General features: G+C 44.2%; 13 protein-coding genes, 1 long non-coding RNA gene and 4 pseudogenes across 19 annotated transcripts; 11 read left to right on the top strand and 7 right to left on the bottom strand.

The window, feature by feature from the left end:
- The first annotated feature begins 18,865 nt into the window (after window positions 1-18,865).
- LOC146260456 (uncharacterized) lies at window positions 18,866-21,379 on the top strand (annotated as a pseudogene).
- Window positions 21,380-40,344: 18,965 nt separating this feature from the next.
- LOC146260455 (uncharacterized) lies at window positions 40,345-41,796 on the bottom strand. Its single transcript, XR_014729612.1, has 3 exons — window positions 41,520-41,796; window positions 41,039-41,192; window positions 40,345-40,402 (listed from the first exon to the last, which is right to left on the bottom strand). It is a non-coding gene; the product is annotated as an uncharacterized LOC146260455 (long non-coding RNA).
- Window positions 41,797-42,706: 910 nt separating this feature from the next.
- On the top strand, window positions 42,707-43,493 carry LOC146260454 (uncharacterized; annotated as a pseudogene).
- Window positions 43,494-53,199: 9,706 nt separating this feature from the next.
- LOC146260453 (potassium channel subfamily K member 1-like) lies at window positions 53,200-55,592 on the top strand. Its single transcript, XM_084671107.1, has 3 exons — window positions 53,200-53,711; window positions 53,847-54,251; window positions 54,357-55,592. The coding sequence occupies exons 1-3, from the start codon at window positions 53,363-53,365 to the stop codon at window positions 54,668-54,670; spliced, it is 1,068 nt and encodes a 355-aa protein (XP_084527233.1). The 5' UTR covers window positions 53,200-53,362; the 3' UTR covers window positions 54,671-55,592.
- On the bottom strand, window positions 54,992-69,546 carry entpd1 (ectonucleoside triphosphate diphosphohydrolase 1). Of its 3 annotated transcripts, none has more exons than XM_084671103.1 (10): window positions 69,379-69,546; window positions 63,134-63,261; window positions 62,800-62,917; window positions 57,711-57,861; window positions 57,378-57,537; window positions 57,075-57,272; window positions 56,708-56,959; window positions 56,329-56,436; window positions 56,086-56,223; window positions 54,992-55,977 (listed from the first exon to the last, which is right to left on the bottom strand). In XM_084671103.1, the coding sequence occupies exons 1-10, from the start codon at window positions 69,392-69,394 to the stop codon at window positions 55,768-55,770; spliced, it is 1,479 nt and encodes a 492-aa protein (XP_084527229.1). In that variant the 5' UTR covers window positions 69,395-69,546; the 3' UTR covers window positions 54,992-55,767. The 3 variants fall into 3 exon arrangements, with proteins under 3 accessions (XP_084527229.1, XP_084527230.1, XP_084527231.1); XM_084671104.1 differs by lacking the exon at window positions 69,379-69,546 and adding an exon at window positions 64,646-64,951; XM_084671105.1 differs by lacking the exon at window positions 69,379-69,546 and having other exon boundaries at window positions 63,065-63,136.
- A 3,338-nt stretch (window positions 69,547-72,884) lies between these two features.
- ptprea (protein tyrosine phosphatase receptor type Ea) lies at window positions 72,885-126,616 on the bottom strand. 3 transcript variants are annotated; one of them, XM_084671100.1, is made up of 21 exons: window positions 126,440-126,616; window positions 105,028-105,330; window positions 90,000-90,077; window positions 89,385-89,478; window positions 88,790-88,863; window positions 87,392-87,528; window positions 86,602-86,692; window positions 83,276-83,352; window positions 83,009-83,045; window positions 82,372-82,469; window positions 81,529-81,648; window positions 80,839-81,002; window positions 80,602-80,737; window positions 80,297-80,446; window positions 79,986-80,079; window positions 78,285-78,361; window positions 78,025-78,159; window positions 77,743-77,868; window positions 77,332-77,483; window positions 76,898-77,033; window positions 72,885-76,584 (listed from the first exon to the last, which is right to left on the bottom strand). In XM_084671100.1, exons 3-21 carry the CDS (start codon window positions 90,070-90,072, stop codon window positions 76,510-76,512), a joined length of 2,046 nt encoding a protein of 681 aa, XP_084527226.1. In that variant the 5' UTR covers window positions 90,073-90,077; window positions 105,028-105,330; window positions 126,440-126,616; the 3' UTR covers window positions 72,885-76,509. The 3 variants fall into 3 exon arrangements, with proteins under 3 accessions (XP_084527226.1, XP_084527227.1, XP_084527228.1); XM_084671101.1 differs by having other exon boundaries at window positions 126,458-126,616; XM_084671102.1 differs by lacking the exons at window positions 89,385-89,478; window positions 90,000-90,077; window positions 105,028-105,330; window positions 126,440-126,616 and adding an exon at window positions 88,999-89,108.
- Window positions 126,617-127,582: 966 nt separating this feature from the next.
- On the top strand, window positions 127,583-129,247 carry clrn3 (clarin 3). The gene is made up of 3 exons (XM_084671108.1): window positions 127,583-127,814; window positions 128,587-128,772; window positions 128,970-129,247. The coding sequence occupies exons 1-3, from the start codon at window positions 127,583-127,585 to the stop codon at window positions 129,245-129,247; spliced, it is 696 nt and encodes a 231-aa protein (XP_084527234.1).
- Window positions 129,248-152,601: 23,354 nt separating this feature from the next.
- On the bottom strand, window positions 152,602-154,330 carry foxi1 (forkhead box i1). The gene is made up of 2 exons (XM_084671106.1): window positions 153,707-154,330; window positions 152,602-153,553 (listed from the first exon to the last, which is right to left on the bottom strand). The coding sequence occupies exons 1-2, from the start codon at window positions 154,299-154,301 to the stop codon at window positions 152,997-152,999; spliced, it is 1,152 nt and encodes a 383-aa protein (XP_084527232.1). The 5' UTR covers window positions 154,302-154,330; the 3' UTR covers window positions 152,602-152,996.
- Window positions 154,331-184,226: 29,896 nt separating this feature from the next.
- On the bottom strand, window positions 184,227-184,790 carry LOC146260448 (zinc finger MYM-type protein 1-like; annotated as a pseudogene).
- Window positions 184,791-199,304: 14,514 nt separating this feature from the next.
- dock1 (dedicator of cytokinesis 1) lies at window positions 199,305-401,930 on the bottom strand. 2 transcript variants are annotated; one of them, XM_084671137.1, is made up of 52 exons: window positions 401,765-401,930; window positions 379,522-379,605; window positions 377,442-377,482; window positions 377,012-377,067; window positions 376,665-376,761; window positions 376,150-376,298; window positions 374,204-374,339; window positions 372,740-372,897; window positions 372,431-372,512; window positions 371,772-371,907; window positions 370,079-370,151; window positions 366,238-366,377; window positions 363,799-363,924; window positions 363,520-363,644; window positions 361,181-361,279; window positions 360,659-360,731; window positions 355,147-355,250; window positions 352,093-352,276; window positions 347,128-347,225; window positions 343,903-343,992; window positions 342,705-342,805; window positions 342,251-342,379; window positions 339,995-340,103; window positions 328,452-328,522; window positions 326,608-326,714; window positions 318,528-318,655; window positions 316,630-316,725; window positions 265,506-265,607; window positions 263,914-264,008; window positions 249,828-249,906; window positions 248,449-248,549; window positions 242,231-242,289; window positions 240,684-240,832; window positions 238,533-238,618; window positions 238,001-238,157; window positions 236,015-236,055; window positions 235,707-235,797; window positions 233,487-233,606; window positions 232,858-232,947; window positions 232,522-232,626; window positions 224,626-224,767; window positions 222,887-222,968; window positions 220,627-220,711; window positions 219,682-219,768; window positions 217,566-217,742; window positions 212,059-212,142; window positions 205,964-206,101; window positions 205,010-205,152; window positions 203,096-203,294; window positions 201,165-201,330; window positions 200,800-200,945; window positions 199,305-200,064 (listed from the first exon to the last, which is right to left on the bottom strand). In XM_084671137.1, the coding sequence occupies exons 1-52, from the start codon at window positions 401,805-401,807 to the stop codon at window positions 199,969-199,971; spliced, it is 5,655 nt and encodes a 1,884-aa protein (XP_084527263.1). In that variant the 5' UTR covers window positions 401,808-401,930; the 3' UTR covers window positions 199,305-199,968. The 2 variants fall into 2 exon arrangements, with proteins under 2 accessions (XP_084527263.1, XP_084527264.1); XM_084671138.1 differs by having other exon boundaries at window positions 366,238-366,317.
- insyn2a (inhibitory synaptic factor 2A) lies at window positions 291,691-306,857 on the top strand. The gene is made up of 3 exons (XM_084671139.1): window positions 291,691-292,904; window positions 299,782-299,853; window positions 306,674-306,857. The coding sequence occupies exons 1-3, from the start codon at window positions 291,691-291,693 to the stop codon at window positions 306,855-306,857; spliced, it is 1,470 nt and encodes a 489-aa protein (XP_084527265.1).
- A 2,065-nt stretch (window positions 401,931-403,995) lies between the features above and the next one.
- Window positions 403,996-416,560, top strand: c13h10orf90 (chromosome 13 C10orf90 homolog). Its single transcript, XM_084670293.1, has 10 exons — window positions 403,996-404,759; window positions 405,744-405,816; window positions 407,876-407,967; window positions 408,852-410,145; window positions 411,266-411,421; window positions 411,720-411,850; window positions 412,022-412,193; window positions 413,213-413,276; window positions 414,288-414,387; window positions 415,492-416,560. The coding sequence occupies exons 1-10, from the start codon at window positions 404,157-404,159 to the stop codon at window positions 415,528-415,530; spliced, it is 2,724 nt and encodes a 907-aa protein (XP_084526419.1). The 5' UTR covers window positions 403,996-404,156; the 3' UTR covers window positions 415,531-416,560.
- Window positions 416,561-417,576: 1,016 nt separating this feature from the next.
- adam12a (ADAM metallopeptidase domain 12a) lies at window positions 417,577-507,493 on the top strand. Its single transcript, XM_084670822.1, has 23 exons — window positions 417,577-418,035; window positions 436,568-436,689; window positions 442,318-442,391; window positions 468,665-468,743; window positions 471,381-471,457; window positions 472,724-472,913; window positions 475,926-475,991; window positions 476,448-476,519; window positions 476,883-477,052; window positions 482,207-482,291; window positions 484,789-484,937; window positions 491,947-492,124; window positions 494,287-494,376; window positions 494,621-494,816; window positions 494,947-495,055; window positions 495,552-495,750; window positions 496,444-496,521; window positions 498,048-498,156; window positions 498,313-498,448; window positions 499,595-499,724; window positions 500,905-501,165; window positions 504,318-504,481; window positions 504,618-507,493. Exons 1-23 carry the CDS (start codon window positions 417,930-417,932, stop codon window positions 504,673-504,675), a joined length of 2,898 nt encoding a protein of 965 aa, XP_084526948.1. The 5' UTR covers window positions 417,577-417,929; the 3' UTR covers window positions 504,676-507,493.
- A 7,726-nt stretch (window positions 507,494-515,219) lies between these two features.
- Window positions 515,220-525,515, top strand: dhx32a (DEAH (Asp-Glu-Ala-His) box polypeptide 32a). The gene is made up of 11 exons (XM_084670637.1): window positions 515,220-515,750; window positions 516,744-516,937; window positions 517,443-517,815; window positions 522,230-522,481; window positions 522,567-522,660; window positions 522,826-522,975; window positions 523,540-523,731; window positions 523,916-524,056; window positions 524,190-524,380; window positions 524,473-524,663; window positions 524,978-525,515. The coding sequence occupies exons 1-11, from the start codon at window positions 515,502-515,504 to the stop codon at window positions 525,174-525,176; spliced, it is 2,226 nt and encodes a 741-aa protein (XP_084526763.1). The 5' UTR covers window positions 515,220-515,501; the 3' UTR covers window positions 525,177-525,515.
- bccip (BRCA2 and CDKN1A interacting protein) lies at window positions 525,394-527,931 on the bottom strand. The gene is made up of 7 exons (XM_084670638.1): window positions 527,734-527,931; window positions 527,488-527,562; window positions 527,289-527,369; window positions 527,096-527,185; window positions 526,815-527,002; window positions 526,128-526,296; window positions 525,394-525,951 (listed from the first exon to the last, which is right to left on the bottom strand). Exons 1-7 carry the CDS (start codon window positions 527,890-527,892, stop codon window positions 525,781-525,783), a joined length of 933 nt encoding a protein of 310 aa, XP_084526764.1. The 5' UTR covers window positions 527,893-527,931; the 3' UTR covers window positions 525,394-525,780.
- Window positions 527,932-531,674: 3,743 nt separating this feature from the next.
- uros (uroporphyrinogen III synthase) lies at window positions 531,675-534,909 on the top strand. The gene is made up of 10 exons (XM_084670682.1): window positions 531,675-531,869; window positions 532,711-532,794; window positions 532,882-532,965; window positions 533,062-533,158; window positions 533,357-533,431; window positions 533,840-533,914; window positions 534,013-534,096; window positions 534,239-534,324; window positions 534,405-534,503; window positions 534,628-534,909. Exons 1-10 carry the CDS (start codon window positions 531,855-531,857, stop codon window positions 534,748-534,750), a joined length of 822 nt encoding a protein of 273 aa, XP_084526808.1. The 5' UTR covers window positions 531,675-531,854; the 3' UTR covers window positions 534,751-534,909.
- A 149-nt stretch (window positions 534,910-535,058) lies between these two features.
- On the top strand, window positions 535,059-538,763 carry mmp21 (matrix metallopeptidase 21). The gene is made up of 7 exons (XM_084670681.1): window positions 535,059-535,678; window positions 535,786-536,692; window positions 536,774-536,913; window positions 537,162-537,303; window positions 537,443-537,700; window positions 537,820-537,992; window positions 538,258-538,763. Exons 1-7 carry the CDS (start codon window positions 535,526-535,528, stop codon window positions 538,561-538,563), a joined length of 2,079 nt encoding a protein of 692 aa, XP_084526807.1. The 5' UTR covers window positions 535,059-535,525; the 3' UTR covers window positions 538,564-538,763.
- Window positions 538,764-546,306: 7,543 nt separating this feature from the next.
- Window positions 546,307-559,991, top strand: LOC146260439 (uncharacterized; annotated as a pseudogene).
- Window positions 559,992-576,716: the final 16,725 nt, after the last annotated feature.

Raw genomic sequence — 576,716 nt, 5'->3', positions numbered from 1 at the left:
GGGGCATCTTTCATCGTCCAGAGAGACGAGGATAGGGTTGAATATGTCAGCCTGGCATACAATCCTGAAACAAAAAACCACAAAGACCCGAATGACCCAGACAAAGAAAACCTGAGAGGTTTTATGTTTGCCAGGCCCAGAGATCTGCTGTGTCTGGTCAAAAGTTTTAAAGCATACATCGCCAAATGTCCATCTGATGCCAAAACGTTCTACCTCCACCCAAAACGTGGCATGATGACCTCCGACATATGGTACAGCCGGGAGCCGATGGGTGTCCACTATCTAGGCAACATGCTGGAAAAGATCAGCAAAGAGGTTATTTGCTTACTCTTAACCTAGCCTATAGCCTAATGTCTGTCGTGTCTAATAAAGACATGGCAGTCTAATTTTGCGACCACATTTTCTCCCTCCATCCCCCAAATATAGGTTAATGGGCTAAATATCCTTATCCCTCTACCTTTCAGGTGGGTCTTTCAAGGGTCTACACAAACCACAGCCTTCGCAGCACCGCTGTAGGTCGGCTCTCGGATGCTGGCCTGGAGAGCCGCCAGATAATGTCGGTGACTGGCCACCGATGCGAGAGCAGCCTGCAGGCTTAATGGGCTCCGTCGGTGCGGGAGAGAAGAGATTGGAGCCACATCTTGTCTTCCAACACCCCGAAGAGCAGTGCCTATCATGGCCAGCCCCCTAAACAGCCTCCTTCCAAGGCCCTTTTACCTGAATTGCCATTATCATTATCAAATTTCACGATAAATGGTAACGTCGAATTCATTTTAAACAAAAAAAATTGTTGCTCGCAAAATGGTTTACCTGCTGTGCACCATGCTGATCTGGTGCAAAATGGCCGTTCTTCTTATTTTTTTCCATTTATAACCGATGATTTCCATTGGCGCCAATTGTAGCGCAATTGTTGTATAATTATAACATGTTTCTTTGCAATAAAAATATTACTTATGAAAAGACCCGACAGCTACATTGTTGCAATACAAGCCTACATCTAGTCTGGCAAGTCTAGTCAAGCATTGGCATAAACTTTTGGCGGACAGAACACTATAAATTCATGAAAAAGCTTCAAGGAGTAGGCTACACCGCCCCCTACTGATACTTTGTCACAGCGATCCTCTTTGTTTGTGAAAATATTGATATTGATTTGAGAACGATGACACGGCTGGATAGCTGGCTAGTCTTGATGTTAAACATATTGTCAAATTATATTTACTGTTAGGAGATAATGTCAACTTTGACGCGATCATCTCACATCAATTTGCTATTCAACTCGCTACAGGCTGCGGTCGGCGACAGTGGCCAAGACTATGGCTAGGCTACTTTGTTCATGAAAATATTGATTTTGGGACAGTGACATGGCTGGTTAGCTAGCAAATCTTATTGTCAAACATACTGTAAAATTATATTTACTGTTTGTCAACCGTACACAATGTTATTGCCTTTAAAACTTGCTAGCATAACGTTAGCTTTCAGGCTAATATCTCAGCCAAGGGAAAGCCAGTGTTCCATGAGCTGAGCGGACTATAAAATATCAGAGTTGGCTAACGTAAAAAAACGTTAGATTTCTTTTGCAAAACGCCTGAAAACATAAATTAATGTTTGTAAAAAAAAAAAATAGTTGGCAAGTAACCATGGTACAAGCGGGATAATGCCCTTCGCATTGGGAACTCCGCTGCGCGTCGGACGCTTCACGCCTCCGCATCGTCCATTATCAGGTGATATTGGACACCTCGTCGGGCATTATCCCTTATATTACTGCGCATCAAATATTTCAAATTAAAAAATACGGCAAAGGTGTCCATCTGGCTGTTGCGTGGCAATGATTTATGTAGGAACTATACTTTGTAGTGGCGGAAGAATGACAATTTATTATGAAACTATTTAGTTGGTAATTGTTTTTATTTATGAAACCATATCAAATATTTGTAGTAACAAAAAAAGCAATAAGCTCCGCTTCGCATCCTGCCTAACAACTCCCCTTACCTGTTCTAAAATCAGCGCAGATCAGCATCTTGGGGCTTATTGCTTAATAAAATATACCTTTGGGTAAGGGTTATAAGTTGCCGTAATTTACAATATAAATACAAATATTACAGGAGATACAATTGGTACAGATACAGTTTTGTAATGTAGTGCAAAATGCAAATTGTTTTACAGTTTTTTTCAGTCGCTAACAAGCATTTGTCCAAACAGTTGTCACATTTTCAAAACTCTAAACACAATTAGCACAGCATCAGTCTTTTTTGGCCATACAATTCACAAATTTCATGTCTTTTTCACACAATATGCAGTCACTGAACACATTTCCACAACGCTTACATTGTCTTAACAGACAAGCTATACCTCCCAACAAAATGATGGATTATTTGTGTAGTATTTACGAATGTTAACACACAATATCCCACAATAGGAAAAACAATTATCCAAACCTTAGATACAGTATAAAAACATCTGCTTATGCAATGATATTAGTTCAAAAACAACATCTCTCAACTGAAAAAAATAAAAAATAAAATGAAGACAATTGAAAAACGGACACACAGCTAATTTATATTGGGTAAAGTGGGCCAACCACAGCTGATTCCAGTCTAGCTTAGACTCAGTGGCAGGGGTTATTTACTTCAATTACTATAAAAGAAGGACTTTGAGGAGTGATGTTTTGGGAAACAGAAAAATACAAACACTGTAATGTTTGGATGAGGAAGAGCAAGGGGCCCAGGGAGATTTGAGCAGGCCCAGTGAGAGATGGAGGGAGAGATGCAGAAGTAGGTGCAGGTGCAGTGAGAGGAGCGGGGCTGGGGATAAAAGCAGGACCAAGGAGAGGGCAAGGTAGAGGTGTTAGAATGCATGGTGGTGGTATTCCAAGGGCTGCAAGAACAGTAGTCAGTGATGAACTTCGTACCACTATCATTGACCATGTAATCAACCACGGCCTTTCACTTAGAGAGGCTGGTGAAAGAGTGCAACCCAAGCTGAGGTGGTCAACGGTTGCCTCCATTATACGCATCTTTCAACAAACCAATATTTTGTTCACTGTAAGCATTACTTTAAAACTGTTTCTGTTCTATTATTTTATACTGTGTTTCTACTGTACTTCCTTTAGTAACGGTAAGAAAAAAAAAAGATTTGTTTTTTACTGAAATATTTGAATGTGAACATTATTGTATATTTGGACAGAGTTCCCTGTCACGGCCACAGCCGTGCCCCCCCCAGTTTCAGTTTTCCCCTGTCCTAGTGTTTCCCTGTCATTGTCGTCACCTGTGTCTCGTTCAGTTCTCGTCAGTTTCATTGTGTTCACCTGTGTCCTGTTTGTTTCTGTGTATTTAGGTTCCTGTTTTGTGTCCAGTCTTTGTCTTGTTGTTGTTACTACTACCCGTTGTGTGAGTACCCATCTGTGTCCCCCCGTTTTCGAGAATAAAAACCCTTTGTTTTCAGTATGCCTCGGGACTCTCGTGCATTTGAGTCCATCCCCACCTCACATCCTTAAGGATGGGCGAACTATGTCTTGTGAAGCTTTGGTGATTTCTTTCGGATTGTGCCGAGCCAAAGAGCCTAATTATTGGCGCATTGAAATTGTAGAGCACAGGGACATCTAGTGGTCAGTTAAAATTATAGCAGCTGTTTAAACCAACTGAATGCGATGTACCAGTAGTTTCTGGCGGAATTTTGCCTTGTTAATTATTCAATGTCGTTCATTTTTGTAAGGCTACGTGATGGTCTAATTTTTGTTAATTCATTAAAACCATACATGTGTATTTGAGAACTGTGTAAATTTCATACAATAAATATGTTTTACTGTGATGTACTGGTCTACACCACACTTTGTAATGTTCCGCAAACAGTATAAGGTTGGTAGAATGCTTAAGTGTATGGAAGTATTAAATGACTGCTGATACAGAGTGGTAGCTTACACAACCACTCTGCTTATATAGCTGTCTCATTCCTTACATTTGTGATATGAATTGTGAATCAGGGGAATACTTGTGGGGACAGTGGGGGTGTGCTTGTGCAATATAAAAAGGCAGTGTACCATAACAAGGTTCAGGGGAATGTGTTGGTGCAACAGTCTGATTTGAGAACATTTATAAGTTCTTATTCAGGAACAGGATTTGTTCGACTGTACTTGGCTTCAGACGGCTTCTCCTCAGGCTCACAATTTCTCCAGCCTTGGAGAAGATCCTCTCACAAGGCACTGAGGATGCTGGTGTACTCAGAAACTGCATGGCCACTTTAAATAGCTGAGGGTAAAGGGCCTTTCGTGTGACCCAGTAGTCCAGAGGGACATTTGGTTCTTTCAAATACCTGTATAGAAAGAAATGTACTTGTATTAATTCTACAGTGAAAAATAATTGTCATTTAATTCAACCAATTGTAATTCAGCAACAAACAATAAAATTGGTAACACTATACCCTTGAACCTCCGCAGTGGCACTGGCAGTTGGGTCGGTAACCTGCTGTGATCCCACTTTGCAGTCCAGCAGGGCCCAAAGGTTGTCCTCAGCTTCTTGAGCCAAGGTACCCGGTGTCACTGCCGAATCCTGTGGAGCAGATTCTTCTGAGACATCGGATTCAAAGAAGTGGGCACATTCCCTGGTCAGCCTCACAGTGGCACCCTGTGCACAAGTGGCACTGCAGAACCCCGCTGCTTTGAATCTGGGATCCAGCAGTGTTGCCACAGACAGTGTTGATATCTTCTCCAGGAGAGTGAACTTGTCCAGCAAACTGTTTTTCAAATTCGTAACAAGTTTGGCACCAACGTTGTGCCTCATCTGGGCACACTGTCCCACTACAGTGTGCTTCAGCATTTTGATTAGTGGAATGACTTTTGATCCAGACACCCTTCTCTCTTCTGACAACTCCACAGTGGCTTGATGGAACGGCAAGGCACTGTTGGATTGTCTCATAGTCCTCAGCAGTGATGGGACTCAAGTCTGTACTCAGAGTGGTGAGAGCTGCACCAAGTGGTTCTCTGATATTGTAGAGTCTGTACAGCATGGCAAAAACACTGTTCCACCTGGTGTCCACCTCCTGGATCATTTTAGTTCTTTTCGTCCCATATTGACCTGCATTTCCGACAGCTTTTCCTTGGCTTTGGTGCTGGATTTGAAAAGACCCACAATTCAGCGTGCCTGAGTGTGGATCTCTTCCAGTTCTGCAGTTTGAGAAAGGGATTTTTTCACCACAAGATTTAGGACATGTGGAAAACAAGTCACATGCCTCACACTGAGCAGGATTGTACTACTCTTCTGCTAATGAACTATACTCTTTTGCTAATATAACCTACTTCTCTTCTGCTATTGAACTATACTCTTATGCTAATATAACCTACTTCTCTTCTACTAATGATCTATACTCATCTGCTAATATAACCTACTTCTCGTCTGCTAATGATAATTCTCTAATCGTCCTCCAATTAGGGTGTGCTTGCCTTCGGCGAGCACAAACCATTGTTATCTCACATATATTTTAGGGCTGTGAAATGATTAAAATTTTTAATCAAATTAATCACAGGTTTCTGTGGATTAATCATGATTAATCACATATTACCGATTTTCCGAATTTTTGTCATTAGTGTGCTTCTTTGATTTTGCGTGTGCTCAACCACTCCTAATATTTTTTAAAATATTTTCTTAAATATATTGTTTATTATCATTTGGTGCTGGTAGTTCAAGAAGAAAGGGACATCCTTAGTTTTTTCACTCAATATTTTGCATAATAATACATGTATTAATTGTTATCCAGTGAAATTAGGGATTTATATTAGCAAGGGGGTTTACGTTTAGCACTTTTGCAAGGCTTCCCATGGGGCCCGGTCGGGCACAGCCCGAAGAGACAACGTGGGACCCTCTTCCAGTGGGCTCACCATCCGCAGGAGGGGTCATGGGGGTCGGGTGCAGTGTGAGACGGGCGGCGGCCGAAGGCAGGGGCCTTGGCGGTCCGATCCTCAGCTGCAGAAGCTAGCTTTAGGGACGTGGAACGTCACCTCGCTGGCGGGAAAGGAGCCTGAGCTGGTGCACGAGGTAGAGAGTTTCCGGCTAGATATAGTCGGCCTCGCCTCGACGCACAGCATAGGCTCCGGAACCAGTCTCCTTGAGAGGGGCTGGACTCTCTTCCACTCTGGAGTTGCCCTTGGTGAGAGGCGTCGAGCTGGGGTGGGAATACTTGTTTCCCCTCGGTTCGGCGCCTGTACATTGGGGTTCACCCCGGTGGATGAGAGGGTAGCCTCCCTCCGCCTTCGGGTGGGGGGACGGGTCCTCACTGTCGTTTGTGCTTATGCACCAAACGGCAGCTCAGAGTACCCACCCTTTTTGGAGTCTCTGGAGGGGGTGCTGGAAAGCGCTCCTCCCGGGGATTCCCTCGTCCTCCTGGGGGACTTCAATGCTCATGTGGGCAATGACAGTGAGACCTGGAGGGGCGTGATTGGGTGGAACGGCCCCCCCGATCTGAACCCGAGTGGTGTTCTGTTGTTGGACTTCTGTGCTAAACACGGCTTGTCCATAACGAACACCATGTTCAAGCATAAGGGTGTCCATATGTGCACCTGGCACCAGGACACCCGAGGTCTCAGTTCGATGATCGACTTCGTAGTTGTGTCGTCGGACTTGAGGCCGCATGTCTTGGACACTCGGGTGAGGAGGGGGGCGGAGCTGTCAACTGATCACTACCTGGTGGTGAGTTGGCTCCGATGGTGGGGGAGGACGCCGGTCAGGCCTGGCAGGCCCAAACGTAATGTGAGGGTCTGCTGGGAACGGCTGGCGGAACCCTCTGTCAGAAGGAGCTTCAACTCCCACCTCCAGGAGAGCTTCAATCAAGTCTCGGGGGGGGCCGGGGACATTGAGTCCGAATGGGCCATGTTCCGGGCCTCCATTGTTGAAGCGGCTGACCGGAGCTGCGGCCGCAAGGCGGTCGGTGCATGTCGCGGCGGTAACCCTCGGACCCGGTGGTGGACTCCGGAGGTGAGGGATGCCGTCAAGCTGAAGAAGGAGGCCTATTGGGCTTTATTGGCTGGTAGGACTCCTGAGGCAGCTGATGTGTACCGGCAGGCCAAGCGGAACGCGGCTTTGGCGGTCGCGGAGGCAAAAACCCGGGCATGGGAGGAGTTCGGCGAGGCCATGGACAATGACTTCCGAACGGCTTCAAAAAGGTTCTGGACCACCATCTGGCGACTCAGGAGGGGGAAGCAGTGCTCTGTCAACACTGTATACGGTGGGGACGGTGCACTGCTGACTTCGACGGGGGACGTCCTGGATCGGTGGAAGGAATACTTCGAAGACCTCCTTAATTCCACCAACACGCTTTCCGACGTGGAGGCAGAGTCTGGGGACATCGGGGGGGGCCCTTCTATCTCTGGGGCCGAGGTCACCGAGGTGGTTGAAAAGCTCCTGGGGTGGACGAGGTCTGCCCGGAGTTCCTTAAGGCTCTGGATGTTGTAGGGCTGTCTTGGTTGACACGACTCTGCAACATCGCGTGGACATCGGGGACAGTGCCTCTGGACTGGCAGACCGGGGTGGTGGTTCCCCTCTTTAAAAAGGGGGACCGGAGGGTGTGCTCCAACTTTAGGGGGATCACACTCCTCAGCCTCCCTGGGAAAGTCTATTCAGGGGTCCTGGAGAGGAGGGTCGGCCGGATTGTCGAACCTCGGATTCAGGAGGAGCAATGTGGTTTTCGTCCTGGCCGTGGAACAGTAGACCAGCTCTATACCCTCCGCGGGGTCCTGGAGGGTACATGGGAGTTCGCCCAACCAGTCTACACATGTTTTGTGGATTTGGAAAAGGCGTTCGACCGTGTCCCTCGGGGGCTCATGTGGGGGGTGCTCCGAGAGTACGGGGTACTGGATTCCCTGATCGGGGCTGTCCGGTCCCTGTACGACCGGTGCCAGAGTTTGGTCCGCATTGCCGGTAGTAAGTCGAACTTGTTTCCGGTGAGGGTTGGACTCCGCCAGGGCTGCCCTATGTCACCGATTCTGTTCATTACCTACCGGGTCGGGGAGGAGATCCTGAACCAAGTGGAGGAGTTCAAGTATCTCGGGGTCTTGTTCACGAGTGAGGGAAGAATGGAGCGCGAGGTCGACAGGCGGATCGGTGCGGCGTCTGCAGTGATGCGGGCTCTGCATCGGTCCGTCATGGGGAAGAAGGAGCTGAGTTGAAAGGCGAAGCTCTCTATTTACCAGTCGATCTGCGTTCCTATGGTCACAAACTATGGGTAGTGACCGAAAGAACGAGATTGCGAATACAAGCGGCCGAAATGAGCTTTCTCCGCAGGGTGTCCGGGCTCTCCCTTAGAGATAGGGTGAGAAGCTCGGTCATCCGGGAGAGGCTCAGAGTAGAACCGCTGCTCCTCCGTGTCGAGAGGAGCCAGCTGAGGTGGCTCGGGCATCTGATTAGGATGCCTCCTGGACGCCTCCCTGGTGAGGTGTTCCGGGCACGTCCCACTGGGAAGAGGCCCCGGGGAAGACCCAGGACACGCTGGAGGGACTATGTCACTCGGCTGGCCTGGGAACGCCTCGGGGTCCCCAAGGAAGAGGTGGTGGAAGTGGCCGGGGAGAGGGAAGCCTGGGCCTCCCTGCTTAGGTCGTTGCCCCCGCGACCCGATCCCCGGACAAGTGGCAGATGACGACGACAACGACTTTTGCAAGGCACTGTATTCATGTAACATTCTTATTGGGGGCTGAGCACCCCTAAAGGTCTGATGCTAGAATATCCCCTGCGACGCACCATATAAGCTTGAGTTTAAATACATTATTTAATGTGACATTACGTACTGTACATGCAAGTCTTTGCTAAATGACTTAAATGTATGATGCACTTTTCGATCAGTCCTCCGACACCACAACCCGATACTTGCCGAGTATACAGCTCAAACACAGTGTAGTGTTTTGAACCAGTTTGTGACGTCTGAAGCATTGAACGTCATCAATCACGTGGCATCGTCATTTGACACAAGCTCCAAACTACTTTTTAGAAACTGTGCGTATTGGTTTTGCGACACAAGCATCGGTGCGTCAGTGCCATACGTCCCATCACTACCCTTTCCTTGGGACCAGGCTTGCCTTTAGTGGACCTCAAAGCTTGCAGCGTAGGTCCCGGTTCCTGCCTTGGCTCCAGCCCCAGCCCAAACCCCGACTCCAGCCTCAATCCTGCCCTGTGCCCCAGCCTCGATCCTGCCCTATGCCCCAGCCCCGATCCTGCCCTGTGCCCCAGCCTCGATCCTGCCCTGTGCCCCAGCCCCGTTCCTGCCCTGTGCCCCAGCCCCGGTCCTGCCCTGTGCCCCAGCCTCGTTCCTGCCCTGTGCCCTAGCCTCGATCCTGCCCTGTGCCCCAGCCTCGTTCCTGCCTTGTGCCCCAGCCTCGTTCCTGCCCTGTGCCCTAGCCTCGTTCCTGCCCTGTGCCCCAGCCCCATTCCTGCCCTGTGCCCCAGCCCCGTTCCTGCCCTGTGCCCCAGCCTCGTTCCTGCCCTGTGCCCTAGCCCCGTTCCTGCCCTGTGCCCTAGCCTCGTTCCTGCCTTGTGCCCCAGCCTCGTTCCTGCCCTGTGCCCTAGCCTCGTTCCTGCCCTGTGCCCCAGCCCCATTCCTGCCCTGTGCCCCAGCCCCGTTCCTGCCCTGTGCCCCAGCCTCGATCCTGCCCTGTGCCCCAGCCTCGATCCTGCCCTGTGCCCCAGCCCCGGTCCTGCCTTGTGCCCCAGCCTCGTTCCTGCCCTGTGCCCTAGCCTCGTTCCTGCCTTGTGCCCCAGCCCCGTTACTGCCCTGAGCCCTAGCCTCGTTCCTGCCCTGTGCCCTAGCCTCGTTCCTGCCTTGTGCCCCAGCCTCGTTCCTGCCCTGTGCCCTAGCCTCGTTCCTGCCCTGTGCCCTAGCCTCGTTCCTGCCCTGTGCCCCAGCCCCGTTCCTGCCCTGTGCCCCAGCCCCGGTCCTGCCCTGTGCCCCAGCCTCGTTCCTGCCCTGTGCCCTAGCCTCGATCCTGCCCTGTGCCCCAGCCTCGATCCTGCCCTGTGCCCCAGCCCCGGTCCTGCCTTGTGCCCCAGCCTCGTTCCTGCCCTGTGCCCTAGCCTCGTTCCTGCCTTGTGCCCCAGCCCCGTTCCTGCCCTGAGCCCTAGCTTCGTTCCTGCCCTGTGCCCCAGCCTCGATCCTGCCCTGAGCCCTAGCCTCGTTCCTGCCCTGTGCCCCAGCCTCGATCCTGCCCTGTGCCCCAGCCCTGGTCCTGCCCTGTGCCCTAGCCTCGTTCCTGCCCTGTGCCCTAGCCTCGTTCCTGCCTTGTGCCCCAGCCCCGTTCCTGCCCTGAGCCCGAGCCTCGTTCCTGCCCTGTGCCCCAGCCCCGTTCCTGCCCTGTTCCCGAGCCTCGTTCCTGCCCTGTGCCCTAGCCTCGTTCCTGCCCTGTGCCCCAGCCTCGTTCCTGCCCTGAGCCCGAGCCTCGTTCCTGCCCTGAGCCCCAGCCTCGTTCCTGCCCTGAGCCCGAGCCTCGTTCCTGCCCTGAGCCCCTGCCTCGTTCCTGACCTGAGCCCCAGCCTCGTTCCTGCCCTGAGCCCGAGCCTCGTTCCTGCCCTGAGCCCCAGCCTCGTTCCTGCCCTGTGCCTGAGCCTCGTTCCTGCCCTGTGCCCCTGCCTCGCCCGGGGTTGTGCTGCCCATTGCCAGGCCAATGAGTACTCCTGGCTGCCGCCCGAGGACTCCTGGCCGCCTCCTCCTCCTTCGCCCGAGGCATTCTGGCTGCCGCCTGCCACAGTACCCGCGCTCCCAGGCGCCCCCTCGTCCAGGCGCTCCCAGGCGCCCCCGTGCCCGAGGTCCAGCCCCCCGGCCGTCCCCCAGACCTGCCCCGACCCTCTACCCTGCCTCCGGGCCGCCCCCCGTACCTGCCCAGACCTTCTGCCATGCTTCCGGGTCGTCCCCCGGACCTGCTCCGACCCCCTGCCCGGCCTTGTGAGAGGGGGGTACTGTTTTCCCCTGCCCTAGGATTCCCTGTCTTATTGTTGTCATCTGTGTCTCGTTCAGTTCTCGTTAGTTTCATCGTGTCCACCTGTGTCTAGTTTGCTTCTGTGTATTTTGTTTCCTGTTTTGTATCCAGTCTTTGTCTTGGCATTACCCTTTGTCCCTGCGTGTACCCTGTCTGTTTCCCGTTTTCATCATTAAACCCTTTTTGTTCGCAACTCCTGCCGACTCTCCTCATTTGGGTCCTACCCCTCCACACACCGTGACAGTTCCCAACCAAGACATTTAGTGTAAAAGGTGGATTGCATGTTTTGCATGCAAATACCTGAAACATAAGTCTATGCAGTTTTTATGTCAACAATAGCCAGTATTTTGAAACCTGGTGTACGTTGATTGACTGCATGTACCTTGTGAAGTGAAAACAAGTGTTATTCTTTTAATTTCATTTCGAGTCAGATTTCCAGTGTTTTGGTTAAGTCATTGTGTTCAGAGAAACACGTGTTCTGTCTTGAAATGGAGTTAGTATATATTTAACAAAATTTGTTTTTGAGAAGAAAATTGGCCATTTGGCCAATTGTGTTTTGTAGGTGTCAGTCTGTGTTAAGAGTTTGAAAAAGGATCCAAAGTATGGGTAAGCGCTTCTTAGCGATTGAAAAAATCTAACAAGATTTCTTACAAAAATAGCCACAGATCTCAGGACGTTTGATTTTGTAAATGTTTGGGATAAAAGAAAGGCTGGGCAATTGATTGAATCAAAAATGTTTTGAAACTGACATTCAGATCCTCTAAGTCAGTGGTTCTCAACCTGGGGTACGCGTACCCTTGGGGGTACGTGAAGGCAGTCTAAGGGGTAAGTGAGATTTCTCAAAGATGCATAAAAAAATGGCATCCATTCAAAAATCCTTTAAAAATAGTTATTATACGGCTCTTCAGAATGTTCCAAAAAGTTCCCCTTAACCAATGATATGTGCTTTTAGCTGAAGTTGTCATACGTATCTAGCAGTTTTCAGAAATAAATCGGTGATTGGACAGAAAAGATATTAAGGCGGGAACCATGGAAATTTGTATTCCCATATTTGAATGGTCCGGCAGAAATGAAGTCGTGGTTGAATCCTAGCAGCAATGCTGCTGAAAATACGAAGGGAGTCGTGCCGAAGAAAGCCCAATTAGAGCCAGAAAAATTCTGTCAGTATTCAGAAGAATATGTTTTAATGGGATTTACGTCAACGAGTTGCCATCCACCCAAAGCTTTGTTTCTTCTGTGGGGAGAGATTAGCCAACAACAGCATGAAGCCAGCACATCTTCACATCTCAACACAAAACATGCAGGTCATGTTGGTAAGACACCTGAGTTTTTTTTAAGAGGAAGCTTTTTGAGTACAGGTCATCTCATGACACGATATGAAAAGCCTCCACGTCCACGACATCAGCCAAAGCCCTGGAGGCCTCATTTGCGGTGTCTTTGCTGATAGCTAAAGCCAAGAAACCGTTCACTATAGCCGAAGACCTGCTCCTTCCCGCCGCCGTTGTACTGGCTGAGTTTTGGACCTCTTCTACACTTCTTTCTGCAACCTCGAAATGGAGGGCCTACTGAACCTAGAGGAAGAGGTCCACATCTATGCACTACATTGGAGCTTTCTTCCCCAAATTCAAAGGCACCTGCAGTTTTTCAAAGATGGTTGGAACCACCACCAATTGCGCACTGAGGGAAATCAGTCACCAGTTCAGCTGTGGACTCAGAATCAACATGTGGGACATGACCCCCTTCAGGTTTGTACTTCAAACTAAAATAATTGTATGTATAAATAAGAATGAATGTAAGCAGCCATCAAAGACTATATTAAATTATACTACAGTTGTTGTTTTGTGATTGGCATTGCTTTAGTATATGGATAGAGAATACTTAAAGGCTCATCATATTTCAATATGTAATCTCACATTAGATTGACAGAGAGTATGGCATTGACTGGAGAGGTCCATATGGTCCCCATAATGGAGTCATAGTCCCGAAGGTTCAACTTCCACAGCCACTGAAAGGTGGAAGTTCAGAGGTTACCAGATCCACAAGGTTCTTCTTACAATGTCTTGAATGTGTACAGTGAGACAGTTGCCTTTATAAATGAAACAATTGGTGATGTTTAAAAGCCAGTTTCTGACCACATTAGAATTACATTTTTCATACATCATGTGATGTACAAACTTCAAGACATCTGTGTTTTATTCTGGAGTCATCTGTTATTGTGGTCTCAAAACAGACATTATACCCATGTTAGAAGAATAAAAAATAAGTCTTTCTTAAACCACTTATTTTAAATATTTTCTTCTCAACATTGTTATATTGATTCTCTTAAACAACAAACTGCACAGTCATTTATAATTGTTATATTTTTTTGTTTCAATGTTTCTTTCATTCAAAAAAACAAAGCTTACATGAATATGGTGTATGTCTGTAGAGCTTCTGTGGTTTATGTCTGTAGAGATTATGTAGTGTATGTCTGTAGGGCTTTGCATTAAAACTGACCAAACCAAAAGTAGGAAGAAGATATGCTTGCAATCCCGGTGAAAATCCTCATACTTCTTACAATTTTTGGACAGCTTCAGTGTAAAAAAAAAAACATGTTGATGACTGTGGAAGGTCACAGTCAACAATCTCAACATGGAGAGATGAACAGATAACATCCCACCCTGTCCAAAAAGTCAGCAAGCTCTTCAGGACCTCTGATGAACCTACAAAATAACCCATATTAGTCCTGTCCTCAGTTTTAATACAGAGCAATATCCAAAAGTCTCTCTCCAAAATATTAGTGCATACTACAATACAATTAAAATAGTCATACCTGTTTCTACAAATGTCCTTTAAATTTAAAACTCGGCACTGCTCCTCAATGGTGAGGACATCCTCATCCACGTCTTCGTGGCCGGACAATCTTGTCCAAAATCATCAACAAAAAAAAAGATAAAATCATGGTAAAGTTACATCCTTCTTAACAATCAAGCTTCCCTAGAACTTACTTGTGGTGTTATCTCCATGTCAATAGCCCTGGGAAAGAGAACTGGAACAGTGTCTGGCCTGGAACTCAAAAACTCCAAAAAACACGGTGTTTGTAATGAATGGAAACTGAGTACAAGTAAATGTACCCTCTTAAAGTAATAGAACCCCTGAAAATGGCCTAATTAATCATAAGCCCTAAATTGCGCAAAATCATCCCTTAGAACCGATGTGTAATCTTGGTAAGTACAAACCCTCATTGGAACCTGTCTCCAGACTCTCCGCCATGAGCACATCTACAACTTGATGCTGTAAGGTGGTGTCACTTGTCCCACTGGCTCTAGGGGCAGCTGCACCATTCTCTACCTCCCTTTCAACCTGTGATCAGCTTGAAAAGAGTTAAGTTGAGATAGTTTGCCTTTACGCAGTATCAATTATTCAAACACAAGCATTTCATAAAACACCTCTACATCGGTAACCAGGCTGATTGACAAATGGATAGTTATGATTACTGGCTATTTTATAACGAACATACACCAACGGGAAAAAGGGAAAAAGGAACACAATGTTAAAATACATTTTAAATTTAGAGCATTACCCTGAACAGGCATCACTGTGGGTTCTGATTTGTGCCAAAGGAAGTTGTTCTCCACAGTGAATGCAAGATGTCAGCTGTGCAGTATGTTGTTAGAGACCAATGTTAACAGATAAAATATGTAAAATAAAGTGTTGTTTAAGAAAACCAAAATAATTACATTCTTGTAACATGGATTAAATGTGCGTTCTGAGAGCACAAAAAACACATGTCTCCAAGTTTGTTCATCACATGATGTATGAAAAAAACATAATTCCAATTATGTCAGACACTGGGGAACACTCTGGGGCTGTAATTCTTTCATGATGGTGACCATATGGACATCTCCAGTCAATGCCATACTCTCTGTCAACCTAATGTGAGATTACATATTGGAATATGATTCTCTATCCATATAATAAAGGAATGCCAATCACTAAAGAACAACTGTAGTATAATTAAAGATAATCTTTGATTGCTGCTTACATTCACACTTATTTTGACATATAATTGGGTGTACTTGCCTTTGGCGAGCACAACCATTATTCTCTCACATATTATTATTTTTATTCTTATCCCATCCCTAAGGATCCATCAATATTTGGACTACATAACGTAATTTTCTGACTATAAGTCGCATCAGTCAAAAAATGTGTCATGAAGAGGAAAAGAACATAAGTCGCACTGGCCTTGAAATCGCATATATTTAGAAATGTATTTCACAAAATCCAAGACCAAGAACAGACATTTAATCTGGAAAGACAAGTTATTCAACTTCTCGATAGCACACAGAACAACAGGCTGAATCGGTGTCTGGTATGTGAACGTGCACATTAAGTTATTAATCTAAACCAGGGGTTCTCAACGTTTTGCAACTAATGCCCCCCCCCCCAGCCTTCCACATTACGTGTCACGCCCCATCCCCCCATACGCCCACACCCTATATTGATAATAGAAAGATGGGTGGGTGTATGGGTGGATAGAGAAGGATATGTTTTTTGTGTGTTTTTGTACTTTTTTAATTACATGGGTAGGTGGTAGGATGGATAGAAGGATATTTTTTGTTTTTACATGTACATGTCTTTGTACTTTTGTACTAAATTATGGGTGGGTGAGTGGTTGGATGGATAGAAGGATAAGTTTTATTGTGTTTTTGTACTTTTTCAATTACTTTGATAGGTGGGTGGTTGGTTGGGTGGTTATAGAAGGATATGTTTTTTTGTGTTTTTGTACTTTTTTAATTATATGGGTAGGTTGGTAGATGGGTGGATGTATGGAAGGCATGTATGTGTATGTAGGCAAAAACATGTATGTTTTTGTACTTTTTAAATTTTGGGTGGGTGGGTGGATAGATATGTTTTATTGTGTTTTTGTACTTTTTGTAATTACTTGGATAGATGAGTGGATGGATGGGTGGATAGATAGGATATTTTTGTTGGTGTTTTTGTACTTTTTATGTTTTGGGTGGGTGGGTGGATATGTTTTTTTATTTATTTATTAGTTTTCATAACTTAAGATTTGAGAATTTTGATAAAACTATAGAACTAACTGACATGTATGAAACATGCTCAAATTATGACAAATGCTTCTGAATTAGGCTACTGTCAACAAAAGAACCCTAGGTTTCGCGTACTGTCGCATACAAGTCATAGGAGAGTGGCCTGTCTTGTTGGCCAAGACATCATGGTAGGCCAAGACATCATGGCAGGCCTATGAGTGGGACACCTGCGCTTGCTTGTTTTTACAAAGAAGCGCGGTTCAATGTCAGACAGTGCGAGCCTGATGTCATCCTCCACCTGGAGACAGTTTCTGAACTTGGTTTTCAAGGCAGTCAATTTTGAAAAACCAGCCTCGCACAGATAAGTCGAGGCAAATGGAAGAAGCAATTTTAAGGCGGCATCAGTGAACTGAGGATATTCAGTCACCACACTCAACCAAAAAGAAGGCAGAGAGCAAGAGTTAAAGTGGTGTCAGTCTGGTGTCGCTTTAAGTTCGACTAACTGCTCCTCCATGGCAACTGAAAGGTATTTTCTGGGACAACTGAAGGGATCCCTGACCCAAGTAAATGAGGTAAAAACCTCAATGAAATAACGGCTGAATTGTTGTTTCAGCCCTTCAACATGTTGAGCTACCGTATCAATCAAAGGAGAGATATATATCCCTGTCTCTTGAACACAGTCAGCGAAGTTGGGAAACATGTCAACATTTTTATCAATCAGCCGATCACGCCAAAGATCCAATTTGCCGACGAATGCATTAACTTTGTCTGACAAAAGTAAGATGTTGGCATCTCTTCCTTGCATCGATGTGTTCAAAAAATTCAACCTATCGAAAATGTCTACAAGGTAAGACAACTACGCCAACCAAAGGGGGTCGTCCAGGTACCGCGCAGAGTCGGACTTTGCATCCACAAGAAACTTCTTCACCTCGGAATGCAATTCGTAGAGGCGATGTAAAACCCGCCCTCTGGAGAGCCACCGAACCTCTGTGTGAAATAGGAGCTGCTCATGTTCGGCTCCCATTTCCTGACAGAGCAAGGAAAACAGGCATGCATTCATTGGCCGTGCCTTGATAAAATTGACTATTTGCACTGCCTGCTTTAAAACTCCAGTCCAGACACTCAGGCATTTTTTGGGATGCGAGAGATTCGCAATGAATCATGCACTGGGTCCACTTGGCTAAAGGTGCTAAATGCTGGACACGAGTGACCAGGCCGCTAATCGGGCCCGTCCGTGCATATCCCCACACATTTATCCCAGGATATGCCTGAATCTCTTATATACCCATCCAGAACTTCAAACAATGCCTCGCCAGTTGTGTGCGCTGGAAGAGACCAACAGAAAAGAATGTCCTCCTCGATATTACCATTTTAAAAGGGGAAATTGACTGCAAAACCGATTTTACCTTGTCATAGTTGAATAACGACAGTTCGGTGGGTAAACTGAACATACCGTGAATATCAAAGTCCATTGACACTTCTTTCCTATTCAAATCTCCAAAAGAATTTTTTTTGCTGTAAAACGCTAGCTTTTCAACAAAGCTACCGGTCCTACGTAGGACCGGTGATCGCCCTCTTATTGGCTCTGGTCTGTATCTTTGTCACGCCCCAGAATTTACATCCAGACCAGCCCCAGGTGGCGTCTATCTCCAATGCTAGTTTAGCTACGCGCTGCTCTGTGTAGGCTACTTATAATTACATAATTACAAAGAACGTTTTGAATTATAACAAGGATATTGAAAATGGACCACGGTCGTAAATGCTGTGTTCCAGGCTGTACAGGGAAGGCTAACACTCACTGTCTTCCCAAGGAGCCAAACATTCAACAGGCATGGCTGCTGTTGTCTATGAGAAGATCCCGGCGAAGTTCGACACTAAATCATTCATTTGCTCTGAATATTTCACCCAAGACAGTTTTGACAACCTTGGACAATTTCAAGCAGGATTTGCTAGGAAGCTGAACTTGGAAAAAGGGGCTGTTCCGACCTAATGTTCATTGCAACCGCAAGCTATAAGGACAGTATGATGTTGTGCCAACAGTTATTAGCAATGCTAACGTTTCCTGTATATAGCATACCAGGTAGAAAGCTAAATACGTTTCTACACACATCAAATGACTCTAGCTAGACTAGCTGTAGTCGGCATTAGAAGGGAAGCTTCCGAAAAATAGCCAGAAAACGAACAGCAGTCTGGCTTATTGCTAACGCCTGTCTAGATAATCTATTTGAAAGAACAGGAGAAAGGCAGGTTCTAGATACAGGATACGTTAGCATTGCTAGTAACTGCTACTAGTAACACCTAGACTGTAGGCATGTTAACAAGTTTAGCCTGCTAGTTAACGCAAGAGCATAGGTAGAATGTGTGATAATTTAGCCTAGTTTATTGGCAATGGGGCTAACGTTGATTCATGTTCCTGACTGTGTTTCATTCAAATAAATAACCTGTGTAATGAAAATCTACAATTCATGATGCATGTTTGTCCAGATCTTTGTCATGTCATTTTACAGCAAGATATCTAGAGCTAGCCTAGCTAGCTAACTAAAGTAGAATCACAATATGGTTTGGTTGCTAAGCTGTAGCCTAACAATCTACCCACCTAAGTCAATCCAGTTTGCTTCAACAACAGAAGTGGAAACAAGTAATGTTATTATTTCAAATGATATATAGTCAATCTGTTGAAAACAGTGTTGTGTAGACACAATAGATTTATTTGCGCGTTTTTGTCTCAAATCTCCAACTTCGGTGTTTCAGCGAGTGCTGCTGTCGGCCGTGTTGCGTTTTTGCTCCCAGCTTCACTCGTTGATAACCAACGAATCAGCGCGCAGCTCATCTAAATATTAATGAGCATACCATAAAAGGAGAAAAGCTAGTGTTTTTTCCCAGGAACATTTCAGAGGATCTTTCAGAGGGCATAGAACAGCACCCGGGCCATTTTCAACCCAACCAATGTTACATACCCTATTCGGAGACCTTAAAGAACAGTGTGAAATACCCCCAAAACCCAGTCAATTGCCCCTAGGAATGGGCATCGCTCACAGCGAATCAGCCAGCCCTACAAGGAGAGAGGAATTGCCAGGACCCTCAGTTCAACAACTGTCTATTCAACTCTCAGCAGGTGATTTATACCCTCATGCAATTTGGAAGTTTCTTTAAAACAACTGATTTTATACTGTATTTTATTGCCAGCACATATGAACAAACAAGATCCTTCGAAAGCATGTCAGCTGTTCTGAGAAGAACTACTGGACAGAAACTCCGAACATCGACGTCTCTCTCTCACTCTCGACATGTTTGATGAACCAGAAGAACAGGATGATATGCTGATTTCGATCTATAAAATGAACAATGTTAACTGGGCTGCTCCATTCAAGAGCCATCTGAGAGGTATTACTAAAATGTGTGATATTTATTTTATTAATCATGTAAATTGCATTCTGATTCTTAATAACTGTGTATTGTATCTCGTAGTTACTTGTTTTTCATCTGAAGTCATTTATTTTCAAGGAGATGCAGCTGTTGGCGAAGGAGTGAACCGACATGTTTTGTCAATGGTCATGCAAAAACTGAAAACTGGTTTCAGTATAAATCTAGGTTTGTGAAGAGACCACAAGAGAAAATGCTTTAATTTAACATTCTTTTAGAATGTAATACAAACATTTGGGGATAACACTTATTTTTCTCTTGAGGCTCTGCTGGTCTCACAACTATTTTTGAAGGCGAAAAAGAACATCGGTGTCAGGTTGGAATGAAGAGCACAGTCGCAGATGCAGTTTAGAGTTTTTAATGGTTCTGATTTACTTCAATCACGTAAAGTAGTCAGTCATGACCACACACTGGGTCAAATAATAGAGGCAAAGGCAAACTTAAAGTCCATCAAGACGGTTCAAGGGTATTCCACAATCAAGGTCAAGGCACAGTCCAGGGTCAAGGTACACAGAGCAGCCAGCACAAAGTTTCCAGGTAGGGCAAGACAAAGGAGAGGTCAGAGACAAGCGGGGTTCAATACCGTGAAACAAAAGAGAGTCCAAGTGAACGGACCAAATCGTAATCGAAAATCCACAGTCGGGGCAAGCAGGGTCCAGCACAGGTTAAGAGTTTCCGTAAAAAGCTTCCAAGTGAGATAACGCACGTAGCACACAAACCATGAATGAGCACTGACAAACAATTCAGGGTTCCTTTTAAACATGGCCGTTCACTTCCTCACAGCTGAGCCGGCCTTGCTCCGACTCCTTAGTGCCCTCTGCTTTCTTGGAGGGCACGCTGTGTGTTGAGTCGTGACAATCGGGTTCCCAACGCAGCTGCTGTGCTTCGGGCAAGTAACCTGTTTGAGATGGCAGGCCAGATGATTGGCCACTCTGTCCTGCATGGTTTCTCAGGACTCCTGGGAATTTTCCTGTGGTTAAACTTTTGACTGGTAGAGACAGGGACACTGCAGCATCAGCTCCGACCCTGCAGGACTGTCTTGACCTACATCACCGCGAAACAATTGCTCTTGTGAGTAGCAGCATTTCTAAATTCTTATATGTCCCAATGTCATATACTTAGCACAATGCGACATGTTTTTCTAACATGAGCTTTTAAATCACGAATCATCAAATAGATACATTTAATAAGTCTGTGCTGGGCAAGGCATGATTTGCATACTTGTTTGTGTTGGTGGCTTTTCATAATGTTACTTATTTTTTATATTCTTTCCTTATTTTATGCATGTGTTTTAGCTCACAAAAGCAAAACTGACTGCAGCAGAAACCACCAGTGTGACTGATCTTTGCCTGTCCTGGGATTTCCCAGTTCCCTTACCTACCAATCATGACTGGCTGTTTCAAGAACTGCTCACACAAGCAGTAATCATTTTATTATTTAGATTACTGGATAAGTAAAATGGAAATATGACCATCTAACCCATTCTGATTTGTATTGGAGGTTGACAGTGTAACACATGCCACATTTGTACCGGTGCCTTGTGTTCTGTCATTTATCACTGCAGGTACTTAATCGTGTTGCGCAACCCATTAAACAGATCCGGAAAGGCCTGAAAGACAGGAATCTGGCCGCTTCTGTCAGATAGGCCAGATGTTCACCCCATCATTTTCCCACGGGAGGCAGATGAGGAGCTTGACGCAAGTAAGCATTGCTTTGGTTAGTTTAGAAAAGATTTGTGTTTATCTGACACAATGCAATCGGTCTATGCAATTGAATTGTATGATTGTTCTGCAGCATAGCTCATGGTAATTTCACTTACATTTAGCAGATGCTCTTATCCAGGGGACTTACAGTAAGTACAGGGACATTGCCCCAAGGCAAGTAGGGTGAAGTGCCTTGCCCAAGGACACAACGTAATTTGGCACGGCCGGGAATTGAACTGGCAACCTTCTGATTACTAGCCTGATTCCTTAACTGCTCAGCCATCTGACTGCCATTTAAAAGCACAAAAATAGTCATACTTTATAGTTTAGCATTTTCATGTCATTGTTAGAAAGGTAAACTTTGTTGTTGAAGTCATAAGCAAGTTAAGACCAATTTGGAGCATTAAAGGTAGAATATAATAGTCAAACATCAGTATTACACGGCTGTTCTTAATGCTGTAGAATGCCCCCATTCACTTGAAGTGGACTTTTTGCCTCAGATTCACGTCTTTTGTAGCACTCCGCAAGTAGTCCAGTAACTTTTCAACCCCAGCGTACTCCGTTGCTTAGCAACGTCAGCTGATTTGAAGCCAAAAGATTGTTTAATGTCTATGAAGTTCAACGTCTTTGGCAAACTATTTCTCTGCTGATCAACACTACGAATGGTAACAAATAAATTGTAAAAAGTAGTATTTTCTTTGGCAAGTAGCCGTGTAATAAGCCCTTCCGCTTCGCGTCGGGGTGCTGTTCGTCCTGTCGGGGCTTATTTTCCTGATAGTGACGGGCGTTCTATACATTATCACTCACAATAAAGGATGGTTGTTAGAAAGTCATGTTGATTAACTGCGACCTCCATGAATAATTTTACTAATAACATAAAACATGTTTTAACCCTGTAGACTGATCAAGAACATTTGCTGGCCAAAACTGAAATCTGACAGCGACCAGGATGAGGAACACCCATTTGAGACAGTTAGGCCTACTCATAACTTTTTTTTCCAAAAATTCATTGTGGAAGGTATTATTAATTTCTTATATTAGATTTTGAAGCAGTTGCTCCCTGCTAATAAAGGGATAAAGTAGCAGCCAGAGATAACATTATACAGATAATAATATTATACAGAATTTAGAGTAACATTTTAAATAAATGAAAAATGTATGCTATGCTCAAAATGTTCATTTTGATTAAATGTATTGGAGATGTCACATACATTCAATATTCTCCTTCATAGCATCACCAGAGGTGTTACGTGACCTCGTGAAGTTCTGGGTTGGAACAGTTGACTACCAACCTCATCGTGGAGGTCGTGACCTCTACCTACCCAGTAGCACACACCTGTTTCTCCAAATTGAAGCTTCCCAGCCACCACCGGACCTACATCAAGTTCCACGATGACTTATCGATGTGTATCCGATGCACCAATAGTGGTTTTGGGCTAGTGTTAGTTTTCACATCTTTTATGGATATCTTTTATGGATGCCAAAATAAGGTCAGCATGAGTGAAATAAGTATGTTAATAATGTTAGATGTTTCCACAAAACTAATAATGCAGAAGTTATATCCTTATCGTTCACTGACTAGCATAACTTCAGTCTTTCACATTGTGTTGGCAGCAGAACATGTGCAGGACGTTGCTTATATCGAGTATGTATTGATCCTGTAGAGTGTGCAGGGCGTTGTAATATACACCTGTAACACTCATGAACACATTACGCCAGAGGCTCAATTCTGTATTGGAAAAAATCATTTACATAACAATTACTTCATATCCATGTGTCTTGCAATTGATCATTGAGGTCAATTAACAGAAATCTTTTTTATCAATATAATTCTTCATGTCAATACTGTGACAATAATAAAATTAGGTTTAACTCACCGTTGGTTATGCACGCTTTTTCCAGCAATGAAGCTGTTGGTTCCAGTTCCACGAACTCTATACATCAGTTCAGCAACTCCCACGTTTTCTCCTCCATGATCTCCTCTCACTCTGAAAATATAACATGTAAATTGCCTCATACAGTTTTGAAAGTTAAGAAGTGCAAATATTACAAACACAATAGCTCCATATTTGCGATTATGTTAAGAAGATATGTTACGTTTAAACTAATATCTGAACGTCTAAATTCTATGATGACATCTGCAATGATACTTAAGATGACAATTGAAATGTGAATACCTCAGAGGGAAACCATGCTCATTGACAGCTTCAGTGAAAAAGGCCAAGTGTGTGTCAGAGTGGTTATTGTCTGCTACCTTTAGATACATTACCTCACATACATTCACAAATAGTACAGTAGGTTAGTACTTTGATTGGTCAGTTTTCTATCCAACATGAGGGACAGAGATTTCTGTACTACACTGCCCCGAGCAAAACTGTCATGCCCAAATGGAAGTTGCATTCGTCTGAAAAGTGTTGATCATTCCATGTATTTTGAATAAGATATAGTATAAGATGGTATTCAACAGTAAGCATTCTTACCTTCCTTGAGTATTCCCCGAAGAAGACAAAGTTGTACCTTTATTAAAATAAATCGTATTAGCTTTAACAGTATATGAACAACTGATAAGTGTCTTTTAAACACAATACACAACATTTTCAACAGCATAGGTCTCATGATACAATATCTGCATCTTAGCAGAGCAAAATTGGTTCATGGTTTCTAGAACAATGTTAAATTCATACTGTTCTGGTTACTATGGTCTGTTGATGATATGACATACGGTGATGTTATACAAACTACACAATTTTTAACATGTTAATAAACTGATAAATTGATATACAGATATGAGTCAGTTATACCTGATTAGCTTGTGATTGGTGTCAATGTGCACCAAATACTCTGGATAAGGAACATTGTGTGTTCTTCTGACCACACATCCAAGACCAGTCAGCCTGGAGAACACACTAACACTATCTACGCAATGCATGGACGCATGAAACCTATCCCATTGTATTTTGTGTCCCTGTGCAAGGAGCACACCTCGGACAACACGATATCCAGCATCTGGCATTGTGTTTTTAATTTCTGTGATCAAAGAATCCAATTCATTGTCACTGCAACTACTGTTTAAGGACCTTAAAGATAGTGTTCTTTCATCCGCCTGTGTACTGTTGTTCTAGACACACCCAGAAGTCTGGCAATGATATTTAAAGGCAGAGCCATTTCAACTAGATGTGAGTGCAGCTTCTGAAATTGAAAATCTTGGACGGCCACGTCCATAACTTCTTTCAAATTCCAGAGTCACAAATGTCTGCCGACTTTCCATTTGTTGCTGGATAGCAATAATAAGATCTGAGAGTGCTGAGAGTATGTCCTCATGTACAACTACTACTTCACCTAGAGCGCTCAACAAAACATATTCCTGATGGCAAGCAAACTGTAGACCATCTAGGTCCAGAGGTTGCCTTTCCAAGATCTGCACAACTCGATCATGTAATCTTCTCAAAATAAAATACTTAAGTGAATCCTAGGGACAGATAGACAGACAAATAAGACAAATATTCAATCACGTATGATAATCGGTTTAATAAGATTAACAAGCTATATTTCACTTACATTTGGTGGGCGGCTACCACAGACGCCATTGTTCTTGAAGTCAAGTCCGTTACTATGGCGGGTAAGGTTGTTGTAGTCCATATGTGATTGGCTGAAATTTGAGACATCTGATAGGCTGCTGAGGATATCTTTTCGAAAAAATACATTAGTGAATCTAAGCGCGTCAGGAAAGTTCCAAAAATCCACACCAACGAATGCAAGGATTCACACCAACGAATGCAAGGATTTGTAACTTGTGTTTTCCAATTTTTAACTCGTGTTCTCCTATTTGTAATTTGTGTTTGTCAGGTTGCAAACAAATGTAATGGGGGTCATTTATTTGTGAATCGCGTTACATTTGAGAATCACAAAATATATTTGTGCATCGCGTTACATTTATTTGTGAATCATGAAATACATTTGTGAATCGTGTTACGTTTGTTTGAATTATGAAACTAATCTAACTCCATACCAACATGGTGTAGTTAAGTTTTAAATAGAGTGAATACTGTACGTAGGCCTCCAAAGTAATATATATATTTTAAAAATAAAGTCTACAACTTTACAAATGGTCATAGTAGTCTACAATTAATGTAGTAAAACCTTAACATGCTTTTTTATTCAAATATATCAACTAATATGGTGTATTTTATCATCCAGCAGCCGATTTCGCAAGCGTCTCGCAAAAAAATTGGACCAGCTGTCAAAACGATTGCTGCAGATCGCAGGCAATTTCGGCGCTTCGCGGCCAGTGTGGTCGGTCCCATTTCATAACATTGGTGGCGAAAGAAAAAAGGTGGCACTTCCAGGCGCTTTGCAGCAGATCGCACCTAATTGCAGCCAGTGTGTCTCAGGCATAACTCATGACGAGCAAGCACTTTCTTACCGCTGCTGGCATTTAGTAGCTTCCTTGAGCAAAAAGTGCAGAAACAAACACCAGGCTCTCTCAGGTTCTGGCACCAACTGCCAAAAGGCTCGCCGTCTCTAACTTCGTCTATCCACGCCCAGCGGCATGTATTTTTGAGGCCTTTATCTATGGGTAGGACATCATCCCAGGCTTCAGGATCCAGCTTCCAGGGCTCATACACATGCATGTATTTGGTCTTCCGTGTACATGCAGCATTTAGGCATCTGTTTGCATTTTTGACCTGGATGAGCTTGGGCCAGTGATTTCCTCTGCTGAGCCTGTCCTTACCGGATACTTTGGTCACTGTTCTGTGCTTTGCTGGACGTGGGGTTCCACTGGGTCTTTATCTTCTGCTTTGCTAGAGGAAGCCAGCATTTATCAGTACATGGGCTTAAGAAGCTTTTGAAGATGCGATTCATCTTTTCAATCCAAACATAGAGGCAAATATATATTTATAAAAAAGGAAAAAACTTTGAGGGCGCTCATTGAGAGACCCAAGTTTCACCAGCAAGGTAAAGGAATCCGATAATTTAGGCAACGTAACACATCTTCATCCACTTCCATGGGCTAAATAGTCCCAAAATCCCTGAATCTGCCGACAATGCCACGGCCAAGGCAGTGCCCCCCCTGTTGTTTTCGGTTTTGCCTTGTTCTCGTGTTCATTCATTGTCTTCACCTGTCTTGTTCGCTTCATTTTGTCCACCTGTGTGTCGTCTGGTTCTGTGTATTTACGGTTGAGTCACGGCTATGACGGTTGAGACATCACAATCAAGAGTTATGAATATAAGAAAAATATGCAAGCAGTTCTCAAAAGCGCAGCAATAAACTGTTGTCTGAAGAAGCTTGAGCAAAACACCCAAAGACCACACAATTTAGACCAGCCAGAGAGGAAGCTATCATCAGCACGTCCACAGACGAAACACTACAGCATCAGCAGGTAGCTAGCAGTTCATCTTCACTAGCAACCAGCGCAACATCACTGGCAATGCCTGAGACCAGCAGTCATACCTTTTCTAGCTCCAGCGCAGAGTTCCCTACTGACTGTTCCCTAGGGCTCTTTTCGCTGTAGACATTGATGATGACAGCATCAAGAAATATGTCATTAATAAAGGGTCATGTAAACCAAAGGGACCATATCCTAGAGACATTAAGGGAAGGTGCTTTTCAGAAAATTAAGATGACAATTCAGACTTCAATAGAACAAAACATTTAAAAAATATTCCGCGTAGATGGATATGTTATTCGCCAAAGATGGACTGTGTATACTGCGAGCCTTGTTGGCTTTTTGGCAACAGACGGTGCAAATCACACCAGGTGGTATGGGCTGTGGGAATTAATGACTGTCCTCTCAAGTAAAATCAAAGACCATGGATACAGTCGTTCTCATTTGGCTGCATGTGTCGCTTATGATACGTGGAAAATGGACCACACCATTGATACAGAGCTAGACTCCAATTTTTAAAAACAACAACTTTTGGTCAGAGGTACTGACAAGAATGACAGATGTTAACATTGAATCTGGCATCTTGTAATTTGGCATTCAGGGGGCATCGGGAGAAAATAGGTGAAATAAGTAATGGTAATTTCATGTCTATTAGAGCTTCTTACGCGATATGACCCTGTACTGAAAGATTTACTTGAGGAAAAGTAAATTGAATCATCTGAGCCACACAATTCAAAATGAACTGATGCACTACTGTCCCAAAAGGTAAAGGAAGAAATTGTCACTGAAATCGAGCAGGCTCATTCTGTTCAGTTATCATGGACACAACTCAAGATATCACAAAGGTTGGTCAAGAGTTAAAAAATAAATAAAATTGGGTCGGGAAGTTGGGTCTGGAGGGTCTCGTATTGGGAACAACTATATAAAACCAGAATCTGGGCGGACCAATGAAATTGCCAGGAAGGGCTTTATACGATGATGGACAGATGATCAACAGTAACGTAATCACTAACGTCACAAAAGAGCCCTTGGGTTGAATTAGTTTTCAACAAACAACATATTACGTTGCTCTGATTGGTTGTAAGTCTATCCAATTGAGCGAAGAGGCATTTGTTTTACGAGTTCGGTTGAAAAAGGCCCCATAGTCACAGCCCAACGGAGAGTTTTCAGACTCATATTCTGACTAGAATTATGAGTATGACAACGTCAGGCTAACAGGACATGGGTAAGCAGCCACACAAATGATTAGTTTCTCCTCCACCTTGAAACCTAGAAAGCTTGAAATGTTTACCATGGTTGCTACGTTACGAGAAACAAGAAAACACTCCGATTGTCCATGGCTAGCGAAAATCGCTCCTCATTTGCATAAAGTTGAGAAAATCTCAACTCTGTCGCGTCGCGTTGGTACCCACAATGCACCACGCAAGCAATTCACCTGTCTCCATAAAAAATGACTGGAAAACATGTTGCTCGCATTGCGTCGCTGCAGCAGCGACGCAATGCGAGCGACAAAATGTTTTCCAGTCATGACACTGCAGCGACGCAAATCGCTTGCCATCGCTCGGCTTCCCACAATTCACCACGCTGGGGGGCGTCTCAAACAGATCAATGTAGAATTTAGTTTTCTAAAGTCGCTGTTGTAGTTGTCATGGCCAAGTGTGCAGATTTGGGTTTACGTCCTCGCAACATCGATCAAAATACAACTTATATATAAAATACAAAACTGTTTAATAAACATACACGTTGTCATGGGTAAAAACGTACTATATTACTCAACGTCTCTGCTAATCTGTCGATACGACCAGGGAGTTCCAGCCGGGCTACTACTGTACTGTAACCAGCTAGAACAAAGTTATGTTATGTGACGAGAGACTGAATTTGAAAGTACAAAAAAACACCAGGAGCACCGACAACGTCGGCAAACCTGCGCCAGGCCTGATTCTTTTTATTAATGTCTTTGTACAAATACAGGGACATATTGTACAGGACTGGATATGCAGCCCCACAGGCGATGAGCTTCTCCTCCATCTTAAAAACTGAAAGCTAGAAATGTTTACCATGGTGGCTACGTTACGAGAAACAAGAAAACACTATGATTGGCCATCGCTAGCGAAAATCGCTCGTTTGCATAAAGTTTAGAAAATCTCAACTCGATCGCATCGCTACCCACAATGCACCACGCAAGCGATTAGTCTGGCTCCATAGAAAATGAATGTAAAACATGTTGTTGCTCGAATCGCGTCGCTGCAGTGTGAACGCACTGTTAGTATTTTGAGTTGCAGGGGCGAATCGAGGTTCCCACTTTTGGGGGGGCTAAGCCCCTAGATAAAACCTATTATTTGTCCTGTGACCCAGCAAAACTAGGGCCCCCAGAAGACATTATTGAAAATATACTTTTAAATAGTGTCCTCTAGAAATGAACACATTTGATTTAAAATATGAAAGAAAGAAAAAATGTCAAAGTTTTTTTTATATATAAAACATTTGGGGGGGCTAATGAAAGTTTTGGGGGTGCTCAAGCCTATCTATGTAATCTTTATAAATAATAAGTAGGCTATGAATTTTTTGATAAAATATACAGAAATATCAGTTGTAAAATGTAATTTAGAAACGGACCCCTGCAACCAGCGCAAGCAAGCACACCCTACAATTTCCTCCGAAATTGTACCCTCGCTAGTTTCACTTGTGACACTTGTATGCATTCACATGGTCATGGTGTGGAATGCTCCCCCGTGCAAGTCTTGATCTGGCTAAAAGGGGGTATGTATCGATAGTAGAAACAAGCAATAGCAATGCTGCTATTGGCTGCTCACATAAATCTATGGATGCTCACCATGGCCAAAAAGAGCGCCCCGTGTTTTCCGCAACAGAGCCAAACAGAGCAAGAGTTTCTCAAAGGTTAGCCTACTCCAAATTGGAAAATTTAATCAAGTCTGCAAAATCCAGGAGAAGGCTGGCAAAAAGTAGCAGACAAATTAAATGTAGTGACCACATTAGATGTTTTATCGCTCATTACAGTAGGCTAGGCCTATTTGTCTTGAATTACTTTATCATCTATTGTCATAATTGAATGTGGTTCCAACCAATTAATGGTGTAAATGACACCCTCATGTGAAAACCGATAGGCTGTTTCTCAAAAAGTATAGGCTAGCCTGTCTCTCTGTGCTAATTAGATCTGACTATCACGCAATGTGCGATTCTGCGAATTATTTGTGCACCGTCTGCAACAGGTTTTTGTCGTAAATATGGACGAGACATGGCTGTGACAGACTTATTGTATCACCTCTGCTTGTAAAGCCGCAATCAAATCTTGTTTACATAAATAAACCTGCTCCCGAGCAGGTTTAAGCTTATGGACCTGTTGCTATGACAGCAAGTCCAGGATGAGCTTCAAAGAACCAAACAATCCAATCCATCATGACCATTCGTCAACAAATAAATCCAGCTAACTGACGTACAGAGTTACGTTAGCGACGTACAGAGAACAGGCCCCTGGTGAAGACTGACCAAGTCAAAACGTTGGAAGAGCTCTCTTTTATAATTGTTTTATTCATTGTCATCTCCCTTGGTTTTCAAATACTTTTTGGGCACATTTTATGGGGCTTTCCTCTAAAACGTCTTTTATCTTATTGCATCTTATCTTTTTCACCGTTTTAATTATTGAATGTTCTTAATTGTTTTTAATCTTGATTTCTTTTGCATTATGTTTTGATGCTTTTAATGGTTTCATGTGAAGCACTTTGAATTGCCTTGTTGTTAATGTGCTATACAAATAACCTTGCCTTATTCTTTCCAGACAGTTTGGAACAAGTGGAAAACATTGTAAAACTGACAGACTAACAAGAAAAAAAAATCCTTCAAGAGCACATGGTGACACAAAATGGAGGCCTTTTAAGAACCACAGGTTAGGCCTACTCATTCTTAAACATCTGGAAATAAGAACCATTAAATGGGTCATACAATGATTTTGGGGGTATTTCACACTGTTCCTTAAGGTCTCCGAATAGAGAATGTAACATCCCTTTTATGGTATGCTCATGAATATTTAAACATGAAACATGGAAGGTGGCGACTTGAATTAAAAACGTGCAAATAAATCTTTTGTCTACACAACTGTTTAACAGATTGACCTGGGGGGGTGTTCCATCAACGTGGGTAACTCAAGTCGCACAAATAAGTCTCACTTGGGTAAACGTCAACTTAGCCTCAAGCCGTTCCGCTAATGTTCCGTTCCACTAACAATTAACACTAATACAAACCAGACTTGCATAAGATCAGACTGTAGACGCGCACGCAGTCTTTAATCAGCCCAGAACAGGCGATCGTCAAAAAGAATGGCAAAAACAAACCAGCAGATGTATTTTCAGCCGCCGGACAGACATTTTTAATGCAAATCTATGAAGACTATCAAAACGTAATTGGCAAAAAGGGCAATACTGCCACTATTAATAAAGCAAGGGAGATGGCTTGGCAAACCATTGCTTACCGACCAAATGCGTAAGTTGTAGGATTATTCTAATTATTGTGGTATGTAGGCAAATTAATGCATTTATGATGGTGTTTAAAGCCTTTCTGACAGTAATCATTGGGCTATTCTCAGCAGCCGCCACCAGCACACACAAAAAAGGACTTGGCAGCAAGTGAAAACCAAGTACAAATACATTATACTTACCCATAATCGTGTTAAGTATAAGTAGCCTAGTAAATTCAAATTTTAAGAAATGCAATACAAAATGGCTGAAAGGAGTGTATTTATGTAAATGTCTGCATTGCCTCAATATCTTAGTGTGAGGGAGTTCTCCCCTCCCAAATAGAGTTGGTTGGGTCCATAGCCTGTCTTTTCTAAAAAGTTTTCTCAGATAGGCTACCGATTGCTGGGTTGGGCGGCCCAAACTAACGATACGCGTCAGGGAGGATGCATGGGAGCAGGACTGGAGTGATGGCATCACTAGACAAGGTTTTACCAATTGAAAAACAACTATTTATTTTACATAAATCTCCCATAACTATTTTGCGCGCAAATAATTTTGTGTGGAAATCCCAATCTGCATCACATCAAACCCATATGTACTAGGTTTATGCTAGAATATTTACAACGTCTGGCTCCGTGCATGATTAACACAAAACTTGTATTTTTTTCTTAGCGGAAATTATAATTAGCAGAAGAGCCTACATTATCTGTTAGAAAATCATGTGCCGCTAACAATTGTATGGCGCCAGGTCTGGAGGCCTGTTGTTCCGGGTATATAGCCTACTATTTAGTTAGATGGTCCCCAAGTTTTTATTTATTGGCCAAGTGGTCCTTGGTCTGAAAAAGTTAGAGAAACACTGTTGACCACCTGTTGCGCTTTGCGTTGTCGCACAGTATTTTTTACCCCTTCTTCCGCACGTCGCATATTGAAAATGCTGTGCGATTTAGCGCAAAGCGGGACAGGTGGTCACCCTACTTGACACGCGCAAGCTTGGCGAGACGCACACACATTCTTTCTGGAAATGGTGTGCTGACCAAGCTCCAACCCTTGGTCTTTAGCTTCTGTTTCATTTTGCTTCCAATCGCAGCTCGCCGTTACGAATATAAATTATTTTTCAGCGGCCATTGTTGTTTTCAACTGGAATCGCCTGATAGCCGTGTTGGAGGCAGCCACGTTCGGTAAGTCCTATTTTTACACATTTTAAGCTAGAATCAATGATTGGCCTCACTATGAATTATGGTGAAGGTTTGAGCACTTTGAGACCTTTAGATCATGAAACCAGATCAAGTGATAGACTTTTGACCTGAATCCAATGATTATTCATCTGAATAAAAAAGATAGAAAATGACTGCTTCTTGGATGATTTGAGTTCCACATCAGTACATCTCACACATTTGCCTTTGTTTCCATGGGATTCATGGAATTAATAGTTTCTGCTCCACAATTTCAGAATCAGAATGGGTGTTTATTCACCATGAAAGTTTGCACAGACAAGGAATTTACTTTGGCAGGAGAGCCTACCTCGGCAGCCATTTGCGGCGCCATTTAGAAAATGTACAGCATAACATGAGGAGAGAGGAGGAGAGAAAAAGGCAACCCCCAGACCATCTGGGTTGGAGCCCTCGACCTAGGCCACAATCAGTCCGAGTCTCCCTATGCAGATTGTGTTGGCAAGGAGACATCCTTGGTCACGACCCGAGCAGAGACCAAACCACAGATGTTGGTGGGGGGAGTCCAGGGGAGTTGTTTTCCAGCAACGGCCTTAGCCAAGGCCTGAGCTGGATACGGGGCCGAAAGTAGATAAGATTGTAGATAACATTGTTGCGAAGCCGCAACTCAATTTCCACGTCCACTCTTCAAAAGGTCTCTATCACCTCCATCTTCCTTTGCAGAGCCGCAAACTTATCCCCATTGTAATCCATACTGGATTGTAAATTCACAGTCTGAGTTCCAACAACTCTGCCCAACGCATCAATCATGTCGGGCAGCCTAACGGCTTTTGATGGCCGCAGCCGTTTCCTTGATTTACCGATATACAAAGCCAGCGCCTATTCCAAACAGCAGAAAGCCTGTTATCATGTTTCCGAATATGAAGATGTCTTCAACATAGATGTCTTCAACTTCCGTCCCTCCACGGAAAACACCGCTAGACACACAACACGCCAATTCGCCCACGCGTCCATCGTGTAGCCAGCTGCGAACGTCCCGTCAGGACAATTGGGTTCCCCCAAACCCAAGCTTCTCTTCGAGAAGATGGTGTCAATTGCATTGAGAGACCAGCTAATTAATTCCATGCTTCTAGTTTCGGAGAGTGATGATGACAGAGTATCTTGAGACAGACAAGACAGAGCCAAGCAGGGAAGGTCAGGGAGGGGAGAAAAATGCAACCACCTTCGTCAAGAGCCAAGAGAGAAACCACCATAGTGCCAATTTCCACCATAGTGTAATAATAAATATAATTTTGGACAGCGATTACATTTGTGTTATCCTTTGCATTACAAACATCTAGTCAATGGGCCTCATTCCCCAAATGTTCTTACGAACAAATTTGTTCTCAAACCCCACTTACGCAGTTTTCACGATGATTTTGGCATTCACCAATGTTTTCTTATTTGGGATTTGTTCTTAGGTAAGAACAGAAGTTACGCACACCCAAGAGCACTATTATGCACAATTGAGAGCTGACATGTTTGCGCAAAATAAATAGTTATACCTTTTTCGTCCGTTCTAATTTAAAATTGAATATTTCTCTCCTTTATAATTTTCCAACTAATAATTTTCATAATTTTACACTTTTTTTTTCTTTTTTTTTTTATAAATACACACGACACTAACACTTCTGCTCATTTGTAATTGTTGCGTCCCCAGTCCTGTCATGTGTTTTGTGTGTGTTTGTTTTGCTCTGTTTCCAGTCTCTACAGGTGGCGCCCATCGCCCTTATTACCGCTCATCAACCAACGACTCCTCCCTCCCGTTACCCATTGTCCAGCTGGTTCTTGTTGTCCGTTGTCCAATCCCGTCGTCCCCTCAGCTGTATATCTATCACTGTTTGTCTCGACAATGGGCGGCCTTTTTGTCTTTTGGAGAACTCTTTCTTGGTGTGTTTGGCTGCGCTGGTTGTGAAGGTTGTGGAAACCTGAGAGACCCGTTAGATGATAACTGTTTTGTGTTGTACTGTAATTCACTGTTGTTTGATTGTTTGATAATCTTTTTTTTGTTAACCTTATTTCTTTTGTTTTCCCAGGGAGGAGGGGAGGCACCTTGTGTTTTAGGCAAGACGCCCTGGGCTTACATCACCCGCAGGTTAACTTCCTTGTCTAAACACACCAGGTTAGATCTGGGCGGACCACCCCCCTGTATTTTGTTTAGGGCGTTCTGCTCGAGCGCCAGCTAGTCAGTATTGTTTGGTTGGTAGTCAGGACAGGTAAGGGTGGACTATATATTATTTTCTTTGCTTTGGTCCCGTCCAGCCCCTTCTCCCTACTATCGCCGTGGCCAATAAATGCCTTTTTTTCTGAACGGTGACATTGTGTCTGTGCCCTTGCTTGCACCGCGACTCCATGCCTCTTTTTCTGACCACTGGGGGTTCTTGAGCAGTGGGGCGTAGCTTCCCCTCCCTAACGGGGGTCGTGCGTAACAGTAATGCACATGGAATTTCCATTGTGTATGAATTGTGCTAGTCCTATATAAATACAGTATTTTACAATCGCTATGAATCGCTTTTTCAATATCTTTAATACGTTTCCTAAACTCTTAACACAGTGAGCACAACATCCGTCTGTGTAGGCTGTACAATAAACACATTTCTTGTTGCTTTGACACAAAATGCAGAGTGAACACAAATTTTAAATGCTTGAACTTCTTTTACACACAAGCTCAACCAAGACCAAAACAATCGATTTTTTACTGCCCAATTTACCAATGCTTTCACACTGTCAGCAAAACAGATAAATTCATGTTCAAAACCTAAATTATTGGCTAAAGTCAAAGTGAACAGAAATATATCCCCTGTATTTTATTATATTGCTACTGAGAAACAGCTTAGGTTATGCGAATACTGTACATCACAGCTGATTCCCAACTAGGAAACACTCAGGTGTTGAGGTTCTTTTAATAGCATGACCTTATGGTATAGACAGTAAAGAGAACCTCTTTGGGCTGATCTGGTGTGGGAAAAGAACAATATAGAGCAACAAGAGAAAGTAAGAATACAGTAATGCCTGCACATAGGAGAGGAAGACAAGGGAGAGGAGTGGGACAAGGGAGAGGGAGACAAGTACCAGGACGAGGGAGAGGAGTGGGACAAGGGCAAGTGAGAGGAAGACAAGTACCAGGACTAGGGAGAGGAGTGGGACAAGGGCAAGTGAGAGGAAGACAAGTACCAGGACAAGGGAGAGGAAGACAAGTACCAGGACGAGGGAGAGGAGTGGGACAAGGGCAAGTGAGAGGAAGACAAGTACCAGGACTAGGGAGAGGAGTGGGACAAGGGCAAGGGAGAGGAAGACAAGTACCAGGACCAGGGAGAGGAAGACAAGTACCAGGACTAGGGAGAGGAGTGGGACAAGGGCAAGGGAGAGGAAGACAAGTACCAGGACAAGGGAGAGGAAGACAAGTACCAGGACAAGGGAGAGGAAGACAAGTACCAGGCCAAGGGAGAGGGACAAGGGAGAGGAGTTAGAATGTGTGGTGGCGCTCAGAGAAGGGCCAGAGCTCGGGTAATACAGTAAATGGAAGCTATATTGCATATTTCTTGTCCTGTTGCAAATGAAGCCTTTACTGCAGCAATTATGTTATGTCTTTTTTTTTTCAATACAATAACTGTACATTCTATAAAACTACTCTGAGATGGGTCATTCAAAAAACTGTAAACTAGCCTTGCTTTGCCTTCAATTCAAATCAATTATGTTAACAGGGAACTTTGCCATCAAATAATAAGTGACTAATCACTGTATTTATAAAGTAGGCTTATTCCTTACACTAGGACTACACCACACAATGGCGTATTTATTGCTGCTGCAAAATGTTGCAGATCGTTCCCTGAGGAGGGATCACATCTTCCTTGACCATACCGATTTATTTGCAGAGAGCGACGAGTAGGCTACCTGTTGGAACGCTTTAGGCTACCAAGAGCAGTCCTCATGGATATTTGTAACAGTAAAAAAAACAGTTTTTTGCTTAAGAATTCAGATTTAAGTTAAACCATTAATTTTTTTACTTCATCAGTTCTGCGCACTTCTCCAGATACAGTGTTCACTGCATGAGTAATTGCATACCATGCATCGGTTTTATTTACTGATTTGATCCACAGCCAACGCTATTACGTAAATATGATGTGTTGTTTGTCGCTAACTTCTTGCAGCTGTACCTCCACTTCAGAATTATTACGTTTTTCTGTCTTTTGTCGAGGCCTTCACCGCGTCGTTTTGACATTTCTGAGTGTGCACACGGCGCTGCCATATCATGCCCTTTTGTGGGAATTAACGGGGTGTTTATCTATGCTAAATAGGAGCAACTGGGAACGAGCTTTCAACTTACGAAATATTGGGATTCATCATTCTAAGAACACACCTGCGAACAATTCTGCTGTTTAAGAGCGCTTCATGAATCACACAGATTTTTCTTAGGAACTTTCTTAAGAACAAATTTAAGTAATAACTTAAGAAGATATTGGTGAATGAGGCCCAATGTTCTTAAACTCAACCGATTGTTGAAAGATTACTGTATATTCCACTTTTGATTTGTAATTCCATCGTAAGTTTGGTCTTTAATTTCATTTGGGAGTGGTATTAAAAGGTCTTAAATTTAACTTATACCTGTAGACACCCTGTGAAGCCCCGACCCCCCCCTTCCAGAGACAATTGGTGACAGAGAGGTGCAGACGTTAAGGTGAACATAGCCATGCCTTAAGAGTAGAGTCAAAAATAGAGATTAAATGTGTAAATGGATGTTGAATCTAATTTCTCTGAGTTGGTGCATGTCAGTTTAGGCAAAGGTAACCTTTTAAACCTGTAGGTTTAAAAATAATTCAGATGTGATTGGAACTCTCTCTTCTATACATTTAGTTGGATTAGACATTTAACAGGCATTTAATTCATTTAGCAAGTTGTTTAACTCAAACAACCATAACACAATATGGTATACAAAGCTGCAGTCATATTTGGCGAAGTTGTTATCTTTGATGTAATCTTTTGTTGATGTCTGTTGCTATGAAAACCAGTTTAGTCAAGCTAACTAACATTGTTTTTAGCTAGCTTGCATTACCATTCAATCGCCAACAAAACATTAGTAAAAATAGCTTGCTAATCGGGCAGAACTTGTTAATGCAGGAGACTCTGAGACCTTAGCGCGCCACTAGCATCTCCTCATATCACGCAGTCGGAGCACAGCTAGATAATCAGTGTCAGCGCTTTTGAGTACCTAGCATGCAGTGCGGCATGTCAAAAAACGCAGACTTGTGGAAAATTGTTCGGTTACAACAGCCATGCGAAGGATTTCAGTTGTTGTGTTCGTTCAGTTAGATGTTTGTAATGTTATTGTTTGTTAGTTAATATAATCTTGTTGGTCACCCTGACTGTGCATGTTGTGTAGTTTAATGGTATCAAAGAGTCGGCCTCTAAATCATCAAATGCTAAACCTGTATGGATGCAATTGTAGACAAGGTAATTCTGGGTTGTGGATTGACTGAGGTCCTAGAAAAAGATCTACTCAAGCAGAGTAAGTATGTGGTTATCAAGCTATATTTGAGAAATTCTGAACAGTGTTGCACTGAATTTTCTGATTGTGGGAGGCAATTTTACATTTACATATTTACACCTCATGCGGCTGCAATAGCATTTCTGCTTTGGCATGACTTGTGCTGGGAGAGTGGGAAACAGCTTGGATGGGGATAGTGTGCGGGCAGATGTGTCTTTATATAGGGTGAAATGGAATGAGAAATGCAATACAAAATGTCTAAAAGGGGTGTATTTATGTAAATGTACACATTGCCTCAATATCTTTGTGTCAATAAAAAATATATAATTTGACTGTTTTTTCAAACATTTTTGGCTTCAAGGGGACATCATTCTGATGTACCATGCACAATTTCATGCAATTTTGAATTGAAATGTCAACTGCTTCTTAACCTTTGTCCCAAAGCTGACCAAAGCTAAAACTCTGCCCTTTCTATTCATAAAATCTTAACAGTTGGTGTATAGCAGAGAGGATAGAGACTGACTTGTAATTTTATTCTCATGAGTTATTGTTGTTGGTCAAACATGAAGGTAGTTTTTCTCTCTTGTTGTCCAACTCTCAATCTTCTACAATGTACCTTTTTATAATATTTTCCCTTCTTGTGGAGGAACCCGCATCTCAGCTTGAAGCTATATTTCTTTATTATATCCGTGACTGTGTTTGTAGTCATGGCACAGATAACTCCACAGTTGTATACTGGTGTGTGAAGGCACTGGCCCTGTGTGTGCACACATGGACTGAACACGGTTCTTTCCTGGTTTGGATTTGTCTGATACAGGTTTAAGTGTACAACGAAGCAAATGCCACCACAGGACCTTCATTGTAAAAAGTCCTTTGCAGTAAGCACAGTGCATGAAGTCCTTTCCCTTTGGTTCTATACCTGGTCGTTTAGATGGAACTAGCTCCCCCTTTCCTGACTCAATAACACCAGTATTGTGAGCGTAGTTTCCTTTTGTTGACCGAATCCCAATACTCCCCCTTACCCCTTCCCCTTAGTTTTGCGCGTTCCCGTGAGAGTTAATGGTGTCCCAATACTCTTTTTGAGCTAGGGGTAGGGCTAAAAATAAGGGCTATACCAAGTACAATCGGGAGCTTACTTGAAACCTAGGGCTATGTGAATACTGCGCGACCGGCAACAATTGCGGCCAGATCATCCAGAGAGTCCAATAAATGTAATATTTTCGGCTTAATTAATTGATTTAATTAATTAAAAATATAATTAATTTAAAATAATAAAAAATTATGACAGTCTTGTTTTGTGCTATACACAGTCCTGGACATATATATTTGCAACCATTTTCCTAATTGAAACGTTTCTAAAAATCGCTAGTTTGTACGCTAATCTTACTGTGCTGAATTGCACAACAGTCCTGCATTTCTTTTACTAGCATGTCTACAGTTCTAAGTAAACTCCATTAGCAGCCAATTTTGTTTATTATCAGTGGATAACACTACTTGCTTTGGAGATATAAATGCGTGCTAGATGACGTACCTGTAACCAAGTGGCGTCCCATTTCTTAGGGATATGTAGCCCTTACCCCTCAGTTTCGAGGGTCAAGGGCTAGGGGTAAACTAAGGGCTAGGGGTAAGGGGGACTATTGGGATTTGGCCATAATCTATCTGTTTCTTTCTCTCTTTGCAACCCTTTGGAAAGCTTGGGGCTTTAGACACATCCATTGTATTTTTGTGTGCAATTTCTAGATGCCTTGCCATCTTAGAATAAGGCTTAGAGCAATTCAGACAATAATGTATTTTGTTGTACACCCTGCTTGCACCTTTTTTGGGGCAAGCATTGACAACTTTGCTGTCATTTATGTTCTGACTTAAACAGGGTTCTTCTTGTGCTCCAGTGGCTTCAGATGTAAGGCTGGACCTGTCAAGAGTGTTGTTGTCTGACATTGTGGAGTCACAGACGGGGTCAGTCAAACCCATTAAGCCAAAACCCTCAAGTGTGTCATCACGGCAGTGTTGTTTTTTTACTTGTTTTCAAGCTAGAGTCACTGTCTTCATTGTCACAGGAAGTATCTGGAATGTACTGATCTGTACTGTCTGCTGAAGAATATAGTTCAGCAGAATCTTCAAAACTTGTGTCTTTCATCTAAAACAGGAAAATGAAATTAGGAATATGTGAGTTGAGATTTTATTTGATCAGTAAATCAACAAAACTAAATTGAAAATATCTTGACAATTGATTAAGTTCTTCTAATACAAAAGATTTGTAAAAAAAAAAAACACAAAGGGGCAGATGTTGGGAAAATAGTTCTTGTAATAGAACACTATTCAAATGACACCTTTTATAAATAGACGAGTCCTTACAATCAGTAACACTTGCTGATATCACAAACTCCAAACCCTGTTTGGGGTAACCCATAGTGCCCCCATTCTGTTGATTGTCTAATACCTATCAATTCATTCACTTAGTTTCTTACCTCACATCTAGAAGACAGGAACATCTGAGCCACCACTGGTTTCATTGTGGGTCTGATTACTATTGATGAGCTGAAAGCAGGACAACAGACATTCTTATAGATGTCACAGGGGTTACCATGTATAAGGTTCTGTCATTCAGACATGTAGCCTGAATAACAATTATATTTATAGCATGATTCCTACATGCCTGCAAAATAATGACATCAGATTCATCTTGGGTTCCATTTTTTGTCAGTAGAGGTTCCTTTACAGCAGTCTGTGCACCATTGATGAGCTGAAAGCAGGACATCAGACATTGGTATTCATGTTACATGCATATTTAATGACGTGGATAAAATGAAACTAACACTGAATGCGCAGCTGGCAGAAATTAACAGAAACAATAGCAAAATAACCTTAAACTAACTTTTCCTAGTGTGATTTAGAACATTTCAAATGACTCGGTGGCAAAACACACTTCTAATAATAATAATAATTTCTATAGCATATTTCATACAAGAATCATGTATTTCATACATAAAATCTATAGAAACAATAATACATGTCATAAAGTAATACAAATAATTAAAAATTAAAATGTAAAAACAAAATACAAGCCGCTGTCTTTGCAGGGATCAAAACGCATAAGGCGCAATCTTTGCGGTATCTCGAATCTGTCTTAGACTCAACTGCCTTAGCAGTTGATAAAACATATAACAACCCAGACTAGCCGCACTCTATCTGCGGTCTCCTGATTTTCAAGGAAAGTCAAGAAAGCAGGGTGGAGTTATAATGACTGCTGTAGGTCTACAGAACAGTGTAACCTACAGAATTGAGCCGGGTAAATATATCTAATTAAATTTAACTGCATCCAGTTGTATTCAAGTTGTGCAAATACCAAGTCAGCTAGATATAAATCAACTGTACTTACCACCACATGTTTCCATTCCATTTGAAATCAAACACCTTTTCAGACTCCTTGTACTGCTTTGTACATATATCAGCTTCCAGCTGTGTCATCAATTTGCCTCTGTATTCAACCACAAAATCTCCTTTGGGTATGAATTCTTGCAAAAACTCTCTGCCTTGGTAGAAAGAAAATGTTTTGAAATTATTATTTATTTTGTGGAGGAATTGTAGGGTTAGGTATCAAAGGTATGTGTCTACTACAGTTTTCAAGTGATGAAAGCAGATGGCTGCTAACTGAACAGTTTGTCATCTTGTTGTGGCTACTGAGTGTTCAAATAAAAATATATAATATATGGTAATCAATTAACATTACACCATGCTTTTCTATTTTGGTATTTACAGTGGAAACTACCTGTACTGGATACAAGTGAGCAAGAAGTGTAGGCCTATAGGATGTACTTTGTACAAAAATGTGTAGTCAGAAAGTTTGTCATCCTGCTCACTTTTATCGATGTCAACTACGTGTATCTCCAGATAGGATTTATCTGTTTTTGGGGACACATGATGTGCTGCATCTTTCGATGGATTCAGCTTTCGTCGTGCTGTTGAGGCTTTCATTGTTTAGACGCGTCCTTGGACTCTATATAATGAAGTAAAACTAGTACTGAAGAACCAGGTTTAAGGTGACATTGGCTTTTCAACAATTATATATTTTCAACTACCAACAAATGATTAGCTTGATTCCCGAACAAGATAATGTGGTTGGTCTAATTAGAGCCAACGAATTGATCTCGCTAGCTTGCTAACGCCGTTAACTTTAGCCCCTAACTAACCTTTAGCCCTTCACTAACCCTCTTTAGACCTCAGCTAACCATCTATAGCCCTTGACCAGCATTTTTAATTTAACAAACCATTTAAGTCACCACCCTCATCCTTTATCTCTCTAACCATCACCAGCCATCTCATCTCGTCTTTTTAATCCTGCTTTAGCACAAGCCATTTTTTTCTTCATGCTTTGAATCGAATTGTGAATGATCTTCTGTGGGGGGTAGGCTCCTTCTTGAGGCATGCCATGCACGCCGTCTTCCCTGGTACTCTTTGCAAGGTAATGTATTTCCCCAAGTGCTGAAAAACTGCATCCTTTTCTTCTGGTCTCCAGGGTATCTTTTGACTTTTCATAGCTCCTACAGAGGGGACAACTAAAATGAATACAAAGTAAAATACACCTGCAAGGAGCAATGAGGTGGCCAAGCCATTAAAGCAGCTAAAATGAACAAAAAACTTTTTTGACATACTCAGAACAGGGTTCTGCGTAAATGCAGCTTTGAATCCATCAAAGATTTCCTGAGATACGACACAATTTCCTGTTTGCCATCTTTGCTGCAGATTGTGATTGGCTGTACCGATCAAACCGTTTCGAAAATCTAAAATAATTTTGGTAGTTTGTGTGAGGATTGCCATGACTATATACAGCTAGACTACAGGTAACTAGCAACTGCGTTGTACCTAGGGATGAGTATTGGTAAGATTTTAACAATTCCGATTCCTTATCAATCCTGTTTATTGATTCTCTTATTGATTCTTATTGGGCAGGGGGGGGGACCACAAACGGGTTTATTTACATTAATTGTCTTTTATATAATTTTATATAATGCTACACGTCTTCTTCTGCACTTCTCACTAATGTAAGATGGCGCCGGTGAGGGCGTCCGTGGTTGTTAGGTGCGCTCTGTTTTGTTTCGTTTTATCTGTTAATTCAGTGTTCTGCCAAGATATCCGGGGTTCTCTAACAAGAGAAGTACTTCTGAACATAAGGACCACAACTCCTGTGGAGTGCCCACTTTGTGGGTGTCCCCACTTTTTCTGTTTCCAGCGGCAGATTTAGTGGGAATTCCAGCCAGTGCCGCGCTAGGCTTTGCTCATGCAGTGAAACGCCGTAGAAGGGGAAAGCGAGCGGGAGCGCTAGTTCGGCTACGCAGACGTGGAACCCGAACAGTGCTTCCAAGTTTTATCCTCTCTAACGTACGTTCACTGTGCAATAAAATGGACGAATTGCAGCTACTGATGGTGAAAAACAGAGACTTTCTTTCATCTTCGGTTTGGTCCTTCACGGAGACATGGCTGTGCGATTTGATCCCGGACGCCGCTTTACAACTGGCAGGCTTTCAACTCATGAGAGCTTATCGGGATACTGCACTCTCTGGCAAAACCAAAGGTGGTGGTATTTGTTTCTACATCAATAGTGGCTGGTGTGTAGATGTGACAGTAATTCTGCAACATTGTTCTCCTGATCTGGAATCATGTTTTATAATCTGTAAACCTTTTGACTCGCCACAAGAATTTATTAAAGAGTTTACATGGCGCCGGGTCCATAGGTTAGAGAGGCCCAGCGCACGCTCACCGACCAGATTCTGAGTGTGGAGCGAGCAAACCCAGATTCCCTTGTTATTGTACTCGGCGACTTTAACAAAGGTTAAAATTTACAAAGGTTAATCTCAGCCACGAACTCCCTAAATTCAGACAATTCATCAAATGCCCAACCAGAGAAGAAAACATTCTGGATCACTGCTACACTACAGTCAGTAGAGCTTACCACGCCGTCCCTCGTGCAGCACTGGGCCGCTCTGACCATACCATGGTCCATCTGATTCCTGCATACAGGCAGAAATTAAAAATCTGTAAACCTGTTGTGAGGACATCAAAACAGTGGACCAGTGAGGCTATGGAGGATCTGCGGGCATGCTTGGACTGTACTGGGAGTCAGATGGCTGAGCGATGAGGGAGTCAGGCTAGTAATCAGAAGGTTGCCGGATCGATTCCCCGCCGTGCTAAATAATGTTGTGTCCTTGGGCAAGGCACTTCACCCTACTTGCCTCGGGGGGAATGTCCCTGTACTTACTGTAAGTCGCTCTGGATAAGAGCGTCTGCTAAATGACTAAATGTAGATGTACTGACTGGGATATGTTCATGACTGCTACCAATAGTCTGGATGAACTCACTGAGGCTGTGACATCATACATCAGCTTCTGTGAGGACTGCTGTATACCAACACGCACAAGGGTGAGCTTCAACAACGACAAGCCCTGGTTCTCAGCACAGCTGAGAAGGTTGAGATCAGAGAAGGAGGAAGCTTTTGGGAGTGGGAATAGAGACACATTCAAGGAGTCGAAGAACAGGTTTAGCAAGGCGGAGAGAGAGGCTAAACAACTGTACCCTGAGAAACTGAAGCGTCAGTTTCATGCTAACGTCAGTTTCATGCTAACGACTCTGCTTCTGTCTGGAGAGGGCTAAGGCAAATCACCAACTACAAGCCCAGAGCCCACCACTCCACCAACGTCCTGAACTACCCCTTCCCATCCATGAGGCCTCCCGCCTCTACAGTGACGACTCTCTCCATTCAGGAGGGTGAAGTTAACAGACTTATCAAGAGGCAGAACCCCGCAAAGCAGCTGGGCCAGACTCTGTCTCTCCTGCCACCCTCAATCACTGTGCTGACCAGCTGTTTCCTGTGTTTACAAACATCTTTAACACCTCCTTGGAGACATGCCATGTGCCAGCCTGTCTCAAGTCCTCCACCATCATCCCTGTGCCCAAAAAGCCAAGGCCAACAGGACATACCACCTTCACACACCTGGACTGTTGCCTCCAGCCGAGAGGCGAGGGGTTGGGGCTTGATAAACAGCCAATGTGTTCATCTTCTTCTTTGGTTCTTTCAATGGTGGTTAGCAAACAAGGTATATGTGCATTTCCGCCACCTACTGGACTGGAGTGGGATACAGGATAAACGGCACAACTTGATCTCCCCACACAAATGAACTGTCACAAATACTAAATGATAGCTATGTAAGAGCCCACATGATCACAGTAGGACTACGTACAGCCTAGCGCAGACACTACGTCAAAAGGGGGGTGGCTATTTTGGTCCCAACATCAAAAGGGGTAGGTATGTTGACGCCAACCAATAGCATGGAAGCATAGATGGTCCAAACAGAAGTTAAAAAATTGCATCTGTACACGGTTAATATGCCATCTGTACACAAACATCAAATTTGGGGTTTTGGTACAAACGGCCTTCCATAGGCAGTGCACGCTTTCACGCATAGGGGACTGGAATTCTGGCAGGGAATGAGATTTTGGCACAACAACGGCCAATAACTCTACCTCTGACTAAAGTTTGCCTGTGAAGCAAAAGAGGCTGTCAAAATACAGAAATTAGTGGCAGACGGAAAACGAGTGGGTCAGGGGGAATGAATTCAAGGCAAACTGTACAATTTCACCAATAAATCTATTGTCAAATATTCATCATAGTGGTCTTTGGTGGTCTACCAGGGGTCTTAATTTATAAACATGGTATTCTCACAAAAGGGGGCTGAAAATGTGCATATGCCACTTCTCACGCAAAGGTTGTGATAAAAAAAAAAAAAACTTGACGGGAGAATGTGCTCCACGCAAACTATCACATGCGAAGACCTACGCACATTTTGGAAACAATGGAAATTTACGACACAGATGACCGTACTGTAGTCAGATTGCAGAAAGTAAATGTGGGAAGAACAATTACTCTTAATATATATATATTTTGTTTTGCTCACAGGTTTTTTTCACTCCATATCATCGTTATCATGAAGATTAAATCCAGCAGTTATTCGTGCTTGTACTGAGTGATAATTGTTCCATAAACACCTTGTACAATCCAAATTAAATTTTAAATCCAAATTCAGCGTTGTCTCACCATCATATTGTCCACTACGGGAGTTCAGGAGGGGGAGATTCCCCGACTGCATGGAATACAGGATAACATCACATATCCTACCTTTAGATAACTGCAGAACACAGTGTATAACTAAATATATTTATTTAATACTGTGCATATATCATCATGTGAAAAACTGGAAATACAGTCGTTAAGCTTCCGCGCAATCGCTACAATTTACGTCCTTGTTATCAGTCCAAATTTTTATAGACTACTGTTCATAACAAATCGCTTTTGTTTTCAAATTGTATGTCGACTCGGGGTATCACTGGCACAGTTGAGGCCACTAGCACTGTTTTTTTTATTTATTGGTGATCCACCGGCCACCAAATAATGTTTTTTTTGTTGTTGTTTTTTTCACAGATCGCCATGATTCACCGTAAAGAACAATCGCATGCCAGGGTTATTAATATACTGGATTAGCATTCATGAGGTGCTTTGCATTGACCATTTATGGTAAAAAAAAATGGGCGTGTTCAGGGTGGGGTAAAATGCTGATTCATGTACGCACACTTTGCTTACAGGTGTGCGTACACACAGTTTTATGAATCAGATTTTTTGGGGGGCATACGCCATTTTAGGTATTTGGACGTACGTACCCTTTAGTAAGAATCATACGCACAGTTTTTTTTATTACACCTCTGGGGCCTCATGTATAAAGGATTGCGCAGCTTTCATACCAGAAGAAGGCGTACGGCCAAAACTCGAAAAGTACCTATGCACAGAAATATTCATATGTATAAAAACGGTCGTACGCCAAGTCCTGCGCACCTTTCCTTTATAAATCACAATCAACGTGAGATTGACCTTACGTGAACAAGCCACTGACCCCGCCTTGCCTCCTCCCATAATGAATATGCAGATGGACTATAAATGCGCTCCTGAGGTCATTTCTTTGTCTGAATTACCGTATTTCTTCGAAGAAACGCCGCCCTCGAAGAAACGCCGCACCAAAAATGAACGTTAAACACCGCCGCGTTTATTCGAAGAAATACGGTGACTGTGAGATCGAGGTTCTGACAACAGATGTGGAGGCCAGAAAATGTGTCCTGTTTGGCGGCCTGTCATCAGGTATTAGCGACAAAACAAAGTCGGCGGAGTGGAAAACTGTCACTATTTGCGCCCTTCTTGTTTTTAATCTGTAGCACTTCTCAAGTCAAGTCTTTTTTATTTGTCAGGTACACAGAACAACAAAAAATACGCAAAGAGCAGATGTATGATTTGACTAGCCGCTCTAAGCACTTCATGATGACAGAGGTCAGTGCTATCGGGCGATAGTCATTCAAACATGTGACCTTGGTGTTCTTGGGCACAGGGATAATGGTGGTCCTCTTGAAGCAGGTGGGGAGTACAGACAGGTTAAGGGAGAGGTTGAAGATGTCACTGAAGACCGCTGCCAGCTGGTCAGCACAGCCCCTGAGGGCCCTACCTGAAATGCTGTCTGGGCCAGGTGCCTTGCGAGCGTTGATCTTCTTAAAGCACAGCCTCACCTCAGCCACAGTTAGTGTAGGCACACCACTGGCTTGGACTTCAGGTAGCTTTACTTCAGGGGGTCACTGTCCCTCTCAAAGCGAGCGTTGAAGGAATTCAGCTTGTCTGGCAGTAGGACAGAGGACTGCGTCTCATTGTAGCCTCTCCCTTTGTAGTCAGTAATGGCTTTAAGTCCACTCCACATCGCCTGGGTCAGAGCCATGGTAGCTGGACTCCACCTTGGTCCTGTAAGCCCTTTTCGCTGCTTTGATGGCCTTCAGAAGGTCGTATCTGGCCTTCCTGTACTCATCAGGGTCCCCAGAGTTAAAGGCGACAGTGCGGGTTCTCAGCTTGGCCCAAACCGCGGCATCAACCCAGGGCTTCTGATTTGGGAAAGACCAGACAACCTTCTTGGGGACAATGTCATCAATGCAGTGTTGGATGTAGCTGGAAACAGTGTCTGTGTATTCGTTAATGTCCCCATCTGCTGCCTCCTTGAACATCAGCCAGTCAGTGGTGTCAAAGCAGTCCTGGAGGGTCGCCACACTCTCGTCACTCCATAGGTGAACTGACCTCTCAACCGGTCTGACCTGTTTAAGCTTTTGTTCATATAGAGGGAGGAGAAGAATGGAGGTGTGATCAGCCTTCCCAAAAGCAGGGCGGGGGAGGGGTTTGTAACTGCCCTTGAATGCTGTATAACAGTGGTCAAGGATCTGGTCTCCACGTGTGAAGAAGTCAATGTGCTGATAGTACTTGGGCAGGACTTTCTTCATGTTGGCTTTGTTGAAATCACCAACAACAATGAAGGCTGCCTCTGGGTGCACATTTTCCAGACCATTGATAATCCCATACAGTTCATCCAAAGCAGCGGCCTTGTCTGCCTGGGGGGGATGTAGACTGCACTCATGATGACCGCAGTGAATTCCTGAGGCAGATTGAAGGGTCTGATTTTTACAGTTAGCAGCTCAAGGACAGGAGAGCAGTGAGATGCTAGTACCGCTACATCCGTAGGCCAGAGAGAGTTAACCATAACACAGACACCTCCGCCCCTGCACTTCCCTGAACCAGTTGTTCTGTCAACTTTGAGATTTAGCTAAATGTTAAGTGCATTACAAATACAATTATCATTATTATTATAGGGCCATCAATGCTGTGGGTTCAGAGAACCGGACCATGGCAGAAATTAAGAAGAAATGGTCCGATATAAAACTTTAAATGAAGAAGTGGTGGCGCATCGTAACAGCATGGCAGCTATAGGGTTCGCATGACATGCATTTCCTGAGTGATTTTGTAGTTCGTCTGACAGCTCAAGTTTAACAGAAGTTATTAAGTGGTGGCGGATTAAACAGAAGGCTATATAGCATTTCCCGTTTTGGGTTTTGGCATTTTGATGTGATCATCCACATTAATGATCAAACTTTTAGTTTTATGTTTTTTGAATAGTCAACGTCATAAACGTAGTAGTGGAAACTTTATTTTGTAATGTTTGGTGAGTTTCTGCACTTTTCAGTTAGAATTCGCCACGTTTCAGAGCCAGACAAGTCTTTGAGTACGGTCCGCACATTCTCACGTCTGCTCAAAAGTTTCCTTGACGGCCCACACATTCTCACGTAAAGTAAACCTTTATACATCACAAAGTGTGCGTGAAAACCAGCGTAAACAAGCTTTTTGTGCGTACTAGGGGTGTAAAAAAAAAAACGATACGTATCGATATCCGTTTTTAGTGTGTAAGATATGACTACATCGATGCGTGAAGTACCGTATCGGTTTTAAAATGACACAAATCGGTTGTTGCCCCAATTTAAAAGTTACGAACCGGTTCACAAGTGTTCGTCTCTACGTTAAGTTGCTATCCAAAACCCTCACTCACTCTGACTTGGTGCATTTGAGCTCAGTCAGAACAATGACAGCCTGTCATTGGCCAAAGCACGCATAGCATAAGCCTATCAGGCGTGCTGCTATCCCTTTGAATAACGCAACATTCGTTTACGAGCTCAGAACATGCAAGTCTGTAGTGAAATGATGTCTGACCACATCGAACACATTTTCAATGCGCCATCGAAACTCAAATTGAATGTTTGGAAGACATTTGGCTTCTACAAAAGAAAGGTAAACTTGTTAAAAATGAAGCCATTCACATTTACATGTATTCATTTAGCAGACGCTTTTATCCAAAGCGACTTCCAAGAGAGAGCTTTACAAAGTGCATAGGTCACTGATAATAACAACAAGATAACCCCAAAGCATTGCGGGTAGCCAAAACAAGAAGTACACATTGTGAACAACCAAAAAATAAGTGCTAAAGGGAGGAAACCATAAGAGCATGTGGTTAAACAAGATACAATTAAACAACATGAAACTAAGTGCAAGTGTACCTGTAGGAAAGCAATAAAAATAGGATTAACTAAAATAGAAAATAGTTTAAATCAGCTACCACTAACAAACAAGAGCAACAGTGTAAGCAAGAGTCATTGTGATCCTTGAGGAAACCAGCGTTGGGTTCAGCAAACCATTCCTAAGTACCGTTGTACTCCCGGAACAAGTGCGTCTTGAGCCTTCTCTTGAAGGTGGAGAGACAGTCTCTGATGGAGGTGGGGAGTTGATTCCACCACTGGGGGGCCAGGCAGGAGAAGAGCTTGTGATGGGATCGGGCGGTCTTGAGCGGTGGGACCACCAGGCGGTTGTCTGAAGAAGACCGTAGGTGGTGGGTGGGTGTGTAGGGCTGCAGCAGAGACTTGATGTAGTCGGGTGCAGTACCGTTCACTGCTCAGAAGGTCAGTACCAGGGTCTTGAATCTGATGCGGGCCGTTATGGGTAGCCAGTGGAGGGAGATGAGGAGCGGGGTAACGTGGGAGCGTCTGGGTAGATTGTAGACCAGGCGGGCCGCCGCGTTCTGAATCCTCTGAAGAGGGCGGGTTGCGCATGCTGGGAGACTGGCGAGCAGCGAGTTGCAGTAGTCCAACTTGGAGAGGACAAGTGCTTGGACAAGCAGCTGGGTGGAGTGCTCAGACAGGTATCTCCTGATCATTTGTAAGTTATGTAGGGCAGTGATTAAGTACACTGGCAGTACCACAATCTCAGCACTCACATCTCGAGACATCATGCCAGTGTTGCCGAACCTGATGTAGCACTGCATCGACCAGCACAAACATAACCCCATCCGAGAACAGAAATATATCACAGTTTCTCAATCAGCCACAACTAAGTTACAGCTTAGAGAGGGCTACAATTACGACGCTTGTGGCTCGTTTCATCGCCATGGACCTCGGACCATACAGTGTAGTGGAAAATGACGGATTTTGTGAATTGCTTAAAGACTTAGAGCCGAGGTACAAGTAGACAGCATTTTAGCGAAAAATGCATACCCGAGCTGTACCAAAAAACTCAAACTGACCTCAAGGCTAAGCTTTCAAGTGCTGAACGAGTGGCAATTACAACCGATGCCTGGACATCATGTGCAATGGATTCTTATGTGACGATCACCGTGCACTATGTCACTATGGATTGGGAGTTAGCGAGCCATGTTTTACAGACGAGAGTCTTCAATGAATCACACACGGGAAAAAACATCGGTGCTTTATTGAAAGAGGCATGTCTTGAATGGAACATAGATGATAAATCCAGCACTGGTGACTGACAAAGCCGGAAACATGGTTGTGGCGGGAGTGGAGGCCGAGATGTCCCCTCACCTTTTGTGCTTCGCGCACACATTAAATCTGGCTGCCCAGAAGGCCTTGCATGTGAGCAGTGCTGCGAAGGTGCTTGGGAAAGTCAGGAGGGTGGAACTACTTCGACAAAAACAACAGCAAATGGCATTGCCCTCCCACAAGCTCATCAATGACGTTACCACCTGAATCGTTTTTTATCAACGTGCATCTTTTCTTGTATCGTATCGTGCCCATGTATCGAGATACGAATCGGATCGTCTTTTTCATGAGAGATTTACACCCCTAGTATATATCTATCTACTGTATCTATGGCTGAAGTTCTACATTTGCCTACATTTGTATGCTGTGATCGCCCATACAGATGAAAAGTTTGAATAAAATGTATTAAATAGAATGGACATGTAGAGCCAAAAAGGCTATATTGCTTGGTAACTATAGTGTCTACTTAACAGCTTTTTACATTATTTTCTTATAGGCATTGTGCACAGAAAAACAACTGTAAACTTAAGCAATAAGCCCATGGACGGATGAAGAAACCCTGGGCCCCTGGGCCTGGATGTGTCAAGCCCCCCCCCCCCTTCACCGCAATAATATTGATATTGTTGTTTAAAAACGCAAAAGTACTCGAGTAATCAGCAAAATAAACAACGTTTATATTACAAAAATATTTGATAGTTGTAACCATAGTGTACATTTGTAGCCCACACAACCCTCTCTCTTTCTTGAAAAATTACTATCATAGGCGTAACAATATGATATCTTCAAAAAATAGTGTGTTGGGGGTGCTTAGACACAGCTCTAATGCTATTGTTTTGCACTTGCTTTTTGGATTTCTCCCATATTGCATGGAGTACTCAGCCCCTCTAAAGTCCTATAGATAAACTGAAGGGATAAACACTCACTTGAAAGGAATCATGAAGGTTTCTATGTTCAAAGTGAATGTTTAGGCTATTTTTTATTTTAAACAGTAGGACTTTTGGGGCCCTGTTAAAGACATTAATGACTTAAGCCTAGCATATACCGGCTACGGCGCATATCATCATATCAATACCCTAGTACATATCAAGTTAAGAACAGCTACGTCACGCAGAGGCTCTGGGTTAGGGGCCCCCTGAGCTCATGGGCCCCTGGGCCTGGGCCTGGGCCCGGTAGGCCCGTTGGTTAATCCGTGCCTGAAAAAGCCCCAAGAGGCCCTGTTTTGCGCTGGGGAGTTACCCCCTTTCCTGTTCTAAAATCAGCGCAAAACACGGCCTCTTGGGGCGTATTGCTTTTCTAAAACTGTTACTACAAATATTTGATATAGTTTCATAAATAAAAACAATTAAAAACAAAAAGGTTTAATATTAAACCGTCATTCTTCCGCCACTACAAAGTATAGTTCCTACATAAATCGTTGCCACGCAACAGCCAGATGGACACCTTTGCAGTGTTTTTTTATTTGAAATATTCGATGCGCAGTAATGTGGAATGTTAAAGAATGTTATGAGGACAACCTGTAAGGTTATCCTGGATTTTACAACGTCATGGAACGCGATATAGCCAATCACAATCAAGGATGGGAACAACCAGTTTTAGAATTGGGGTCTTTCGGTTAACATCATTATTTGTGTCATTGTGCCTGACTGTCATTTTGCCTGTGCCTATACTGTTTAAACCGATGTTGCGTCGTATCGTTCTTCGCTGGATGTGAAGGGCACTTTGGTTTCGACTTTTTTGTTTTCAAATCAACCCAAAGAAATCTAGATACCCCAAGCATGCATCAGTCTTACAAAATAAAATATTATTTGAGGTCCATCCATATTGTCGATATGAATTAAGTTCTCTCTAGCGGCAAAATTAAGCAATAAGCCCCAACAGGCCGTGGTTTGCGCTGATTTTAGAACAGGTAAGATGAGTTGTTAGGCACGACGCGAATCGCCAACATCAGCTTTTCATTCGCATTTGCATTGAGTGAAAGAACATTCAATGCTAAAACTGTTTACTAAATAACTTGGTGATGTAATAATACTTTGGTGTCTTGTATTGTAGCCTACAATTTCACGTAGGCTGTTGTAAGACACTATGAGAAAGGCACTGTCACAGTGAATGAGCCACCGATTAAGATGTAAACGTGAAAAGCCTGTTTGGTGGTAGGCTACATTTACAACAGTCTAATCACAGCTGATCGCTCTCTGTCTCTCTTTCACACACACACACACACACACCTGTACACCTGGCCAGGTGACAATCGCTGACGTAACGCCTCTACGCCTCTCTCATTGTCAGGTCGGGCATCACCTTGGGTTTGGCCATGGAAGAATGAGGAAGAGATATTTTCTCCCGAAAACTCAAAGTAACTAACCTCACTTCCATAGAATATCTGGTATAAACTCGGAGAATTGAGTTATGTTAGACTATTTGTACCTAGTGTAACATAAACCGTATTTCCTCAAGTATAGTTAGCCTTCTGTTTATAATGGTCCAAGGTTTTGGAGGTTGGTGGACACGGTTGTTGGAGCGGCGTCAGTCGGAACTAAACGTCGCGTTGCTGCTGCTGTGCTATGTACTCTACCTGTTGTTTGGCGCCGGGGTCTTTTCAGCAATCGAGCGTCCCTACGAATCTGAGTTACGTGAAAAGCTACAAGCTCTCCGACACAAGTTCCTCCAGGACCATGCTTGTGTGTCGGACGAGCTCCTTGAAAAAATACTGTCTCGTGCACTTCAGGCCAATAGCTATGGCGTGTCAATGCTCGGTAACGTCAGCAAATCGAACTGGGACTTTATATCATCGCTTTTCTTTACCAGCACTGTGCTAACCACAACAGGTGAGTTGGACTGTGAACTTGCCATAATTAGTGTGTGTGTGAGAGAGAAAAGAAGAAAGGATACATTCAAATAACTGCCATCTTGTAAACAATTTTTTAAATACATTTTTACCTGGTTTGTTGGTGTTGTCTCAGGGTATGGTCACACCGTCCCCTTGTCAGATGGTGGGAAGGCCTTTTGCATACTCTTCTCTCTTCTGGGAATCCCAATCACCCTCCTGTTCATCTCGTCTGTGGTGGAGAGGATCATGGTGGTGGTGACGCGGAGGCCCCTGGCCCACCTCCAGGTGCGGTGGGCAGTGCCCCGGGCGAGGGGCGCTGTGGGCCACGCCCTGAGCCTGACCTTGTTTTCGGCTATGTTGCTCTTCTTTTTCCCTGCGCTGGTGTTCCAGGCCTGGGAGAGCAGCTGGAGCTTTCTGGACTCTCTCTACTTCTGCTTCATCTCCCTGACCACCATAGGGCTGGGAGACTATGTGCCAGGGGAGACCCACCCCACCACCACCAACCCACACCGGCTGCTCTACAGGCTGGCCATCACAGGTTGGTTCATGTGACCGTATTTGTTCTGGCTAGCCATCACAGGTTGGTTCATCTGACTGTAGTCAGCGTAATCCTCTCTCTCTCCCCTTGGTGTGTGTGTACCAGTGTATCTTCTGCTGGGTCTGGTGTGTCTGCTCGTGGTGGTGGAGACCTGGTGCGAGGTGCCTCAACTGAAGAGCTTCCGGAAGAAGTTCTACAGAGGGAAGCAAGACGGCCAGATCCCAGAGGACATGGCTGATATGGTGGACGACACGGACGACAATGAGCTGACTGATCACATGACTGCTCCGCCGCTGGGCCTGCCCAACTTCTCCTACGTGTCGGCGCAGGCCGCCTCCCTCCGCCTGGAAGATCCCGCCCCCTTTACTCACCCCCTGGAGACGACCGCGCCTGTCCATGGCAACCATCTCCGAAGATGAGTCTGTGTCAGGAGGGAACTGCGTGAGTGAGTGTGTATATGAGAGAGAGGTTGTGTGTGTGAGAGAGAGTTTCCAGATATAGATTGTGAGGATAGAGGTGGGTCCCTGATGGTAGGTTGTTTGTAAAGAGGGATTTGCAGCTCTGTACACTTCCTGCAGTGAAGGGAACTGGCCTTGAAAAGATATGTGTGCTTATGTGAACCGGCCACACTACTGAGTAACTTCTTATCATAACCCTCTAGAGGAGCTCTTAGGTCAGCCAGAGCCAACGAATATCCAGGAAGAGGCACCACCCATATATTAAATATCACAGGACTAGTGTTTGTATTTTTCTCCTTTTCTCCTTTATTCCTTTCAGATAAGACCTGTATCTTTGACACAAAGGAAGGGCTTTGGTCTCAAATGGAGGGAAACTTAGGCTGTGGCTTCCTGTTTGAGTCAAAACCCAAGGGGCACAATCCCCCCCGAAAGATAATCATAAACTTTACATGTCAATTTACATTTTTTATAAAGCTACAGAGGTATTTACATATTCCATTGGCCCTGTACATAATGAGCGTATGTATGTAAGGGGATTCAAAGGAGTAAGGAGTAGAATAGCTTGAGTCTCACCTCACTTCCAGTTTGTTGGTTAGTCTTATTAATGAGATGATGATTTAAAAACAGTGTACAGACCTACAGTTTGTAGAACTGGTGTCCCGCGTCTCACCACCAGAGGTCAGTATGTTACTGACGTGTGTGTGTGCGTGCATTGACTCGGCATCTCCATTGACGATCATGATGAACACTGACCATTGAATAGTCTTAAAGCATGCATTCTGTGCTCAAATCAGCTTGTCTCCATTGACAGTTACATTACAAATATGGAGGAATCATCCAGCATTCAATACATTGTCAATAAATGATGTCAGCTGAGGAGAAATTGGTCGGAGTTTCAGTAATCAGTGTCCTTTCTTATAAACGTGATTGTATTAACATCATATTCACATTCTCATGTCACAAGTCCAAAACAAATTATCTCTGTCTCCCTCTCGCTCACACACACACATACGGTATATATAATATATATGGCTGCTATACAAAGCATGATGGAGTGTTCATATGATCTGTGTCTGGGCGGGGCGACAGCGTGGCCAGTAGGAGCGAAGACTGAGGAGCAGAAGGAAGACGAGCAGCAAGGCCATGAAGGTCACTAATGTGATGAAGCCTGCGTAGGGGAGAGGGGGCGTGTCAGGCGCCTCTGCAGGGACCATGTTGGTCAGGTTCAGCATGTAGCCCAACGTCCAGCCAGCGTCACTCCCTGATATCTACACACACACGCACACACAGGCATGAAGGATGGGGGTAGGGTTAGGGTACAGCAAAAACAGGAAATACATACAATGTACATCCTTGAGTGTGTTTACACGTCCTACCTTCTTGATGAATCTGATGTCGTTCCAGCTTTCTGACGTGAAGTTGTAGCCTTCCGTCAACAAGGTGACAATGTAGGTCCCAGAAAAACAGTACTCAGCCAGGTACTTCTCCTTGATATCTGGATGATCCTGCTTTACCTTCACACAGCACAGCAGGAACACACACTCAAACATGCCACACACACCCTAGCTACGCCGAAAAGTAAGAAAGACAGTATTCAGTGCTCGTGTGTGTTGACTGACCTGTGTCCAAGGTGTAGCACAGTAACGCTCTAGTTTCTCCTTGACTCTCTCCAAAGGGTCAGAGGTCAGATTCAGGAAGTTCATCACAAAGTAGAAGGCTGAGAAGGCCTGAGGGGAGCCAAACACAACCATGGCCAATGTCAACAACCACTCCTGGAGGTCCTGCCCACCCCAGGCACCGCAAGCCAAAATAACACCCACCCATCCTCCATGCAAAACAGAGTCTGTTTTTTTAGGACCTGCCACACTAAGTAGCACACAAAATACATACCTACTGCATGACATTTTTGGGTTAACATTAAAGTTTTAGGGGGAAATCGCAGAGATTGTGCAGATGATGCTTTGCCATGACCTGTACGTGTTTACATACAAGACTCACCTTGAAGGTTCCTCTCAAGGGTGGCTTATAGACCTGGTTGAAGGAGCAGGAGCTGAAGTTGCATCTGCTGAAATCAAAGACTCTTCTGACCACTTCCTGGCATTTTGATGCATTTCCTGTTCCAATGTGGGTGAAGCTGGTTTCCTTTTGTTTCCTGGCTGTCACACAGGGGCTGTTGTACACAGCTGAGTATTCCTTAGTAACGTTGTAGCCTGGGTGGAAACATGGGTCTGGTACTTGCCTTTCACCTGACTGAGAGAGGGCAGGTGTTGACCAAAGAATGTTAGTCGTTTTTCTGTCCTTGTGGTGAGTTCAAAAACACAGACTCCCTCAGTTTCCATGTTGTCTGGTTAAAGCCTGGGCTTACCTCCGTGAGCTGGACCAGGGCTAGTTTTAGCACCTGGTCTTTCCCATAACAAAGGAAGCTATGAGTGTACAGGTGGTAGTCGTTTCCATAGAGACGAAAGGCTACAGCGTTTTCCGATGACTCCACTTCCTGATTGGACACAAAACTGATCTGTGTGGAGGCTCCGCCCAGGTCAAGAGCTCCTCTAGTTCCCAAGCCCTGAGATAAACACACACACACAGACATTAACACATCGGTTAACACACACCCCCATGCTAAATTGAAATCAGAGGTGCTTACCCTTCTACACAAACAAACACAAACCTGTCGGAGGCGATCATCGAGGTAGTTGACAGTGACCCAGCCAAAGGCTCCTTCCTCCTGACCTGTGAGGATCCTAGCTCCCTGGAAGGAGAAGGGGAACGTTTGCAACTCCCTCTCCACTGCTGTAAACACCTCACTCGACGCATTCGGGTTCTCTTTCCTGGAAAGCACAAACACACACACACACTATTCACTGTAGTGCAGTTGTCAACTTTTTTAGGGACTGACTAACTAGAGACGGACTAACATTTATTTAATCAAATATTGACACATTTGTGATGCCCACATACACAGAGGTTGGGTTGGCCAACCTGTCATTGTGTGTGTGTGTACCTGAGCAGCCTCATGCCAGCGGTAGCCCCAAGGTACAGGGGGGTCTCCTGGTGCCTGCTGAGGGGCACGTAGCGCTCAGCGTCCTGAAGACACTTCCTCAAAGAGTCCCCGGCCTGGCTCGGAGACAACCAGTAGCTGGAGATCCCAGGGCCTGCACAGCAACACAGATGAGACGGCAGACTTACAGAGGAGTGGGAGGAGATGGAGGGAGGAGAAGGTTAATGGATGTTGAAGTGAGAGAGAAAAGGTCATGATGGCTAGGTTGGAGGATGGACCTGTGGGTGCTTTTGTTTCAGAAAAGCTGATTTGAGTTTGTTAAATCAACTCGGAGTACATCCACTCTGAGTTAAGTGCAGGCATGAGAATTATTGAAAGCCAACATCTATGGAGCTCCGGTACTAGGGTTCACCTTGGCACCTGGCAATAAAAAACGTTGTCCTACTTCCCCACACTTCAGATAGAAGTATTAATATGTGTTTATGGTGAATCTGAGCACATATTCCGGAAAAAAGGAAAGAGACAATTGGCGTGGGAGACTGGAGGCTGGCCGAGTCAATGCATACATTTGAATGCAGTAACCAGTCCATACATTGAACATTTAACCATACTGTCCGTTAATATTACAGTATTAACCTTCCACTCCAAGACGACACACGCGCACGAGAACTTTAGGATAAACACTATCAGCTAGACAGTTGCTATGCAGGGGCCAGGGGAGGAGAATTCTTATCAATGTTGTATAAATTGGGTTGCATGAAGGCAAGTTTCTCAGACAACTTTGTACCACCAGGGACATGCACCTTGCTGCATGCGCAAGTAATACACTTCATCGACTCTGTGCATGACTTGTGAAAAGATTTTTCTAACAAGTTAACCTTCATTTTGTAACCTGTTTTCCTTGTAATTGATATTACGTATTAATGTTATTACGGTAAATGTTTATTTGATTTAAGCTTACTTTGACCATTCTTGCTCTGATTTAACCCATAGTGTCAAATAACTGTAATTCGGTATTGGTATTATTTGGTTAATGTTAATACCATGGGCGATTTCAGGATCAGACCTTTAGGGGTGCTCAGCCCCCAATGAGAATGTGACATGGATACATGCCATGCAAAAGAGTTAAACCCCCTTGCTAATAAATCACAAATTTCACTGGATAACAATACATTTATTATTATGCAAAATATTGAATGAATGACAACTCCCTGAGTCACCACCTTACCGCGGTGGAGGGGTTTGCATTTCCTAGTGATCCTGGAAGCTATGTTGTCGGGGGCTTTATGCCCCTGGTAGGGTCACCCGAGGCAAACAGGTTCCAGGCGAAGGACCAGACAAAGCGTGACTCAAAAACCTACCATGAAGAAAACAAACAATGGTTCTCAGTTGCCCCTGCCCAGAAGCGGGTCACCGGGGCCCCCACCTGGAGCCAGGCCCGGGGGTGGGGCTCGATGGTGAGCGCCTGGTGGCCGGGCCTTTTCCCCCGGACTAGTTGTTTGGCTATCGATATTTACGTTTAACACGCAATTTATGCTTTTGCATAATGCTTCGATACCCAAATAAATGTCCTGGTGCACGTAACTCTGCCAGGCGATTGCATTTTGTACTTCTGTCGATCAATTTCATATTTCTTGTTAGTTAGCCTACTGCATCCAATCAGCGCTGAAGTGTAGTACCTACCTTTTCCGTTCAGAGTTAATGTAATGTGTTTTTGAGTTAATGTAATGTCGTTTTTCCATTTGGGGGAGCGTGTTTTTGTATTGGGGGGAGGTGAAAAAGTCATCCGATTTGGGGGGAGTTCACTCGTATTCGGGGGGAGTGTTTTCATTTGGGGGATGTACTCACATTAGGGGGGGTGTTTTGCACTTCAGGGCCACCGTAGAGGGGGGCGCAAAAAATGCGCCCAGCAAAAAAAAAGAGAAAAGAAAGGATGAAGAAGAGAAACGTGCAAAGGCGAATTGTAAATCCTTAAATTCTGTTCTTAGGCTAGAATGAATTCCAGATAAGAAAACGTTAATGAATGCGTGAATCGCCCCGGGCAGAGTTAATAAGAAAAGATGTACCTTATAATTGAAAGTTTTCCTACTCCCTGTCAGATAGTTCTTTAAGAATTTTACAGAGGCGGGTATATCAAAAATGATATGTCCATTTATTCTACATTTTACAAAAAAGACATGATTAAAATAGGGGCGCACATAAAAAGCCAATAGCTAGTGCAACAACACTACAAAAATCTTACTCGTTGCATAGCACACCCATTAAGGAAGACAAACACAGCAATTGGTCAACAAGTGAGGAATACTGGTAAAAAAAAAAAGGTTGTATTGTCAACTTTAGCGAATGGATTGCATCTAATCTTGCTAGCTAGTTAGCTAACGCTAGTTAGCCAGTGACTTGTGACATTCCTTGTTATTGCCATTCAGTCGAAACATCAGTTCGAGTTCAGCTGTAGGCCCTACTGCAATTTGCGTCATTTTTGATGTGTCATTAAATAAAAATGAGTTGGCCTAATCATAACAACGTAAGTTTAGGTGGAGCGAGCTAGTGAGTTTATTTAGACATGATTTTGGTGTGAGCTATGCATCTTGGAATAATTTTGTCAGGATGTCCAAACACAGCAAAATGCTTATAACTACATAATAGCTACATTTAACAAATACTGATAATACATGCTTTTGTTATCATTTTAGATTCACTTTTAAAATATCTGGCACTGACTGTTCCGTTTCACATTTTGGTGAATTCCGTGTTAGCCTATTCCGTTTTGTCAAATTTTGTTCAGGTAGATTGAATGCTTTTGTCCTGTGGTTTATTATGATCATAATCATGAACATTTAATTAAAGGAAAAATCACAAAATCATTCAATGATCTGGAAATTCAGAAGCTTTAACCCGCCCCCTGACGGGTGACGACAGATTTATTTTACACCGTTTATAAATGAAAATAAATAAATGTGAGCACATGAAAACGTAATTCTATATATACACACTAATACATGTAACATTTATATATTTAGTGTCTCATTTAATTTGTAAGTTATACATTTTGTATGTCAATTAGCCATTCAATTATATAATTAGTAATTTATTTAAGCTTTTTATTATATAATTATGTATTTATTCAAGCATCACGTAGGAACTAATGATCTACAATTGAATAACCGTGGTTTATATACAGTAAATACATGGTCGCTTGACCACATTTAAAGATTATTATCGCAAGCATTGATTGTCTAGAGTTACATTTTTATTTTATTTGCTTTGGTATTATTTTCACAAGTAGGTGGTAAAACCTCACAACTGTTAGTACAAAACTCAAAGCAGATCATCAAAAAGTCTTTTTTCAAACATGTATACACATGTTCAATTGACAAAGTACAATGCACAAAATACACAATCACTTCTTCACCACACCTAATCAGTGTGTCATCAAAGAAATCCCTTTCATATGAAGTAATTGTCTTTCACAATGCAATAATCATGAAACTTTTGATATGCTTCTTTTCTAATTTGCGTACATATATTTGACCAACACTTAATCCAACTGATCTTAATGGTTAATCACTGAACCATTTGGTAAACCTATATATTTTCATTTCAGCAATAAACAGTATATCGATTTTTAGAACTACGGAAATAAAATGTGTTACATATAATTTAATGTGATATAATATAATGAAATATATAACGTGAACATATAAATTACTGTAACCACACATGATGAATACTCGTTATTGCTACCAGATTTCAAATTGGGGTAACCACAATTGGTCATCAGACACTGGCAATTTCTTTCAACATGGAGCAGGATAGACAGCAGGGAATAGGAAGAGCTTGTGGACAAGGGATCCATCAGAGAGGTGGGCATGGGCACCAACAGAGAGGTCAGAGAGGTGGGCATGGGCTCCAACAGAGAGGTCAGAGAGGTGGGCATGGGCTCCAACAGAGAAGTCAGAGAGGTGGGCATGGGCTCCAACAGAGAGGTCAGAGAGGTGGGCATGGGCTCCAACAGAGAGGTCAGAGAGGTGGGCATGGGCTCCAACAGAGAGGTCAGAGAGGTGGGCATGGGCTCCAACAGAGAGGTCAGAGAGGTGGACATGGGCTCCAACAGAGAGGTCAGAGAGGTGGGCATGGGCTCCAACAGAGAGGTCAGAGAGGTGGGCATGGGCTCCAACAGAGAGGTCAGAGAGGTGGGCATGGGCTCCAACAGAGAGGTCAGAGAGGTGGGCATGGGCTCCAACAGAGAGGTCAGAGAGGTGGGCATGGGCACTAACAGAGAGGTCAGAGAGGTGGGCATGGGGCCTTTACAGTAAATGTTATGTTTTGTTCTCAATCAGTTACATAATAGAAAGTATACTTCTATATAATAGAATAGAATGTTACAATTATATCTGAAAAATAGTATAAAAAGTAATTTGGCCAATTGATTGTAGACAATGTCTTTATTGATCCTTTACTTGATTACCCATAGGATGGATATTTTGGAAGTTATAGATTATGTAAATGTGAGTAATGTAAGTGTATTGCCTAATGTGAAACTGTAATCTGTCTTTTACATAGTACTGTAGCATATTCATTTCAGCACTTCTAAGGCCGATTTGAAACATGTATCTTGCATTGTTTGCTGTTGGATGAACTGATTGTTAAAAGTACTAAACTGAAAGAAGATCATACTGTTGTGTTTCGGTGATTAAACCAAATGTTCCTATTACATATTACAACAATCTTGTGTTTGAAACAATGATTATTTGGACTGAAAGCATTCCATCAGGTTTTGAAACAACGACTAGCTGCGTTACAAGTGTGATCAGTTTGGATCTTTGTACTAAGAGTTTTGAAAATGTACACCTTACTTGTGAAAATAGTACCAAAGCGAATACAAAAATTGTAGTCAATGCACTCTTAAGGTATGAACCAGTAGTTTGTGTGGGTGTTTGTGTGGATACGTGCGTGTCTGTGTGTCAGTGTGTCTGTGCATGCATACGTGCGTGCATATGTGCGTGTGTCTACGTGTGCAAGTGCGTGTGTGTACGTACATGTGTGTGGGCATGTCTGTCTGCATGCGTGTGTGCGCGTCATGTGTCCCTACCATTGACCTTGCAGGCGTGGGTCTGCTGGACTCTCCCTGTGTCGTTGTCCTTCTCTGCGGGCCACTGGTAGATATACATTGCTGTGTGGGACGAGCCAGCATCCAGCACAATGCCATACTAGCAGAGAGAGACAGAGAGATGGAGAGACAAACAGAAAGAGACAGAGAGAGAGAGAGAGAGTAAGAAAAAGGGATGGATAATTTAGACAACACAAAGACTCTGTGGTCCATTAGCGTGGTGTAGTACTTGTGTTTGTCTTCATACTCAGGTGATGTCTGCAGCCTGCCCAGGTGGGAGAGGAGAGCCCCCCAGGTATTGGTGCAATGATGGTACCTTGTACTTCTGGTGGAGAGGCTGGTTCTGCATCACTGTCACCGTCACCAGGGCAACGATCGCTGTGACGCCGATGACAGCGATGAGGATGGTCACTGGTCGATGCCAGGGGTTCTCCCCTTTCATCTCTGAGAGAGGGGGTGTAAAAGAGGAGGTGCGGGGGCAGATAAAGAGGTGGAGACAGGAGGTGAGGACGAATGAGACGCACAGAGAGACAGACAGACACACACACACACAGACAGACAGACAGACAGACAGACAGACAGATAAGAGAGACATGCAGACAGAGAAGCAAGGAGACAGACAGGGAGAAAGAGAGAGAGAGAGAGAGACAGAGACAAAAATGGGAGGTACAATTGACATCTTCTGTCCAGATGCTGGTCATTAGCATTTGTGTCCCAGCTGCATGTAATTATCTGTGTGTGTGTGGGTTCAGGGGGGCTGGTTTTTGTGTTTTGATGTGCCGTAACTACAACATGAGCCATTATCCGATTGCACTCTAATTTTCCGTCACACATGGCCTGTTTTCTGGTCTAACTTAAAGCACTTCACTTTTGTTTCCCAGCCAACACAAGTATGTAGTTTCCAGGCTGTTCAAACCTTTCCAGGAGATGTCAAAAACATCCAAGGCACTTAGCTATGTCTACTAAGAGGATTATTCCTTGACAATAAGATCCATAAATCATCAATATACTAAATTATGTAAGAGTGCTGTCTTCTACAAACTGGTACTAGAACAGCAAGCTATTATATAATACACATGACAATACATGTGGGATCCCAATAAATATGAATGATGAAACGCTGATGGTAGATTTGAGTTCAGAGGAATTGCATGTTTCAGAGCTGTCAGCGAAACCAGGACATCATCAGTTAAGCCTCTAGCTGAGCCAACTATGCACTCTCTGACTAAACTATGTGTTCTGCCATTGTTTGGTTTTTCATTCTTTGATGAGGCTAAATTTGTTTCCACTTAAAAAAAAAAAGGGAAGTGTGAGGTGAGTCTCTGCTCATAAACTCACTGACACACACACACACACACACACACACACACACACACACATACACAATCACAGACCATCTGGATCTTTATCAGTATGACGTTTAACAAGCAGTCATTTCATGTTCCTTCGCTGAGATGATGCTGTTGAGCTGGCTAGGTTCTACCACATCCTCCGCTTGACACACATAATTACACTCCCCCTACCCTCACACACACACACACACGCATGCATGCATGCACACATCACCCTAATGTAAACTAAAGCTAAAACCTTTGACTCACAGGGAAGGGTACATATACAACACAAAGAAAGACCTGCTGTGTGCAAACATCCCATCAAAGAATTATTATGTCTGAGATCCTGAACCGAACCAAGACTCAGATCTAATACTACAACAGATGTAGGACTGTACCACTACTGAGCTCTAGGACTGATCCATGTTTGGACTGAGCAACCATGTTACTATGAAGACAAAAAGAGACCGCAGCAAATGAAGGAGAACACTCACCTTTGATGTCCTTTTATGGGAACACACTGCTTGCTGAACGAAGACAGGGAGAGAGAGGGGGGGGGGTGGGAGAGAGAGAGAGAAAGAGAGAGGCCGCGAGTAGGAGGAAGAAACAGAGGGGAGATTGCTCCGGGGCAGGCGGTGAAAACAGGAGAGCTGTGCCGAGACGGAGAACAGATAGATAGCAGGACACAACGGATGTAAAACTGTCTGTGGAAGAGGTGGAGAGGAGTAGAGTGGAGGAGAGGAAGAGAGCTGTGGAGAGAGTTCTTTTTTAGCGAAGCACTGCTGAAGCTCTGAGTTTGGCATTTCCTCCCCAAGCCTAGGCAGCACAGCTTGTCACCATGGAGACACAGCTCAAATGTGCATGTGTGTGTCTCTCTGTAAGCCCCTAAAAGGAGCTCTTTCCAGGGGTAATGAGAAGCGAATGCCTGACTGTTTATGCTGGAGTCTCTCTGTCTCTCTCTCTGTCTCTCTCTCTCTGTCTCTCTCTCTCTGTCTCTCTCTCTCTCTCTCTCTCTCTCTCTCTCTCTCTCTCTCTCTCTCTCTCTCTCTCTCTCTCTCTCTCTCTCTCTCTCTCTCTCTCTCTCTCTCTCTGTCTCTCTGTCTCTCTGTCTCTCTCTCTCTCTTGAGACGAGCAGCAGAGAGAGATGAGGGAACTCCTCTGGCTGCTTGTACTGAGGGCATTCCGTGATGTCATCGCTGTGACGGATTGGAATTCCCTGTGTTTGTGTTGGGGAGTGTGTGTGTGCCTCTGTGTTTGTGTGTGTGTGTGTGGGGGGGGGGGTGTAAGAGTTAAGCAGCAAGCATGCCTGGAATACAGATGAGATGGGACATTTGAACAACATTTGTGTCCAGATACATGAATGCACACATATATAAGCAACACACGTATACACACACAATGCTGTGTCTCTTATCATGTTCAATCCTCTCTTCCTGAAGAGGGGCCTGTCCATCTCTCTCTCTTCCTCTCTCTCAAATGAACCACCCACCAACTTACTCACCCACGCACTAACACACACACACACACACACACAGTCTCCTCTGGTGACAAGTATCCTGCCTTTGTTCCAGTATCGAATGGCATCAGTGAGTGGTGAGTGTTCCTCCACCTCCATCCTGACTCCTAACAGCAGATTTCCCCTCAAAGCCCGCGCCAAAACATACCCACCCACCCTCCCTCCCTAACTTTACTTCCCTCCCTCCCTTTCTCCCTCCCTTTCTCCCTCCCTTTCTCCCTCCCTTTCTCCCTCCCTTTCTCCCTCCCTTTCTCCCTCCCTTTCTCCCTCCCTCCCTCCCTCCCTCCCTCCCTCCCTCCCTCCCTCCCTCCCTCCCTCCCTCCCTCCCTCCCTCCCTCCCTCCCTCCCTCCCTCCCTCCCTCCCTCCCTCCCTCCCTCCCTCCCTCTTTACCTAGCTCCCTCCTTACCTCCCTCCCTCTTTACCTCCCTCCCTCCCTCTTTACCTCCCTCCCTCCTTACCTCCCTCCCTCTTTACCTCCCTCCCTCCCTCTTTACCTCCCTCCCTCCTTACCTCCCTCCCTCCTTATCTCCCTCTCTTCCTCCTTTGAAGTTCAATTCGCTATTCGTATGAAGCCTTGTGAACCCAGTCCAATAACAGGCATTCAAAAAAAACTTTCTCAGGAGTTGTTTCCTAAACAACCTATGTCATCCGAACACTTCTGGACGTGTGTCAAAGAAGCAACGTCACTTTTATAGGGGGATGGTTAAGTACGGGTTGGAGACATGACAGATAAATAAGGAAAATTATCTTGCATGAATCATTTGAAATGTATTAACGTTAAGATAATACACGCTTAGTCACAGTAACATGTACTCACCTGCCTCCACACTGTAATACTACCTCATACTGCAAACACACACTCAAAACCAGCTATACAGACACAGAGGCAAAGGAGAGAATAGAGGGAGAGAATAAAAAAGTTGTTTTGCCGGGAGAAGAGAGAGGGTGGAGATCAAGTCAGGGATTCAGCTAGTTTCTCCTCTTGACCTCTGCTACTCCCTGTTTCTCTGTTGTCTGTCACTTGTTCTTGCCTGTTTTCCAGGTCTGTTCCAGTCGGGGTTTTACCCCTAGCCCATTTCTCTAGCTTCGCTGTTCCAGCCCTCGAACCGGCTTTGCACCTGTCCTGCATCGCTCATTAGTATCGTGGTTGTGAACATCAGTGGTTCTTAAGCCTGGTCCTCAATACCCCTTGTCCTGCACGTTTTAGATGTTTCCCTGCTCCAACACACCTGATTCAAATGAATGGGTTGTTATCTAGTTATGCAGAAACCTGCTAATGACCATTCATTTGAATCAGGTGTGTTGGAGCAAGGAAACATCTCAAATGTGCAGGACAGGGGGTACTTGAGGACCAGGCTTAAGAACCACTGATGTTCATTACCTGCCTTGGACTCAGCCAGTTCGTTTTATGTCGTTTTTCTGTCCTCAGTAAAGCTTCTGGCTACCTGCACCCCCCGAGTCTGTGATCTGCTTTTGAGGCTTCTGAGCAGAAGAGAGAAGACCTGACAGAAGAGAATGGGTGAAAAAGAGGAAGATTTGAGAGAGAGACAGAAGAGAGCGAGAGAGGGAGAAAGAGGAGAGAGAGACAGGAGGGAGAGAAAGATGGAAAGAGAGAGACAGATAGAGAAGAGAGAGATGCGAGAAAGACAGGTAGATTGTCTCGCTTTGTCAGAGTCATTGTGTTTTTTGTAATGAGTCAATCATGAGCCACGTCTGAGCCTCAGTTGCTGAGCGGAACAGCATGACATGTTACACAACTGCTGCTGTCAGACTGACACACACTCACCACCCACTTAATGAATACACACTACAAGAGCACACACACTCACACACATTCCAGTGTCATTGAGAAATTCAAATAAGACTCATTTCACAACCCGCCTAAAATTGAGGCCCGATGAGCTACAGGCGACACAAACAGTGGAAGGCAGCCACTGTCCTAAGGGTACTTCTGCTTGTGAAATATGAAAGACTGCAGAGTGAGAATCCTTGAACCATATGTCATATCTGTTATGAGCTGCAAGTTTTGAGCTTATGCAAGTAGCAAGGCTACCCCCAATACATTTTTTCCACAAATAAAATGAACATTACAGTTACGTATCATAACTGTAGAAACTGGCGACAGCTCTAAAAGTACCAGAGGATAATAGTCATTTGTTACATCTATACACACAGTCGACAAACTCAGATACTTCCTGAATGTGCCAAATGGCTGCTTCCACCTATGTTGCTCCAGATGCCCTCATCCTCCTTTCACCGCTCCTCCATCTGAGACTGACCATCCTCAATACACTCAACCTTCTTTCTGGGACACTTTCTTCATAATTGTTAAAATAGAATCTATCTTAACAAGTCCATTAATATCGTTGTCGAGTACTTTTGTTTAAAAGAAATTGCAGGTCCAGCACAAATGCTGTGAACTCTGTTGTGAGATAATGTTTTCAGTCCAGATTCAGCATGATCGAATATTAAAGTGAAGCTCCATAAAAGAGCTTGAGGTTTTATGACGGTTTTGGCGGCGTCTTGCTTTTGTTTTTAAAGCCTTTTGTTTTTTGCTTCGTCTCAATGTTATCTCCCCTAGTAGAAGTTGTTTAAGATAAAATTTAAGACCACACTCACTTAAACCCCAGGGGGGGATTTGAATGTTACGGCAGCAGATAGACAGGTAAAGAAAAGAAAATAATGAATATTTTTTCTAATATAATAGACAGTATACATATAATACAAACATATTAAGCTTGAGTGTCAAGAGTAAGATGCTCATTTAGTTAGAATTGGACAGTCATAATCTTTTATATTTCAGCCAATTTAAGACCAACCGCAAGCAACTGGATAAGAATAAACTAGAGAATAGCAGACCAGACTATAGTAGTATACAATAGAGCAAATAGGAGAGTAGATTACAATAAAGTAAAGTAAAACTTGAGCATTGTGTGATAAACACAATTAGTCCAGCACACATATTTTTCAGCAAAAAGATCTCTCAGTGCCACCCATTTTCTGCAGGCATCTTCGGCACTGTTTTGTGATTGATGCTCAACAGTTTAATTAGTTCATCTGAAACCAGCTGAAACATGATATACGTTTCCTCACATGAGAAGCATACATCTTGTGGAACGCATGAGGTTAAAACTGCAGTTTAATATACAAAATGTAGGGGTTACCTGTCACACTCAAGTGCAGTAATACATTAACCATTCTGAAATAAATAATTGACCTGCGTATGAACTGCTCTGTCCAAATGGGGAGTAGGTGGTAAAGGTTTTAACTTGAAAATGTGTGATCGACTATATAACCGTCTGACATTTCACCATAATATTGTCCTCTATATAGATTACACATAACAGACCCACTTGTAAAGTGTACCAATTTCCAGAAAAATCTTGGAAACATCATGAATCTTTATGCATGTGTTTGTTCCAACTCCATATACAGTTTACTGTACAACACACTGTTCATACTATACATTTTGTAGCTGTCATAACATCTACCGCTGACCCCACCATCAGTGTGTGGAAGTACCATGTCTACAAGTGCATGCTCCAGCATGTGTCTGTGTTGGTCAACATCTACTCTGGAGCCGTCAGACTTCAAGAAGAGAACACCCAGAAACACGAGCACACATTCCTGCCTACGCTGAGTCTAATATGGAACCACTCAAAGAATTCCTCTCATGTGGCGGTCTGTGTGTGGGTTTGTCAGTCACCTACCTCTTTGTGCAGCCATGAGAACGTTGTCTCCCGGCAGCTCAGATAATATCCCTCGATCTTCTCTCTCCCTCTCTCCCTCTCTCTCTCTCTCTCTCTCTCTGTCTCTCTCTCTCTGTCTCTCTCCCTCTCTCTCTCTCGTTCTAGAAAAGCACTCTGCACCGTCTAATGTTTCTCCGCACCTCGGTTCATGTTCCCTCCCTTTATTATTTCAGAGCAAAGCCTCTGACTTCCCGCCCCTTCCCCTTTCGTTTCTCTCTCTCTGTCTCTCTCTCTCTCTGTCTGTCTCTCTCTCTCTCTGTCTGTCTCTCTCTCTCACGTGCCCTTGCGCTTCTGACCGTCTCTCTCTGTCTGTCCCTTCTGCAAACTGGGTCAAACATGAAAGCATCTTCAGGTCAGTGCTGGAGTTGGAGTGGTGGGGGGGGGGTGGTGGGGGGGGGGGCGGGCTTGACACGCAAATCGTCTTGTTTTACTGTCTTGCAAGTCCAAGACCCTCTTAACTATCTTGCCTTTCATCACAGGTAGGGAACCCACCCCAACACACGCACACACATGTATTGCAGCCAAAAGTATCCAGACTGTGTGGTTCAGGAACATCCTCATCCTGTGGATGCAGGAAGTGTCCACAGGCCTGAGGGAGGTGGGGGTGAAGGCTGGAGTCACATTGAATTCTGTCTGTCAGGGGAGAAGTATTTCAGTGTGTCCCAAGGACGCCAACAACTGGCAGACAAAGACCGCTTTGTTTACGACTTTACAAAGGCCCTAACTCAACCGTTCACTGACCAGCACGATCAAACAGAGACGACCTCTCCTGTCTCCGACCGCTCTGGTCACACTGGTGCTGAGCTGCGGTTCAACTGTAGATACTACAGTGGTAAAGTTGCTGACTTAGTCAAAAACACGTCACACAAAACCATATCACATTTACACACACACACACACACACCAGATACACCAGTGGTGGATGCTGGTCTTTCAAATACGGGAAGCTCATTTTCGGCCTACATCATATACATTTTCAGTTCACTGGCTAGTTTACCCCTACAATACTAGCCTAGCCTACTGTATGAATGATTGAACGAACGATCTAACGAGAAAATATTAAACCCAAAGGAAATGTGGGAATTAGGTTAAACTGAAACAAGGAATGTGATGTATAATTGTATGAAATGTATTATGAAAATTGGCTTGCAATTTCGCCAAGCAAATACCAAGAAATAGGTTGCAGCAGTTTGCTTTCAATTACAGTGGCAAAATCCGTGATGGGACTGAGCTTGAATAGCTTCGGCGACTTTTTATAGTACAAAATTACTATCAATCAAAAGTTAGATGGAGTCTTTTGACAGACCTTCCAATCATCACGCGGAAGCCCAGCGTCCAGGCCAGCCCACTCGTCCATTCACCCCCAAAGACACTGAGCGTCGAGGGCGGGACATAATCGTAGCATTTATCCAATGACCATATAGTTTCAGAGCACTGAAAAAAACTGTTGACAGCAGCCCCATTGAAGTCCATAGAAGCTGAACTTCAACATGGAAATGCACTGTGGCACTACAAGAATGTATGAGAAGGAATCAGTATGTATCAGTCAGTCGACCTGCTAATATGAAGCTGATTCTGAACGAACTTGTCTTCGATATGAACGTGTTCTAACGGATTTAAAATGTTAACACAATAGTAAATATTTGACCATTAATTTTTTGAAATGTTAGGGGAAGCTGAGCTTCCCTTGCAGTCTTAAAGAAATTGCCACTGAGATAGACACTGGACAGACATGTAGCTGCTACATTTGGAATGGGGTGACAAGAGTCACGTCAATGACATGTCAGCGATAGGATATACGCTACCAATCAATTTGAGACAGAACGTGTGTGTGTGTGTGTGTGCTTGTGTGTGCTTGTGTGTGCTTGTGTGTGAGTGTGTGTGTGTTTGTGTGTGTGTGCTTGTGTGCTTGTGTGTGTGTGTGTGTGTTCCTTTATGCTTTTTCGTTGTTTTGATTCCTCATTCCAATTCCTTTTTTGAATCTAAAAATACAGACTGTCCTAGAGAGTGAAGAAACAAACAGAGAGAAAGAGGGAAGCGATGTATAAAAGGAAGCTTTCGCTCTGAAAACGCTGGCAGGTCCAGCTGAAATGGTTTAATCTTAAACGGGCTGACTTTGTACTGAATGTGCTCCTCTGCTTGTGAAGGTCAAAGGTCACGTGTGTAGGAGTGCTCCTCACGCAGTGTCCAGCAGGGAGACACTGCTGCTGTGGTTGTACCTTAAAGCAGGCGCTGGACTCTCCTACTGGATTCCACTGTCAAGGAAGCTTCAAATCAAGCCAAAGTGATGGAGGAAAGATCATCCACTTCCCTGGTTATGGCGAGGGTTTTTAATGCGAGTGTTTTCAGCACTTACGCTCCTGCTCAACCCCAGCGAGGAGATGAGTGATCCAGTTATGGTCCAGGATTGGTGGGTCCAGATAACGCAAAGTGGATTCTCTCTTTCATGAATGCATTTCACCCAGATTAAAAGCTGATGGAAAACATCCGCTGAGAGAGAGAGAGAACAAAAAGGAGAGCCATTTATACAGAGACAGACAGCAAAAAGATTTAAGACAGGGGGATTGAATTCCAAGTGGAATGTGCTAAATATAACAGAGGATGAGTGCTGACGTGAAGTCTGTGAATGGCTTTTGCCTCATGTGCCTTGTTGGATGTTTGCACACAGACAATTACATCTACACATTCAAATCTATACATCTATTTATCTCCCGTCCTGTGGATCTATTTATGGGCTGAGACTAAAAGGTCACTCTGTCCATGGGGTGGAAGATGTGTGGAAGGAGGTATCGGGGTGAATGGGTGTCCAAAGAAGAAGGGGCAGACTTGGGGTCAAGAAAGGGAGTGATTTAGGGTGAAAATAAAGGCAAAGGTTAGCCTCTATGTATAATTCATGGGGACGTGTCACGTTGACCTCTGTCAGGGCCAAATCAGGCCCCCTGAGCACCGTTACCATGGTGACCCGCCTAAGAGGAAGTGGAAATTATTAACAAAGGGCCTTTCATGTCAGTATGGTTCATCTGACTGAGGAGAAATGTGACAGACTGAAAAGTTTGAATGTTTTTGCTTTGATTTCTTTTTTTGTCCGTTTTTTTTCTGCCATGTAATGGTGTTTAGGGCATCTGAGATTCCTGTTACAAAGTAAACTGCTGTTCCTTTGCCCTGTTAACGAATGTATAATGTCCAATAAGTTCTCAAAGTTTTCCATACATGCTGGTCACTCACAGCAGCAGTATTTAACTGTGGTACATCTCATTTGTCTGCTATTTCTTACACGTACACTGCCATCTAGTGGTTGAGAAGTTCAAAACGTTCTGCTTCGTGTGTCACTGAGCTGTAATCCCTTTGCTTCTGAGGAAGGAATTTGACCCAAGACTTGACCTCCATGGAAGAACATGCAGTAAAACAGCACTGAGAAAACACAGTTCTAAATAGCAGCATTAGACAAAGCAATGATGAGAAAAACATACTCTTCAATTAATTTAATATTGCAACCAGCATTTAAAAGACACTAAAGATCCAAAAAAGACAGACAACCAACAGATGCAGAAGGCAGGGAGCTAAGACGTAGACATGCCTCCATCTTAGATCCAGAGAGGGGACTGTGAGGGTACAATATGCAAGGTGAGGGCACGCTCATATGAAGGTGCTCTGGAATATAGAACCATTTAAAATGACAGAAGGACGTTGTTGAAAGGAAAACGGTTCTACATAGAACATTAAGATTTCAGACATGATCTTTTCCATAACCATAGGAACCGTACATGCTTCTACTGTATATGGATTTTTTTTTCTGAGGTTTCCTCCATTTTTTCGGATCTTTCTACACAAGGCCTTTCTTTATAGGGTGCGAGTGTTGGCTGACTGGTCATCAGTCCTCCATCTTGCATTTTACACCTCATATGCAGGTTAGATAGAAACAGCCCCACAATCAGACAGTCCAATCCTCCACAGTGAATTTCTTCTGGTTAGTACTTCATAGTTCTTGTATGTACATACACATTTACATGTAACAACCAAGACACACTTCAGACATAAATGATTTTTTTCAAGAGAAGATGCCCTAGGGTTAAGCTGGCAGAAGCACCGCTGGCATTGAGAGGTAATACAATGTTACATATTTCAAAGCTGCTTAAGGATTTCTTTTAAGGAGTTATGGAACTACTAGCAAACACTGCCTGGTAGTAATCTAACTGTGGCACTGAGGGAGAAATATGCATTTCCCTTCATGATAAAAGATGAGGAGCAGTATTTGAAACGCTGGTTTCAAATTGTAATATGTCCACACCTGTATTTACTATCTTACTTTTACATACAACATAACATACTTGGACAGTGACACAATCCTTTTGATATTTTGTACTACCAGGAGGTGCAGATGGATCCAAACAAATGAGAAAATCCAGTCAACTTTATATTTTTACATAACCAAGTGGTGTCTCGTCATAACTCTGTTTTCTATTTGTTTTTGGAGGCTGTTGGACGTGACAGCATGAAAACATAGCTCTGATGATGCAAAGTGGAGGAACAAGCTCATAAAAAGATGCATCAGGGACTGTAAAACATACAGGCCAAAATCATCAGTTAGGCTCATCATTAAGATAAAAGCAATGATGAGCTCAACTATGGAAAACAACCCAGTAGACCAATATGCCTCTAGTGGATTCTCTCCAGGATTTAGATATACAGGGCTGTGTAGAAGTTTACCATTCACAGAAGACTAAGCCTCAGAGGGTACATTGTCTGATGTAAACCTCTAGTAATCCTGAACAACATAAAGGCCAGGCTACAGTTTGAATGAAGTAGCTTGAGAGCCTGGAGGGTTCAGGAACAAAGAGTACTAGACAGAGGACACAAAGATGGATGAATGAAGGACAGTGAAGAAGGAAAACAGGAAATGCCCACAGTCCAAAGTATACCACGCCGTCTGAGGAACATGGTGGAGATGGAGTTGGGACTTTACCTAACCCTGAACACACTGCCAGTGCAACTACAAAGTTTTCATGGCCCAGTGTCCTTAGCTGGACAGGGAATTTATCTGACCAGATCCCATCAAGCATTTTACATACTCAACAGGGAAAATGCAAAAGAGGCTGGAACTAAAGGCAGCTGCAGTACAGTCCTGACAAAGCAATTCTAGGTAGTGGTTGCTAGGGTCGCACACCTCAGACAGCCCTGTAGACCTCAGATAGTTGCTGCAGACCTCAGTCACTGCAGACCTCAGACAGTTACTGTAGACCTCAGACAGTTACTGTAGACCTCAGATAGTTACTGCAGACCTCAGTCACTGCAGACCTCAGACAGTTACTGTAGACCTCAGACAGTTACTGTAGACCTCAGATAGTTACTGCAGACCTCAGTCACTGCAGACCTCAGACAGTTACTGTAGACCTCAGATAGTTACTGCAGACCTCAGTCACTGCAGACCTCAGACAGTTACTGTAGACCTCAGATAGTTACTGCAGACCTCAGACAGTTACTGTAGACCTCAGATAGTTACTGTAGACCTCAGACATTGCAGACCTCAGACAGTTACTGTAGACCTCAGACACTGCAGACCTCAGACTGTGACTGTAGACCTCAGCCACTGCAGACCTCAGTCACCGCAGACCTCAGATAGTTACTCCAGACCTCAGTCACTACAGACCTCAGTTACTGTAGACCCCAGTTACTGTAGACCCCAGACCTCAGTCACTGCAGACCTCAGTTACTCTAGACCTCAGTTACTGCAGACTTAAGACAGTCACTGCATGCAACACATATTCTTAAACTGTCCAAGAACCTTTGGTGCCCTAAAATGGGGAGACTATTACAAAAGTGCTATCATTTCTAAACTTTTTGTATAAATTATTTTAATATGTATGAAAATACCATAGAAATTAAAACAGACAGTCAGCACTTTCACCCTCAACTCCTCATCAGAATTGCTACTATATCTTGTCAAACTAATGTGTGAGAGACCCAAAATAACAGAAAATGTGTCACTGTCCAAGGACTTTTGGTGCTAACTGTATTTAAATGCACTGACTTTGGCAAATACCTCATTTTAACCTTTAAATATGACCCGAAAGGTCAAGTTAATGTTTTCCAGTTACTGTATAAACACTGCTGTGCAACAATACTACATCCTGCCAAAAGACACCTTCTAAGGATTTTACGCTTGTATTTTAGGACTACTGTGAAATATAAAATACTGTACTTACAAATACTTTCCAGCAAAATTCCGTGGCAATATGCTTGGCAAATATGTGCTTCGGAGTATGTGCAGTCGTATTAGCAAAAAGATTGCCATTGTCGACAGACAAAAGGCAAACTGAAGTGTTTTTTTTTGTATTACTTGAATAATACTTTTTTATTTTATTATACATGTGCATTTGCATATCACCTTGCAAGACTGAAAAATATGATTTATGTTTCAGTGTTCCAAAACAGTGGTCAGAATTCTGTGATATGCCTTGATGCGTCCTATTGAATGTGGACAAGGGGTTTGAATTGATATCCTTTCTTTGCATATCAGAATGTTCTTTGTGATGTGTTGGAAATGCTTACTAACATAAGAGCTTCATGTTTGAAATGAGTATCTACGTTATAGACATAAAAGATGAAAGACTAGATAGACCCTCTGATCACAGATAGAAGTTATCAATCATTGTAAGAACACACTTTGACATAAATAAAATATCTTAACATTCGCATTTTGTTCTCCAAGTGCAGGACTAGAAATCCAGCAAAAATACATAAATACAAAAAAAAAAAAAATGTTAGGGTGAGTCAAAAAAGAACACTTTGAATAAACAAGTATGGTATTATACAACAAAATTAGACCAAGGTTGAAATTCCAGTTGAAATTGTATGATAAAATAAGAAATATAAATGCAGTGAAATATACATTATTCATCTGAGTTTTAATTTAAAATATTTATCCACGGACAGACACTATATTACAGTGAGGGATGGATGAAGCATTAGTTACAGACAGAAAAAGTGCATAGCAAAATAGAAGATAATTTCACCCCGTTAAGTAAAACACAAATTCTAACCAACTGGTATTATAAAAAACAACATTAAACAAACATATTTAAGGCAAAAAGGTCATTTAAAATTGGCATAGTCTGAGAAAATGTCAACAAAGTCTTGTACCACCCGGTAGCAAAAGTCATACTGTTCCTGTGAAAAGTAAAACAAAACAAACAAAGATAAATATACAATCATTGGACTGAGAGAACTTGTTTGTTGTATCTGTGCATAAGACATATATGAGCTAGGATGTTGTGGTTCCAATATCTTGTATGACTGTTGGCATTAACCAACATAATCCTGTTAGAACTGTGCAGTTATAATCCTTGATAATCTGCTGCATTTACTTATAGATATATAAATGTACACGTGGGGCCATTGAAATGTACAGCATGCAGTGCATCTACTTGTGTTGCTATGCTTTTAGTTCATCCAAATTATTAGCCATGAGACCCATACGTACCACCGTTTGGACCATATGGGGCCTCTGCATTCGTAAACTCTTCACAGTCTGGAACACATCCAACAGCCCCTCAGCCTTGACCCGCTCCAGGATGTTGCTAAGAGCAATGAACGTACCTGTTCTCCCAGCACCAGCACTGCAGACACAGACACAGGCAAAGTGACTCTGCTGCTTTAAGATGACTGCAATAAGAGTTCAAATATGTGTTTGAACTTTGTGGTTATCGAATTTTCATGCCACATCAACTGAAACCATGTCACTGTAGGCCTTTGTTTTGTACAGAGGTCAACTCTTCTAATACTATCATAAGTATCGCAGACTGACCATTCTTCTCTGATAAGTGCTACCATTGACAGTTTGTGCAGCTTGTGCCACAGGTGTATCCAGCGTGTTAGGAGTTTCCGGAATCTACCGCTACTTGCTGCCGTGTTTACCTGCAGTGCACCACAATAGGATGGTTTCCTGACTGCTGCTGCTGCCTCTGCACTGAAGCGATGATGTCGATCATGCCCTTGCCCTCTGCAGGGATGCCAATCTCAGGCCAGCCGTGGAAGTGGAAGTGCCTGACCAGCCTCGTTTGCTTCTCCTGGGAAATCCCATCAGCAATTCACAGTTACAAAATTCATTTGTATTCATTAGGGATGTTTATTTCAGTATTTTTTATTTATTTGGTTAAACCTACCGTAAATGACATTTCCCCCACCCCCTCCCCTGGGTTCATTAAAGTCTCTCTACTCTACTCCCTCTCCAAAGATGACATTTTACAATGATAATATGGGTTCCAACATTCTACCAGTCACATCTAACATTCTTTACCTACCAATAGTAGTATCTTATTTGCTTACCGGGCCAAAAGTGAGGACCAAGTCTCGTAGACTAAAGGTGTCACACAAAGTGTCCCCCTTCATCTCTATGCTGTAGTCCCCATAGGTGACAGAATCCTCTGTTGGCCAGTACTGCAAACACTTTTCCTGCCAAGACAAGACATTGAACAATGCAGTGTTCTGTGATATTAACTATTGGACACGCCACAAACCAACAGTAGAGCACCATGCGCTTGCAGGAAGCCTGCATGTTAGGCCTGGTGGAAGTGTAGTCTGGCCTGGAGGACTGGAGGAGCAGCCCACCTGCTCTCTCTCCTGGAGCTCTGTCAGCATGACGATGGAGTGACACTTCCACTCCCACACCATCCTCCAGAAGTCCTCCACCGTGTGGGACAGAGGGCCCTGGGTGGCTATGAAGTAGTCCTTCTGCCTGTAGCCCTGACCCAGCCCAAACACACCGCGCCACCCATTAGCTCTGGTCACAATGACATAATGCTATGCTAATCTGACAACACAGATACACGTAGAGTATGTAATCAAATTGAGAGATCGGAGATGCTTACATCGATGAAAGATGCATTGATGTAATCTGTGAACTCCTGCCCTCTTCTCATGGAGAGAATCACTCTGTTGAAGTCATCTGAGGAGAAAGAAGTGTGGTGTATCTATCACATTTTCAGTGGAAAGGATTTCAGCAGAAAGTTCTGCTGATTTCATGGGGGGGAAAAAATCAGATAAGCTATTCTGCTGTTGCTGGTAATTTAGAAATACATCATGTTATCTCATTTAGACACTAGGGGGTGAATCCACATCTATTTCCAGACAATTGCCTGACAGGCAAGAGTTATAATGACTTGCCATAGTCTTCATAGAGATTCAAAACTAAGGTTGGCCACACACACACAAATGGCTTTCCATGCCTACATCAGCACTCACGCTATTGCACGCTTCCTTCCAAAGGTAGATCAAAGTGAAGGGATTTGATAAAAAATCTCATTTGTTTTTTTTTTTAAATTGTGAACACATCTAATCAGGCACTCCTTATCCTCCACGAGTCAAAAACATAAAAAGAGGAAACACTGTGACTACACAGGTTCAGCTGGAGAACGTCCTGGGGCCTCATGTATAAAGGATTGCGCAGCTTTCATACCAGAAGATGGCGTCCGGCCAAAATTCGAAAAGTACCTCTGCACAGAAATATTCACATGTATAAAACCGGTCGTACGCCAGGTCCTGCGCACCTTTCCTTTATAAATCACAATCAACGTGAGATTGACCGCACGTGAACGAGCCACTGACCCCGCCTTGCCTCCTCCCATAAATGAATATGCAGATGGACTATATAAATGCGCTCCTGAGGTCATTTCTTTCTCTGAAATACCGTATTTCTACGAATGAACGCCGCCCTCGAATAAACGCCACACCAAAAATGAACGTTATTTAATACACGCTGCGGCGTTTATTAGAAGCAATACGGTAAAATGGCTAAACACGCAAAAAAGAAAACATTCACAGACTGTGAGATTGAGGTTCTGACAACAGAGGTGGAGGCAAGAAAATGTGTCCTGTTTGGCGGCCTGTCATCAGGTATTAGCGACAAAAGAAAGTCGGCGGAGTGGAAAACTGTCACTATTTGCGCCCTTTCTTGTGTTTAACCTGTAGCACTTTGATATTTAGCTCAATGTTAAGTGCTTTACAAATAAAATCATTATTATTATTATAGGGCCATAAATGCTGTGGGTTCAGAGAACTGGACCATGGCAGAAATTAAGAAGAAATGGTCCGATGTAAAACTTTACTTATTAAGAAACGAGTGGTAGCGCTTCGTAACAGCATGGCAGCTATAGGGTTAGCGTGACATGTATTTCCTGAGTGATTTTGTTGTTCGTTTGACACCCTCAAGTTTAACAGAAGTTATTAAATGGTGGCAGATTAAAAATAAGGCTATACAGCATTTCTCATTTTGGGTTTTGGCATTTTGATGTGATCATCCACATTAATGATCAAACTGTTATTTTTATGTTTTTTTAATAGTCAACATCATAAACGTAGTAGTGGAAACTTTATTTTGTATTGAAAAGAGCCAGACAAGACTTTGCGAACGGTCCACACATTCTCACGTCTGCTCAAAACACTCCATGACGGCTCGCACATTCTCACGTCAAGTAAATCTTTATGCATCACAAAGTGTCCCTGAAAACCAGCGTACGCAAGCTTTTTGTGTGCGTACGCAACGTTTATACATGAGGCCCGTGGTTTCTTACATGGAATGATCTGGAGGACTCGGTTCTTCTTCATGTTGGCAGGCAGATTCCCCGTCCTCATGTTCTCCTTCATGATTCGCATGTTGGTAAGTTTCTTGGGAACACAGGAGAGGTCAGTGGTATGAAGTAGTGGGCAAGCTGTCAATGTACCAACCGCTTCCTTCTCCTCCCCATGCCGACCCCCACCCCCTCTTCCCGTATCGCTGCTCATTGTATGGTGGGCGTACAAACAAACCTTGTGGATACAATGTGGCACGATACCGATTCTTCGGGTATCCTGTCTCGTGTCAGAATGTGTGAGGTAGGCTCACCTTGAACTCCTCCTCCAGGCCCACTCTGTCGAGGGGAGCCGAGGTGTTGTGGAGTTTGTGCAGGTGTCCTTCCAGAGAAGACACGTCCAGCTCAGTGTCCCCGTAGAGGTAGTATTCCAGCAGGGCCTGGTAGATGAAGGAGTGCTGCATCTGGGGAAAACCACAAGGGGACGTGAGACATCTCTTTCAGGACATTGATGTCCCCACGGAAATGCAGTCTAAGCAGGAAGGATGGTTGGGTCTGAAAGCGTGACGTCTCACGGGAGGAAGCCACGTCTCACGACAGGTTCTTCCTTCCTACTCACGTCTGTCTGGACCAGCTGAGAACGCTGGTCTCGTATCTTGGAGACAAAACCAAAGACGTCGACCTTCTGCTCCAGGTGCATCATGTCAATCATGCCGTCGATGACGATGAAGGTGCCTGTTCGGCCCACGCCAGCGCTGTGGAGGAATGTGTTTCGAAGGTATCGTAATATTCTAGGTTACTTCTTCCCCTATCGCACCCTCCCACTACCAGTCCATATCAGCCCCTCACACTGTACCTGCAGTGGACCACAATGGGCCCAGCGAAGGACGGGTTTACCAGCTTGACCTTCTTGAGGAACTTGAGCATGCCGATGGGAGAGAAGGGAACCCCGAAGTCTGGCCAGCTGGTGAAGTGCAGCTGGGTGACCAGGCGTGGGGTCTTGGACGCGTCGCTGGCCTGCTGCTCTTGGGAGGGGGGAGAGAGAGAGGGGAGAGAGAGTGGGGAGAGAAAGAGATCAATAGCACAATAGCACCCCCCCCCCCCCCCCCCCGGCATCCAAATGATGTCCTTTCCATCGCAATGCACAGTACTTTCTGTCCTTACATCCTGCCCCCCCTCCCCCAGTTCAGAATCAGAAAAGGTTTTAATCGCCATGAAAGTATGCCCAGACAAGGAATTTACTTTGGCAGGAAAGTGTATAAAATCAACATATAGGAATCTTAACTTAAATATGTGGTCTACCTATACTAAAGGTACAAAGTCTCACTAATCCTAAGAATAAAATAAAGAATATGAAATATGAAATGGCCATAACATACAATATAACAATACAAATAGTGCATCATTGGACCCCCATTCGATGCTCCCCTCGGGGGGTCGTATCCCACAGTTTGAGAATCCCTGCCTGAGGTAATGTGCCCCAGTAGAGCCCCTCGTAAAGCACCTTCCCTCCTCATCACTTGGGACATTGGATGAAGAAACTCACGTATTGAACACAGAACTTGCGTATGGTGTAGTCCACCAGGACTGTGAAGTCTTCCACAGCCACGCGGATGTTGCCATAGGTCCAGCAGCCCTGGTCGGGCCAGTACTGGTAACACTTGTCCTGCAGAGAGGGAGGAACATGGTGAACACACGTAGCACACACACACACACACAAGTGCAACCTGCTCACACAACACACACAGGCTCAACCATCCCGAGCACACACCGACACACAATAACTGACTGCAAGCGTGACAACGCACACGCCCACATGCACAAACATAACCATTACATGAACTGAAGCATGTCCTGTGCATTTACAGTAATCATGGCTCTGATGTATCTCCACAGAGGACAGCACACCTTCCCAGTAGCATTCAAGTACAGAGATCCACACTTCCTGTTCGAACCACACACGTGCATGCATAATTGTGTATTAGGGTTAGAAAAAGAACACCACAACACTTCTATAAGCTGTCTGGTAGTATTGCTGCACCGTAACAGCTCCTGACAGTGGGGAAATAGTATGTGCACTAACAGAGTACGCTCACTATAGTGGTTTGCGCTCTAAAAGGTAGAGTGCACGAACCACAACACGGCTGCTATGACACTGCATAAACACTGTTAGATTTCACAGCTCGGCAGGAATTTGTCAAGGGAAGGAAGTCACTATAAAATAGTTTCCCTGTCTCTTCGCTCTCTCTCTGTTTCTTTCTGCGCAGGGAAGCTTAGCTGTGAATATACAATACATCTTCATCTTGCTGTTGCCAGACCAGACTCCAGAGCATCAGACTCTTTTCATGCCGGCCACTAGGGGGCAGTACAACACCAGAGCAACACAAACCTCCTTCCTCTCTTTGAGGTTTGTCAGCATCACTATGGTGGCCACCTTCTGCTCCCATATCATCCGCCAGAAATCTGCAACTGTGTCCTGCTTCGGTCCTGAAACATGAGAGGTTATTGAGAAATGGAGGTAAGTGGCGGTGACATACATTTTGTGTTTGCAAAGTTTGCTGTTTCAGTTGTTGTGGTGTTGATTCTCAGTGTTTCTCGATTATTGAGCCGGGTGATCAGATGCATTTTAAATAAAAGCTTAATGGGCCCAATATTTCTTCACTTTATCACAAAAACCTGCATTTCATTGTTTTGGGGCTCTGGCATAAAATAACAAGCTAACAATTTCACTAAATCATATCATCAGCACATGGGAAAGTGTGAACGAGTTCTCGTCAGGTGAAATCACTCTATCATTCAGATTGGATTATAAGAGCAGAGTAATTACCATAAAAGGGGGGACTTGTTGTATTATATTGAATGTTATTATTTTCCAGTTATTTATTATCCAGTATACCATAGAAACATGTTTAAAAAGATCTACAAATACTGAAGCGGTTAACTTTGCAAAACACGCAATTATTCAATGCCAATACTTTTGGCCACGACTGTAGATTGCCATCGAAACTGCTTTACAGTAGACTCACCTTGTGCTGCGATGAATTTGTTCTTTTCTGTGTACCCCTGAATACAAGACAAAAAGATGTGGAATTGTTTACAATCTATTTATCAATCTATCTCTGTCTTTCTGTCTCTCTGGCTCTCTCTGTCTCTCTCTCTCTTCCTCCCTCTCTTCCTCCCTCTCTCTCTCTCTCTCTCCCCCTCTCTCTCTCTCCCCCTCTCTCTCTCTCTGTCTCTCTGTCTCTCTCTCTCTCTCTGTCTCTCTCTCTCTCTCTCTCTGTCTCTCTACTCACATCAATGAAAGAAGCGTTCACGTAGTCTGAACAGGGGTTTCCCTCCAGCTGAGTCAGCACCACTCTGGACTGGTCATCTGCTCATGAGACAGACACACTTTAGACAACAACATACATTAACAACACAGGCAAACAGAACTGCTCAAATCTTCAATGGCCGCCATGCATTTCGGTTTACAAAAACACATTAGAGTGGAACCTGAAGTGGTCACGGGTGAGTAAATTAAACGAGGAACTAGGAAGGAGAGAGAGAGAAACAGAGAGAGAAAGACAACTGTAAGTGATACATTACGCACAGGAAGCCGGTGAGACCTCAAATCTATCACTTTGGGGTGTGACTTCTGTCTTTCTCAATCGTTCTCTCCTCTGTACTGTTCTAGCCCTCCTATTGTGTTCGGGTCAAATTTGACCCTTTTTGAAGTTTAGATGCATGCAAACACCTTATTTTTTTCTGATCAAAATGAGGCTTCATTAATGCCTCCATGATGGTCTACTGAATACAATCAAACACAATTTGATTTGTTTTCTTTTTTTAAAATAATAACTTTAAATAATTAAAAAAAAGTTACATCTGTGGTGTTGTGGGTCAAATTTGACCCGGTAATAATTCTGGGTCGTTTAAGCAGGGAAATAAATAGTAAATGTTTCCAAATCATCATAAATAATTAAAAGGTCTACAACACATAAATACTATGAATAAAACCTACAATAATAGTGTATTAATATTGTGTAAAATAATTCCAATCAGGTTTCATGCCACTAAATCGCATTGACTTGAATTCAATTGTAGCATGCAGCAATCACACATCCCACTCTGTCTTTCACTCACATCCTCAACCCCCCCACCTTCCCTCCATCCCCCCCACCCTCCCTCCATCCCCCCCACCCACGGGTGGGGAGTGGTAACATAATTTTGATAAGACCTTCTTTGAGGTCTTACCCACATCCCATTCTGAAGCAGCATATAAGTGAAGCCTAGTTCAGGCATGGCACTCTACACCTCACCCATCGGCCCGTGTTCGATAAGGCGACATTATAAGGCCGCACGGATACTCCTACTCTCACTCCCGGTTGTTGTATTATTGTGCTGCTGCCCTCCACCATCCTATATCCCCATGTTGTCTGTGTGTTACTATCCAACTCTATTTGCTCCCTGCCTCATAGTCTATGTATGTTGTGCTTCCCCTAGATACATCCACTCTGCCAAAGTCAAACCTGTTTTCATGTCTATGGTTATCAATTAATGCTGAAATATTGACTGAACTGCAGTTGTCAACATGAGCAAAGGATATCTAACAGCCTATAGAAAGATCCTTATTGACATGACCAACATGGAGGGAAGACTAGTGTTTGTGAATAGTCGGAGGGAGATTGCCACATTGCTACATGCCATTTCAATGCTTACCTGGTGTACCTTCCTGGGGTATACACATCAAACAATGAGGCCACTGTCTTTGGAATTACATTATCATTGCCCTCTTCTCATGGTCTTATAAATAATTTCCCTGTTCTGTACATCATAACCAAATAAAATAGATGAATGGTGCCTTTTTTGTGCATAAAACGTGCACATTGTAAATCCAATATAGTCTAAGGGGTGGACTTACCCATTAGGCAAAGTAGGCAACCGCCTGGGGCCCCCAGCTGCCAGGGGCCCCTTGAAAGACTCCATAATAATACTATATGATCAATAATAACTATAATAATAATAATAACATAAATTGATTTAAAGTCAAAACCTTCCCCAAAAGTATCAATAAAGTACCAACAGAGCGTTTATTCTATTTGTTTCAACGCAGGCTTCCCCTCCCACCCCATTCTACTGTGGACTATTCCATCGATTGCAGCAAAGCACGTCATTTCAGTTGGTTAATATGAGACAGTAGGAGAGTGAAGTGAATGCAAAAAAACAATGTGCTAAATGAAACGCAACTCCGAGTGGAGCACAAAAGAGAAAGACAAAGACGAGAGTAAACAAGTAGTTGCCAAACTGAAACTACTGAAGGAAACATCATTTTTCTCTCCACTGGTATCCAATGATGCGGCAGCTAGCACAAGTGCTGCTCAGTGAAGTTTTGCTCGTATACTAACTACAGTAGCTGCTAGGGCGACCAGACGTCCGGATTTCGGCCGGACAGTCCGGTTTTCCAGCCTTTTGTCCGGACCGCTGTTGCGTGTCCGTCTTTTCGCCCTTTTGTCCTCCTTTTTGACCCTTCCTGCCCACCGTCGCAATTTACCACTCGCGCAAGTTTTCCGACGCCAAAAAGAAAGACCTCCTTTTAACCTACGTGGAGTTCAGAACTCCGCTTTGCCGTAAGAGCTGCAAAGATCAATATCATTCCTTCTGTAAGTTCGGTCGCATTGACGTTGACGTGAGTAGTAGGGGGAAAGGGGCTTTAAGCATGCCTACGACACGCAACGGCACAAGGATAATACTAGGTCTGCCGGACACTCTGCTTTACTCTCCCCCCCCCCCCTTCAACAACTTTTTGGGGTTGTCCTCCTTTTTGACCCTTTGTCCTCCTTTTTGGACCCAAGTGTCCTCCTTTTCAGGGTCATGCTTCTGGTCACCTTAGTAGCTGCTGTTATAACAGCAGTTACTATAGGCTAGCTTGCTCGTTGCACAATTTATCGGGGTCAGCTTCTCCACGCAGGTCTCTATACTGAGACCAAATTTGGCATTGTTACTGACAATGATCGCTACCAGCAAACTTTTTTTAATTAGCCATTTCCCCCTAAATAAATGTGAAGCTTATTTATGTTTTTTTGGGGCATTTTCAGTCAGCAGATGGTATTGTTTGAATCGCAATTCCATCTGAAATACTGCCTGTGACAATGTTGTACAATAGCTTGTTTCAAAGGGGGTTCTTAATGACTTAATGCAATATGAGTATGCTAAATGCTTGAAAATATCGCTAGAAAGGAAAAACTTAAAGTCTCATAGAGCACACCTTACAATTGCTCCAGAAATTGTACCCTCTGTAGTTATTATTATTATATTCATAATTATTATAAGGATTGAAACGAGTGAGAATAGGAGTTAAGGGGGCCCCATGCCTGTCTTCGCCTGGGGCCCTCAAATCACTAAATCCGCCACTGAGTAAGCTACGTAAAATTCAAAGTAATACATATTTAACTATGGATATGGATGGCTAATATGTTACTTGGCAGATAAAACATTTAATTGTATGATATTTTTTGCTTTAATTCAGTACTTGTCAATGTATTCAAACACGGGTCAATTTTGACCAGCGAACACCAAAGGTGTAAACACTTTTTGAACACAAAAGGAGGAATAGAAGCGCTCAGAGCAGAGCGCTACTCACATGGTAGAATGTTGGGGTATCTGTTCTTGTCTTTGTTCTCCTCCTTGTTGGCCTCGTCGCACGTTCCCTGGGTATAGCCGCTGGGCAGGCACTGAAACACAGCAACGCACTACAGTCACTTCTGTCACAGGTGTCACGACAGGTTTACATTTGCACACTGCCATGAAAACTGTCCAGACTGACTTACAGCCGCTGAGAGTGCATTCTATGGTTCTTTGTCCAGCTTGAGGACTTCCTCTACAGCCAACAATACAAAGTCCATTTAAAGGCAGCACTTCCTCAATGTGAGGAAATACTTAGAATTCATACTGGTATGCAATATAGTCTGTGAATCATTGGTTCTGATTACTGACTCGGTTGACCCATAGCCCTGAATAGAATTGTGATTTATCATAAATGCATGATGCGTTTGTCAAACACATATTTTCCTGACTGTTTCCAAACACATTCATGCAAGTGACACACACACACACACACACAGCCCTAAACAATCACCTAGCAGCTAATAACTTTAAACAATCACATTACCACAGCTCTAAAGCCTTTTCTTTATAGTCACAAAAATACTAAATCCAAGAGAGCAGAAAGCTCGACAGATGGGGTTGTGGTGGTGTTCAGGGTGTTGGGGTGGTGGTCAGGGGGTTGGGGTGGTGGTCAGGGGGTTGGGGTGGTGTTCGGGGTGTTGGGGTGGTGGTCAGGGGGTTGGGGTGGTGTTCGGGGTGTTGGGGTGGTGGTCAGGGGGTTGGGGTGGTGGTCAGGGGGTTGGGGTGGTGGTTGGGGGGTCACCTACGTTGAATTCCTCCCTGAAGAGCTTGCCATCGTCAGCAGAGCGGAGCCGGAACTCTTCCTCCAGGCAGTCCACGGGGATGGGGAGGTAGATCTTAGAGGCCGAAGGGGATCTGGGGAGCAGCACCACAGTCTGCTGTTCTGTAAGGGGGGAGGGAAGAGGAGAGAGGAAAGAAGAGGAGGGGGTTTGAACAGCTGTCTATATCCATGGGTCTTCTCACACAGGAGGATGCACTGATTGTGTTAAATGGACTTGACGATCGACCCATCGGAAACAACAAAATCAACTCAGATTGAGTACAAATTGACTTGCATGAATAATCCACCAGTATCCCATTGCAGTGCTCTGTACTACAAACGCTTAAGATGCTTGACACTGAACCATGACGGAGAACTTCTTCCAGAGATTGTGATTTAAAAGGCTGTTAGAAGGCTAGACTCCACAGCCACAAGCCACATTCTACACCACAGGAAACATCACAGTACCCTAATAGCCACACTGGTTAATGATTAAGGACTTTAAAGAGGTCAAAATAACATAGATTTCCATAAAGAGTTGTTTTAGTGACAGGAGGGTACATTATTGTCCAACCAGTACTGTAGTACAGTAGCTAACCTGGTGGAAAGGCTGTGTGCAACACCGTAGCAACACACACACACATACACACACACACTCAGTATGTCTTCAGCTTTTCAAAATAAGCATCAAGAGGTTAAAGTTACACACCATAAAGGTTTGTGGTATCAGATAGAAAAATCTTCCACCTTCTCAAATTACCTCTCACGTTTAAACAACGCCTACTTCAATACAAGCTGAAGCAGGGCTGGAATTCACGCAGGCACTCCTTCATAATGTTACACATCCAACATTGTGAGGGACGCCAACATGTTTTCTCTCAAGACAAATCAGCAGTGCAATCACCGTTGCTGTGGATGCATGCTCCTTTGCTGTGGCTGTTCACATGAAACTTGACCAAGCCAAGATGTTCAAACCTGACCCTTCACTAGTTATCCGGTAGAGTACCTTGACATTACAAATACATCAGATGCTCTCAAGTGATTTGCTCATTTTAGACAATATATTTATACTAATAACTACAGTGATAGTTACAAAGTTGTTACAGTGATCGTTACAATTTCGTTATAGTGATGGTTAACATGTAAAGGTTAACATGTAAAACCTTCTAAGCCTGAACTAGGTTATGTCAATGTAGGTAATGTAAATGTTATGTACTCATACTGTTAGCACTTGTGATTTGAAAGACTGATGTGCATTTGCATTTATTTGTGCTCTTCTTTACAGTGTCTAACCAGGAAGTTGAACCCAACCACAACTGTGAGATGGAACCCCTTCACACACACACACACACACACACACACACACACACACACACACACACACCTTGCTCTTCCAAAATGCCATTCGGTATCTTCTTGTCGACTGTGGTGACAACAGCCTTTCTCTGGTTTCTTAACCTGTCAAAGAAAATAAAGAAAGATGAGACATAATGAGAGAAGAAGTGAGAGAAACGGATAGACACAAAGTGAAGTTTGAACTTCATAAAAACACCCACAGATGCAAAAACAACAACAAACAAACATGTCTCCTACCATTTGAAGTTTGAAATGTTGTTCTTGCTCATTAGAGGCCAGACTTGGAGCCCACAGACTCTGAAGGTAGAAGCTGCCGTGTGGAACTAACTCTGTCTGTCTGTCTGCCTGCTTTCAGTTTAAACAGCGTGAGCAAGGCTAGCTTCCTGAACGGGCTCCGCCTCTATGACTAAGGAGGAAAGGTGACATCACACATATGTCCTGCCCCTTCCCTCTATGCATGTCTGTATGTGTGTGTGTGAGTGTGTGTGTATTCCTATTCACACAATGTATGACCTTTTGGCCATTATCTATGAGTGTGATTTAGTGTAATCCTACAGCATTTGTGTGCATTCTTTTTTCCATGCCTACATGGAGGCAGTGAATGTATGATTGTGTGGCCTTACCTGAGAAAGTACCAGGCCAGGAGCACAATGATGACCAGCAGCAGGGAGAGAACCAGCAGAGTGGGGAGGATGTGCTGGCTCTTGGGCTGGTCCTCTGGAGAGACAGGGAGGAAGCAGAGAGTCAACACCCAGCCAGGAAGAGGTCCGGGGGGGGGGGGGGGGGGAATGGGTCTGAATTATGGTTGGCAAGGCCCAACTAGGACCCCCATTATTATGGTCTGGACACAAGCCTGATTTAAGAACTTACCTCAGAAGTATTTTGTCTACCCAGATAAGTATCAGGGGCCAAACAAGCTCATTTCAAGCTGGCAGTAACTCTGCAGCAGAGGTGTGGCCTTAGAGGCCAGACTAGGAGGAGGTTTCTACAGCTAGCATTTGTCTCAGCTTAAGAAGGAGCACAACAAGCTCCAAATTACTGTCCTCAATCTGTTGTTGCTTTGCTATGATCCGGTAAAGACTGCAAAAAGAGACCCTTGTCTAGCATCAGCAGACATGCCGGTCATAGACTGTATAGGCAAGCACAACAGCATCAACTGACAAGGGAACCTGTGTGATTGTGTTGTATAAGCATGGTGTTCAGAATCACGTTGGGATGAGGTATGTTTGTGTACTTACCGCTGGTTTGGTTTCCACTGGAAGAGTAATTGGGTGTTATTGTGGTTGCCACCAAAAACAGAACTGGGATCATTGTGACTGCAGAAAAACAGAGTGAGAAAAAGTATTTGTTAGCCACCGGACATGTTTATGCAGCTGTTTTCACAAGGAAAAACATTGTGTTGTGATTGAGGAGACATGGTAACCATAGGCATGGTTTATTCATGAGTATCTTGAGTGCTGAGTCAGTGCATGTGTGTCTGTGTGAGGCCGAACCACATCAACAATGAGTCTTGTCATGTCCCGAACACTGGAACCAGCTCCCCACAGTGTAATAGCATACATGTCCACCAGGAGGCCCCACAGTTCTACAGACCAAGAGGCAGTCCTCACCCATGCTTAAAAATGTATCAATTCATTCAAGAAAATACCAGATTTATCAAAACCAGACCAGCAAGAAAACGTTTTCAATTCCCAAGAGAAAAGCAGGGAATAAAAAGGCTAGAAAAAAAAAACTTTGTGACTTACTGATGTATTTTCAGAGGAGATTAGCGTTAGTTTTTGCTCCACAGCTCTCACAATAACAGTATTCATCAAACGGGCATGAGTCAATTACTAATAAAAACAGGAGTGGTGTTCCAATCGGTTTACAGCCGTTTCCTCACTGATGGAATAAGCTACGCTGCCGCAGTTCTCACACGTTTGAGCTTGAGCGCACCGGCGTTATCACCGGGTCAGACATGGAGCAGAACAGAAGCATCACCTGGTGCTAAGCAACGAGTGAAAGCTGAGACTGGTCCATGGGGGGGGGGGGGGCAGCGATCCACGCAGCGATCCTAGCCTTCGCCTTCCTTAGTCTACTCCCACCACCTTCCAGCATCCTCATTAAGCTAGGCCTCAAGGATCGGGCACGGACAAGCACTTCAGCCGGCTCATTCCAGTCATTTCCAAGTGCGAGAGAGATAACACCACAGATAGCCAGCTGCCGAGGAGGGTGTGACCGACCTGCAGCCGCAAAAACACAGGGAGAGGAGATGACTTGGCGCTCTGCTGTCCCCCTGCTGCACAGTCTCCTGTCACCTCCCCACCCTGACAGGACACCAGAGGAGGAGGAGGCGCGCCCCACCCTGGCCCAAGGCAGACCAATGCAGCAGACGGGTCAATAATGAATATCTCCTTGAGGGGGGTGATGGGGCCGAGGGATTAATAAACCCAGACACGCCCCAGACACTGTGAAGACATGAAGAGAGAGGTCTCTCCCCCTATCTACCCCCCCTTCTTCTTTCCCTCTCTGCCCATCATTCCTCCCTGCAGACGTCGGCCTGGGATCAACGGCTGGGGGTGGGGGGGGGGCCTGGACATGTCCATACTGATGGAGAGTCCCACAGCTAGAGGTTTATGTGCAATGTTCCTACAGTACTGGTCTCTCCTGTATGAATCACCTGGGAGCGTGTGTGTGTTGGACAGGATTTCTTCCCCTGCTGGATCTCCCTATTATCTCGTGTTTGTCAAAGCTCTAGTAAAGTTCTCAGGCCTTCATGTGCGTACATTTGCCAACGTAGCATTATTAGCGCCATGGCCAACCCGCACATTGCGCACGCTGTGATACTTCAGTTTAGGTCGTATTTACGAAACCTGCAGTTCATTGGGTAATCAGCGCCTGTCTCCGTCCACTACCGTAAATTACGAGCGTTTAAACGTGCAATTGAATGGGCCTCCTTCTCTCTTTCTATCATGGATCAGCCACTAAAGTCAAAACAGCGAAAACAAAGATTTAGTGATAACAAAATTGATGTGCTTGTTCATGAGGTAACAGTGAATTTAAATATTATACAAAGCTGGAATTCTACACCAACAGAAAAAAATGCAATCTGGACCGAAATGACAAATTCCAGTAACTGTAATATTGCATGGTAGCCTGACGTTGTCATACTCATAATTCTAGTCAGAATATGAGTCTGAAACCGCTCCGTTGGGCTGTGAGTATGGGGCGTGTTTCAACCGAACGTAGTATGTTGTTTGTTGAAAACAACTTCAACCCAAGCGGTCTTTGGTGACGTGGTTGATTATGTTAATGTTGACTATCTGTCCATCATCGTATAAACCCGCCCTGACAATTTGATTGGTCCGAACACCTCCTGTTCGGGGATAGTTTTTCCCCAACTGAGCGATCCCAGACCCAGTTCCCGACCTAATTTTTTTGTGGGCGGGGCTAAATTGGTCTGGCAGCCAGGCTAATTGGATGGATGCTTAATTCAAATCCAGCCATAGGCAATATTTGTTGTTGTTGAGAGAACAGTTTCTAGTCTTCTGGGTAATCCCAGTGTAACTATCTATTATGTCAATTTTACAACATTTTGCCATTATATAGGAGGAATCCGGAATCTGCCAATATATTTTGTACATATATTTAAAATATATTCTACCATATATTAAACATACCTGTGACACTATATCTTTAAATATATTACCAATACATTTTCCCATATAAATCGGAATACATTATGGTGGTATTTATAAATATAAAATGGCATTTATTTCGGGATGTACACTAACACATATATTATATATTCACGTTCAATATGTTGCAATGTATTGTAAAATATACATATAAAATCCCATACATGGAAACATATTGCCTAACATATCAGATGACATTTTCCAATATATTGCTATATATTTTTCTTCCGTAAGGGTCTTACCCTCAGCCCCTCACCCCGTGCCACACACAAACCTCCATCTTTGTCTGTGGAGGTGGATTCTTGTTTTGCAGAGCCCATTGTCTGACAGCGTAGCAGCCCTTCAACCCCCCCCGGCCCCCAGCACTGAACCTCTCCTCAGCCTCCCTCCTCCAGCTCTCCTAGCCAGTCATGAGGACTTCCAGCCGCTCTCCTAGCCAGTCCTGAGGACTTCCAGCAGCTCTCCTAGCCAGTCCTGAGGACTTCCAGCAGCTCTCCTAGCCAGTCCTGAGGACTTCCAGCAGCTCTCCTAGCCAGTCCTGAGGACTTCCAGCAGCTCTCCTAGCCAGTCCTGAGGACTTCCAGCAGCTCTCCTAGCCAGTCCTGAGGACTTCCAGCAGCTCTCCTAGCCAGTCCTGAGGACTTCCAGCAGCTCTCCTAGCCAGTCCTGAGGACTTCCAGCAGCTCTCCTAGCCAGTCCTGAGGACTTCCAGCAGCTCTCCTAGCCAGTCCTGAGGACTTCCAGCAGCTCTCCTAGCCAGTCCTGAGGACTTCCAGCAGCTCTCCTAGCCAGTCCTGAGGACTTCCAGCAGCTCTCCTAGCCAGTCCTGAGGACTTCCAGCAGCTCTCCTAGCCAGTCATGAGGACTTCCAGCCGCTCTCCTAGCCAGTCCTGAGGACTTCCAGCCGCTCTCCTAGCCAGTCCTGAGGACTTCCAGCAGCTCTCCTAGCCAGTCCTGAGGACTTCCAGCCGCTCTCCTAGCCAGTCCTGAGGACTTCCAGCAGCTCTCCTAGCCAGTCCTGAGGACTTCCAGCCGCTCTCCTAGCCAGTCCTGAGGACTTCCAGCAGCTCTCCTAGCCAGTCCTGAGGACTTCCAGCAGCTCTCCTAGCCTCTTGCAGGGTTTTTCCCCACCGCCATAACAGCACGATGATGTCAGCTCCCACCCTCCCTTCTCTCCTAAAAGGGATTCCACCTCACAGACCTTTAGACAAGGGGAACACCATGACATCTAGGATGTCAAAGAACTAAGATATCCAAGTTTAGTCAAAGACGTCCTCCCAACGTAGATTTCTATATCCATGTCCGTGAGCATCGAGCACGCACCATAAGCAAAGGCTCATGGGTAATCGGCCAACGTGTCTCTTCCTCCTCGGGACCAACCAGAAAGCATCTCCCTCTGCTGCTCTTTCAGTCCTTCCTCTCATCTCCTCCAGCCCAAACCAGCCACCCACATCCCCTCTCTAATTAGACTGATGTTATTTGTCGCTCCAGCATGTTTCTGTGGGCAAATAAATCAATCAGTTTCACAATGTGTTTACCGTCATCAGTTTATGGTCCCATCTCGATGAAGTACCCAGCAGTCCGATATTTAGGCTACTTCAACGTGTCCTCAGTCTCCACTGAAAAGCACCGCACATGACCCTGGGTAAGGACATTGTCCCGGCTGGTGGGCTGGTATGTGCTGGGTTAGTCAGGCAGACACAGGCCTGTGTGCTGTCCTGCTGCTCCCTGGATAAGGCTGGCCACCCAGTCACAGCCAGCATGGCAACATCCTCTGTACTGACAGGAGTTAGGTTTCCTGAGAGACAAAACTGTTTTTTTGTTGAAGAGATAAGGAATTCTCCCCGAGGCCAAGTTTCAGTCCACTGTAAACAGACCAGTCTAGAATATCAACTAAATCATTGGGGAGCTAAATAAAAGGTGAACCATGACTGAGACTGTGGCATTAACATGCTCGAAATTGAATAAATAAATGTACTACTTTGTATTGTATAATATGTTAATGGACATTTATTTACATACGCTAATGTAATAATACGCTCATCATAATCTTAATCGTTTATGAATAGTAAATTAAATAATGATGTACAGTAACTGACTGTTAACTAAGAAATTACATAATAAGATGTATTGTTAATACAATAGTGCTTATTGTTCATTATTTCAATTATCTTTCTGGCATCCAGTCCACTGTGACAATGTTACTGAGAGGTGTCAGAGTTTGCATAAAATACCAGAATCACAATAAACAATGCAATAATGTTTAGGCAGTATAGTGAAACAAACTGTGTATAAAATAGAATTGATTTAAAAGAAGGCTACTTCAGAGTTACACACAGCCTTATGGCATGCATGCATGTGCACACACACCACACACAAGTGTGGTGTGAGTTACAGTTCAGGCCCTGCTGATTACACATCTACCTCCTCTAAATACCTGCTTCCATCTGAGAACAGCCCACCTCAACCTCTCATCCTGATCTCATCCCCTCCTCTTTCACAAAGACAACAGTGGACATCACTACAAAGACATTTCAGACTGGCTCAGACACAGTATTTTATATGTCAACATGGCAGACGCAGTGTTGATGTTTTGACCTGGTCTTTACTGAAACTCGCAGTTCACTGTACAGAAGAAACTACGTGGTGAAAAGATCCTTTTGTCTAACAGTCTTTGCATCTGCACTGATCTTGTAGAGTCTCGCTTGTAGTGTGCAGCTTGCTTTCTTCCTGACAGGGGTGTTAGACCCCACAGTGACATAATCAGAGTCCTGTCTCTGCAGTTGTTTTATGTGTGACTGCCTAATTAGCCAGCACAGCCCTGCTTTCAGAAAAGAACAAGCTAGCTACAATTAAAAGATAAAATAGACAGCCAGGCAGTTAGGTAAGAGAACACAATGCTCCCTGCTAGTTTATCTCCCCTCTAAGACAGAGCACTATTGGTCCTGTAGAATTTTGGAACATTCTTTTCTCGGGGCTATGTCAACGTTTCTGTCTCTCTGGTAACATCAGCTGGACAGGGTTGTTGGGAGGAGGGCAAGGCAGGCATGTCCTCTGGGCTGAAAGGAATGCGAAGGCACACAGAGTCCTTGTCAAAAGGGGAGATCCAGCATCCTTCATTCTCTCACTAGCCACCAGGGACCCTCACCAGCCCCACAGACGTGTGTGTGAGACAGGCCTCATGATAGATGTTGGCCGCGGTCAGGAGTGTGTGTCTTTTGTTTAAAAAAATGTTGGCGTATCATTTGGTCTCTTTGCCTGCCTGTAGGGAGCAGAGAAGTGGACCAGGGCAGGCAGATTTTCTATTTAAAGGACGGTGGACTACATTCCCACAGTTCAGTGCAGAGTGAAGATGATGGGTCCATCTGCCAGCGACTTCCCTCTTCTCTAACCTAGTTGAAAGGATGTGATCGCGTTTTACATTCCAAAGTTTGCCGCCTGTTACTGCCAAAACAAAACTCTGATTGCGTCATCACTTTACAAGGATTGATTCAATCTAGTAGAATCATTTGGCAGGCTATAATTTAGAGGTAATGAATCGAGTTGGTGTAACCTTACATACATGTTTTAATTTAAAAAACTGGAACATTTACGATGACCATTTGTAGCCTGTTTCCAGATTTAGCTTTAAGAGACCAGTGTGAAACTGGGGAAGCTAATGGATTTTTTGTAAACGAGGACTATAATTCTTCACGATTTGTTCCCATGGTAACCTGGAGACTAGCGCCAACATGGTTGTTGTGGAGCACATCCAGCACAGGTTCTCAGTGAGGAATACAGGCACCCTGAGAGGGTCCATAACACCAAGCCACTGAGCTCCGGAATGTAGGGCAATCAGCATGGTACGCCCTCAGGAAGATAGCCTACCTTTATCTACCTTTAGCATTGTTGTATGGGAGAGGTACCGTGTGAATCTACACTGTGTCCCGTGTGATCACTCTGAGGGCCTCATGTTACGTACTACCGCTTTTGTGCCCACTTCAGGCATATTTGTTTCGCAACGTGATCGTAAAAGCATGGCGAGGTATGTAGCCTACAAACATGCTTGCTAAATTGCGTTTCCCTATAAAGATGGATCATAGTCGTTAGGAGGGTACTACTAATAACGAGCCATCGTTATTTCTTACGTGCGTTTCCGAACATGCTAGTAAGGAGAAACCTCCTACGTGTCTCTTAAAGATCCTGTAAAGCACATTCCATGATTGCTTCTCAGTACATTATATATGTGTGAAATTTGTTCCCGAAAGCATGTACAAAGCGCGAAAACACAGCGACCGATCTACGTCAGATCACAGACGGTTGCATTCCATTACTCAGCTGGTACAATGCAAAGACAAAGTTATTAACACATAAAACACTCAGAGACTGCAGGTATGGCTGTTCTGATATCTGCAATTGATTTAGCTAGTGTTGCTGTTGTCGCTAAATTCAATACATTTGAGGGGGTGGAGCTTCAGCTCCATCAGGCGACACGCTCCCCCAGTCTCAAGCAGAAGAGAAGACAGCTGATTTTCTCACCATTTCAAAGCCTAATTTAACTTACTTGTCAATTTTTTTTTTCATTTGAATTTGGATGGGTAGTAAACCACTAGTTCTGTCAGTTAATTGCATTATTAACAGCGTTAACGCAAACCCATTTTAACTGAGTCCATTTTTTTATTGCAATATTAACGTTCTTTTTAGCCTGCAAACTTTGTAGTTTTTTTCACATGCTTTTGCAACAACTACTGACGTTAGAAAAACTCCCAACACCACACCGGATCTAGGTAGACCGGAAACAAAACAACAGGCACGCCCCACACACTTGTTTGGGCTTGCAAACCGGCTAAGGAGTAGGCTAACGTTACGTTTAGAGTGGATGGCGAGCCCGAGACACCGAAATGGATGCCAATAAGATTCTGAATGGAAAGTTTACTTTAAAAAAGTTGTTTAATGGTTCCATTGACAAGACCAAAGTGATCTGTGTGTTTTGTCGTTGTGAACTGAGCTATCATCGCAGCACGTCCAGTCTGAAATATCACTTCATGGCCAAGCACACAGCTGATGCAAATTCTCCACGCCCTCGTCAAAGACAGCCGATTGCACAAATAATTTGCATCAAGCAATCCGATCCACTTTTCCATGTTGATAAAAGCATTAAAATGAAAAAAAATAAATTATGGGACAAAAAGAAATCAAGGGACATTTAGAATAGATAAAAATGTGCGATTAAATGCGATTAAATATTTTAATTATTTGACAGCACTATAAACAACTTCTTCTGTGGTGTGATGAACTTAAAACTCATTTTCAATTCCACTTTACAGGATCTTTAAGAACTACTTGAGTGGATGAGAGGCATGCTTTGGCCAACCATGGTACACGAGTTTGCATCCCCCGTGCATGTGATGGCCATGCATTGGCTTAGCCAATAGCATTGCAGAAGGAAAGAACAAGAGGCCATCACATGGAAGTGATAGTTGTGTTCGTACAGTGTAGAAACCACCAGATAGAAGTTCTGGGAAATGTATGGAGTTGCCTTAATTTATTTAGAGAGTGAATAAACTTGTGAAACAGATAAGTATTGTAATGTAATCCATTGATTTCAACAATGTAACTGTATTGTAAATATTTTCGGACTATAAGGCGCACCATTATATAAGCCGCAGCAGCTAAATTGAATGATGCATATATAAGCCGCACTGGACTATAAGCCGCGGGTGTTTTAATGTTTACTTACCATATGTAAGGGTTCGTGCACAGAGGGGATTGTCGGGAAAGAAATTTGTTTATTACCCGTTAGCTGAAAAAATCCATAGATTAGCTGCACCGTTGTATTAGCCACAGGGTCGAAAAATGGGACAAAAGGCGCGGCTTATGGTCCAAAAATTATGGTATTAAAATTTTAACTGTAACAAAATACAGTTACCCATCATTTGTATTCTGAATAGGCCTACGTAAAGCCGGTAGCTACATATATTCCGTTATTCAGTTAACAGACATAACGGTTTGGTCAGAAGCCCAAAAATACAAACGCTAATCTCTGCTGTATCACAATCGATCACAAAACTAGGAAAATATATACTTATTTTGGGTAGTTTTCAAGTTATACACAGGTCCGACCTGGCAATAATGAAAATAGGCGCTGTGCTACTTTTCACCCACAACTACAGCCAAGTCAGTAACTGCCATTGTGAAAGCACCTAGTTTGGAATTAAATGTTTTATTTCTTCCTTTATTTGTCGTAATTCCAGATGACCGCTGAATTTCTTTTACCTCAGGGTTCAGCTTTTAGTCAAGAAAATTCTGGTTTGGGAGAAGAAAAAAACTAATAATTTACCACAGTATTGTGTTTTTAGTTAGGTGGAACGCAGGTTTTTTAATTATTAAATTTGTATATTTCCTCACCATAGTGATTAATAATAATTACTTACTAACCGAGAGTGAGGTAATGCCGGGAAATATCAAACTGAGGCTTCAACGTATCTCAGTTTGATATTTCCCGGCATGACCTCACTCTCGGTTAGTCAGTAGTTAGTATCAGACCGGCTAGGAGGTCAATACGCGGCTGGCATGACTACCCATTAGCCAATCAGAACGCTCGTACTGTCGTTGCCATATAATAAAATATTTTAATGAAATTAGTTAGATATCTCAAGGCTCGAGAAGTCCACACCCCAACTTCAGTCACCTAATTACTACACGCCTGACGCTAATCACATCAATCACACAACCAATCCCCATCTGCTAATGACAGCACACACCTAGGACCAGTCAGAGGTCAGATACAACATGCTCTACTTGTTACTCATGTTTCTACTTTTACACTCCAACCCCGTCTCCTCCTCGCCTGTCCAGGTGCTCTTTCTGCTGCCCAGGCACTTTCTCACCAGTCTTCTGCCTGGGTCGTTCAATCATTGAACTGAATTTAATCATCCATTGGTATTCCATCAAATGAAACTACTAAACATATTTAGTTGTTGCTGTCATCTTTGAATTTCTGAACTTTTGTTAGTGATCATCACACACCTGCTCAACAAAAATACAGACACACTAGACCTCATACAACTGCAACCCTTTTATTGCTGCCAGCTATAATGTATACGTTTCTGCTTCTCCCCTCTGACAGAGGAGAGAGTCGTCCAATTTGAATATCTGTCCAGAGAAACCTCAAAGCCAACTCTAATTCTATTAGTATTTTGCTTGATCCATAACTTGATTTTCTCTAATGTGGTTTGTTAAAGAAGATGAGAAATACTTTTGTGTCTGCAGCGGTTACTGTTGTAATGCTTTGGGAGAAAGAACATTTGTGGGTTTTGCTGTCCTACAAGCACTATTGGCAGTTTTTCTTGACACTTTCCGGATGTAAAATAGAAGACGAAGGAGCTTGACTGCATGTTTCTGACTGTTCTTCTAGTCGCCCTATTCATAAAGCTCCCTTCCACGTAAAGCTACCACCAGGAGCACCTCCACCTTCCCCTCCTTCTCCTGCATGACTTCCATCAACTTCACCTCTACAACCCAGGGCTGTCGCCAATCTAGGTTCCTTCCGCGCTCCGCACAGAGCCATTAATCAACCTGCCTTGCTTCCCAGGGAGGGGGGATTCTGGGGCGCTAGTAATGACCTTGGGGCCTGGCTGTGCCCAGCTCTGCTGCGTCAGCCAGCGTCAGGCTGAATTGGAACAAATGTAAGATCTCCCAGATGAGGGGCATCATGCAGGGCCCATCAGTGGGAAGGTAGAGGGAGGCTGCTAGCTCAATGCTAACCACTAACACTAAACCACAGTGTGTAATCCTGAACTACCAGTATGAATACAAACGCTTCAGCACTTATTCTATGAAAAGGAGTTGTTGTTTTTTTTAAACACAGAACTTCACTGGGCGACCACAGAGAGTATGGACAGGAAGTGGGAGGGGCGTAAAGGTTTACAGGACATGCAGGCATCCTGCGCCAGCAGCCCCACTCGTCAAAAGATATATAGAGAGAGAGTCTTACAAAGAGAGAAGGCACAGTTCGCACACAATTCAGCATCAATCAATCCAACTTTTGCTTTGAGCGAGACTAATAGCGAAGTATCATTTGAAATGTGTCTTCATAGGAACTGTAAATATCAAAACATTCTGCTGAGCATGACATGCCACGGTCCCAAACCTTTGCACAACAGTTATGGCTCAGTGTTGAGGTTTTAGCTGTTCTAAGAGTTCAAAATGACATAAATAGTGGGTGATTATCCCAGCGTTAATCCTCTTAAAAAGATACGCTAGCCACAACAATATCACATTTGGGAATAGACAACGTGTTAGTGAGCATGAACAGGCGGGCATGTCAAATGCCACATCTCAAATGTTCCAAGCATTTGGAAAAGCTTTTCACATTCTTGTGATGTGTGGAGGCCAAGTCCATAATTAAATAGAAAATATTTACTTCAATCTGTGGTTTCAAAGCAGTAAAACGCACGTCTGTGCTTTCCCAAAGTCTGCCAGTTTGTTCATCTGTGGTTAAGAGGTTGTGTGTGTGGGGGGGTGTCTGTGTGTATGTTCAGGAATAAGAGAGGGAGAGATGTAGAGTAAGAAAGGGGAGAGAGAGGGAGAGAGTGGTAGAGCCAGTGAGAGAGGGGAAGAGCGGGAGAGACAGAGAGAGGGAGAGTGTGTGGGAGTTCTAAAGAGAGAGAGGGAGAGTGGTAGAGAAATAGAGTGGCAGAGGGAGGGAAGTGTGCATGTTTGTGTGTGTGTTTCTGTGTATATGTATACAGTGCGTGCCACTCTGGATGTCACAGAGCCACTGTTAATATCTCAACCAAGCTCTAAATCTGTACTGATACCATCCGATTTACACAGCCTCTTTCTTTCTCACATACGAACACACTTTAGTTAGCGCCCCTGCTGAAATTTGACATGCAGACCGTTATGTTTACCAGGCTGGACCATGAACCCTAGCTCACACCGAGGGTAATGCACGGTTCCATGGGGGGGGGGGGGGGGGGAGGTATGCGAGTCAGGGAGAGAAAGAAAGAAGATAGAAAGAGACAGACACATATAACGAGAAGGATAGAGAGAGAGACAGAGAAAAAGAAAGAGGAAGAGAAAGATGAAAGAGAGTAAGAGTGAAAAAGAAAGAAAGAAAGACACACACCAGTGAAGAAAGAAGGGCAGGCAGTATGGGCGGTGGAATATCTAGCCTATCTATGTATACTTATAAATACCTATAGATATAGATACTACATAGATGTTTCTGATATCATCAGAACTCGGTTGGTTTTGTTCCTCCGGGGTAGACTTTCTATTTGAGAAGGTCTCAGAGGGGGTGAGACAGGTTACTCTACCCTCGATAGAGGGGGTGAGACAGGTTACTGTACTATAGGTTAGATTGTAAATTATGACTACTTATATTTTATTTTTTATTTTTATTCCCCTTAGTAATAGCAAGACCCCCCCTTAGTATTAGCTAGACTTTGCTCCTTTTGTATGGTTAGTCCACATATTTAAGTTTCAATATTCCTATATGTTTAATGTATGCACCTCCCTGCCAAAGTAAATTCCTTGTTTGTGCAAACATTCATGGCGAATAAAATCCCTTCTGATTCTTCTGATAGTGACTAATGCTTTTTTTTTACCTGGCTCTTAAATGATAACAGAGGTCAGATGGCATTTCTCTTTTTTTCCTCTCTCTTTCTCCTTCTGTCTTTTCTTCTCCTCTTCTTCACTAACTCTCTCCCTCTGACAGAACACTGCCTATGGCTCCCAGGGAGAATACAAACAGATTGTCTTTCTTCCACGCGGGATGCAAGCAATCCATCAACCTAAATCCTCTCATTTTGTAGGAGGAAAGGACAGAACGAGAGGAGGACAAGGAGGCGTGCGCCATGGAAACAAATGATAAGCTCAGTTGTCGGAGAACACAGCCACCTGATTCTGGACAACAATTTTGAGGAGATACCAGGAGAAGGAGAGATGAGGTGGCGAGGAGATCACAACCTTCCTCCCAGAGGCCAGACATGTGGAGGGTCACCTCTTCTCTGGTCAGTCACACCAACCAACCAGACTTCCACAGACTTCCTCTGACTATCCCCAGGCTCTGACATCACCCAGGAACAGAGACTTAAAGTCAGTTGCCATGGAGCAAGAGGCAAAGCTGATCATGCAACAGCTTAACAGCTGACCCCAAACCAGAAAGAAGCAAAAAGTAAAGCAACTTATATTAAACAGAGTATAAAAAAAGGAATGCCTACACATGCAATACAACCCACAGTGCACATACAGAGCTGGAGAACAGTGATTACGTTAACATCACACATTTTTCCAATCCTCTTTCACAAGGGGAAAAACCCCAGTGGATCAAGTCATAAGCGGCACATTGCTGATTAGGATTGTGTAAGCCTGTTGTCTACAGGAATATGGGTCATTCAGCAAGGCCTTGCCTTGAGCCATATTGTCTTCCTCTCAGCAGGGCGTTCACACACACACACACACACACACACACACACACACACACACACATGATGAAGAGAGTGACCGTTAAGGAATCTTAACCATTGTGCTGATGGGCTTCTTTGTGAACTCAGCGGCCCCTTGGAAACAGGAAGTAGCACATCCACTCCTCAGGCTACAACAAAATAAGTTAAATACAGGGAGTGCAGGGAAGCCCGGCCTCTCACCAGCTCTGACAGGCTGGGAGCAGGGAGCAGGACAGAGTGGCGCTGACACCCCCCCACCCCCACCCCCACTGAACAAACACACAAGCGACTTGCATGCGCAATACCCATGTCTGCATGCAGTGACATGAATGCATGCCTGCACCAACACACACAGTCACACAGAGGAACTAGTCTAGAAGGATCTCAGCTGGAGATACATGCTTGACCTGACACATCTCTGCTCCTTCTTAGACTGACTCATACCAATCTGTCTACCTGTGTGATGGTCTGAGGGGAATCTTGCCTGTGGGATATAAAAGTAACCCAAGATAGTCAAAAGGAGAAGATATGACCCAATCAGTTGATGTGAAGCGAAACAAGCCTCAGGTAAAGACAGCGTCCTTGGTATGAAAACATCAGTTCCTGTAAAAGGAAAGTGTGTTCTCTACCCATCCCTCACAGCGTTGGAAGTTACTGTGTGCCTGATGTCCTTTGCATTCTATCCTTCAGACATTTAGAAAACCTGAACTCGTAGTAGACAGTCAAACATTAGCTGTGTTGTGGATTCCATCAGTGTGTGTGTCTGTGTATATGGGTGTGTGTATATGTGTGCATGTGAGTGTGCGTGAGAGAGACAGGGAGATAAAGAAAGACATAAAAGTGTTGTGGGCTGGTGTGGTATGTCAGTGTGTGCTTGCATGTGGTCACAGGCATGCACATGCGTGTGTGAATGTATGTTGGTGTGTGTGTGTGTGTGTGTGTGTGTGCAGTGTGAGCTCATGCTGTCCTCCATCTGCTGGTAATGAAGACTGTTTCCTCTGTAGCTTAGCCAGTCGGCCAGTCTTCCTGTGCGAGGGGAAGTGTGGTCAGCACCTGTCTCTCCACAAAGACAACCCTAGATAAGATATCCTCACACACAACCTCTTCTTCCTCCCTCCCTCCCTCTCCAGTTCGGTTCAGTCTCTCTCACTTAATTTCTCTCTCTCTCCCCCCCTCTCTTCCCCTCACTCCTCTGTCTCTCTTTTCTCGCTCTACATCTATCTCTCTCAACCTCTCCCTCTTAGCCTCCAAACCAACAAAACAACTGTTGACTTGTTGAGGAATCTATTAAATGAAGGGAAAAGTCACTAGTGTGGGGGTTGTGAACTAATGTGTTTCGATCAGGAGATCAGTTGTGTAAAACGTATACAAAGCACTGAGCATGAGGGCTAGCTAATCAACAGAAGAATTAATCTGCAGCGAAATATAGGCCTTGTGAGGCCTGGTAGTCTGCAGCCCACATTTAGAGTCTGTACAGACCGAGGCAGAGGCACACACAGAGGCAGAGGCAGAGAGAGGCAGAGGCAGAGCAGTGAACAGGTTCAGCCTTACTGACCTCCGCAGAAGTAAGAGTCCTTTTCTGCTCTAGGGAGAGAGAGGCAGACTGGAAAACACAGTTTTGATCCAATCCATGCACAGTACAATAGTGAGTGTGTGTGTGTGTGTGTGTGTGTGAGGGCTAGTAAACCCTTCCTCTGCAGAGTGATTTCATTCCTACTTCAGTCCCTCCCTTCTACTTCACTCCATTTGTGAGGTGGTACGCTCAGGCAGATGCATGTAGGAAAATGCCAGCACATTTCAACTGTACAAGTCAATGCACACACTTTAGGCAAGATACTCTCTTCCTCTCTCGCTCTGTCTCTCTCCTTCTCCATTGGTGTCTCTCTCTCTCTATTCCAAATAGATTGTATTCGAAATTCTGAGCAGAAAAGCAGAAGTGCAGTGCTGTACAGGAGGCAACGTGTGATAATGAATGTGACACTCCCACACAGTAGGGTGTCACGGATACAGACCAGGAAGAGTGTCTCCGTTTCTCACACATACACAACCAAACCTTTTTTTGTTTACCACAAGTATGTAATACTCCAGAAGGAGGTACAGGTGACATAAGCAAACGTTGCTTGGCCGTGGAATGAGTTGAGGGCTCCGTTTGATACCTGGACACGTGTGAGTTCACTGTGTGCTGGTGCTCAGATCCATAACGGCCTGTCAGGTGCTGGATGAGTCCAGCCGTCACATTGCTCTTGGGAGTGTCCTTGCCCTTGCCCTTGCCCTTGGCCTGCTCCGTCCTCAGCCAGGCTGGAGGTGTGTTCCCCTAGCCCAGAGAGGGGCCCGCTTCTGGGGCTTCTCCTTTAGCAGGTCTGCCCACAGGAAGGTGTGAAGTCCTAGTGCTTCTGCTTCACACACAGATCAGCACAGACACTCTGGCAGTGTGCTGCTCGCAAAAGGATGCTCACCACCTAAAGGAGTGAAGAGAGAGAGAGACATTAGACACATCATTACCCAAGCATTGGCAAGAAGACTGAGCGCTGAGGGGGGAGGAGAGGGAGGAGAGAGGGGGTTAGTCTTTACGAATAGTGATGGCTGTGGGTGTAACAAGTCCAGACCCAGGCCCAGGGGTACAGGGCTACTCCCCTCCTCCCCCAACAGAGAGAGCAGCAGTCTCCAGGACGACAGTGGGTCTCTCCCCATGGGCACTAATATCACGTTATTAGAGATTTACATCAAACATTTGATTAAACTATAAACACAGACACATGGGGATATGAAATGCAATTAAAAGCAGATTATGGAGACACCCCACAGTGACACGAGTACAGTGAAGTCACAAGAAATCTCCCTGGGAAGCACAAGAAGCGGCACGCAGCGTTCCTTCACGCTACAGTACAACCTCCTGCTCTATACCCGTAAGTCACAGCTCTGACAAACAGCAGTGTTAGCCATCCATTGAAATCAAAACATATTTTCACCCTTAATCCTTGAAATGTGCCTGCGAGTGTATGAGGCCATTAAAAAGCAGGCTCTCCGTCCCATCTTTGATTGAAAAAGCATTGTGTTTGTTTTTATATGGGTACATATTGTTTTGTTGATATTGAAGAGGGGTGGGAGGAGGAGGTAGAGAAAGAGGGGTGGGAGGAGGAGGTAGAGAAGGAGGGGTGGGAGGAGGAGGTAGAGAAGGAGGGGTGGGAGGAGGAGGTAGAGAAGGAGGGGTGGGAGGAGGAGGTAGAGAAGGAGGGGTGGGAGGAGGAGGTAGAGAAGGAGGGGTGGGAGGAGGAGGTAGAGAAGGAGGGGTGGGAGGAGGAGGTAGAGAAGGAGGGGTGGGAGGAGGAGGTAGAGAAGGAGGGGGGTGGGAGGAGGAGGTAGAGAAGGAGGGGGGTAGAGGAGAATGGAGGAGGAGTGGAGGGAATAGTAGGAGGAGAGATGGGAGGGGAGGGGGGGTGGTAGAGGAGGAGGAGAAAGGCGAGGGGGTAGAGGAAGAGGAAGTGGAGGATGGCAGGGTAAAGAATGTGTGGCTGGGGGGGTGGACAAGGGGTGGCAGAAAGGGGAGGGAGCAGAGCGCAATTTATCTACCTGGGAACACAAAACCTGAGACAGAGAGACAGAGCGAGAGAGAGAGGGAGAGAGAGAGAGAGAGAAAGGGCACGTGTGCATTGCTGAACGGTTGCCATGGCGACATTCTCATCTAGTCTAGCGGGGGGGGGGGGGGGGGGCTGCCAGAGGGTTGGTGGTGGTGGTGGGAGGGAGGGGTTCCTCCTCAGTGCTGTTCCATGCAATAATTGGCGTCTGAGCCGTATAAACAGCAGCGGTGAACGCCCGCATCATGACACACCGGAACACGAGGTGGCATCCTTCAAGAGCTCGACGGTAACAGCAGCTCTCTGTCCAATGCAAGAGCTGAAACCGGTATTTAACCAGACAGTATTTGCATGACCCCATGACAGTCTGCATAGGTTTTACTGTGTGATATCATATCATACTACAGGGGGACCACTCACAGGTCTGAGCACAGCCACAAGGGATGAAACAAGCTCTGAGTTTTAGTCCCATTATTTTTTTGTTGCCATTCTGCCTCTCATTGACATCAATCCGAGAGCTCTTCTCCAACACCGCCAGTCTCCGCTGCCTGAGCGAGCGGTCTGACCTTTAAAACGGCAGATGAGCAAGCGTCCAAACTCTCACAGCCAGAGCGCCCAGTAAAATCCGGTTATGCTGCTGTTATGTGTGTGGAACAAGCTTACATCCAATTATAAGGGTCGCCAGACACCACTTTCAGCACTGTGAGTCTGTGAGCACCATGTGTGTGTGTAAGGAGGCCTGACCCAGAGGACTGGTTGATGCAGAAGTTCTGACGGGACCTGAGAGATCTCCGTGCAGCTGAACCCATTCTGATAGATGACTTCCCAACACAGAGCAGAGGAGAGTAGAGGCTGAGAATACTTTCGAAGCTTTGCAAATATGGCAGTTTTACAAGTCGCATACTCAGTATCAAGTACGTGCTGAGACTCCAGCCTGGGCAACACGTTTTTTAACCGACAGACAAATTGTTTGGGCCCAGAGGTGCTGACAGAATGTGCTTGCCTGGGACATGAAGTGGTGCATGTATTAAAAGCCTCTCTCCGGAAATGCTCCTATTGGCAGGCTCAAAGTAGTCTACCCGACCCAGACTAACTCAACAGGGAGGGGTGGGCTCAAACATGCAGTCACGCATGAATCAGATGAAAAGTACAAAATACCTCAGTGTACAACCTCTCCTAAGATTGTATCAAAGATGAAGTGAAAATATATAAAAGTTGTTATTTGTGATGTCTTCAGTATTTACATTTACACTTACATCAGTGAAGCTGAATGAGGATAATCACTGTACAACTTAAATTAAATGTTAAAAAACAGGCACGAATAAGCAATTGTTTTTCATCTACACACCTAAACATCACCATTGAAAGTGTTCACACACACAACACATAGATTGGACGGCCATCTAAACTTTGTGTGCAAATATATTTACATTTACATTACATTTATGCATTTTGGCAGACACTTTTATCCAAAGCGACTTCCAAGAGGGAGTTTTACAAAAGAGCATAGGTCACTGATCATAACAAAGAGACCCCCAAACATTGTAGGTAGCCAAACATGAAGCCAACGTCTTGAGCCTTTTCTTGAAGGTGGGGAGACAGTCAGTGTCTCTGAGGTGGGGAGCTGGTTCCACCATTGGGGGGCCAGACAGGAGAAGAGCTTGTGTTGCGAGCGGGCGCTCTTGAGCGGTGGGACCACCAGACGGACCGTAGGTGGCAGGTGGGGGTGTAAGGCTGGAGGAATACATGTGCGTGAGAGTGTGTGTGTGTGTGTGGGGGACTGTTTGTTTGTGAGTTTCTCTATGTGTGTATGCATCACATTGGATGTGAGAGTACAGTCTATGTGTATGTGTGTGTGTGTGTGTGTATGTGTGTGTGTATGTGTGTGTCGGTTTGCAGGGATCCAAAGGCGGATTCATCCCTCTGAGCCAATCCAGAGTGAGGGGATGAAGGAGAGCAGTGGGACAAATATATGACATCCAACTGCAGATGGAAAAACCCATCTCTGACAGCACTTGAAATCAAACGTATTCCTTCGCAGACTTGACCTCGCTTAGCTCAGCCCTGGTCCAGAACACCTCGATGAACACAGATCACACCACACACACACACAGCCCAGCCCCTCGGAGCAGTGGGCAATCAGATTACAGCGACCCACACAGATATCCCCTCCCGCAACACAAATCCATTTCAAGAGATCAGCTGTGGGCGTTTCTCCGTGTCCATGGGGGTGATCTGGACCCCGCATCAGCTGGTGTGTGTCCGGACCTCAGTCCACGCGGCCACGTGGCTCGTCTGTCAGCTCTGACACACTGTGTCAGGCCCATCCAACAGAGACACACACACACACACACCCCACGTACACACACACACCTGCACAAACTAACACACAGAAACGACACACACAAACACACACCCTTCTCCTGAGATTCAGTACCATCCTGTCTTTACTCACTCTTTATTATCGCCGTTATCTTCATGGAGCGTCATGAGATATTGAAAGAGCAGATTTGGATGTGATGAGAGGTACAGCAGTGATACAGCAGCGTTTTAGCCCCTGCCTTGTTGCAGGAGGTAACAGTCTGATTTGGATGAACAGTGTTCACAGCTACAGGAGCACCCTAGGGTAGGAAGCACTGGGAACACAATGATAATAAATAGCAGAGGAAACACCCTTCATGCGTCAGCATTTTATGCATAATGAGAGGTAATTTGTCATAAACTATGTGCGACAAAAAGGAAGGTCTTAAAAGGAAGGTCATATGGAGCGACAGCTTCCTGGATGCAGCTCCCTCCTACCAGCCCTCCCTCTCAGTCGGCACCCAGGTTGAGTAGACCATGTATTCATTTAGCAGACGCTTTGATCCAAAGCGACTTCCAAGTGCATAGGTCACTGATAATAACAACAAGATAGCCCCAAAGCATTGCGGGTATCCAAAACAAGAAGCACACATTGTGAACAACCAAAAAATACGTGCCAAAGGGAAAAACCATAACAGCTTGTAGTTAAGCATGTTACAATTAAACAACATGAATTTCTAAGTGCAAGTGTACCTGTAGAAAAGCAAGCAACAATAAAATAAAATTAAAATAAGATTAACTAACATAGAATATTTTGCCAGGAAGAGGTGGTGGAAGTGGCCGGGGAGAGGGAAGCCTGGGCCTCCCTGCTTAGGTCGTTGCCCCCGCGACCCGATCCCCAGACAAGCGGTAGATGACGAACAACGAGAATATTTTGCAGCAAATACAACAGTTTAAATCAGCTACCACTAACCAACAAGAGCAACAAGTCTATAAGCCAGAGTCATTGTGATCCTTGAGGAAACTAGCATTGGGTTTCAGGAAACCATTCCTAAGTACCGTTGTACTACCAGAACAAGTGCGTCTTGAGCCTTCTCTTGAAGGTGGAGAGACAGTCTGTGTCTCTGATGGAGGTGGGGAGTTGATTCCACCACTGGGGGGCCAGACAGGAGAAGAGCTTGTGTTGGGAGCGGGCGCTCTTGAGAGGTGGGACCACCAGATGGTTGTCAGAAGAAGACCGTAGGTGACGGGTGGGGGTGTAAGGCTGCAGGAGAGACTTGATGTAGTCGGGTGCAGTCCCGTTCACTGCTCGGAAGGTCAGTACCAGGGTCTTGAATCTGATACGGGCCGTGATGGGTAGCCAGTGGAGAGAGATGAGGAGCGGGGTAACGTGGGAGTGTCTGGGTAGGTTGTAGACCCGACGGGCTGCTGCGTTCTGAATCCTCTGAAGAGGGCGGGTTGCGCATGCTGGGAAACCTGCAAGTTGCAGTAGTCCAACTTGGAGAAGACAAGTGCTTGGACAAGCAGCTGGGTGGAGTGCTCAAACAGGTATCTCCTGATCTTCCGTATGTTGTAGAGGGTGAATCTACACGACCGGGACCGCAGCAATGTGGGCCGTGAGGGAGAGCTCGTCATCCATGGTGACCCCAACGTTCCTGGCAGAGGATGAGGGGGTCACTGTCGCAGATCCCAGGGTGATTGAGAGGTCGTGGGAGATGGAGGGTTTGGCCGGGATAATGAGAAGTTATGTTATGGCGAGGTTCAGCTGGAGGTGGTGCTCGGTCATCCAGGCGGAGAGGCAGGCCTCGATCCTAGCTGAGATCCCCGGATCGGTCGGGGGGAACGACAGGTACAGCAGCGTGTCGTCAGCGTAGCAGTGGTAGGAGAAGCCATGGTGGAGCATCTCATGACGTGTCACAGCACTCCCTAAAACAAGCATTCGCCGCTGTAATAAGATAACAGAAACGTTCCAAGATGGCTGAACAGAGTTAGATCATTGAGATTGCTTGAGGTTGCTGATGAAGTTTGCTGCCATCAGACGGATGGGATACAGGTTACAGTATCTGTGACATTACTATCCTCAGAGGGGCTAAATGAAAACGCTGGTTAGATGTGAAGAAAGGGGTCGTCCCTACCGATCGATAGGCAATAAACGGAGGCAATGATCATCTGTCCGTGGAGTGGGGAACAGGAAAAGGGCCATCACCTTTATTTCACCAGACTGGAGAGAAAATAACTCTCCTCTAGATGATCATAAAAGGCCTCAGGACCCCCTCTTTATTAAAACAGCAGACTCCAGCTAGCGCATACAAACACATCTCCACCTCATTCTGCTTCTTATTCAACTCTTCCCTTTGGTGGGATAGCAGAGGGGAGGGGGGAATCTGAGCGAATCTGCGGATGATCCCACGATACACTATCTACTCATAAATATTCATGGCATACTATATGGAGGTGTTGTTCACACATACACACACACACATGCCCACACTCACGCATGCACACTACAAACAGAGCTGCAAGTGAGAGGTGTTGGGTCTGCCTTGTGGATGGCTCTCTGCAGTGTATGATCATGTCTGGCTGGAGCCCAAGGCTACACGTCTTGCCTGTCTGCACATCCTCGTCTCGTCTGGGAACTGAGACTGTGTGTGTGTGTGTGTGTGTGTGTGCATGAGTAAGAGAGGGAACCACAGACACCCCTGCTTTCACACACCCACGTGGGGGCCAGCGGCCTGTGTGGATCATAGAACTGTAATAAGAATAATTAAGGTCAACTGTGTGTGATATCTAGCTGTTATTTAGACGTGTGGGAGGATGTTCATTCCTCAAAAAACACAGCACGAACCTATGAATATGTAGCGCCAACCAAAGCCCGGCAACACGAGAAAATGACCCTTCTATTTTCAAAATGGTCCAAGTGTAATATTTTTGCAATGACTACTAATATTGTACATGTCCCCTCCTACCTGAGTTCCAGTAAGTTTGCGTCTCTGGCAGTTGGTCAGGAGAATGGTATGCTACTGATTCATTGTGTCAAGTTGACTCAACTTGGTGTCCAAAAGCAGGAAGAGAAACAACTTAGTTCATATCCTGTGTGGTTGCTCGCAGCCAAGTTAAGGGGGAGGAGAATGAGTTGGACTGTGAGAACCACAGGTCAACAAGACTAGAGCAACAGAGAGAGAGAGAGAGAGAGAGAGAGAGAGAGAGAGAGAGAGAGAGAGAGAGAGAGAGAGAGAGAGAGAGAGAGAGAGAGAGAGAGAGAGAGAGAGAGAGAGAGAGAGAGAGAGAGAGAGAGAGAGAGAGAGAGAGAGAGAGAGAGAGAGAGAGAGAGAGAGAGAGAGAGAGAGAGAGAGAGAGAAAGAGAAAGAGAAAGAGAGAGAGAGAGAGAGAGAGAGAGAGAGAGATTCAGACCAAGAGGGAATAGTGGGAGTGGGAAAGAGAACTGGAGACAGAAAGATAGAAGGAAGGAGGGAGGGTACTCTTTAACCACTCGGCCCATCTACTTCCTGTTGACACAACAAAGATGACATCACACAGTACAGTTTGCTCCTCTGGACATTAGTATCTGTCGACACCGGCGGACTGCACGACTGCTCAGCAGTTCCCATGAACAACTCAGGGGCCCCACGCTCAGCCCAAGACTTCCACACCATTTCAACACGCAGCTATTTCGCGTGAGAAACACTCACACAAAGTCATAGCAGAATCCTTAATTGATACTGTATGGGGCAAATTGCAGGAATCATACATGGAACATAAGTTCATAAGTTAAACAGAAGTGGATCATTAACTGTGAGACCGTCTTTCTACTGTCGCTAGCGTCAGTGGGCGGCCCAGTCAACCATGGTACCTTGAAGCTCATAAGAAGAGTGTCCTGTCCATGTATGACAACAGGATCTGCACGGCTTCGTCATGTTAGGCCCCCCCCCCTCTTGTTTTGCCTTGTACCATTCCAGTCCTCCACACCAGGAAAAAAAAAGCAAAATAGAGTTTCTAAAACCTGGTCCCATTTCCCCTTTACTTCAAAGGTATCACCCCTACTGATCTCAAGATTGGGGCATGCGTGTGAGGCAACAATCTACAGATCAGAGGACCGCCCCCTGCAGGAAGCTCTCCTGTAAACATACGGTCAGGATAGCATCTGAACAACGGTTCAACCTGACCTATTAATACTCTGTATCAGCTGCATCACATGACCACAATGACCCGTAGACCGACACAGCGATGAAAGCTTGATCTCGACAGAAACATCCATTACCAAGCCGTGGATGACCCAACCCATGTTATGCACCCTGTTGGACGGCTGAGCTGCAGAGCTGAGGGTTAGGGAGCAGTATATCAAACACACAGCTGCTAAGTGCTCCCATGACTCAGACATACGAGGGCTCTGATTTAGGGAGCAGTGCGGATCCTGCTTCTTCTGAAACAGGAAGCTGTAAAGCGACCATTCAGCACATCCTCATCACCCACCAAGCATCCATTGGATTTGGAGACACCGAGAGTAGTTATTCAAGGTAAATGTATGTCTTATTAAAAGCCGGTCACTGATATTTAAGCCGTAAATCAACCCAGCCAGAAATGAACCTCAGGAAATGAAATGCTCGGATGATGACCATGATCAGAATGATTTACTCACCTGCTAATCTACGTTATAGCTACTGTTGATTGCCATGCTGAAGGGAACTTCTATGTCAGACACTATTCTTCTTGGATTTCATATAATATACATATATACACAGTATGAGTTATACCTCAGTTCAATATACTTCAACTGTATACAGGTGTAAAGTAAGTTGAAAATGTATACTAAAGCCTAGAATAGTCATCTCCTGTACTTTTCAGTTCATCTCCCAGATGATTCTTCACAGTGAGTGTTCCATGAGGACTGAAGGCTCGGTCCATAGGGGATATCTACACAGTGTGTCAGCTTGTCAACCTGCCTGGCAGCCTGCCTCTCGGTGTGCCTGTTTCCTGGACCTGCCTGTCCCAGGGTTGCCCGCAGCACTTGACAGTTAAGGCGGACGCTTGAGCAACACATGCCTGCCGCTTTCAAAAACGAAAAAGAAAGAAAAACAAAGAACAAAAAAAAATCTGCCGTGTCACTCTGTCCCGTTTTCTCCCTTCCATTCCAAAACGCCAGTCTCCCTTCATTAGGCTATCGCACAACCCCCCCCCCTTTTAGTAAAGTGTCTGTCTGTCTCCCTGCCTGCTCGTCTGTTTGTCTGCCCCTCTGTCTGTCTGCCTGCGAGCCTCCCTATCTGTCTGCTTGTCAGTCCTGACAGCTCTGATCTGAGCTGCCAGCGGGGGTTAGCGCTGCTTGTGTGGATCATCAGCACAAGCTGTAAACAAAAGGCCACGCGCTCTGCTCTGAAGCAAGGAGATAAGGAGGAGGAGGGTGGTGGATCCATAGCCGTGCCATGGTAAACCCTCCACACTCTTCCCCCCTCCCCCATCGCTCCCTCGTCTTTGTGCGGAGAAGGAGCAGAGAGCCATGGAGGTGGATCCCCCCCCCTTTCCGCCTCGTGTCGCTCGTGCGTGGATCGTCACGCTTGGGCGAGCGAACACACTATACCCTCCCCGGGCATGTCAGTCTGAGCAGGGAGCAGCAAGCCTGCACTAAGCGTGTTCACAAGCAGCCAGAGTCATATTTAGGTGCGAGGGAAAGAGGAAGATCAAGGAAGCAATGGTGTGTGTGTGTGTCTGTGTGTATGAGAGCGATGCGAGTATGAGAGATAGGTATGTATGATAGAAATGTGTGTATGATAGGGATGTGTGTATGAGAGAGATATGTGTATGAGAGAATGTTTTTTAACAAAAGAAGACTAAAAGCAGAATGCCCCACCACGCCCCTCCACCTAACCTGGGCCAAACCCCTGTCCCTCACCTCACTAGCACTGTGACTGCTGATGTCTCATGTTCTTCTAGAAGGTTCTACTGACAATGACTGGGATTCCCTGTCAGTTCACTTACTCTGGACAAACACACTTAAATTAGATTAATGGATCTTTGCAAATGTGAACTTTCTGAATTCTGTTGATATTCTGAAAGTCCAAATAATTCAAAGTAGATTAGGACACAAATTCAGGAACAATGTCACGATACAGAAGCAGGCCCGACTTGTGGTGTGTGCTCACAGAAGACTGTTCTATGTAGCATACCTCTGTGTTCATGTTTCACTGCCTGCACATAAGGGCCGTGTACATGAAGAACGACAACACAGGCAGCAGTGCAGGGCTTGTCCCACTCCCTGAGGGTCAGAAATGGAAGGATTATACTGTCATCAATTCAGAATGTGGATTATGGAAATCCTGAAGCAGCTCCATAGCACAGATTAGGGTTGTAGCAGGCGCGGGAAAGTCGGAAGACAATGAAGATTTTGTGTTTGCGCAGCGCGGACGGCACCGGCTGTAACAATAGAGCTCTCATCTGTAAAAGGGGTCAGGAGTGATTTGGAGAGACGGCTGGCGAAGCTACCCAGAGAGGCGCTCCAGAATCCCCCAGAATCAGACAGGATTTGGGAGATTATGACATCACAAACACCAATTAGCCTATTATTCAGGTTCTGGTGCAGGATAGGGTGAAACTGTTACAAGGGAGTCACGGCCAATACCAGTGAGTTTATTCACAGTAGATGTTGCATTATACTGCTGAAAATGTGTCATAAATATGAGTTATGTTTGTCCGTCACATGACATGAGATGTCCTTCATCTTAATAACAGCATACAAACCTTATTTTTCGTGGTTGGTTTCGTTCACATCTACTAGAAAACCAGGCAGGAGCCATATGCACGTGTAGACTCCAATCTTAGAGCTTGCACAATGATTCTTTCCTGCACAGTATATATAGTTCTTACTGTAGTTTTGGTGCTTGAAGATATGAAGCCTTTATGAAAGTACACGTGGTATGATTAATTTGATTCTAACTCAGTCATGGAGGCCTGCAGTGTTCCTCCCAGCAATGCTTTCAAAACGAAATAAACATCTTATTACAGAGGTCTCTACAGCCACATCACTGTCTTCCTCTGCGTTCTGCTTTCTAATAAAAGGAATACAAATTAAGTTGTCATGTTTGTTTGATGTCACAATCTTTGTTTGCATTTGTTTATACATTCACTGTCCACTTTATTAAATTCACCTCGCTAGTACTGGGTTGGACCCCTTTTGCCCTCAGAACTGCCTTAATTCTTCGTGGCATACTTTCAACAAGGCGTTGGAAACATTCCGCAAGAGATTTTTGGTCCATATAGACATGATAACATCACGCAGTTGCTGCAGATGTGTCAGCTGCACATCCATGATGTGAATCTACCGTTCCACCACATCCCAAAGGTGCTCCGGTGAGTGTAGCTCTTGTAAAGATAACTAAACCCTACTCTTATTCTGTTTATATCTCCTGTAAAGAAAATAACAAAACCTTACTCTTATCCTGTTTGTGTCTCTTGTAAAGAAGATAACAAAATCCAACTCTTATACTGTTTGTATCTCTTGTAAAGATAACTAAACCCTACTCTTATCCTGTTTGTATCTCTTGTAAAGAAGATAGCTAAATCCAATTCTTATACTGTTTGTGTCTCTTGTAAAGAAGATAACTAAATTCAACTCTAAACCCTAATCTTTTGCCTGCGATTAAGTGTCACTTGCGGGGGTGAAAGACAGAGGAGTCCGAAAAAGGAAGAGAAAGAAGAGAGAGAGAGAGAGAGAGAGAGAGAGAGAGAGAGAAGGGAGAGAGAGAAAGGGAGAGAGAGAAAGGGAGAGAGAGGGAGACGCTGCAGGGTTGCTTTTGTGACCCGTCCTCGCAGTACAAAAAAACTGACATCAGAAAATCTGCCAATCTGCTGACATGACTCAGACACAGCCAGTGAGAATCCTTTTCACTGCTGGTGTAAGGATCCGCAGCCAGCTTCCTGTCAAATGCAAAAATGTTGATTAAAATAACACCCACTATGCCGATATGTCTTAATCCAAAGATTACAATATGGTATGCATTGCCATAAATATACCTTAACCAAATCCATCAGATGCTTTACACTGAGACGAACAAACCAAACACAGCACTCTGCACTACACCACATAAAACATTTCTGCAATCAAGTGGCTGGACCCAATGACGGCTCAGTGGTTCAATGTCAGCCCTGTTAAAGGCAGCCCATTTAGCACAAAAAAGGGGGCAATTTAACTGGCTGCTAGGGATGTAATTGCTACATGTAATGAGATATCTCTTCAGTGATAGAGCCAAAGCATAAACTGTGCCATTTTCACCTAATATGGCTGAGAGAACTCCAGTACGCAACCCGCTTCCAAACAGTTCACGCCATTATTAACTGACAAAGCTACACTGCTGAATCTCATGTCTTGTGTGTGACTATAAGCTGAGTGACTGAAATGCCCTTAAGGCTTACACACCAACCAGTCAGACATGGAAGTCGCCGCAGCCTAATTCTGGTGCCTTCCAGACAAACAAAACAGACAAACCCACAAAAAGAGAAGGGAAGAATGGAGTTGCTGAGGAAGAGAGGAGGGATGCAGCCAGCCCCTCCCCTCGGGGCAGCATGATCTACTGGGCTAACGGAGGGATGACAGAAAATCGCTGTAGACCCAGCAAGCTTCCAAAGGTCAAACGTTGAGCCTGCGTCAACTCAGACCCTAATCAACCCAGCTACTGTTCCAGAGGCGTGATCAGAAAGCTCTTTCCCATCAGTCCCCTGGGTCACAAGGCCACACACAGACTATCATTAAGGCTCTGTCAGAGGATGTGACATGCCAGAACCAAGCCTACTCTCTCTGGGCAACATACTGTGGCTTTTAGGCCTGCTGTGGTTTCTAACCAGCTAGCTATACTGATGCAGAATATGTTGTTCGCAATTTAACCACAGAACCATGTTTTGCTTCCTCTTTAAACTAAGAATTCTTTAGGGGAGTATCCAAAGCAACAAGCAGGCATGCTAATTAACAAACTAATAAGGTCTTGAAGTCCACGGCTTGTCTTTCTCCTAAGCAAATATTGACTGCGTACATCTTCCATCCTTGCCTTTACCCCTATCCCCAAGTCACCCCGACTAAACCAAACCCATCTGACCCATCCTCCATGATCAACATATCCTGGACTGCTACTGTACAGTATTTATACTCTCCAGCAGAACAGTATAAATGTTAAATATATACAAAAACAGAACCAACCTCTTTCGATGCTGGGCTTCTATTCTGCTCAGTTGAAGCCAATTTGTTTTGATAAACTATTAATGAGAACCATTTCACACATTATATTCAAATTCCAAATAAGATTGGTTATCTATAAGAGGTTGTGTGGAAGCCAGTAGTGTAGTGAGTTTGCATTGTTGTGGATGGAGTCATCAGAAAGAGGCCTTCTCTAATGACTTTCTGTGTGGGCCATGTCACTGAGGCACTGAAGACCAAAGGGACACACCCTTACAAAGACAGTTGCATACACTGCATCTCTAGTAAGCCTCACACAATGTCCACAACATCCACAGTTACTTCTGATCCAGCAGGATGAGCTCCTCAAGCTGCAGCACAACAGACACAACAGATGGGCTGGACTGTAGTCTGTTACAAACATGGGAGAGGGTGTAGAGCGTTCAGTTGTAACTTTGGAAGCTTCTAGTCAAATAAAGATGCCTTTCTTTAGCAGCAAAACCTTCGTCTGACTGAGAAGACAAAGATAGGACATTAAGAAACAGTGAGGGAATACTATACATCAAGACATGCGGTCCATACTGCAGCCCAAACAAACCAAACAAACAGGCGAGATAAAGAGGCAGTTGAGTCCAAGGTAGGCCTACCACCCATGTTTAGCAAACACCAAGGGATCTCATGGGCCTCAAACACACCAACACATCTGAGAACTGCCTAATTGGACACATGCAAACGAAAAGAATACGCACCGCAAAATTCCCCTTCATCATGTGGGGAATGTGTTTTTGGCACCGCCATCCATGGTTTCCCCTGAGTTTCATCTCCAGTAGTGGTGCAGAGCCAAGCGTGATGCCACATTAAATCCAAATGAGAAAGAAAAAAGCCCTTTTTCCCACCTCTTCCTTCTCCAGTCCGCATCTCAGCCACCAAAACCCAATTCTGGACTTAAGCAGTTACAGACAGAGGTATGCAGTGTGTGAGTGTCCAGGATCACGGTGGGTTGATAACCCTCTCCACAGACCTGATAGTCTGAAACAACAGGGTGTGGATACAGTCAAAACAAACCCTTTACCTCCACTGTGCTTTCTCAGCTCATGGCAAAATGACAGGCGTCGTAGCAGCAGTAGACTAACTGTACCACCATCTCCAGTCCAACAAAAACAATGATAAGAAGCTACAGGGGGGCTAGCATTCCCACAGCAATGTACACATCCACAGAAGCCCAGAGCCAACTGCTCACTTGAGGGCTAACAGCAAGCGTGGACCACCTCATGACGCTGGCTGAGCGTAATAAACTCAAACGAGTGCAAGCTCATGAGTTTCTCATGGGTGAGGTTGAAGATATCCTCTGGCTAACTAAGAGGTCAGCTCACCCCCTGCTGAGACACGGCTGCTGAACGTGATAGGACAGCAGTGGCCTGGTGGTGGCTCATAGCTCTGTGTATTTCCTGTGTTGGGACCGGCCAAGTCCGACAGACCTTCCTGAGGGGGCGCTGCGTCTCTGCGTCTCTGCAGCCCAGAGCACAATTGGATTTGTTTTTGCTTCTGAATGGGACACATGAGTAGGCCATAGTCCCAGTCTCAGCACTGCTGAATATCCTATATCAAACGGAGCTAAATCCCTAGCAAAGGAAAAAAAAGACATTGCTTCAGTTCCCCTTGACACACTGATATACAGTAAACTGTAACTGAAACTGAGAATGGCTGAGTCTACAGACAGATCAAGGCCTGTTCTCTCCCTGGGGGACTGGGGAAGGGAGATCTGATGATCCCGGCTCTTTTCCTGTCCCCTTCCTGAGCCCCCGGACTGGGCAGGGCAGAGGGGGGGTTGGGGACTCTCACAAGGCAGCTATGTGTCACACTCCGCCACTCTCCAGAACTGTAGAGATGCTCAAGATATGAAACGACAACTCTCGGAGGTCAGCTTCAGAAGGGATAAACATAGTGAGGAAGGGGATAGGTATCAGGAAGATGGACATTTGTTATCAGAGGATGGGTGGAGTTTCTTTATAACCAACTGCAGTACCAATGCAATGAATCTATGAACCTGCTAAACATCTTTGTAAGTTACATTTCAGCTCAGCTCAGAGTGTTCAGACAGAGAGCTAAGAAACTGTTGTATATCGCACACACCGCAAAATATGTACTTTGTATGTAGCTCAGGAAGTGGTCTATTTACTATTTAAAACAATAAACTATCAAATTAGAAGAGATGAGAAGGTGGCCATTGGCCATGGTCATTGCTACATGGCCGCCACACACAGAGGAGCACATCCTGAATGGATATTGTTTGTATTCTAATTGAGGTCCAGATGAACAAGATCATGGGAAGACAAGTAGTTTCACTGTGGTAAAAAAAAGGTCCTTTCTCAAAGAGGACTATCCCTCAGCCCAGCTGGTTCCCAACCCTACTCCTCAGGGAACACCCGTTCTGCATGTTTGAGATGTTTCCCTGCTCCAACACACCTGATTCAAATGAATGATTTGTTATTCATAAAACATGCAGGACAGGCGTTCCCTGAGGAGCAGGGTTGGGTCCCACTGCCTCAGCCCACACAGTGAAAACACTGGGCGATCGAGCACAGAGACAGATTCTTGTGATCATGATTCTCTTTTTTTCCCCTTTGGCTGCCCTCCCCCTGTACCTCCTTCAAGTCACCATTGCTTAGAGAGCTAGGAGCTTAGATCATTGTTTGTGATCCCTGCCCCTTATAAGCTTACACACACACAGACACACACACACACACACAGACACACACACTGTACATACACACAAAGAAGTGGAGCATTTCAGAAGGAGGGGTGGAAGCTCAGACTCTTTGCTCTCTACTGTAAAACATAGTTTAGGCCCAAATTATCAAAATGACTAACGACTGTGCCAGACTAATGACTGTGCCAGACAATTAGTTCCCTTACAATCATATTTTCACAGTCTGTTTGTTTCCTCATAAAACCCTGTCATTCTTCTGGGTAACTGAATCTCTGAAATTCTAAAGCTTTTTTTTTTACACTCAATAAGCAACTTGAATATAATAATAATAATAATAATTGTATTTATATCATTATTATAACATATCAGCAAGTATGTCATTGTTGTCCATGTAAGCGGAGGATGGTGTGGGATAATGCGCTGCTGGTCAAGTGCATGTGGGGGGTCACAGTGTTTTATGTGAATAACAATCTGTTCCCCACTCCACCCCATCCCGCCCCCCACCCTCACCCCTACAACCCTGGGCCCTGGGAACTCAAGCCCCCCTGCTGGGTTGGTTAACACTATCAACACAAAACCTGGAACCGCTTCTTTTCCATCCAGGGTGATGTAAAATGAACTAGTTGTGGCACAAAACTGTGTTCTGAACCCCTGTGAGTGTGCACAGTTTTGGTCTTTCGTGTGTTAACAAATATTTTGCGTGGTTGCATAAAATTCCCTGAAATAAGATGTCATCAAGGCTCCAATTACAAATCTCTTCTCGGGTTTTTTAATGCTTACAAGGCAAAACACACCAATTATAGTTTGAATTTAACCTTGGACAACCATGTTCCCCAGGACAGGCGAGATCATCACCAACCATACATTAGCATTAGCCCACACCATCGGTGCTGCTAGTTGCTGCTGCCGGGGTTATCAGGATGCAGGACATGTCGGCTGGTTCCTGGCTGCAGCTCCTCTCTCACTGCAGCATCTGACTGCATTCATTTAGACACAGCCATCACATTCAGCGCTGCCCGCTACAAAGGAGCCAAAGACGGGGAAGTTAAAAGGCACCTTTATTGAAAGAGCTGACCCACGCTCACTCTTGTTCCTTACCTCCTTCTGACACCACAGAAAAAGCAACAGCGTGTTCGGTGAACTACTACAGTGATGAGCCCTTGATCTGGTGCATATGAATGGGGGAATCTCAGTTGATGATTTAAAAAGGCAGTCAGTGGTCATAGCATGGCTGACTCTTTATGAGGATGGTAAAAAACTAAATACAATTTTCCATGCTGTAGATTCTGTAATTATCTCATTATTTCCATTAAAATGTTGGAATATATGGATTTCACAACCAATATACAATATCCCGTGCATAATAAAGTATTTTTATTTGTACCACAAAGGAACATTTTCCAAATTAATTACCAAAAAATTATTAAGCTGTTCAAATTCCTTTACATTCAGTGCTAAGGTGAGTCTGTTTATACAGCATATTCCAACCACATTATGGCACCTGGAAATACAATAGGGATACTAGCAAACAAGTTGAAATGATCATGCAGCTTGGTGCATTACACGCTCGTGAATAGGAAATGGGTCTGCTTTAGTAAGCCATCCATTATTCATCAAGCACTGTACTCCTGCATGTCATTAGGCTCTGTAGTGACACAAGCAAGCCATTATTTGCTCTGAGTCGACCTCCAGGATCAAGTCTTCCTCTCCTCTATCTAGCTCTCCAGCTGTCTTCAAGACCAAGGCCTCAATGGCGTCAGTGCGTGCTCTGGGGACTTTTGTACAACAAGCTGTCAAGAACATCAGGGACCAGATTTCTAAACTGTCTGAAGAATGTCTTATTCGTATTCAATTAGCAGTAGACACCTAAGCCCACAGCTAGTTTCAGCGGTAGGTTATTGAAAAGCAACTGTTGGGAGTGTTTCATATAGTTTGCAGGGATATAAACCATATTAGCATGTGGGTGTATGAGGGCAGTACTGACCCATAAAGTAAGCCATCAGACAGACACTAACCTTGATGTGACTCCTGCTAGGCACTGTGCTTTATGATCCTGCAGAGGTTAGGGAACATAATCATTCTCTCAGTACAGTATATCACAACGGGAGGCTCACCATCACAGCCACACCTTCCTGGGGAAATCAATGGCAAGCCAACATGAGACACAGAGTTGGGAAAAAGACCCCAGCTCGTTATATTCCCGGGAGCCAGAACCTTCCAAATATTAAACCCAGCGATTACGTGTGGGGAAAAGCTCCTTTGTTAGATCAGATGTTCAAGTTAGAACTCAAAGTCAACTTTTGCCTTGCATTGGATGAAATGTCTGTAAATACATACAGTTGTTTCCATAGTTTCACACAGTTTGCATCATCTGTCAATTCTAGCAACAACATTATCATACAGAACCTGAGATACAGGAATGCGTGTGATGTCTTAGCAACAGTATGTTAGAGGAGCTAAAACCGTCAGTCTTTCCACCAAGACTGTAAAACTACAGGCTTCTGTTATCCTCTTGGGGCCCAACCCAGCAGGTACAGGACATCAGTGTGATGTCATAGTACAGTTCTGTTCTGCTCTCGATATTTGGTCATATGACCAAAGAACAACCTGTTCAAAACGTCAAAAGGTCTTTCTGACTGACCTAGAATTCTAATAACACATCTTTTATATTCATCAACTTCTCATAACCTTATAACATGCAATGACTGTACCTCAGTGTCATTTGTGTGTTAGCACATTTGGCGCCCTAGGCCAACGCCCACCCACCCGGGAGAGTAAATCGGTGGGCCTGCTGGGTCCAGCTGATACAGTACTGCTCCACACCCCTATCAGATGGTATGTTTACTCAAAAGAGGAGGGATGGCTTCCACTATCACCCCCAAATCCTCAGAATAATTTATGATGTAGATAGAAGGATATTAGATAGAAGATGTGGGACTTTCCAGCAGAATGGTGAAGTCGTTTTGTAACTTTTCAAGCTGAATAATTTAAAATATTAACTTTGAATTCTGGTATATTCTAAAAAAGTCTCCTTCAACGTCAAGGCCTTATGCCTTGTGTTTTATAGGACATATTGCAATATGAAGCCAAGCTTTAGATGTTGTTTTCTAAAAGAGGCTAATGTTGACTTTCATATGTGGATTCAAGGTGAAACCCAGAGCTAGACTGTCAAGTGTTTACTTTGACTTCAACTACATCAGGCCCTGGAGCAACGTAAGCAGAATGTTAATCTGTTCTGGGTCACACCCTGCTTTCAGTCCCTTAGCAGGTCACCACATTGACATATTTTTCTGGCCTCAAACTCAGCTCTGTTTATATATGCATGCCAAATCACATTTTGGCCTCCGAGGGCCAGTGGATCATGTATGTGAGTTTAGGATTATTGCATCATCATCATCGTAAACAACGCTTACATGTATGTACATGAATGTTGTTATTTCTTGCAAGCTGGAATGTTGGGCTGAAAATCCACAAACAGCATTTTGACTCCATATCCAAAACTAAAAGTTACTACTTACTAGTTCATTTCAATACCACTTGGAAGAGTTTTTAAAAAACGTTCCGTAGATGCGCTTTGTAGTGTAACAAGTGACACAAATACTACAGAGAAACTATGTGTTGCCTTAAGGGATATTCACCATTATATTTCTGGGCAGCCAATGGCAGTGACATCATTCGCTCCTTCCCCTGCGCTCTTTCCCTTATTCAAACCAGAAGTCTTTCCTCTAGCTAGACGGCGGCTTACTTTTCCCTTCTCCTCTCCTCTGTCCACAAAAAGAATGGTTTTGTCTGTCTCTCCTCCCTGTCCCATCCCATGTGTGTGCCATGTGCTCGTCACATCCTTAGTCATGAGGATCAAACAGGCACACAGACACTACATCTAACAGATGGCTATTAAGTCTGTTACAACTGAAAGGGCACATCCTTGATCTCTGACCAGCTGTTTTTCCACAGACAACAGCTCTGACCTTGCCGAGTCTTAAAATGTGCCTGACCATAAACATAAACAAACAACCGTCAGGCGACCAAACATTGGGCACACATGCTAATGTGATGTTTGCTGATACAAGACTGGTCACAGGATGTGAGGACCAAACCAGAGTGTGTTGTGTTGTGTGGTTCTGACCAGGGCTGGGCCTGCAGGTAGCAGAGTTTGTACAGCTGTGGCTTACCCCTGCAGCCGTGTGTTTTCATAGGTCTCCACCCAGGGCCTCCTCCCTCAGGACACACCCCCCCACTCTGGAACTGAGGTCCCACCTCTCTGGGAAGGGAGAACAAGGGGGTTTCCGGGTCTTTCCAACAGGAAGCACATTTACAGTTAGCTCTCCAGACTGCTATCCCGTGTGTTTGAAAAAGGCACAAAGCAAACTGTAAAACACACAGTCATGTTTGTATGGCATCAGCCCTGGGCACAAACGAGTATGGGCTGAGGTGGTCTTGCACTAGAGCAAACGGGAAAACATCAAGTTTTATGCCCATGACTGGTTTCTTTCTTGTCAATCAATACCACAGTCTTTTACTGGACAATTCTACTGGCTTTGACTGCAGTATCCATGAAGACATCGTCTCACATCTCAAATAGATTCTCCAGGTAAATATCTGACAGCTTTTAGGGTTAGGAATGCCTTCACTCCATAATTACTCGGTTAGGGTTAGGGTTAGCAAGTTCTCCTTCCACTAAAGACAGAACCTTCACATGGAATGTTAAATATAGTAGCAAACACGGAGAAGGCAGAACACAGTATGGGGTCTCAGCCCCGACTGTGATGTGAATCTGTGTTCAAAACTGTAATAAAAATCCCTGCCTCTAAGATCCAAGGATGGGCTCCATGCTGGCACACACACTGCCCAATGAGCAGAACTCACTTCCTGTGAACATCTTTCAGGATTTAATCTGTGTATGTGTCTGGACACCTAAAACCGACAAGCCCAAGCATATTAAATACATTTGACAACCTTGTTACTATTTAGCTAAATCAATCCTGGTATAGTTAGGGCAGTATAAACACATTGGTGAATACACCAGACTTCGGGGACAAGGAAATGGTATAGCAGAATCACATGGTGCATATCATTTTAGGAACCGGTCTTGAGTTTGACACATCACAAACCGCTTAGTGTAAAATTACCAAGCAACATTATTATGCCCAAAATGCGTTGGAGACAACGTGTTAATGAACCGATAAACTACCAGTCTACCTCAGTCTAGAATTAACACAAGCTACGAAACGATTTGGTGTTAGGTGAGCTATCGTAGCCTGTATCATCATCAAGATTGAAGTTCACTTTACTCTGCATCTTGAAATGTCAGGTAGATCCACGTTGCCTACATGTCTGAGCTGGTGCTCACGCTGTTGCTCAACCATCGGCGGTGCGAAAATCTTCTTTCGACAAATAGGCTTATATTTATTATGACCACAAGTAAAAGGGAGAATTATTTAAAAATCGTTGGACAGAAATCACGGCATGACAAAAAACAACTCTAAAACGATTGCTCCAGTAACCCACATTCACTATGGGTTGACAGGAGTCCTCCCAGGTTGTCAGAGGGTAACACGCCTAACACGCACGTTTGTCAAATAGAACTACTAGTGCTGCAAATGTATAGTCAGTCATGCCACGGCAAAATAATGACACAGATAGGCTACATTTGATATCTGAACCATGTAGCATACTTCCCAGTAATGCTGACGTTTGATCAATTATCTTTCAATAGCCTACCGGTGCGTAATAGGGCAATGTATCGCCGCTCACATACACACCAAATGTATTGTACACTGTCAAACTATTGTGGTTGGTGTTGATTAAATCGTAATCCATGAACTGACCTATAATTCCAATCCTACCGTGTCATTAAATCCAGTGTTCGCATCGGCCGAAGATCTCAGAATTCCTCAGGATGGGTATGAACAGCGCGAAGATTCTTTAGTCTCAACTGCCTGTCACAGGAAAGAAACCAATTGTGTTTATTCGTACGTAACTGTCAGCGTCTAACCTCGATCCGCTCTCCTGTCCAGCCGCTGAAGAAAGGGAGCCGCCTGGTGCATCTATTTGTTAGTACACTTGCACGGAAACTGCACCCAGCGTAGACACACAAGCTAAACTTTGACGGAAAAAAGTCTAAAGAGCCTGAAAATACGTGTTTAAGTTTAAGATTATTAGAGGTTGTATGAAGGTACACATGATGCACAGAACATGGAATGGGAAATACTGAGTAATATATTTCAGGGACAAATTTAGACATTGTGCTTGATAGACGTGTGTGTATGTGTGTGTGTGTGTGTGTGGGGGGGGGGGGGGCTTATGTGAGTGAGTAGTCTATGTGTGTTTGTAGCTGTGTGTGTATGAGCAAGATGAACATTTGCTTGACCAGTGTTCCTGATGGGAAATGTAAATGATTGATGAGTGTTTTATGGCATCATTCACATTAGGTGTTGCAGAGGGACTTTGGATCCACGCTGAGAATGCTTCATCGAACCTGTTCGTGGGGAAGAAATTAGGTTGACATATAGCAGCCATTATTTAAGTTTAATTTGATATCTCAGTCAGAAATGTATTTATCTGTGGTCATATAATGTAGGGCCTAGGCCTACTAGGCCCTACATTACTAGGGGTAACCAAGAGAAAGAGATTTTGCTACACATTTCTTCATCTAGTCAGGAGATGTTAATAGGTTTATTGAATTATTATTAAACCAAATATTCCATGACACATGATGTCATGTTACATTTCCCCTTCGTATCAATTGGTAGCCTATCCCCTTTATGGTGTTTGGGAATATGGTAGCTATCAACACTATGACAACCGTTTTTCTTAGACCAAAGTTCACGCTCATAATCCAGTAGGTTTACGATCTGCAGTCCCCACCAGTCCACCCAGTTAGCTACGTCGTCTGTCCCAGGGGGTACATTGTCGCATTCTACATCTGAAGATAGCTCTGTGTTTTACCAAAATCTGAGGTTTTAGTGACGATGCCTTCCAGTAAGAAGACCCTTCACTTCTTGTTGAGTGCAAAGGCCTCGGCTGTTGCCGTGGCGATACTGGGATTTGGGATGTCGACAGAATGGGCCTCGTCCACCATGCAGTGCTCTAAGAAAGGTGACAATTTATTCAACGGCACCGCCGAACTGAAGCTCGGACTTTTCAATGGAACATTTATTAGAATCACATGTCCAATATTTGGAGGAGAAAACACTGTTAAAGGTTGGTTATCATCTTTTTATTTGGGTGCTATTTAAGTAAATGATGGAACATGAAGAACACTTACAATTTTAAGACAGAATAAGACAAATGGCTATTTTTAATCTGTAAACCCTTGACCAAATGTTCAAATGGTCACCCTTTTTTTATCTAAACTCAGTTTCCCAGACAATGATTAAGCCTAGTCCTAAAGTAAAAAATACATTAACATTTATTAATTTAACCGACGCTTTTATACAAAGCGACTTCCAAGAGAGAGCTTTAAAAAGTGCATAGGTTTCTGATATTAACAACAAGATAGCCCCAAAACATTGCGGTTAGCCAAAACAAGAAGCACACATTGTGAACAACCAAAAAATAAGTGCCAAAGGGAAGAACCATAAGAGCATGTAGTTAAGCAAGTTACAATTAAACAACATGAATCTTTAAGTGCAAGTCTACCTGTAGAAAAGCAAGCAACAGTAAAATAAAATAAAACTGAGATTGACTCAAATAGAATATTACATTCTATGAAGATCATTGGAAAATAATCTCAGCTAGGATTAGGAAGAATCCATGTGTGGGAAACTTGGCCTTACAGTTTAGATTACCAGGAGAACTGGACAGTCACTAACAGCTTGCTGGATTCGATTTCTAAACCCAGAGTGGATAGTGTCTCCAATGACCACTTCATCTGGAGTCACACTGACTCCAGATCTGTGTGCCACTACCCCCTCTGATAAAGAGTCTCCAGATTTTGTATTGGTTCCTGAACACAGCTGCTGTTCTCCTGCAGTGTTGACTATGCTGGGGCAGGTGGGTGGAGCTCCAGTGGTCCTCCACGCCCTGGTCATCTGCCTTCTGGCCCTCTGTCTGCTTGGCTCAGCTAGCAGCATCCTCATCACCCTCTACAACAGTGTCAGTAACCCCTATGAGACCTACATGGGCCCCTTGGGCCTGTACGCCTGCAGTTCAGCCAGCGGTAAGACTCCAGCCCAGTACCACCACACCCTCTGGGGTTCTGGAAATGCCTGATGGTGTTGGAGAAAACTGACTTATCTTTCTTTATATAGACTTATTGATTGGTCAGTCAGTTGTTGATTATGTCTCTTATCGGAAGCAGCAGATGAAATTAATCGTTTTTTGCAATGAACTCAACAATGACTTTCTCCACTGCAGCCTGTATGTCCTTCCTGGCCATCATACTGTACGTTGTGAACGTCGGAGCGACCAGGATGAGCGAGGGTCTGGTGGAGACATTTTTGGGGCCGAACTCAGTGGATCTGAGGGACAAGAGCGCTGAGATGGGGGTGGGCTTCTTCATGTTGATCCCTTACCTGGTCCTCAACCTACTGGCCATTCTGCTGGTGTACCTGTACGAGCATGCAGCCTACACCCAGAGGCAAGAACAGCAGAGGCCCACAGAGGACGCGCCCAAGGAGATCATGATGTACTAGTGCTGCCTCCGGATGAGTCAGGGTCATTCACCTCGTTTAGAGAATGACAACTTCCTTCAGACACAACCTTTTTATTTCTTGTATGATAGATGTGTTATATGATACGATACGTGATATGATAATGAAGGGGAAAGCAAGATTCACGAACTGTATACTTTCAGTAGTCAAAAGGGAATCTTCTGTAATCGGCTTGCACGATCTAAAACTGCAGTGTTGAATACCTATAATAATAATAACAGGAACATTCTAAACAATGCAAAAGCAAATCTTATTGTTATTTATCTACAACATTTTTGTCTTGTCTACTATATAAACTGCTTAAAAAGAGGCAAACCCTAAACAGGCCAGTCTATTTCAGGACGTTCACTGCCAGCATGAAACTACCATGTTCTAAGTTGCATATGATTACAAATGTTTAGAAAATAATAATTCTGTATTTTCATTTTATGGTTTAAACCCAGCGTTGATCTAATGACATATTCGTAGTTGTTTTTATTATGGTCATTTAGAGACAGTCAGATAGCAGGGGACAGAGGTTCTATTACAAACACGAAAAATAGTTCAGTCGTTTTGCTTTTATTTTATTTTTTACTAATTTTATTGTAAATATTTCCACATAGACCAAGAAACAAAGAAAACATTTTTAAGGATGCAAATATTTGTCAGAGAAAAGAAAATCCCCCCAAAATTCCTTTGTCTCACTGGCTGGGGTAGCGCAGCAGCAGAAACACTGTTTGTTGAAGAGAATGTTAACCTCTACTGCCCTCTATCTGCGGGATGGAGATCCTACAAAGGACGCAGATACATGTCATGCCTTAATAAATATGGAAATCCAGAGCTAAAGAATATCTTATGCAAAAACAATACTGATAATAATAAATGAATAAATCACTGGATTTCAGGTCAGCAATCATGCAACCACCAAAATACACTCAACATACCCCATCATAGCAATCACTGTCAAATCTAAATTTCCACTACATCCAGTAGTTACATTACATTTGATCTCCTTGTGTTTCATATGAGGACAAGAAAGGGACATAAGCTGTCAGCCAGCCGGGAAACTCCTGAGGAAATGGTACACACTGCGAAACGAGTGGTGACAGTCACATCACACTGGCATTTTCCCATGACTGGAAATCTAGATCTGAGGACCAAATAAGTTGGTGCCCAGTGTCATGATAGGAGCTGTCAGTACAGATCTCTTTAAAGACTCTTTTCAAGTCAAGTGAGTCATTCCATCTGAACCACATCCACTTCCATATTGGATCAGCTCTTGGAACGGCCGTGGTGAACGTCACAAAGACATTCCACAACACCACAAGCCAATGTTCAAATGAGGAGGGGGGGGGGGACATCAAAATAAATAAACAACTAACAACAAAATATATTGTTGAAGGGCACCCCTCGCAATGAGTCCCTTGAGTTGACATATTTTCTGTAGATCTTAAGCCGTCTCTCCCAGCTGTGATCCGCATGACTGTGTGGACCCAGGAGAAGGGGGGCGAGGTGTCCTGTTGCTGCTCCCGTGTGTCATCACTCAAGGCCCACTGCTGTCCGGACATGCCCTCCCTGGCTCCTCCCCACTCCACCGCTACGCATGCTACCTGCCTTCAAAGGAACCACTCTTCCTCTAAGACTCATACACTTAGCAGAGACAGGGAGTAGAATGAGGCAATCTGCCCTTTAGGATTGTGTGACAGTAAAAAAAATAAGAAAGAAATGATGATGTTTTAATATTTGGAATGTAATGAAATCAAATGTTCTTTTATGACAAAGAAAGGTGTGTAAGAACAACTGAGACCGTTCTAAATTGAAAGACAAAGGAAATCTCACAATGTTTAATAAACTTTTTATCTACAGTCTTGTATGTGCTCCCAGTGTTTGTGTTGGAGGTCTTCCAGGAATCCTGTGAAAGTCTGTGTCCTGCTGGGACAAGACTCCTTCTACACAGCAATGTCTTGTCTGTGTTTTGGACTGAGCTTATACATCGTTTGTATTCTTCCGAGGTTGTTTGACTTTCTCGTCACTGACCCCGGCATGCTGTCTCTGTCTGTATGAAAGTGTAGCAGAATACAGCTCACACACCAATACCAGAGACATTCATGTTATTAACTTGCGCCATGGAGCACTTCCATAAATGTTTGTTACTTAAGATGGTCTTTGAGGGCACAGATCCTTCTTGTTTACAATCTTAGTCATCTCTACTTTCGTCAAAATGATCCTCCAACCAAAATGGAAACATAATCATGTTAAGATGAGAGACGGAGTTTGTTTACCAACAAGATTCCTCTGTCTGAATAACCAGCCATTATTCATTCCAGACTGCCTTCCAGGTGATGGACAGATTTATTTACTCATTTGTTGTGTTTTACTTCCTGTGGGCACTCATGGAGAGTTAAAAAAGCTGCATCTGACACTTTTCCTTTGGTGTTTGGTGTGCAAACATTTATTCAATACATTCAGAGAGAGTTGGTCTGTAATCTCTTCCTCTTCCCCTTGCTCCTCCGATGCAGATAAAGCTGGGATTATGCAGGACCTCCACCCTTGGCCGCTCTCTCTGTGTTATAGGATTAGAGGAGAGCCTGTACCTGTGAAACTCGATCTGGCCAGGCCTGGATTACTCTGACCTGAGAAACACATCCCTCCAGCTGTAGGGCAGGGGAGAGACACTGGTCAGCAACTGGGCTACAACACGACTAGCACCATGACTAAACCTGGGCTAGGACCGGGGCTCGGAAAAGGACTAGGAATGGAAGGGTTCTAACTAAAACACGAACCAGCAACAGGTGTTGAACAAGAACCAGCAACACCTGGCCTAAAACCTGAACTAGGACCAGGACCAGCATTCCAGCAAAAACATGGACTGACAAGACTGACATTATGGGTAAAAGAGTTATCCCTGGAGAAAGACTTGGTCAACCGACAGGTGTGGAGGCAGACTAACTTTTACCCTCCTCACTAACTCTCACAAAAAACACAAAGTTTCACAATTCCTATTGGACATAAATGTCACATTCACATCTAGTGAAGTCATAGTGTGACTTCATTGGTATGACACTGTTGAGACTCTTTAGAACTGGGGGGCAATTTGAACCTGGGGTGTGTCTTTAGATTCTACATCTTTATTGCCATACAGACTGTTCTTTCCACCCTGAGAATCGATTGGATAAGGTATATATGCGGGCGTGTGAGAGGAAGACAGAGAGAGAATTTCTGTTTTAAGTCGAGCGGTGTCGCCAAGCACATACCAATAGCGATGGGTTAATCAGACATTGTGGATGCATCCTAATTTGATGGAGCCAGATCCCGATGCACGACAGGATGATATCAGGGAATCTGTCGACTCCTGGACGCTCCTCTTCTCTCATCCTCTGTCTGACCATGCGACGTGGAGAAAATGTGGGCCAGGGGCCCTTACTTATCTCTGTCATTAATCTTAATTTGTCAGAAAGGGGGCGGAGGGAGGTTGTGAGTGAAGGGAGGTGGAGGAGGGGGAGAAGGAGGAGGTAACAGCATCCCTGCCGCCCCATTATGGTGTCATTCCTCTGTTAGCGACTGATAAGATCTCCCCCAGAACCACCTGCAGCTATTTCCCCACTTTAGCCTGCTCCCGTCACCCCACCACCAACCCCTCCCCCACATCACCACCCTCCAACCTCCCCATCCCCCTCAGAGCTGCAGCCCAGGACAGAAAGTGGGCAGGGGGAGGATGTCTAGCCCCACACCCTGGGACCCTGCCCCATGGCCTGACACCCCTGGTGGACTGAAGAACCAGGGCCTGGTCGGGGACATCAGCCTCTGTCTCAGTTCAAGTGAGACATCTCCGCTGATAAAGGCCGTGGTTGAGGATCTCTCCGCTGGGCCCCAGAAGGAGAAATGTCTCGGGGCTTGTTCTGACAGACTCAGAACTCTGCACAACAGGAGAACCGAACTTTGAAACACACACCCCTTTTAAAGACACATTTTTAAGATTTTCTTTGAAAGATGTCTTAACATTGAAATGTGCACCTCTTTATAGCCTTTTAACAATGTGTTGTATTTTACATGTTTTGTACGCACTGTGACTGAATGTACTGCTATAAAAAAAAAAACTAAATGTTTTTATCCATTTATCACTACGTTACTGACGTCAGAGGGCAATATGGATCCGTATTGACCGGCGAGTAGGGCAATACGCGGCTGGCATGACTACCCATTAACCAATTAGAACGCTCGTACCGTCGTTGCCATATAATAATGTGTCATAATACAATTATGTATGTGAAGCCCTCTGTGACATGTTTGCATGTAAAAAGGGCTATACAAGCAAAATGTTGATTTCATTTGATTTGATACAATGCACCTTTTAAACAAAGTAATTTAAAAAGACAAGTAACAATAATTTTTTTAACCCTTTGATACACAAGCTATGCTTACCCCCTCTAATGCACAACATGGGTCTAAAATGACCCACATTCATTTCCTATGACATATTGTGTATGGCTGAGTGTGTCTTTGCTATACATTTTGAAATCAATTCATTAAATTATTTAATATTCTAATTATTCATTAAGTACCTTGTTTTTGAGTACCACAAATCATCATTTAAATGTTTGTATTTATTACTTTCTGAGCAAAAAGGTTTTTGTGGTATTACATCAAATTTACAGACATGGGTCTAAAATGACCCATATGGATTCACTATGGAATTTGATAGAAACTTAGGATATTTGCAATTTGGAACATATTTACTGTGGATGACTGTTCACCTGCCACACATTTTACAGCTCAACATGGCTGCATCAGTGGAGAAGCATCGACAAACAGGAATTCATGGCCTCTAACAGTTTGACCCTCCTTGCATGGGAAGACAAGAGCCTAAATGTGGCCTTGCGGGAAAGTTTTTGGATCCAAATGCAAAATCCAATGTTTAAAGCCACCATGGGGCTAAAGAGATGTGAGGATATCCTCGGCTTCATAAAGTTTGATGATAAGAGCTCTTCTTGTGGCCGGGTGGTAGTTGCATTTTGTTTGTACCCCACATCTTTCCATCACCTCTTTAAATACTTTGGGAGCTGTGACTTGGCCTTCATGCGCCTTTTATTTGGCATGACAAGGTCCTTGCCTAGCTCCTTGATGAACTGCCCCTTGGGTCACACCACCCATGTAATGAGGGTGTTGGTGTAGAAGTTAGTGTAGGCATTGAGGGTGGCAACATCCAGCACATTGTGCCAGACACCTCTGTGTTCTCCACTTACATGAGTAGTAGTAGTGCAAACTGTCTGATCCATTGTGTCCACTCCTGCTTTTCTTTTATTACAGTACTGGATCACAACATTGTCATCCACTGCTTTGCCATCATCATGGTGCTCAGAAGACAACAGCCTTTTCCTTCTTCAGCACATAGCTCACCACAGTCATGTTGCCGTTAAATCCAAATTGAATGGCAATGTGACCATGAAAAAATGTGTAACTTGGCATGTTCCTTTTGCAGCTCTTCATCTCAAAGTTGTTGCATTTCAGGACCTCATCAATGATGTCACTTGTGGACATCTCCCAGCCTAAAAGCAGTTGTGTTGAGTTGTGAAATGTGTGACAGGTGAATAGTTATCCACAGTAAATATGTTCCAAGTTGCAAAAATTAACTAATATCAAAAATCCTATAAAACTCCATAGAAATACACATGGGTCATTTTTGACACCGCTGTAAACTGAAGGTAGTAACACAAAAACAATGGTTGTTCATAAAGTAAGAAAAGAAAAAAGAAAATCAAGTATTTGTGGATATCAAATATCAAAACAAGATATTTAATATATACTTGAATATTAAATTATGAAATAAGTTGATTTCAAAAGATATGGCAAAGAAACACTCAGCCATACATGAAATATCATAGGAAATGAATGTGGGTCATTTTAGACCCATGTTGTGCATTAGAGGGGTAGTGTTACAAAAATGATTTTTATTCCAAACGTAAGAAAGAAAAAATTACAATAAAGACTTGTGATGACCAAAAACAAGTTCATTGAGGAATACCTGGAATACTGAACGATTAAATTATTTTTTAGCAAAGATATTGAAAATCTAAACTCTCCCGGGTCACTTTAGACCCATGTTGTGTATCAAAGGGCTATCTAACTTCAACGGTGAAGTATCAATAAAAACTTTCCAAAGTTAAAATCTCTGTTGAGAAATCATCCCTTGTGATGCTGGAGGTGGAGCGATGAAGATGCTGAGTGTGTCAGGCGGATAGGGAGAGGGGAGCGAGGGAGGGCTGGAGGGAAGGGGGGAGGGAGCACAGCAGCACTTTCTCTGCTGCATGCTTCTCGACAGGCAGCTTGATTAACGAGGGCTTGATTGACAGGTGTGACAGATACTGCTGGGTGAACTGAGCAGGAAAAGATAGTTAACCTGCTGACACATCACTTGGTTGGGTTACACTGGACCTCTTTCAGCCTGACAGAGATAAAGAGTGGGATGTTTACCTATCGTTAGAAGAAGGTAAATAAACAATACAACAGTCGGTTACAAATGGTTTTTATGTTACTGTACTTGTCTACTGCCTGCGACACAACAAATAAATTACATTCTCAATTACAATTCACAATCGCTTTGGCTAATAATTTTCTAAGCCATCATCAAATATCTGAACAATGAGTTTCTTGCTCTCCCCTGATTTTTATTTCTTATTGATTAAAGCAAATGGCACGTGTTTTGGCGTGTACAAAAGAGTAAGTACAATTGTCTACGATTGACACATTAATTACATGCACATAACTTTGTTGATCAAAACTGATGAGTTGAATCTCAGTGAAATTGTCCCAGTGTTTTCCACTTTAAAGGATTATTTCATCATGTGAACCATCACATGCAAATTAATCCTTTCAAGAATCAAAATCTGTCAGACATACACGTAATTTCGTTATATGTGACTTTATATGTAAGAAATATGTAAAAGTGCAGACTAAAACTAAATTGTCTGTTTACATGTAACACATTTACAAAAATATATTTAATGTAAAAAAATTCTGTGTACTACAGTATAACCAAAACCTTTCATGGTAAATGTTCTGTTGAAAATGACATCCAAAAAGCTCAATGTCATTCACAACAGCATTCAGATAAAGCATTCTTGTATAGGACAGTAGGCAGTCTATGTCATCAAAACAGTTGAACAAAACTGACGTTTGTGTATGAGAACAATGTCTAGGGTTGATCACCATGGTGAATTATTTGCACACCATGACAAAAAAAAACTTGTAAATTGACAAATTTACTGACACAGTACCGGTAACTAGGGTCTAAAGAATGAATGAAAATGCATTTAATTAATTTTATTGCATGTTGCAGACATGCAATAGAGATATGATTTCCCCAAAGATAGTTTTAGACATTTGCACTTATAGTTTAGAATCAGAATCAGAAAGGGTTTTAATTGCCATGAAAGTTTGCACAGACAGGAAGGTGCATACATTCAACATATAGGAGTACATCTTAAATAAATAAGTCTAATATACTATACTATACAAAGTGCAGAGTCTAATGAACTAATACTAACTAATACTAAGGGGACAGGTATGTAAAATAAACTAAATATAAAGTATAAAATAGCTATAATGTACACTATAAATACAAAAAAACAAATACAAATAGGGTAATAATAGGGTACTTATGCAAAAATAGGGCACTTAGTGCAAAAATAGGGTACTTAGTGCAAAAGGGTAAGGTTAGAGAAGACTGTTTCACAAAATGTAGATAAACTTTAAAGGATTTCCAGGACATCACAACAATGATTGGTTGTGATCATGCATATTCATTTATCTCAAATCTAAATTCAGTTACCGCAATCGTTTTGCTGAAGATTTTCTGAGATAAAAGCATACATGTGACATAATGTACACAAGGTGGCAGTGTGACAATAGTGTTGTTACTGAAACATTAACATATGACATGTTTCGCATGAGATTGTTGTTAATTCATTGATAATAAAGTGTGACTCAATCATGTTGTAAAACAAATACAGAATGTTATTTAGTTTATTAAATTGAATCTTTAGCAATGGTAGGCTATTTTTCTCCTTTTTTCAGCTGTATCTCCTACTTTTTACTCTGTTAGCTTTATATTTGAGGGAATTTCCTGTCAGGGAAAGTCCTGCTCTCCAAGATGAAAGCTGAGGGAGGGAGGGAGTGGTCTGGGGCTGTCACTGGAGCAGGACACGGCTCTGAAGATCACAGACACCCCTGTGTAACCGAGACGGTGATTCACACACACCGGGCCCTTCCCCATCCACATGGCCGTAAAACGACAGATCCCGCTGGTCTGCTTCAACAGACAGCTCGTATAAATTCAAGTCCACGGAATCCCTCACCTTTTCTCAATCTTAGAGTCTGGATTGAAATATGCATCCACAAATCATGCAAAAAAATGACAAAACACCTATAATCTAATGTCTGTAGGAAATGGTCTAGTCTCCAATGCAGCAGCACAGGACAGTAAGTGGATTCAGGTGGTAAAACCTCTGGTCCCATAAAAGCTCTCAGCGCCGCATGTCATCGGCTCCTGTCAGAGCTCTGGCAGGTCCTGACGGCATCGAGTGTCTTTTACAGGAGCCAGATGAGAGAAGGTGCCGGAATAAAGTGCATTGAGGGCCCTCCTATCGAGCTTTATGAAAGGATTAAAGGATTTGCCGTCGACTGTCACAAAGCCGTCAATCAGCGTCCTGTCTGTCAAGGGGGGCGGGGGGCAATTTACAACCTCAAACTGGAGGACCTGGGGGCTGATGTCACAGGAGAGGATATATAACTTCATCTGGCGGGTCCCCTCAGCTTCCCAAACACCAACACCTTGAGCTTTCACAATACAGACCAGTCTGGGACCGTGACACGAGACACTACAAATTACTACCGCTTCTCAATACCTCTGGAGATGTTCTCTCAGGAATGCTAGTGCAATCCTATACGTCCACACATCACCTCTACATCGCTTACCCCTTTCTAATCCACAGGCTGTGATGGTAGAGTGGAGTTTTACTACATAAAGGGCTGTTGTCTAAGCTTCAATTTGCCTCAGCCTAACTAAAAGTTTATATCAGCTTTCTTACGTCAGTATTAAGTACGGCGAACAATGCTGCCTTTCCAGGGCTTTGTGTCTTTGACAAGAGACTTGGCGTCTCTCTAGGGGCTTCAAGGCGTGTGGGTGTTAGGTGGCTGACTGCACTGATGAGGGACAATTTGTCAGATAGCTTAGCAGTTGACCTCCTAGCCACTGGCTTCGTTCACAGCAGACAGAGACAAATCTTCCTGCCACGATGGAGGTAAAGAGAGGGAAGTCCCCAGTGTCTCAACATGTGTGTAAGGGACCGAGAAGACATGCCAGCACAATAAAGGAGGCTCTGAAGAAGGAATGAACGGATGAGAGAGAAAGACAGACAGAGAGAGAGACCTCCCAAACCTGTCTTCACCTCTCAGTGTCAATTCATCACCTTCTGATTGGGTGGTTGTCAGCACGGGGAGGAAGGCTGCTGGAGAGGCCGGGTATGGAGGGGGGACGGGGGAGGAGGGGGGAGGGAGAGAGAGGGAGGGGTGGGACAGATCACCTCTCCAGATCCGCTGGAGATGCCTCTGCTCGGTGCACTTAGCACCGTGCTCCAGAGTCAACGTGCGGGGCAGGGGTGGGGTGGGATCTGGGTGATCCCTGGGGCGGCACTCAACCCCCCTCCCTTTCACCCCACATCTATTGTCATCTGCCTGTCTCTCAGCCTCTCTCTCTCCAGCAGCCATCCGCCTGGAGGAAACCCACTTCCTCCGCATTCTTCCTCCCTCCATTACCCCCAGGGACAGCCGGTGGGGAGGGGGTGTGTGTGAGTGGAGGGGGGGTGGCTCCCAGGCAGGCTGGGGCACAGAGGCCTGTATCAATGTCACGGGTAGAGGGGTGGGATGGGGGGGTTCTGGACCTACTTTAAGACACCGCAGCACGGCAGGTGAAAGAATCACAAGTGCATATCAACCAAGGAAGGCGCTGGTTGGGAGGGGGGGGGGGGCATAGACAGGGGTGCCGTCCAGCTACCCCTGAAAGGACTCATGGCTGTGATAAGACAGCAATGGGGTACCAGCACACCTCACTGAGCGAAATGGCAAATATGTCATGGCCGTGAGACGGGGGCTGTGGCAGGGTGTCTGATAGAGTGCACCCATGTCAGAGTGATGTATGGGTGCAGTAACACAACCTCTGGGGAGACATGGGGGGGGGGGGCGCTGCCCGGTCATACAGCCTCAACACACCTCAAGGCCCAGGTATAGGGGCCATCCATAAACATTTGAAATGTGTCACTCATTTCACCCTTTGTGATAAATCATATTTCTGACTTCACTAACTACAGAACTTCTATTTTCTCAGGCAGTTTAACTACTTGATGGCAAAAACAAACCTGTTGTCGTTGAACAAATGTGTCTAAGTCTTTCTGCAGCATTTTTTAAGCTGATATGAATACTAGATATATTGTACCTCAAGGACAATCAGAGTATGCATTGAGAAAGTATGTGACTTTAAAAAGAACAAAAAAACATATTAACATTTGTTTGGACTTGTGTGAAAGAGACGTTGGACCTAACTTCTGACTAATATTGTACCTGTTTCCAGGCATTATGGAAAGTTTGCATTAGCTCCAGTCACAGCCATGTAAAAAAGAGTCATGTCATCTCTGTTCGCTCCGATGGACCAGTCACAGCAATGTCGGATCGTGGAGAGATTGAGTAGTTCCTGAAACATAGCAGGAAATAGCTGAGGAAAGTTGCGGAAGAATAACCCATGAGTTAGCAACAAGGCCCATGACCCCCAATTGACACTAACTTATGTGTAAAAGCTTGGCCGAGGAGCGTTCCAAACGCGCTCCTCTGGCACGCAGCCTCACTGCACTCTTTTACTTTATACTTTTCATTTTTTGTTAGTATTTTGTTGTAATTGTTTAATGTAATTGTAAATGTCTTACTTTTATGTTTGACGACTACACACACTTTGGAATTTTAATTTAATTTTAATTATAATTTTAATTTGTTTATTGTATGCACCTTCCCACCAAAGTAAGTTCCTTGTTGTGTAAACTACTCGGCGATTAAACAATCAGATTGTAAAATATCAGCACATCTAAATCAAATTAACATGTGCATTAAACCATATCCGTTGATCATCCCACACAAATTTAGTATAATTATTTCTCAACTGTACATGGCTCTGGTTCCAGTTAGCTGGTCAAGTGTAGGCTTGCACGTAGCATTCTTTCAGATTTTTTAACAAAACCATAATTAGGTTTAGCCCTATAGCCCACTACAGGGATTAGATTTATTTGATAGACATCATCAATTGAGAACTTACTTGCTGGACAACATTTCAGTTGGCAATTCAAAAATGAATACATCTTATTTTCGCATTGCTATTACAGTGCAGATGTGACCAGCTAAATGTGAAAAGCTGGATGAGCCGCTGGCACAATAGTGTTAATCAAGGGGTTTCTCTAAAGGGGTTCTTTCAAGTGTATACAACGGCACTTAGGAATGCTTTGCTGGACCTGATGTTAGTTTCCTCCAGGATCACAATGACTCTAATTGAGAGAATTGTTGCTCTTGTTGGTTAGTTGTAACGATTTTAAATTCTTGTACTCACTGTGAACTATTTGACTGTTGCTTGTTTTTCTACAGGTACACTCTTGCACTTTTTGAGTTTCATGTTGTTTAATTGTAACTTGTTTAACTGCATGCTCTTATGGTTCTTCCCTTTGGCACTTGTTAGTTTTTTTTACAGTGTATGCTTCATATTTTGGCTGCTCGCAATGTTTGGGGCTATCTCGTTGTTATGATCAGTGACCGCTTTGGATAAAAGCGTCTGCTGAATGCATAAATGTAAATGTGTTTTCGCTATGGATTAAATGCTGATTAGCTAACCAATAACAACGCAATATTAAGTGGATACTTTATTTTAAGTATGAATCTGTGAATTTCGTTAACTCACAGAATTAACACGTTTACTGATGCAAAACCTCTACTGGCATTATGCACACAAACTCCAATTAAGTTGACACTGGATCAATGAACCAAATCTTAATCACCAGCTGCATCACAGGCACGGGCGGTCTTACTACAGTAGGATTCCAGGAATCTGTGTGTGTATGTCTGTTGCTCGATTATCTGTCAAAGTACATATTGTACAAAGTTGAAATGTGACAGATGCACTGCTCAGGACCAAAGGATGTGCAGAGAAGCGGGTGAAGTTGTTTAGACGTGACAAAGAAACAAAAGTATATTTGAGGCATGAAAGTCACAGCTTTTGAACAGGTAAGGCAGTCCATCGCCCATCAGGGGGTCCCTGAGGGCTGTAGTGGTGGGAACTTACTGACTAGGATCTTTGAATCTCGTTCGGTGAAATTAGCTCATCTTTTTTCAGGTCATTCATTTCATTCATTTGAAAACGAATGAAACCCTAACCCATTGTGTTGATGCAAAACATCAACACATGCATGTTGTTTGGTGAAAGAATTTTCCAACAATTATTTTATTGTAATGTTTTGCTGGTTTGAAATTTAGTTTACATAATGCAAGACTCTAGAATCAGAGAGAAAACGTTGGCGTTGTCCTTTAAGGTCAGTCAATCGGCTGGAACACTGTGGATTCAAGTTTTCTAGGGTTTGTGTGACAAAGCCGTAATCTGGGCAGGATGTGTCTTTGGGAATGCTCACAGAGGGTTTCGCCAGAAGTTCTTCAGGGAAATCATTTGTGAACTTACCTGAGAGGACCAATGAAAAACACTAAGTCTTGAAAGAATTTCTACCCTAAGGATCTGTCCTTGCTCTCTCTTTAACCCCCTCCCGCCAATCAGGTTTTCCCGGGTGACTGACAGCATACAAAGCCTTTCTAACTGGTTTATTTCTAATTATTCCTTGTCAACGGTAATATTTTCTATGGTTTTATGAACACAAATATCACAAAACAATTTGAAATCTAGAAATGTTTTAGGAAAATACCATCTCACCTATTCCTGAGTTGTGTGATTGCTCCATCTGTGACCACCAGAGGTCCTCCTTCTCCTCTCCGCTCACAAGAAACTAAAAACCCGACTCACCATTCCAAAACCGTATCAAGAGAAGGGATTCCGAAACACTATAAAATCTGAGATGTATGGGAACCCTCTTGGTGGAAATATTGTCTGTGATTTTCCCCAACACGGTCTTCACAGTGTCCGATTGACACGCCTCGATGCTGAGATCTTACTGTGAGATTCAGGTGAGGGGGATTTATAATGAGACTAACAGAAACTATAAAATATAGGGATGTAAATGTACAGACATGTCAAAGAGGTAAAATATGTCCTGGGCCATGCCTACTGTGGCGCTTGGTGAACTGTTCTCCCATGCCCCCCTCCCCCACCCCTTGGCACTTTGCCCAAACCTGTTTGTGTGGCTGGCTGGCTGGCTGGCTGGCTAGCTGGCACTGTCTTTGGGCATAGCAAAATTGCTAATTTCATCCCATAAATCACTTTCAGGGTTCATCGAGAGGTTAGTTATGGGAGTAAAGTGTTTCAGCAGGTGACTCCAAACATTATTCCTTGCACTTTTCAAATGCTTTTTAATCCTTTAGGTGTGACACAAACACTTAACAAAGGAATTCTTTGCCGCTGTGTCTTAAGCGCTGCCCACTGAGAGGAGAGTTCTCCCTGCCATGACATGTCAAAATAATGAGCTCAGTAGACGAGGGGCTGCAGAGCTTCAGAGAGGTCAGCCATCATACACTGCTCAGAGACCATGCCTGCACACAGCTTGTTTTCAGACGTACACCCCAGAGACGTCATTCATTCGTTTTCTTTATTACAAAAATCAACGACACAATTGTTGTATCCACTCCCGGGTTGTTGATTCAAAACAGTTGAAGCTCCATTCAGAGTGGAGCTTCAAAAAGCGAACCAGTTAGCCAGTCAGCCATCCAGTCAGCCAGTGAGCCAGTCAGCCAGCTCAAGAAGGTGACTGCTGCACCTGATCCGTCCCACATGTTGATCTCAGAAGCCTGTTGACATGTCAACAACGCAAACCCAAACTGACCTGCAGGTGTCTCACCCCATCATTCACTGGGGAAACTCAGGACAACTGCGGAGCGGGAACATGAATAGGCCCTTCTCTTAAAAGCCACTGTGGAATGTGGTCTTTGGAAAATAAGGACATGTACGTTCACCCAGAGAAAACGCATATTTCCTTATTATCTCACTTTTATTTGTCCCATTCTGAGAGGTGTAAGGCCTTGCCAAGTGTCTCCCATGTTTACCTTCAATTAGTTTGATTTGTTTCAGAGAACCTCTTATTCCTGTTTCCTGAGCATGGATGTGTGCTTCAGGCACATAAGTTATACACACAGTTTTGCCTCCCTTGCTTTGTTAGAAAATATCTGGTCATTCGATATCGTATTCTACCCAGGCGTGTTAATAAAGGAGGGCATTGTTTATGAGGCCAGGTAGTTCTGTCTTACACAACTCTCTAGATGCCCGGAGAGCTTCAAGACTCTGCCATGAGCTTTGGCTGCCAGTCAGAATCAACACGGTACACCTGATCACTCACCAGCTACACAGAGAACTCTGCACACCTCTCACCAGTCGCACCGCACCCATGGAACCTGCAAACAGTATTACCATCAACAATGTTCTCAATCCAGCACATAGGTTTAACACGCCAGATGAGGTTCAAATCTTGTAGCCTGTCCTGTGTTCTCAGGAACTTCAAGCTGTGGTTCATTAGAAAGGCAGCCTGACTCAGACGAAGGCCCCCATTTCTAAAATGATAGCTTTATTTACGAGGGCGGCCCACGCTCCAATAACAGGTGGCCGTTTCATTAAATTTAAACGCCTGACGATTGCTTTCTTCATGAAAGGCCGGCCAGTAATATGGAAGCAGGATGATTGCAGGTGGGGGGAGGCATGGCTAACTACAGTGGCTGGACGAGACCTCAGCCCAATGTAATAAGAAAATCCTGAGAGCCTGGGCCATTAACCTGTCAGGCTTCTTACCATTACAGACTATTAAACACAACTCTCTGATTCATCCTCATTATATTTATTGGATGAAAGGACCTGACCTAATGGAAGTTACACTGGCTGGACACCCACTCCCTCTACAACCATCCCCCCTCCCTGGTTAAACTGAAGTCACCCCCCTCCCCCCAAATCGTCCATGGTGTTTGTGTTACACACAGATAATGTATCTGTCCCAAATCAATGCTGGTCTGGTGACAGTGGTGGCCGTGGTTTTGAACGATTTCCTGATGGATTGTCTGATTGACAGATTGAGGATGTCAAACCTGTTTCGATTCTACAGCATGTATGTGAGTGTAGGTGAGGTGTGAAGCGTTCCAGACAAGCCTCTGGTCTCTCGTGGGATATTTGCCTCTAGCTGTACACAATGCAGCAGACAGTAGCGCTGCCTGCATTTCCTTATATGTTTACGTGTACACACTGGGCAGTGTGCCTGCCTGTCTCTCTAAACACCACAGAAAACAAGCACTTGTCCCGCTGTTGTCATGCTCCGCGGTAACTCTTGTCACAGAGGGCCTTGGTGGATTCCTGATGAACCTTAAATATCATGTGTGCCATGCTATCACATGCTGTGTGTTTAAGGGCACTCCCAAGGCCCACACACATTCTCTCGGTGGTTGTGTGTGAGGTGAGCCCACTCATTAGTGGTGGTCATTACTGGCCACTCATATTCTAATAGGCCTTAAGGAGGCGTCTGGGAGCCCACCCATTATGGAGATGAGGGCCAAAGGGGTTTGCCGGGCCAGACTTGCCCCATGACCCAGGCCTACCGCTCCCTTCAAGGTGCCTGTCTTGGGGCTGCAGGGGTGGTCTTTGGACATGTTCTGGCCCCATTAGCCTGCAGACGGACAGCTCCCTGGCTGGGATACCCCCCAGTAGACAGGCAGACTGTCCTGATGGCTTCTGTTCCAGCCAGCCTATTGTTGTGACTTAACTGCCGGCCACTGTTCACCATTAGCATAAAGATAAGATACTGACACCTCCCTTTGAATTGTATTTGGAGTGCAGAGAGGGAAGGCTAATGAAAGAGATAATTACAGTTCATGGAGGGAGTGGCACTGACAGCTGCAGACAGCTATCTTGAGAGGAGTCAGAATCTTTCCAGCATCACGATTTAGATTTTCTTTCCTGTGGTTTTAAATTTGATCAACAATGTTTTCTAAATGAATTGTAACAATACATTTTCAGTAAACAAGTAGAATACCCCAAATATTAACGGATAACACAACTAGACAAGCCGTCAATAGAGTCATCTGGAGTGAGGCTTCCTGGGCTGCTCTGACGAGGGCCTGCAGAGCCAGTGCATGCTGGGAGAACCACAGGGTTGTTCAGAGGAACTCCCCCGCCACAGGAGAGGCTGGTGGGTTAGAGGAGCTCATGATTCCACGCTCTGCTTTAACCGTTTCCAAAGTTCTCCTCTCTGCTCCATTGGCAAAAAAAAACACTGGGATCATCCTAACATAGTTCTTTATATATGTATATATTGCCCATAAATAAATAAACAAATACATAATATTATCTCAAGAGACAGTCTGGATGATGATGTGGTTAAGATAAATCAAAATGGTTCTCCCTTGTATTTGAAATTGATTTTTATGTTTTTTTTTTATTGGTGCTGAGGTCATGTCTCTCAGGTCTCTCTCCCCATGTTAATCAACACCATCATTTTACAGGGATTGACTCAGTACTCATCGCACCACGTCCTTTCCAGAGCCCCTGGTACTTGTTGTTCAAATGAGGCTTTTGACGGTCCCAGGCCTCTAGGCCTGTACCAAACCAAGATTTTCCCAGAATGTACATAAAAATACCCCTTGTCCTTTGTCAAGTGGGGGCACGCTAACACACTTAAGATGTAATGCAGGCTTCTATGTTCTACTGTCATCATCAGCCTCCACACACGCTTACATCCCCTGTCCATGTCACTGTAAAGGAATGCAGTCACATAATGCTATAGAGTACATCCCGCTCAATGGAGGTGAAGCGACACAAAAGGATGACTGGTGTTTGGATCAGAAACGGTTGAGGCGTTGGAAGGGTACGAGTCTTGTGTTTACAGTTGACACATTGAACTGTGTGTGCTGCACAGACTCCAACACTGCAGGCACTAACCAGACACTGGTTCGTTTGTGTTATCAGCAGTCTGGCAATATGCTAACCCACAAACAATAATATTATGGAATGTAATATGTGTCTCTGGCCTGGGAGCATTCAATAACTAAGGAAAAACACAAATACATTTGGTTTGATACATGAAACACGATTGGGATTCTGTAAGTGAGCATTCCTTGGTCTAATTAATCATGAGGAGTTTTAATGAAGATGACCAGATAATGGTGCAATTACTCTGATGAAGGGGGCCTATCACATTATCAAAGCCTTACATCTGCAAGAACAACCCTAAGACTGGAGCTCTTCTCTTCCCCCCTCGCATTTCAAATTGGGAGCAGCTGCCTTGAAGTGAGCCCGGGCCTTGAAGTGCAGGCCTGGATTAGCCGAGAGCACAAAAGGAGCGTTTGGAGGGGGGCATGTCTGTCCCCTTTTGAAAGGATATCATTTAGAGCCTTCAGCAGTAGATCATCTGCAGCTTACACAAGCCCAACTTGTGGTGGGTGAAGAGGGGGGCTTGATCAAGCCAGGCTAGCTCCCTGTGAAGGGTATGTTTGATGGCTCAGTCTGTCTCTCCTGACTCGGTATTGGTATGCATGCAACACAATAGGTGTGTGTGTGTGGGGGGGGGGGGGGGGGGGCATTAGAGTCCCTAGAGGGGAGAGGATTGTAATTCTCCAGGGCAGATCCACCACACCAGCATCTCACACACTTTCTGGTGGAGGTCCTTCTTAGCAATTCACAGGTGATCTCCCTCCCTTTGTTGATACGCACCTATGCCCTGCAACATATATCCAGGTCAATTCTACAAAGCCTTATCTTGTAACAATGTACTATTTCATTTATAATTTTGAATTAAATATGTATAAAATAGGATTAATAGCAGATAATTACACAATAACCTACACAGCTTGGCATTTTTACTATATGTCATGTTCAACCTTTGACTACCTCAGCATGAATGAGAAGAACTAATTGTCTTCTATAGGTTGCTATTTAAAGTTCCAAACGTTCCTCAACCTCGGTGACACTGAAAAACAGCCTGCCGCTTCCCCAGGGCAGTCACTTCCTCTGTTATCTGTCACCACTTCCTGTCTGTGAGCGAGGAAGTAACGACAGCACACAGGTGTTCCATCTGGTCACACACAGGGTGGTATCCCTCCAGGAACTATCAGTGTTACAACCTACAACTATACTGTTGTTGTCTGGATCCTCTATGGTTGAAAACCCACAGTGTGTTTCCCCACCGTGAGCGTGTGATCAGGATGGTACACACCCAGCTCAGTGCTGACAGCAGAGAGTGAACCATGATCTGGTCTGGAAGCTGGAGAGGAGTCATCGAAAATGTTGAGACATTGCCCATTACTTAGGTATTAGTTCTGTTGCACTGCACAAAGGAACTGAGTGCTTCCTGAACAGTGTTGTTCTGCCTAGGGTCATGGAGTTGGAACCTTACAGGAATGATTCCCTGACAATTACTTATTTGGGAAACTACAATAAAAAAAACATGTGAATGACCAAGAAATAACATATTGAGATGAACATCTGTAAAAAAGATAAAGTAATTTTCCTCACACCTTTTAAAGTAGGCCTGTATGATGCATGTCTTTCCAAATACGTGTTTATGACATTGTGTCAAAAAGTGATGTTTTTCAACACCCAGTCAAGACCAGGGTGCTCCATTGACACTAGTAATGGCCATGGTTATATACCCGGACAGCGAAACAGGCATGGCCCTCCTTGTTGATGTCTCCCGCTGTGCTTCAAACTGTCACTACGTGTCATGACAAATTGAATGGCTAAAGAATAGTCTACCCCAGTGCTGTTTTACAAGGAATTGTCCAAATGTACTCCAGCCACAGACTGTATGGGGATGAGTTACAGTGTTGTGGGAATAGGTTTTCCAGACGGGTCGATGTGAGGACAAGCCGTGATGGTGGATTTACTGGGTGCCGTTCTAGTCCGTTAATTCCGCTATTTCTCTGAATCTTTCAGCAGGTAGCTCGACTGGCAGGGCCAGCGTCATCTCAAGATACTCTCCTTACTGTGCCTCTCCAACAGCAATCAGTCCTCGCTGGCACGCAGTCTACACGTTACCAAAAGCCTGAGCCCTGAAATGTGAAGGGTGCATTCCATGACACACACATACAATAGGCATGAAACAAACGGATAGACAACATTGCTATGTATTCTAAATACGTAAAATACATTAAAACTTCTGCCATTTTCTCAGTTGCCTAAAGAGGAGCCAAGAGGTCAAAATGTGTGGTATTCAGCACACAGTATGGACAACATTAGGGCAACCCTACAGGGAGATATTACACGCTGTACAGTAGCACAGCTTTTTCATGTACTCCAGTGTTGATAGCCTGTCATCTGCTGAGATGGGACCTGTTCTGTATAAAATCATCCATATGGCCATTTGCCCATGTGGTGATCCCATGCCGTTATCGCCCCATAGATTACGCTTTTTATGGGCCCAGCATAGAGGATGATGAAACCAAACCAGGTCATGCCGATTGATAGACATTATCCTCAGCTATCATATGTACGCTTCATCTTTTTTTACAGTACTGTGAATGTCTCCGCCCTGGTCTAGCCAGCCAGTGGCTACCCTCGAGCTGTCATCGTAATGTAATCTTAAATATTTAACTTCCTCGAGAGATTGAGCTGTAATATAAGATTTGCCCCCGTAATTCCTGCTGACTGCTACAAACAGATGTGAAATTTCAGGGGAGATCTAGACTGTAATCACCTCTGTATGGTCCTGCTATCATCTTCTGTCTGGTCAGACACGCAATGCCTTTCCGACAAGATCACTTTTCATTCCACCCTTCAGATTTGTCTATGAAGAGATAGTATATGGGGTTCAGAAAAACTTACAGTGATTTACTAGACCCATTTTTAATTGCATTTTGCAGTCATATGTGCATACACTGACTTATTCGACTACCACTCCCAAATATAGAAACATACTGTATAATGTTTAATTATGAATATAACTACAAAGCGGTGACCTTAAATCAATATAGCACAACTTTAAAGGACCCACATCTATTTTATATATGGAGTCAGGTCTGGCCTGTTTTGGGCCATTTTGATCATTATCAGGCCAAGGGATCTTCTAATGGCAGTTGAAGTTTCACACCTTGTCGAGTGCAACATTATACACCAGTGATTCATCACTCAAGATCATGTCAGTCACTGCATCCCTCCCACCACCACCAATCTCCCCAGCCCCCAAGGTCCCATGCCGTAGGCCCAAGGTCCAGTAGACTAACCCTACCTCGCAGTTCAGGAGGCTATATGATCTGTAAGAACATTGTAAAGGAGCTAAGGCTGCACAACGGACAGAACATCCATCACATTGCATGGTTAGATAGATAGATAGATAGATAGATAGATAGATAGATAGATAGATAGATGGATAGATAGATAGATAGATAGATAGATAGATAGATAGATAGATAGATAGATAGATAGATAGATGGATGGATGGATGGATAGATAGATAGATAGATAGATAGATGGATCGATGGATGGACGGATGATGGATGGAGAGAGAGAGACAACTTGATTGGGCCGAAATGAGAAATTAAATACCTTAAATTAATACAGCCTCAATGTATAAAGCACTGTTTGCATTATTTTAGTTTTGCATTACGCACATTGTCTAAATGTACCACAAAAATATGATAATAATTATGATAAAATTATGATAACAAGATTGTTATTCCTAAAAAAAAAATATATATGTTTGCCACCTACTCTGTGGTTTGAAAGTGATTCGTTCCTTTATTAAATCTGTTTGTTCTGACAGTCTGGAAGTGTATTTGAGGAAGCAACACTTCCCCAACACCAGTGACAATACTCCCCACTCCCCAGGGACAGATCAGGTGACCTGGGGGAAACTTGCTACTTTGCCTTCCATTTGAGGAAATGGGATTGGAATCATCTATTCCATATTCGGACAATGTGAGCCTCCGTGCCATTTTAGGGTGCCCAGGTGAGCTTGAAACCCTTCATTATGATCTTATCCTTTGGCCTCTGTGAGGACTGGGCCCACCCTTTTGGAGGGGTTCTGTAGGTGAGCCCTGTTGCCTGGGGCCAGGGCCCCAGGAGCAGACAGCAGGCATGGGAGTGCAAGGCTGGCCTGACTGATGTTCATCCAGGGCCAGGTAGATGTGCCCCACAGGCAGAAGACCTTGGAGCGATTCGACTCTGAGATGGCTTAAATTAATCACTGTTTGGGAACATGTAGGAAAATCACAAGGCAATAAGTTAAAATGGTAATAAAGAACATTATTTAGCACTTCTTACTTCAAATTATAATAATGTAATATAACGTTTTATATGTAAAATAATATATAATAATGCTCATTACTCACAATTAAAGCGTTGTTTATAAATATGGATCCACATATTAATTCACTTCCATTATATGAATAAGCTTAAATATATATCTATATATTATTTTTTTTATATAGAGTTCTGGGATTAAATATAAGAACATTATTTTAAGTGATAATATTAATTCTGATACTTGAATGTGTCTTAGATTTTTCAATAAATGCCTCTAATAAACGTGTAAGTGGTGAGAGAATTTCAATAGAAAACTTGTTGCTGTGAGAACCTTATTCTGGAAGACAAAAATTCTCTTTGTTAGATCAATGCATGTGCTTTACAGATAATCAGAACAAAGTGCGGTCTGAATGAGATAATTTGTTCCCATATCTGAGGTCACAATATTTTCATTCGAGCGCAGGAGGGGATCCCTGCTATTGCCAGGGCCTATTGTGTCGCAGCCACGGGCACGAAAGTCTTGTCAATGTTGCTTTATTCCAGACAACAGAGTGCCAGAGTGCATTCAATTATGAACCAATTAAGAGGTGTTTCCTTTTATTTACTTGCTTTGATTCCATGTGTACAGCATATTGTTTCAAAATACGACATCAGAAGGTTGTTAAATCGCTTGAGAATCTCTTTTGGGAGAGCTCTATTATCATTTTCATTAGCATCAGAGCAGGAAACAAATTTTCTCTTGTCTTGTCCCTAGGACAACCGTACACACAACAAAGGCACGTTACATGCTAGTTTGCACTCACATGAATCGTCCACCGGATGCTCTTCAAGAATGAAGCAAAACGAAATCGAATTAGGCTATCGGACACACTCACACGATATGAGAAAATAAAATTCCCACAGTTATTGGCCGGTGACAAAACTTCAGATTCACGGAAGACAATTGTAACAGTTGGGCTCTATTCAAATGAGCTATGTAACCTCGACCGTAAAGCAGACCGTTTTCATTTCCATTAAAAGGTTTAAAGTGTAGGGTTGTGTAAATTATACATATAAATATAGGTATGTATATTTAAAAATATTAAAATCAAGTCTGTACTAGGGTAAAATAAAGCTGTGATGGCTTGTTGAATTCGGGTCCATTCAATTTGACAAACGGAAAATGTCACATCTCATAGGTTACTGTTTATGCAAGTGTGGAAATTCTGTTTAATCAATGGCCTGGTTTAAGAAACCAACGCAAAAGCTAATGAAAGGCCTATGTTTATTCAGATCAATTACATTTAGACAAAACTAAATCTGACAGAAAGATGGTGGGGGGAGAAGGGTGGTGAACGCGCAGTCTGGGATTATTTTTAACGCTTTAACTTTAAGATTGTAAAATCTTAAATTCATAATTTAACTTTAAGATGTTATTGTTATTGTTCAATGGCACAAATGTGTTAGCCTATATATCATCTTTTATGGAACAAGAAAGTGCATTAAAGCCCTTTAAACACTAACAATGAAATCAAATTAACCAAAGCAATAAGGTTGGTGGGTGCGTTTTTGTGGAAAACCTTTATACTAAACGAAAAACAATGGGCCTATATTGACATGTTTTGTCATCCTTAGACAGTAGGCCTTGCTTGGTTTGATAAGAAAGATGTTTGACAAGAAAATGTTTCTTTTTATAAAAGCAGAAATGCCTAATTAACACAATCGTAACCACATCATACCTTATCGCATATAAAATTAAATAAAATGTGCCTACAAAATCAAAATGACTGGTTTTCATGCTAATTTTGAAAGTAACCTAATTTGACGCTCGTTAAATAAATAAGCCCATACACAACATGTGGATGTGAATCACAGAGAATGTTTGTTGTTCGTCTAAACATGACACAAATATAAATGGCTTCAGATACATTTATTCAAATAATGACAATGGGTTTAAATAAAATACACACATAATAGGTCTACATGCAGTGACCTAAAACGTTTTACACGTTCAAATACATTCCTGTACAAAATGTTGTCTCCTGTTCAATGTCAGTCTCGTCAGAGGCAAGGTTTAACCATGCAGCTACATATAGACCTAATGGGCAAAAATACATTTGCGCACAGATGAGCTGTTCAGTAGCCTGTTCATTTGTGCATACATTTAGCTGAACGTCATTCTATTAGGCCTATATTAAACGGTAAAGATATTAACTTTGGCAAGTGAAGTACGGCTATACAGCTTGCATTGTTGTTCCATGAGTTTACACAATATGCTATATGTTAACAGATTAAACCAACATCAGAAACGCACGGTTACACTTCTGTTCCTTCTCGGCTGTATATCAAATTATTAACACTGAAATGATTAGAAATAGGGTTGCCCAAGCCTGCACTGTTGTGTACAGGTGCGTAGTAGTTCATTCTGTTCGAGGTGAGGTGCGTGCTATCAGAGTTCAATGAAGTGTTTTGAGTGGGTGAGTACGAGCCAAGTCCAGACATGTTCTCTCTTTGTGACAAATCTCCAAGATGTACAGAACCGAAATCTCTCCCTCTGATGCCGTTGTTGCTCCCAGCCAGCATAGAGTTCATGTTTGATACGAAGTTGTTGTAACAGGGGCTGTGTTCAACCGATGGAGGTGGAGAAGATTTCGAATCGGTGGAAGCGGGAGAATTCTGCAAACTTGTCGGGGATGAGCTAAGGATGCTGGCGGTGTCGGAGAGTTTCAGCGCGGTGTCTTCACTCTTCACCGCTGCTGGCAGAGTCCCTGTGTCTCCGTTCATGTCAGCTCGCCTCTTTCTTTTCCTCCTGAAGTTACCGTTGTCAAACATTTTCTCACAGTTTGGGTCCAATGTCCAGTAGTTCCCCTTACCTATAAACAATTAGCACATACATATTTGTCAATAAAATGATTTTTATTTTTGTCAGCCAGGGTTGAGACAGATTAATCTGATTAATACATCCAAAATCAGTGCTTAAACGTCTTTAATAATCTAGAACTTCCAATAATTAGACGAAAACTTACCGGGATCATCCTCGTCCCTCGCCACTTTCTTGAAGCAGTCATTCAGTGACAAATTGTGGCGGATCGAGTTTTGCCAACCAGCTTTGCTTTTCTTGTAAAAAGGAAAGTTTTCAGCCACATACTGATAGATTTGGCTCAGTGTCAATTTCTTATCTTGGGCATTCTGAATTGCCATCGCTATCAGAGCAGAGTAGGAGTATGGAGGTCTGACCATCTTGAACAGTTCTTGCTGGCTGGAAATAGAAAGCCATCCGAGGTCAGCACTACCAAAACCCGTGGGCGGCGGCAGGAATTGCCTTTGGTTCGCTCCGTATCCAGACTGTATGTAGGACGTCCCATTCGTTCCTGTGAGGTAAGGAGACGAGTTGATACCGGGGCCGTTCAGCCACAGGTATGGGTTTGTGGTCGGGGAGGTGTACTCCCCGAGACCGTAGCTTGGAGCATGCGCCGGAGGCCTTTGCGGGTGGTGATGTAAATTCTGCTGGTACATACCAAAGTTGTCACAGTACACTGCCATGTCCAGAAGCTCTTGAGCGCTATGGTGCTGTATAGGGCTGGCTTGAGGGTTGGATGTCTGATGTCCAAAAGCGTTCATAATCCGTCCTAATCAGTGACCAATAAACCGCGCTCTGACTTTCTTCAAACATGAAGAAACTACGATTCCCAGTGTCTGTCTCCGTCAGTGTCTCCTTGAGGACTGAGCTCACACCCGGGGAGGAGTAGCCTATTTATGTGGTTCACCCATAGCGAAACAGGTATAGCCCATTGAGTGAATTTTTGGGTGACACCCCCTTCACTGTCACGCTTCTCTCGAATGGTCTTGACCAAATCTCCGGGGCAATGGGCACCGATACTGCCTAGATAGGCTACTGAAGGCAGAGGTTTAATTATTAAACATTAGATTAGGTATTTTTGTCTAAACCACGTACATTTAGGTATTATCCACTGTTGTGCACTGATTTTACATCTTTAAGCAAACGTTAAAAAGTACTTTTTGAATTTGCATCCAAAAGTAGGCTACATCGGGCTGTTTTAATAAACCATTGAGTTATTTTATTTATATTTTGACAATATTTATACATTCATAGGCATTTTGGACGTTCTTTAATTTAGATTCATGGAAAGAAATAACCTGATGTACGGCATGGGTAGGCTCCCCGACTGATGGCCCACGTTTTACTTGCAGGACAATGTTCAATAAAAACAGAGCTGACCTGAGTGTGTTTATTAAATCCAACGAGTTTGTAGCCTAATAGTTATACCTCAACTGTTACATACAATATAGAAGTGAGATAGCAACCGTGAGAACCTGCTAAAATAGTGCGGAGCCGCGGAGGATTTCGTTATACGTTGTTGACATATCGTAGCCTAATATTTGCAGTTTGGCACGGGAAATGATTTACTTAAAATATATCTTAAATGTCTCAAACTTACCTCATTTGAAATGTACATATTTATTTTTGTCCAGGCTACACATCATTTGTCCAAAAATGATGTGTAGCCTACCAGCCAGCCGCCTTCTCAAGTCTTCCGGATTTAATGAAAAGGGTTATTCGTTAGAAATAGATGCCTACTTTATTATTCCATGTTTCTTAATTTTTAATACTTTCCACAAATAATAATAATTGAAATGATCTACTGAAGACCAATTAAATTAAATTAGCTTTATTAATTAAATATTCAATTAAATATTAATGGAATCATTCTTAGCCTACACAACATGTTGACATGTCTCTAAGAAACACTGGCGCCTATAATACTCCTTCAAGCCTGTTGAGAACAAGTATCAAGTTTTTCGCATAAGACGGTTGTTTTGAGTGAATGAATTACATGTTGTCTGGCATTTGAAATACTTACTGTAATTCATACAGGTTCTTGTTTAAAATCCCAATCTTGCCTTTCCAGTGCTGCCCCCTTCTGGACAAGCAATGACCACCGAAATTGACCGAAACTCCCGTAAGATCATCGATACTGTAACGATGCTTTAAATGGAGTCTCAATTTAGGGCTCATTCTCATATAACAGATAATGCACACTTGCACTTTAAGGTGAGAAGAAACTGCATAGATACCCATACAAGTATAAAATGTAACTTTCAATAGATGCTTTGTTTTTTTTGGTAAAGATTAATTTGACCAAACATTGGGAAGATATGTAAGTCTATGTTCCAGACTGAGCCATGTGGAGGGTGAAAGTGTATTACTTGCGGTCCGTTTCCAGACATGAACCAGAGGTGGACTCTGCAGGTTGCTGGATGAGGGGGAAGTAACACAATCACCAAGCATTTGTCTACATGGAATTAATCAGCAGAACATTCCTCGTCTCCATGACCTGGTTGTAATTGTTTGGCTTTGAGGTGTTGTCCGGACCACAGACTGGAGCTGGAGCTGTGAAGTAGTGTCTGTCTGCAGGGCCATGCTGAGGGGAAGTGGCATTTAACCCCCCTTCAAACAACCACCCCCCACCCACCCCCAATAAGCACAATCTGTTTGGTGTTGGACACAGAAAGCTAATTACTGCTGAGTACAGAATTTAATACAATACTGGGTCAACCCCTGACCAATGGGCTATAACAGTTTTATTGCTGTGCTATGATGATGGGTTAAATTCCATCGCTTTGATTTGTGCTGCCAAGCTCACTTTGGTGAAAATGACCAATGTACCAATCCTTGACTTCAGTGATATCATATACAGAACTGCTTCAATCTCCCTACTGAGGAAAGTGGACGTGGTCTACCACAACGCCATCCGTTTTGTTACCGGAGACCCATATAATACCCACCACTGCAACCTCTATACATTAATTGGCTGGCCCTCATTACACATTTGGTGCCTATCTCACTGGTACCAACAAATTTGTAAGTGTATGTTAGCCAAAGCACCTCTGTATTCTACGCTCCCTGCTTACTTCTGCTTTACCAACACGTATCCTGGGTCAAGCAGGTACATCTTTCTGGTCACCCCAAAAGACCTTACCTCCTTTGGCCGCCACTCCTTCCAGTCCTCAGCTGCCAATGACTTGAAAAAATTACAAAAAAAATGAAATTGGAGAACCTTAGTCCTCTTCATTCTTTAAAAAAACGTCTGTCAGAGCAACTGACCGTTCATTGTCCGTGTTAGCTCTCCTCCATCATACATAGCTTTTTTAGATAAGAACAGGGGGCTGCACGGTGGTTGAAGTGGGAATCATGTTGTCAGTCGTCTCTTCATCCTGTTTCCACCTGAGCTCCCAGGTCACAAGAGCTTTGTTTGGGGGAGGGGGGGGGGCAGTCAGTCCTCCTGGGGTCAGGTCAACAGGCAGGATGGTGGGGGGGAAAGAGGCTGTGGAGCTTTGTCTCTGAGGCCACTACGAACTCAAAGCACAGAAATAAAGATTCTCCAGTGCAGTCATTTCACAGTGTGTGACCTGAAGGTAGAAGTGGTGTGTGTATGTGTGTGTGTGTGTGTGTGTGGGGGGGGGGGAGGGTTACATGCAAGATTAAAATCAATATCTAATGAGGTCACTGTCAGGTAAGACCTAAACAAGCAGAGATGATTGGCTTTGTCCCAATGAAAAGCTTTATTAATATCTATTAATTAAATGCTTCTAATTTCTTACTTCACAGTAATCCACAGACAATTGATAGTTCTTAAAGACAACCGTCTTTGGAGACCAAAAGTAAAGTTACTTATTAATTTATTATGTGCTGAAGCTTGTCCTGGACACTTGAGCTAAGTCTCCCTCTAGTGGATGTGGGATGCTGTGAAGACCTTTTCAAATAATGAATACTGAAGCCATTTCTTATGCAGGATTATAGGGGCCAAAACAAAATAAATAAATATTTGAATGGTTAAATACTTGAATAAATAAATAATTATATAATCCAAAGCTTAAATAAATGACTAATTATAAAATTGAATGCCTAATTGACATACAAAATGTATACATTACAAATTAAATGAGACACTAAATATAGAAATGTTACATGTATTTGTGTGTATATATATATATATATAGCTTTCGGTTTTCATGTGTTCACATTTATTTATTCATCCTTTAATTCATCCACGGTTTAACTTGTTGCAGCAAAATTAATCTTTTGTCCCCCCACAAAGGTCAGGGGGCGGGTTAAAGCCTCTGAACAGTATTACACACCAGGCTGGCTCAACCAGTCAATCAAGCTCTCTTCGATCCAGAGGGATGTAAGTGACAACGGACAAGGGTGTTTTGTCCCTTGGGAATTACCGTAGGCTTGATGCTGAAAGCATTACGTGAAATCAGTGAGGGATGTCAAGAAGAGCAGTGGTAAAATACAAGTTATGAAAAGAGACAGCATCCGTGTCTTATTGTCCACACGATCATGTACAATGATCTAAAACAGTCGTTCTCAAAGTGTGGTCTGTGGACCACTGGTGGTCTGCCAGTATTATTGCAATATTTCTAACATACAACTCAGAACAAAGAAAACACAGTCAGTAGTAGCCTATTGAAATGGCCTACACACGGTCCTCATTCTGACATCGCAACCTCTGCATGGGTTGTACCAGAGCCTCTCTGGTTGTTCCATGTAAGGGAGTTCTCCCCTCCCAAATAGAGTTGGTTGGGTCCATAGCCCGTCTTTTCTAAAAAGTTTTCTCAGATAGACTACCAATTGCTGGGCCAGTCGGCCCAACCGTAACGATACGTGTCAGGGAGGATGGATAATTCCTCTTTCAAGTAATTAACCCCGTTCAAGTGTTGAGCTTTAAATTAGCTGCACTGTCTGTAGAGACTTGAGACAAAGCCACTTTTTTGTTCTAAAACCGGACCATAAGTGTCTTCAATATATAAGCCACACAAGCACAAGAAAATTGTCAAATTGCAGTACAAGCCGCAGCTTATTTTCTGAAAATTACAGTAGACTGACCCTGGCAGGAATGAAAAAGGATACAGGCAAGTGAGAAACAAACCGGCCAACATTGGTGCAACAGTAGGACAAAACTAGGCAGTTGGCAACAGACAATAATGACAAACCATGGGGATGAATAGGACAACAAATACTTGCTGTCTACTCTGCTCCTTGCGACTCTACTCTGCTCCTTGCTGCTCTACTCTGCTTTGTGCTGCTCTACTCTGTTCTGTGTGAAGTGAAATACAAAATAGTAATCAAGTTAATTCCTTGTCTGTGCAAACTTTCATGGCGATTAAAACCCCTTTCTGATGCTGAAGAAAATCATTCTTAATGATGCGAGGAGTCTATGCTGTTAAAATAACCCTTCTCAAATGCTCTGGACATAGCTCCTTATCTTGACTCTACTATTTTCAGTACAGTTGAACTGAAGCTGCAGTATTGTTCTCTCAACTAGTCTGCAGACCAGGTCAGCATGTGCAGTCCATGACCTGCGGCATCTGTTATAGGGCTCCCCCCGGAGGAGGCATGAGGGTGCTGCCATCAGAATGAGAAGCTTTGGCTCATCACTGTTCAGAATAAATTGACTTCCGTCAAAATCCCCCAAAACGATTGCTAATATCTATGCCTAGCTATCTATTTCCCAAGCACTTGGCACATCAACTCACATTGTAAACACTCTGCCACTGGCTGAAAATTGTATACACTTTTACACCTGATTGTTTACACCCCAGTATGTAACAGGACGGTATCCTCAGGAGGGAAGGTCCTCACTTTGTTTTTGGTTATCAGTTAGTAGATATTATGGAACAAGCATCCCGTGAAAAAAATGATACAAATGTGAAAGTTGAGTTGTGAGTTATGATTTGTAAAAAGCCTCAAAAGAAAGGATATTCAGATGACCACCACAAACCTAACGATGTTCCAAAAGGTTTATTCCAGTAAATTTAGTAGACACTCTTATCCAGAGCGACTTACAGTAAGTACAGGGACGTTGCCCCGAGGCAAATAGAGTGAAGTGCCTTGCCCAAGGACACAACGTCATTTAGCACAGCCGGGAATCAAACTGGCAACCTTCAGATTACTAGCCCAATTCCCTAACTGCTCAGCCATCTGACTCCCAGTACATGCTATTCTATCAATCTTGTAACAGCAATGTTGTGAGTAGGCTATTTGAAACATCATACATCACAAAACATCTTGTTTGTGCATTTTTTAGTTAGTGTTTCGGTGGTCCTGTGAATTAATTTACCTTTTGAGGCTTTTCAGAATCAAAACTTAAGCTTGTTGCTTCATATAGAGCCACTTTCCAGTTTTAAACCAGAACATTACAGAGCTAAAACAGCTAAACCCCAAGGGTACAAAATGATAACTTTTTCTGAAGGTCCTGCTGCAAATAATAGCACAACATTTAAACAACACTTTTAGAATCCTTCAAAATAAATATACTAATACAGCTATGAAAGAATAATGTGTTTACAGGACAGAAATTATGGAGGATTCTAGGGGCCAAAACTTTAAATACATAATAATTGAATGGCAAAATACTTGAATAAATAAATAATTATATAATAAAATTAATAAAATGATACACTAAATATATACATGTTACATGTACTTGTGTGTGTATATATATATATATATATATATATATATATATATATATATATATATATATATATATTGATTTACATTTTCATTTGTTCACATTTATTTATACGTTAATTTATCCACAGTGTATCCACGGTGTTTGATGTAGCAAAATAAATCTTTCGTCACCCGTCACCAAGTCAGGGGGCGGGTTAAAGCCTCTGATTGGTGGTTCAACTTGTATCGACTGATTTTGACTAATTCAAAATGGCAGCACCTAGTGAAGATTCAATGAATGAAATATTGCATGCTAAAGAGTAGACGCCGCATCGACCGCTAATGCCTACTAGCGCTGACAAGCCGTGGGGCCGCCATCTTGGAACGGGAAACCGCTCCACTCAGTGTAATCTGTTTGGCTGGGGCAAAGAGCTGTCAAGCGCATTTAATTAATCATACCGTACTGATTTTCACGCGGTTTGCTTTGCAGCAAAGGTCATACATGTTACAGAACATAGTTATTCTTTTAACAAAATGCAACCAATAGTATGGTAATGTTAAATCTTACTTGTGAAAAGTAATCCCCTGAGCCCTGTTTGCGATTGTTTGCCGATTTGAGCAGGAATATGCTGGCACCTTGTTTATTCTGATGCTACGCAACTAGGAATTTGCCATGTCCAAGATGGCAGCCGCATTTCTCGCGCCCAGCTGCCAATGCGGCGTCTACTCTTTATTATGTCTATCTATGGCTACAGTGGTCGAAACGTTGGCCGTAGCTGAAGAGATGGAGGCAACTGCCAATTTTTTTTTATTTTTTTTTACATCATATTGAGAGCTTCGCCGAAATAGTAGCAATTATATTGTATTTACTACTTAATATCGGATCGATACCAAATTTTTCAGTATCGCACAACCCTTATAGAAAGGTCTGCTATAGTTGGCTATCCTCAGGATTTGCAAGCCAGCTAACCGTATACTATAGGCCTAACCCCGACCACAAAAAAATGTGGTCGGGAAGTTGGGTCTGGGGTCGCTCGGTTGGGGAAAACGATGTCAGAACAAGAGCTGTTCGGACCAATCAAATTGTCAGGGCGGGCTTTATATGATGATGGACAGATCATAAACAGTAACGTAATCAATCACATCACCAATGAGCCCTTGGGTTGAATTTGTTTTCAACAAACATGGCTGCCGCTGGAGAGCTGAGATATGGGATGTTTATCAATCCACGTTTTTTTCCGTTCTTGCGTTCTTGCGAACTCGTTTGACGTAATCTTTCATTGCCCAAGTATGGTTCCAATCCAAAGAACACAAGTCACCAAGAACGCCAAAAATACCCGGAAACGTTCCTGATCCGCCCCTTTTATCGAGGATGCATCGGATGGTGACTTGACCAGCGAGAACACTTCTGATTTCCCAGAAGTCCTTGCGGACTTGTAAGACCATTCTCGCAAGGACGCTTGCAAGAACGTTCTTCAAAAGAATGTACTGTAATTGCGTTCTCAGCATTCTTCGGATTGATAAACAGCCATGTAGATTCTGCCATCGAGTCTGTTTTAGAAGACATTGACAGCGCATTAATTTTGAAAGAGGAACAGAGAAACGCAATCAAGGCATTATCGATCGAAAATATGTTTCTGCCATCCTTCCTACGGTGTTCTTCACATACTACGTTGTTCTGATTGTTTGTAGGTCTATCTAATTGAGCGAAGAGGCATTTTTTGTCCGGGTTCGGTTGAAATGCCCCATACTCACAGCCCAACGAAGCAGTATCAGACTCTTAGTTTGACTAGAATTATGAGTATGACAACCTCAGGCTAATCCACAACCGAAGTGTGCCCTTACAAAAAAGAAGTATACTTCAAGTTTATTTTGTAAGTATACTTAGTATAAAAAGTATACTATTATCATGTTACTTAAAGTATACTAGCAGTGTACTTATTTATATACTATTTTTGTACTAAGTAAACTGAATTGGCCCATTTTTTAGGTCATTTAGTACACTTTAAAGTACACTTATAGTGTATTTCAAGGTTTACTTTTGAATACTGTAAAGTAGCCTGTGTAGTGCACTTTCAGTTCATAAAGTATACTTCCTAAAGAGCCTCAAAGTATACTTTGCAATATTTTCAAGTGCACTTTCAATTAATGTAAGTACCTCAAAAGTAAACTTAATAAATTTAATTTCACTATGACTTACTAATAAATTAAAAGGTTTAGGGGACCCTCAGACGCCTCAGATCAGATCTTGCGTCACATGGCGAGAACAGGGGCCCTCACAAAGTCACACTGCAGCTTTTGGAGGAAACTACTTGCTGCAGAGGTATAATACATTGTTGAATTCAGCTCTTCTAATGAAACGTAACAGTTATTTATCTAATGGTTACAATGGTAAACCCGCACAACAATGGCAATTACCACACAACAAAACACTACATTCTAAGCAGACACAATTAAAAAACAAAATTCATGAAGTTACATTTTTATTTCGAACAAACGGCAAACTTGTCAGCAATTTTTTACACTGTTTACCGCCTTGCATCATGGGAATTGACTAGCCAATGAGCCACACTATCTTCATTGTTTCACGTTGTTATTTTGTTCTTCAGTCAGTTTGACAGTATAACCTTCAAATTCTCAAGTTGCTTTTTTTTTTTTTTTCATTAATACTCCAATTGCATTTGATAATCCACCTTGTACAATCCAACTCAAATTTTAAATAAAAATTCAGCGCTTCCTCACCATCAGATTGTCAACTACGGGAGTTCAGGAGGGGGAGTTTCCCTGACTGCATGGAATACAGGATAACATCACATATCCTACCTTTATATAACTGCAGAACACAGTGTATAACTAAATATATTTATTTAATACTGTGCAAATATCCTCATATGTCAAAAACTGGAAATACAGTTGTTAAGCTACCGTGCAATCGCTACACTCTACGTCCTCGTTATCAGTCCAGACTTTAATAGATTACTGTTCATAACAAAACGCTTTTGTTTGTTTTCAAATTGTATCTCGACTGGCATTATACTGGCACAGTTGACGCCACTCGCACAGTTTTTTTTTATTGGTGATCTACCGGCCACCAAATTTACGGAGTTGTCGGGCCCCACCAATAGGCTAACAGTGTCTGAGAAGTTGTCATGCGCTATGATTCAACGTAAAGAACAATCGTATGCCAGGGTCATGATGAGATACTAGATTAGCATTCATGAGGTGCTTTGCATTGACTATTTATGGATAAAAATGGGCATGTTCAGGGCGGGGTACAATGCTGATTCACGTACGCACACTCGTGGGTAATCTATGATTTATAAAGGGAACATTGCGTACAGGTGTGCGTACGCACGGTTTTATAAATCTGAATTTTTGTGTGCGTACGCCATTTTATATGGAAGCAAGTCGTGACCAAAATTCAAATGAAAATGCATTTCCAGAAATGCATTTTCATTTTAAGAATGGCTGCATTATTTGACTGAAATTAGTAATCAATCAACCTATTTGCATTTTAATTTTCTTCTTTAAGACTGCTCATTCTTTCACTTAATTAAAATGAAAACGAAAAATACATTTGAAATTTAATTTTCAAAATATGCCCCAGCAAATACATACCAAAATTCAATTTGAAATGTAAAATTTGAAAATGAAAAAGCATTTCCAGAAAAGCGTTTTCATTTTAAGAATGTGGCTGCATTATTTGACTCATAAATGAAATTAGTAATCAATCATCCTATTTGCATTTGCATTTTCTTCTTCAAGACTGCACATTTTATGCCATAATCAAAAAGAAAAGCGTACATTGCATTTTCATTTTCGTGTTCTGCCCGCAAAGAACAAGCCTGACTCTGCCCTCCCACGTACTTCCTCTCAATTTGGATTTTGTTTCTGTATTAGGTCTGGGAGCTTGACTTTGAAGTCGGTTTTCAGAAACACATTTTTTGTAGGTCCAATCAGCGAACAGAGGGAGTGGCTGAGAACGATGACGTTAATGGCGTGCACTAGTTTGAGTAGTTCAGTAATGGCGGCGGAGAAAGATGCGAGCGAAGTTATTCTGAGGTTGTGGCAATGCTGCCGAATATCCATAAGTTAAAGCCGGAGCAAGAACACTCCTTGCTGAGTTTTGTAGGTGGCCATGATGTTGTAGCCCTCCTCCCCCACGGGGTTTGGAAAAAGTTTGATTTTCCAGCTACGCCAGCTAGCTCCGTTACAGTAGAGGTGAAGGAGTTGGCTAAGATGAACGCTTGCGATTGATTATAGCAGATCAGAGTGGCTCTGGGCAGATCCAATAGTTTTAAACTTCAACAGAGGACCCGCCTCCAAGGAAGTTAACGCTTGTCAATGGGGCGATCCCAGACCCTCTGTACAAATGAAATGTACGAGGGTCTGGTTAGGACCAGGCTAGCAAAGAACTGCCCACAATTCGAAAATGAAAATGCATTCTGAGCGTTGCAGCAGAGTGACGTCAGTAGCCGCTGTTCTTCAGCTCCCTGCTGACCCAGCTACCCATCTTGTTCGGTAGGGGGCGGTGGCATACGCCGAACAGCTCCGCTATTTCCTTTATTTTTAAACCATTTAATAAATAACTTTCAATGGACTCGAACTGGATGTTGATGGTTGGTCGTTTGAGGCTCCACAGTCTCAAACTATGGCAACCTCATTAATGTGTAAATCTGTGACGGCAGAGTATGCAGCCAAGCTCTCTATGACTTGTTCTACTCGGTCACGGGCATCAGACTCAGATATATTATTAGTTTCTACCTGCTCAGCTAATTCTAACAGTGTTTGCACAATTTGAAGAAGCACCATGATCAAATAGGATGATTGATTACTAATTTCATTTGAGTCAAATAATGCAGCCACATTCTTAAAATGAAAATGCATTTCCATCCATCCATCCATCATCTACCGCTTGTCCGGGGATCGGGTCGCGGGGGCAGCGACCTAAGCAGGGAGGCCCAGACTTCCCTCTCCCCGGCCACTTCCACCAGCTCTTCCTGGGGGACCCCGAGGCGTTCCCAGGCCAGCCGAGAGACATAGTCCCTCCAGCATGTCCTGGGTCTTCCCCGGGGCCTCTTCCCAGTGGGACGTGCCCGGAACCACTCACCAGGGAGGTGTCCAGGAGGCATCCTAATCAGATGCCCGAGCCACTTCAGCTGGCTCCTCTCGACGCGGAGGAGCAGCGGTTCTACTCTGAGCCCCTACCGGATGACCGAGCTTCTCACCCTATCTCTAAGGGAGAGCCTGGACACCCTGCGGAGAAAGCTCATTTTGGACGCTTGTATTCGCGATCTCGTTCTTTCGGTCACTACCCATAGTTCGTGACCATAGGTGAGGGTAGGAACGTAGATCGACTGGTAAATAGAGAGCTTCGCCTTTTGACTCAGCTCCTTCTTCACCACGACAGACCAATGCAGAGCCCGCATCACTGCGGACGCCGCACCGATCCGCCTGTCGACCTCACGCTCCATTCTTCCCTCACTCGTGAACAAGACCCCGAGATACTTGAACTCCTCCGCTTGGTTCAGGATCTCCTCCCCGACCCGGAGATGGCACTCCACCCTTTTCCGGTCGATTACCATGGCCTCAGATTTGGAGGTGCTGATTCGCATCCCAGCCGCTTCACATTCGGTTGCAAACCGCTCCAGTGAGAGCTGAAGGTCACGGCCCGATGAAGCCAACAGGACCACATCATCTGCAAAAAGCAGCGACCCGAGCCTGAGGTCACCAAACCGGACCCCCTCAACACCCTGGCTGCGCCTAGAAATTCTGTCCATATAAGTAATGAACAGAATCGGTGACATAGGGCAGCCCTGGCGGAGTCCAACCCTCACCGGAAACAAGTTCGACTTACTACCGGCAATGCGGACCAAACTCTGGACACGGTCGAACGCCTTTTCCAAATCCACAAAACATGTGTAGACTGGTTGGGCGAACTCCCATGTACCCTCCAGGACTCCGCGGAGGGTAAAGAGCTGGTCCACTGTTCCACGGCCAGGACGAAAACCACATTGCTCCTCCTGAATCCGAGGTTCGACAATCCGACGGCCCCTCCTCTCCAGGACCCCTGAATAGACTTTCCCAGGTAGGCTGAGGAGTGTGATCCCCCTAAAGTTGGAGCACACCCTCCGGTCCCCCTTTTTAAAGAGGGGAACCACCACCCCGGTCTGCCAGTCCAGAGGCACTGTCCCCAATGTCCATGCGATGTTGCAGAGTCGTGTCAGCCAAGACAGCCCTACAACATCCAGAGCCTTAAGGAACTCCGGGCGGACCTCATCCACCCCAGGGGCCCTGCCACAGCGGAGCTTTTTAACCACCTCGGCGACCTCAGCCCCAGAGATAGAAGGGCCCTCCCCCGATGTCCCCAGACTCTGCCTCCACGTCGGAAAGCGTGTTGGTGGAATTAAGGAGGTCTTCGAAGTATTCCTTCCACCGATCCAGGACGTCCCCTGTCGAGGTCAGAAGCGCACCATCCGCACAGTATACAGTGTTGACAGAGCACTGCTTCCCCCTCCTGAGCCGCCGGATGGTGGTCCAGAACCTTTTTGAAGCCGTTCGGAAGTCATTGTCCATGGCCTCGCCGAACTCCTCCCATGCCCGGGTTTTTGCCTCCGCGACCGCCAAAGCCGCATACCGCTTGGCCTGCCGGTACACATCAGCTGCCTCAGGAGTCCTACCAGCCAATAAGGTCCGATAGGCCTCCTTCTTCAGCTTGACGGCATCCCTCACCTCCGGAGTCCACCACCGGGTCTGAGGGTTACCGCCGCGACATGCACCGACCGCCTTGCAGCCGCAGCTCCGGTCAGCCGCTTCAACAATGGAGGCCCGGAACATGGCCCATTCGGACTCAATGTCCCCGGCTCCCCCCGAGACATGATCGAAGCTCTCCCGGAGGTGGGAGTTGAAGCTCCTTCTGACAGAGGGTTCCGCCAGCCGTTCCCAGCAGACCCTCACATTACGTTTGGGCCTGCCAGGCCTGACCGGCGTCTTCCCCCACCATCGAAGCCAACTCATCAGTTGACAGCTCCGCCCCTCCCTTCACCCGAGTGTCCAAGACATGCGGCCCCAAGTCCGACGACACGACTACAAAGTCGATCATTGAACTGAGACCTCGGGTGTCCTGGTGCCAGGTGCACATATGAACACCCTTATGCTTGAACATGGTGTTCGTTATGGACAAGCCGTGTCTAGCACAGAAGTCCAACAACAAGACACCACTCGGGTTCAGATCGGGGGGGCTGTTCCTCCCAATCACGCCCCTCCAGGTCTCACTGTCATTGCCCACATGAGCATTGAAGTCCCCCAGGAGGACAAGGGAATCCCCGGGAGGAGCGCTTTCCAGCACCCCCCCCAGAGACTCCAAAAAGGGTGGGTACTCTGAGCTGCCGTTTGGTGCATAAGCACAAACGACAGTGAGGACCCGTCCCCCCACCCGAAGGCGGAGGGAGGCTACCCTCTCGTCCACCGGGGTGAACCCCAATGTACAGGCGCCGAACCGAGGGGAAACAAGTATTCCCACCCCAGCTCGACGCCTCTCACCAAGGGCAACTCCAGAGTGGAAGAGAGTCCAGCCCCTCTCAAGGAGACTGGTTCCGGAGCCTATGCTGTGCGTCGAGGCGAGGCCGACTATATCTGGCTGGAAACTCTCTACCTCGCGCACCAGCTCAGGCTCCTTTCCCGCCAGCGAGGTGACATTCCACGTCCCTAAAGCTAGCTTCTGCAGCCGAGGATCGGACCGCCAAGGCCCCCGCCTTCGGCCGCCGCCCGTCTCACACTGCACCCGACCCCCATGACCCCTCCTGCGGATGGTGAGCCCACTGGAAGAGGGTCCTATGTTGTCTCTTCGGGCTGTGCCCGACCGGGCCCCATGGGAAAAGGCCCGGCCACCAGGCGCTCGCCATCGACCCCCACCCCCGGGCCTGGCTCCAGGGGGGGGCCCCGGTGACCCGCTTCCGGGCAGGGGCAACTGAGAACCATTTATGTTTCTCTTCATGGTTGGTTTTTTGAGCCACGCTTTGTCTGGTCTTTCACCTGGAACTTGTTTGCCTTGGGTGACCCTACCAGGGGCATAAAGCCCCCGACAACATAGCTTCCAGGATCACTAGGCCACGCAAACCCGTCCACCGCGGTAAGGTGGTGACTCAAGGAGGGGAAAAGGAGAAGTTTCTGGAAATGCTTTTTAATTTTTGTCACAATTTGCTTCCATAATTTTAGGCTTTTGGGCGTACGTACACTTTTACGCCATCGTTCTCAGACAAAAACTCAGACAAAACGTCCTCAAACAAAAAAACCTCTGTCATTTTCAGACCAAATGCTCTCAAACCAAACGCCATCGTTCTCATACCAAACGCCATCGTTCTCAGACAAAACGCTCTCAAACCAAAAGCCATCGTTCTCAGTTGTTTTCTGCCAGCTAGTTCACTCGTGTAACGTAAACCCATGTGTAGTCCTTCGGTTGCCATGGATTCTACAAACTCCACCACTAGCGTGTTCCTTTTAGGACATCCTCAGACTCAGACAAAACGACGTCAAACCAAACGGCATCAGAAAACCCTTGTGCACCGCGTGTTGATGACGTTTATGATTCTTTACCAAAGTTTGTTTGCAGTATATCCATGGCAACCGGAGGACTACACATGGGTTTACGTTACATGAGTGAACTAGCTTGCAGAAAACAACTATTTTGTATTAGCTATATCAAAAGTAAGTTTTATTGCTGTACCAGTTAACAGAAACAACACCATGGTATTCACTTTAAAAGCTGCTACTTAAGCTAATTCAGAAAGCTAGTCAGCAGCTCCCCCATCTAGCTAACTTTGATAACAAAAAATCTGACAAAGTTTAGTTTGAGAGCGTTTTGTCTGAGAACGATGGCGTTTGGTTTGAGAGCGTTTGGTCTGAGAACGATAGCGTTTGGTTTGAGAGCGTTTTGTCTGAGAACGATGGCGTTTGGTTTGAGAGCGTTTTGTCTGAGAACGATGGAGTTTGGTTTGAGAGCGTTTGGTCTGAGAATGATAGAGGTTTTTCTGACGGCGTTTAGTTTGAGGGCGTTTTGTCTGAGAATGACAGAGGTTTTTCTGAGACTGAAGCCGTTTGGTCTGAGACTTGACGCCTTTTCGTTTGAGTCTGAGGATGTCCTAAAATGAACGCCGTACCCCAGGCCCTTTACAAGGATGCTTTCAGTGCCAGTGGAGTACAAGCAGTAACACTGTTGACCAGACGAGGGCAGCATTGCTTTAGTGTTTATCTTATCAGAAATCCAATCATTATCAAACTGTATGTAAGTTTATTTCCAGGATCATTTTAAATACAGCACATTATCCTTCACTAACATGAGAGCGTTTGTACAGACTATTCTTTAAGCAATATTTGGTTTTATTGTGCTTGGGAACATATCCAAGGTTTATTTACTGATTTGATATATGAAACCTATTCCTATGTCTGTGATATCTACTGAATATTTTCAGGGCTGAAAAAGGTCAATGAGATACTTGTGAATTATAATGTCAGATGTCAACCCTGTTGTGTCCAATAATTAATCAAAACTTGCCATTTCATGTTTTGATTGTATGTAAAACAGGAGTTGGTCCCTGGTGCCTCTGAAGGATGTTTCAATTATTTGAATGAGAATGAAATTAAATCCATCTGCACTCTGGGTACGCCAGTTCTTCTAGTTACCCAACAGCTTGAATTCCAGAGTAACAAGGTTTTTATTTATTATTTGTTCCATAGTGTGTTCTAGTGATGGGCATTCCGGCTCTTTTTTGTGTGAGCCGGCTCGTTTGACTCAGCTCACTGAAAAGAGCCGGCTCTTTTGGCTCCCAAACGACTCTTAAAAAAATAAATGTTTTAACTATGACTTTGACTATGATAGGTGTGAAAACAATTCTAATTAACTTATTAAATGAAATCATGCTCTACCTTAACCACAATGTCTTTAAAAATGCATTTATTTGTTATGGCTCTCTGAGTTTCGATTACTCATCTGACTGTGTGTGTAAGTTGGCTCAGCCCTCCCTCATGCAGTATAATTGGTTGACACTGCGTGTTCGGCCTATATAATTCATTATTACATAATCATTTAATTTCGAAAGGCTATATTTGTAATCTATTAAAAAAAGAGTTGGCTCCTCGGATATGCAAGCTAGCTCCCAACGTTCGCCAACAAGAAATTCATTGGCGAACGACCCATCACTAGTGTGTTCTGTATCCTCACCATCTCAGTGTAATACCCTCTGATCAGAATGTCTCCTAGCAACACACCTCTGATTGCGTGGGAAGCACCAGCGGTTGATAATAGCCTTTTCCAATGTAGGTCACTGCTGTGCTGCATCAATGCGACTAAATATGAGATGACAAAAAGATGATGCTCCACTAAAGATTTGTACCAACGTTCTTGGGAGGTCCGTGGTTACAGGTCTAACCCATGGCATGGCATTCATATTGCATATTATTACGTGGCTCAAATCCCAATGCAAGTCAGCTTGAGTGTGTGTGTGTATGTTTGTCTTCTATTCAGTTTCAATATTAAAACTATTGTTAAAGTGTCTTTCTTGTGTCCCTCAACACAACCTCCACAGGTAGCCTAGGCATTGTGAGCACCTCCTGATAAGAATGACATGATTCCCACTTCAATCACCGTGCAGCCCCCAGCCCTCTGTTCTGACACGTCTAAATATGGACTGTGGTTGAAATTTGGGGTTTTGATTGACAGTTTAGGCTCCACCTATGAAAGAAGATAGATATCCCTGTGTTACTGTTGTTTTCAAATGTAGAAGGAAAGACACACTTTTATTTATAGAAGCTCCTAATGCTTCAAACTAATGATTTTTCTAATCAAAGCGGTGGAAAGAATATATAATGTTAACGTCTACGTGGCTGGTTAAACTTGTGGAATCTAATCCATCATGATTACACAAATATAGAACTGTTATAGTCCACTGGGCAGTATTTGTAGTCAATTCTGTACTCAACAGTAATTGGCTTTCTGTGTCCGACACCAGATAAGATCAGAAGCTATCAAAGCTGGCAGGGTAGCCCACGCGTGGTTGTCAAGAAGGTGTCACCTTATTGTTCTTATCGGAGATCAAGCTGGGAAAGAGAAGAAAAAAGATGTGTAACAAGCCTACTTGTGAAGAAACTACAATTTACTTGATTGCCTACAACACATATCACCGCATGACCCTGCCGATATAAGTGATGAATATAAATGACACCCAATAACCTTCATCCTACAGTGAATCACTCAAATACAGCAAGTCAGTTGCATGACTCAGTGATGTAATTAAGGGGCAGATGGCGAATGTTTGCAGGTCACTTGATAAATGACAATCACTGTCAGAGACGGATTCTTCCTATCAATCTATCAAGCATTGCAATCAGTCGGTGAACAAGTTAAGAAAGCTTTATTGCTTGCGGCCGGCCCACAAGGAGACAAAAACATCACATGCCATTGTGCTACAAAGTTTGTCCGCTAGCATGTTGTGCTAGCAAGCTATTTAAACAGACGCACTCGTCAGTTATTGGGTAAAACAAAGGCATGCAAATGTCCCATGGCTCTTCCTTCATTGGCTCCCTTGCATCTGTGACGTGAAGTCAGGGAAGGCACTGCCGACCCTGCCAAAATTCAAACGTATTTTTTTAAATTAAATCATTTTATTTAATAAACTTGTATTTGTATTTTTACTGATTATTCTTGTGATTTACATATTCAATATGTATGTAATTCAAATTATTAAGACGTTACGGTGACAAATGTAGCAGATACGCATAATCAAATACAAAAAATGGTAGACTAAGCAGTGCTTTTACTGTCCATTTATTGCGGACGACAAGCAAAAAACTCAAAATCCTGTATTCTTCAACATGTACGTCAAAAGGCACAACTCTTCTGTGCCTTTGCACGTAAATATGTTTAGCCAGTAATCATTTACGTTACGTATCAAACATGGACCAATTCAAATCGAGATATTACTGGACATTTGCGCAGCTAACGTCATTACACTGGCTTAATTGTAAACGTAATCCCCGCAAAATTCAAGTCAAAATGACAGCAGCGGTGTCTGCCGATATTCAGAGTTGAGGGATTTCTCCAAGCTCGATTTTATCCAAAAAATGAGTAATAGCAAGATGGAAGTCTACGCCAGATTTAGATGGACTACTGCAGCAAAAGGGTCAACATGTTTTCGATTGTTTCAAACAAGGGGCGTAGCCAGAAAAATATTTTTGGGTAGGCCTAGAAAAATACTGATAGACATATTTTCAGTTTTTTTTTTACTTATTTACTTTGCAATGTGTACCCGGTGCATAATTTTTCGTAGATATTTTTGGGTAGGCCTTAGAACAAATTGGGTAGGCCTGTGCCTACCCAGGCCTACCCGTGGCTACGCCCCTGTTTCAAACAGACTGGTATGGAAGAAAAGATTGGCTATGTGACTGTGCTAACATTCAGCGGCTGTAGGCTACTGCTTGTACTGTTTACTGCCTTTACTGTTATGACATATTAGCCTAACAATAAATTAGCTAATCTGGCTTCATAACTCAGTGCCTAGCCTCTTACTGACATCACCGCACGTCACTGCCTTGCATAGACCTGGTGCGCCCCACTAAGCTTGACAATATGATTAACTCTTTTATGGCCCCTCCAGTAAGGTAGTGGTCAGCCCAGGTCCCCTTGTTTACATAAGCCTAGTGTTACCCAAAATTCACTTTTGGGGGTAGGCCTTTTTGCACACAAGGAATACTGAACACAAAATTATTCTTATACAGGATAACAGTTACATCTTTAACTTTTCTAACAATCACTGGACTCATTTGATTGCTGAAAGCAATTTTGGCCTTTTGGACTTCATCCGCATTATGAGCGGATAACAGGGTACTCCACACAGCAGGTGTGCTCTTGCATTGAACAGCAGCTTTCACACTGTGGTTCAATCTGTCTTTTCCAGGTCAGCTACACCACTGACTGGGCAAGCAAAACATCTATGGCAGACTACCGCAATACCAACGACTGCCAAAACAGTAAGCACATCTGATTGATCTCCGTCTCATACGAGATAATCTCTGTTCTGGCTTGTATGCTAAGCAAAGAGTACATCAATTCTGTTGCCAACTTTTTGTTGCCAATGCAGTGCAACAATGTTTTTTACTAAAGGCATAGTTCCAGTGTTAACGGCTTTGATCCTTTGTCCCGGATCAGTGAATCTTTTTTACATAATATACACTTTCACCATGACGGGGTCAGTTGCAGGCTGTCAGTAGAAATATTTATAATTTTAATTGGTATGAAACGGCTGTTGCCTTATATGCTAAAATGGATATCTTGTTTTGTGTTTTATGTGCAAAATCCTCCACTGGTTATAGATTATGGCAGCAATATTTTAATTGAGGTAAGAGAAACGATGAAACTTCTATTTTAGTTTTAGCATAATACTGGAGTGTAAAATTGAGTCATCGACCTGTGATTGACATAGAATAAGTGGAACATGGAAACGTTGGCAGTAAATCAGACAGCACGTAAGCTTCACACACCTGTCATTTGCATTCCGAAGTTAAGAGATACAGTTTTTCTGACTATGTCCAATGACAGTCTAAGGATAAAGCTGTTATGTCCTCTCTGCCTTGCAACTGCAGTTAACTAAGCTTGTAATGGGTAAATGTGTACTTCTCTTCATGCTACTACTATACTCCTGTCCCCCCCTTACCTCTCCAGAATCTCTCCCATAGCTTACCCACAACTGAGACCCAACATGGAAGTAAGGACTTCTGGAATATGGGAAGAAATGGGCCAGCTACAATGGAAGCATCTTTCTAAAATCATAAACCGGTTTATATTCATGAGGACACCATGATGGCACAATAAGAAATGAGGGTACACTGACGGTTTGAGAGAATGGGCAGAATAGTTAGTTCAGTGACAACATCTGCAGCTACAGTGTTTTTATCCTCGGATGTCCAAGAAGCTTGACAACGAACCATTTGACAATGTTTAATTTCGCTTCCTGGAGTAGGCCTAATCCACAAAATGGAAGTGACCTAAAAATATGTGAACGAGTCAAAAGCTTATTTTCCATATACGGCATCAGCTGAACTTGACTCAACTCTACGTGCTGTGTTTTGTTTTCCACTAGACTGGTCGTCATTAACCTGATTCGCCAGATGGTTTGTTACACGTACCTTTGTGAAATCCTCCTGGGAAACTGTCTGGAAAAGGGCAGGCAATTAAAATAAATACTTGGCAGGGGATTGGATCAACCATCTGAATGGAAGGAAAAATTAAATTAATTGAACTGAAATTTACTGTATGAATTTGGCAACCTGAATTTCCAAACCTTGATTTTTTCAGCGCAAATTCGCCTGTTTGCATTGACTTTATATTATCGCCGCGCAAAAAAATAGCTTTGCTTTTGCTTAGAACTAAGATAAAGGTACTAGAAGACCCTCAGGGTACCAGGTAGGCACCAGATCGAAAACATTAAAAAACGGGTCTATAAGGTGTTGTGGAAAAGGGCCAAAAAAGGCTCTTACAGTATCCAGTGTGATATATGTAGGCTTATCAAGATATCTCTATCCATTTGTGATATACTGGTTGTGACTGATCATATCCACATTCTCAACCATGGACTTAAGGACACCGTCATGTTTCATTGAGCACAGAAACATTAAAAGACAGCAGAGGACTTGAGGCATCCAAGCACACGGAAGTGTGTCAAGTAGAATAGAATATATGCACAACATTATTTTGGACAGATGTGACAAACGACATTGAGCCTGTGCTTGTTGTAAATAACTTTCCTCCAGAAGAGAGGAGCATCTCGCAGCTATTGCATCCAAAGCCTGTGGAAATCCTCAGTCAGTCAATTCAGCATTTCCCTGTTCCGCGAGAATAGAGCAGGAAGGATGTGACCTCCTTGATAACCGAATTACTCAACTGATCAAACCTGGATGCCAATAGGAAAAAATACATGAGCTATTATAGCTGTATAATGGACAGGCCTGTGCCAATGCTTCTAGCTGCATAGACAGCGCATCCTTTAGGCCTATTGTTCTTTTAGTTCAACACAGTACGTAAGGTGAATAAAGGTAAAGAGGGACACTCACAAAAATGGCTATGTGCGTCACTTTTTGCCATGAACGCATGGCCATATAAATAAATGTATACCTTTATGAAAAGCTTAAAGTCTCCCTTAAACTATTCATAAGGAAAAAACATGAAAAACCAAACACAGGAAGCCTGACCCTTCTTTGACCCTCTGCTGACCAAACCCCCAAATTTGGTTTAATGTGATATTGGTAAAGTGGGAAATTTTTACTGTCCATTTAAGTATTCAAGTGTTCAAAGTATTTTAAAAATATAATAGTGGGATACTATTAAAGGTTAGCCTGACGTTGTGATACTCATAATTCTAGCCAGAATATGAGTCTGATAACTCACCGTTGGGCTGTGACTATGGGGCGTGTTTCAACCGAACTCGTAAAACAAATGCCTCTTCGCTCAATTGGATAGACCAACAACCAATCAGAACAAAAAATCAGAGCAACGTAATATGTTGTTTGTTGAAAATGAATTCAATCCAAGCACTCTTTTGTGACGTTATTGATTACGTTACTGCTGATCATCTGTCCATCATCGTATGAAGCCCGCCCTGACAATTTGATTGGTCCAAACAGCTCCTGTTCGGATATAGTTTTTCGCAAACAAGCTACTCCAGACCCAACTTCCCGACCAAATGTTTTTGTGGGCGGGGATAAGTTGGGCTGGCAGTCAGGCTAATTAAAGGTCCCATGACATGAACATTTCACTTTAGGAGGTTATTTAACATGGATTTGAGTTCCCATAGCCTGCCTTTGGCCCCCAGTGGATACAAATTTTGATAGGTGTAAACCAAGTCCTGGGTATTCTTTTCCACTTTTGAGAAACTGAAAGCTCAAATGCTCGGTTTTGAAAATCTTCTCCTTATGTTGTCCTAAGAGGGAAGGTTACCTCCCCTTTCTCTGCCTTGCCCGCCCAGAGAATCTGTCCCATCCATGAGAAACTGAGCTACGACCGTGCAAGTACAATATTGTTTTTTCCTCGAGAAACATCATGGCTTGCAAACGAACGTAGCATAGCAGTTGATCATAGCTTGGCTTCCAGCCCAATTTAGCCCCGCCCACAAAAAAAATTTGGTCGGGAAGTTGGGTTTGGAGGGGCTCGTATTGGGGACAAACTATATAAAACCAGGAGCTGTTCGGACCAATGAAATTGCCAGGGCGGGCTTTATACGATGATGGACAGATGATCAACAGTAATGTAATCAACAACGTCACGAAAGAGCGCTTGGGTTGAATTTGTTTTCAACAAACAACATATTACGTTGCTATGATTGGTTGTAGGTCTATCCAATTGAGCGAAGAGGCATTTGTTTTACGAGTTCGGTTGAAACATGCCCCACAGTCACAGCCCAACGGAGAGTTATCAGACTCATATTCTGACTAGAGTATGACAACGTCAGGCTAAGTTGATCAGTGTTTGGATGTACAAATTTAAACCAAAGTATTTTTTAGTTCCTTCATCCGAGCCTCTGAAGAACCAGTGTCAAACCAGTGAAAATTCAATTTTCTCAGGAAATAAGCCGAAACAAAAGTTTTGTCTGCGCCAAACATTTCAAAGATGACTCAACTTGGGCTAATACAAAGCTGGCCTTGCTGACTGTCTGAAATTAAAGTCTGGATCAGTACCAACTCTCCTTGGTTCAGCTACAAACCTCGGACAAGTAAGTTAACTAGCGCAATATCATTTTGTTGCTTTACTGCAGGGGTCACTAAATAGCGGACCGTGGTCCGAGTCCGGACCCAGGGGGCTTCCTATCCGAACCCGGACCTTTATATATTATTAGCCAATGGAGTTAATTCATTTTGACGGAACGTTTCCATTTCCATCACCATGACAACTCTGCCAACTTCCTAAACCCCAAATGCGGGACACTTTCGCTCCCCCCCCCCCCCCTGCTAATGTATGTAAAGTGTGTGCCTGATGTGATGCTAGTTAGGGACTTCCATGGTTAATGCGAGCGCATGATTTCCATGCGATGGATGATTTCAGTGAAAAATCGTTTTTGGAGCTAGAAACAAACAAACATAGCCGTTTGTCCAATTGGCAAAATGTTGTCTAGTGAAGGTAATTATGTTTACGTTTCTTAGCCTGGTTTTCCATCTTTATATTGTCTCAAATTAGCTTTCGATCTGCCAGTGTCACTGTTGTGTGTAAGCGGCACTAAGGGCTGAATAGAGTGTTTTCACCGACGTTACGTTCTGGGCAGTAACCCGGATGCGCGGCCATTGTGGAGGCACTCGGTGTAAATAACTGAAAGGAGTACAATGGAGTATTGTGCGCTTTGGATACTTTAAGTGAATGTAGCCATGTCCAAACAACCATCAAAACGCATCCAAGATGCAAAGGCATTAGGGAAGGACTTGGACCACAAGAAAATGTGCGATGTTTCGAGAAATTATGATTTATCGGCGGTGCAGATCTCTACGAGTTAGCTCCCTCTTGGATCCGTGACAACCCGGTGATTCTTCCTTCAGTTGCATATCTCGATATAGTCAACTACCTGGTTTTCTCATCAACCCCATACACAGCGGAAGACCTTAAATCCTACAAAGGTTTGGAGGCCTATAACCAGATGGTGTGTGGATGGGTGAGGGAGACGCAGAACCAAGTTATCAACGACCATTGTGTTGTGAAGGCCAAAGTAAGTAATGCAATAACGTCTTTAACCAACCTAACCTTAACTGTATGATATCATCGCGATACTCAAGGTGTAGCCAAGTGACTCTCAGTCCTATTTTATTCCTGGTAGATCTTGGTTGAGCATTGCCAACCACAAGTGCCTCCTTTACTTTGATAATCTCTCACATTCCTCTCCCTGGTTTTTAATAACTTTTGGAAGTCGATAATATTGCAAATGTTTTTCTCGATCTGTCCTATTGGTAAAACCTGAAACATGGCAATAATTAACCACTTTCCTTGACGACGTTCGGTATATACTTCAGTGCCTGTGCTTTGTTGTGATGCAGAGTGCCTCCAATATGGCGACTTCCGGTCTGATGATGCGCCTTGAAAACCCTCTATACGTTCATTTGGAATTCTCCACCGGAGCTTTAGCTAGCTGGCGAACGTTGCGTGTTCTCCTCCTATGTTCAATGACTCAATTCATCAAGCTGTTGCTAACGTTAGCTAAGTCTATGTCAACAGAGCTCCTGGGTAACTTAACTTATATATACCAGAAAATATAAAAATGATTAAATTGCCTATATGCCACGGTGAGCTGACGTACTTCCGCCTAAAACTCTCAGTCACCGCGTTTACTTCCGCTGCAACGGCATCCATCGTCGATATTAATTGTCCAAAGCTAGTCAAGAGAAAAGAATCGACGAAAAAGTTCAAATATCAGCTAACATCTGGTACCACTGCCGAACACTTGTGTGCCTTTATGCCAGAACTCAAGTAAGTACAACGGTGTGCTTAGTTTTTTTTTACCTTTCCTGTGGATGAGGAGCTCAGACACAAATGGGTAGTCGTCATCCGCAGGGATCACTTCGTTATTACACCTCACACCCGGGTGTGTAGTCGGCATTTTAAAGAGGAGGATATACGAGAGCCTACATCAGAGAATGGGCGGTGATTACTTAAAAAGGGAGCTGTTCAAGCATTATTTGAGTGGAACAACTTCTCCTTTGTGTTTGTCATTCCCAACAACGCAAGCTAATCGACTTGCTAATGGTAGCCAGCATACCTGTTCTTCCTTAGTAAAAATAATGGCGTGACAAAAGCCAGCGAAAAGTTGATTCCGAAAAATCACAAATTTCAGCCAGAATGGACTGACAAGAACGCATTTGTGTTGCTGGTGAGGAGCACAAAACCGATGTGTTTAATCTGCAATGAGACGGTTTCCCTTGTCAAAAGTGGTAGATCTATCGTGAAACGTGACAATGACACAAAACATAGACACTGAACAAAAGTACCCCCCGAACTTTGGTCTATGGGAGAAAGATGCCCATGGGCACGGGCACTAGGGATGGAGATTTGAACTGATTTCACTATTCGAATAGTATCCGAAATTATTTTCGAATATCCGGATAATCTATTTTTGTTAATGTGGTTCCGTTAATTAGCCTGCCGTGACGCAAAGCATACAGTAAACACATGAACCACCACACATTCTGGCAATAATTGGGACTGTTCAGCTATTAGATTAAATAAGGGTTGAATAAAGAAAACAAATGAAAGATCAATTTATTAACATGACAAAAAGACAATGAACTTGAAAAAACGCTGCGTCTTCAGACGTAGGCTCTTAAATTGGCTGAAAAGCGATTAGCCTATTATTATGTGAAATAAAAAGTAGGCTACATTGGACTAAATTAAACACATTGGGAAGGCTATCCTCGATTAAAAACGAAAGACACACATGGAGTAATATATTGCATATTAACTTGGATATTAACTCGGAACCGAAATCCTATAGGATACGGTGTGCCACCACACAATGCAAACATAAACAGCGGATTACGCTAGCTCTACATGGCTACTGGTAAGAAAATAAATAAGCCACAACTGAATTAGCCATACACATTTTTATTCAGGAAAATGAGCACGTAAACATGCTCAGGGGAGAGGCCAGTACGGAGTCGATTTACGAGCAGGCCGCCGTAGAAAAAACTGCATGAACTGAGGTTGCTGCGAGGTAGCCTACTGCTTAGCCAGGACACAATGCTTCTTGTAGCGCCAAATGAAATGAAAGGAGACTCGCAGCAGAACACAGGCGTAGCCTACCTTTTTTGATGGTTTTCATCATTTCTAACGTCACAACTATTAGAATTCACAACACGACGCAACGGTTTTTCATAAAAAAAATTTTTTTTATTAAACTACGCTCATAAGTATTCGAAAAAAGTATTCAAATACTAACTTACTTTAGGATATCCGGATATTCGATTAACCACGCCCATCCCTAACGGGCACTGTGCCTAAACCTAAGTCAATTTTGAATGGGAGTCAATGGGAGAGGTAAGGGCAAGAAAAATACACCATGATCCGTTCCGGACCCTCGACTGAATGGAAATTTGGTGAGTGGACCTTTTCTAATTGAGTACCCCTGCTTTACTGTATATGGTTACCTAGCTTGCCCCCCTCTCTCCTCCTCCTTAACATTTAAAGACACAGAGAGGATGTGTTCATTTTCATGTGGCCGAGAAAAAATGTTTAAAAAAAGAAAGTTCAAAGTTAAAATAACAAAACCTATAATCATCACTTGTGAACAAATATCATTCACATCTTACAAAACTTAGTCAATTGAAAGTGAATGAAGTAAATAAATACTTTCTCTTTCTTCTTCTGAGCCTATGCAAGTCACGTGAAAAATTATCCAAAGACTTGTACCCGAAGACCCAGTCTAAATGAACAAATCATTTCTGTTTCCTCTAGCTAGCAGTACTGAGCCTGTGCAGGTCACGTGAAAAACTATCCAAAGACTCGTACCCGGCAGATGAACAAAACATTGATCCGAAGACTCGGTTGTCAGAAGAACTAAACATTGATTTGAAGAGACGGTTGGGAGGTGAACGATTCATTCATCTGCCGGGTACGAGTCTGAATCCTTTTTCACATGACATGCATAGGCTCGTACTGCTAGCTAAAAGAAACAGAAATGATTCGTCCATTTTGCTTTGGGTACGGGTCTTTGGATCACTTTTCACGTGACCTGTGTAGGCTCAAAAGAGGAAACAGAAAGGATTTGTTTACCTCCTTCACTTTCGCGTGACTAGGTTTAGTAAGACGTGAATGATATTCGTTGACAAGTAATAATTACAGTTTTTGTTATTTTGACTTTTTTGTACTTACCTACAGTGCAGCGTAATTGTTTGCTGCGATAATTAAATGCTAGTGTGAAATGACCATTTTGAATAATGCAAACTGTCATGATGCATTATTTTAATCCAGGAATTTCTTTTAAAAGTAGTAGTATCTTCTGGTTTACATGCCGTCCTACATGAGCATATGATAAATGTTTGCAGTGGACATATTAAGGCCAGGGAATTGGCTAAAAAATGTTGAGGAACACCCACCGCCCCCATTAGGTGCGTTCGACATGGATTGCAGCTGCATGAAACGACCGGCGAGAGTAGACGCTTGCAGTCGGGGAGGAGTTGAAAACGGCTCTGTGAAATCGGACATTTCAGCTTCTCGTGGTTTGCTGTGTTGACGTCAGTCACGGCCGATTAAGCGCTGTTTGCTTACTTTACTTTATAATTAAACGTAGTATTTCCATTGCGTGTCGTAAAACCCTTTCTTCCATACATTTTTAATTCAATTAAATAGTTTGGTCCGGATTTGAGCATCAGCGAAACTGAAGGTGTCAAAATAATTACAAAACACACGTCAAAGTTGTCGTGTGTGAGTCTGGCCAATCATGAAATAGTTCAGTCGTCATAATAACCCGTGCAGTTGCTCTTGAGAAAATGTGCTTGGCTACACAGCCGGCAGTTCTCGAATTGATCTCACGGTACTTTGATGGCTACGTCACAGTGATCTAGCTTTGGCGCCGTCTCAAGTCGGACAAAAAGTCTAACCAGAATTCACTGTTTCAAGTCAGCCGGCTGCAGCGCTGCATGAAGTCAGTCCATGTCGAACGCACCTATTGAAATGAAAAAATTACTCAAAAAAAGATTTGTTCATTTTACTGGATGAGATTCAAAGAACCAAGTCAGTAAAACGATCCGAACTTCCCATCACTCCACGCTAACCCTATAGCTGCCATGCTGTTACGATGCACCACTCGTTTCAAGTTTTATTTTGAACCATTTCTTCTTGATTTCTGCCATGGTCCGGTTCTCCAAACCCACGGCATTTACAGCCATTTAATAATAACAATAATAATTGTATTTGTAATGCACTTAATATTTATTTAAATCTCAAAGGGCTACAGGTAAAAAAAAAAAACGAAAAGTGACAGTTTTCTACTCCGCCGACTTTCTTTTGTTGCTCATACCTGAAGACGTCAGGCCGCCAAACAGGACACATTTTCTCGCCTTCACCTCTGTTGTCAGAACCTCGATCTCACAGTCTGTGAATATTTTCTTTTATGCATGTTTAGCCATTTTACGGTGTTTCTTCAAATTAATGCCACAGCGTTTATTAAATAACGTTTATTTTTGGTGCAGCGTTTATTCAAGGGCAGCGTTTATTTGAAGAAATACGCTAATTCAGACAATGACCTCAGGAGCGCATTTTTATAGTCCATCTGCATATTCATTTATGGGAGGAGGCAAGGCGGGGTCAGTGGCTCGTTCATGTGCGGTCAATCTCACGTTGATTGTGATATAATAAAGGAAATTATAAAGGAAAGGTGCGCAGGACCTGGCGTACGACCAGTTCTATGCATGTCAATATTTCTGAGCGTAGGTACTTTGAGTTTGCGGTACGCCATCTTCTGGTATGAAATCTGCACAATCTTTTATACATGAGGCCGCTGATGTGCTCCTGGCCTCTCTTTTCTTTCTCTCCTCCAGCTTTTTGACGTCCCTATTTATGTTTTTGTTTTGGCATTGTCAGATTGTCAAATGTTGCACTGATAATGCCAGTGTTGTCATACTGCTACGGGGCCAGGGTATTGCACAATAACCAAGAAATCCCGCATCTCAACCTTGCGTTCTTAGGATTGATAAACAGCCTGTAGGTGCGTTTGACATGGACCGCGGCTGCAGGAATTGACCGGCAAGAGTAGCCGCTTGCAGAAGAGAGAAAAACGGCCCTGTGAAGTTGGACATTCCAGCTTCTTGTGGTTTGCTGCGTTGACGTCAGTCAAAATAATCGAAAAAATATCGATTTACATTCTCACTGTTCAACATTCTCAAAGCAAAAGAATACGGCGGTTGCTATTATGCATTTCAGAAAAACGTTTGACAAATGTGTCCAAGCCCAGTGCTTTTGCACGCTTGCTCTCAATATTTAGAAGGGTTAAGTTACTTAACCGCTCCTCCTCCATCGTTGAGCGCAGGTGATTTTTAAAAAGTTTTAATGTTGAAAAGCTGCGCTCACACCTAGCACTACTGACTGGTAATACAACAGCTATTTTGCATAAACGAAAAAGCTCACTGAACACCTCCTTGAACGGCTCTAAGAACTTGATGAATCCAATCAGATCAGCAGGATTGTTATTCTCCTTCGCCATATTCTGTTCAATAACTCGTTTAGTTTGACGGAGCTCACTTTTCAGGTCTTGGAGATCAGATCCATGCCTCTGCCAGTAACGAGACCATTTCTTCTTTCAGGAAGTTGCTGCTTGATGGAGTTAGTGCCTGAATGCCAATCATTATGTTGCAGTTGGACTTGGAGAAAAGTTTCTGGTGGAGTTCGCTTTCCAAGTGTGGATGTGACAACACTATGTTGGAGTCGGCTTGTTGTCTGTTGGGACCTTTTTGGTTTGATGACTTTAGGAATATTGCAATTATCACACATTTCTATGACTGTATCCCACAGCTCATTGAAGTTTTCATCTGTTTTGCGATACTCCTCAAAGGTTTGTTTAATGGCTTCAATAAGATCCACTGCTTTTGTGAGGTCAAGGTTTGGTGACTGGAGCATGTCAGTTAATCCCTTTATATCACCAAGGACCTTTCTAAATACAACAAGTAGCCCTATGAAATTCAACTGAACTTGGGAGAGAAGCCCTCTTGCATCTGTAGCTCTATCAGAGTTAGCCTCATCTGAAATATCCTCAAGCACTCTTATAACAGCTGGCAATCTATCCGTGAGGTTTTGACACGCAAAGAATCGACAGGCCCATCTAGTGTCACTTTGGAAGCTCCCTTGGTGCATCACAGAACATTTGTTTTTGTACATCAAGCCACTTTGTGTGGACATATGAGCCGGACATAAATACATAAAGTTTCTCAAGCAAAGAGAAAAAGCATCCAGCTTCATGGACATTTTTAACACGGTCCACTATAACAAGGTTTAAACAATGGCCATTGCAGTGGACATATAATGCATACTTGGCCACTTCCTTAACTCTGGTTTATACACCAGAGTGCTTGCCACTCATGACTGCTGCTCCATCATATCCTTGGCCGACAAGATTCTCTCTATATTGCAGTCCCCACTTTTCCAAAAAGAAATTATTTTTTCAGTTAAACCAGCAGAATCTAAGCGTTCTGCTACCTGGAACTCGAGAAAGCTCTCCTGTACTACACCATCATAATAGTATCTCAGGACAAAAGATATCTGCTCTTTTTTTTCCACATCTATGGATTCATCCGCTATAATGGAAAATTGCTTGCTGTCTTTTACATCTTTAATTATTTCTTCCCGCACCATTCCTGCTAAACATTCTAAGATCTCATTTTGAATGTTTTTACTGGTGTACATTGCATTTCTGGGCCCCTGTGACAATCTACTTTTCACCAACGGATCAAGTCTACCTAAAAGTTCTAAGATCTCAACGAAATTCCCTCTGTTCTTTGAGCTTTCCGTTTCTTCATGTCCACGCAATATTCTGAGTGGCTGTGAGCAGCAAAACCTCAGCCAACGTTTTTATTTAGTTTTGATTATTTATTACTTGTTGCTTATTTTCCTCACTCATCATTCCTAGGACAGATGTGTTGTTTTCAGACATTCTTTTGTGCTCACCCCATGCAACCATTGCAGTGTTTCCCACACATAGACTTATTCGTGGCGGTGCGCCACAGAAACAACACCGGCCGCCACATATTGCGTTTCTTAATTTTTTTCAAAAACAATTTAGGTTAAAACACGCAGCGTATTCGTTCAGCTGCATTTCCTTTCTCTGCTTTTCCTCCATCTCTCTGTCACTAACACATCTTTCTCACATTCGCACAGTCACAACGTCAGCACACGTTAGCAACGATGCATACCTATGCCGTTCTAGTAAGACTGACAGCTATAACAGCAAGCCTTCAGCTTTAGTGCCGTAGCTAAAGGTCTATGAAAGTTGAGGCTACTTTTCTCGAGGTACCTACGAACAAGTGGTAATCAAAGGTTCCCTTTCGTTCTTTTGTTTAGAAGTCTCAGGAGCTAGCTAGCTACTTACCCGGCGTCATGGAGCCGACCAGTTAGCTAAATAGTTATTTAGCACTAGCGTTGCTACTTGCATATGCAGAAATTATTTGTTTGTTGTTTTTGATTTTGTGAATCATTTTCAACACCCCCCCCCGCCCCTGCCACAAATAGCTTTCTTATCAGCTTTCTTCACTGCATTGCATTCAATGAAACCCACTGTCTTTAAAAGTGGCCTTCTTCCAATATCCCTGTTCTGATGTGAACACATTATTCTGGGCCTTTGCAAGTCCAAAATGCCTACAGACAAAGCAGTATGCTGCATCTTTAGCTTATGAATATTCAACCCATGGGTGGGTTTCATACCACTCATTATGGAAGCATCTTCTTGCCCCTCCTTGTACGGTTTTGGGAAATACCTTCAAATGTGGCTGTACTGGTCCATTATTTGTATATTTTGACACATCTAAAAAAAGTCATGCAAAACATTGAAGAAGAAAATGATTATATTAGCAATGCAACTGTATTAACAACTGTCGCCAAAATCAAAACTAGACTGCAGTCTTGCTTACTATTACAGTATACTGACCTTCTCAAACCTAATATCACAAACACTTTCAGTAATATTTGTGGCATTTATTTCACTATTATTGTGAGTGAAATTACTAGTAAAGCAACACTTTACAAAAATCAGTCCACTAAGACAAATAACTAATGCTTACGGTTATCTACACCACAAGCATACCATGTGGTTCAGCGGCACTTGGGGTAGGCATTTCAATTTCTCTATGTCTCCCCTTACTTTCCAACTCTGGGTTCCTTGTCTGTCCCACTATCTTCATTCTACTCTGTATCCTTGTCCTGATCATCACCTATCTCAGAATCTCTTTCTTCTGTGGGTCTGCTGATTCCATCTCCATGACTCTTCTCTATTTCTTTGTTTCTGTTTCTCAGTTCACCATCACTGTGCTTTGTCTCACTCTGCTCTCCTTCTTTCTCCAGCTCTCCCTCTTTTGTCTCAGTACCCCTTTTCAGAGGGAGGAAGAAGCTGGAAATATCCCCACTTCTACCTTTCCTTTTCATTTCCCTACAGTATTCAAGAATAATCGTTAGTGTTGCTTTAAATCATGCAAGAAAATGTAGCAGTGTGAAAACTCCTTGATTCATAATATACAAATACGTATTATAAATTTAAAGGAAAAATAATAATTACAACTACATAAGACAACATTGTTGAATGGATTTAGCGATACTTAGGAAATACCAAACATGTTATCATTTACAACCTAGATAATAAAAAAGAACAAAAGTTGTATCTAGCTTTACCTTGGACATACGAACGGTACTGATACTATCAGTGACAGCTGAACTGTTGCTAGCATGGCCATATAAGAACGGTACTGAATCAGGGCTCGACATTAACAAGTAGAAGAGAAAGACATTTACTTGTAATTTTGTTGGCTGATTTACCAAGGGATCCTTATCATCCTTTAAAAGCTGTATAGAGGTTCAATATTAGCTGATATTTAACTACGTTGCTCTACATTTAACCGATACAAATGCTGCTTATGCTTGACAGTACTGTACACAGCTGCCGACGCTAGCCAACGTCAACATAAATATAGCTATATAAAATTATAAGTCACCAAGACAAGTGACTTTTGTGCATTGACAATTGAAACGTCAATGTACTTTTCAAAAGAACAAGTGCCTCAAAAAGTTAATGTTGTAATCTGCGCATTGCACTGAAACTGCGCTCTGCCTCAGCAGATGGGCTCCACCACCAGCAACTTTAGTAGTGACCTGATCAAACAGGCCACGGACTTCAGGGATAATTTCTTTCAAAGCATGCTCAGCATCTGCAGTTGTTTGACCTTGTACTTGTTTTTAAACAAGGCCAGTTGGACTCAAGTCTTCTCCATTCAGTTCAGGATATTTTCGAACTGCTGCATTTGGGAGTCAGGAGTGAGTTTTTTAGTTATTTTAATGTTTGAATGCCTGGTTGCCTAAACTTCTCATTGATTTGTGCATCTACTGTATCTAGAACACAGTAGAACTCTGGTCTGTAAAAATCCACAGCTGATCCAGGTGTGTATGCAGGACCCTGACCAGAAAATATTTAAGGGGGCCTATGTGTGCATGGTAGAACAATGGGCCCTAGAGACAGATTGTCACACTTGTCCTTTGCCTCCTTAAAGATCACCTCAAAGTGTGTAGTGTTTCTTTTGGATTTCAAGCTGTCTTGGACAAGACACACCACAGACAGCATGTCCTCCATTGACTGGGTGTTTTTCTGGAGAGACGCATTCAGAACCTCTAGTTCACTGATCACATCTAAAGCAAGAGGAAGTCCCAGTACAACATTACCCTGTTGCAGTCGAACACAAACCCTCTGCCCGGCTTCCAGACTCAGAATGACTGCAGTCATCTCATCTAGTGCATTTGCAAATGCCCTCTTATTATTGTCAGACTAGCTACTCAACAATACAAAATGAATATCTGCCACATCTGGGTAAGTCAACAGGAAACGGGCATATAAAACTTACATAGTTACATTACTTAGTTTTAGAAAAAATGCTGTGACTGTTTTTTACTTTTTCATTATTGCTACAGGCACAAACCAGCTAGACTAGCTCCTCTTATGACCCCACCAGTGATTTCCTGCAGGACAGGGGGAAAACGTTAACATTTTAAATCTTATAATTTCAGTTAACAGTTGCCGCTTACTAAAATAACAGTATACATAAAATAACAACATTAAAGATATTCACCTACAGCTAGAATGTTATTTTACATTTACCCTACTTCAGATAAGTCCAAATGCCTTCTTATTATTGTCAGACTAGCTACTCAATGTTAAAAAACACAAATATTTGCCAAATCTTGGAAAGTCAACAGGCATAGGATATTTACATCTTTTGGTTATTGAAAAAAACACTGTGATTATTTTTCCTTCTTCAGTTAACCCAGCGGTTCTCTAACTTTTTTTTGTCAGGCCTCCTTTTGGTATTTTTTTTCCAGGCCTCCCCTACACGTATTTGGTCAAGTTTATTGCATTATTGGGGTAGAATTTGTAATTTCTCCCTACAAATAATAAGAAACAGATAAAGATATAGTAAAAATAAGTTACATTTTTAAAAGATTCATCAGGGATTAAATAAACAGCCACCAGCCAATTACTGTTAAGATTTAGTCAGGTGGCAAGTTAAAATAAAACATTTAAAAAGCAGTTTTGCAAAAATAAATGTTGTACAAAGCCAAACTCAAAACAAGGTAGGCTAGGTAACACTGCTCATCGATAGCCAAACGCTTTGACTCTAGGAGCATGTATGCAAGACCTAATAAGATATATGATACGATAAGATTGTTTTTATTTGTCCAACAAACAGAAGTCTACATAGAAATTTGAAGTGAGTACGATATATAATTAAAAAAAAGATTTAAAAAAAGATACCACCAGTTGCATATGGAGACCAAATATAAATAACAAATGTAAATATTGCACAATAGTCAATTGCACCTCTTAACGATCCTGTCAAATAAAATAACGTCTAAAAAGGGCATACCCAAAGTAAATTGAAAGCTGTTCTTGAACCATTTGGAGTACATGCATGATTGTGGTCTCTTTTGAAAGGTGACACATATTCCCCTGTTGTCAGGACCCCTGTAAATGTTACTGGTGTTGAGTAATAGAAGCCGGAATACAATGAAATTGAAAGTTTCTATTTCCGCCTGGATTTTGTTTTTAAAACACATGCCTGAAGAGGCCTTGAGGTATTAGCTGGAAGACAAAATTTGATCACAGCATGAAAACTTACCTAATTCAAGTCAAAAGTCAAATATAATACCACAATATTTTACACGTTTTTACATCCACGAGTACATTCAGGCATTTTCTAAAAGGGCCTTTTAGAGACTCCAAGAGGACCCTTGGTAACCAAGGTCAAATACTTAGGATAAAAAAGGTATTATTTCTCATAATTGTTATCTCTAATGAAAGGTGGTACTTAGAACTATCATATATTATTGCTAAATCCCCCATTAGTAATGCTAAAACACAAAGACTGAAGCATGAACACATTGGAGTGCATTATCTGATTCACCAGGATTGTTTTGAGATTTCAATGCTCAGCTCATTCACAATGTTCACAATGTTCATTTCGACATGTGCTTTTAATGCAGGCCACAGCAAAAAAGCCTACATCACAGATATATGATTAGGCAAAAGGCAGAAGTACTGCCACTGCTCTCTGGCCAACCAGGGGGAACTCCTTCTCAACGCCAATCCAGAACCCAGCCAAGGTCCTAGTTGTGAACTGCAGACTCAGAGTACATAGAGCGGTCTGTCTGTTTGTCTGTCTGATGTTAGCTTTATGTACTGCTCCTCCTTTTTAGTGGTGAATGTGACAGGTGGAGGTGCAATGAAGGGGTTCTGATCCAGTCATACTTAGTGGCCTCTTCAAGGGAATAGTACTTGTGAAAATGTGTTTTCAAGGCTGAGGTGGTCTCTCATAAACACAAGCACTCTGTTTGAAAGTCGATTGGCTTCAATAAAGGGCTTGAGGTTCTCAAATGCATCTATGTTCCCCTGCTCAAGTCTTCTTCCCCATGTATCCATTTTCCTTGTGAAACAGTGGTCCACTTCGAGTCCACATAGTCAAGTTTGTTTTCTGGGTTACATAACAAATGCTCAGTCAATTGTTCCTTCATATCCTCAGATTTGTCTTTGATACATCTTGTTATTGTGCTGTTGGACACGGGGATAGAGTTTTTGCGCACTTGCTTCATCAGTCATGACCGCAACCATATCCATTGCAGCAGGGAGAATCAACTCCTCGGCAACTGTGTGTGGCTTTTTGCTCCGCGCTATTCTGTATGCTACTTTGTATGATGCCAGCTGGGCATTGGTGGTGGTGGATGCAGTCTTCACTAATCTGGACTGCTGTCCTCTGTAATCATTTAATTTTCGTTTAAAAAAAATCCACTGGCTTGTTTGCATCTGCCGGGTGTAAAGTCTCAAGGTGACGTTCAATCAGAAGGTTGCCGGTTCGATTCCTGGCAGTTCATGTCAATTAGTTTAAAAAGTTCATCTGCTGTTGTGCACATCCGGATATACTTGCAGAAAAGTAGCTTCTCAGTGAGATCATATGATTCTATGTAGCGCACATATGCAATTGAAAGGAAGTCTTTGTTGCTGTCCGTGGCCTCATCAACTTCGTAACACGAAATGCTGTCCTTTATGTAAAAAGTACATGGACCAGGTATCTAGGTTCCTACGGGAGGACCTAGAGTACCTAACCCGGAGTACCTAACTGCTCAGCCAGCTGACCCACCAAGAAGATCAAGCTTAAGTGTCACACTTTACTTGGATTCACCCTAGGCTACTGAGGCATGCAGTAGGCCTGTGCATAAAATTAGGCCATAGGCCTACTTCTTCGTCATATAACCGCGTCTTGAACTGACAGTCAGGCTGTTTTTCTCCATTCTTGTGTTCTTGCGAACTCGTTTGACATCATCTTTCATTGCCCAAACTACAGTTCCAATCCAAAGAATACAAGTCACCAAGAACGTCAAAGATACCCGGAAGTGTTCTTGATCCGTCCTTTTTATCGAGGATGCATCAGATGGTGGCTTGGTCAGTGAGAACGCATCTGATTTCCCAGAAGTCATTGCAAGAACACACGCATCTCAAATAGTTCTATGTCCTTAAGGTCTTGCGAGAACGTTCTTCAAAAGAACGCAAGTACGTTCTTAGCGTTTTTTGGGAATGATAAACAGCCTTAACATTATGTAAAGTGCTCAGTGAGGCAAGTGACAGCGAGAAACGGACTGCGCCATCTTTTAACTTCCAGATTGTCCAGTTTTGCGCAGAAGGCTTTTGCACGCTGCAACTAGCTGTACATGTAATACTTTGCGACAACCAGTGGCGAGCGTGTAAAACAAGATATTGCAGTAGAATCAGAAAACTGGCAGATTGGGGTACAGGTCCGATCAAGAATAAATTATTCAAACTTTACGAAAATCAATGCTATCTGTAACTAATCCAATTTTGCACTACTATGAATGTTTTGCCCTTGTTACATATTTTGCTTGTTTTCTTATTTCCTGTTGTAAGTTAAATGCTTTTATTTTGAAGGAGGCTCTGGGATAAAAATTGTAATAGAGTTGTGTGCGCTAGAATTGCAATAGAGTTGTGCGCTCGAGAACGGTGAGAGAAAAAAGGAATGGAGAATACTATTCGAATTTTTTTTACGACCAATTTTACTTTACGAAAAGTAAAATTGTTACGGTATTAGTGCCCCCCCGAAGAGGCAAAATGTTTGTCTACGTTTAATAGATATAATAATTAACAACTGTAACAACTGTGTATTTGTTTTTAAACATCATTGTTAATGGCTAGCCATGTGTAAGCTACTACAGTGGTGCTAACGGCAAGGAGATGTTAACACGTGATTGTTGCTTGTGCTTTATACCCAGCTCTTACGTTGTTTGTGGGATTTATAATAAATTGTACAATCGTCAGTAAAGCGTCAGACCATCAGTCGGGAGGGATATGCTACACTATCAGTACTGTATAGTATTCCTTTCACTTTCTAGATGGAACTCACCACATACGTTTAATTTTTTGCTTCGTATTTTGAGTATGATTGTCATGCTTTGAAATCATGGATACAAATATCAGAGGAAGTAGCAGAATTGTCAGAATGAGAGGAGGTGGACAAAGGAGAGGAAGAGGCAGAGGAAGACGAACAACAATCTCAACTGACATCTATGCCACACTATGACAGAAATCCCTATGACAGAACAACCTTATCCAAGCCATGGAAGAAGCTTAGGGGGACATTGCTCTGGAGTCTTGTCAGGGATGGCTCAGGCATTCAAGGGTATTTTCCCTGCTGTTTGGCTAGAGAAAACATTGCCTGTTATGTTGAGGAAAATCTCTTGCCTGACCCTGGTCAGAGTTCAAGTAATCTGTATTTGTGTTTCACTGGCATCATGAGGCGGGGGGGGGGGGGGTTAGGGGGAGCCAAGGCCACCCTGATACGATCGCTAGCTCCCCACTGGCCACCCTTCTGAGTTGCACATGTCTGGATAAAAAACAAAAATAAACTTTTTCTCAAAATGTCAACTGTACCAGTATCAGTCAATGCATTTTAGATCATTTGTAACATTGTGAAATAAGAAACCAATGTCAGTATGGGATTCCTTAACTCTCGTATTGATCGTTTTCAACTATCCTATATATATACTAAAACAGCATAACAGAATTCCTTAAATCAGGGCTCCAGACTAACTTTTTTTACTAGGACCACAGTAGCCCCTGACTGAAAATTTTAGGAGCGCAAGCCAAAAATGTAGGGGCACACCTTATATTGACCTGCAATGCATTAATTAATGTAACTAAAGAGGGTACAATTCAGTGGCAATTTTAGACCCTTTTTAGGAGTGCTCAAGCACACCTAAATGTAATCTCTAAAAATAATATTTTTTTTATATTGTTTATTATAAATTGATGCTGGTAGTTCATGAAGAAAGGGACATCCTTAGTTTTTTAATTCATTCAATATTTTGCATAATAATACACAAATGTATTAATTGTTATCCAGTGAAATTAGGGATTTATATTAGCAAAGGGGTTTACGTTTAGCACTTTTGCAAGGCACTGTATTCATGTCACATTCTCATTGGGGGCTGAGCACCCCTAAAGGTCTGATCCTAGAATCGCCCCTGGTACAATTTCTGGGGAAATTGTGGGGTGTGCCTGCGTCGGTTGCAGATGCATGGATCCGTTTTTTACTGTCATTTTTACAACTGATCTACAGCGACGCACCATAAGCTTGAGTTTAAGTACATTATTTAATGTGACATTACGTACTGTACATGCAAGTCTTAGCTAAATGACTTAAATGTATGATGCACTTTTCGATCAGTCCTCCGACACCACAACACGATACTTCCTGAGTATAACAGCGCAACAGCTCAAACACAGCCAGGGATACAGTAGCAACGCTAGTGCTGAATAAGTATTTAGCTGCTCCATGACGCCGGGTAAGAAGGGCAAGTGAAACTGCTCACCAAAATAACGAAGGGGAACCCACTTGTCTGGCAGATTAAGACATGTTCGTAGGAACCTAGCGAAAAATTGCCTCAACTTTCGTGGACTTTTAGCTACGGTAGGCTACTAATGCAGAAGGAACGCTGATATCGCTGTCTTAATAGAACGTTATGCGTCGTTGCTAACGTGTGCTGTTGTGCACACCCAATAAATTCCAAATTTGTAGGTCGCACATGCGTGAGTGCTTGTTAAAAATGCTCGCACTGTCTCAAAAACTGGTCGCAAAATGCGACCATTTGGTCGCAGTCTGGAGCCCTGAATTCACTTATGGCAGTGCCTCTCTAGACTGTAGATCAGGTTAGCGGATCGAAAGTTATGAGCCCTGGTAGCCTACCCAGCTAACACATTTACGTTTCCCTTACGTTGTCGCAACGTCACGCGATGACCAAACATACGTTGCCGCAACATCGCTGCGGGCATAGATATATATATATACACTAGATGTCTTACGGCGGCGTCTAAAACGTCCGCACATGGCGGCCATCTTGCCACAAGCAACTCGCTCACCCATAACATTGTGTTGACGCTACATGTACTTTTTAAATGACCATAACTTGCCCAATTTTCAACCGATTTTTAAATGGTTTGGTTTGTTATCAACGTCAGAGATGTCGCTATTCCACTGCATACTTCTATTACATTTTTAAAAATTACAGAATTATTCATAAGTATGCAGTGGAATAGCGACAGCTCTGACGTTGATAACAAACCAAACCGTTTCAAAATCGGTTGAAAATTGAGCAAGTTATAGTCATTTAAAAAGTACATGTAGCGTCAACACAATGTTATGGGTGAGCGAGTTGCCTGTGGCAAGATGGCCGCCATGTGCGGACGTTCGACTCCGTTGTCCAGCAACGCGGACGAGACATCTAGTGTATATATATATCGATGGCTGCGGGACCGTGCATCTGTGGGGCGCCAGTAGGTTGCCACAACGTAATCTTGTGACGTTGCCAGTCCGTAACCGCGACGTCGTGGCAACGTAATTTTCTGACGTTGCCAGTCCGTAACCGCGACCTCCTAGCAACGTAATTTCCCGACGTTGCCAGTCCGTAACTGCAACGTTAATTACTAACCTATATTTCTCAATTCAAGGCTATTGCTTATATTTGGGAGGTTCATATGCAGACCTCATTTGCCCCAAATGCTACTTGTTCTTGTATAATAGGCTACATAGCCAACTTCAGGAGGACTATGTTTGTGTGGTGTGTAGCCAAACTCAGGCTAATCATTAACAAGGCAGCATTTCCATGTAACATTCAGTCATTTTATTTCAAACAAAGTTCCAAACAGTGAATGAACATTTTCTGCCAGTCCCCTCTACAGGCCCTGTCTCTTGGCCCTGACAATGAAGCACAAAATAAGTTGTGTCCTATCAACATAATTGCATGTATGAAAGGGGCTAGTTTTGTTGTGGTAAGCAAAGCAGGCCACACCAGCTATTGGCTAAAAAGTCCTTTGAGGCTGAATTACATTGGCTACTAGGCTTGCAAAAGAGAGAAGATTACACTGGTATGATAGCAAACCTTGCATTTTTATTATTTACACAATTTTTTGTGTTGGAAAAGCAATTCATCATGTAGACAGATAACAGGCGTCACGCTAGGCGGAAGGCAGTAGACAACACCAACACAGAGGATGCACATTAGTTCGTAAGGGATGTTCTGACCAAAATAATTTTTTCTGATTGAACAACTACACAGGCCCTACAACTGAGTAAACATGATGATCCATAAAGCGAGCTTACCAAACAAGCCAGGCTTATTTTAGTTAGTCAGACTAACTATCTTATGTAATGATATAATGACTAACTTATATCATGATAAATGACAATATAGACTTACACAGACTACATTTAATAACATGGTTATTATAGGCCACTATGTTTAACATTTAAGCTTATGCAGCACATGTCTCAATCTAAATTATCCCAAGAGAATGATAATAGCAACATAAAAGTTACTGTGGATTTGCTAAAAGTTAATTGACCAGTCTCTAAATCCACATGCCTCTATCTTCCATATTGGAAACAATGTTTTAAAATGTATTGGGTAAGGCGTTGGTTGCCTAAAACACTGTCAGGTAAATGTAGATGTGTTTTGAGGGTGTATGCAGCGCCGCCGCTCCCATAACGCGCACTACGCGCTCTGCGTAGGGCACCGAGTCTTGGGGGGCACCCAAAAATTGCCAACTGAACAATCATCATAGTTATAATAATTATAATGCCAATATTATTTCAGTATAGAAATATTAGGCACCTTTTAGGCATGTATATCACAACATAGGCAGAACAAGAGATATATTTAATTGCTCAAAAAAAGTTACGATGGTGCCCCCCCCCCCAAAAAAAATTTGTTTTCCCAAGCTCGCAGTGGGTGCCCTTTCCTATCTCAGTGGCCTGACGAACTTTGACAGTAGGCTAGGTCAACTATTCAAAAATTGCCTCAAAAAGACGAGGAGTCAGGGGCAGAAAAAAGAAAGAGAAAGAAACTGTGAGATCATGCCCATGCATCACTTTCAGGTAAGTCCATGTTTATTCATTGTTAAATATGGGAAATGTGCTGCTAATTTAATGGTTAGCCTATGCATACACCTCGAACTAGCTGACGTTATTGCTAATGTTAGCACACTCAAATATGTAAGGTGCAAGCTAAATTGAGATTTTACTGTTAAACATTATCTATACATTTTACAAGTAACTGACGCCAGCTAGCTGATACTTTACTTTACATTCTATGATGCTTTTATATTAAATGTATCAAATAGTTTTAAAATGAGTAATAAAGGTGGAGAGCTCCTTGGCTGCTTTCAGTTGTAAATGTTTAGGAAAAACAGTCTAAGAAATGTAAGGGTGGGGCTGAAAAATTGAGACAAAAATACATCAACTATACTAGACAAGGTTTTATCAATTGAAAATTGGCTGTTTATTTTACATGAAGCTCAAAAAATTTGCGCGTGTTGCGCGCTCGCATTAATTCGGGAACTCCGTAACTAGCATCATCAAACACAGAATGTGGATGCATTGGCAGCAGGGTTGCCAGGTCTGTGTGACAAAACCAGCCCAATGGCCAATCAAAACCAGTCCAATATCAGAACTCAAAATATGCCCCTGCTAAACCATATACACTGCTTTTAAAGTCCAACAGCATTGCTTTCATTGCCAAATCTATTGTAATATCTACAAAGTAATACCAAATGTTTAGTATGCCAGCATTAAAACCAGTTTTTAGAAGATTTTCTCAGAAGACTGAGTGCATTAGTCACGTCTGCACACGCACAGTGCGTGTGTGCATGTGTGCGTGCCCCATGTCCATGTGTGTATGTGCTGATCTGGAGTCAGTTTGGTAGGATTTGGGCATAAATAAATTATTTCATTTAAAATATAAATTTCTAGTTAAAGATATTAATGTAATTTGCATGCAAAATATGTCTACCCGAACCAGCGGACAAAAAAATCAACCCGCGTCAACACTTCAAAAGTAGCCCAATTCCGTGGGAAAACCGCAGACCTGGCAACACTGATTGGCAGGGCAGCTGTGGTGGCGTATACGGGGCCGATTCTGGGGGGCCGGTTCTGGATCAAAGTCCAGGGCCTATTTTTACTCCCAGTCCGTCCCTGCCAAGCCCTGATCAACCACCCTCAACCAGCTGTTTATGGACAGATACACAGCAGAGAACCACCACCTCTCAATAGGTGTTACATTGTGATGCTGCTGTTGTGTTAGGCTATTGGTATTGAGGTATATGTATAGTAATAAAAAGTTAAACTGGCAAAAACAATTGTTTTTTTTCGGAGGGTGGGGGTGGGGGCATCATAAAGGAATTATGCTTAGGGCACCAAAATGGCTAGCAGCGGCACTGGGTGTATGTTTTTTTTAAATAAAAAAATTGAGGCCTACCTGGATCCATTTGATCCATGCAACTTCCCAGGCTGCTTAAGAATAGCATGCAACTAAAACCACTTGATGCTGTCTTGAATGAGTGATTGCGTGAACTTGAATGTACCCTTTCTGGCACAGTTTTAGCCCCAACTGATTTGTTTTGTTTTTGGACTTAACTCCCTGCATATATTTGTACGTTCATGGAAAGCGGTGCAGTTGGAAGCACGGTGGAAAATGAAAGCATCCCAAAGATGTTGACATTTTAAATTCTCTGTAATGGTGTGTGTTTAAGATGTTGCCTTTGTTGTCACTGATAATAAACCTTAACAATTATTATAAAGATTAACCTGTGCAAAAAAAGATGATCATGGTGTCAAGTTGGTAAAAAGTCCATGGGAAGCACCATACAGTTTTTCTTGCAGTCTCTTTCCGTGTTTTTCGAATACCGTTATAGTTCTTTGTAGGCTATTTGCTTGATCTGTTTCTAATCTTTAGGCTACTCAACATACTGAAACCAACAACCACCCCACAATATTTAGTGTTTCTCAGATAGGCTACACTTGAGGAAAATGACGTCCAGAGGCTAATTAAAGTGTGAGCTTTGGGGAAAATGTAAATATACAACAAAGACATCAAATGATAGATGCAACAGTTTTTCTCCTCAGGCAAACACCTACACTAAGTGTAGACAGTAGAATGAAAGAGAGCTGAGACTGCGTCATTCCCGCCACCTGGGGCTTGCACAACAAACAACCCTCGCAAACCCAGCTTAATAGCAGAGGCCATGAGAGCTGTAAAAATGCTAACAAAACATACCGTTTGGAATAGAAAAAGACTGAAGGTTAAATAGGACATTTTTACTGCAACTCCGAGACTAGGAGTTATGGTGCCATGAAAAAGGGTTTTCTTTGGAGTGTATTGTATCAGTAGGCTACACACGGACCTTAAGTTCCAATTACAAGTTCAGAAATATAATAAAGTAAATTTGCTTCCACAGCTAGGTTTCTCACTGTTGGATTAGACAAAGCTTCACCCAGAACCGAGTTCTTCAAAACTATACCTGAATTGTGTGCTTTTCCAGATGCAGTAGAATGGCTTTTTTATCTTCAAAATAGCGTTGAAGTGCACACTGTCTACAGTAGCCATAGCAACCCTGCAGAGAAGCATATAAAAGGCAACATTCTCCAAAATGGCAGGAGTGTTATGTGTTTAAAGCCACTCTGTTTTCAAGGCTCCTGGCAGGAAGATCTTTCAGTGAGCTAATAGGATTAGCTAGCATTTATCAATCAAGATTTCCAGCACCCAAGCATGTGCCATAAGCTCCACTGATAGGTTTCATTTGAGATGTATAGCTATTGTGTATTCCACCGAGACTCAAAGTAACCTAATTTATTTTGCAGCTCAGTAAAATGCATAAATCAATTTGATGCTGACAAGCTACAGATAAAGCATTGACTTAACATTGTAATTCCCAATCAATTTCTATTAAAACCAAACATGGGGTGTTCAAATGTGACAAACACGCCATTGTCTACCAAGTGCTGGAATGCACTTCTAGTCACGCTGATTAGACTGTGTATTCAAAGGGATGCTGTGGTAATCAGAGCAACCCAACTGAAGTGGCAAGCCTCACCATTTCCTGAACAGCCATTTGCTGACTGTGATTTAGAATGTGTCCCATTGTGTCCAATGATGTGCATACCTGATGTGAGGTGGATTCCAGAGAGATCTCAGGCTTCAGCCCCACATAATTATGACAATGCACACAACATTATGTGATCACAACTCAACCTTTTGATGGAAGTTAGTGTTGTATTACTGAGATACACACCAAAATCTTGGTGGGAGTTTGTTCTCTAGACTATGCAATTCCATACAGGGTTCACAGTTAGCTCAATGCTTCCCTCCAGTTGAGACCTACTCTTTCTGATAATCCGGTACTGCTGCTGTTGCTGTCAGTTAAGTACATAGACAGTTGCTTCTCACACTTTAATCAAGGTAGGAAACACAGGGATGGCTCCATGGAACAACGCAAATATTTGCATACTGCTGAAAGTCAAATCAAATGAGGCCACAACATGTAAAAAAAAAAACATACATTTGCAAAGTTTATTCAGAAGTCAGTAGTGAATTGTGAGGTGGGGTGGTCATTGTTACTTAAATCCAAGGTTACAGCACATACTATACAATGATAAAGTGGGAAGGAGTTAATGGTGTGCACTCCAAAAACACAATCTGACCAGTAAAATCAATGACAGGCATACTTTCCTTACTGTCTCTGTCATTTAAAAACTAAGAAGCCCTTTTTTTGGGATATAAACGTCAAGCAACCTTTTGTCATGTTAATACAGAAAACATAATGATAAAAGCCACATAGAAAAAAAAATACAATAAAATCATATATACAAACCTCTGTACATAGTAGGAATATGGATTTTTTTAAGAAGCAAAAAAGCTATAACCACTGAACTAAAATAAGACTATCAGTGTGCTCTCATGTCTTTTAGAGAGGGTGTGACCACGACGTCAGGCCTGTTGCAGGTTGTGGGAGGAAGGCGTGTCGATGACACGTTCAGTGATGTTTGCAACACATTCCCTGTGGGAGACGTCACCCCACTGGGGGCAATGGTAGAATCAGAATACAGGGGCTGCAGTGAGGTATTCATCTTGTCAGACCGCTTGTGTGTGCGTGTCGTGTTTGTGTGTGTGGGAAGAAAAGAGGTCTCTGGAAAGGCCAGTGTCTTTGCTCATTGCACAATTCCTGAATCAATGGATGCCTGTTTCCTGGTGGTCTTGGGTGGGGGTGGAGGGGGGGTCTTGCTGGGCAGCGGTGGAGGCAGATGCTGTGAGTAGGAGTGGAGAGAAAATGGACAACATCAACGCTATTCCACTGGAAAGAAAGCACAGAAGCCTGACTCACTGTTCTGGAAGACAAACGTTCTGAAGTTCAGACTTCCTGATGGGTGAGGACAAGAAACGTTTCCCAGCGTCTCATGCGGTTTCCCCCCAAACACGACAACGTCTTTGTTCCTGAGTCAAGGACTAAGATCCCTGCCTGCTGTCAGTCTAGCGCAGGAACATCTGCTCGTACTAAATCACTGTCTGGTCTCCGCATGCATGTTACTCACACCAGCCCACTCTACTACCTGTCTGGTGGCTGTGACAGAGGATAAATAAGATTAGTTAACAGAGAGTCACGGCGGGGGGGAGGGGTGGGGGTCTCGGCTGCCGTGGCGAGGAGCTTCCGATGAATGAGCGGAGGTGGGGAGTGCACCTGATGGATGTGAAAGGTAAAGTAATCATCGAATCAATCACGTTCCTGAAGGAGAGAGGTTGAGAGTGTAAATAATGGCTGAGGGGCATCGCCATGGCTAACCGTCTCCTCCGCTGGTGGGGCCAGAGACGGCCTCAGCACACACACGTATCTGACACGCTCGCTCAGTCACTCGCTCGCTCGCTCACTTAGTCAGTCAGTCAGTCTCACAGCCTCCCTGCCTAGAAGAGGGTGTCAGGTTTAGCATGGGCCTAACGGGGCATCGTTAAGGAGCTGCTGCTTCCGTTCTGGCGGTCACACCTACCCTGTGATGTGGCGGGGGTGGGGGCGGCGTCGAGGGGCTGGCTGAGTCCTGATTATCTTGCAGGTTCCCGTAGTCGGCCGTGCTGCCCTTCACCGGTAGGGGGGGCGGGGTCTCGCCTTTACAGCCCGTCCCGTTGAGCTCCACAGCTGGGGGGGGGGGGGGGGAGCATTGATCAGAAGAAGTGCTGAACAACTCTACTGTAACATTTTACACCAGAGCCATTGTGATAGCCAGCCTGTTTACAGAGAGTGTTGCTGTCTTGTGAGACACTGTGCTTGAAGCTGAACAGGCCTACACAGACAGCTAGTTAGACAGCCAGGTGGTGAGGGTCCAGGCAAGTGTGTGTTTGTGCAGAGGCTACTTACAGGAGCCTGTTTGCAGGCTGAAGGAGATCTTGTTCCTGGGGGTGATGGGCGGGGGGCCGGCAGTGGAGGAGGATGAGGGGGGTCCAGGAGACACAGAAAGGCGGCGCTCCACCCCTTGCAGGTTGAGCACCTGGCTCTTTGGTCTTTGGGGCCTCAGGGGGCTGATCTGTGGAGCCACACACACACACCCCCCCACACACATACACACAACCAACCACACACGCACAACCACACACGCACAACCACACACACAGTGAGCAGCAGGACTATATTAGTCATTTTGGAGTAGTGACAGAAGACAAATAAATGACACATTGAGTCAATAGAACATCTCCTTCAGGGATGTATTATACAAAAAACTAATTGTGTGTAAACTGAAATATAACAAGGGAGAGATCAATAAAAAAACGTATTCAGGGAAAATTGCTTTCTTGCTCATTGACTTTGCCCATCTCATTTCTCCCTGAGCATGCAAATATGAAGCCTGCTATTTGTATTAGCAGAAGCGGGTCCCGTTTCACAAAGACCCATGATGGCTTGCAATAACCATATTTGTTGTCACCGATCATTGATGGTGTACTAGACTTTATTTATCCATGCCTCTGTAGTGTGACTCACTCCTAATGACACCCCCCCCCCAGTCACCAGGAAGCCAAGGGGCCAATCAGAGGGTGGCTTGGTGGATCCACCTGCAGGGATAACCCCACCTCTCCACCCCCAGGGCCCCCTTCTGATCCCTATCTTAATTCCATTAACTATGCCTTAATCCCTCTGGGAGGGAGAGCTTTGATGCTCCACACCTGTGAAGAAGAGGGCAGGAGAGGAGGGAGGAGGAGGGGGAGGAGACATGGAGACAGGCAGAGAGGAGAGGAAGAGGAGACAGGCAGAGAGGAGAGGGGAGGAGGAGGAGACAGGCAGAGAGGAGAGGGGAAGAGGAGGAGACAGGCAGAGAGGAGAGGGGAGGAGGAGACAGGCAGAGAGGAGAGAGGAGGAGGAGACAGGCAGAGAGGAGAGAGGAGGAGACAGGCAGAGAGGAGAGGAGAGGGGAGGAGGAGGAGACAGGCAGAGAGGAGGAGGAGACAGGCAGAGAGGAGAGAGGAGGAGGAGACAGGCAGAGAGGAGAGGGGAGGAGACAAGCAGAGAGGAGAGAGGAGGAGGAGGAGACAGACAGAGAGGAGAGGGGAGGAGACAGGCAGAGAGGAGAGAGGAGGAAGAGACAGGCAGAGAGTAGAGGGGAGGAGGAGACAGGCAGAGAGGAGAGGGGAGGAGAAGGAGACAGGCAGAGAGTAGAGGGGAGGAGGAGGAGACAGGCAGAGAGGAGAGAGGAGGAGGGGATAGGCAGAGAGTAGAGGGGAGGAGAAGACAGGCAGAGAGGAGGAGGAGACAGGCAGAGAGGAGAGGGGAGGAGACAGGCAGAGAGGAGAGGGGAAGAGGAGGAGACAGGCAGAGAGGAGGAGGAGACAGGCAGAGAGGAGAGGGGAGGAGACAGGCAGAGAGGAGGAGGAGACAGGCAGAGAGGAGAGGGGAGGAGGAGACAGGCAGAGAGGAGAGAGGAGGAGGAGACAGGCAGAGAGGAGAGGGGAGGAGGAGGAGACAGGCAGAGAGGAGAGGGGAGGAGGAGGAGACAGGCAGAGAGGAGAGGGGAGGAGAAGGAGACAGGCAGAGAGTAGAGGGGAGGAGGAGGAGACAGACAGACAGAGAGGAGAGGGGAGGAGAAGGAGACAGGCAGAGAGTAGAGGGGAGGAGGAGGAGACAGGCAGAGAGTAGAGGGGAGGAGAAGGAGACAGGCATGAGTAGAGGGGAGGATGGGGACAGAGGACAGGATGAAGCAAAATGAGATGTTGAGGGTGGAAGGAGAAGCGAGAAGGAGATAGGAGGAGAGAGAAGGTGAGGAGGGTCAGGGAGGAGTTCAGGATGGGAGGGTGTCTCACCGTCTCTGACAGTATGACGGCCTCGGCCGGCTGCAAGGAGATGTCGGTGGTCTTCAGGTCCTTGTCGAAGATCTCCTGGTGCTTGCTGTTCCTCTTCTCCTTCTTCTTGTCCTTCCGGTCTCTCTCAGGCTCGTCGCGGTCCAGCTTGTCCTGGGATTTGGTGTGCAACTTCTTTGGCAGGAGGGGCTCGAGGGTAAAACTGGGGTGGGGGGGACATGTGAGTGTGTGTGGGGTGGGCAGTGTAAGAAGTACACATTATGTCATGGATGAATTCTTCCTGCTGGTAACCAGGTGTTGGGGTTGGAGTGTTATGTTTCAGAGGAAACATTTGGATAAAAAGAAAATATTCCAATATTGAAGCATCAGTTTGGATCCTTAAAGGCAGGGTTTGTCATGTTGAAGAGATGCACTTTGTCATATTTGCTGACATTAACTTCACATCCTGATTGCAACCGATACATCTTAAGGTTTGACAGTCCAACTAAATCAATCTGATATCTGTGGGCTTCGCAGAACTGTAATAAACATGACGAATCCTTAAGTTCAGATGGTTCAGATGATTGGACGGCATTTGGACCAAATGCAATGATTGGATGGGCTACTTGTGGACATACCTACACACGTGGACAAAATTGTTGGTACCCCTCGGTCAATGAAAGAAAAACTCACAATGGTCACAGAAAAAAAAATATCTGACAAAAGTTATACTAAATAAAAATTCTATGAATGTTAACCAATGAAAGTCAGACATTGCTTTTCAACCATGCTTCAACAGAATTATTTAAAAAAATAAACTCATGGAACAGGCCTAGACAAAAATGATGGTACCCCTAGAAAAGACAAAAAATAATGTGACCAAAGGGACATGTTAATTCAAGGTGTGTCCACTAATTAGCATCACAGGTGTCTACAATCTTGTAATCAGTCAGTGGGCCTAGATATAGGGCTCCAGGGAGTCACTGTGTTGTCTGAAGACATGGTCTGCACCACACTCAACATGGACCAGAGGAAGCGAAGGAAAAAGTTGTCTCAGGAGATTAGAAAGAAAATTATAGACAAGCATGATAAAGGAAAAGGCTGTAAGATCATCTCCAAGCAACTAGATGTTCCTGTGACTACAGTTGCACATATTATTCAGAAATACAAGATCCATGGGACTCTAACCAACATCCCTGGACGTGGCCGCAGGAGGAAAATTGATGAAAAATCAAAGAGACGGATAATCCGAATCGTAACAAGAGAGCCCAGAAAGACTTCTAAAGAGATCCAAGGTGAACTTCATGCTCAAGGAACATCAGTGTCAGATCGCACTCTCCGTCGTTGTTTGAGCCAAAGTGGACTTTGCTGTGCTTTGCTGCATCTGGCACAGGGTGTCTTGAATCTCAGCAGGGGGTACAATGAAATCTGAAGACTATCAAGGGATTCTAGAGAGAAATGTTCTGGCCAGTGTCAGAAAGCTTGGTCTCAGGTCATGGGTCTTGCAACAGGACAATGACCCAAAAGACACAGCTAAAAACACCCCAGAATGGCTGAGAGGAAAACATTGGACTATACTAAAGTGTCCTATGGGCCCTGACCTCAATCCTATTGAGCATCTTTGGAAGGAGCTGAAACATGCTGTCTGGAAAAGACACCCTTCACAAGAATAACGTTTTCTGTGACCATTGTGAGTTTTTCTCTCATTGACCGAGGGGTACCAACAATTTTGTCCACGTGTGTACCTCCTGGCAGTAGTCAGGCAGCTCAGTGCGTTCATGACTTTGTGGAAGGGGGTGGGATAGTTTGGTCAGAATCCTTTCGAACTCGAGCCAAAATTGCTAGGTTTGTAAAACTTAGCGACCCTGCCTTTAAGGTTGTGTAGAATGGTGTGCTGCAGGTGTGGTGTCTCAGGGGGGTGTCAGGTGAGGGGCTTACCCATCAGAACCAGGTCTGGAGGGGGAGTTGTCAGAGGAGATGGAGGTGACGGAGGCCACAGACAGGGGTCTCTGGGAGGAGGGCATGGTGAAGGAGCGCACCATGGAGCGAGGACGACTCCCCCGACGCTCATCCACCGACGGCTGCCAACAGACACACATACACACAGTGAAAAATCATGTTAAACCCTTGACGGTTTCTCACAGAAACCTGTCATTCCATCCACCACATAAACCTACAGCACATTTAATCCTCAACAAAAAAAAAAAGACACAACCTATATCCAGTCTATTTAGTGAAAAATGTACAGTTTGACAACACTAAAACTGTTGTTTCAGTCAGTGAAGACAACATTTTCAACACTTTTCAAAATGTTCCTGGCTCACAACCGGGAAATTGTTCGATGAATCTTGTTACTGGTATAAATTTGCAGGGCACTGCTGCATGGAGAAGGCATCTTCAGTTAGCCTTTGTGTCCAAATGTGTCCTTTGAAACGCTCACTCTTAAGTCCCAGATAAGTCCTGGTTTATTCTCTTTGAAAGGTCACACCATGGCCTCAAAGTCTAAGACCTCAGTCATGTTCCTGTGTGGAGACAGCTAGCCAAAAGCTAGGCTAATCATTATAAGCAAAGGCAGTAGAGAAGCTGGAGGATTTCCACAGCGGGCTTCCCCTCTCACACACAGATGAGTCAGGGAGCCCCACTCCATATTTAGAGGATTAAAGCACAGGAGAAAGTATTAGGAGGAGAGCTGGGAGCGATGGGAAGAACCTAGCCAAGCCCTTCATCAGTAACCATCTCTTCTAATTGTAAATCACTGTGAGTATTCTTACACCCAAAACAAGAGGATGGGGCTGTTCTACAGTCCTATTGGATGCATTTTTTTGTTGATATTGGTTGAGTAAGCTGTATGGGACTGGAGGGATGAGCTGTGTGTGTGGGGGGTGGTCTTACCAAGGTCTTGACTCCATACTGTTTCTCCACCTTCTCGCGGAGCTGCTTGAAGCATGCCTCCAGGCGGTCGTGGAACGGCCTCAGGGCCTCTGTGACCTTCTCGCCGTGGATACGCACCCCTTCCGCCAGGTTGGGGATCTGAAACACACACGGAGGCTCATCACATCCAACAAACCACAGAAGAAAAGCTGCATTCCAGGTTGACATACTTCAGATGGCACACCATCCCCGCCGATCCCACAACCACGGAGTCTCACCACTGGACACACAACAGAGCCCAAGAGCCCAGGGTGTGTAAGTGTGTGTGTGTGTGAGTGTGCACGTGTGTGTGAGCGTACATATTTCTGCCGACCCCTAGACGGTCGGAAAATAAACTCTTCATTATAAAAAAGGCATTTGCAAATGCCTGTTGCCATGGTCCCTTCATCCCCCGACAACTGCCCCCTCTCAGAAGTCAGTGAGATGGTGGTCTTGGATTCCAGGGTCTTATTTAGATGTAGGGGACACATGTACACACACTAATATCAGATGTAGGGATTACAAAATGAACGAGTACACACGTCTGAGGCTACAGAGGATCCAGGCTTGTTGTGTTGTCTAGCGCAGCTGGAGCAGCTAAACAACACAACAGAGTATCTGAAACTCTGCTGGTGTCTATCTGAGGTCACTATTCTAACTATATATGGCAAGAGGAGGTTGGTTGGGGTGTAGAGAGTTAGTTTCTCTGCAGAGTGGAAATACAGAATGTTTTTTGTTCATGTTCGGTAACAATTTGGGAAGCTTTTAGAATTCAAGTCTGTTTTCGACCAACACAAAGCTGAAAAATACCACAACAAGTAGTATCAAGTATCAAGACAGAAATGACCCTAAGAAGTCCTGCTCAAGGTAAATATGAACAATGCTCTTGTGCTGCTCTTTGTGTTACTCCAGTAAGAACGAAGACAGATCTCATTACAAAGGATGTTGCGTTAGCCTCTGCAGTACACTCTGCCCCCGGCATCTCAAGAGCAGAGGGCTTTTTATGACAAAGGTATCTGCAGCCAAAAGCAGCTGGAGGGAGGGATTTGCTCTGAGCTCAAGAAAAGTGAAGAGTCTGGCATAAAGGGAGAGGGGGTGAGAGCGAGACAAAGAGAGGGAAAAACAAAAAAAGAAATCGAGAAGTAGAAAGAGCAAAGAGACTAATCAGAAATTGAGGCAGAAATAGAGACAAACCAAGATATTTTGAGAGAGAGAGAACGTGTGTGTCTGTGCGTTAACTCTAGTCCTATATGTTCTCCTCTGCCTGCTGCTCCCTAAGTTGTTAACTAGTCTGGCTTCACTCTGTTACCCAGCCAGGATAGACAGAGCTGCACCCTTTTATGTGATGCAATCTTCAGAAATATTCACTGTGGCAATGCGTCAACAACTCTTGTGGGCTGGCGGAGAGGGGACGGACGGCTTGTTTGGGCCATGCCTCGCGGGTATATTGGACCAGAACAGCGCCTGTTTGCTCTTGGTCCCCATATCACAAACAAACCGAAGCAACTTCCTGTGTGGAGACAAACAAGCCTGGGCTCTGCTGCCCCCCCAGCCAGAGGATTCCCCACAACCACCTTCACATCACAGGGAACTCTTCAGAGAACACAAGAGAGTTGGAGAGGAGGGGAGAGCAGGATGGGGAGAGGCAGAGGAAAAAGAAAGACAGAACAGAAACAGGCAGCAAGAACGAGGGAGACGGACAGATAGAGTGAGAGAGCGAGAGAAGACAGAGAAAAAGAGGATAAGTGAGGGAAAGGCAGATGTGGAGGAGAGAAAAAAAAAAAGGGTGAGACAAAGTGAGAAAAAAACAATAGAGAGAGTGAGAGTAACAGGAGCGATAATGAAAGCAGAGACAAGTCCCAGGTCTCCCAGGATACCCACGTCTTTTTATAGCCATCCAGGATGACATAACAGCAGAGTGGCGGCATGGCAACAGAAGTGCTCTCGATCTCGCCCGGAGATGAGGGGACAGGGCGAGGGACAAGAAGAACCAGCACGCTGCATAACAACGACACCTCCGAACCCGAGCAAGACATAACATCAACGTTATCTCTGACACACAGGAGCGCGGTTCCATCCCATCGGAAGGCACTGGAAAAGGTCCACAACAGTCATCCCCTGTGTGGCCTCACCTAACGCCAGTGTTTAATGTTGCCTAATTGGACTCCGGAGGGACTGCAGCTCTAACTCGATGCTAACCTTCACCCACCATATGACACCATAGAAGTGGCTGGCTGGGGGCGCGGGGTTACTTCCAGGGCAGGGAACAGAGGGGTGGCGGGAGACTGTTGTCCAGGGAGCATGTGGAGCAGCCAGATGGTGTTTGAGGTGCCTGGTATGATCCAGGATTAAAGGCATTCAGGCTCTATCATCCCTGTGTGTGTGTGTCTGTGTGTGTTTGAAAGAGAGATGGTGCAGAGACTGTGACAAAAGATTAAAGTAAATAAATAATAATAAAACAAAAAACAGATGTATAGAAGGGCAAGCTGTCTGTCTGTCTGCAAGCCATACTTTGTTCGTCCGGCTTTCTATGTGGCTCCAGTCAATCTGCGCTGACATGCCAGTCAATACCACCGGCCCAGGGGTGTACTACTGGGGCATCGACCGCAGGGCCGTGGAAACGGATCACCTCTCGTTGCGGTTTTGAGCTTCTGAATGCTGCTGCTGTGGGCTTCTGGAGCGGTTCAGGGCCAAGCAGCCCACCAAGGATGGGCGATAAGAGCGGCCCTGCTAGGGGAGCGCTACTGCCACCTCTTCTATGGCTGAGGGGGCAGAACGTTCGCGACTACTTCCTGTGATTCACAGACTTAGCTGTCTCGCTAACGCCTAAAACACTCACAGACATAAATACATTTATAAATCCAGTTCAAAACAATTCCAGCTTGGGATTTCTTTTTATACTTAGCTTGGTGGGAGTTGTATTCTAGCATAAATGGGTTTAAAAAGGAGAATATTCCATTGACATGTCTTGTAAATTACTGTCTGCGTGCTGCTTTGTATGAATCATGTGGGCTGGCAGGTGGATATAAATGTCTTCTGACCCCAGAAAACAGCTTGCTCCAGTGTAAATGCCAAAGTATTGATGGCGCATCAACCCCCCAACCCTCCCCACATGCCAAAGTCAAATGGACAGAGTCTGAGATCTGTCAGAACTTAATTCATACCGTACATATGCAAGCTGGCTAAATGGGTTACAGTGTATACCTCGACGGAAGTCATTAAGGAGACATGATAGCGTATCCACGTCTAGACAGATATATTTTGCAGCCGTATAAGCCACCTCGTACAGAACAGGGGTGTAGAAACTTCTCATATTCTACTCCGGTGCTTTGCAGAGGAGAGCAACAACAAGAACTCAACTTTGGGATGACCAATTAGGATTCAGCAAAACAAGACGAACAACTCCTAATTAAAGCTGCTTTCTGTTCCAACTAGAAGGGACCCAGTAGGAGGTAATCCAATAGGGAGTCAGATGGCTGAAGGGTTAGGGAATCAGGCTAGTAATCAGAAGGTTACCAGTTTGATTCCCGGCCATGCCAAATTATGTGGTGTCCTTGAGCAAGACACTTCACCCTACTTGCATCAGGGGGAATGTCCCTGTACTTACTGTAAGACGCTCTGGATAAAGGCCAATTTATACTTCTGCGTCTCCGTTAACTGACAGACGCAAGCACGGAGTCGGACGGATTGGTTGAATTTATACTACTCTGACAGCTCTGCCTGCTGAAAGCAATTCACAGCCAGAACAGTAGATGGTGCTGCACTGCGATGCTAGCTAGGTTATCGAAAAGTCGGAGCAAATTTACAAATGAACCGTTTCATCAATAAAATAAGCACATTTTCAGCAACTACACTGCCCATTTCTCGTCAAATTTTAATTCAGATGCTGATTTACATGTACTGTTCTGAAATAAGAGTAGTAAATACAATGGCGGTCAAAGGATTCTGTTCTCTTGTTGGTTACGGCAACCCCGCCCCCACCCCTGACGCAAGCGGTTCTTAATACGGACCAATCACAGCCAAGGGGTATCCGTAAAAAGACGCACGGACAGACGGATAGTCAGGAAAATCAGGAGGTACACGCAGAGCTCTGCGAGGGCTCTGCGAGGACACGGAGAGGGCGTTTCTTGACGGAGAGGGCGTTCCCTGTGTGCGTGTGCGTAAAAACGCAGAAGTATAAATCGGCCTTTAGTCTGCTAAATGACTAAATGTAAATGCATATGTAATCCTTACAGATGCCCCCTACATTCCTGTCTCCTGCCAAGTCTCAAGCTCATAATGGTGGTACTGTAGCCACCTGATCTCTGTTTCTGTGTGGCTGGTTCAGACAGTGCAACATCACAGCTCTTCGGGGGGGGGGGGGGGGTATTGACATACTAAAGCTTGTGGTGTTAAGGAGAGGGGTGACATGATTGGAAACAACAATGAGCTGCTTTAGGGCTGAGGATGTTATGATGTACACATTGTGAGTGAGTTCATGTTTGTGTGTTCATGATGCGGTGTGTGTGTGTTTATGATGCGGTGTGTGTGTGTTCACGATGCTGTGTGTGTGTTCATAACGATGTGTGTGTGTGTACACGACGCTGTGAGAGTGTTGTGCTGTGTGTGTGCTTCACCCAGGCTCAGTGATGATGCAGACCATGCAGAAACAAGCCCATCTCCTCTCATCGTAGAGGAGCAGGAGCCTACTACCTCCAGACTGCTTGCTTCAGCAGCAACTCTCTCCTACTTTTAGTTCTGCTAACCGCCCCATCACACACACACACACACAGCGACTGTGGGGTCAGTTCAGTTAGCATCACCTGCAAGGTTCTGCCCGTGGTAGCAGTGGGAGATGCTGGTTTGAGATCTGAACGCTGCTGTAAGCAGCCTGTGGAGAGCTCCTAGGCTGCTGTGCTGCACCCTGCAGACCTCTGGGTCACAGATAAATGCTGTGACATATAGAACAGGAGCCCAAGTCCCCACACTTCACTATTCGAGGCCAGCATATTTGAGTACTTCTGGGAGGAGAGGCTGGGGTGTGTAGTGGAGATGGTGTGCGTGTTCCAGTGGAGCAGATCATCTGAGAAGTGCTATGGTAACATCATGTTTTTATCATCTACGTTTGCTAACTAAGGTTAAGCCATTCTCGTAATTTAGCAAGTCTGAAACAGTAATCCGTGCTTTTGTTATTTCTCGTCTGGATAACTGTAACTCACATTATATTTGCGCTCCCCTGTCCTCTATTTCACGCCTTCAGCTTGTTCAAACGCTGTGACCAGGCTCCTCAAGGGGAAACGCTCCTTTTGAGCACATCACACTGGTCTTGATTTCATTGCACTGCCTTCCAGTTAAATTTAGAATTGATTTTGAAATGTTAATGATTGTATTTTAAATCTCTCCATAACCAGGCGCCACAGTACTCTGACTTGCTGCCCCCCTACATCACATCGAGATCTCCGAGATCTGCTGAATCTGGGATGCTTGGTGTTCCCAGGTCTAAACGTAAGAATAGTGATGATCGTGTCTTGCCTGTTCCTGGACCACACTTATGCAGCAGTCTTCCACCACACATTAGAAAGGCCTTAACTATCTCTCCTCAAAAATATCCATGCTACTTGGCTTTTAAAATTCCTTGACCTTTCTTCAACCTCAGTTGTTTTTATGTGCTATATACTGTAAATAAACACTGATTGTTTGATGGAGATGGTGTGTGTGTGTGTTACAGTGGAGAGGGTGTGTGTGTGTCCCAGAGGAGAGGGTGTGTGTGTGTCCCAGTGGAGAGGGTGTGTGTCCCAGAGGAGAGGGTGTGTGTGTGTCCAAGAGGGGAGGGTGTGTGTGTCCCAGAGGAGAGGGTGTGTGTGTGTGTTACAGTGGAGAGGGTGTGTGTGTGTCCCAGAGGAGAGGGTGTGTGTGTGTCCCAGAGGAGAGGGTGTGTGTGTGTCCCAGAGGGGAGGGTGTGTGTGTGTGTTACAGTGGAGAGGGTGTGTGTGTGTCCCAGAGGAGAGGGTGTGTGTGTGTCCCAGAGGAGAGGGTGTGTGTGTGTCCCAGAGGAGAGGGTGTGTGTGTCCCCCAGAGGAGAGGGTGTGTGGTCTCACCTGCCAGGCGATGAGGTCCTTCAGCTTGTCGATCTTCTCCTTGTCTTCAGGGTGCTCCTGTATGTACCTGTCTGTGAAAAAGGCCTGAGGGGTTCCAGGAGACCAGAGAGGAGACAGGGAGGGGAGGAGAGGGGGAGGAGAGAGGGGAGCGGGGAAGGGAGATTGAGTAGAGGTGGGGGAACAAAGAGGAGAGAAATGTGGTTCAGAGGAGGAGGGTGAGTGGGGGGGGGGGCAGATGAGAGGGGTGAGGCAGAGAGAATTGGAGAGTGGATGAGAGAGAAGTTAAAAAAGTGGCGGGGGAGGTGAGGGGGAGTAAAGTGCAAAAAATATGAGACAACTGATTCAACCTAGACATTCTTCTCTTTCGCATCACCTCCACTACTTTACAGAAAGATGATGTCCTGGGAGAGTGGGACCTCCCTCCCTCCCTCCCTCCCTCCCTCCCTCCCTCCCTCCCTCCCTCCCTCCCTCCCTCCCTCCCTCCCTCCCTCCCTCCCTCCCTCCCTCCCTCCCTCCCTCCCTCCCTCCCTCCCTCCCTCCCTCCCTCCCTCCCTCCCTCCCTCCCTCCCTCCCTCCCTCCCTCCCTCCCTTCCTCCCTCCCTCTCACAGCAGACTTGCTACTGACACTAATGGATCCATTTGGACTTGTGATATATAATGGTAACCAACCGACTATGCCTTTTTTATGACGGAACACTAGACAGCAGGATTTCTCACACAGATGCCAAATGTCACCATAAACATGGAGCGGAAAAAAATGGAATAGCTGGAGTATAGGCAGGCAGTTTCATGGGTGAGGGGGAGTGGAGACCTGAAAATGATGTTAAAATACCATAAAAACAATACCTACTCCTGAAGTTTACATCACGAACAGTAAACAGCTCTGATGAGAGATGATGTTGTCATAATGCATCACATATCCAAGTCCGACTCAGAAAGAACCTCATAATAATAATAATAAGCTTGTGTTCAGCATCCCCAGAGGTCATCATGCATGTAACTTTGTTCAGAGAACAACATGTGTGTTATCGGATGTGTCATCATGTGTGTCATTGGCTGTGTCATCGGGTGTGTCATTGGCTGTGTCATTGGCTGTGTCATTGGCTGTGTCATCGGGTGTGTCATGGGGTGTGTCATTGGCTGTGTCATTGGCTGTGTCATTGGCTGTGTCATTGGCTGTGTCATCGGGTGTGTCATTGGCTGTGTCATCGGGTGTGTCATTGGCTGTGTCATCGGGTGTGTCATCGGGTGTGTCATCGGCTGTGTCATTGGCTGTCATTGGCTGTGTCATTGGCTGTGTCATCGGGTGTGTCATGGGGTGTGTCATTGGCTGTGTCATTGGCTGTGTCATTGGCTGTGTCATCGGGTGTGTCATCGGGTGTGTCATTGGCTGTGTCATCGGGTGTGTCATTGGCTGTGTCATCGGGTGTGTCATTGGCTGTGTCATCGGGTGTGTCATCGGGTGTGTCATCGGGTGTGTCATCGGGTGTGTCATCGGCTGTGTCATCGGCTGTGTCATCGGCTGTGTCATCGGCTGTGTCATTGGCTGTGTCATTGGCTGTGTCATCGGGTGTGTCATCGGCTGTGTCATCGGCTGTGTCATCGGCTGTGTCATCGGCTGTGTCATTGGCTGTGTCATTGGCTGTGTCATTGGCTGTGTCATCGGGTGTGTCATTGGCTGTGTCATCAGGTGTGTTCAACATCAGCTGCATGAAACAACTGGTGAGAGTTGCTGCTGCAGTCGGGGAGAAAGAAAAAACGTCTCTGTAAAGTTTCCGGCATTCCAGCTTCTTGTGGCTTACATTTACATTTAGCAGACGCTCTTATCCAGAGCAACTTACAGTAAGTACAGGGACATTCCCCCCAAGGCAAGTAGGGTGAAGTGCCTTGCCCAAGGACTCAACGTCATTTGGCACAGCCGGGATTCAAACTGGCAACCTTATAATTACTGGCCCAACTCCCTCACCGTTCAGCCACCTGACACTGCAGGCTTGCTGTGTTGACGTCAGTCATGGCCGATCAAGCGCTGTTTGCTTACTTTATTGTTGACAAACTGCATGGTCGCAAAGTTAATAGTTTTCGCATTAGAACTTGCATGAAGCAGTGCACTGAAATTTGTCATTTTATGTATTGGGCTATGTTAAACTCTCTCTCCTATCTACAGATTGATAATACAACCAGAACTCAATTTAACATCTTTCCGTTAGTGAAGAGGCAGACTTTCTTCAACAATAGTAGGCTATCGCAGTCTATCAATAAAGGCAAATATTTAATTCAAATGTACTGTTTGGTCCAGATTTGAGCATTGACGAAACTGAAGCTGTCAGAATAAACACAAAACACGCGTCAAAGTTGTTGTGTGTGAGTCTGGCCAATCATGAAATTGCTGGTTTGCTCTTGAAAATGCGCTGGGCTACACAGCGGCAGTTCTCAAATCGATTTCACGGTACTTTGATGGATACATCACAGTGACCTAGCCTTGGCGCTAGATGAATTTGAAAACACCTATCATGTGTGTCCTCGGGTGAGTCATCAGCTGTGTCATAAGGTGTGTCATCAGGTGTGTGTGTGTTAGAGGTGTTGAAATTAATCGAATAATCGATGCATCGTGATGCGGACATGGCGATGCTGCATCAATGCAGTGGCTGACCATTATCGATTATAACGCAATGATGTCGCTCGTTTATTTTCCCGTCGCCCCGTAAACATTCAACTGAAAAATAACATTCTCAGTAGCCTAACCCGTTTCATCTAGACCTATGATAGACTATAGTCTCATTGGGTATCATTTACCTGACGTCATTTGTCGCGATTCGCATAAGTGCCAGATTAAATGGCTGAGGGTGGAAACAGGGCTCCAAGCGTTTTAAAAGCTGAGTTTCCATTCGAAGTTGGTAGCAACAACACCTGCCGCGGAAAATGCAAACTCTGGGCCAGCAACTCCGAGGATTGATAAAACTTTTTAATACTGCTATTAATGCTGTCTGTTGTGTTCAGACTTTGTTAAATAAAAAAGATTGTTTATATCTTACCACAACCACAATTCCAAAAAAGTTGGGAAGTGTGAAATAAAATAAAAAACTGAATACAAAGATTTACAAATCTCATACATCCATTATGTTATTCACAACAGAACATATAAAACATGTAAAATGTTTAAACAGATGAAATGTACCATTTTAAGGAAAAAATAAGGTCATTTTGAATTTGATGGCAGCAACACGTCTCAAAAAAGTTGGGACAAGGCTATGTTCACCACTGTGTAGCATCCCCAATTCTTTTAACAACAGTCTGTGTCTGTCTGGGAACTGAGGAGACCAGTTGCTGGGAGAGGAATGTGTTCCCTTTTGTGTCTGATACAGGATAATTGCTGCTTAAACGGTCCTGGGCCTGTCATATTTTTTGTTTTCCAAATGTTTTCAACTGGTGACATTTCTATACTGCAGGCAGGCCAGTTCAGCACCTGGACTCTTCTATAATGAAGCCATGCAGTTGTAACAGATGCAGGATGTGGTTTAACATTGTCTTCCTAAAATATACAAGGCCTTCCCTGAAAAAGATGTCGCCTGGATGCCAGCATATGTTGCTCTAAAACCTGTATATACCTTTCAGCACTGATGCTGCCTTTCCAGATGTGCAAGCTGACCATTCTATAGGCACTAATGCACACTGATGCATACCATCAGAAATGCAGGCTTTTGAACTGAGCGCTCATATCAAGTCGGTTGGTCCCTCCTCTTTAGTCCGGGGGACGCAGCTCCAAGGTTTCCAAAAATAATTTATAATTTAAATTTGTCTGACCAAATAACAGTTTTCCCACTTTGCCTCAGTCCATTTTAAATTAGCTTTAGCCCAGAGAAGATGGCAGTTTTTCTGGATGATGTTCACGTGTGGGTTTGTCTTTGCATGGGGTCAGATGGCTGAGCGGTTAGGGAGTCGGGCTGGTAATCAGAAGGTTGCCAGTTCAATTCTCGGCTGCGCAAAATGACGTTGTGTCCTTGGGCAAGGCACTTCACCCTACTTGCCTCAGGGGGAATGACCCTGTACTTACTGTAAGTTGCTTTGGATAAGAGCGTCTGCTAAATGACTAAATGTAAATGCATGATAGAGTTTTAACCTGCATTTGTGGATGGCACAGCAAACTGTTTATAGACAATGAGTTTTGGAGGTGTTTCTGAGCCCATGCAATGACTTCCATTACAGAATCATGCCTGTTTTTCTGCAGTGCTGCCTGAGTGCCTGCAGATCACAGGCATGCAGAATTGATTTTCCCCCTTGTCCCTTACACATACAGATTTCTCCAGATTCTCAGAATAATTGTATTATATTATGTACTGTAGATGATGATAAATTCAAAGTCTGCTATTTTACGTTGAGGAACATTATTCTGAAATGGTTCCATAATATGTTAATGATGGTTTTTGCAGATTGGGGAACCTCTGCTCATCTTTACTTCTGAGAGACTCTGCCTCCCTAAGATACTATTTTTATACCCAATCATGTTACTGACCTGTTTGAAATTAACCTAGTTAGTTGCAAAATGTTTGCAAAATGTTCTTCCAGCTGTTTATTTTTAGTAACACCTACTTTTTCCAGCCTTTTATTGCCCCCATCTTAACTTTTTTGAGACGTGTTGCTGCCATCAAATTCTAAATGACCTTATTTTTTCCTTAAAATGGTACGTTTCATCTGTTTAAACATCTGACATGTTTTATATGTTCTGTTGTGAATAACATAATGGGTGTATGAGATTTGTAAATCATTGTATTCTATTTTTTATTTTACACACCGTCCCAAAGTTTATGGAATTGGGGTTGTACTTGTACTTTTGGATGAAAACATAACCATATTAATTAATATAGAAAACGATTATATTGAACTATACAGTATCTTAATGCATTCTGTCAAGTCAAATATCATATGGCTTTATTAGAAAAATGTAATTGATGCATCGTGATGCATCGAGATATTGAATCGGGAGATCAGTGAAGATTCACACCTCTAGTGTGTGTGTCATCAGGTGTGTGTGTGTGTGTTATCCGGTGTGTGTGTGTCATAAGGTGTGTGTGTGTCATAAGGTGTGTGTGTGTCATAAGGTGTTTGTGTTATCCGGTGTGTGTGTGTCATAAGGTGTGTGTGTGTCATAAGGTGTTTGTGTTATCCGGTGTGTGTGTGTCATAAGGTGTGTGTGTGTCATAAGGTGTGTGTGTGTCATAAGGTGTGTGTGTGTCATAAGGTGTGTGTGTGTCATAAGGTGTGTGTGTATCATAAGGTGTGTGTGTGTGTGTTATCCGGTGTGTGTGTGTCATAAGGTGTGTGTGTGTCATAAGGTGTGTGTGTGTCATAAGGTGTGTGTGTGTCATAAGGTGTGTGTGTCATAAGGTGTGTGTGTGTCATAAGGTGTGTGTGTATCATAAGGTGTGTGTGTATCATAAAGTGTGTGTGTGTCATAAGGTGTGTGTGTGTCATAAGGTGTGTGTGTTATCAGGTGTGTGTGTTGTTCTTGCCTTCTCGTAGTTGGTGAAACCGCCCATGACGGCTGGGTCCACTATGCCGTTGAGCAGCATGGAGAGGGGATTGATGGGAAGGTTGGAGTCATTCTGGTGTCTCTGCACAATGCTGGAGATCTTCTCATTGGTCAGCTGCATTGTTTCCATTGCGTTCTCCAAGGGGCTAATCTCCTCCTGCAGAATGGGGGGAACCCGGGGGGACAGGATGAGGAAGTGAGGTCATTACTGACCCGTGCCGGTCTGAAACTTCTCTAGACACAAAAGTTATTACACTGTGGCAAATCCAACATCATGAAACAGACAGAAGACATGTGTAGATGAGGTTTGGGACCATAAGAAATTATATGATAAATAATTGAAAAGAAAGCTTGGTGCTTAATCACAGTATTAATTTAACTTGTACCATACCACGGTACACCATGATATACGTGACATGAAGGTGGTCAGACTTAACGCCCAGCACAACATGTCTTAACGCTTAAGTATTTGACTGGTGTCTTTTAGGAGAGCTGCCACATTCTTGGGAGATACTTGTCTGGAACAATGGAGATAGGTTGTGGGTCTCTCTTCTTCATCCCATCTGCACCAGGGATTTCTCTCCAATCCACCAAACACTAGTGCCGGGATTAAACGAGCATCCTACACTGATTTGATTTCTGAAAATAATCTCTTGAGAGATTATTGAAATTAATCCCAATTGAGAAACAAAGGGGGTGTGGAATGTCAACGCCTGGTTGTGCCAGGCCAAATATAGAGGATCCGTGTGACTCGCCTGCTAAATCCTCAATCTGGGCTCGTTCGGGGCCTGAGTTGAGACTGCAGTCAGATGGATGGCTTTATTGCGTTAAGTCTCCCTTCAGACTTATTCGGACCAAAATGGAAACTTGAATAAATAAAGGCTAGTCGTTTAGCATTTCCAACTGGGTCTGCACAACTCATTCCACATTCCTTTTGTTTGATGGTTGGATGTGCAACTATTTGAGCTTAAAAAAAATATTTCAATCTGTTTATATGGTAGAAGGGGAAGGTTCACAGACATAGTGAGTAAAGTATACTATAAAGTAAAGTACAGACAATGTGACAGCTAGTAAGAGATGTGGCAATCAAACACCCCTCTGGCCATGTGTTTGAGCGGGGATGTGTGTGTGTGTAGGAATGTGTGTGTATGTATGTGTGTGTGAGTGTGTGTAAGTGTGAGTGTGTATATGTGTGTGTGTGTATGTGTGTGTGTGGGGGTGTATATGTGTATGAGTGTGTGTGTGGTGTTGAGTACAGTGTGAAGCAAGCAAGGAGACGGAAGGAGGGAAAGAGAGAAAGGCAGATAGAGGAGATACGAGAGACGGGGAGAAAAAGAGAGAGGAGAAATATGAGAAGGAGGGAGGGAGAGAAAGAGAGGAAAGATATGAGAGAGGCGGACTTTAAGAAAGAGAGAGGAGAATTATGAGAGAGGGAGAGAAAGAGGAGAGCTGAGAGAGAGAAACAGAGAGACAGAAAAAAGAGGCTCAACATCCACTGACATGAAAGGGACCAATAAAAGTGACAACTGAAGCGTTAATTGAGTGTGGAATACAAAAGGAAGCCTTGTTAGGCTAAGTACCCTATTTGTTTTCAGATAAAATAACAGCACATTAAAAGCAAGTGGGTCTGCGTCTCGCCTCCTTTGAAACTGTAGATCCCCTTCTCTGAGGAAACAGACAGACTGCCCCTGCTATCAACCTCCCCCCGTCTCCAAGCTCACTTCCTGTCAATACCACTACCCAGAAGCCCAAGACTCACCGGCCCTGGGCAACTCTAAATGCAAATAATCCCTTGAGAATTTTTCAGTGGCTTGAATGATTGTCGCATGGAATCCAGATCATTCAATCAACAGTAACAACCTTTGGGATCCGGAGAGTTCTTAGTTGTACGGGTCCTTTCTGTGTATCAATTTTTTCACAGAAGCGTCCTTTAGGAAGTGCATCAGTAAATCAATTAGCAGCGTTGGGCTGTAGGTGTATATGCAACAAGAGTCCGGCCTGGCCTGCCTGTGTACATAGTGCTGTCAACACCGGTTATGTAGACACATCACATTGATCCCTTTTCTTCCCTCCCTCTCTCCCTCCTCTCTCCTTACCGTGGAGACGGACTGGACCTCGAACCAGCGCAGGATTCCAGGCAGCTTGTAGGCCGTGGCATACGTGGTCCTCTCGATCCACATGTTCTGCGGTGGAACCAGGGACACGGGGGAACAGATGAGTGCTGGCAGGGACAGCTTGTGGGTATAACCGTGGAGGAGGGGGAAGAGGAGGAGAAGGAACAGGTGGAGAGGGAGGGGATGGAGGAGGGGGGAGGAAGGGGAAGAGGAGGAGGAGGGTGTAGAGGATGGGGAAGGAGGAAGAAGGGGAGGAGGAGAAAGAGGTGGAAAAAGAGGAGGAAGAAGAGGAGGGGGAAGAAGAGCAGGAGAAGGAGGAGGAGCAGCCAGGCCTTGTGTAAGCCATGGAGAGGTATCTGCTGTTCTCAGCTGCCTGGCTAAGACAGCTCATTAAAGCCTTCACACACACCATCCCTGAGTGACCCAGCAACACAGTCTGCTCTAACCCTCCGTACAACTCCACCCACGCTATCAGATGTACTGACTAAGGAGCCCCCCCCGGGAGCTACCACTCCCAGTAAGAGGAGAGGGGTTTATGTTTCGGCCACGGGTGAAAAATGGCCAGACACAATCAGCATGGCGAGGGACAGGAGCTGATGTTGTCTGTGGAAGTGTCAAATAACGTCGGCTTGATCTGATCATATAAAGTGTCAATGAGAATTGTAGCTCACAATTGGTGTAATTTATCCCTTGTAAGATACAAGCTATCAGATACACAGTAAACAGATGACCTAGAAAGATAGGTATGAGTAATTAGCTAGGTTAAGCTTAATATAATACAAAATCACTACTCTAATGTTAAACTATTACACAAAGGGCTTGGCTTTTACTAGTAAACAAATGTAATGACACTTGTGAAGGAACCTGAAGGAGAGAGAGAGAGACTGAGAGAAAGTAAGAGAGATATAACAAACATGAAAGTATTACCGCAAACTCGTTGTCCGGATCCTTCTCCCCCTTCCTCACCGGTCTGGAATACTGAAATTTATGGACCTCGTTCACCGTGTAGAAGCTGCGGGGGAGACAAGAAGTCGTTTGAAACGTTGGGAAATGTTGCGACTTGATAGTGTCACCGAGTGGTTCAAACACAGGACTTCCAGGGTCGACCTGGAGCGGACAGACTTCCAGCCTCACTTCCCCTGGCTGTCTGCAGCCAGAACACCCTCATACACACAGGAAATTAACTCCTTTTAAAGGTTGAAGGAAGCAACTGTCCTTCTGAAGTGGGAGGAGGCTGCCTAGCAGTGTGACAGGGTAGCTAGCAGGCAGGAACGAACCCACCACCACAGGTTAATAGACTTTTCACACTGGGAAGATGATAGTACAGTATTGGTACATATGCTTGTGCACGTGCACACATACACACACACACACACACACACACACACACACACCAGCAGTAGAGTCTCTCACCAAAGCAGTGTGCCACTACTTGACTACAAAAGCATATTGCTTCCTTTCTCCCAGAAGACACCCCATATTGTTGACTGTGTTGAGTCAGAGCTATTAGCAAGCTGACATGAATAAAATATCAAACAAACCATTCAATGTCTGCCTTTAAGTTTTGTGCTTGGATGAAGCCAGGAATGTTTTCTAGCATGCTGCGCTTGAACATGCTGGAGATTGTGATAAAATATGTATCCCTGTTCCCTTGCTTTACTGGCAGAGCAGAGCAAGGTCTGGGCTAGGCTGGACTGGACTGTTGGCCCCATCTATGCCCACTGATGTGGCGGAGCACTAACACTACTGGTATGCATCACTGATCTCCCATTGAGGAAAACAAGAGATAAGAGAGGGATAGTGAGATATTTTGTAGAAAGAAAGAAATGAAGGGAAAAAAGGATGGAGGAATGCATGTATGAAAGAAGGGAGGGAAGGAGAGAGGGAGGAATGCATGTATGAAAGAAGGGAGGGAAGGAGAGAGGGAGGAATGCATGTATGAAAGAAGGGAGGGAAGGAGAGAGGGAGGAATGCATGTATGAAAGAAGGGAGGGAAGGAGAGAGGGAGGAATGCATGTATGAAAGAAGGGAGGGAAGGAGAGAGGGAGGAATGCATGTATGAAAGAAGGGAGGGAAGGAGAGAGGGAGGAATGCATGTATGAAAGAAGGGAGGGAAAGAGAGAGGGAGGAATGCATGTATGAAAGAAGGGAGGGAAGGAGAGAGGGAGGAATGAGACGAGTGGATGGAGAAAAAGACAGAAGGACGGAGAGAGGGTGGGTGTGAGGGAGGGAGTGAGAGGGTATGAGGGAGGGAGAGGGTGGGGGAGAGTAGAAAGAGAGAGTAGAAAGAGAGAGGGTAAAGTGTTTGGTCTGCCCATCCCTCTCTACCCAGATCAGCCTCTACACAGGGCCTCTCTAATCCTGTCCATTAACAGAGTTACATATTGACATATGGACCAGACGAGCAAACAGACTGCCTGTTCTGTTACACAGACCAGAGCTGGGGGATGAGACCCGGACACCGGCACCAGTGTGTGTGTGTGTGTGTGTGTGTGTGTGTGTGTGTGTGTGTGTGTGAGACCTAGTGAGTGAGCGAGAAGGTCACCACCAAACCACATTTACCAAAAGATACCTTTCTATCCTTTGGAAAAATAGAGAAAATTCATTCTGCAAACACCCAAGTATAATGACACGAGAGTTTCTAGAGAGTTTGTCCTGAGGTGCCCAGCGGAGTGTGTGTGCGGGCGGCTGGGTGGCTGGCTGGCTGGCAGAAGGGCTGTTCGTCGGTTGCTGGCACGGTTTGCCGGAGCAGTAACGGTGTCACAGGTGCAGAGCAATGTGACTGCAGCTCTGAGGCTGGACTCAATAACAGCGGGTACACAGGGAAGGTCAAACGCTGTTTGCACGCCACACACACACACACATTTACATTTAGATTTATTCACCTCTCCCCGGTGAGCTCGTTTTTCCACTCTCCCTCCCCCTCTCTCTCGCCAGCTTCTGTTTGTCCTCTACACTTCTGAACCAGAGCTGGACAAAGTGATGTGGATTTATTTCATTAGAGCGTATTTGATGAGCTAGTTTCCCTTTGGGGATAAATGAAGTTTCTTCTTTTTATCCATCTAACCATCCATCCAACCACCCAAGCATCCATCCATCCGTCCGTCTGTCTCAATGCTGAGCAGGTGAACGCGTCCTGGGGAGGGTAGAGGAGGGAGGGAGGAGAGGGAGAGTAGAGGACCCATACCTCACTATCTGCTCTGACACCTGCTTGTTCTGGAACTTGGGTGGCAGCTCCAGAATAGGCTTCACAGTGAAACACTGGATGTCTGGTTTCTGGCCATGAAGGACAACTCAAGTATTACAGCAGGAATCCACAGGCTGAGCAGAGCCACAAAGCACCGCAAAGCTTCAATTTGGGTGCAAGACCATAGCTTTTCTGCTCCTCTGCACTTTTTTCATCACATTTCAAGCTGATATTGGAACATAAACAAGGCTATATTTAGGCTACTTGTTGCTCCAACCACCACCATCTCAACAGCATCCCAAAATGTGTATTTTTTACGGTTGTCATATAACACGGACTGGTGGTCATGTATCTACCGGTAGGCCTAGGCTGCTTCTCAATGATGAATATCTTTGTGTCGCCAATCTTTCTAAATGTCTCAGTTGGTTTGTAATGTAGGGTTTCTGTGTCTCTTCTGCTAGAGTGCATTCTAGGGTTGGGTATCGAGAACCGGTTCCATTTTAGAACCGGTTACAAGAACCGCAAATTTGATGACATGTACATTTTGATTCCTTACTTCACTTACTAACTTTTTTACGAAGTTTAAATAAAACGATCGCCCGAAAAAAATATAACAAAAATGGCACAAAAAAGGCAAAATTGCTCAAACTTATTAGTCGGAGAGCACCAAGATATTTTGTGGTGAAATATGGACACAAATGGAATGGAAAAGAATGGATGGATGTTGAAGATTAGAGTGTAGCTGTCGCCACATACAATCTTTTGGCGACGGCAGTGTTTAAGTTAATTTGGTAGTTGATAGCAGCATGGTCGGACAATACACACAAATGGTGGCTCTCAAGTAGGTTAAACTTGTAGGTTAGGCTACCCCTTCCTCATATTTATTTGCATCTCATAATTTGACATCAACTTTGGATGCTTTTTGTAGTTATATAGTGTATAGTAGCCTACAGGATAAGATAATAGGCCTATAAATGTTGTTGAAAAAATACAGAAAGCGTGACGTTCAGTTTTTACAGAAATATCAAAGGATATTCTCCTGTGTCTATTTGCACATCAGAATCATAGCTAACAACATTATCCTTGTATTTTTTCTCTCCCAAAAATGATTGAAATTGGAACCAAGATTCAATAAAAACTAGATTAGAAAACCCGAATCGTAAGAATTTGTAAGTGGGTCGTGGAAAAAATCCATGCAATCACTGCAGAGCTTGTCACGTGACAGCAGAGCGACAACAGAGCGCGACTGACGTCTAATACTAATTAGAGAACTTCTAAAATCTGCTTTAAAGTTTAGAATGTAAATATGAAGTTTAATTGGTTATGTCACCAATTAAACTTCTGCCACAGTAAATTACTTGTTTGTGTGAACTTACCTAGCAAGTAAAGCGAATTCTGTTTCTTATTCTAACATTGGATAGTTTATCAGCTCACTGTAGGCACATACTAAGTAGTAGGTTAATTAGCGAGCGTTTTGTAAATACATTTAAACAGTTTGCACCATAACGATTTTTTGCATTTGCACAAATGCTGTCAAATTTAATTTTGAGGTTGCACAGACACAATTTCGGGAGAATATGCGATGGTCGCAATTTCAAACCCTGCTGTGCATCCAGGCGCTTTGTGGCTATTTGGCCCAGTGGATTCCTTCCTTATTCACATAAAACTGCATAAACAGAATAATATTGAAATGAAGATGAGTTAGTGTGTGTGTGTGTGGTGGTCCCTGGTGAGGATACACTGTCCAGGGGAGATCTTGACATCATCGCTGGGAGCTGTGGTGGTCTTCATCTTCTCAGCGTTGGGGAACTGGGTGAGCAGCCGGGCCTCAAAGTCCTCCCAGCGCTCGTACTCCTTCCCTCTGTAGATGAACATCTTGTTCTGGGTGCACACAGAAGCAGGCTGTGAGATTGTGCACAACCCCCCCCCCCTCCGCACACACACACACACACACCACTGCCAAGCAAAAGAGACATAAGAACAGAATTGTGGATTTTATTGGCTCCTACACTGTTGGAGAACAGAGATCAGTGGGGGGCATCAGTGGAATGTGGTGAGCATCCAGCTGAAGACTAAGGCCAAAGCCAGCACTGAGGGCTGGGAGATCTGGCTATAGATCTATGTGGGTTAACAAGGCATTACCCTAATCCGCCTATCAAAGACCTGGACTGGGGGGAACAGTGAGGAGCTGGCGTGTTGTCTGGCCCACATGGACACAGGTGTGGTTATCACAGGCTAACAGCGACTGCCCAGTGTTTCTGGACTGGCTCTACTGAATGCACTCCAGGTTCTACTCAGTGGGAGTGAGAGAGTGTGTGAGAGAGAGTGAGAGATAGAGTGTGAGAGAGAGGAGGTTCAATATGGCGGTTAACCAACACTACCGCCAGAGTTTTTAAATCACTTCATCAGTGACTCTGTGGCTGTGAGAGCCCTTGCTGCTGTCTCATATTGTTTACAGCCCTCTGATGTTTGTTGCTACAACAACAGTACTATACTGCTCTTCAGTTAGAATCAGTATATTCAAAAACACCTATTACAAGCTTTGCATTGCCACTAGACAGCTTAAAGGTCACATGACCTGAAAACTTCACTTTAGGAGGACATTAATATGAGTTCCCCTAGCCTGCCTTTGGTCCCCCAGTGGCTAAAATATTTGATAGGCGTAAACCAAGCCCTGGGTGTTCTTCTCCCCCTTTGAGAAAATGAAGGCTCAATTGCGCTGTTTGAAAATCTCCCCCTAGTGACGTCACAAGGAGGAAGGTTACCTCCCCTCTCTCTGCTTCTCCTGCCCAGATAATATGGCCGTTCATGAGAAACTGAGCTATGACCGTGCAAGTGTTTTTATCCTCAAGAGACATCATGGCTTGCAAACGAACAAAGCATCACATTTGCTCAGTTTGGATGTACAAAGGAAAACAAAAGTATTTTTACAGTGAAGACCCAGTGTCTTAATTGTATTTTCTCATTGTGGGACTGCTCATAGTGGCTGTAATTATGCAGCAAGGCTGAATTTCGGGAAAGAGACTTCAGATATAGTATTAGGGGACCACTAAGGCCTATATAAAGGCATCCAAAAACCGCATATCATGTGACCTTTAACACCATCACTGTCGCTCGCAGCCTTTCTCCGTACTGGCAACGTCACCTCTGCCTACTAATGATTAAACACAGCACTCCAAATCTGCTGAGTGATAAGGTGACAAAAGCTCATCAATTTCCACAGCCGGCCACTCGAACTCAGGGAGAATCCGCTCGACCACACTCAAACAAATCAGTGGCCAGTTTTCCGAGGGTGATAATGTACCTGTTTTGCTCCTTCTAAATGGCAAGCACCCAAAAGAAAAATTATTAATGAATAAATAAATATATATATTCCAAATCAGAGGCCCTCTAAAATGCTATGCCATCAGGCCCTAAGCAAGAGGGGTACGTTTCATCAGAAATGGACCAGTGCCTGCTGGGACTCGTGAAGTTATTTATCAGGCATGCTCAAGGCCAGAGGGTGCTGGTGTAACGGACCGTAGTTGATCCGTAATCTGTATAGATCACCCCCCACGGCTTGGAGGGCATGTGAACTGTAGATCAATTGCAAAATGTAACCGCCTCAGTGTGAAATACAGCCGCTGTTGCTTCTTAAAGTAATAATTCCCTAAATCTAGATGCAGAATAGCAGTAAAAAGATGAACAGTTTCTTGTCTTTAACAGGACATGTTGAATGGTTACGAATCAATCCGCGATACTCCCGTTTAAAAAATAGTGACAGTCAAGGCTAGCAGAGAAGTGGAAGAACTTGAAAAGCCTCCCACATCATATAAGTTGCATGGTTATTATTAAATTCAAATAAATGGAGATTATTATGTCGCCTTTATTTGCTGATCCGTGATGATCAATGACTCAAAGCTACAGTTCGAATTGGATCGATCTGCAGATCTGATCCACTACCAGAGGGTGACATATTTGTTTCAATCAAGAGTTCTTCTTTATCATATTTTGATTTAGAAATGTAACTTGTCACAGGAACATCCATACTGAACTTCCTTCATACTTTGAGGGGGCTGTTTACAGTCTGCACATGCTCATATCACTTCTGAACAGCTGAGTCACTTCAGAGTGTAAAATCCTGCATTTTATGGGACAGCCTAGTGTGTGTGAGCGTGTGTGAGTGTGTCAAAAATGCAGAAGGTGATCAACACCCTGTACTTTAATCAGTCTTGCACAGAAGCAAGTCTGGAAAAAAGATGCCAAAACATGCTCTCATGGTTCATACTGAAGTGTGGGAATGCAGAGATACATTTTTGAGGAGAAACTACGGTGGCCCACGGGTGCACAACACAACAACATTAACGAAGCAAACAAAAGTTGAAAACACCACAACATTAAGTGACAACACAACAAGCCCAGAACACAACAGCATTAGCCGAGAACACCGCAACATTAGCCCAAAACTGGTGGTGGGAATACATTTTTTAAATCTAGATTAATCTCACTGTAATCTTGAAATTTATCTAGATTAAAATGGCTCACTTGAATTCCGGCGAAGGCATTCAGAATATGTGTGCTACCCAAATAATGACTAAAAGTAAGTTTTTGAGAATGGGTTTCTCAAGCCAGGTGAGCGAGGAGATTAGTTAGCTTGGCTGATAGAGCTGTGCTGACGGGCTTGCGTCTGTTGCACTCAAACATCGTAGTTTGACAACAACTCTTCCCCTGCGCTACATCAGTGCTTGGCCCGGAATCTTCCGTATTAGCTAAGGGATGCTTTGCATTTAGGTGGTATTTGAGACTGGAAAAACTCTACAGTAAACTAATTGCAGAACCTTACCCTTGTCAAGGTTTCCATCGGGAAGCTTCTTAAAAATACATTTTCCCTGACGCAAACCCGGCGGCTTCATAGCTGCATCCATGTTAGCACGTCACATTTGATGTGGTAATTTCATACACAAGGCATACACACAGGTTTGAAGACTTGTTCTCGCCCCCTACAGTGCAATTCTTCTAGGTATACATCTGCGCTAAAATATCAAGGTGAAAGTCATCATAGCTTGCGTAGTAAAGACCCAGCTCCCAACCCAACTTTGAGAATAGATAAATGGCAATATTTTTTTATTGCCCGATAAGAGTCATGTTAACGCAGCACGTTAATGCCGATAACAGTGGAATTAGTTGGGTTCCCACCAATATAAAAACAAACTTGTTGACAACCAGTCAATTTGAAATAATTTCAACCAAGAACACAACTTAAATTCACCAATGTAAGTTGGTTTTATTATATTTTAATTATAATCCTATGTTTTACAAAATGCACGCCCTCTCTTAGTTTCAGTGATGTTGTACTGCGTTACGTTTGATTGCAAACCTCCAAGACAAGTACAGTAGAGTACGGATGCCCCCAGTGGTCTGGAGAACTTCCGTTGTGAGCAACTTGAAATGCAGCGTTTCCACACATGTTGTTGTGTTTTGGGCTTATGCTCTTGTTTTCTTGGCTGATGTTGTTGTGGTGTGAACCAATGCTGTTGTGTTGTCACTTAATGTTGTTGCGTTGTAAGAAGTTGATTGTCTTTTGAAATGCAGCGTTTTTATAAATGTTTTGGTTTTGTTCATTTAAAGTAGAAAAGCTCAAGCTTGTCTAATTGCTAATTTTGACCAGTTTATTCACAGACGCGTTTCGGCCTAAAGGCTGATTATACTTCTGCGTTTTTACGCACAAGCACGCGGGGAACGCCCTCTCCGTCAAGAAACGCCCTCTGCGTGTCCTCGCAGAGCCTTCGCAGAGACTATCCGCAGAGCCTGTTTAAGGAGAACCTTGCCACTCCCTATTAAACCCCATTGTACTGAATTTGGCTGCAGTTCCACCAGAGTTCCACTGGGGGTGATCGCGAGCGAGTGCATGTTGAATGGGAGTCTATGGAGCTAAACGGCTAAATGTGTCTCTTTCGCCTGATTGTCGTTGAAAAATCTCCGAATTGATTGTAGTTTGTGCATGTTCAACATGGATTATAGGTCGAAAATTGAATGAACGAGTACTTATGTCCTTTTGATTTCTTACATGGTGAGTCGTTGTTGCCCATAAGACGCTAGCATTCTGCTACTGAATGCTGATTGGTTAGTAAAGGACTGATACGACCAGAGCTCCCGCTTGATGGCATCCGAAGCGGAATCAGAATGTCGGAGCATTAGCAACATTAGCAACAACATTAGCAAGCCAAAACTCTTTCAAGCATGTGTATTGACAGGGAGAGCCTAACCTGTCAGCCGTGTCGTCGATGCCCTGAGAGAAAAAAGTGACCAGAGCTTGCCGTCAAGCAGTAGCTCTGGTCGTACGATGTGTATGACGTCAATGACATTTTCAAAAGCTTTTTAGAACAGAAAGGCGACTTTCAAAAAATCTAAAACCCGGCAGTGTGTATTTTTTGGGCCTCCCCTTTCGAATTCAGTATTCAAATTACTGGACAAAAAATTCTATCCTGAGAAAAGTGGATTTTGAGGGGTACCGCTCCATAGACCTCCATTCATTCTGCACTCGCTCGTTAGCGCCCTCACATGGAATTTCAACCAGTTCAGAACCCCAAAGTTTCCCGAGAGTGGCAGTTCTCTCTATATTAGACATTCTCTGCTATCCGTCAGTCCGTGCGTCTTTTTACGGATACCCCTTGGCTGTGATTGGTCCGTATTAAGAACCGCTTGCGTCAGGGGCGGGGTTGCCGTGACCAACGAGAGAACAGAATTCTTTGACCGCCATTGTTGTAAGTTTTTACAATTGAGATTTCAGCTAAACAGTACATGTAAATCAGCATCTGAATTAAAATCTGACGAGAAATGGGCAGTGTAGTTGCTAAGAATGTGCTTATTTTATTGATGAAGCGGCTAATTTTGTAAATTTGCTCAGACTTTTCGATAACCAAGCGAGCATTGCAGTGCAGCGCCATCTACTGTTCTAGCGGTGAATTGCTTTCAGCACGCAGAGCCATCGGTGTAGTATAAATTCAACCAATCCGTCCGACTCCGTCCGACTCCGTTCGTGCGTCTGTCCGTTAACGGAGACGCAGAAGTATAAATCGGCCTTAAGCCATTGTCAGTGTGTTTCGGTTTTGTTCATGTTGTTGTGTTGTGTGCTAATCATAGGTGGAAATCCAGGGGGGGCAGGGGGGACACGACCCCCCCTCCCCATATTGGGAAAAATAGGATTTGTCCCCCAATAAATCACTGTAAACATAAGGACATTTAAATAATATTAACAGTTAACAGCAGTCATTTTGGTGTCCCCCTCAGGAATTGCTCTTGAGAAAATGTCATATAATTGTCCCCCCCAAAATTGCTAGCAGATTTTCGCCACTGGTGCAAATATTGTTGTGTTTTCAACTTTTGTTTGCTTTGCTAATGTTGTTGTGTTGTACACCCGTGGGCCACCGTAAGAAACACTTGGAAAGTAGTGCATCATCTGCCACCAGAGCAAGCAAACAGCAGACAATTCAGAGTATCAGGAGGCAGGAAGCCAGATATCAATGCAAAGATGGAGGAGTTCCCAACAATTATTAAAAAATGAATGAGCACATGCATTATGAAGATACTCAAAAGGTGAAGCCCAAAGCAGTAAGGGAAGGCCTATTCCAAGCATAAAGTAGGATTTTATTATTAGTTAATGTTCAGATGTTCAACTACATTAGCAACTAATAAATCATAAGTAGCTGGATTAAGAGGCATCCAGTAAAATCAATTATTTGGGTGGTAGAAACAAGAGCCTTTATCAGTGCTATCGATTTCTTCATTTAATTTACTATTCCCGGAGGCAGGAAAGATACCCAAACACATTTAAAACTGTATAAGAAACAGCATTGATCTAAATTAGCTGCCCAAATACAAACACTTTCCTGAATCCACCGAGGCAAAGAACAGATGCCTTATAAAATACAGGAGAGGATTCAAGTTTTTACTTTAACAAATTTGATTCTATGAGCGTATGCAACATTCCTTTCTCATACCTAGTTGCTATTTCTACCATTAAGAAGGCAGCTTTTAACGTGCGCTGACATTTAGCAGCAATTTCAGCAAATACTATCCGTGTTTCATGATAAAGAAAAGGAGAGTAAATGTGTTCTGTACTGTAGACCGTCTCTCTAATGGAGGCTCGCCCAGTCGTCTGGTCAGACACACCTGCTGCCCCCCACACAGTTGCCTGGAACTGCCCTCACCACACTCCTCGTAATGGAACCAAGTGAAAGAGATTGGGGGGTGGGGGTACTTTTTCCATGGGTTCGGTCTTCAAAAGCCTTTTAAACAGCAGGCCAGATCAGGCGAGCGTAGCCTTGCCTCTCTCTAATGGAGTTCCTGTCCTGGCTGGAGAGAGGCAGTGTGGGGATGTCAGGCTGAAGGAAGGAACCAAGCTGGTTTCACTGCTCGGGGGGGAAAAGGGCCAAAATATGATCTAACGATTCCTGAATCTTAAAAGCCAACTTCAGATATTGTATTCTACATGGACACAGGGACTTTGGTGAAGAAGGGAGTCTGTGAACAGCTCCCGTTTGTGTGTGTCCCACAGGAAAACCCTAGCTTTGGTACATTAAATAAAATGGCAGCTTCAGAAAAAACACTAAAGCAGAGGGATTTTCTGCTTTACTCTCTATACGCACTATTCTTATGTCGCTTGGATACAAATCCCAACAGTGAACAGAAGGGAAACATAATGGAATAGAATATGTAAAAGAATCGCCTTAGACATCCAAGTCCGGGGCCTGATTTCCTCCATCAGTGATGGAACGGCAGACTGATGACAGAGCTGGTGAAATCAACCCCCCCCTCCTCCCCCTCCCACCTCTATCTACTGCAATGACATTTGATGAGGCAGGTCACTTCATTGCTGGAATGAGCGCTAGACTACGCGTGTGCTCTCCCGTGGCTGAGAGCAAAGTAGTTCCATCTACTGCACTCTCGTCAAAAAAGCCATTCGGGAAAAGGCTGCCTCGTCTCCAGGGTGATGCTGAGAGGCTGACAGGCTCAGGGGGAGATGGAGAGAGAGAAAAGGAAAGAGGGAGACGGGTAAAGGGACATAGAGAGAGAGAGAGAAAGGGAAAGAGAGACAGAGATAAAAGGAAAGAAAGAGGGAGAGAGAGATCAAGGGAGAGAGAGACAGACAGAAAGACAGGGAGAGATAGAAAAGGAGAGAGAGCGAGAGAGAGAAAGAAAGCGGGGGAGAAAAAGGGAGCAAGAGATAGAAAGGAGAGAGAGAGAGAGAGAGAGAGAGAGAGAGAGAGAGAGAGAGAGAGAGAGAGAGAGAGAGAAAGGGGGAGAGAGAGAGAGAGAAAGGGGGAGAGTCTTCATCTCTCTGCCTCTCTCTCGGTGTCTGTCTTGTGTCCCCCCCCCCCCCCCACACAGCCTTCCAAGTTGTGAAGGGCAGCTCTCCACTCCAGAACTCCAAACGCCTGCTTGAGATTTACAGCTCTGTGTCTTGGCAGCCAGGTCCCCTAGTGTGTGTGTGAGTTTGTGTGTGTGAGTTTGTGTGTGGAGAGGGGGGGTTCTCAGAGGAACGAAGCACATGCACTTGTATCGGCGTGAGTGGCTGATGGGAGATAGCCAGGGGCTCTCCACACAGGTGACTGATGAAGAGTATGGCGCGGGCCGGAAGCGGAGGATGTACTCACCCTGAGAAAGGAGGGGAAGCCCAGGCCGTAGTAGCCCACGGTGAAGTAGTCTGGCTTGGGCCGGATCACCTTGACGATGTTCTCATAGAACTGGGCCTGCTTCCTCTGTGAAAGAGACATTAACTTTGAGAGGTGCATCTGGTATGTAGGCACACAACACACGGTAGCTATAACACACACATACACGCACACAGACCTTACGTACGCTGAGGATGATTCAAAGACTACAGTCCTCTTAGCGCACCGCACCACACCACACCACACCGTGTGCGGTTCTGCCTGAATGTGCGTCACCATCAACCAACCACAAGCCATCACAGAGGTTGTTCTGCTCACCAAGGACGCGCTCAGCTGCTCAAAGTCAAACATCTGGTTCTCGTACTGCTCCGCGAGCTCCTTCCCCAGGATGATCGCCTCCTCCCACATCTGGTGGTAGAACAGACAGGTAAGCAGCCAGAAGCAGCAGCATTGCACCATCTGCTGTACTGTACTTCTATATGTTCCTGGGCAACTGCTTAGTGCCATGTGTAAATGTACAGCTATTCGGGATGTGGGCGTGCTGTGAAAGTAGATGCGATTGTTCTCGTTCCCTGAACTCTGTCGTTATTGATAAATCAAACCAATCAATAGATCTGCCCTGGAGCAACTGCTCTGAGCGAAGACGTAATGAAGAGAGAGATAGGCTGTCCTTGATGTGCTCTCCTGGCCTGTCCTACAGGCTGAGCTGGGCTGGGCTGTCCAACAGGGTGGGCAATGCTGGACTGGGCTGAGCTAGGCTAGGCTAGGCTGGTCTGGGCTAGGCATATATCATGGTCATTCCCCAGGCTGGGACGTGACTCAGCAGTTCTCTCAGTCTCGAGCCAGAGAGAGAGAGAGAGAGGGGGGGGGTGTTATAAAGCGACCCTGTTATGAGAAACACTTAGCTCTGCTGACCGCTCTGGGTTACGACCCCCCCCCAGCCTCACCTTGCCCTTGTCGAAGTAGGTGATGATCTCCTGGTACAGCTGGTCTTTCAGCTGGCCCTGGGTGCTGGCCTGGTAGCCCTCCCGCTGGGTCAGGTGGGCCGCACACGCTTCCTCCGACCACTAGGGGGGGGACGGTGAGGAGAGAGGGCGGTCACCGCAAACATGAGACACAGTACAGTCCAGGTGTTCTGACTTACACCAAACATATTATCAGACTATGGTAATGAGGATGGTCATATGTTTGAAAGACTAGTCCCTCAGCAGGAAGACTGTAATAGTGTGACCAGTGTAGCGATGGGGGGAGGGGCAACGACTAACTAAACAACACAACTGAAAGTGATCAAAGAAACGGTGGTGTCAGTAAACAAGCACATAGAAGAACACACACAGGCCACACAGTCTCCTCTGGCTAATATTTGCGGAGTTTGAATCCCTCAAACATGGGCGAAACAACAGACCATGTACGTCAATGTATTGGCAGCTGTAGGGGAGAGGGGGGGGGGGGATTCTTTATTCAAACACTGCAAAACCACACCAGATAGCATTGATTTATGCATCACTGCAATATATGAATCCAAGATTCAGCTTGATTGTGGGAGATAAAGGAGAACATGAAAGGGGTTTCTGTTTTCTGCTGACCCCACACTCCCGTCCTTGGCCATCTCCTCGACGACGAGGATAATGGATGCTCTGAGTGGCTGGACAATCCTGGCTAACAGAGTACGGACACTTGTGATTGGCTCCCATGCCCAGCCCTACTAAGAGGCTGCCAGAGGTGATTCATTAGTGGACAAAAGTAACTGACGTTCCCTGTTGTTGTTTGGAACAGCGACTAGAACGGTTCTCTGAGTGGAGTGAAAAGACCACATATTTGCATTCTCGCTCTGGCACAGGGAACCGGAAAGTCACTGCTGTGGGTTTTCATTACGGGACGGGATGACACTAGGACTATCTGCTTGCCTATTGATTTGTATTACAGTCGGACGAGCTGCCACTCACAGGGTTAAAATGGCATTCACTTATCCACCCGCGGAACCATTGTCAATAGGCCTCGAGTGCAGACACATCACTAACCGATACACATAACCTAAATTTAACATTCTTAATAATATATTCTAAGCACGGCCTCTTGCGCTCTAGTTCTCACAGGAGACATTTTATTATTCAATAAAACTATGAACATCGGAGCGGGACTGTAAATCAAGCAGACATCTTTCACTGTCTGAGTCCGCCCGCAAGCAAAAGAGAAATAGTGACTTCAAACACAACATGACGCAGCTGATTGGATAAATTAAAATGTGTCCACTTACAATAGAGACAATAAGCCTCCTCAATAATCCCTCCCTCCCTCCCTCCTGTTTTCTCCCCGAGAACAGGAACATGTCACCACTGTTTTTAGACAACAGGAAATTAAAAATAAATAAATAGCTACAGTGATTTGCGCTGTAGGTAGGAAGATGAAACACTGTCCTGATGCCAAATTCCAAGAACACTGTAGCTCGATAAGGAATAAAACGTCTAATGGGTGTTTTTTGTATCATTAGGGATGTTCCCCATTTCTGAGTGGGTCGGAGGCAGATTGCCATTCGTGGTAAAGGGTACCAACAGTCATGATTACCTACAACGCTTGCTATGGATAGTATTGAGATATATCTGTTGCATCCTAGTGCACAAACATACACTGGCAAGCTAACTAAGCTGTTGCTTTGCTAACTTGATATAATGAGGAGCCCTGACGATGTTCCTTTCTCCATCCAGAGTCTCTCTGGGATGATGGATGACCGGGGGAGTGGGGGTAGGCGGAGAGGCCTCAACCTATCTCAGGGGGACTCTTCACAGCCTCTGCTGTATATCATAGCTTCAAGTCAGCCTTTAAATATACCATCAAAAGCGGCAGAACCACTTTAAGATAACACATCATGTGCATTCACAGGTTTGCACGAGGAGAAAAACTGCAGCTCAGCAATTCTTCCACCTCCTCTTCTCCCCCCTTCCTCTCCGAGCGGATTTAAAACGGGATTGGATGTACCTCTGCTAGCAGACCTGTAACGCACGCACGTTTAGAATTTACAGCTACATCTCGGCAAGCAGCCGGGCTAAACGCTAGCGGCAGATAGCGGCTTATCCCGGTGTACATGGCGGTGGCCTTCGCGTGGAAAGCTATTGCTCGAAAAACACCGTTCACTAAATATGCCAGTGTGTGTGTGTGTGTGTGTGTACCTTGAGCAGTTTGGCGTGGAGCAGCAGTGTGTAGGCAGCTTCTGTGTAGTTGTCACACTCCTTGTGGAGGTCACAGAGCTTGTACAGGTACCTGTGGAGGACATGGATGAGTGGTGCTGGCCTCGGTGGGCCTCCACATCCTGACAGCTCCCTTTACTGTTCTCTTGCTGCTTTGACAGCATAATGACTCCGTAACCACACATGGGTGTGTAGCAGGCTGGCCTTCGACGTTATACACAAACTCACCAACATGCAACGAAATGTCTCCAAAATTGAAAGTGAATATTCTAAATTAGTTTTAGACTTACCTAATGTACATTTCTTCTCTTTCAATCTCCTTGTAAAAGTTCTGGAGAAAAAAACAGTTGAACTGAAATTGTTAGTTTCAAGAAAATTCACTGTTGGTTTTCAGTCAATCTTGACCTTGCTATGTCCTCCATTCACTTGACATGTACAGGAAAGTGTCAAGGAAGCACACACGGAAACTTTTAGAACTTGAACTATTATGAATGAAGGTTCGTTATCATGTAACAGGAAACCCAGTTCACCCCAGAGTGTTTAAAACAACATTTCATTCTTTGTAGCAAGTGAACTTGGTATCAGGGACTCAAAATTGTTAGTGGCGACAGTCAATCAGGCCAGCCCAAGGATTTCCCCAAAGCGAAACATTTGGACAAAAGTGCTGAATCTATACATTAAAACAGAAATAGTGAATTATTATAGTAATTGTACGGAACTAACCACACAGAAAAAAAGACAAGAAAGTATGAATGTTGGAAGATGTCGTGGTTAGAGTATAATTGCATTTGACGAGTTCTCCCAACAGTTCATTTTAGGCTTCAGTGCCAGCTGAATAACATTGACATTTACTGGCTCTCTGTGGATGAACTGTCGTTCTCTGAGCTGGGAGAGGGGATAGACTGTTCTGTGAGATGGGTTCATAAACGCCAAATATGAGGGGCATGGTTGGAGAGGCTAGACGGGTGAGCTGTCACACAAACAGCTGTCATGCTCTGTTCCTGTTATTATTGTCCTACATTTTATGGAAAACAAACAAAGTACAGTACTGTCGTTAGCATAGTGTTAATCTGAGAGGTGGAGAGATGGAGAGATAAAGTGATAGTGTGTTTGTGAGGGAGAGTGTGCTAGGGCACAAATGTTATACGAGTGATGGTATGTGTATGTGAGTATGTGTGTGTGAGAGAGAAAGGAAGTCTACACATACCCCTCTTCCACTAACGCATTTTGGGTGCTGGTTCGGAGCCAGAGCTTAATCTCAAACCAGTTCTTTCTCTTTCGACAGCCTAAGAACCGGCTCCGAACCAGGGACAGTGGTTCGCAACTACCACTAAATCAGAGCTAGGCTAAAGTGGGAACCAAGTAAAACCCGCTTGGGGCGGGGTTACCGTGACCAACAAGACAAACAGAATCCTTTGACCGCCATTGCTCTAAGATTTTACAATTCATATTTCAGCTAAACAGTACGTATAATAAAAATCTGCATCTGAATTAAAATGTAACGAGAAGTGGGCAGTGTAGTTGCTGAAAATGTGCTTATTTTATTGATGAAACTGCTCATTTGTAAATTTGCTCTGACTTTTCGATAACCTAGCTAGCACCGCAGGGCAGTGCAGACACTAGTTGCTGCATTTTATCATAATCCTATCAAATGAGTGAAATGACAAAACACAAATGTTATGAGCTATTGAGCCTATACACAAATGTAATACACAAGAACTATACAGCAAAAGTTCAAATGTTAATATATAAAATAATATAAAATGTTAAGCTGATAATGCAAGTGTTGTCATACTGCTGCGAGGCAAGGGTATTGCGCAAAAAAAACGAAATCCTGCATCTCAACTTTGCGTTCTTTGGATTGATTAACAGCACAGCCTTTGTGTTTGGCGCTGCCGCGCTAGAGTTGTTGGGGAAGATGACAAGTATACAGTGACGTAATAACATGGCTCTTTGGTGGCTCTCTAGCCTGTTGAAAAGCAAACCGGTTCTTAGAAGGCTCGCAAATTGAACCAGCTCCGAACCGGCTCTAGCACCAGCTCTGAACTAGCTCCCGGTTCACTTTGGTGGAAAGGGGGTAACAGTAGACAGCCCGTGTGTGTGTGTGTGTGTGTGTGAGAGAGAGAGAAAGGTAGTTGTGTAGACAGTGTGTGTGTGTGAGAGAAAGGTTGTCGTGTAGACAAGGTGTGTGTGTGTGTGCGCGTGTGTGAGAGAGAGAAAGGTAGTTGTGTAGACAGTGCGTGTGTGTGTAAACAGCGTGTGTGTGTGTGTCGCACCAGCACGTTGACGGTGCAGCTCATGCGGTTCTCCTTGTTCTCGTCGTGCATGATGGTCCTGTAGTCCAGCAGGCGCTCCAGGAGACGCACCACCAGAGACACAAAGTTCTCCCCCGTCTTGGCCAGGTACTTGTGCTTCCTGCAATGCTCCAGCAGACTGAACACACACACCACACACACACATACGCACTGAGTGAGCAGAGCTCATAACTATGCAACGTTCTGCATTGCGTATGCATAGATGAGGCCAAATCCTGGACTGAAACATACTGTTTTCAAATCAACCTCCATTTAAAGAGCATCAACTCATTTGAACATGTACCCTACTGGGCAGGGGGGTAAATAAAAGACTACAACACACACACGCACCCCCGCACACAAACACTCTCCAAACTAATTCCTACCTGTCAACGGTGAGAAGTTGCTGCACGATCATTAGCAATGCGTGATTATTTTGAGTGCTATGTCGCAATTAGCATTATCTGTCTTGTCAGGGCCCCGGCGTAATCCTGCTCCACTAATCAGTACTTACATTTTCTGAAAGAGAACCTTGTACTGCTCGTCTCCTCGACCCCCCTCCACCTCATGATCCAGCTTGGTGATGATCTCGTTCTCAAACTGCAATTAAGAAGGAGCAGGCGTAAATAATCAGTGCGGAAAATTTTTCAATTCATTAGCGCCGTCTGCCTCTTTTTCCATCGTTTTTCTTGTTGACCCCCCCCCCTCTCATCTTTGCGCTGGGTAGAGGGATCCCACCCCCTACTCTCTCTTTTAACCCGGCTGACTGTAAGATCACATTAATTTGTTCATTATAGCCCAGCTAACTTCTGTTTATCGGGTATGGGCGGCTCCAGAAACATCTTTTGAGTCCTCTCCAAACCCTTCTCCAGTGGAAGACAAGGCTGTTCAACTGCCGGGTTTTCCTTGACAGTGATGCATGGGTCTCATATCGGCAGCATTTGTATGTGGCAGCCGCATACATTTTATATAAATATATATATATATATCTATAGAGAAGTTTTGTTGTGATGAAACAACCCAATTTGTGGCGGCTGCCTGGCGTGGTGGTAGTGTCAGCGCGAAGAGAGAGGCGACACCGTGAGCGAGAGATGGGAGCTGACTGTGAACACAGACAAAAGGAAGAGTGTGCCTGTGTGTATATTTAGTTCTGGCCAATAAAGCACGTTCGAGGAGGTGGAGAAAGAGAGAGAAACAGACAGTAAACGAGGGAGAGAAAGTGAAAATGAAGAGAGAGCGAGACGGGAAGATTAGAGACCAGCAGAAGAAAAATGCACCCAGTTAACAGAGGGGGGCTCCTGTTTGCAGGGTATATGCAGGAATCCTGGAGTTCATTTCAATACCTTTTTAAGACTTTTTGAAGACCTTCTCAAAATATTTTAAGACCTCATCGCCACTTCAAGTTCTAATCTTCAAAAAACCTTAAACTTAATAAACAGTTGTAGTTTGCAAATAAATCTATAGAGCACAACCATACAACAGAACTCAGCTAAGCTCGGATAAAAACAAAAGAATAAATTAAAGAATAAAACGCAAGGTTTTTAGAACTATTTGAATGTTTGAGTTCAGTGAGCGGTGATTCACCGCAGTATTGAGACACCAGATAACCTCCGCGAGCATCGTTGATGTGCCACCCAAAGCCACCCTGATGTTGGCAGACGATGGGGCAGAGGTCGCTGTCGTAGCTGTTCAGCTACGTTCAGCTGTCGTGTTGGGTGGTGGTGTCGCTGGTGGAGCACAGAAACTGGCAATGGACAGCTGCGGCTGCTATCTGAGGCTAATGGCAGCCTTGACAGTGTTGATGCCCATCGAAGCTACGCTAATCTTCTTTTTACAATATGTACAGTAAGCCTGTTTTCAGGGACAGGCTTCAGCCATTGTATAAACCCATCCTTCTCCAACCAGGAGTCCGCAAATGTACAGTTCCCCATTTCGGAGTTTGTTTCGCGACATGTGGAGGGCGACACATCACCTAACCGTGCATTTTGCAAAATACGTGACTCGCTGACCGAGCACGTCGTTGTTTATAATTGTCATGGGGAGGAAAATAAATATATTCATGCATACTTTTTGGGGTCAAACTTTGGACAAAGCGTGAACAAAATGTAATACCTTATAAAATCGGGATTAAGACTTTTTAATACCTTTTAAGGGCCTTAATTTTCCCTAAACGGATTGATCAACTTTGAATACTTTTAAGCCCCAGAGGATACCCTGGTTTGAGACAACACTGTGTGTAAGCAGGGCTCTCCTCTGGCTCCCCCTCCCCAGAACAGGGCCGATCAGGGAGTTCCTCAGGAGACAGACCCCTGGACTCCCAGAACCAGACAGCCCCTAGTGCCCCTAGAGACACGTCCTACAGGGGCGCCAGTAACAGCACGCCAGCGCGCAGGTGCAAAAATTGACATAATCAAGCGGGAAGGTGGCTGACAAATCATACAGCATGACAGCTGTGACCAATCGTATGGTGCCAGGCGAAGCAGCAGCTCTATTCTGTGAGACAACATGGTTTGCACGATGCCATGCAAAATGAACACACAGTCGATACGGTGCGACATATTTCAGTTTCTTGTGAGATAACGTTTACAAACTTGAATCCCAAGCCCCCCCCGTCTGTGTGTGTGTGTGTGATAGGTGTAGGGTGGACGCAGGCAGAGGGCCATACCAGCTGGAAGCTGCAGGTAAAGTGGAACTCGCACTGCATCATGTCGAAGAAGATGGGTATGGTGGCCTTCCGCAGCTCAATCTCCGGCACCAGGGTCATCTCCAGGATTGGACCCACCATCTCCGGGATGAACCTGATCTTGTGGGGACCTTGGAGAGAGTGTGTGTGTGTGTGTGTGTGTGTGTGTGTGTGTGGGGGGGGGGGGAGAAACACAAAATGAACCAAACGGCTCGTTTTACATCATCCTTTTCATCTGAATTGAGGGGCCCTCGTGTAAAGAAAAGGTTTCAATGTTGGCGGTTGTGTTGTTGCTTGTGAAGTGCCTTGCTTCAGTGTTTCCCCTGACCCTGATGCAGGTATCAGTTTCCAGGACGGCCCAGCTAGCTAACCCAGGTAGAGATGAGGCCTGGCTGAGGGGAAGACTGAAAAAAGCAGCTGGGCTGGAGACGCACTGAGGGGGGGCGGGGATGATGGTGTTGGAGGGGGACAGGGATGATGGTGTTGGAGGGGGACAGGGATGATGGTGTTGGAGGGGGGCGGGGATGATGGTGTTGGAGGGGGGCGGGGATGACGGTGTTGGAGGGGGACAAGGATGATGGTGTTGGAGGGGGACAGGGATGATGGTGTTGGAGGGGGACAAGGATGATGGTGTTGGAGGGGGACAGGGATGATGGTGTTGGAGGGGGACAGGGATGATGGTGTTGGAGGGGGACAGGGATGATGGTGTTGGAGGGGGACGGGGATGATGGTGTTGGAGGGGGACGGGGATGATGGTGTTGGAGGGGGGCGGGGATGACGGCCTGCGAGGACTCAGAAACCCCCCTGGCACCTCGTCATCTCCCATCTTGCATCAACACGCAACAACAGAACACCAATTAACACCTGGTCGGCTCTTTTTACTTCTCCCTGGTGATGTACCCTGGTTGTCACACAGAGACACACAGAGAGAGCTGAAAGAGAGATCGAGGGAGAGAGAGCTAAGAAAGAGAATGAAGAGAGACAGAGAAAGACAGAGAGAGACACAAAGAGAGAGAAAAAGAGAGAAAGAGAGACAGAGAGAGAGAGAGAGAGAGAGAGAGAGAGAGAGAGAGAGAGAGAGAGAGAGAGAGAGAGAGAATGAAAAAGTATGTGAAAGAGAGCTGGGAGAGAGACAGAGAGAAAATAGAGTGTGTGAGAGAGAAAGAGAGAGAGCTGGGAGTGAGAGTGACCGTGTGAGAGAAAGAGAGACTGAGAGAAAGGCCTCAGTGGCTGACAATCAATGAAGTGAAAATGATGTGTGGATTGCTGACTGGTAATATGCAGGATGATGGCACAGCCTGATGCCATCACTCACAAAGGGCTTATTGCTGGGGGGGGTTTGGGGTTACTCATGGGTTAATGCAGTCAACTTGGTAAATGAGCGACAGCAAAATTCTAATTGAATGCAAAAAACTAAAAGGCTTCTTCACGTCCATATTAATGCCCAAACCTCTTTGAAAAACCTGCCCAACATTAACGATAGAAAACATTTTCAATCCACAAATCCTGATTGGCTGGTGCCACATTACCTAGGTTGTACCACATGTCTCTGATTTGGAAGCCGATCTGTCTTCTCATATCCTGGTACCTGCAGGACAGAAAAGACATCTCAAACACAGGAACATTGCAAAAACAAAAAAGAAAGATTTGATATCCGCCCTTAATCTCCCGTTTGCAAACTTACATCGGCCAAATCTGTCCTGATAATTGCTTTACCCAGAAATGTCACTTGTTGTGCAACCAAGTAAGACGTGGCTGAACAACACTGTGTGTATGTGTGGATTACAATGGAAAGATTTTATACTGGTACAATCCTTTACGGATGAGGCCGGAGGGATGAATGCTAGTTCGCTTTTTGTTTAGGTTTGTGGGGATTAGTTGACCATGGTTCCACAAGTCCAGGTCAGGAACTAATCTCCAAGCCAACAGAGATAACCTCCCCAAGCTTTTGCAAGCTTCAGCCCACCCTGAGCACCAGAACACACACACACACACACACACACACACACACACCTCCCCCCTGGAGAGAAGAGGGGAGAAAGGACAGAGGTAAAAGAAAGGGAAATAGGGCAAAACGAGAGAGATATAGACACAAATAGAGAGGCACAGGACAGAGAGAGAAATAGTTATAGAGAGACAGAGACAGAGACAGAGAGAAAGAAAGAGAGATAGTGATGGAAACAGAAAGAGATCATGATGGACAGACAGACACAGACAGAGATCATGATGGACAGACAGAGATCATGATGGAGAGACGGACACAGATAGAGATCATGATGGACAGACAGACACATATAGAGATCATGATGGACAGACAGACACATATAGAGATCATGATGGACAGACAGACACATAGAGATCATGATGGACAGACAGACACATATAGAGATCATGATGGACAGACAGACACAGATAGAGATCATGATGGACAGACAGACACATATAGAGATCATGATGGACAGACAGAGATCATGATGGACAGACAGACACAGACAGAGATCATGATGGACAGACAGACACAGACAGAGATCATGATTGACAGACAGAGATCAGGATGGACAGACGGACACAGACAGAGATCATGATTGACAGACAGAGATCATGATGGACAGACGGACGGACACAGACAGAGATCATGATTGACAGACGGACAGACACAGACAGAGATCATGATGGACAGACAGACACAGACAGATCATGATGGACAGACAGAGATCATGATGGACAGACAGACACAGACAGATCATGATGGACAGACAGACACAGACAGAGATCATGATGGACAGACAGACACAGATAGAGATCATGATGGACAGACAGAGATCAGGATGGACAGACAGACACAGACAGAGATCATGATGGACAGACAGACACAGACAGAGATCATGATGGACAGACAGACACAGACAGAGATCATGATGGACAGACAGACACAGACAGAGATCATGATGGACAGACAGACACAGACAGAGATCATGATGGACAGACAGACACAGACAGAGATCTTGATGGACAGACGGACACAGACAGAGATCATGATTTAAAGACAGAGATCATGATTGACAGACGGACAGACACAGACAGAGATCTTGATGGACAGACGGACACAGATAGAGATCATGATGGACAGAGACACAGACAAAGAGAAAAGGTAATAAAGTAAATAACTGATATACTGTGAACAAGGGGTCTGCTTCAGTTATCCCACAGTCAACAACAGTGTGAAACTTTTAGAAGGTGAAAAACTAAAATCCTTTAATTTAGCTTTTGAAAATAACAAAAATTTTAGTCAATGTTGCTAGCAATTCAAGAGTGTGGAGATAACATGTACATAACTGCAGATGCCACTTCATTACATTACTAAGTTGAAGTCTACCCCAGCATATTAAGTTGTATTTTGTTATATTTTTCTAAATATTGAGGTACTGACAGAAGGCAGGCCCTCTTAAATTATAATAGTTGATTAATTATTACTTTCTCTCCTTAAGAATCCAGCTCTAATGAAAACTCCCACAATGTTGACCATCTTTTAAATCTCGAGAAGTACAAGGAGTTTAAACAGTATTAGGTAACCACTATTTCATTTTTTTTGCATCATACTTGTAAAATGCCTTCACAATTCAAAGCAGCATTTTAGATGCTCAGACGCCTCTGGAAGGAATACTTATGACAACCTTACTGGGAAGGGTGTTTGACTTCTATGATTGTGTTTCACCTTATTTATTCTTTCATTTATTTATCAATTTATTTGATCATTATTTTAAAAACTGTATTTACCATACTGTATGCTTGTGAAATGCTTGGTTATCTGTTGTACTTGGATATTGTATTGGCGTCTAGCCTGTGTTTGTGTATACACAGCTTGTTTGCAGAAGGGATATGGGTCTCAAAATGACTGCCTGTCTAAACAAAAGGTTAGATGAATAAAAATGGGCTTCCTCCACGGGAGCCTGGAGGTGATGTATCGGACGAAGCTGTCCGTAGTGCAGGCAGGATGACATGACAGCCTGCTTTGCAGTCCTAGCGTCACACTAAAGTGAGTGAGGGACAGGGAACACTGACACGTATGTCACCTGCTGCTGCCTGACTGATCAGGCTGGGTCGGGGGGGGGGGAGCACTTTAGAGTGACATTGTCCGAGATTGAGGGAGAAAAAGGGTTAGAAAAGGGAGGAGAGGGAGAAGAGGAAGGAGAGAGAAGGGAAGGAGGGAGAGAGAGAGAAGGGGAGGAGGTAATGAGGGTGATACAAGTCAACTGAAGAAAAGTAATGCAAAATAGATCTAAAGCAAGTTAGAGGTTGTTAGAGCTATCTTGGAGAAGCCAAGGTATAGCAAGAAGTACAGGACTTCTGAACATTATAATAATGTATAATACATTATTTAGTCAATAAAGAGAGGAGCAGTTAGGGCGTAAAAAACACAGTGAGAAGTAGACTTCTCAGAGGGAGGTATGGAGAGGTTTTAAGTGAAATGGACCGGAGTGAAATGGAGGCGGAACACTGTTCCTTTGCCCTCTCCCCAATAACGCCTCATCACACTTTGACCTTTTATAGGGGCCTTCGGCGGCATTCACAGACCCCCTACGTTCAGTCAGCATTTCACCAAAAAAGACACGGACAACTAGGATAGAAGCGGAGGTTACGGTGAGGGAAGAAAGGAGAAAGACATTTTCCCTTCAACCTGTCCGTCACTCCACAGAGAGACAGAAGACTGTTAAAGGTCGATCAGAGGAGCATGTGCAATCAAGCGTCCGTGATGCATCATCTCTCTGAATCAAAGCAGCCTTTCCTGTATTTCAGATACTGACATCTAAGTGAAGATACAGCCACACATTAACCCGTTAAAGAGTAGCGTCACAAATATGTAATCGTTTGAATGTGGGTCCCACGGCATATTATCAGAAATATGGGATTTTGAACATTCCAATTGAATATTTTCCAATAGACAAAAACGATGCGACTAAGGCTTTAGTATGGCTTCAGAATGTACTAATGAGAAGGCTCAGAAGTAACACTAGCATGGTAGTAGCATTGCTTCGAGTATTATACTAGGTAACTTAGCCCGGAAGCTGAGTAAAGCTAGCTAGCTACCGTTTCGGAAAAATAACATACTCTATGGGGACCGTCTGAAATATTTTGAACTCACTAATCTAAAGGTTAACGCAGGCCTGTCCACATTACATCTACACAAGATCTGAAAATATATCTGCACAAGATCGGAAATCATCTTTGCATGAGATCTGAAATCATATCTGCACAAGATCTGGAATCACATCTGCATGAGTTCTGGAATCACATCTGCACAAGATCTGAAAACACATCTGAACGAGATCTGAAATCACCTCTGCACAAGATCTGAATTCACCTCTGCACGAGATCTGAATTCACCTCTGCACGAGATCTGAATTCACCTCTGCACGAGACCACTCTGGTCTAAGCTGCGCTGTGCGTCGCGTGAGGTGGGAGAGACTCCAGTAGACTGGCTACAGAGGAGGGACACAGGCATCCACCATCACACAGCCCGTCTCCTCCGTTTCCTGTCAGCATGTCGGAGGACATCAGCCAACTGACAAGGCTTGAGAGGGGAAGGGGGAACAGAAGTCGATTGAGGGAGAGAAGTGGGAGATAAATGGAGGGAAGGACGGAAAGAGAGATCGAGATAGATAAGCAAAGGAAAGAGAGAGGTTGAGGGAAGGGAGGGTAGTAAGGATGTGAGATAAACAGGGGAGGGGGCCACACTGTGCCAGCTCCACTGGGATCCAACACAGCCGTGAGTAAAACCCCACCATCGTGACATTCCCCCGCCTCACAGAGGCCAGCTGCATTAACGTGTTCCTGGGTGTCTGTGTGTAAAAGTCCATGGCGGTGGTGGTGAGCCAAGGTTAGCTGTGGGCCCTGACATACAAACGGATTCAACGTCATTAGCTTCCACGCGGGCGCTGTGATTAAAGTTGGGACGGCCATATGAACACAGGAAACATAGTGCTCCGTCATCGTCCCCGGAGCATGGCCCCTCAGTCTGTACGCTGTTGTGAGCTCAATCATTGAGTGTTGAAACAGCACTCAAACACACACACACAACACAGATCCGTCATGCTGAGGTGGAGAAGTAATCTCACACAGAGACCAACAGATGATAGTTGGACTACGGTTCTGCACATCCAGGGGAGGTTAGACTAAGCTGGGCCAGTAGTACTGTTAGAGGGGCTAGTTACATTAAACATTATTGTTGTCATATAGTTTTCTTCACTGCATTGCAGACATTGACAGGCAAGTTTATCATTATTCAGACTATACATTTAGGAGGGCCACAAGGGGGTCCAAGCTTATTGTCACAAAGGCACTGGCAACCACTAACTCCCCCTGCGCACATCATGAGCCAGCATGCAGTAAGTAAAGCTTGAAGATGAAAGAGGGAGGGAGAACATTTCTTTAAAAAAAATCTGTGAATAGTTTTTTGTCTTCCATGGTTGGTTTGGATGCAGTTATATGGACATCTGTGAAGCCCGCTGGGCTGTTGCTTAGAAAAAGCACTATATAAATATTTGATTGAAAATTTGATTTGAAAAAGGGAGGGAGGGAAAATTGCAACTGAATCTTCATGTCCCCATTTCCCTCATGCCTATTCACTCATCCACTTCTCCGTGTCTCTCTCCAGGCCAAATCCTAGTCCTAATCCTAGTCCTAATCCTAGTCCGAACACAATACTACCATACAGCAACAGAGCAGAAGGAAGAATGGGAAGAGGTTTAAGCTTTATAAAGAGGCTTTATATGGTTTTATATGTACGACTTTGTGTGATGCCATTATATACTGTCAGCCTTAAATCAACCTGGTGTCACTTCACCTGGCTGTTGAGTAGAATCCACAATACAAGACTGACAATGGTCAACAAGAGCATTCCTCAACCAGCGAGAGCTATGAAACATTTGAAACAGCACTCTCAACCCTCTTCCACTAGATAATGAAGGGTAGCTGGCTTACACAACTGAACTCTACAGACAGATAACTTTGCAGTGCAATGCAGACCACGGCATCAGCGGACAATGAAATTACTCCAGACTGCCATTTGGAGCAATATTGGTTGTGGGTTCTTTTAACATTATTTTTTAGTAATTAAACTTTTCATAATATATGCTTCATGTTTTGGCTGTTTGCAATGTTTGGGACTACCTCGTTGTTATGATCAGTGACCTATGCTCTTTTGTAAAGCTCTCTCTTGGAAGTCGCTTTGGATAAAAGTGTCTGTTAAATGCATAAATGTAAAATTTGTTTTGGTCAAATACACCCTAACAGGCTCTCACCCATAGCAGCTAGAAAGATACATAAACGTCATCTGCCTATAAAGAATGTTGGAGATAAAATCTCTGCGACAAGGGAGAAAATGGCTCAAAGAGGAATTGAGGTATTGAGTAAAACACTTGTTTTTCTACCTCAGAATTTGAATTCTGTAAGGGGTCTTCCTGACTGAGTGATACCCTGGGTGTGACAATGGAACAGAAGACAGTGGAATGCCCTGGAGGACTTGCTCAACGGCTAACAAACACCTCTGCCACTGGCAAGGGATGTGTCATACCCATGGGCTTACCGTTTGATACATTATTAAAAGGCAACTAGTGTCTCTTGGTGTGGGGGGTGAAGGGGGCTGAGGAGAGGGAGCTGGGGACCTGTTTGCACTGGGTCTTTGGAAGGGGGGGGGGGGGTAGGAAGGAAAAAGGAGGGGGGGTATCTGCTTGCTCTTTGTACTCACTTGTGGAAGATTTTAGCCCGTTTGTCGCTGGAGAAGTTCTCCAGCTGCAGGGATTCCTGGGTGAGGAAGGCCACGGCCAGGTGGAAATAGTTGTTCCAGAGCTAGGAGGGGGGGGGGGGGGGTGGTGAGAAAAGGAAAACAGTTCTTCATCACATTGAAGGAAGGTGTGGCAGAGTTAAACCCCACTAGTTTGTGGATCTGGAAAGCTTGTTGGGTGCTTCAGGTGAGCTGTCTCAGCTGCACTGAAATTCAGACTGTGGAAATTGTGGTGAGGTGAAGCAGCTTACTTTCACAGGGAAAAGTAGACGATTTCAGAACGACCGAACTTTACCTCGGAACAAAAACTAAGAGTTGTCTGAATTTCAGCAATCTGAATTTCCGCAGTCTGAATTACAGCAATCTGAATTTCAATAATCGGAATTCCCACAATCTGAATTTCAATAATCAAAATTCCCGCAATCTCAATTTCAGAAATGTGTTTTTCTGGATCAAAATAATTCAGATTTTTAAAATTTGGCATACACATAATTCCGATATGATATATTCAACAGCAAAATAATTCAGTTTTATGAAATTCAAAACACAAATATTTCAGATCTTTCATATTCAAATTCAGATACTTTTGTCAGCTTTCTAGCTCCATACATAATGTGGTACAAGAAAAATAATGTGGTTACATCAGTCACTAAAGATTCATTTTGGAATTGAAAAAGACACCTCTCAAAAACACGAAAGTGTGCTACGTGAAGACGCTGGGAAGAAAGCAAAACGTTGCCAAAATATGGTAATTTGTAACAAAGTAAAGATAGCCTAATATTCTGACACATTTGTTTTGTCTTCACTTTTTGAGTTATATTCCTTTTTACGCAGGCCTAATTTGTCATTTGAAATAAATCATTTATATTTGAAAAATTTAGTTGCTGCTCTTTAGTTCTTTGGGCTGCGGTTTAAGCTGAAAGTTAAATACATGCAGATTTTTTTTCTTTATTGGAGCGAGCGCTGAGCAATAATGAGTGGAGCGGCCTGGTGCGGCTGTGAGCGAGGAGCATGGGTTCTCACTGCTCCACTCCGCTCATATGCTTTGCCCCCTATATGACTCAGTAGGGAGGCTTCTAAGTGGCCACCTCAAAATGTCAGCCCTGACAAACTGTGTTTTTTCTTCCTTCTTCCCCTCCGTCATTTTCACAGAGGGGGTGTGTGGAAGACACACGGTGTCCCGTAAAATCGGGCCCCCGCCCTTACAACCGCTGTTAAGTCTCTACATTGCATCGGACGCCAATGTTTGACTGACGCAGATGGCACATCTAGCACTGCTTTGAGATGTAGACTCACTGCTGTACCAGCGCTTATTTCAAGTGTTGTGTGTGCTGATCACCAACCTGGAGCTCAAAGTTGGTCTGATCCAGGAATTTCTTGTTCAGCACAGCCGCATACTGATTGATGGCTCGCAGGAAGACTCTGGAAGATAAGACAAACGCTGTTTGAATCCTGCCAGCTCATTGATGAGATTACCTATTGTTTAGAATAAGGTATTTTCAATTCTGTCTAATTAAGAAGGCTTTAAATCAACTTTGCTTCATTGAGCATCTCCTGATCTTAATAATTTGCATCCTGAATATGGCTGTTCAAATTGAACACAAAGACAACACAGCACCTTTCTATTATCACATTCATACAACATACATGCTTTAACATTTATTACAAAATGTGCCCTTGCTGGAAGATATTAAAACATCCATGACATTAACAACCTGGTTCATTTACAGGTTATTCTTTGCACATTGACTGATATATACACATATGTATAAATATATAGTGAGGGAAAAAATATTTGATCCCCTGCAGATTTTGTACGTTTGCCCACTGACAAAGAAATGATCAGTCTATAATTTTAAGGCTAGGTTGATTTGGACAGTGAGAGACAGAATAACAACAACAAAAAAACTCCTATTTGGGTGATAAGTGAGGTGTAATTTCATGGGATGCCCTCTTGAGTAGTAGAGCAATGAAGTTTATCTTCTGTGTCCAGCTCCCACAATGCAAAAACGTCTTAAGATAAGGTCACTTAGTAGTCTGTTAGCCAGCTTGTTTCAATCTCAGAAGAGCCCTCCTGTGAGGCGTGGCTAGTGGGCTGTCTGCTCTGTGAAGAACTGATGCTCCATCACACTGTCTTAACTGTAAACGTTATCACTCAATATACACAGTGAGGGATTTGTATTTATTTATTGATCCCCTGCTGATTTTGTACGTTTGCCCACGGACACAGAAAGGATCTGTCTATAATTTTAAAGGTAGGTTTATTTGAACAGTGAGAGACAGAATAACAACAACAAAAAATCCAGAAAAACTTGTGTCAAAGTTATTAGCATTTTAATAAGTGAAATAAGTATTTGACCCCCTCTCAATCAGAAAGATTTCTGGCTCCCAGGTGTCTTTTATGCAAGTAAAGAGCTGAGGTTAGGAGCACACTCTTAAAGGTAGTGCTTCTAATCTCAGTTTGTTACCTGTAAAATAAACGACACCTGTCCACAGAAGCAATCAATCAATCAGATTAAAAACTCTCCACCATGGCAAAGACCAACGAGTTGTCCAAGGATGTCAGGGACAAGATTTTAGACCTACACAAGGCTGGAATGAGCTACAAGACCATTGCCAAGCAGCTTGGTGAGAAGAACATTTATAACAATTTAGACATTCGTTTATCTGGATTTTTGGTAGTTATTCGGTCTCTCACTGTTATAAACAAATAAACCTACCGTTACAATTATAGACTGATTATTTCTGTGTCCGTGGGTAAACGTACAAAATCAGCAGGGGATCCAATAAATAAATACAAATCCCTCACTGTGTATATTGAGTGATAACGTTTACAGTTAAGACAGTGTGATGGAGCATCAGTTCTTCACAGAGCAGACAGCCCACTAGCCATGCCTCACAGGAGGGCTCTTCTGAGATTGAAACAAGCTGGCTAACAGACTACTAAGTGACCTTATCTAAAGACGCTTTTGCACTGTGGGAGCTGGACACAGAAGATAAAATTCATTGCTCTACTTAAACTCAAGAGGGCATCCCATGAAATTACACATCACTTATCACCCAATTAGGAGTGAAGATAACAAAGAAAAGGCAGTGGCCTTGAACACTAACAGCCCTTTATAATGACCATGCTTCAATCCAGTTCAACTGTATACCTTAGTACTACATGTTTGTGTGCAAGGTATGCAGGAGTGGTATTTAGTTCTGGTGTGGCATTTGTCTTGAGCATCGTCTTAAAACCAAGGAAGATAATCGCTTAAAGGCCCATGTTAGGATGTGAAGCTCTTGGTTTAGCCAGAGTTAGTCAGCTGGATGTCTCTTAAAAGGGAGCCTCATGCGCTGGGAAGCAATCTTTAGCATCCCCTTTGATTACAATTTACAACACCATCCAACTCAATTTAATAGGACAACGGATTTCTTTTTTGTTTTCTTTTCACAGCGTGAAAAGAGACCTAACCTTTGTTAAGTGCAGCTGATCGCCAAGGGAAATCTAACTGAAGTTACAGATTGGAGGTGAGAACAGGCTTGATTATAGAAAACATTTATACATATAAAAAAATAAATGACTGTGGTTTATAAAGCCAGAGACAAACTGGCTCACAGAATTCGTTTTTGTATTAAGATATAAAAAAAATATTAGAAAAGAGAACACTAGACTTTAGCAGCAATTCTGACCTACATCAGACATGCACACCATTTGTATTCACCACAGAACTCTTTTTTTTTAATCATGACTGCTTTGCCGATGCGTGAAATTCAAAGCAAATGTCATGTCAGCATGGTTAGCAGGAGGCTTGTATTTCACCTCAAAGCCATGTTTGTAACTTGGAAGGGTACTTAACATGGGTGCTTGAGAAACCACAACGTCAAACTGGAGGTCGTGCCCAACGCAAAGACTGCATGTAACAGAGCTGGAATAGAGCGTCCCTGACCCAGGAGGATGTGCAGTGTGGGCGCCAATGGCTCCAATCACTGCTGTCCAACCCATGAGACACTTGTCCTCACATGGCTGGGCAGGTTCAACTCCACTGAGGCTGTGCTTCTCCCAGTCATCTGACTGTGTATGATTGTAAGACACTCCTATTCCAAACACAGCACATACACTGTCCAAACAGAATTGTAGTGACTACAATCGACAAGGTTGGGACTAAAAACATAAAATAACATGTTTTATGCTGATGTGGGATAGAGTCCATCAGGATGGTAACTATTCCTATGATGCCATATCCTTAAAGTCTCATCCCTGAAAGAGACACCCCTCAACAACAATCAGACTGACTAGGATAAGTCTCCTTCCGAAAACCTCATGAAGCCACAAAATAATTCTGTTGTGCTGTATAAATGCCTCGAGCTTCAAAACCAGAGATATTTAGTGGAAGCTACTGTAGGACCGGGTGGGATGAAAGGCTTCCCTCTTTCTGTTTTGAGTGAAGACGGAGAACAGAAGGAGGCCCTGCCCCCCCCAAAAAACATGCGATGAGTGGATCTTAATGAGAGGATGGGCAGACAGGCTAATTCACTGTGATGCTCGGAAATGAAATGTTAATAACTTAAGTGGTGTGAAGCTTTTAGAGAAGAGATGGGATGGCCACTTGCAGAGCCCGGGGCTAACTTCATTTTCATGGCGGCGGTGGCAGACAGTGTGTATTTACCTCACCAAGATAGCCAATTTAATTAGAGATCTGAAGAAACTGGTTCGCTGTTGCTATATATATCCACATCAAATAGGCCCGCTGACAAAATGAGCTGTCCTTCAAGTTTAGGTATGTGCTTAATCCTAGTCCCTTTTTCAGAAGGACAGGTGGAAGAAACCTTATGTGCTGTAAGTGTGACCCTGTCGTCACAAACTGAGACACATAACAGTGAGATTTAAAGAAAGTCCTGAGGAAATGAAATAAGGAAGGGTCATAAAAGGGCAACCATGTTTTCCCTGTCTGGTGACTCAGATCAGAGCTTCCTGACAGAGCAGTGAAGAGACACTACGACATGTGCTTGTGTCACCGCCCCTGCCAGACCGGCAAACACGCCCGCTGCCCTCGTTTTGCTGCTGCCTTCGTCCACAATCCGTCCACAGAAGAGTTGGACAGACATCCGCTATTCCCCACGGGTCCACCGGGGGTGTCTCCACAGTGATTTGTCAGCCTCTAAAAAGCCCCCTAGTAACCCCCAGGGTGTCTGTGACATCTCATTTATGGAGGAGTTAGGGGCCAGAGTCTCCCAGCCGTATGTGACCTTGTAGAGGAAAACCTCCACTATGGCTTTGCTACGTAAGGTGGATTCCGGCCATTCGTTCCTGAATCACTGCAATATTCATGTCTAACATTTATCTGCCTTGCTGACTAAATGTTACCTGGAGCCATGTGCTGCAGCCTACACCTTAGTCATTAGCCACCAAGGTGAACGGTCTCTGAACACCTTTCGATAACCCATTAGAAGGCTGTTACTTTGGCTCTCTCACCGCAGTTCTGGGGACAACCCACCCCGACCCCAGCCCCCACGCCCCCCCACCCCACCCCAGCCTAGACCAGTCCCCACACCAGCACTTCAGCAGCCCATTACTTAGTCCCAGTCTCCCAGATGGGCCCTGCTCCTGTCCCCCTCCCCTCGCCACACCTACCTCACTCAATTTTCTGCAGCTGTGAGCATGCCAATATAGATGATACGCTTAACGCCTGGCTAATGGTAAAGAGTGTTTCCATCCGCTGCACCTGTCTGCAGAGAAATATTACTGCTCTATATCCCATGTCTACCTGGATGCTCACAGACCCCCCCCCTCCCCCCAATCTGCCTGCCCCTTCTTTCGAGAACTCAGCACCAGGCACTTGGTTGGCTGGCATGTAATGTTCAGTCATTGCAAAAAAGCTGGATTTGGCCAGTAGTATAATGTCCTGATATAGTACCGCTACCTGACTCAACACGACATGATTCGGTAATATCGAGGAATCAATATTGAGCCTTCTTTTGTCCTGTGATGTTCATGGATGGCACTGAGGCAGTCTGATTGGTCGTCCTGTTCATATATTAAGAGTGTCTGATCGATGGATCCAGAGCTGATGGCATGCTGCTACCAACGCTCCCCTCTATGGAAGCTTTCCTTGTTGCCCCTCCCTCCCTCCCCTTTAGCGATGCCAATTCAATGGAGGTTATGTAGAACGGTCTGGCCTTCATAGAGTAGAGTCTGTACTCACACAGAGCCACCGGGGGACTTGTAAGGAGAACCTGACACGTTTTGTTCAATGTCTGTGGTGAGGCAGGCCTCAGCCCTCACATCTCTGTCAACTCCCTGATCCCCTAGCCTGCAGACCAGTGTGAGCCTGACGCTGCTTCCTTGGCCAGAACATCCTGTCATTAATTAAAGAGAGGAGATCTTTAATGAAGGAGGATGGAAATAGCATGTACTCTTCTCTCCCACAGGCAACGGAGATGCACCGTGAGACTATTCCAAAGAGATTAAGGCACTTGCACGTTAATTACCCGAATTAGAGAACAAAGGCTAAAGAGAGGGATGGAGCGTGACTTCCTATGTACATACAATTAACAATTTGCTAAAAGAAAATCTTTTCACGGATCAAAATTATGTAAAATATGAACTGGGCTGTTCAAATGTATGTTGATCTTTTCATTGAATCCATATTAAAAAAAAGTGTGTGCTAATGATAACAGAACAGTTATCAGTTTGTCCAGCATGCTGCGTCGACTCCCATGCTCTCTCAAGCTCACGTTATTAACACAACCAAATGCCAGGGGGAAGATTCCCGGCTGCATTCCTACATCTGTGACGAACAGCCATTATGATGCTGAGGGAAAAGAAGATGTGCAGAAAACACAGGGAAACATGCCGACAAGCTTGTGCCTTACAATTTCATTCGAACAGCCGCAGAGAAGTTAATTACTCCAAGTTACAATGTAAAAGCTCCTCTAAATGTAAATTAATTCAAACCCCTATCCAATAACATTTGTTTACTCGCCGAGCCCAGATGTCAAACATATTAGGGACCCTCCTGGTGGTTCCCCAGCAGTTCTGAGGGAACTATGGTAGCTGTGGTCTTCAACTGAACTTCTGAGAGAATCACCAAACTTTGAAAAAAACACTTTTTAACTAGCTGCAAAATTACCCCATTTCCTATAAATGTAAGCAAACAACTAACCGGCATCATTATGATAAATATGCTCCATCAAATTGTCAGTGTCAGAATAATCACCCTATTATTGCTGATTGATGGGTGTGCTTGTACACCTTTCCCTGGGCCATGGCGCAGAATTCAGTAGATTCTCTTTTAATACCCTCGGCAGATTTTCATAACTTCCAAAAGAAATGAGCCTGGAACCACTCTCTTTGGGTGATCCACATAACTTAGCCTGTTTGCTAATGGTGAGTTATCAGTCCAAGGTAGTTGCTAATTGAGTTCAGAGAGCATCCTTGATAATGATCTGTATTTATTTGCATTCTAGTACCAATAGCTGGTGTATCAACCTGCGCTCAAAGATAAGGCAAGGTCAAAAACATTAATTACCACACCAATTTATTAAATTAGATTATGTTTATTTCTGGGCTTCTGACCTGATATGGGATCGATTTTTTCTTTGCATAGTTGTTCCCAACCCACCCTTTCAATTCACAGCCACCTCTATACACTTGCTTATCACAGAATTATAATCCTCATTTGCGAACCCTGTCAGGCGGGAGAAGGTTCTAGACCCATATCTTCTGTATCTGCAAAGGCTGTATGAGGCTATAGGATTAAAATGTGAAACATAGAGGCAGTAAAACTTAACCACACCACCACACCACCACTTCCCAGGATTCCTAGCTTGGTTTACTGACTCTCTTAAGCAAGAAGAACAGCCTGATAACAGTTTCTCTCCACAGGACGCATTAGCTTCTCACTTTATTCATATGTTTCATAGGATCTATAGCAGTTCTCGTGGTACATTCAATTCACTTATTGATAATATAATTATTGATAAATATGTATTTGTTGGTGCAGTGTCATTCAGATCTTCGGGGGCAAACATCCCTGGTGTTGTATGTGATGTGTTCTTCAAGGAGCATGTGAGGGTGTTGGAAGAGTTAAGCCTTGGTAAACTATCCTAATCTAGGCAGATCACACTGGACTTTCTCACTCTTGTCTCGACTTTATCCCACACGGATCAATTATTCTGAATGGCCATTCAGCTCACTCTGAAATGATACAAAGCTGATCCCTCTGTGGGATTGATGGGGTGAAAGGAGCCAGGTAAGTGCTGGTACTCAATCCCCTGGAGGACACAACATCAGAGGACAGCCAGTGACTTAAGGCTGATCCCAAAGCCAGGAGTGAGATTGTACATGATGTCTGTTTTCTGAGAGATGCAATGCCTTTCTCTGTGCATCTTGACAGCAGCTTTGCTGTGTGACGTGCGAGCCGGTGGACATGGCAAGCCAGCCGGGATGAAAACACAGGCACTGGGCTGCTCTGGGGGGAGAGCACTTTAACAGTTGTTTAAGACCCACGCTGAGACTTTTTGGGAAAGGTGAACCGATTAAATGGAAATCTGAGCAAGCTAAAAAATACAAAGCACTGATGCAGACATAATCATTTTCTTTGGCTGCCTCAAAGTTGATCTGTTCCTCAATTCACTGTATGCTAATTAGGCACTTTGCTGCAATCTCAAACAGATTGTTGTAAACTAAAATGGGAAGCACTCTGCAAATCAACAAACAAACCCTTTGCCCTCCACAGTTCCTATTAAGCATTACACTTTCTCCCCTATTTGCCATAGATAGGTTGATTTCTGTCCATAAAAATGTGTATGAATCTACAACATTCACATTTTGGGGGGTAATCTGGGCAGCAGATGTTGCATATTAGTGACTGTGTCCTTGCATAACTTTATTATAGTGCTCCATGCAGCACTTAAGTCATCATTGACTCCACAATGTGCAGCGCACCATGTACAAAAACGTCAGAAATGAAAGGCGTATCATAAGAGACTCTGAAGATGAAAAGAGGGCTGCTGGTTTGACAAACTCTTAATCTGGAGTTGTAATTAATAGGCCAATCAAAGCAAAGGGGAGGGTTGCTCAAATATTTGCATGATTACCATGACAAAGCATGTCACCGATCACAATGGGGAAGCGAGTGAATGAGGCTTGCCACACTCTGGTGGAGGCATATGTGCCTGATGACTTTGATAAAGATGTGTTGGGGAAAACACAGTGGATCTCCACACTCCTCAGGGGGCACCATCCATATGACCACTCACAGAATGAGATCGCAGCAGCCAAGATGCTCCGTTAGCCCCGGGCAACACACACACACAGACACACACAGACACACAGACTCACCACCCTCGCGGGTGGTAGGGCTGGCATTTATGTCTCAGCTCTTCAATGGCAGTGGAACCGTGAGAGGTGGCAAATGAACTCAACTTGATCGCTATTCTTTCCCCTCCAACACACACATTTATATTCATGCAAACACACCTGCATCCAGCATGGCACTGCAGCGGTGCGTGTCATGTTGTCTCTCTAATTAGGGTTGACTGACATCCGTCTCTTTGAGCCCAGCCCCAGAGCAGAGTCTTAGGCCAAATCCCAATTCTCTGTCTTACCCCTACCCCTTAGTTTACCTCTAGCCCCTGTCCCTCGAAACTGAGGGGTAAGGCCTAGGGGTGAAAACATACCCCTATGAAATGAGACACCACTTGGTTACAGTTAAATATATATATATGTCTCCAAAGCAAGTTGTGTTATGCACTGATATCAAACGAAATTAGCTGCTAATGGAGTTTAGTTAAAATTGTAGACATGCAGTCCATTCAAGGCTAGTCAGAGAAATGTGGAACTGTTGTGCAAATCATCATTGTAATTGTAATGTAATGTAATGAGCGTAGCTAACTAGCAATTAAAAAAAATTCAATTAAGAACACGGTTGCAAATATATATGTACTAGGGATGCACCGAATCCAGGATTCAGTTTCGGCCTGATATTGTTTTGTTTTTGACGGGGTTCGCTTTTGGCAGAACCTTAGATTTTATTTCCACCAAACCGAACCCTACGCTTACACTACGCTGGTCGATGTAATGACACCTCCGTTGATTACGGGAATGTGTTAACGTAGGTGGACCGTTCAATGCAATAGGCTGAGAGACAGTGAAGATGCAACTCGTGAGCAGAAAGTGTTGTTTGGCAGTACATTCAGTCAAAAGAAGGCGATTCAAGTCAAGCTACATGTTCAATATGCAATGGTGATTTGTCTCGTGGTGTCAAGGACCCTAAACAATACACAACATATCTGCTGTTAAAACATTTGCGTATGAAACATCCGAAAGAAATTCAAGAAATCTAAAAGGCTTATATTTTGGATATGAGATAAGGTAAACATAGGCATATGGTAATTGTCAAGTTTTTCCCACTTGTCTTCCTGGCATAATGTTGCCTATTCTTTTCTCTCTTTTTTCACAGTTAAAATAAAATACACTGCTGTGGATGTTGTTATTCGGTTTCCGATTCGGCAGAATGTTAACCAGTGGATTTGGTATTTGGCCATACCAGGGGCGTTGTTAGATATGAAGCTCTACTGGGGCACAGGCTCCTATTCAGGCCCTGTCTGTCTGTCGGTCTGTTTGTCTGTCTGAGAGCTAGGCCATGTCTGTCTGTCTGTCTGTCTGTTTGTCTGTCTGGGAGCTAGGCCCTGTGTATCTGTCTGGGAGCTAGGCCCTGCCTATCTGTCTGGGAGCTAGGCCCTGCCTATCTGTCTGGGAGCTAGGCCCTGTGTATCTGTCTGGGAGCTAGGCCCTGCCTATCTGTCTGGGAGCTAGGCCCTGCGTATCTGTCTGGGAGCTAGGCCCTGCCTATCTGTCTGGGAGCTAGGCCCTGTATTTCTGTCTGGGAGCTAGGCCCTGTGTGTCTGTCTGGGAGCTAGGCCCTGCCTATCTGTCTGGGAGCTAGGCCCTGCGTATCTGTCTGGGAGCTAGGCCCTGCCTATCTGTCTGGGAGCTAGGCCCTGTCTTTCTGTCTGGGAGCTAGGCCCTGTCTGTCTGGGAGCTAGGCCCTGCCTATCTGTCTGGGAGCTAGGCCCTGCCTATCTGTCTGGGAGCTAGGCCCTGTCTGTCTGTCTGGGAGCTAGGCCCTGCCTATCTGTCTGGGAGCTAGGCCCTGTCTGTCTGTCTGTCTGGGAGCTAGGCCCTGTCTGTCTGTCTGTCTGGGAGCTAGGCCCTGCCTATCTGTCTGGGAGCTAGGCCCTGCCTATCTGTCTGGGAGCTAGACCTTGTCTGTCTGTCTGTCTGTCTGTCAGACACATTTCCCTCTGCTTTGCTCTGTCCCTTTCCCTCATCCTACTCATCCCTCCATCTCTATTTACACTACCAGTTCGCTCCTTTTCCACTGTGCGCCCTTCTCCCTGTCTCTCACCCTCTCAAGGTAGTGATGTATCCAGTGTTTGAACCGCTTCAGAAGTAGCATTTCTCTGCAATGACAGTAAAAGTGTGTACTTTCTGTTCCATCTGAAGACAACTTTTTTGATCCCTGCGCGTGGAGCTCTAGGGGGTCCCCTCTCACTTTAAACACACACACACACACACACAACGTAAAAGGGTCCATGGCTCTACCACACGTCTGCTCAGCCTCCAGGCCAGCTGCAGCATTAGTCAGGTGTGCACAGATGAGAACAAGGCAGTCTGGGTAGCTCTCCTAATGAGAGGTGTGGGATTGATGGTGCGGGTCGGCCAGCTAAAGAGCCTTTTTCTTCATCTGTTTCCTGCTTTCATCTCTTCGTCTGCCAAGACGCTTTGAGGGAGCGTGCCATTCATCTCCACACACTATTCTTACCCGTTAATTAACAACTCCACATCCATTCATTATCCCCAGTGAACTCCTTTTGGGGGAGGAAGGGGGTCTAGTATTGGGTGGGTTCCAGTATGTCTTTGTATGAAGGTGCATGTTCATTAGCATGTTAATTTATAAAGGCAGCAGAGGGACAGCCACTTCACGTGTCAGACAACGAGTCAATGTTTTGATTTGATGTGAGATCTGTAATGTTCTTCCCCGAGGTAAAGTTTGGTGGAGGTTTGCTGCTTTCACCAGACTGCCTGACAAAGGGTGGAGCCCAGCAAGGACAAACCGGACTGACATCAGATAAACAGCATGATCTCTCTCACTGAAGCTTCTTGGACAATCCCTACCTTCAGCTAAAGCAACAAAGGCTGAAAGTCACTCAGACGCATTCTTTTATGTACTCTTTTGTGCCACGTAGCATTTGAGGCCTGTGAAGTGTGCCCTAACAGCAAATTGATGACACAATAATTGCACTAAGCATGCGATTACTCAAAGCGTACTTGGCCATAAGGTAGGAAAAATCGACAGCACAATAAAGTTTGTTGTACAAAGCTGGTGGGGGATTTGGCTGAGTCTAAACAACCAACAGCTGCTGTCTGATAAAACTGTGGCGCCTAGCTTTTTATCTGGGGACGGAACAGAGAGAGGAGAGGGAGAGAGATAGGGTGAGCTGAGGGAAATGTCATTGCAGGCTAATTCAGTTAGCATTAATTTAATACCATCCCTAAATTGCAATCTCTATAGGTCATTTTGATCCAAATAAAAGGTAATAGGTAAAAATGTACCAGACCCTAAGCTAAGCATTGTCTGATGAGGTGGGGTAAAAAAAAGTGGCTTGGAGTTGGTTAAATTGAGTTTTGTAAACTAAATGTTTACAGGTAGCTCTCAGGACAAAGTGTACCATCTGTTCCAGCTTGGCAGACCATCAGCTAGAGAACTGTGTTCACATCTGCATTAGGGGCCCCTCACTTTGAACTGAGAAATTTAACAAATCCCTGAGTTCCGTTTAAGTTTTCAAAATGATTTATGCAACTTTTCTTCCCATCTTGTAAACCAGGTGGGGAATGGGAAAGCAGACCCTGCAAGTTCAGCAGAATAGTAGGAAGCCACAACCCATCAACCACCGTTTGTCTGGAGGTTCCCCAAATACAAATCCAGAGCACCATGCAGATCCCACCGTGACTGACAGTCTTCCCCTTGTGTCGCACCTTCCATCCAGGCTACCCTGCCTGTGGCTGTGCCATCATGGCCAAGGATTATCTGGAGCAGCCAGCCAACAGTTAAACAGACTGCCACTACAGCAGCCGGTCCCTCAGGCAATTAAAGAGCAGACACTCATTAGGCTGAAGGGAAGAAGAGGGAGCGGAGGAGTGCCGGCTGTGTTGAGGGCGATCCCTATCTCATTAGCGGGCCTATCGCAGAGCCTGATGTGGGGTGGACACAGGAGACCGAGGCCTCTGCTGGCCTCGTAGGTGGAAATCTGTTGACCGAGTCGCCATCCCACAACCAGCGGGGAGGAAGTGGACGGTGTTTACATGCCAAACAGGCGTTGGAGGAGCCCTTTGAGCGTCCCAATTATGACAATGCTAACGATGCAGATTGCTTGTATCCTGTCTCCAGCTGTTGACGGAACACTTGTGGACACCTACGCAGTGCTGACAGCCCGCCTCCAGCTCTGGACAGGGCAGGCGCAAACAGCCTCTTAAGGATGAAGAGTATTTGGCTTTTGTGAAACGTGTCTAGCACAGCACATGTATGTAGGCAGCAGAGTTTAGAGTGCCAGGCTACCTTTAGAACCTGAGTAGGCGTCAGGGGCTGGACCCTGGTTTGAGCGAGCCCTTGTGGCGGAGTCCTCTGTGCTACTGCAGAGCCAGCCTGGGACAGTCCTGGCAAAGTCATCGCCCTCTCACAGAGCAACCATTACAGACGGCACGCTACAGGGGCACCTGGCCACCAGACGCACTGTACTCCCAGGTCATTTCCAGCAAGTAAATCCACATGACATTTCGGGATCACACACCTCCCACACAATAAATGAATGTGTCCCGTTGGATTCAGCAGGAGGACAGAGAGGGGGAAGAATGACTGCCGTCATTACAAAAACAAATTGAGGACACTTACTCATAAGTCACACCAATAACTGCATTTCCTTTGAGAAAGACTGGCTTGATTTTTAGCACACATTTGTCACAGTGCAATGCTAACGAACATGGAAAGAAAAGACAAATGGAAAGAAAGAACCTTCACACAACCAAATTCAAAAAAACATGTCAAAGCTTGACAAACTCGGAACTCAAAACTCTGATAACAAAGACAATATTTCTTGTTTGAATGCCATTCAACCACTCACAAAAATGCCGTGACTTGTAAAGTCAAATGTTCTTTAGCTGTACCCATATACTGTGTACAACCTGAGCGTGAGTCATACAGCCGTGAGAGTGGCACTGGAGCTGTTTCTCCCTGGCGTGGCAGGTGCCTTCAGAGATCTGAGAGCAGCAGCGATCGCGTCCGGCGTGCGAGGGTGGCGGGGGGTGTTAGGGTGATTGTTTTCATTCCCAGACATGCATTACCAAGCAGGCTCAGTCTCCAGCAGAACAGATGTGATTCCACACCTGGGAGAGGGATGGAGGGGGGGGGCAGAGGTGGGGTGGGGAGGTGCCTTTCATCACAATTCCACCCACACCACAGTCTCCTGCATTCTGACACAGGTGCTCAACTATGTTTACAGGACGGCTGTATGAAGGGACAGGCATGGTCGTGCTAGCAGCAATCACAGGCGGTTGATGCCAGGTGCAGAGCAGATCAAATAATTAGCTGGGCCTTTTCTTAACCTCGGTACCCTGCACCCGAAACTGTACAAATGGACTGGAAGAGAGTGAGATCACTCAGTCATGGTTCCCTGCTATAAAGACTACACTGGAGCCAACCATGTCTTTGTGATGGTGTATGTTCACCCAGAAGCATTCTGCCAGGAGAGCATGCAGTGTGTAAGAGGTAAAGTATCATGTGCGGGTCATGTGCCTCATTCGTAGTTCACTCATGATACTCAGATGAAATTCAGATTTTAAATGCAGAAAAACAACATCAGAGCCCTAAAATAGTTTTCTAGTTTCTCCCATTGATGGCTGAAAACAGTTTAAAAAATCTTTCTTGATTTGAACTGAAACTCCACTTCCCAGACATTCTCAATGCAACATTTTTCTTCTGCAGAAAACAGTTTTGTGAAGACGACATTATTAAACTAGAAAACAAGGTACCACAACAAGCAAGATATTAAAAAGGTGCTGTGGATAAGTTGTGCCCGAAGTTTTGACACAATGTTGCTGTTTGAAGCTGCCGATCTGATTGGACAGTGGCTAAGGCCTTGTGCCGGTATTTGCATGGGGAGAGAAAAAAAAAACATTAGGAAAAAGTCCATGCCTACTTCTGACTGCTGTTCCTTAGCAACAACAGCACTGGGAGATCAAAGTGGCATGCCTGTGTGCGTGTGTGTGTGTGTAAGTGAATGAGCGAGCAAGAGATAAAGAATGGAGAGAGAAACTGAAAGACAAATGAAAGACAAAAAAAAGTGTGTAGTTTGAGGAGAGCAGACTGTTTATCCTGTACTTACTTATTCTGCATCATGTTCAGTATGACCCAGTCGGCAGGGTAAACATTCTTCCCGATGAGATCCTTGAACATGATAAATGTTTCCATTAAGAAATCCTAAAAAGAAAAGAGAGGAAGCATTTGAAATGAAGACTGTCATTCCCCCGACCTGTGAGATAAGAGCAATCTGGAATGAACTGTGTAGGGCTTCTGGCTCTGAGCAGGAACAGCTTTTAGATTGTTTTTTAAGGTTCAAGGTGAAAGACTCGTTCATTCCTCCTTTGTGAAGCTGGTGCACTGATGTCAGGGAGGAAACCGGCTGGTTACCGGGTAAACGTGAGGGATTACAGTACTGATGACGTTTTATGGAAATAAGAACACGCTCCTGATCAGTAGGAGCAGCATGCTTGTTATCTCTATCTTTATTTGATCCTCAGAGTGAGGGACTGAGAGCCTATGTGTCTGTCTTGGGCGGTGTGTGCTACAGAAACTGTACCCTCGCACTCTGGGTGCTTGCTCCGGTGGGGACAATAAACAGCCCAAAAGTTGTCTGGATGGAGGCCAGCTGTGAAATGTTACACCAGCCCATGCCAACTCTACTCTATAAATCTGGCCGGGCGGGCTGTCTTCATTGTGGTGATTGCTTGCCTCACCGCGGGAATGAAGTAGGGTCCCGGAGACAAGTGCCGTATATATTGAAAAACAAGATGGTGGGGGATGGGGTGGGACTGGTTTGTTTAATTCCCCTCACAGTAAACTCATCACAAACTAAATCTTATTTTAACTCCGGTGACCGGTACATAAAAAAAATACCCCATCTCAATCCTGCAGTGCCACCAGAAGATGTTTTTGTTCCATTATTGATCTATGGGTCAGTCTACATTACGGATTATAGGAAACATTTCAAAGATAGCCAAGATAATACAGCTATATCAACACAAGCAAGTTTCTCAGTGTCACGTATAAGCAGTAGCTTTCCCTGGTACCATATGGGAATGGTTATCTAAGCTCTGGAAGGTTCTGAGAGTATCTGTTGTATCTATGTTCATATTGAAGCACAAACATCTATTTGTAGCGCTCATCTCCTCTAGAAGAGGGGAAAAGGATGGATTTTCCTTTGACTCAGTGGAAGGCCCAGCAGCGGCACGCTGCATTATGTTAATCTGCCCCCTGAATACAAAGACATACTGCTCTGAAGCCCTGAGAATGATTCTGAACAGGAAAATCCATAACATCCCTCAGATGCATCCCTCTCTCCATCTCTCCCTCCACATGTTTGGCTTGGGGGGACAGAGTCGGTTTCTTGCAAGGACCCCATCCCTGTGGTTGCCATGTAGCATGTCAGCCTATAGGAAGCTTTCTCTACTCCATCTAATGAAGATTTGATATTGAGTTATGCTGGGGAACAGATGGTCTGATCAATGGGTTTTATCACAGCATCTGACAGTCTGAGTGATGGTGACGGATCAATCGGATTAAGTTTATATTTAACCATAATGGAAGCCATTTGTTCCAATGATTCCACCCAGACATTGTAAGTATAGTTAAGTATAGAGTTAGATATCAGCAGGATTGGCTCCTTGAGTTGTTGATCAGGAGGAGGGGCCCACTCACCACCACGTCGGTCCTCATCTTGCCAAAGGTATTGATCAGGTGTGCGTAGTGGTAGTCGTCCATCTGTCTCAGGGTCGCAGTCATGCTGGCCACAAAGCTGCCCTGGGGAGGAAGAGATCAGAAAGAGAAGAACACGTTGAGTGTGACGTAGGGGAACAGCCCTCACTGGAGGTCTGTCCTCACTGGGTGGCCGAGCGTCCGGGGCCAGGGCTCAGACACGGGGGGCTGAGTTCGATGCACAGTGCTGTAACTTGGCTCCACAGGCTCTTGCATGGTAGCCGAAGGCAAGGAGGGGAGTCGGATGGTGGGCAGGGTTGAGGAGACCGCTTGAGTCCTCGTCATGCCTTGACATGACTGAGAGACAGAAGAGTCAGGAGGGGGGAGAGAGAGAGAGAGAGATCGAGGGGCAGATTGGAAAGCGTGCGGTGGTGACAAACATCTTTGCTGCCACAGCGCTCCCTTTCAGCAGTGATCCAGACTGTTCGAGGAAGAGTGGCACGCATGAGGAGAACAGCAGTCACTAAAGAGGAGGGGGGAGTCAGGTGGCTGAACGGTGAGGGAATCGGGCTAGTAATCTGAAGGTTGCTGGATCGATTCCCCGCCATGCCAAATGACCTTGTGTCTCCAAATGACCTTGTGGCACTTCACCCTACTTGCCTCAGTGGGAATGTCCCTGTACTTACTGTAAGTCACTCTGGATAAGAGTGTCTGCTAAATGACTAAATGTAAAGAGAGATGATAGAATATGGTGTGGCTGGAAGGTCTAGTCCGGGATGTCACAGGTAGGATAGGAGATGTGTACCAGTCTGAGGATAAGAGGCGAAAAGGGGTGAAGGGAATTTGTGAAATTCTGAGAGATGAAAAGAGATGCATCGCTATGAAGTTAATTATTGAGAATGTTGACATTACATGGATTCACCAGGAGACTAATTATGTAAGAACAAAGAAAGAAAGTAAAGGGTATCTTGAAAAACACAGCAATAAACTAATATCATGCCTGACTGGAATAAGCAAGACAATAATGGTCTCATCGTAATGCCAATGACTACATGCAATGCCAAATTCATTTAAAGTCAACCACTGTAAAAACTCACCAAAAGGAGTTTATTTTCTGAAATGTTCTGTTACAGTATATATATATATAAATATATATATATATAAATATATATATATATATATATAAATATATATATATATATATATATATATACACACACACACACACACACACACATATGTATACAGTAATCACATAGCTGCTGACATCACAAATGTGTGACAAGATAAGGGAATTAATTAAAAGTTTAAACTGAATCAACACAATATGCATGAGAGCACATTCAAATTATAAGTCTTGAAGTTGGATAAGCCTTTAGATATACAGCGTTCTAGCTAGCTGTGTGAGTGTGAAACACCGTCAACACAGCACCAGAGTGGCTCCCTTTTCAAGTTCTCACATCCATCTACAATAAATACACAGTCTATCTATTGAAAACAAGATCTTCTCTGAAGAACACCTTCATAAAATGAGATTCAAGGAGGCCCGAGAGACTGAACTGTCTGCCTCAGCAGCAGCAGACTTCTGGAACACGAAGGCTCCAAACATTTGAATGGAAAACATGACTCAACATCTTGGTGTCCTCCGTCATGGTTTTTTCCATGCCTTGAATTCAGTTGCATAGTGAGCCGTGTCCCGGAGCAGTAATTAGGCCTGACCTACATACACAGGGCAGCAGGAACAATGCTGAGCACATCAGCCAGCCTCCCTGCAGCCTCTGCTGCCACGCTCTCTTCAGATCTTCACAGGCACTGCATTTAGCACACCGGACAACATCTCGCAAAACACCCCATCCAGCAAAAAGAATGTTTCCAAAACACACTCTGACACCCAGTGGCGTTGTTAGAGATACAACTGTACTGGGGGACATGCCCCTATTCATATCCCTTTTTTTTCCCAAGCATGTTGCGCACAAAATACGACTATGCTATAGAAACTCCCCTTGCTTAACCCACTATAAAACAGTTCAGGGACGCAAGTTTGATATCAGCTTTGGCAGGGACATCTATAGTTAATGCAAGCACACACATTTTTTTTTAGCTTCATGTAATATTGTTTTATGTTTTAGTAAAAACAAGATGATCGGTAGGCCTATTATTTATAAACTTTCTTTAATTTTGTAATGCTTTCTAAGCCTTCCTCATTTTTGACTTGTGTGCCGAATCCGACACCGGGGGCCTCATGTATAAAGGATTGCGCAGCTTTCATACCAGAAGATGGCGTACGGCCAAAACTCGAAAAGTACCTCTGCACAGAAATATTCACATGTATAAAACCGGTCGTACGCCAGGTCCTGCGCACCTTTCCTTTATAAATCACAATCAACGTGAGATTGACCGCACGTGAACGAGCCATTGACCCCGCCTTGCCTCCAATAAATGAATACGCAAATGGACTATAAATTTGCTCCTAAGGTCATTTCTTTGTCTGCATTACCATACTTCTTTGCATAAACGCGCCCTCGAATAAATGCAGCACCAAAAATGAACGTTATTTCATAAACACTGCAGCGTTTATTAGAAGAAATACGGTGACTGTGAGATCGAGGTTCTGACAACAGAAGGGGAGGCGAGAAAATGAGTCTTGTTTGGTGGCCTGTCATCAGGTATTAGCAACAAAAGAAGGTCGGCGGAGTGGAAACCTGTGTTTAACCTGTAGCACTTTGATATTTAGCTCAATGTAAAATGCATTACAAATAAATCATTATTATTATTATAGGGCCATAAATGCTGTGGGTTCAGAGAACTGGACCATGGCAGAAATTAAGAAGAAATGGTCCGATGTAAAACTTTAAATGAAGAAACGAGTGGTGGCGCATCGTAACAGCATGGCAGCTATAGGGTTACCGTGACGTGCATTTCCTGAGTGATTTTGACGTTCGTTTGACAGCCTCAAGTTTAACAGAAGTTATTAAGTGGTGGCTGATTAAACAGAAGGCTATATAGCATTTCCCGTTTTGGGTTTTGGCATTTTGATGTAATCATCCACATTAATGATCAAACTATTATTACCGTAGATAGCCCAAATATGTTTTTTGAATAACTAACGTTATGCCTACGTATGACAGAAACTGTAGTGGAAACTTTATTTTGTAATGTTTGGTGAGTTTCAGCACTTTTCAGTTAGAATTTGCCATGTTACAGAACCAGACAAGACTTTGCGGACGATCCGCACATTCTCACGTCTGCTCAAAACTGTCTGTGAAGGCCCGCACATTCTCACGTCAAGTAGATCTTTATACATCACAAAGTGTGTGTGAAAACCAGCATACGCAAGCTTTTTGTGCGTACGCAACCTTTATACATGAGGCACCAGGACTTCTGTGTGCGTGCTGCAGTGGCTATTTGGCATCAGAAGAGCATGCATCGGTTTGTGTTTTCTGTTAAACTGCTTTGATTTTACAAGCGTGGATTGGGATACTGCGTTTATTTTTTCCGGGATTATCAACCAAAATAAATGCACTGACTAAAAGTAAATTGTTAAAACTCAAACTTTAGATTTTACTGGGGCACAGCAGATTTATACTGGGGCACAGCAGATTTATACTGGGGCACGTGCCCCAGTAAAAAGGGTCTAAAGACGCCCCTGCTGACACCACTGTGTGGCGATATCCAATTGCAGATCAACAATGTATAGCCTTATTATAAACCTGAATAAACTGGAAAGGTACTGTACATTCTTGGCTATGGGCTGTTGATTTGGGGGGTCAATATACTTCCTAGTTTTTCTATGCTGGGAACTAATGGGTTTATGCTGATAAAATATTCTAATATAGAAATAGAGTGCAGGACCCTATCAGACAGAAGTCATCATTGGGCATATTGCAACCATGGCTCACAATGTTGCAGCTTTCAACTTTATCCCAATTAGGCTGAGCTTGATGAGGAGCGAGTGTATAAATGACTGCTGCTGCCGCTGCTTATATAAGTTCCTATTTTCCTAACCGGTGAACAAAGGATCCAATTACTTGATAGCCATGCAGATAAAGGGAAGGGGATCACATGGGTGATGGGATGAGGGGGGTTGGGGGGGAAACAGAGAATGGAATGAAGAAGGAAATAGCCCAGCTGGCTTCCACTTGCTGTGTACAACAGTGCATTCCCCAAGGGAGAGACGATTAATCTCTCATGTGCCCGCTGTTGTGTAGTTCCTTAAGAACTTGTCCGCGGATGACAGGCGCGTCTTTCTTCAATTCGGCCCGTTATTTTTGACGTATAAGAGAGCGGGATGGACATGAGGGTGAATGTGGGCAGACGTAGTTGTAGTTGCGGGCTGGGGGAGGGATGAGGTGGGGGGGGGGGTTACTGCCTTTGGTGAGCTTAGTGTAGTGTTTAAAAGATGGGCTCCTCTGTTTGGAAATCTTCAGAGCCTGTGGCGATGTCTGGGGTTTAAAGAAGCAGTTACAGGCTCCTGCATGGTCTATCTGCTCAGCTGGGAGTAAACTCACAAATAACGCGACACAGGTCCACAACGAAGGACAAAAGTTTCAACAGAGGACTACTTAGCTCCGGCGGCTTCGCTCGTGAAGAACAACGGGCCGATCTCTTTGCACCCAATTTCAAAACAGGCCTCTGACAAGAGCTGCTGCGTGTAGTTAGTAGACCGGTGAAGTGTGAATGCTGGCTGATTGTGGTAACAGGAAGAGTTATGTTGTTTTGTTTTCCCAGCTCGTTTCCTTTGTGTTCGAAAGCTTTAAACTCGAACCAAACATGCTTTGAGATCATTTTATTCCACTAATAAACTACCGAATGGACTTGAATAATCCTTAAGCTTCCCAACAAATGTAATTGCTGCTTTAGCCATCAGTGTTCCTAATGGAGGGAAAATCCATTACGGCAAATTAAATTGAGGTGATGGATTCTGGCTCTGTCTCTCCCAATGGACGTGGTCACTATGAACTAAATATGTACGGGTGGAGGGTAAACACCTTTCAATGTGAAGCAATTACAGTTGGAGACTAGAACGAGACATTATTCCAGGTGAAAACAGACAGAGACATGCAAGAATAAATCATTTAAAGAGCCTCCTTGCTCATAGCAAAGTTAACTTCAGACTTCATTTAACCCATAGAGCCAACTCAGGGCTCAGACCTCCTTCTATGTCATTTCTGCTGTTTTTCCTCAGGTCTGGCATTTTGAACGGCTGTCTCAAGTGAAAGCTCAAAGGGCAGGTTTTCCTCTCGTGTCTGATCTCCTGACTCCATCACAGTGATGAACTGCAGCCGGTTACTATAGCAACACCCCCCTTTTTCGTTTTTCAAAAATGGGATCAGATAAAACTGAGTGGGAATGGAGAGAATGCTTTTCTGAAGAGGTCTCACTCTCGGAACATTCTCGGAGCAGACCTATCTATTCTTCTTTAGGAGATGTGATGGAGACACCGGCACTACAGAGCAGGTGCCAGTGAACTGGAAGTGGAACCAGGAAATGAGTCTTGCTTCAATCCCTAGCTCGTTATCCTATCCAGAGTCATGGAGTTTGACCGAATCTTTTGTTTGAATTGTTCAAACTGTTCTGGATTGATGATTAATCATTAATCAGTTAATTGCCGTTAAGAATCTAACCAATAAAAAATGTATTAACTGACAATGTCTGCTGTCTGCCTTGTTAGTCTAAAAATGGCAATAATTGCGTCCCAGTGTTTCCGATATATTCATCAATGCTGCTGCTGCTTCACAACTTTATAAAATGTTAAGTTGCAGCTATGGAGCTGTTTGCTACAGGGAACTCAAATGAACGGTTGTCTGCTCTCTCTCCACTTGGATGATGAGCAACTGAAACAGTGACAGGACGTCAATCACTCGCCAAGCCATGACAACCTAATAAACAACAGCGCAAGTGCAGCAAAGCACTTTCTCCTCTGGCTCAGTCAGGCAGTGACAAACAGGGCAGAAGCTAGCATTAAATTACTGGAGAACTTGACTAGAGAAAAGGTAGATTTAAATAAGCTGACATTTGTTTGATATATATATTAAAAAAAACACTCTAGCAATGTATTATTTATAGATTTTCATGGCCAATTTTTAATTTTGTATTTCTTATATTGCAAAATAATGTTCTAGCTAGCTAGCACTAACTTTAGCTACAGTCCTGCTGCACTACTAGTAGCTAGCAAACCTTTACAGATTATACCAGTAATGTTACTTACCTAACATAGCTATAGGTCAACTATTTTTACAGCTATGTATTAAAATTAGGGCTGTCAAGCAATGAAAATATTTCATTGCAATTAATCGCATTATTTAATATGATTAATCCCGATAAATCTCAATTAATCGCAAAATTATTCAATCAGTTAAAATGTTACCCCAATAAATGATTGGAAAACATTAAAAGAGTGTACTCAAAAACTTCAAATAGAGCTACATGGATGATAATGTCCATATACCAAGTTCAGATGGAACACAATTTAAATTGTGAGGGAGTTTTATTCACTCACAAACTATTCTGCTGTATAATAAACATCCACAAAATTAGACTTGTTCTGGAATATAAAATACATTTAAGACATGTTATCTAATAGCCTACTACGATATCCTGCTCCATAATATTCAAATCTCACTCAAACATACTTCAGATACTTAAGCAACCACAGATTGACCTTAATATTGAACGATACAGTTTCGAGGGCGGTCCCCACTCAGTCGACTAGTCGATTTTCTGGTCGATATGCTCTTGGTTGACTAAAGATTTTTTTAGTTGAGCTGCCTTTGCAGTGTGAGATCTGATTCCCGCTTGTGTCATCATTGCTGAGTTAATGTAATGTTCTACAGAAATTGTAGATTATATTATTAAGACAAATAAAGCAACTCTAAAATTATATAATTTAAAAGAAAAGGTGTTACATTTCATTAAAGTACATTTACATTTACAATGTACCGGGTGACTCGAAAAACGTTGAATGCAAACTCTGCCAACAACGGTTTATTTTTCATAGTTCGACGTTGAATATGATGTAGCCTCCCACCTGAATTTTTTTTAGTTGGCCTAGCCCTACTTCACTCATGCTAAAGCGCTGGGTTGAAAAATGAATATGCCTATTATAAGAATCACATCCAAATCGAATGACATTATCTTCTCCGGCAAAGACAACAACATTTTTCTCTTTGCATTAACGCGCTAACTTTGACAGTCCTAACTTAAATATTTTGCAATGGTTACAAGATCCACAACCCATCAAATACTGTATACCATTGAGTACTGTCAGGGCAATTATTCAAAAATAACAAAGATAAGGAACAGTTGAAAACATCACGTGCAGAGAACTTAAATGCATTTTCTTCCAGAGGTCCAGGGGCACTGGTTAGGATGGATAGCATAGTGAATTGCACCATGTATCAGGAAGCTTTGACTGACAATCTGGTTGTTAGTCTGGTTGCCAGAAGGCTGGGACTTGGCCCTAGCTAGACTTTCCAACAAGACGCTGGCAATATTGTAATGTATATGGTTCCCTTCTTGCGTACATGCAGTCAGTATACATTGGGCTTAAAGTTTGCCATTGTAAAGTTGAGAGGAAATCGAGATTCTAGGGTCAAGAAAATCATGCGCGTCCAATGATTAAATTAGAATCTATTAATGATCAGTGATTGAGGAAATATCTGTTTTCAAATGTTAGCATAGACAATGACTGGGGCTGAATGCAAGCATATGACAATAGCAGCATATTGACTTGGATCTATCAAAGTATTAATAATATTGACGAGGGATGGATCTTAGAACACATTCAATGAACTGTGTGGGGCACAAATCGAGGCTGACTCTTAACGGAAATGAGGAGCTGGGATTAGTAGCAAGGGGCAGATCCATCATAATTCTCTCCCCCTCTCTCTTTCTCTTCCCGTCTCCCCAACCCCGCCTCCCCCACCCCACACTCTCTCTCAAGATAATTCATCTCACTTCTAACGCTGACAGCAAGGGACCAGAATGGATGTTTGCTCTCCAAGTGAATAAAAGGACCCATACACCAAGCATCATACGCAGAGCATTGTTTGAAGCCGTTAATTGGGGCGGAGGTGGGGGATGTTGTACAAGGGCCACCAAGGGACCAGGCTCTGCCTCAGCATGCCTGAAGAGCAACAGGGTGGGAAAGGAAGAAGGGGGAAAATAACAAGAGACAAATTAACAGAGAAAAAGAGCAAGGGAGAGAGATAAGACCAAGACCAAAAGGTAAAGTATCACTTTCCTCTGCACCACAACCTTTCTGTCTTGGTTTGTGGCCAGACCAGGGGTTGACGTGAAGGGTGAACGACAGCAGAGAACATTGAAGACAGAGGCTGAAGATAATACTTCTTTAACTCATGACGAATGGGGCAACTTAACTTGGCTGCAGTATAAAGACAGCCATTTAGCAGTGCCAAGTCATTGAGACTTTGGTATTGTAAAGCATGTATAAGGGGCACAGCTCTCCTGGGCTGAAGGACACCCTTTTCCCACACTCACCTATCTGTAATAAACACACCTGTAGTTTATACCTGGTTTACCTAGCTTACTTAGACTCAACTGGGTTTCAATGTTGATAGACCTGTCGTTTACTTACTAATTGTTAACGTTTATTTTGATATACATGAATGAAAAAAAGTTTGGTAAAACAACAAAAGATAGTTAGCAAACAGAGGGTTTTCTCTCGGTTGACATGGTTACCTAGGAAAGACACACTGCTGCTGCTGCATCTGAGCCCATCCAGGGAAGAGCAGAAACAATCACACTTCCACAATTTGTGGAATGGCCACCATCTGTGTCTGACTGGCCCAGCACCACTGCGGACCAGCAGGGGAAATCTCTCGGTCACCCTCTCCGCCGTACCCTCCCAAGAAAGCACCAAGCACACACACAAATGAAGTCAGTAATGTGCACGCACACACTTACAGGCAAACACAAACACACTAATTTAGACATGCAGGCAGAGCGGACAAAGGAGGATGACTGACACACACACACACACACACACATACACACACACACACAGAAGCTGCAAAGGGCCCCTGGACGTCTCACAGAGGACTCCCAGGCTGGAGGAGATGGAGAGAGGCGACGTGGACACACAGGTCATTTGACAGCTGCAAGTCTCCCCAGACTCCCCAAAAAGACCCTCCCAGACAGCCCCCCCCACCCTCCCTCCCCCCCAGGCCGGCCCCTCCCCGCACCTGCACCTACCACACTGATTCAGGGACAAAGGAAGAGATATAAACAGTTTCCCTGATGATGTACGGTGGTGTTAAGCAAAGTAGTCACCCATGAAAGTGAGCCATCAAGGTCCTCATCCACCCCCCCCTTCACAGACAAGCTTAAGGAAACACTTTCACAGTCCACTTCCTTAAACCCCGCTGCCTCCATTAATATGACAGGATTGCAACCATTCATTATTTAGCAAAAAAAGGAAATAGATTTCACTGCCCTGAGTGGCTTCTCATAGGCTGGCAGAGCCCCGTTCAGGCCTGCGCCATGCTAAGCCTTGTCGGACATCTCTGTCAGACGCCAGAGGTGTACTGGGCACCTCCGTCCCTCCCGGCTGGAGGTCGTTGAGATGAAGCCTCATCTCCAGTGTTTTCCGAGCCTGGATGCTCACTCGGGGACTAGGCAGACTGGCACCGGTGGCAGGAGCTGTGGTCCACAACCTCACTGACAGGATTTGGGTTCACTGTCACTTAACAGCTATGGAAGAGGGGGGGGGGGGGTGTCAAGTTGTGTTGGGGAAAAGATCTGCCGGCCTGGGTGGGATCACTAGCAGCTGCAACAGATCGGCTACTGTCTGCAGAGACCCTGGACACCTGGACTGGTAATAACCGATATAAACACAGGTGGCTAATGTTCCTTTGAAGCCTCGACATACAGCTGAAATCTCATGACGAAGGTGGCAATAAAGAGTGAGTGCAGTGGCTATTAACGCTTGACGCTCCATGACCCGTTTCCTCGCTGACTGACCAACTTGGACACGGTCCAACAGTCCTGGCCGGGATGGAGAGTCAGGGACGATTACAGCTGCAATCAAGACACTATGGAGGGCAGTGGGAGGGAGGGGACGAGAGGCAAGAAAAAGACAGAGAAATGTGATTGATTGATGATTGAGAGGATTGAGAGTGTCTCTGTATGACTGCAGGGCTGGCCATTCTTGCAGTCACATGTGCAAAAGAAAAATCCCTCAGCAGAGCATTAGCTCCAAGATAATAACATCAATACAGACAGTCACTCCAGGGATTCTCCCATCGCCCCTTGTTTCTCCACTCTCTCAAAGAGCTTCCGCGATTTGCTTACACAAGCACATTTGTGACCCGGCTCTTTGAAGAACAGAAGATGATATTGCAGCTCTATTCACAACCCCACTCAGCACAAACAAACACAACCTCTTAAATGGACACCCTATCCATTACATTAATGACAACGCTGCCAAGGTCACATTTAAATAGCTTTCCCCAGATGATAATCCTGAGGTCGAATCTTAAAGGGTTGGACCCCTGGCATCAGACGTGCGCTTCCTAGTCGACCAGGCGGCGCTGTAACGAAACGGCAGCCTGTCACGGCGTGAGTGTTAAGTTCAGTCAAGCGGCAGTCCAAAAGGGAGGGATGAAGGTGTAATATCACGAAAGTGAGGGACGACTACCGGGAAGGGGAAGAAAAAAAGATGAGTCTTAACAGGACTGTGTCTCTAATTCACACCCTCCACATGGGTGCTTGGCCAGGCGAGACTGCGGATATGGAGACAGATAAACGGGCAGGTTTGCTCGGGCGACTGAACCATCACACAGCTGGGGTTTGATCCAGGGTGCTCTTACAGACACAGATGGCTGTATCTTTTCAACCCAGCTTTAGGTTTACCAGAAGCCTCAACAAACATTTGATGGATTATTATTTGAGAGTTATTCAGCTGTATTACATAGGTCTATTTCCACCTCACTCACAACACAGACACACACAAAGTGGTATCTGGAGAATCCACCGTCCTATTAAAGCATGCCTTCAGAGGTAGGAGCAGGCTCTTGTCCTACAGGGTCAGAGCTAGCTCTGAGGCTGGGAGGACATCACTGGGACAAGCTGCTGGGAGATCAAAGGAGATTCAGGCTGGGAAGAGGACAGAGAGGGTGCTTCCACCTATGATGAACCTCCTGCAGAGAGGAGGATCACACACACACACACACTCTTATACTGGTCTATATATATATATATGTATATATTATACTGGACTATGGATTGGACATATTGTAAATGCTTCGAAATCCTGGCATTCAAAGCGACAGGCTATTGTAAGGACTTCATTTCACAGCTCCTGCCCCAAGGACGACAAGTCCTGCTTGATCTATGTGTCGTCTCCGTGGCGATGAGGGCCACTGATGCTATTGGTTCTCGCTGATGAGATAAGAAGATCTCCGCTGTACATGCACAAGTAAGCCAGATGCCGGACTCTTACTCTCTTTCATCCCTCTCTCTTTCATCTCTCTCTCTCCCTCTCTCTCTTCCACACTCACATACACAGACAGAAACCCACACACACTCACACACCACAGCGGAGCTGCAGCAGCGAGCAGCGCAATGGAGATATTCTGCGTGCACAACAGCCGTCGCTCAGCGCCCGGGACTTTGCCGTGCATGTGAGTGTGTGAGCGTGAGAGAGAGAGAGAGCGAGCGAGCGCGAGAGAGGGGGGTGAGTGTGTGTGTGGGAGCGAGCGGCAGCCAGTGCACTGAGCAGGGGAGAGCAGCGGAGAGGACGGGGAGAAGAGAGGGGAGCGAGCCGGAGTCTTGGTGGGGCTACGGGAGGAACCACACGCCACTGGAACGGAGGCTGCCAATGTGTCACAACTCCTTCCAACTACTGTGCCTGCCTGCCTGCCCGCCAGCCCCCCCGCCCGGCTAACTTCAACCATGGCATAGCCCCCCTGCCCACCAGCCAGCCAGCCTCTAATCCTCAGAGGGACATGCAAGGGCAGTACCGGGGATCTAGACGCTCTCATCCTTTTCATCAGTGATTTACATCTGAGGTAAGTCGCCTGCGCTCTCCTCCCCCTCTCTGGTACTCTGCTCTGCTGTGGACCCTCTTCTCCCCCTTTCTAGCCTCCTCCTACTCCTCTTCTCCGGTACCCGGCTCTTCTCCTCCTCTCTGACAGCCTCCTCCTTCTCCTCTTCTCCAGTACCCTGCTCTGCTCACTCTTCTCCTCCCTGGTCCCCTGCTCTGCTCCCTCTCCTCCTCCTCTCTAATAGCCTCCTTCTCCTCCTCCTTCTCCTCCTCCCACTCTCCGGTAACCTACTCTCCCTCCTCCCTGATCGCCTACCCTTCTCTCTCTCCTCTTCCTCCTCCTCGGCCCCTGCTCTGCTTTTCAGGGGAGTGGGTACAAGTGTGCATGGGGAAACCCCTCAGATCTTTCACCAGGGTTGCGAGTGAAGGATGAGCCAGGGAACTGGGCTGTCACTGGGGATTCACCTGCATGCTCACCACATGCAGATGTGGAGCCTGGCTGGTAACCATGGCTACAAGTTGAGAAAGGGGAGCATTTCTTTACTTGTTGTTGTGGAATGTGTTGTCTTGGGCAACCCCAAAATGATGAAGCATTAGGATGTAGGGTGGATGAGGGAAGCATGTGTTTCATCATGTGTAGATACACACCAAAAAAGTATCTGGTCTACATACATTTTTTGCTTCTTGAACAAAATTGGGGTTCTCGTTACGGCTGTGACAGACCGCGTCTTTAAGGGACTGCGATGATGCTGCATTTCCTATTCGACTGAGAACGTGTGAGTTTGTGTGTGCGAGTCTGTGTTTCATGAAACGTGTCAGCGTTTTTCATGTTGGTGCCTACTCCCGGATACATGCAGGGATGGCCTGTTGGGGGAGAATGTTTCGAGGTGGCTGAAGGGTGAATGTGCAGCGCTAGTCATGCGTTGGAGGTGGTGGTGGTGGGGCAGGGAGTAGCAGGGTAGAAAGCGCCTGACGTCGAGGACCTTAACTGTGGAGTAATCTAGATGAATGGGTCTGGTGATCCAGCCCTGTGTTCACAGACCTCAAGGGCAGAGCATGACCATGGGATGGACGGTGAGTAGATAGAAATGTTCCCTCTTTAAGCATTACCCCCCCCCCCCCCCCGCTCCTTCAACCCCCTCCGTGCGGACTCGTGGGCGAGTGTGTGTAAAAAAACAAAAATAAATAGCTGTTAAACACATTCTCAGAGAGCAAGCGATGGGCCTTAAGACACCCCAGATCTAAATGTCCTTGGTTACTTTCCCCTCTCACTCTCTTTCCCCTTCAAGCCAGCTGATCGGATCTTGCAGACCGAATATGCCCCCCTTCACTCTACTCAGAGAGAGATAGAAGGTGAGGGCGAGGGGGAAGGAGGTGGAGGTGGGAGGGGGGATGGAGGGAGGTGGGGATGGAGAAAGGGGGGACAAGAGAGAAGGAGAGGGAGATCTCAGAGAGGAGTGTCTGCATGGTTGTCCACTAGGAATACGGCCGGCTGCTTCAAACCTAATCTTATTTTTAGGAATCAGTTGCACCAATCGGTAGCTTCTCAGGGTAACAGTCTAGAGAAGACCACCGTGCATTCATCCCCATCGCCCGGTTCTACAGTACAATAACACACAATACATTTCTATAGAGAGAGAGACAACAAAAGTTTGTGCAACAAACCATTTGAGATCTCTGGGGATGGGTGGAAGGGGAACTGTGAATGATAGACGAAGTGAGCCCTCAGCTCCCTTTCATACAGCAACTCATTCATCCAGAAAACAGAACGCTCTCCTGTAAAGAGGTGTGTCTGGCTGGGGCCAGATGCTAGCTTTCATGTGGTAATGGGATTATTCATTAAGAGGCCCCGCTCCTCAGAGGGCACAACACAGGGGCGCACGTCAACCGGGGGCTGGGGGCAGGATTACAGGTGTGTGGAGGAGGGAGGGAGGGGGCAGGATTACAGGTGTGTGGAGGAGGGAGGGAGGGGGCAGGATTACAGGTGTGTGTAGAAGGAGGGAGGGTGCAGGATTACAGGTGTGTGTGTAGGAGGGAGGGAGGGGGCAGGATTACAGGTGTGTGGAGGAGGGAGGGAGGGGGCAGGATTACAGGTGTGTGGAGGAGGGAGGGAGGGGGCAGGATTACAGGTGTGTGGAGGAGGGAGGGAGGGGGCAGGATTACAGGTGTGTGTAGAAGGAAGGGAGGGTGCAGGATTACAGGTGTGTGTAGAAGGAAGGGAGGGTGCAGGATTACAGGTGTGTGTGTAGGAGGGAGGGAGGGGGCAGGATTACAGGTGTGTGGAGGAGGGAGGGAGGGGGCAGGATTACAGGTGTGTGTGTAGGAGGGAGGGAGGGGGCAGGATTACAGGTGTGTGTACGCAGACTGAAGAGCCGCACAAACAATGATTGGTTGGATGGCGGAGGGAGGAGTTACTTGTTTCCATCTGCCGAATGAGCACACCATATTCTCCCTTGTCTGCCTGAGACATTCAAAGGCCTCTTTATGTCACACCAGAACGTTTTTTTGTTACATATTCCACAATATAGCTAGGTAGCTAGCTATAGATAGTAAGTAGATTGCTACCTAGCTATATAGGGGACATTGTTTTGTTTACCAAACCACAGTAACTTCTTCTGTGAGATTTTCCTGTGTTACAAGCAAACACATTTTCCCAAATGTTCCATTTTGCGCAATTGCACCGCCTAGTGCACATTTCTTTCATGGCTATCTACACAAGGCCACACAACTATAAATGCTGAGCATGCCTCTGCACAAGTGCACACGACATTCAAAACGCAGACCCGCAAAAGCATACACCAGGCTTTATAAGGGTGGGTCGTAAATATGAGGGTATATTAGAGGTGTGGGGGTGGATACGAGGGGTATATTACAGGTGTGGAGGTGGATACGAGGGGTATATTACAGGTGTGGGGGTGGATACGAGGGGTATATTACAGGTGTGGGGGGTGGATACGAGGGGTATATTACAGGTGTGGGGGTGGATACGAGGGGTATATTACAGGTGTGGGGGTGGATACGAGGGGTATATTACAGGTGTGGGGGTGGATACGAGGGGTATATTACAGGTGTGGGGGTGGATACGAGGGGTATATTACAGGTGTGGGGGTGGATACGAGGGGTATATTACAGGTGTGGGGGTGGATACGAGGGGTATATTACAGGTGTGGGGGTGGATACGAGGGGTATATTACAGGTGTGCGGGTGGATACGAGGGGTATATTACAGGTGTGGGGGTGGATACGAGGGGTATATTACAGGTGTGGGGGTGGATACGAGGGGTATATTACAGGTGTGGGGGTGGATACGAGGGGTATATTACAGGTGTGGGGGTGGATACGAGGGGTATATTACAGGTGTGGGGGTGGATACGAGGGGTATATTACAGGTGTGGGGGTGGATACGAGGGGTATATTACAGGTGTGCGGGTGGATACGAGGGGTATATTACAGGTGTGGGGGTGGATACGAGGGGTATATTACAGGTGTGGGGGTGGATACGAGGGGTATATTACAGGTGTGGGGGTGGATACGAGGGGTATATTACAGGTGTGGGGGTGGATAGGAGGGGTATATTACAGGTGTGGGGGTGGATACGAGGGGTATATTACAGGTGTGGGGGTGGATACGAGGGGTATATTACAGGTGTGGGGGTGGATACGAGGGGTATATTACAGGTGTGCGGGTGGATACGAGGGGTATATTACAGGTGTGGGGGTGGATACGAGGGGTATATTACAGGTGTGGGGGTGGATACGAGGGGTATATTACAGGTGTGGGGGTGGATACGAGGGGTATATTACAGGTGTGGGGGTGGATACGAGGGGTATATTACAGGTGTGGGGGTGGATACGAGGGGTATATTACAGGTGTGGGGGTGGATACGAGGGGTATATTACAGGTGTGGGGGTGGATACGAGGGGTATATTACAGGTGTGGGGGTGGATACGAGGGGTATATTACAGGTGTGGGGGTGGATACGAGGGGTATATTACAGGTGTGGGGGTGGATACGAGGGGTATATTACAGGTGTGGGGGTGGATACGAGGGGTATATTACAGGTGTGGGGGTGGATACGAGGGGTATATTACAGGTGTGGGGGTGGATACGAGGGGTATATTACAGGTGTGGGGGTGGATACGAGGGGTATATTACAGGTGTGCGGGTGGATACGAGGGGGGCGGGGATGCTGTATTGAAGATGCGTCAGGCTCCTTAAATCACCTGGCTGGTGCTTGAGAAGGGAGACAGATATATGAAGGCATTCATATACTGGATGGATGTGTTTTTACAGGGGCACATTAATGAACATGACTGAAATGTGCCTTCTCTGTTCGCCAAATGCCTATTTTTCATCTGTAGACTCCTGACAGAATGTAAAAAAATATACACAAAAAGACAACACAATGCATCTTATATTAATACATTATATATAATAATATTAGTGGTGGGCCATTATCGGCTGCGTTAACGTGAGACTCTTATTGGGCAATAAAAAAAATATAGCAGTTAATCTATTCTCAAAGTTGGATTGGCAGCTGGGTTTATACTACGCAAGCTATGATGACTTTCACCTTGATATTCAAATAAGCCATTTTAATATCGATTAATCTAGATTAATTCCAAGATTACAGTGAAATGAATCTAGATTAAAAAAAATAATCTATGCCCACCACTAAATAATATACAATATTAACACACATACACAAAATGAAAAATGATTGATCCCAAGCACAATAAATCAAAGGATGGATGGAGAAGTGGAGGACATGTCTGAAAAAGCTGTGTGGGACAGGCTGTTCCGCAGCCGACACCACCCCAATTACCAGCAACACTCAGCACAAAGTAGAGCCAGGTTCTCACACACGCACGATGCACAGTACTGCAAACTCTCTCTCTCCCCCCCTCTCTCACCCACTGCAAACTTTCTCTCACACCGACACACACACACAGCTGACTGGGACAGGTATTTAGGATGATTCACATTACGATCAGAATTTTGAAATGAAGTTAGAGGACAATTATTTCCAAAAGGCTTCTTTAGCAGAGAGACCCAGTGGACAATGCAGCACCTCGGAATAACAAAGACATCCACTTTCCAAACCATTCTCTTTCTCACACCGATCGCTCTGATTTCTCTCACTCCCCCTTCTCCATCCTGCCCCTCGCTTGCCCTCATTGCATTCTGTCTTTATAGCTCTCTCTTTCTCTGCTCTGCCTCACTATCTCCGTCCGTCTCCCTCTCCCTCTCCCCCTCCCCCCCTCCCTCTCTCCCTCTCTCTCTCTCTCTCCCCCCCCCCGTCTCTTTCTCTCTCCTGCCTGGTGTCTCACTAGCTCCAGATGAAGGAGAGAGAGGCTAGGTGGAGTCTGAGGCCAGCGGGAGCTTTCGCTCATTAGCCGTCAGCTTTGAAAGCCCACACAGCCTCTATTACACACGGAGGGGGAGGGAGAGAACTAAACAGAGAGAGGAGGACAGAGAAAGAGAAATACAACGCCGGATGGAGAGGGAAAATTGCGAGAGAGAGAGAAAGACAGAGAGAGATGACGAGAAAGAGGACTTAGAATATAGAGACGTGATTACGTGAAAGTCGGAGTGGGGTGGCACGAGAGAGCAATGCCGTGAGATAGAGATGTAATACTGTGTTCAATGAAATTGTTCAGTAGTGACTCAAGGTTACAGCTACATTAAAATGTCGGACATATCCCCCCCCCAAAAAAGTGTTCCATAATACCATAATTGTTACTGCTTGTACATTACAATTATGTGTATCATTGTGTTCAATTTTTTTCATTTTTTTCATTTTTAACAATTGCTCTGGTAATATTGTCAAGTTTTCATTGCCAAAAAAAGTTTTATTCAAGAGGGAAAGAGAGAGGGGGGAGAGTGAGGGATAGAGAAAGAGGGAGCGGAAAAGAGAAAAAAGGGGAGGAGGGAAAAAGAGAGAGGAAGTGGGAGAAAAGAAGGAGAATGAGAGAGAGGCAGTGTGAGAGTGGGGTCAGGTGTGGACTAGCATTGTGGCTTTACCAGTCTGCTCTGCCCTCTCAGACCGTGTCAAGGTCCTCCTCTTTAACCCCCCCACCCCATCCCCTAAACTGAACCAGGAGCCCTATAAACCATCCCCACATGCAGATCACATGATGCCGTCCCCCATTGCTCAGCGGCTGGGAGATGGGCTGGTTTAGGTATTGGGTGGGACTAGTGCTGTCAGTTAAACATGTTAATAACGGCGTTAACGCAAACCCATTTTAACGGCGTAACATCTTTTTTCCGCAAGATTAACGTTCTTTTTGGCCTAGCAAACTTTGTCGTTATTTTCACATGCCGTGGCAACCATAGACATAATAAAGAGTAGACGCCGCATCGACCGCTATTGCCTACTGGCGCTGACGAGCCGTGGGCCGCCATCTTGGAAAGGTCAGTTGCTCCACTCAGTGTAATCTGTTTGGCTGGGGCAATGAGCTGTCAGCGCATTTTATTAATCATACCAAACTGAATACCGAACTGATTTTCATGCGGTTAGCTTTGCTGCAAAGATCCTACATGTAGCCATGTCACAGGACATGGTTATTCTTTTCACAAAATACAACCAATAGTATGGTAATGTTAAATCTTACTTGTGAAAAGTAATCCCCCGATCCCTGTTTGAGATTGTCCGCTGATTTTAGCAGGAATATGCTGCACAGTGCTGGCATCTTGTTTATTCTGATTCTACGCAACTAGGAATTTGCTCTGTCCAATATGGCGGCCGCATTTCTCGCGCCCAGCAGCCAATGCAGCGTATACTCTTTATTATGTCTATGGTTGCAACAACTAGCGACGTTAGGAAAAAAAAAAGTACAACACCACACCGGATCTAGCTAGACCGGAAACAAAACAACAGGCACCCCGTACAAACTTGTTTGGGCTTGCGTGCCGGCAAAAGAGTAGTAGGCTAACGTTACGTTTTGAGTGGATGGCGAGCGCGAGACGCCGAAATGGATGCCAATAAGATTCTGAATGGAAAGTTTACTTTAAAAAAGTTGCCAAATGGTTCCATTGACAAGACCAAAACATAGCCGCGGGAACATTTTATCAGGGGGCTGCTGGGGGGGCTTCATGTTGCGGGGCGGCAGGGACGTACTGGGAGTAAAAATAGGCCCTGGACTTTGATCCAGACCGGCCCACCAGAACTGGCCCCCATATACGCCACCACAGCTGCCCTGCTAATGCAAGCATATTCTGGGTTCGATGTGATGCAAGTTCGGGAGTTCTATCCTTAATGTGAACGTGTGTAGCCACATTTTTTGGACTTTATTTGATCTCAAAATAGAGCTTTATGTAAAATAAACATAGCCGTTTTTCAATTGGTAAAACCTTGTCTAGTGAAGTTAATTTCTTCTTCTTCTTTCTTCTCGTCTCTTAATTTTTCAACCCCACCCCACGTTTCTTAGCCTGTTTTTCCATCGCTATTCTTCTCCCGGTGCTCCCGATGGCCACGGTCCACGTTGGTGGATTTTTAAGTAATGTCATTTTAAATTCTCGTGCTGTCAGGGGGTGCTGCAGCACCCTCAGCATCCCTAGTTCCGGCAGCCATGGACCAAAGTGATCTGTGTGTTTTGTCGTTGTGAACTGAGCTATCATCTCATCACGTCAGGTCTGAAATACCACTTGATGGCCAAGCACACAGCTGATGCTAATTCTCCGCCCCCTCGTCCAAGCCAGGCGATTGCAATGTTGTTTTCAATAAAAATAAAAACATTTTTACTAAGCAAGCCGATCCACTTTTCCATGTTGATGAGAGCATTAAAATTAGAAAAAATTATGGGACAAAAAGAAATCTAGAGACATTTAGAATAGATAAAAATGTGTGATTAATTGCGAGTTAACTATGACATTAGTGCGATTAATTACGATTAAACATTTTAATCGTTAGACAGCACTAGGTGGGACGCAAGCTTTTCTCTGCCTGGTCTCCTGTCTGAAAGCTTCTGCTGGTGGCCCCAGATGAATCAAAGCAACTATCCACCAACACATCCTCACACACACACACACACACACACGCAGGCATGCACGGACATCCTCACACACACACACACACACACACACCTACAGACACGCACACACACACACACATACATACACCCCTGGCTCCCTCAAGGGAAAACCGTCATTTTAGGATTCACATGCTGACATGAAAAACATTCTAAAAATACCACCTTCTTTCCAGCTGTTTGCTCCTGGTGGTTCTGAGGGGCAGGGACCGCACTGCTGAACTGAGCCAGAGATACTGACTCATGGTACAGAGGAACACTGATCTGGTCTGATACACTGAAGGAGAGCTTGCACTTTAGGCTACATTCAAAATCCTCCATAGCAAACTGATTCAACAATAATACCATTCTTATCAAACATAGAAAAATAGGCCTTTTCAGTCGCCTGTGCCTGTGTAAATACCGCTCGTTAGCAGCTGAGTGAGCTGCTACAGGCTGGTTGCGCCACAATTACTAGAAACACAATCCTTTAAAATCCTTACATTTCTAAGGCTTGCCATCTTAAAGCATTAGCATGCCATTAGCCGACAAAGGATTTGCTGCACTTGCTGTACTGTCACAGTAATGCTCAACTATTCTAGCCCACAGCCCACTGTGAGAATCAATCACAACGCTGTCCCCATTAGGACACAGCGCACGCACATTTAACCCTGCACAAAGTACACAACACTCTACCAAACCGGTCAACTTTCTTAAGTAAGTAAGTCAGACTTTATTTATATAGCACATTTCATACAAGAATTGTAGCTCAAGGTGCTTTATATAAAATCAATAAAAACAATAATACAAATGATAAAAGTAATAATTAAAATAGCAACAATAATATAAAAAAAAAAGTAGTAAAACCCTTCTGAGATCAAATTACTTAAATGCTTTGGTAAAAAGGTGGGTTTTAAGCTGTCTTTTAAAAATGTATAGCGTGTTTGCTTCCCTAATATTTATAGGTAATTTGTTCCATAGTTTTGGGGCGTAATTAGCAAAGGCCGAATCACCAATCACCATTAAGCAGCAAGTCAAGCCTCTTAAATCACCTTTAAATCCCGCATATTTATGAGTAGGGGCTGAAAGGACGAAGTTGAGAGGCCCTAGCAGATAAAAGATGATTACGGTAGCTGAGGAGGTAGGACGCTCCAGAGGTAGAGATGATGATGCTGGAGGGGAGAAGTTGGAATGCAGCGTCTGTGAACATGTCAGGCTACGACAATACACAGAGACCAAATCGCTTGTCTTTCTCCTGATTGCTAAGCACAGAGTCGCACATGAGAAGCCATTGAGCAGAACTATTCCACTAGAGAATACAGTAGCCCTGAAGGCCCCGCACAGACCCACTCTGACACTGTCGGTTTAAAGGAAGAGGGGTAAACTGAACAGTGTATTGACATTAACCAAATAATGCAAATACCAATGGAATTACAATTATTTGACTCTCGGGGTTAAATCAGAGAAAGAATGATAAAATTAAGGTTAAATCTATTATATATTTAACAAAATTGCAAATTAATGAAATAAATTACAAGCCAAACATGTTATAAAGTGAAGTTTTAAACTTTTACCTACTCTACAATTAGGGCTAACTAAGATGGTCTTTGCTCGACCGAGACTCGACTGAACACTTCTGAAAATCAACTAATCAAAATTTGAAACCGTTTTAATTCTATAAATGTCACAAAGTTTTTCATCAGTTTTACCTCACTGTTTTAACTTACGGTTTTCCAGTGGTATGTCATATTCAACATTGAACTATGGAATATAAACCGTTGTTGGCAGTGTGCACATTCAACATGTTTTGAGTCACCCGGTACTTTGATGAAATGCTTCCATACCACAGATTTATTTGCCATTTTGCCTAAAGGATTAATAACACCAATTGTAGACAAAGTATGGTAGAGTTTGTAGTTAGACACACAACAAGTTAACAGCTACAATTGTGCCGTGGGAAAAAAAAACCAAAACAAAACGCAGATTAACAAATGGGGAAAAAAAACACCTATTTTTTTATTAGATATTTTTAGAATAGCTTTATTTGTCTTTAAAAAATACAATCTACAATTTCTGTATTAGATTTCTTTAATTCAGCAATGGTGACAAGCGGGAATCAGATCACACACTGCCATACTGCTGCTTGACTAATCTTAGCCCACCAAGATCATATCAACCAAACAACTGACCAGTCGACTGAGTGGGGTCAGCCCTATCTACCATGATTATTGTAAATCAGAGAGAGAGTAAGAGTTGAGAAAGGAGAATAAGTAGGACCAGCCAGAGCTAAGGCGAAGTCCTCTGGAGATGAAGAATCCACAGAAAAATGCTTCATAATTCCCTTTATACCCCAAAACCACCAATCAGACCACATCTTGACCTTTACTTATTAACATATGAGCAATGCGACCATAAGTTACACAATGAGGTGTGAGTCCCATCAAACAGAGACTCTGTCCAGCAACTACAGATTTGTGCATATGAGAAGGGGGGCAAGGTGACACTCAGCCTTACATCATGAAAGGGACAGTTTGTCTGAAGTACCTTAACAACTACATTTTGTTTTCAATCAGCCAAAGGCAAATACATTCTCCCTGCAAAATGCAGAGGAGTAGGAAAAGGACAGTTAGAGGAAAGTTAAAAACTTATTTGAAGGTGGCAATCTGTATGGGAGGCCATTTTCTCAGTTGATGAATTCACTGACTTGGTGATCCATCTCTTAATGAATTTTCCCTTCCGCTGAGCACACAGGATAACAGAGAAGTCGTCAGGCTTGAACGACTTGGCAACATCCACACAGAGGAAAAACTCGGCTGAGGGTTTAGGAGTTTCACATTTTAGCTCCAAAATCACAATTCTCTGATTGATATATAAGCAACTGTCGCTCACTAGATTGCATAGCTGTGTCCTTCTATGATACAAAACGATTAACACACTCAACATAAACTGCATCCGTCACTGTTGTCCATGAGCACTTTGGGCTCATTTTGCTTGGGAGCTCTCCTGGCATTGGGCTGGTGTGTCAGACCCCTTGCTCCACTCCACAAGTCCTGGACCCCCGGTGAGGGGCTCTCATGTGGGCCACTTACCTGGGCGGGGACAAGCATCAACATGGATGGGGGAGTGGAGGGTGGACTATAATAAATACACCCTCCAAATGAAGTGCTCTCCAATCAGCCACAAAGAGCTAGGCACTTTCTAGACAAAAATACTAGTGATAAATACTAGAATGTAGTACGAAAAGTTGATGCATCAAGTACAGTTCTGTATAGTGCTGTTCGAAACTCGAAAGGGTACTTCTCTTCTGATCTGAAGAAGACTTAAAAGGAACACTTTTATGGTTAGAAATGGTTATACGATATGCTTTTGACATGTACAGTAGACATGAGCGCAAGTGTGTCGGGTGATCCAGGCATAACGGGTTTTGACAACAAGGTCAGACCTAACAGAGATTTCATCATGTCCAGATGAGTTACCATGAGCTCCTACCAGCTCCTATTGGGTGACAACTGTGGGTCAGTTCACTTCATTTCTTCCCAGGAAATCAAGGCATGAACTGAGAGACTGTTGTCATGGTGGCCTGGCCTGGCCAAGCCTGGCCCAGCCCGTATGGTGACTCATTCTGTTTCCGTAAGTGGCTGGAGGGGGGGCAGGGCTGCGTCTGAGGGAATCTACAGTGACCCGCTGTGTGACATCTGAAAACAGGTTGTCTACAGTAGAATTGTAGAGTGTGTGGAGGTAGAGTGAGCTCACGTCTGACAGGGCTGTGGGGATAAAAGGTTTGCAGGCCTCAGAGAAATCACTCCTTGAGATACCTGAGTGACAACTGGGATTATCAGATCAAATTGGTGTTCAATTTGCTGTGTGACTCCCTCTGAATCTCCCTGAGCTGAAACCTCATCATCAGCGCTTCTTTCCATTTTGGAGTTGAGTGAGTGATTTTGAAGAGTACTTACAGTCAACACTGACCTCATTCCTAAGCGGAAAGCGGGACAACAGTTTAATTTCTCTCTCCAAATGTCATCCGGTGAGCAAACAGAAAAGAAGGCCAAGCCAACAGTGACGGCGGAGTGAACAAATCTAAATTTTGCAGATCGATAGATTAACGCTCTCAGTCGTGTAGAGCAGAAAACCATGATTCAGGAGAGAAAGACAAAAATATCTGGGCTGTTGCTATGATACAATTAGTTTAAACTGTTCTAAAAAGCATTCAGTGGAAAAATAATTGGGAAATACAATTCTTTGGATTGTACCGTACATAACCTAAGGCTCTTCTCTTACATAAAGACATGTGTTTTCTTCCCTCCCACCAATTACACTTGGGGCTAATTCTGCAATCAGAAGACAGTGAGACAGAGAGACAGAGAGACAGAGAGACAGAGAGACAGAGAGAGAGAGAGAGAGAGAGAGAGAGAGAGAGAGAGAGAGAGAGAGAGAGAGAGAGCAAGAGCGAGAGAGCGAGAGAGCGAGAGAAGGAAGGAAGGATAGAGAGGAAGAGAGACAGCAATAGAGGATGAGAGAAAGAGGAAGATGAAGAGGGGGTGAGAGAGATGAAGAGAGAGAAAGAGAGAGATGAAGGAGGAGGAACAAAGAGATGGAGGAGGGACAAAGAGAAAAGCTAGTGGTGCCAAACGACACCAGGACACCAGCCTGGTGCAGCTGAACTGATCCAGTAAGAAGCTTCTGATCTGATGATCGAGGAGGGGACGTCCGATCCATATTCGACAAGAAAGTAGAAAGAGAAACAAATCCTTGTGGATGGTAACCACTCACGGTGGATAAGCAGTGAGGGATGAGGCTATGCTATCAGTGGCTACATCAGCAGTGAAGGGTTTACCTATCGCATATCACCATGCAGAGAACCTTGGCTGGACTTTGAAAGCAGACTGCATGATAGCTGTGATATGGCAGGCCTGTATTGTGGAGTTATAATTGATTGTCTTTTTGAGGGCAGTTGGTCTGATGGGAGATAGCTCTGTTGGTATTTGGACCACAGTGTAAAAGGCTGACTGACCCTGTTTCTTCTTTTCACATAGCGCCTACGTGCACAAGCACACACAAACACACTCAGTTTAATCTGAGCAGGTAAGCAGTGAAGGGGCCTGTGAGGTGTGTTGTGTGCCAAACTTGCTGAATCAGTGGTGAACAGTGGGAACACCTGTACTACTGCTACTGTTCTCACACACACGCACTCAAGCCTGTCAACTCAGAGGTGGTGAGGTCATAGCATTAAAACCTGCAATTACCAGGCAATAAGAAACAAGTGACAAATAGGACTCTCACTTATTAAACATTGGTGTCACCAGTTTAACAGACTGAGAGATTCAAGATGTAGTAAAAAAAGATTGAAAAAAATTAAAATGCTAGAATTATTTTAGGGCACACTAAACCCTCACCCCTGCAGTTTTTCAGTAAATAAAAGCAGATGGATTGGCGAGCTTGAAAGACCACAGCAAATCGTTAATGAACAAGCCAGATGGACAGATTTCTTTCTCCAAGGCCAACAGTAAATGTTGATTCACAGCCAATGTTGATTCACTCAGACCCCGTTCCACACGTAACGCAGAGAGAGACAGACTTTGTAAAAGCAACATCTGACACAGACATACCGTCCAATTGCTGGGAGAGCAATATGGAATACATTGGGGAGAATTGCTTAAATATACAATATTAAGTACAGTATGTGCAACTCATTAGCGAGACAGGTGTTCAGGGCATTTGCTTTTGATGACATGTTTTACTAATTCAATAGGAGGCACTCATGTCCTTAAGCATCAGCCATATGTACACGCATGAGGACGCCCAGAAAACTACCGTAATTTTCGGACTTTAAGATGCGCCTTTTGTTGCATTTTTCGACCCTGCGGCTTATATAGCGGAGCGGTTAATCTATGGATTTTTACAGCTAACGGCTAACGGTTAACACATGGGAGCTTCCACAAGCAGCCATATCTTTCCCGACAACTAATTACATATGGTAATGAAACATTAAAACACCTGCGGTTTATAGTCCAGTGCGGCTTATATATGTACGCATCATTCAATTGCTGCTGCAGCTTATATAACGGTGCGCTTAATAGTCCGAAAATTACGGTACTGTTGGTCTCAAACTTTCATCAGCAGGCATTAACACTCTCTCTCCTCTCTTTTTTCCGCTCACCTGCCACCTAGGAACCATGGTGAGCAAGGAGGGCAGCAAGTGTGCGCTCACCAACTCAGAGTCCGACTCGGAGACGGCGCCCTCGGCCTCCCTGGCGCTGGAGGTCAAGTACACGCTGGACGCGAGCCGGCAGGTGCGGAAGCGGAACAAGGCCCTGCAGGTGCGCTTCAAGGACATCTGCGAGGCGCAGAACGAGCAGAGAGAGGCGGCAAGGCAGGCGGCGGCCGGAGGCAAACCGGTCTCCTACAAGGCGGCATACCGCAAGTACATGACGGTGCCAGCCCGCCGCTCCATCCCCAATGTGACGCGCAGCACGGGCGTGCAGACGTCGCCCGACCTGAAGAAGCGCTACCAGACCTTCCCCTTCGAGCGCAAGAAGGGCCACGGGCACACCATCAAGCATGTGGCGGCCGTGGAGAGCTACAAGGGCCAGAACAACGGCTTCCTGCTGGACCTGAAGCAGCCCAGGGCAGGGGCAGAGGAGGGCAGCGTGGAGGGTGCGTGCACGGCGAGCGGAGTCTGGAGGACCAGGGCTCTGCTCCATACCAGCGAGTGTGTGGCCACAGTGGAACAGCCCGCTGCCCTGGTCTCAGACGGCCCGCGTTCAGACTCTGCTGCACGCCGGCTCAGCTGCGGCGCCGCCGACTCCGACAGCCTCGTCCCCGGCACCGCCCCGCAGTCGGATTACCAGCTGTGCAGCGTCAACTCCAAGCCCAGGAGAGGACTACCACACGGGGAGACCGACCCGGACCGGCCGTCGTCCAAGCGCCATCTGCTCAACCTGGAGGAGGGCTCGTCGCGGACCCTGCCGGACCGGGCGCCCACAGTCTTGGGCCCCATCGCCTGGAACTCCCTGACGCAGGTGGAGTGCCCGGACAGTCCGGACGTGCGCACCAAGCGCAAGAAGGGTGTACAGATCAACGGGCTGCAGTCTCAGACCCTGCCGAGGGCTGCAGGGGGGGGCTGCACCACGCAGGCCCAGTGCCACTCTGGACCCTTCTCTCCCCAGCCTCGGATGCAGCCTCCGCGGGGAGCCGTGGAGGAGGCGGAGGGCGTGAAGGCAGCGGGCGAGGGTGAGGCTTGTAAGCAGATTGTGCCTGTGACTAAGGAAGGGGATGTGAAGGCACAGCTGCAGGCCATGGAGAACCTGATCAGCTCCAGTCAGGAAACCATCAAAGTGCTGCTGGGGGTCATCCAGGAGCTGGAGAAAGGGGAAGCCCACCGAGAGGGGTAAGACAGCTCCGACACCTCCTATTCAGATGGTGCTGAGCCAGGGGGAAGAGATCTACACCTGTACTGTTCTCCATCTGTAGTACTAGGAACATAGCCGGACATACTGTACTGTGCAAAAATATTAGTCATCCAATAAGTTTTTTTTTTCTCCTGAACCGTAAATGTCTATTGAGACCTTTTTTGACTTTTAGCTCTTTTTTTCCTATGATAAGACATTTGCACAGTACTGTATAATATGTAATAATCGTAATCCAAACTAAGACTTCAAAATAGAGATTTCACTGTTTGTTCCAGTTAACTTCCTGAGAACATATCGGTTTTTTTGGTGTGTTTTTTATGAGGAGCTCTCTCTGCATGTGTTCCCCTGAGTACTGAGATGTCTCATTCACAACTAAATACTGTCCCAGATGCTGTGAGAACAGGGAAGGCATACCTGTGTGTATGTGTTTCCACACAAGGCTGTTAGAGACAGTGTCCTTCCACATCGGATCGTAGCATCAGCACCATTCTCCACTGCCAGCCAATCATCTCACTCGATTTGGCCCAAGTGGTTTTCTGACCCGTAGAATAAAAACTACTACTCTAATCACAAGACCGATCACACGGTCACACAGACTGACCTTCCAAGAGACTGCTGTGACTGAAGATGAAAATGAGGAGTTCCCCATGCTACGTTTATAGAAAAAAAGAGAAATGCACATCATGTCAATCATTATAGGGGATATTTCTGGAATGAGCATAATTTCTTTGAATGGACATTTTGTCCAAAGCTCTGTGGCCTACTTTTAGCTGATCGTCGTTTTGTGCACCGTTAATCTAGCGAAAGAGACCCTGGCACAGGGAAAGTCCCATTTGATGTCTGATGGAATGGGAGTCCATACAAAAGAGATCTAGATACAATCTACTCAGCTCAAACCGTTTGAGGGTTGTCTATCCTCTGGGATGGGAACAACAAAATGACCAATTTGGTGTGCACCTGAGTGAATCGATGATGCAACCATCACTCGGACCACTATCTCTCCCACCCATCACCTCCGGGCAGTCGGAATCCAAACAATTCGCATCGCAAGAATATCAACGCGCCCCTAACTCACAGGTAGACATGCACACGAACGCACACACACCAATGCGAGCACATACCCTCATATAGTCCTGAATCGATAATACAATCTCAACAGTCGGAAGCGTTAAATCACAACAGAAAGGAAGAAATCCTCTTGTTGCAAATAGGCATAATACGATGCATTTTATTCTAAACACGTTTGCACATTTAAACTCCAAGTCATCATACTCAATACTATAGTGCTGGTGCTGCATGCAGATATAGGCTAGAGATGTAGAGCTGAGTGGGTTCTCTGCCAGAAGTGGTGTGGCTGGCAAATCTCTCTTATCGATGGGTGGCAAAATGATCCCGAGTGTGAGTTTCAGGAGAGGGGAGGTGACTTTAAAAGGTCACATGACATGAAAACTTCACTTTAGGAGGTTATTTAACATTAATATAGAGTTCCCCGAGCCTGCCTTTGGTCCCCCAGTGGCTAGAATTTTCGATAGGTGTAAACCACGCCCTGGGTGTTCTTCTCCGCCTTAGAGAAAATGAAGGCTCAAACGCTCGGTTTGAAAATCTGCTCCTTGTGACGTCACAAGGAGCCTCTGCACAACCAGTATCTTAATTTTATTTTCGCTGGAAATGCGCCGACACAACCTCTCAAAGTTTTGCATGTCTACCCCAAACATTTCAGCCACCACTGTTTCTTTAACTTGAGCCAATACAAAGTTGGCCTTGCTGACCGTCTGAAATTAAATTCTGGATCAGTACTCCTTGGTCCAGCTACAAACCTCGGACAAGTAAGTCAACTAACGCTTTATCATTTTGTTGCTTACTGTATGGTTACCTAGCTTGCTACCCTTAGAATCTGTCTGTAACATTAGCTCTGCAGCCATCAGCTGAGGTACTGTCGCTAATGTAAAGGTAGATAGCATCAAGTATGTGTGTGAATACACATTCTGTAATGCAGTGTTGTATGCTTTGTTGATATGTGGATAACGTTCTGCTGTTGGTGTTATGGCGCGTGAGATATCTGCCTTTCCCCACATTGAAATGACTGAGTGTGCAGCTCTGCAAACCAGGGTTATCAGATGAAAATGGGCAAAGCCGAGGCATCTTACAGCAACGGGTCTACGAGCCATTGCGATACATCCACTGTAAACATTAACGCATGTTGCCGCCTCTCTCCTCCTCATTAGCATTTAAAGCTACAGACACAGAAACAGCACGTTCTGAGGAAAGCTCATTGTGGGACTACTCGTAGTGGCTATAATTCTGCACCAAGGCTGAAATTCGGGAAAGAGACTTCAGATACAGTATAAGGGGACTAACAAGGCCTATATAAAAGCATCCAAAAACAGCATGTCATGTGACCTTTAAACTATCTGTTTCCATACCCAGCCAGCTAAGGTCTAGAGTTAACAGTACAGATTGCAGGTGTGCAAGTGTCAGTCTGTGTAGAACACAGCCTTTGGCCTGCGTCCACATAGGGTCATTTCAAACCAAAACTAGTTGTCTTGCAAAGCAACCCCATTGCCTGCCCTGCATGGGAGATCATTAGTGGGTTCCCAGCAGCTATATGGATGTGTTAGCAGGACAGAGGCCAGCGTGGCTGTTAGCTGGAGTTCCACCCACACCTGACACCTCAGGGTCACCTGCTCCAGTAGGACACTCTCTTAAGAAAACAACAACCAAAAAAACACTGACTCTTCAGCCAGAGGCTTTGTTCCATTAAAAGCTTCTAAAGTTCTTCTATAGTTCATAGTCAGGAACTTCAATTCCTGGGCCCAGACAGAGTATGGAGGGTTTATTTGCGAGGCAAGCAGAATTTACCGTGCCCTGTGTTTCCACGGTACATTAGCTCTGTTCCCCCTCTTCAGAAATGTCACTTGGCCTACAAGTAATAACGGCTTCAGGCTATAAGGTGAAATGTGAACACGACGATGCCTTTTACATTACAGCCTACATCATCTATATCCGTTTGTCATAGAAGGGGCATGGATCAGACAAAACAGATTTTATCAAATATATTTACCAAAAAGTCACTCTGTTGCAGGAATCATCAAACTTGACAAGAGATTAACAGCAAATGCAACTAATACGATATAGAAGCATGAAATGAAATACTTCTTCCCTGTGCGTGAATCTGAATGATATTTGGAGGGAGGAAGACTCTGTTTCCACTGTTCCCCAAACACAAAGGGACACGCCATTCTGTTAGCTAAGCCAGCAACTACATGACAGTTGAAACACAGGCACCTAAAATATCTGGTCGGGTGGCAGAGGCCCAGTTTAGCTGTAAGCCAGTCCTGTAGGCACTCTCATGGTGATCTGTGTGTTCTGAGGAGATAGAGAGGGAAGAGAGAGACAGAGTGAGAAAGAAAGAGAGCGATACAGAGAGAGAGGAAGGGAAAGAGAGCAAGGAAGAGAGGAAAAAATTGGAGGAGAAAAAAAAGGAAAATATGAAAAAATAGGTGTAAAAAACTAAAGTGAGAATCTGTGATGGAGAGAAAAGGAGAGCACAGAGAGGGATCCGTGTCTTCCTGACTCTGGGTATAATTAGAATCATCCTATGCCTCCCTGTTATTCACAGGTCCTCCGTGTTCCCTCTGCCAGGTTGGCGGGGTGACAGGGGGGGTCTGCTGAGGGGTGGAGGACATAGATGATGTCTCCTGGCATCTGAGACAGCCTGGCTCAGGGCCTGATGTCCTCTCTGTCCCTGATGGACACACACACAGCTGTGCCCTCGGTGCACAGTAGGAAGAGAGAGGGGGGGACGGGGGTCAGCCTCTGATCTTGTCTTTAAGCAGGACAGGGTTTTGAATATATCTGCTGCATCATCAGCACATTGCCACTGCCGCCCAATTAATCACACTCATCAGGCCTGGCAGGGTCGGGTGTGTGTGAGTGTGTGTGTGAGTGTGTGTGTGAGTGTGTGTGTGTGAGTGTGTGAGTGTGAGTGTGTGTGTGAGTGTGTGTGTGAGTGTGAGTGTGTGTGTGAGTGTGAGTGTGTGTGTGAGTGTGAGTGTGAGTGTGTGTGTGAGTGTGTGTGTGAGTGTGTGTGTGAGTGTGAGTGTGTGTGCGTGTGAGTGTGTGTGTGTGAGTGTGTGTGTGAGTGTGTGTGTGAGTGTGTGTGTGAGTGTGTGTGTGTGAGTGTGTGTGTGAGTCTCACTCAGACTACAGTGACCTTTGGGAGAGCTCAGCCTGTGCCGGCAGGGACGGGCATACAAATATATGGTTCATGGCTCTTCTGGCTCCCCCAAAGATGTCGGTTAGAATGAGCTCCGCATTCCTCCCACTCCCAGTCCCTTATTAGCTGTGTTGTAGAGAGAAAGAGAGAGAGAGAGACACGGAGAGAGACGGAGAGGGTGAGAGAGAGAGAACCAGACACAGGGGAGACCGTGAGAGAAAGAGGAGAGGCGAGCAGGGGAGAGAGGAGATGTGAGGGTTCAAGCTGGGACCTGGACACCCCATCAAGACCATTGATTGGGCCGTCCAGCCATCTGGCCATGATGGAAGGAGAGCTTGACCTCCTTCTGAGCCGTCATTCAGGGGTCACCTATCGGCCTGGCACCTGTTAAGCACCGCTGACAGCCTTTAATTACACACCCAGCCAGCACGCCAACACTTCCACTCCACTTTTACAGCCATCGACCCCCCAACCCCCCCTGAGTATGTTTATGGACCAATAGGGGTTAAGTCAAACTACTCTGCTTCATTTTTTTATGTTTCTTATAGTCCAATAGGGGTCAAGCATTTTCCTCTGTCACGTAAAAAATAATAATATATATATATATAGTTCAGCCAATCTGGGGCCCCCTGCACATGTAGGCTAGCCAGTGCATTAATCCACGCCTGCCTACACCACCAAACTAAACCCTCTAACAAGTCACAAACGCTCCACACAGGAGAGCTTTCATCAACAGTGCAATAAAAGAGCCGTTACACACAAAACACATTTCCCAAACCTAATGTTCTGTCACTGAAACACATTACTGAAACAGGTGCACTTTAAAAAAATAATTATATATAAATATAAACAAAACAAATGGGACGTTCAAGTAGATGGGGGATGAAAGTATTCCATTAGGAGCTGGTTTTGCCTCCCACGCGTACACCTGAATATTGTCCTGATGAAATAAGGAGCCAGTGATGGTTGACTCAGCCTTGCTGTGTTGCATCTTCTAAGGCAGGGGTTTTCAACCGGTTCTACCATTCTTACTAGAAAGTAATCCGCGGCCCACTGATGTGCCTGCGCTCACGGGCGTGCCTATGTGTGTGTGTGCGTGCATTTGGATAGAAGGAAGTTTTAACATTTGGTTTTCCATGTAGCTTTTATTTAAAAACCTCAAACAAATCTAGATATATCTACTTAAAAACCTCAAACAATATACATAGAATCTGAAAATGTTAAATATGCGTATGTGAGATTCTGAACAATTCAGATTTTCTTTTTTTTAACAACAAAAAATGTTGATTTTCAGTGCTTAAGAATTGATAACTATTAAATTATTATTAAATTAAATTGCAGTTTGTAGTTGTACTAGTAGTTGTTGTTCTATCCCCAAGCAGGTTTCATCACCTTTATATTATTTTTGATATGTTTCATGATATTCCAGAGCAATCTGGAAATGTAATGAAATATCAAAGCAAATTAATATAAAAAACTAAAAACAATGGGGGACTGATCAACATAGGCTCATGTCGCAGACCCCCAGCAATGCCGCCGTGGACCAACAGGTTGAAAACCCCCTGTTCTAAGGTTTCTAACTTTCTCTATTCCCTGAGAGACCCAGCCCCCACCATTCTAGCCCAGATACCTTTAAAACGTCTTCTCTGATATTTTAAGCTGGATCTCTAGTACCGAAATCGAAGAGGTTTGGTGACATTCAAGTCATTATCAGGCCACAGAAACACATATTGCTTTGATCTGAGTAAGAGAGTCCGTGTGGAAGTGAGGGTGTGTGTCTGTGTGCGAGCGCACGCACGTGTGCGTGAAAGCAATCTTGTGCTTGTGAGAGTAGATTGAAGGCAAACATCCGCGACTGAATCACTCAAACCACCCACTTGAAGACGATCGATTGGGTATCATGTGCACCTCTTTCCCTCTGATACGTCTTATCCCTCATCTCACCATGCCCCCCTCCCCCAGACAGGCCTATCAGGGGCCAGTAGCTCTGAAGGAGAGGTAGGAGTCCTCACTCTGTGCCCCTCTGCAGTAGCCTGGACTGTAGAGATCCAGCCTGAGATGAACACCTCGGTGAAGTGCACTACAATGACAAAGCGTCTTTAGTAAAACTCATAAGTGTCTGCTGACACAGCATGCAGCCTTACATGTTACCTTTTATGAAAAACAACATAAATAAATTGTGAAATACTAACCCATCCACAGTATGAACATCTTTATGGCTAGCCTGACATCGATCTGCATAGCGTCAAGTTTGGCTCATCCCATGGCTATAGCCAGGCTGTATAAATGACCAGGCCAGGTACATTACTATGGATCCATATTGACTTCTGTCTGGCCCAACATGTTAATGCAGAGAAGAAACCCTTTGATGTGGAGGCAGAGAGGGCCTCCCACCACCCTCCCTCCCACTGAGGCGTGGGTCAGGGGTCAAGTGGGGCCCGACAATTAAAAAGCACAAAGCGAGAATAGGAAACGTCTGAATGAGTGTATCCCAGCGAACACAGTGCATGCGCACACACACACCGAACGAGTTAGCGGTGGGTGGGATGGGGGGACTGTAATGGGCAGGAACCAACATCCCGAAGGAGGAGGAGGGGGGGGGGGTATGATACATCTTCACCCTCTTCTCTTCCCCACAGACTCTCCTATCGAACGGGACAGGACACGGCCAACTGTGACACGTGTCGGAACAGCGCGTGCATCATTTACAGGTCAGTGGTTCCTCTGTGGCGCTACTGGACAGCTCTGTCCATGGGAGGACAGTGAGGGGCGCATGACTGATGGAGGAGCAGCACCTCGAGCTAAAGATGTCTCACACACACACTGCAGTCGCAGTAGTGGCAGAGAGAGAGACAAAGAGAGACAAAGAGAGAGAGACAGAGAGAGAGAGAGAGAGAGCGGGAGGGAGAGAAAGAGAGAAAGAGAGAGAGAGAGACAGAGAGAGAGAGCGAGAGCGAGCGAGAGCAAGCGCGAGAGAGAGAGAGAGAGAGAGCGAGAGCGAGCGAGAGAGAGCGCGAGAGAGCGCGAGAGAGAGAGCGAGAGAGAGAGCGAGAGAGAGAGCGAGAGCGAGAGCGAGAGAGAGAGAGAGAAAAGTGATCTGTGACAGAGTACTTTAGTTGACTAAGTGGCTCCTCCACTCGGATCCTCCGTGTGAGGATGGGGTTGAGTCGCTGTGCATCTCGCTGTTGGAGCGACGAGCCTCCGGCTAACACAGAGGAGCTTTCTAAAGAGAGGTCCATCTCACTCACTTTGATGTTGGGCCTCTGAGGCAGGGTGGTTATGTGCTCTCCAGAACGGGTGTGCACTAGTGTGTGTGTGTGTGTGTGTGTGTCTATGACCGGGTGGGTGTGTGTTTGGGTGGGTGAGCATGTGTGTGTTTGTGCCTGTGGGTGTGGGCGTGTGCGTGTATGTTCAGGTGTGTGGGTGCGGATGAGGGCGGGGTTGTGTGTGTGGGGGTGTGCACAGTGGAGTGTGTGGGCGGGCGGGTGTGCGAGTGTGGGTACCAGTGTGTGTAGATGTTTGAGGCTGTGGGAGTGTGAAGGTGCGTGCATGGATGGATGGATGGATGGATGGATGAGGGTGTGGATGGGGGTGCAGGTGGGTGTTTCAGGGTATAAGAGATTGTGGGTGTGTGGGTGGGTGGGGGCATGGTAGGTGCCACAGAGAATGACGGAGGGGAGACTCGGCAGGGACAGGGTTGTGAATTAGGTAGGGGCCTCATAAATGAGTAAATCCTCTTGCTAGCTTATGAACCCCTGACCAGTCTCTCGCATCGTGCCCATCATCACTCCCAGCTCCCCTCCCAGCTCCTCTCCCCTCTCACGCCAGCCCTCTCAGAGCTGTGAAGCAAGCCAACACTTGCTGGTGTTGCTAACGTGTTGCTAACGTCAAACACATGCCAGGCCGTGCCAGTCGGCCAGCCTGCTGTCTTGCCAGCGCTGTGTCGACGACCCTCTCCCAACCAGGAAGTGGTGCTGGCATCCCCAACGCTCTCATCACAATACTGAGACGACAGGCCCATTCAGCTAGCCTGCTGTCCTGTAGGAAGGGTACAGGGATGCCAGTGACAGATATAAACCCACACGCTTAACTACTGAATTTAACAGTCAGGGCATATCAGACTTTGCGACGGAAGAGCGCGATATGTCTTCCTATCTCGCCCTCGCTGTCAGAGGGATCCCCCCCTCCAAGAGAGGAGGCAGCGACTCAAGTAGAACTGGTGTGTTCACGAGCGATCACTAGCCTCGTCAGGTCAAATTGACTTGGCGGGCGTCACATGAATCATCCACTCAGCGGACAAGCAACGACTGTTTGCCAGGTCATTCAAATGTTCTGTGTGTGGTACACGTCTGTACGAACACACCATGCCCCATTGACGTGGTCACTCTCAACACAGAGACAGGACGAGAGAGAGTTCCTTATTGAAGTTCCCCTCAGATGAGCTGTTGGCAGTGTCAAGCCTTCCCCTTTTCTTTGTGAGACAGCCATGTTATTTGGCTATAGTGCTTCGATGTTATAAGAGCAGGCTGAGTTAGGGGGGCTGGCTGTTGAACATCTGTGCGACGAAGGAATCTAATTTAGGGGCTTCTTGCACATACCAGCGCCGGATTAAGCGTTGCAATAATCACAGCTCTATGAAGACAATCTTACCTGATTAATCCTGTGAGTGTGCGTGTGTGTTTGTGTGTATGTGTGGGTTGAGCACGTAGCATAATGTGATTTGATACTTTCCACTGAACAAATAGTTTGCCTGCGTGGGTGTGTGTGGGTGTGAGAAAACAGAGAAGTTGGGGTTGATATTACAAGTTTACTGAACAATCTCACTTCCAAACCTAACCAATCCAGACACAGTGGACACCATAGCAACTAACCTGCATATTATTCACGAATCACGAGTGAATAATAAACGTCTCTCTTCTACTGCTGTGTACTGCTTGGGTGTGGCCATTTCAGAGAATACAATATGCTGTAGAAGACCCTGGTCTCCCTGCACTTCATATCACCTGCCCTGCCAATCTCCCTCTCTCTTCCTTCATCTGTGGCCCAGGGGGTAGAGAGTCTGTTAATCGCAAGGTTCGATCCCCGACTCCTCCCAGCCCATGTGCCGAAGTATCCTTGAGCAAGACTCTGAACCCCAAGTTGCTCCCGATGGGCAGAGCGGCGCCTTGCACGGCGGCTCGGCGCGGTCGGTATGTGTGAGTGTGAGTACCAATGGGTGAATGAGAGGCAACAAATGTAAAGCGCTTTGGGTGCCGTCAGGGTTTAAAAAAGGCGCTATATCAATGCAGTCCATTTACCAGGTACCATCTCTCTCTCCCACTCCTCTTCCGTCCAAGGATGGAGGCCTTGTTCAAATAAACTTGGGATGGAATGATTAATGCATGACACCTACATAGACCAGTTCGAAAGGGCATGGAAAAAAGATTAGTGCAATTCATTTTCTTTCAGCCAAGCCAATCCGGGTGGAAGGAAAGAGAGAGAGGGAGAGAGAGCCAGGGGGAGGGAGAACGAGAAATGGCAAGAAATGGAAGAAAGGCCCAGGATGGCATGAAAGAGGATTTGAAAGCGTTCCATTTTGATTTTGAGAGCACTGCTTTAAGCCTGGTTTGACTTAATGCCTTTTGTTTAAGCTCGAAACACTAATCTGTTTTTCTTTTTTCTCCCCTGGCATTGCTGATTGGTGCTAATGTGTTGATTAGACAGACAGATGGATGTCACTTGTGCAGATAGAAATTGCAGATCTGGGTGGACCCGGCCATTATTGTTAACAAAAGGAGACAGACATCTCCCATTATTTAACTTCATAATTAACCAGACTTTGTGTCCCCATTGCTAAGTAGTGTTAGAACAATCTGGGTTGGCATATAGGGTGTGTGTGTGTGGGGAGAATAGAGAAAGAGACAGCATGAGATGGAGAAATAAAGAAAGAGACAGCAAGGCAAAAATGGAAACAGAGAGGGAATGACTGAAAATCAATTAAGTGTTGCTAAGGAATGATGATCTGATTAAGTTTCAGCACATGTAAATTACAGAGCAGAAAGGCTGACTTGACAAACTTTGCACTTTTTCTGCTGGTGTGCTGGTGCAGACAGGAGCAGCTCTAGAAGGTGGCAGCTCGTTGCCATAGATACTGGAGAGATATCTGCAGGAGACACGAGGTGCCAGTCATAGGAAGATTCAAGAACTAAAGAGTGAGAGACAGAGAGTAACAGGAGAGAGAGAGAGAGAGAGAGAGAGAGAGAGAGAGAGAGAGAGAGAGAGAGAGAGAGAGAGAGAGAGAGAGAGAGAGAGAGAGAGAGAGAGAGAGAGAGAGAGAGAGAGAGAGAGAGAGAGAGAGAGAGAGAGAGAGAGAGAGAGAGAGAGAGAGAGAGAGAGAGAGAGAGAGAGAGAGAGAGAGAGAGAGAGAGAGAGAGAGCACAAGACATGTGACCTGAGGAGACTCTCCTAGGGAGAGATCAGGGAAGAAGAGGAGGATATGAAAGGAGGGAGGGAGAGGGGATCACTCTGTTTTCAGTGTGTGGTCTGTGAGTGGGCGGAGGGGGAAGTTAAAGACTAACAAGGTTCAAAGTGTCTTGCTTAGTTTGCTCTGATCCAATGACCCACTCAGGAGACAGGACTGGCCCAGCGGGAGGGAGGGAGGGAGGTAGGGAGAAAAAACAGCCAATTTTCCCCTTCAGGTAAACCAAACTGGAATATGACATGGCCTTCAACACAATGCTGTGAGGCAGAGGAGGGGGATGACAGTTAAGATAAGAGGGCTCGGACAAAAATAATGAATTTTCGGTTAAATGGACCTTGTGAATCTTTTTCAAAGAGAAGGTGGTTGCCTTTTCTGCTGTGTCCATTTTCTAATGAGGCTGTCCGGAAATGAGCTACCTCCCACCTGTTAAGTTCCCCAGGTGAGCCAATCCTCAGCTTTAAGGTCACTTTTGAGTTGAGTTGAGTCCATGGATCTGACCTTTAGTTCTAAGCCAGGAATTGACGAGCATCACAGCTGGTCTTATGGGGGGGGGCGGGGGCGGAGGGGGGGGGGGGGCGGGGGCGGAGGTCTCTGCCGGGTTGGATAAGGACATACTGTACATCCATAGTACATTTTCAAGGCTGTCTCGTCATAACAAAGAGGGTTTGAAATAGTTGAAAAGTTTGTGTTTGAGAGCAGAGAAGGTCGAACAACAAGCGTGGGACTGGAATTAGTAGTATTTTATGGTGAGCAGCAGAGAAAAGAAAATAATGTTCTGTTAGCTAGCTCTGATTCTGATGGGCAAATAGACACAGGAGAATATCCATTGGTATTTCTCAAAAAAACTAAAAATGTCACGCTTTTGTTATTCAACAACATTTGTAGGCCTATTATGTTATCCTGTACTATACACAACATAACTACAAAAAACATCAAGTTATAGGCTACAGTGCTTCCGGAAAGTATTCATTCATTTTCACTTTTTCCATGTTTCAATGTACAGCATATTCCTAAATGGATTAAATTACTTTTTCCCCTAAAATTCTACACCCAATACCCCATAATGATAACGTGAAAAATGCTAATCATTTTTGCAAATCTATAACAAATAACTTGTCATTATGTCATTATTATATTTGAGCTGTAAAGTCAACCCATCAGCCTGTAGCCAAGTGAAAGGTTCAATCAGGGGAGAACAAGCGACATTGCTGAAGAAACCTCTTGCAAAATTAGCAATTTTATCTACAGAAAAATACCACCAAGGGGATCGTAATACCCTTCGTATTAAAGTTAGGAAGCAAAGTCTTATATAAAATACACTGTTCTTGGGGATTTGGAACTGCTTTTAAAATGGATCTGGTTCTCGATACCCAACCCTAGTTGAGTAGATGTGCAATAATGTTGTAGATTACAGCTCTTGGAAACCAGTCTGTTGGGTGGTTTCACTGTTTCTGAATCCCAGCAGGGAAAAGTTCTGACACAATAGTGACATTCCAATGATCCTCATTTAGTGATGTTGTCTGCTAGTGGTGTGGCAGTGGTATAAGCAGTAGAAGCTGTGAGAGTAATGATAATAGCGTATCTAATACATGAGTTATGTTTGAGGCTAGTGAATAGATTTAATGCAATTGATACGCGTTTTCAATTTTTATCTAGATTGTCCGGCGTGTCCCCCAGGAAGGTGTGCACACACAGACACACGCAGACACACACAGACAGACAAGCAGACACACACAGACACACACACAGATACACACAGAGACAGACCATAAGACATAAGTGGGTATTGATAACTGCATAATTACAAGCTACCTCTTCAAATAATTGATTCTAAAAGTTTCACTGCTTGTTTGTTCATTTTTATCAGTTTATCAAAGTGCTGAGTGACCAATACATTGTCAAACACTTAATTCCATGTACAAAACCCTTAGTTGAGAGTGTATTCACTCCTAATCAATACTGTGAAGCATTGACCTGTGCAATGGAAACAGTGTTGTAGTACAAGGTTAGGTCATATTCATCAGGCTTACCTCATAGCTTAATGCAAGATTCCCCAAACTATTTTGGCCAATGAACATGTCGGTCTGTCTGTCTGTCTGTCTGTGTCTGTCTGTCTGTGTCTGTCTGTCTGTGTATGTCGTTCTGTCTGTGTATGTCGTTCTGTCTGTGACTGTCTGTCTGTCTGTCTGTCTGTCTGGATGCCTGTGTAACAATATAGTGGTCTGTCTGAACAGTGGCCTGTCTGTTTCACTCACAGCTGCCCAGGCAGATTAAGCCCTCAACACATCCTGGGGTTGAGGCTATAATCTGAGTGTTTCACTTTGTACAGCCCTGGAATCAGATGGTGGGTGGGCAGGGATTAAGGCACATGTGGATGTGGGCTGTCTGAAATGTAATCCCACACAGTTCCAAGGCACCACAGGATACAGAGAACTCTGGGGAGGAGATAGAGGGGGAGTAGGAGGTGAGGTGGGTTGTGTGTGTGTTGGGGCGGGGGAATAAGAGGTACTCTCTACAGTTGAGAATCTCCCCCTGGGATCAATGCTACCTTGTTCCACTCCAGTTCTCAAACACTTCCTAGGCTTTCCACAGTAAACATTGTCATCGACAGCTGAAGTCATGAAGGGTTTGAAAGAGAAGAAAGCTTTGTGAACTTAGAAAATGTATTCAAAATATTTGGTCACAGAATGGGGTTACCGAAAACAGTAGTTTTCTACAGACAGCATCTACGGCCTCAGAATGGATCCCGAAGAGGGGGTTGAAGTGAGAACGGGGCCAAAGTGAATCTGTAGCATGAGTCCCAGGCTGCTGGAGGGGTAGGCCACTGCTATGACCTGATTATTGATCAAGACAGATGAACCGTGTGGGGAAGGGAACAAAGACATCAAATTATGAATAATATTAATCCCATGGGATTGATTTTAAAAAGTCCTTTTAAGAGAGAACAAATGCCCAAATGTTATTCAGCAAGGCAGATGTGTGTGTGCCTGTGAAGAGGGGAGAAGAGAAGGGGTCGAGTCTCTATGGAAGTTAACGCATGTTTCCCTCCCTCCTCTCTCTGCATGCCCCAGTGTGGAGCTGGACTTCAAGCAGCAGGAGGACAAGCTCCAGGCGCTGATGACGAGGTTGTGCCCCGCGGAAGACGCCCCCTTCTCCTCCCTGCCTTACCCCGCGGAGGCCTACACCTCCACCCCCAAACGCAAGTCCAAAGCAGACTCCAAGAAGCATGCCCGCTGGAAACTCTGGTTCCTGTGAACAGTTCCACAGTCAACACCGCCACACTCACTCACCATGCCATAGGATTTATGCATCTATCAAGGGGGGAAAAGGTTTCACAAACATAATCCAGCCTGCTGTTTAATGGCCTGGTCACCTGTTATTCCTGTGAGGACTTGGAGAGGATATTGAGCTGGGCTTTGAAATGCTGGAATCTGGAATGGAAAACAAGCAGCAATCCTTCGAGGAGAATTGCATTTTTTGTCACGGTTACCGAAAAGGATTCAAAGTTATTTTCAACTAATTTCCCGAAGCAGGGCGTGAAATTACGCCATGGCAACTTATTTGGAGATCAGGGAGGTGAGGAGCCAAATTGGATTTCCTCCTCCTCTCTCAATTTAAATATATAATTTGTAGCTCCCGTCTGGAGTCTATTTCAATTATGTATTGGTTCAGCAGCTGTCGGTTACGTTTCCATTCACACGTTGGGACTTGATATTTATTGGTTCCTTTCTTCTCCTACTGAGGTTTGAGTATGGGAGGGAAGTCGGCAATCAAGCATGGCAATGCCTGTCTCTCACACCAATAACATATATCAGCATATCAACAAAGCACAACTAAACCACAATCAGGATGCAGTTTCACAAGAAAACTATTTTGACAATAATCACAACAAACTGATGAGATAAGGACATAAGGACATGGGTACTTGGCGTGGACCAAGGAGTGTACTTGAGCAAGATATATACGTTTATTGGAGCAATTATTAAAATTTATATTTATTGAAGAATGTCTCTTTGAATCCGTTGACTTTGACATATAATGATACAAATGATACATATTTTTTATAAACATACATTTGCCAAGGTTGGCATCTCGATGTACTTTTCTACAAAAAAAGATGAACTTGTATCTTACTTTAATGCTTATTGGAACACACAGTATATCTGAGTTGCTGTGAACGAGGACAGTTCCTTTGAGATTCTTTCCTTACATTTGTTCCAATTTGATCGTCTTCTACTACTTTTGGGTCAAACAGAAAATCACTTTTTGGAAAAAAAAAACAGGGGGTACCCCAATATCATAGCTGCTCCACCAGCTTTCTCTCTCCCCGTCACGAGCTAGCACACCAAACCACCTCGGTCCTGTCCTGTGGAGGTGACGAGGAGGGACCTCCTGTGTCCTGGTCCTGCCCCGCCCCGGTCACACAGGTGGGGGATGCAGGGGTGACTGTGCTACCATGTAGTCCTGCTTCATGAGACTGAAGGACTGAAGGTTCTGTCACTGAGCTGGAGCTTCTAGCAGCACAGGGTACAGGCCCGTCGCCTCGCATGCTTTCTATCACCTTGGCTCTCGCTAGGTACGCTTTGGTTTTTTTAATCTTTCAAAAAAATCTACAGTCAAGAGATCATTTCTAAAAATGTTGTTTGAAGAAAATAAAAATGACAACTTTTTCTGGCAGATTGTAAAGTCCTCCGCTTGAGGTTGATAGAAACATTTTACAGTCAAAATATTTCTTTATGTGCAACATATCTAATAGGGCTAATTACATTATGAGTGGAATAGCGAAACAGTAAAAAAAAGTTCCAGTTAGAAACCAGCTAAAAGAGTGTACGCCCCAAATCATTAACCACGTCAAAAACACTGCCCCCTATAGACAGAAAGGCCAAAGTGGTTATAACGCAAGCATCAAATCTTACTGTGCTCTTAACACAGCATTACATTACTGACTGGGTCAGGCTGGTGGTCAACATCTTCTCTGCTTTCTGTTAGCCACATGTAATCCACCCCCACTACTTTCATATATATCGAGTAATGGTTTCTCCAATAGTTGTACTGTAGCATAAGGAGAGAACTAAATGTTTATCTGTACCTTAAAGAAGTGCAATTGATTTACAATGTGCAATACTGTGTATTTTATACTGTTTTTCAATCAAATCTGACGGCATTTAATATACAAAATAAAATGTGACAAACATTTAAAAGGGCGTTCTGGAGTTCTCTCTGCATGCCTGACATTTGTGTGTGTGTTGAAGAGCCATTATGGTTTTAAAGATACAGGCTGGATAATTGTAGAGGACACTGGGACCATTTTACCAAGAAACATTTAAATGATTTCCCAAACTACTTCTCAGAGAAAATCCTTCTGAAGAATGAAGGGTTACGTTAGAGAACTGCATTTTCTCCGGATCATTTTGTCATGTTCACCTTTCATGTCTCATTTATGAGAAATTAACATAGTAACTTGGTGTTTGACGCACAAAGACAGAGAACAGTTTCCTTCACCAGAACTGCATCAAAATAAGTTGTAAAGCATGCTTAAGTACGATGGCTTTGGGGAGCATCTAATGTCCTTATCCCACACATCCCAGAGCAACACAGAGAAGCACTTATGAGCTTAGAGCTAAGGCCCGGGCTCACATGCTCAGCTCCCTCAGTAATAAAGAGGGGCTAGACTACATTCAGGCTGGCATAAAGAAGATTCTGGTCACACTCATCTTGGTCTGGGTTTCGTAAATAACCTTCAAACCCTGACCCCATGGACAACGCCGCTGTCATCCAGACCGCTGTCATCCAGACCGCTGTCATCCAGAACGCTGTCATCCAGCAGCGGTCTGGATGACAGCGTTCTGGATGACAGCGGCTCTGGATGACAGCGGTCTGGATGACAGCGGCGTCCAGACCGCTGTCACCCAGACCGCTGTCATCCAGACCGCTGTCATCCAGACCGCGGTCATCCACACCGCTGTCATCCAGACCGCTGTCATCCAGACCGCGGTCATCCAGACCGCTGTCATCAAGACCCCTGTCATCCAGACCGCTGTCATCCAGAACGCTGTCATCCAGACCGCTGTCATCCAGAACGCTGTCATCCAGACCGCTGTCATCCAGACCGCTGTCATCCAGACCACTATCATCCAGACCACTAACGTCCAGACCGCTGTCATCCAGACCGCTGTCATCCAGACCACGGTCATCCACACCGCTGTCATCCAGACCGCTGTCATCCAGACCGCTGTCATCCAGACCGCGGTCATCCAGAACGCTGTCATCAAGACCGCTGTAATCCAGACCGCTGTCATCCAGAACGCTGTCATCCAGACCGCTGTCATCCAGAACGCTGTCATCCAGACCGCTGTCATCCAGACCGCTGTCATCCAGACCACTATCATCCAGACCACTAACGTCCAGACCACTAACGTCCAGACCGCTGTCATCCAGACCGCTGTCATCCAGACCGCTGTCATCCAGAACGCTGTCATCCAGACCGCTGTCATCAAGACCACTGTCATCCAGAACGCTGTCATCCAGACCGCTGTCATCCAGACCACTATCATCCAGACCACTAACGTCCAGACCGCTGTCATCCAGACCGCTGTCATCCAGACCACGGTCATCCACACCGCTGTCATCCAGACCGCTGTCATCCAGACCGCTGTCATCCAGACCGCGGTCATCCAGACCGCTGTCATCAAGACCGCTGTAATCCAGACCGCTGTCATCCAGAACGCTGTCATCCAGACCGCTGTCATCCAGAACGCTGTCATCCAGACCGCTGTCATCCAGACCACTATCATCCAGACCACTATCATCCAGACCACTAACGTCCAGACCATTAACGTCCAGACCGCTGTCATCAAGACCAGCTTCTATGGGTTATTCTATGAAAATCAAGCTGAATCATTACCTTGTTTAAGTTTTGGAAACGGTGTACATATTGTGGTGGTGTTCAGAATGGTCAAATGCCCCAAAGGGAGGTCTGGGGTCTGAGGATGGTTTAGGAAGAGATCGTCCACATCTCCTATGCAAGGAAGAGGCAAGGTAAGAAGGGAGCGACTGTCCATGCGCAGGACATTACGATGCAATGCCATATCTCACTACGCCTCTTCTCCGTAAGCGAGGCTGCAGCAGAGCACACCCCGCGGTCTCTAAGGGAACGCGCTGCAGCAGGGTCAGCAGCTATGGACCGGCGGACATTTGCATTACATTTCAGTTGATTTTGTTTATGTATTTACATTTTATAGCCAAGGGATAGCCTGTCGGACACACGTTGTCCATCCATCACTCCTGGAGTTGTAAGTCTGTCAGCACACTGCAGAGGAATCACAGGAAGAATATAGAAACGCCTTGGCTGTGACCTCCCGCAACACGACACGCTGGTGTGTGTGTGTGTCGTGGGTGAGGGGAGTTTGAGGAGCAAACATAAACACACCTCTCTAGATGTCAGAACGCTGGATAAACACCGGTCACAGGTATACTGAGACTGCAGGGGTAGGGCACGCGGGACCTGACGTGTCATGGTTATTACATTCTCAGGCTAAGCTGGCAGAAAAGGGCACAAACACAGGGAACGTATGTAAAGAACACTGCAGCTGTGCCTGCTAATGAAGCAGCTGCATTGTGGAGTCAAACCCGTGAAGCCTGCGATGCTAACAGTGCTTAGCCTGAACCACTGACTACAGCAGAGCTGACAGCACCAGCTAGCCACCTAGTCCCCTCATCTACATTCTGTGTCCGCAGCTACAGAGGGGGAGGGGGGGACAGAGAGCGAGAGAGAAAGACAGAGTCGAGGAAGAGAGTTAGAGAGGCAAGGGGGAGAGGTAGGGAGGAAGGGAGAGAAGGAGAAGAAGAAGGGAGGGATCTAAATCTGGTGGGCGCCAAACAACAAGGTCAGTTGTTCCAGTGCCATCTGCGTCGCCCGCCACAACCCTGCTGCAGCAGCAAAATCATCATCTTCGTCATCATCTTCATCGTCCTCCCAGGGTGCTGATTAGGGGAGCCGGTCCTAACTGGGTCTTGGGCCTGTTAAAAAATTCAAGCCTCCCTTATTGATCATTAAATAATGATCTAGAGGGTGGGGGGGGGCTGCTTTTAAATGTGTTTTTCAAAGAGCAGCCCGTCGTCTCTCTCTCGCTCGTTCATTTCTCTACTTTGCACTAGAGGAGTCCAAATGAGGATTTAGGAGAACCCCTTAATCTGAGGTGATTGCTTTTCTAAGGACGGACAACATGCGGAAATCACACGAGCAAAGGCCGTGTAGAGGACCAGGATGTGATGTCCTGTCAGGGAGAGAACACAGTGACATGATTCACACTGGAGTTGGTCAACAAGAGCCACAAAGCGTGGAGGGTCAGTGTTTAGGAAAGCAATCCATTGCTGACATAGAGGGAAGGAGAGTTGCCATTCTGGCAAGCTGAGAAGAGGCAGCTAGCATGCTGTCCAGCTCGTCATGTCAAGGACGCCAAAACGCGAGCACTGTGAGATGACTAGGCTCGACCACAGGACTGAGACAGTGTGTCCTGAAGACAAGCAGGCTCTCAGGGCATCTTCGTCAAAAGACCCAGGAGGCCGGTAGAGGCTGGAGAGTTTTTCAGGGTGGGTTCAGGGCCACTGAAGGTCGTGTGCAAAAAAAACGACAAACAACTTGAATGTTATTCATCCCCCCCAGGGAAATGGCAGCGTTACAGCAGTGTATCAATACAGTTGTAGGAATAGATCGTATGATGCTCGGTAGGCAGAGAAGTCCTGTTTTTATATAGCAGACGCTTTGGATAAAATAATCTGCTAATCCCCCCCCCTCTCTCTCTCCCTCTCCCTCTCCCTTTACCTCTCCATCTCCCTCTCTCTCACTCTCCCTCTCCCTCTCCCTCTCCCTCTCCCTCTCCCTCTCCCTCTCCCTCTCCCTCTCCCTCTCCCTCTCCCTCTCCCTCTCCCTCTCCCTCTCCCTCTCCCTCTCCCTCTCCCTCTCCTCTCTCTCTCTCTCTCTCTCTCTCTCTCTCTCTCTCTCTCTCTCTCTCTCTCTCTCTCTCTCTCTCTCTCTCTCTCTCTCTCTCTCTCTCTCTCTCTCTCTCTCTCTCTCTCTCTCTCTCTCTCTCTCTCTCTCTCTCTCTCTCTCTCTCTCTCTCTCTCTCTCTCTCTCTCTCTCTCTCTCTCTCTCTCTCTCTCTCTCTCTCTCTCTCTCTCTCTCTCTCTCTCTCTCTCTCTCTCTCTGGTGTGTGTGTGGGGTGGCAGCGTTAAACAAAGGCCTTGATGTGTATGGGGGGGATTCCTCCAGGCCGCTGTCTAGGAACAAAGGGCGGTGGCTGGGGTGAAGGGACCCCCACACAGGCTTTATTAGCCATATGTGATGACACACACACACACACACAGACACACACACACACAGACAGACACGTCTCCATTCCACACCAGGGCGCAGGCAGCTCTGCTCTGCCCTGTCAGACTGGCTGCAGTGAGACAGTAGCTACTGTCCTCGCCACAGCTCCCCGTCACCTCCCACCAACACTCATCTCAGACATGCTGCGTAGGAGCCAGCAGGGAGGGAAAGAGAGAGAAAGACAAAGGAGAGAAAGAGGGAGAGGGAAAAAGTGAGAGATGATGATAGTGATAGTGTGAAAGATGGATGCTGTGGTCACCTTTTACCATAAACAATCCCACGCACTGTAGGTGCACACATACACACACACAAACACACTATTACAGTCAGGAAACCCAGCCACTCCTGGCTTGATTAAAACACTACGAGCTACAGAGGCTTGTGGTACAACAGATAAAAGTCGAGTGAGGGGCTGTGATGTCACTTCCCACTGTTCCCCCGATGATGTGAAAACACACACACACAAATGTGTTTTTCTATCCAAGAGGGGCACAACCATTAACTTATATTCAAAGTTGTGATCTTTAACAATTAACCCCTAACCCTACCATTAATGCAAGTATAACCCAAAACACAAGCATTATGGGGCCCAGCAAAGTTATTCCTGTTTCACTATACTTGTGAGGACATCTGGTCCACACCACACACACACACACACACACTGATGGGACGTTATAAGATGAGCGAGCTGCCTTAAATCACCCATATTCCATTTACACTGAGTTGGACAGTGTTAAACAGAAGCCTCACCTTAATCAGCGTCGCTCTCCTGTTTAAAAGTCACATGGCTAGCCGGGGGGTTAATTACACGAGGACAGAGGCAGGGGAGCCGGAGGATAAGTACCATGACATTCCCGCCCTTCTCTCCCTCTCCTCGTGAAGAAATGGATGAGCAGCACTGCGTGCCGACGGTTGACAGTGTATTTAGGGAATGACTGATAAGTGCATTAATTGTGGTTGGGTTCCAGCCGAGAGGATGACGGGCTGTGAGTTGTGCTGCCGCGGCAGAGAAAACACTGATTAGATGAAAGCGTCAGGGTGCTCGCCATCAGGAGCTGTGTCCGTTGACAGATCACACACCCACTCACATTAATAAGTCATGACCCATGTCATACTAACAAGCACAGGAGAGATCAAGACAAACTCTGGATTGAATATGCTTTTTATGGAAGTTGGGGTGCTCAGGTTTAGGGAGTAGGTTTTGCTTGCAGTTCTGACTGGAGGATGGTGTTGGAGGGTGTGGTGGAGGATGAATTGTAGGCAGTGTTGGGTGTAACACGTTATTAAGTAATTCAATTACTTATCCACTGAAAAGGTAAAGTAAGGGATTACTATTCTTTTTCAGGTAATTTAATTACAGTTACTTGTTACTTGTGTTACATACTGTAAAATAGTCCAACGGTTCTGTATAAATCAATACTGAATTAAAATCTCAATATATATTGTCTTAGGGCAGTGAACGCTGCCTCTTTAAAATCGTCAGCTGTAGTGCAGTTGCACGTGAGACGCGAGTTTACAACACAAGCGCGGTTTGAAGTGGAAGATGTCGGCCGGAGCGAGTAGCTGTTTTACCAAATGGAAATATTCCAATTACTTCACCTTTTTGACACAGGTTGACAAGAACATTACAGTAAAGTGTAAGCTATGTCCTGGGGACAAAAAACGATCTGCGGCTGCCAATAGCACAAGTAACCCTTACCCCACTGAAACACCTCACAAGGCAGCATCGACAAACACTTTGAGTGATCCATGTTCATCAACAGATAACACCTCAGCAACACCTGTTAAGCAGGCAAAACTTGATTTTACATCGCCAATGCAGAAAGTGTCCGAAGGTGAGCTTAAAAAAAATGATTGCAGTCTACATAGTGGAAGAGATGTTACCGCTTCGTTCGGTAGCAAAAAAACTTTGATAACACCTTATTTGAAGGGGTGTGAATAAGAGTGACATGACACTGTCATAGCACTGTCATACCCATGACATGACACATTAAAGGATGTTGATGAATGTTTATGAATGTTGTCATTAGGTGTCATTTGATGAATTATGTCATTTCTTATGCAAGGTTGACATTCTTTATGATGCCTTTGTTATGACAACTTGACAATAGCTGAGACAAAATAACCTGTCAATGTCTTTGTCATGACAACTTGACATAAACTGAGACAAAATAACCTGTCACTGTCTTTGTTATGACAACTTGACATTAACTGATACAAAATAACTTGAAAATTTGAAGAAACTTCAAACTTGAAGAAAATATTTAGCTTTATGTGAGGTTGTTTTGCTGTTCCCTCTCAGTGCACCTGTTGTCACTTGTATTTGCACCAAAACAGGTGATATTGATTCATAATAGCTTATGCTTCCTAACTGAACAGATTGATATCCCTGAAATTAAATGACAGTGTAATATTGTGGTGATTACGTGCTCCATACTTTGTGTTAGAATTAAATACTACTGTCATATGTTTTAATAATGGCTGTCATGAGACCATTATAATTGTGTCATGAATATTCTCCTTAACCTCATCTACAGTGGTAACATTTTCCCTTGTCATAAAGATGTCATTAAGTGTTTATACACTGTCATATCAGAATCAGAAAGGGATTTATTCGCCATGAAAGTTTGAACAGACAAGGAATTTGCTTTGGCAGGAAGGTGATTTGCTTTGGCAGGAAGGTGAATGCTTTTATAACTGTGTCATGAACATTTTTAATTATAAAAGCATTTGACAGTGTAATAACACAATGACATATTTTTGACAAGTGAACATTTTACCACTGTAGTTGAGGTCAAAGAATATATTCATGACACTGTTATAAAAGCAGTTGACAGTGTTATAGCACTTAATGACATCTTTATGACAATTCCACATTGTACCACTGTAGTTGAGGTGAAGGAAAATATTCATGACACAGTTATAAAAGCATTTGACAGTGTAATAACACTTGCCATATTTATGACAAGTGAAAATGTTACCACTGTATTTGAGGTCAAGGAATGGTCTCATGACAGCCATTATTAAAACATATGACAGTAGTATTTAATGCTAACACATAAAGCTAAATACACTGCTCTAAAACATGTATGGAACAGGTAATCACCACAATATTACACAGGTGAAAGCCAAAGCCTTTTTGTTATTCAGATATTGTTTGGTAACTAATGAGTAAAGAAGGTTACATTTGCTACTAAAATGTATTTGTATATTTTTTAAAGCTGAGATGTTTTAAAAAGCTAAAAGACTATTCAAAATTTGACTCTTTGAAAAAGTTTCCTTTCTGTTGTCTATCCGGTCAAGGTTTATAGGCATTTTAAGAAGTAAATGGTAATGAATTAAATAACTTATTGAGTAATTAAATTACTTTTTTGAAGTAACTTACCCAACCACTGGTTGTAGGATGAGTTGTGTCAGTGTTTGGGGGGAAAGAAAGGTGGAGATGTGTGGGTTTGTTTTGGTAAAATGAACCCCACTCAGTAAGCACTGTTGCCCATATCGGACTCTATAAACTCTTCTGCAACTGCTGGTAGTCCTGTGTGTGTGTGTGTGCGTGTGTGTGTGTGTGTGTGCGCGTGTGCGTGTGCGCGAGCGCGTGCGTGTGTGTATGCACTCCAGTGTGGTTCAGGTGTTTAGTCATAGATAGTTACTTACGATGAGGGCAGAGTCTCGGCCCATGGAGATGACCGTCCTGTTGACCGTCCTAAGGAGCTTCTCCATAATAGTCTGGACGTGCCACTGTGTGGGGCCCTGGACACACACACACACACACACACACACACACACACACACACACACACACACAGGGAAAAGATTCACTGCACTGCTAAAAACACCTCACAGTTGTAGTACATTAAACGTTTTCATTTCGGAATACACTTGTCATGATGAAATATAGCTCTGGCTAATAATCTCTAACCAAAACAAAAAAGGGGACATGATGAATGTGTTTAGTGGTGGGCCTCCTTTATCAGAGTCAGAAAGGGCAGACACAAAACTAACTGGGAAAAAGTTATTTTATCTATGCCTATATTTGTATATACAGTTTACAGTTGTCGTGGGATTGCCATTCTACATGATCCCTAAATAAAACTATTGGTATTTACTTTTTGTTGGTTAGTTATTTAGTTCAAATCCCCCAGAATGACAGAGGGACGATGCTTCCCGTGGCGGCGTTGGGGTAATGTCACGCTCTAGTCTGGGTCCTTACCCAACATCAGCGATCGTGTTTCCAGTAGCACGCTACCCTGGGTGGTTACATCAGAGATCTTAAGGTCTCTTTGATGACAAAGCCTACTAAGAATTTTGCGTGCGGGCGTCTCTCTCTCTCTCTCTCCCGGCCCATCATGACACAGTATATATCTCTTTATTTTTTTACTGTTCATAAGAAGGCTCACAGGAAGCACTCAGTAGCAGCACGACCAATTCCATCGAGGTGGAAGGAAGAAGCCGCACAGCGAGGCTTTTCCCCAGGTCGAGAAGGAGGCTTGTGAGAATCATCCAGACTGACTAGTGAATCGTCCTCTACTCTCGTTGGAGCTGGAGTATCTTGATATGCCAGGCTGGAGTGGCAAAATGATTTATGGATAGGAAATGTGAGATGAGAGAATTCCCTTGCACAGAAGGAGGGGGTTGCTTGCCCGTTAGTGAGGGGTATGTTGGGTGAGGGGGGGAGGGCATATTGAAAACCCCCGTGCTACCCAAAACATTCAATAATTTACCAGGCAATTTTTGCTTGCTAACTGAGCTCAGACGCACACAATCACACACCAGGCACACACAAATCCACACACACACACACGTCAGCCTCAATATCATCTGAGTTTCTGATCTAGCCTTTTGTAAGCGTCAGGTGTGACGCACGGCCCCGTTGCCTACGCTTCTGGTTTCCACACACTTCTGAACTCACAAAGCCTTTGATTCCTCCCCAGTGTTTTCCACGCCTTAATGAATAGAAGCTGTTGTGAGTATAAACACACGGCTGGCCTGAATGATGATTCTCTCTGTATTGAAATAAAGGCAGGCTGCCAATGCAACTCTGAACCAGAGGGGAAGGTCCATGAAATAATCATTTGTTACTAATGTGGAATGAGCGAATTAAATGAGAAAATCTGTGCACAACAGGCCTCCGTCCCCAACAAATTTAGGATCTTAGATCTAGAATTTTTCCTGAGGTGTGTGTGATGTGTGTGATGTGTGTGTGTGTGTGTGACAGAGGGAATGTCTCACATCTACAGCAGAACGTGTATAGAGGGGTGGGGGTCAATATGAAGGTAAACAAGTTGTGGCGTGTGTAGGTGCGTGCACGTTTGCTTGTGTGTGTACGTGTATGCGTGTGTGTGTGTGGGGGGTGTGTGTGTGTGTGTGTGTGTGTGGGGGCGTGTGTATGTATGTATGTGTGTGTGGGGGGCCGTGTGTATGTGGGGGGGGGCGTGTGTATGTATGTGTGTGTGGGGGGGGCGGGGCGTGTGTATGTATCTGTGTGTGGGGGGGGGGGGGGCGTGTGTATGTATGTGTGTGTGTGTGTGTGTGTGCGTGACACGTCTCCTCACCACGTTCTTCCTGTAGAGCACCTCCAGGATGTTGCTGAGCAGCCGGCAGCAGGCCTCCAGCTCCTCCTTCTGCTCCAGGTGGAACTTCAGCTGCTCCGTCATCAGGGGCAGCAGGATCTCGCGACAGTCTGTGGAGACGCAAACAAACGCACCTGCTCAATCACCACCGTCAGCACTCGGGAGGAGAGCTTCCCTCCACGCCTCTCTTTGTAAACACTACAAACATTAATTAGCGCTGTTCAACTATGGATGTTGTACAATTACAAGTACAATAGTAAATTTAAAAAGTCTTGCAAGCCGTGTGGGTAGGACAACAGTCCCTGAGTCTTCATTATTGCTGGCTAGCACAGATCATCCCAGGACAAAGTCCAGAACATCATCTGGAAGGTGAGGCATTGGGTCGGCCACTGATATTAACCCCCTGGTTCCCGGGCTATGGAACAGGTGTGGACTGAGAGGAGGGAGCGATAAGGAGGCCATGTGCGTAGGAAGGAGGAAGGGGACGGAGATAGGTACCTGGGGCGGTCTGCGGCAAATTATCATATTTTATATTAAACCCCTCGGATTCCAATCCAGGAGTTGTGTGGGACGCCGCAGAGTGCTTCAAATGAAAGCCAAGGCCTGGGGCGCAAACAGAGGAGGGAGACCCGGCCTTCCATGGATGAAGGGATGGAGGGGGGGAGGGGGGTATTGATCGCTGTACTGCACTGCAGAAGGGGCCCACTGCGACGGGCTGCCTCACAACAAACACACTTACACCTCTCTCTCTGTTTCCCTCTCTCTCTGATACACACACATGCGCACAGAGACATGCAGCATTATGAAGTATCAGGGAGGCACTGTGGGATAGTGAACCAGGTTAGTACCTGCTGTGTCCATGTTGGAAGGGGAGCATAGCATGCTTCAGGGCCAGCACTTTTACATGCCGAGACTCTTATCCAATAGTGGACATGCATACAGTCCCAGGACAAACTGTTGTTGTGGTGGCAATGTTTCACACTCTAACTCTAAAGTACGCGTCCTGGTCAGATGGCCTATTGCATCATCATCATGCACTGCACCATGGACTACGAGAGACGTACCACATACTAGACTATGCAAAAATGTGTTGAGCAAACAAATTATGAAATTAAAAAAGTAAACAAACATTTTCTCAACACTGCTCTGTTATACTGCCGCACAAAACCAGAAGTTTTTTAGAAAATGCTTGACCTTTTTCAGGTAAAAAATCTTGGATGACTTGTACCTTCATTTCACTGCAAGTGCTCTGAGTGACTTCACTAATGTGCCACGTGGAGCGGTTTAGCGCCTTTTAGAACAGAAAAGTAATGAAAATGAATATCCTCTATAGAAACCCCCCGTCTTCTACCTCTAGGAAGAGAACTTCTATTGGAAGACCATGACAAAGCAGGGTCATAATGTATTAGTGTAACTAACTCATTAGGACTCGATTGCTCAATCACTGACACTGCCTTTGGGGTAGAGGGAACAGGGCATGAAGGGGGATGCTGTGCCGAACTGTTCCATTGAAAGTCTTAATCGTTGATTGGTGCATCAATTACAGAAACCATTCCCTAACTGCAACGTGGGAAGCCTTGTGTGTCTGCCGGACTATATTCCGGTAAAATTTTATTTCTGGAGAAATAATAAGATTTTATTTATAATAATACTTTATTTATATAGCACATTACATACAAGAATTGCAGCTCAAGGTGCTTTACATAAAATCAATAAAACCAATAATACAAGTGATAAAAGTAATAATTAAATTAGCGAACAATAATATAACTAATAAAAGCAGTAAAACCCTTCTGAGATGATTTGTTAAATGCTTTGGTAAAAAGATAGGTTTTAAGCTGTATTTTAAAAATGTCTAGCGTGTTTGTTTCCCTAATATTTCTGGGTAATTTGTTCCATAGTTTTGGGGCATAATTGACAAAGGCCGCATCACCAATCTTCTTATGACTGCTTCTGGTGACCTCTAATAGGCCTGCATTTGATGATCGCAGTGTTGTAGCTGGTATGTAGTTTATAAGAGAGTTAGCAATGTAGCTAGGTCCTTGTCCGTGTAGAGCTTTGTATGTGAGGAATAGGACCTTAAAGTCAATTCTGAAGGTAACAGGGAGCCAGTGTAAAGTAGCTAGGACAGGACTAATGTGTTATCTCCTTTTAGTTTTGGTTAATAATCTAGCTGCAGAATTTTGAATGAGCTGTAGTCTTTCAGTGGTTTTCTTGGGAAGACCAGTGAAAAGTGCATTACAGTAGTCCCACCGCTCAAGACCGCCCGGTCCCAACACAAGCACTTCTCCTGCCTGGCCCCCCAGTGGTGGAATCAACTCCCCACCTCCATCAGAGACACAGACTGTCTCTCCACCTTCAAGAGAAGGCTCAAGACGCACTTGTTCCGGGAGTACAACGGTACTTAGGAATGGTTTGCTGAACCCAATGACTCTTGCTTAGAGACTTGTTGCTCTTGTTGGTTCATGGCAACTGATTTAGACTTTTGTATTTGCTGCAAATTTTCTATTTTAGTTAATATTATTACTATTATTTTTACTGCTGCTGCTTTTTCTACAGGTACACTTGCACTTAGAGATTCATGTTGTTTAATTGTAACTTGCTTAACTACATGCTCTTATGGTTCTTCCCTTTGGCACTTATTTTTTGGTTGTTCACAATGTGTGCTTCTTGTTTTGGCTACCCGCAATGCTTTGGGGCTATCTTGTTGTTATTATCAGTGACCTATGCACTTTGTAAAGCTCTCTCTTGGAAGTCGCTTTGGATAAAAGAGTTGGCTAAATGAATAAATGTAATGTAAATGTAGTCCAGCCGGCTGGATATAAAAGCATGAATTAACTTCTCTGCATCATTTTGCTTTATGTATAGTCGTATCTTTGCTATATTTCTCAGGTGAAAGAAAGCTGTTTTGGTCACTTTATTAATGTGAGAGTTGAAATTCAAGTCCGAGTCCAGGATTACACCGAGACTTGTCACCTCTGGTTTAAGCCAGGGGGTTAAACCTCCTAGATTCTTAGTAAGCATATCTATTTTGGATTTGGAGCCACATAGTAGAACTTTAAAAAAGGTATCAATCATCCATTTGTTTATTGCCGACAGGCAGTTGGTAATGGAATTGATAGCCGTTTCATCGTTGGGTTCAGTGGATCTATATAGTTGTGTGTCATCCGCATAGCTATGAAAATCTATGTTATGTTCTCTGATTATGTCGCCGAGTGGTAACATATAAAGAGAAAAAAAGTAATGGGCCTAAGCAACTTCCTCGAGCAACCCCGTAGCAGTTTCTTGTTTCTTGGACCTATGGTCTCCTAAACTAACATAACACTTCCTTCCTATGATATATGATTTCATCCAGTTCAATACACTATCCGTGAACCCAATAAGCTTTTCCAGTCTATTGATTAGGATGTTGTGATCAATGGTATCAAATGCTGCACTGAGATCTAACAGGATAAGGATAGACACTTCATTTGCATCAGAGTTTAGTCTGAGGTCGCTAATTATTTTGGTGACAGCAGTTTCAGTACTGTGATATTTCCTGAAACCTGACTGCGTGACTTCCAGGATGTTACTTTCTTCAAGTAAATAATTTAATTGGACTAATACTATCTTTTCCAGTACTTTACTAATACATGGAAAGTTTGATATTGGTCTGTAATTTGCCAGTAGACTGTTATCCAATTTGGGTTTCTTTAACAGGGGCTTTACAGCAGCTGTTTTGAAGGCATCTGGGAAAACGCCAGTTCTAAGGGACGTGTTTATAATCTCTAGCACCGGACCTGAGACACTATCAAACACTCGCTTAAAGAATGTTGTGGGTATAGGATCAATATCTGAGGTTGTGGAGTTAGATTTGCTGACGAACTTCACTTAGTGTGATACATGTAAATGTACTCATGGTTATGTTGCAAAATCTACTGATGTCAGTTTCAACCCCACTATTAATAATACTAGCTCTGATCAAAGTTATTTTGTTTTTGAAGAACAAAGCAAGCTCTTCACATTTAACTGCTCAGGATGGGGGGGGGGCAGGAACAGTGTTTAGCAGCTGGTCGATGGTGGAGAAAATAACTCTGGAATTTCTGGCATTTTCTGTAATAATGTTGGAGAAATATTCTCTCCTTGCTAGACAGATGGTTTTGTTATAGGTGGTTAGTGTATCTTTGTAGATATTGGAGAGGATAGTGATCTTTGTTTTCCTCCATTTTCTCTCTGCTGCACGGCATTTTCTTTTCGTTTCACTAACATTTTTATTTCTCAGCCATGGGGAGGTTCTGCTTGTGCACTTCTTTTTGGTTTTCAGTGGTGCAACAGAGTCTAACACAGATAATAGTGCATCATTGAGGTTCTCTACCATTTCATTCAGAGAGCACTCATGACTAGTTGGCTCATATAGAGCAAATTGTTCAGAAAATGTCATCATAGCTCTATCGTCTAGATGTCTTCTCCTTGGACTAAGAATTATTTTGTGGTTTTTGTTAGGATAATTTCCCATTAAAAAGTATACAATGATGGTCTAAGCGAGGTAGATCAGTTATTGAAATATTACTGATATTTAGTCCAGTTGATATCACTAGATCTAGTGTGTTTCCGTGCCGGTGTGTTGGGTCTGTTATGTGTTGAGTTAGATCGAGACTGTCGAGGAGATTTAAGAGCTTAATAGTTCTTGGGTCTGCTTTTTTATTTACTTGGACTTACTTAGTCCTTTACTTTAAGTCCTTTAAGTTACTTAGTCTCCGTCAAAAACTACTTTGTCATCTCTAGTGACACAGTGATAATAGTTTGATAATTCTTGAATGAATACTGGCGAGTGCTTGGATGGCCGATACATAATACCAAAAATTATTGATTGGGTTTTGAGCTCTATATCAAGATATTCAATTGATGTAAATTCACCTAGCTCAGTGATTTTGAACAAGAGTTTAGATGAGGAAAAATAGCTGCGAGTCCTCCACCTTTTTTAGATTTCCTATAAACTTGGTGAAAGCTGTAATTGGGCGGAATGGTAAATGATAAGCAAAAACCATTTTACAAAGAATCCAATTAGATGGATTATCAAATTGCTCATGGGTAATTTCCTTCAGATTAAACTCAAAATGTGACATTTTCTATGGGAAAATGCTCAAAATAATAACAAATTACAAAATATTGAGAATAATTTCTAAAATTTTCTCCTGATTGTGATGGTGTTGCTGAAGTATCACAGCACCTGAACAAGTCTCAGACTAGTCCATCTGTGCAGTAGGGCTGGGCGATATATTGAATATTAGCAATAATATCGCAATCATTTTGACGACAATGTAAAATGTGAAAATATAGTGCATATTGAAAATGTCAAATTCAGGCATACTTTCCCAAAGAACGCGCCGAACATCCCTTTTTCGTCTGTCACGTATTCCCACACAAGAGACGTGAGGCTTAAATTTGCACTACACATTTTACACTTTGTAACAATAGCTGTTCTATCTTTATTGTTTTTGTTGTTTTCTAATGGGCAAAAGAAAATCTTTTTTATTTTTTATAATTTTGTGTTCTCATTTGTTTTTTTTAAGCAAATTCAAACATATCGAGATATATATCGAATATCGTAAACATTTAGACAATGTATATCAAATTTCGAGATATCAAATCGAGATATCAAATGTTTTCATACATCGCCCAGCCCTACTCTGCAGACAGCTTGCAGGCCATCAGATTCAGAGAAAGCTTTCATCCCAGGAACCCTTTGAACTACATCAACTATCAGGGGTATTTGTCTGCATCTGCAGCTGTGTCATAGTGGCCAGGCAAGGGTAGGTCCAGTACCATTCAGTGCCTTCAAACCTAAACTACAGTTATACTATTATATTTTAAGGACATTCCTTTCCCTACATTCAGGTTTCTGGTTGCGACTTCAATCTTTGTAAATAAAATATGTCCTTCATCATCCAAACAAATCCTCCAGGTATGCATTTATGGGATTTGCCAACAGTGTTGCGATACCCGGTATGACATTTAAGGCTGGTCACTGGTAAACCCAAATAAGAAATGCCAACCATGTGTGCAATAAAGGATGTGTGCAGCAGGATCAAATCCTAAGCTGCTGGGTGGCCAGTGGTAAGCTTAAGAAGAGTGTATGTAGTATCGAATTATCTTTAAGGGCTATTACACAAAAATCAAATCTATCTGGTGTGCCTGGCTTTTGTGTGCTGAGTTTAAGACCAACCCTCCGGTCGGGCTGGGAGAGAGCTCCACTCCAACTTCAGCAGTGCCAGATTTCAGGCGCTGGAGCAAAGCGCCTCAATCCAGACCAGGAGAGCAGCTGACATATTTGCTCTCTTCCCTCGAACCGGTTTGCAAGTGATTTATGCGGCCATCGTTCTCCTCCTCCTCCAGTCAGCCGGTGGAGAGAAGGCGACACACCGTCATTTCTCAACATACAACGGCAGCCTGAAGATTTCTCTCAAGTTCATATACTGGTAATTTGGCAAAAGCTCATTCCTTGTGCGTGTTGATCGCACACATCAAAATAAAAATAACATTTTGCACTGGAATGAGGAGAAAGAAAACCAGCAGGCTTTTATTCTATGAAAAACTTTTGAGGTATTCATTCCAGGCCAGGCCTTCCGTCAGCAGTCAGACTAAATGAAAGAGGGTGTGGGAAGCAAACCAGAAGCTAATTCCATGTGAGGGATGTGTGTCGTTAGGGGCTACCTGGGGTGTCTCCATATGCTCGCTCTGTTCCACTACATTTCACCTTGGGATTGGCAGCCAGTAAACCAATCACACAACACCTGGGGTCAGGGTCATTAGCATCGCTGCGCCCCTGGGGAGGACAGGTGTTTACACACAACTGATCTGGCTGTCCCCAGAATGCCATGTTGACAGCTTCATAGACATGGCCGGGTGGTTTTACAAAGAGTGGTGTCGCCCTCAAGTGCAGGCCCGTTAAACACACCAAGTACAAGGCTCCCTCTATTATTTTCGACCCCTTTTGCAGAGCCCCAGGCGCAGGGTCCAGGACATCTGGAAATGGGTGTGCTCTACGCTCACAGCTCAACAGCAGACTGGACCAGAGGGAGGAGAGGTTCCTCCGATTCCCTTCATCAGGGACTGTCAAACACAGACATGGCTGCTGTGTAATTAATAATCAGATCAATGCTAATCATTGGCAGGTCACCCGTCAAAAATGGTGGCCTAACGAGGCAAAATGCTGAACAGTGATTAGGAAATGACATGGTGCCGAGGTATGAAATCACAAGAACGCATGCTAAAGACAAAGGCTGGGCCGTCTGGTGTTTATCTGACGGAGTGTTCAGCTTCCACAAAAGTCAAACTTGTAATTCTTTCTCTCAGTTTCTCTTGTCTTCGGATGTTCTGTGAGTTAACAGGGAAATAAAAACATAAAAAATATCTAACATGAATGGCCGAATGTTCTGTTTAGCCTTGACGGCGTCTCAATAGTCCATTGTACAGCTGTGCTTTACACCTACTGGGCAATTAACTCTTAACTCGCATGTGCCCTCAAAGAGAGAAAGACTGGTGGCAGGTCGCTAGCTCGTGCTGCAGGCTGGGACTAATCGATGTGACAGCGAGTGTCAGTGCTGGTAAAGAAGGCAGACCCGGCACAGCACGGCACAGCATGGCACGACAGAGGCTGCGTGAACAGGTTTTCGTGAGCAGAGTTCACCTTTAGAGGCTGCATGAATAGTGGAGAGGCTCACCTCTGGTGCCAGTCACCAGAGACACAGACAGACCCTGCCTTATCCACACACACAGCACGCCACGCTCACAAACAGATTAGCAGTGCTGTGAGTGGGAGAGCGGTGAGTCTGAGAAAGAGAGAGGGGGGGGGGGGGGAGACGTGTGTGTGTGAGAGAGAGGAGCTGAAGTTCACGTTCCCATGCAGTCGTACGGAGTGTGTTGATAGAAGGGATTAACAGATGGATAACGAGATGGATTCCAGCGCACCTCGCAGATGACCTTCTCCTTGTGCGTGTGCAGAGTAACACCTACGTGGCGTGGAGCGTGTGTGTACGTGGGTCTGTAAGGGCATCTGTGTGTGTGTGTGTTCCAGCCTCACCATGCTGAGAGAACAGGTCACTGTGGACGATGTCTATCATGCAGTGCAGCTTCTGTTTGACCAGTCGGCCCAGAGGAACCTTGAGGATGAACTCTGTGAAGAGCTTGCTGCAGGGAGAGAGGAGAACACAGAGAGAGAGGAGCAGTTAAGGGTTAAACAGCATAGAGCCAGCTCATCTAGCTAACTCCAAAACACAAAACTTTGACCATCTTTGGCAGGACATACTATAGTTCATTTATGTCGTCCTTGTGGGACGACATACGCAACCTCCAGTAAGATATGGGGCAGAACATGCAGTGTGGTGTGGCAGTTGGTGAACAGGCCAGCGTGTTGTGGTGGGTTGTGGAGAATGGGAGGAATATGAGGCGAGGTATTCTGTCTCTCATGTTGTGGCGTGAGTCTCCAGGCGAGGAGGAGTAGCTCTAGTGAGGATGGAGAGCGTCTCTCTGGTAAGCAATAAAACGCCCTGCGGGGGCCTGGATGCATACACAACCCCCCCCCCCCCACACACACACACACACACACTTTTTTATGAGTGAATGAGGCGTGGAAGCCACAAGGGATAGGGCGCATCAGCAGCCCCTTGAGAAACAGAGAGAGAGACTGAGAGAGAGGAGGGAGCCAGACAGAGAGAGAGGAAAAGAGAGGGAGAGACAGAGAGAGAGGTAAAGAGAGGGAGAGACAGAGAGAGAGGTAAAGAGAGGGAGAGACAGAGAGAGAGGAGGGAGCCAGACAGAGAGAGAGGTAAAGAGAGGGAGAGACAGAGAGAGGGTGGCAGAGGGAGTGTGGTCCAGGTAGGGGCTGTCAGCCATTCTGGAGTGGGAGAGAGAGTGTGTGGGAGGGGGGAGCAGAAAAGAGGAAGACAGCAAGGAGGCAAAGAGAGAAAGGCCGCAGGGAGGAGGAGAGGGAAAAAAACTACAGGAGGGTAGGAGATGATAGGGGATGGACAATGGCAAGGAGAAGAAAAGAGAGTTACTTAACATCCCACAGTCTACACTAAATCTACTAACTAAATAGAGCACTAGACAGAGATTAGCACATAAAATACGTTACAAGTTAGTTTCAAAAGTATGGTTAACAAATCGCAGCTGCAAGGCTCTCCTTCCGATGCACTACTGGATATTTCCTTAGTGTCTCGTTAAACGTACTGAGAAGTGGTTGCTAAATGGTCTGTAATTTAGTCTGGTTTGTGATAGAAGAGAGTTGACTTGTTTCAGTAGTGCTTCAACATCCGTTGATCAAGGAAAGCGATCAAAATGTCCAAGTGAAATGTATTTTTAAAAGATGCCAGTCTCTCCCGTTTAGTAGACTGACCATCCGACTGTGATGATGTTATTGGTAACTCTGCACTTCCACACCTTACGCTGTAACTGGGTAGCGAGAGGCTAGCGGGTTTCCAAGGCAACGCCAGCGTGCTGAAGTGATTCCCGCCATGCCTCCTCTGGTGAATTCTGAGTGTCTGAGCTGCCACAGCCCAGAGGGCTGGGAGCCTAGGTAATGAGCAGCCCGCAGCAGAGCACAAACACAACATCAAATCAGCCTCTTTCTTTTTGCTTCTTTAACGAGGCTAACTGTTTCCAAGTTAATCACCTCAAAACGGAGGGAGACAATCTGGACGTCAAATTGAATTTGAAAAAGAAGCGCGTAAGGCAACAAAGTCAATGAGTGTAGTCCTTTTTCTTTTCCCCTCGGCCCTCGCAAGAGTGTTTAAGCTCAATTTGTCAAATATGCTGTATGTAGGGGAGGTTTGTTTATTGGTTTTAATTTCTTTTGTTTTCTCATTGTGCTGGAAGTAATGTTCTCTACAGTGGACCGCGCTCAGTTAAAGTACTGAACAACATTACCTGAGATCCTTTGGATCGAAGACCAGCTTGACGTCGTTCACGATGGTAGGGACGTACTTCAGTGCTGCGCCCTAGACAATAAAACACAAAAAGCATTATGAGGTCAAAGAACATTTCAGTAAGGCAAGACAAATTCACTTGACTGCAACACCACAACTGTGCGTGTTTAACTGTTCCTATTTTCAACCTGAACGAATACTGAAACAGGGCTCTCAAGTCTCACTCATTCGCCGGGAGACTCACGCATTACAACCATTTCTCACGCTGAGAAGTAAGGGATAACTTGTCCTGATATATACAATTAAAGTTGCAGGCATACTGAGGGAAGATTTATGTTGAGTTGAGTTCAGGAGTTGTCTAAAGTTATACAGAGTTAAATGCCACCTACCAGAAACATAACCCCCCAGATGTAACCTAACGCTGACAGGTATGATAATCTCACGCCAAACTTTTAAAACTTGAGAGCCCTGCTGATAAACGTGTTACATTCGGAGCCTTAAATAGTTTAGTAGGATAGAGTGGTGGATCTAGAACATTTTACATGGGGTGGCAAAGGGGTGGCAAGAGGTCTTGGCAGGGTGGCATGGGTAAACGGTAAGTGGGAATCAGTACTGTAACGGAAACACATGAGGCCCCCCCCCCCATATGTAAGGGATAATGTATTGTCCGGCGGTCATTATCCACAAATAAATCCCGACGGGACAAACAGGACCCCAACGCGATCAACTGAACTTTTTGGAACATTCTGAAGAGCCGTATAATAAATGCAAGATATCAAAACTCAAGCTTTTCTTGTGAGGGAAATGTTTTCAATCTGAAAAAACAGCTCAAACAAAGAACAAATGTATTCCAACAGAAAAAAAAAACATGGGCGAGGACCTATCAAGCAGCTCAAACAGAACATATGTTACAACAACATAACAAATATGCCTACATATAGTCGATACACCGGTAGGCTACTTTCTACAGGTTTGCAGATGAACACACATGTGCGTGTCTTTTAGCAAATCTGTGTGCAAAGCCTTTAACCACGCTCTTTACATCTAAACTGCGCGCACGTTTATTCTCTATGCTAAGGATGCGGGCTCGCCAGTCTGTGTGACCCTTCTGACTTATTTTGTCACATCATTTATCTAGCTAACAAAGAAAGCACAATTAAATATACTTTTCTTTATTTTTATATCAACTCTGGAAACACAGACAAGACAATAAGACCATAGTGTGCATCCCATGTAATTCAAATTGGATTTAAAAAAATGACAAAAAAACACAAGGCCTGCAAGCCTTAAACACTCAAGTCCCTGCAAGGCCCCCTGCGGTGCAGGGGCTGGGGGGGGTCATCTCTAGGGGCCTGGTGGGACTCCCTATGAATGGCTTTAACAAAACAAACACAAAAATAGCCAACTTTTAAACTACGGTAGTTAGTTTTTAATCAGGCCCTCACACACTACAAGTGTTTTTAATTCACAACAGGAATAATCCCAGTCAGGGCCGGAGTGGGACCCATTTTCAGCCCGGGAGCGTAATGGCCAAAAAAAGACCATCCCCACCAGGGGCCGAGCCATATGTTGAACATTCGGGGCTTAACCCGAACCTAGGACCTAGTCAAGGATTTGATGTGAGGTGAAATCGGAACTTCACATGAATGCGAGCAAGCATAGCGCGCAAGCGAGATTTTTTGCATTCATTTCAGTGCAAAATTGTTTTTTGAGCTTTATGTAATATAAACATTGCGTTGGACTCATATACTATTTCCAGAAATTACAAACCAAATTTTTACCTGAAAGATTCAGGGCTTTTGAGAAAACATATTTCCCATCCTTGCAGGAACCTAGATTTCTGAAGTGACAGATCTTTCTTTTTTACCTGGCTTCAGTTCCTTCTGGCATCTTTTTCCCATCCATTTGATCATTTTTGCATCAGCTTAAAGGTTGTATGGCAGGTTTATTTTTCCAACGAATTTGCGCTATTTGGTTGTTGGTGATAAACATTAAAACTGTTATCCATTGTATTTTAAGTTGTTGGGTGTCAAAAAACGGAATATAATACACAAAAGTAGATACTTTTTGCAACGATTCTTCTTTCCCCCACAATGCATTGCTTGACATCACGTTGGGAGACGATAGACCAAAGACTGCTTTGAGACCTTTGAAATCAATAAATAAACACTAGGCTATACCATAGAATGTCTATTATGGGCTTTACTAGTACCATCAAAACGTGGGACATCTAATCGTAAATGTGTTTACAACGTCGGGGAAAATGGTTAATTAGGGATGATTTGGGGGGGATTTTACAGGTGGGACTGGCAAGTTAGCCCATAGCTAGTCCATATCATGATGTCTTCTATTTTTAGATCTAAACTCCTCAAAACATTTCGGAAACGTTATTTCGGTTGATTATTCAGTAACAATTATTAGGATTCCTCCGTAAGGAGGAAACCTATTGTTATTGGTGGTTTTATTATTAGGATTCCTCCGTAAGGAGGAAACCTATTGTTATTGGTGGTTTTATTATTTGTAATTCTTGTACCATGGGAGTCAATGGCAGCCCCTAGACCCCATCGACAACTTTTTGTGAAATTTGGCACACTCATTAAGGACAGTTTCTTCTATACCTACACCAAGTTTCATGTCTCCCATTAGACCACTCTAGCGCCACCAATGGGTCAAAGTTGGACTTGTGTTTACACACGCAACTTTTGAACCGTATGACTAATTTTCAAAAATGAGGTACCATTGGATTCCCTGGATCAAGCCGAGTTCAACGCACACCATGGCGTTAATTTCCGGTTATATAGATTTCCCGCCATTTCCGGTTTTATCAAAAACCTTTGAAAGCCTACTCCTCCTACAATTTTTGTCATATATTCTTCAAAATCACCAGAGATGATCTTCAAACCAAGCCTCACAAAAGTTATCAAAGGAATTTTGATCCTCATAACCGTCTGTCCGGTACAGCCAATCAAATTCATCAGAAAAGCCGCCAAACAGGATGTGAAGTCATGTCTCAGCAAATCTTTGAGATATCAACACTAAACTTGGTAGATCGGAGGAAGACACTACAACATATTACCATGTGCAAAGGCAAATTCATATCTCTAAAAATGATTGATATAAATCAAATTGAACTTATCGCTAACGCTAAAATAATGCTTTGCACATCAGCCAGTCAAAAACTGATACTCTGATTCAATCACAAGTTCATATGAAGACTCTTGAGAATGTTCATAACACAAATCTGTGAAAAAGTTGACTGTAAGATGAAAGGTCGATTTTTGGTGAATATTTGAAACATGCTTGCTTGGCTAATTTCTAGGCAAATTTCCAATGAATGTCTCCCCTGCTCCTCCCCGCGCGTGCTCCAAAATCTCACACACACTCAGCCTTCCCTTGACACACGCGCGGCCAAGACGCACACGCAACATTTCAGGAGAGTGTGGGCTGACCAAGCCCCCACTCATTCCTTGGTCTTTAGCAAAGGCCCATGTGGCTCTTGATGGTATTGCATTTCCGATTTTGTATGCAATGGTAAAAAGGTCTCAAATCCTGAAACATTGATAGTATAGACCAAGAGTAAATACCACACCTCAAATGGCCCACCATTACCCATAGGTGGCGCTATAGGCCACGCCCAAAAGCACAAAGATACAAGGCTTTCTGGAATGGATAGGTTCACCAAGCCCCCTCCCTTCACGTATTGGCTTGAAAAAAGGCCCATGTGGATCTTGATGGTATTGCATTTCCGATTTTGTATGCAATGGTAAAAAGGTCTCAAAATCCTGAAACATAGATAGTATAGGCAAAGAAACAGTTTAACAAAAAGCCCATGTGGATCTTGTTGGTATTGCTTTTCCGATTTTGTATACAATGGTAAAAAGTTATAAAAATCCTGAAACATTGATAGTATAGACCAAGAGTAACTACCACACCACAAATGGCCCACTATTACCCATAGGTCTTCCCTTGACACACGCGCGGGCTTGGCAAGACGCACACGCAACATTTCAGGAGAGTGTGGGCTTACCAAGCCCCCACTCATTCCTTGGTCTTTTGCAAAGGCCTTGTGGATCTTGATGGTATTGCATTTCAGATTTTGTTTGCCATGGTAAAAAGTTCTCCAAATCCTGAAACATTGATAGTAAAGGCCAACAGTAACAACAACACTTTAACAAAAGCCCATGTGGATATTGTTGGTATATTTTTCCGATTTTGTATGCAATGGTAAAAAGTTAAAAACATCCTGAAACATTGATAGTATAGGCCAAGAGTAACTACCACACCACAAATGGCCCACCATTACCAATAGGTGTCGCTACAGGCCACGCCTTAAAGCACAAAGCACTTCACTTCTTGTGAAGATTAAAGCACTTCACTTCTTGGCTTGAAATAAAGGCCCTTGTGGATCTTGATGTTATTGCATTTCAGATTTGGTATCCCATTGGAAATTCTGCAGCATTGATTTTTCTATACAGTTACAATTTGTCAAGAATATACATTTTTCAATGGTTCGCAATGCTTTACATGTAAGCCAGTCAAACAAGTTCATATGAAGACTCTTGAGAATGTTTAGTACACAAATCTGAGAAAAAGTTGACTCTAAGATGAAAGGTCGATTTTTGGTGAATCTTTGAAACATGCATGCTTGGCTAATTTCTAGGGAAATTTACAATGAAATATGTCCCCTGCTCCTCCCCGCGCATGCTTCAATTTCTCACACACTCATTCTTCCCTTGACACGCGCGGGCTTGGCAAGACATACACGCAACATATCAGGACTGTGTGGGCTGACCAAGCCCCCACTCATTCCTTGAATATCAGCATAGGCCCTTGAGGACCTTGGTGTCATTGCATTTCCTACTTTGTATGCAATAGTAAAAAGGTCTCCAAATCCTGACACATTGACAGTACAGGCCAAGAGTAACTACCACACTTTACCCAAAGCCCATGTGGATCCTGTTGGTATTGCATTTTCGATTTTATATGCAATGGTAAAAAGTTTTTAAAATCCTGAAACATTAATAGTATAGGCCAAGAGTAACTACCACACCACAAATGGCCCACCATTACCCATAGGTGGCGCTACAGGCCACGCCTTAATGCATAAAGATACAAGGCTTTCTGGAATGGATAAGCTCACCAAGCCCCCTTCCTTCACTTACTGGCTTGAAATAAAGGCCCTTGTGGATCTTGATGGTATTGCATTTCAGATTTGGTATGCCATTGGTAATTCTGCAGCATACATTTTTCTATACAGTTACAATTTGTCAAGAATTAACATTTTTCAATGGTTCGCAGTGTTTGGAGGAATCCGCCATTACTGCTTGCAGTTATATTTTGTAATTCTTGTACCATGGGAGTCAATGGCAGCCCCTAGACCCCATCGACAACTTTTTGTGAAATTTGGCACACTCATTAAGGACAGTTTCTTCTATACCTACACCAAGTTTCATGTCTCCCATTAGACCACTCTAGCGCCACCAATGGGTCAAAGTTGGACTTGTGTTTACACACGCAACTTTTGAACCGTATGACTCATTTTCAAAAATGAGGTAGCATTGGATTCCCTGGATCAAGCCGAGTTCAACGCACACCATGGCGTTAATTTCCGTTTATATAGATTTCCCGCCATTTCCGGTTTTATCAAAAACCTTTGAAAGCCTACTCCTCCTACAATTTTTGTCATATCTTCTTCAAAATTACCAGAGATGATCTTCAGACCAAGCCTCACAAAAGTTATCAAAGGAATTTTGATCCTCATAACCGTCTGTCCGGTACAGCCAATCAAATTAATCAGAAAAGCCGCCAAACAGGATGTGAAGTCATGTCTCAGCAAATCTTTGAGATATCAACACTAAACTTGGTAGATCGGAGGAAGACACTACAACATGTTACCATGTGCAAAGGCAAATTCATATCTCAAAAAATGATTGATATAAAGCAAATTGAACTTATCGCTAACGCTAAAATAATGCTTTACACATCAGCCAGTCAAAAACTGATACTCTGATTCAATCACAAGTTCATATGAAGACTCTTGAGAATGTTCATAACACAAATCTGTGAAAAAGTTGACTGTAAGATGAAAGGTCGATTTTTGGTGAATATTTGAAACATGCTTGCTTGGCTAATTTCTAGGCAAATTTCCAATGAATGTCTCCCCTGCTCCTCCCCGCGCGTGCTCCAAAATCTCACACACACTCAGCCTTCCCTTGACACACGCGCGGCCAAGACGCACACGCAACATATCAGGAGAGTGTGGGCTGACCAAGCCCCCACTCATTCCTTGGTCTTTAGCAAAGGCCCATGTGGCTCTTGATGGTATTGCATTTCCGATTTTGTATGCAATGGTAAAAAGGTCTCAAATCCTGAAACATTGATAGTGTAGGCCGAGAAACACTTTAACAAAAGCCCATGTGGATCTTGTTGGTATTGCATTTCCGATTTTGTATGCAATGGTAAAAAGTTATAAAAATCCTGAAACATTGATAGTATAGACCAAGAGTAACTACCACACCACAAATGGCCCACCATTACCCATAAGTGGCGCTACAGGCCACGCCCAAAATCACAAAGATACAAGGCTTTCTGGAATGGATAGGCTCACCAAGCCCCCTCCCTTCACTTATTGGCCTGAAAAAAAGGTCCATGTGGATCTTGATGGTATTGCATTTCCGATTTTGTATGCAATGGTAAAAAGGTCTCAAAATCCTGAAACATAGATAGTATAGGCAAAGAAACACTTTAACAAAAAGCCCATGTGGATCTTGTTGGTATTGCTTTTCCGATTTTGTATACAATGGTAAAAAGTTATAAAAATCCTGAAACATTGATAGTATAGACCAAGAGTAACTACCACACCACAAATGGCCCACTATTACCCATAGGTCTTCCCTTGACACACGCGCGGGCTTGGCAAGACGCACACGCAACATTTCAGCAGAGTGTGGGCTTACCAAGCCCCCACTCATTCCTTGGTCTTTTGCAAAGGCCTTGTGGATCTTGATGGTATTGCATTTCAGATTTTGTTTGCCATGGTAAAAAGTTCTCCAAATCCTGAAACATTGATAGTAAAGGCCAACAGTAACAACAACACTTTAACAAAAGCCCATGTGGATCTTGTTGGTATTGCATTTCCGATTTTGTATGCAATGGTAAAAAGTTAAAAACATCCTGAAACATTGATAGTATAGGCCAAGAGTAACTACCACACCACAAATGGCCCACCATTACCAATAGGTGTCACTACAGGCCACGCCCTAAAGCACAAAGCACTTCACTTCTTGTGAAGATTAAAGCACTTCACTTCTTGGCTTGAAATAAAGGCCCTTGTGGATCTTGATGTTATTGCATTTCAGATTTGGTATCCCATTGGAAATTTTGCAGCATTGATTTTTCTATACAGTTACAATTTGTCAAGAATATACATTTTTCAATGGTTCGCAATGCTTTACACGTAAGCCAGTCAAACAAGTTCATATGAAGACTCTTGAGAATGTTTAGTACACAAATCTGAGAAAAAGTTGACTCTAAGATGAAAGGTCGATTTTTGGTGAATCTTTGAAACATGCATGCTTGGCTAATTTCTAGAGAAATTTACAATGAAATGTGTCCCCTGCTCCTCCCTGCGCATGCTCCAAATTCTCACACACTCATTCTTCCCTTGACACGCGGGGGCTTGACAAGACACACACGCAACATATCAGGACTGTGTGGGCTGACCAAGCCCCCACTCATTCCTTGAATATCAGCATAGGCCCTTGGTGTCATTGCATTTCCTACTTTGTATGCAATAGTTAAAAGGTCTCCAAATCCTGACACATAGACAGTACAGGCCAAGAGTAACTACCACACTTTACCCAAAGCCCATGTGGATCCTGTTGGTATTGCATTTCTGATTTTATATGCAATGGTAAAAAGTTTTTAAAATCCTGAAACATTAATAGTATAGGCCAAGAGTAACTACCACACCACAAATGGCCCACCATTACCCATAGGTGGCGCTACAGGCCACGCCTTAATGCATAAAGATACAAGGCTTTCTGGAATGGATAAGCTCACCAAGCCCCCTTCCTTCACTTACTGGCTTGAAATAAAGGCCCTTGTGGATCTTGATGGTATTGCATTTCAGATTTGGTATGCCATTGGTAATTCTGCAGCATACATTTTTCTATACAGTTACAATTTGTCAAGAATTAACATTTTTCAATGGTTCGCAGTGTTTGGAGGAATCCGCCATTACTGCTTGCAGTTATATTTATTATTATTATATTCAGTAACAATATTCAACAATATCTCATTTAATTGGAAAGCCTGATTAGTCACCTTTACAACGAGGTAGGCTACAACTTCAGGATCGTGCATTCGTGGAATGAGCAACACAGCTAACCGTGTGGGTGGCAGCCCAAAATGTGCCAAAATCCCCTGCAATATTATTCTGTTTGTATTTGCTCTGGTTTTGAGCTTCAAGTGGGATCAGCTTGGGCGTGCTGTACGTGCCAGAGTGACCAACGCAAACATGTTGGCTGACTTGCGACAAATCCTGGTTGAGGTATGAGGTCCTTGACGGTGTAAAATGTGTTGTTTTTTCCTTATTACTGTGGGAGAGTGCAATCAACCAATAAACTCAACACAAGAGTGAATACCAACAGAAGAGTAGTCTAGATAAGTTTACTGGTAGTACTATCTACTTATCTGAACTACAGCTAACGACATTGTCCGGGACAAGTGGATTTTTTCTCTAGAGTGGGGAGGGGGCAGCTGCCCCCCTTGCCCCCCTGTAGATCCTCCCATGGTAGGATATCATCCAAAAACACGAGAAGGCCTTGAGCAGATGTTTTGAGTGTGAGGCGTGGAGGATGTGTTAGGCTCTAGGGTTTCTGTTTGGCAAAGACATTCTTTCCTTGTCCGAGCTGCTGTGATTCTATCAAACCATAAACAGCAGACGAAGGTCACGCCGCAACGCGAGCTAGCCGCAAAGCTCTCCTCTGTCTGTTCCTGGTCCCTGACCAGCAAACTGAGCGGGCTGAGTGGAAGAAGAAGATCTTAGTGGCAACCTCTCTCCAAACAAAGTCAACACATCAACCCTCTGCAGAGAGACTCCAAAAGTGGCAGCACAGACCTGCCGCCAAGCTTCATCACCAGACAGTTGCAGGAGGCCAGAAGCCGCGGCAGATAAATTCAAATTGCTCGAAATTACTTTGACTACCCACTATTTAGTTTAAGTTTCACAGAAAGTCTGTTAGCTGAAAGTATTTCTGACTAAACTAATTTCCATACATTTCCAGTCCTTGGAAAATTAGTTTTTTAGCCTACAAAAAAGCACTCGGACGACGTGAGTAATAACTAAACCTAGGCATTATATCTGTGTTTTTCCTAACTAGAAATACACGGGGTGTACAAGGGGTGTTGTCTAGACAACCAGACAGCAGCAAGCCTCTTGGGCGCGGTGATCATCATTCTCCTTGGTTTTCTTGAGAACTCACGCCCACTCGCTTGCCAATCTGCGGGGGAGCAAAGCTTGATTTCAAAGACAGCGTTCAATTGTGAGCGAGATGCTCTCCACTAGCTCACAACTAGGGTTCATTTTCTGGCTGTGATTTGATAACCTACTCCAAGTACCTGGGAGTCAGGTGGCTGAGCGGTTTGGGAATCGGGCTAGTTATCAGAAGGTTGCCGGTTCGATTCCCGGCCGTGCATAATGAAGTTGTGTCCTTGGGCAAGACACTTCCCCCTACTTGCCTCGGGGAGAATGTCCCTATACTTACTGTAAGTCACTCTGGATACCTGCACATCCCTTTCCAGCCACACAGGGCTTCCCCCCAGCCCACTCCAAATGGGAGGGAGGGGGGGTATAGGAAAAGCTTTGAATGAATATGTGTTGAATGAAAAACCTGACCTAACAAAAATGGTGAGGAGGCGGGGCCCAAACTGGAATCTCTTCATGGGGCCCAAACTTGGTCTGCAAGGGGCTGGGCGGTTGTTGGTTCTCCAGATGTTAAGCTGGACTCTCCACTCAGGCTGCTTTTAGACTCCCAGCAGTCCAGCTGCCTTTGCTAGGCGAAGCCAGATCCCCTAGCTGTGGTTCCCCTACATCAATTTTTAATTTACTGACTTACCGACAGTTCAGCTAATATCTACACCCAATTACACACCAACTGCCCCCTAATTGATTCAAGGCTTCTTCTCTAGCTGTGACTCTTGGTCACTGTCTGTGTGGTGGTGGGCTTGTGTGCGCGCGCGTTGCATATGTGTGTGTGTGTTTGTGTGTGTGTATCTGTGCATGCGTGTGTGTGTTGGTTTGCTTGCTTATTGTACCAAAGCAATGGAGTGCACATTATATTTCGGGTCAAGGACAATTTAGTATGACTGTGCTTAAGAGAAGCTTGGAGGCAGGTAGAGGACAGGCATTGTGTGGGGAGGGAGGCGTGGAGAGAGGGGAGAGAGAGAGAGAGAGAGAGAGAGAGAGAGAGAGAGAGAGAGAGAGAGAGAGAGAGTGGGAGGAGGAGAGGGAGGAAAGTTGAGAAGCAGTCAGAAATACCTTGAGAAGAAGCTAAAGAAGAGACGCCCAAAGAAACCCGGGTCACAGGACAGGCAAGGTCAGAATGACACGCAGAGACAACACACACAGAAAGAGACAGGATCAACATATCCAGACAAAGCAAGTGCAACACAGGGAGGGGGACTGCTCACACAGAGAGAGAGAGAGAGAGAGAGAGAGAGAGAGAGAGAGAGAGAGAGAGAGAGAGAGAGAGAGAGAGAGAGAGAGAGAGAGAGAGAGAGAGAGAGAGAGAGAATGAAAAAGTATGTGAAAGAGAGCTGGGAGAGAGAGAGAGAGAGAGAGAGAGAGAGAGAGAGAGAGAGAGAGAGAGAGAGAGAGAGAGAGAGAGAGACAGAGAGAGAGAGAGACAGAGAGAGAGAGAGAGAGAGAGAGAGAGAGAGAGAGAGAGAGACAGAGAGAGAGAGAGACAGAGAGAGAGAGAGAGAGAGAGAGAGAGAATGAAAAAGTATGTGAAAGAGAGCTGGGAGAGAGAGAGAGAGAGAGGGAGAGAGAGCGAGAGAGAGAGCGAGAGAGAGAGAGAGAGAGAGAGAGAGAGAGAGAGAGAGAGAGAGAGAGAGAGAGAGAGAGAGAGAGACAGAGTGACAGAGAGAGACAGAGAGAGACAGAGAGAGAGAGAGAGAGTAACATATTCAGAGGGGAGAGGTGGTGAGACAACAAGAAAGTACAGACAGGGTAACACAGCTAGAGACTGTGGGCCCTTAACCAGAACAGAGCAAGCACATAAATAAGTCAAATCTGGAAACAAAACTATTAACAGTAGCTAACAATGTTGTCAGACAAGACATCACCCACCCTGAAAACAGATGGTAAAAAAAAAAAAAGAAAAAAAAGAAGACTTGTAAGAATGAAAGATGATAAACATGTATTCATCAAGCTGAACATTTGTACTGTACGGTGAACACAGACAGAAGTTAGGACACACACACACACACACACACACACACGGAGAAGTGCTGGCACCTTGCAGGGAGTCAGGGCCTTACCTTCACCATGCCAGTGTTCTCAGAAGAGCTGTTCATCATGTCGTTGAAGGACGTGAAAAGGTTCCTCAAGGACTCCATGAAGTCTGCCTCGCCTTTGTTCTCGTACAGCCTGTAAAATGGTGCGAGAAGGTAGAATTATTGCATTTGAAAAAAAGAAGCTTTGCAAACTAGCATGTGTGTGCTCTCCATGCGAATATGCCACGCTTAAATACGTTCATAATCCTTGGTGGTCAAATTAGCATTTAAAACGAAGCGAGTGGAACCCAAAGCACCTGCCCGTCGCCGAAATAATCGACACAAACGACTCCGCTCTGGCATGCCAGAAGAGCAGAGGAGGCAGACGGAATACCTGAGACGGTCAGCGTGTGGCAGGGAGGAAAAGGACACGTTTGCCCTCTGTCTTTCCAATCTGTGTGATTAAGTAACAGGCCTGCCACTCTGCACAGCGGGACTCAAACACAGCGAGGATGAGTGGACAAAACCCTGCCGCCCATTTCAAGGCACGTAACTGGAACACAAAGTTGGCTTCTCTATGAGCACCCCCACCCCTGCCACCTCTGCCCCACACGCCCTCCCTCCACACTCAGTAACAAGCTCTAAATCAAACTTGCGGTATCTGTACCTCTTTTAAGACTGTTTATGACCTGCCAATGGACAGGGGGAGATAACCTCTTACAGAAAGCAGATTGGAACTAGAAGCAGCTCATTTCTACCGTGTTCTTTTAACGGTTTCGAAAAGACCAGACATCAGATTTCAATGTTTCCTAAACGGAGGCCTGTACTGCTGTAAAACATACAACATGCATAAAACACTGGCTGGGGTCGCTCACCAACAGTATACAAGAAATCATTCAATTTGCTGCATCGCTCTCTCCTTTTGAGCGCCACTAACAGAAATCCTAGGGCTCATATGTCAGACTCAAGGCCCGTAGGCCAAATCCGTGCCCTTGCACATGTTTATGTGGCCGGCATATCAAATTAGGTTCCCAACACATTTTGGCCCGCCAAGTTGTAGTTAGCCTAGCTGTGGTCTGCACAGCGACAACAAACCAAACAGACAGGCATGCCTCCAGCGCACCTGCAAGCTAGCTAACAGAAGGACACATGAAAGGAAAGCCCACTTTGAAGGCAGACAATTTAAAGAGAGGTGGGAAACTGAGTACTTCTTTACCGAGTGTCTAAAGAAGCCTGTGAGCCTTGTCATGAGACAATCTCCATTTTCATATAATGGGCTATAACTTGCGTCATTATTCTTGAAACCACAAACCAGAAGAGATGCTGAGAGGTGGAAAGGGAACACACAGGCTTCAGTTGCTGAACTGGAGAAAGGTATGGCTGTAGCTACAGCAAAATGTAAGAAAAAAATAAAAAAGTTTATTCAAGCCAAATTTCAAAGAGATGGAGCTGTAAATGAGAGTATCATCATAGCCGAGGAAAAAGCCAATTCATGGAGGTTCCAGGAGAGACAAATGTTCAGTAAAACGATGTAAAAAGTTAGCGTCATCGTAGGCATATGCACCAACAAATGACAAGCAATTGCAAATGCCAGTCTGGAGGTTTTTGGGCATGGTGTGGACAAAATTGTATGTGAGAAGGCTACATGGGACATGTAAAAATATATATTGTTCTTGATGGGATATTAATTTCCCAGGGTGGCCCTTGCAGATTTCTTTTTTGTTTGACACCCCTGCCCTGTGGTCATACAGGAACACTACACAGACCCCAACATTGAGTTGCAGATGAGTGTGTGTGGGGGGGGGGGGGGGGGGGGGCAGGCCAGTCCCAAACCAGGCCAGTCACCCTGGCTTCGTTTGGGAGTTAGAGGACAATTCGTCCTCCAGTCGAGGGAGAAAAGCCAATCAAATTCCACACACTCAATTAGAGTGGGGGTCATATATCTTCCCCTGCTAGTGCAGGTCTGCCATCTTTACAACATGATCCTCCATTTAACACCCTCCTCTGCCAATTACACACGTCCCCTGAGTAGGCACACTGCGTGACCTTTAGCTTACCACCTAGATCTGCCAAACAATTATGACTTGCAAACTATAACATTGTACAGTAGACTGCTGTAAAACACATATACATACAAAGATATATATATATATATTTGTATTTTATTTTTTTAATCTGTAAATAATATGACATGATGTTTAACGGTTTAGCAATTGCCAAGAAAGTGGGGTGGGGGGGTATGTTTTACCGCAGCTGTGAGTTACGCTGTGATTGTGGAGCTGTGTGAGGGCTTGGACTTACTGGTTGAACAGAACCCTGGAGCGGACAATGAACTTGAAGATGTACTCCAGAGACCTCATGGCCCTCAGGAGCTGGTCTGTCAGCTTGTCTGCATTCTCCACATAGTTCTTCAGAACCTTGGTCAGTTTCCTACATCAAGAGGATTGTGCACATGGACAGTGTTAGTCTGCATCTAGAAGGTTCCATGCCTGCGACAGGGATACAATAATCTGGGCTGCTGTCATCAGTTAACACAGTTTAGCTGCCACCAAAATGAAGCAAAACATCAAATAGCTCGGTGGTTTGTGAAATGAAACGGGCTTGAGGACACAGATATATGATGTGATTGTAAAAAGTGTGGTTAGCCAGGATCATCCCTCAGTGATTCCTCCTCTCCTAACAGACCCTGCCACATCACTCTAAGCCTTTTATGCTCCTTATCTTTGAATGCTTATTATCGTTCTCTTTAACTCACGTGTAGGCCAGCGTGGCGCTGAAATGCTTGCGAATGTAGGTTTCAAGGACAGGGTTGAAATGCTGGAACTTTCTGTCAGCTATGAGCCCAATTATGAACACCTGTCAACATGAAAATAGAGACATACTCATTCAAACATAACCCAATGAACAGCGACAAACACAGACCCTTTATTCCTGAAGGCACAAAAAGAAAAAAGGGAGCAGGATTTTAGATTGTGAGTAATCCAAAGTAATTTCCTTTTCTATTCTTTCCAGATAATTCTAGCAGACCATAGAATGCACATTTTCAGTCTTTTTTTGTCCATCGAGGAGGGTGCAAGCATTCATTTCCCTCCGGCAAATGAAGTTGTATCATGAAAGGTAGGGAGATCAAAAGAAGAAGAGGGTCCATCAGAAATTGAGTCCCTTTGATGACGACCAAGACACGCAGGGACGGTGATTTAATAACAGATAAACGAAATGGACCTTGAAAAACGGCTGACTAATCTGTTCTTTAAATTAAGATTGTAAGTAAGTGAGTTTCAGCCACCTTGAAGATGATACGGGCCTACTCCACTGCAGGGGAGGATGGGAATTACTTCTGATGTTATACCTAGAATATGTCTATAATACTGTATCTACACCTTATACTCACTGACTGAGTAAAGTATAATAGACAGCAGACGGTCTAATTAATACATCTGGGATAACTAAAGTGAACTGAATGTAACAAATATACAGACTAAAGGGACAATAAGAAATAAACGGTTGTAGAACAGCAGAAATAAGTACGTTCGGTGAAATGCATTTTGGGCGATTTCAGGTAGGGGTCCCAGTTAAGACAGGTTCATTAAAGCCCAGGATTTGCCTTTGGCACACAGTCAACATTCCTTCCAGGTATTGAGGGGCATCTTGGAATAGTTTCCTGATCAGGCATGCCTGAGGCTAGGCAGCTCCAGCACCAGACAGAATGTGACGAGAGCCCTTTAAGTCAGAGATTATTCGCCTAAACACAAAAGTATTCAGAAGTATTTGTAATGGAAGATTTTTAAGGCTGTGATGATCTAATGCACTTATGATCTGTACTTAATACATGACATTTTTTTTTTTTTTTTTTAAGCATCTGCTATAAATACATGAAAATGTAAACGAGTGAAAATACAGGTAACCCTGCATAGTGCACACAGTGAGTCAGACTGTTTAAGCAGGGCGTTTACCAAGGCATCAAACACCAGGGTGTCGAAGGTGTCGCTGTCAGAGTTCTCCATCATGATGTTGAAGAGGGCGTCCAGGGTGTCTTGTAGAAACTTGAACAACAAGACACACAAACACATGAGACACTCAAGTCGGTCGTGGGCATGTGTCAGTCAGTGACATCAGTTGATGTTCTCTTCCGGGGAAACTTTGGGGTAAACAGAGACGTGACATGCTGCGCATGCAGCCCATGTCAGAGACAAAACTAAAATACATTGAACAGTTTTGGGATGACAACTTCATTGGGGAAAATAGAAATTGCCCAATTCCATTCTCTGCCACTTCAAATTACATGGAGCCGTCTGTAACTAGCATAGTCATTTGAGAGCAGGAGAAAGCCCTTGTTAGGATGGATAAAGGACACTCAGGAAGCACAGCTGGTGACAAATGACACACGCAGTAACACATGGCCCAAAGGCACTTCAACAACAAAACCTTGCATTTCAACTTAATTCGCATCAAGAGGCTCATGTATAGGAATCACAATAAGAGAAGGATGTCAAGCACAAAAATGTCAATGACCATTGATATCTCTGCTATGACAACTCATGTTGATGAGAGGCAGTGTTGAATTTCAAAATGAATAAGAGATGGGAGACTCCATTCCTGTAGAATCTGAACACCCCCACCCCACACTCACACCGACACAACTCTCTGAGTGGCTGCCAAAACATGTCGTCGATATGACCTCAGGCAACTTTCAACTTTGAGAAAGCCGCCGCGCCTTCGAGGAAAAACTTTCCAACAAAAAGAGGCAGAGACATTTCTGAGGGGGCGAGTGAGAACACATCTGCTTATTATGATCCTGTCGCCGTGCACGCTCACCAGTCAACGCTTATTAGGATCCTGTCGCCGTGCACACTCACCAGTCAGCGCTTATTATGATCCTGTCGCCGTGCACGCTCACCAGTCAACGCTTATTAGGATCCTGTCGCCGTGCACGCTCACCAGTCAACGCTTATTAGGATCCTGTCGCCGTGCACGCTCACCAGTCAGCGCTTATTATGATCCTGTCGCCGTGCACGCTCACCAGTCAACGCTTATTAGGATCCTGTCGCCGTGCACGCTCACCAGTCAACGCTTATTAGGATCCTGTCGCCGTGCACGGTCACCAGTCAGCGCTTATTATGATCCTGTCGCCGTGCACGCTCACCAGTCAACGCTTATTGGGATCCTGTCGCCGTGCACGCTCACCAGTCAGCGCTTATTATGATCCTGTCGCCGTGCACGCTCACCAGTCAACGCTTATTAGGATCCTGTCGCCGTGCACGCTCACCAGTCAGCGCTTATTATGATCCTGTCGCCGTGCACGCTCACCAGTCAACGCTTATTGGGATCCTGTCGCCGTGCACGCTCACCAGTCAGCGCTTATTATGATCCTGTCGCCGTGCACGCTCACCAGTCAACGCTTATTAGGATCCTGTCGCCGTGCACGCTCACCAGTCAGCGCTTATTATGATCCTGTCGCCGTGCACGCTCACCAGTCAACGCTTATTGGGATCCTGTCGCCGTGCACGCTCACCAGTCAGCGCTTATTATGATCCTGTCGCCGTGCACGCTCACCAGTCAACGCTTATTAGGATCTTGTCGCCGTGCACGCTCACCAGTCAACGCTTATTATGATCCTGTCGCCGTGCACGCTCACCAGTCAACGCTTATTATGATCCTGTCGCCGTGCACGCTCACCAGTCAACGCTTATTAGGATCCTGTCGCCGTGCACGCTCACCAGTCAACGCTTATTATGATCCTGTCGCCGTGCACGCTCACCAGTCAACGCTTATTAGGATCCTGTCGCCGTGCACGCTCACCAGTCAACGCTTATTAGGATCCTGTCGCCGTGCACGCTCACCAGTCAACGTTTATTAGGATCCTGTCGCCGTGCACGCTCACCAGTCAACGCATATTAGGATCCTGTCGCCGTGCACGCTCACCAGTCAGCGCTTATTAGGATCCTGTCGCCGTGCACGCTCACCAGTCAGCGCTTATTAGGATCCTGTCGCCGTGCACGCTCACCAGTCAGCGCTTATTATGATCCTGTCGCCGTGCACGCTCACCAGTCAACGCTTATTATGATCCTGTCGCCGTGCACGCTCACCAGTCAACGCTTATTATGATCCTGTCGCCGTGCACGCTCACCAGTCAACGCTTATTATGATCCTGTCGCCGTGCACGCTCACCAGTCAACGCTTATTATGATCCTGTCGCCGTGCACGCTCACCAGTCAACGCTTATTAGGATCCTGTTGCCGTGCACGCTCACCAGTCAACGCTTATTAGGATCCCGTCACCTGAAGTTAGCCAACGAGAAGGGGCGGGGGTGGTTTGGGGACACAAATATGAACCCTTGGGACGATGTGAGACTAGGACACAAGTAATAATCCCTCTGGTTTTAATACCCATCCAGCAGAGCTATGAAAATGTGTCCTGAAATGCCACAGTGGAGGTGTGAGCGCAGCACCGGAGTACAGACCTCTGTACGTCTGCGTACTGTCTTTGGGGACTAACGGGCCGGCCTACCCTGCTGATAGCGGTAATCACCCCCCTATGGTTTAATGAAGAGAGCCCAGCTGTGGTTGAGTCCATCTGGGCAATCGAAGGTCAGAGAGGGAGAGGGAGAGGGAGAGGGAGAGAGAGAGGGAGAGGGAGAGAGAGGGTTGGGGTGGGAGAGAGAGAGAGAGAGAGAGAGAGAGAGAGAGAGAGAGAGAGAGAGAGAGAGAGATCAGAAAGAGACAGTCCTCAGTATTTTTCCAACCCGTCTCCAGACTGATTTATTTAACTACCTCCCGCTGGCCACTTAACAGGCAGGCCTATAATTTGGAGACGGGGGCTCGCATTGCGACATTGCACACAGCCCGCCCCATTTCCATTTCCGGGCTGTTGGTGGCCGTGGAACAAGCCCCCGTTCCTGCGATGGTGAGCGGGGAATTAAATCAACTTTGGGAGCCGCTGCCAAAAAGAAAGGAGTTGTCTGGCGTTGGGATGAACGTGTAGGGTCGCTGATTAGGATGTCTGTGGAAGCAGCTGCTAGCGGCTGTTAGCAGAGCCGTCATTAGCTGGGCCTCTGGCGGGGCATTACATTGCAAAAACGCAGACAGACAGAAAATAATAACCCAGATGAAAGCGCCCTCCCCCCCCCCCTCCCCAGAGAGGTGCTGCTCTGAGCTGGAAGGTGTAGGCTGCGGGCTCACCTTGACGACCTCACCCCCCTCCACCTTCATCAGCTGACACAGGTTCTGCTGTAGCAGGCTGGTGTTGGAGCGCCACTTCAGCAAGCCCAGCAGGTCCACTAAAGAAGAGGGGGAGGAGGGGAAGGAGGGGGAGGAGGGGAGGATGAGAGAAAGGATAAGAGAAGGGAGGAGACAGAGGAAGGGTGCAGAAAGAGTGAAGGAAGGAGGGAGGCGAGAAGGGTAGGGGGCAGAATGGATGACAGAGACAATATACTTAACAATGACATGCCAGTTCCCTCCCGCACAATTCACTGATTCTAGACCTTTCCTGAGAAGATGAGAGGAGAAGATAATGTTCCATTAACAACAGTCCATCATGAATAACTTTTGAGATAATCATTCGCATCGCATACGGTTTAACATATAAATCACCAGATTTACCAAAATAGTACTCCACGTCAAATCAAAGTGCTTAAAAGAGTTTTATTAGATACTCTGAATTTAATCAAGGAAAATGATTCAGGTATAAGGAGGAAAAGGACAGTGTAATTCCTGTTTGGGAGTTGGCCATTAAAGTCGCGTTTGAGAGACGGTCAGACGGCAGGACTCCAATCTGAGTGACATCTCAGTTTATTAAAACTCCTGTCACACGTGTGCACATCCTTGGGGTCAATCTAGAAGTCCGTTTCACAAATGTGTCTGGACACAGGGGGGAAAGCAAACATGCAGAATCATTTAAAATTCAAACTAAGATGGCGGGATGAGTTCAGCTCTGTGGAAAATACATTCTGCCCCCAGGAAACCCCCCCTCTCACCACCCCCCCAACCCCCATGGTGCACCCCCTCTCAACCCCCCGCCCCCACCCACCCCCTGAGCACCTCCCAACATGCCCAGCTCTGGGTGCTCCAGCCCCCCATCTCAGAGCACAGAGCCCATCAAGCAGGCTTCACGGCGTGGTGGAGTATCCACTAGGGTCCCCGGCCTATCAGAATCCGTCATGGGCCTTATCTGAGGGTGGGGGAGGGCTCTGACACCTGTGGCTCGGGGACGAGGGGAGACAGATGGAACATAACGAGGATGAATCATCAGAAGGCACCGGGGTATCACTGGGGGGGCAGGGATGCAGAGAAAGAGAGAGAAAGAGAGAGAACGAGAGAGAAAGAGAGAGAAAGAGAGAGATATGACTCTCATGTCTGTTCCAGTGTGGTGATGTGTGGTACAGTAGGGTGCTTGGGACTGACCCATGTCCCAGGAGGCCTCCCTGCCTCTGGGCTTGCAGCTGCGGAAACACTGGTCTGAGATGGGCGGAGGAGCCTTCGGAGCACAAAGAGGCTGATACAGGGATGTGGGAGACGGTGGATCAAGATTTGGACTCTTTGGAATTGACAGAATTGACCCTTTCTAATAAGATAAAAATAAGAGGAACCTTTTGCATAAAAACAGTTCTGAACTGAACACCATTTAATAGACTACTACAGCATAAGCCTCATGGTGTAATTAAACTTAAAGAGCTAGACTTCAGTAGGCAAGGCTAGGCAGGGCAAGGCAATGCTGGCTACGCTATAATAGACTATGGTACAATTGATTAGGCATCACCCCGAAAACACCCTGGACCAAGATGAGCCAAACACCTTCAACCCACGGGCCCACAGTGACGGTCCACACTGCTCCATTTCATCTGATTTAACACCGTGTTTTAGCTCAGAGTGGGGAATTTGAGGACTCTGTGTCGTGTGTGTGTGTGAACCTGGACGCCCATGGGAAACAGCATGCAAGTGTCATCCTAGTTTCCTTGTGCTGAGGAAAACAGGTGTGAAGCACCCACTGGAGGGGAAGTAACTACGCCAGGTGGAGGTGGGACGAGTTCAATGTGTGTGCATGAAAATAAACAAGCCAAATCATCTGGGAGCAAGAGAGAGAGGGAGGGAGAGAGAGAGAGAGAGAGAGAGAGAGAGAGAGAGAGAGAGAGAGAGAGAGAGAGAGAGAGAAGAGAGAGAGACAGAGAGAGAGACAGAGAGAGAGAGTGTAAGGAGGGAGTTAGGGAGAGAGAGAGAGAGAGAGAGAGAGAGAGAGAAAGAGAAAGAGAGAGAGTGTAAGGAGGGAGTTAGGGAGAGAGAGAGAGAGAGAGAGAGAGAGAGAGAGAGAGAGAGAAAGAGAGAGAGACAGAGAGAGAGACAGAGAGAGAGTGTAAGGAGGGAGTTAGGAGAGAGAGAGAGAGAGAGAGAGAGAGAAAGAGAAAGAGAGTGTAAGGAGGGAGTTAGGGAGAGAGAGAGAGAGAGAGAGAGAGAGAGAGAGAGAGAGAGAGAGAGAGAGAGAAAGAAAGAGAGAGAGAGAAGAGAGAGAGAGAGAGAGAGAAAGAGAGAGAGAGAGAGAGGGGGGGGGGGGGGGAGAGAGAGAGAGAGAGGTAACTCTGGGCAGACGTGTTAAAGAGTCTGTCGCCAGGTTTTAATGAAGCCAGATCCTGACTGGGGTGCTGTGGGAGACGAGGGGGGAGGCAGGTGGGCAGGAGGGGCTGCCCTTTCTTCAAATCAATGCAAGTATCTCCCTGTGATCTGAAGGGGGGGGGGGGGGGGGGGGAAGGGGGGATATCTGCCTTCTCCTGTTTAATCAGACTCAGCAGTGACAAGACTGCCTGATCCTTGGACAGCCCACTGGCACCTCACAGAACAGCTGCCTGAAGCAGGGGCCTCATGTATAAACGTTGCGTACGGACAACAAGCTTGTGTACGCTGGTTTTCACGCACACGGTGTGATGTATAAAAATGAACTTGACGTGAGGATGTGCGGCCCGTCCACATAGTCTTGTCTGGTTCTGTAACGTGGTGAATTCTGACTGCAATGTGCCGAAACTCACCAAACATTAAAACATGTCGTTTCCACTACAGTTACTGTCATACGTCTATGACGTTGACTATTCAAAAAACGTAGATTTGCCTCCGCTAATTCTAAATAATTCCCCTAATATGAATGCATCCCCCAAATACAAGTCAACTCCCCCAAATACGATGACTTGCTCACCTCCCCCCAATACAAAGACACCCTCCCCCAATTAGGAAACGACATTACATTAACTCAAAAACACATTACATCAACACAAAACGGAAAGTACTACACTTTGTCGCTGAATGGATGCAGTAACTAACAAGAAATTAGAAAATGATCGACAGAAGTACAAAATGCAATAGCCTGACAGAGTTACGTGCCAGTATCGTACCGTTCCTAAAAAGCCAGTACCGCAGTACAGTACCAGTACTGGTATACCGTGCAACACTAACACACACCCACACATAAACCAGCCACCCTGAAGAGGCCCACCGGCTAGTGTGCGTTTACCCCCAGGGTATGTGTACCATTAGGTGTGTGTATACCCCTAGGTGTGTGTGTGTGTATCATTAGGTGCGTGTACCATTAGGTGTGTGTATCTCTAGGTGTGTGCACTGCTAGGTGCGTGTGTGTACCCCTAGCTGTGTGTGTACCCCAAGGTGTGTGAATAACTCCCACCTGGGCTTATTCAGAATAGCCTTGTTAGAATACAAACGTTCTCCTCCGGCAGAGATATCTAACAACGCCAGATATGGAATCCTGAGCAACCTCGTTATCGGGCCTTTTGAAAACACCTCTATGTGTCCCTTATTGAGACCAGAGGTGGAATAACAAACACGCGAGCAAACTCCTTTTTCACAGAGACAATCAGAGTCTCACAGTCTACATTAAAAGCCTGACTAAATTGTTGCTGTGTTCTGTAGGGCTATAAAACCGTCATATTAGCCCAATCACTGGCAGTTAAGGGCCTATAAATCAGTTGGGAGTTAGGTAGGGAGCTGGCATTTCCCTTCCTCCTCAGGCTCCAAGCCCCCTCCTCAGGGAGGGGCTGCTGCCATATCTTACATCCCGCTCCTACAGTGACGAGTGTGTGTGCGCACGCATGTGCAAATGACTGGGTGTGTGAGTGAGCGTGTATGTGTGTGAGCGCGTGTGTGAGTGAGCGTGCTTGTGTGTGAGCGCGTGTGTGAGTGAGCGTGTATGTGTGTGAGCGCGTGTGTGAGTGAGCGTGTGTGTGTGTGAGCGTGTGTGTGAGTGAGCGTGTGTGTGTGTGAACGCGTGTGTGTGTGAGCGTGCTTGTGTGCGCCTGCTTGGGAAGAACATAATCGATGGGGTGCAGATGGACACTGTGGCGCGGGGGTGAAATGTGAACCCTCTGCCTTTTCTAATAAGAGGACAGTGCGCATGGGAAGAGCTGATTTAATACACCACAGGCCTTCAGCGCTCTGCAGGATCACCTGGGTTATTTACGGCTGGAGGTGGCGAGGGTGGAGGGGGCAGGGGTGGAGGGAGGTTGTAGGGAAACAAAAAAGCTTGAAGCTTTCAACCGCTTCATAACATAACAGCAGATTGAAAGTAAAGTAAAAACTAAAAAATGCCTTTGTGGTTGGTCATTCGGAAAGCTTTCTGCACCTGGCCGGAACAAAGTAAAGAAGTAAGAAGTCAGGAGAAACTTCTGTGATAAGTCTTGAGGTGGTGTGGTTGTGTGTGTGTGTGTGTGTGGAGTGTGTGTGTGTGTGTCTGTGTAAGGGAAGACAGCTTTACCTTTGCTAGAGAGTTCTAGTGCTGCATACAGCTCTGTATGTGACCAGACTATAATGTGCTGTACTTACACAATATTGATCGTTCACTACAATGGTCGACACCCCAAGCGGGCTTTCTTGTTCTTCTCTATATTTACTGGACTGTTTCATATCATATTTGCGGCACTTTGAATAGAAACAATCCACTCCACATTCACAACATGTCCTTAAGGATGGGGAGGGGGGGGGTCGATAGTGGGAGAGTAAAACAATAACTATTTATGGAGGGTTGGGGAGGAGGGGGATGACAGATTGGGAGAGAGAGAAAAAGAAACAGCGATAAACAGAAAACAGAAAAAAAAAAGAAAAGGAGAGCGAGCAGGAGAGAAGGGATGTGAAGGCGATTAAGTGGATATCTACCGTTCTGGGTGAGCTTGGTGGAACAGACCAGCGTGGAGATCTGGAAGGAGTCCTTGCTGATGGTGCAGTTCCCCAGCACCTGGGTGTTCTTGCCAGTGGCCATGTGGCCCTTCTCCTCCATCTCCAGCCTGGTGGCCGGCAGGCTGAGGTACAGGGACGAGTCCTCCAGCTTCTTCGCCTCGGCCTGGTCATGTCGGGACACACACACACACAGACGAGTCAACATGGTGTCGAGCCTTGGGAGGCTACTATTCATGATGCTGCCCTTCATCATGATACAGGGACAATCTCCTAATCCTTAACTACCCCCTGACTGATAACGCCAGACAGAGAGAGACCGGGAGAGAGTGAGAGAGACGAGGAGATGGATTGAGAGACAGGGAGAGAGTGAGACCTGGGAGAGAGAATGAGAAAGACCAGAGGAGAGAGATTGGGAAAGCGAGTGAGAAAGACGGACCAGGGGAGAAAGAGTGAGAGACCGGGAGAGAGAGTGAGACAGACCAGAATGGAGACAGTGAGAGCTAAACTGATAATTGGAAGAGTTTTCTCACATCAACTTTTTTAATTAACATCAATAGGAGCGGTGACGGGGGACGAGTCGTTATATGGGAGCCTTAATTGGAAAGTAATTAGATTTCGACGTGGGGGTTGAGCCAAGAATAACACAGGGTATATAGGAGGAGGGATGGGGCTGACACAGGGGGTATATAGGAGGAGGGATGGGGCTGACACAGGGGGTATATAGGAGGAGGGATGGGGCTGACACAGGGGGTATATAGGAGGAGGGATGGGGCTGACACAGGGGGTATATAGGAGGAGGGATGGGGCTGACACAGGGGGTATATAGGAGGAGGGATGGGGCTGACACAGGGGGTATATAGGAGGAGAGATGGGGCTGACACAGGGGGTATATAGGAGGAGGGATGGGGCTGACACAGGGGGTATATAGGAGGAGGGATGACTCTTACTAACCCTGGGGGGCGGGGCGCCTCATCTTCACTGTGGTTACCTCAGAAGAGTGTGGTACTGTTCCAGTCAGTAGCAGATCAACATGGGGTTTGTGTGTGTGTGTTTATGTGTGTGTGTGTGTGTGTATATCTCTGTGTGTATGCCGTGTGTGTGTGTGCGCGTCATGGGGAGTGTTCCGTGCCACATGTTAATATGCGAAGGGGCTAACTAGCGCCTGCACACGCCTGCGCCATGATATGAAACCGCTGAACGCACGCGAGAACTTGACGTAGCCTTACAATGGACACACAGGCACTGGCGATGTGCACACGTATTTAGAAGACGCATGCACAGTGGGTATGTGCGACACCTACTCCACATGAGCCGTGTCTAACTGTTTGATAGATATGGAGGCATGCGTTCAGCCAGGTGTTATTTGTGCTTTGCATACTATGTGCAGGTGGAGCAGAGCAACACCTGCACACACCTTCGCACCTAGTCTTTAGGCTAGCCTACAATGAGGGATTGCTGTTTCAAAACTCGTTCTGTGCCACGATGCTAGAAGCGTTGAGCCAGTTTTCTCTGCTTGTTGTCGAAAAATGAACTGGCCCTGGGTTAATCTGTCAAACATGTTTGTGTTGTTAGTCTGTGATTATTTCCTTTGAATATTGTGTATCATATTACTTTATTGTCATTCAATTAATGAGACAATGAAATGCAATTTAACAAAAGCCACCTCAGCCGGGACTCAACCTCACAGTCCCTAAAGACCTACTACATGCCATAGAATCTGTCACCATACTACTGAAAATACATCTTTATATCTTAACCAAGATGTTAACAGGTAGATATTTCAATAGTGCTGAAGTGCTTTCAGTTACATACAGTTGAAAGAATAAATGAAAAGAAGGTGAGTTGTCCTCGGTCGCTTTCCTTGTCTGGTGTTAGGCTACTGCCAACTAAAGAACACTGCGCAGACCCACATCTTACAACATAATAACCAAACTTATATAGGCAGGTTACCCGCAATTTGCCACAACTAAAGATGCAAGACAATTATAACATGGTGGATGAGAGTCCAACCATAGCTTGTTTGGCTGTTCATTTTAGCAACTGGAAACATGTACTTTATTTCCCGGACTATAAGTCACACTTTTTTCATATTTTGGCTGGTCCTGTGACTTATAATCAAGTGCGACTTATATACCAAAATATATATAATTTAACGTTTTTAAATATTAATTCATACTGACCAACAGGAACCAACGAGTTCAACGGATTTAGTGATGTGGAGTGAGATCGGGAGCTTGGTGAAATAGCTTACCGGTAACTGGCTTGTTGAACTCATTAGCTTGTTATGTTAATTTAGCCTCCAGGTATGTTCATTATGCTTTTGTATAGCTGAATAACTGTTAATGTGTTACGTTAACATACCGGACACCTATTCAGCCTGTTGTTCTGTGTGCTATTGTGTAGTTGAATAACTTGCCTTTCCAGAGGAAATGTCTGTTCTGGGTCTTGGATTTTGTGAAATAAATGTCTAAATAAATGTCACTTATAGTCCAGTGCAACTTATATATGTTTTTTTCCACTTCATGATGCATTTTTTGACTGATGCGACTTATACTCCGGAGCAACTTATAGACCGAAAAATACGTTAATGCCACAAAACCAATTTCGGACCAGCGATCCTTGATGTAGCCTAAAGAGCTAATGCGTCTAGGCATGCAGATGTTTGCAGGGGTTGCTGTGCTGTGCTGGCATGTCAGCTATGCGCAGCACTAATAACGCCTGTCTATACGCACACCATGTTTTCTATCAAACTGTAAGGTGTAGTGTTCATGTGGCGTTTGCTACAACTTGCCAAAGTACACATACTTCACCCGTAGAAGCTATGCTGTGGATGCACCGTGTGCAGTTGTGCCGGCACAGATAACGGCCCATACTGTGTGTTTATGCGTCTGCGTGTCTTTGTGTGCGTGTCTGTGTGCCTGTGTATGCGCTCATGCGTGTGTGTACGCGTACATGCGTGTCTGTGTGTGTGTGCCTGTGTATGCGCTCGTGCGTGCGTGTGTGGAGGCTGGTGCAGGGCCCCAGGGGGAGTACCTTGTACACGATGAGATCGTGCTCGCCGTCTCTCAGTGTCGTGCCGTCGTACCTCATCAGCTTGACAAACGACAAGGCGAATATTTTCTCTGATTTGTCTTTTGCTGTGGGGGGAAGAGAGGGAGGAGGAGAGGGCGAATCAGGAGGAGGAGAGGGAGAGAGGGAGGAGGAGAGGGAGAGAGGGAGGAGGAGAGGGAGAGAGGGAGGAGGAGAGGGAGAGAGGGAGGAGAGGGTGAGTCAGGAGGAGGAGGCGGCCATCACTAGTCATTACCATGTCCTTGCCCACATGTGGGGATTTTCGTGAATGAGAATGGAGAATAAGTCCTGGGGAAAATGTGTGTGTGTGTGTGTGTGGTGTGTGTATGGTACATGTGTGGTGTGTGTGTGTGTGTGGTGTGTGTGTGTGTGTGTGTGTGTGTGTGTGTGTGTGGTGTGTGTGTGTGTCTACAGAGGGACAAGGCTTGGGCTAGGCTCAGCTGTCAGACAGCCCTCACCCTGCTAAACCAGGACTACTCAGTAACAAACAGCCCAACAACAGCCCCATAATCCCTGGTAGAGAGAGCATGGATCCCTGGGAGCTCACCGTGACCTCAGCGGGAGCTGCTTGAGTCTGGAGTCTAGTCTCCTGACATTTCATCCTACCCGTCAGATTGCCCTTCTAGGGCTTACTGTGAGTGCGCACATCAAAATTGCGTAATTTTTGTAGTCATTATGAAACGAGGAAGAGACATTGCAGCCTTTTTTGCCCCAGTAAATAAAAAGTTAGAGAAACATATCAAGGTATTGAGAGAGCTGAGGAGCTGGTAGAGGGAGAGCCAGAGACATTTGTATGATTTTAAAGCAAAGCAAAATTAAAGCCTTTAATGTTTGAATATAATTTGTTTCCGTTTTTTTATGTGCCCCTCTGATTAAACACTGGCCCCCCCTTGGCCTCCCCAGTAAAATTTGTCTAGAACCGCCACTGCTGATTGGTGCCGCCGTGAGTCAGAGATAGCTAGCAGCACTAAGGAAGAGTATGGCGAGTGATGGCGACCCACAAGAGGCCGGCCTGGTTAAGATCGTAAGTTTGGGAAAACTTCGGTTTCCCATTCAGTTACAGTAGTAACTGAATGGGAAATACATCCTATTTCCCTGAATGGGAAACACATCCAATTAGCACACATGACCGTTTAGGGGACACCTCAGCCCCTCTGTGATTGGTGGGTCCAAACCTCAAAGAAACTGCTCCTACTGGTCGCAAACAGCAGGGGTAGACTGCGGGGGGCAGGAAAACAGGTCCTGAGAGTTACGTTTGTTTGCGGTTGGGTGACGGGACGACAATGCATTCATCACGGCGGCGGATCAAACAAGCTCGGATTTAAGGTGCGGCAGGATGTGATTCATCGGAGCGTGTGGCGCGTTTGATCTGCATAAATCCTCTCATTGGTTTCCTGCCCGCAGTTCTGGTGCTGAATTATGGGGGAGGGGGGGGGGGCATGTGTGTGTGTGTAAGTGCGTGTGTGAGCGAGTGTGTATGGGGGCAGGGCAGGTAAACAACAACCCAGAGCAACTGGAGAAGACAGGAACAGCCTTGGGAATTGGAATGCATTCCTTTTGTCCTGTCCAACACAGCTGCTCACTGACCTGATGTGAACCTTGAACTCTGGGGAAGATTGTCGCTTTCATGTTTGTTGTTGCTCTCCCGGACTACAGCGCATGTCAACCTCCCACCCGCCTACACGTACACACACTCTCTAACATGACAGGACATGTACCATGTCCAGCATGACTGGGACGCTCTCTCTGGTAATAAGCAGGCACGAGTGTGATGGGAGCAGACAGTAGCAGTCAGAGTGAGCTGCTGTAGAGCTGTCTCCTGGTTGATGACCAGAGCAGGACGCTGGGTTGCAGTAGCCTGTCAGGGCCCAGGTCTTCACTGTCAGCACTGTCTCGCCATCTGCCATCGCTGCAAAGTTCGGCAGTGGCTGGGAGCACAGTAAACGGAGGTGGGGCAAGCTGAGAGGGAGAGAGGGAGGCTAGGGTAGGGGGGAGGAGGGGAGTGAGAGAGAGGCTGGGGTAGAGAGAGAGAGATTGGGGTCTAAAAGGAGGTGGGGAGAGAGAGAGAGATTGGGGTCTAGGGGGAGGAAGGGAGGGAGAAAGAGAGGCTGGGGTAGAGGGCAGGAGGAGAGAGAGAGCTAGAGGCAGGGGTAGAGGGGGAAGTGGGGAAAGAGAAGCAGGGGAAGAGGGAGAGGATGACGCGGAAGCAAGAGAAGAGAGGCTGAGTCAGAGGCAGGGACACCTGTCTGAAACCCACTCATACATCTGAAGGTTAAGTACTTCCCTGGTAAAAACCAGGGCAATGCTGTCTAAACCCTTGCAAAGCAAATCCAGCATGTTTTAAGAGCACAGTCAGCACGGAACTTTGTAGTTGGAGACAGAAATAAAATATGAATGATGCCTGTCTAGTAGCCGAGTGGCCAGCCTGGGTCCCGGGTTCACCTCAGGACGTTTTCCACAACCGTCAGATGAGTTGACGTCCTTGCACACTGCTCCTAGTGGGACCTGTTCAGGGCTCCCAGGGAGCGATGTGGAGGGAGAGGGAGCGATGTGGAGGGAGAGGGAGAGATGTGGAGGGAACGATGGGGAGGGAGAGGGAGAGATGTGGAGGGAGAGGGAGCAATGTGGAGGGAGAGATGGGGAGGGAGAGGGAGAGATGGGGAGGGAGAGGGAGCGATGGGGAGGGAGAGGGAGCGATGTGGAGGGAGAGGGAGAGATGTGGAGGGAGAGGGAGAGATGGGGAGGGAGAGATGTGGAGGGAGAGGGAGCGATGTGGAGGGAGAGATGTGGAGGGAGAGATGGGGAGGGAGAGGGAGCGATGTGGAGGGAGAGGGAGAGATGTGGAGGGAGAGATGTGGAGGGAGAGGGAGAGATGGGGAGGGAGAGATGGGGAGGGAGAGGGAGAGATGTGGAGGGAGAGATGGGGAGGGAGAGATGGGGAGGGAGAGATGTGGAGGGAGAGGGAGAGATGGGGAGGGAGAGATGTGGAGGGAGAGGGAGAGATGGGGAGGGAGAGGGAGCGATGGGGAGGGAGAGGGAGCGATGTGGAGGGAGAGGGAGAGATGTGGAGGGAGAGATGTGGAGGGAGAGGGAGAGATGTGGAGGGAGAGATGGGGAAGGAGAGGGAGAGATGTGGAGGGAGAGATGGGGAGGGAGAGATGTGGAGGGAGAGATGTGGAGGGAGAGATGTGGAGGGAGAGATGTGGAGGGAGAGGGAGCAATGTGGAGGGAGAGGGAGCGATGTGGAGGGAAAGATGGGGAGGGAGAGATGTGGAGGGAGAGGGAGAGATGGGGAGGGAGAGATGTGGAGGGAGAGGGAGCGATGGGGAGGGAGAGGGAGCGATGGGGAGGGAGAGGGAGAGATGTGGAGGGAGAGGGAGAGATGTGGAGGGAGAGGGAGCGATGGGGAGGGAGAGGGATGTTGGAGGCAAGGGCGTAGGTTTGGTCTCGGCTTTGGTAGGGACACTGTCCGGCACCCCCCCCTCCCCAAAAAAACATTATATGTAGGTAATTGGTTCAGGTTTAATGGAGCTGTACTAGGCTTACATCATCTGTACTGGACTTCTGAGCAATTACATAATTAATTATATTTGGGCATCCCAATTTATAGCACTTTTTTACTACCTACAAGTATAAGTGTGGAAAAAAACTGCAATTTAATGCAATCTTTACCAAAATGGACAATTCAACTTTCCACCTGAACCCCTGATGCTGTCATCACCAACCTGCTCTACATCTGTAGCTTTAGAGTGCTGGTTTTCCTGCACAGTAATTCATCCATTTAATACAGACACTAACCATGCTTAGTTGTCTGCTGACATTGGTCAAGATTACAGGGATAGCCATATTACTATCCAAGGGATCATATAAGCCTACTTATTAACAGTTAATATCACTTTTGATTTGCTAGCCTGCTGGTACTAGGCTAAACTAGCACGGTCCCATTATGTGGGTAGGTTAGCTTTATCCTTCTGGCTTCAACAAGACCAGCTGCTGCGAACACACTGGTCAAAAGATTGCAGAAGCTAGGGGTAGATAATACAAGCAAAAGTTACATGCTCTACTACACCAACAACTTTCTAAACATGTTTACATTGTAGAATGGGTGGTGATGTAAGGCTATCAGGTTTGCACTGTGTGTGTGATTTTCCTAACTAACTAACTAACAACAACCTTGCTAGCTAACTCTCTGGGTGGTGAAAACACTTCTGATACATCTCCTCTTTTTGGGTGACATTTTCCTATCTATAAAGCACAAAAGGGTCAAAATATCAATGCTGAGACCAAACAAAATACTAATATGAGGCTTTATTATTTCCTGGCATATATAGTAGTTTACAGTGTCAGTCTACTGACAGCTCTCTCTGCAAGTCAAGATTCACAAAGTGTTTCTGACTGCCACTTCAGCCAATTAAATGACATCATGTTGTCTTGCAGGCTCGAGGGCGCATTGGTTAACTTGGACATTTATTTTTCAATTTTCTGGCCGACGAATGAGTTTAGCAAATATATTGTGCAAAATTTTGGGGGATTCGAACCAAATTGCAGCACAAAGGAGTTCGCAAAAATATTGGTGGGGACAATTTTGTCATCTTAAAATATTGGTCTAGTAGCTAGCGTTCCCCCCTAAACCTACGCCCATGGTTGGAGGGCCATTAGGCTGTGATAGGAGCTTGGTTATGGGCTTGAGGATGAATCCAGTGATATTAGGAGGAGAGCTGGCAGCGCAAGGTGAACCGTGACAGAGGAGCCACTCCACGGGGATTAAGACCCAGCTCAGGGCTCCCTGGTCTGGCCATCACCAGGCAGAGAGGAGGGCTATGGCTCTACAGAGGGACGTGGAGTTTGGAGGGAGGATGAGTTTGGCTGGAGGTGCAGTGTTGTTTGTGGTGAGGTGGAGAGGATTTTTGAATATGTTGACTTCCGGCTCCTGGGAGCTTTTAAACATTTCAAACCACAACTAAAACTGAGAGACAAAGTTGAACTCCTCAAGATGCCTTGACAGCTGCCGCAACATAAACAAATGAATTACGGCGACTTGTCTGACATCCCAAGACCAGAAGACAAGATGCTGCATAGCCTGGGTGGAGGAGTTTAATTAAAGGACACACGAGGTCACTCGGTGTGAGAGACTAATTATTGAAACAAAACTTTTCTGGTTCACTGCGAGAACATGCATTAATTTGGAATCTGTGGAAAAACTGTGTTGTGCAGTCTTTAACCTGAAATGGGAGGACTTTGTATAAAAGGTGATGTAAGTCTAAATGTTGAAAACAAAATGTATAAAAAAAGCACTTATAAAATTTGAGAATGTGCACTTTAACCAATGGTGAATGACTAATCTAAAGCTGTTGATAGGAAAATCAAAAAGGAAAATAAATTGTTGTCCCAACCATTGTTGGAGACGCTGTATAAATTATTTAAAAGGTGATTTGAACGCCAAATGTGTTAATTCATTTATTCAGTCAGTACTCACAGTCTTGAGATGACCGGTGTCGGAAGGTGAATCGCAGGTGACTTCGGTTCACATCTTCTATGGGGATGGCAACCTTGTGCAGGAGGGGGTGAGAAGCATATCAATGAAACCATATAGCTTGGTAACACACACCTGATCACCCACATACATACATACATACATACACCATGATGGAACAGGTCCCTCAAAACCAGGAGAAATATTCCTGTCCTGACATGAGAAATGGGATGCGCTCCTTCTGACCTTCATGCGTATGAATTGGAAATATCCAAATGCCCTCATTATATTGTAATGCTTCTCATTACACTTCTAATCTGCAATATGTCCTTTACTGAGAAATATTCATCCTTGGACAACGATGAATGTTTCTGAACTCAATGATTTCTTCGCCCAGTAAACCTATAAATATTTAACTTTAACTCTTGGAGGATTTGGCTTTCATTCCATGTATGGTAAATAGGTGTGGAAACAGATTCCTGGAGCGTGTGCAGACCAGAGCTAGGAGATCCTGGAGAGGCTCACCTTGATGGTTTCAAACCAGCGCGGCTGCTTCACCTGGTAGTAGATGACAGACTTGTACTCCATGATCCCGTCGTCCCCAGCACCAGGGAAGATCACGTTCTACAGGCGGGGAGACGAGAGAGACATGCGTCACCTGAGGCCTTTGACATGAACCTTTCATGAACGGTGCAACACTCTGCTGAGTGTTGGAGGTGTGTGTGGTGTGTCATCTGCGGCTCGGGAAGTGAAGTGTGTTTTGAGACGTAACGGCTCAGAGCCACCGATCTGTCCAAACACTGGACGCTTTCACAGCAGGCAGCAAATAGCCTGCCACTTATTCCTTCGTGGAAAGGGAAAGCTTCAGTGGACGAAAAAATGTAACACTGAAAAACACGTGTGGCCGTGGCGTTACACGCGAAGGGCAGACTGCCCACCGTCCTACAGTGTGTAGCTAGATAACTAACAGCCCCTGACAGCCGGCACCAAAGGAAAACATACAGGAGAAACTTAATACTGAAGAGGGAGGGGTCACCTGCTGCAGTGCTGACTGTGGCGAACACTCACTCATCGCATGTGGCATGCATGTATTATCATTCAGACAGGGAGACACACACACACATCTCACCTCTCTCTTTCTCTGGTTCTCTCTCTCTCTCTGACTCTCTTTTCCACATCGCTCTCTTTCTGCCTCTCTCCCTCTCCATCTTCCTGTCCTCCAACAGTTATGGCCGGCGCACGCCAATGACACATTGAGGGCTAATGGCATGTTAACGTGCAGCGATTATGAGGACAGGCTGACACTTCACCTGCCGCAGAGAGCAGAGCTGGGGGGCAGGTGGTCACTGCTGCTGGGGGGGGGGGGTTCTGAGCTATACCCCAGAGCTTGTCTAGTCTTGCATGTCCATCTCTGTCCATCTCTGTCTGAGGGCAAAGGTGCCAGTGAGTGCTTGTGTTTGATTGCTCCTTGTCAAAAAAAAAAAAAAAGGCCTCTTTAGACAGTTGGTATGATTGTCACAGGTAAGTGTGTGAGTATGTGTGTGTGGTTGCGTCTCTTAACAAAAGTCAGACTCCGATCCTGCCTGCTCAAGCATAATCACAGGAAATGACATGGCCCTCATCTCAGATGCAGTTCTCTGGCAGCCAATAACCACTCGCTCAGAGACTGCATTCACCCAGAGCGGATTCTGTCATGTCCCTGGGGAGTTGGCAACTTGGGGCAGAAGTGTCTATGAAAACGTGTGATCCCTCCCGGCCAAGGACAGTGCAGACGAGACACCAGCGAGCCTGATTCATGTTTGTTAATCCGTGTAGAACAACGTCAAAGACTCCCATTACGGGCAGCAGCACTGAATACGAAACACGGGAGGGGGGGGTGGGTGCATGGATTTGCAAAGCCTCCAAGGAGCTTTGTTTTTCAGAGTGGGGGCAAAAAATGAAAGTGTGGTTTATCTACTCATCTCTACAGCAGGAAGTCTGTCATAGCGGTAAGTGGCCCGTTTAGCTTGGAGAGGGAGCTCCAAGTAGTAGAGCCCATCACCAGGGGCCTGCAGTACAGCTCTTCTCATAAACAAGGGACTCGCTCCCGCATTCCCACTCGCACCCTGGGGAGGAGGGGTGGCTGGGACTCATTAACTAGCGCTGCTTTTCCAATCTGGAACTAACTGCATAATTGAGGCAGCTGAGACGGATGAGGTAATCTGCACCTCACACAGGGGGGAAGGTCCCCATTAGGCTGGGGTACTGAACTGAGAGAACATGTAGGGGATGACAGAGAGAGAGACATGTGAAGAGAAAGATAGATGGAGAAAGAGAGAAAAGGAGACACTGATTCAAACCAACACTGTTAGAAAATAAGATGGGCTATGGACTTCACTGGGTGAAGGTTTTTTTTTTTTCCCGTTTTTTTTTACAGGTCCAGCAACTTCTTCCTTCCCAGACCATCAACTTATTTCCAGACCATCAACTTCTGGGACCAAAAGAGTTCATTTTTCCCTTGACAATCAAAGTCCTAACATTGGTCTGGTCAATCAAACAACAGGCACCGGATGTTCAGCCTCTTGGCTGTGACAGGCTGAAGTGCCAAACAGCCTGCCTCATCTTTTCTGACTCTGTTTGTGTCAGTTTGATGGCCTAAGTGCGGTGCTGACTTAACAAGACTGCAGCTAGTGCCGCAAATCACTGGCTTTCCAACTGAAAGGTGATTTTCCACACTTTGAAGACAGGAGCGTTGAGCATATAGTTTGACTGGTGGTGTTTTTTGTTGTTGTTAGTGTGTGTGTGTGTGTGTGTGTGTGTGGGGGTGGGGGTGGCAGGTTGACACACGACACGACTATTGTTTAAAGAATCATCAAAACTCCTACCTCCAGTTTCTTGCCATCTTCGTCATACACGGACATGGTGACCTCCACATTCTTGGGGGTGGTCTTGCTGCCCTTGTCAAACTCGCCCTGGACCAGGGTCACATAGATGTCATTGCGCACATCACCTTGGAAGAGATGCGGAAACAAAAACTTTCAAAAGAAGACGAAAGAAGAAATGTGTGCATTCGAAACAGGTGTGTGTGTGTGTGTGTGTGTGTGTGGGGGGGTCAAAATGGTCCCTGAGGACATCGGGGGGGTTCCTGAGGCAGTCCTCCTTACCTGGCATGATGATCTCAGGGAAGCCCATCTTGCGTGCCACGGCGGTGGAACGGTCGACCAGGTGAGGGAAGTCCTTCCTGATCTGGTGGATGTCTCCAGGAAGTCGCTTCAGCGTCACCCACAGACCTGGCAGAGACCACAGAGATGTGACATCACACAGCTAACGGCAGAACGCCTCCATCAGAAGATGGAATCATTCCTGAAAACCAGCTCCCTTCTACCAAAGAGTAGAATTCACTCCAAATCTCCAGTCTAAAATACAGTGATCTGCAAGAAGACCTCAAAGCCCCATGGAGTTCCTCATCAAAGCCAGCTTCCTTTTCAAGATCCCATGACATGCTGTTTTTGGATGCTTTTATATAGGCCTTAGTGGTCCCCTAATACTGGATCTGAAGTCTCTTTCCCCAAATTCAGCCTTGGTGCAGAATGACAGCCACTACGAGCAGTCCCACAATGAGCTTTCCTTTAGGACGTGCCGTTTCTGTGTCTTTGACTTCACATTCTTCAAATGGACCTTTGGCGCGAACCGGCCTCAACCTCATTGATCCACCCCTGATCAAACGTAACTATGGTAATGCTCTTTCATCCCCGACATGGCATTGGTGTGAGCTCTGTTTAGAGCTCTATGAGGATGTAATCATTGACTGTACAATTTCAATGAACCATTTCATTGTGTTCATTGAAACTTGATAAATACATTATCTTAAATACCCAGGGCTTGGTTTACACGTATCGAAATTTCTAGCCACTGGGGGAACAAAGGCAGGCTAGGGGAACTCATATTGGCCGGGTTTCCCAGATTCGTTAAGAAGCTCTTAACGCTCAGAGCTTGTTAGGAGCGTTCTAAGAACGTTCTAGAACACTCTTAGAACATTCTTAGGAAGCTCTGAGCATTAAGAGCTTCTTAACGAATCTGGGAAACCCAGCCATTAATGTTAAATAACCTCTTAAAGTGAAGTGTCACGGGACCTTTAAGAAATAGTAGGCGTGCTTCCGGTATAACTTTAAAATAATTCAAACAGGGCGCTAATTGGAGGTTGGGTAAGTTAAATAATTGGGCAGGAGACCCACAGTCGGAGATGGCGGTCGCTCTCTAGGTCGGACTCATTTTCCAACAAAGGGCTCTCATTTTGAAACGACTGGACCTGCAAGGGAATTTAATGGGTATTTTTTGGGGGGGCGGGGGGGTTCTTAGAAATGGAACACTGCTGAACTGAATGGTTTTCTCCTGGTTGCGCTCTGCTTTAATGAGAGCAGAAACACTGCCTGGTGGACTGTCAGCCGCTGAACTGGACCTGTTATAGCAGCTCCACGCTCATTCAGTACACACACACACACACATAAACACACAGAGAAGCCTATGATGTATCCCCCACCGCACAGGTCATAGTGCCCATTAAAGCTGTTCGCTGCATGCTGCATGATAGAGAGGAAGTGCTTTTCCGACAAATGCTCGGTGTTGTCAGAACTGACAGATTCCTTGCCAGCACCGCAGCTCAAAAAGTCTTTTGATATTCAGGCCTTACTCACACGTCATGCTGCTCCCGGGAACTTCCCCACACCGCCTCACCAGCCCCCCCCTGCCGGCCTAGTCAGAGGCTTAGTGCACCTGACATTCATCCAGCTAGCTCCTCAGCTAACCCTGACCCTCCTGGTGGAGCATGACGCTACCGCCCAGAGGGGCATGGTGTTCCTACAGACCTCATCTTGGGTGGCAGCTCATGTTCCACCGGGGAATGTCCAGATGATGAGAAACAGGTTTCAAATAGAAACTGAAACTTATCAGACCTTCTGACATGGTTCACAGGATAAAACCCAGTGGCTACTAGGATTGCTATATAGAGAGGCATAAGTCAAAATCGTTGGCAGGCGTTGAACTGTCATAATTTTGTGAAAACTTTTCCCCCTCAGTACCAAAAATACAGATTGACCTAGATACAAGAGACAACTCTCAATAATTAAACAGCTCTCAATAGAAGTGTGAAACAGGATTTTTAGACTAACAGTCTGCAGTGAGCATCAGCTGACAGTCAGCTGAATAGCAGAGGTCATATACTGTTTCTTCCAGAACATTCCAACAGTCCCTGCAGCAGTACAATTTAATTGGGCTGTAATGTTACTACTATGCTGTCTTTATAATAATGATAAATGTACCATGAATGTGCAGTCAATTGTAGAATATGACCCAAAATACTTTTAGGATTGTATATTATATACATAATAGAATATCCGTATATAGCTATATAACATATACTGTATATATAGTATTTACTGTGTTATAGTTGTGTCATTTGGAGACATTCTGTTGCTTACGTGCTATTAACATATATGTGTTAAATACTGTTATGTGTGACTGTACCCATTAAATAGGAGAAATAACACATCTCAGTAAAATGCACAATGCTATTGAGGAACCTTGTTTACTCCAGGTCACAGTACCTTGGCCCTTGTGATTGACCTCTTTGGCGGCGATGACTTTGTTGATGACGGTCTGGAGGAAGTCGTTCTCCCCCGCCACCCTGGGTGAAAAACGGGAGATGTTCAGCTGCTTGTGGCGGATGGCGTCATCCAACGCTAGCCTGGAGTATGCACACGACAGGCAAACACCACAGGGAAGAGAGGAAGGAACAGGAGGAGAGGGCAGAGAGATGGGACAGGGAAGAGAGGAAGGGAAGGAACAGGAGGAGAGGGCAGAGAGACGGGACAGGGAAGAGAGGAAGGGAAGGAACAGGAGGAGAGGGCAGAGAGACGGGACAGGGAAGAGAGGAAGGGAAGGAACAGGAGGAGAGGGCAGAGAGACGGGACAGGGAAGAGAGGAAGGGAAGGAACAGGAGGAGAGGGCAGAGAGACGGGACAGGGAAGAGAGGAAGGGAAGGAACAGGAGGAGAGGGCAGAGAGACGGGACAGGGAAGAGAGGAAGGGAAGGAACAGGAGGAGAGGGCAGAGAGACGGGACAGGGAAGAGAGGAAGGGAAGGAACAGGAGGAGAGGGCAGAGAGACGGGACAGGGAAGAGAGGAAGGGAAGGAACAGGAGGAGAGGGCAGAGAGACGGGACAGGGAAGAGTTGAAGGGAAGGAACAGGAGGAGAGGGCAGAGAGACGGGACAGGGAAGAGAGGAAGGGAAGGAACAGGAGGAGAGGGCAGAGAGACGGGACAGGGAAGAGAGGAAGGGAAGGAACAGGAGGAGAGGGCAGAGAGACGGGACAGGGAAGAGAGGAAGGGAAGGAACAGGAGGAGAGGGCAGAGAGACGGGACAGGGAAGAGAGGAAGGGAAGGAACAGGAGGAGAGGGCAGAGAGACGGGACAGGGAAGAGAGGAAGGGAAGGAACAGGAGGAGAGGGCAGAGAGACGGGACAGGGAAGAGAGGAAGGGAAGGAACAGGAGGAGAGGGCAGAGAGACGGGACAGGGAAGAGTTGAAGGGAAGGAACAGGAGGAGAGGGCAGAGAGACGGGACAGGGAAGAGAGGAAGGGAAGGAACAGGAGGAGAGGGCAGAGAGACGGGACAGGGAAGAGAGGAAGGGAAGGAACAGGAGGAGAGGGCAGAGAGACGGGACAGGGAAGAGAGGAAGGGAAGGAACAGGAGGAGAGGGCAGAGAGACGGGACAGGGAAGAGAGGAAGGGAAGGAACAGGAGGAGAGGGCAGAGAGACAGGACAGGGGGTGACGGGCGTGAAAGAAGGGATGGGGGAAAGAGGATGGGAAAGAGGAAAAAAAACACCAAACAGTGATGCAAAGTACCGTGACAGAGACAAAAGCCATTTGTTAGCCAACAGTTGGGCAAGATGGGTAAATGACAGAAACACAGAGAAATCATCAGTTTAGAAGAAGGCACCCATGTCTGCCCCCCTTGACGCCCAGCCAAAGTGGGAAGCGAGGTTCCTTTCAAACCGCTCCGACCTCTGTTTGACTGGAAGGACTGAAGCTTTGAGCATCCGTCCAGTCACACAGAGACCCAACATGCCCAGCCACTAAGCATCGGAACCTACTAAAAATGCTGGTGTGCCCTGTGTGACAGCGTAGAGATCTAGTGAGTAGGGAGAGCCAGACTAACTGAGTGAAGCAGTGGCTGAATAGCAGCAGGAAGCAGCTGTGACCAGGGGGGCGGGAGCTGGTGGGAGTACCCCCCACCCCCTCCTTCTCCTCCTCCTCCCACACACACACACACACACACACACACACACACAGTCCACAGGCAGAGAGGTTTTGTGTATGTGCAGGTCGTGGCACGCGTCTGCAGTTGTCGAGCAGCGGTAAAATACAATCAGAACGAGGGAGAGAGAGGGAGAGCGAGGGAGAGCGAGGGAGAGCGAAGAAGAGCGAGGGAGAGAGAGGGAGAGTGAGGGAGAGAGGGAGAGCGAGGGAGAGAGAGGGAGAGCGAGGGAGAGCGAGGGAGAGCGAGGGAGAGAGAGGGAGAGCGAGGGAGTGCGGAGGAGGAGAAGAGTCGGGACAAGGAAAGGAACAGGGCTGGTAGCATTGACAGGCCCCTTCAGGGACTCCCCCCCTCTTCAACCAGCGCTGCTACAAATGCACATGAACCACTACCAACGTCAACTACAGAGGGATTACCCCTCCATAACAACGTTACGCCACGTCACGTTTGTCTGTCAGCAGCACCCCTGCTTGCCCTGTGTGTCAGAACACCCTGGGGTGGGGGGGGTGCATTTTGAACATGTTCGGACATCATTTCAGGGAAATACACCGGGGGACAGAATGCCCATTGTTGGAATATTCATAACATTTAGCAGGAAGTAATGAAACAAACAAAAGCCTCCTTCCACTACAAGGCAGTCGCAGTGAAACAAGAAGACCAGTTGGCTTTTTACTCTTTATGATGGGGTGAGTGAAGGTGATCATAGTCCCGGTCTTACTGGGGTAGAGCCACTGTGAAAACAACAACAAACTGCATTATGGTCTGACACCCGGTTGATCTAATTGGCTCATTTCCAAAGACACTGTTTGAGAACCGTGTCCTGTCCAGAGGGCAGTGATGGTTTCCTGTTCCTCGGTCCTCGTCTCAAGAGCAGATGGAGTCAAGACGACCGGCCGCCAACACTCCGGCTACACCGGCTTGGTTGAAAAGACGCTGCTATTTGTGCTGAACCACTTGTAATCGTGTTGTCCTACTGGAGGGGGTTGTAATTATGTCCATGATTTATGCGCACCAATAAAAATGTTAGCCGGAGTTGATATGCCAGCTAAACTGCCTGTATCCGCTAGCATTTCCAATTAAGACAGGAAATCGTGTTAAGGAAAAAGGTTACACTGGCTCTGCTGGTTCCTCCAAAGACAGGAACAGTTAATGAGATTGCCTTAATGAAGTCAGCAGGGAATAGGGGGAGCTCTACCGTCTAAAACTCACGCTAATCAAGTGTCAAGGATACCACACTGCTGTAAAAAAAAACTGTGCCGCGTCTTGGCGTGCATCAAGCACAGCCCCTTATCCCCTTGCCACACGCACACACACACTGTTTAAGCACAAGGCAGAGGAGAAGCATCTGTTGACCTTTGTTGACTAGGGATGCACCAAAATGAAAATTCTGGTTCTAAACCAAAACCGAAAAAACCCTTAAACCCTTTTTTTAGTTTTTTTTTTTACGTGTATTTGTATCAGGATCAGAATTTTTTTTATTGCCATGTAAGTTTACACAAACATATAAGATTACCTAATTGGACCCGTACCAAATTTCTGCTGAACCAACACTGCAGATTGCAAATTTGACATCTTTAATATTTTTGGAAAATCACCTGAAATTACACTGGACAACCTAATGGGTGTGCATTATATAAGGATAATTCACGGATAGTCTGAAAATAGTTTTAGGTTAGTAGGTCACATGACCAATGTGCTATTGAAATAGAAATGTTCATTTATAAAAAAATGTGTGAGATGAATTTCTTTTCAGGAGTTATGGATAAAGAGCTAATGACACTTCAATAAAACAACTTGTAACTTATTGACAGTCCCTAACTGCTCTTGGCAGACCTAAGGTAACTAACAGGGAATATATTTTAAATATCCAAGCTAAAACTTTAATTCGGTCCCGTGATCATGGCTGGATCGAACAAGTGAAACCTGAGCACTTTTTGGGCGGCATATATTTTCGGTTTATATTTAGTCCGAAATGTTGGTGCATCCCTAATGTTGACATTCTTTAGCCCTGTTCCATTGAATGTTATGTAAGGGCGAATGAGGACCGGAGTGCGTGAGTTTGAATGAGGACCAGAGTGTTTGAGGACCGTGGTGTGTGAGGACCGTGGTGTGTGAGGTGGTCATACTCACGGCTGGAATGGAATGAAGTGCTGCTTGTCCTCGTCGTCCGTCTTGCCATTGATGATGTCAGTGACGTCCATTACTGGGAAAAGGGAGAAACCAAGAAGGTGGGTTTGGGGAAGAGGAGGGGGTTTAGTTGCAGTTCTATGGGCGTATGTGAAGCCCCCTGTGACATTGCTTGCAAAAAGGGCTATATGAATAAAAAGACATTCGATTTGGAGGGGGAAAGTGTCACAACATGGTCAGACCTCTAAGGAGAAGAATGGTAAAGAAGACCCCCTACTCAACTTCAACTATCAGGCCTGTGTGGTTAGCCATGTGCCCCTGCCCACCACACCACAGCCAGCCTCCAGAGGACTCCTAGGCCTGTGATGAAATTCCCCAGCGCTCCCCCACATTTCAAGTGACATCAGGCAGCCTTTGATTCCCCAGGCCTGACCCACATAGGCAGCTTTGTAGCAGGGAGAAACACTGCAGAAAGCATTTCCCCGTCTGACTTCAAAAAGCGCATTTGATGTCAAAAACTGACGTTCACATCTCCCTCAATCCTTCCCCTCTATCTTTCCCATCCTTCTTCTCTCTCTCTCCTTCCCTCCCTAACTCCCTCACTCTCTCTCTCGCTACCTCCTTCTCTTTCATCTTCCCTCCCTCTCTCACTACTTCCCTCTCTTTCACCCTCCCTACGTTTCTCTGTCCTCTTACCTCACTCTAACCTCTCTCCCTTTCTCTACCTTTCCCCCTCAACCTCACTCCTTCTCTACCTCCCTCCACCCCCTCTCTACCTTTCTCTACCTCCCTCCCTCCACCTCCCTCCCTCTCTATCTACCTCCCTCCCTCCACCCCCTCTCTACCTCTGTCTACCTCCCTCCCTCCCTCCACCTCACTCCTTCTCTATTTACCTCCCTCCACCCCCTCTCTACCTCTGTCTACCTCCCTCCCTCCATCCACCTCACTCCTTCTCTATTTACCTCCCTCCCTCCACCCCCTCTCTACCTCTGTCTACCTACCTCCCTCCCTCCACCTCACTCCTTCTCTATTTACCTCCCTCCACCCCCTCTCTACCTCTGTCTACCTACCTCCCTCCCTCCACCTCACTCCTTCTCTATTTACCTCCCTCCCCAGTTGCACAGCACTGGAGAGGATAACTTTCCTAATAAACCATTGTCTTGTACATCAGATCAGCATACTCTGTCACTCTCTCAGTTCCTCTCACTCTTCCTTGTTGTCTCTCTTATCTGAGAGGAGAAGCGACAGCACAATGCCAATTCAATTAGTTTCCTCCAGAGCAGCTTGTCCACAGAGAGGATCCAGACCCTACTTATTAACTTCACCCAAAAAAATCTCGACATTTCTGACAGATGTCTTCGTTCGCTCGTGTCGGCGGGCTTGATCGACCTCTCACGCGTAAAAACACAGAGGGGCGGGGCGCCCCGGTGGCTCACCGGACTAGTGTGCGTACCTGGACCACCAGGACTGGGACTAGTGTTTCTGGACAACTCAGACAAGGTTACCTTGGGAGTCAGATGGCTGAGCGGTGAGGGAGTCGAGCTAGTAATCAGAAGGTTGCCGGATTGATTCCCCGCCGTGCCAAATGGGCAAGGCACTTCACCCTACTTGCCTCGGCGGGAATGTCCCTGTACTTACTGTAAGTCGCTCTGGATAAGAGCGTCTGCTAAATGACTAAATGTAAATGTAATGTTACCTGCCACTCCGAAGGGTCTTCTCAACCCCGACGTCAGCTTCTTGGTGTTGTTGTCGCGCAGCTCCATGCGGCCCACCCTGACAATCTGACACACAAAGCTGATCTTCTCTCTCTTCAGATCCTCGCTTCCCAGGTCCTGGGGGAGACGAGACAAGGCACCAAGAGAGATACAATGGGTCGTCATGGACTGCCCCTGCTGGGAACGTGGGCATCTCATAATGTTTACATTGGAGTTGACTGCGTGGGGACTTGTGCTGCTTATTAGGCAATGACATTTGCCATGTCCAGCATTGATGAATTGATCGAACCTTTTCAGGGACTGTTAAGGAGGCACTGTTCGGCACAAATTGCCTTGACACAACTTTGATTGTGTCCTCATTTCCTGCTCTAAACCCCTGTGTGCACCCACCCCCACCCAGGGGGGCCCAGTGACGCTCCTGTGCCGTTGTATGAGGGGCATCGGTGAGGTGACCCCTTCCATAGCTCTCCTCGGTAAATACAGCAAGCCTTTCCTTTCTTTTCTTAAACAAGCTGGATAAACATCGCCTCAACCTCAACTCTACCAACATGTATGGTTAACCGGTACCCAGCCAGCACACCCACAAGTATTCGAGCTTGAAGTCACCCACACGCACCTTATCACTCGCACACACACTCACCGTGAATACCGATCGAAGGTTGTGAAGTTGGTCTATGTCTTTTACCAGCCCTGAACTTGACCATCGCACCAGATAGTTTTCACTAAAGGGGGAGAAAAGGTTAACTGAAATCACGACATTGCAATTAGACGTTCAATACTATACGCTGACCCAACACTACACACGCTCTGTTTGGAAACAATTCACCTCACTAGTGTTTGGCTGTTGTAGAAATCCTGGAACAAAGCCAGACGCCCGGGCTCAGAGAGCTCGACTCGCTGTCTTCAGACCAGTGGCGCTGTGTTCATGTGGTTCCTGTTGAACACGTACCTGATGAACTTGGACTCCACAGGGTCATAGAGCGACATGAGAACCTCGGCGTCCTCCCCTATCTTGCACACCACGTTCTTCAGAGTCACAAAGAGGGCAAAGGAGGGCGTGGAGGCAAACTTGGCTTGGCGACTCAGGTCGATATTCTGCTTCTGGGACTGCGGGGGAGAGGGAGAGAGAGAGCAAGAGAGTGAGAAAGACGCTGCCTTCAATTAAGGGGGCCAGCACTCTTCAGTAGGCCACCCGTCACAGCCCCGGCCCGGGGAAGGTTGCGTAGGAGGTGGCCGGCCCTGGGGACACAACCGAGGGGCAAGGGGACCGAGTAGGCACATAGAAACGCTCTCCTTGTACTGATGCAGAGGACTAAGTGACGAGCACGGGGGTTATTTATCGTCCGTCAGGATGAGGGGTAAGTGTGGGGTCTTGACAGTTTGATGTGTTTTTACATTTGGGAGAAGAATTGATTAAGCTTTATAAATCAATCTGTTGGACTGACAGGGTGATAGTGGTGGTGTGAGGTGGGGGTATATTAAATGTATTAAGCGTGTTAACATACAAAATGACGCGCCTTTACACAAAAGGACCAGACAGGAGGTCTTACTTAGCGTCACACGCAATCGTTGCGAGGTGTGTTTTTTTTTTATTGGTCTGATCTTCTTAACAGTCTATAAACTGTGCGTGTGTGTATTTATGTGTGTGAGAGCATATGTGTTGGTCCTGGGTAACTGCCAGCCAAAAACCCAAATTAACATTCCTAGCGGGTGACCTGAGAGAATTTCAAATTGCCGTCCATATGCAAAGAGGGGAAGATGAGAAGGTCACGTGATGAGAGTGTGTAGCAGAACGGGGAGCTGCGTTCCAGAACCCTGCTACCTGCACAGATGAAATTCAGGATGCTGGGTCAGGGACCGAGGGAGGTTAAGATGGAGGCACTTGAATGTTATCCCTTTTCTCTGTTGCCCAGGTAAGCCCTTTTTCCTCTGAGAGTTCAAGTGTTTGTGTGTGTGTGAGTCTACAGGCAGATGAGGCCTGTGCTCAGCTCCCTCTCTCTCTCTCACCTGTCAGAGAGCCCTCACCCTGCTAAATGCTCATCATTGCGCCAATGTGATGCATGACAGTCTGTATTTTACACTTCCTGGTATGAAACACTCAGACTCTATACTCTCCCTCTCCCCCTTTCTCCATCTCTCTTCCCCTCCCTCTCACACACCCTTCCTACCACTTTCTCCCTCTCTACCTCCATCTCTTGCTCACCCTTGCTTTCTCCACCTTTACTTTCTCTCTCCCTCCCTTAATCACCCAACCACCCAAACCCTCTCTGTCTCCCTAATTCTCTACCTTTCTCTCTTCCTGTTTACTCACCCAACCCCCTCTCCCCCTCTCTCCCTTCTCTCTATCCTTCCCTTACTCACCCCCCAACCCCCATCCCTCTACCATCTGTGGCCAGCTGTGGTGTCTGGCTACCTTCTCCTCCTGGATCCTCTCCTCTATCTGCCTCGAGGCTGCTTCGTGGGCCCTGAAAAGGCTGATAGTGCTTGTCAGCTCAGGGTCCAGGATGTTGCCGTCCTTGTCTCGCACCACCAGGTCCAGGTCCAGGTACCTGTTACACAGAAGACAATCGATGCAATCATTCTGATGGTGCATGGGCTCAGATGATCCACCTTTGACAGAGATAATGAGGGAGGCAGAGAGAGAGAAGGATGGTGGAAATGAGAGAGCGAGGGAGAGAGACGTGTAGCAGCTGACATTCTGCAACTAGACCTACTATGTTTCTGTGGAGAGACAGACAGACATTAGGTGTTACTTTGTCTTTCACTTTTTTACCCTAAAATCTGACTGATTAAATGGTCATTTGATGTTATTTAACTGAATGTTTTATGGAGGCGTTTAAACTTGCTTGTTCATCTTTATCGCACCACAAACTAATGTTGTTTGTCAATGTTATACATTCACGCTGACAGACACATTTCCACTTCTTCAAAGGACAGACTGACAAACTGCCTGTGTGTTGAATGCATCTGGTCTGTGAAAATGTTCATACATATATCCAGTATCTGTATATTTCAGCTAGGGAGTGGATATATACTATGGCTGATATCAGGGAAATACTAGTGCCGTAAATAACTCTGGCGGTAGCTGAGAACCTGTCTTTACTAGAACCCCATCTGAGCTCTCTCTCTCTCTCCCTAGAGCTCGAGCTGAGTCTCTCTCTTCCTTCCAACATCCTGCTCTCTCTTTGTCTCTCTCTTCCTTCCAACATCCTGCTCTCTCTTTGTCTCTCTCTTCCTTCCAACATCCTGCTCTCTCTTTGTCTCTCTCTTCCTTCCAACATCCTGCTCTCTCTTTGTCTCTCTCTTCCTTCCAACATCCTGCTCTCTCTTTGTCTCCCTCTTCCTTCCAACATCCTGCTCTCTCTTTGTCTCTTTCTTCCTTCCAACATCCTGCTCTCTCTTTGTCTCTCTCTTCCTTCCAACATCCTGCTCTCTCTTTGTCTCTCTCTTCCTTTCAACATCCTGCTCTCTTTGTCTCTCTCTTCCTTCCAACATCCTGCTCTCTCTTTGTCTCTCTCTTCCTTCCAACATCCTGCTCTCTCTTTGTCTCTCTTCCTTCCAACATCCTGCTCTCTCTTTGTCTCTCTCTCCCTAGAGCTCGAGCTGAGTCTCTCTCTTCCTTCCAACATCCTGCTCTCTCTTTGTCTCTCTCTTCCTTCCAACATCCTGCTCTCTCTTTGTCTCTCTCTTCCTTCCAACATCCTGCTCTCTCTTTGTCTCTCTCTCCCTTCCAACATCCTGCTCTCTCTTTGTCTGTCTCTCCCTAGAGCCCTGGGGCTTCTCTTTCTTCTCCATTCTCACTACAGCCCTTGCTGATCCTCTCTCCCTCTCCCTCTCACTCTCTAAGATTCTCTTCTCAATCCACAATTTTTCAGAGGAGGAAATGACAGCGAGGTGTGATCCTCCTAGGGTCCCGCTCCGACACCTTCATCACCCTGTGCTCCCCGCCACACTGGGGGGGGGGGGGGGGGGGCACTTCTCTTTTCCTGGGCTGCCACAAACCCAGCATGGGCTCCTTTGGTGGTGCACAGGGAAGGCTGAGCAAGCTCTATACTATTACTATACTATTACTATACTATTATCTACTTCTATCTATCTAGTTCTGGATAAGAGCGTCTGCTAAATGACTAAATGTAATCTAGGGGGCAGATGGCTGAGCGGTTAGGGAATCGGGCTATTAATCATAAAGTTGCCGGTTCGATTCCACTTGACCCTACTTGCCTTGAGGGGAATGCCCTCTGGATAAGAGCGTCTGCTAAATGACTAAATGTAAATGTACTTCAGCGTGTCTATTGGCTGAGCCAAGTCTCGCTCTCTAAGCCGAGCCATCTGGAGGAGGACGGGGAGTGTGTCCCTCACTTGTTTCCGTAGTCAATCTTGGAGGTGACTCTCTGCTTCAGCTCGGTAAGCTCATCCTGAGGGAGGGTGCCCGACAGGATTTGCGATCGCCACTCGATGAGGTCGTAGATCATGTCCCGGACCGAGTTGAACATCTCTCTCTTGTCCCCCTGCGGAAACAGGGCACGCACACAGATGATCAAGATCAAAGTCATGTGACCAAACGTTTTCTCTCTACTTTCTATTTACTCACAGTCATTGTATTTACCCCCTTGTCACATATTCAGTCTTCCTCAGATGGAGCTTAGCACACCAAATAATGAAAACCTTATTCACATGCTTTGGAACAGTGACACGAGCCACAACTGTTAGCCAACTGTTGACCAACTGGGTTTACTAGCATGTGTGTGTGTGTGTGTCAACTAGTATATTTTAGATATTTATGTGAGGTGCATAGAGTGTTTATTCAATAGTGTGTGTACGAGTGCAGGTGTGTGAGTGAGTGCAAGTGTGTGCAGGTGTGTGTGTGGACTCACAACGTAGAGGTCCCTCCATATGGAGGCCCACTCTCGCAGGGTGGTGGTGACCTCCTGGACCAGGGGCAGCTCAGTGGGGATGACAGTCTCCTTTTGCCTGCCAGGTCACACACACGTCAACACATACACACTCCAACGAAAACACCACTGGTTGGTTGATAAAAGCTGAATACTGGCTGCTTCCATTTTAAATTCCAATTAGTTACAAACTGCATACGCAATCTGCCACTCAGGCTTTTCGAATACAGCAAATCAATTCACGAGAAATATGTGTCATAAATAACTATATAAAAACCTTTAGAATCCATAAAGAGTCAAGAGTTATTTATTGGAACAGATGTACTGACCCATTGCCCTCAACTGTGGCCTCCTTTAGGTGAATGAAGCAGGCAGGAAAGATACCCTGCAGGGGAGAGAGCGAACACAGAATTAAACAAGCTGACAGTCCTGGTGAGATTGTGTCTATCAGCTGGGAACTGGTGGGGTATAGGAACAGGAACCCAAACCCAACACAAGATCAATGGGATGAATGGGAACGTGTTAGCAAGGACATGCAAAGAAATCTCGCTAGCACTGTTGTTAATGATCTGACAACATATTTGAACTTCATCATTTGAGCACCAATTAGCAGAACATGCACGTCGTACATCTCAACATTCCACTTCCGTGTTCCGATAGGTCATGCTTACGTCATAACTACAGATATAAATTAGGTACAAATGCGTTTTAGAAAATATGAAATAACATTCAGCCAATGTTCTGCAAGTACCAACTCACTTTCTTGGACTTTCTTCTCAATCTGTGGCCGCGGTACCAGCCTAGAGGACAAGGAAGGATAAAGACAGAGGCAGCATTTCCCAAAAAGCTTTTGCATGGCTGTTGTAGAAAATAAGAAAGAGGCATCTTTCTATGGTGAATCATTTTGTTGTGCTAAAGTGCATCAGAGCCGGGGGGGAAGGTGGGGGGGGGTCAGGTGGTCAAATATAACACACGCTTACAATAACATCCAATCTAGGGATGCACCGAATCCAGGATTCGGCCGAATATTGGGCTTTTTGACAGGGTTAGGTTTTGGCACAACCGTAACATTTTTTCCACCAAACCGAACTCTACGCTTGCACTACGTGCACTACGCTGGTCGACGTGATGACGCTGCCGTTGCTTAGGCTACGGAAAGGTGTTTACAGGTGGACTGTTTGGCCGTGTTCACACTTGACATATTTTTTTCAACTGCCAGCGCCTTTTTTACATGCAACCCTATGGGAAAAGGAAAAAAACGTTTTTTAAAGTGCAGCGCCTGACGCCTTTTTGAGTTCAATTTTCTCAACTTTTCAGAAAAGCGCTGGGTGACGTCAAGCGCCTTTCTGACAGCTGACCAATCGGGACGTGGAGAGCAGGTACGAGTGTACCTTCCCTAGTAACCTTCTACCTTAGTTACCGGTGCCCTTAGTTATACCGTGCCTTGGTTGTACACCCTCCTCCTCCTCAAACGCCAAAGCTAAAGCAAGTAATTGCATTTTTCTCGCCATAGTAGCTAGCTAGGGTAGGTTTGAGAGAAGCGAGCAGAATAGCCAGTTAGTTGTGGCAACAAGTCTGGATCCCAGACACAAGGCAACATTTTTGGGCGAGTGACACAGAACAGTGCCAATCCAAGTTGCTTGTGCAGGTGGCTGCATCCCGTTTATCTGAATCAGATCAAGACGCACATGCTGGGCCTACTACTACAGCAACTGAACAGCCTGAGGAGGAACAAGGCCCGACAGTTCGCACTAAACGACACTGTTCAGGAATCTGGAGCGGCTGGGACGATCTGTACCGCAGTAATACTGAGGCAGTCACATCGGGTGCTGACGTGGAGATAAGTGTTTTTTTCAGCTGATTCCTCTTAGAGAGGATCCTCTTCAGTGGTGGAAGACAAACCAGCAGCAAATTCCACTGCTGGCGAAAACGGCAAAGATCTACCTCTGTGCGCCACCGACCTGTTCACCCTCCTCCTCCTCAAACGCCAAAGCTAAAGCAAGCAATTGCATTATATTTTCCATAGTAGCTAGCTATCAATAAGTAACCAACGGAAAATAACGGATAATAATGTATCGATACATTATTGTATGGCGAAAATGGCAAAGATCTACTTCTGTGCACCACCAACCTCTGTGCCCAGCGAAAGACTTTTCAGTACTGCTGGGGACATTCGTTCCCACACTCGCAACCGGCTGTCACCTCTTAATGCCGAGCGTCTTGTTTTCCTGAAAGGAAACTCTAATTTAATGTGAAAGGTTTGTGGTTATAGGTTAATTTTGATGCAGGAGAAGTGTGTGTTTAGGCCTACAATGTTTTTAAGTCGTTTAAATTGTTTCTAAACGAAAAAACATCCTACTATCCATGTTTATTGAGCAAATGTTGAATAACATTCATTTTAGTTAAGTCACCAAAAATATTCTGAAAAAAAAAAAGAAAAACACGTTTCTTTGTATTGTTGCACTTTTATTAAAAGGTTTTGGTTTGTACTTGGGGGTAGCCTACTTTTTTACAGCAATTTTTTTTTAAAGAAAATAAGATCAAAGATACACTGCTGTGGACGTTGTTCATTAATGTGTTTACTGTGTTAATAGACTGATGATGGGAGTAGGATTCGGTATTCGGTTTTTGGCAGAATCTTAACCATTGGACTTGTTATTCGGCCGAACCCCAACAATCTGGATTTGGTGCATCTCTAAAATCATATGGAATCATATACAATTATTGGAGGTGTGTCATGAACACAGACAAAACCCTGCTTGTCCCTCCAGGTGGTGGTGAGGGGGGACGAGGAGGCACTTCGAGCCTGTTGTCACGGACACCGTGTCATCATTCTCACCTTCGTACGTCTCCAGGATGTGTACAGTGTCTCCAATCTGTAAGGACAGCTCCTCGTCACCGCGGGCATCGTAGTTATAAATCGCTAGAGGGAGAGGGGAGAACAGCCAATGAGAGGGGTGTAAATGAACAAGAGCTGAAAGCCAAAAAGGCAACAGTGTGCGGATCTGTAACACAAAGCAAACTTATACTTATAATACAAAAGGTTTGATTTTCTTTTATAAATGCTTTTGGTCACTCCATCTGTCTGTGGGTTCTACAAATGTTTACCCAATATGAATAATTTAAGAGCTTGTGACAGAATCTTGTAACTCCATTGGATCCTCAAACAGTTGTAAAAATCAACTCCCCCCCCACCACACACACACACACACACACACACACATGACCACAGCTGTATATCTGCAACAACAGCCCCTCTCTCTGAGTCAGGCCTAAGTGCTGTTGCTGGACAGTAGCACACTGGTGCTGTCTCCTGCTGTCACTGCTTAACAGCAAGTTGCCACACCAGGCATGATGTGACCATTATCCCTGCCACTGGGAACTCTTATAAGACATGCCACGACACGCACACACACACACACTACTGTCAACCAAAGAGGAGGCAAAGCATGGCGCGACAAGGGTGACAGTGTGATAAGTGGCCGTAGTGACGGAAGTGTGTGTATGTGTTTGTGTGAAGGGGGTTGTGAGACAGCTGTGTGTTTCTTGCGGAGGGAAAGCACTCTGGGACTCATTGCTGGAGGTTTACTAAGCTGAAAGAAGGCTTCATTTAAGGTCTTCTCTCTACAGGTACCCCAGCCGCCCTACCAGTCTGGTTCATGTGGGTCAATCTACTGTCTACAGTAGACCCATGTGTAACCCCCCCTCCCTCCCTCCCTCCCTCCACCAACGCCCTAAAACTCCCCCCCAGAGGAACTTTTTAATTTCCAAAGTGCTGCAATGGTGTGGCATGGGGAAAGTTTATTTATTTTGACAGCCAGTGCTGTCTCTTCTTATCTTGCAGAGTTAATTTGGAGGGCCATATGTGCCAAAACCTGACATTTTGCGTTTGTGTGAAGACAACACATTTGGCCGACTTAAGACGACAGCAATTGCCGTCTTAACACAGCCGTTCCGAACTTATTAAGACCTAAAGATTGGGTGCTACCACTTCGTTGAGGGAAAACCAGATAACAATCATTTCAAGAGAGAAAACAATTCCCCACAACCTATCCTATCTTGTTTGAATTACGGTTAAGAAATTATATTAATTGGCAGTGACATTATCAACAACTTTATTTTGTAAGCTACTGGTTACTTATTGAGAGAAAAAATTAAGCTTGTATATAATATCATACTCACGTTTAAATAAAGATTAGAATGTTATATTGTTATGGATTAACCCGCACAAGTCTCCCCACACAAATGGACTGTCCCAAATATTAGATATCTACGTAAATTGACACGTGAGAGCCCACATCATCACAACATAGAAAAAATAAATACCTAACCTACAATTTCTTTTTCTGTGAGAATTGTTACGTTTACTTGCGAGCTGCGCCATTTGTATGGAATGCCGTGTTGGTCCAATTTAAATAAATAGATAAATTAATAGAAACTGTTTTGTAAAAAAAATATATATATAATGAAATGCCTAATTGACATACAAATGCCTAATTGACATACAAATTAAATGAGACACTAAATATATAAATGTTACATGCATTTGTGTGTATTAAGGCTGTCAAAATTGCTCAAAAATGATGTTCGAATATTCCCTTAAAAAAAACACATTTTAATTTCTGGTTGCACATTAGGTACGTCAATAACAGGACAAGTTAACACAACGAAACATAACTACTTGTATACTGTAGGTAGGCCTAATTTATTTAAGTTTAAACATATTTGACAAGTTACCTACACAAAAATTTGTTTTTTGTAAAATAAAAAGTTTTACAGTATAGAACCGACATTGAACGCTTCGAGCAAGCTGTGCTGTGGTAAACATGGGGATGTAGCCTCAAGTTGCTAGTTGTTGAATGGTAAGCTAACTCTAGCTTACATAGTTTACACACTACTTTAGCTGTAGGCTCAACAAGTTTACCATCAACTGACAAAAATCCGAAATATTTCCAGACATCACTCTTTAGATTTGTGGCCAGGGTTACAATCACTTTCTCTGCTGCGGTCAAGCTGGGTTCTGCACTTTCTGCCATCTTCCACACAAGTCAAGAGTCAGCAGTGACAGGGGCCGCTGTGTCGTGTTTTGTTGTGTTTTTTTTACATTGAATATTCATTTTCACATTCAAAATTTCTTTTTTTTTACCACTATTAGAATATATATTCAAATTTAGAATATTCGTTGACAGCCCTAGTTCTCAGCAGAGCTCAGAAGGTTGAGGTCAGAGAAGGAGGAAGCTTTTACGAGTGGGGATAGAGATAGATTCAAGGAGTCGAAGAACAGGTTTAGCAAGGCGGTGAGAGAGGCTAAACGACTGTACTCTGAAAAAACTGAAGCGTCAGTTTCTCAGACTCTGCTTATGTCTGCAGAGGGCCCAGAGCCCCCCACTCCACTAACGACTCCCGCCTGGCCAACAACCTGAACAAGTTCTACTGCAGATTTGAAAGATAATTGGACAGTCCTGAACTACCCCTTCCCATCCACGAGGCCTTCCCCCTCCCCCCTCTAAAGTGACGACTCTCCATTCAGGAAGATGAAGTTAACAGACTTTAAGAGCCAGAACACCCGCAAAGCAGCTGGGCTGGACTCTGTCTCTCCAGCCACCCTCAAGCACTGCGCTGACCAGCTGTCTCCTGTGTTTACCAACATCTTTAACACCTCCCTGGAGACATACCATGTGCCAGCCTGTCTCAAGTCCTACACCATCATCCGTGTGCCAAAAAAGCCCAGGCCAACTGGACATAATGACTACAGACCCGTCGCCCTGACCTCTGTGGTAATTAAGTATTTTGAGCGCCTTGTGCTGGCACACCTCAAATCCATCACAGACCCCTTCCTGGACCCACTGCAGTTTGCCTACAGAGCCAACAGGTATGTGGATGATGCCGTTAACATGGCCCTCCACTTCACCCTTCACACCACACTTCACCCACGCCAGGATCCTGATTGTGGACTTCAGCTCTGCCTTCAACACCGTCATCCCCGCCCTGCTCCAGGACAAGCTCTCCCAGCTGAACGTGCTTGACTCCACCTGCAGGTGGATCACAGACTTTTTGTCTGACAGGAAGCAGTGCGTTAAGCTGGGAACACAAATCCCAGTCCATCAGCACCGGATCTCCTCAGGGCTGCGTCCTTTCTCCTCTGCTATTCTCCCTGTACACCAACAGCTGCACCTCAAGTCATCTGTCTGTCAAACTCTTGAAGTTTGCGAACGACACCACCCTCATTGGGCTCATCTCTGACGGGGACGAGTCTGACTACAGGTGGGAAGCTGACAACCTGGTGACCTGGTGTTGCCAGAACAACTTATGAGCTCAATGCTCTTAAGACAGTGGAGATGGTTGTGGACTTCAGGAAGAATACAGTCCCACTCACCCCCATCACCCTGAGTGACTCCCCAGTCAGCACTGTGGAGTCCTTCCGCTTCCTGGACACTATCCTCTCCCAGGACGAGGAAGATTGTGGCCGACCCCTCCCACCCTGGACACTCCCTGTTCCAGCTACTCCCCTCCGGCAGAAGGCTGCGGTCCATCAAGACCAAAACCTAGTGCCACAAGAACAGTTTCTTCCCATCCGCTATTGGCCACTTTAACAAGGCCAAGGAGTCACACTGACTTTGCTCCTTTTGTATAGTTAGTCCACATATTTAAGTTTCAAGATTCCTATATGTTTAATGTATGCACCTTCCTGCCAAAGTAAATTCCTGGTCTGTGCAAACATTCGTGGCGAATAAAATCCCTTCTGATTCTGAAATTATAATAATTGACTGAGTAGATAGACCTATATCGGTTATAGGTCCATGGTCCACCTGTTACTGACCTCGATTCTAGGGGGGTTTGGGGGGGTTGGGGTTATTGTTCAACAGGAGCTAGGGTTAGGTTTAAGGTTCAGGTTAGGTATTTGGGTTAAGGTCGGGTTTAGGGCTGAACATTTTGGAAAATAAGATAATTGCGATTATTTTGACTAATATTGCAATTGAATATGTGATTAATATGATTTATTATTAATAAATATAAATAGGCTATATACTACTGATCTCCAGTAAGCAACATAACACACAAAGTTCAGAACATTTTTGGAAAACATACTGCCTGTACCTCATAGAAAATATTTTGGTAAATCCAAGCTAAACGTAGGCTCATAACATGTGGATTGCACTTTCTTAACTAATGTAACGGAGTTAGAACCGTGAAACTTGCTCATCGGGTACGAACCTTGTCATGATGGAGCGTGGCTACAACTGTTACATACCCGTCACATTGGTGCCGTGACCCGGATTCACGAGGTTAGCGCAGCTAACCACCGGAGTGAGTTTCAGGGGGGTAAATGTAACGGTGTTACAGTTCGAACGGTGAAGTTAGAACTAAGCTAGCTAGCTACCGTTTTGGAGAGACAAAAAAAACTTGCGCTGTGGGGACCGTCGGAAATATTTAGAACTCACACATCTAAAAGGTTAAATCTTAAAAGAAACACTGAACATTTCTGATCCAGTCAGTAGCCTAACAGAAACATAATGGCACTGACAGCCATAGTGATCCTACTGTATGTGTATCACCGAGGAGCACCATATCTTTCGTGATGAACGCTGTTACTGCTTGAGTAATTTCGTACATGAATATGATCAAAATGTTTGAAACATTTTGATCAGTGATCCTTTTGGTGTGGCTTATTTGACACACTGGTGTTCAGCATTTTAGCTATGCATCATACATGGCTTAGGGTTTTTTTAAAGGGCCAAATTAGGTTGGTGGTGTTGCCCCGTGAGGTAGCAACGTTAGCCAGGCAGGTTTTGCACAATACTTGAACGTGCACCAAAGTAAAATCGTAGCCTTTGCGATGACAAAATCTTGTTTTGTCACATTGCGATATTATCGCAAATGCAATGAATCGTTCAGTCCTAGTAGGGTTAACATTAGGGGTTCGCCAAAACTGGATTTTGGATGGGAATGAATCGTGAATCCCCACAAGAACAGCAATACAAACTTGTCTGTGGTGTCTTGCTAAGTACAGATGGGTGTGCAAGTTAGAGAACATGTGTGACCGGGCATCATTCTACAAGACTGGCTGTCAACTGTGAACCCAGTCCAGTATCAACCAATCAATGACCTCTAGCTTTCCAGGAGGAGAGTTCCTTGAAGTGTAATCAAATCACTTCCACCACCTGCCAGTTTCATTTTAGTCTTGGATTTTTGTTGTTGTTCAGTGTTTGTTGTTTTATTAAAAAAAAAAGTATTTAATCCTGTGAACAGTGAGGGGAGCCCTGGCGAATATACCCAAACCCAGTGGGAGACAGAGCGCAGCAGCCACAATGGCCCAGGGAGTTGAGTTCAGTGGTAACATGCTGCGATACAAAAAAGGCACAAAGAAAGAAAAAAAAGACCACAGCAGGATAAACAAATCGGAGGGGAGATTAATCTCTGACAACAAGTCAGGGAGCAGTCTATTCACCAGACAGGGGACAGGGAGGAGGGGTGGAGAAGGGGGGGTGCCTCAATTAAAACATCATTAGGAGTAGCCAGAAAGCTCTACAGTGCCTGGTTTTTGCTGCCAAGTGTGTGTGTGCTGCAACCGGGTCACAGGGCTGAGGTTCATTATCACACGGCCAGGTGTTGACAGACGGCGGCCCTGAACACACACCGACAAGAGAGCCGTCAGACTCGACCGCCATCTACGTGATGAACTGTCCAAATTCCTCTATGCAACTTCGACCAAGACAGAATCCCGCCCAACAGAGGGGAATATTCCGTTTTCAGATATCACTGAAATGACACCGGGGTAGAGAGCGAGCCAAAATGACAGCTTTCAACCATTGGCCATGACACCCGTAGCGCCAGCTATGTGTTGCTCAACGGCTCCTGTCATGGGGGAATTTGACTGGCAGCTGCAGTTATTCATGAACATGGATTTGCATATGTTTGGAGAATAGGGATGTCAATTAGGAAAGAAAACACAGGAGAGGAAAATGCCCATGCTTTCCCTGGAGTGCTTCGGGCAAATGAATTATTGAGAAGAAAAGAAAAAAGAAAACGGCTAGCATAACTCCAGTGGCTCGTTAGCATTTGTAACCCGTTACATAAACTCCAAATGATTACAGATACCTCATCTTCAGAGCAGAGAGCTAGATTTACATACTGGGTGCAAGAACTTGAACCCCTCCATCCACAGCCCTTACCAAACACTGGACAACAGTGTCATTATAATTTGACACTATGGCTCACTAGTCTTCAGTAATCCATGCCGGGTACAACATTTCACTCAGCTCTGAGGTGGAAGTGTGTATGTGTGTGTGTGTGTGTGGGGGGGGGGGGGGGGGGGGAGGGGTTGTACATGTGTGTGTATGCCTGTGTGTCCATAATTGGCATATTCATACATACACTGGCAGCCCCCAGTCCTTTCAAGACCAAAGGAAGAGAGAGAGGAAAGAAAGTTCCACTCCCCAGTGTTCTGTCTATAACATTGTGAAAGTGGTGGCAAAGGTGATGCGGGTGTGGGGGCATAGGCCATTTCAAGGTTCAAGATTTAAGACTGTATACACATCACTCCATCACCTACTCAGTCAGCGACAAAGACTTAGGTTGCCACTAACATTTCACTCTCCAGCCACCCATTATGGTTATATTGAAGAACCAATGAGCAGTTCAAGCGAGTCTATTCCCAACTGGATGGCAATAATGAGATTTTAAGAGCCATTTTCATTTTAGGCTACACAATATAGCCTAAATGTTTTTAGGCCAGGAAATAGCAGCAAGCTTTAGAATCACAGAGATAAATAAAATGATGGGCAGCTGGAGGGCGTGCATCATCTGCAACACTGTCAGCAGGTTCACTCACAGGAGTACCAAAGACCTCAATAATATTAAGAAGCGATAGCTTTGACACAGCAAGTTAGTCATGCAAACCTATTATTTCATACTGACAGACCAAGAACTGGACGAATGTGTATCTGTATGGTTGAACTTCTGATGCATTACAGAGGATCCCATGTATGATAAATGTTTTGTTTTTCTTTTTTAAGATGTATTTTTAGGGGCATCACTGCTTTTTTTTATTTTACTGAGAGGACAGGAAATGTGGAGAGAGAGAGACAGAATGACAAGCGGTAAACGGCCTGAGCCAGATTTGAACACAGGCGAGGTCTCAGTCTACATGGGGCACGCATTAGACCAGTGAGCCACAGGTGTACAGCGAATAGAGCAAAGCAAAGCTTTCCCATTCATTTTTAATTAAGCTAGGTGAATGGCTTGTGTAGTGCCTTGTGGTATTCACAAGTGAATTAAGGGAACAGAACCATTGATAGTATGATATAACTGGATACAGTGAAGTCTCTGACGTCAATATGGCTGCCTACAGAAAATGCTCAGTGGTGAAAATGCCACTAATAGGGCTTTTTTGAATTGTGCCATCTTGGATATGTTTTATGTTTTGGCGATGTTTGAATCTCATAAGCGCATTCTCATGAAATCAGGAAGGATCTGTTGTAAGGGTGGAACGGTACCGAAACATTCGGTACTTTCGGTACCGTTCCACGGTTCGGTGCATGAAATTACACGGAAAATACACGGTATAAAAATAAATAAAAGTCGTGTGCAAATTAATTACTGTAATGCGGAACTACGGTTAGATACTCATGTTCTTTAGGCACACTAATCTTTAGCCCCGCCTTAGCACTCGCCATGAGTCAGAGATAGCTAGCAGCACTTAGGAAGAGTATGGCGAGTGGTGGCGACCCACAAGAGATAGAGGACCCGCCGGCTAACGCATATTATGCATCTGGATAAGCGCGTGTACTAAATGATTAAACATATCCGACGCCATCACCCAGGTGTGCCTATCACTGGAACGAGACAAAAATACTGTCCAACTTATCCTCCCTACAGTGCTTAACCAGCCTTTAGATACACATACAAATAGGGCCAAAATCACTGAAGCAATCGGAATTTATGTCATCTTGAATGCTCCGTATTCACTTGTACAGGAACCTGGTTTGTTTGGCTTTTCCCTCCATTGTACCGAACTCGTCCATAACCTAGATGTCTGAACCGCAGTATGAACCGAACCGTGACTTGTACCGTCCACGCCTTATCTGTTGTAATGATACTGCCAGTGTCAGCTGCTAAATGATCTCTTCAGCTACAAAGCACTGCATCAACTATATGATTTGAGTTTAATCACAGATTGGTCCCGGTCCCTTAACAGAGAACGTTAGAGAAAGTTAGTTGCTTGTGTACCATTAGCGAAATCCTGTTTGATCATTTGTCTGCCCCTTCAAGATGTATGATGCTTATGGTCTCAAACTGTTTGAAAATCATAATTTGACCCGATTGTTTTGTTAAATGAAAACCACTCTGGTTTTACAGACCTGCGCCCACTGCAAAAAAAAATCCTAGGGGAAACACTGTACACTGTCACTTTGACACCCTGTCATGCTAGTCATGTTTATAAGTAAGGGTCAAGATTCTGTGTGATTAGTTGTTCTTGGGTATAAAAGGTGTGAAGCCTCTGTGGATTCTTGATCTCTTGAGACCTTCTCCTCAGCTCTGGCTTGTCCTACTCCTTCTTCCTCACCTCTTGCTTTCTATCTCTGGTTTACAATAATCATGGTAGAGTAGGTAAGAGTTAACTTTCATTGATTTCATTCATTTGCAATATGATTAAATGATTATATTATTTAACCTTAACTTGACCATTCTTGCTCTGATTTAACCCATAGTCAAATAACTGTAATTCAATTTGCATTATTTGGTTAATGTTAATACACTGTTCAGTTTCCCCATCTTTCTTCAAACCATAGGGGAATTCGTTTAGGTTGTTTGGCCAATATTGACCCCCTACAATCTTGAAATAGATCTGCTGAAACACCTGTTAGCCTACAGGACGGTATATGGTGAACAGTGTTGGGTAACGTTACTTTTTAAAGTAACTAATTACAGTTACTAGCTACATTCCTTGTAAAGTAACTAGTTACGTTAGTTAGTTAGTTACTTGCTGTAGAGAGTAAGGTGTTAAGTTAATTTTGCGTTACATTAAGAAAAGTATTTTATTTCTAAGACAATTCACCTTGGTCACTCTTATGCCCAGAAGGCACACTTAATGGGTTGACCTCAGCAATAGCACCAGGGATGGAAATTAGCACCTGCTACCAGCCAAATGCAGGTGATTTTGTGTTGTGGCGGGTAAACTCGCTTCAGCTACCGGCCACCGTGGCGGGTAAATTAAATTATTACACAGTAGGAATGGGCGATATAAACGATATGCAATATAAACGATAGAAAATTGGCCTACGATAGTGCAATAGAATTTAAATCTCTATCGCGATAATGCATGTAGGACGCAATCTACCCGCGAAATTTAGAGAGACGAGCTGCAATGCATCATCGTATTAATCATCTTGAGTTGCTATGACTGAAAGCGAAAGCTAGTGAAAAAGACCGGTGCAACATCCATTATTTGGACTTGATTCGGATTTAAGCCGTCCAACGAGCAGCAGCAAACTACTGGGGAGGGTCGTTACACAGAACGTTACACATAACCTTTTTTTGTATATGTATTACAGTATATCCTCTCCTACTCTTTCTTAAAAGCCTAACAAATCTATCTCTTTCTCTCCCTGACCCTGTCTCAAAATATACAATTTCTGCATATACGCAGGTAGCAACGCTAGTGCTAAATAAGTATTTGGTTGGCTACATGACGCCGGGTAAGTAGGGCTCGTGAGACAGCTCACCAAAAGAACGATGGGGAACCCACTTGTTTAGCAGATGAAGACATGTTCGTAGGTACCTAGCGAAAAGTCACCTCAACTTTCCTAGACTTGTAGCTACGGTAGCCTACTAATGCTGAAGCCTCGCTGACATTGCATAGTGTCGTTGCTAGCGTGTGCTGACGTTATGACTGTGTGTGCGTGTGTATGTGAGAGACGCATGAGTGACAGAGAGACAGAGGGAGAGCAGGGAAAGGAAATGCAGCTGAACTAATACGCTGATAACACTGCTTATTAAAAAAATAATAACGAAATGCAATTTCTGGCGGCCGGTGTTGATTCTGTGATTAGTCTATGTGTGGGGAAACACTGGGGTCTATGTAACCTGTTCTGAAATGGTTCTATTATAATTTATATATCGTGATATATATCGTTATCGCAAGAGGCTGCAATGTATATCGCAATATGGATTTTAGGCCATATCGCCCATCCCTATTACACAGCCTCAAAGGCCGATTTATACTTCTCCGACTCCATTACGGACAGACGCACGCTCGGAGTCTCTTGTTGGTCACGGCAACCCCGCCCCCGCCCCTGACACAAGCGGTTCTTAATACGGACCAATCACAGCCAAGGGGTATCCGTAAAATGACAGACTGACGGACGGATAGTCAGGAAAATCAGGAGGTGCACGTAGAGCTCTCCAAGGGGTTCGGAGAGGGCACGGAGAGGGAGTTCCTAGAGGGAGAGGGCGTTCCCTGTGCGCGTATAAATTAAGTATAAGTATAAATTGGCCTTAATTCGGCTTTAACAGATTAAGACGTTTTGGTAGTTACCTAGCGAAAAGTAGCCTCAACTTTCCAAGACTTTTAGCTACATATTGAGTGCTCGCGACCAAAAGACTAAATGAAGTAATGCGTTATTTCATGAACAAGGAACTAGTAACAGATTAATTCAATTAAATAAGTAACGCGTTAAATTACTCATTCCCTAACAAAAGTAGTCAGACTACTGTAACGTGTTTAATTACATTGTAACGCGTTACACCCAACACTGATGGCGAATCATGTAAATTGTGGGAACAATAGCCAATAAAAAAAATACTCATTAGTTGATTGGGTGACACACAGGCAAATACATACGGATTCCCAGAATTATAAATGGGCCTAAAAGTCCATCACTTTGGCACAATAACCAAATGTGTAACCTCATTCTAGAAACAGTGTATAAACCCTCCATCAACGCAATTGGCCCCTACACTATATGACTGGTTGCTTGTTATTCTAACTAGATAAAATGCACGTTCTTTTGAACATTTACCCATTTCTCTAGTTGAACAGACTGAATGCGCGGTCTCTTTTTTCTATGTATATAGAAACTAACAATTTGCTGAATAGCCTGGTCAGTTATTCTCTCACAGGGGTGCCGCCAGGAATTTTGGGCCCCATGAAGAAAAAAAAAAAAAAAAAAAAGTTTATAATTTCTATTAGTTTTTCAATTTTTTGGGGGCCCCTGTCAGTCAGGCTTTTTATTTTATTTTATTTTTTATTAAGAGCCGGCACATCCTGGGATCCTGAGCCATACACCCGCCGCATGAGTTTCACAAAGTGCCCGGTTAGCGAGATAATCGAGCCACAAACACACACAGATATTTCTGACATGATTAGAGTATGATCATAGGGTTAGAAACAAATGGAAAGCAGTTAGCCTATTTTACTCCTTTTGCTGATCAAATTGTATTTATCAGATCCATGACTCAAAACCGCGGTTTGATACGAACTGTGAGTTTTGTGATCAGTTACACCACTAGCTACTTGCTGGGGCAATATCTAGCTAGCCAAACGCACAACTTTATGTGCTTGATAAAATTGTATGTGTTTCCCCTTTAGATGCAATTATTTTGTCAGGTAAAAACATCGGATGTACATCTCAGTGTGGATCCTTTTAAGTGAAATTAGACACATTTTAGATAGTTTAACAAGTCATTTTAACCGTCTTTTAGGTAGTAAACATTTCTAAAAGTATACTGCTGCTACCAGAACAAGGGTAATGTTAACTAGCGATGGGATTATGCAACCAATTAACTATATTAGAACAGGGTTTCGGTAGTGTTTGATCTCAACTGTCTGACTGACTTATTATGTCTTAGATAAGTCAACCAATTTAATGAGTGTGTACTCCAGGAATGGCAACAAAGCTTCTGACAGGTTAGCAGAAAAGTGCAGGAAAAACATGATCATTACAGTTGAGTCCCTCACTAATAGGGCTTAATAAGTGGTTTGGGTTTTTTCAGATGGGGTCTGGAATGCTTTCATTCGAAGGCAGAAAAAACATCCTTAGATCCTGAATGACCAATAGAATCACCCTGGTTCCTCTTAAATCAATTACTTTTCAGCAGACCCTCTGGATTTATCAGAGCGGAGGAGAGTTGAGGAAAAGCATCAGCAATTAACCTGAAATTGACCAGATGGCAGCCAAGAGAGAAAACAACCCAACTGACATGTTTTATTCCTGGCTTTGGAAAAAGACATAGCTCGACACCTACCTGGTTTTGCTTTAAAGGACAGATGCAGAAGCTACATAAAAATTGCAACTATAGATGCCAATAAGCTAAATACTCTTGAATACACATGACCTCCGGCAACACTCGGCATGCACGCAGCAGCCTATTGCTATTCCAATAAATCAGGTACATCTGGTTCCACATTGCTGAGTCATTTTTATAACAGAACCTCCTTTTCACAAGAGATAAAGAACATAGCAACACTTATCAAGGGAGAAGTGCGGGTCTTCTCACAATACCCATCTGTTCTACTGGTGTTCATGTAGAGGTGAAGGATTCAGGGAGGCAATGAAGGGTTTTTACCAACAGAGGTCCCTCTGTAGAGCGCCTCTAAGGACGGTCTCTAGACTCTGTGACGTGACAAGTGCTTCTGAAACCTTGTAAATAATTTGCAGTCTCCGCTCGAGTCAATGGAACCAGAATCTATTATTATAGTTTGGAAATCAAAAACCTGGCAATGGTCTAGTGGTCAGCAGGACTATGTGCAAGTAATGATTTAAACATTCCAGTTAACTTTGTTTCAGATCCAATGCCTTGTAATATCCAATTGTATTTGTATAGCCCAAGCTATGTCACAGAGGACTTCACAGATGCCCATTGACCTGCACAATCCATAATCGCTTAAAGGGTGTGTCGCAAGGTCTTCACTAATTGGGACTACACGTTCCATGTGAGTAAAATATTAAAAGGTATTTGGCTGAATCCACACCGATTAGCCTTTTGTACAACAAGGTGTATTCTATTAATTAGCAAGTTGTACACCATCTCATGCGATAACATTTTTAATTAGGAGATAATTGGCCTTAAATGTTTGGTGGGTCACAAAATGACTCATCAAGTTGAACCCTTACTCATTTGTAAGCACTTTTAACAAGAAGACAAACAGAACATTTGCATGAAGAAAACACTGTCTTCATGCAACAGAATTTGGCAAAGCTGAGGACAGAAGTGAAGGTCGTCAGCATTGAACTGAAGCAGCAGGCAGAGAGGTAATGGGCTGTCAGAAGACCAGTTTAGCAGACTTGGAGAAAGTCACTGAACATGATACTGGAGAGAAGTTACTATCTTAAAATGTGATTTTTGACTAGCAGCAAAATATCCTTTGTTAAATTAGAGGGCTTTATAGTTCATTCAAATCTCCAGGAAACTTTTTTCCAACCAATGAGATGGAAGTAATTAACCTCTTATATATTTCACTGCACCGCTAAGATCCCCTCTGTCTCAGGAGAAAAGACAGTGACTGACTGCTGTGACCCTGTAGCAACAGCTAACCAATAATCCCTTTGCCCTAAAGATCCCAAGACCTTGAGATGAACTCACACACACACACACACACACACCATCATGCTTTATAATTGGCACACATTTTATTTTAAGTAAAAAAAGATCCCACAGATGCTGCGGTTCTGACAGGTGAGTAGTATGAAGGAGCATGGGTCAGTTCAATCAATTGATGATAACATCTTGTGAACCATCAACATACATTCGTAATGAGACACAGGCCCTGCACAGTGCTTAGCGTTCCAGTTTGTTGCTAATGTGGAGTCAGTGGAAAGGTCTGGCTTTGCTGTTAATACAAGAACTTCTGGGTAAATCTGTTGGTAGCCTATATGAACCATCACTCACTCAGCAGTAAGCTCTCTAGAAGTGTGTCAGTACCATGGAATACAGGGAAAAGTGGAGGTAAAATACTGTCAGTCACATAAAAACTTGCATGACACATTGTGCAAAAGAACAAAGACAATCAAGTAACTGGGATTACAAATTACAAACTGGCAATTTTATCTTCTGTGACTGCCCACTGGTTAAAATAAATCATAAAACTCACTCAAAACCTGATTGTAACTACTTTTACAGTATAAGTCATGATTTGTGCACCAATAATCCCTTCTTAATATTGATTATAGTCAATTTAGAGATAAATTGTTCATTCTGAGATGCCAGATGAGCCCAGTCCGTTCATTAATCATTTTCCTTAATTGCTTTAGGATACTTTTTCAACCTCTAGCTGAATAGCTGATCAGCCATGAAATGCATAACCTTCTTTTTTCCTTTTGCCAAATAAAATTGATTGAGCTATGTGGCTTTCCAAATAGTGTGTTAATAGTCATGAGAAATTAAATGGGACGTCAGCACTTAAAGATCGCATGACATGCTGTATTTGGATGCTTTTATATAGGCCTTAGTGGTCCCCTAATACTGTATCTGAAGTTTCTTTCCCAAAATTCAGCCTTGTTGCAGAATTACAGCCACTTCAAGCAGTCCCACAAATGAGCTTTCCTCAGGACGTGCTGTTTCTGTGTCTGTAGCTTTAAATCCTATGAGGAAGAAAGAGGAGGGGCTTACTGCCATGCTTTGGTCGTTCGCCAGCCATGATGTCGCGAGGAAAAACAATATCGCGCTTACACGGTCGTAGCTCATTTTCTCATTGGTGGGCCAAATTCTCTGTGCGGGCAAAGCAGAGAAAGGGGAGGTAACCTTGGCTCTTATGACGTCATAAAACAAGCTTTTTCCAAATCGAGCGTTTCAGCTTTCATTTTCTCAAAGGCGGAGAAGAATATCCAGGTCTTGGTTTACACCTATCAAAATATCTAGCCACTAGGGGACCAAAGGCAGGCTAGGGGCACTCATATTAATGTTAAATAACCTACTAAAGTGAACATTTCATGTCATGGGACCTTTAACAACAAACTAACTCTATATTATGCTACAGGAGTAGGACTGAGGAAAACAGTGTAGATATTAGTCTCGAAGTCAAACTAATACCATTCAAATGCAATGGCCAATTGTACAGCTCACTCAGTCTTTTAGTATGAATACCACCTATCAGCATCGTCACAGTGCAAGCTTTTGGGTGGCCTAGCTGGCTAAAGCAATGTTTATGAAATGTGTTACTCATCAGCAATACTGATGAGTAACACAGTGGCACCTGTGACATTAGCCAAGCATACTGAATTAACAAGCTCCATCAAAAGACATTGACACTACATCAGTGAGATTAATTATTTGAATCTCAAAAGATGATAAGACAGAGCTGCCAACCACCCAGTGATGCTGAACGGCCACTCAGGCCCAGCTCTGTTTGCCTCCTGCTCGGACTTTATCAAGCATTAGCCATGCGCCACACAATAGGCCACGTCATCCAATGCCAGCAAGACTGAATGGCTGTCTCTGCCTCCGCAAACTAAGCCTTGATCGCTGCAGACCGCTATCTATGACAGCCACCTCCCTTAGCAGGAGCCTGGAGACAACCCTCTGTCAAGGTGTTCAACCAATACAAGCGTAAATAGGCTCTGCCCATTTGCAATTGCTGAGAACCTCCTGAGATGTGACATTCAAGTCTGTCAGCAGGTTGGGTGAGGGTACAGACACTGTCAGATTCTGGGAGAGTCTTCGGCAGACATGACACAGACGTTTTGTTCCACATACAACCACAGAGCAGCGATATTTCCGGAAAGAAAAGTTGTTTGCGCTGCAGGAGATTAAACCCCCAGCGATGTTGGCGAGCACGCTAAAAATGGACTTTGTATTTATTTAGTCATTAAGAGGGATTTTTACCAGGATGCTTTTCCTGTTGCCCCACTGCTCTCCATTGAGGAGCAGAGGTCAGCTGATCTCTGCCCTGCCCCCACGCCCTGTCAGCTCAGCCACTGTGCCGCTCAGCCGGGACACTCGCACAGCGCCTCAGTAAGAGAACAACAGTATGAATGTCCCCCTCCGTGTTGCACCTGCCTCGCAAACGGCCAAGCATAAAACGTCATTGTTCACGAGTTGATTCCAGTGCTGCAGTTGACTAGGGGGTGCTTCATTAACCCGTAAGCCCCGATGCAACCATTAACATGGGCACATTCATTTCTATTTTACGACTTCAAAACAAAGCATCTTTCGGCAAATCAAAATGATATCAGTGGTTCCAAGCACTGAATTGTCAATTGAGATATAATGCAATTAGCGCAGTGCAACCTGGAACGCTAGACGTAATTGAGTGTGTAACACATGGCTCAGTGCATGGCCATGTGTTGAGCAGGGCCACGGTCACAGCATTAGCCATCTGTCTAGAGGCGAGAGTGGCACAGCAGGCCTCCATCAGGACAATACTACTGAGGCCGCCTGGCATGGACCCACTATAGGGAGGCTGGGCTGTAGGGTGCCTGAGGGAGTCCACCCCCTCCACCAGCAGCCAGGTGGGGGTGTGAGCCGGCTGGGGGTGTCAACAGGCGGGGGAGGAGGTGGACGGTACGCATGCCCCTCTGCCACTGAAAGACAAACCGGCTGCTGCTGAAAAGCGATGTCAGGGTCAGTTCCACAGAAATCTGTCACTGATGCACACACACAAATCAATAACATACCACATTACATGTATACTCGAGGTGGAATTGCTTGATTGCGTACTTTTTGTACACTGTTCTTTGCATGTCATTGTTGCAAATCGTATTATGTAATTAAATGGCCCTGTCTCCTGTCTGGCCCCCCAATGGTGGAATCAACTCCCCACCTCCATCAGAGACACTGACTGTCTCCCCACCTTCAAGAAAAGGCTTAAGTTAGGCTTAACTTGTTCCAGGAGCACAAAGGTACTTAGGAATGATTTGCTGGACCTGATGTTAGTTTCCTCCAGGATCACAATGACTTTTATTGAGAGACGTGTTGCTCTTGTTGGTTAGTTGTAACTGATTAAAAATGATTGTACTCGCTGTGAAATATTATACTGTTGCTTGCTCTACAGGTACACTCTTGCACTTTTTGAGGTTCATGTTGTTTAATTGTATCGTAATTAACTACATGCTCTTATGGTTCTTCCCTTTGGCACTTGTTTGGTTTTTCACAATGTATGCTTCATGTTTTGGCTACCCGCAATGTTTGGGGCTATCTCGTTGTTTTGACCAGTGACTTATGCACTTTTGTAAAGCCCCTCTTAGAAGTCGCTTTGGATAAAAGCGTCTGCTAAATGAATAAATGGAAATGGAAAAATAAACTATTTGTTATTTGTTTGTTGCTATCAACAGTTAGCACTATTGGTGCACGCAATAAGAAAGGCAGTTCATTACACTACGGGGCAACTCAACTACTGCAATTAATGTCATTGTATAGTTTAGTAAACAATAACCACGTAAAGCAGTAAATAGTGATGCTGTGATGGTGGAACCAACCTTCTATCAACAGACTCAGAGAAGTTTACTACTACAGCCTGCACGTCAATTTCAGATGCCTCTAAAATACGTTTGGAAGGGACACCCTCTCCTCATAGAGCAAGTTTAAGTTTTACAGTCATGGTCATTCAATGCTTCATCTTAATTTACAAACCAGATGGTGACAGTTTGAAGAGTCGTTCTGGCACCAAGAGAAAATATCGAAATTTCTGTCAGCGGGGAGTAACTATCGAGGACAGCGTGAGATCACTTATGCAGTGATTAAATTAAATAATGTATTGTGTCTTATAAACCCAAGCACAGCAAGCATGGGGTGCAATCTTCTCAGACTTAGAGAAAGAAAGCTAGGCCCATAGTTTAGGAGCTCATTCCCTTTCTGAGAGAACAACAGCAAAGTCATTGTGACCTCCACAGTGTGAGTGCATGTACTGGGGGAGGGCCAACGTTAGTATGATTGAATGAAAACATCAAATCCAAACTAAGATGGTTTTGCGGGTACAGCATTAGAATATCAATGAACAAAAAAGTCAATTAAAATGATTTAGACTTTTAATTAAAGTTAAATAGGCAAAACAGAGAGTGACTACAAAATGTGAGTAACTAAAAAGGCAAACTATAAACCTTGTATGAACTGATATGATCAGTTCCTCTCAGTTCTGGGTTTTAACCACTATCTATTTTAAATATAGACTAACTTGTTAAGACAGTCGCTGTCATAATGGTGACAGGCCCTCTTATAGACAATGTTGACTGGAGCGTGAGAGAAAGAGGAAGATCACACAGCAAGTGGAACTCTGTCCGACCACAGTGCAAACAACACAGCTGCACGACGTGAGAAAGTCTCAGCCAGGTCATGGCCACAGGTGGATGTGTCCATGACCTAATGATGATGTGATGTATAGAGCGGTTGTATGGCTCAATACGTCAATTAAACAAATGAGAAGGACACTATCAAAACACTTCCTACCACAATTTGTGGTCTTAGAAAACATGTATTCATACCTAAAAATATAGAGAGATAATTCCTCTCTCTATACAGTAACAGCTGCCATATAAACCAACAAAAGTCATTTCACGGTAAGTAAAAGTCTATCACTAAGACTGGGTTATTGCTTTAATATTACTCATCCCTGTGACTACATGACACCCAATTTGTGGGTGGTAGATGGTTTGTTTCAGTTTATACATAGGGCTTGACGAATCAGTCATTGGCTGAAGACACGACAGTTTATATATTCCCTCCCAATGTGTTGTGCTTAAGTGGCTGTAGGAAAAAGTCAAGACTACAGGTTTTAAACCAAACCGGCATTCACTCTGCAAAACAATGCCGAAGGTCAACCAGATTCCTGCCTCTTTCTATTCATAGCAACACTTGAGATAAGATTGTGTGTGTGTACTATTGTCCTGACTGGAACTGTAGCCCCTGTGTAGGCTGCATGGCGGGAACTGATCTGAAGGAAGTGTCATTTCCTTATCTGGCAGCTCTGCAACCCGGACTTGACTTCAGCCAACAAAATAAAACAGGTTCAGTAATCAAGTAAGCCAAACACGCAGCTAAACCATTTTAAGCCGGGTCTGCTCTAAGAATACTTTGAATACTTTCATGACTACAAAAGTTCTAAGGAGGTCCTTTCTTAAGTGTCAGGAATACTGATACATAACCAATTTGAGTGTCCCTTATGTCTGAGATCCTCCAGGTCTTCTAGACTTAAAGCTCCACAACCCTCTTTCTTAGGGGTTGCCTCAATCCTACTGATTGGACATAGTGTGCAATATAACCCACTCTTTAAAGGATCAGGAAACTGATCATTCATCCCATAACAAACATCTGAAGATCCAGGCTTCTTACAGCTCCTCTCGACTAAGACATGTGAGAGGCCATGCTCCTAAAATGTCTCTGAGTCATACTGGCTTTGCTAGTGTAACACCAAAGAAGCTGTGGATCTGAATTTAACTGAAGGGTCGCAAGGTTGATTTGAGCATCCCTTTGACCGCTTCATCATTGATGTTTTAAGTCCACAATCATAGTTCGGGACCTGACACTCATTATTCATTTGGATTTGACTCGAGTGCACAACAAGGTTTATAACGCACCTGTTCTTTATGACGACAAATATGTGGGTATGGGAGCATCAGGAAGGTAACGGTGCATTCACACTGCAGCGTTTTTTACCGCTCTGCACCGCTGGCCTTCCCACAGTGCACCACGCTCGGGGGTGTGTTAGAAAAGTTAATACAGAGTTGTAGTTCTCCAAGGTCACTGTTGTAGTTTGTGTAAAACGGTGTCATGGACAAGTGTGCAGACTTGGGTTCATGTACTTACAATATCGATCATTATTGATATAAATATAGGTGCTCCTGTCTCAATCAAAATACAGCTTTTACACGGCATGATGCAAGGAATCAGATACGCTGACTAGATGTTGCATGATCTTGTCAACTAGGCTATAGGCTACAGTACTGTACAGCACTTCAAACATTTTTCCGGTAACGTTCGTTATGGCCACTACACATTTACTGTATGGCTGACTGCCAACCAGCATTTCAACGTTGAATGTCAATCGTGTGCTGGGTAAACTAGACTACTGCAGCTAAACTAGTACAACATGCAGCTAGCACAGAAGAAAGTTAGAGCTAGTTACGTACTGTAGCTAGCTAAAGTGACGAGACTGAATTTAACACACCAGGTACACCGACAACCTCGGCAACCCTGCGCCAGGTATACATTTTTTGTTAACGTCTCTTTAATCGTACAGAGGCTATGTTACAAGAAACAAGAAACCAACCCAATTGGCCAACGTGGGCGTTTTCACGCTCCTCATTTACATAAAGTTGAGAAAATCCAACTTTCGACGCCCCGCTCGCCTTCCCACAATGCCATACGCGAGCGTCAACACCTGGTTTCATTGAAAATGAATGGGAAGCCGACGCCCCGCTCTGCCCGCCCCGCTGCAGTGTGAACGCACCGTAAGCACACATTGAGACCACATTGTTTCAGATTGTTCATGCTTTTCAGATGAGGTGGGAATTTTATATACTAACATACTAATAAAATCTGTTCTGAATTACATTTACATTTAGCAGACGCTCTTATCCAAAGCAACTTACAGTAAGTACAGGGACATTCCTCCCGAGGCAAGTAGGGTGAAGTGCCTTGCCCAAGGACACAATGTCATTGGGCACCGCCGGGAATCGAACAAACAACTTTCTGATTAATAGTCTGACTCCCTAACCGCTCAGCCATCTGATCCCCATCTGATCAACCATCGGAATTAATTGTTTTCCCACTCCAGGATAGGATACAAAGTATTTAGACCTCTGCTAGGTCTGACAAGTTGAAAGCAAGCTTGTGAAAAACCCCAAAACAGCTCTGAAAGGCTTAATGGGAACATTCTTTTATTTTGGAGTGGCAACCATGAATGACCTCACTAAGTCTGCTCACTCCATCTATGCACCTAGATATTATTTTTGTTGACAGAAAGTTCAAGAAGATAGCCTATGTAGGGAAATAATTCCAATTGAAAAACAGCAGACATTTTTTTAAGTGAGAGCCTCCTTAACACTCAGAGGTAATCAAAATAAACCTACTTTACTCTACACTTGAAAAAGGAAACATACAGCTACACATAAACTTAGATACAAAAAAATCATACCAGAACTTCTGCCGAAACAGAAACTGGGCTTCTCTGTGGATGATAATAGAAAGGTCTCAAAGACTGCTCATTAAGTGCAGTGTGGCCGACACAGGATATTTTCAAACTAACGTGTACTTCCAACCAATATGCCTACTCTGTCTTCAGTTCACTTGACTAATAGCTTTCATAATATTAGAAGTTATGATCAACGTGTTCATCTAGACATGATAAAATAGACAATGATCCGGCAATGATAGCTAATCCTTGGTAGGATCCTTGGTTTAAGAAGCTACCCCTTTCCCATGCCTGACTCCGTAGGTAACGTCTGGAAGTGGGTGGCAATGTGTGCTACCAAGTTAAAAACCTTATTACAGTTTGGCTATTAGCATCTACAGCAGTTACGTTTTTGGAGATTGATTATTTTTATAGCTAGCAAATTATAAATGACAGAGAGCTGTTGAGTAACAATGGAGTTACAAAGGCCTAATATTCAGTACAGAGTAGGGACGGTTAGCACACTGCAAATGAAAACAGAGGTTGCAACAACATGCTTGGAAGATATTTAGTACTGTCAGTCTTCAAAACAATATGGTCAGTGTCAAGTTCTGTAGGTCTAGTCGAGAAGGCGTGCTCGATCTTCTCAAAACGGGCAGTAACAAGTCTATCCCACGATTTCTAGCTTGGGCAGGCCCCACCACAGGAAACACTGTTGCAACTAGGCGCGCCTTTGACAATTCCCAATGCACACAGTACGCTGGCTACACTCACAAAAGGCAGGGATTCCTTACTTCGCCTTCATGCAAACATGTTGACAAACCTGTTTCAACAATATATTAATCGTATCCCAGTCACAATCTTCAGGAACATAAACAACTAAACAATACGTGATTCAAGCCAATACTGTTGGAATGAAGACAGCCTACACAGCACTAGGATTTAGGACGTATCAAAACCATTATTCCCTAACTTATCCAATCTGATGTGAAGTAGCATGGAGAAGCTAACGAGAAAGCATGAAAAGTTTCTTACTTACCAACACCATACTTTTCTTTTTTGGTAGGTACCCAGCGAGACATTCTCAATTGCGTAAAACGTTTCCCAGTGCAGTGGCTATAAAATATTATTCCTCCGTTTTCTTTACACTTTTTGTTCTTACTGTGAGTGAAGAGAGCCACATCGGACGGCCATTTTCAACCACTGACAGGATGCTCCACAAGGGGGTACAAATTCAACACGACACAAAACTTTTTTGTTGTGATGTAGCTGGCCACTGGACTATATAATTGAAGTCCTATTTGTTTATTTTCCACATAAGTGAAGACATTTTGCATTTATTATCTGTTTTTGTTTTCAACTGTGTTGGAACATTTATGATTTCAAAATCAAATCAAAATGTATTTGTATAGCCCTTTTTACAAGCCATGTCAAAGAGGGCTTCACATACGCCCATAGAACTGCCCCTCAACCAACTTAAACCCTCAAGATTTGATCAGTAAAGGTTTACCAAACTTTTCAAAAAGGTATAGCCTAAAATAAGACGTAGTTTTTTTTTGCCACCTATTGAGAAACCAAGGGATGTCGTGCATTAAGATATAAAGGATGACCCGTTCATTAATTGAAGTATCGATAGACACAATCTGTGTGGCAGGTTACTCAAGCGATGGATTATTTCTAGCAGTTCTCTGTCTTCTATCATTCAGTCATACAAACACACACACATTCTCCAGTGTGTCATCCTCCATTGACATCCTTTTCCCTAAACCCTTTAATGATGAGCTGAGGTACCCTCATGTTTTGAGCTGTGCAATGTTGATCTGAGGCAGGGTTGTCCCTCAAAGCTCAAAGCACGGAGACACATCAGAGAGATACACCCGGGCAGTGCACACCAATGAACCTGCTGATGTTTATTTAAGTTAATCTAAAAACTGCCATCCTTAATAACTTATCAGAGAAAACTTTCCCCCATAACTTAGAATACCAATATTTTGTTGCTTACAGCAACCGTTTCCAATAGCTTTGCTGAAGAAGAAAAAAGTAGAAAGTGGTTAAAGATTATTCCAGCAGAGGGCATTACAGCTCATTCAGTTCAAGATTGAAAGATTACCCACAAAAAGGGTTATTCTACTGCCTTTTATGCCACATGAAAGGTGAAATTTTGAGCATCATTTTACATAGATTCCATGGCAGGAATATTTTATTTTGTTATGTACAATAATTATTAACCAAGCCTTTAAAATACAATGGTGGGCTGAGTGTTAAAAATAGAAAATATGTCAAAATAGATGTAAGAGGAGAATTACTCTTTTTTAGACACAGAGCATTACAAAGCCACTGGTATTATCTGACCTTAAAGAGGCAATCAAAACATTTTAGACAGCCTATTTACTTAGTTACAAATAACAACTGAAGCATTGAATATAGCTGAACATAGCCTGTAGATATATTATGAAGTCTCAAAAAAGTCTTGGGACAAGCCTTGGAGCCCGTTCATCAGGCTGTCTTTGAGGAATCACATGGAAGGGCTAGAGAGCTGGAGGACAGGGGTGCTTCATCAAGCACCAACCACGAGACCCAGGGAAGAAAAGCAGTCTTGTCTGGAGATCTGGGACAATGGCAAAGAGGAAGAAGTCTAAAGTATAAATCATGAAAGAATTTGGTGAGTTTTTGAAAATATGTAAAGATCATTAATGAATTGTGGTCCATTACATGTTTTGGGTGACAAAGTGGTAAATTGGTTTGTTTCGATACAGCATACACTATGTATCTCTCCTATGTGTCCCTGAATTTTGTGTCTGTGAACTTAAGGTAGATGAAAAACCTATGTCTTTTGTAAAAAATTATTTTTTGTATTCATTTCTCTCTCTGTCTCTCTGTGTATATCTATCTCCCTCTGTCTCTCTCTCCCTCTCTCTTCTCCTGCTATTGGATGCTTGTTCCTCTCCTCAGTAACTCTTTTGTTTGGTCAAACCATCCCACACTGTCACACATGGCTGACTGGAGACAGGACCAGTAGCACCTCTTTCTTCTTAAGACCTAGCAGGAATGATATATCTCAAACTGTGACAACTAGGACACATCTGAAGGATATAAAGGTACATTTAAAAGTATTTACAAGTTTTGCTGTGGAATTTTCTAAGATTTCAGCCTTCCTTTTTATAGTGTGGGATTGCAGTCTCAAAGAAAGAAGGTAGCCACTGCTGATCTACTTTTTATTCCATTTGAGAATTTTCTAATGATGAAACTGTTATGTTTGTTTCTTAGTTCATTGAGTTGAAAGTCTGACTTGGCTGGATTTCCTGACAAATGCTTTTCTGGAATGCCTCTCGGTAACCAGGGGAGTTATTTTCATTAATACTGACAATAAAGGTCCTCTGCCTGGGGGTTGAAACCGGAGAGCTTCTTTGTGGTTACCTGAGACCAGCAGAATGGCTGTCCGAAGGCCAGCTGGCCACCTGCGCAGAGCTGCTGGCTGGAGGAGCTCAGGGGATGAGACCTACTGGGAGGGCCTGAAGTCTGAGGTGGAGGTGGTCCCCTGTGGCACCCCGACCCAGCGTGTCCCCCAGCCCCAGAGTGAAATTGAAGGAGCACAGAAGGACGCTTGGATGCAGCAGCTGGAGAGGATGCAGTGCTGCCATTCTGGAGGCCCTGCCTGTGATCAAAGGGGACCTTTTTACAACAAAAATGCATCCCTACCGAGCCTTTCCACTGAGCAACTTGGATCTTTCCAACAATCACCATATCAGGGTGTTCCGTACATGAACAGTGGGGATCTCTCTTCACGTGGGGTCCCCAGCTTGTGTGATATTTCACCAGCAGGCAGCCAGGGCTCCCTCAAAGATGAACTGTTCCACAATCCAGAGCGTCGAGGGAGTTGGGAAAAAGCCTCTATCAAGCAGGCCCCTGGGAAAGAGCAGGCCAAACTCAGCTCTCTTGCCCCAGTTAGAATAGGCTGGCTGCCAATCCAAAGGAACATCACAGTGGCAGATTCTCCTGGCCAAAACTCTTACCTGGAGAACCCTGTCAGCCAGGTAAGACCTGCTGCTTCCGAGGCTGTTAGGACCTGTAGCATGTGTTGAGACCATATGTTTATCTTGGTGGTATAAAACATTTTGGAGCAGCACTTGAATATTGTCATAGAATGGCCTGTGACCAGATGAATGGCTCAAAATCTCTGTTCTTGGGCTGTGCAGTGGAATATCTCAAATATACAACTCAAGTTTGAATCACAATAACACTTTTGCACCGGGGGTGGGGTGGGGGGTGGGGGGTGGTGGTGCTGTAAGCAATGCTACTTACACAGTCTCGGTTTTCAGGTGCAGATGCATCCACAGAAAATATTGTCTGATTTACAACATTGGCACTGGATTCCTGTCAGCCATTCTGATTATGATGCTAAACAGAGAACGAGAGAGGAAGGAGAGACAGAAACAGAGAGCTCGGGACCTCAGGGTAAAATACAGAGTGATGGAGCTGTTGGTGAATGGTGCCACGGAAGGCAGACACTAACAAAGACACCACTGAGAGTCATTAGTAGTCAACACTACCACATACCCGTGGAGGAGGCCTGGCTCTGGCACTGTGTAAAAACTGCTTACTCTGCAGAATCTCAGTGCCTTCTCAACAGCTTTACAACCAATGTGGAGCAACCACCGAGACAGAGCTTAGCTCTCTTTGATTGTCCGTGCCCAAATCAAGAGCAAAGTCAATGACTGTTTACCAATACAGCTTTTAAATTAACGTCTTGTCACAAGTCCAGCATTCTCAGCATTCATGATTAGTCCTTGTCTCATGGGAAATACTCTATGTGACCTATGTCATGGACTTTAGATTTACTGTGATGCTCATTTGTAAGTTGGTCTGAAGTTCTTTTGAAACTCAACATATTTTGTGTACAAAATGGTGGGGAAAAAATGTTTTGTGGGTGGGGGACAATCACAGTCATTTTTTATGTTAAGGTTATCTCCTTGTAGTAATGTATAATTTCTCTGCCTTCCGTTTGTTCCGTTTTCCAGTTGAAATTAAAACAACCCATCACCCCAACCTTCCTGAAGAATCCTGGCAAAGAGAATGGCTTCAGACACACGGGTACGTGAGGTTCAGCTAAGTCCAAACACTACTAACTAGCTTTCTTTTTGCCTTGACTACACACATAGCAAAAGCAACTAAAATAGCTGGAGATGGCTTGGGTGTTCACTTCAGAACCGACTTGCCAATGTGTTGGAAGGGCCTTCACAAATGAAACCAAGAGTTGGTCCCTGTCCTCCCAGAGATGAAAGACAATCCCCATAAAATGCATTTCAAATAGAGCCCGTTCCATCTGCTTTATGTAATATCAAAGAGAATGATGTTTAGCAGATATGGGCACTGTAAGATTAAGAGCATAAAGGAAGGAGAGGGCAAGGGGGATTGCTGAGCAAATGAGAGAGAAGTCCTTCGAAGCTAATCTTTGACAACAAGCCTCTCTTCTCCAGATATCTCAATCCTGCTCTTTTCAATATCACTTCTTTTTCACACATTGATTATCATGGCAGGGTTTTAGCTGCTAACCCAAATTATAGCAATCTAGAACTCAACAGAATAGGAGAGTAAATTTTTTTTTTTTTTAATCAGAGTCTTGGCCCAGAGTAGACTGTAGCAGTTTAAAACCAACATGGTTATATTTTTCTGATTCCAAATGAACCGTCGATGATCTACCTTTTACGTAAAAGCGGATCATTCTTATTCCCTTTCAGCTTGTTTCAGAGAAACATTTGTCACATGAACACCTTATACATATTCATTGTACAGACACTCAAGTCTCATGAATATGATGCTTCTCATTGTAATGAAGTCCCAGAAATGCTTCTGCATTTCCGTCAATCAGGTGGGGAGCTATGAATATGCATGTTGGAAGTATCTCCAAGAAGATGAACATAGCATGATTGTACATGCTTCACTGGACATGTCTGACAACATAAGGCTTTGGGGTCTGGAGAGAGTTGAACGTGTTGATGAGAGGCCTACTGAGCAGACTGTTGGAGAGGGTTAGGGTTAGGAAAGGGTTCAGTCATACATCTCTCACATGTTACAGGGCCCTGTGCTGTGAAAACAAATCAAAGACCGTTGAAAGAGACATCAACATATTTTTTAAATCAACCAGGAAATTCAGTATTTCAGGTTTTATTCACAGTCATCATCAAACTAGTGCTTTCTTTTTGTGGTAAACAAAGGACCTCAGGAGATCCTACTGAATACATGATTGGTAATATAGGAAATATGGATTACCAATAGCTATTCACCCACTTTCCAGTATCAGGATTTTGTCATGTTAACCATGTTCAGTAGATCAGGTATTCATTCATTTAAATTGGTCTGAAGTTCATGTCACCTGCCTTCCTTTAGCGATTTCTTGTGACATTCTACATTGTAACCTAGAATTCCTTTACGTAACTGTCTCAACCAGCAATATACCCGCTACCTAAAATTGTACCAAGCAGTTTATGCCAGTGTGTCAGATTCTATTTGCACAAGTCTTCAAGTGTTACCCCCAACTTGCCTGCACATCACCATGGTAACTGCAGAAGCATGTTTTGGAGGTTGCCTTGAATTTCACATTTAGTGGGATTTTATTAGGATTAAATGACAGACGGACGGATAGAGGTTTGGACAGACCAACAGCTAGAGACAGACAGACAAGCAGACAGACAGACAGACAAACAGACAGACGGACAGACAGACAGACAGACAGACAGATAGATAGATAGATAAATAGATAGATAGACAGACAAGCAGACAAAGAGACAGACAGATAGATAGATAGATAAATAGATAGATGGACAGACAAGCAGACAGAGAGACAGACAAGCAGACAGAGAGACAGACAAGCAGACAGACAGACAGACAGATAGACAGACAGACAGACAGACAGACAGACAGACAGACAAGCAGACAAGTAGACGGGCAGAGAAAACTGCAGTCTTCCCATGAGGTGCTACTGGAGTGGCCCTTCCTGCTGGGAGAATCCCTCCCTTGTGCCAACGTCAGTTATTGACAATGTCAACACTCCACACGGAAATAGGAATGTGTGCTTGTGTGTTTGTGGGAGTGTGCGTTTATGTGTCTGTCTTAAAGCAAACTACAGGTTTTTGTTTTTCTTTCTACACAGACGGAGCAGAAGAGAGGAGTCAAGCAAGACCCAATCCCATGAGTGTGAGGACATGGTGTCTCCCAGATCAAGAGACTCACACTGATCCACAGGTAAATTACTTTGTGACATGATATTTTGTTGTTTTTAACATACTCTTCGGAAGCAGGCAACAAGCACAGTTGTAACAATGTAATTAGCTAGTTAGACACAGGCAGTTTGTTTTCCATAAACACAGGAAGGAAAAAATTATGTAATTCATTAAGACCATTTTCTATTTTATACTTAATTTGCCTATCCATGTTAGTACCATACACCAGAGCATTCGTTTTGGATTTGTTCAGAAAGCAGTCAAGTCAAGTCTGTTTTATTTATAGAGCACATTTAAAAACAGCCAATGCCAACCAAAGTGCTGTACAAAATCATCAAATAGTATAGGGCAGAACAACAATAAATACAGACAAACAACACAATTACAGTGAGCACGAGTGACCCTAAACTTACTCGGAAGCCAAAGAATAAAAATATCAGAATATCAGAAAGCAGAGCATACAAAAGTCTGCTTAAACTGACTGTGTGTGTACTGTGATACTGTATCCGTTTTACAGTTTCTCCTCAATAAACTTTTGTAGAAACCACTGTTGGCTCAGGCTTCTGGTCTCCCCCTCCCACCTGCAGACTAGATATTCTATATACCGTCTCATTGCTATTCAGAGGAAGGTTTGGGGTTTTAAGTCACGCTGTGCGCTGGCTATGGAGGCTGAAACCACTGCGGCTGCTTGCTAGTGGGGCATGACTGCATCGTGCATAGAGAAACAGTCATATGACAGGAAAACACACAGGCAGTATTGAAGGACAACATGGCCAAGTCACTGCTGAAGCGATCCTTCATAAAGAAAGATGTTGACACAAGTGTGAACTATTGCAATACAAATAGTAGTATTAGATATTAAAGTGTATTTTTGCATACTGTCTCTTGTCATCTCTTCCCACAAAGGTTTCTGACAAGGGATGCCACACCTTAGCAGAGGGGAACAGGCTGCTTAATTGGCAGGCTTTAAGGAGGGGATGGACCATTAATAGGACATCACCCATGAGTGGTGGAACTCAACCGAATGACCATCACAGTCGGACTCAACCAGAGTCCCACAGCAAAAGGCCTCTGCACAGAAAGACAAGTGGAGAACCGTGCGGAACAACTGCCCCTACTCACAGAGCAGTGAGCCTCCTCAACCCTCCCACACTCTCACACACACAGACCCCCTCTGCTGGGACAGCTCTTGTCCCAAAGTCTACTACCAGCTTCTCCTCCATCACCATCTCCTCCAGGAAGGTGACCAGGACATCCAGCCTTCCTGGATCCAGTCGCCCCTCCAGCCCTGGTGAGCAGCCTAGCTTCCACTCCTCGTCATCTCGTCCCCGGGCCCCCCTTCCCTCGGAGCCCCACTCGCCTGACCACACCACCCTCAGGCAGGCCAGCATAGTCAAGGTGGCAGAGCACAGGATGAACCCGTGCTCCCCTGTTGTTCTTTTGAATGGGCCCCAGGGCCCCAGAACCCCCGTCTCCTGTGAGCCCCAGAGGGACCACAGCTGTGAAGTGGTGGTGAGAAGGAGGAAGGCCACCATCATTAAGGTGACTGAGCACAGGGAGCGCTACAGTGCTGGCAAGGGGGGGTTGGGGAGCAGGCAGACTGAGTACAGGCACAGTTACACAGAGGGGGTGTACAGAGAAAACAGCCTCTGGCAACAAGGCTCATTAGAGTCTCCAGACCACAATGACGCACCCTTTTATAAACATCTAGAACATTCTCCAGAAAGTACAAACTCTTCTTCAAGCCCAAACGGGGCCACTACAGTTTACCCAAGAGAGCCAGAGAGTGGATCCACCCTCCACAGGTCTACCCTGTGTCTGTACGTCACCGGCTCCTCCACCAACGACACGTCCACAGAGAAGGTGAACAGGGCGAGGTCAGTGAAGGCCAGGAGACCTGTAAGCTGCTACGCCAGCATGTTTGGACACAGTGAACCTAGCCCGGAGATGATTGGCACACAAGCTCCACCCAGGAAATGGAGCGTGGAACTTCCTGGAGAGATGCATACTGACTCTGTCAAAGACACTGCCATTGGACTGGACAGACATGCTGCCTTTGGATTCCCTATCAGTGCAGGGACAGAATTTAGCAACACAGGTCACCCAGTGGCAGAGACAGCAACAGCTCCACAGCAACAACAGAAACTCCAGGCAGAAGTAAGAAGCCAACCCCCTCCACTCACTCTCATCCAGGCCCCAGGTACAGTAGAGTCTCACTGCACCAGTCTACTGTCAACACTCAAGCATCGCTTTCTCTGATCTTCAAGAGGTTCTGAGTGTACAGTTTCTCTTCAAAGATATTTCTGTGTGTGTGTGGCTTTGTAGGTATCCACACTTCTGAATGCTGGCACTGAACTTGGGTTTTATTTGGTCTTTCACGTTTGATGTATAATTGATAGGTATTATTGTATTGTATTGGGAGTACTCCTCTCTCTTCACCAGGGCCTTTCATTGGATATCTGCTTTGGCAGCCCATTGTCAAATAACACCAACTGTAAGCGGGGGCCGCCGCCCACAGATTCTCTCTCTGTCTTGCATTCTCCCTCTCTCTTTCTCTCTCCCACCCTATCTCTCATTTTCACCTTCTTTCATTTTCCCACACATCGTTTTGCATGCATAATCTATTCCCAGCCAGCTTTCCCAGGCAGCATCAGGGCTTCCAGGGGAATCAAGATCTGTTAGAAATGTAGAGAGAACTCAGAAGAAAGATCTGTTCTCTCCTCCATTCCTAGTGATAACCTATTGAACAATGCCTATTTTTAAGCACAAGTCCTCAATTGCAGTTTCAACTCCAACTGGGTTTTAAACTGTGATGAATTTCAAAATGTCCAAAAGTTACAAAAGCAATCCATTCACTTGAATAAGTCATAGGACATAAGAATTATCTGCTGTGTTCATGTTTGCTTATTTGTAATGTCGCTACTGTGCATGAAATTATTAATGAAGCTTTAATCATGCTTATTACAGTAATAATTTAATTAATAAAGCTGCCGGGCACATTATCTAAAGTAAATATTTGATATTGGTCGAGTTGCGAAATGTGTCAGGTGAATTGTGTTTCTCAGCTGAATTTTCCAGATGGTTTGTGTGTTGTTTAGTCATCCTGTTGTCTTCATAAGGAGTTGCTTGGTCATCGTTTGGTAAGAAAAGCAAAAACAGCAGGAAGACAACATCCACCATCTCCCTATCATTTTGCTGATTTCATTTTTAATTCTGTTGTTTGAAGTCTCTATGGACTCATCCTTTCCCACAAAAGCTTCTTTTGTGTTCTCAACCCCCCCCCAGTCCACAGTGTGTAACAAACGTTGTGACTGTCTCAGAACCCAGGTCACAGCAGTCTCCAGAGCATATCCTCGCCCTCAATGCCGCTGCCGTCATAGCCAATATCAAACTCCAAACACAACTGAGCAAGAAAGCAACACCAAATGGCATTTCTGCAAAGGAATCAAACTCATCGCCCTTGGGAAATATACTCGGTATTATTACCCTTTCTTAGCTAGGAGGTAATGAGTTTCTCATTACTCATCCATCAAGTATGGATCTTTAAGACAATTAACCAAAAACAGAGAACTTTCCAAATGTCACAAGTATGAAGGGATGTCAGAACTGAATGCTAGGGTAAAGGTCTTTCTTTGTGTTTCTAGGGTTTTTATGAGAAGTTATAAGTTAAGGGGCATGACAGACGTTGGTGAAGCCTTGATGTACCATCAGGAGCACTGATGGGAAAATTGCGACTGCACATGTCTAAGCTCCTTCTTTCATTTCTTTCCACAGTGAGGGGTGTAGCTACCTGTGAAAACCCAAGGACCAATCACAACAGGGTCCAACAAAATCCGGGTGTTGCTCCAATCCCTTCACGCCTCAACACACCTATAAAGAGCCCAGCCAAAGCACTTTCTCTCCGGGCAAGTTCCCCAGAAGTGTCAGCGTTCATGAAACTCTCTGATGAAATTGTCTTCACCAGATGGAAGAGTCCGGCAGCGTGTCCATCCGAGGCTGTGGAGTTCTGCAGGGGTCTGTCCCTGGCCCAGGGCTGTTGCACTGTCTCATTGGGCTAATGTCTGTGCTTCTGGCAGGAGGCTCTGGAGCTGTCTAGACCTGACTTCATCAGTCGCTCCCAGGGAAGGCTGAGGGAGCTGGGGAGACGGGCCCTGGAGAGGAGGGAGCTCCAGCACTCTTCAGACCCACAGCCAGAGAACGCGCTCAGGCACAAGAGAGGACACTGCACCAGGCCCAATCCTCAGAGTGGTAACCCATCTCTCACTTTACTCTCTCTCTCTCTCTCTCTCACTTTACTCTCTCTCTCTCTCTCTCTCTCTCTCTCTCTCTCTCTCTCACTTTCTCTCTCTCTCTCTCTCTCTCTCTCTCTCTCTCTCTCTCTCTCACTTTCTCTCTCTCTCTCTCTCTCTCTCTCTCTCTCTCTCTCTCTCTCTCTCTCTCTCTCACTTTCTCTCTCTCTCTCTCTCTCTCTCTCTCTCTCTCCCTCTCTCTCTCACTTTCTCTCTCTCTTTCTCTCTCTTTCTCTATCTCTATCTCATACGCACCTTTTTCAATATCTCTCTGCAGTGTAGCTCTTTATCTCTCTCTGTCTGTCTCTCACTTTCTCTTTGTGACAGCCATTGTCCCTTTGCAGCTGTGATGGCAGTATGCCAAGCACATGCACACAAACACAGACACACACATACACACAGCTCTCTGCACATTTTACGAACACAACGCCCGCTGTATATGACATCATAGAAATGAGATGTCCAGCCACAGTTGGTGCACTTGCAGACTTTCACTTACAGATCTATTCTGCTATTGAGAAATATGTAACCTTCAGAATGACTGGCATCTCTATCCCGTAGAAATATTGTAGTGACCTTCAGATGTGATGAGTTGTTTATCTGTCTCTACACAGTGTTCTATCTGATGTACGGATATCCCAGCAGAGTATGGAGGTTTAATGGAAAATGTGAGGCGTCAGTATATCAGATTTTATGGCATTGACTGCCCCCTGCTGGTAACAATTAACATTAATCTGAAAGAATTCCGGCCCATTGTGTACATGAGATAGTACAGAATGGATGGTGCCAGGTTTCAAGCAAGTGTATTTTCATGGTTGAAATGACTTTGCTGTTGCACCATCTTGATCAAAGTCAGATCAATCTTCTCTGGCAGTTGAGCCGAGTTGGTAAAGTGAGATTTCTTCAAGAAAAGTGAGAGTGCAGTTGTACTTGTCTTGACTGTAAGCATGTTTGTGTGCATGGGTGTGCGTTTCCCAGATAACCTTTTCAGACCCAGAGACAGAGCCATTACTGGGAAAGAGATGCATCTTAGATCCAAGCGGTGAGTTGTGATGAAGAAAGTGTTTTGTCCGTCTCTTCATAAACGAAGTGACTAAGTTCAGTTGAGTTCTGGATTTTAATAAGTATTTATCAATGTGGAGATTGGGAGAGAAAACCAGACCTCTGACAATAAATGACAACACAAAACCAGGCTTAGGTCTCAATCAAGTCTCTCTCCGCTCTGAAGGCCCGAGGACCATCTTTTATAGGGCACAAGAATGTAAACATAGATAGTGACAGTCGGGCAGTAATGACGTTACGACAGTCTCAGAGAAAGAGATTCACAGCTCCCAACACATGACCACTCAAACTACAGAGTTCATAGTTGGAGCTCTCCTTGTAGTCATGACAAGGACCATTTAGCCAGTACTTTCTCCTGATCTCAAACATCTATTAACCCTGAGACATAGACACAATCTACTCTTATTAATAGCAAGCTTACATGAGAACATACTAACTAGTATCCAATGACTAGTTCTCTTGATTAGTGAATAATGTAAGCACACAGGAAATCTAAATGTATTCCACAGTTGCCTATCCACGTTAGTACCATACACCAGAGCATTTGTTTTATATTTGTTCAGAAAGTAGAGCATACAATCTTAATTGTAATCTTAATCTTTAGTTTTATATGTTTTTCCACTCATTGTTATCACTTCATATCTGTCCTCTCTATCAGAGACAAGGCCTTGGTCATCTTTACTATAGATAGGACTACTTTTTAAAAAATAGTTCTGGAACTCAAATTGTGTTTCTGCTTGTTCATGATTTCTAAGCGTACATTACATTCCAATGTTTGTGTCATCCCAATCTAGTGAAAAATAATGAACTTGATTAAACTTAGAGTTTTTCATCTGAGAAACTGAAAGGGAGTGTTGAATGCTGACAAAAACAGATTTGTATATTCTTTCATACAGATAACAATGGCCAAAGAATTGTCATTCTCTGATAACTTCTGACATTCTATTTGGCTTTCAGCCCACATGACTGAAATATCTTGGTTTTCTGACAGGAATTATGACAACCTTCCAGAAGTAAGGAGGAAAAAGGAGGAGGAGAACAGGAGGGTAATTTCCCAGACCAACAGACAGAGAGTTGAACTGTTCAAAAAGGTAATTTGTTTATAGAGTCAGTTTTGTGTGTAAGTAGCACACTCTTCTGGTTTGACTTGCTATTCATGGCACTAAGTATCATGTGCATTGTCATAATATATCCACAACAATGTGACCCCCCACAAACAAGTAAGCAGACGTATATATTAGTTATCTGATGCTGTGCACCGAAACTTTCGGACTTCCAAAGCTTCCTGGTTTACGTTGAATCAAAGTCCACTAGAGGGTGCTATTGACATGCTTTACAATTCTCAGTTCCTTTTTAGCAGCAGTTTATGATTGGACAAGTATATTTGTCACTGGACTTCATGGTAGTTAATTGGTGTCTGACAAATATTGGGCAGATATGTTTTATCAGTGAAAAGATTTTCTACAGTCAAATGGCTGATTATCTGAGCTTAGGTATGCTCTCACACAGATCTATAGGACTATTTAGCTATCTCTGTTCCAATAAATGATGTTGGTCAGATGGTTATGTATGGTTATGAATTCAGAACTTCTGTCTGGAATTGAATCTAGTCAGAAACTATGGGCTCCTGCCTCCCACTCTTTCAAGCCCAACCCCCTCTCTCATTCTCTCTCCATCCATCGCTCTGTTCCTCGTTAAGGCCAAACTGTGAACAGTCTCATTGTGCTCTGGTGTATGAGGCCAGTGTTCTGACTGTGACAAAAGAGCTTTCACTGCCCCAGCCTCCAGAGCAGTGCCCCCGTTCGTCCGGCTGTAGACAGAGAGCCCACACACAAGCAGGCTGGCGGGCGGGTGGGCAGGCGGGTGACCAGGCGGGCACTCCAGCCACACCCTCACCGCTGCAGCCTGAGATAACACAGGGTAGCAGGCCATGTCTCAGCTCTAACACATCCTGATACAGGACACTGGAAACCTGAATGATGTGGCTGAGACGCTCCCAGATGGTGGCTTCAGGGTGTCTGCTATACACGGGCCTATTGATTCCTAGCGGGGCCTGGCAGATAGTGGTGGAGTAGAGGATCTGGCCTGGTTTTCTAGTGGACTTTGGAAGGACTTGAGGGGCACTGCGGTAGACAGGGTAACGATCTATGGCTAACCTCCAGTTATTCTATGTTTGTAAAATGTACTCTCTGCAGAAACTCCTGGATCAGATTCTTCAAAGAGGCAATGACTGAGTAACAATCGTCAAGAACTTCCTACAGTATGATACATACAGTAACCTGGCTGCTTCATGCCATCAGCTCACCCTGACATGAACTCAGAGCACTGATCAAGAGCAACACTAAGATCAGCCTAACCACAGTAGTATTCAACATAATAACCATATATCTCTATATTTAATCTAATTTTGGTTGGTTGTAATGCAAAAGAGTTTACCGGATAAATGTATATCATGTTACGATAACCAGTAAACTGTTTTCCTGCTGGTCCTAATCGAGCTCTGACAGATTTTGTCAAAATAAAGGTAGTTAGACTATGCTCTGGACAAACCATAAACATAAGTACTGTCTGTATGTCCTAACTGGTTGTTTCTGTAACAATAGTTCTTCACTTCACTGAAACCCATTTTGCAGATGATAAGCAGGGGGTCCACATCCCTTCCGTACCATCTATTAAGGAGTTGGAGGCATTTGACACCTCATAGAGACCAGTCCATCAGTACTGGTTAGAAAGAATACTTTTTTTGATCATGTAGGTCTCTATTAATTCGACAAGCTATCCACAACAGATGTGAATGTGTTGCTGTCAGATTCAAAACGGAAATGTATCTTTTTTTGCTGCTTTTATTCATGTTGCTGGCTCTCACATTGTTATGAAGTGTTCTTTAATCCATGAAACTGGATTATGTCATCTATAAAGAGATGAAAGAATGTTTTTTCCTTTCGTACGTGTGTGTGCGTGTGTGATTGTGCATGATTACCTATGTTTAGAAAGAGTTTTCCTTAAGAGCTTAATTTAATATTGGAGAATTTTTTCAGTTTATTTATTCAAATGATCTTAGGTTACACAAGACAATGCACCAAAAATATATTTCCTGAATGCTTTAATAAATATTAAATATTAAATAGTTTCATTAAATCTCTGAACAGATGTCTGCCTTCTCGGCCATCGGTATGGAGCATGTTTGCTCAATTTAAATTAATATACCGTATCGTCTTGTTGTTTTCATCTTTCTGTCTGTCAATGTTAGAGTATAATAAATTGCTGTTCAAAATGTTGACAGTATTATGTATATATTTCATTTTACTGAAGAGCTACGTAAGCAGTGACTGAACATGCTTTAAAAGACACTGCGACATGTTCAAACATTAATGCATTCAAGTTTGTATTCTGTGTGCTAGTCTCCAGTATGTCACATGCTTGCGCTCATAGACTCACAGGGAGTAAAACTCATTTACCCACGTTGTGCCTGAGGTCGAAGGTCATCAAGGGGAACTAAAGTGGACAGAGTGGTAGTGAGATTACACTGGCTGCTGGTTTCATCGCTTCACCTCTTTCCAAAACTGCTTCAAACAGCAAAGGTTCACAGTTTCAATCATATCCCCTATTGGAACTCAGAAAGGCTGTCAGCACACATGATAGCAAAGACTGTGCCTTATTCATCTTTAATGCTGACGTTGATGAGCTTGGGGATATCAAGGAGTCAGAACAGAACCATTCTGCTTCTTCTCTGCCCTTTAGCCCACTGTGCTGCCAGTTTCAAACTCAGAGTGTGGTGTTGGACATGTGAAGGTCCTTCTGTTGGGACACTGGAAACTCTTTGTACTACTTTGATTCTCTCCAGCAGGATCAAGTCTGCTTTCCCTTCCGAAATAGTTAACCATGTGGTGCATTGCGCACTGTAGACATTCATCCAGAAAAGCCATACTATCTGAACAAACCATGCCCATTATGACCACAAACCATTCACTGGTTTGCATGCAATATATCCTCCAATGATTTAGCCTTAAACTGGCAAATATGTCCCAGGTTTGAATCAACAAATATTTGATGGAAGTAAAATAGTAATTATAACACCAAACTCTTAAGAGATTACTTTCAAATACCTTATATTGTAACTGAATAAAACAGGCCTCTGTCATCTCTCCTGCTGGAAGAGAGGTTATGGCAGACATGCATTATTCAAATCCTATTTACTTTACAATGTGGGCAGTTTCTCTTGCTGCAGTGAAGCAGGCATAGGAAGGTGGATTGGCGGCGTTAGGACCTTGAGGAATGCTTCCCCGACGCACATGGTCACTCGCAGAAAATAATATTTCTTTTCGTCCGTAATTGCTTTGAAACCGATGTATTGTCAGTGACGACTACACTTCCTATAGTGTCTTTCGTTTTTCTCATAGTTCGCCCATTTCTTGCATTTTTACAATTGAATCGCCGCTCTTTTCATTATTGAATGGGAAGTCCATAAGTAGAGTTGGAAAGGAGTAGCATGCTCTGAGGATTTCAACGGTCTTACACGCTCATATTTCAGGAAGTCATTTGGGTCTTTCACATCAGCTGTTCAATTGGAACTATATTATGGTTGTGCTGCCGTGATACATTTGGATCGTCTGTTCATCCCTCGCCGGGCAACATGAACAACCGGTGCTGGAGTTTGAAGTTTGCGTTTTTGACAGCACTTCACGTTTTATCAATACCAGAATGCGCCGGTGATGTTATTCGCTCCAAGTCCACTGAAGGTAAGAGTTAAAACACAGATTATGAATTTGTTTAGAAAATAAACAACGTCTTCCTTCATTGTTTGATTCATTAAGGAAATTATTTATTGTTGCCTGATTGACATGCATTCTCAGTCAAATGAAATATCATGTGAAATATCATATCATGGTAGTTGGGAGGTGGTGGAATATCCCAGAATTCATTGTTCAGGTCATTTACATTTTTTTGTTGCCATCTTCCTTTTATTTTCTTCTTGGGAAAATACAATGTCTTAAACATCTTACGATGTTGTACGTTTAAACACCTTATACTTTTATCATCCCATAGCTCTTCAGACAATTTGGGGTGATTAGAGTTAGCTCTGTAGGCTGCAGTTGGCTGTGAGCATTTACCGCAAGACTACTTAAAGATGACTCCAAGACATGATTGTCTGTCTTAGAGGTGGTGCAGACCCATCAATGTAGGTACCTTAAGTGAACAAAGCAAAGGGGTGCCTTGCAAGTGACTTAATCTCTGTTTAACACTCAGCCACCACAGTCATGTCTGTCACACAATTCCAGAGAATGTGTCAGGGCTCAAACAAATTTACCAGAGACATAAAAAGAGCTTGAGTGGTAATGATACCTCACCTATTCATCATCAGTTCATTAGGAGGAAAAGACAGCCCCCCCCCCCCTCCCCACCCCTCTAACATCATCAAGGCTATTGTGAGAAACTGGGCTTCGCAGAGATAGGAAGTAGTTACCTAGGTTGGGGGTCATTAGTGAGTGATTGAGAACGATGCCCTTGGGAAAACCTGGTGTGAACAGGTGCTTATAAACACCCATACGAGACTAAATTAAAACCATCTGATGTAGCACTTAGAACACAGCTTGATGTCTTGACTCCACGTAAAAAGAAAATTGAGTGGAAATCATTAGTGCTCCCTTTTATGAGCTGCAGACAATACCTCTATTTCCACCACTGATCGCTGTCAGACATTTCAAGGTGGTGTAGATTTAGAAGCCTGAAACCACGCCATGTCATGTTTGCATGCATTTTTTATGCACGGTCTTCACCAAGCTTTAATGTATTTTTATGCATGTTTTTGTCCTAGCTGGAATCACTTGTTGTGAGTGATTTCATCTGATGGCTGACACACTTAGTGTGGGGCTGGATCTGCAAGCCAGCTGCGCTGTTTCAGCCAGAGCTTTTCCGCCTGGAGCCCTCAGGAGAAACCATCCGGTTCCTGCTGCCTGAAACAAACGCTGAAGAAATAAATTACAATTTATCAAATACATTTTGGGACTGTAGTATTGCTACAATAACTGTGTCATCCCTATGAAAGAGTGTTTGTTGCTTTGCTGGCGACTTTCCCCCCCATTACGTATCTGTTAAATTGATGGTGACATTCAGGGCCTGTTTCAGACTGCAGATTGATACGTGAGACCAAGGCCGGACTGATATTTGAGATGAGGGTGGATTATCTCACCAGACAGTTGCTGCTCCATTTTGTGATATTAATACTATACGAGAGAACAGAATTGCTGGCTAGCAGTTGTGCTGACTGACCCCCTCCCTACATGTGTTGCACTTATTTCTCTGGAGCTGCCTTGGACTTATTTGACCCTAACCCCCTCCCTACTTTAACAGGCTATCTGAAACCTAATGCTTTCTCTGGTTTTGCTCATCACACTCTCAAATCCAGACAGGTCAGAGGTCTGTTCAACACAGACCTCCCTTTCGGGCCTCCTCCCTTCGGCCGGTTCAGACGAGGCTGAACATAATCTACAGTTAAAGTCTGTCTCAACTTTATCTTTGGTCAGTGTCAGTCCAGATCTGGATTACCTCAACCTCTACGACATGGCAAGCCTTCAGCACATTCTTGATGTGCAAGAGAGAGACGACTGTTTTCTAGAGAGCCAGAGCAAGCTCCTCAGAGGCTGCGTCTGACAGAACTAGCCCCCCCCCCCTGACTAGGCAGTCCGTAAGGAAGTGTACATCAGGATTTATCAATGGATAGGAAATGTGGATCATTCAGTAATTCTAGGAAATAAAAACTGTTCCAGTCTGATTGGTGTAGTTCACCTACCGAGGGGAACCTTTCTAAACTGAATTCCGTTCATTGCATGCCCTGGTGTGTGAGCCTTTGGGTCTGTAACCCTTGGATGGAAAATACCATACAGATCAATGTCATGGTAGGGGGGGTGCACATCTGAAGCAGTTCTGCTTCAAACCTCAACATCAAAACCTGGGATGAGCTTTTGAGGAAGACTGAGAGGAGAGAGGCAGGGAGAATGAGAGGCAGGGAGAATGCAGGGTACAGCAGAAGTGGAGAGGTGGAGATCTCGTCTCGTCCAGGATTTCAGATATAACAATTTTGTTCACACACTTTGGAATGGATTTTAGGTTTGCAATATGGACAGAGAGCTGCTTCGAACAGAAGAGACTGTGGTGAAACTGATATTTTCTAAACACCACCAAGACTGAAGTGGTGACGTGGTCACCACAACCACTACCATAGATGTACTGTACAGAAAAATATGGGGTGTATGATGGTGCACCCCTCCCCCTATGCTTTCTAGTAAAGCCGGAGGTTTTTCACTTTGAGTGTGTGCCAGACATGTGCTTCCATGATGGAGGGACGTCATAGAGGCCTGCCTGTACAGTACATCAAATCCATCATCAGGGCCAGATTAGCCGGGCTGTCCCACAAGTGGTTCTTCCAGAAGCTCACCGACGCTGACCTTTTGTGGCGAGCCAACCTGGTGTTCTGAGGGAGCAGGCAGGGCACCCGCAGAGGGGAGTGGGGGAATGGAAAAGTAACCCATCACGAGTGATGCTCTGTAAGGCCTCACTTCTCGGAATCAGCCATGACCCCCTGCAGAGTCAAGGGAAATTAATATGGCAGGACTATGAATTTTCCATACCTAACTATTCTGTTGACATCATGCTAGTGTTACAGTAAATTAATTAAATAAGTTGTTGGTGGTAGGTGACTGTGCCTGTGTGAAAGAAATATTAGATATTAATGTGTATTGACCAGTAGAGGGAGCATTGCACTCCAATCTATGCTTGCATGTGGGCTTGTCATTCGGACCCCAAAATCTGTCCCTCTGCAAACCCTCACATAAATCTACAACTAATAAAACCCAGAACAATCCACGGCTACTTTTGACACTGCCAGAGGACACTGTGGGTTATGTGTGGTTACTATGATGTCACTACAGTCTGACCGTTTTATGCACCGACCACCAAGCTGTTGACACAGTGTCCCCTAACTGGCTGATGTATTTACCATGGAGGGAGGCCAGAATTAACAGACACTTTTCACCTTCTCTGTGTAATTACTGCCACCCCTTGACCCGAGCACCCAAACCCTCTAGGAAACTGTGGAGAAGCAGAGCGTTTTGTTTTCTCCAGTTTGGACAGTTATTAGCAATTTTTACAACATTATTCAGCCATTTGGTGTATCTTAAACTGAATATCATTCGACTCCCTAATAGGATTTCTCTAGAATTAGCATGTTACCACTCTGTTGGAGGACAAAGGGGTTTCGTGATGTGCATGCCCGCCACCAGCAAACACTAGAAGATTGGCCAGGATAAGCCCCACCAGACCTCTAACCAGATTCCTCTCATTAAATAGTTGGATATTGTTGCAGTCGGAAACACTAATCCAGATTTGACTGGATCACAAGGATTTAATCATGGTTTTGACTGAAGCCCCCCCCCCCCCCCACACTTTCCTCCTCTCCTGGATGAGAAATTGTCTGTTCTACATAATTAGCTGCAAATTCTTTTGTATTTGATTACATTGTGCATTGAAGATTTAGCACTTTCTAATGAGGAAATGTGCACTTCCCAATGCATACATTTCTTTTTTTCCAAAAGAATGAATAGTTTGAAACAGTTTCCAAATTCATACTTGACTCAGTTGCATTTTCATTGATTGAATCTGCATGTTTTCATTTCAAAACACTTCTTGTCCAAGGTCTACCCATGAACTTTACGCTTGTATTCTCCTTCCATCCAACAACACTGTAATCCCATCCCACAATTGGACGGTTCTCTCTCTCTCTCTCTCTCTCTCACACACACACAATTGTTTTCACGCCGTCTTGAAAGATTATTTTTCTTTCCCCTCGCCAAAGGCGTTGTTCTTCATTCTTTAAACAGATGCTTTTTTCCCCCAGAATGGAAAGTTGCATGAAAAGGGGCTTTGGAAATTGAGTAAGTCAAAGTGTGAGCTTGTGGTGCCAGTCAAGCATCGCAGATGTGAGGCTAAACACTTGGAGGCACCTTCACCTGGAGTGTGTGTAAGTGGAGGGGTCAGGCTTACAAATGTGTCCTGTCCCACAGTACCCCCCCCCCCCCCCCTCCATCCCCCCCAGTGGTGGAGGAAGTAAGTTTAGTACTTAAGTAAAAGTACAAGTACCCAAAGTAAAAGTACTACATCAACAATCCTACTTAAGTAAAACATACTTACTTTTAAATGTACTTAAAAGTAAAAGTACTCACCCAATGGGTTTTTTCTCGATGTCTAGGCTGTGCCATTTTGATAAAGAATGCAGATATGCAGACTGGTAATACTTATGCCTCTACAGCAGTGGCGGCCCCTGGTCTTTCAAATGGGGGAAGCTCATTTTCGGCCTACATCATATACATTTGCCATTTATTTTGCTAGTTCACTAGGTAGTTCACCCCTTCAACACTAGTCTAGCCTAGGCTACAAGGCCGGATAACCATTAGGGCAACTGGGCACTTGCTCAGGGCACAGAAAATTGTTAATCCGGCCCTGCTAAACTACTGTATGAATGAATGAACGAACGATCTAACTTAACAATATTAAACTTGAAGGGAATGTGGAAATTAAGTTAAACTGAAACAAGTAGGCCTAATGTGGTGTATAATTGTATGAAATGTATGATAAAAAATTGGCTAGCAATTTCGCCAAGCAAATACAAAGAAAAAAGTGGTCGCAGTTTGTCTTTCAACGAGTTGCAAAATCCGCGATGGGACTGAGCTTGAATATCTTCTGTGACTTTTTATAGTACAAAATCACTGTCAATCAAAACAAGATGCAGTCTTTCGACAGACCCTCCAATCATCACTGGGAAGCCCAGCGTCCAGGCCAGCCCACTCCATTCAAACCCAGAGACGCTGAGCGTCCAGGGCGGGACATAATCGCAGCATTTATCCAATGACCGAATAGTTTCGAAGCACTGAAAGAAACTGTTCGAAACAGCCCCATTGGAGTCCATGGAAACTGAGATTAAACAGGGAAATGCACTGTGGCGCTACGGGAATGTATGAGAAGGAAATCAGTCAGTCGACCTGCTAATATATTTTGCTGATTCTGAACAAACTCGTCTTCGATATGAACGTGTTCTAACGTATTTAAAATATAGTAAGTAAATATTTGACCATGAATTTTTTGAAAGGTTAGGGTAAACTGAGATTCCCTTGCAGTCTTAAAGAAATCGCCACTGCTCTACAGATGTCACTACTATTAACAACATGTGTTGGAAAGGTTGGTGTACTTACTCTCTGTAATACTGTTCACACTCTCATTTACAATTCTGCGGATGACAAGTTATCTACCAGGGATTATCTGCAAAGTTAATACCATTAAGCCAAACCAATAAAGACCACATGTTGTAACTTTAAATCTTTTATTTAATTGTAAACGTTTAAAAAAATTGAAACATGCATTTCGCCAGATAATGGTATAATATAATGTCAGTAACTGAATAAAAAATATGTCAGTAACTGAATATTTTTTATTATTATATATATATACATACATACATACATACATACATACATACATACATACATACATACATACATACATACATACATACATACATACAGTAGGCTACTTCCAGCCAAAACTATCACATACAAGCAAAGCCCACAGCTAGCAGCAGCGTTCGTTCCGGTAATATATGGCAAACAACACTGCAAAAGAAGCAAGCAGCTGACTGGGTTCAACAAGATAGAAACTGAATTGTTCAATATTAGGGGCAATCTGTGGTTGCAGTATATGTATATGAAGTATGTTTGACTGATTTGAATATTATGGAGCAGGATATCGTAGTAGGCAATGAGACAACATGTCTTTAATGTATTTCATATTCCTGAATAAGTCTAATTTTGTGGATGTTTATTATACAGCAGTATAGTTTGTGAGTGAATAAAACTCCCTCACAATTTTAGTTGTGTTCCATTTGAACTAGTTATATGGACATTATCATCCAGTTAGGCCTATCTGAAGTTAAGTACACCCTTTTAATGTTATTTACACCCCAAAAATATTTATTGGGGTAATATTTTAACAGATTAAATAGATTGAATAATTTTGCAATTAATCACATGAAATAATGCGATTAACCACGATTAAATATTTTAATCGCTTGACAGCTCTAATATATAGATATATATTATTTATATATATATATATATATATATATATATATAATATATATCAATATTCAAAAGTCAGGGACATTACTTTGCATAGCAAGAACTCCGCTTAAATTGACATGCTTCTTTACATTTTAAGGCGAATTCTTGAAGGCTAACAACTTTTTTTGAGGGGGACAAGAAGCGCATTGAAACCTCCTCGAGTCACTTGGGGCCTTTGAACTAGAACATGTCTTTTAAATAGGGCCAAGGGTGGCCTTTAAATAGGGTGGCTCAGTCGAGGCTGACTCTGGATCCATGTTGAATAGGCAGTTAGTCAGGCTGTCAGTTGAATGTTTAGGCAAAACTGGCAAGGCTACCGCTAAGGAGATGGGTATGGCTGCAGCCTGCAGCCTCCCATCTCATGCCCTCCCGTCTCATGCCCATGCTGTCCAACGGTAAATTCAGAGTCAAAAATACGAAATCGCGAATTATTTTACGGATGGAGTTAAAGGTAAGTTTGTGAGCACGTTTGTTGCAATAAATTGAAAAACTTGAAATTGAATTTTTTTTATCCATATAGTTTGCTGATTTCTGGATGTTATTGTTCTGTCCCTGATGTTAACGTATATTTGATTAAACCTGCAATGATTTTCATTTAGAACTGCATCAGCGTTTTATGTTGACAATTGTAACAAATATTATGTAACGTTACCTAGAGAACTTTATGGTTGCAGACTTTTTCTTTTTGTGATTTTCCTTAAGGTACACATCAGTGTCTTTAAAAAAAAAACAACACACCACAGGTGACAAAATGTGCGTTGTGCTGTACTGACCATTATTCTCCCCCAACCATCGTGGTTGTGCCTAACCTCGACCTCTGTGCTCTTACTTGACTCTGCTTGCTGACCTTAACCTCTTTCCTCTGCTACGACTCCTAGCCTTAAACTAATCCTAACCTCAACTGACGTTGTGACGCCGAAACACCGGGCCTCCCAGGCTGCAGCCGTAGAATGGATTTTTGTTTTTTAGTCTAGCAAAAAAAAAACACGTACACCAAAGTAGTTCAGTCAAGACAATCACGTATTAGATTTGAGCATTTATTGTTACATGACATGGACATGTAGATTAACTTTGGCGGAGTGGATGATCTAAGGGAAGCACTCCCTGCCTCCTCGATGCAACACATACATACATGACATATGAGGCAGGGAGCAATAGAGATATAATCCCCCTGTTGGACAGATACAGACAGCATGGGGGAGAAGGGGACGGTGGAGGGTGGCAGCAGCACTGATCATACAACGACCGGGGTGAGTGTGTGCATATCCGCGCGTCTTTTAAAGACGCCTTATCGGATGTGGCCCAATGGATATGCGCTGCTACATGGGTGTGGTAGTGGGTGGAGTAAGGAAGGTGGAGTAAGACGCCTTACGTCCCCTATAACTGGCTGACGCGCGCTGCCCGATTGCCCTGCCAGAACTAGCTGCGCTTATTTCAGTCAAGACAATCACGTATAAGATTTGAGCATTTATTGTTACATGACATGGACATGTAGATTAACTTTGGCGGAGTGGATGATCTAAGGGAAGCACTCCCTGCCTCCTCGATGCAACACATACATACATGACATATGAGGCAGGGAGCAATAGAGATATAATCCCCCAACACACGCCACCACTCCGCCATGCAGACTATGTGTAGAGCGGAGCGCCGCTGCTCCTGAGCCACAGGAGGACCCCCTTACATCCCACTACGTACGTACTAGTGGCGAAAACAAGCGTTTTCTGGATGCGGGGGTCATGCTAGCATTAACGATGACTAAGACTATGTGTGCATATCCATCGTGTTACATACCATCTGATGTGCGGTTTACCGAGCCGTCCCACGCGCACATCCCGTCCAGACCCAGTGCTGGACGGAAGGTGAACCCGCGACAAGCCAAATACACCGACCATCTCCCCGGTACCCTTCTAATCCGACATCGGGCAGATAGCTACCTCCAGAGAGCTGCCCCTCTTTGCGCCCGTCAGCGAACTCATCAGGATGTACACAAAGGCAGCATGTACGCCGGAACACGAAGATATGCTTATCTAGTGAGAATAACTAGTGTCAGCAGAGCACCTGCCGTTCCCTGGCCGGTATCCAGGGTGTCTCCGCAGATATCTTGACTCGGACGCTGGATTCTGATCGATTGCTACCGAATCAGAGCACGTCTGCGGATCACCAGTGCTGAGACAAGATCTACGGAGACATTCTACAATGCTTGTGATCCGGTAACCTCTCATCCATACAGGGCAGAGTTACAGCTGTCTCTAGAGACCCATTCCTCTAGCGCCCGTCGGCAACCCCAAAGATGTACGCGAGGCGCATGGTGTACCATCAATGTCCCTATGTGAGAATGAGAAACAAATGTGTCGGCAGAGCACCCGCCGTTCCCTGGAGTCCAGGGCATCTCCAGAGATATCTCGATTCAGACTATGGATTCTGATTGATAGCTACCAGATCAGAGCACGTCTGCGGATCACCACGCCTAAACCGAGATCTAAAGAGATATTCTACTGTTATGGGTTAACAAGCCGACCCAGCCACCATCTGTAATGCAGGCTTGTGTATTGACACACAGCAATTAGTCCTTTGACCACATGGCCGCAAGCTTGTTCACGTCAAGCTCATAGATCTCTGGACTCTAACGATGTCCAGGGCATTGGGGCGTACATGGTGCTCGTAAGCCGAGGACGACCAGTCCCCATCATTCCAGCGTGGCTAGGCACTTGAAGATGCCCAGGTGGCAGCCCCAATCCGGAAGCTTTGCGATGTATACCAATCCTGGGACAGCCCACAGCGAATCGTTGAGCAAACCAGGATTTCGTCATGGCCTTGCCGGCATTGGTGACAACAGGGACTCGGAAGGCGGGACTCGGAAGGCGTCACCCCGGGCGACACGGCGTGACATAGGAGAGTGGACAAAACGCAGTTAGATCGAGAAATCACAATAGAGGCACCTTGCAAAGTATCAGGTTGGAATGTTCAGGACACTAAACGTTCACTGCACAATGGTGGTGAATTCCCCACACCGTGAAACATTAAAAGGTTGTGAAAACACTGACTCGAGTATTATCGCTGTATAGGCCCGAGTACCCTTGTTCAGTTGGACACCAGTAATTTGAAGAGCATAGCCCTTTGACAAGCAATGTCACAGAGGGCTCACATAAGTGGCCCTCAACCAACCTAACCCTCAGTGGCCTATGTGCAAGATGGGTAGATGATAGTAGACGTAATCTTGATCTGAATTCTGCTCTCTTGGCCCGTTCAGCAGCTTGCTGAGGGCTCCAAACACCTTAATTGAATACCCCGAACCCGTGTTTAACACGTCTGCGCTGTGCGCTCATTGCCTCTGCTTAGACCACAAAGTTGCATCCTTCATCCACCAATGTGGATTGAAAACCATCCTCATGTATTCGCCGGCAGACAAACATAGGCCTACATGTGCACCGCGCACGCACCCGGGCCTATGGTCTAGCACCGTCCGAGAAATGGCGGCATGCTTGCCTATCAGAACTCCTGAAATGAACAAGACAGTGCGCCACACCGTCTCTATAGCCTGAAAGACTGCGGTGCGCAATGAGATTCCCACACTCTGGTCCAAGTGAGCAGTCTGACTAGATTAATATGCACAGACCTCCTTATGATGTGGACCTTGCTTCGATATTACAACAGTAAACTTTTCCCTACGCAATAACAAGCATCACGATGGAATGCAATTCGTGTAAAGCCGTGAGATACGTCTCAAGAGCCAGGAAGCAGCCCCGTGGCCACAGGGCCTTGTCCGGAGAGCTCGATAACCCCCCAACCTAAAGAGGCAGCCGTGTCGGTACGAAAATCGAGGCGGAGGACGACTCCACGGAACCGTGATAGAAGAACTGACGCCGCGCCAAAGGCCGCACAGCCCACCCAGAACGTATATCCGACCGCACCAGTCGTGTACGCCATCACGAAAACTAGCACGCATTGAGAAGTCCAACAGACGGGACACGAACTCTGGGGCACGATGCATGCATAGAAGCGGTGCCCGAGCGGCCACCACGACGCAGAGGACACACTCCGAGGGTAACGACGCCCGCATTAAACACTATCAGGAAATGCAGAGAACCAAGGTGACGGGCCTACGGTCAACTCAAGGACAGAGAAATGTGCATGCAATCAGACGCGTCCGAACACCTAGAGGCAGCGCGGGTGGAGATCACGGAACATCCCGACAAATCGTCCAGCAGGTGCACGATGCCGACTGGTGCTCATTACCAGGATCCAACATGGAGCCACCGACAGTGTGTCGATGTGTGCGGGCCGCTGCGGCGGCCGATACCACCGAGAGTAGGCTACAGCTGCTGCCCACCGACGCCAATTAGGTGCCACTGAGAGGCATGCAGCAAAATGCGCGGACCACCGGTCGTTGACATGCAGGCAGCCTGAGAAAGCTGTCTACTTGAGATGTGAATGCCAGAGTTAAATCCAGTCCCTCAGAACAGACGACAAGAGGGACCGTTGCAATCGTTTGGCTTCTCGTAACTGATAACCTATGTACTTGCGGTGAATCTAAATATTGGCACTCAGAATAAAGCGTCTGCTAAATGACCAATGTAACGCAGTCACATTAACACTGATGGTGTCAGTCATCCCAACCTGCAGAGACCCATTTCCGGGTGGTGCTTCTCCCACCCGGAACTCCCGGGAGACGTGGAATGTAGGCCCTATGTATCGGAATTGCCTAAATATATTGAGTACTATTGGATTCAGACACCTAAAAAGATGGTTCGACTTAGTTTGTAAATTTAAATGTACAGTATATATGTTTTACCTCCCAAAAAATCCCAGAATTATACAAGGTATTTGCGTATTATTTTCAGCACTACCACTAGTAACACTAAATCAACACTTGGTCCAAGGGTTCTTCCCAAACTCAGGAAGGTGGGGTTAATCTCATTCAGTTTTTTAAATCAAATACAATTCAATATAGTAGTGCATTTGTACACGCGGTGGATTTAAATATTGGCTTCTCCCACCCGGAACTCCCGGGAGACGTGGAATGTCTGTATTGAAAGTTTCGAAGCATGTATGCAGATAGACGTACCTTCATGCGAGTACCCATCGACCCACTAGCCTATACTAGCCACAGGGTAGGGGCACTCTGACGGCCCATCACACGTCAATTACACCCGCAACGATTTGCATAGCCACACTCCGCACACTTAGATGCGTGAGTCCAATTATCCCCACGCTCCCACAGCATGAGTACGGTTGGGGCCCACAGCTTGCTAGCTTGTTCCTTCCGTCAAGTACCTAGCATGACACTCGTAGCTAGCAACGCTAGACGCTGGTGTTTACCGTTACGGCACCCTCTTGCCAGTACATGTTTTGCCACACCAGCGTAGTGCATAGAGCTAGATAACCGTATGTCTATTGGACGTTCATCTGAAATGTCCGAAGTCACACATCCGAGATGGTAGTCTACGCTGTGGGCCCACACACGACGACAGACAGATACTGTGACGCTACTCAACTGGTTAACCGATAATATAGGGATACCATATTTCACTTAAGGATGTATTTGACGTTTGAATTAATTTGGCTGCCCTAACATCTGCCCGGAGACAGCAGACGAAATTAGCGTCTCTGGCTGACTGCTCATTTACACTTTCTATTGATCAGTGCGCACCCCTGAAATAAAGAAATTACAATGAACAATATTGACAAGCTGTTACGTAAGCACCGGCTAATACATTCCCGAAATCCGAGTATTCCGTTTGCACAGCGTATACTAAGCCTACTGAATGCCATGGCAATCAAACAATACAATCGAGTTAAAGAACCGCAGATACACAAACCCTTTCATTCGGGTACGCCATTCCTGATTACCAGCCGGTGGTGTCCTAAGACACGGTACCACGTCATTCCTCCCCTACAGTCAATGCGAAATCGAAGGCCACGGGAGCGCCTCCGATGCAGTATGGGGGATCGGCGGATCCACCGCTGTCGTCGACCCCTCCTCCAGCGTGACAACCCGAGCATTCATTTCTGCCAGAGATCTCGACGTCCAGACGGGCCAACAGCACCGGGTCTTCCTCCCTGGACCAGAGCCTTCTCAGCGGGCACCGTTCGGGAAGAGAAGGAAGGAGAAAGAGCGGCCTTGCAGCACTCCACGAACGTGCAGTTCATCATGATACACTCAAGGAAAGAGACACGACCAAGACATAGTAGAGTCCAGGATGCGTTGACCCGCCAATCCTGGTAGTAGGCGATCTTTGAGCCGACGCGAGTTACGCCGGGCCTGGCTACCTGTATCGTCGCAACCGCCGTCGGGGCGGTTCTCAGAGGCTGCGAATCCAGGCGAATGCCTGAAACCTCCCGCAAACACCCCCAACAACAACAGGCCACCCCCGGATTGCAAGAGCCGGACACAGCAACACAGGCGAAAGCAACAACCGACAACGCAGGAATACAAACACATTGGCAGCAGCACTGATCATACAACGACCGGGGTGAGTGTGTGCATATCCGCGCGTCTTTTAAGGACGCCTTATCGGATGTGGCCCAATGGATATGCGCTGCTACATGGGTGTGGTAGTGGGTGGAGTAAGGAAGGTGGAGTAAGACGCCTTACGTCCCCTATAACTGGCTGACGCGCGCTGCCCGATTGCCCTGCCAGAACTAGCTGCGCTTATGAAGGAGAAATAGCGGACCAGACAAGCTTTTATTTTGAAAAGTCCAAGTCCTTGCGAAAGTATTGCCCCCCCCTTGAACTTTTTGACCTTTTGCCACATTTTAGGCTTCAAACATAAAGATATAAAAACAAGTGGGACACAATCATGAAGTGGAACGAAATTTATTGGATATTTCAAACTTTTTTAACAAATCAAAAACTGAAAAATTGGGCGTGCAAAAGTATTTGGCCCCCTTAACTTAATACTTTGTAGCTTTGCTGCGATTACAGCTGTAAGTCTGTTGTGCACATCGAGAGACTGACATTTTTGCCCATTCCTCCTTGCAAAACAGCTCAAGCTCAGTGAGGTTGGATGGAGAGTGTTTGTGAACAGCAGTTTACAGGTCTTTCCACAGATTCTTGATTGGATTCAGGTCTGGACTTTGACTTGGCCATTATAACACCTGGATATGTTTATTTGTGAACCATTCCATGGTAGATTTTGCTCTATGTTTTGGATCATTGTCTTGTTGGAAGACAAATCTCCGTCCCAGTCTCAGATCTTTTGCAGACTCGATCAGGTTTTCTTCCAGAATGGTCCTGTATTTGGCTCCATCCATCTTCCCATCAATTTTAACCATCTTCCCTGTCCCTGCTGAAGAAAAGCAGGCCCAAACCATGATGCTGCCACCACCATGTTTGACAATGGGGATGGTGTGTTCAGGGTGATGAGCTGTGTTGCTTTTACGCCAAACATAACGTTTTGCATTGTTGCCAAAAAGTTCGATTTTGGATTCATCTGACCAGAGCACCTTCTTCCACACGTTTGGTGTGTCTCCCAGGTGGCTTTTGGCAAACTTTAAATGACACTTTATGGATATCTTTAAGAAATGTCTTTCTTCTTGCCACTCTTCCATAAAGGCCAGATTTGTGCAGTATACGACTGATTGTTGTCCTATGGATAGAGTCTCCCACCTCAGTTGTAGATCTCTGCAGTTCATCCAGAGCGATCATGGGCCTCTTGGCTGCATCTCTGATCAGTCTTCTCCTTGTATGAGCTGAAAGTTTAGAGGGACGGCCGGGTCTTCGTAGATTTGCAGTGGTCTGATACAACTTCCATTTCAATATTATCACTTGCACAGTGCTCCTTGGGATGTTTGAAGCTTGGGAAATCTTTTTGTATCCAAATCCGGCTTTAAACTTCTCCACAACAGTATCTCGGACCTGCCTGGTGTGTTCCTTGTTCTTCATGATGCTCTCTGCGCTTTAAACGGACATCTGAGACTATCACACAGCAGGTGCATTTATACGGAGACTTGATTACACAGAGGTGGATTCTATTTATCATCATTAGTCATTTAGGTCAACATTGGATCATTCAGAGATCCTCACTGAACTTCTGGAGAGCTGCACTGAAAGTGAAGGGGCCAAATACTTTTGCACGCCCAATTTTTCAGTTTTTGATTTGTTAAAAAAGTTTGAAATATCCAATAAATTTCGTTCCACTTCATGATTGTGTCCCACTTGTTGTTGATTTTTTCACAAAAAAAATGTGTTTTATATCTTTATGTTTGAAGCCTGAAATGTGGCAAAAGGTCAAAAAGTTAAAGGGGGGCCAATACTTTTGCAAGGCACTGTAGAAGCATGAGGCTGTAGGCTGCAGCCCCCTCCCCTTCCTTCACGTGGCGTAAGGCCTCATCAAATGGGGATGAAAGGAGCAACATTCCATTTGTAGTGAAAAAGCAAAGACTGTTATGAATTCGTTATTTCACAGTTGCCTGTCAGGCAGGGAAATGTTTTAAGTTGTGGAAAGCAGACTCGGGGGTTTAATAAATCCTTAGAGTGTTGCTTTGTTTCACAGCGGCGGCTTGTGAGTGAGTGAACTGTGGGATGCGTCGTGGAGACACCAATCACTAAAGACTTACGACAGCTCTCAAATACTTCCTGTCATAACTCCTGAACAATTGAAACGGCATATAAAAATACACCATATATAAATATAGTTTACTTGTGTATAGAATATAGTATTTTATTAGGCTTAAGCATGTTTTGGCATGCTCACACTGACGACCCAAGTATTGATGCACATACTGTACACACACACTCAAACTGACTCTCCCAACTCCCATCCATACTATGTATTGACTTTATCAGTGTTGGTCAAGTTACTTGGAAATAGTAATTAATTAGTGATAACTTCTCCAAGAAAGTAATCCAGTTCCTTTACTGACTACTCATTTTCAAAAGTAATTAGTTGCTTTAATAATTGCTTTACTTAATTACTTTTCAAAAACATGATGCACAACCTGAATACGCTATAAAGCAATAGACCTTTCAGCCTAATTCTATTCTTTCTGCATATTCCATCATATAAAATTGAGTCAAATGAAACAGTCTCTTTTTCAAAACTTGTCTTATTAGTTTGAATCTTCTAACTTTATGCCTGTTTGCCCTGATTGGTTGATCTGCCCCTCTGGAGGAAGAGCCTAAATAAACGTTTGTTTGTTTGTTTTTTTGGGGGGGGCTGTATCAATACGATAAGCCCATCATTAGTAAAGTTAAATTAAATTGCAATATCATCCAGTTCTGTTTTAATTTATTTTGCCACCATAACGTCACCGTTGCCCCCCAGTCATATGAAATTAGGTTCGACTTCATGCAGCGCCGCAGCAGGCTGCAGGCGGCTGACTTGAGGCAGTGAATTCTGGTTTGACTTTTTGTCCGATTTGAGACGGTGCCAAGGCTAGGTCACTGTGACGTAGCCATTAAAGTACCGTCAGATTGATTCGAGAACAGCCGGCTGTGCAGCCCAGCGCATTTTGTCAAGAGCAGCTGCACGGGTTCTTATGACAACACACAGCTATATCATGATTGGCCAGACTCACACACGACAACTTGACGCGTGTTTTGTAATCTGACACCTTCAGTTTTACCAATGCTCAAATCCGGACCAAACTGTTTAATTGAATTAAATATTTGTTGAAGAAAGGGTTTTAGTCCGCCTCTTCACTAACGGAAAGACTACGTGTAATTCTAGTTGTATTATCAATCTACAGATTGTAGAAAGAGTTTAACATAGCCCAATACATAAAATGAAAAATTTCTAGCCAGTCGTGTCATGCAGCCGAAAGTTAGAGCACTAGCCCCTCCAAATGTCTGTGCACGTCCCTGCCATGTTATCTCTAGTTCAACGTCAGCGCATTGATCTACACATGTACTTATGTCGCACCGCTCGTACGTGATGTCATTACACACTCTCACAAACAAAATCACGGTTTAGTTAAGCAGTAAGGAAGCCTGCTTGCGGGAAAGTAGCTGTTATCTAATTACTGTTTTTGCAATTGTAATCCCTTACTTAACTCGTTACTTGAAAAAAGTAACCCATTACTTCTAATCACTGGATTTTATCAAAGTTATATACATTGTACAAGTCCTCCTTGTGCATTGGAGTGCAGAGGGAACTGATCATAAGCTTAGGATGTTTTATTGAGACTTCTGTTTACACTCGTCTGAAGCCATTTTTACCGCTTTCTTACTGCTGCTAGAGCCTCTAGGTTTTACCTTCTCACTCAAAGTTCCTATCCTGTCCAACTTTTAACAAACACAATTCGCTGGCACATAGAAATTAAGTTCCGCTAACCAGTTTGATTCACTTCTTGATTAGATTTATTTGGATTCATTTGTGTTTTTAGAAGCAGCATGCTTTATTAGCAACAAAATGTTTCAGAATTAGGTGCTGATATTGGGCACCCAAATCCATGAATCTGTGATTCTCGTCTTCAAAGGGCATTTTGGAAGAGCACCAAAGAGAAGGTGATTCCGTATGTGTAAGTGCTCATGAACCCAGTGACCTCCGTCCAGCCCCTGTATACTGAGAGTACTGCATGCTCCCCCCCCAGCATGCAGTATTCTCAGTATTCGTCTCGTTGATTTGTGTCAGTGGTCCCTGTCCTCCCCCTGTCCCTGCTTGGTTTTCATCAGGCCCCTCGAGGGAGGGAGGTCCGGACGCTCTTTCTGGGGAGTTCTCTGATGAGCACCAGTGGAGGCAGAACAGAGGGTCAGGCAGCACAGCTGGGAGGGGAAACTGCGCAGAGGAGAGCTGGGCTTAGTCAGGAAGGCCGACTCAGCAGTTTCCCCATGAGTCGTGGGGGACAGAGAGAAATAGAGGTGGATCCTGGTGCTAGAAGCTAGGGATAAGCCCATCACAGTTTTATGCTGAGTTAGTTTTGGGGAAATGTGAACAGTATATTACAGTACAGGTCAATATGTGACAGGGACAAGCTAGAAGGATAACACGCTTCCTCCAAGCCCACACACACCTGTTTAAAGCTCACATACAAATCAATTGGACAAATAAACCACCCAGCTGTTTGGAAGTGGTCGTAGGAGGGAATTTTTTGAGAAAAGCAAACAAACATTTGATTTGGAATGTTTGCACTGAGACAAATGGTGCCAGTAGTCTCTCAATATTGTATCTTGAAAGTCTCTCTTGCTACAGGTTGAACACCCCTTGTACTGATTGCTGATTGCTCTGTAGCAGTATGGTCCTTCACCACTCCAAAATTGGGTTTGAATTCTGTGCGTGAGTCAGTGATCGACTTTTAGATAAAGGGTTCTGTCATGGTCCTTAAGTGGCAGAGCACTCAAGACAGCAGCCAGCTATCTGTCACTTCACCATCAGGCTATAGGCTTGAACATTCATTATTGGATTTCAGGGGTTCATAATCAACTAGACCTCCTCAGGTCTACGGACGATTTGATACCTTTCAACAGTCCAGCCAGCAAACAATAGCATGGGAATGATTGGAGTTGCACTGGGCAGAACAACAACTGCTCAACAAGCAGAAGTGGAATCCACCTAGGCCCACCCTGGACACCCTATTGTTATCACCCCTACACAAGCAGCTCACACTTCACTGTCTTCTCTGGAGGAAATATGCAAATCAGCTCCACCAGCTTGAGTCTAAGGGATGGCTATGGTTTCCACGGAGACAGTCATTTCTCTTCTCATCCCTTGATGTTTGAAGGCATAGATTAATGGTGTATCCAGGGCTTCTTCCCAGCTGGCGTAGACTCCAGTCAACCTGTGGCCTTGGGGGGACAAAGAACCATGGGCAAATCATGTTTGGAAAATAAATGTATCTTGTCGGCCAGTAATTGTTAGTTGAGGACGTCTAACTAGTGAGATATGTTATTTAGCATGTTCTTCCCCAGGAAATGCTGTAATTTATTATAAGTCATTACATGTTTCTGTTATATTACTGTGCTACTGCTTATATTTTTGCCATTCCTAATACAGCCAGACCCTGCACACTGCTGTTACTCTCCAAAGGTGCACAATGGGAACAAGGGTCGACTATTTTAAAGTGCCTATGTTAAATCTGTGCAAGAAATACGTTTTTTTTCAATGCGAAGACTTGTTTAACGGTCCTCTGAGTTCTAAAAGATCATTTCTCTTTTTTACAGTGGAATATTTGGGAGCAACTGCGCAACAGAAGCCTATGACCAAGCCAAAACACTATGGGACCACAGTACCTGTCCTATTGGTCGGAAAACATTGGAGACCAATCAGGTTGCACCAATCACAGGTAAATTAGTCACAGCGATGTATGAAACCCCTGATCATTCAGTAGTAAAGATACACAGAGTGGCTTTAGACAGTTTCAGGTCCCCTCCACTTTCAGCATATTTTATTGCATTGTAGATTCAGATTCAGAATCAGAATGGGATATATTTGCCATGAAAGTTTGCACAGACAAGGAATTTACTTTGGCAGGAAAGTGCATACAATAAACATATAGGAACCTAAAATGTAAATATGTGGACTATCTATACTAAGGGTACATAGGTACATAAACGTAGCCTGGCTGCCAGCCCAACTTCTCCCCGCCCACAACACCTACAGAAAACCCAGAATCGGGACGGACCAATGAAATTGCCAGGGCGGGCTTTATACGATGAAGGACAGATGATCAACAGTGACGTAATCAACAACGTCACGAAAGAGCCCTTGGGTTGAATTTGTTTTCAACAAACAACATAATACGTTGCTCTGATTGGTTGTAGGTCTATCCAATTGAGCGTAGAGGCATTTGTTTTATGTGTTCGGTTCAAACACGCTCCGTACTCAAAGCCCAACGGAGAGTTTTCAGACTCTTATTCTGACTAGAAGTATGAGTATGACAACGTCAGGCTAACATAAACTAGCAGTACTAAGTGGAATTAGAATTAAATCAAATGTACAATAAAATTAAAATATAAGTTGTCATAAAATTAAATTAGTTACCACTCACAATATAAAAATACAAAAAAATACAAATATTATAAAAAATACAAATGTACAAGATACAATTGTGTAATGTAATGTGTTTTAAGTAGTCATTAGACTCAGTGTGGACCCTTGGCCTTGTTGAAGAGGCCAACAGTGGAGGGAAAAAACTGTTTTTGTGGCGTGAAGTATTGGTCCTGATGGACAGCAGCCTTCTGCCGAAGGGGAGTGACTGAAACAGGGAGTGTCCAGGGTGGGAGGAGTCGGCCACAATCTTCCTCGCTCGCCTCGGGGTACTCGAGGTGTGCAAGTCCTCGAGGGAAGGCAGATTGCAGCCAATTACCTTCTCAGCAGTGCAGATGATACGCCTACTCTTGTCCTTGGCAGTGGCAGCAGCGTACCAGACGGTGATGGAAGAGGTGAGGATGGACTCAATGATGGCTGAGTAGAAGTGCACCATCATTGTCTTTTGCAGGTTGAATTTCTTCAGCGGCCGAAGAAAGTACATCCTCTGTTGTGCTCTTTCGATGAGGGAGCCGATGTTCAGTTCCCACTTGAGGTCCTGGGAGAGGATAGTGCCCTGGAAGCGGAAGGACTCCACAGTGTTGACTGGGGAGTCACTCAGAGTGATGGGGGTGAGTGGGGCTGTGTTCTTCCTGAAGTCCACAACCATCTCCACTGTCTTAAGAGCATTGAGCTCAAGGTTGTTCTGGCTGCACCAGGTCATCAGGTTGGCCACTTCCCACCTATAGTCAGATTCAACCCCACCAAAGATGTGCCCAATGAGGGTGGTGTTGTCCGCAAACTTCACGGATGGATGACTGGAGGTGCAGCTGTTGGTGTACAGGGAGAAGAGCAGAGGGGAAAATACACGCAGCCCTTAGGAGCTCTGGTGCTGATGGACCAGGAGTCAGAGACGTGTTTCCCCAGCTTAACGCACTGCTTCCTGTCAGACAGAAAGTCTGTGATCCACCTGCAGGTGGAATCAGGCACGTTCAGCTGGGAGAGCTTGTCCTGAAGCAGGGCTGGGATGATGGTATTGAAGGCAGAGCTGAAGTCCACAAACAGGATCCTGGCGTAGGATGCTGGGGAGTCCAGACGCTGTAGGGTGAAGTGGAGGGCCATGTTAACTGCGTCGTCCACAGACCTGTTGGCTCTGTAGGAAAACTGCAGGGGGTTCAATAGAGGGTCTGTGATGGATTTAAGGTGTGCCAGCACCAGGCGCTCAAAAGACTTCATTACCACAGAGGTCAGGGCGACGGGTCTGTAGTCATTATGTCCAGTTGGCCTGGGCTTTATGGGTTAGGGATGATGGTGGAGGACTTGAGACAGGCTGGCACATGGCATGTCTCCAGGGAGGTGTTGAAGATGTAGATGAACACCGGAGACAGCTGGTCAGCACAGTTCTTGAGGGTGGCAGTGGAGACAGTGTCTGGCCCAGCTGCTTTGCGTGGGTTCTGCCTCTTGAAAAGTCTGTTAACTTCACTCTCCTTAATGGAGAGTGTCGTCACTGAGTTGGTGGGGAGCGGGGGGAGGGAAAGGATAGTTCAGGGCAGTGCAATTGTCTTTCAAAATGACAGTAGAACTCGTTCAGGTCGTTGGCCAGACAAGAGTCATTAGTGGAGTGGGGGGCTCTGGGCTTGTAGTTGGTGATCTGCCTGAGCCCTCTCCAGACAGAAGCAGAGTCGTTAGCATAGAACTGGCGCTTCAGCCTCTCTCACCGCCTAAACCTGTTCTTCGACTCCTTAAATCTGTCCTTGTCCCCACTCCTCTTTGTCCAACCTCAGCCTTCTGAGTTTAGCTGTAAACCAGGGTTTGTCGTTGTTGTAGCTCACCCTGGTGCGTGTTGGTATACAGCAGCCCTCACAAAAGCTGATGTATGATGTCACAGCCTCTGTGAGCTCATCCAGACTATTGGAGGCAGTCATGAACATGTCCTAGTCAGTACAGTCCAAGCACGCCTGCAGTTCCTCCATAGCCTCACCGGTCCACTGTTTCGATGTCCTCACAGCAGGTTTGCAGCGCTTAAGCTTCTGCCTGTATGCAGGAATCAGGTGAACCATGGCATGGTCTGAGTGACCCGGTGCTGCTCGAGGAACCGCAGGGTAGGCTTTACTGATTGAAGAGTAGCAGTGATCCAAAGTGTTCCCTTCTCTGGTAGGGCATTTGATGAATTGTCTGTATTTGGGGAGTTCTTGAGTGAGATTGCCTTTATTAAAGTCGCCTAGCACAATAACCAAGGAATCCGGATTTTCATGCTCCACGCACAATATCTGGCCGGCGAGCACACGTTGAACCTCGTTGGCGCTAGCCTGAGGGGGCATGTAGACGCCAACAAGTGTGAATGAAGCAGCTCACGTGGCGAGCAAAAAGGTTTACAGTTAATAAAAAAGATTCTGGATCAGGAGAACAGTGCTGCAGAATCACTGTCACATTTTCACACCAGTCACTATTAATGTAAAAAACAAATACCACCACTTTTTGTTTTGCCAGAGAGCACAGGGTCACAATCCTCTCTCAGCAGTTTGAAACCTGCTAGCTGTAACGCAGAGTCTGGGATCAGTTCACTCAGCCATGTCTCCATAAAGCACAAAACGGAAGATGAATGAAAGTCAATTACCTATATCGTGTGTAGTGAAAACATGTTTTTAGAAAATATTGCAAGTTTATTACAAATCGAATTAATCTCAAGTCCTTCCATTAGTAGTTTGTAGAAGCCCCCTTTGGCAGCAAGAGCCTTCTTGGGTACATCTTTATAATCTTTACACACCTCAACCAGTTGATTCCATTCTTCCTGCCAGATCCTCTTAGGCTCCATCTGATTGGATGGGAAGTGTCTGCAGGTTTCTCAACAGGTGTTCTACTTGGTTTAAGTCTGGATTTTGGCTGGGCCACCCAAGGTCAGTCAGAGACTTCCGAGTCTCGAAGCCACTCCAGCGCTGTCTTGGCTGCGTGCTCCAGGTCATTGTCATGCTTAAAGGTGAATCACCATTCCTCCTTCCCTCAGTCCTGACCATTCTCCCTGTCCCTGCTGCTGAAAAGCACCCCCATGATGCTGCATTCACCATGCTTCACTGTAGGGATAATGTTAGCCAGGTGATGAGCAGTGCCTGGTGTTCTCCAGACATAACTCTTGGAGTTCTGGCTCTGAGTAACATTTCTGTTTTGTCACATCAGAAAAACATTTTCCTCTTGCTCTCAGAGTCCTTTAACCCTTGTGCTGACTTCGGGTGTCAATGACCCAAAAGTTCACAACGACCCGAAGATAACACAAGGGTTAAATGCCGTTTGGCAAACTCCAAGTGGGATGTCATATGCCTTTACTCAAGAGTGGTTTCTTAGAGAGACCATTGGGTGGTCAACTCCCTGACCAAGACTCCTCTGTATCTTCAGTTTGGCCGGAGGGCCACATCTAGGAAGAGTCCTGGTGGTTCCAACCTTCTTCCATTTCACAACTATTGAGGCTACTGTGCACCTGTGAACACTCAAAGCATTAAAAATGGTTTCATACCCTTGCCATGATCTATGCCTTGCCACAATATTATCACATAGGTCTACAGAGACTCCCTTTATGTCTTATGACTTAATTATATGTAAATTAGACATTTGTAATTGTATTTAAATAACTAACAATACAATTTGCTAAAAGTGAAGGGGTGTAGTATACTTCATGAAGTCACTGTATGTTACGTTATGAAGATGTGTGTCACATCAATATATGCCCAAAATACTTTCTGGCATGGTAGCAACCACCAAGCTGTGGTTTGGAGAGTTATCTAAGTGTTCAATACAGCTTATTTCCAACACAGAAAACAGTCCAACATGTGTTCTTCATCTGAGAAAGAGTGAGACTGGGAAACGCGATGCAGACCGCTAAAATGTTAATGAAATGTTTGATACCTGGGATCCCTTGGCTGTGTGTGGGGAAAGAGTGCCAGACATTGATATATTTTTTTTTAAGTGTAAGGCTGCCAGACAGACTTGAAACAAAACTTAGGTTTCCACTCTTTATTGTTCAGTCTATTCAAGTAGGTGAAATAATGGCAAAAAGTAGTTTTCCTTAGATCCTTTAAAGCAAAAAAGGTATGTGCTGTTAATATTCTCTACAATATACAGGATTATGATGTTTAAATTGATACGCTGAAATATATTTGTATTCCTCTCGCCAATGGGATGACTTTTTCAAGAAAATCTGGGCATTTCAGGAAATCTTCTATCCTGTCCTTCAGGATTAGGTTGATATAGATGAGTGGCCATTTTATCTCTGCTTGTGCAACTTAAAGTGATGCATTTCCTGTTTCGTTGTCCCCTCCAGAGAGAGTGGATGACTTAAGCCATGAAGTAATGGCCTTGGCCAGGACTGCTGACTCACTCTTAACTTCACTGTGTGTTAGTTTTGTGTGTGTGTGTGTGTGTGTGTTTGTGTGCAAGCATATACAGTATCTATGTTTGTGAGACTGAGATGATATACGACTTAGTGCTAACTTCCATGACTGTAAAGCACACAGACGGACTCTTGCAGAGTTCTGACAAGCAAGTGCTGAGAGAGTCTAGGCTTCTGTCAGGATTAATGTGAAATGAAATTTGACAGAAAATATCAAACTAATACCCTGAGCCTCTTGTTCTAACTGTAGTTTCAGAAGGATTTAAAACAACTCTCATTATTGGAAAACAGTGTGCGCAATCTACGGTGGGCCTGCGTTGTTCTAATTGTTTAGATTATTACTGGATGAATTTGAATATATTTAACATGTTCCTCTGAATTCCCTTACACAGCTTCCATTTCCTGCTCTGTCAAATCAGAGATTCATTTTCACCCACCTTGCGGTGTGAATCTAATCTTAGGGTAACAGTAAACACTGTATATACCATGGTGTATCAACTGCCTTCTAACCCACTCTCCGTCTCCCCTTCTCTCCTTCTTCTCTTCTTTCTCTTCCGTTTCCAGGCTCATCTTTCATCTCTGAAGGTAGTGATAGAAGTAGAAGGTGAACAGCTGGTCCTGGTGCTGCAGAAAAATGAGTAAGTGTCCCTCCATCGCTTTTGGCTCAACAAAACGCTGGCTTTGAAACAGGTCAGTTCTGGAGTAGTACAAAGTGGTGACATATGTGGTGCCTGGGGCTAAAGCCGGGTTCGCGCCCAGGCTGTGTAACACAGAGCAGAGATGCTGGTGACAATGCTAGTGTGTGGCTGAGCTCTCTCTCTTTTCCTCTCACTCTCCCTCTCACCCCCCATCCTGCCCTGTTTTCCACCCTCTCTGTGTTTTGTCTACCAACAAAGACTTGAAAGACAAACAGCCCCAGAATAAATTAGCTAGATGCTGATAGAAACAGACACCGTCCCACCTCCCCAGTCGCATCCTCCATTTGATCTGCCTCCGCAGCATTAGGGGATAACGAATGCCAAGCCTTTGCGTATTAGAATACCATCAACACTGTCAGTCTGGAGGAGGCTGTCAACAGAAGAACAGTTCCAGCTCTGAGAGGCCGTTGGTAATGTATGAATGGGTATCTGTTGCTGTGAAATGATCACACAAGGTCTCCATGTAGGCGGACTGGTTTCTAGAGAGCCACTGGTCTCTGTTGGTGAGAAGTGTTTGTTGGGATTGATGAAACAATATGGTCTTCATTCAGCCCTGCTTTCACCTCTGAGCAGCCAGGAACAACCAGAGCTGTCACCGGGTGACTGAGAAGGAGGGAAGGAGTGAGAGATGGAGATGAAGGAAAGGAGGACTCCTCTGCTGGAACTAGCATTAAAACTGTCTATCTTTCTCTCTACCTCATAAGATTATATTACTGACATATTCCACCTCCTGTGTTAGGTACAATCATTTTAGGTCATCTCAGCACTTTGACACAATGTTGTCATAGCTTACCTGCAAGGAAAATATCTGAATGAAACACAAATGTCCTGTGTGCCATAACATGGAAGGTTTTGCACAGTTGGTGATTGTGTCCATTCTGAGAGTGGCTTACTAAGCCTGTTGCCACATTTTTGCTGGCCTCGTTTACAGTTTGTAATTTTCTCTATTCCTGTGATCAGCTGGTGTGAGAAGTTCAGTGAAAAGAGTGAAAATCCCACCCACTTTCCACCATCCAAGATGACTGTCATTCTTGTCTGTTACCATTAACTGTTAAATCACAGAAGTACACTGTCTGGAAAAGCTTTGCCAAAAGGAACAAAAGCCCAAAACAGGGTCAGACTGGGACAGACAATTGAGTGTTGCATGATGGGAATGGAGACTTTGATGGACAGTCCCCCAAGTGTTCCTGGGTTGCATCTGACAGACTTTTGCTTGAAGCGATGAGAATGGAAACAATGGGTAATTACTGGCAGTAATGTGTAAGGATTGAGGACATGGGTTCAGCTGTAGACTCTCACACAGTCAGTCTTAGAAGCTGTCAGAGCCAAGTCTGGTTCTGTTGAGGCCACATTTGCAATGAAGTGAATACATTTGTAAGATCCATGAGAATATAAAGGCTTACTGTGTATAATAATATAATAAGAGTAATATAGCAATGTATACTGTGGCATCCACAGAGATTCAGATGGCTGAGACTCATACAATTCAGGGAGACTTAAGACAGAGAAGGTGCTTTCATATGCATTTCATTTATCCAAAAGTAACTACAAAATTGGAAATCTTTCGGGTGGCCTCGTTCTACTTGTGTTGGCTTCTCACGCCTGTGTTTAAGGCGCACAAAAACGATACTTCGTATTTATGTTTGTGGCACCTCCCAAAACCCCTCGGCTTGAGGCAACGGCCCCGGAGGATGTAGGTGGTATTGCATTTCCGATTAGGTACCCGACTCGTCCGGTCGTTTTTATTCTATTAACTCCAGTCAACATACCCCAAACTATCTCCCCCAATAACTTTTGTTCTATTCTCGAACCTGGCTCATACTACTAGCTCTTTCATTGAATACTTTTTTTAACCAATCCGAAATGGGTAAACTAGCACCCCATTTATTTGCTTACGTCAAGAAAAGTTGCCTGGAACTGTGTTCGCGGGTACGAACAGGGCATGAGCACAAAATGGAACATTAGCCGATTGCAGATTTACCTGAATTGAATGATCACAAGGAGAAAGAGTTTGATAATCTACAGTTGCCTGCCCTGCTGTAGCCAGTTTTACAAATGGTTGCACACACTCGAAGCAAAAAGAACAACGTAAATGTGGTCAGTCTGAGTCTTATGTGGAATGTATGTTCCATCTAGAATAGGCTTATATTACAAAACAAGTGAAAGGAATACTATACAGTGATAGCATTGATTTTGATTGAGTTCGCATCATGTATCTGATTCTTAATCCGACTTGTACCTTATTCTGCAAGTTTCTGACTACTGCAATGTCTAACTCACACACTCGTGACAGGTTGTTGCAAAGTATGACGTGTACAGCTAGGAGCTATTGGAGCGAGGAGCAAGGCGGGCCATTGTTCTGCGCAAGACCGGACGATACGGAGTTGGAAAGATGGTGCAGTCCGTTTTGCGCTCTCGCTTGCCTTACTGCGCCACTGAGCACTTTCCATAGAAATGAATGGGGACAACATCTTTGAAGAGTAGGCTCGCTGTGTCCACTGTATGACCGTTTATCAATCCACGTTTTTCTCTGTTCTTGCGAACTCGTTTGATGTCATCTTTCATTGCCCAAGTACGGTTCCAATTCAGAGAACACAAGTCACCAAGAATGCCAAAAGTACCCGTAAATGTTCTTGATCCGCCCTTATTATCGAGGATTCATTGGTTGGTGACTTGGTCAGTGAGAACGCATATAATTTCCCTGAAGTCATTGCAAGAACACAAGCATCTCAAATCGTTCCCCGTCCTCGCAAAACGCTTGGCAAGAACGTTCTTCTCAATAACGCATGTACGTTTTTAGCATTCTTCTTTTAGCATTATTCGGAAACCTATATAGCCTAAGTATGTGTCGAACACACCTGTTGACTACCCCTAACTTTTCTTTAACCCTGAACCCACCAATCACAGCCAGGACGGGGCGAGACATGACAAGTTTGACAAGCTACAGCAAACCTTCATTGTTAAGCATAATTTGTGTATGATTGTTGACAAGTCTACTTAGCAGTATTGGATCGTTAAGCAGTCAACAATTGTGTCATATCAAAAATAATATGATCCCTCTCCATAATCATGATACCCCCAAACATTTTCAGTGCAGGCCTAGTCAAAGCAGGCTGCATCTGGCCCTGCTTAAGAGGGAGTACCAATTGGGCTGTGAGTTGGGCTCGAGTATCACCTGCCAATCATGTAATTAGACATTTGGGTGCCTCACGTTTGGTTGTGAGCGTCCCACCTGGGTGGAGCAAGGCTTCCTGGAGGATTCTTTAGTTTATTTGTTGTAAAATGTTTCTTTTGTTAATTAAATGCACATAGGCATAATTATTTTTGCTATTGGCTCTTTGAAATGTTGCTAAAAGTCGCTAGATTACGTGATCAGGTTATATATTTGGTCAACCTTTTAGATCTGTAGATTTAGCGGCTATGACGACACTTAAGTACAATTCCAGATCTTATAGGCTCATAGGGAATGATAGAACACTAAGAAAGGCAAACGTGACGTAATTCTCAAATCTGTGAAGGTTATTTAGCAAAAACGGAGATAGCCAAAGAAGCAGAAAGTCTCCAGATGATATATTTTTTGCTACAGAAGGTGAAAAGTTGCTAAACCTAGTGATAAAGTCTAAATACGCAACATTGAGTGATTTTGGTGCCGTCGCCTAGCTTGTGGCATCCCTTTTGGGCTGGAAACGCTCTGAATACCTGGGGACATCACAAGACAAATGAAATATGTTTGACCATGTTGAGTGTGTGAGAATGTTGTTCCGGAGACTGGGGTACTTGACTGTGACCAGACCCCTAGTGCTGATATGGAGTGAGGGGTTCCTGTCTGTGGTTCTTGCTCCTGGCAGGTCTGTGGTTCTTGTAACTGGCTGGTCTGTGGTTCTGTTGAAAGCCAGTTGTTCATAGAAGACCAAATACTGAAGGAAAAAAAGAAGACAAGTCAAATAAAATTACTTCAATCTGCTGTCAGTCTGTGGGTACAGTCTCTGTGGCCAGGCTGTTAGTGTAGCTCCCAGTGCTCTGAGGACGTGGTCGCTGGGTTTAAAGGATTTTGGGTCTGGTCTTCGGGTCTCCAGGTGCACCAGAAGAGTAACGAACCATAGTAAGCCTAGAGCGGCTATGCTACGTGGGCAGGCAGCACGACCACAACCCATCTCCCCCCATGGCCCTGGTTTCCTTTGCTAATGGACTGGAGGATCATCAGGAGGAGGCTGGGGCCTCGTCAGGGGGCGGAGGTTGGTCTTGGATGCTTGCACTGGGGGTCCCAGACTACACATCAGGGGCTTTGGTCTTGAGCACAGAGCTTTGGTTTGGCGTGTGGGGCTATCTTATCATGTGGAGCATGAATGAAGGAAGAGAGACTCAGAGCTCAGTTTTCTTCCCTGGATGTAGATGTGCTTCCTGTAGAGGCGGTCGTCTTTCTGACTGGCCTGGCCTGGCCTGGTCTGGCCTGGAGGTGTTTAACCTCTGGGCTCTAGAACAATAACACTATCTGTCCTGGAGAGATTCCAGACAGTGACAGATTGTAGGTATCAGACAGCTGTAGCCGGTCAGAGCAGAAAGGGTTGTGTTGTGTAATTGTTCTGTCATGAAAACATCCTGATGTCTTCAAGAGGAGCAGGACAGAGACAGGAAGAGCCCTCTCACAGGTCAGACAACAGAACAAATAGCCAACTCTGTCTGGAGGAAACTCGAAACCGCAGTCTTCAAGACCTCTTATTGGAGTTATTATTATTCTGCAGCAGAACCACACACAGACTGTTTAATAGGAAGTCAGACCCAGAGACACTAAAGTGTATCAAATCCCCCCTCCTAGTCATTAACGGGAGTAAAACAAGAAGGCTTGCTCCGGTGTATAAGCATCTCTATTCTAGTTCTATTGTTTGTCCTTTTTACCCCCTGACACAATGTACCATGGGGAGGATGGACCCCGAGTTACCATATTTCTCTTCCAACTGTGCCTTGGTAAAAAAGTGCAGATTAATGCAATATAAATAAAAGAACCACCTAGATTAAAATATCTTTATTAAAGTCTCATGGTAACAAACCCAACTGAAGTCTTAAAGGATACAAACAGATGAGGATCTGTTTGTGTGTGTGTGCATGTGCGTGCGCGCGCATGCGTGTGTGGAGGGCAAGGCTGTTCATTATCAAAACATATTGATCCGTGTGTGATATGTTTCTTCTGCAGTGTCACTGCAATCAAAGGAACGATGACGCCTCATTACCGCCACCGGCAGACACAGATACAGGGTTAGCATCTTGTCTGTCAACAAAGGAGAGGAGCCAGGCATTTTCCCCTGGCCCTGCTGCATGTTATCAGTTTGGCCAGTGACCTGTTAACCAGGGCCACTGAGACAGAGAAAGGCCTGTAAATAGAGAAGAGAGAGACCAGATACAAAGGCTGCCAGGTAGCAAGACAGGATTGCAGTTCACACAAATGTAAAGAGCAGAGCTGTTGAAATAACTTGACCTCTGAAAGTGGCTGCCTGGTCAAAGAAATCACTGAGTTTTTATCAGAACAGGGACAAGTCACTGTGACAGCAGCAAAGGTAACACCATCCATAAAAATACTGAATTAAATATACTGTAACTCACAGTACACAGTGCCAGTACACACAGACATGCACAAATGCACACATACAAGCACACACATACAAACAATCCAAATAACTTGAAGCCTTGTTACTTGGACAAGTGCCTGAGTTGGGTCTTTCGTCCTTCTGTTCTCCCATGTTGCCTGCCGACATGGCCATGCCAACAAGGCCCTGCCACAGTTTGCTGTAATTCATTAGCTACAAAAGGGTGGCCTGGAAAGTGGAACTCATCTCTGTCCAGACTCAAGCCTTTTAACAGCCTCCCTCTGACTGAGCATTTTGGAAGGACCTCTTCTCTTTTGAATCACCTTCTCAGATGTTCCAATTATTTCCCAGCTTAGAGCAGTAATTAATAAGGCAACCTCACAGCCTCGGCCTTCCTAATTAATTATGAGGAACCAGTAACACTGTAAAGCCCTTGGAAAGAGTCCGACACCACCTCCAGGATGGAAGAACAGAGCAAGCTCATCCACAGTGTCGTCCGGGAGGAGAGAGAGTGTACTCTAGGCCCGATGGCTTTCATCCCGGTCTTGCTCATCTCAAACTCCCAAACAGCACACTGGCATAGACACAGATTACCATGTGAACTAGAGATAAACACAGCCCATGACAGATACACTGCATCAATCCTCCCTTCTTTTTCCTTTGCTCTACTTCACACTACCACGCTCTCCTGGCCCTCAGGTTACACCGGCTTGTCTTCTCTGTGCCGTACCCCCTCTTGCCACACACTCACACCACCCCCCTCTCCTCCCTCCCCATCCCCCCGGTCTAGGGCTGCAGGCCCCCCACGTGAGAGGAGTTTATTTTCTCTGAGGTATTTTCCAGATGGGCTGCTGAAGACTTCAGACTTTCAGCTGTTAGAGCCATTTCCCCACTCCTTTCCTCCATCTCAGACCAGCCCCACGGCCAATTGAAGGTGCAGGCAGGGGCTCCACAGTCTCCCAGGCTGCGGCTGTTCCTGAGGGCTGCAGGCCCCGCAGTCCTGGGCCTGTACCCTCCAGCCACAAATTCAGAGAAGGTCCTGCAGAGAAGGAATCTTTCCCCCAGATTTGATGAGCGTATGGGAGTTTTGAGACGTTGGGTTGGGTCCTGCCTCCCAAGTGGACTAGACTTACACAGTCAGAGAGGGATGGATGGCGATGTGGGACGTGACTAATGTGGTTTGTCTCACCCGTCTCTCTAAAGTTATTTGGAAACATACTTGTTTTCTCTCCCCTCGTTGAATCTCTCAATTGTACTTTTTAGTGATATGAGGAATGAGGTGCGCATTTGCCAGACATGGTTGGTTTTTGGATGAGGAAGTGAACAGCAAGAAAATAAATGTCGCTGAGACCCTAAGAAAAGCAGAAATAGACTCTCAATTTAAACAATGAGATGCTAATGTTGCCAGGTTGTATGGTAAACTTGTAGAAAGACAACGTTGTAAGGGTGGGGTTGCTGGAGGGGAGCTTGAGGGGCTGTGGAGTGGGGCAACATGTGTCCGTGGCTGTCTTGAAATTTAGAAGTTAATGTCTGTCTGTCGCATGACTAGTTAGTTGTCTCAAGAATGTGAAAAATACTCAAGGACAGCAGTTTGTGTCTGTTTGTCTTTTTTCTGTTGTTGTTTACAAGCACTTATGCTGCTTATTAGCTCAATTGGGTGTGCTCGCTCTCAGGAAAGCACCCTATTGTTTTCTCACATTTTATTTATTTCTTATTATAGACACCCTAAACCAACCAGTTTTTGCATTACATAGACATAAATGCTGTCAAAATGTGCATCTCGTTTTCAAATGCGTTGCTTTTACTTCCGCGATATGGCAATTCAATTTGCAAAGTGGCAATGCAATCCGCAATTCAAATGGAAAAGCAGTTTTCAAATGACAATTCAATGTGCAAATGACAATGCAATCTGCAATTCAGTTTGTATTATTTCGAGAAAAAAAGAATGATGAACGTTTATTGCATTTCATATTGATGGTTTTTAGACTCTTTATTCAAATGGAAATTCAGTGTGCAAAGTGGCAAATGCAATCTGCAATTCAAATGGAAAAGCACATCACTTTTTGCACAAAAATTAGGGCCCACATTTAGTTGGTTTCACATACTTTTATTTAAGTCTTTCACTGTCTGTGTGTATACATTCATTAAAACAATAATTATGTATTGTTCTTTTTAGTAAAAAAAACAACTAAGAGAACTATTCAACTTGACATGTTTTGCTGTTCAACATTTTATATGTTGCTTAAAAATAAAAGATATTGTGTTCAACAAAAATATTTTTGAGCCGTGAAACCATAGTATTTTTTATCAAGGTTACCATACCGTCAACATCTGAGACCAGCCAATGATTACTAGCCAGTGTAGCTAGTTGCGCTCAGTGATTCAGATTCAGAACCTCACACCAGATATACAGATATATTCCACAAAGATGGAAAACCTCTTTGAACTCTGCTTTGCTTATATTAGGTTCTCATTAAGGAAGGAGAGTGGTCAAGTTTCTCTTGTATGATTGGCCCTGGGCTGGAGTTCTTGTGTTTGGAGTGGTTTGTGTGTGCTGCCAGGCCTTTGCTGGCCTGATTACTTTTCCCTCCCACCGCTCTTAACCCCAGGACACAACCCACTTTGCCCCCCTCTCATCACAATAACGTCCTAAATACTATGGGTGGAATGGTACACAGAAATCACAGTTCGTTTCATACCTCGGTTCAGACATCACTGTTCAGTACAATGGAGGGAAAAGCAAAACAAAAATGCAGAAGGCAATTGTTTTTATTGCGCATGTCTCAGGCTGTACCACCTAGTGTAATACAATCTCTCCCCTAAGCTAGCTGCAACAGCCTGAAGTGTCTAAAGTAGTAAGATGTAAATAGTAAACAATAAGAAACCAGGTTCCTCTATGAGTGAATATGGGCGCATTGAAGATGACATGTCAATTCCGATTGCTTCAGTGATTTGGTTGGAGTATTGTGATTGAGCCTCTCCTGGCTCATTGTGGAGCGCAAGTCATTTTTAGGATTTTGAGTTTACTGAAGGACCTTTTTTCCTCCTGCCACAGTTACAGGTAAAGTGCATAATATCCTCAGAGCAATACGAGCAATGCAGAACATGTGCTTTCTCAGTGTCAGCTTTGCTCAAACTAGCTTCTTCTTGACTAGCATCGTGGCTACTGCTGCTCGTCTCTGCAGCCTGGCTGGGAGCATCTTTCGAAGTTGACTGACATTTTTTTTTTATTACTTTTATTTGGGGGTAATGCCCTTGCTAGCTCTCCTTTTTTGTTTTCTGATATCCCGATTTCTGAACAGGTCCTGGCATATCAACGAAATGTAGCCTACTCTGACATTATTAGCTTAACCTTAGATCAATAAATGACATAGCTGAGAGACTGGAGGGGGGGGTGGGGGGGGGGTTTGTTATGAAACAGGCTACATTTTACTAAAGCAACAATACAATGTTTATGTTAGCTGTTTTTAAGTAATGGTGGGTATTTCAGTTCAAAATTAAATTGGTTATAATTTCTTAAAATATTTAGGACGAACATGATTATTGCTGGCATTGCGGCTGGGCCCACCACCGCTGGGCCCCAGAAAGCTTTTCCTCCTAATGGGCGGCCCTGGGCGCACCTGGGTGATGGCGTCGGATATGCATTAGCATGTTAGCTGTATTTCCACTCACATACCCCACAACTGCTGAGCAACGCCGACACACAGTCCTTGTCTTATCCACCATTCTCTTGCCTGTACTACTGTAACTGAATGGGAAACCGAAGTTTTCACAAACTTGCGATCTTAAAGAGGCCAGCGGGTCCTCTATCTCTTGTTGGTTGCCACCACTCGCCATACTTGTACTTACGGTGCGTTCACACTGCAGCGTTTTTTAACGCTGTGCACCACTTGCCTTCCCACAGTGCACCACGCTCTGAGGCGTGTTAGAAAAGTTAATACAGAGTTGTAGTTCTCTAAGGTCACTGTTGTAGTTTATGTAAAACGGTGTCATACAAGTGTGCAGACTTGGCTTTGTGTACTTACAATATAATTATTGATATAAATGTAGGTGCTCCTGTCTCTATCAAAATACAGCTTTTACACGGCATGATGCAAGGAATCAGGTACGCTAACTAGATGTTGCATGATCTTGCTGGATTATGGCCACTACACATTTACTGTATGGCTAGCGAGTGACTGCCAATCAGCATTTCAACGTTGAATGTCAATCATGTGCCAGGTGAACTAGACTAGCTAGACTAGGCCTACTGTAGTATGCAGCTAGCACAGAAGAAAGTTAGAGCTACTGTCGTAAATGATTTTTGCAAGTTCCCGTGTATAGTGAAAATAAATCATAGTGTCGAAGTGAAGAAAATCCTAAGTCCGTACAAGTCAAAAATAAACTAAGTCCAAAGGTTGAAAATGATTCTAAGTGTTGACAAGTGGAAAATAAACTAAGTCCAAACGATGAAAATTATTCTAAGTGTTGACCCGTCAAAAATCAGGCTAAGTCCCAACGTTGAAAATTATTCTAAGTCCAAACCGGTCAAAAATCAGGGCTAAGTCCAAACAGATGCACTGAAACTCAGAGTATTGATGCAAAAGTTTATTCCAACACAGGGTAAAAAAGGTATCCTAGTGAGTAAGCTCCCAAGTGCAGACTGGCAAGTTCTCTCCAAACATCCTCTTATATACTGTATTTTCTGCCTATTATTTGTGTCATTTTTTGCTATTGGTACAATACTGTTGGTCACAGATACATTATGCATCCTCACATTATTGGTACCTTTCTGTTGATGACCATTTCTACGCTTTGTCACCCAATTGGCCCCTATACTAGGGTTTCTGATTACAGAAGCTGGGTCACGTTGGCATCTCTGTCCTTACATAAATCTGACCATGTCCAGGCTCGTGTTGGGTGCACACACATCTTAGGCTGTTTTCTAGTTGGTATGGGATGCTCGTGCTTTATAAACATAGGAAACCCCTAGACACAGACCTAGGCCTGACCTGGGTGACAGCTTCAGACTTGGTTGGTAGTTTTCCTGCAGCTTGGCCATATGTGTACGTTCTAATTTACGGCTAGGCCTCTGCATTCCATGGAGTGGTACTTCCCTACCCTCCTTTGCTAAAACCAACGTTTCACACTTCTATTTGGTTTTACTCAGTCACAGCTTAGCATCAAATTTCCCATAATACAACTTAGAGTATAATATAAGGAATAACTGAGACATTCACTTTTCAATCGGATAGTTCCATAAATGTAACCCATCTCCATCATTTTCAGCAGGGTGACGTAATTTTCTTCATCACTACGTAGCTAACTAATGTGACAACAACTGAATTTAACACACCAGTTTCTCCTCCATCTTGAAACCTCGAAAATGTTAACCATGACCAATGGTTGCTACTTTACAAGAAACAAGAAAACCAATCTGATTGGCCAACGCTAGCGTTTTCACGCTCCTCATTTACACAAAGTTGAGAAAATCCAATTTGCAATGCTCTGCTCCGCTAGCCTTCCCACAATGCCCTACGCGAGCGTCAACGCCTGGTTTCATTGAAAATTAATTGGAAGCTGACGCCCTGCGCCGCCCGGTCCGCTGCAGTGTGAACGCACCGTTAGTGCTGCTAGCTAGCTCGGCTACACAGGCGGCGGCGCCAATCAGAGGTAAGGCGGGACTACAGATAAGGTGTCCCTAAAGAACACAAGTATCTAACAGTAGTTCCACATTACATTAATTCATTTGCACGCAAGTTTTTACAATTTTTATACCGTATATTCTCTGTGTAAATTCATGCACCGAACCGTGACGCCAGTACCTTTTAGGTTCAATACGTCAATACATTCCACCCCTACTAAATACTGAATATCAAAGTCAGATCAGTTTTTCTATAGAGCATGGCCAGCCAGAATGGATAGGGAAATGAAGGCACATGATCTGAGTGCACCCAAACTGGAACCCAAGGACTGCTACCCCAAGACACATATCGAGGTCATTGTTCACTCAAACTGACAGTCAGACTAACAAGCAGGCAGGCAAGAGGACAGATAGACAGTCAGACTGACACACAGACACATGCTGTGGCTAAAAAAGACAGAGTAAGAGAGTGAGACAGAGACAAAGGAGGAGACAGAGATCGAGAATTAATGCAGCCTTGAGCCAGGGGGTAATATCCGCTCCACTTGATCTCCATCTTCATGTCACTGTCCACTGACCACAGTATGACCAAGCCTCCCCCACACTGGGTCACTGACTGAACCAGGAAGTGACATGTATTAGACAGGCCAGAACACAGCGTCTAGGAGCTGGAGAGAGAAGAAAGCCTGTCTGTCCAGCTGGTCACTAGGATTGTTTCGAGTGTCAGAGAAGGTCCTGCAAAGCCTGAAGGGCAATGGACTTGCAACATCTTAATGATGTCTGGAACTAAACTGAAAAACAGGGTCTGTTCCAGTTTACCAGTGTATCAGAAATCCCAGAGAAGCACTGGGGAGAGACAATCTGTTGTGGTCACTCATTGTAGGGTTGAATATGGAGGGCATCACATGCAGAGGGGGAAGGCCCCCCCCCCCCAACGCTATGGTTCCTTTGCATCAGCGTTTGGTGGGTAATCAGCAGAGGCTGATTAGGTTCGACTGATGTGGTCGGATCAGACTTTACAGGTGTGACATGATGTTGGCTTTGTGTGGTCTGTTGACCTCGCTACAGGATCAACTGCCTGTGGACAGAAGTCAAGTATCAGGAGTCGTCAGAGGTAGGTGTCACAGGAGCAGGAACAACAGTGAGATCTGCCAGGGCTTGGTGGGAGAGGCTGTGAAATGTTGCAGTGTGCAGGGAACCCAGAGGTGTGGGGCTGGAACGCAAGTGAACCCCTCCCAGTCACCGGAAACTCCCTGAGCAGGGGTCACTGCCAAGCTACTAACTCACTCTGGCTTGAGAAAGAAAACTAGACTCATGTGAGAAGCGAACATTGAGAATTGTCTTTAACATGTCACATCCCATGACCCCCCAAAAAGGAAAATATTTACTTGACATAACTAGCTCAAGTCAACCACGTCACCAAAGAGCGCTTGGATTGAATTTGTTTTCAACAAACAACATATTACGTTGTTCTGATTGGTTCTAGGTCTATCCAATTGGGAGAGGCATTTGTTTTACAAGTTCAGTTGAAACACACCCCATACTCACAGCCCAACGGAGAGTTTTCAGACTCACATTCTGACTAGAATTATGAGTATGACAACGTCAGGCTAGTAAATGACTGCAAGTTGACCAAACTCACCTTTTCCCCTTCAGTGATTGGCTTTTTGATGATGCAGAATGGATGCGCATCAGCTGCCAGTCCCATCTGCAGCCTGTGATATACAACTCAATGTTTACAAACAATTGCTTACGGAAGGACAATAACGTCCTACTTCCTGAACGCATTAGGTAAATTAAGTGGCGGCCTAGATAGAGGGAGGGAGATGAGGAGAGGGAGGGAGGGAAAGAGGAAGGGAGGGGGAGAAAGTAAGGAAGACTGGCACCCTCCCCTGTTTAATGGGGCCGGGCTGATTGATGAGCTTGTAGTATCTCATCTGAAAATCAATCATACTGTCAGAGACACGGCGTCTGGAGACAGAGGGGATCCGATAAAAGACACAAGTGCTGTTTCTTCTCTTTGTTACTGAGTCATTTCTCTTTAGACCCTCAAGTATTTGTGTTGTACGTGTCGAGACCAACCCGCCTCTCCCTCAAGCCTTAACCCCTCACTCCTCTGCCTCCTCTCAGGTTCAGCATCCCCAGTGAGTTCACAGTTGACATTTTCAGGAGGAACACATTAAAAGGTCAGAGCTAGACTCAGGGCTAGGAACATCAGGGGCTAACACAATTAGTTCCAACAAAAGAAAGAATACATTTGCCTGTGTAGAGACAATATAAAGGGTGGAACACAGTAAAAAGGGTTGAGGAATTTTCTTAATTACTTTATTTCCCTCCAGACCTGCGAAGCAGAGGAGTGAAGCCAGAAATATGGAGAGAAGCAGGAAGCGTTAGCAGACAGGTACCATTAATTTAAAGGTGGTGTTTTTATGCACTCGTTTATTACGTTAAAAGAATAATAGGGTTGATTGTTTGAAGTTCCCAAGTCACTCATTAGTTCCACTATGAGGTTTGCAATGAATATAGATGTACAAGACTTTGGCTGTGGGCCAATTCATGTGAAAATGGAAGCATTTGAATAAATGGGCAAAACCTCAAAGCTTTGTATTAGTGAGACCCTCCCTCTAAATTATCGCACATGCACTCCCCCGGCCTTAACCTAGATACAGGGCTAGCCAAGCGTTTCACAGATGCACCAGCCACAGTTTGGTGGGTGCAGATGAATTCTGTCTCATAAAATTAAAAGCTATAGTACAGTATTGCCTCTCTAGACTGTGTCCTTTATCTGTGTATTTGTTTTGTTTCCAGCCTTATTCAACTAAGCTCGATGTCCTTTTGGGCTGTCAAATGCAAGACTGAGGAAAAGCCTGTTGGCTAACGAGGGTCACAGCTTTTCAGCAGTGTATTAATGTATGCATATGTAGTGAGGTCAGCAAGACCACATATAGCCAACATCTTGCCACACCCGAAGAGTGATTCAATCACATCAGACAAACCTAATCAGCCCTTGTGACACCCTCAGTATGCTGATTATCCACCAAACGCCGATGCAAAGGAACCATAGAATTGGGGGGGGGGGACCTCCCCAATCTCAGCCCTCCTGCTAGTTTGCAAGTTTCAAAGGGCCTCCTTGAGACAACACGTCTCCAGCAACCATTCGCTATCTGTTTTGGCGGCAGTTGAACAAAGAACATACCTTAATCAGAACTTTTGAGGAAAGTTCTTCAGACTTCCCCTTTACCACAAGAGTACAAGGTGGAGAATTATGAGAGGGATATTTGTGTCATGTTTGTTACTTTGTTTTAATGTTGTGTTCACTGAAATCTTGATTCTGGTAACTACTCCTTCTTTCTGAAAGATAACCATGTCATTCTTGGTATCTACACAAAGCTCTCATAATAAAACAATTATTCAACTATATTTTCTAACTGTACTAAGATGTCCAGAATATTTGAATGATCTTTTGAACCAGCCAGAGACCAGATCACACCTTTCGTAGGTGTGAAGGAAGGAGGGGGGAGTTGACAACCCAGCTTCCCCCAATCATCGTCTAACCCCAGACAAGTCCTCCCTTGAACTCTGAACTGTATAAATATCTGAGATGATCATCAATCTCGGACTCCAGCGAAACCAACCATGGCATGAACGCCATCGGGATTGGCGTTCCAAAGGACGTCCCCAAGCTTCTCCTGAGATTCAACTTTATAGTGATTGTGACACTATCTGGACGTTTCAACAGAAGAACCAAAAACTTATCATTGCGACTTGACGGTCCCGCAGACTCAGCCACATGACCCGGCAGCGCAGCCGCGCTTTCACTTCCGATTCTTCAAATGGACCTTTGGCGCAAATCGCCCTCAACCTCATTGATCAACCCATGATCCAACGTAACTATGGCTAACGCTCTTTCCTCCTCGACTTGGCATTGGCGTGAGCTCTGTTTATGATTTGTAAGGATGCAATCATTGACTTACCATTTCTGTCTTTCTTTAAGTTAGACCATTTCATTCTGTTCATTGAAACCAATAACTCATATCAAACTCATAATCTAAGTTGTTCATAAGATCTGTTTACCTTACTTGAATAAATTCATTGTAAAGATATTTTGATGTGCGTGTTCACTGATGTTACGATTGGCTTTACACTTAGAACGAATTCATTCCTAAAGATGAGACTAATTATTACATGTTAAATATAGGATTCCCTAATGTCCTAAACCAATATTAGGGTGGTGCCCCAAACTTTATGATAAATTAAGTATTTCTATTTTAACACGATGAGACCCCGCTACACATATATAGTACATGCATGCAGTATCACAACATAGATCCACTGAGCTGAGTACACAGGATTGAATATCCATTTGGGAGTTGGTGTTGCTGATTGGCTTGCTGAAGGAGCAAAAAGGATTTTCTTCCATCTTTCACCATCCTGCAGACAGACACACACACACTCACACACAAAAGCTTGTTCTCATAGAGTATGGTAGGCATAGCAACATACTTGCTTTAGAGATGGATAGAAAGTCCAGGGGGCACAGAGAGGAAGAGAGATGAATCTCCTCTCCAGTAAAACACTGTAGAGCAGGAAAGAGGATTTGAGAGAGTTCCAGTTTGGCCCTTTGCTTAATTTGTTTCAGATTACAACATCATTGGCCAACAAAACAGTGTCTGAAGCACTGTTGCCTGAGCAAAGTGCTGTATCTTTAGATTAGGAAGAGTTCCCAGTGTGATTTGAATTGCCTTTGATTTAGAACATGTGATTGCTAATACTTTCCACTGCCCTATGGGTAACAGTGACATCATAAGCAGTAAAGTTACCATTGGTAGTTTTTCTCGGAAACGAGGGGTTCACCCCTACTTGACCTGTGTGTTGGTATGTGTTTGTGTGTGAGATCATGGATTACGAGGAGGTTTAAGTCACAGACACTTGCTCATTTACAGTGTGTCTCATATAGACATTACATAGGTGACGTCATTAGCAAGCACTTGAGGATTCCAGATACCAGATAGTCAATACAATGAAAATACAGATTTTAACTGGGAGTTTGCACACACTCCCACGCAATGATAGATGCAGTATTAAATGAACATTATAATTGAATGTGTTCCGGGCCCCGGGCTCCTAAGTTCCTCCAAGTCAGATAGCTAATGAGAAGTTCTACAAACTGAAAAGGATGTCAAAATAGGGCCTGTCAAGGTTTTCTTACTCTGGCAGTAAAACATTTACAATTTATAAGGTTTTCAGTATCTTTGTCAAACAGGAGTGATTGTGACATGTCTTAGTCAGCTCTGGGCTCGGGTACAGGAGACTCCCAGCTCAAGGGTCCCTCTGTTGTAGATTCCCAGGAGCAGGAAATGTGCCATAGGCCTGAATAGTAATAGACACAGGATCTGATTGTTTTGATTGACAGCTGGTAGTCTTGTATGTGTGTGTGTGTGGGTGGGTGGGTGTTCAGGGGACTGCAGCCCTTTAACTTCTGTGGAGCTTCTCAAGGGGTACGTTTCATTCTTAACATATGTTTCCTTGCATGTGCCCTTTTCATCACTCCCCTTCACAGACTTGAGGCCACATGCAGGGATATCTAGCACACTGTGGGCCTCATTTACTAACAGGATTGCGCCCATTTCAGGCGTAAAATAGCGGGTAAAGACATAAAACTGTATTTATTAAGGCAGCAAACTTGAGTAAAAACGCAGATTACCGCAAGATCATATACAATTAGATCTAAAACGAACTTACAAAGAGCTTGGTTACACTACCAAAGTTGAATTAGTAATGTTGTAAGCGATGCTAGCGTTATTTTGCTAGAGCTAGCTAGCCTATAACATTTCACTGGGTCTACTAACCATTCGCCTACTTTAGCAAGTCACTGTATTTCCAAGCCCTGATAGTATAACTGAGACGACACGGTAGCCTAAATAATTCCTCTTTCAAGTAATAAGCCCCCGTTCAAGTGTTGAGCATTAAATTAGCTGCACGGTCTGTCGAGATCTTGAGACAAAGCAACTTTTTTGTTGTAAAACTGGATTATAAACTGCTTCGAAAAGTAAGCAGCACAAGCACAAGAAAACTGTAAAATTGGAGTACAAGTTGCTCCTTATTTTCCAAAAATTACGGTAGCCTACTGTCTCAGTTTGTCTGTTATTGGAGTCGAAGTTCTAATATTAACTTACACAGCTAGGCTAATCAACATTCGTAAAAAAAATTCTGGAAACCTAAACCCAATGCAAACCTTAAAACTTTCTTCAAATATTATTTCTTTGTCAATCGCGAAAAGAGCTTGTGGAGCTGTGGAAATAAATTCTCTATTCTGCTGGCTGTTCTTCTTTTTCTTCTGTATCTGGCGACAAACGTCTCTCTTTGATTTGAATAATGCACCGCAGAGCAGCAAAATAAATGCCTCTCTCTAATGAGGTCAAATGAGATGTCAATTACATTTTGGGATGGCACCCGGGGTGGCCAATCATATGTCAGGGGTGTCCAGTGCCATCCCGAACACCCCTCTGGCTCCGCTACTGGGTGTTGTATGGTTTACTGTTCTTCAACTGTTCTGCAACTGTTCTACAACTGTTCAATCACTGGGCAGGTTGTTTTGAATTAAAAAAAGAATACAATTTTGAAATTGCCAGTGCATTACAGTTAAGTGTTGTGGTTATTTGCATTTGACGAGACTGTTAGACTGTTCCTAAATTACTCGATTTACTAATTTTCATGACCTAAGGACAACAAACTCTGCCCCCTCCTCTGACTTAAAAACGCAGTTAGGATATTAATAATGTTAATTTTTCCCAGTTTGTGCTGGAGTAATAACTAGAAGCCGGACGGATCTAATCTAGCAATAGACTATATATTATTTTGATTGCCCTTGTTTTGAAAGCCATTTCAATTGTTTATTATTGTTATAACAGTCCAAAAAATACATGCTACCGATGTCCACATGGTTTATTGATTTACTACACAAAAGGTAGCTGCTAACTACAGTAGTTAATTTAGGTCATTTAGCAAGCTGGACAATCTAACTATAAAGGCAAGTACCACTGTCTGTGTGTCTGTGTTCTCTGTGTGTCCTATATTTGATATATAGCCTTACCACAGTACTTGTGTTTATCTTTCTTTATATATTGTACTACTATGTTTATTGGCTGCACCAACATCACCTTGTATGTGAAAACGTATGTGTCAATAAACTTGATTCTCATTCTGAAATGTTAGTGTTACTGTGGCTCTGTTATCTCAATAATTTGACATTGTATAAAGTTGCAAGTCAGCAGGTTTATTGCTCAGTACCAAATGATTTGCAGTGTTGATGTTGGGACAGGCCTATCTAGTAGTCAGTTTATCTTGAAATGTGGGAATATCTAGTATACCGATACCTAGAATTGTGGGTACACCTTTTGTACTGTATATCTAGAAATGTCTAGAAGAACTAGACATGTGGGTAGAGCTACTTAAAATTTCTCAATTCAGTCTTTGCTGGTTTATAATGTATAGTGTCGGTAAACATGAGACTGCCAAAGAACTGCTTTCTGGAACCAATTCCCCGTTCCTTTTTCTAGATTCTTATGGATGACGCCCGGCCTGCCTCTCTTTTGTAGTCTGCTTCATCATCCTCATCATCATTATAACCGCCATACTTCATTAAATATTAGGATTGTGTTCCTCCCTTAATTCCAATTAATCCTCTGTTGTTGAGTATCCATCATCCTGCTGCTGTAATTGGTATCCTTTTGAGTCATCCATCACCGACACGTTACATAAAGATGACACCATATTGATTTTGCCTGGCATGCCTGGGCTTAACAGTATCAATCTCCAGGTGACAGCTTTGGCAGTACTTGCGTGCCACCGTTGCTAATGTGCATTCTATTAGACCGGCCGAGTCTGACCAATTAACCACCCAGGAACGGCGAAGGCCCCGAGGTCTACCAGACATCAGCAGACATCAGGAATCGTAATGAGGCGCCAAGTCCCAGACACTGTCAGCTAGTCCTCTGTGACCCCATTTCTCTGTGTGAAACTAGTAGGAGAGGAGTTTGTTTTGTCCCCCACCCTCCCCATTAACGAGACTAGAAGGACATGGCTTCAGTGTAGCTGACTGCTCTACTGCTCAGCCAGTAATGAAGAACTAGAGCTGTATTTTCCTTCCTGCTTGCTTTTCTCGACTTCACTTCCTTTCCAGGATTCCGTTGCCACTGTAGTGTCGGCCGAGCCCTGAGCTGGATGTTAGCTAACATTATTGGACACAGCTTGTGTAAATTAAGTCAGAAACATCCACCATAGCTTGTTTGTTCTCCTCATTAATCCCCTTCCATCTCCCCACCACCAGACACACATGCGCACACACACACACACCTGGCACAACTCTTTAGCTGGCACATTCGCTGTAACAGCTGTGTTCATGCCACACACTGAAGGGTGGGAGCTGAAATAAGACAGGCTGAAAACAGACTGACAGACAGGGGAGGGCAGGGCAGCCTCGTCCATGGTTCTGGCCCTGATGTCATACAGAGATTACAGCCTTCTTGACTTTCTTTCTCCTGGAAAAATAGCTCTTGCAGTGAGGAGACGTTGGCAGTGTTGACCTGGAGACATGCTACTGTTCTCCATTCTAAAACAATTGTTCACTTGTTACCTCCCACATGAAAGTGAAGTACATCATTTCAAAGATGTTGCCTCATTGGTATTTATTTTTAAATCTACTGTATCCGTTGATGTTCTTAATTAATTTACAGCATTGTCGGCTATTTAAAGTATGAGTTAATCTGCTCTAAATATTTGCACACTCATTATGATTATGAAGCAGAGACTTAGTGCTAAGTAGACTCTCCAGGCACTGAGCGAGCAGGTTGTTGTTTGTCATACTTAACCTAGGGAACGGCCTACATTTCCCTGATTAAGATGTTGGTTGCGTTGAATGAGACAGGTTGGGGAGGAGGGGGCTGGCTGAGAAATCAATCAATCGATATTGATTCAACTGGTATTTCAGAGATGGGCTTGAAGACCCCTGGTGTCGATGTTGTGATCAGATATTGAAATGAACAAAGTAGTTCATTATTAAAGAGGGTTTCAGTGGAGATTAAACTGATATGACCTTTCTTCAATGACAGGATGTCATTTGATTGGGACAATGGAGTGCACTTAGATAACCTGATTTACTGTGGCTTCTTATTGTTTGTCGCCTGTACTGCAAAAAGTGGGCTTATTCATTTCAATGGTTACATGGTTAAAAGTGCTATGCCCGAATACAATTTAATTTTCCAGATTTTAAGACAGAATTGGGCTATTATGGGATCCAGATTGGAGGTTATTCACATTTTACACAAAATGCTCTCTATAGGACATCACTTTCCCTTTCACCTTTTCTCCACCTGCCTATTCTCCTTGACCGGATATCGTCATTCAAATCTCTGCTGGTGTCCTTGCCACAGCCATCTATTCCACTGGTTATTTTGACCAAGTCTGAAGTGAATCCCTACCACACCGACCAGCAGTTTGAGACCACATCACAGACTTCCTCAAAATCTTTAGTTGCTAGTTTATATATCCTTAGTAAAGTTAGACCACACATTTAAATTTAAGATTCCTATATGTTTACTGTATGCACCTTCCTGCCAAAGCAAATTCCTTGTCTGTACAAACTTTCATGGCAAATAAATCCCTTTCTGATTCTGAAGTCATGGAACAGCAACCAAGTCATTTGTATTCATGCTTTGATGATATGACATGATGCTCACGCTAAATTAATACAGCATTCATTTTGGTCATGACATGCTACTGCATTATTGTGATGTTCATGGGTTCTCTAGCAATTTGTGTGCAACATTTCCTTGTGAAAATATAGCTGTGTCTGACACAGATTATTTAGTTTTCTCACCCATCTCTGCTTAGGCCCGACATCAGGAGTTGCAGCTGTGCTTTGACCCTGATAAGATTGTATCACCTTGTAAAACACTGAAAGGAACTTACACTGTCAGGCAGGCTAGAATGACTTGTAAACTCCTTACAAACATGTTCCCCCAATGATGTTATAGGACATCCATTACGTCATATCTTCCACTTTACTTGAATTCTGTTGCAAGCGCAGTCAGACTAGCATTTGGTACCATCAAACAACATGGATTATCTTCATGAGAAAGCTATTTTGTCTGGCCCTGTTTTATCACTAGCAGGAATCAATTCTAGAGAAGTCAAACCCATGATTTGGTTCAGAAAACAGGTTTGACAGTTAACGGTTGACATTCAACAAGATCTCAAAGTGTCTTCTCTCCTGTCTGTCTTTCATATTCACTGGCAGGGAAGCAACATTACATTGTTTCAACTGTTGAAGATGTATTTTTATCTTTCCTTTAAAGATGGCCTGCTAAACATAGCTAACATAACTGTGTTTTTTATGCCCATCTAATAAGTACAACATTACCTTAGAGACAGTACTGAACGTTTCCATCCTAGTTGTGAGGTACCTAGCAATGGTGGTGACAGGCAGATGTTGGTGGCCATCTTGCTGTTTGTCATATCCTTGATCTGTTGTGTCCCTGTCACGCAGCTGTCATCTGGGGCAGGTTACCCATCCATGAAGTCATTGATCCATGTTCCACCCATCTCTGGATTGACTTGCATTGCTCCCCTCGCCTCCATCTGGTTGTCACCCTGTCAGTCAACCTCCCACAACCCCCCACTCCTCACCCCCTCCGCGGCAGGCCAGTCTACTCATAATGCATATTAAATGGAGGGCCCCAACCACCCCCCCCCCCTTCCCACGCCTCATTAACTTCCTGCTGATTGATAAACAGTGAGGTGCTGCCACCGCTGTGCAGCGACAAGCTCCACTGGAGTTAGATGGCAGTATGTGTGTGTGTGTGCTCATTTGGCCGGTGGTGCGTGTATGTGTGTGTCATCTGCCACCGACAACTACACTTTTGTGTAGCAGGCCATTCATGTGGTCTTGGTGATACCTACAGTATGAGAGGGGTGGTCTTGATGGTTCCTACAGTATGAGAGGGGTGGTCTTGATGGTTCCTACAGTATGAGGGGTGGTCTTGATGGTTCCTACAGTATGAGAGGGGTGGTCTTGATGGTTCCTACAGTATGAGAGGGGTGGTCTTGATGGTTCCTACAGTATGAGGGGTGGTCTTGATGGTTCCTACAGTATGAGAGGGGTGGTCTTGATGGTTCCTACAGTATGAGAGGGGAGGTCTTGATGGTTCCTACAGTATGAGAGGGGTGGTCTTGATGGTTCCTACAGTATGAGAGGGGTGGTCTTGATGGTTCCTACAGTATGAGAGGGGTGGTCTTGATGGTTCCTACAGTATGAGAGGGGTGGTCTTGATGGTTCCTACAGTATGAGAGGGGTGGTCTTGATGGTTCCTACAGTATGAGAGGGGTGGTCTTGATGGTTCCTACAGTATGAGAGGGGTGGTCTTGATGGTTCCCACAGTATGAGGGGTGGTCTTGATGGTTCCTACAGTATGAGAGGGGTGGTCTTGATGGTTCCTACAGTATGAGGGGTGGTTTTGATGGTTCCTACAGTATGAGAGGGGTGGTCTTGATGGTTCCTACAGTATGAGGGGTGGTCTTGATGGTTCCTACAGTATGAGAGGGGTGGTCTTGATGGTTCCTACAGTATGAGAGGGGTGGTCTTGATGGTTCCTACAGTATGAGAGGGGTGGTCTTGATGGTTCCTACAGTATGAGGTGACTAGGTTTCAGTGGACATTGTAATATGTATCCCCCCCTTTCATATTTGCAAATCAGTCTCCACAGTGTTACATACAGAATTCCTACTATATGTGATTTCTCAAACATAATGTACTATATATTTCTCTCCCCCAATGTACCCTTGTTTACATGGTATAGATCTGCACCTCAGATACCAAGGGACCTGGGGCCTCATGTATAAACGTTGCGTACGCACAAAAAGCTTGCGTACACTAGTTTTCACGCACACGGTGTGATGTATAAAAATTAACTTGACGTGACAATGTGCGGACTGTCCGCAAACTCTTGTCTGGCTCTGTAACTTGGCAAATTCTAAATGAAAGGTGCACAAACTCACAAAACATAACAAAATAAAGTTTCCACTATAGTTACTGTCATACGTCTATGACGTTAACTACTCAAAAAAACATAAAAATAAAAGTTTGATCATTATTTTGGATGATCACATCAAAATGCCAAAACCCAAATGGGAAATGCTAGTGGTTCTCAACCCTGTCCTCAGGGTCCCCCTGTCCTGCATGTTTTATATGTTTCCCTCCTCCAACACACCTGATTCAAATAGAAGGGTCGTTATCTAGCTCTGTAGAAGCCTGGTAACGAGCATGCTTTTAAATCAGGTGTGTTGGAGCAGGGAAACATCTGAAACGAGCAGGACAGGGGGTCCCTGAGGACAGGGTTGAGAATCACTTTAATCCACCACCATTTAATAACTTCTGTTAAACTTGAGGGTGTCAAACGAATGACAAAATCACAAAGGAAATGCATGTCACCCTAACCCTATAGCTGCCATGCTGTTATGATGCGCCACCACTCATTTCTTATATTTGAGTTTTACTTCAGACCATTTCTTCGTAATTTCTGCCATGGTCCGGTTCTCCAAACCCACAGCATTTACGGCCCTATAATAATAATAATAATTGTATTTGTAATGCACTTTATATTTAGCTAAATATTAAAAAAGAAAGTGACAGTTTTCCATTCCGCTGACTTTCTTTTGTTGCTAATACCTGATAACAGGCCGCCAAACAAGACACATTTTCTTGCCTCCACCTCTGTTGTCAGAACCTCGATCTCACAGTCTGTGAATGTTTTCTTTTTTGCGTGTTTAGCCATTTTACTGTGTTTCTTCGAATTAACGCCGCAGCGTTTATTAAATAACATTCATTTTTGGTGCAGCGTTTATTCAATAATAATTCAGACAAAGAAAAAATTTAAACAATAGTAATTCAGCCAAAGAAATGACCTCAGGAGCGCATTTATATAGGCCATATGAAGCATAGCGCAAGTTCAGTCAGGCAAGACCGATCCCTGCACTCGGGCTCAACCGTAGTTGCACTACTCACTCCCCCTACTAAGAACGCCCTACCTTCCCTCGTTCCCGGGTCGGGCGGTCACTGGGGTTCAGGTTGCTTAGCGCTCCCGCCTACAATACATGGCGTCATATGGTCCGTGCCTTTTAAATACGATTCTTTCCCTGTGTAGTTCGTTGATGCTGTCAAGTGCGCGACCCACCACCTCCCCGTCGCCACCCGGTTCCTGTCTCCGGCTTTGGCTCGATTGGTCGTCGGCTGTGCCACCGCCACCAGTGTCTGGACTCCGCGGGGGATTCTTCTTCGGGCGTTGGGCAGGCGCCCGTTGATTTATATAATTCCTCACGGGGTCCAAGCTCCAAACATTGTAGTACATTTATTATTCTGTAATAAATATCTTTCACTTATCCAGGTCTCTCCTGATTGAACTGCATATTCCTTTATGGGAGGAGGCAAGGCGGGGTCAGTGGCTCGTTCACGTGCGGTCAATCTCACGTTGATTGTGATTTATAAAGGAAAGGTGCGCAGGACCTGGCGTACGACCGGTTTTATGCATGTGAATATTTCTGTGCGTAGGTACTTTTCAAGTTTTGGCCGTACCCATCTTCTGGTATGAAAGCTGTGCAATCTTTTATACATGAGGCCCCTGGTATTTGTTTGCGAGAAGGTTGGACTCTAAGCCTGTTTGTGTGTGCTGGACAGATGTTGTCCTGCCTGTCCGAGTCAGACAGGGAGGACTAATTAAGGCTTTAGCTCATCAGAATAACACGTCATTTGATAGGACAGCCCACTCTCAGCGGCCCAGCTTTGATCCCCTGATAGTTTCCAGCTCTTTGGCTCTATAAAAGATATTAACACCACTGGCCTGCAATCAGGCTATCCCACACCAACAAGTCCAGCACCAAATGCTGTAACCTCACACTCCCAAAGCCCTTAGTGGTGAGGTCAGTAAAACAATCCCGTCCGCTCCTGATAGGCGTTTCTTCAGTGCGGATTAACAGCCGCTAACCATCATCTTATGGCATGCTCACACACACTGAGCCCACTTACATGGACACTCATACGGCGTAATCATGAAGTCATCATGGAGTCGTCGTCGTCCCCCCGACAGGTGTTGACCCCCCCTCCCCCTGTCCTCTGCTCCCCAGCCTGAACTGGCTGTCGTCCTTCCCACAGAGGGACCACCCTGTCCTTGGTGAATGTATGGTAGAGCAGCCAAGAGAAGCCCCTGTTCCACCCCTCACCTCCCACCCCTACTGATGTCCATCTAGAGGCCGGGGTGTAGTGGAGAGGAGAGAGGCAAAGAGGATAACAGGATGGGGGGGGGGGGATAAGATCTCTAATTGGGTTTTCCCGAGACAGTAATGTTGCAGTCATTCATCTTGCTTTGTTGACGTATTGTGTAAACGGAGCGCATGGTAACCTCTCCAGATTCTTTCACCGTGTAATGGAAGGATTGGTACGATCCATCTCTCCAGATTCTTCCACTGTGTAATGGGAGGATTGGTACGATCCATCTCTTTTTCAGTTTGTTTTCCTTTTTCAAAGTGGTAATGAAAAAACTCCAATGTCATCTACAGACCTTGTGACATATGACATATATTTTTTGTTCATGTGAATTACACTAAATTACAATTCAAGGTAACGTTGACATATCTGTTAACATGCTCCATGTGATAGCACATGCAGTGTGCATGCGAGTGTCTGTAAAGTGAATCTCAATGCATCTCCGGGCCAATCCATTATCTCCCAGAGAGGACCCCTGCTTTATATCACTTACAGCTGCTTCATTCAATTGAGGCTTTCCTAAGGCACAGCTAGTTTTGAAATCAAGTCACACTGCTTTGATCGCACTATTTATCTACCTTCGCTCGGCTGGCAGTGGTGGAATACCAAAAACCTTGATGATTGATGATCTGGAGCTAAGCTTCAAGGGTCACTTTTAAACTGAACATCTGTTGTTTCACCATTTTACCTCTAGGGGGCTCTTTGCGCGGGACTACACAGAAACACATTACCAGGATGATGGCAGTCCAGTCACCCGCTCCCACAAGATCCCGGTACGGTATATAGCCTAGTTTCTAATCATTCCTACTGGAATCACTTACTCTTTGATCTGTTTGATTGTATCCTGGTGGACAGTATACTGAATATGTTATATATTTATTGTATTTTTGGTGAACTCCGACACTTGAATGTGAGATTCTTCTCTATTTAGTGGAACAAAGGCAGTGTTGATATTTCAGGGGTACTCGTTGTCAAACCATCAAAATATTTTTGTCTTTGTTGATGGATTGGAAGTGTTGATATACAGTGGTGGGCCCATTCTTTCAAGTTCAAGTTCAATTATTTTATTGTCTTTTATTGTCTCTGCTACCATAGTGAAACGGACATGAAACGCAGACACATCAAGGTGCCCCACAAAAGCTTGGGTATTGAAACAGATCTTGTAGTGCATGGCACAGTTCCAAATCAAGAGCTAGACAAAGGTACTTCTAATTACGGTTCATGATCAATTACTGTCAAGATCCAACCATTACATGAGGCGTTTGTATACACAACCACAGTTGGGAAGCATATGAAGTTACACAAAACTAAGGGTTTAATAGGGTGAGTATCTATCCAGAAAGGATTACAGTAACATATTCTAGATCTCTTCCAGCCCAGTACTAAGGTGAGATATATCTTCCGTCCGGAGCACAGTGTGGGGTCCAGAACCAGTTGTGTTGGGATTTGAGGAGACCCATCCCTGACCGTGCTTGGCCAGCTCAGCACATTCCTGCCATTCCACAGGTCTCACACAATGAGGGAGTTGTACTGGGCCCAGTGTGGAAAGGAGCTGAGAAGCCCCAGCTTAATAACACAGGAGAGTGTATGGTCTGGCTGGCTTTGTGGCTACGTGTGGGGACAAAATGGACGCCCTTTTGTGGCTCCATCATCCCATCTCCTCCCCACAGTGAAGTCAACTCCAGATCTTTGTTGGTGCGTCTGGCTGCAGCTGGACCGGTATTCACAAAACGGGACGGAAGCACTGTTGATGTATTGGGCTGTCTGTAGGGGAGGAGGCCGGGGCCCCCCAGAGGGTTCAGCCTCGTGTCAGAGACGAGGCGTTCTTGGGGAGTCAGTCAGGAGGCTCAGCCTGTGTCTGAGGCCCATCAGCCCTCCCCCTTCTCATTTGGCTTCTTTATTGCTCTGTCTGCTCCAGTGTGCTGTAACTCTTTAGACATATCCTCTCCCACCCAGAATCATTACCATGCCAGGTACCATAGACTTTGAAACTCTGCTTTTGCACAGTTTCTTTAGCTGCATTTGCAGTTTTGAGGGGGTGTTAGGGGATTATTTGTAAATAATTACATATTTGGAAAACAGAATTAATAATAATATATTTCTATAGTCATGAGCAATAAAGAGTTGGTTCCAATCGCAAGGTGTAATGCGGAGATTTGCCTCACCCGAGAACAATGTCAGCAAATTCCAGTGCCATCATTGTCTTTAGAAAGCCTATAAACAGACGGTCTATTCATATCCCCTAAACCAATGCGTCACAGTCAGTGTTCCATCAAAGATGCATAAGGGTTGGCATTAATGCAGGGTGCTATATCCAGCCTCCTGGCTTTGCTCTGCTATGATGTCTATCTATATTTCATGTAAGGGGTTTTCCTGTCTTCCCACACCTGGAGATCTGGCAGGCCTCTGGGAGGAACAGGACTGTCGAGGAGATGGGATAAATGAGAGGGAGGGAGGGAGGTAGGGGGAAACTGAAATAGTGCAGTTCACTGTAATAGTCATGGAAATGTAGGTTTAGCCATTACAGGAAATAGTAAGAAAACACCAACCTTCAACTACACCGGCAACCTTTATATGTATAATGCAAGACCAAGTTAGCCACTTCTGGCTTGCCTTCAGCCGCAGAAAGACATCCGTCCAGACGCGGAACCTGCTGAATCAGCAGGCACCTAAGGTAAACCACCTTGAAGGGGACTAGCTCCAAAATCAAATTTATGACCCAAGCTTCTTAATTTAGCTTAGAGCAAAGCAGAAAACCCACATGTCTGTGTTTCGGTACTCGTGTGTGTTGGTGGGAGGGGGGGTCTCGGACCCCACCTGTGAGCGGATTTCATAGACCAGCAGCCAGCCATCCAATAATATTGGAGGAGTGGTTTCCACCCTAAACCAGCCACTTCCTCCCTTCCATTCAACAGACAGATCTGGGGCCTCATGTATAAACCTTGCATAATGAACTTTCCAATAATGGAAAAAATAGGGGTGTGACTACACACATTTCCATACAGTTTTCAACCAGGCGCATTCTGAAGGGGAGAAATAATGTAGGTGAGGTTGACTGAATGAGAAAACACAATTTACCGAACCATCCTCCACAACCATCCTCCTACCCTCCCTACTCAGCACAAATACCCTTCTTTCCCTTTTGACCCATCAGTCCCTTCATCCCACCCCAGTAGGTCTGGATTATACTACATGTCAAACCCAGTAATCCTCTTGGTAAACTGTAGCTCTTGATAGCACAGAGACAGCATTAGCTGGCTAGCTGGATAATTAGCCAATTTCATGACATCTATCAGCTTAGACTGCTTAGACCGCTGAACATAAATATTGAAACATTTGGTGTTTTTTCAAGTTGACCCCAATACCCTCAACCTGGTTTCTGACGGCCAGTTGTGTGTGCTTTCTTCCAGGTGAACTGCTATTACCATGGCGAGGTGGAGCGGTATGCCCTCTCTGACGTCAGCCTCAGTGCGTGCGCTGGTCTCAGGTGAGTGGTTCAGCCGCAGGGCCTACTGGGTGGATCCGGGAAGGTCATCAATGCCCGGCCGAGCTATGAGATCAGCCTTAGTATGATTCTGCTCCACGCATCAATGATCCCACAGATTAAACAGTTACATTGGCCCAAAGCAAGGTCATCTCCTGTATCTGGCATGCTCCTTAGTTATGTCCATAAACCCTGTTTCTCACTCTATATGGTCACTGGAAGATACAGTATGGTATGAAGGCATGTAAACACAGCCTGATGATAAATGATGACACTGTTGTTAATGAGCCTAGACCATATCTACACAGGATGATGAGAAACAGTCAGTGAGGCTGTGGACCAGTCAGGGGTTTCAGGGCTGGGGAGGGCTCACAGTTGTCAGAACAGGAGTAATGGTCTTGGTAATATTGCTGGACAACATCAGGAATGTTTTCTGGAGAACCAGCCAATATGTCTGTACTCTCCAAGGAGTCATACGGGTAATTGTTAAGTCTATGTATTTTTTTTGCCCAGTACATTTTTCTTATACATTTTTTCTTTCGTTTCTGCAACCTGTCTCTGGATAGACAGATGCTGGGAGCTCATTTGACTAGAAGTGTTCCATTGGTGCACAAGCCAAGACAAATTTCTCTTGGTTTGAGTTGGCAGCAGTCTAGGTTTGGGGGTTTTAATGTAAGTTTATGTGGTTATGAATGTTGTGCGAGGTTGCTAAAAACTGAGATGTTGGCCTGTCTCAATGGCTGAAGATGTCACTTTAAATCACTGTGGCCTCTTTTTAACGTGAGAAAAGTTTGCATGGAGAAATAGGAGCCCCATCATTTTGGCAACATCAAGAAGTGGATACTACTTATTAGGTAACATGTCTACCACTAGATTTCCCCCCCCCCCCCCCCATAGCTAACAACGGTAGCCATTTACTAGGAAACCGCTGATCTGCTACTGATGCTGTTGAGTTAATCTGCTGCCATGGCTCCTGCTAACCACAAGACCAATTCACTACTGTAGTTTCAAATGTACTGTGTTCACCCACAATTCCTGATGATTCTTTGAAAACAGACCTGGGTTGAATGAGTATTTCCCCCCCAAAAATATGCAGGTTTCACAGCACCATATTCTTTGATTTATAATCGAGCTCAGTCAATGTATTCAAAACATGTTAGACACTCCATTGTCCCGTCTGGCTTGAAAACTAAATACATACATTGACATGCCCTTGTCTTGAAGGTCTATCAAGTGCAAAAAAACGTGTCATGTTCCTGTGTTTCCCAGGGGCTTCATCTCAGCAGGGAACCGATCCTTCGTTCTGGAACCGTCGAATGGTCCCGCCAGTGAAACCCACTGGATCTACAGGGCTGAGCACCTGGACATCTCCACAGGGACCTGTGGCCATGGTTTCAACATGACCTTGCCTGAGGCTCCTAACCTGAGCCACACTCCCTTCAGGGACTTCAGCACCAGGGTGAGCCCCGGAGAATTGAATACCAGAATGCCATTCTATCACCCTACATGCCCCAAGATAAGCATATCTGTATTCTAGGAATACATGTTTAAGGTACCCACAAAAACAGCTTTGAAGGGTCAAAGCGTTTACCTTGATTTAATAGACTTATGGGTAAGTGGGGGCCACCTGTAAACGAGGTAATGCCTTTGGAAAACATTTTTTGGGTGTCTTTTTTGGCGTCTTATCTATTCCCAGTCCATTAAGGATAAAGAGAGTGTGGAGTGGGAGTGGAGAGCGGCTCTGCTGTGAGTGGAGTGTCCGCTCTGCACTCCAGATCAGATTGCATGCCGTTTATCACCTAGCCAGGGCCTTTTAGCAGCCCTCTCCATCGACATGTAAACAAATTGCTCTCCTCTGAACGCAAGCGGAAAGAGAGTATACTTAAATCCTATTGAAATGTATTAAATGATAGCTTAATTCATTTAATTATCTGTTCCAACTATCTACACAGTTGGAATTGTGCTTAAAATGGACACATTTTGTATATTCACATACTTATTGACAACTTTAATAGATTAATAAGATGAATTTATATACATATGTTTTATCTGGTTTTGTTTGGGCAGCTCTTTCTCTTTCCCTCTCTCTTGTGCTCTCTTTTCTCCCTGCTGCCCAAGTGTCCCACAGAGTGTAACCATAAATCTGTAGGGAGTGGGCCCTGGGCATGCATTCACGTTTGAGGGAGGTGGAAGTGGTGATGGGGAGAAAAATGAGAGATAGTTGCACAGGGGAACACTGCCTTCGCTGATGTCCATCTGACCGCTGAGATATCGTACAAGTGGAGCGCTACGCTGTGATTTGTCTGTTCAATACACAGAGAGACTGGGCGATTCTCTTGGAGAGGAGATGGGGGAGGGTGTTAAGATGATGGTTTCTATTTAATGTGTCGTAAAGCATAATAGAACATAAATACCTACACAGCATTGGGATATGGTGTATATTAAAACTGATGTCATTATATTGTTCTTTATCCCTGGATCTGTAAAATATGTTTTCTCAGCATACTACAGTAGAAACATAAGTAATTTTTTGGACTTGAGCTTTCAAACCATATACTGTATAGCAAATCTTTATATGACCCTATCAATTGGATTGTTAATGCACAATTGCACTTGTTGACCTTGCATCTGATATTATCCCCATTAGCATCTTGTCTCTTGTCATAAAGGGAAATGTATTTTTATACTCCAGTTAAATTGAAGTAAAATATATATAAATATATATATATATGACCTTAAAAATGATTACGTAAAAAAGTATATTTTGTAGGGCAGAATCATTCTTAGTTCTGAGAAGTTAAGACACTAGGCATTGTCTGGGTTACATTTCCTGACAGTACACGCAGTACACACTGATGTCTGAAGGATATATATGAAATGGAATTTGTGCTATGAGTACTGCGATGACTCAGCACGAGCTAAGGAAAGGTGAAAGGAAGAGAGTTAGAGAGAATGGTTGGGTGGGTGGACTGTGGGGTAGAGAGAGAGACAGCAAAGGGAAGTGGGGAAGGGTTAGAGAGGGAGAGGCAAAGGGGAGATGGAGGGAGGAAAGAAGAAAGTGGGAGAAAGATAAAGAGAGGGGGGATAAAGGAGGGAGGCAGGGGAAAGGGAGGACTATTCCAATGATTTATGATGCTCTGAAAAATATGGTTTTATTCTTCAGGGTAAGGGATTTATTTTCTCTGTCTCTCGTTGGCTTTTTATCTGATGACATTGCCCCCCTTCATTCAATTAGTATCGTGCTTCTATGCCCCTGCTATCTGGGGGATGTCAGGACTGAAGGAAATTAGCCATAGCACACGACCCACCAGTGGAGAGAGAATGGTCAACCTTGTAGACAAAACCTTTGATGCAATACAAGATATAAAGGGAGTAATATTTTCTTAAATGGAAGTTGTCATCGAGAGACAGTCCTTGACTCTGTAATCTCCAGAACCGTAGTGATGGTAAACAAGAACGAAACGGCCTGGAAATAGGAGCTAACGGTTTTCATTTCTAATGAAGGGTGTGTGTGTCTATGTGGGGCTGTAGAAATGGGGGAGCTAGATGACAAGCTGACATTGTTGCTGCCAGAGAAATCTATAGATCGGGCCACTCCATGCTGGCGCTAGAGAGTGCCTGAGTGACAATGGTTAGATTGAGATTGAGTTAAATGCTGAGATTGTGTTGCTAAATCACACAAGTCTTTTCCCACTTGCAACACGAAGCATCTGTTCCACAGCTGGAAACCATGTTCCTCCGGCTCTGGCTGAACTTCAAATCGATATCATCTCCACAGTGTCACTAACCCATCTCCTGCCATCTAAGTACGCTGTTAAAGACATTGTGAAGCAGTCACATAAATCAATGTCTGGCACAGACACACACGTCTCTAACACTGACGGCTCTTTGGCTGTGTAAGAATAAGAGAATACGTCCAGGTGTTTTGCAGTCTAACGGTGTTGCAAAGTGTGCTGGTGGAGATGTTCAAACCATCTGATTTATGACTTAATAAGGCCAGCCAAGGGAATGTGATCATGGGTCCATGTGACCTTGGCTCATCTCATTCATTGAGTCAGACAGGAAGCCATGCTGATTGTTTGGCAGCAGCTTAGTGTTGGTTCCCTCATGTGTGGGCTATGTCGTTCAGGTGTAAAGCCCTACTGAGTGCAGTGTCTGCTATATATAGGCCGCCCTTTTTAGAGGGCTGTAAAGTGTGTCCTCTCTGTGTCCTTTCCTCCGCCCCCCTATTTCTCTTTTTTCTTTCTCATTATTTGTTCCTTCTCCCTCCCTCCCTCCCTTTCACTTCATTTATCTCCCTCTTTCCCCCTTCTTTCTCTTTCTCATGGTATGCCCCTTTCTCGTGGTATTCTTTACACATTTTCACCCTCCCTCTCTCTCTCTCTCTCTCTCTCTCTCTCTCTCTCTCTCTCTCTCTCTCCCTCTCTCGCTCTCTCTCTCTCTCTCTCTCTCTCTCTCATTCCTTCTGCAGCACAGGCGACATGCCCAGAGCACCACCAAGTACGTGGAACTGATCATCGTGGCTGACAACCGAGAGGTAAGCAAGGAGTAATCTGTGGTAACCAAGGCCAACCTCAACTTGACATCTGCCCCATACTGTCACATGCCATGGGAGTGGGTGGCAGTGGGTGGACACAGGTCACAGTGGGTGGACACAGGTCACAGTGGGTGGACAGAGGTCACCCACTGTCACCCCAAAAGACACACATCAGACGGCCCATTCCCAGCCTTCTGTTGTGTAAAGTATGTTTTTTAATTCAGAACCTCACTGTAGGACAGCAAAGACTTCTCTGTTAAGACATTTCACAGTTTGACAATCAATCTTTCCCAAACCACGAGTATACATATTATAATGCTTAATTTGATAAAGATAAAGAATTTGAGAAAAAGTGTTTGAGTTGAGAAAGTGTAAGGCTATGTAAGGTATTGAGATAATACCCAACTACACAGTTCTGAAGAATTGACAATGCTCTTATTTACTGTGGTGTTCCAGTTCCAGAAACAAGGCAAGGATGTGGAAAAGGTCAAACAACGCCTGGCTGAGATTGCAAACTATGTTGACAAGGTAACAACCAGATCGATAACCCTTCCCCCCCACACAAACACACACAGGTGCGCACACACACACACTCATATTAACACACATCCACACCACTTTCCCATGAAATATAGTTTATTATCTATTGCTTTCATCCATCCAGCAACTTACCGGTTCATAGAATAATGAGTGGATGATTGAATCTATACACCTGTTCATGAGAAGATAGTCTGATGCTATCAGCGATGGTTCCACAAAACGGACAATTTATTAGCAATTAGAGCTCTGTAATTTGATTTGTAGTTGTTCAATTGGAGTACATGAGTACATGAACTCATGGAACTTGTGAGTTTAGAGTAATGTCCCCCCAAAAATTATTCTTCACCTCAGTTCTACCGAGCCTTAAACATCCGTGTGGCGCTAGTAGGCCTGGAGGTGTGGAGCGACTCGGACAAGTGTCCTGTCAGCCAGGACCCCTTCACCACGCTTCATGAGTTCCTGGACTGGAGGAAGGTCAAGCTGCTTCCCCAGAGGCCCCACGACAACGCTCAGCTTGTCAGGTACCTTACAACAGACAGCATAACACTGCACTACACTAGCGTAACACTGTACTACACTACAATACACACGGTATACCCTATGGTATACCCTACACTACTGCCTGAGTTTCCTCGCAGCTTTGAGGCCAGCTTTGGCGGTCCTAGCATATTTGGCGCCCCAGGGCAAGGTTTACACCGCTAATGTTTGAAGCAGTTTGGACTGGTATATCTGATAACTTTTTTTGCCTCCAAAAATATCCCATATTTTAAAGTTACTCCCATGTTGTCTATGCATTTAACCTCACCACTTTTATGAGACTGAAGTGTTTGTGTCAAAAATGCAGGTAATTGGTGCTGCACGTATGCCGTCCTTAATTTTCCTGGTCAAACCGATATTTGGGGGTTGACAGAGTTCGTCGGTAGTGGTAAACGTACTGATCATGTTTCTTTTTGTTGTTGCTGAAACACACGATACATAAATGTGATACGCTCTTGTGAAAAGGGGCTGTTGTTTTCTTAGTGTTAAGATAATTAAAACTGGCCCAATCTATATTCTATATTAGATCACTTTAGCCTATACAAACCTCTCAACTACAAATCTATCACTTTACTGCAATAGTGTTTTTAGTTTGTTTGCTTTTTTCTCTTTTTGAATTCACTAATAAAAAGATTTAACACTAGGTGCGTTCCTACTTGGAAGTCAGAATTTCGGAGTGTTATTAAAAGGGTTGTGGACTATACTACTGTCTAACCGCTGCCTGCACATGTTTCTACAGTGTTAGTAGGCCTATGCATGAAATACGAGAGGTCACATGCAACTAGCCCGTTTTTATCCACTGGCGTCCCTAACAACAACTATCCTGGCTAGTTGTATGTGTCCTCTTGTGCCGGGATGTTTCCGCTTGAAATACTCCAACATGCACGTTTTGCTCTCATGAAAGGAAAGTTCCGCCAATAGTATGTGCTACCAGACAATGTCTAATAGGGGAGAACTGCCAACCATTGCCAAGCTCTGGTCACCTTTTTTATCTCGAGGCATCAACAACACAGCTGACAGGTTAGGCGCTCCCTGTCAATACACATGCTAGAAAGAGTTTTATGTTGCTAATGTTGCTAATGCTCTGACATTCTGATTCTCCTTCGGATGCCATCAAGTGGGATCTCTGGTTGTAGTCAGTCCTAATCGATGTATCGCAATGGCTCGTAGCCCCGTTGCTGTAAGCCTTGAATTTTCCCAATTCTCATCTGATCACCCTGGTTTGCAGAGGTGTACACTCATAGTCATTTCAATGAGGGGAAAGGTGGATTTCGCGGGTGCCATAACAACAGAATAATGGTTATCCAAATAACAAAGAAGTGTACAACACTCGCGTTACAGCATATGTATTCACACACATACTTGATGCTACCTACCTTTACATTAGCGACAGTAACTCAGCTGTTAGCTGCAGAGGTAATGTCACAGCCACATTCTAAGGGTAGCAAGCTCAGTAACCATATACAGTAAAGCAACAAAATGATATAGTGTTAGTTATCTTACTTGTCCGAGGTTTGTAGCTGGACCAAGGAGAGTTTGTACTGATACAGAATTTTATTTCAGCAGGACCAGCTTTGTATTAGCTCAAGTTGAGACGTCACAAGGAGAACCAAGCGTTTGAGCTTTCATTTTCTCAAAGGCGGAGAAGAATACCCCGGGCTTGGTTTACACCTATCGAAATTTCTAGCCACTGGGGGACCAAAGGCAGGCTAGGGGAACTCATATTAGATGTTAAATAACCTCCTAAAGTGAAGTTTCCATGTCATGTGACCTTCCAAAATTATCTGGCACCGCCCATGTCACTTTCTCAGGCAAATGACGAATGAAACAGGCTTGGTTAAAGAAATCTGAGATGGTGGCTATCTTCATTAGGCTGCATCTACAAAAGGCAGTCCTCCCTGACGTTTTTGGTGTAGAATAGGTCACTGGCACAACAACATTGTTGGTCTTTTTAAATCTAATTATTTGTATAATCCGTGTTATTCTCTATCCGTTATAAAGGCTATCTTCACGGTTCATCATGGAATCAATCATGGAATTTGCTTTACAGGATCTTTAATAGGGCTAGGCTCTCCGTAGACGGGCTCTGGCCAAGCTCTGCTAGTTCGGCTTCGTTGTCACTCCGACATTCTCGAAGGCACCATTCTCTCTCGTCTTCTTGGATTGGATACAGGAGGGTAGCGTTAAACACACACTGACAGTCTAAAAGAACTACAGCGCCACACTAATCAAATTGCGTAACGTTAACCTCTTAAAATAGGTTTTATGAGCTCAAACGAGATTGACTAGTCGACAATGAAATATTTGTCATAATTATTTTTCAGCCCTAGTTATGTGGAACAACTTTAAAAAACATAGGCTACTTCATTTTAGCATTACAATTGTTACTGCAAGTGTCCTAACTTGTACTTACCTGTCTACACACAACGGCTGAAGCAAATGCACTTCATAGAATTAAATGTTGTTGTCATAATTTTGCATAGGCTATACATATAATCGTATTTAGGTTATAACCATGGGCGTCAGCAGCATTTAGAGAGTGGGGGGAAACATTTTGCCGCTGGCGGTAATAATAAAAAAAAGATGTAGATGCAATTTCCTGCATTCTGGTGCATTCACCACAACGATTTACCATATTTGTCATACATACTGAGGGGCTGGACATAAAAATATTTTGAAAACTAAACTTCCCAATAAGCGATGGGACATTTTCAACTACTTGTCACCTTTCAGCACTCACCTCAGCAACAGAGCTGTCTCTACTGCCCCTGCATGCTGCCCCTGCCTCGGACTCACTCTCAATCTCAACCACCTAGGCTATATCAGGAGACATGGAGATGCATTGAGCATTCTTTCATATTGATAATTGAAATTAGCTTAATGTAGATTGTTCATATGAAGATTTCTGAGATGTAAATCATGTCAGCGTATCAAATTCACAATTGGTATAGGTTTAGAAGCCTAATAATTATGTAGGCTAAATAAAAAATTAGCATCTTCCTAAAGCATGACTGGACAGTTCAGAAATGGTCAAATGTGTGTTCAAACCTGTAGTCTTTTCCACAAATAACATGTAAGCTTTCAGAAAATACATGGTTTAGGTGGTTGAATCAGTTTCCCTAAATGGCACAGCCCAAAAAAATATCAGCCATATACTCCATTTACCAATACCGAATTTATTATGCATGGGCAGCATACTAATATGGAGAGACGGTCTCTTGTCTCATTAGATAACATCCTGAGGGTGTAAGCTTTCAGAGGATATATGGCTTTAATGGTTGAATCAGTTTTGCCTTCATGTTACAGACTAACATGTAGCAATGAAATTCTGTGAATTGACAAAATTACAAGTTGAGCAACCTTGTTTAAATTAGAAGACAATTCTGATATAAAGGTTTTATTTTTCTTCTTTTTTTCAGTCGTTAGAAAAACTAGCATGTTAGCTAAAGTTAACTCCAGATTAGGTGACGGTTAGCCAGGCTGCCAGCCCAATTTAGCCCCTCCCACAACAAAAAGGTCGGGAAGTTGGGTCTGGAGAACCTCGGTTGGGGAAAAACGACGTCCGAACAGGAGCTGTTCGGACCAATCAAATTGTCAGGACGGGCTATATATACGATGATGGACAGATGATCAACAGTAACGTAATCAACCACGTCACAAAAGAGCGCTTGTGTTGAATTCGTTTTCAACAAACAACATTTTACGTTGCTCTGATTGGTTGTAAGTCTATCCAATTGAGCGAAGAGGCATTTGTTTTACGAGTTCAGTTGAAACACGCCCTGTAGTCAAAGCCCAACGGAGGTTTCTCAGACTCATATTCTGACCAGAAAATTATGAGTATGACAACTCAGGCTAGGTCAAGGTTGTTGTGGCAATAAAAAAAATGTTGTAGCTACTTGGAAAAACATCCTTGTCATCTCTTCTGCCTGAAACAGACACCGAAGTCTGAACACGGCCAAAAGCACAACATATTTCAGACCCAGACTAAGAAATCAACAAATGCTGTTCCACTTGTAATGGGTAAATAAAGTATGGTATTGCCTAGTGCTAGATGTAGGTAAAAAGCTTGCTTACCTAGCTAGCTATAATCATAATGTTTGCAGAAGGATCTTTGTGACTAAATGCTATTATAGTCAGAGAATGTCTCATAAGGGTGCTTTGGCCACTGAAGGGAAAACTTGGGCAACTCTGACTTACTTTCTTCTTCCTCAAAAAAACCCTCCTTATGTCCATCTCGTCTGTGGAACAGTCATGTCTGAAGTACTAGCTGCAAGCGCGATGAGTCGATCAAAGAGTATGGGAGTTAAATCTGACTGTGTGATGCTGTTTGTCTAGAAAACGCGGAGTGAATTCTATTGCTTTGGGTGTTCTCCCACCCTATAAATAATAAAAAATAAAGTGGAACGGATGTGATTGTGAAGCAATGGAAAAATCGCTGGACTAGTAGACCAGTCATGCACTAATATTTTGATCGCAAATGTGGGGGGGTCCAAACAACTTTTTTTTTCTAAGTGAGGGGGACGTGACCCCCCAAAGTTACATTGTGGCGACGCCCATGGTTATAACTGTCTGATGTTTTCTGAATTACATACCTGTGCAAGGGAGCCCTTGCAACATCTACTGATAAAAAACCGAACCGCAGCCTTGAAAGGCAGGAACAAATGGCTGAATGCGCCGCCGGCAGCAATTGAACATAAACAGGAGGAAAATAGTTTATACAAGCTTTTCCAGGTGTGATTTTGAAAGAAGAAAAACATGCTGGGTGATAAAACACACATATCTATGGTAAGTCAAGAAAACAGGATCCTAGAATTTGATTGAGAAGATATCATGTTTTTTCTCTTTACTGTGGTGAAATGACCGGCGCTTAGCGCTTCTAATGATTAACACAAAAACAATCACACCTTGTCTGAAGGCGTGAAAAGGTTTAGAATCTTTCAAGGGGGATTTCTCTGCTCGAGCATTCCAGGTTTACCAACATTTAGATCGGTGAATCTTTTTGAACTATTTTCTGATTTCAATGGATGACACATTATTTGAAAGGTTACAGTCTGCACTTTCACGATCTGTAAAACTGAGAAATGACAACGGCCCCTTTTGATTAGAGTGTGTCACATATTTGTTGTTGAACTCCACAGCGGTGTCTACTTCCAGGGCACCACCATCGGCATGGCACCCATCATGAGCATGTGCACAGCGGAGCAGTCAGGTGGCATCGTCATGGTGAGTAGCCCTAGGTGGAATCTTTTTTTTCTTGCCTGCCAATAGGATTTTCTGTATATCTATCGTACATGGGGGAAATCCTGGGGGGAAAACAACCCCCCCACCCCCCACCCCCCACCCCCCCACCCCCCCCCAAAAGTGCATAGGTCACTGATCATAACAACGAGATCCCAAACATTGCGGGTAGCCAAACGTAAAGCATACATTGTGAAAACCGAATAAGTCCCAAAGAGAAGAACAATAAAGAGGTTTGTTTTGGCTGCCCGCAATGCTTCGGGGCTATCTTGTTGTTATTATCAGTGACCTATGCACTTTGTAAAGCTTTCTCTAGCCCTAACCCTAACCCTCTTGGAAGTCGCTTTGGATAAAAGCGTCTGCTAAATGAATAAATGTAATTGTAAGAGCATGTAGTTAGACAAGTTACAATTAAACAGTAAGAACCTCAAAAGTGCAAGAGTGTACATGTGGAAAAAACAAGCAACAATAATATATTTCACGGCGAGTACAATCATTTTAAGACAGTTATAGATAGCAGATTTTCGCCACTGCTATCATCGTGTATCCATGATGCGTGGTAAACATGGTTTTCATTGACCTGCTTCATCCCTCTCCTTCCTCTCCACCCTCCATCTTTTGTTTTCTTCTTGCTTGTTGATGAGCTCTTGGCTCCTTCCATCCCCTCTGAGACTGCAGTGAGTGAGCATAGAGCTGCCTAGCTGACACACTACCAACAATTATTTACATAAGAATTGCACTCATTGACCAACCCCTTTATGTACCACGTCAACAGAATAGGTGATGTCGTGTCTTAGACTCCTCGTTCCAAAGGGTGGTAGAGCAAAGACTGATAAATCACCAGAAGTATCGATTGCACGCGTAGAGACCCTCTTGTTTAACGTGCCACAACAAACGAGAGAACAGAAGGAGATATATCACACAGAGAGTAGGAACAGAACATGTTGTAAATGATCACTTATAAGTGGAGCCTGTTGAGTGAATTCCTATACCTTGCATGGGTAGCCCCATACTGCAGTGAAGTACGTTCTAATTGACCTCACCAATCTACTGTCCTCCTCTTTCCTTGCTATCTCTCCTCCTGTCTCTGGGTCCCTTGCTTTCTCTCTCCCTCCCCCCATCTCTCTCTCTCTGTTTTGTTATGGTTGGGTGATGAGCAGGGTTTTACAGCCTTTTTACACATGTTTATCAGCTCTGGTCCATGCAGATGGTAAACCGTGGACATGGTCAATACACAAACGTGCAGAGGCATGCACGAACACACACAGACATCGGGTCACAGACATGAACAGTTTCTCTCATTTATTCAATATTTGGAAATGATTTCCCCCCATACATTGTTCCAGTGTAAACCTTCAAGTAGATTAATGTCAGACATTCGTCCTTAATTAGTCTGGCCCTCACATGAATACAAAGAATGTGCTGACTACCTGGCGTCCATATTGAATCTGTTTGAGCAGACAGAAGGTTTACATCTTCTATTCAAATCATGCTGTCCTTTTTAAGCATGTGCTCAACAATCACGGAAGGTGTTATTCCAGAGACAGGAATTAGAGTTTTTTTGCATAAATCCCAAGCTCCACAGCTGGATCCTTCAGAGTGCTGACAGCTGGTCACCGCTGTGTTCACCTCCCCTGCTGCGGAGCTGTTCTTCTGTTCAGGCCTGACTTCAGCACTGATGCTGAATAATGCACGGCGACTGAAGACTTTCCCTTAACGTGCGCTCACACACACACACACACACACACACTGTTCCACCCACCTTGGAGATGGGAGCTCTCGCCGTTCAATTATTTATTGGGTGTTTCTGCACGTGTTTTCCTTGTCTCCAACATCTCTGAACATCTCAGCAGCTGCTCTGTTTGTCTGTCTGTTTGTCTGTCCATCCGTCCATCCATCTGTCAGAATGCCTATCTAATCAAGCTTCTAATCTGTCCGTCCATCTGGATGTGTGTTTTTTTGCACCACATCTCTTGTCGGATGTGTTGGTGCTGCGAGAAGCGGCGTAGCATAGAGTGAGTTCACACTCCGTGTGTGTCTAGACCAGGACATCTGTTGCTGTCAAGGTGTGGAGAGCTGGATGCGTGTGACAGACTGCTGCCTACTGCTTTTCCTCTCCTCCTGTATCCACACACTGACAGGGCAATGCTCGGATAAGCACAGACACAACCAGTAGAAGCAATTAAAAACTCTGTTCTCCAGTGAGCTTTGAGTGATATTTCTCCCACTTTTGGAGAAGTTGATATATGGATGGCGGTGATTCCTGTCACTTCTGTCAAATGGGATGGGAAAGGAAACAGTTCTGAGAAATCAAAAAAAATGAACAAATGCTGGACTACATTTGATTATGGTGGGGTATTGTCAGAATAACCCTAAGAGATCATTAACATTTCATGACATGTCTGTCTTATGTAGTGACTAGTAAAGGGTAAACTACGGTGCTGATTCTATTCACACTATGAATAAGCTTTTTTTCTCCCAGGACCACTCTGACAACCCCCTGGGGGCAGCAGTGACCCTCGCCCATGAGCTGGGCCACAACTTTGGAATGAACCACGACACGCCAGAGAGGGGGTGCGGCTGCAGGGTGACGGTGGACCGCGGGGGGTGCATCATGACCCCCTCCACCGGGTGAGTTGGAACATTACTCCTTCTACCCACCCTCACCTTGTTATTACAACATGGGCAATTGGACCATAAATGACATAGCTTATTCAGACATATGGTATAGATGAGAAGGCTCAATCAAACATGTAATGTAGATAAGCTGACTGAATCAGACATAGATAAGATGGATGAATCAACGATAAGATGGATGAATCAGACATATAGAAAACATTTATGAATCAGACAGATAAGATGGATGAATCAGACATAGATAAGATGGATGAATCAGACATATAGATAAGATGGATGAATCAGACATATAGATAAGATGGATGAATCAGACATAGATAAGATGGATGAATCAGACATATAGATAAGATGGATGAATCAGACATATAGATAAGATGGATGAATCAGACATATAGATAAGATGGATGAATCAGACATATAGATAAGATGGATGAATCAGACATATAGATAAGATGGACATATAGAGAGGTGGCTGAATCAAAGGCGAAGCTGAGTATGGGATGGACCATGCAGGTAGGACAGCTGTGTTCACACAGTGGCATGCTGACGGTCAAGGCACACTTTGGCATTTGCTGGTTCATTACACCAAAATGAGACTTTTGGTTCGGCTTTGCAAATGAGGTCCGTATTCCCCAACTATCCAGAAAGCATTAGCCTTGGGCAGTAGCATCGTTAACCTTGCACCAGATAACCCCCGCATCAGATTTGGTAAATGTCACTCAAAACAGCAAAGAACTGTAGTTTATTGTCTGTCAGACACATTGCTAATAAGCTCACTGAACCTGTGGGCTGTTGGGTTTATGGCCAACAAGCATCTTGTCTTGGGCCTTGTGGCAGGATGACTCACTCCGATGGCCAGCGGTTAACACATACAAAACAAGTGCATGGCTGAATGGCTGACAGAATGCAACCTCACTTTAGTCTGAAACTGAACACACGTGCCTATCTCATCGCAGCATGCACCGCAGGATGAAAACCTTGTTAATGGAAACTTCTAGACTTGGCACATCCAAAAAAGACATCACCAGTGAGCCTGTCGTGCTGCTAGACAGAACTGTTGTGCTTGCCCTCTCAAGCCAAGATCCAGTTCTGCCTGGGAGAGCCGCAGGACCAGAGCGTTTATGCTGGATCCTCCCTGTGTGTTTGGCTTGGACCTGGCCCACGAAAAGCGGGGTAACACTATTCCCGATTATATGCTCATAAAACAACAGAGCAGCAAGCTGTAAAGGAAGGCTGGAATTTCTTGGTGGGCATCCTCCTCAGTCAGTAGAGCTCTTTAAAATGGCATCAGAAGGAGGGAAGATGAAGTGACTGAGAGAGAGAGAGAAAACGAGAAAGAGACAGAGTAAGAGAAAATTAAAAAGGAGACCTTAATGCTCTTTCAGACATTATCACGTTAAAACCACACAAAAAAGGAGAAGGAGGGAGAGAGAAGGAAAGGGAAGACGAAAGAGAAGGCAAGTGTGGTAACAAAGCATTTTTGCTGGAAATCGAGCTCTTGTCTTTCTTCACTGAGGGCAGAAATGGATGTGGAGCTATTTTCTTACTCACATGTAAATGTAATGCTCCTGGATCCCCCCAGCAGCTTGAGATAGATATTTAACTACTCCTGAACACCTTCTATTATGCAGTGCAACCTAGGGAAAGCTTTTCACGACAGCCAAATCCAGTTCAGATTCACTGCAGTGGAGACAGATCTCTCCTCTGGCCCTGGTCTGACTGACAAAGCTGGACCTGAGATAATGGATATACCTTCTATCTCTTGAAATCCCCCTCTCGTGTGGCCATGTGGTCACATGCACATGCAACTGGCTCTGCTGAAAATCACCTGAGCTCCATTTATCAGCCTCCAGCTACAATTATTTGTTTATTACTCCTGCTGTTTTGTTTTTCCAGGCAGTCGACCAAGCGGCTCTTTCAACGTGTCATTATGCACAAGGCCTGTTTTCAACGCTGGAGATCATTGACAGGGGGAGCTGCGCAATCAGTACCGGTCCTAGCACACACATTTGGCACCCCAGGGATTTTTTTGCCCCCCCACAAAACGAACATATCACGTGGCGCGGTTGGCGCCCTTTGCTGGTAGTGCGTGACGGTTAATTAATAGATGCACTTCGGAAAATTCCGCCCCCCTCTTAATGCCGCCCTAGGCGGCTGCCTATGTTGCCTATAGGAAGGACCGGCCCTGTGCGCAATTATATATATGTTATATGTAAATACTATTAATAAATGAGCAATATTTTTGGGGGTGCTATTGGGGTGCTTTGGTCTTTCTTGGGGGTGCTGAAGCACCTGCTAGCCTCTCCCTAGCGCCGCCCATGCCTCAAATGCAAACACAGTTTGAAAACTTGTAGGTGGTGTGCACTCTACAAAGACTGGGGTCTCACTTGATCAAATTGTGCACTCTTCTTACGTAACTTTGATTTGCACAGAGAGATAAATATCTGGCTGGGAATGTGGAAAGGAAGTGAGAGAGAAGGAGAAATGAAGGGAGAGATAATGAGATCCAGTTCATTATTATTACAGTGGCAAGAGGGGACCAGTAAAACCACAGGCTGTCCCTGTGCCAAGCAGCCAGCTGCACATCTGCATACAAAGCTGAACTCATCCCCCGGAACCCCCCCCCCCCTCACACACACACAACACCCTCCTCCACTTCACCCCCATCACTCAATAAGAATAGGCTGGTGTCGCTCATCCACATTGACACCACCCTTCACTCTCACTTTCTCGTTCTTACGCTCTGTTGGGGACCCTGTCTCTTATCCAACTGTCATATTAGCCTCCCACATCGGGCTCTCTCCCTGTGTCTGTTTAACAAGACCCAGACAGGCTGATGAGTGTGCGCACCTCCCCCCACTCATGCACATCCAGCCCCTCGCCCCCTCCCTCCATACCTCTATCATTTCATAGAATCACAGCTGGATGAGTTGTCTTGGATGTGGATCAGAGGGGCGTCGGGGCCCTCGGCCGGGGGAATGCGACCCGTCCCCTGGTGCCGCAGAGGAACACCCTAACCCACTTTGTTTAATGAGCTCCACAGGGAAATCAATGGGAAGGGACTCTTTAATATCAGCTAGACTAGACTGCCAGGCACCAAAGGGCACGATACTGGAGATCATATCACTTAATGTGGTCATCCGCAGCCCGTCTCTACTCTGCGTCAACAACTGAAGAGCTTTTCTCTGAGTTGAGGAGTCGCTGGGTTATCTACGGTCATTCTTTGCTAGTGCTGGTCGACTTCCTACTCAGGGCTCCAACGGTGGCGTTTTAATCTCCAGTTGGTAGTGCAATGCTCTGAAGAGTATCCACTCCACATTCACAATCAATTTGGTTTGTTTAGTGAGGCAACATTCTGGAACATTTAGTTATTACAAATGGACCGATTTAGTGAAAGAACTATTACAGTACAGAGTTTATGCAATACCAGCTCCTCTCCCTAACTTGTTTCTTGGCCTCTTCTGTTACGGGGGATGATAATATCGATGATAAAATTATAGCTGAGGCGATGTGACAGATACAGGCTTCCCAAGACAGGATCCCATGTGTTTAGTGCTATCTGAAGGACGTGGACAGTGAACCTGGAACCACCCTCTCAATTTCATGGATGTACAGATTGACAGCATTTCCCAGATAAGTCTAACTGACTAATATACTGTATGATAACAGGCTAACTTACTAATGAACTAACCAACTAACTATGGCAATAGTTTGTTGGTGAGTGTGGCGTCTTGTGTGCATTTGATGTTGTGCCAGTCTAGTTGAACTTGCCTCCGTGCAAGTGGGTGAGTCTTCTTGTCGATCCAGCCAGCCAGATGTGAGCATAGTGGTCTTGGTGTGTTCACTGGGTTGGCATGGCAGAGTGTGCCCTGTTTGCAGTAGTACTAACAGGCTTGATCTCCTCAGGCCTTGAACCAAACCAGGGATAGATGTTGGGACTCTGTTCTTATCTCCGGACCTCCTGCAGGACCCTCGGTGCCCTGGCATCAGGGCTTAGTGGTTGGCAAGGCTGGTTTCACTGCTGCCATTTACTGCCTTATAGTGTTGCATACACCCCCACCCTGAAGCATGTGCAAGAGCTGCCGCGCCTGGAAATCAGAGGGAAAAAGAACAGAGCAAAAGGAAAGGGACGACCACTGAACTTGACAGAACCCAGCAGAACATTGGTGTGTCTGAGGCCCTTTCTGGGAGCTGGGCCCTGCAGTGAGGGGGGTGGGGGGTGCGGGGTGGGGGGGGGTGGTGAGTACAGGAAAGGGAACCAGGCCAGTTAGGGGGGGACCCAGACTCTCCCTGAGGAGGAGCAGTTGTCTGAGTAGGGTCTTCCAGACTGTGGTGAACCAGACATGGTTGCCTCTGTTACTGCACCTCTATAGCCTCCAGCCCAACATCCCAGGACAACCCAGCTGTTCATTGCCATTCACTCTTGTGTCCTTCTCCATTCCCATTCATTTCTTTACAGGAGATTAGCTCAGAGAGGTCCAGTAACTCTTGCATCGTCTCAAACAGAACAGCTGGGTTAGGGCTTGTACATGTGTTTTGGAGTGAGTGTGTCCTAATGCATGACTTTGTCTGGTAACTGTAGACGGAGATGAGTTCATGGAAAGCAAATGGCTAAAACAGAGGAGTTTGTAGCCTATTTGAGGGAAAGGGGTATGGAGGAAATCAGAAACAGCAGGTTGCTAAGGAAGCAGCCCTCTTGTTTGACAACAGCTCTTCATCAGCGGAGCCCGCTCCATCCCATCTCACCCCTTTGTCAAGGTGGTCTATGGAGTGAAAGATGAGGAGGAGGAAGGAAAGAAAGGTTAGGAGAAGAGGGGAGAAAGAGATGAGGTCATGGCTATTGTAGCAACTTGCCCCACCCCTGACCCTCATTCACAATGTTCTCTGTATGCAACTTCTCAGATCTTACTCTTCAGTTCACAACATGTGGAGTCTCATGGATAGGGCCCAAGGAGACGCCGCCCCCCACCCCCTCCAGAAGTAACAAAGAAATGCAACCAGGAAATTACATAATTTCAAGACACGCTAAGGTTTCATTTGACATATTTACAGAAGTATTAGATAAGATACCTGAATCGAATGACATTTCGGAGCTGTTTTGGAGTGGGCTATCATTTTGTTAGGTAAATAAATAGAAAGTTACAGTAGTTATCAGAGAACCTGCACAAATATCTTGGGGGAGTTCGGTAGATGGCTTTTTCTGTTTAACCAGTGGAAACATATCAAACTCCACACACCCAACTAATTACATCAATGGCCTGGATAATATTTTAAGGTTTGGTTATCAGCAACAGTAAACAAAGCAGTGTGGCTTTTGGTCAGACAGGTCATTCAATAGCACACATTCATGAATGCACTCCAGAAATCTATGGAGAGAAGATGCTTGGGTAAAAGCAGTGTAGAAAAGCAATAGACAGATAGAACCAACGATTCAGCATACCTTCTGGGGCCAGTTGCATAAACTTAGTTTAAGACTAGTCTTAGCCTTAGACTGTCTTAAATTGCATCTTTTACAAAGTCAAAGTATAAAAAGCAAAATGAAAATTCAAAGTACAATATTTGTGCCCAAGATGCAGTGGACTACAAGTATAAAACAGCAGACAATACTCAAGTAGGCCTACCTATTATAGGCTAATTAAAAACTTAAAATTACAGTCCACACATGACCCATGATCCCCCCATCTTTTTTAGGAGAGCTTAAGGTGACAGTTGTTATGCTTTGCAGCGAATATTTCACAAGCATGTGAGAGTGAGTGGATTTTATAGGGCTGCTTAATCATATAAATGATCGATCTCCCAACTGGCACTGTATTATTGTGTGTTGTAACGTAAGGTTGGCAAAACAGCAACCATCAGTAAACGTTATGGATACTAACAAGAGTTTATATTATATATTAAGCTGTTCTTGTCTTTACTAAAATCGATACTTATCAAAGGACAGAGTGCTCTTACAAATGAAGCGATTTGACTTTTGGCTAACATAATAGACTAATAGTTTTTGCTGATGCTGAATCGGCTATAGCATACATTACATTAATGAGGCTACCAATGCAAATTTAAGTTAAACATGTTTAAACTTCACCTGGGGAAACTGACTTCACCTTCAGAGGCCCGGGGACAGCTCAGTCGCTCCAGTCTTTGCCGGGCTGCAGTGCCACCGCACAGCAGCAGACTGTGTGAACGCCGCTCTGCACGTTTGATGCAGGGACGAGGGGCAGGGGGCTAAGAAGATGTTTAAAACAAAACATTGAACTGTTCACTTTTGGTAAATGTATTGTTCAGTTTAATGTTTTGAGAAGCTTGTGGACAAAGTGGCAGTTTGTTTTTTCAAGTACAGTTTTTGGATCACCAAAGTTAGGGGGGCAGCTGGATAGATCCGCCCATGCACCACGCCTCCACTATCTCACATCCATTTAGACCAGCGCACAAACACTTACAGGCCCCAGTAATCCTGCAATAGACTCTAATAGCTTAGCATCAACTCATACTTTGTCCAGCACACAAGCATGCACACACTCCATTATTCTAGTGTAGCTCAATAAAGCACCATGAGGTCTGTAACAAAGCATTTGGCAGATGGAACCCTTGGACTGTGGCGTTCCCTGTGGAGCAGACCATCCTCTCGATCCCTGCCAAAAACAATATTGAAAACATACCACTGCCTTCTCCTTTTTCCCTAATGTATGGGTTCTGAAACTCATGCAAAGGAAGAGCTTGTTTGTTTGACTTTTTAACAACCTTTTACATCATAAATATCCCTTATCGAGGTTGTCTCCTCAAAGAAGATGTGTCATGGCCGCCTTGTGTAGTTCACACGCTGATATATTCTGGAGCTCATTTAGAGTGGCTGAGCTGGACTGGTTAATTGATTTTGTGATTAGGAGTAATTATCTCTGATTACCTCAGGCGGAGTCCCCCCATCTCTCTCTTTCTCCATGTTGTCCACCTTTACATTTCTCCCCCCCCATCTCTGTCTTTCAACCTCCCCTCCCCCTCCCCATAGGCACCCGTTCCCTACTGTGTTCAGCAGCTGCAGTAAGAAGGACCTGGTGGCTAGCCTGGAGAAGGGTGTGGGAATGTGTCTGTTCAACATGCCCGAGGTCAAGGTGCTCTATGGCGGGCAGAAGTGCGGCAACGGATATGTTGAGGAGGGAGAGGAGTGCGACTGCGGAGAGCTGGAGGTGAGTGTGCGCTCATTTATGCCTCAAGAACAAGCCAAAGACCTTCCGTTATGACACAAAGTGTAGATTATGTATAGATTTATGTTCCATAAAGTGACTCCAAACGTGGGATGTGAGTTGAAAGGTTTACTGTTGACTGTTATTTGCATAATCACAATAATCATTCAGGGGGAAAACAAAGCGTCCTAACTGAAGTCCAACTTTTCATATCCGCATCCTTCTTACAACCTTCTGGTCAACAAAACACCAAAACAAAAGTTCTGGTCTTCTAGGACCTAGGCAAAGCCTTATGGTACTTAAACACTTTACAAGTAATACATATTTAGTTGGTTATACAATCAAATAAACTTTTAATATTTCCACATATATCACTCAACTCAAGAAATGTAACTCAAACATGTTAAGTCACAACGCCGAGAAGCTGTGGAACGTAGCCAGGTCCAGTCCCTAACTTTTAACATGTGCTTTCCGATCCTTCCGTTCTGCTCTGACTCATGACTCACAAATGAAGTCTATTGTCCAAGTTTATCACACAATACAAAAAACAAAAACGAGCTGCAACCATGCTACCAGCAACACAGCACCAAAACGAGAAACCATAAATGTGAATGCAGGTCTACATTTGGGTTGTTAGGTACAGTTATCTAAATGCAAGTCAGGGCTCAGGAGGGGAGCTGAGTGTGAATTTATTCAGCATCCACCGAGGTGTTTGTTTTCATGGATGATTGTGATACACATTCCTATGAGGAAACGCTGTCAACCCAAAAATTCTAATGAGGTTTCATTGACATGCACATATGTAATGAAAGGCACAGCCCACATTCAAGACTTCTCAGTCTATGGTGACAAGTCAGCATAAATCATCATGAGCTGTCTGACTATCGAGCGATGTTGAATTGACAACAACAGGAATTACAGGATACAAATGTAGACATTATGAAGGGAGAATGGATGCTGTGAATGATGCATTAGGTGTTCAAAGAAACCATGTCCTAGTTTTCTGTGTGTGTGTGTACACTGGCCACACACCTCTATACTCAGTAACTCCAGAGTAGAGATGTTTTGTCTCTGTGTCCGGCCAGGCTGAAAGTGTCCCTGTCTTTCCAAACAAAGAGTTGACATCAGTGCTAGCATGGGCCAGGCCAACACTAATAAAGCTCTCCTCACAGCAGAGCTGTGCCAAGCTGAGCCAATCTGGGCCAGATCAGAGTTCTCAGACAGGCAGCACGTCGACGGCCATAACGCCGCCAGGGCCTCATTAAAAGTCCCAGGTCCTTTTTCCCCTTCAATTACGGGCCGTCTTTTTTGCATGACTCTCCTGCTCCCTACGGCTGTGGGACCATGGGAACGACCCTTAATGATTTTCAGGCTCGAATGAGCTCAGTACGGCCCGTGGTGTCAGCATGACTTCCTCGCCAGCCTTAACTGCTCCACAGCCTCCAATCCTGCTTAAGAAGCAAGGTATACAGCCTTACTCCTGCACTTTCATTCAGTGTACCTATGGTGTCACACGGACGGACGTTCCCCAACACACACACCAGCAAGCACAACCCATGCCCTCTAACACACATACATGTACACGCATGCCCCCACACAATTATATCGGCATTCACGCGCACACACACACTGGCCCTTTCCTCTGTGCTGCGCTGGGGCCTGAACCTGGTTGCCTATCATCCATCTCCGTCAGATGGTAGAAAGCTGCTGATTAGTACAGTGCAGGGCTCTGATAAAGACTAACGTGAAGCAGATGGCCTTCCGAACTGAAGGGGGGATAAGTTACATCGTTGAGGGCTGTGGCTCTGTCTCTGCCTTTCTTTCTCTCGCTCTCACTCTTCTGCTTTATTCTCTCTTTCTCTCTGTCTGTCCTCTATCTTTACATACAAACATGTCTCACTTGCCCTCCCACCCCCTCCCACGATACTGAATCCCTGGAGTGGTTTTGCAGTTGGCAGGGCCTCTTACTCTGTCAGCAAAGCGGCTGTCATCTTAGAAATGTCTCTAGGAAGCGCTGCTTCCTGATCTGTGCCTCTGGGAGAAGCAGGGGTGGAACCGGGTCATATCTGGGGTTCCTCTGACCACATACTGTATGTGCCAAAAGAGTTTGTGATCCCAGATTTAAGCCAATCCCCCTGTGTGTTTGACTCCTGTCCTCCTCGCAGGAGTGTTCAAACCCCTGCTGCAACGCTACCACCTGCACTCTGAAGGGGGAGGCAGTCTGTGCCCACGGACAGTGCTGTCAAGATTGCCAGGTAGGAGGAGTCTGTTCAGACCACCTGCTTTTCACATACCCTGAGTCTGTTTTGATGTTGGAATATCTGAGTGAATGGAGATATCAAGTAAATGGATTGTGGTTTGATACACTGGTGAAATGTGTATCCAGCTCTACGTTGGGCAGACAGGCACTGTGTTCCGTGTAAGTGTATTCATCGTAGTTCTTGTCATACCCTTCACTCGTTTGTCTCCTGCTTCATCCATCCTTCCGTCGGTCTGTAGCTGAAGCCAGCGGGCACCCCATGCCGTGACTCCAGTAACTCGTGCGATTTGCCTGAGTTCTGCACCGGCACAAACCCCCACTGCCCTGCCAACGTCTACCTGCACGACGGCCACGCCTGCCACAATGTGGACGGCTACTGCTACAACGGCATCTGTCAGACCCACGAGCAGCAGTGCGTCACTCTGTGGGGACAGGGTGAGTTAAAGACAGACAAGGGGATCGTCCCCTGGTGGTCGGGAGGAACCTGTTGCGGGAAGTTGTAAAAGATGCTCCAAAAAGCTGTCTGCGAGAAGGCCCTCATGATGTGTCACAACGTGTGCCTCAGGGGCCAAGGCCGCGCCCGAGATCTGCTTTGAGAGGGTCAACTCCGCGGGGGATCCCTATGGCAACTGCGGCAAGGATTCCAAGGGTTCCTTTGCTAAATGTGAAGCCCGGTAAGATCCAGAGATGCTTCAGGCCCCCCCGGGCCCATTACATTAAAAGCTCTCACCACTAAAAACCGGACGCCAAGTGAGAGAGAACAAACGACAAATGGAAAGATCTTTTCATTTAGATAAAATGCGTCCTTTAAAAGAAACTAAATGTAGTTTTGAAAATGTAAGTGCCATGTTTTTGTTCTTTTATAAAGCTTCTCTTTTGATTGTCTTTGGCTGAGCCATTAAGACTTCCGTCAGCGTCTAAGTAATTCCTCTTATAGAGTGGAGACCATTTTTACAAAGAAACACAAGGTGCAAAGTAACCAGGCTTATGTAGCACTTAACGCCTGCCCAGAAACACCCTCCATATAAGGGTTGATAAAACAATTAAGAACTGTTTAATTGATTGAAAAGATAAATCTGCATTTGCATTTTGTTGATACAGATGAAAAGTGCTGAATCTGATTCATATATTTACTGACTTTTGTTGTTCTTGTGTTTCTGGGTTTTACAGAGATGCTAAATGTGGCAAAATTCAGTGTCAGGGAGGAGCCAATCGGCCAGTGATTGGCACCAATGCTGTTTCCATAGAAACAAACATCCCTCTCCAGGAAGGGGGGCGCATCCTGTGCCGGGGGACACACGTCTACCTGGGTGACGACATGCCCGACCCCGGCCTGGTTCTGATGGGCACCAAGTGCGGAGACGGCATGGTGAGATTTGAACGTGACCACATTCAATAACTATGGATCCATAAATCCAATCTGTTGTGATTTATCATGGACACCAAACTATGAGAAGGCCCTAAGCTTTTGCAGACTGAGGGAAAACACAAAACACTGGGCAGCATTAGTGGAAAATGACCTAGTTTGTGGAGTGACATCAGACTACATGACTAAGATGTGAATTCTCTTCATCTGAGGCGGGTCTGTGTGTAAGGGTGGGCAGGTTTGTTGGCATGCTGAGAAAGAGAACCCGAGATGTTCCAAGTGGTCATGCTGAGATATTTGATTGCATTAGTGTATACTTAGAGGGCACTCAAAAAGTGCACCTCGACTGACTACATTTGTCCAGGCTGACACCAAGCCCTCATCTGTCATGGTGTTTGCTTTACTTTCTCTGCCCAGTCATATCCAGTTAGGATTTCTTTGGGTGGGAATCCTACAAGACTCCATCACCCATCTTGTAAACTGATGTCATTTTGATGAAACACAACTTTTTGACATGTTTAGACGGCTCTGCCCGGTCTCTGTTCAACATTTTCAAGCGGTTTTGTCATTTCCTTGTCAGCATATGTTTACCAGCATGATACAGGCTTTCCTTTGTTCTGCCTCAGTTAAAAGGAGTTAGGATGTTTTTTGAACTTTGTAAACCGTCTGGTAATACTCTGTGCATGTGTGTTCTAGCTTTGTCTGAACCGACAGTGCCAGAACGTCAGTGTGTTTGGCGTGCACGAGTGCTCAGGAAAGTGTGCTGGCCGAGGGGTGAGTAGAACAATTCTGACTCCGCCCCCACCCTCCTCCCTCACACACACACACACCAAATAAGAACAGCACAGTCTTTACACACCTGTCAAGGTATTTGCTCAAATTGTGCACACACACACACTCCCTGAGATGCTATCAGGTCGAAATCTGGTCAGAATGGCTGATGTATGGGAGGTAACCATTACAATGCCTCGCAATCAATCTTCCAGCTTGCCGAAAGGTTCAATCAATTAGAAGTAATGGCTTCATTTATGTTCAGCCTTCAGTGCCATTCATCATAGTTTGACTGTGAGGCAGTTGTCCTTGTCCTAAAAATGTGCTCAAATGTAAGTGCGAGGGCTTTATTTGGGTTACGCCGTTTGACTTTGAGATTGTGATATGAATAGATTGGATTTCTTTTTCTATTTAACTTTTTTTAATGCAGCCTGTCAAAGATCTGTGGGTGGGCCCCCTTTGTGGCGATAGTTTCAGCCTGTTTGCTGTGACACACTGTGGTCTTTGCTCCAGCAGCGTTGTCTTTAAACTGGATCAACTGATTCACTAATAAAATCAAACAGGAGATGGTATCAATCAATCACTACTTGAAATGAGAATGCCTCTGCTCGTTTGTATCCTAGTTTCTTTTGGTGAGTCTGTTTAGGGTTTGTTCAGCCTCCTAGCTGGTACAAAGCAAAGGTAATTAGTACAAAGTTTCCCCATGACAGAACTGCTCAGCCCTGTTCCAGAAGAGCTACCCTCTCGACACCGGTTACCAATCCAACTTTAACACCTGTTACCTTGTTCATCTTATCAACCACCTAATTACTAGAATCAAATGTGCTGGGTTAGGGTTGGAATGAAAACCTACAAGGCGGTAGCTCTCCAGGAACAGGATTGGGCAGCCCTTGTCTTGGGAGTCCTTGTTGCTTGACTTGAGAAATAAGATTGGAGCACTCCTCCAGATCTCATCAAGATGTAACCTTCCAGAGAGGGCCGGTTTCTATGACTATCCTCTTGGACCCTGTCACATATGGGTACTGGACTTGAAAAGAAAGACTGAGGGAGACATCGATTGAGAGAAGAGGAGACTGGTAGAGAGTGGCAAAGAAAGAAAGAGAGAAAGGGACGGAGAGGCGGATAGATAGGAGAGAGAAATATAAGAGAGAAATATAGGGATAGAGAAATAGAGACTATAAAGACCAAGAGATAAACGTCTGTTTTGATTCCCATGGCCCTGCCACGTGGAAACACAAGTAGCCTGACTGAGTGCTGTGCCATGCAGCAAATGGAGCATACCCAATCATCTGTATCTGTTATACCATCGCTCATGTCTGGACCCATAAACTTGATCCATACAATTCTATCACAAAGTTAAGTCAAAAGTATAGCTTTTACAGGTACTTCTTCTATTATGTTAGCTCTAATTACCAAAGGTTAATGTCATTCATTGCCATCAATGAACTCTCATTTAATTGTAGATGGGAATAATTTTGTTTTGTGTCATGAATAGCTTGTCATACCTCATTATCATATGTACTCTGCAGGTGTGCAATAACAACAGGAACTGCCACTGTGAAGCTCATTGGGCTCCACCCTTCTGTGATAAGGCAGGCTTTGGAGGTAGTGTGGACAGCGGGCCCATAAGATTAGCAGGTAATCACCCCATGCCTCTGGAGAATAACAAATCGTCAAACTGCTGCTACTTAATGTGGCGACACTGCTGAGCCGTAGTTGATATTCAAATCACAGCACTGGAGTGGATTGTTCTTGTCTTTAGTGAACTTTGTGTGTGTGTGTGTGTGTGTGCAGACCATGACAGCGTGACTGTGGGGATCCTGGTGGGTCTTCTAACCCTGCTGGGAGCTGCTCTGGTGATCTGCATCAAGAGGAAGACCCTCCTGGGCCTGCTATTCACCAGCAAGAACAACAACATTGAGAAACTACGGTACCTTCTCACTAGCCTGGCTCTGCCCTCCTACGTACTTCCGCTAAATTTTCATTTCTGCTTCTGTACTGTGTCTGGGCTTGAGGTATATTGGTCAGATGTCCCCGGTAAACTTTTTACCGGTCCAATCAGCGAACAGAGGGAGTGGCTGAAAACGATGACGTTGATGTTGTGCGCTAGTTTGAGTTGTAGTTCCGTAATGGCGGCGGAGAAAGATGCGAGCGAAGCCATTCGGTCCATTGTAGCAACGCTGCCGAATATCCAGAAGTTGAAGCCAGAGCAAGAACAATCTTTGATCCCCACAGGGTTTGTTTGATTTTCCAGCTAGCTCTGTTAGTGGTGAAAGAGTTGGCAAAGGTGAATGCTAGCAATTGGTTATGGCAGATAGGGTTGCCAACTTTCTCAACCCCAAAACCAACAGCTGACCAACAATAACGGAAATCGCAAGCTTTCATTAGCCATAAACCTACTAATTTCTGTGTAATTTTGGCAAACCACTAATGGCTACTCGCTTGGATGTATTGTTCATAGTAATAGTCAAGACAATTATTACAAGTTTCTCTTTTTGACACACAACAACGCTCACCTCACCAGTGGCCAGTTCACACACACTGTCACCAACAAGCAACAACCGTGTCTGATAGCAAGGCTTGCGTGAGTTTTTGCGCATTTACAGTGGCCTATTAGCCTATAATAATAATTATCCGGTGAGGCTGTGATTGGAATACGGGACTGGAGATGTCCCTAACGGGACAAATCAAAATCACCCATAATTCGGGATGTCCCGGACAATTCAGGACGGTTGGCAACCCTAATGGCAGATGCAGAGTGGCTCTGGGCAGACCCAATAGTTTTAAACTTCAACAGAGTACCCGCCTTTGACGGAAGTTAATGCTTGTCAATGGAGCGAGCCCAGACTCTCTCTACAAATGAAATGTACAAGAGTCTGGTTCGGACCAGGCTACCTTCTCACCTCTCCAGCACTAAATCCTGTTGGCCATACTGTGTCCCTCGCTTACTGCATTAAAACCAATTCACTGTGATCATTTGAAACTGACTGAGTACATGTCAGCTTTGTATTAGGTTAAGAACCAGCAAGGTGTGATATGATACTGTAGCTGCCTGCTAAGTATTTTTGTACTGCAGGTCGGTGGGCCCAGACAGGCCATCTAGTCCGCCCCAGGCCCAGCATCATCCCCAGCAGCTTCATTCTGTATATAGAACCTCTCCATCTAGCAAGACCCTGGCCAAGCCCCACAGCAACAGCATCTTCAAGGTTAGTATCCCCCACAGAGCATCCTACAGCCCCCCCAAATTCCTCTCCACCTTCCCACCCCCATATACTTCCAGAAACAATGTCGCTCCCATACATTTCATTCCGATGTGACATGTTGATTTCACCCCAAACACCAGCTAATTCAGATCCAATGAAATGGTTGCCCACGTTCGAGTGCTGTGTGCATGGGGTGGTTGAGGAGGGGGCAGAGAATGGAGCCTATAGATGCTGGGGGGGTGCGTATGCTGTGGTCACACCTCTCCTATGCCATTTGTGTCAAAAGAAAAATGGCTGTTAGTTGTTGTAATTGATTCATCTGCATGTGTTGCATGCCGAGAATGTCCATGAGAAATATATTGAGACCACAAAGCCATTTTAGCAATGATGGCAAAAGAGACTTGTGGGTTCCTCGGCTTAATGTAGTTTCCCTATCTTGATGCTGAGGCTATAATTGAGTGGATTCTAGGAATTGTATTGGTCGATGGTTAGTTTAGAATGGTTTTATTTATATATATATATATATATATATATATATATATATATATAAATATAAATATATATATAATGTTAGTGAACGTGTTTGAATTGATGTTGGTGTTCCAAGCTAGCTTAAATAAACACACACTTTAAATCAAGCTGTTGTACATTACATAGGCTCTGTGCTTTCAGTCACCAGGCCTTAAACATCTGGTATTCATTAGGTTGCTCTGGTAGGAAGAGAAAGGATGTAAGCGTTTGATGTAAGTAGAGTGCAGGTGAGGTCATTTTCCAGTTGTCAGGAGCTGTGTTTAGGTTCTCTTTATATATGTGTGTGTGTGTGTGCAAAGCTGGGCAGATGTGAATGAAAGACTGACAGACTGACATTTTGGCCTCTTTGGCCTCAATGTCTGCTGTGTGTAGTGTTTGTGTGTGAGGTCTGTGGCCCTGTCTGCCCTAGACAGCCCTGTTTCTCAGGTCAGACATCAGCTTGTGTCACGTCCTCTGTCTCTCCCTTTGATTTGTCACCTGAGGAGGAGCCAGGAAAATGGTGAATGGACCTGGGGGGCACTTGATTTATGACTCCCTAGCGGCTCCAGGAGGCCCAGAAGCGAAGAGATGGGTGGAGTTTAACATGACTGTTGCTGATGGGAAGCAGACAGGAGGGGGTTTTCATCGGTTCCCGTTTCCCATTTCTTTCCAGCCTCCTCACCTGGGTCCTGACTCTCTGCAGCCCTCAGCACCCTATGCCTCCCACAGTCTGCACAGACTGCCCCAGTGCACCCCCATTCACCTCAGCCACCCAGTTCCCCTGGCACTCACTCTGGCCTTCTCTCCTGGACAACCACGCTCACCGGCCCCACCTCCCTGTCGCGCCCAGCCCCAGCCCCACCACGACCCAGCCCCACCCAGGGGGCCGTCGTTCCGCAGGACCACGCGCCACATCTCTTGCCGCATGGTTATGGTAAGTGGCCCCTGTTTGACACCTTCATTTACTGGAATGGAAACATTTAGTTGATAACATTGCTTTGAGTGTAAAAGCTGTAGGAGAGCCTTTACTGTGTTCTAGTATATAACCTGGGATTGTCGTTCACTACCTACAGTCCAGGTTCCATTGTGGCCTCTTTTTATTGGGCTAATGTGTCCTATAAAAGTATATAGGTGTTGACAGCAACACACAGTCCAATAAAGAGCTGAGGTCGACCCTGGGACCGGCACCGTCCGTGTGAGTCCATCCCTCTGTATATAAAAAACGCATAAATAATAAAAATGGCAACAGCCTTGTGGGAAATATTACCAAGATGAAAGTGGAATTTGCAGAGTGTGTGTTTAAAACCCTAACCAATATCCTAGAGTAGTACACTTCCAGCAATTGTGTTCCTTGAAGCCCATATGGATGGACGAGGGAGAGTTGAGGCGAAGTATGGTCTTTGTTGGTTAGCTCTGGGATTCCCTAAGGCACTTAACAGAGCTTAATCCTGTTTGGGTTTACCACCAGGCAAAAGAAAGGTGAGAGAGAGTGGAAGAGATTGGAAAAATACAGTAATTGTAAAAAGAATGAAGAGGGAGAAACACATGAGTGCCACATTTGCTTCAGCTAGCAGACAAGGTCAGCAATGAGAGGCCTATCTGAGTCCTAGTCAGGCACCTGCAGCAGACTCTTACTGACACCCTGACCAGGTGTAATGGTGTCAGAGCACCCCACACACACACACACACACACACACACACATTGGGGGATGAGAGAAGAATACACACCCAGGGACAGAGGTCAACACATTTGTACAGCACATCAGACTAATTAGAGCCCATTCTGAGTACTAATGAGATTTTCCTCATGCTCAGATCAACAGGGGGTCACTGGCGAGACCTCCCAGGTATTTTCAAACAAGAGGCTATTAAGAGCTAATCAAAAAAATAACAAGAGCATATAGTGAAGTTGGTTTGAGGGGGTGAACTTTCATTTGTTATCATTACACTAAATGTGCCTTTCTTGCAGTAGCATTGCAAAAGCAGAATTTAGAGAAAAAACTAGTGCGCAGTGCCTATGATGCAGTTGGTGATTAAGACGTCAGTGAGACACACAAACAGATTCCTGGAACTATAGATAGTTAGTGCAAAGTGCCTGTGGCTGTGAAGAAGTAGATGACCCACATAGATGACCTTGAATTATAGATAGGGCACAATGCCCGTTATGCAGTCGGTGAGTAAGATGTCGGTGACAACATTTCTGGAATTATAGATCGATAGTGCATTGCCTGTGATGCAGCTGGTAATGAGTTCCACTCAGTGGCTTTGTTATCTAAATTTCTCAGATCCTAATTTAAATGATCTAAAGTACTTGTTCATCCTCCACATCATATAGTCACTTATGCACATCTTAATTACATTCCTCATTCTTTTAGACAAATTATCAATGCTCTGGTACATTCATTCGTTTACATTACATTTAGTCATTTAGCAGATGCTCTTATCCAGAGCGACTTACAGTAAGTACATTCATGCAAATGATTATGTAGCCTACATTATCAATTGCTTATGTCATGCTAATACAAATGTATTATATTGGTTCTCTGTTAAATTACCAACACAAACATCTAGACATTCAGTTTGTTACATTAGTCATTACATGCACGATTGAGTCATTGTTGTCACAATTGTTGACCTAATTTATCATACAGTGCATGTACATTTCTGTAAATCAAATCCCTGTCTTAGGCTAAACCGTAGTGAGTTGTTTGTGTAGTTTACACAGCAATAGCATGTCCTTGGGTCCTAAAATGGACAACTTTGTTCAGTGCCCGGTTCTTGAGATCATCATTGGACACCTGTTGCCCTAAAATCCAACTATAAAACCACACAGACACACACATACAGATTCCTTGCATTACAGTATGAATAAATACAAATTTAAGTCAAACACATTGTTTGGTCACACCTTCAGAACCGAGGAGACAGCAACTTTCCTCTCAACTGTTTTTCTTTAGTAAGCAGCCAACATCTATGAGAGAGGCTGGTTGTCATGGCTTGACTGCCAACACAGTAACTGTTGCAGCTGTTTGACAGCTTCAGTGAGGTTGTCCAAGCTACTTCTCAACCCAGAGGAAAGCTCCTAGCGGGGGGGATGTGGAAATATGGGCTACGGGGGTATTCACCTGAATGCCTGGTGCTTTGTGTGACCTCATAAGGGAAATCAGTTGTAGGTCCTGACTGATCCTGACTAGAAATTTAAACCATGATTAACAGTTAGTATTTGGAAGTTTTATGTTTCGTTTTATGTCCAATTGTCATGGACTAAGCGGACATGCACTTTTTATCTGTCTGTATCCAATTTACCTTTCATTTGATACAGCACTATACTTGCTGAATGTAACTCAAACCTGTGCTCCGTGTGAATGACGATACTGGCTGCAAATTTCAGGATTTAGCAGCAGTCCTTTTCATCTTTGTAGCTGATATTCTCTTTTAGTTTATTTTGGTTTGGTGGCGGCAAAGGAGAGACACACAGTACCCACAATGCATCACCTAACAGACCATGCTGAGACAGCTCTGCAAATGAAACAGTGAGCGTGCGGACGTTAAAAGACGTGTTTTAAATGTGGAACTTGTGGGCAACAAAAACATGACCAATGGGTTGTGTGGAAGTGAACTGAGGCTGGACCTCTTGGCTCCTGTCCTCTTGGATGTGAGGCTTCTCTCCAGTCTGCAGGAGGAAGTGAATGGAGACCAGATGGAATGCATGTAGCAGCGTTGATCATGACCTCACCCCTTCAGTAGATTAGGAACACATGACAGGTTCATCATCACATGCTTGCTGGGGAGGGCTGCCATGGCAACCGGCAGGATGGGAGTACAACAAGCAGAGACCCAGCCAGGAGTTGAGCTGTGAGACTTGCCTAGATTTGACTATCCTCTGGTGGTCATTTTAAGTCATTGCCAATCCCCAGGACGATTTCTTTTGAAATTTTCAAAGAATTTGCTGACAAATGCCTCCTCCTGAAACTTCATTTTGTGGAATTCATCGGAAATTAGCACCATCCTTACAAAAAAGTATTTTGTGAATTTGCACAATGAATGAATCTGCTGTCATTTTAAACTTGTATCTGTCATCTGTAGGAGTTGGAGAAGCCCCGTCCCCCCCAGAAGCCCCTGCCAGCAGACCCCCTGGGCAGAAGTGTCCGTCTGGTGCGCAGCCCCTCAGTGGTCCGAGGCCCTGCCCCCATCGCTGTCCCCCTCTCTGGTCTCCCCAGGCCTCTGCGCCCAGTCCCTCAGCCTGGGAGGTGAGTCCTCGGAACATCCTAAAACTAGACCAAAACAAAACAAAGCAGAAAGCACTACTCAAATTAATTTAAAATGTATGTATAATTTTGAACTTTCCTTTTCTCTATTCTTTCTCATACTTTCTCCCCACCCCAGGCAGCCCCCCACTCTACCAAAGCCTCGTATGCTCGGCAGTGTCAGATACAGTAGCTGAGAAACGGACATCCTGACATTGATGGACACTTGATTTGCACTATAAAACTATTTGAAAACCTTAAAACGTGATGCCTCTGCATTTGGGAATTAAGGGGCCTGTGAGAGTCCCTGTGGTGCTCTATCTCCGAACGGTGCTACGAGTCTGAGCTCAGGTACATGTAAAGTATTTATTTTCTGTATTTATTACCCCGCAGTGCACTGTGCCAGACACTTTTACTTAACTGTAGCATTTGGGATTTCACTTTTTTTACATCACTTTTTTGTGATTTTCATCATTGGCAAATACTGTACTAGACTTTGTTATGGACAGCTGGAAAAAAGGAGTCAGAAAGCATATCTTAAAGATCTGTGCACTCATAACGCAGTGCACATGTTGTGGATCTAAGTGTCAGCAAGGGAACCAAGGACATTAGAGTGTAGTATTACTACTTTAGAAGGCTTACATAGGAAACATCACTGGAAAATCACTCTGCAGGTCTCCTTATGCAGTTACGACAGATTAACAGACAACAAGCCATTCTTCTCCAACACTGACACTAACATACAACTCGGGCTGCAACAACCAATCGATTAAATCGATTAAAATCGATTATTAAAAGCGTTGGCAACAAATTTAATTATCGATTCATTGTGTCGAGCGATTATTACGCCACTCAATATGTTGCAGAGATGTTTGAGAATTTAAAAAAAAAGTTTTGTTGAGCGCGGAGCGGAGGTAGAGGAAAGGCCATCGGAGAGACGTTGTTGAGTAACGTTGTTCTGAAACACATGGCGTAGGCAGAGAAATCAGTACGACCCAAGTCATCCAAGGTGTGGGAGCATTTCACACTAAATACATCAGAACAGTGTGTTAATTGACCGAGGTGAAGTTAGTTTCATATTCGAAATTCGTATCACATTCGGAAGACGCTACTTTGCAGCATCGCATTAGGGACCGGGTGAAAACAACCCATACCATTTTGAAAAATGTAGACTTTTATAATACTTTTAATATAAAACCTCAAACAGACACCAGAGTATCTTAACAATGTCTGGTATACTTCCACAGCCTTTACTTTTTCAATGAAGTTTCAAATAAAATAATAGAAAATCACTAATCTTTGAAAATAGCTTAATCCTCCCTCACAAATCTTAAATGTTTTCAAAATTGTGTCAGAAAATCTTAAATATACACCGGATTATTCTAATAAAGTCTGGCCTACTTCTACAACCTTTCATTTTTCAATAAAGTTTTAAACAAAACTCAAGTAAATTGTTCATCTTGGAAAATACCATTAAATCCACGATAATATTATTACTTTTTCAAAATTGTGTGCCTGTTGAAGATTTTTTACACTGTGAATTTGCACTGTCAGTTCTGTTTTTGAATTAAGGGTTGGAAATTAATGCAGTTTTTGTTTTTGTTTTTTATCCGATTCATCGATTCATCGAAAAAAGAATCGACAGATTAATCGATTATTAAAATAATCGATAGTTGCAGCCCTACATACAACACTTGCTTGGTTGTTATTTCCTTTGAAAAAACACTTCCAGTTTATTTGAAGGCTCACTGCCTTGATGGAGGGAAACACTTTAAAAATAGAAGCCATCGAGTATGTGACGTCTCCAGCCAGCTTGGCAGTGAGCCAAACACCTATGGAGAATAGGCTAAGGCCTTCCATGGGAATAGGACCCCTGGTCCAGCCATGTGATTGTTAACACATGATTAAACTTGTGCAGACCTGTGTGATTCTTGTGAAACTGCAAAGCAGTTGCTCTCAAGTCCACAATGTTACTTGGATTGACTCCTGTCAACTCAGAGCACAATGACACAGGAACATGTTATGAAATGTCAGCACTTGCATCGTATACAGCTAGAGGCAAGGGCTTGATTTGAGAGCGTGAACCTGAAGTATTAGTTCTTTAACTCTGTGAAGCAGTTGGCTCTGGGGACAGACACAGCTGACGAATGGTTTCCCTTAAGGATATCTGTTGACTAGATACAAAATGAATAGGGCAGACAGCGTCCTCCCTTTGGCTATGTGGAACAGTGGCCCTCTGCAACACAATGTCATAGGATACACAGGAATGCTAGCTACATGGGGATATTGAGCAATAGACTTACACTCCAAGCAAATAATTGAGTCCAACGAAGACATTCAAGAGATGTGAAACAAAGGCTTATGAAACAAAGTTTAGAAGTCAGTTTCTCACTTTGTGTTTATTGAGCCAGCCAAAAACTTGAATCCTGGAGTTTGTGCACACACAGCCGTTTTTAAATGATTGTTGTTTTTCTTCTGCCTATAACACTTTGAAAATGTATTCATCCAAGTGATCTGCATATCATTTTTGTCATACAGAATATCACAATGATGTTGAATAGTTACGTTATTATTGTTATTTTTACATAATTATTCACACTGAACTTTTGGTTAAGCACACAGACTGCTCACAAATGCCAAGGTGAAAAAACATGTTTTCTGCTATGCCTTTTGAGAATTTTGTATTGCTGAAATCCAATAATTGTTTGATTTTGATTCCATCCTATTCTTATGCACTAATTGACCTTACTTTGCTATTTGAAAGGTGTGTTTCCATGTGTCTGTAATTGCTTGTTACACCTGTACTGTTGTCTTTGTGTAACTGTAATCGAAGACGTTCTGTTCCTTGTAAAGCGTGTTACAGGTGAACACATTTTTGTGGCAAACAGTTTTTTGTACAGTATGATTACAACTATTTGATACATCCGGTGTAAGAAATACATGTCAATGTCTATACTGTAAATTACATTTTCAACATTTAAGCAGTATTATTAAAATTGTTTATCAAACACTGAAGCCATTTGGGTACTGTATTCTTACTGTAATTATTTGAAGAGCATACTATCCAGATTTCTAATTCCCTTTCCTAATGCAGTATGCTTGGTGTGTGAGAACTGTTTTGTGTTTTAAACTACCTTTTACCTCATTTGCTGGATTGACTGCAATTGAGTGCCATCTGCTGTCCAGTGGAGGGCAGTGCAGTGTACGATGTCCAGGTTGCTGCAAAACAGGCCAGCATAAGACTACCACACACCAAATCCCATGACCAAAGATAATTGCACTACCATAATCACCATAGCAAAATCGACAGGAAAATACTGTTCATAAGTTGGATGTTTCTTACACACAGAGGGGGAAAAGAAGAGAAAAGTCATACTAAAGCGCTACAGTTTTCTATTACCTACTGCAGTTGAAAATTACTGAATTACAATAAGCTATTGTATTAAGGAAAAGGTGCAGAGGTATCCAGCCAAATGAAGCCTAAAGAATTGCACATTTCCAGGAAGTTTTTATTTGGCTCTGGGCGAGTTGGAATGTCTGCTGTTACGTTTTGACAATGTTGATTCCCTTAATCAAATAGAAGCAGAACTCACCAGTCAGATGGGACCTTTTTCTTATGTCACTCATTTTTTCCTAAATGCTTCTACGAATTAGGCCCAGCTGGCCTCCTTTTGATACCCACGTTGCTTGAGCCAGTCTCTCAGGCACTCAATAAAGGACAAAAAACATTACAGTGATTGTTACTAACCCAAAACCTACAGCGCAACTTAAAGTTTTACTTATATTGGAGGAAAACTGCTCTTGTATTGTTACCCTTGATGACACTCATTTTCTCTGGGGTTAGAGGTGGCTTGGGCATCTCAGAGCCCCAAATGGCCACAGCCAGTGATTTGCTGAATTTGAAGTGTAACTGTGATCCTTGATCAAATCAAATGTATTTGTATAGCCCATTTTACACGCAAGCATGTCACAGAGGGCTTCACATACGCCCATAGAACTGCCCCTCGGCCTCAACCAACCTAAACCCTCAAGGAAGACAAGGAAAAACTCCCAACGGGAGAAAAAATGGAAGAAACCTTGGGAGGAGCAATTCAGAGAGGGATCCCCTCCTCCAGAGACGGTTGGTAAGAGAGAGGAGCAGAACACAAGCTAAACATAATCATACAGTGTCAATGGGTTTTGAAACACCAAAATCCATTGTTCGGCTTTATAGACGTTGGATGGGACCAGGAAACTCGCTATTGGCCGTCATGGAGACTGGGTTCCGGGCGACGACCTGGTCCAGTGTTGGTAGACCGACGACCAGGCAGGTCCTGACAGCTCAAACCCACACCACAGGGAATGTGTGGCGGGGACAGAGAGAGGAGAGCAGGGATTAGAGAATGCCAGGAGCAGCTAACAGTTACAGTCGTAATAGAATGAGATCCCCACCGGTCAAGTGTGGACTAGTGCAGCAATTCAACAGAGCTAAAAGGGTATTTGATGCAGCCCCACACATCAAGACAGCGACAGCCCCCCTCGTTTGGATCATGAAATCTGTTTCGGGGGAAACAACTCTAAAGTAGGTTAAATTTATACGAATAAGGATGAAAACAACCAGTTCCCCCGTTGTCTCCAACTAGTAAACTATAACAATAACAATATACAGCAACGGAACTATAACAGTAACAATATACAATAACAGGTTTACTTTATTTGTAACATCTAAATGGGCAGTGTGAACATAAGCCAAAATTACAATTTAAAAGTTACATGTGATACACACATAGGCAAACGCACACCCCAGGTTTACATAGAAGGTACACACATACTTACCTTTAACAATCATAGAATTGACTAAACAAGAACGTTTTTAATCTAGTTTTAAATGTCAAAACAGTATCAGCCTCCTTAATTGAGACAGGTCATTTGTTCCAGAGAAGAGGTGCTCTATATGAGAACGCCCTACCTCCAGCAGTTTTTTTCTTAATTTTGGGTAGTACCAGATAGCCGGCATCTTAGAGTCCTTGCGGGGCAATAGGGTGCAAGGAGACCGGAAAGGTACAGGGGTGCCAATCCATGCAGAGATTTGTAAGTTAGTATTAAAACTTTGAAATCAGCTCTGGCTTGGATAGGGAGCCAGTGTAAAGAGATAAGAGTAGGTGTTATATGATCAAACTTTCTTGTTTTTGTCAATTGTCTAGCAGCAGCATTTTGTACCCGCTGTAATTTTTTCAATTAGGTAATTGGGAGGCCAGAGAACAACACATTGCAGTAGTCCAATCGGGACGTAACAAAAGCATGTATTAGCTTTTCAGCATCATCCTTTGAGAGGAATTTTCGTACTTTGGCAATATCACGTAGATGGAAAAATGCGGTTCTGGTGATTTGTTTAATATGGTACTGAAATGAAAGGTCTGGGTCCAATGTGACTCCTCAATTTTTTACCAGCTGGCTTTGAGATACTTTGATGCCGTCTAAGTCTAAGGTTAGATTGGATAAATTATTTCTGTATTTTTTAGGGCCGAAAATTTGAACCTCGGTTTTATCCGAATCAAGAAGAAGGAAATTTGCTGTCATCAAGTTCTCAACCCGGAAGCACATTTTTCCATAGCATGTGGAAATTCTACAGGCTTTGTGGACATGTATAGCTGAGTATCATCTGCATAACAGTGAAAATTTACACCAGAACTTCTAATTATGTTTCCTAAAGGCAACATGTAGAGTAAAAATAACAGAGGGCCTAGCACTGAACCCTGTGGTACTCCGTATTTTACTGTGGAGCTCCTGGATGAGCAGCGATCATAGTGGACATATTGTGATCTATCAGATAGATAGGATCTAAACCACTGAAGTGAAGTACCAGAAATCCCAACATAGTTCTCCATGCGTTTCAGGAGAATCTCATGATCCACAGTGTCAAATGCTGCACTTTGGTCTAGAAGAACCAGAACAGAGATAGAGCCCGCGTCAGAGGCTAATTATAGATCATTAACTACCTTAGCTAATGCAGTTTCAGTGCTGTGGTGAAGACGAAATCCAGACTGGAGAGGTTCATAAAGCTGATTTGAGGAGAGGTGCTCAGTGAGCTGTTGTGCCACAGCTTTTTCTAACATTTTGGAGAGAAATGGCAAATTTGAAATTGGCCTGTAGTTGCTAAGACAACCTGGATCCAGGTTTTTTTTTTTTAAGAAGGGGCTTAATTATAGCTTGTTTGAAATCGTCAAGGACTTGTCCAGTTACAATAGATTCATTAATAATACTAAGCATGGGTGGTCCAATAATAGGGAGAAGTTCCCTACAAAGTTCGGCAGGGAGGGGATCGAGAAGGCAGTTTTTTCCAATTGATAATTATTAGTATAAGATTATAGGGCTTCAGAATGTTTTGGCAGTAATTAGGGTTACAGCTTCAATACCAAAAAAGATTCAATGCGCAATGCATGATAGATTTTCTTGGACATTAATAATTAGAATGAGATGGATCTAAAACATTTTACCTGTAATGTACTTTAAAATTATTTTGACTGTTATTGTGGTATTATAATAGAAAACGTACATCCTACTCCAGAAGAAATGCATACCATTTTCTAAGCATACTTCTTAAAAGTATATCAAAAGTGAATTAAAAGTGTACTATCCATATTTGTGTATACTTATGGTGTACTTTAATATACTTATTTTTTGTAAGGGTGGACACGTGGTGCTACATGTACTTTTTAAAGGTTTTGGACCTTGATAAGTATCACTCCCTCCTTAAATCCTTCTCTGCTCGCATAACTAGTGCTAAAACCCACTACTTCCTTAACAAAATTAACTCTGCTTCAAACCCTCACAAAATGTTCTCTACCTTCTCCACCCTTCTTAACCCACCTCCCCCACCCCCGCCCCCTCCACCCTGACCGCAGACGACTTCTCCTTCTTTAAGAAAAAAGTCGCAGACATTAGCAGTCGGTTCCCTGAACCCAAATTTCCTACCCACTCTCCCTCTATGACTGACCCAACTAAACGTCTAAACTCTTTCTCTCCCCTGTCCGAGGCAGAGATCTCTGACCTCATTCTCTCCCATCGCCCCACCTCCTGTCCCCTTGATCCAGTCCCCTCCCCTCTCTTTCAAACCATCTCTCCCTCAATCTTAACTTATATTCTCTACATCCTCAATTCTTCTCTTGCTTCCGGCACTTTCCCCTCTGCCTTCAAACAGGCCAGAGTTATCCCTCTACTCAAAAAACCCTCCCTTAACCCGGCCGTCCTTCAGAACTACAGACCAGTATCACTGCCACCCTTCTTTTAAAAAACAATTGAACGCGCTGTATCTAACCAACTGTCAAACTTAATCTCTCAGAACAACCGGCTTGACTCCAACCAATCGGGCTTCAAGACTGGCCACTCCACAGAAACTGCCCTCCTGTCAGTCACCATCATAGTCATGTTGTTTAATTGTAACTTGTTTAACTAAATGCTCTTATAGTTCTTCCCTTGGGAAATCATTTGTTTTTTCACAATGTATGCTTCATGTTTTGGCTACCCGCAATGTTTGGGGCTATTTCTGTGTTATGATCAGTGACCTCTGCACTTTTGTAAAGCTCTCTCTTGGAAGTGGCTTTGGAAAAAAGCGTCTGCTAAATGAATAAATGTAAAGATTTCTCCAAGTTTTCACTGTACAAGACAATCCACCATAGCGGACCTTATGGGTCCTTGAGGCTTTTTTGTTCCCCATGAGAAATGAGGCATGTACACCAAGTTTCAGAAGAATTGCAGCAATGGTGGAAATGCCATCACTTTGAAAATCAGACTTTAGGGCGTGGCCTGTGGCGCCCCCTATAGTCGAAGGTATCCCATATTTGGTGTGGGGGTACCCAGTCGGATGTCGTGTCCGATGTATGCGCCAAACTAGAAAATGTGTTACAAATAACATGTTGAGTTATTGTGGCGCAAGGAGAAGAAGATTAATAATAATAATAATAATACAACTACCAAATACAATAGGTTCCCTCCTACCGTAAAAACCCTAATAATTAAATTAACAAATACAATAGGTTGCCTCCTACCGGAAGAACCCTAATGATAATGTTTCATTCTCAGGGGATCTATACTCAAATACTCGAGTCAGATTTATTGTGCTTTGTACATATGTGTCCTCTAACCTCTGGGCGGGCGATCCCGTGTCTGACACATGTTAACTTGTGATACCAGCCAAATTGATGCCGCCATTTTGAATGAATTAATAAAACGTTTTTGATCTACTCTACCTTCAAAAGATATAAAATATTCGCTGATACTGACAGATTATCTTCAGACCACAATCACCTTGACATGTCAAAATAGGACTGAATTACAGCTGTTTATACTTGGGCCAAATATGACAACCGCTTGCCACAGGAAAAACTGCTTATATTTTTACTCAGTAACTGAACTCTGTGATTTCCAGCACTGAAAATAGCTCACAATGATAAGTTGGTGTCCTGGTACCGGTAATGTCAGAGGTTCAAATCCAGCCAAAGCCGACAAGCTTGTCATGTCTCTCATTCTCTGTTTAGAGAGACTGTAAGCCACTGCAAAGGAAGCCAGATACACCACAGTCGCTAGCTACCTGTAGTCAAGCTGTATATAGTCAATGCAATCCTCACACAAACTATAAAAATTATTTTAGATTTTCGAAACCATTTGTCCAGTACAGCCGGCAGCAGAGCCGCCAAACTGAAAGTTGTGTCGTATCTCACCAAATCTTTGATGGATTCATGCCAAACTGTCTGCGTGTACTTGGAAACCTCTTCTGAGGATGTTGAAAGTTTCTTCTGGGTCATCTGATCTGCTTGGCCACCCCATTGCTGCTTGCAGCTCTATTTTAATTGTGAGATTTGCATAGGAAAGAGGTGTCAATAGACTTTGTGAAATACATTGTGGGCCTATGTGCAATGAATGTGTTTTAAAATAAGTTTACAGTTGGTTAAGAAGCTTGATACTCTGAATGTTGATTCAACTCCATTTGGCAGAGATGCCACCTGTAGTTTTTATGACACCTAACTAGGAGACGTGAAGTCTGGAGACAGGAAGTCTGGGTGACCTGGGAGAGTTCTTGTCACCTGGGGGAAGAGACAGTTGGTCTGAAGACAATGTGAATTCAACTGTATTGTTCTAAGGATTTAACCAATAACAGAAGAGATTTGGTATAGCTGCATGTTTGTAGGATGGACCAATGACTTTTAAGAACTGTTGTATCTATAAAATGGTCTGTTAAAGAATGTGGTTCAGGGCCATCAGCTGGGTAGTGCTGGTGGGCTGGATTCTCCCGGTTCCATTCTAGAATGCTAGATGGAGCTGAATGGAATTGTCTTTGTGTTATTGTCTTATGTTTGTGTCTTGATGATGTTATGTTGATGATAATGTATTATGTTTACGCCATACGTCAAATAAACGTTAACTCTGTACTTCACCCGACTTTAGCTTAAACGATTGATTCTCTCAAAAACTTGAGGTTCACTGTATGTCCATTTTACCCACTGAACTGTCATTATTCAACTGTGACAAGGTTACTTTGGTTTTGCAATCAATGACCCCTTTAAGAGCATTGAGTTCCAAGTTGTTCTGGCTGCACCAGGTCACCAGTTTGTCAGCTTCCCACCTGTAGTCAGACTTATCCCCACCAGAGATGAGCCCAATGAGAGTGGTAACATCTGCAAACTTCAGGAGTTTGACAGATTGATGACTGGAAGTGCAGCTGTTGGTGTATAGGGAGAAGAGCAGAGGGGGAAGGACGCAGCCCTGAGGAGATCCGGTGCTGATGGACCAGGAGATGTGTGTTCTGTCAGACAGGAAGTCAGTGATGAAAGCAGAGCTGAAGTCCACAAACAGGAGCCTGGCATAGGATTCTGGGGGGTCCAGGTGCTGTAGGGTGAAGTGGAGGGCCATGTTTACTGTGTCGTCTACAGACCGGTTAGCTCTGTAGGCAAACTGCAAGGGGTCCAGAAGAGGGTCCGTGATGGATTTGAGGTGTGCCAGCACCAGGCGCTCAAAAGACTTAATTACCACAGAGTTCAGGGCAACGGGTCCATGGCCGCGGGAACTAGGTGTGCTGAGGGTGCTGCCCCCCTGCTGACAGCACGACTTGAAAATCCACCACCGCGGCACTGCCCCGCAACATTAACCCCCCCAGCACCCCCCTGATAAAATATGTTCCCGCGGCTATGAACGGGTCTGTAGTTATTAATTCCTGTTTGGCCTTGGCTTTTTGGGCACCGGGATGATGGTGGAGGACTTGAGACAGGCTGGCACATGGCATGTCTCCAGGGAGGTGTTAAGGATGTTGGTGAACACCGGACTGCTGGTCGACACAGTGCTTCAAGGTGGCTGGAGAGACAGTATCTTTTAGGTACAAATTTGGGTTGTCATTTTCAGCATATAGCCTATATGAGTCAGGCATAATGTTTATATTACCTAAAGCAAAAATACAAATGCTACCGAAGATGGTGTATGCATACGCGATTTTACTGTGGGTGCGGGGGTGCATCTGCCCCCCCTACCGTTGGAAAGAAAAAATTCACATTTTCAAATTAATGTAAAAAAAAACATTTAATGATTTTAGAACATTTTTAAGTCAGGTCAGAGTTGTATGTTCTATCAAGGTCACATTTTAAGATCTAGTATTGATTTTACACATGTTTTTTGTAAGCAAAAAACCCCAAAACAATACCCTTTGCACCCCGAGTTTTAGAACCTTGAGTCGGCTATGGGTGTATGCACATCACAGCACGTGGAGCTTCCAAGCACGCAGTTACCTGTGTGCTGCACTGTGTTGCTGAGCACTGTTCCCAGCCTCTCTGATGATTGACGGATAGGAATCGATTAATTTGAATAGTCTTGACCACACAGTTATTTTGTCTCTGTCACGCAATTTTACTCTCCAAAAAACGTGTTATATGTAGAGACATTTGCAGGTTATTACAGTGGAAAGGCGTCGCCGTGTTTAGTGACTTATTTTGGGATCGTCCGCTACTTTTGACGAGTTGTTGGCACAAGTATTGCGTCTGGATTTTAAGTCACGGTAATGACAGATACGTGTGACATGTCGGAAGAAAGTCATGTTGCCGACTGTTCAGATGAACCTTTTGGCTTTGGTGATGATCTTGAGCTGAATCAGTTTGATGGATTGCCTTTCTCCTCACGCTACTACAAACTGTTGAAAGAAAGGAAGACTCTAGCAGTCTGGAAAGCCAGAAGCGAACTTTTGGATACACTGGTGAACAATAAACTAGTGATTGTATCTGGTTCAACAAAGACTGGTAAAAGCACTCAGGTGAGTTTATAATGCTTAGGCATTCCATGGCCTAGATTGTTATTGGATTGGTTAGACTCTTTGAATTTCCCTTGTCAATTGTTAAAACAATATTTGACCAAGAACAAACGCAGTTTCAAATGAGCACTTTTGTAAACTGCCCTGACCTCATTACCACCAAGTCATTGGCAATATGTTCTCTCATGAGGTACTCCTAAATATAGCCTGATATTGACATCAGTTATTAACACTAGAGCAATGGTATGTATGCCTAGTTTTGTCTAGTTTTAGAGAAACTTGTGAGCTCTGCTCACATTCGATATCATTAGGCTTGTTTAATGAATTGCCTCTGACTAAATTGTTGTGCACCTTTTAATTTCCCACTAGAAAGGTTGAATTTATTACAAAATAGATCAAAAACGCACACAGCCAGTGTCAGCTCAATTGAAAAAGAATGTGACACTGTGACAGTAGCCTGCCCACAGACTAGAGGGGAGCGGAGCTTTGAATGATCCTCCCCGCTCAGCAGATGCTGTTGTTGCACGCTATGATGGGGCCAGCCAGACATGCAGGCAGGAAAGCAAGCAGGGAGACAGAGAGATAGGCGATAGGTCGGACAAAGGGTCCAGCTGTTGGCTAAGTCGTGCAGACTTTACAGGGGACCTCCCACTGCTGAGCTGTGATCACTGGAAGAGGCTCGTGCTGCCAAAGCAATTTAGCATTATGGATGCTAATACCACAGGATGCCTCTTGTCAACACTGTCGCTTGTTGTTCATTCTTTTGTTTGTTTATACTTGTACAATTAAACTCTCAAAGCTTTTGCTTTTGGCAGCCCACAATGTGTTTCAGCTCTGGATTATTTTGAACCATGCTTTTAATTACTTTAGAGAAATTAAATAATACCTTTGTTTATTTTTGTCAACTGCCTTCACCAAAATGCCTCAAGGCCTAACATGTAGCGGTAGGCACTTTGAATGTGCTGTGTTGCAGATCCATGTTTCCATGTGTTGCAGATCCCTCAGTGGTGTGCTGAGTTCTGCCTGTCAGCCCAGTACCGGCATGGCATGGTGGTGTGTACCCAGACCCATCAGCAGCAGGCCGTGGACCTGGCTCTACGTGTAGCGGACGAGATGGACGTCAACATTGGGCATGAAGTGGGCTACACTATCCCCCTGGAGACGTGCTGCTCCTCCGACACCGTGCTCAGGTCTGTCTCGGAGGAATTGTAGCTGACAGCAATGACTAGTGCATAGAATGTCGATATGCAGATGTTAGTGAAGGTCCAGGACATTTGATGCTTAATCGAGCAAAACCCTCGTCTGGAGCCACTTAAACCACCATACTATAAGCCACACGCACCAGACACCACTCGTCACAGTTTGATCTAGGGCTTCTTAATCTCAACACTTGAACGTGAACCACACACCACCACTACCCACATGGAAATGAGCCTCTTCGGACTCTGAAGGAGCTGTCTCAGCACTGGACCTGCCTATCAAAGGGACCAGCCAGTGTGTATTCTGGTGTGTCTGTTGTGCCTATTTAAGTTAGTTTGGGGGCATAGGCCCAGATGGCACATATTAATGGCTGTTCTCATACATTTGTCAGTCTATGTTCCAGACTAAACTAAGTTAAACAGATTGCTGCATAGGCCCTTATCCCACAGGATCCACTTTCTACCATTAACTCCGGTCTTATCCCCAATGGTCCAGGTTCTGCACTGATGACATGCTCCTGAGGGAGTTAATGTCCGACCCATTCCTGGAGCGCTACGGCGCCATTGTCATTGACCAGGCCCACGAGAGGACGGTGAGCACTGACATCCTGCTGGGCCTGCTCAAGGATATCCTCCTCCACCGGCCGGAGCTCCGTATCGTGGTCCTCACTGCCCCCCCCATGACGGACAGGTTGCTTGGCCATTACGGCAGCGTTCCCGTCATCGCCCTGGAGAGCGCGAGCAAGGCCGAGGTGGTCTACAGTAACAGCAGCCATAAGGACTACTTCTACTCAGCGCTCAGGCTGGTGCTGGAGATCCACCGCACAAAGGAGGAGGGGGATGTTGCCGTCTTCTTGGCCTCAGCTCAGGTAAGTTGTGCTTATACATGTCTTCATGGCTGTTGTAGTTTAGATCAACACTAGGACGTTAGCAGCTCAAAATTGAGAGTGAGTAAGAGAGAAAGCAAGAGAGATAATTACAGAAAGAATTATGTCGAACTGATAATTGTATGCCAAACTTTTTATTGTTTTATTTCAGTTTCGGTGGAGTATCAAATTCAATTCAGAATTCCGCTTTCAAATGTAGTTCCTCAAATCAGGCACTCATCCAGGGACTCCTGGGGGGTAATCCAGGTAGCGGGTTTAACAAACTCTCAGCCTAACCCTGAATTCTGAGTTGAGTTACTCTAAAACGTTGTCCTACTTCACCACACTTCAGATATAAGTTTTATTTTGTGTATGGTCAATTTGAGCACATATTCTGGAAAAAAGAAATACGACTGTATTAGCAGCGTATGCAATTGGCGTGGGAGACAAACTGCCAAGTCAATGCATACATTTGAATGTAATAGCCAGTCCATACGTTGAACATATAACCCCACTGTCGGTCAATATTACAGGATAAATAGTGGTGGACTTAATAAAATAGCATGTCCAATGTTATATTAAATACAAAAATACTACGAACAGGTAAGACATATTTTGCTTTGGCTATATGCTTGTGATTGTAGCCTCAACGTCACCTTGGTTTTAATCATATTCGACATGATACAAAGTAAATATCAATTGGTGCCTATTTCCCGTTTCCTCCAACCGAGTACTTTTCATCAAAGGATGATGATGATAATTAAGATGACGAAGAGACATTGACTGCTGCCGCAGAAATGGATGCAGAGAATTATGTATGGTAGCTACTCCCAATGTACTTTTATTTACAGGCTTGTGTGGAATTAATGTGGTGATGTTAATTGTAGGAACAATAGCCTATATGAATATACATTTTTGAATTTGCAGAATTTCTATTTTGACCAAGAGATGGTGTACTTAGGGCAGAAAAATAAAGGCTGATCTTGTAAGGCTATCAACTTGCCCCCACCTCTCATATGGTAAAATATGGAGTTACTGGATGGAGTCTCAACTTGATGGCTCTCACACATCATTGTGTAACTTACTGTAGCATTGCTAGTAATGTTTATAAGTAAGGGTCAAGATTGTGGTGTGATTAGTTGTTCTTGGGTATAAAAGGTGTGAAGCATCTGTGGATTCTTGATCTCCTGAGACCTTCTCCTCAGCTCTGGCTTGTCCTACTCCTTCTTCCTCACCTCTTGCTTTCTATCTCTGGTTTACAATAATCATGGTAGAGTAGGTAAGAGTTAACCATTGATTTCATTCATTTGCAATATGATTAAATGATTATATTATTTAACCTTACTTTGACCATTCCTGCTCTGATTTAACCCATAGAGTCAACCTACTGTAATTCCATTGTTATTGGCATTATTTGGTTAAAGTTAATACACTGTTGGGTTTCCCATCTTCCTTCAAACTATAGGAGAATTCGTTTTGGCTGTTTGGTCAATATTGACCCCCTACAATCTTGAAATACATTTGCTGAAACATTCAGGTACATGGTCACAGGTGAATCATGTACATTGTAGGAACAATAGCCGATAAACATAGGCCCCGTACTCATTGTTAGATTTCTATTTGTAGGCAATGAAGAAGACCAAATACAATTTCAATTATTTGTCTTTATCTCAGTGCCAAAAAACATTTGGTCAGTTCTGAGTGCACGTCCATGGCGAGAAACATTTGGTCAGTTCTGAGTGCACGTCCATGGCGAGAAACATTTGGTCAGTTCTGAGTGCACGTCCATGGCGAGAAACATTTGGTCAGTTCTGAGTGCACGTCCATGGCGAGAAACATTTGGTCAGTTCTGAGTGCACGTCCATGGCGAGAAACATTTGGTCAGTTCTGAGTGCACGTCCATGGCGAGAAACATTTGGTCAGTTCTGAGTGCACGTCCATGGCGAGAAACATTTGGTCAGTTCTGAGTGCACGTCCATGGCGAGAAACATTTGGTCAGTTCTGAGTGCACGTCCATGGCGAGAAACATTTGGTCAGTTCTGAGTGCACGTCCATGGCGAGAAACATTTGCTATGTAGGCCTAAGGACTGAGAATGTTGCTAAAGTAAATTACAGATTGTGACGGGAAACGGTCATGTTAGCCTAGGTAGCTATTCAATCGCAGTCTTAAAATCTTCTCCCGGCGTATAACTAAGCAAATAAAATTGCGCGAGAAATGCGGCCGCCATCTTGGACAGGGCAAATTCCGAGTTGCGTAGAATCAGAATAAACAAGATGCCAGCACTGTGCAGCATATTCCTGCTAAAATCAGCGGACAATGTCAAACAGGGATCGGGGGATTACTTTTCACAAGTAAGATTTAACATTACCATACTATTGGTTGTATTTTGTGAAAAGAATAACCATGTCCTGTATCATAGCTACATGTATGACCTTTGCAGCAAAGTCAATTAAACCCACTACCTGGAATACCCCCCAGATTTGGTCAAATAAAAAAAGAGTTCCAATTCAGGAGGGAGGGAGAAAAGGGGAAGACATTCAGGAAATGGTCCAGCCCAGAATCAAACCCCAGGCCCATGTGTGAGGCCTCACTCTTTGTGGTACACACACTTACCGGTTAGCCACTGGGGCACCCCAACATGTTAATTCATTAGTGACAGTCTCACAATAACGTCTAGTATTGTGCCTAGTACAGTGCAGCAAAAACAACAATATATCTTAAGTGCAAGATCAGCTCCTGTGCAGACTCATGCCAGAAATGCCAGAGGGTAGCTACACACTACAGTGACAGTGGTTTATCATCGGACCCGCACAATGCTGTATTTCAGCATGTGCACTGAAAAAAAACAAACATCTTCCACTCTACCTTGTATTGACTGGAGTGCTGAAATTCGAAACGGAAATTTCTAATTGAATTTGGATGTCCACCGTCATTTTTATAATTCAAGTTGAAAGCAGTACGAGTTGAATTCAATTTAAAACCATTACACCATTATTTCAAAACAAATACAATTTCAAATGTTGCATACAAAAGTATGTCGTTTTCAGTTTTTACCATTTCAAATTCAAAATGATTAAATTCCGATTCAGTTTGTGCTGGCACTAAAATAACTCCATTGCTCGCACGGTTTCGATGACAATGGCCGTGTGTGTTTAAAAAAGACGTCTGTGTCCCCCATGCGTGACAATGAGCCATCAGCTCTCAGGCCTGTCAATAGAGTTGCCAACTCAGGCCTTTTCATTTACTAGATTTGTGACAAAATATTTACGTGTAGAAAGACATTTAATAAATCAGCATGGTGATGTGTGTCTGTGCCTTATGGAGAAAAAATAAGTTATGCATTTCAGATTTAAAAAAAGTTTATTGTGTAGCCAGAAGATATGTACTTGGATATGGTGTGTTGGTAGAGATGCAGGGTATTAACAGTTAGGTACATAAATATTTGGACAGGAACACAATTGTCATCATTTTGGCTCTGTACGCCACCACAATGGATTTGAAAGGAAACAATCAAGGTGTGCTTTACGTGTAGACTTTCATCTAAAATGTTGGGGCTGGTTATATCCAAATTTGGTGAAGGGTGCAGGAATTCCACCAAATTTTTATGTGTGCCCCCCAATTTTCGAGGCTCAAAAGTAATTGGACACACTAACAATCATAAATTAAATTGTGAGTTTCAATACTTGGTTGCAAATCATTTGCAGGCAATGACTGCCTGAAGTTTGGATCCCATAACCCTAACCTCACCAGATGCTGGGTTTCTTCCCTGGTGATGCTCTGCCAAGCCTGGACTGCAGCTGTCTTTAGTTCCTGCTTGTTTTTTAAATCATTTAACCTTCAGTTTTGTCTTCAGCAATTGAAAGACATGCTCAGTTGGATTCAGGTCAGGTGATTGACTTGGCTATTGCAGAACATTACACTTCTCTGTCCCAAAGAAGTATTGGGTTGTTTTGCAGTATGCTTTGGGTCATTGTCCATCTGCTGTGTCAATTGTCCAACTGTGAAGCGCTGTCCAATGAGTTTTGAAGCATTTGGCTGCTCTTTGGACTTCATATTGAGGGTTAACAGCAAAATATTCAAAATGCAAATGACACACTTAAATATAGACGTTTTTTCTGCTTACCTGTAACTAATGAGGGGACACACCTGGTCGTGGAACAGCTGACCAGCCAATTGTCCAATTACTTTTGAGTCCCTAAAATTGGGGGGCACACATATACAAATGGGGTGTAATTCATACACTGGTTACCCAATTTGGATGTAACTACCCTCAGATTAAAGATGACAGTCTACTTTTAATCTTGGTTGTTTCCTTTCAAATCCATTGTGGTGGCATACATAACCAAAATTATGACAATTGTGTTACTGTCTAAATATTTATTGACCTAACTAACTGCATGTTTACCCTCCATATAGGAAGTTGACTGTGCCTGTAGTATCCTCCAGAAAGAGGGCACCAGGCTGGGGGCTGACCTTGGCCAGTTGGTGCCTGTTAACCTGTGCATCGGGCTGGGCCAGGTACAGTGGCAAGGTTGGGTTCCCTCTATCCTGGCCGGGGAGCAGAGCAAGACCAGACGGGTATTTCTCTCAACACATCGGGGTGAGGACACGTTCTGGGCTGTGGACTCGGTCAACTTTGTCATTGACACGGGAGTGGAGAAACGATTTGTACGTATGATGCCGGCCAGACATTCACTGTAATTTACTGACAGTTGTATGGTTATTTAACTTGTGGTTACAATGCTGGTGCCAGGTATACAATCCTAGGATACGGGCTAACTCTGAAGTTCTACAACCCATCAGTGTGTGCCAGGCAGACATCTGCAAACAGCTTACTCAAGCAGCAGGTCAGTAAACTCCTGTTCTCAGTGGACTTGAATTAGGGTGCTAAAGTTGATTTGCTTGGTCAATTCAGTCTTATGACATTCCACTGAACATTAGCTTTTCCGAAAATGGCATTCCTCTTCAAGCCCAGTCTTTTCCATGGCCTGTATTCTGCCCACCATTTCCAGGGAAGTGTTTCTGCCTGTACTCAGAGGAGATTCCGCTTCCTGCTGAGACGTCCCCCCAGATCCTGGAGACCAATATCACCTCCACTGTCCTCTTCCTCAAGAGGATGGAGATAGCAGGTCTGGCACGCTGCCACTTCCTCACCAGACCAGGTTGGCCAATCCTGTTCCATGTTAACTGAACTGTGTGTGTGTGGGTGGGGGGTGTAGGGGGTGTGTGTGTGTCTATATGGTTTGGGGTGTGTGTGTGCCATGGGGACGGGGGTGTACTGGTCCAGTGGAGAGCGTGGTATACAGATGGGTTCTCGGTTCTGCTGTTTGGACCCGGTCATGCGTGGATGACCAGGGCTGACAGAGCTCTGCCACCAGCCTTTGTCCAGGTCGTCCTCACGTCCCCTTGGCCGCTTGGGAACAGTTAGGGGACAGACTAAAAGGGGCCAGGTCATTAGTGGTTGCACAATGTCTCTCGTTAGGCCAGAGCAGGAAGTTGTGTGTCCAAATGCCCTGAAACACATCCCTTCTGTATTCCTGTCAAAGATATTACTGGGCCCATGTAGTTTTGTGTTATCATAGTATTATAATTATTTATAATTTCATTTGTATCACAAGTTAAGATCAGAGGTCTAATGCTCACATAGAATACCCATTCACCATATGGTTTTCACATTTTCTAAAGATCTTTATCTCACCCTTTATTCTCTGCTGTCCTCTGTCTAGATCCAGAAGGTTTGATGCAGGCTTTGGAGGAGCTGGACTACCTGGCGGCCTTAGACAACGATGGGAACTTGTCTGAGATCGGAATCATCATCTCTGAGTTCCCGCTGGACGCCCAAATGGCCAAGGCTTTGCTGGCCTCCTGCGAGTTTGACTGTGTGAGCGAGGTAGCCACTATTGCAGCTATGCTATCTGGTATGTGTGTAAAATTCATGAAAAAATCTATTAGGATTCATTGCATTTACCAGATAGTGTCATTTTTTTGGACCTTGACTTTTGTTGCTTACATTCTTAAAATGGCTGTAGTCCAGTGTTTTCTTGCTGAATTCGATTTTGTTGCTTCATAGACACAATGCCAACCATACTCATTCTGTTACAGCACCAAGCTGCTTCCTGGAGCCACCTGTTGGTATGACCCACAAGGCAGTGCAATGCCACAGGAAGTTTCAGCACCCTGAGGGGGACCACTTTACCCTCATAAACATCTACAATGCCTTCAAACAGAGCCAGAGAGAGCCATGTAAACTCAATGGTTGAGCCTTTGTTTTGTTTATTTTCTGTAACAGTTGTAAAAACTAAGAAAATCCCACCCTCCCACAAATCTTCATATACATTGAGGTCTCTGGATTGTTTTCCACCCCCCTCCGTTACAGACTTTAGTGTTGAGAGGTGGTGCAAGGACTACTTCCTGAACCACGCTGCCCTGCAGACTGCTGATGCCACCAGGTCCGAGCTGACAGACATCCTGCGGAGGATCGAATTGCCCATCTCAGAGCCCTGCTTCGGCACCAAAACCAACACGGGCAACATCAAGAGAGCTCTGCTGGCAGGTTTTTTCATGCAGGTTTGTGAATAAGTAGTATGAATAAATACACTACTTCGTTCAATTTATATTCAGCTATGACTTTCCTACCCCAACTGTCACCTTCTTTGTAGATTGCTAGGGATGTGGATGGGTCTGGGAATTACTTTATGCTCACTCACAAGCATATAGCCCAAGTGCACCCCTTCTCCAGCTATGGGGCCACAGCACAAAAGATGGCCTTTCCAGAGTGGGTGCTGTTCCACGAGTACACCCTGTCTGAAATGAACTGCATCAGAACTGTCTCAGAAATTTCCCCTGAAGTGTAAGTGTGTTCTACATGTCTGGGTAAACCCCTTTGTCATCCCAGTTCTGCCCTGTGCCAGCAATATATGGGATTAGAGGAGCTCATACAGTTTGGTCTTCATTCTGTGAAAACAAGACACAAACATGTTTTTATCAGGCATGTTTTGGGTGGTTTGCATGTATTGGATTATTGCTAATCCTGTAAATCTGCACAGATTATAGACTAATTTTATCAGAAGGGGTTAGTGCATTTTTTGAAACAGTCTATTACAAATGTGGATTTGTATGTCTTTCATGGTTCAGACTTAAACCAACTGTATTCTTTTCTATTAGATTTATTCAGATGGCACCACAGTACTTTTTCTACAATCTGCCCCCTAGTGAGAGCAAAGCCATGTTGCAGCCCATGTTGGACAGTGCTGGATCAAGAAATATTAAAAACAAGACACAGAAGGACCTAACAATTACTGGCACTGAAGTGCATAAAGACTATTCCGTCACTCAGTCAAATGACAGATGTGTCATTCAGTGAGTTTCTTGTGACTGGTGCATACACGGTGACAGTTGGGGAAGAGAAACAGAAGAACTGCCAAAGGAATTTCCTGCTTGCAGATTATTCATTACAGATTTAGTATTTTGTCAAGTTGTCATTTAGCTGCTGCACTGCCATGTTAAGACAGTAGATTATTGAAATATTTTGAGCTACCATAGTCATCAACATGACAAATACAAACTGACATTTCGAAATATTATTTGAAATTGTATTATTTATTATGCAAAACCTTGTATTGTATACAAAATTCTCTGCAGAAATTATATGTAAGGAACCGTTTGTACAATACTTGATGCTGATTTTCCTGTAAATACACTTCTGCATTGTAGCATGTTCTTCAGGGGATTTCTTTCATTAACAGGTCAGGAACATTCTAGGAACTACCAAATGGTGTATATACCATAAGAAACCATTACATAGTGGTGTACATATGATGTATTCAATGCATCAGGTTATTCTACACACAATAGCAGATTGTAAATTAATTTTGATGCATATATAGTCCTCCTTTCCATATACCTTCCAAAATTATCCAGTTGTAGTATGAGTGAGGGTGTCCATTTTATGTTTAAATGAGTTTATTTCACAAAGTGAGATACTCTTTGAGCTTTTCCATGATTGTGGGCATCTTGTCGGCTGGAATCAGCATCACGGTACGGTAGGGCTTCATGGGGACGTCGTTGAAGGACCACCTCCCAGTGAGGCAAGAGTCAGTCTCCTCCTGGACAGAGTAGTTGAACTTAATGGTGGCTTGCTGTGGAGACAGAGTCAAAGGTTAGTGACTATTTACATGGGTGCACCTAAATACTGCCATGATTGATGTTGGAAAATGGCTCATGTTTTTTAGGTTTCATGCATTGCCTTCCACCCACACACAACTTCTGTGCGACGACAAATGTTGCAGAAAATTCCTTAAAAGCCCTATTGTACCTCATAGAAGAACTCCTCCTCTGCATTGGCAAACATCAATTCCTCTTTCGGGGCTTGGCCTCTGGCTGGGATGGTTTTGTTTGCCTCCTTGCAGGTCTTGCTGATCATCAGACAGAAGTGACACCTCCCACTGGGCTTATTGGTCCTCTGGGCCTCTGCCATCTCCTCCCTGGCAGAAGGAAACAAAAAACAAATACAAAATAAAAATGAATCAGATGAAAAAAATTGCCATTTAACATGACACTTGTTCTTTGAAATCAGACTTAAGATATGTTGTGAGCTCACTTTTTTAGGCAAGTGGTTACACAACTGACTTGCATTATTCAGTATTAATGCTGCAGGCTTACAGTCGTGAATGTTAAGTCAGTTCTGAACAAAATTATCTCTTACAAGAATATGAGCATATCTTGGTAGAATTGTAAAGTGTAACAAGTAGGAAGGCAATCAAAGTTAGATGTGTTGACTTGTTAAGTCCCAGTAAAGTTATGGGGTGAATCCCTGTAAGATAGTTTACATAGTTCAAGCTACCCTATTCATTCTTGTCAACAACATTGCACATGGCGGACAACACACTAACAAAGCAACAAGACACCATGGAAAATCCCTGAACCTGCTGTGACCTGAGAGCATGCCAGGCCATGCTGAGAGGGGTAGTGTTCTGAGGTGAGGTGGTGGAGCGGTACTTACTGGAGCTGTTTGTGCATGGGTAATGCAATCTGTGGAGGGACATTGATGAAGCGTTCGCTCAGCAGCAGACCCACAGGCTTACTAGTGTCGTTGAGCACCTTCTCTAGCTGCTCTGTCATGCTGTGTGGGCAGCTCTTCTCACATTGGGCCAGAACCAGCTCCTTCACATCCTCTACACACTGGACCCCCTGCCAACGCATCAATAAAAGTAAAGAAAATTAATCGCGACTACACTGCCTTCACTGTATTTTTGGCTTTGTATTTGTGTGCCTGTGCTGTACCTTTCTCTCTGTGAGATTAAGCATACTGATGAATCCGAAAACTTCATCAAGATCCCCCTCGTTGTCACTGTCTTCTGGTACCTCTGCTTGCTAGAACAAAATGCAGGGATGTATTGTTCATAAGCTATCCAGTTCCAGATCAATCTATCTCCATGTTTAACAGGACAAGCATCGATGGTCTCCTTCTGCTCACCCTAATGACGCTTCCGACGTGGTTCTGTTGGATAAGGATGTCCGTCATCTCTGACGTGTTTACATGAGCCTTTAGAAACAGCTGCATTGAAAAGAAGGGACTTAAAGTAAATATCGCAGTGACAATTAAATTCAAAGCTGATAAAAATATTAGGTAGTGGTGTCAATAAGGATACCGTATCCCTTTTGCCATTACATACCTGTTGCAATAGCTTTTTAACACCATTGAAATCATTATCTGAGATTGTATGCGCCTCGAAGTCCACGATTACCTCCTGACATTCAAAACAAGACTTGGTCAGGTGTGATTAAATGTATATCTACATAAACCAGAAATATATAGCTTCTTAACTAATAGCTAGCATCCTGACAGATGGTTTGTTAGCCAGTTAGCTAGCTAGCTAGGCCTTGAATGCAGACACACACAAACACACACGTCTATTTACTTCATTTATCTCCTCGTCTGAGGCTTCACTGTCTTCTTCTCCTGATTCATCGTCGTCTTCCAAGCCCTCGTCCGAGTTGTCATCCTCACATTCCTCTGGATTTTCACCCAATCCTACTGCTCGTCTTTTAGTCGAAGAAGCCATGCTGCTTGCAAACATTCACACCACGTTAAATTTGAAACGGAGGCGGGGCCAGGGTTGAATGGAGCACTGAAACTGAAATCAGAGCCTGTTTAAGGAGAGCATTGCCACTCCCTATTAAGCCCGTTGCAGTTCCACCAGAGTTCCACTGGGAGTGATCTCGGTCAAGTGCAAAATAATAATAAATCTTTTACCTTAATGTCGTTGAGAAATCTCAGATTTGATTATAGTTTTTTGCATGTTCAACATGGATTTTAGGTAAAAAGTTGAAAGAACAAGTACTTATGTCCTATGTCGTAAAAACGTTCATGACATGATGGCAAATATATTATGTTAAGGGCGAGCAGATTGTTGACGTCTATCTGGAGCAAAGACGAAGATTAATCATTTAACCGGTAACCACAATAGGAAATTAAATATATTTAAATAATATTAGTCTTGCCTTCAGAAGCTTTTGTTAAACACACCCATTATTCTTTTTTTGATCGTGTCATCAAGCCAGACTGCTTTTGTGGGACAATGAAGGTCCTCAGTGACTGTTTCACCCCCACTTACATCTGATGGAAACTTGTAGCATATGGTTCTGCGAATATGCCCCTTTCAAAGGCAAATGTTCAACAAAGTACATTTTAGACACAGTTCTCAAGCTTTTATTTATTACATTATTACCAAGTCTTGTTAGATCACGTTATATCCATTAATAGGCGTTTAGTTTTGTAGGATGAACATATAAAACACAGGCCACATTTCTACACTGATGTTAAATTGAAGGCAGTGTGAATTTCGTGGCATTTAGTTTGAATATAAAGTTGACAGTAAGCTATGGTAAGTCTGCATTATAGAAGATTTCGGTTACCAAAATAACCATTCAGCCTTCTTTGCCTGGCGAGAACAACTACGGAGCTGTTCATGTTCAGTTTATTTCATCCAATACAATGCGTTGGAAATCATACTCAAATCCCGAAGAAAAAAAACTACATATGTGATGACAAGTTCCATCTAGAATAGCCCTATATTTAGCCCTATAGCCTATTTAAAAAAAACAATTGAAAGGAAAACTATACAGTGACAGAATACATTTCCGTTAAGTTTGCATCATGTCTCTGATTCTTATCGGACTTGTACCCCATTCTGCCAATGCCTTAGCTCACACGTTCGTAACCATATAAATATATGCTCGCGACTGGTTATCGCAAAGTATGACGTATGGAACGCCGAGTTAGTCAAAATTAATTAATTAAATAAATAAATAAATAGGTAAATGAATAGATAAATACATACATAAATAAATATGGCTATTAAATAAACTCTGAAATAAAATAAAAAGATGGTCATAAATATATAAATATAACATTATGTAATTATATAGCTGAATCCATTGACATCAATAAATACATTTATTTATTTCAAAATGTCGTTTTTGTAAAGACAACATTTATTTATTTTATGGGACTTTTATTTCCTAAAGCCACATTTATTTATTTTTTGAGACTTTTACGCACCACAATTATTCCCACATGTATTTCCACACCACATTTATTTCCACACCACATTTATTTCTGTGCTGTATTTATTTCAGATCTCACATGCAAACGAGAGGGGCGTGGTTATCGTCAGACCAACGCAGCAGATAGCTATTCCACTGTCACCCCCATACAGGTAGCATAGCTATCTGCTGCGTTGGTCTGACAATAAGCAGTAGCTCTGGTCCTACAATGTATATGACGTAAATTACATTTTCAGCTTTTTAGAACAGAAAGGCGACTTTAAAAAAATCGAACAGCCAGCCGTGTGTATTTTTTTGCCTCCCCTTTCGAATTCAGAATTCAAATTACTAGACAAAAAATAATATCCTGAGAAAAGTGGATTTTGAGGGGTATAGCTCCATAGACCTCCATTCATTCTGCACTCGCTCGTTAGCGCCCTCACATGGAACTTCAACCAGTTCAGAACCCGGAAGTTTCCCGAGAGTGGCAGTTCTCTCTATATTAGACATTCTCTGATCAAGCTAAGCTACCATCGTGGCGCAAATATTGTGAGCTTTCTTCTTCTGTTTAATGGCGGATGGCAACCAGCTTGAAAGTGCATTACCGCCACCTATTATCTTCTTCTCGGAATTTGGTTGGCAAATCGGATTTTATACAGAGCCTGTTAAATGAATGACATGCCATTCACATGAACGATAGGCTACGTAGGCTACTAGATCGACGTCCTTTTTTAAACACTTTGTTGATTAAAAAACAGACACCCTCTAAACACATCTAAATTGACTTTTTTGATTTGGTTTTAAATAAATAGCCTACTATTAATCAATACATTACCCAGTAGCCTAACTTTTTAACATGGTTGTTGTGTCGGGAAAATGGAGGATAGATGTAGCCTATAGATTTAGGTTCGTTTTGCAGTTGTAGGCTACTTTTATATTGCTATGAAAATTATATTCTGATAATTTAACTAAATTTTCCTCGAACCACACCCACAAAAACCTAGACTTTCAATTGTTCCATACCCTTTGCCCCAAACCTCTGTCTAGTGAACATTACTTTTTAGTTTTTGAGTCTTTAGGTTTTTCTGTGTGTTGATAATACACAATAAATGCATTTAGCAATAAAGAAAATAACAGTAACCACTACAACTTGTAGTACTGTCAACCAAGAACAAATTAAGAATGGGGTAAAAACACTCTGGTGTGCTGGATCCAGACTAATTAGGCTACTGAATAATCCAGGCTAGCTACATTGCCTGTAGGAGATTTACCCTGGTACAGTATGAGTTTCGGTCATAGACCTTCCACCACCACGCAGGGAAAAACTCTTCAATTAAAGAAAAGGGTTGTATGGTGGAAGGCAAACATATACAGTAAAAGTTGCGGGTTGTTGTTGAATTATTCTCGTATACGGACACCACGGTGAAAGCTGACATTGTCCTGAACCACCATTAGAAACAAGTGTGAACAATTTTGAGTCACTGTGTTTTACAGATAACAACTGTGTTGTATTTGTGTTGACCATTTTTCAGCACAAGCGCATCACAGTGCAAAATGTTTTTAGTGAGTGAGAATGTGTTTAGAGTTTTGCCAAAAGAGTGTCTGATTCGACACGGGTTAGGCCACTGAACATTTGTTACAGAGAATGGGGTTTAGTGTTTTGGCAATTGTGAAAAACTGTAGGCCTATTTATCAGAAGGCGAAGCCAGCCTCAACAAGGAATCAAATTTCCGGGGAATTAGTTTCAAAATAAAGGCCAAGTGACAAAATGCTCTTAATATTTACGTAAACAATAAACTTGATATCCCAAAATGTTTGGAAAATGCAAAAAATAATAACACACGAACAAGTTAATTAAAGACTATTGACCAATTGTTGGCACTGTTCAACGTTAATAAACCCCAAATACGTCCACTATTGTAAAAAAATTATCTTATTCCAATTATCATAATGTATCTAAACCAGCCAAGATAAATTATAGTATAGCCTACCGCAATTGTTGGAGGACACAAGGCTAGGCTATTTCCGGGATCCCGAATACTTTCAATGTTTTACTTTAAGCAGACTACTGCAGCTCCTACCAGTAGGCCTAGACTAACTAGAACGATGGGCATATGCCTTTTTTAATCATGACTATAGCCTATTCATATTAACAAACGTTATTTAACTTAATTAAATTTATTTTAAACCTAATAATAACTCGACCAATTCATTTGAACAGAAGTGTAGGCTACTAAGCAACCACATTCACACGGTTTAGTCGCCTACAAATCTGGCCGGTTTTTATTCTGAAAGCGGATTCGCCAAACCGGAAGTACTATTCAAATCTATTGGATTTAGTAGCAAGTAGCAAATCACTAAATGTAATACGTTAGTTAAAATCAAATAGAGCAGTATGTTACATACTATTTAAAGATTGCTTTGAGTACAATTTCCCCCCAAAATAAAATAGTTCTAGTGAACCACGGCACTATGTTTCCACCGTTTATTTATCATGGAGGAAGTCGAGGTACAGTAACAAACATCAACTGTTTCATTGTTTTTCATGATTAACAAATTCGCAATAATTGTTCTGGTGGTTAGTTTGGAAGTTAGCTTAACCAGTTAGCTTAACCACAGACTGTTTAGCCTACTTTGATGGCGTAAATTCTCTGCACACAGTGCAGTTGCCACAAGTTGTCTGTGTTGACATCTAAACTGCACAACAACGGCAGCAACAGCAGCAACAACATCGCTGTGCTATTTATATGACTATACTGTAGGCTACTTAGATATAAATTATTTGAATTAAACTCGTTCCGCTAGTCTGACCCTACTCTAAATGCTGTTCGAATGTCCTACACCAAAAATGACTCGACCATGCATGGCATTGAGCCTACTCCCCAAGATAAGCTTGCTGCACTTAATTGGTTTATGACATTTTAGGCTACGTTTTTGTCCAGTTTTAAGTGTTAACCAGCTTGTTAGCTTGTTATCCAAAGCAACATAAGATAAGTAGCTACGTTTGTCATGAAGTGAATCATCTGTGAGTCATCGTTTAGAGAGCCTGAAATAAAATTATATCCTAAGTCACAGTGCTAGATAGTTCACAACCGTAGATGATACACCCCTTTATCTCAAACGAATTATTTGCGAAATGCATATTCAGTTAGTTGATGGCAGCACTGTTATCAGAAGGTAACATATGACAGTCCTTGGGTGTAGCTAAGCTAGCTCTGCCTTCCCACACACAAGGCCTCTTACAGTAATCCCACAGTAGTCTTTGAGCTTGTTGATTTAGTCCTCTCATTGATACATTTTATTCCTGACTATTTCGAAAAACACTTATCAATATACTTTGTCTTTCATAGCATTCTGAGCCTTCTATCAGGATGCGTGTACTACTTTTGAAAGAGCCCAGAGAGGGAGATTCTGGACCTGACCCATACGTGAAGGTACTCTATGGGACTTGTCATGGATTTTCTGTTTTGAAATTGTGCTGTAACTCAGACACTATTATTTACTGTTTTGTCTCTTTACAGGAACTGGCATCATATGGACATACAGCCAAATTAATTCCCGTATTGTCTTTTAAGTTGATGTCTTTGAACACCTTGTTGGACAAGGTAAATTTCAATTTACAATTATGCAGTTTGACACATACTTTTTTTGATTAAATAGTTTATGTCACATCTCTTTTAATCTTTCCATGGTACTTACAGCTTTTTCAACCAGACAAGTATGGTGGCCTCATCTTTACTAGTCCTAGGGCTGTTGAAGCTGTCAACATGTGTTTAAAGGTAGAAGAAAGAAATCAAGGTGAGGAGATATAATGTATCTCATGTCGATATTAGCAGAGAAACATGTGGCTTTGCACATGGTGACTTTTATGGGGCAGCTATTTTCTGAAGTTACAATGGCTGTGTAGGTCCAGTGAATGTCAGAAGAGGCCTTATCACATTTTCTGTGTTTAAAGAATTAAACTACTAATATTATAATGTAATATTAAAATTTCAGAGTGGAATAGTCACGTAAAAGACAAATGGAATGCCAAGTCCATTTATGTTGTTGGAAAGACTACCGCATCCTTAGGTATGTATTTGCTGACCAATGTGTGAAGTGCCTCCTCTCTCTATTGATCACAATTGACTAATTCAAGCACTGAGTGTGCCAGGCACCTGGATGTCACATAATTGTGTCAACGATTATACCACCCGGCTGTATGTAACTGGAAATGTGTTCTCTACAAGTGACAGTTTACTGTGAATGCATTTATTTACACCTTGTATTAAGAGACTGGGCAGATGAAACTCTCTTTTGATAGCCAATTCTGCACCTGACTAATTCTTCTATACCTGCAAAATATAGGAAAATAATAGCTGCATTGTCATTATTATTTGAGATGAAACAACCCAGGTTTCCCATATAATTGAGATGTTTTATTAATTTATCATCTTGACTTGACTTAAACAAAAGGTGTTTTGGTACCTCTTGTTTCAGTGCAACATCTGGGTTTGGTTCCTCTGGGAGAAGATACTGGGACTGCAGACGTTTTGTCACAATTCATTTTTGACCGTATGTCTTTAATGTATGATTTCATAAAAAAAATATGTTGTTTGGAAAGTCAGGTGAAATCAGCTGCCCACAGCTTATGTCATTCTTGTTTCACATAGGACAAAATACCAGTACTTTACCATTATTCTTCCCCTGTGGATCAATCAAAAGAGAAGTGCTGCCCACTGCTTTAAGGGAAAATGGTAAGGAGTTATTACTACAGACAATAACTACCAAGTAATTTAACTTAATGCTACAAATGCTTATAATATTTCTGTGAGTTTCTTTGGGTATAAGTTTACAGTATACATGAAAATTGGTAACACTTAATTTGACTGTTTCTAGGACTGCTTCTTGAGACACTAACAGTCTATGAAACAGCTCCACATCCTGACCTGGAAAATAATTTGACAGACTATTTTACTGAACAGGTTAGCTCAAGTCACACAGAGTGCTATATCTATATTATCCATAGCCTTTATGGTTTTAGACATGTCTGATTTACACACAGGGTGTCCCAGCCAGCATTGCTTTCTTCAGCCCATCAGGATTCAAGTTTTGCCTTGAAACGGTTAGAAGATTATCGTCTGAACAGCTGAATCAAATCAAGGTACACATTTCCCACCAACACTCTTCATTAAACAATTACCTTAAATAATAAATATATTAATAATACATTTACAATGACTTTGATATGCAATACTAAGGCTTAGTTGTCCTGATTTTCTATCTAGTTTTCAGCCATTGGACTTACTACAGCAGAGGCCATGATGGCAGAAGGACTATCAGTAAGCTGTTGTGCGGAGAAGCCCACTGCTGAACATCTAGCCGCAGGGATAGCAAAGGCTTTAGAGTAACTCACCACCAACCTGAAAAATGTGATTCCGTCCACCAACACCATCTGGATTCATATTCTGAATTTAATGACTTTGTTTAGGATTGTTAATTATTTATTTCTGTCAATCCAATGTGTTCACAGTATTGCCTTGGTTTTCATTACAAATGTTTATTTATTACCCTGCTTGTATTGTTTTTCCACTCAAGTATGTTTCAATGTTTCAATGCAATGATTATGTTTGTGAAAGCTGAAATTAGGTTCATAATATTATGCTTTACATGTAATCACTGTGATATTGAAAAATAACAGGTGGCTGTACCTTATTTACCAAAAATTAACTGACCATAGTGTTTATGACTCAGACTGGCAGTTTGGTGGTTATTTATGATTTAAGACCAATATGTGAAAGGTATTTAAAGGCGCGGGGCTTTATCACAACAGGTGTTCCCGAAGACAGGTGTCGCGTGGCTGTGCTCGGACCTCACGCATAGGGATGAAAGTGAACAACTTAAACTCATAAAACACTCAGATCTCATTCACTGGAGCGTGCGCAAAACATCCCATATAATTTCATTGTAGATTTCAACGTTTGCACTAGACTGAAACCAAAGTTTACTTTTCGTATGATAGCTATATTACAGACAAGCCTAAATTAGCGGGCTATTGAACGTACCATGACTGCCTCTTTTCAGACAATCTCAACTTTTGGGCGTGGTATGTGAGTGAGTGTATTTAAGCTGTTTTCGTAGTGCCAGCATTAGTAGTCTTCGTGACTTTCTAGCCGCACCATTACGATGCTGACTTTTATCCAGCTAATAACATGTCTCATTCTGACGAGCATCCATTGCATGAATGCAGAGAAACTCTTTCACAGCCGGGATCATTCGGATGTTGAGATTCCTGCATCTCACCAGGCTGAACTCATAACTGATGACGACACCGCAGAGGTAAACACGTACTATTTGAATACCAGTGATTAACATGATTACATTCAAGCACTATTTCTTCTGTCATACAAAGGTCGTTTCAAGTTTATAATTAGCCATGTTGTCAGCGGTTTCTTTTCAGGTATGGCTTTATAAAACCAGTAAATTGGGGGGAGATCCAGTTGGAAGAAGAGTTCAGTGAAGATTTTGCTGGCAGTGACCTACCATCCGTTATCAAGGAGTCGGGGTCACAACCTCTTGAAGGGGGTAGTGATGATGATGCTAAAAGTCCTTTGTTTGCCTTAGCTCTCAGGGAGTTCCAGAGAGTGTCAGGGCTGTCAGTTACGGGCATCTTTGACGATGCGACCAAGACAGCTATGAACAAGCCGAGATGTGGAGTCCCAGACAAAGAGAAAGAACCAGATGATCCCCCAGAAGCCAACCCCACAAGTCTTTGGAGTGGCAGCCTACCAACAACTGCCACAGGAGATGCAAACATTCACACTTCAGATAGGATGATCAGCAACCAAACAGAAGCTGGTGTATTCAGTGATGCTTTTAATAGCTCTAAAATAGACTACTTTGGGGGTGACACAACATTTAGTGATGTTTTTAATGACACCAACATGTTGACTCTGAATGTCACTGACACAGACAATACTTCCACTGTTGGTCCCAATATTAACACCACTGCTATAGATATGAACGGTCACACGGAGAATGGTTCTGTGAGCACCCCATCAGTCCCGCATCCAAGTCGTGCGCTTAGCCGTAGGAAGCGTCAACTGGCAGCCCTCCTGTACAAGCGCAGGCAGAGGAGAGAGGTGCGCGGGACGGGATACATGGCCTTCACCAAGACGGTACTCAAGTGGAGATTAATAGGAGAGGGCTACAGCAGCCAGTTGTCCATCGAGGACCAGAGACACATATTCAGACTAGCCTTTAGGATGTGGAGTGAGGTCTCTTTTCTTGAGTTCATGGAGGACACAGGCTCTCCTCTGGAGTACATAGATATCAAACTTGGCTTTGGCACAGGTAAGTCCAAACTCACACACAAATGTAATGTTTCAGTGAGTAATTTGATGTAAATACTGTCTCCCTGTGATTGGAATGAAGGAAGACATTTAGGATGCAACCAGAAGTTTGACGGCTCTGGCAGAGAGTTTGCACATGCCTGGTTCCTAGGGGACATCCATTTTGATGATGATGAACATTTCACAGCACCCAATGCTGGGAGTGGCATCAGCCTTCTCAAAGTGAGTGAGATACTATTATGTAAAATGTTATTGTTTTAAAAGACACTTTTATCCAAAGTCGTAGAAAATCAAGGATTATGGTGGTCAGAGTAAAAAAACGGTATTTACCAGGTACAGTGCAAATTTGAGAACATTTACTAAGGCATAGATTTTTTCATCTCTTTTTAAATGCAGAAATCATCGGCATAGTGACACAACAGGAAACATGGAGAGTAAGCTTGAATCTCATCCTCTTCTGTATTTGTCAGGTTGCGGTGCATGAGATAGGACATGTCCTAGGTCTGCCTCATATCTACAGGGGTGGCTCTATCATGCAGCCCAGCTACCTGCCACAGGAGTCAGGCTTTGAGATTGACTGGTTGGACAGGAAGGCTATGCAGTATCTTTATGGTAGGGGAGGCTAATGAAAAGGTGGGAATACGGCACCATTTAGTGGACAAGTTCCATTGAGCGACACACTTCCTTACATTGCTGTACCTTAAATTACAATAGACATACATATATTCATGTGGTTGTTTTTTATTGTTAGGTGGCTGCAGCGGCCGTTTCAACACAGTGTTTGATTGGATCAGGAAGGAGAGAACGTCATACGGCGAGGTGGTTATCCGTTTTAACACCTACTTCATGAGGGACAGCTGGTACTGGCTGTATGAGAACAGGAACAACCGCACACGCTACGGGGATCCTGTGGCAGTGCAGGTCGGCTGGCATGGGATACCCATGGATGGTGTGGATGCATATGTACACGTTTGGTCTAAGACAACAGATGCTGTCTACTTCTTTAAAGGTGACAATGGTCAACCCAATTCACAAGCCAGTGACTCACACTCACTCACAGGTAGTGCACTCGGTATAGAATTTGACTAAAAAGTGACATGTCTGTATGAATTCTCTCCTTTGGGACAGGCACTCAGTTCTGGAAGTATGACACTGACAATGACCAGGCTTTCATAGAGGACCCAGAGGGATACCACTACCCTAGACTCATCTCTGCGGGCTTCCCTGGGGTCCCCAGTCCGATTGACACAGCCTTCTATGACAGAAGGGACTCCCACATCTACTTCTTCAATGGTATTTATGTAAGGACTGCCAGCCTCCTCTGCACCACTGAGACTCATATTATACTCCCACTGCTCTATGACTTCAAATTGTATTCACACAGGATAAAAATTGTAGGGCTATCGCAGGAAAGCTTAACACAGGCCGATCGCAGGAACACATGCAATTGCACGTATATTGCACAATAACAGTAAATTGATTGTTTGCCTGTTTACTTTAACTAAATTCATAATTTGCCAGGAAAACTGTAGCTGTCCATCTAAATAAACTAATCTCTTACAATAGGTGTACACATTTGATGTAAAAGCCAACCGACTGGCCCTTGGCTTTCCAAGAAAGATCTCAGATGTTTTCCCGGCAGTAGTGGCAGGCAACCACCCGGGTGGGAACATAGATGCTGCCTACTTCTCTTACACACACAATGCCATCTTCCTGCTCAAGGGCACATACTACTGGAGGGTGGTGAGCAGTCGAGACCGTTGGCGTCGACCCTCACTACCGCATAATGGCCTGTTGCCATGTAAGGCAGTGGACCAGCATTGGTTTGACATCTGTAATGTTCATCACACAGCACTGAAACTGTCTCGTTGAGTTTGAGTCTGGGGACTAGAAGTGATCTTCATGATGACCATCTGCCAGTTAGTATTAGCTAGACTTCCTCCTTTTGTATAGTTAGTCCACATATTTAAGTTTCAATATGTCCTATATGTTTTATGTATGCACCTCCCTGCCAAAGTAAATTCCTTGTTTGTGCAAACATTCATGGCGAATAAAATCCCTTCTGATTCTGATTAACGTATAGTTTTTAGTGATGCATCTACATTTAGCATGGTATGCTGTCCTCAGATTAAATATGTAATTCATTTATTTTTTGATGTCCTTTACTGGACTGTAAATTAATTTACATGTACTATGTATGTATGTAGTACTGTAATGTACTACTGTATGTACTATGTAATATTATTTACTTAAAAAACAATGATATTTTAGATTGAAAAGTTATGGTTCTCGTCTCCCCCACCCATCTCTCCAACTCCTCTGTTCTTTTTGATCATATTCTAGTCCAGTGTGTTCTAGATGCACATTCATACATGAGAAGTGGCGCTATCTGAGTGAGATTGACTAGCTACAAATGAAATTATTTGAGATACTACCAGTATCATACGAACTTAAGGAGTAGGCCTATTACAAAACATAGAACACCAAGAGGAAAATGTTTTCCATCAATATTTATTTTGGCTAGTTTTCCACCTAGGTTACCTCAAACACATAAAGACATAAGCACCATAGTTTCTCCACAAAGTAAGCAGACGCTTATAGTTAGCGATCCTTTGATGATCAAAATGAGTGAACGGGTGGGACCCGATCCTTTGCTAGGCTATATCAGCCTACATGAGGTACATTACAGTAAAACATTAATTTGAGAAAACAGTAAATAGAGAACATCCTTTTTCAGCCCATAACCATATTGCTTACAAATGATATTGAGGTGTATGTATAGTGTAAGTAGTTAATATTATTAGAAAATATAACTTTGAGTTTTATCATATTTTTCCATATTGTAATGTTCATTTTCCTGCTATGGATTACCAGTAGTAACTCTACAAACAGGGTTTAGGACGTAAGAAGTTCAAGGGTAATAAACTACAGAACTGCATTGCTTGTGGGCTGGCAAAAAGAAAGGTTTTGTGGAGGAGGGAGTTGCAACCTCATCAGATAAACTAATTGTGCAGGCAGAACCCAGAGAGCTCTGTCCGACTAATGCCGCTTTGCTCAAATTCACCTGAAGTGATCGACCAGTGCTGCTGCTTCCAAGGTGGGGAAGAACGTGTGTTGATTCACCAGGTTTGCCATTCATCCTGAGAGAACAGGGTGCTGCAAAACAGAAAAGGGTGCTATTCTTTTGTTTGCAGTATCTTCATTCTTTTCAGTATTTGAAATTGATTCAGTAATCAATACCTTACTTGAGCACTCTTCTATTAATTCACCTCATTTTTAGAGATTAGGCTCCTGGTGGGCTTTAGATAACTGACGTTGTGCTCCAGGCGTTCCATAGGCCATTATTAATAAAATTGAAGTAGAAATCAATTACAAGCAGAGTTACAAAATGACATGGTAAGTAGAGCCAGAGAGAAAGATGTTGAGAGAAAATTGTGATGAGCCTGCTCACACATTCACTACAGGAACCCCTTCTCTATCCAGACATTCTCAGCATACCAATCAATCAATTGTATTAATCTTCCTCCGTTGAAGATGTGCTTGTTTGTGTGCTAGTCAATACTGCAATGCTTTGTAATTTTCATGGCATGTCTGGGATTTAAATTAACAACCAGAAGGAGAAATAATTTCTTGCTTCAAAGGTCAGCCTACTTAAAATCAGTTAATGCCCATTCACAGGTTTGGTGCGGGATTAATGGAATATTAAGTGGAATTTCTACTCCCACCATGTTTGGATGTGACTGGAAATACATTTTTTAGACTTACCTGGACTAGGTTTAAAGTAAATTTGCTTTGTTGTTTGCCACACTGCATATGTTTAGATGCATCTTCATGCTTTGTATATTGTGAAATGATTGATACACGTGTATTCAAGCTAAATTGATACATCCCAAGCCCTGCAGTCTGTGGTAACACTCGTTGATTACCTGTCATGATGAATAGTGATGAAGCTCATTTACCTTGTATGCTTCCATAAAGGGATCACAAATGCTTAAGTCTCCTCTCTTGTTACAAGGTTGTGTTGTTGTTCCAAATGAACTGTCACCACAGAGGCTAGGGCTACACAAACACAAGAGTGTTATCTGATAACACTAACATGGACAAGGCTGGTATTGATAAGATCAGTCACAGGGATGCAGCTCCAGACGCCACAGAAGGAGGAACCCTCTCCACAGGGCGCAGGCAAGCCTTGGAACCAACATTGGTGACTATTGGGAGGAAAGAGTAAATTAACCAAACTCCAGCTCACTTATAAAACAAAACACATTAGAAACGACCCTGTAGGGAGAGCAAATAACTTAAGGTGTTTTGCCTCATCTTTATATGGCAGCAGTGTGGTGTGGCTTAACGTTGGAATAAATCATGGACGCTATTATCTTTTCCTCGAGGGGTGTCGGGTACTGTGTCAGCCAAGGGTTTCTGTTTGACAAACGGGTGCATGTTGGAGATAATGTGCAGCATTTTGAATGCGCCTGGGATTCGTGTCAGTCACCTCGAGCATCTTCAGAATAAACATGTAGGCTTACAGCCCCAATCAGTATTTCTTTGTGTTGCATTAACCAGAGAAAAAAGTGATTTGTATGAAAACGGCCTCAGATTATTTTGTACTAAGCTTCTTGTAAAGATTTTGTTTCCATTATGAATGCTGTGGTGTATGATTTCTCCTTTGCAAAGACATTGCTGTTGCCAAGAACCTGCGAGGCTGAGGCAAGGTTAACTTTAGTATTTTTTTTTTTACTGTCTTTGGCACTTGCTTTTAGTGTTGTCTGACCTGCTCTATGTACAGTAATTGACTAATCTAATTATGTGCCGGTCTGATGTCGCACTGTGCATGGTATAAAATATGGCATAAAGACGGCTTTTTAAAGCTACAATAAAGTATGTATAATACTGAGCGTATGTGTATATAATAATCATTCTCAACTGTAAACCATTGTTACTTGAAGGACAGGAGGGAAGCAGCATGAAATACAAAGACCCAGGTATGGGAACAATCATTTCAATGCTGTTGATCAGTTACAATGCAGAAGGGATTGTGAGGATGGAATCCTTTCTTGCATTCCACACCTGACCTCATTGGTTAGTATAATTATTTCAACATTCCTTTTTATTCCAGAAGAACAACTCACACCGCCCAATGGGGCCTGAAGCACATCCCATGAGACCCCCTCACCACCCCCACCCTCTCTGAAACTGCACTCTATTTATTAGGCCCTTGTGTCTTGTCAGCCTGGGGTCTCTACAGCATTATGTTTGTTTCCATGCCCAGCAAGAGCCACATGGGCTAAAAACAAAACAGATAGATATTGGTTCATGTTTCAGCCTCTTTGACCTAAAGACATGTTGTCTCGTCTGAGTGGATAAACGTCATGCTGGCTGGTTACGAATATTTGGGACACCTCAGCTGATGTCATATTTTCACTACATTGTAAACTAATGTTGACTACTAATGAGGAAAAAATACAATTAGTTTTTCTTCTACAGAGAAACTGACCTGACAAATCCAGGAGTTTAGTCCTACTGAGACAGTGTTAGATCCAGAATACGTACCAGTAGAGGGAAACCTCAACACATGGAACATGGCTAGAACAGAAATGGACCAAAGTCTATAAAGATACATAACTGACATTGTTACATATATGCTGCGTGGGGGGTTACTGTTTTTTTGTCATGGAGAATTTTGAATGTAGCTTTTAATGCTTTTGACTACAAAATACCCTTTTGAAGGACCTGAAGCATTATCTGTGTCTGTGGTAATCAATTCTAACCCTACAGAAGCATGGCAAAGTGTGCCGTGTAAATCATCTTACAGGTTGCAGGTGTTCATGCAACATGCCCCTGTCAACAAGGGCCTTACCGAAGGTCACTCAACAATTGATCCCATATTAATGCTATTTTCTATTGTTTATGTACAAGTCTCCAGCTTTCATACAGAATAGTTGTCAGAAAAAAAATTCTCAGCTCAAGAACGGCCATGTTGTAAGTAGTGTACATGTGGAGGGGAAAAGACTGTCAGGTAATTTTATGCTTTGAGGCAACATCAAAATGAGTGGTGTAGAGAATGCAAGTACCCATGGGCACTTGCAAAATATGATGTTTCTCCTTGAGTGAGTGGAGTTTTTTTTAGGTCTGAACCAGTCAAAAGATTTGACTACAATACTAAAGAGAGTGTGGATCAGCATTTTATCCACTGTAATCAGTGTGGAATTCAGGCTCTCCTGAAAGACGGATTTGGAGCTGAAAGTTGTTTTGGGAATTAACTCTCGTTGGCATTGTCAACGAGGCTTGTTTACTGTGGTTCAAATCAAGCATTCTCTCTCTCTCTCTCTCTCTCTCTCTCTCTCTCTCTCTCTCTCTCTCTCTCTCTCTCTCTCTCTCTCTCTCTCTGTCTATCTCTCTCTCTCTCACTTTCAAGCAAAGGGCTTCTTCTTGAGAATGTTTTATGTTGGGGAAAGGTAAATAGGATTTTGAACTCACACATCTAGACTTCATACATTCATTATGCTACAGTAGGGAGGTGGGATGGGGGAGGGTAGACCTTTCTGCTAAATGATGTCTGCCTGTAGTAAAGCCAGTCCCCCTGGGAGAACACAGTAAAGTTGTACTGGTCAGTTTGTGCTGTGTACTTCAGTTCCCCAATTACAAATGAAAACAAAAATCTTAATTGATTTCCCTTCTGTGAGGAGAAGGTATTTTGTCAAAGCAGACCCCAAATAATTAATCCCCCAAATGCTTGTGTATAATACGGTGCAGTTAGCAACAAATCGCTTAATAACAACCAAAAGCAATCTTACTGCTACATCCATACGTCCATACAGCTACCCCCTAATTTGTAGCATTATGGCATGTTTATATGTGCCACAGGGAAGAGGGAAAGAGAGCTGACAAGGCTTGAATCTTGAACTCTGGCCCCTGTGGTCTCTTACAGACAAAAAAATAAATGGATGGTCTGGCTATGTCTGTGTGAGTGACAGCTGCAGGTCAGGGAGAGGGAGGGGACCGTCCCACCCATGACCAGACAGAAGCAAGACACCAAAATGGGAGAGTGACAGAAAACGTACCGGCAATGGCAGCATTTTGTTAAAAATAATATAACTGAAAATATTTGTAAACCTTGTCCTGATAAGTCTAATGGTCATGCCTTTTAATGTGCCTGTACACTATAGGTTCACACGGCACAGGTGGACAGTATGAAGTGTCTGATGTTCAAGCAAAAAGGTTTTTGGTACATATTTACCACATGGTGTGGTTGCTAAACTGAACTGTTAGTTAACTGTCTTGGACATTTTTTCTATGTCTTCTCATCTCTTACCGTCTTATAAATTGAATGACACAAATGATGCCTGCATGTTTTTGTCGCTCCTTCAAACAGAAGACACACCTGTTTCTTAAGCTACTTGTAGATTCAGGAATTCATCAAATGGCAAGGCTTCAGTGTTTTTCTTTTTCCAAACCTCCATCTTTCTCTCTTGTACTATCCTATTATACCCTTGTGGACCTATCCCCACCCCACCCCCAACCCCTACCCACACAATCATGTCTCTTTCACCCTTTTCCTCTCTGGCCCCTCCCTCAGCTCTCCCATTACAAGCTCTCAGTCCCACCCAGCTGGCATCCCCTAACAGATGGGGGTGATCTGGGGAGAAAATTGGTCTGCTCTAAATAGTTCCTTGGAGAGAGGATGGGTGTCAGACACTGTGTGCCCCAAGGCCAATCTGTCTACTAAGGCTCACTCAAACGGTTTGAGATGTTCCCCTTACAACAAAGTATGTGTTTATGTCAACAACCACATATTGTCTTGAATGTGTTTATTTTATAATCTAGCAGTCTCTTTTTTATGACCTGAGTGTTTGGTAACATCTCACAAACTGAAAATGCTATGTTTGGGAAACAATGGACAACAACTGCATTCTAATCCCCTGCATCTTGTTAAAAATCAGACGCATATTAAAAAAAGGAATCCAAGTGGTGTGTGAGTAATCCCTTCGGTGAGTAATATGCTTTGTGATGGTTCCCAAATACAGCAATTGAACTGCCGAGCTTTTAGGTAGTGTATTGTCTGACGCGCAGTCATGCATGAAAGCCGTGTGAGTGAGTGTGTGTTTGTGTGTGTGCATGTTGTCCTCTTATGGTCTTGTGAGGGATTCACCTCTATGTGAACTGTCTGCCACCCTCAGCAAGGCCCCCTCACACAACAGAAACCAGGCTTAGTCATCACACACTCTCCATGGACGGTCTTGTTCAATCTCCATCAGTCCTTAAAGGTGCTCAAAGCACCAAACATATGACAGACTTTCAGACTAATTAGCAACCAGGTGTATGGGCAACTCTTCCGTTTACTGTATTTGCAGTGTAATGCTTTTCTTGTCATAGTTCTGAGTTTTCTTGTATAAATACCGTGTCTCGTTACAAATCATAGTTGACCAAACCCAATTCCTTAGTTAGTAGGATCTGCAATGATAATCCATCATCCATTGGCTGAATACAACTTTCATGTTGAATTTCCCCACATTCCACACATCCTGCATAGAAGTTCTTTGATAACGTGGGTGGAAACCAATTTGAAAACAGACCTCAGAGTTCCTCCACTGCCAACAGTTCCTATTATTTACGACTGTCAACTGAAGAATATATTTTGTGTCAATGACAGAAAGATTACATGCTACAAGCTGCCTTTGCGACTGTATACGCTTTTTATATCAACTGAAACTGCATAAGTGAAAACCTTGGGCCATGAATGATCATCCTCATCATTATGACATGCCTTTCACCTTGAAGAATGTGCTGTTTACTCCAACCTGCACTTCAGGATGGGGCGAGGGATGGGAGTGTTTTACCTCTTTGGCTGCTCAAAGAGGATGTTTCTGCAGGAACTTCAGCATTCTTGTATTTGGCAGGTTCTAGAAATGGATGGATTGTCGTTGGGGTTAGCTGGGGGTGGGGGTACATCATTGTTCATGTACATCATTCCCTGATATGATGTGTAAAGGTGAGGTACCTGTCATGAGATTCTGCTTGGAAAAAATAGTGGAATCCAGACCTCGTCTGTGCTGTACGTACCTCAGGGAATTTACAAGAACTATTATCCTATCAAACTGAGAACTCAGCAGGAGCGGAACGGCTTCTAAAGGAACGGTGACAAATCTAGAATGACATTGCCACCTCATATCCCTTGAATCAAGTGAAAGGTTGGTGCCAGTTGTGTTGTCTCTAGATTTAAGTTGCGTCAGTCACAGAGAGATTCTTGCCAAAACTGCACTGGCAAAATCCTTATTTATGTCAAAATAATCATGGAGTACAACACTATTCTGGCATAAGGGTAAACCTATTGTCCCACAGCTAACGGCTTGGGCGATGTTGCCATTGGGTGGCATCATTAACGTGTGTTTCACAAGTTCAGTAATCACACCATAGATTGAATAGATAGTTTTTATTGAAGCAGGGCTGGTAGCAGAGCCAAGCCCGATGGTGGAGGAGGCTGGTAGCAAAGCCACGCCTAATGCATTGTGGTACAGGCTGGTAGCAGAGCCGGGCCTGGAGCGGTTGGTGGAGGCTGGTAGCAGAGCCGGGCCTGGGGTCCTGGGAGGATGAGAGTGTGATTAGGGGATGTGGAGAATGGAGATGGAGGTGATGTGGATGGTGCACGTGTGGTTACCGGGTATGGACTCGGGGTGTGGCGGAGAGTCCTTATGGGTCACGGCCGAGCAGCAGCTCGAGTCTGTATAGATGACAGGGCGAAGCAGAGAAAAGGGGAGGGCGACACCAAAATGCTAGCACAAGGACCAGAGCAACGGAAGACACTTTATACAAACCTTGTAATTGAAACGGGGAGTTTGGTCGCATTCTTCCGTGCTTTCGCTAGGCTGATGCATATGAAGTTGACTGGAGTTGGTACGCATTCTTTCGTGTTTTCACTAGGCGGATGCGAGTTAGTTGATTGGAGTGGAGGAGGAGTCTTGGTGCGCTATCTTCCCCCCGAACTTTAGTTAGTTAATCTAACTCCCTCACATGTGTATATGTGCATTTGTGTGTGTAGGTGGAGATTTGGATGTGGGTGTGAGTACTGAATAAGGAGGCGGGTTTCCCTTTTTTCTGTAGGCTTTGCTCAGGGGCATGACACATTTCTGAAGGGCTTTGGAACCCCTGGCCTGATAATTCCTTCAATTATTCAATGGTTGGCTGGCAGATGAAGTGAGGCCATGAATAAAGCAAATCCACGGGCACATGAGCTCTGACAATACAAACACACTATTAACACTAATTTTGTCTGTTTGTCCTTGAAGGTAAACCACCGTGTTACGCCGAAACGAATACCCGCGTCGATGCCTCGGCTCCTGTGAGCAGGGGTTGATAATTATGCAGGTCTCCCTGGGTGGAGCGCTCGGACAAACTGCCGGCACATTCAACTCCACAGCAGATGGGGGATGGCCGGAGGAGGGGGGGGGGCATTTCAGCTCTGACTCCCAGCCAAACGCTTGTAGGAGTGAGCTTATTGCTGCCTGCTTGTCAAGTCAGCCAAAGGGGGTCTCTCTGTCTCGCTTTCTCTCGCTCATCCCTTTTCCAGGGAAGTGTTTATGAATCTGGGAGAAATGGGTCTTGAATGCTGCTACCGTGACATTGGGAGAATAGTGTGTGTCCTATTATGGGCCTTTTTGCTTACCAAGCCACTTTTAGGGAAAGAGCTGCAGTCATTGAAAGTCACCTTTCCTACAGTGGCCCCCTCGAAGTATTGCTGTCGAGTGTATGTATGTGTGTGTCTGTTTGGGTCGGGGCAGGGGGGATGAAGTGGGGCCCTGCCGCTGTGCTCCGCCCTACTAAAGATGTGGGTCTTGTTTTTCGCCGTGCTCAGTTGGAGAAACAAAGCTAATCATGCAGATTGGAGGGCCAGTCTGTCACACCAGAGGGGCCAGGTGTTTCTTCCTCTCCCTTCTCCTTATTCTCAGAGCACCTGCTTTTACCCATCTGCACCTGCCTTCTGTAACCAGACAGGGACCTTAGCGCTAGCTCTCCCATCTTAGATAACAGCTGGTCCCAATGGCCCAACGGTCTAGCGCCCCAACAACACGCAGTGCACACAAATCCCTTATCTCTCACAGAGGGAGAGATCATAAATCCTGCTGGGTAAAGAAAGAGAGGAAGACTATGGAACAGGGCTCTGTTGACTACTATTAACCGACTGAGGTGTACCATTGTTTGTGGCCTTGGTGAGATACATTTTTAAAAAGCAGTCGTGAAAGCCAAAACTGCCTGACATGTTTTTGTTTAGTACTGTGTACATACCGTGTACATTAGGAACGTGTACCATGTCCTTCTTTCACAGCAATTGTTACATGATTTGAATCTACGCGGGAAATTACAAGGACTAACACCATGCCACCCTCCTTCTGCACAAAAGTCTTAGGATGGAAAACCTCATTACAAATCTAAATGAAGACTAAAGATTACAGTTAACACATCAAGTAGGAAGTTTCAAGTGTCAAGTTTGCTCCATGAGTTGTTGTTTTTTGTGTCAGGTTTAATATCTAATAAGTCAAAACTGCTTTTAGATTTTTTTATTCCAAACCTTCCTATTAGGTTGTTTTCAGTTTTTATTACTGTCTGTAAGAGACAGGGAAATCTTTCCTTTGGGGGCACACATTACTGAGACATAAAAAAACAACTTTTTCTTGAAAAGGTCCGTTAATCTCTTTGATACCAACCAGCCAAAACTATTGTCTGAACCTCCAGTGGACAAAGCGGCTCCTCAGAAAACAAGCTCACCACATGCAAATGTTACCTCATGAATATTAACAAGCCAATATTCTGGCAATGAATTATACAGCACCTTTCTCTTTTAAGCACACAACTGAAGATGAAACCGTGTGACACTCTCTTGGTGTCTCATTTTGCTCCTGCCTCTTTGATGTGTGAGGTAGAAAATACTCCGCACCTGTGCAAGAGACAGAGAAAGAGAGAGAGCGAGAGAGGGAGAGAGTGTGCATGGGGAGGGGGGGGGGGTGGGGGGGCGGTGAGGGCAGCATATTGTAAGCGATCGGCAACCACTGGAGTGTCCACCTTGCACTGTCTCTGCCATTACCAGTGCCGTCTTGCCAGTCCACTGTTCCAGATAAACAAATGCTAAACACATTTTTCTTTGTGGCATAGCAATGAGGCCTAGGGTTGGTAGAGCGTGAGTCCTGCAGCACAGTCATTATGACTCTGCTGTCTGAAGGTACAATGAGGGGAGTGCATTCATGCTTCTGCCACTACTGTTCCACATGCAGGCTTAGACTTTGGCATACCATAATAAACACACTCACTCCATGCTCAATTATCTTTGAATAAATTCATGGTGTATCTAAAAAACTAAAATGCAACCCACGGCATAGCATACACTTGCATTTGTTGCTGCCCCAGCCATATCCCCTTGTTGAAAAGCATCCGCATGATAATGTGCCTTGCAGTCTCATACGGTGCCCAATAAGGACTTCTTTCTGCTTGGAGAGTCTAACACCCAGGGCTTACAAACGGCAGGGTGATCAGCTGGCCCAAACAAGGGTCTCGTGACAGGGATCAGCAGGGGCCTTCTCTCCTGCTACTGCCCAGCAGGAAGAATGCAGGGGTTGAAAGGATGCCCGTATTTTTTGGGGGGAGATTTATGCGGTGCCTCTTCCAGTATGATAAAACTCCATACTCTATACATCATATAGTCCACTTAATTCTCTGAGCGGCCCCATCTAAATATGCAAGCAGGAGCCTGGGTTGTGGTGGTGGGGAGGGGGTGGTGTAGGTGAGCCAGGGTGTGTGTAGGCGTGCTGGAGGTGCTCTGAAGAAGGCCATCCTGGCGTCCTTTGATGCCCTGCAACTGAACATGCCACAACCAGATTTGAATTGGTTTTGGAATATCACATGCATCATTACAGCTCACAAAATGGTCAGATCACAAGGTTACCGTGATAATGAGGACAGGGCGACCAGATGAATTATTTGTCGGCGAGGTGTGGATTTAAATGCGACGTGTGTTTACCTCACGGGGATGAAACAAGGTCACGTCTCATTTTCTTGAGCGTGGCCTCTTGCAAAGGCCATGTCCAATTAAACAAACAAGAGGCATGTTGAATTCTCTTCCTTGGGTAAAAATGCTGAGTTTTTCTCCTCCCCTGGGTAAAAATGCACAGAAGATTGGGTAATTTGAAAGAAAGATAGAATGTATTCACTCCTGTAATATTCCCATTGTCAAATATGTATATAATGACTGAGGGAAAGAAGCTAACAGGACTTGCCCCTAGAAATGGCTATATATTCAGTTCTCAGACTGTCCGCACCGCCGCCATGTTTTGATGATTGGTGAACTTCATGGGAATGTTTACAAATAGTGTGCGATTTAGAACTGAAGAATATGTTTGCAATTACATGATCAACAGCGAACGCAGATAGCCACACTTGAAATGCCTCCCAAAAATCTGGAGCAATCTTAAAGCACACATATTGTTCTCTTTTTTCACACACACCTCAAATAAGCCCTTTTAGGATTTCTCATGTTTTTTTTTTACAAACCGTGAAAACATATGATTTCCTCAATTAGAAAAGGCGAATAAACACAGGTCATTTCATCTTGCGGAAGTGAGGAAGATGGTGAGTGGTGGAGAGACAATTTGAAAACGCTTTTATTGAAATGAGAAAATCACAATCTGATCAGAGGTCCACCAGGTTCCCTGCCTTCTCTTACTCAATGTTTTATAACCGTTATATACTGCTGGGCACCGCTGCTCTGGCAAATGGCAGCATCCCTGATTTACTTTTTTTTATTGCTGAATCTTGCTCCGGTAATGAAGTTGGGAATGTTATGTTTCTCTCATTACCTTTTCATTAAAGATATGACTTGAAAATGGGGTTGCCATGGAGATGGCACTGTGAAGTCTCAGAGCTGTGTGCAGAAGTATATTGTTTACTCTGGTGCCAAGACTGATGTCTACAATAAGGAAAGAAGCAGTTTTTCTCCTAAACCCCTGTTATTATAACCTTCTTTTATGAATCTGAATAATGAGTGTAAATAGGCGTTTTTCTTCCTGGCGCTTCCTTTTGTCAATGCTAAGAAGCTTCATTAGCTTTCTCCCAAATGACTGCTCCTAAATAACTGACACTACAGTGGCAGCAGTGAATGAGGCATATTCAGGAAAACAAAGCAGTTATTGAGTGTACCTGTACGTGTCTGTCTAAAATGACACTGAGGGACATTTTCTCTGTGACAGGCTAATGATAAGCTTGACACATAGGTGACATCACCACCATCACCTGTGGAAGATAAAACATGGGTTTGCGTTGTCGGGCAGATAAAGGACTATATTGTGGACGAAAGGGGCCATGCACAGAACTGTATGTTGTTGCCGAGAAAGATGACTTAGTATTGATAATTACAGCATGCCTTTAAATACACACATGGTTCATTTTTTACTCATTCACTGACAAATTCTTCTATTCAGTAGTTTATTCACTCATTCACTCAATATTTCCCTTATTTACTCATTTAGTCACTTCTTTCATTCATTCATGTGTGTCAACAGTAGGTATTGGAGTCAATGCGCTATCATTTTGGCGCCTGAAGGTTGCTGGCAAAGTATAGAGGGAACAAAGTGAGAAACTCAACCTGCTTCTCCTTATTCATCAGCAACGTTTTCCAAACCATTAGCTCTGTCATTGCTTCCTGTACTTTTCCTGTCAGAAGCCTCGCCTCAGTCTCACTCCTGTGATTAGTTCAAGCAGGGTGCCGTTCATCGATTCTGGTCCAATGGGTCTTAGTTAACCCATGTCCAGATCTTACTGTAATTGCTTCCCTCAACAGTTAAACAGCACTGGCCTCTTCTGAAAATTGGCATAGCAAGAAAGAGAGGGAGACATAGTAAGAGAGAGAAAGGGAAAGACAGTGTGTTAGAGACAGAAAAAGAGAGACAGTGAGTGAGTGAGTGAGTGAGTGAGTGAGTGAGTGAGTGAGAGAGAGAGGGAGTCAGACAGACAGACAGACAGACAGACAGACAGACAGACAGACAGACAGACAGAGAGAGAGAGACAGACAGACAGACAGACAGACAGACAGAAGTAATATTTATTGTTTTGTTATGGATAGCCTAAGTGACCAATACCTTTATTACAATGTTGGTTTTTGTATAGCATTGTTTAATTGAATCTGTTACCTCCTGGCATCAATTATTGCCATACAGAGTGTGGTTACGGGTAAAAACACAACACATAAAGGAAGTGAAATTATGTTATTATGTTTTTTCTGTCAGTCAGACTGAGCTGAAAGGAGTCTACGTTGCTCGTGTATGATTGACAGAGAAATGATAGCTGTGATATACAAAAGGTGTAAAATCCACATAGACAAATCAGTGCAGAATGTGCTTAAAAAATCAATAAATCACGGGTCATGGAAAAAGATACATGTTGTCACCTAACGTGATTTGTCTTGTGCACTTAGTTTTTGTTGTACACACAGTATCTTTTGCATAAATGTACCTTTGTGCAAAGCAAATGCTTGGCTTATTTATAGTTAATTTTTTCCGAATGCGAGGTTCCTTTTGGTATGCTAGCTTTGTTATTGTGCTCTCAAAATTGCATTTGGGTATGCTTCCAAGTCAGTTATTGTAATTCACACTCATACTAATGTTGACAAATTCTTTGGTAGGTGCAGATTTGCAACCCAGAGGCAGTAGTTATCATTAGCAACTGTCACGTAAAAAAACAACAACATCATGAACAACATACATCCCAAAATGGAAAGGTTAGACACATTGCTCATCAATGAACGAAGTAAGAAATAGCAGCCCTAGTAAAAGATTATTTGTCTGATTTCTGATTGTCACTGAATGGAAGGAAAACAAAGAAAATGTGGTCAAACTGCACGTGTCATCCTGCAAAAAACAACATCTTGTGTGTGTTGGGGGAAGCATTTGCAGTTGAATTACGGAATATTTACGGGTGGATTAAATATGGCAATTTGTGGCACAGACAATTATTTCCAATTTGTCAATATTTGCTCTGAAAGCATACCCTTTCTTAGGCAACAACATTTTGTAAATGACTGCGGCTAATATGTTTTATCAACATGTTGACAATACTTCTTATGAATACTGGTTAAATTATCCTGGAATATTGTTACAGGGACTCACAAAGGCAGTCATGCAAGACTCCAATACTTCCCTTAACGCCCTCTTGGTTTTTCACTCCCTATCATTATTTGAACGGTTTTGGAAGGCCTTTAATTTGCATCCTAATGCTGTGGCCTTGTTCAATTTAATTTACAATGCAGATGCACAAGCGATAAGTGTGACGAAGGTTCATTCCCCAGAGAGCCGAAGGAGAAAAAAACGACAAAACAATTTCACTTTTATATCTCCCTCATATAAATTGGGGACTGATAAAACATTCATATTAAACAAAACGCCATTCAGCTTGAGCAAGTATATTATTAAAGAACCCGAGGTGGGAGACATAAAAGAATAATTTCAAACACAGCCTAAAGATGTGAACAATTCCCTGCTTCTCCAGCATCGTGGCAATTTTGAGGCTTACTGGCCGAACAGCTTTTTGTTTTTATGATTTGTTTGTCTGCATCCCTCCGTGTCTACATGTTTACCTAGCAGTAATTTATGTACTCACACTCAACGTTAGAACACAGAGACAAACATCAGTGTGGGACAATTAGGAGCAGGCTAAGAAGATCTTGCTGCCCCTGCAGAGCGGGAAAGACAATGGTGTCAGAAGGAACAGATTGCTTTTGGGCTCATGTTACTTTTTAGGCCTGTTTTTTTCTCTTCCTGTTCCAGGGAGGGGTGTAAAAGTAGGTTGCAATGCTAAGGGTATGCCCAGCCCCCAAGGCTATGACAAAAGGAAATGGGGCACCCTCTCCTCCTCCCCCATTCCCCCTCCTTCTCTCTTTATCTCTCTCTATTCTTCATTATGTCTTCAATTAGATACTGGAAGGGGGGATCTCATTATTTATGGCAGTCATGCTAAAGTCTCTCCCTTTACATTATATTTCACAATGTGAGACACCAGGTATCTTATATACACATACTGTATAAAATACATATATACTGTATTGTCCTGCCATCATGTAACCCTAAAAACTACAGTCAACGACCATGTCCAATAGACACCCTTTAGTCCTATCAGTCTTTAAAATGATGAGCAGCACTGACAGATACAACAAGATCAAGATGCACCACTTGTCAGTGGGATGAAGAAGGTGATGATCAACCAAGTGATAATTTTACTATTGGAAGCATAAGTGTGACTGACACCAGTACTTGTGTTAAGTTCCATGTAAGCCTTGACCAGGCTGCTTAAAAGTGACGCCGAGCCTGTATCAGATTTCCTTATTAGTGCCAGTTTGGCTGGCTTAACCTCCTCCATGCACCATGGACACCTTTGCCACTGGCTTGCTATCCTTAATTATGAAAGCCCATCCCGGTTCAGATACTGGCTAATAAGCATTGCATTTTCCAAAATGTGAAGCTTGGATCAGGTCTTCCGGAATCAAATGAATCGTCTGAAAGATTGGTTCACTCGTGGCAAACAGCCTTAGGTTAACGTCACGTTGTTGTTTGTGGATCATTTGTTGGAGGGATCGAGTCATTGGCCATCTTGTGATCCGTGATCAGTCTTGTTTTTTCAGTGAACCACTAACTGATCAGAGGCTTGCGTATACTCTGTATACTGTAATTAAAGGATCTTCAGGCCTGGGTTTCAGAGAATGTGTGTTTGCAGATGAGAGCCACTCAAGACAACGGTGCCCCACTTCACGAATGTGCTGTACAGTTGCCCACCCACACACATGCTTTGTCTAAGCCTTCTTACAAATTGGCACTAGAGACACACTCAGAGACATTGACTCCACCTGCAGTAAAATATGTGGGCCTCTAATACGGTAACACCCATATCCACTCTTTTCATACACTTTCACATACACTACCCTCTCAGCTAACTGTAACCCGTACAATTTAATCCCATTTGGTGGTTAACTTAAATTCATCCAATTTCACAGATTAGCAGTCGTGGTGTCCTCGCAAAAAAATGTGCTCGGTTATGCTCCCAAAGTTTCTTTTCTCCCAGGTTGAGTGAGACTGTCACAAATAGCTTAATAATTCAACAGAATGAAGTTGGTACAAAGAATTGCTATGGCAGTATGCGTTACGGATGACCTACTGCAGTGCAGTAGGTGCGTGCTTTGCCTGTTCTCATTAAACTGTGTATATATCTGATTTATTGTAACCTTTTTTCAAAATAAAGTTTGCTTGCGGAGGATCAAACAGATCTAGTAAATATTTCAGAGTCTATGCAATGCTTATTCACTGAAGCATACTGTTCCACCATGTATAGTTTCCATAACAACCATACAACACTGTGGAGATGAAAATGTTTCCATAATTAGACCCAAATCAGTTAACATGCCGAGGTGTTGCAATTTGTGGGCTTACTGCAATATTTGTTTTAAATCTGATGATGAAAAGTTTTTAGAAAGGTATTTTCATTATCCATAACGGAAGTGGATGTAAGAAAAAAAATCATAATTGATGGCAGGGACACCATCATCACCCCCCTTTATCAGATATAGAGATATAGATGGCCGAGAGGTTAGGGAATCGGGCTATTAATCAGAAGGTTGCTGGTTTGATTACCGGCCGTGCAATTGAAATTGTGTCCTTGGGCAAGGCACTTCACCCTACTTGCCTCGGGGTAATGTCCCTGTACTTACTGAAAGAATGACTAAATGTAAGTGTTTATCTGAACTGTTCTTAATTATGTGAATGTTGTATTTACTATATTAAACTAGAACAGTGACAGGATTTCACCTTGTGCGCATGCTAAGCAAGGTTGTTAAACCACATCCAGATATTAGTAATGCTCTGAAAAACTGGAGTAATTCTTCCAAAAATAAAAGGTAAATAGATGTTAGTGGGTAGACAGAGAATATTAAACCACTCCTACCTCTGACAACATAGATCGGTCTTTTTTATGAAAATGAACACAGTGTGTTTTAATTTACTGACTGCATTAGCTAGATCCTCTCCAACCAAGCTTGATGTTGTCTCTTTGGCAGCAGCAAAGTTATTAATGGTGCAATAACAGGAGGCAAGCCTGGGCACAGAATATTTTACTCACTTTCAGATTGTGTAATGATTTTCCACAGAGAGGAAAGCTGGCTGTGATATTTCACTGCAGCTTTTTCTTCAAAATAGAGAGGAGGAGGAGAAAATCGCTGCCCTTTAGTTTAATTGACTTATATCCGTCACGGTTGACATTTAATAAGTAAGTGGGGAAAAAACTTCAGAACTGTTATTCACATTTTAACACTACAGGTGTTGCATGAAAATTTAACATGCAGTTTATGATATGGAGGCAAGTACAGTGAAGAACTCAATGTCAAATATGTGTCATTGTAAAACGGTGAACGGAAATCAATTTCACCATTTGAATTCTTCGGGTTAAAATGCTGCACAGGTTAGGGATGTAGTAGTACATGAATAATGTAGAAGTTGCCTCCAAATGGCTTCTTACACATTCAGATTTCAATCTGGAGGATATTTACAGTCCTCCTGGTCTGTAGAGAGGCCATGGATGATGGTCAGAGGGCACAGGGAAGCTTTGTCTGGGGAAAGCTGAGTTACCGGGCACATTCAGGCTGGTTTATTGCCCAAGATGTTTTATTGGTTAAGGAGGCAATTCTTTTGAAATTATTTTACCTTTATAGGATTTTTTATGTTTTAAATTATAATCATCAGCCAACCATCTTTCCCTCTCATGATTAATGGTCAAAATCATAGAATATTGTTTAAAAAGGTCAAACTACATAGGAAATGAGTTGATAGCATGAGAATATTATTCCACTAACTAGATTTCTCTCCTCTCCTTTCTGTTGGTTTGAATGACCTTTCTTCACATTAAGCATTCGAACACACTTAGCTACATCACCAATTATCCAATCACACACGCTATCACAGGTAAACATTCTCCCTGTGCTCAATATCATTTAGATGTCACTGGTTATGAATCAATACATTTGTGAGGCACTCCAGCCACAGCACTTATTATTGATTCCGTGTATTAGCCTGTGGAGCTTTTTGGGGGGCGCTTAATTGTTTTCTGGATGGAGGTGTTCTAACATTTTATCCTAGCTTAGTTAGGGTTAGCCCTATAGTTTTGTGCTGTGGTAGAAAAATATGACACGGTAGGACAAATCAACAGCACAGTAGCTGCAATTGGCTCTTACAGTCCAGCAGATAGCAAAGCTCAACCTTAATGGTTTAGCTGTGTTTTGGGGCAGGCACAGTGGTGTGAAAAAGTGTTTGCCCCGTTCCAGATTTTTTTGTTGTTGCATGTTTGTCACACTTAAATGTTTCAGATCATTCATCTCATTTTTGCCAGAAAACATCTTGATGATCCCCAAGACTTTTGGGAAAATACTCTGTGGAGTGACGAGTCAAAAGTTGAACTTTTTGAAAGGTATGTGTCCCTTTACATTTGGCGTAAATGAAACACCACATTTCAGAAAAAGAACATCATACCAACAGTAAAATATGGTGGTGGTAGTGTGATGGTCGGGGGATGTTTTTCTGCTTCAGGATCTGGAAGACTTGCTGTGATAAATGGAACCATGAATTCTGCCGTCTCCCAAAAAATCCTGAAGGAGAATGTCCGGCAATCTGTTCGTGACCTCAAGCTGATTAATCATTTAAGTATGACAAACAACGACAAGAAATCTGGAAGGGGGCAAACACTTTTTCACACCACTTGTATATGGCATTGAGGTACAGTTGGTGACTATTACTCTGCTCAGACTTGAAATTACAGAATAGACAGTAGCCTAACGATTGCTGTACTCTTATGGTGTTACTCCAAAGGTTTCACTTTCCCATTTGCTTTTGCTGTTTTTGTCTGCACCTGCTGGAAGAGCACTGAGTTTAGATATTCTTTCCTGAGGATACGTACATGTCAGCGGATTTCGTCCTGCTTCGTCCAGCTAGGCTTGACACTGCAGTGACAGCACAGCAATGTTTCTCCCCCCTGTTTCAGAACAAATTACTGCCAGCATGTCACGGGGAGGCTTTACTGTGCATCCAAATTCTATGCCCCCCTCCCCCCACCTACAAAAAATGACTCTCTTGTTTCTGTGCTTGTTTTTCTCTTACTTTCTTGACAGGAAGGTACATCTGGAAAATGGCACACCTGGGGACATGGTAATTGTATCACCTGCTAAATTAAGGTCCAGGGTGAGAAGCACACTGATAATAGGAAGAGCAACCTTGCGTCTGTGTTCACATTAGCATTTTTGTTGTTTGTTTCAATGTGTCATATCATGTGTCATATCGGTAGCTTACATATGGCTTAGCCATTTCTTAACTGCATCACTTAACTGCATCACCCCCCCCCCTCCATAGTTAAAATAAAGGGCAGGGGGGATTTGAAGTCCTTTTTTGAAAAGGGCAAAACTACAAGCTTCCTGATTCTGTTCTCCTGCATGGAATAAAGCTGTGATTTACATGTGAGAGGAGCTGTCATGCCACATACACCAGGAGGAACAGAGAAACAAACAGGCCAGATTCACTTCACACACACACACACACACACACACACACACACACACACACACACACACACACACACACACACACACACACACACACACGGCCGGTTGAGAGACACTGTGTGTTAATCAAAGTTGAACAGCTAAACACATTCCATGCCAAGGAGGGGGAAAGGAGACGTGCCTTAGAATACCTAATCAGCCCAAGGAGGTGGCTGTGCACATCTACACAAATGCTCATGCACATTCAGCCTGCCACATGCACATAGTAGAGTACATAACTATACGTTGCATCCGGAAAGTATTCACAGCACTTTAGCACTTTTTCCACGGTCTTATGTTACAGTCGTATTCCAAAATTGATTAAATTCATTTTTTTCATAAAACTTCTACACACAATACCCGATAATGATAAAGTGAAACAAGTTTTTTAGTTGTACATTTTTGCATCTATTAAAAATAAAAAACGAAAAACTCACTATTCATTACACAGCCTTTGCCGTGACACTCAAATTTGAGCTCAGATGCATCCTGTTTCCACTGATCATCCTTGAGATGTTTCTACAACTTGATCGGAGTGTGGTAAATTCAGTTGATTGGACATGATTTGCAAAGGCACACACATAAGCACAGCTAGTTCAAGCAGGGCAATCGGGCAGCGCGCATAATCTGCTCATTACCACACCTGTGTTAGCCAGCACAAGCCCATTGGGCCACATCCGATAAAACGGCATTAAAAGGCAGAGCGGATACGCACACACACGCACACACTCACAACGGTTTTTGTATGATCAGTGCTGCTGCCGCCCTTCACTATCCCCTTCTCCCCCATGCTGTCTGTATGTTCTATCCATCAGGGGGATTATATCTCTATTACTCCCTGCCTCTAGTGTCATGTATGTATGTGTTGCATTGAGGAGGCAGGGAGTGCTTCCCTTAGATCCTCCACTCCGCCAAAGTCAAACCTACATGTCCATGTCATGTAACAAAAACTGCTCAAATCTTATACGTGATTGTTTTAACTGAACTGTCCATATAAGGTCCTACAGTTGACAGTGCATGTCAAAGCACAAACCAAGCCATGAAGTCCAAGGAATTGTCTGTTGACCTCTAAGACAGGATTGTATCGAGGCACAGATCTGGGAAAAGGGTACAGAACAATTCTGCAGCATTGAAGGTCCCAAAGCACAGTGGCCTCCATGATCCGTAAATGGAAGAAGTTTGGAACCACAAGGACTCTTCCTAGAGCTGGCCATCTGGCCAAACTGAGCAATCAGGGGAGAAGGGCCTTAGTCAGGGAGGTGACCAAGAATCCGATGTTCAGTCTAGAACTCCAGCGTTGCTCTGTGAAGAGAAGGGCTTCCAGAAGGACTACCATCTCTGCAGCACTCTACCAATCAGGCCTGTATGGTAGCATGGCCAGACGGAAGCCACTCCTCAGTAAAAGTCACATGACAGTCCGCCTGGAGTTTGTCAAAAGGCAACTGAAGGACTCTCAGACCATGAGAAACAAAATTCTCTGGTCTGATGAAACAAAGATTGAACTCTTTGGCCTGAATGCCAAGCGTCATGTCGGGAGGAAACCAGGCACCGCTCATCACCTGGCCAATATCATCCGTACAGTGAAGCATGGTGGTGGCAGCATCATGCTGCAGGGATGTTTTTCAGCAGCAGGAACTGGGAGCCTCGTCAGGATCAAGAGAAGGATGAAAGCAGCAATGTACAGAGACATCCTTGATGTTAACCTGCTCCAGAGCGCTCTGGACCTCAGACTGGGGCGAAGGTTTATCTTCCAGCAGGACAATGACCCTAAGCACACAGCAAAGATATCAAAGGAGTGGCTTCGGGACAACTCTGTGAATGTCCTTGAGTGGCCCAGCCAGAGGCCAGACTTGAACCTGATTGAACAGAGAGATCGGAAAATGGCTATGCATCCACCCTCCCCATTCAACATGATGGAGCTTGAGAAGTCCTGCAAAGAAGAAAGGGAGTAATTGCCCAAAAATAGGTGTGCCAAGCTTGTAGCATCAAACTAAAAAAGACTTGAGGCTGTAATTGCTGCCAAAGGTGCTACAACAAAGTATTGAGCAAAGGCTGTAAATACTTATTTACATGTTGTTTTCATTCATAATGTATGCAAATCTGTAAAAAACGTTTTTCACTTTGTCATTATGGGGTATTGTGTGTAAAATTTTGAGGACATTTTTGGGGGGGAATAAGGCTGTAACAAAATGTGGAAAAAGTTAAGTGCTGTGAATACTTTCCGGATGCACTGTACATCATTCATTTTTGTTATATCATTATTATGATATAGTTATCATAGTCATATCACCCACACAGCGCACAGAGTTGATCTAATCTAACGATAAAGAACATGGTGTGTTAACGGTCAAATCTGAGAGATCCTTTGTGAACAGTGACAGTGACAATGTCTTATTGGGTATAAGCTCCCTGTGACTTACTGCAGAACCTCGTCCAGGCCGCTTGCTGTGGGTCTTCTTCGAAATATAAACAGAGCACGAATAAATAGCAAGGCTTTCACATAATTTCGGATTATCTAAAGACTCCTCATTGAATGACCAGATTCCTATTTATTTATTGCAAACAGTCCTGAGGATCTGCTGTTATTTTGTTAGTATCCCCAAATCAATTAACACAGACATTCATTCCTCCCGACATGCAAAGCAATCCCCACCATTCGATCGGCTGGTTACGTCTAATGAAAGAGACTGACATGAATTAATATGAGTTGGAGACAAGAAAGACAACCATTTGCATTGCATGTAGGTAATGTTCTCAAACAAGGACAGAGGTTCTGAAAGGGGCGCGTTTCAAATGTTCTTTCAAAAGCTTTGACCTTATTACATCCTTTGTTTCCTGAATATGGCTCCCCTACACAGATCCTGGCACATGTCCAGGTTAAAGGACCATGATGTGCAGAGTCTTGACTCACTCGTCAAGCTCTTAGAACCCATGGCGAGAGGGAACTATTAATACACTGCAGTGGGCGTTTTGGAGTATGTGTTCAGCGTGCTTGTCATCATATATGTTCTTACCTTCAAACAGCCAAGCAGGGGATTTCTTTCACTCGATCAGGTTTTTATCTTCTGGACATATCTGGTGTCTTGGTCTGGTACTAAATACCGCATCCTGTCTCCAGACCACGACAAACAAGGTGGAGGTCACGGAGGGAAGGGGAGCGACTCTCAAGATCAGATAAGCAAACCAGAGTGATCAGAACACAGGATATAGAAGCTGAAACCAATCCCAGGTGTACACCATGTTTGCGAGGAGATGTTACACTCTGGGCAGAGATAGTGGTCTACATGATGCGAGGGAATACACTGTGTTCGCAAGGATATGCTGTGTGTCCACGATAAAATGTGCCGTGAATTGATTGCGGCCATCAATGCTGTGGTAGTCCGTTTGGATTGAATATAAATGCACTCAAGGTCAAAGTAACAAAGCAGTAATATTATTTTTAAACATACGCCCAAATAGTCAAAGTGATTTATTTCCTGACTTTGTCAATAGTTATGCTTTGTATCTTTTACAAAGAAACCACTATTTCCAGCCTTTATATGGTGTTTTGCCCCCCATCCCGTCCAAGGACGAGGTGCAGACATGGGAGATGACTGCAAGTAATCAGGCTCCATCCTGTTGTCTGATCTGTGGAGCACAGTGGAATGTACATACTGTAGTTCATTCTCAAACACAAACCTACCTGTGTGTGCACTCTACCCGTCACTCTAAAACTCAAAGCCTCTTTCGCTCCACTCTCAGGTTGGTTGCAGTTTATCAATGTGTGGCTCTGGCCTTCTAGATATTGCTCAGAGTCCCTTTCACACACACTGACACAGAGAAAGACACAAAAACATGGGAGCAATTCATTTTTTGTACAACAGGACTATGCCCCCCAGGCCCATCCGCCCCAGACCCCCTCTCCATTACCTTCAGAGTAAAGTCACAGTGGGGCGTCACTATGGCCCAGACTCAGCCTGCTCTGAAGCTCAAAGTTCATTGTAAAATTCAGACTAGAGCTGGCCCAGACTTGAAACCACCACTAGTGTTCCAGACCCTTCCCGCCACTGTCAGGTTGTGAGGTGGGGTAGGACCCAAATGCACGAGAGTACCGAGGCATTGCGAGGAACACAGGTTTATTCTCAAAAACGGGACACAGAAGGGTACTCACATGACAAAGGGTATGCTAAGACAAAGACTGGACACCAAACAGGAACCTAAATACACAGAAACAAACAAGACACAGGTGAACACAATGAAACTGACGAGAACTGAACGAGACACAGGTGACAACAATGACAGGGAAACACTAGGACAGGGCAAAACCAAAAACAATAGGGGGGGGCACGGCTGTGGCCGTGACAGCCACCTCCCAGCAGGCACCGGTGAAACATGATTGACGCAGACATCAGGCACTGGGGAGAATCACAAAATCTTACTGAGCAGGGGTCTTATTTATAAAACTCTGCTTAGGATTCTTACTAATAGTCTACGTACGCCCAAAAGCCTAAAATGGCGTACGCACACAAAAATTCTGGTTTATAAGACCCTGCGTACGCACACCGGAACGTTTAGTTATGCACTGTGTTCTGCAGTTAGGAAGGTAGGATATGTGATGTTATCTGCATTCCATGCAGTTGGGCATTACCCCCCTCCTGCACTCCGGTAGTGGACAATAAGATGGTGAGACAGCGCTGAAATTTGATTTAAAATTTGAGTTGGATTGTACAAGGTGTTTATGGAACAATTATCCCTCAGTACAAGCTCAAATAATACTACTGGATTAAATTGTCATGATAATGATGACATTTAATGGAAAAAAACGTGTGTGAGGAAAACTAAATATATAAATATTACGAGTAATCGTTCTTCCCGCATTTACTTTCTGCAGTCAGACTACAGTACGGTCATCTGCGTCGCCAATTCCAACTGTTTTCAAAATGTGCGTAGGCCTATGGGAGGGTCAGAGTTTGCATGGAGGACCCCATATTCTCCCGTCAAGTTTGTTTTTTATAAATCACAACCTTTGCGTGGAAAGTGGCATACGCACATTTTCAGCCCCGTTTTGTGTGTACGCAAGCTTTATAAATGAGACCCCTGGACCGCAATGAACTCAGTCAATCACAACACTATCCTGTGTTCAGATGCCATAGGAACACTTTCATATACAGTCGGCTTTCTGTGAGAAATATACCACATTGGCCAAAAATTCTACTTCCATTTGTTCTGTAGCTGCCATGTGCTGCCATGCTTGTGTTAAGATCATTCTGTGTTATTCAGAACAAACAGCAGCGTGCCGGCTTGATACCAAATGTCAATTCAATATACATATCTTCACATATATCATCACGTAATCATCAATCAATTATCATGTAATCATCACGTTTTGATGATTTGTCAATCTATTGGCAACAGAGCAAGATTCCTTCCTTTAATTATGTGATCAAGTTGTGGGGAGAATATTGCTCACTGAGGAATCATCAGTTGAAGCAGTTACTGTGTGAATTCAAATTAATCAAGGCTTCTTATCAATCTTACAGAAAAATGTAAACATCTGTATTTTTCTGACTACCTTGTGGAGTGGCATGGTGGAAATACCCTTTAAGCAACAGAGCCACAAGACTTGATCTGTTCACCAGAAAAGTATTTGGATTGGTTATTATCTTTACATTTTGACATTTTATTTTTCATGCAGAGAGCAAAGAAATATTCTATTAACTGGCTTTTTCCTATCTCCTTACATATATCACAGGCGTGGAAATGAAACTGCTCTAGCCAAGACGTAGATAAATAGATGAATATAAATGCAGAAATATAATGTACACCCCCCCACCGCCACCACCACCACCACCTTCCTTGTTTAACCCCCTCTATTTCATACATAGATACACCAAAGAGTGAATTATGACCAGATACTAGGAAACACAAAAAGAAATGTCCAGATCTATGTCCAGGACATTCATGAAATGTCAAGATCGTTGTCCAGGACATTCATGCCTTGCTAAATCTAAAACCTATTGTTTGCTTATGGCCATACAGTTTTTCCCAGGGGCTCTTCCAACCAATACAAAATAGCTTGGCTAGCTTTAGGGAAGAGAAGGATAACCAACCAGTGACTTGAAACAAGCAGTATTTAACTTCTGGGAAGGATGGATCTTGCCCAGTGACAGTTGGCACATAAAACCAACAGGGGGGTTGAGGATGGAGCTATGACTCTTCAGAACTTCGTCTTTAAAGGTGACATGACATGAAAACTTCATTTTATGAGGTTATTTAACATTAATATGAGTTCCCCTAGCCTGCCTTTGGTCCCCCAGTGGCTAGAATTTTCGATAGGTCTAAACAAAGCCCTGGGTGTTCTTCTCCGCCTTTGACAAAATGAATGCTCAAACGCTCTGTTTGAAAATCTCCTCCAAGTGACATAGATACGAGAAAGGTTACCTCCCCTCTCTCTGCTTTGCCCGCCCAGATCATCTGGCCCGCCCATTAGAAACTGAGCTACAGTACCACCGTGCAAGGGCAAGTGCGATATCGGTTTTTCCTGGAGAGCAGTGCCGCCGCTCCCATAACGCGCACTACGCGCTGTGCGTAGGGCACCGAGTCTTGGGGGGGCACCAAAAATTTGCCAACTGAACAATCATCATAGTTATAATAATTATAATGCCAATATTATTTCAGTATAGAAATATTAGGCACCTTTTAGGCATGTATATCACAAAATAGGCAGAACAAGAGATATAATTAATTGCTCAAAAAAAGTTACGATGGTGCCCCCCCCCCCAAAAAAAATAAACTTCCCAAGCTCGCAGTGGGTGCCCTTTCCTATCTCAGTGGTCTGACGAACTTTGACAGTAGGCTAGGTCAACTATTCAAAAATTGCCTCAAAAAGACGAGGAGTCAGGGGCAGAAAAAAGAAAGAGAAAGAAACTGCGAGATGATGCCCATGCATCACTTTCAGGTAAGTCCATGTTTATTGATTGTTAAATGTGGGAAATGTGCTGCTAATTTAATGGTTAGCCTATGCATACACCTCGAACTACAGTAGCTGACGTTATTGCTAATGTTAGCACACTCAAATATGTTAGGTGCAAGCTAAATTGAGATTTTACTGTTAAACATTATCTATGCATTTTACAAGTAACTGACGCCAGCTAGCTGTTACTTTACTTTACATTCTATGATGCTTTTATATTAAATGTATAAAATAGTTTTAAAATGAGTAATAAAGGTGGAGAGCTCCTTGGCTGCTTTCAGTTGTAAATGTTTTGGAAAACTAGGCTAAGAAATGTAAGGGTGGGGCTGAAAAATTAAGAGACAAAAATACATCAACTTTACTAGACAAGGTTTTACCAATTGAAAAACTGCTGTTTATTTTACATGAAGCTCAAAAAACTATTTTGCGCTGAAATAAAGGCCAACGCTTGCGCGTGTTGCGCTCGCATTAAGTCGGGAACTCCGTAACTAGCATCATCAAACACAGAATGTGGATGCATTGGCAGCAGGGTTGCCAGGTCTGTGTGACAAAACCAGCCCAATGGCCAATCAAAACCAGCCAATATCAGAACTCAAAATATGCCCCTGCCAAACCATATACACTGCTTTTAAAGTCCAACAGCATTGCTTTCATTGCCAAATCTATTGTAATATCTACAAAGTAACACCAAATGTTTAGTATGACAGCATTAAAACCAGTTTTTAGAAGATTTTCTCAGTGCATTAGGCACGTCTGCACACGCACAGTGCGTGTGTGCATGTGTATGTGCTGATCTGGAGTCAATTTGGTAGGATTTGGGCATAAATAAATTATTTCATAGAAAATATACATTTCTAGTTAAAGATATTAATGTAATTTGCATGCAAAATATGTCTACCCGAACCAGCGGACAAAAAAATCAACCTGCGTCAACACTTCAAAAGTAGCCCAATTCCGCGGGAAAACCGAAGACCTGGCAACACTGATTGGCAGGGCAGCTGTGGTGGCGTATACAGGGCCGGTTCTGGGGGGCCGGTTCTGGATAAAAGTCCAGGGCCTATTTTTACTCCCAGTCCGTCCCTGCCAAGCCCTGATCAACCACTCTCAACCAGCTGTTTATGGACAGATACACAGCAGAGAACCACCACCTCTCAATAGGTGTTACATTGTGATGCTGTTGTTGTGTTAGGCTATTGGTATTGAGGTATATGTATAGTAATAAAAAGTTAAACTGGCAAAAACAATCGTTTTTTTTCGGAGGGTGGGGGGGGGGGGGCATCATAAAGGAATTATGCTTAGGCAGGGGTGTCAAACTCCGGTCCTCGAGGGCCACTGTCCTGCATGTTTTAGATGTTTCCCTTATCCAGCTCACCTGATTCTAATGAATGGTCGTTATAACAACCCATTTAATTGAATCAGGTGTGTTCGAGCAGGGAAACATCTAAAACATGCAGGACAGTGGCCCTCGAGGAGCCGGAGTTTGACACATGTGTGCTTAGGGCACCAAAATGGCTAGAAGCGGCACTGCTGGAGAGACATCATGGCGAGCAAACAAACGAAGCACAACAGTTGCTCAGTGCTTGGATGTACAAATGCAAGCTCAAATCTTTATTTAATTCCTTCATCCGAGCCTCTGCACAAACAATATCTCAATTTTATTTTAGCTGGAAATGCGCCGACACAACTTCCCAAAGTTTTGCATGTCTGCGCCAAACATTTCAGCCACTACTGCTTCCTCAACTTGAGCCACCACAAAGCTGGCCTTGCTGAAATTAAATTCTGGATCATTACTAAATCTCCTTGGTCAAGCTACAAAACTTGGACAAGTAAGTTAACTAACGCTATATAATTGTGTTGCTTTACTGAACATTGTTACCTACCCTTAGAATGTGGCTGTAACATTAGCTCTGCAGCTAACAGCTGAGTTACTGTTGCTAACGTACAAACCCTGTAACGCCAGTGTTGTACACTTCTTTGTTATTTGGATAACCGTCGTTATGCTGTTGGTGTTATGGCGTGCGCGATATCCGCCTTTCCCCTCTTTGAAATTATTATGAGTGTGCACCTCTGCAAACCAGGGTGATCAGATGAGAAGGGGCAAATTCGAAGCATCTTACAGTAACGGGGCTACGAGCCAGCTGAGTTACTGTTGCTAATGTAAAGGTAGATGGCATCAAGTGTGTGTGTGAATACAAACGCTGTAACGCCAGTGTTGTACACTTCTTTGTTATTGGGATAACCGTTCTGCTTTTGGTGTTATGGCTTGCGATATCCGCCTTTCTCCACATTGAAATGAATGAGTGTGCACCTCTGCAAACCAGGGTGATCAGAAGAGAATGGCTAAATTTGAGGCATCTTACAGCAACGGGGGCTACGAGCCATTGCGATACATCCGTTGTAAACATTAGTGCATGTTGCCGCCCCTCTCCTCCTCATTAGCATTTAAAGCTACAGACACAGAAACAGCGCGTTCTGAGGAAAGCTGATTGTGGGACTACTTGTAGTGGCTATAATTCTGCACCACGGCTGAATTTCGGGAAAGAGACTTCAGATACAGTATTAGGGGACCACTAAGGCCTATATAAAAGCATCCAAAAACAGCATGTCATGTCACCTTTAAGCACTTAGATGGTAGTAAGAACCACACAGACTGTTGTTTGGTGTGTTGGGCTGCATCAAATACTCTTTTAGCTCTGTAAAATTGCTGCACTAGTCCACACTTGACCGGTCGGGATCTCATTCTATTATGACTGTAACTGTTAGCTGCTCCTGGCATTCTCTAATTCCCTCCTCTCTCTGTCCCCCCCACAAATCCCCTGTGGTGTGGGGGGTTTGAGCTGTCAGGACCTGCCTGGTTGTCGGTCTACCAACGCTAGACCAGGTTATCTACCGGAACCCAGTCTCCATGACGGCCAACAGCGAGTTTCCCGGTCCCATCCAACATCTATAAAGCCGAACAATGGATTTTGGTGTTTCAAAACCCATTGACACTGTATGATTATGTTTAGCTTGTGTTCTGCTCCTCTCTCTCACCAACCGTCTCTGGAGGAGGGGATCCCTCTCTGAATTGCTCCTCCCAAGGTTTCTTCCATTTTTTCTCCCGTTGGGAGTTTTTCCTGGTCTTCCTTGAGGGTTTAGGTTGGTTGAGGGGCAGTTCTTTGGGCATGTGTGAAGCCCTCTGTGACATGCTTGTGTGTAAAAAGGGCTATACAAATAAATTTGATTTGTTGTTTCTGAACTTCTCATCGACTTTTAATACAATACAGCCTAATCTGTTGGTTCAGAAGTTTGTTAAGGGTTGGATTACACTTCATGGTTAACATTGCTGGCTGGATCTTGGACTTGCTCCCAGGTCTCAGAGAATGAGAGTGAATGGATAATTTCTCTGGACTAACTTCAACATCATCTCCCAACGGCTGAGTCTCTCACTTCTCCTATACATCCTGTGTACTAATGAATGAGGTTGAAAACCATCAAATTGTAAAGTTTGTAGATTATTCATTTATAGTGAGCCTCCTAAAAGGATAAAGTGTCCAACAGTCCGTCATGGATAATAAAAAAAAATGTTGTCAAGAGTCATTTTGGAAATGTTATGTGACAAAGATATGTATATGTTGATTTTAGACATCATCACTCCAATCCTTTCAAGCTTACATGTACTAGTTAACCTCCTTCCTTTCGCTCCACTTCCCTCCATTTTCATGATTCCTTTAGTTTTTTACTGCATACGCAACAGTCTTTTTTTTCCCTTTTATATGTTGCTTTTTTCAATCTTAAACTGAAAAATGCTGTAACTAAGGGGATCAAAGTCTGCAGTAGTACCCAGCACAGGTACTCAGCAAAAAGTCTGCCTGATTTATTAGCAGTTGTTTAAGAAAGCATTATCCATCCCGTTCGACAGCACCCACCCTCTGCACCTGGAATTTCAAACCTGGAATTTCAAACCTTGCTTTTGGCTTCCTGCTTCAAATATCCATTTTCCAAAAATTACAGATACAAACACTCTTTCATACCCTCAGCTTTATCACAACTAAATTCCTGTAAAAAAAAGGTAATCAGCTTAACCACCAAACTACACCGGGTTGATTAAATATTGCTTAAATCTTTGTTTATTTACATTTTTTACTGATGTGATATTGTGGGTGTTGTGATATTTTGTTTTTTTTACGGCACGATTTTGTGTTTACTACACAATCAACTGCTCTATTTTATGGTGACAAATACAGTTCTAATTCACTTCATTTTACTTTTACTTTTATCTTTCTTTCCCTCCATGGCTCTTTTCCTCCCTTCTGTCTCCACCAAAGTAAACACAACCGTTTTATAGTGAAGCAGTTGTCAGATGCTCACAAACAACCACTCATTGATTCCCGTCCCCTTTGCCTCTTTCCTGAGAGATAGCACTACACACTACACTAACCAGATTGACCCTATGCTTTGACACAAGAGTCTACAGTTCAAATCCCAGCCCATAAATCCACACTCCTCCCTGAGGACCGGCTGACATTTACTCACGTTGACATATCACATCCTGGTCCTCTCAAGCTGCACATCTCTCTCTGTTTTTTTCTCTCTATTTGCTGCTGTCACTCACTCTCTATCTCTATCTATCACTTTCTTTCTCTCTATCTCTTTATCTCTCCCTCTTTCCTCTCTCTTTCTCTCTGACATAACGGCACAGCAGGTGGGTGTTCCTTAAATACACACAGTATCACACCCTATTAGATCTGCATATTGATTCGAAAACAGGACTCTAAAGGTTTGACAAGTAAGAGTTCAACAATACAGACTGCCTTGGCGTATAAACAAAACACTTAATTGAAACAAGTACCTGCTTATGAAGAATTTAGACTGGTGTTTGCTTTCTTCCCTTAATTATAAATCCCAGCCCATGATGTGAAGATATACTTTAATGAAGATGCTGGGTGTGGAGGGCTTGATTAAGTGTCTGTGAGTGTGATGCTGATGGCTGCAGTGATTGCCTCAAACAGGCCTTTCTCTTTTTCTCAAGGTTAGGGATACGATCGCAATTGATTTTCCATCTCTAGTTTATGGAAATTGGATATTGTTCATAACATTTAAGCTTTCGGTGTATTACAAATTAGAATGTAAATCATAAGTCTGCAGAAAAAGTAAACAGTGACTGTCCACAAACGGACAGAGAAACAATTTGAGACAAAGATACCCCTGACGTGACAGCGAGTCAGCAACACGACACAACTCCCACTCCCCAACACGGAAACAAGCGGATTAAGTAAGTTCCCCTTTGAGAAATTAACTGCAACGTAAGAGGGAGATAAAAGAGAGAGAGAAAATAACAAGGCCTGTCTGCCTGTTCACTGGGTTTAGTCATGTATTAAAAATCATAGTTTTAAGCTCCTTGACAGATGCTAATGAAGGGATGTTTACATTTTTGAATCGCTGCCTAAACAAAGATAAGACATGCTCTCCCTTAAAAATAGCCGACTGGCAATCCAAACACATCCATTGAGCCTGTCACCAACGACATGACAGCTTTCTTCCAAACTAACAACAAGGGGGTCCTCATTTACATATTAATGAGAATTTAAAAGAGATTGGGGGGAGTCGGGGGGATGTTTTTGCTTGTTGTCTTGGCACCTATTGACAAAGTCTTCAAATAGGTTGTTAATGACCAGTACAAGACACAGTTGAAAGAGCAGGCCTATGAGTAATCATATCCACATGTTGTGTACCTCCGTCATGCTGCCCCCCTTCCCCAAATAGGCTCCTTTCTCCCTTGGTGACTGTTGTTCCATAAATGCTTGGGCCTGGCACCCACACATTGCGCAAGTACGTGCACTCACACTCAAATACGCATGGATGCACGGTCACACACACACTTTGTCTCTCTGTCTCTCTCTCTTAATCGCTGACGCACACACACACACACTGTCGTTAATGGCAGCAGTCTCTTACAAAAAGGAGATATCCTCATCCCACAGGAAGCAGGCATCAGTACACCCAAAGGGTAAATACACAATTAGCAGCTTCAGAGTACTCTGGGGCTAATCTGAGAGGACACACAGCATCTGTTAGGATACACACATCTACTCCCAATAACCTTTACAACTCATGTCTGTTACAGGAACATTTTCTCTTTTGGTTCCTTCTAGAAATGACTTGTATACAGTACATTGCTTATAAAATTATTTTATTCACTATTCTATGGCAGATCGTTTTTCTTCATAAAAACTATTTGGAAATGTTTTTTCCCTTTCTGAGGAAACACTTTCTATTATGCTCTTGTACTCTGTAGAGGGTTTAAATGATCCAGGCATCACTCAATCTATTTAATCAGAGGTAGCATCTTCAAGACATAATGTTCAAACCCACAGTGCATGTCATTACCCTCCTAAATTATAAACATCATTACCGGAATTGATTCAAGTTAGCCTCCTGGGGGGGCTTTAGTCTTGCTCTGCAACATGGCGGGAGCTCATTTGAGTGCGATGTCAATCCTATTTTACAAGTTCAAGCAGACCCAATGGGGGTCTCATGCCATTCACCCCTTTTCTCCCGTTTAGACTGGAACCCTGCCTCTTCATGAGTGAGGGGTAGTGTGGGTGTGTGTGGCCATCAGAGCAGGAGAAGGGGCGTTCTTATGGTAAACTAGCTCCTCCTGTACACCCTAAATACAGTGGTGTAAACAGGGTATGTCAAGGTGTAAATTATCTTCAAAAGAAGAGAAAATGAAGAGTTTTCAACACCAAATTGGTGGATAACACAACTAAGTAAATGGAAATAATCAATATGTTAGGAAATGTTGCAAGGTTAAACCTGAGGGGCAGTTCTATGGGCGTATGTGAAGCCCTCTGTGACATGCTTGCGTGTAAAAAGGGCTATACAAATAAATTTGATTTAAACCTGGAAGCAGCTGAACAGGACAGTGCAAGGAAAATGTGGTTGAGTTTGAATGTGAGTGTTATCTCAAGAGACTTTGGGGGTTGCATTACAGGGATTGACAAATTGAGAAATGACTGTGTTAGTCACTCTCACAAAGAGAGCAAAGCTTATAAATTCCAACAAATTCATTGCTGAAATTCCATACTGAAAGTGGCTGAGCACACTCTCTGTACATGCGGTAATTTGTGGTGGGGTAAGAGCGTGCTAGCGGTGCAGCGCTCTCAATAATTCATCTGAGATTGATAGATGTTTGTCTCCAGGGAGACGAGCATGTGTAATACTTTGCCTTGGCTCTCCTGAGAGATGCTTTGTGAAGTCTGTCTGTGAATTTGTGAGTATGGAGATAAGGGTCAGGGGTCAACATAAAAAGGTCTAACACTGTGGTACGCTGTGCCCATTCCCGGCTAATGAGATGCAGTATGTCCTTCCCTAGACCTCCCTCTCCTATCCCTCTCCACATAGAGAGACTTGCCATAATACTACAGCATCTTGAATAGGTATTGGCATGCTGTCACAAAGCTATTGCATCTGTATAAGACCAGCACAGCTTTTGTTTGGAAGGCAATTCTTGTTGCTTTGCTTCATTGACAGCACGGTCAAATTGCTTTAATACTTTCCCTCAACCACATTGTGCATGTGTCTGTAAAGGCTATAGTGGTAAATCTATCACCAAATTGCAGAGAGGGTGAAAAGAAAAAAAAGATGTAGGCTTAGCCTCGGTTGAAAATGATGACTATTGGGTTGTGCATTATTGTTGGCAGTGGCTGAGCGAGAGATCAGGACATAGGAAAACAGAGAACACTCTTCACGAGCATAGAAGGAGAGGGAGTGGCAGGGATGTCTGTTTGGATTCTTCAGATAGATTGAACGGCCCCTTCAGTGATTCTCATTGTGTGTAGGCTTATATCAGCCAGGCTAAGAGACTCACTGGTCTAAACGTCAACCCCCCAGTTTTTGCTGAGTAATTATTTTTAAGTGAATGTTTGTGTAAATGAATTTATCACAATGTGCAGCCTGGGGTTTTATTCACAGGCAGGTCAACAAACAAACTAACCAACAAATTTGAGAAACTAGAAAACCCAGTTGATATTACAATGCCATAGAACATTCAAAGGCATTTTGTACTTTTTTAGACATCAAGTGTGCTTTGCTTACAGTTAGACGTCTTCCAGAGTTGCTAAAAATGAACCCATTCATGTATATTCACGGGCCATGTTAAAGAAAAATCTTGTGGAGGATTTCTCTCTGCCTTTGTGCAGTAAACTGAGCACCCCCCACAAGTAACCATTGGTCTGATGAGAGGTGGACAATGGTCGATGGACAAATCAATATGGGAGCATATGGGGCCTACGCTTGGTACAGAAATGAAAAGTGGAAAATGGGATAGCCTACAGATAATTGAACTCACTGAGCACCCTCACTGGCATAACACAGCCTGATTCTTGTTACGTGAGACCTCTATGTGACAACAGCACAGAAAGGACAGAATTATGGGTACAAGAGAGTATTACATAAGAAAGGGCAAACTGGCCTTCTGCATTTCTTGGTTTTAAACACTGTCTTTTATCTAGCCAGACAACGTATTGTATTTGTATTTGGTTGGGGGGAAAGGATGTTGCTAGTATTACCCAAATGCGTTCACCCACTGACTCCCTGGCAGGTTACCAGGAACTCTCAAAAATGTAATCACTGATGTAATCTGTAAAACCCGTCATTTGGAAACCGCCAGGTCATTTGCATTGGTAGTGTGTACAGAACAACAATAAATACCAGAATTGCCAATTAATTGCATGTGAATAGTTCTCTGATAACTCGAATTACAAAAGTTAAAGGTATATCTGCTAATTGCTCTCTAAAAACCCTAGATCTTATAACTTCATCAACAAGTAATGTTGCCTACGTGCATTAGATAGTCGAGGCACAATTATTTTGCCTACAGCCGTTCTGTGTTGCGGCATAGTACTCGCTCAGCCCGTGCTAATCCAGGGAGAATGCTTCTGTGTGAATAGAAGTGGATACGTGTGGGGGGCGAGGCTGGCTCTTATAGGTTTATGTCATTGGTTTAAACGACCCAAGACCCCGCCTTGATTTAAAAAAAAAAAGAGAATGAGGGAGACTGTGACAGAGAGAGGGAGAGAGAGAGAAAAAGGGGGAGAAAGGGGGAGAGAAAGAGAATAAACCACTGAAACTGTTAGATATCCACTATTTTTTGGCGTCTGTCTGAGACCGTGTTTTATGAACGCACATAGCTAACCCTTCAACTAATAATTTAATCGCGTCTTCATCTCTACTGATTACTCTTAGCAATCGGAGGATTAAGTTTTGCCATTTAAAGGTGGACCAGTTTTACTAATTCATTTTTTTCTGAACCGGATGATGGTTGTCCTGTGTGCATAAAGTCGGCATTTGAACTTGCAATAAACATCATTTATCCAGGTAAGATGTGAATAGAAATGTATGAAAACTATGTATTTTTTCATAATCCCGTAATCGATTAGTCTCAAAAGGTTGTGAAATGTTCGATGTTCATGTCCGTACAAGCTATGGCCATGTGTGTTCACCTTTCTGCGCCATGGAGAACAGGAATGGTCGAGTGAATTGAATGCTGTGTACATAGTTGACCATGTAAAACCACAGTGTCAACTGTCAACATTTGTAAGCATAGCCCAAGATTAGCCCCCTTTTACAGTCTCTCATCCCCTGAAAATGACTCCTGTAGACAACTCACATGGGTGGAGATTCTTTTTTTAAACGGTGTGAGTGCTAGTTGTAGAAAATAGGAAGTGCTTTATTTTGGTCATAGTTAACGCTGTATTTTAGCCAACGCCGAGTTCCTTATGCTGGCGTGTTTTTCGGAATATTGCGATAAAATAATATTTGCTGAAGCCTTACTAGAGGTTTCGAGATGCAGTGCTTCAAAAACGACATTTGTAATCGTCTGCGCTACTAATGCTTCGACACTATCTTTACATAAGTGATTACAATGTGGCATATCTGCTGCCAGGATGTTTGACGCCGCAACACCAACCAATAACCTTTTTTTGCGAGTGGTTGCGCCTGCTATTGAAGAACTGACATGAGAGCGTTCGGCTTTTAAACTTTAATCAAACAGCCTGGTGCAATTAAAGGTGCAATTAAGCTCAATTCAAATGTGAGATTACAGGAGTAGGTGGCGTTTACAGTAGTCAAACAGTGTTGTAAATTGAACGGACATTGTCCATTCTATATCTAACAATATTATTATTTTTAAAGTTGTAGGACAAGTTGTGCCCATATTAATGGGCTAGCTTAGTAGCTAGACTACAAAAGTTGTCCAATCAAATTTACTGTAGCCTAACCTATGCTTCACATCACATTTAGCTTAAACGGAAACCCCACATGATAGAGACAGAATGTGCAATAAGATAGACATCTGTTGCTTGTTTTAAATCAAGTCTGTTAAAACTAGGTTGGATACAAAATCTGTTTTATTGTAGGATTCTAAAGTGGTCATGAGATGATTTAGTTAGTGTGTGTTGAATAATGAATATACATCTTCTGTGTAAAATGGGGGTGCTGCACTGATACAGTATTGCTATGAGAAGAAAAGGAGATCTTTTTCAGATTTGATTGATGGATGTTGCAGCACTGAATAGAGGACGTCCTTGGAAAGCGCCCCATTGTGTGGCAGGGAGGGAAAGGGCGGGAGTGATTTGCCTGAAGGAATAAGGGCTCTACAGATGTGTGCAGCTTGGACATCTGCTCTTTCTTTGACCATTGTCAAGGAAACATTTAAAATGGTGGGCAGCTCAGTGCAACAAAGCCCCCTTGTCAGAAAAGCCCATTAAGCTGCAACAGTCACAAGAGCTGGCGAAACATGCACTCGTAACTCCTTGAGAGACTTAGTCCTCTCCTGACTTCTCAGGTATGTGACAGACTCATACTCAAACTTAAACAGAGAGACAGTAATCTCCCGTGCATTCATTTAATACATTGATTAAATGACCCATTTCTATCTGGCAAAAAGTTCCTGTTAGTCTTAACTTACCCACTGCACATACCCCCAAACATTGGCCAAACACCAAACAACATTGACAGTGTTTGAAGTCACCGCACTTTTGGTTTTGGGTGGTCAGGGAAGCCTCAAGGAGATAAGATTGTTGTTCCCACCACTTTCTTGAAGAGCCTGCTTTCTCTATCATTTTGCTTGTAATGGCGAGCAAAGCTCTATCACTGAAGGCAATATAACATCTCAGAGGGGACCTCTGTAAGCCCCTGTAATATTTATTACCATTTATCATCCCCAGACTCTCTCTCTCTGGGTGAATAACAGGCCTCTCTAAGCCCCAGGTTAAAAAGTTCTCTCGCCAGTAGCCATTACAGGGGATTTATGGCAGGTCTCCCTCGAAGTAGGAAGGAGACGGCAGGTGTTTGACAGTCACAAACCTAGCCACCAGCCCAGTACTACAAACGTCTGTGTGAAGTTAGGAAGACTAGTCTGGTACAGCCCACGTGGGGCAGCTTGAGTGGGGTCCAAACATTGTCACACCCAGTTCTTCAGAGTAG

Source organism: Hypomesus nipponensis, chromosome 13 (assembly GCF_054491055.1).
Source record: "Hypomesus nipponensis isolate SF chromosome 13, ASM5449105v1, whole genome shotgun sequence".
In the NCBI taxonomy this organism is placed as follows: domain Eukaryota; kingdom Metazoa; phylum Chordata; class Actinopteri; order Osmeriformes; family Osmeridae; genus Hypomesus; species Hypomesus nipponensis.
Note: the sequence above shows the minus strand (reverse complement) of the source record. Positions and strands in the feature narration are given on the sequence as shown.

Bases quoted from the DNA above. Each gene is read 5' to 3' on its own strand.
- LOC146260453 (XM_084671107.1), top strand. From the start codon at position 53,363: ATGGTCCAAGGTTTTGGAGGTTGGTGGACACGGTTGTTGGAGCGGCGT. The intron at 53,712-53,846 runs GTGAGTTGGACT...GTGTTGTCTCAG, and splicing joins CACTGTGCTAACCACAACAG to GGTATGGTCACACCGTCCCC. The intron at 54,252-54,356 runs GTTGGTTCATGT...TGTGTGTACCAG, and splicing joins CTACAGGCTGGCCATCACAG to TGTATCTTCTGCTGGGTCTG.
- entpd1 (XM_084671103.1), bottom strand. The intron at 56,960-57,074 runs GTAAGCCCAGGC...GCCCTCTCTCAG, and splicing joins CCCTGGTCCAGCTCACGGAG to TCAGGTGAAAGGCAAGTACC. The intron at 55,978-56,085 runs GTAGGACGTGTA...GTGTGTGTGTAG, and splicing joins ACATCAGATTCATCAAGAAG to ATATCAGGGAGTGACGCTGG.
- ptprea (XM_084671100.1), bottom strand. From the start codon at position 90,072: ATGATCCCAGTTCTGTTTTTGGTGGCAACCACAATAACACCCAATTAC. The intron at 86,693-87,391 runs GTAGGTGACCCC...GCTGTGTTTCAG, and splicing joins TCTTCAGGGAGGAATTCAAC to TGCCTGCCCAGCGGCTATAC. The intron at 77,484-77,742 runs GTAAGCAAATAA...GGGATTTCCCAG, and splicing joins TGGTCCTCACTTTTGGCCCG to GAGAAGCAAACGAGGCTGGT.
- clrn3 (XM_084671108.1), top strand. From the start codon at position 127,583: ATGCCTTCCAGTAAGAAGACCCTTCACTTCTTGTTGAGTGCAAAGGCC. The intron at 127,815-128,586 runs GTTGGTTATCAT...GTTCTCCTGCAG, and splicing joins AGGAGAAAACACTGTTAAAG to TGTTGACTATGCTGGGGCAG. The intron at 128,773-128,969 runs GTAAGACTCCAG...TCTCCACTGCAG, and splicing joins CGCCTGCAGTTCAGCCAGCG to CCTGTATGTCCTTCCTGGCC.
- foxi1 (XM_084671106.1), bottom strand. From the start codon at position 154,301: ATGAACGCTTTTGGACATCAGACATCCAACCCTCAAGCCAGCCCTATA. The intron at 153,554-153,706 runs GTAAGTTTTCGT...AATTGTTTATAG, and splicing joins GAGGGACGAGGATGATCCCG to GTAAGGGGAACTACTGGACA.
- insyn2a (XM_084671139.1), top strand. From the start codon at position 291,691: ATGGTGAGCAAGGAGGGCAGCAAGTGTGCGCTCACCAACTCAGAGTCC. The intron at 292,905-299,781 runs GTAAGACAGCTC...TCTTCCCCACAG, and splicing joins GGGGAAGCCCACCGAGAGGG to ACTCTCCTATCGAACGGGAC. The intron at 299,854-306,673 runs GTCAGTGGTTCC...TGCATGCCCCAG, and splicing joins AGCGCGTGCATCATTTACAG to TGTGGAGCTGGACTTCAAGC.
- dock1 (XM_084671137.1), bottom strand. From the start codon at position 401,807: ATGTCTCGCTGGGTACCTACCAAAAAAGAAAAGTATGGTGTTG. The intron at 232,948-233,486 runs GTGAGGCTGGGG...TTCTACCACCAG, and splicing joins CCTACTTCGACAAGGGCAAG to ATGTGGGAGGAGGCGATCAT. The intron at 220,712-222,886 runs GTATGGGTCCTC...TCTCCCCCGCAG, and splicing joins GTGTCAGAGCAGATAGTGAG to CTTCTACACGGTGAACGAGG.
- c13h10orf90 (XM_084670293.1), top strand. From the start codon at position 404,157: ATGGCTGTCCGAAGGCCAGCTGGCCACCTGCGCAGAGCTGCTGGCTGG. The intron at 410,146-411,265 runs GTACAGTAGAGT...TGACTGTCTCAG, and splicing joins CACTCTCATCCAGGCCCCAG to AACCCAGGTCACAGCAGTCT. The intron at 411,851-412,021 runs GCAAGTTCCCCA...TGCTTCTGGCAG, and splicing joins CCAAAGCACTTTCTCTCCGG to GAGGCTCTGGAGCTGTCTAG.
- adam12a (XM_084670822.1), top strand. From the start codon at position 417,930: ATGAACAACCGGTGCTGGAGTTTGAAGTTTGCGTTTTTGACAGCACTT. The intron at 436,690-442,317 runs GTAAATTAGTCA...TTCCGTTTCCAG, and splicing joins TCAGGTTGCACCAATCACAG to GCTCATCTTTCATCTCTGAA. The intron at 492,125-494,286 runs GTGAGTGTGCGC...TCCTCCTCGCAG, and splicing joins GCGACTGCGGAGAGCTGGAG to GAGTGTTCAAACCCCTGCTG.
- dhx32a (XM_084670637.1), top strand. From the start codon at position 515,502: ATGACAGATACGTGTGACATGTCGGAAGAAAGTCATGTTGCCGACTGT. The intron at 524,381-524,472 runs GTTTGTGAATAA...CCTTCTTTGTAG, and splicing joins TGGCAGGTTTTTTCATGCAG to ATTGCTAGGGATGTGGATGG. The intron at 524,664-524,977 runs GTAAGTGTGTTC...CTTTTCTATTAG, and splicing joins TCAGAAATTTCCCCTGAAGT to ATTTATTCAGATGGCACCAC.
- bccip (XM_084670638.1), bottom strand. From the start codon at position 527,892: ATGTTTGCAAGCAGCATGGCTTCTTCGACTAAAAGACGAGCAGTAGGA. The intron at 526,297-526,814 runs GTAAGTACCGCT...TCCTTCTGCCAG, and splicing joins CCCATGCACAAACAGCTCCA to GGAGGAGATGGCAGAGGCCC. The intron at 525,952-526,127 runs GTACAATAGGGC...CTGTCTCCACAG, and splicing joins AGGAGGAGTTCTTCTATGAG to CAAGCCACCATTAAGTTCAA.
- uros (XM_084670682.1), top strand. The intron at 533,432-533,839 runs GTATGTATTTGC...CTCTTGTTTCAG, and splicing joins AAAGACTACCGCATCCTTAG to TGCAACATCTGGGTTTGGTT. The intron at 534,097-534,238 runs GTAAGGAGTTAT...GACTGTTTCTAG, and splicing joins CACTGCTTTAAGGGAAAATG to GACTGCTTCTTGAGACACTA.
- mmp21 (XM_084670681.1), top strand. From the start codon at position 535,526: ATGCTGACTTTTATCCAGCTAATAACATGTCTCATTCTGACGAGCATC. The intron at 536,693-536,773 runs GTAAGTCCAAAC...ATTGGAATGAAG, and splicing joins CAAACTTGGCTTTGGCACAG to GAAGACATTTAGGATGCAAC. The intron at 537,993-538,257 runs GTAAGGACTGCC...CTCTTACAATAG, and splicing joins ACTTCTTCAATGGTATTTAT to GTGTACACATTTGATGTAAA.